This window comes from Anoplolepis gracilipes, chromosome 6 (assembly GCF_047496725.1).
Source record: "Anoplolepis gracilipes chromosome 6, ASM4749672v1, whole genome shotgun sequence".
Lineage (NCBI taxonomy): Eukaryota > Metazoa > Arthropoda > Insecta > Hymenoptera > Formicidae > Anoplolepis > Anoplolepis gracilipes.
Window position 1 is genome coordinate 11,455,262 of NC_132975.1, and position 442,574 is coordinate 11,897,835.

Sequence of the window (442,574 nt, forward strand, 5' to 3'; positions counted from 1 at the left end):
ACGGGACAATTTCAACGGTTTTCTCCAGTGTATCACTCCGTGAAACATAATATCGCGTCCGACTTCGCTGTCGATCGATCGTTGCTTATCCCAAAGTCATTATGGCGTGGGTAAATATCGACGTTCGATACTCGCGGAACTGAAAGACAAATAGCAGCATAGCAGGGCCGTTCGATTCACTATCGCGTACGATTTCAACCTCGATTGTCGATACAATGTCTTTGCATCGAAAATAACGATAGTAAAAGTAAAATTAAATATTTTTGACACTTTTGAAATTTATGTCGTTTAAATGCATCACGAAATTAATTTGTTTCATATTGTTCTGTCCTTTGTATTATATATTTTTAAAAATATTTAATAGCCCGATTTTTGTATAAACAATTAATTTAATAAAATTTTTTTCAATATGTATATATATATATAATTTAATTTTACGAGTTGCTGTTATCGATCATAAGACGATAGCGGAGTGTTTAACAACGCCGAGAGTTCGCGAGTATAGTCGTTACGTACGGTGTCACCCGCAAAGCTCGCCGGAAGCATCCAACCGACTTTATTCCGACGCACGAAAACAACCCCCATCAACGTTTCTGTCACTTTCAGCCGTTTCATTACGAATTCGTACATACGAACGCGTTCTCCATAGTAAAATATAATCCGAACAATTTTCGATTCTGCCGTAACTTTTGAATGAACGGCGAAACGCGCAATTGGTTCGGAAAGCATTTGCATGTCGTCAAAAGTTTGAAAAATTTCACAAAGTTACATTACATGTGTGCGGACGTAATGCTGTATCTTTCCGATATTATGCAGACTTTTAAGAGGAATACGATGCTGCGAAATATATGTATATATATATATATTTATACGAAAAAATTATATTCATTATCTATCCACGCGAGTCAATGTGTCGAGATAAAGAGATTTGCATCTTTTGATCCCTTAATAACCTTTATGAGTCTGAATTTGTCGGCACAGCGAACAGCATAAAGGTAGACGAGATGCGAGAGAAGGACGCGCGTGTGGGTGCACACTTTCGTACATGTGACACGGCGAAAAGGGAGTAAAAAGCTGCGGGCGTTCTCGGACGGTCGGTCAAATGTTTAAACAAACGAGCAATTATCTTAACTCGATCTGGGATCTCCGGGGTGTTCCAGCCCTTCGAAAGTATCGTCCCTCCTCCCACCTCTTTCGCTGCTTCGTCTATCTGGGATCTTCTGTCTCTCCTTCTCCCATCACAGCGTTGCGTCTGTCTCTTTTCTTCTCGTTTTTAGGGCCCCCGCCGAAGATGTCGTCGGCCTGGAGTCCACGTAAAAAGCACAAGACATGCATTTCATTCGCTGCCCGTGTTGAATCTTTGGTTCCCCTTTATGTCCCGCCGATATTCCGACCGGCAACCTTTTCCGGCTCTTTCTCTCTCTCTCTCTCGTATAGTTTCTGCGATTATCGTCATCGCGCGACGACGTGGGGTTGTATTCGCGACGTGAACTTGCTACGATTTTCAACTTACAGAAAATAGCTCGATAAAATTCGAAACAAGGGGATTAAATTGCTATTCTTCCGTTATATTATATGCAGAAATTGATTATTCTTTGAATTGAAAATTTTATCACAATCAATGATTTTGTACTTTCATGATAGGCACAAATATTGAATATGTCAATGACTAACATTAATTCATTCTTTCTTTATAAATGTGATATGTGCGTTAATGTAATAGAAAATAATTTCGAAAGGAGTAATATAATACCAATTCTGTATTATTGAAGTCTAATTGTTCATTCAATTCAGTCTCAATATTATGCATTGTTATTACTTCCATATTCATTGTTACCAAAAGCTGTGACAGAGTCGAAGCAGGTTATTGCAAGATAGTTGAAAGTAATAGAAACGACATTTCATTTTTCGACGCACTTCGAGCGAGGCAAATTAAGAGACAACTCGCGTAACTGGACCCGCAACCAACCGTCGAATCCTTTCGACGAGGTCCCGGATCAGGCGGTTGATCCCGCACGCCTCGCTACACCGGAGAAGTATACCGAAGGATACCTAATACGAAAACACAGGGAGCATGCGCCCGGTCCTAACAGTCCTAGAAACCATTTCGCGGACGGTTGATAATAAAAAAACACGGAAGAAAAGGAGACGTTCGAGAAGAGTAAGCGAGCGAACGGCAACAACCGAGAGAGGGATCTGTTTAACTCGGATGATCCGAGTGGAAAAGAAAGACATTTATACATACCCTCGATTATACGCAGCGTTTCTCTCTCCTCGGCGTTTCAGGCCTAATTTCTCTCGTACAAAGGAACCACTCCCGGTGCACCCTCGGCTTAAGGCCGGTTTACGCGTTTCTATTTTTACTTGTCAAAATGCCGCGCCGCTTTTCGACTAGCTGAATCTACGACCCGCGTAATCGCATGACCTCCGCTCCGAAATATCGCACACTCTCTGAAGTTGCGATATTCCTCTCCTCCTTCTCTCCAGTCGTGTACACGCGCACGTTACACGCCTGGAGAACTCTTCGAGTTCCCTGGACGTCGGCGAGCAGTAGTTCCTCTTTGATGTCCCTGTCCGCTTCTCCTTCCTTCGCCTGTCTTCCAACTTTCTCTCCTGCGCCCTCTCTCTCTCTCTCTCTCTCTCTCTCTCTCTCGTTCGCTCTCTCCTTTACTCCTGTGTCCGCTCATTCGTAATGATTATCCCGCACTACCGCGTTCTCATGTTCCTTTATGGCTGATTGTCTTGACGGCCGACACATATTGCGCGAAGGGCATCGGGAATCTCGCGATAAATTATACTATATGTACTCAAGAAGCAGCAGAACCGCGTGTATCGGGAAGATGCATTTTCTTCTCTTCGATCGTATAAATATTAGAAATTGTTCTATTTTCAATCTCAATTTTTTTCACGTTTGTAAAATATATAAGTTTTATTTGCATAGAAATTAAGCTCATACTTTGTAAGTAATAAACGAACAGTTTCCCACTTAGGTACTTAAAAAAAGACTTTCGGGAAAAACTGTAAATTAAATATTATATTATTTTAAGAGAGAGCGATCTGATTGCTTAAAATATCAAAAATAGATTAAATTAAAAATTGAAATCAATAGAAAGAGAAAAATTTTGATTCAAAGAGAGTTTTGCGAAAATTTATACATGCCTTGTAAAGAATTATAACGAATGTAATTGATCCTTCTCAGGCGAGAATTTAAATTTTATTAGAATAAAATTAATTACAAAAAAAATTGTATAAAATTCGAATTTATTGCCGTAATATTTTATCATATACAATAAAGTATAATTTAATAATTAAATATGATTATAATATATAAAATAAACTCTTTTCCTTTATACATAAAGCAAAGCAACATTACTCGTTAATTCTTTGCGAGTCCATGCATGAGTTTTCGCAAGACTTTTTTTCAATCCTTAACAAAGACCTTATTTCGCCGGCGTCGCCCATGCAGTGAAATTTTTGGGAATGGCAGGCCGAATAATTTCGGAGCAGCGGATCAGATAGAAGCTCATCGTTTTGTTTCGACGTTCCGAAAATGTCCGGCGCAGCGCTCCAACGAGCCGGAAATCGGACGAGTTCGAAAACAGAGGCCGGAAAAGAAAGGAGATGTCCTCCTTCATGCGGCATTTTACCTATATGTCCTCTCTTAGCGGCGAAAATCAAAAGAGCGATCCCCGATCTGGATCGTTTGAGATTGCCTAATTCCTCCTTGGAAAGTTATGCGGATAATCTGAATGAGAGCGAGCGAGCGAGCGAGAGAGAGAGAGAGGGGGGGGGGGAGAGAGAGAGAGAGAGAGAAAGAGAGATAGAGGAGAGGTATTGTGTGACCAACGGTGAAAAATGAGTGACGTTTGATGAAATCTGAATAACAAGCCTCGGCATCGAATATGAGTCGGGAGTCGAGAGAGCGACAATAGTAATGGATACGTTTAATCCAATTGGAACGGCGGACAGCCTCGACAATGATAGGACCGTACCTGAGTTCGCGACAATGTCGAGAAATATTGGATAGGCGTGATGGGTCCTAAACTCAGGTAGACACGAACGACATGCTTAACCAATTTCATGAAGAATGGCTACTAAATTTGCTTAAAATTAGGTCTTCTTAAGGCTTCGCTTGGAGAACTTCTTTGCCCGTAGGCGCCTTGTTTGCTACCTAACGTGACGCAAATCTGCGATGTTTGCGTTAAGTTTACGAAACTCACTGTGTAATAATAACTGTTGTGTAATAATAACGAGATAAATAATTATGTTTATGATAATTACGAAAATAATCAATGTTTTAATAAGTAATATCTAATATTTCAATAATACACAAATTAGAATAAACTCTAACATAAATAATTATTAAAATAATATTAAACGATAGCGTCAATATAATTTAAATCTTAAGCAAAAACAAAGAATATATTATAATTAAAAGGACTTACATGACAATCTAAAATTGAGTTTAAAAAACTTGTTGTGTGTTACTTAATAACAACGTAATAATAATAATTTATGTGATTATTACTAATAACCTATTTTAATATAAATATTGAGGCAATATTTATTACCTCAAAAGTACACTGGATTGAAGTAAATGCAAATGTAATATACGTGTTTTAAAAGATATTCACATGGTCTAATAAAAATAGCACGAAGACGTGATTCTCTTACCGAACATATCGTCATTCCGCCGCGTATGAAATTTACAATAAAGAAAAAAGGAAAAATTGTTGTCCTTTGTTCTCCGTTACATCGATATCTCGACGTTCGTGCGCTATATCCTGACTACGTGGAAAAACGGTGACGAGAGGAAACCAGCGATTTCTCTCGCCAGCAGAAACGATGGTGAAGCTCCTAAGCTCGATGTTTGAGAGAGTTTCGAGAAAAAAAACAGAAAGATAATAGAGAAAGAGAAAGAGAGAGGAGAGAGAAGGAGAGAGAGAGAGAGAGAGAGAGAGAGAGAGAGAGAGAGAGAAAATCGGCGCTTTACCATTCGAGAGAGGAGAGGTCTGCTCTCTCTTCGGGGCTAACAAGAGGACTCGCCATTCACCTGTCACCGGCTCGCGGAGGGCGGTTAGTTATAGTTTATTTATCGTTTCCACGTAGGCTGGTGTTTGAGATACGTTTACACCGGCCGCCGCTCGTATGTTCACCCTTTCTTTCGGTGTGGTTACGGCGCCGGCGTGTGTGGTCCGGCGCATACCACGTGGCCGGCCAACTATTGTCCGGACTGGACCGGTCCGAACGCGGCTGATCGACGGACAATTGCTGGTCCGTGGACGCAGGACGCCCGGTAGATGTCTTAACCAGATCGCCTAAGCGGCGCATGCGTCCGACCGATGGCTCTTACGCACGATACCACCATGGAAACTTGGTAATTTTCGTAGATTTCAGGGTAGGCGTAACCACACGTAGCCGCCACGCGTGTTTCCTTCCCCTCATCACCCTCCCCCCTCCCGCTTCCTTTCTCCTTCCTGCGTTAAAATCGTCTCTGTCGCTCTCGTAGCGCGGTTAACGCTTTTATCTTTGTTCTCCCTGGCGCTAACGGTCCTCGTTTCGTTGATCACTCTTATATGAGCGTATCAACTTTGTAGACGACAGTTATCGAGGTCAATTTACTCTATTCTCATCTCGACTCATTGACGAATCTCATTTCTATCTCCGGGCGAACTATTAAATAAATTATTACATAAAAATATCAGATAAAAATGTTGAGAAAAAGATAAAAACATTTGCAGAGTGTACGAGTTTTTTTTTTTTATCATAAAGTAATTTATTTAAATAATAAATATTGACGAGATGGAAAAAAATTTTCATAAATAAAATTGATTAAATTTACAATATTGCGATGAATAATTAATAGTCGAAAAGAGAGTCCTAGAAAAGGATGGAGATTTAACGGGACGCGGACATTAAGACTTATCTGAACACATAATCTTTAGAGAAACAACAGTCGAATGAGATAAAATTTTTGGTACATCAAGATGCAGTCTGAGGGAAATGGTAGCTGGGTCGAAAATCGACCGAAGGTGGATCCCGTATCTACCTGGATATCATAGCCAAACGACACGTGATGACAGCTCATGGCGCCACCAACCCCCCAGAGTTTCTCGCACCATGGGGGGTTTAACTTTCGAAATCGAAGGATTCTTTTGTTTCAATCTCATTAACGTGTCGCCAAACCAGGTTCGGGAACGTTGCCTGCCATCAATGATCTCCTGTCAGGTCAGACCATTGCTATTATTACCCTATTATTCCATTGTATTTCTAATAAACACGCCTAGCTCTAACAATAAAACTGTAAACAATAAAACGCTGTTTTGTAACATCTTAGCACGTCTAATCGCACAATCATTGTATTATGAGTAACACTATTCTTTTAAAGAATATAAACCACGTATTAATGTTTTGTCGCCTAATAAAAATATATGTGTGTTTATATTTTATATGTTACTCGCTATTAATTATGTTTAAATTGTTTAAATTTATAATAATATTATAATTTAATTATAATTAATTTGGTTTAATTTATATGTATGTTTTAATTTTTATAAGATATTTTAATTTTTATTTAAAAATTATATATATATATATATATATATATATATCAAGTCAATTGTAGTTTAATGTTAAATACTTAATCGAAACATAAAATATCGTCTGTTTGCGTTCTTATCTTAAGTTTTATTATAGTTATTAATTATAGTATTATACGTCGCCTTAAATATTTTTACATCAATTCGATATTTGATTTTTCTCCCGTGTAATAGACAAACTACACGGATTTTTACAACGAGGAATCACGACAACATGGTCATTGTTCGGCCATTTCTTTCTCCAGAGAGTGAGAGAATTGACCCATTGCGTTCTCTTCTCTCGGAGTTCATCAGCGTAACTTCGATTGTCAGTCGGGACATCCCACAGGCACTGAAGTGTTTATCGGCACGACGAGCGGTCGGAGCTCCGGCTACAAGTCCGCGTTACAAGCGCCGGTGCGTGTCCGTCGTGTCGTACCGGCAAATCACCGAATCTCCTCTCTCCAGCGGGACGTCGTGGAATCTGTACTATTCTCCGGCCGTCCGGCTACAACGTCGGCATCCGGGAATCTCCGCCGCGACTTCGATTCGATACCGAACCGCCGACGCGACGTGCGGTTTGTCTCTGAAAAGTGGCGGATTCTGGCTTCGGCATGCCATGTGTTCGACCTCCAAATGACGAATTCGATCGATCGCAAAATCGTCGTGCCATCGTGGAGTATCCATCGATTGAGGGCTGAACAACCGTTGTTTGTTCCGCATAACAAGGAAGACGTTTGACCCTATCTGCCGCGTTATTTTTTCCACGGAATTACCACGAAGTTGATCGAATCGAATACACGCGAGAGTTTTAAATTTTACAGTCCTCTCTTTCTTTACTGTCACATTATACTTATCAGCGATGTAATTAATAATACATCCATATACCATTCTCCTATCTACCTATCTATGTTTTTTTCGCGAATCATGGTCGATTCGAGGCGGCGGGAAAAGTGCTCGACGCGGCGCGGCGCGGCATAGCGATCGGGCTGGTTTCGTTCTCTAGGTGGTCCAATAATAAGACAATAAGTTAGGCGCACTCGGATGAGACCGGCGGTATCAGTGTGGGATCGAAATGCGGGACGAGAACGCGCGCGCGAGAGAGAGGGAGAGAGAGAGAGATCATCCCGAGTCCATGCTGAAGCGAACGAAGCGAGCGAACGGTATGCCAAGAGTGGCGCCAGGATTTCTCCTTTCCCCCCGGATCTCGTTCTCTCCTTTTTTCCTATTTGGCCTCCTTGGACTCTCTCTTTCTCTTCCTCTTTTTCTCTCTCCGTCTCTCTGCGTCCATTATCCTACGGTAACGGCCTAACGCTATCTCTCTCGCCGTCGCACTCTCGGGGAGAAGAGCCGTCGATCCAATTCTATCCGCAACCTCTTGGGAGAGCCGTTTCGACCACGGGAACAGAAATTAATAATCTCGACGAAGAGGTACACTCCTCTAACTGGCTGCATTCCTCTCATTAAGAACGGGAATCCGCGTGAACGCCGTCGTGGATTCCGATTCTTATGTAGCCGGCGTCAGATCCCTTCAAGACTGACTAATTAAAGAGAGATTCGTTGTAAAGGGGACTTTTAACGATTCGATCTTCGAGCGACGTTTCGTCGGGTATCGATGGAATATCGATGGAACCGTTCTCGCTTCTTAAAAGTAACGCCAAGCGTCGATTTTTTCATCGACTTAAATCCCTTTCCTTTGCTTCTCCTCGTTTATTCCGTCGCATTTATGACTCTTCTTTCCGGCGTGACGCGGTTAATTTGAATTCGCGCGGCGATTGGGGATGAATTTGCAAAATCGCGCGGGTGCGCATTGAGAGTCAAAGGGTATTTTTTTCTCTCAACGCTTCCTCGTCTCTTTTTCATAAATTAATTAACGTCCTGCTTTCGCAGACACTTTGCGAGTCGCCTTGGAGCAATTAATAGCCGACTAAGGCGATCACGGACGATTTCTTCGACTCATTGCGGAAATCGACAGGCGGAACGAAGCTGAGAGGGAGAGATGACGGTAAAAAAATAATAATAAAAAAAAAATGTGTTGCATACAGCTGGGGAGACGGATACGGATACATCGCGCGAGTGGAATAGAATAAGAAACAAGGGAACCGGGATCCAGATGGAAAGACCGATCGAGCGAGCATTATACGACTGGACATTTCGGGCATTTTTACGAAAGGGACGCGCAGGAACGCGTGTTCTATTAGCTAAGACAAAAGAGCGGCGCCTAGAGACGGGGGGCCTCTGAAAACGGGCCCCGAAACTGTCCGACGGTGTTTATTTATGCGCCTAACTGCGGAAAAAGATGTAAGTCCCCGGGCCTGCTGCATTCCTGCCTTCGGTCCAGCACGCCCCGACAGGGATATTATCTCCCGGGGATATATAATCGACGTGTCCTCAAGGTCGTACATTAACTTCACGATCGCTTATCTGTCGTATAGGTAAAGTAACGCGCACGCGAAAACGGCACGTAACGCAAGGACCGGTGTTAATCGCGATAAAGTTGTTAATTATAAAGTATTAACAGAGGTGAAGCGCAAGAGACGAGAATAGTGGGAGAAACGGCACTCGGTTTGGGGGGATTTGAATCAGATAGGGAAAAAAAAACATAAAAGACAAAACGAATGCTGTTTAACTGCGCAAATTCATCAAAGATAAATGCCGTAACTGGAAAAAAATATTTGGGGTGAGAGGTGAGGTGCGCTCCGTGTATTGTCTTGATATTTGTAAAATTTTAATCACACGCGGGAAAAAATAAAAACGGTTTGTTAATTATAAAGTGAAATAATTAACTTTCGAGAAACACGAGAAATCACCGGCTACAAACAACTTCCGGCGATCGCTGATTCCTTGGGGATACAATTTAATTTGCGCGATCCCTTTGCGCTCATACATTTTTTCGTAATGCTTTCTTTCCGCTTTCATTAATACAAATCGTCGAGTTCGAAGTAAAAGCGAACGAGGGGGAGAATCCTTTTTGTCGTCGATCACAGGCGCACAGTAGCGTGCAACAGTTCCCGATTCACGACGGCGCGACGGCAACACGAACGTTACGTGCTTTCGCGCCAATTATAATTATCAGCATTTCCACGGAACGGCACGCAAAAATCGACTCGCGGCTGTAACATTACGAAGCATCGCCGCGCTTTTAAGCTCCACGACCCAGCAATGTCTTGCTTATCGCCGCAATAACGTCACAAATCTTTCGACAACGTGTATCTTTGAGTAATATAAAAAAAACTTCTCAATCTTTTGTAAAAATGCATTTCAACATTAATCGCCAATATGTGGCGAAAAAAGCAAATAAAATTTTGATTGCAAAATTCACGCCATAATCTGACATAATGACTTATTATTTGTTAAAATTAAAATAATTTTTTTAAATATATATATATATACATTTACTATACTTTTACTATTATAGTTTAATTAATGAAAATTTATGAGCGAGAGCTAAAAAAAATAGCACGTCATGAAATCGATTCAGACAGCATATAAATTGTTGAAATATACATGGAAAGTGATAAGCGCCAAGTGTCAAAATGCGTCAATATGTTACACGCAACAAGGAACATATGTTTCTCTATTTAAAACTTGTATCGAATACCATTCGTCTGCCTTTTAAATTTCGTCTCGCCCAAACTTATCAGTGATCAGTGGGTGCGAATGACAAATGTCTGGCTTGTCTTGTACCACGACGTTCGTCGGTATTCGATCAAAATGCAAAGCACAGCGTTGGCGAACGTCTTTTTCGTGTCCGAACACGAAATCATTTTGCTCGGTGTCTCTCCGGTCGTCTTTCTCCCCATATCTCTTTTTTTTTTCTTCTTCTCCTTAGCCGTGCAAACACCGTCGTTTCGAATGTCTCGCGACGGTATCGCACGACCCGAACAGAGGAAGCCAATTCGCTTATCTCGACTAGGCCTTGATAAATTAATCGGCATTAAGGTAGATAAAAGAGGGAGGCGCTGCGCCATCTGATACGTCGGAATTGTGTCGATGTATCAGGCTTAAAAACAGTCTCGACCGTTGACTACTAGAACGCGTCACGCGGACAGATTTGGGCCTCGATAGATTGTTCCAAGACCCGTGAGATCATCAATACTGTATCTATTCGTTCATCTGCGCATACCGACACCGCATGATGGAATATCGGTTCTAATCTTCCCTCCTTCGACAGGTGATACGTTACACGAAGAAACTAATGTAAACACGCAGGAAAAAATGATAACATTATATATATATATATATATATATATATTTTTCTTTTTTTTCAGTTAATAATGTAACACGTTATTCAGGAATCACCTTCGATCGTAAATCTGCAAAAACGCTATCTCTCTCTGTTTCTCTTTTATCGGCATTAAAATTTTATTTCCTTCGAACAGTTTTCCGTAACAGCGAAAAGGTATAAATCTCGACGGCAGTAGAGATCTCGACTAAAGTAGCGCAAGCGCAATTAATTCTATGCCTTCTAGGGTTTACAACTCGCGCGATGATTTATCGCCTTGAAAGGATGAAGCGTCGCATCGCTTGAATATTCTCGCGGGATACGAGACATTTTGCTGATCGAAACGAGAAAAATTTTAATACTTTCATAAACATCGCAATCTAATTGTTCTCGCGGAAGACACGTAAAATATTACGAGAAAACTACGCACGATTGTCGCTCGATGGAACGCCAAAGTTGTTAAAAATGTAATTTAAAAATTATGTATGATATATATTTCGGGAAAATAAAATTAATACTTTATATTATTTCTTCATATTCTCTACAGCCTTTTTATCAGTGACTAAACAAATCGTAGGAGTTTGCGGACCAGCAATACATAAATAGATGTATCGGGGTAGCTTTATGTTTCCATAATGCGAGCACGACGCGCGCGCGCGATAGTCGAGTTTATAACGCAAAATTAATAGAGCTTATCCCGCGCCGCTCGTGCCGGCGCGGCCTTTTGGCAATTTATCATGGGATTACGGTGCAAATACGTCAACCAAGGGTCGAACCTTCCGAGGCGCTTCCCTCTACCCTCGTGTCGTATGGCACGACGCCGTTGCGCGAGGTTCCCCCCTTTACCCCCTCGACCCGCTCGCGCCATGGGCGCAGCAATCACTTCCTGTGTCAATAAACACGGCTCTTCCCGTTGGCTCACCCCTAATTCGAGCCAGCAACCCAAGGGGATCGGCGAACCGACACCACCCTTTCTCCCTAATGTTCCTTCCTGAATTTTACAGTCCTTTCTTTCTTTGATCCCACGACATTGATTCCTCTTCACCAGCGTTACGTTGTTTCCCTCGTTTTTTGAATGACGTAATCCAATCAAGTATTTTATGCCAAGGAAATCAATTCTATATTTATCAAGAAATCTATTATCGCTCGGTGTTATTCTAAGAGCATTAAGTCTTAAACAAAGTTTAGCGCAGTCATTATATTTTCCAAATAAATTTCGATAAAAATTAGATGTTATAGTTTAATTAATTAATTGTATTAATTTTTAATAAGAAATAAATAAAGACTGTGAGATATCTCGTCTTTGTCGACGAATAGAGAGGGTTTTACGCTGATTCGGCGGATGCAGCAGTCAGGGTTATTCCGACGTAATATCGAATGCTCGTCGGCGCCTATGACGAGTCGGCAAGTTGCGTCGGGGATGCGTTATACCGGCACGCGCGCACCACTTTCGCATTATCCATTATTCCCGACGGCATTACAATGACAATGACCGCAATAACGATCGCGCGTCGAGATCGGAAGAGACCGGCTCTCGCCGCGTTGGGGTGACAGCATACGCACACGTTGGCGCGTCGTGCCGTCCGACAGCTCGGAAAATTGCTAACAAATAATGCTGCCTCGGGGATAACGATACGGGGTGTCGTCGTCGTCTCTGACCCCATCGTCAAATCGCTCGTCCTTTTTGCGCACAATCATCCGTGAGATTCCGGCCGATCCTGCATGGAACGCATCGCTGCGGTCGGTTGGAAAAACTAGCGCGCACTATTATTGTATCCTCTATGATGTGCATGTCGATGAGAAAATTGGGTAAGATAAGAAAACGTAAAAATATTATCCAATCGAAGCATTCTTATATGTCGACAGACATTTATTATGCGGTTCGTCGAATTTGCAGTCTGTCGCCAGTAGACTATAATTTGCAAAATATCGCGGTCAAAATTATATTGTGTGCCGCGAGCGAAAAAAACTTGACGTGTATAAATATCGCGCGTAGCCCGATAAATAATATATATATATGTGTCCGGCCTGTGTCGAAAGTACATCGAAATTCGGTCGAAAGGCAGCCGCGGGGAGGGTGCGCGGCAAATGTCTCACTTCGTAATTTTGATCGCAAAAACAACATCCGAGAAATTATCCGCGGTGATTTCTCCGCCGACACGTAAGTATGAACGGCCTACGCGACAGGTACATAAAGATATAAGTGCAGCTCGACTCGCTTCCAGCCGCGCGAACTGCAATTCGATCGACTCTAGACGTATAATCACGTATGCAAATGCCAGATACGTGCGTGTACGCGCGCGTGTGCACGCCGACGTGTCCAAATAACGCGTAACTGTCAATATCGCGAGCAGCTTTCGGCGTGGTCAATACAATACGCGATATTGCGAATAGGGAAATTCTTGCATTTTTCGAATACTTCAAACTCGAGATATCTCAAATTGTTAAACGCTTCAAGTTTCTGAGAGAGAGAGAGAGAAAGAGAGAGAGAGAGAGAGAGATAAGAGAATCGCTTATACATCCATGTAAATTTCTCCCAAAACATTTAAATAAATATATAATCTGCTTTCTTAGTATCAACAGATTCGCTTTAATAGATTCTTTTTTACCCGAACAAGAGATTATAAGATTACCGGCTTTTTGACAACGGGTAATAGTGTATCCATCACTCCTGTCAGACTGTATTATCGTGCTTCAGCTTTCCAATTACAACGTTTAGTTCCATAACAACACTCGTAATCGCGCCTAATGCCCGACCTCTCGACGAAGCGCGCGTTTCTACGCGTCTCGCGTGGGGTAATTTGCAACGTCGTTACCACCAACATCTCTCAGGAAGTTTCACGTAATTCTGCAATACGATGTCCGAGAGAGCCGCGGCTTGTTTCCAGAACTCGCGCAACACTCGCTCGCGTCGAGCTAGCCGTGCTTTATTATCGCCCCGAGCAAATCTACCGCAAACTTAAACACCGGTATACTAACAGTTAAACTTATTATATTTCGATAGTGGCTCGTTTTCGCGGCTTCGTGAAAGCTGTGACAACAAATTTAATTTCAAACCTTTTCTTTTATCTATTTATATATCATTATAATAATTTAGATATTCTATTCTCAAAAATTGAGATTGTTTTTTCAATGTTCATTCTTATTATTTTATTTCTTCTTTTATTAACCTATTTTTTAATGTGCGTGTATATATATATATATATATATATATATATATATATATATATGTATATATTTTTTATGCTTGATGTTATCATTTAGCATCATTTATTATCACGTTTAACTCTTAACAACGTTTAATTCCCCCTTTGCTTCCATAGATCAGTCGCGGTTAGTAAAGTTAATAACTCCTATCATCCGGAAGAAGCTGCTCTCAGTAACTCCGATCTCTTTAATATGACGCTCTATCGAAATGGTCGAGAGAGGGTTGGTTCACGTCCGATAGAAGCCACGTTTCAACACATACATATGACTTGCGACCAGAGGGAGATTGAGAGAGAGAGAGAGAGAGAGAGAGAGAGAACGAATGACAGAGATCTGTCAGGAGAGCATAAATCAATGAGTCGCTCCTGGATTGCCCTGGGAGAGAGCGTGTTGCGTTTCCACGGACAGATAGAGCCGATGCTTTATTATGCCGGACACAATTGCGTGTTGCCTAAGCCACGTGACCGGCAACTTCCGGCCGACGTTTGGGTTCCGCTTCGTGATGTCCTCGCGCGCACGGATCTCCCCTGGTCGCTTCGCCGATTCGCCATCACCATCACCCTTCCCTCTCTACCCCGGTTCTGGTTCTTTCGCTCTCGACGGTGGGTGACGATGATCATCGCGTGTCGGGCGAGTCGGGTCCACGATGACGTGACGTGTCTCGTGACGCTTATAAGCTTCAACTGTGTGAAACTCAGGTTTAATGAAACGTATACGGTTAAATACACAAAGAGATGAGTCGAGAGATATGAATACGAGGAAAATCGAACGCTAATCACTAATTGGAATATCGGATCCTCAAACATATTATCGTCTTCCAACGTAAAATTCCCACGCTTACTTCGCGACTATTGTCTGTAACTCGCACAATGGTTACGCGAGCCTTTTCAACGCGTACGGACGTACGCGAGCGTACGTAGGCGAGCAAAAAAGGAATTTCGCGTAATAAAGAGATTCGAGGGAGTATGGTGTGCCGAATCGATTGGTCACGGTGTTCTCATGTTAATACCGCGACGGTTCTGCTTCGGTTTTCCATCGGCGCAGCATGTCGGGGGAGCCGCTACGGGTCGCCAGCACCGGCGTGGCGAATTCCCCGAGTTTATCGTCGGGGTGTGTAGCCACTGTGACCACACTAAAACCGACGTCTGAGCCCCGAGAGGACGGGCACCGAAGATGCGCACGGGAGGCGCGCGGAGGAGACAAGACTCCCCGGATCTCCCTCTTTCTCTCTCTTTTGCGCACGTTATGGGAATCGTAAAACATCTCGGATAAAAACTAACGCGAATATATCCGTAATAGTGTCCGTTCCTGTCCTATCTGACTCTACTATATTTCGTGTAGATGGTCCCCCCCCCCCATCTTTCCCGGCGCGTGGATCTACACAACGCAGAGAGCATCGGAAATATTATCTCCAATGGCGTACAAATGATATACTATTAAATGATTACGCGCACGAGTATGTTGACCATTGCTACGTCCGACCACAAATACATATTTCGAAAAACAGCGCGTACAACATCCACGCAACAGAAACGATAACTATATCCACGATGGCCGAGTATATTCGCGAACTTAACTCGATACATAATTATCATTAAAACGAATGACATTAATTATGATTATTATTGGAATTATTAGGCGCCGATATATTATTGTGAGAGTAAAATATTCAACGATTATTATTATGCCAACGCGATTAAATTAAAAATTACACGAGACACATTACTAATTGCAGCAGAATGATTTTTCGAAGCACAGCTCGCTTTATTAATAATTACCGTACCCTATTTCTTATGCACATTCTTACGAAGATAACTACTGCAGGTGTAACGCTTACACTCATTTCCCTTCGTACACTTTAATTATCAAAGAAACTTACCGCATGAATATTCAGTTTATAAAAGTATGTTATTCGAAATTGCAAGAGTTGTTTAATACGCTATTAAAAGAAATCTATAAATTATGACGATAAAAAATATTCAATGAAATATATGAGATTTTTTCTCTATAAAAATAATACACTAATCATCGCTCTGTTTATACCAATAATATCAATGTTCCATTAAGCAAATTGAATTAGGCATTAAAAGTTAATTATTCTTATAATTCTTTGATTAATCGTATAATTAATCAACATCGCAAATGATGGCACTGTACATTCGCCGCAACGCGATAAAATAAAACTAAATATCTCTTATACACGCGTGCAGTATTTCTGCGATTACGAGAGGGGGATTATTTCCCCCTTTCTCTCGTACCGCTGCCGCGAAGGTCAGCGAAAGGAAGGATTCGCGGCTTCCATTCCTCGATCCCGGCATCGTACCCAGCGGTGGCCCGCGATCCGACACGGTGGTCCAGGTCAACAAATCATAATCGTGCCTGCGACCGGATAACGAGAAAAGGTTTGAATGTCTACGCGAGGTTCGGCGCTGTTCGCGGCGAGCAAATGTGCTCAAAGCGAACGCAAAGAACGATCGCGCGGCGTCGGGTCCCGCTGCGAGAGCACCCAAGTCCGCCGCGAGCGCGAATAAGCGAGTGGGAAAAGGCGGGGAGAGGAAGGGGGGGGGGCGTACGGATGATGGTCATGAGCGAGAACAAGAGCAAGAACAAGAGAGGCAGGTAGGTCGTACCGGGATAACGTGGCACATGGAGCGTCTGGGATCCACGCTCTACCGCGCCGCGACAAGGTGGTCCGCGGGCCCTGACTTACGAACGTCGGATCCCGCATGAATACTCTCGATTTATGAAGCACGAATTAAATACCGTAGTCCTAGAGTCCCGACGATGCACCGTAGTCACTACAAGCCCGGAACATAATTCTTCTAGACGTTATAATACGACAGGACGATGACGTCGTCGCCCCATCAAAAAGCTGTGAATGATAAAACTAATAGTAACTTTAATTTATACAAATGCAAATCATATGACTGGAAATTAATTTATATAATCGCTATCGGGCCATCTAAACGTTCCGCCGTTTAATCGTTTATTCTTATCGGAATATTCGACCATCTGCTGCGCTCCGGGGTACTCTGGATATCAGTCCGTGAGGCGCACAGCATCTAACAAGCCATAACGATATGCATTTTGAAAATCCGGAAGATCGATGAAAAGAGAGTCGTGTGTGAGAGCGCATAGAAGATGCCCCGAAGGTCGGCGGGCAGCTGGCCCCCACGGTGGAACGGGAGGATCTCCTCATTAACCATGCATGCGCCTAAAACCAATTCTAGTTCCTCCGCTCTTCGTGTGCGAGAGCTAACGAGACGTCTATATTATTATACCGCGGTTCCGGTGGAAAGAGAAAGATAGATAGATAGATAGATAGATAGAGAGAGAGAGAGAGAGAGAGAGAGAAAGCCAGGCGCGCAACGCGCCGGGGCCCTCGTTCGAAAACCAAATAGGGTGGGTTACGTCGGATATTAGCCGCGGGGGCCCCTTCTCATCTCTCTTTCTCTCTCTTTCTCTCTCGTGAAGGGCCCTCTCGGAAGATAAAGACGAAGAGAGCTACTCGGAGCTGCGGACCACCGTGAAAGGAGGGAGTACTCCCGGCCAGCAGCTCCTCCTCATCCTCCTTCTTCTCTCGTGCCTCCCTCTATTTCTTACTCTCTTTCTCTTTCTCTCTCGCCATCTATCTCGCACTCTCGCTCCTATCCGCGTGGTGGCTTTTCTTGCCCTTCGAGGCCCCGGACTGCCAATAACCGCAAACACGTAATTCCCTACAGCGCCTACCATACGCATTACGTCGGTTATTTGCCCCCTAACCAGGTGGAATTTATTGCGGGGAAATGTCAGTTCTCTCGTAGCGCGTCCGCTCGCCACCCTGCGCGATCGACCAAACCCGCTGCATGCTGCACGTTGCACGCTGCTTAGTGTGCTCCGATCGTTAGATCCTTGCTGACACAGAAAATGGCTGCTGACCCGACAACGTTAGAGAGATCGATCGATCCCACGGAATCTTCTCTCGCACTCTGTAAGTCGATGACGCGCGCCCCACGATCATCGTATCGATTCACGAATATAAAAGCCCGCGTTACACCAGTCTATGCAAATCAACTGATTTGGAAACGATGAAGAGATTTGTATGCGAGAGACTGGAGTCTAGTCGAAGTTGTTTGCGAACGCTGCCGCGCTGGAATATCAAGCGAGATCAAAAGAAGCGGTCAATGAGATAATGCTCGTTTGATTTGATTGAGAAAATAGTACGAACATTCGCGCCGACAATGTCTGAGATATGTGCATTCCCAGTTTTTCATTACACAGCACGTCCGGTGGTCGATTACGGATGTACAGTCGCGGGATTAATGAACGAGAGGAATAATGAAGCGATAATTCTCTACGCGACAAAACATGGCTATCTCGAAATCGAAATAAAACGACTTCTCTCGCGAGAAAAAGCACAAGACGCTATCGTTGCATTAACACATCTTGATCGCGCGTAATTTCGGAACGATGATGTTCCGGGAATCCATGATAGGCGCAATTCGTGAGTTCTTTTGTCGTGAGTTCTTGCCGTATAGGAAAACAGGTTTGAATCAGGACGAAAGGTAGCGCCATTCGTCGCGATTGCACCTGCACGGCAGGTGCTCGGCTGGTTCACGAGCTACTCACGATGATTATTAAGCGTCTAATCGCTAATCTCAGAGATTATCCTGAAACGCGAGTTGATGATCCCGACCTTCCAAACGATGACCATAGCAACGATCAATTTTCGAGTCGCGCGACGCTGTCGACACCCATCAATTGTAGTTTAATCTTTCTTACTCTTTCAAGTTTTTAATTTATTTTTTATTTGTCTTTTATAATTATATTTTATAAAAATTCATTATTTTAAGTATATATGTAAATTTATATATATTATATTTGTATATGTTGCGAGTGCATAAGCAGATAAAAAATAATATTTATCGTTTAGTGTAAGTAAAATTTTTTATACTCGTTTCTACTAATCTTGATCTCTTTCAAATTAATTCGTGCTAGAATCAGGTACGAATTTCCCATAATTAGATCACGAAAGCAGAAAATTCGATTGATTATTATTCGTAAAGCTAATGAACAGATGGTGTTCAACAAGAAAGAACAACAGAGACACAACAACATATTTCCTAAAGCTGATATATTCTATCGCAAAATATATCAATGCAGAATGCATCCATGACTTTTACTTCAATAATTAAAAGAGACACTATAGTCACGGCACAAAATTAATGTTCATCGTCGTGCGCTTTCATCTCATCGACTTTACCTTGTCGCGATTTCCGCCATGACGATTGTTAAGCGAACTTTCCGCGAGAGAGAGAACGAGAGAGATCGATAACGTTGATAATCAAATTCTGATAGAATTAAGGTTGCAGTCTGGGGACAACAAATCCACCAGTGACAGCAGTCAATTGCCTTTGTGGCGGCTTACGCTTTAATTGTTCCCCGCGGCCGCGTAAATCCTAATTAAGACTGAATTATTTCGCCGTTGTCGGCGAGATAGCTTGAAGGCTGTGCTCACCGTAAGAAAAGCCGCAGCGTCTTCGATCGTGAAAAGGAGAAAAATTTCTCCTGATTATTCAAGGATGATTCTTGCCGCCACCTATTACACTGTCCTCGTATTCCACGAGGACTTTTAAGACCTCTTCTCCTTTTTCCTTTTCCATTTATTTTTCCCACCCCCCGTCCAACTCTCTGTTTCCGTTTTTCTCCATCTACTTGAAAACTGTCGCTCTTTCCACCGAATCTTTCAAGCATCTAAATTTGCGATCGAGACATGTTGGATTTGCAAATACCTAGCTATAATTTTTATTTATATATACATATTATGTATACATATATTTTATTTCCTTACAAAACTTTATCAGAATAAAAAGAAATTCTGCGCAGTCGCATATAAAATCAATTAATTTTAATCGCGATTAATAAACGCAGTAAACAGATAAATTTGCAAGATATATATCTACACAAGAAAATCACAAGCTATAAGATAACGGGCTTTCGGCGAATTTGGCTTACGTGATCGCTTAGCTGTGGCGCCTTTAACAAGAATACCGTTTAAACTCGCCCGGGATCAGGATGACTCTGCATTATCGCTGATTCCAAGCCAGCCACGGGATTTCCATGTCCGGGCTTGGAACCCACCACCGCCATCAGCATCGGGATGAGACCCCACAGCTCGACTTAGCATAGATTAAAGTCGCGCATACGCTCTGCGAAGCGAGACCGCGAGCGTCTACTAGTCGAATAAGAGAAGAAGAGCGAGAGGGAGGAGAAGACAGGAGAAGAAGGAAGATTGGTTTAGATAAAAATCGAGTCGATCCTCTACCTTTACGAGGTAAGACACTAGGAGGGACACTGCGGGGGAGAAGAGGAAACGAGATCTGCTGAGTACGAACTATCGCGAGTAAGAAGAATTCAAGTATAATATCATAAGCTTTTATGAATTTATTGAAATTAAGTGATTCGTACGGAAAGAATTATGAAATAACAATTTCAAAGTCATGGTTAAAAAATGGAATACATGTCCTATTTTATAAATTTCATAGAAATTTAGAAAATAACACACCGCGTAACACATTCTCTCTCTTTTACTCTTTTTCTTTCTCGTCGTTATAGAAGCGGAAACAATGTTCGAAAATTCACAGCCAATTCCAATTCCGCCTTTACACTGTGTCCAAGTGGTACGGCGAAGTGGCGTTGTCGGCAACATTGGCAGGGAATTTTGGCACCTGGCCAACTTCGTCGAGAGAATTTACGTCTATTTAATTTTATGGCGTTTGACGGTCTGTACCAGAGATAGAACCGGTCTACGAGAACGGTCGACTTTATTCGCCTAAAATCAACATTTTGTTTTTCTTGCGCCTTTTTTTGTACACAAATAAATGCACCACAAATGATATGGAAATGTCATTATTTATTTGTGTAAAGTAACTTTTACCAACTGTTATTATTTTTGTAAATTTAATATTTAATTAATATACACAGTGATACGTTTTAGATATTCTGCAGAAAAATTCAAGTCTTTTTTAAAATTTTATCAAGGATATTGTAATTTGCTTTTAAATTTGCAAATTAGAAAAAAACATAAAAATAGATAAAAAATGGTACGTTAATATTTTTCTTCTAAGTTATAGCACTAGTAAATTTGCTTTGACGGTGATTAATTCGAAAGTGCTCCGTAGATCAGTGTCGAGAGTTTAATCTCGAAGCACCTACGTGCTCTTTGTATATTAATCAAGCCGACTGTAATCCTAACGTGTCATCTACATCTCCTCTCGCGTGCATTTTCACTAGCTGTAGCCTTGTCATCATAATTAAGGACCGCTACGTGTACTTAAGGTGTTATGGACCTGTGCATAATATTTATTACAAAAGTAGCCTAGACGGTAACTCAAATATTCGCTATTAAAGACACGCGCGATATTTTGGAAAATAATTCCCTTCGATATCAGAAGCTATTTTTCATTTTACCACAATGTAGTATACTAACGGTACAATCCGTAACGCCCTTCTACATTATAAAACATAGAGATCAGAGTCAGTGCTTCTATTTAATCTCTAACCTTTAACTTATTGTTAGATATTAAAAATAAAATAAAATAAGAAAATTAAAATATTTCAAGCTTCGGTATTGCAAACATATGAACAAATATCCAAATGCCCTTTGCTCCACGATTAATAATATAACAAACAATATCGCATTATTATGTCTGAACGCACATGTGTATGTACGTCAATTCGCGGCGAGATCGTGCAAAGAAACGCTTTACACACCTTACCAGGTGTTGTGTCGATGAGTATTTTCGAGCCACTGCATATTCTCGATTCGAAGCAATCGCGGCAAGACATTCCAGTTAATTGCAGCATCGTTCACCGAGCTTATATTATAACCTTTCCGTGTATCGCCTGTCTTTATCGCACCGCGCAGTGAGAGTAAGGACATGTGCGGGATGCGCGATACAGCTCCGGATATTTACCTCGGCGCATTCTGTGTGTGGCTACCAGCTCGCCGGTCTTCTTTGGTATGCGATACCAAGGAGCGCGTCCTTAATTCGCGACGATCGCTCAACGTTGCGACTCGCCGTCGAAATAATAAATAACTCGTGTACGCTGCGTGACGTAAAAATCTCTACGGACTTGTTTCATAATTTATTGAAGCGTGGCAGCCTTGTAGTTATATTATACATTTCGATATTCTTTTCTGAATTACTTTTTGATAATATCGAATAGCCGTACCGTGACATAATCAATAGATTACATTCTTGCTCTTATCGCGCGATGGTATAATACAAATTTTGTTATTTCCGGCGATATGATGTTAAAAACTACGAGAGAAGATGAATGGAAACTTGTCGTATTATTACGAAAAATATATGGATTTTTCAAATTCTTACATATCTCAGCGCGAAAAAAATTATCCGGACGAATGCACGAGTAATGTATCCGCAGATGCAGAAACGAGCGAACAAACGGAAGGCGGATTCATTTTACGCGAATCTCGCCTTTCCAAGGGCAGCAATACGTCGCGGTCTTCCTCCGTCGGAAGATTAAAAGTTTTGCAGGCAACGTCACACGCTATGATCAACCCCGAATTTCCGGGACGGTGCGCCTGGCCGTTTCAATTACTTTCGCGCTCTCTCTTTCTTTCTCTCGCGCTCTTTCCTCGCGGCGACTGCTGTTTCCTTCGCCACGATTCACCTACCTAGCCGCCTTTACCAGGCTCGTAGCGAACAACCCGACCGAAGAATCCCTGACGTCTTCCTCCGCGGGGTGTAATAAAAAGAAACCACCCACTGCGCGCTCGGCGACGAGATATCATACACCGACGCGATGCGCATACGTGCGAGTATTCGTACCGCGTGTATATGTACGTGAGTATCGCAAAGATTGCTGCCGAGGCCGGGAGAACCACCCTCCGGACAAGTAACGAAATTAAATTCAAATATAATCAAATAAAATTTAAAATTTAAATCCTCCTCGCCAGCGTGCGCGCGATGCTGCACGCGCGCTTGATACACATATAGTATATCTCTCTTAACTCCGCGAAATTTAGTGGCTGCCACGTCGCGTATTCCTCCTTTTCTCCTTCTGGCTGGTAAGCAGAGAGTAGGTCTCCACCCCTACGGGGACCACCCCCTGAATTCGAACTGAGATTTAACGGGTCAAACCGAGGGCGATACGCGGGAGTGGAGGAAACGGCGCTGCGCGAGGAAGGGTGGCTGATTGAGAACACTGTTTTGTTTGTTCGGCCGACGCCACGATCTTGGATTAAAAGGGGGCAAGAGAGGTCGATGCGTATTAGCCCAACGCTGTATTCTGGGTTCTTTACGGAAGATTATGGGAGCATTTAATCGGCTATAGCTCTAATTAAATTGTCGTTTGCAAAGTTTTACGACGGACGTTACAACTTCTTGCACGCGGCTCCATTAAATATCCAGAACTTGTTTGCAAACTGCGTATTCCCTTCTCCTTCTTCAAAAACATACAACACTAGGATAATTGGACAAAATCGATAGAAGTAATTAGTATATTATAGAAATAATTGTAATATATGTAAATAAAAAGCTATAGATATATAATTAGAATTGATGATTTTCTCACATTTTTCAAACATCGTGTTTGATAAACATGTCTGTAATTAATAAATTCTATAATAAATTAATAAATTCTATGATAAATTAATAAATTCTGTGACATTATATTATTAAAAAAAAATGTTGTAAGTTTTTTTTTTATAATTTTCCAAAGTATCATTGCTCTTAATTAACATCTCTTACGTGTTAAATATTTCAATTAAATATTCGTTCGTATTTTATGCTCCCCCAACGATTCTTCTTTCACATGAAAAGAGGAGAAGTAAATACGATACGTAACATTTCCTAAGCTCTCAATCGACGTGAGGCAAGTGAGTCAATTAGTCGCACTCGTCGTTTGGAGTGTTCGATCGATCGAAAGATTTCTCATCTAGGATGCGCCTCGTGCCTCTACATGTCCGCCCCTGGCGGTGACGACTATTCCGCTAGCTCGGCTGTGTATACCGCCGTCGCCGTCGCCGCGTTGGTTGGGGGAGGGTGTCATTCTGTGTCAACCACAGCGCCCTCTGACGATGACACCGCGGAACGCGAAAGGGGATGAAACTGGCTGCGTATAACTCGAGCTGGCCTCGGCAACCGAGCTAGTTGTGGGGTTTACTTTGCCCGTACACTCCTCTGCTCTCCTTTATACATCGCGTGTAAGTGTATACGTATGTATGAGTGTACGTGTATGTGTCATCACTGACGTGCCGTAATACACACATACACGGACACATACACATGCCCTTGTGCGGAGACGCGCGTAAAGCTTCCACCACCGAGTCGTCGGCTCAAAGCGAGGGGGTTGGCTGGTCTTATTTGGAGACAAAGTGGATCGGATTAGAGATACAGATTTCAATTTGTTTGCCCCTTTCGACCCGCGTCGCGCAGACACACCCTTTCCAAGAGCGAAAAGTTATCGGGTATACTCTACCCCGATTTCCGTCGAGAGTAAACGCACGGATCTCTGGCTTCGGATGGACTCACAGAGTGAACGGACGCTTGTCGTCGGTTAAGTTACTTTACTTCGATGTAAACGCTCGCGACAAACACCGATAACGTATCTCCACCTCGTCAGAAATGCTGTTCCACGGTAAAAAAAAAAAAAAAAAAGAAAAAAAATATTTGATTATAGGAATATTTTATCCGTACGTTTCCATACGCACGTTCGCACTTTCGTTCTGATATATCGCTTTCTTCGTGAAATGGATACTTAATTACATTGTATTAATCAATTATCATTAGCCTCGAAAATTATCAGTAACTAAATATTGTATTTTATCAGTGGAAAATATTAATTAAGGTAACCTTTTTATCGGTGCATGAAATAACTTCCTGAAGGTTTTTCGACAAGCCGCGAATTATATTCGTATATCGCAAAGAATTATCTTCTTTTATAATAAAGTTTATATCACAGTGTCAATTTTTCGCACGTCTCGCCATATTTAACCGTACACGTTAACCTGCACGAAAATGCGTAAGAGAGAGAAATGGAGAAAAGATTACATATACCCCTGAAACGAAGGCATGGTCGGAAATCAAGTCTCTGCAGTCTGCGCCATTTCCTTTGAACTTTTTTTTTCGGCAACGCAAGAGCTAATTAATTTCTCTCTCTCTTCAATTCCCCGCGTTCTCCCGCGATACAACTCTACCACCGTATCGACTACTCTCTTTATGTTATTTCTTTTCTGGAAGCATATCAATGACAAAAAAGGGAACGCGAAATTGAGGGGTGCGATCAGTATAAATAAGTTGAAAGAAAATAGACACGAGTGTAAAAGAAATTAAAACAGTTTACAAATCTATTTTATAAAATATCTTTGACGTTAGTAATTTTGTACCGTAATAAGATTTTAATTATCGATATAGATTAATCACTTGACATATAAGTACTAATATACTCAAATCAATATTTTACTACGTATTACAAAACATTTACTTTTTTCATAAAAAAGACATACAAGCGATCAAGCATTGTGCAAATCTCATATCATATTATATATAAAAAAAATTTTTTAAAAAATAAAAAAATAGTTTACGATAAAATTTTTACATCACATTTTTCGCATGACGTAACTTGATTATATACTTGCAGTGAGTTTCGCAATTAAAGTAACTCGAAACTAATTGCGAGTGGGGCGAATGAAATCGTCGAACGAACCGTACGTTAAACGCGTCGCTTATCGGCATGACTTAGTCACGGACACCGGGGGCGATTTTACACCGAGGGCATATCGTACGTGCAACAAATGCATACGTAACATCTGAGATATAGTATAGCCGCGATTTCACGAAACCTTCCCGCGTTGCACAATCGCAAATGGAAACTCGTGACGAGCTCCTCGGGCGCGCGGCACGAGTCGCAATTATCGGTGAGAAACACGAAGTGGATAATTGGAACGCTTGCTAATTAGAATACTCTCCCGCTATACGGCCACCTGTGCTAATAATGGGACTTTGATGCAAAACCGTGTATTCGAGAAACGACAATCTCTCGCGACGCGGCGAATTCTACATACCGGTTGAAATCTTAGCGCGATAATTTAATTTTTGTCCTGGATACGCCGTGGTATATCTTTTGTTTAAGAACAAGAATTCTCGTGGCTCGCATCGCATAAAACATTGACTTATTTATACAACTTGTATTTAGGAGAACTTGTAATTATTTTCAAATATATCTATGATTTTTTAATTATGCGCAGTAGCTGATTCAAATGAAGAAGATAAAATATTACAATAACTTTAAAATGATTGAGCGTGTCGTTAATTATGTAACAAATATTATTCAAGACAGCTGTGATATCCACAGTGAACGATTGCCGACGGGAAAATAAGTTTCTAGAAGAAGCGAGTCTTACTATGTACACAAGTCTTAATATAATTGAATTTATAAATGATTAAACTTATTTTCAGCCACAATGCAGCTTTGAAATTAATTTTGTTCAAGTTCTTCAAAAATACCAAGTAAATCTTAAAATTAAACTTCATTAAGAAATAAAAGAATGATTATCATCAGTAACGTTCAATCATTACTGAGGGCTCGTAATTCATCTGATTCATAACTACGTATTTTCATTTCAAAATTAAAGAATAATTGGATCACGCAAAAACTCTTTCTCGAACGAAGGGAAGATCGCGAATCGAATTTCCAAGCTGCCGGCGATTTCAGCCTACAGAGGGCTCCAGCTCTCATCTGGCGGTTGTTGGGCACCAAAAAAAATCTCACGGAGGCTGGCTCGCACGGTTCAGACCAGAAAGAAAGGACGGAGGAACACGGCCACGCGGAGCGAGCGAGATGGGCCTGTCACGAGGTAGGCGAGGGGAGGGAGGGCATTCTCGAGGGAGAAGAGGAATCGAGCTGGTTGCAGAGGTGTGGCTATGAGAGCGTACTAGAGTGGTTCTTCTGGTTTCTGGTTGGCTCCAGGCTGACGGGAGGCCTAACCGGCCCTGGAAACCGGGCTCGGTCGTCGGGCTTCTTTCAGATCTTTTTGCCGTGGCGCGTCTCATGGCCAGTCGTAGGTGTCAGAATGCACCTCGCTCGCCTCGGCCGAGAGACCGAGGGGTTGGTAGAGAGGAAGGGAGGAGGGAAAGGCAGGAGAGAATGGGGGCGAAGGAGCACACGCGCGCGGGGATTAAGGGAGAACCGCGGGGAAACAAAGTTACCGTGGAATTACTCGGCTATTGAGATCGGCAGATAGTCCCGAAGAAATCATAGCGGCCACCCACGTTTCCGATTATGGTTACCGTGCGCGCCTCTCTCGTGCGCTCGCATTGATTCTCGCAGGGATGCACAAATGCCGCGGCCGGAATCATCTTGCGGCGGTAATTCCGGGAAAGTATGGAAAGTAGGATTAATTGCTAGGTAGAGAAAGGAAATTTCCAATACAAAGCTCAAAACGTTTCTCTACATCGATACGATTGCCTACTGCCGAGTTGTTTTTTTATTGACAATCGCTTGCTAATCTTTACGCATGCGAAATGAATTGTATATTTATCCTTGTAATAAATTTCAGATGCGAGGACATGTTTCGATCAAATGGAGAACGATTAAGGAAAACGATTATTTTGATAGATAGCTATTAGTGATGTCATTCTTTCAATTAATATAGCAGTTTCTGGTATACAAGACATAAAAACATTTGTTAATGTTAAAAATAAATCAAAGTAAATTTAATTTTATTATATATAAAAACTTATTTTAATAATTTATTTAAAATATTTAAAAAGCATTTCCTCACTCTCTATTACGTCTAATATTTTCATGTGCGTGTATGACATGATTTAACGCAATTATCGATGTATAATACATTGTCTGCCTCATTAAATTGCACAGCATTATATAACGAGATATAAGTTTATATTTGATACAAATAAATATAAAATTCTCTCATTAAAATCATGATATTAATTTTATCACTTCGGTGTTTAATTTTATTAATACTCAGTGCGTTAAATATATATGATACTGAATTATATACATATTTCGCAACACGAGATTTCTCGCTTATATATTCACAGACAATATTTACTCTGCAGAATCTCCAATTGCTCATCTGGAAATAAGCCGTGTCGACCACTCGTTTATACCCCTTATACGTTGCGAAAGATCGCATGACGTCAATTATCTCTGAAATGCCCCACATTCGCTCTAAATGCTTACGTGCGACTTGACGCGAGACGCGTTGGAATTTATTAAATGTCGACACATCGCACGCGCGGATACGCTTCGCAGAATATAGAGGGAGGTTCTCCACGTGGAGACTGACAGCTCGCCCACCGAGATGACGATCTAACCATAAGCGAGATTATAGTGATCCGACGGAAATTCACGGTTCGGCCGCGGAATCCTCGCGAAAAGTAATCGTTTGCGACATATTATTATTTCCACGCAAATCCTCTATACGGGAAGAATATTTTAAAATTATCTTAAGTCTTAACGCTAAGTAATTAATAACATCCTTCGTCAAGTGTTTTTTTTTTTTATCGAGAAAAAATCGATTATTACTCGTTAAGGTAGCATGCTACTTCTACTACATCTCACGTACATTTTCCGAGATGAAGATAATTGTACGTACGAGACGTAACATAAAAATAGGGAAAAGAATATATATGGTAGAGTAAGAAAATTACAGCTTTCCTTGGCACGCAGATCGCATCACCGAGATTGATTTGATCGGGAAAAGGTTAACGCGCTCGCTGTGTATTTACCGGCGCGATCGAAGCGGACTTTAACTTCGCGGTATCTAAGAAAAGCGTTTGACCATCGTCGAATTAAATCGATTCGCTGAGACGAACGCGGAAGCGCGAGCCAAGCGCGCTTCGCGTTCGCGTATCTCTCCCTCTCTCTCCTCGTGCAGGATGGAACATTATTTATTACCCCTGTCGGATAGCGTAACTCCGGCCGTGCACGGCACATATCGCCGTCTCTAACTTTTTCCTCGACCACCCTCTCCAGTATATCCTCTCCCTCCCGTCTCGCGATTTCCCGTATGCACCTACGCCTGCACACGCATGAGCATATAGACCACGCGACACGCGATTTCGCTTCAGCCATCAGGGGTACTGATTTTAATTTCTCTGCAGCCAAGATCTTGATATGTTAACGTATAAATTTTAGAGCCATGAATTTTTCACGAAATGTTTTCAGGAGAGAACGTAATAAAACCTCCGACATTTAATACATTGATTTCCTAAAGAAGAAATAGTAAAAGTAGAAAAAATATGACCCATATAGAGTGATAAGAAGTTAATTTATGGAGAATTACAATGTTAGCAAGCTACTTTATCGAAGAATTGATAAAGTAATAAGCAAACTCTTTTCTTCGATCAATAATCATTAATGATTATTACATTGGCCATGAACATACGCAAAACTGTTTCATTTCTACTTTGCTTACAATCATTATATTGATATAACAGTTGCTCGAAAATTCATAATTTATTTACAATTATCAAACATTTGTTCCATTGGCAAAGTGTCTACTCAAACTTTGTCAAAAAATTCCCTAATTTTCCCGAGGTACTTTTGTTCCAAGAAAATAATTTCAAAATTTTTTAAATAAAATTTTTTCTAAAATAAATTTTTTTATTACATAGTTTTTTAATGTTTCTTATTTATACAAAAGAAAAATACAGAACCTCTTAAATTTCAAGTGCTAGATTTATAAATGTAGTAAAAAACCGAAATACTTTCACAAGCATTTGTTACTTGCATAAAATTTTCATATCTTTATCATTAAAAACTACAAAGAATATGAATACATCAATATTATGTTAATTAAATATACAAAAAAATTTATATTTATAATGTACATATTTATTTATTTATATTTGAAACATATTATTTGTTTGGCTGGCTAACTAATATGTAAAGCATCTCACTTTATGAAAACTCACATGGTTGAGAGTTATGGCTTTATTTTTAATAATTCTAGATTTCTGCACAAATTAAACAGATCTGGTCATTAAATAAAAAAAAAAAATTGCTTAGGACAAAGTGAGACGTCAAATTCACGCTGCGTCTCACTTTATCTACCGGCGATTTTTTTAAGTATTTCTTGTCAAATTTTAAGTGTTTGAGAATTTTATAATAGTTCTGGAATTTCAAACAGTTCTATGCGTGAAAATTATTAGAATAATTTAGAATATTAATTAAACTAAATATAAAGTAAATTGCCAAACTAAACGTTGGTCACATTTTAACAGTTCTATCGACTTTAATGAGAAAGAATTGAAAAACGCAATGTCATGACAAGCGTTTAATGTGCGCGTTTACAGATTTTATTACAAAATATTGCGATAGTGCATCGAATGAATCAATAAACTCAAGACTACATTATTTTCTGCTAATATAATATAAATAAAATTACAGTCACATAGAATCACAATCACATAGATTTTGATGAGATCGTTTTTTGACATGAAATAATATGCTTTTACTTTTTCTTGAGGACACAAGTACTGATAATAATACTTCACGCATTGAATTAGTTGCACGAAACGCATGTTTTGTATTAATATGTATCTCAGCAAACGTGAATTAAAGTTATTGCTCGCAACTGAATGATTCTCTCTCAACCTGCGGCGCTACCCGATCGAGTTGCGAATTAATGCCTTAACACCGAATTCGGACGGACGGCGAGTATCAAACTCCATATTTCAAAGCGGTAAGAGCAATGAGTGTAAATTACGCACGTGCGTTGAGTTAGTCGGGGTGCGTTCGTTAATCTAGTACGTACGACGACAGACTCTCCTTTAGAGCAAAATCTTATATAAACGTAACATGTAAATGCAAAAAAACGGCTTTTTTAAATATTATTTAGGTATACTACATATGTGTAAAAATATAAATTGTGTCTTACTAAATAAATTTGTATTTGCCATAATAATACAAATTTAGTAAAACTATATACTTATAATTGATTAAATCTAAAATTAAGTTGCATTGAGCTTTCAAGATATATACAAAATAAACAATTGCGAGATACAAAAATAATATATAAAAAATCTTTCTAAAAGTACGTAAAAACGCAAGTATAAAAATCAAGTGCATATGGATATAAAAGTATCCATACTTGTATATTCAATATATTAAAAAAAAATGTAATGCTACATTTATAAAAATTTATTACTTATATATACTTGAAGTTTTTACCATAAAAAAATAAAAAGTTCACTCACTGATTGATGCATAATAACGAAGTTGACTACGTTGACTAGATTGAAAGAGATCTGTAACAAATATAAGAGATCTACATTATAGCAAAGTCCAAAATAAATAGTATTTCAAAATAATTATATACGTCGAATTCAATACATATAATAAAAAAATATATATTTACTAGAATAGTTATATTATTTTTGAAAAAAACTATCGTTTTTAAATAATAAACATAAATAATTTAAATAATGTAAATAATAAAATATAAATTTTTCTACACAAAATTCCGTATATATAAAAATCTTTCTCTCTAATTCTGGTTTAAGTTATATAAATAAACGAATCAAATAATAAATTGCAGGATTGTCTCACTGTCGCCCTATGTCTCTTAAATTTCCTCAGATAATCAATTTATTCTTCTTTTCTAGAATCCGTTATTGAGTTTTATTTGCGCATTGGTTTAAAAATATGCTAAAAAAACGAGTACCGATTACTGCAAATATGCTTCGCTACTACAAAATGCGTTTTTAATTAAAATAAATTATAAATATTATTTAAAATTTTAGAATTAATTAATCATACAAGCTTGTAATTGTTTGTAGAGAATGTCGTATTTCAAAGAAAGATATACAAAGCGGATCGTGCCACTTCTTTCTAATTCGAATTCGTATGAATATTATAGCAATTAATTTATTGTCCCGAAACATTATTTTATTGCAAATATTTAATGCTTTATAAAATAATTTTGTGCCGAATATTCTTTCCTCGCATTTCTGATTGATTATTAATAAACGGATCAGTACATAACGACCATTCCACTACCTAAATTATTCGACTCATGTATTCCATGCTGTATATATTAATTATTTTCTGTTATTTTAAATTATTCGATCCGGTGATTTGTTTTTCCGCACTCTTAATCCGGAAATAATAATATCACATACATGTCAGCGAGAAAAAATTTATTAGAGATTTATTAGAGTCAATAAGTATCGTTAAATTGCCATTTAAAGTACCACGATGTAATAAATTAAAATTCCCATTTTTTTTATCGTTTTAATTTCTACTTCAAGTGAATAAGTCGATATCTGCTCGAGTAGTTATCGCTTTGATACTACGAATCGTTAGCGAGAATTAAGTAACCATACAGATAATAATTAAAATTGTTTGAAAATAAAATTGCATTTTCTTTTAGTTGTTACAATCCTACTTATTGTAATCATCTTTCGAAAAATAATAACAAAAATAATGACACATGGTCTCTCGTGTTACGAGATATTTATAAAGAATTATTTCCTTCTTTCATGATACATAATATTTTAATATTTATATACAATAATTAATCAATTTCGAAATAATTTACATAAAAATTTCTTCCGTTCCACAATAAGATATTTATGATTAATTTCATATAATTTTACTTTGTTTCAAATAAAATAAAGTTATGTTACCGATAAATAGTGACGGATTAAGAGAAATTAGAATAAAACTAGCGCATTATGAAATAAATAAGATTAATGTAATAAGATTAATATAATAATTATTATATTATATTTCATTAAATTAACTTAATTATGTGTGTATAGATGTGTGCGTATGTATGTAAGACTGCAAATAAAATATAAAACAAGAAAAATGATTCTTTTCGTTGATAGATCTCGAAATTTCAGGAATAACTGCACCAATTTGATTTGGTCATAATAAAAATTTGCATCCAGATTATATGAGAAATGTGTAGAGATTCTTTATCACTTCAGTTTCAAAAGATAATTTAATTAAAAATTCGGGATAACGATATGTCATATATCACGTGGCCAGTTGTTTTATATATATATATATTATTACACTAATGTATTACTCAATAATACACTTTTCATCAATATTTATAGTTAGCATTCTCGCTTTCAGACTAAAAAAATTAAAGTTATATAATTTTCAGTTTTATCCAGAATATATTAATAATGATTCAACATTTTTTCAACAGTTTTATCTCTGCGATATTAAAATTTGCGCGACAAAGTGATCGGCATCATTGTGTCGGTTCGGTGTCTGACCGGAAACCGAGCGTGGCCACATGAACAATCCAGTCAGCCATTAGCTTCGCGCCGCTCTACCTCATGCGTGTGTCTCTATGTGCGTTTATCTATATTGTACTCTGTCGTCTTATTGCCGGCCGTGTGTAACGAATAAGCTGTCGCGATGCGAGGAGATCCGAGAAAAGGAGTAGAGTTACACGGACGCAGGGAGGAAGGGGAAAGCATACGGTGAACATATTATAGTGTCACGTTGTCACAATGTCCGGTAGCCGCGACGCAAAGTAGCAATCGAAAATGACGGGACTGTAAATCGCGGTGGCAGCCAGTAAATGCACTCGTATGTTCTTACGTTACGAAACACGAAGGCGAACTTTATAGGATGTCATTTTCACGGCTATGAAAGTAAAATAGCACACGAATTTAGAGAGACTGAACATCAGATTTCTGACAAAGAGTAGATGCAACATTGATTAAAGAAAAAGAAGATTTAAAAAATAAAATATTAAATAACAATTGAGATTTCGAAATAATTTTGAATTTATATTTTAAGATAGATTTTTTATGTATAAAAACATATATGTATAAAGTAATAATAATAATCACAAAATTCCACAATCTTTTAAATATGAATTTTAACCCTTACTCCGTATTGTTATTTTTGGCACCTTCTAACTGTACAGGTAGGTCAGCGTATTTTCGATAAGTTTATTAATATGTAAAAGTGTTTTAAAAAATTTGAAAAAATGTATATACCTTCTTTGAACATTCTAAATAAAGACTTAAAGGATAAATTTGAAAAATAATTTACTTAAATATATTATTTTATGATTATTTGTTTTCGAGAAATTGACGTTGTTAGAAAAATCACAGACAAAAATGATGCATCAGTACAGAATAAGGGTTAAAAGAGGAAGGAAAGAAGCTCTTCTCTCTCTCTCTCTCTCTCTCTCTCTCTCTCTCTCTCTCTCTCTCTCTCTCTCTCTCTCTCTCTCTCTCTCTCTCTCTCTCTCTCTCTCTCTCTCTCTCTCTCTCTCTCTCTCTCTCTCTCTCTCTCTCTCTCTCTCTCTCTCTCTCTCTCTCTCTCTCTCTCTCTCTCTCTCTCTCTCTCTCTCTCTCTCTCCAACCGCAACACGAAGAATGAAGAAAATCGAATTAACAAAATTTATAACGCTCGATCTTTGGCTTCCGATGTCGTGTCCGTCATTAAGAGGAAGTGTGGTCAGTCGCAGACACCCCTGACAAAGTAGAGTATTGTTCGTTATAGTTATAATATATAAGCCGGCTGTTCATATAATCGGGTGCGCGGTCGTGACGGCACGTCACACCAACGGAACCAACGGCGAGAGGAGAGAAGGGTGAATCGGGGTGCGAGCAGTCGCGCCAGGATGCTCGCCGATGGATAGTCGCACGGTTGTTGGCGATCGCTCGCGTTGCATCGCGCGCGCGATGCGTCGCATCGCGTTGTTGTAGTGCTCGTCGGCCATTCGTTCGGTCACGCGAGCTCGTCGCTCTCCTCCTTCTCTCTCTCCCTCTCTCTCTTTCTCTTTCCCTCCCTCTGTCTCGCGGGTCTCGCGCGGCTGCCCCCAAATTGCCCGAAATTATTGGCTTCTTTTGTTTTCCCGTCATACGCCGCATGGCTCTCCGCCGTTCCATGTCATTTCTACCTGTCCCCGTGACGCTCTGCTCCCACATACGCTCGTTTGTCGCTTTTCCTCCTTCTTCTCGCTCGCTATTTCCCCCTCTTTCCCCTCTTCTATCCCTGACAACGCCCCCGAGACTGTATGCTGCCGCGATGGACTTGTTTCTAGCGATTTTCTTCCGAGGAGGATACTCGTCGAGTTCAATACCCTCTATCATAAATTATACTTATTTCTCTGTTTTTGTAGTTAGCTGTTATTGTTATTATTAATTCTCATGTCAGATATAGAGAGGGTGACAAGTACACGATAGCATACTGTTTTGATATGGCAGAGCTCACGAGCGTTGATGAATATTACAAAATTATGATTGAAATCCCACAGCAGATATGAGTCTTTTTTCAAGTACATATAATATTAATAAATATAATATTCTATCTAATATTGTTTATAATAGTGTCTAAAAATTTTGAAAATTTACTTAAAGCAAAAAAGATTAAAATACAGAGAAATATATATATATATATATATATATATATATATATATATATATATTATTTTTTTTTTTTTTTCCATTCGCTCTACAAAAGTATTGAAGTTTGACGCTTTATTCTCTTGTGCATTCGACAATATTATCCTCCGTATTTTGGCAACATCGTTTGATCGCCTGAAAATACTCCGTGCACTCGGATACTTCTAGCATACATCCGCTAGTTAGAATAAGTTCAACAAATTTTGAGAGTGGATCGAGAGCTCTCGCGACCAAACCTGACGACGTTTCTTCGTAAAATGAAAGAAACTGAGGAAGCGCAGGTAGGAGTTTCTTGGCCCGAGGCACTCATTATTGCGTCCATTGTCGTCGTTAACGTACGGCATTGTGCCGCAAATGGCCTGTGAATATTACGTCCTTTCCGGACCGTCGCTTTCTTCGTGCTTCGACCGTAGGCAAGTTTATGAGAGGGTAAGTAACGATCGAGTCGTGTGGAATTCCGGACGAGTATTGAAAGTTTTCGGGATTTACGCGTTCTCGACTTCCGGAGATACCGCGACGCGCCGAATTTACGGCGGCTTTTCAGCGCTCATAGAATTCTAAGGATGCCTACGCCACGACGCCAGGATAACACCATCTCAATTCATCGACATATATGTTTCGCGGCATTCACTCGCGCTCAAAAATATTACGGCGAGGGCAAGATGACGAAGAAATTAAAAGTTGAAGGAAATAATCGCGACGAAGCTAATTTTTACATTAAATATAAAATGTGTTATTATTTAAATAATATAATCCACATATTAATATTAATCTTGGTAATTCGACAGTTGTCAAATAATTTCTGTAGAGATAGAACACATTTTTGTCGAAAAACATAATATATCGATCTCCAAAAGTTTTTTCAACCCAGTGCTATTGGCACACGTTCGTAGGTTACAATTGATTTAAGAGTGCACTTACAAGAAAAAAAAAGATAATCTATTATAGATTCATTTTCGTTGATCTATTTCGAGAATTGAACAAATTTATGATCAATCTTCCTGAGAGATTCTCGGACTCCTGATATCTGCGATTGTAGGAAAAAATCGATGAGAGGATGTTCTCGGCTGCAAAGAACCGCATCTCTCACCACGTCTTTAACGCGCGTATTTCTTGCGTTTTTCCAAGCGCATAAGTTCCGTCTATGTTAGCCGAGTAAGGTGATTGTCTCGTCGCGTATCGAGATTCAATATCTCGATCCAGAACAATTAATAACGTTAATCCCGTTGAGAGAAGACGAGTGGACGAGTCACGAGAAGGAAGAGGCGAGAGACTCACCGGTCGATATCGTGCGAGTTGTGAGAGCAAGATGACGAAGAAAGGGAACGAGGAGAAAAGGAGCAGGACGAAGAGGCGGCAAAACGTTCGACCGAACGAAGATTGACTCGGTGCGTGTGGGCCGCTCTCTCGGCATCAATTAGACGGCATCTAAAGTGTGTGCACGTGCACACATGTGCCCGCGCGCGACCAACGAATGCACGCACGCACGCACGCACGCACGCATACGACGGGATGAGCGCAGATCGTCCATTGTACTCCACGTTCGCCAAGATGGCCGGCTTTCGTTCGCAGGCGGCACAGGAAATTGGCAAAAAGTGTCCGATCGGTCCCGCTAAGTGTCTCCGGTTGTCGCGACAACCGCGACAATTAATGACCACCGGGCGAAAATTATTTTATGTTTTCATCCTGGCTGGTTCAGGCATCCTTTGTCTTTCGCGAGATCGTCATTATCGCTATAAATGCCGCCGATGCGATTTACTCTCACGTTCGATTGCGAACTTAATTCATCTTTATATAAGGCATGAACACTGATACGAAGATTTTTTTATAGAGGAATGCGTCAATTTTTCACGTATAAAAAACTTCCAAAAGAATTATTTTTTAATTTAATTAGACATTCTCATAATTGTCATTGTCTTAAATTGATATTTTATAAATAAATTAAGTTTCTTATACAAAGCGAGTCATTTGCGATTAAATTTGGAAATTTAATCAATTATTTTGTCATCGGATTCTAAATCTATTCACACATAAAAGAACATAACCCGATGTCCTCGGATTCTTTCCACTAATTTAAATTTAAAACAATGATAATAGAAACAAAAGATTTACAAATTTGCTTGAATTGCGAGCTAACATTTCCGAATAAATTTAAGGCGATGCCCTTCATTTACTTACTAAGTACGTAACAGTAGCGCACTAAAACATGCACGTGCTTGGCACAAAATAAAATAATGCAAGACAGTAGCGTGCGGAAGAATATAAATGGAAAAATTAGCCAGACTCGCTCTGCGTTAATACATTCGCAGTATGTAGTTTCGTGTAAATTAATTAACGTTTGCCTGGCGGTGAAAATTGATAATACTCCGAATTAGTTTCTCGTGAAGAGAAACAAAGAAATGAATAGCAATGCGAAATAGTCAAGCATAACCTGAATTTTACGGTAGAATTTTTATGAATTTTTTATAACTCGTTCTCTCTAAGAGAACATCTTGCAGATGTTAGTTTATGTCAAGTCAAACGATATAAATGAAACAGACGACATCATGGAGCACTTATTTTTTAAATGATTTTATCTAAATCATGTACACAGGGATTATAAAATAAAATAAATAATGAAACAAATACATATATTAAAAATATTAAATATTAAAATCTAATAATAATAGTAGCATAGAATAAACAAAATTCCACATTTTGTCGTTAAATTATAAATTTTATAACTTGCTAGAAACATGTGCGAAGAAGATACGAAATTTTGTTCGTTTTCTCTCGACATTATTATTATTATTATTATTATTATATATTTCAATTTTCATAACAATAAGTGTCATTTGTATAAATTATTTTAATCGCTAATGAAAAGCAATATATTGCATTTACATCGCATTTCTTTCTTATCAAGTTTTTTTGTTACATACGCTGTTTCCACGAACAATTTCTTTCGTACCGGAGCCATTTTAAAGGCGCGACGATCGCGATTTCTGTCCGCCGCAGAGATCTAACACTCTTGTAAAGCATTAGACGCGCGTGAGTAACGCGGTTCCCGTCCTACATCAATTCATTCCTTTTGGATTTCGTAGTATTAAGGAGAACGAGGATGCGAGTCTTTCTCTCACAACCGAAAATAATACCGAGAACGGGCCCTTTGGCGGTGACGGTTTCTACATAGCGCCGGCGCCTATGTTTTTGCTGTATCCCGTTTCCTGCACGCTTTCTGCCCGTCGCCCTATCCTCTTTGTCGTCGCGCATTTCTCCTGCAGACTGGCCTATACGCTGTGCGACATGTGAATATTGACATATGTACAAACTTGTATATGAGTGTCGCGTCAGATAAACTTTGTCGTGCTATCTTCATGAATCATACTATTTACATCGATAAAATAAATGTGAAAGAGACAGGTAGATAATAAATAAAAAAATTATTTCTCTATCGTAAAATTTAAAAAAATTATTTCAATAAAGTATAACAAAATTTTATTTTTTAAAAAAACTTTTTATATTTAAATATATTTTCTAAACTTATAATTTTTCTGTTACAGTTTTGAAAAAAAAAAAAAAAAAAAATCTGATTATTTATAGACTTAATTTCCGAGACTATGTTTCCAATCGATTCTCTTACACCGTAGTTTTTAAATTCTCAGATTAACAGAGTTACATATTACATTAAGAGATTCATTTCAAAAGCTATCTATCTTCAATTACGTGAATAATGTTTTGTGCAAACTTTTCTCTCATTTTCCATGGGAAACGCGTCGCGCCTGTGTGCGATAAATTGTCGCGCGACCCTTCACCGACCCTCCGATGGGTGTAAAAAGAGGAGAAAACCACGATATTCTTAGTCGCTGATAGCCTGAGAATGAACAGGCTGTGAGCAGTCCCGTCTATCGTATGTCTTCTCGACGTGACACATCACAAAGCACCAAGCACGTTTTCGGAATTACCTGGATAATATAATTATGGTTTGGCAGTTCTACGGCGTTGCACGTGAAACCCAAATGAAACCCGACACGGGACTAAACTTCAGGAAGGTGTCCATCGAAAGACGTTAGACGGTTATTGTAATTATGGTTCGTGAGACGAGGAGCGAAGTGTCGTCCTTTGCGAAGAAAATGCATCAAATTATAGGGTAGCGCACCTTCTTCAGCTTTGCGTACTACAATTTGGAAAATCGGTCGGAAACCAACTAGGCTTCGATTGACGCCTTTCGCCTTCTGCAGGAAGTGCACGCCGTGCCACAAATATTCAATCTCTTTGTATTGCAACATAATTCATATAATTCACATATTCCTTCTACTAAAATTATATCATTTACAATTAGTTTTGTAGTGAAAAATTTACCTATATATATTTATATAACATATAAATTATATATATACATATATATATAATAAATATGATATATATATATAATACATTATATATGTATATATATATATATATATATATATATATATATATATATATATAAAACAAGATATAATTTATATAACAACATTTTAAAAACCAAAAATTATAAGCAATTTTTTTCAATACATAAAATGTAAAAAGTTTCCAAAATTTTCAAAATTGGTCGACAAGAAATAGATTACGCGACGACAGAACTTTTCATTAGCATTTTTTTTTTTTACTGCTTCCCTCTTTCTGGTGAAACCGGGACGAAATTAATAGTATCGGGTCACGGGGACGCGAGCAGGACACGGAGGAGGCTCCTGTCCTCTCCATGGGTCCTTAACGAGAAAATAAATGCCCGCCAATTTTTCACGAACGACAGCGGCACGCCCCCGCGCGAGACCACGCGAGGTAGAGACCACGAGATGAATTTTTAATTTCACGGTTCCAAGTTTTTCACTGGCAGGAAAAACCCGAAAATGTGGGACGACCGGCTGGCCGTCGTCGTCACGGGGTAAGATTACACGGCTTGCACTCTGATGCGAGATATTAATTCTTTCTTTCCACCCTTGTGTTTTTTAGTCGTCCCATACTGTTCCTTGCTTAATACTTCGACTGGAAAGAAATATTGCAAAGAAACTTTCTCTCCCTTTCTCTTTAGCTTGCCTTTCTTTCTCGCTATACTAACTATTACTTCATTAAATTTCAATTCGTAGGACTTTTAAGATTATAAAAAACGCAATTTTTCCCCAAAATTTTTCTTTAAAGCATGTTCGTGTTAGAGTGAATATGAAGGTGCAACGTATTCAAGCCGAAATAACGTTTCAAGCCGGAAATTTGACCAAACCATAACAACTACGAGCATATGTAACGTAAAAAAAAAAATCATGTGTTTCCGGAACAAATACCGCAGTATCCTTCTGGCTTGTCGAGAGGTACTCGTCCTTACTGACCGAGCATTAACCGCGCGAGCAATGACTCAAGACCAAAAAGCGAGAAACGGATCTAGTATAGCGACGTAGCAGACGTCAAATTACACGAATGTGAATGTTTGAAGCGTGCAAAATTTAAAGACAAAAAACTTTGAAGCAACCGGCAGCAACGGTAGTTTAATGCTCGATACACGCGCTGAATTTCGACTCGTTTCACACAAAGAATACGATTTGATTAGAATAGTAATTTACGATAGAATTGAGTCCCGTATACGTAATTTTAAAAATTAATCTTCAATATAATATCAACCGTGTAATTTTCGTGAAAACTTTAAGCGCGGTGCGCTTAATTTACTTTTATAACGCAAAAGCAGGTCAGATGTTGTGAAAGGCAACTTTAAAGTGGCGGGTCCGCAGTTAGAGGGCCCGTACCTCACGTCGGAGAACCTCAAAATTTCGTGGCGCGCGTCCACGGACTGCTCGGCGCCCGCAAAACCGCAGAAACGACATACTGGCCTTTTGTCGTGCCGCGGCTGTCTGCGCAACGAAACTAGGACCATTATTATTACGTCACGCGAGCGTGTTGCGCTGCGGTGCCGTTTTTATTGACGAGGAAGTCGCAGATGGCGAGGTATTGTGCGCACCTTTCAGGTATCCGCCGGAGGTAATCGTCGAACAATTTTTCGCGCCAAAATCATCGCCTTCCGGATTCGAAAGCCGCCAAGTGACTCACTCGGAAGGAAGTATTCGATCCGGAAGGAACGCGCGTTCGTGCATTCACAATTGTCCGCCCCGAAAAATGCTTCGGATTTTCTTTCTTTTTATCATTTGCTGGATTGAGGAGGTGACACGAATGCAATGTGGCACGAATCTACGTCACGAAGAGTGACGACACACCAGAATTTCCGGGGTGGTTCGCGCACAAACGATGACAGCGTCTAGTCGGTGCCATCGACACTCGCATATCGATCATCCTCGTGGAAAGCAAATCTCCGGTGGAAATCTCTTGAACGAAAATTTTCAACTCCCACACACATTTTCCTCATCGCAGAATCATGCTCTTTTTCAGTTACCTCCTCGCGACCATCGATCACTGACAATTTCTTTTGGATTTCTTCCTGAGATCCTGGGCCCCTTTCTCTCGAGATTGTAGAAAACTGTTACGATGTGGAAAAAAGCTACTGCTCTGGTTGGCGAGGAGAGAGAAACGGAGATTGGGAAAGAGAAAGAGAGAGAGAGAGAGAAGGATAAAGAAGAAGATAGCCCTGACCATGCCAAAAGCATACAAGCTCCAGCGAGCCGTGAAACTCTCGTAAATTGTCGATTCATTAGTGGGATCCGAAAAAAAGCTCCTTTCTACGTTGCCTTTTTCGTGGCTCCACCCCTTGGAATATCAAATTAAACGGGCCGTAGCCAGGTTATACCTCGCTCGTTATATAAATATATATACATATATACGCGTGTGCGCCGTGTTTATATGCGTGTGTACGCGATCATTTAGCGAACTACGCGACAAAAATCTTGCTGACTATTATAATGTCATTTGTGGACGCCTACAACAGGACGCGACGCGCCGTCACGCCCCTTCCTCCGGTTTTCCGCATGTGAACAACTCGTGAAACAACCGCTGCCGCTATTCCATTATGCGACAGGATGGAGACGCCGACGAGGTTGTCTCAGGACAGGAAGTGCCGCGGACACGAGCGAAATCGTTTCGCGGATTCATGATTTGCGGAAACGTCGCCTCCACGCGTCGCGGCGCGTCCGCGCCGAGGTGTTTGCACCCGTCGCGGTAGAGAAATCCACCACGTGATTCCTTCTCGTGTCGTCTGGGAAAATATGTAAAACGCACGTCACAAAGTATAATATAGTGTCGTACGTCGTTCTCATCTTTATTGAAACTCGATGCGACTAATTTCATCAACGTATGCACGAAAAAAAAAACAAAAAAAAAAAAAAAAGGCGGCACCATCAACGAAAGGGCCTAATGATTTTCAGCTCAATAACGCGAGGCGTATCGGACGCTCTCGATTAAATATAATTCTCGGACTAATTTAATTCTCGAGCGCGAGCAAAAAGGCGATGAGAAGGGAAAGGGGGAAACCGGAGGAAGAAAAATGGAGAAGACGTTCGTTAAGAATCGCGCGCACCAGAATTTCACGGTCGGTATCTGCCGATGTCTCGGCGACCGGGAACCGAGGAGCGGGTACCGGCGGGAACTCTCTCGAGAATCGGCCAACGGCCACGCATACATAGTTATTTTCACGACATCCGCGTGGCAAAAAAAGCGACTATTCGCCATGGTCCGGTGCGCGGCGATGACAGTGGTTCGGGTGAAATTGGTCACTATGTTGCCGCGACGAAGGACGCTGCGGATCGACTGCAGTTACGGTTAAGCAGCGTCCGCGCGTAATTTCTATGGTTATCTGTTATTTTTCCGTCCACGTCGCTGAAACTGTCCCCGTCTTTTGCACTCGTCCCGGGGTGTCTGCGGTTTTGCCGCCGCGGATCTCTCTCCGCTTTATTCCGCGTTGCACAATGTTGTCTCCGAATAGATTAAAAGAAGACAATGACGGTGATTTCTCAAGCATACAGTTAATTACAAATTTTCTAATATTTTTCAATATTTTATATAATATTTTATAAGAATATGGAACACAAATTTCGAAAGTTTTCCTTAACGAAACTACATCAATTTAATTCATTATACCTAATTATATCTTTTTAATTGCATATTACTTTTTGTTTTATTCAGATTATTCTTTAAATCACACGAATGCTAAATTATCTAAAAGTTTAATACGACGCAACTGTCACGTTACATAATGACTGGAACATTTCATGATTACTTGATCGAGCAAAAATAGAATTATCAAATTGGTAATCACAAGATCTCAAGAGGACGTTTCATTAAATGATAATAGGTCCTCTCAATATGAATTATAACTCGGATAATGATCGCGGGACTCGCGTACGATACGTTTACATTGATCGTAATTAATGGCACGTTAATTATTTCCATGTACGTGACAAAAATATATCCGTTCCGTTTAACGATGTCGGTCGCACGGCGACGGATTCGAACAAAATCACCCCCGCATTTTCGTCGGCGTACAATGTCCCTCTGGTTTTCTGTGAAAGCTAGCAGCCGGCTGACGTGTGGTAGGGGTGCTTTAAAATGAAAAGGTAATGGCTTGTGACCGGAGATGATTTCGAGTGGCTACGTATCGGCCGGACAATGGTCATTGTTGGCCAACACGGTCACGCTTCGCAGGGGGATGATAGCCAGCGGTCGCGGGTGGCATGATTTATTTTTGGTCCACTCTCTTAGCGCGCCATCGGCGCTAAACACAATAGAGATTCGCCGTTCCGCATCAACAAACTAACCGTCGTCGTTATCGAAATTGAGTGCCTACGTTATAGCGCAGGATTTTAATACTCCTCGACTTTGATTAATTTAACGTAATTCAAATAGACTTTCATTCGCGTAAAAAAATATTAGACAATCATACTGTTGCTTTTGTGCGTGAGATGGGACTTTTCTCTTCGAGTCATTAGAAAATAATACAATTTAAAGAAAAGAAGCGAATCTCGCCTGCTGAGCGACGGATTATGTAAACTATATTTCATCATATAAACCCTTTGCACGTTGTTCGCAATCTGCGATACAGTTTTTTGCGTTTGATTTATCTTTCCGTGCATTTATTTCGCCCGCAGCGCACCAATCAACATCCCACGTATCTTTCTAGGACGTTAGCAACGAGAGGATGAGTTTTACTTCGTCGGCTTGATCAATACGCATGTAATTAAAATTATGAAATTACGAAAATATTCTCGTAAACGAGCAATATCGATTATCATATAATCATTATGTGTCTAATTAAATAACTGCAATAACGCGACAATTTATTAATCTTTTTCTTGATCTGTGAGAAATATTAGAATCAATATTACGGTATGTGTGTAATATGTGTACTATTTACAAAGAAAATTTTATTACATTGATTATTTGTAAAATGTACGATGTACTTAACGTACTGCTTTTATATTATTATTTCAATCAATTTTCGTTTTTATAATTATTAATATTCAGCGCGCATTTTTTCTCTCTTTTCTAGTTTATTATATACATATATTACAAGTAAGACGTAAAGTTTTTATTGTCTATATAAAATCTCAGATATGCACACGAATTATATTTCTTTTTGCAATTTCATTGGCTCAATTGGTAGAAGCGCTATTACGTTTTGCTGTGTAACTTGTTCGCGAGGGATTGACAGACACTCTTGTGTAAACCTTGGAGGGAACTTGTCCCTCGGACTCGAAAAGTAAATCTTCTATCTACCCTTTCAGTCGCGGATGTCGGAAAAAGAGGAGAGAGTCTCCGCCTCGTAGACGCTGCTGCTTCGAAGAGGCTTGTAAAGAGTTCACGGCGCCGCTCTCGATCGCGTGATTTATGGGACTCACCATAGACGGACCCGGCCACCGGTCGATGAGAACCACTGTCATGGCGGAGACAAAAGGACCTCCCGATACCAAGTACGGACGGACTGTCTGTCGTCGCGCTGTCAGTGAGAGCTGCACCGCCGTTTTGTATATCTGACGAGAGATGGAAAGAGAGAGAGAGAGAGAGAGAGAGAGAGAGAGAGAGGAGTAGAGAGAAAAAGAAGGACAGAACGACGATCGAGACGAGAAAAGAAGAGAGAGCGAGAGTAAGAGGCGCCATCTTAGTCTGCATTCCATTGTTTTAGATGATTCATACGCGGGCCCGGCCCCGGAGGGCCTCCTAATTTATTAGTTTGAATATCGAGCGCAGTCAGCAGGAGGAGGAGTACGTGGAGGCAAGAGGAAGAAGAGGCCAAGGAGGAGCAAGACGAAGAAGTCGAACCAGAAGAACGGCGAAGAACGAGAGAAGGCTGCTAGCTGGGTGGCCGGGGACCGTCTCTTGTTTATACTCTTACCCTCCCGCCTCCGGGGGCCCACCTTCTGCTCTCTCTTCTTCTTCTTCATCGTTCTTTTCATCTTCTTTCTTCATCATCTCCTCCTTCTCCTTTTCATCCTCATTTTCTACTTCTTCTTCTTTCTTCGCAACAGGCTCTGCAAGCCACTTTTCCTTTTCAATATAGGTGTCTAAACCTCGTTTATGACTAATCTGATACTGACAGCGAAAACATATTGCGTCGGTTAGCTACGCGTATATCCTTAATAAAGATATTATACGATATAACTCTGAGAAAGAACAATCAGTGGACGAGATAAGATCAAGTTGATGCATAGATATATTTTAGATATTTTTTTTTCTATCCTTTCTAGGCGTCACTAAGAGAATGACATAGTAACACAATTGATTCTTATCAGCGATCATCACACGCTTCTACAGTGGTTTTCTTACCATCGACAACGTCTGCCATCTCCTTTTGTTTCTAATGGCTTCGTTTTCCTTCCTTAGTCGCGGCCGATTGTTCTTTTCTCTCAAACGTTAAAGAGGCGCATCACGTACTCCAGGTGTGCCACGGATCCAAAACCTGCCGCGTTTGAATGACGCTCCTTTTTCTCAGAATTTAGCGAACAAATCGTGCGTCGTGGCAAAATCGTGCCCGTCCTGCACACAGCACTCAAAAAGAATATCAAAATACGTGGACGCACACGACGAATTGAGATGCTCACAGAGAGTAATTCGCATTGCGGGATTAAATATTTTCTTTTTTTTTTTCGCGAAGAACACAGTCTGATCGTCTCTTTCCAATCTTTTAGCCTCTAATCTGACATTCTAATAAAGCTAAAAAATGTAAACATGATCTTAACTGTATTTTTAAATTTTCCACAAATAACTTTAATTATACACATAATTTTCAATAAATGATTATATATCTGACGTATCGCGCAAGACTTTTAAAAAATTCCGCGGAAGATGTTTTTAAGAGGGCATCGACCGATGAGAGTGGAAATAAAATATAACATGCAGCACAAGACACTGTCAAACGATTTAGCCCCGTGGCACGTATCTCGGTGCCTCAGATACGGATCTTGTCGGATCTTCTCGTTTCTTTCTGTCGCGCCTAGAAAAAATCAGAAAAAGGCTCGCGGTCGCGGACGAGAAAAAGGAGAAGGAGGAGATAGAAGGCGAGCGGGTTTCGAACACGAGAGAGCGAGAGAGACAGAGGGCGAATGAAGGGCGTATTACGGCGAACGTAATATTCATGCCGAGTTCGTGTCGAGGTCAGCGAGGCCATCAGCAGACTGGAGATGAATGAAAACTAGATCCTCGCGCCATCAGGGAGAGAAAGAAAGAGAGAGAGAGAGAGAGAGAGAGAGAGAGAGAGAGAGAGAGAGGAGTAACAGAGGAACAAAACTGAATGGGGCCTCACGATAATGGGACTGCTGCTCGTAAGGCTTGCATATGTGTGGAATGAAAAAATGCGAGAACGCTAATTCGGCGACAATGAGACCTCTTGCTCGACGACATCAAGTCAAGGATGCTAAACAATTATTTTTACTATATACTTTACGAACGAGTATAATCCCGTGATTAATTATCTACAATTAAATATGAATTATGCGTTTATGGCATATGACATAAACACGTTCAAAGGCAGATTTAGTATTCCGCACGTATCGAATATTCGCGCATTCTCTGCTAGAAAAAAATGATCACAGTTTTTAAATGATTGTTTCAAAATGTTTTGACAAAACTTTGATTAGATTAATCTGAAAATTATATTTTAATATTATTATACGTTTTCTCTTGTAACACTTGTGCATGGATAGTCGATAACAACTACGATGGCAGACCTTCCGGTGACTCGAGTTGTCAGCCATGTTTTTTCATTGCGAGTTGAGGGATGCAGGTCTCGAGTGCATCGCTCTTTGGCGAACCTCTCAGCTTCCATCTCGTTTTTTAACGAGGGACGCACTCTATTCTATCGTTCATATTTTCTCTCTCTCTCTCTCTCTTTCTCTCTCTCTCATTCTGACTCTTATTTTGCCTCTATTTGGCTGTCTCTTGAAGAGCATGGTCGCCAAACCGTCTTGTTCTTTTTTTGTTATTTTTAAAAACAAAGATGATTATTTTAGATATTTATTTTTTGCTATTCCTAAGTCAATTATTAAATTCTGAGATAAAAAAAAAATATATATATATATAATAAAACTTGAACATAATTTATTAATTTTATTTTTGTCATTTAATATGGAAAAAATTAATTAAAATATTTCTAATTAATAGATATTAAATACAATTGAGACATTTTTTAATATTTCAAGTTTAAATCAGATACAATGCGCGGAATATCTGCTCATAAAAAATTATTACAGGAATGCTCTAAATCCTTATTTCCTGAGCTTCAGTAATGCTCCATCTCTAACATCACCTGCAAGCCACGGATACTCGCCGCAAATCATGCCCTTCGATGAAATAACAATCTCTAGTGACGAAGAGGTTACGTCTTCGCGGTTAATTCCCGATGGTCCGACTCGGTGGCGAGTGCCGTTTATGGTCATTCGGGAGGAAGTATTGCCAATTAGTCAAGTCGGCTATCTCCGATAGGTATTGCGAACGGCGTTGCCGTTGGCAGTCCACTCACGTAGATAGCAGAGTATCGTGCTTCGCTCCGCTATCGCGATAGGTGGAACGAAATCCGAAAACAACCGGTCGTGGTCACGATCGTCCGATTCCATTGATCATCTCTCTTTCTCTCTAGCTCTCATACCTCGTCATCTTTCGTCTCTGCCTTTCGCTTTGCACATACGTACGCGAATGAACGCGACTCCATCAGCCCGTCCTTGTCCCGCAATCAAGCTGCGTAGGCCGGTCAGTTTGTTCTAATCAGTGCTGACCGCGAGAGAGCGGGCTAACTCAATCAGCTAACGAACCTAGTTTTGCGCCGCCAAACTGACCAATCCCTACGTCAAACGTACCTCGGGCGCAACCCTAACCAGTGCAAACACTTACCTCCCGCATATTCGAAATCCCTGCATCGGTAGCACGATCACGTGAGCGCTTCCGCTAAGAAAGAATATCACGCGGACGGTAAACTATCTGCGATTTACTCCGAGATAGACGCAAGCCCGAGAAATCCGACAAATTTATAAATGCGAATAATTTATTATCACCGGTTTTTCATAAAATTCCACAAATGTTTGATTTTTTTTTAAACTCGCATTAGTTATTTAAAAAATAAATTTTATATAGATTTAACTCTCAGTGTTTGATAATTAAAAAATAATTTGTAAATTTTTTTACTCCAACGCGCGTTCTTCTTTCCCAAATCATTTCTTAGTTTGCATCGTTATAGACGTGATTGGTAGACTCCCCTTTGCACAAGAAGAACAATATTTCGTAGCAGTGCGAGCGATTTGCATGCGTGGCAAACGAGCGGACTTCACCGAGCTGCATAAATCCAAATTTGAGTACGTCGGAAACGAGCCTTGGCGGGGCGGCGGCGTCCTTTTATGTTGGATCATACTTCTGTTTGTCCCCCAGGGTTCTTTCGGACCGCGGCTGCTTACGGTTTGCGAACGCGGTGAGGTGGAGAGGCGGACGGAGCAAAAGAGTAAAGGAGCCGGCATTGTCCTACCTACCAAATCTGCCAAGATCGCCCGCCGGATGTGCGGCTCCGTACAAACGCGAAATCGTCTCTCTCGCTCCCTCTCTTTTTCGGCCATCAACCCCCTCGGATCAGTCATCTCGTCGATGCTTCATGAATAGTCATGGAATCGCGAAGTTCGAACGATCGCGGGCCACACATGGCGCGGAAAGAAATTGCGACGATCTCTGGCTATTTGTGCTATTTACGTGTATTTACAGGAGACACATAAAAAGTAATACACAATAAAAATCTTTTCAAAAGAAATTTTTCTGTCCATTTATGTATGACGTACAAATTGTACAAATTTTCAGACTAAAGCAATTGCACGAGACTCGTGAACCGACGCGAAAAGCCGCGATCGACGATATTCTATAAATCAATTCTCTTTTTATGCGTGTGGTCGAGTACGCATCGCCATGCAGCAGCTTTCGAAAAGCGGCTAAACGATTTTCCGGTCGTGTACCGGGCGTAATGCAATCGGTTCTCATGCCCATCACGGAATCGTGGCAGCAATGTGCGTAAGAGAAACGTGATCCTTTGATCCGGCGCCGACCTACGTGCGCGCGCGCACAGTGCGGCCCGTAGAGACCGGTATTAAACACGCTCGTTTACGAGTTTACGCGCCACGCCACCCGAATTTCGGTCCCGGAAAGGTCGTTATCGGGAGTGTTTGTCCGCGGCGAACGCCGCGGGAATACACCACGACGAGCGATCGACGCGCGGAGGGAAGGAGACGAGGTGACGAGAACCAGCTCGATCGTGGATGTCATTCGATCGTGACTGACATTCCGAGATGACCGAATGATGTCGAAACGCCGAATCGGCAATACTGCTGATTCTCGTGACTATTAGCAATTGCATGTTTTCACTTATTGTTAGAAATCCTGCTTCTTACTTTAAGAAAACTAGATTCAATCGAAAAAAAAAAAAAAAAACAAATCTTTTAGAGGATGATATTTTTAATATAAATAATAATTGCAAGTAAAACAAATTGTTAGATTTATAATCTAATAGACAAAAATATTTTTATGGAAAACTTTAATGTAGTCAGTAATTATAAATACGCCTCACGATTCTCATCAGAATAATTTCCGACTACAAGATGCGTATAAAACAAGATACTTTTCGTAACCTGATGCAACAACGGCAACTCTGATTAATGTTAATATCAGAAATGGATTAGATCCGAATACATAGAGAATAAACTCCTCCGAGGATTGAGGGTGATAGAAGGTATAGAAGCGAAAACCAATCAGGATATATACCCGTACGTACACAGGAGCCTGCTGGCGTGACTGCTAAGAGATTACTTTACTTGACCTAATGCCTCTTTCGATACAATGCATCGTAATACTTCGATCGGTTACGCAAGAGTATTAATTCGCCGTACAATCGATTTCAGACAAAGCTTCATTCAGCAACGACACCTGCGACATGGCTCGTCGTGAAAGGTAACGGGAGAGATATCAACTTTTCGATACAATTAATGGGACGAGAGAATCCGAAAAAAAAAAAAGTGAATTTGTAGCAACGAGAAATATAGAGCGCGAATATTACTAGTCGCTCACTGTGAATAGCAATGGATTACAAAATAGTGACTTTTATCGTAATGAAATTCGCCTGATTGTTGAAATAAAATCGAATCGTCGGCGCGCACTCCGCTTTCAATTTACTATTAAATGGCTATCAGATGTATTATTACGCGACGCGCGTGTAGGGTAGAAATGTCGTGAAGCGATCGTAATCGCGACCATCGGCGCTTCAGGCCAGAAAATGCGACGCGATCGGCACGAAGATAATTAGCGTCTCGAGGCCGCTATAATCGGACGTCGGGAAACGACGGCGCTCGCGCGAAAACGCACATCCGTGAGACTGATTTCGGAACGACGCGACGTTACGATAAGTTCGTAAGATTCCGCTGGCAAGGCGTCCGAGCAAGCCGTGCAACATAGATCATCGTATCTATCCGAGCGATCGCGATGACGGCCGCGTCGTCGACGAAACAGGGCTACGTTCGTCGCTGTTCGCTTCGAGGACGCGTACGAGCATAAAGGCATTCGTACCACGAAGAGCGGAGCCGCGAGAGGAGGCGAGCTACGAAGCTTTATCTTATCAGATCAGAGAGGGCGGCTTCCGAGGCGAGCTCAAAGTGCTAAGCCAGTCGACCGACACGAACTTCTCTCTCTCTCTCTCTCTCTCTCTCTCTCTCTCTCTCTTTTTTCTACCAATGTTCGGTAACCCTCACTACTGTTTCTCTTTCCTTCTCTTGAGAACATCTCCTCGCTTATCTCGCGTCCTCGTCGCGTTCACCGCGAGAGCGGCTGATCTTCTAGCCTGCCTCATTATCGTAATTAGCCCCGGAACTCTCGCCGACGATCTCGACCTAGCATCTCCGTGTCGGCATCGGGAGAGGAGATCGAAGAAGGACGTGGAAAGAGAGAAGTCGCGTGTCTGTAGGAGGAGAAGGAGAAAGATGAAGAAGCACGGTCGAGGGAAGAAACACGCGCTAACCCAGAAAAACACTTGGCCACCTATCTACCGACGCCTTTATTTATAGGACTTATCGCCACATTGCACACCGACTGCGTTCACTTTAAAGACATTCTTGGACCTTCTGGCAATTTATTATGCTTTCCGCAAGTCTGTTTCATCCGACATCGTTTGAAAAATATGAACGAATAATAATTAAAAACGAAACTACAGGTTAATATATGTTTTAAGTTCTATAGTTCCTATATATTTTATTTTAATCAATTTATTTTTATCAACAGTATTAGATTTATTATTTAGTAATATTTTATTTTTAAGTCACATAGCGCTTATTTATTAAATATAATTACAAATCAAATATCAAAATAAAAATGCGCTCTCTGCGACGATCGGAAGAGTCAAGAAAAAATTCCTGAGTAATTCTTTTTATCCGACGTGAAACAAAGGATTCATCAAGGATATATTTGAGAAGATACCGTAGAGAAATATCTGGAATATTCGAGGCAAAGGCTGAACATCTTCGCGGTGCACTTAATTATTTGTAATCAAGCCAAATATCTGTCTTTGTGAAATCACGAGAGAATAAAAAGGATCTGAGAGATCGTTATAAAGTAATCCGTGTAATTAATGACGTCTGAAAGAATCGCGATGGATAGTTGTAGAAGGGCGCAAACATGATCAGAAGCAATAAAGACTGCCAATCTATCCACTCAAGTACTGATTTTAGGGAATAAAATCGACAGACTCCATTAACATGCAATAATGCGGACGCGAACTACTACTAACAAATGAGAGTGCCTGTTGATTATATTGCGAAGGTTTTACGGTCGATTGAAACTTCACGGCAATACAGCTTCGATTCCGAATAGTTTGTACGCCACGCTAATAAATTCGAGTTGAACAACAGAACAAACAGAAATCGCGACGATAATTAATATATGACGCGTTGATTCTGAGAAAGATGTATATTTTATTCGATCGAATTGATATCAACTACCCGAGTATTAGTGACTGCATCTTCATCATTTCATTAGAAGCGAATAAAAATCATCGGAGAGTCAATAATATATAAGCGAGATAAATATATATTAACACACGATATTAATACGCAAGCACGCACGCGAGAGATATAAATAATAATGTAAAAAAAATTTAGTAACGGCAAGAAATAATGAGATATAAGTATCGCGAATAAGATTTTAATAAATGGAGAGAGAACGCATGCCTTTATTTTCTGTTGAGAAAAAAGAAGCACACACACATTCATATGATTAATATATTCTCAATTTGAATAATTCTTCAATTTTGTATTCAATCTCTGTAAATATATTTTAGTCGTAAAGCGTAATATTAGATTTAATATATAACCGCTTATATATCAAATAAATTGCACAAGAGAGGAAGTATGGGCAATATGTATAAATTGAATGACATGGCGCTCTGACATTCGTGCGACTCGAGCGGGCTCCGAATAAGACGAGAGTCGGTCAGTTCTATTTCTAGGCGTTGCGACGATGATCTTTGCGAAGTCTCGCGCTTTCCGGGATTACATCACTCGCGCAATATAACGAACCGAATCGGACGAGGATACGTTGTAGCGGGAGCATCACGTACATTACGGACGCATCGGCAGATGCAAATAACGATGACGATTGGCGTCCCGGCGACCCGGCGACCCCACGGTCGGTGGTCCAATTTGCGGCTGGCTTTGTCCAATTACCCGCCATTAGGCATTACCCAGCGCTGGCGCAAGACTCCTACGCCACTTCCCTGTCGGCTAACCACCGTGTCTCGTCAACGACCAACCCCTCCGGTCCCCCCACCCCCTCCCCCCTCCCCCCTACCCCGATAATCCATCCTCTCGGCATCCTCGTGTTCTGGGTCTCGGGTCCGAGAATACCAACGATGAAACGCGTAATACCGGTTGTTTCGAGGCACGGTTGAGTTGTCTTACACGCCGCTTTCCACGAGTTTGGAAAGAGGAGCGGGCGGCCCCGGCAACGAGAAAGTTGGCACGCCGGTATCGGCGAGGCGATTTGCATGCAGAAACGCGAACGCACTCTCGACGCGAATCGAGTAATCGCCTCGTTTTGGTCCGCTCTTGTGCGCCGATAGACGCTAACGAATATTAATGATCGAAATAATTATGTCGTCGAAAGCGCCGTTCGCGTCACGGCTATATTGGCACAGCTAGATTATCGTATATTTAGACAGAAATGCCAGGATGTCTCGGTTAGCCACGTGTAGAATTTTAACAGCTCGTCGGTGAATAGATCGTAATAAATTTTAATGAACGTTTCTGTTCGGAAAGAAAGAGACAGAGAGATGCACACGAATTTACATGTAAATGATAAAATATAAGGCATAATCACACGCGGCATAAATTTACGAAAATCGATTTTGCGCGTGAAACTCTGATGCAATCGCCCGAGGAAATAACTTTGTCAATCAGCAAACTCTAATTTTCTCAAGTCTACGCTGCTTTTACGATCGCGCCATTATTTTGTTGATGCGAGAAGGAAGACACCCGGAGAGATATATTTCCAGGTACGAGGGAGTGACGATAGTAATGTGCTGGTTGTGGGCTTGTACTACGACGAGAGGTAAGAATTCCAGGAATTTCGGGCAATTTTAACGGCACAGGCGCCAGGACTCCTCCGGGAGAGAAGAGAGATCCTGAATGAGAGTGGCTACGGATATCGTCGTGGGGGCCCACTGGGCTAACAAGGTGGGCCCGCCTCGCGTAATGACGGGTTTCGCGCGGGGCCCCGCACTTATTGCCTTTTATTTATTTTTAATCCGCACACCACCCTGAGAACGGCGCGTACGCACGGGAACGGATGGACAGACAGGCGGACAGACGTATCGCGCAGGAGAGCACATCCGGGCCCGAGGACCCACCGCTGGCGCGCCACGCCGTGCTGCCCTCCTCGCCCTTGCCGCGATTCATTAGTTTTATTGGATCGATGACCGATTAACGGTCGATCTGTGCGATTCCGACCGATTTACAAGTTACTCTTTTGTCAAGACTATTTTATTTGTCACTTTCTTTATCGCGAATTGATCGATCGATTGCCATGCTTTCGATACTTTCGGACTTTATTAATTCCTTGGTTACCAAATTCAGCGTTAATTATTTCATCGCAACGAAAAAAAGAAAAGCAAGTGATTGGAGATATCGATCCTCGATAATCATTTTAACAAAATATGATTTTATTGAAATAAACGGTTAATAAATATTGAGATAATATTTTTCTTATAACATAATAATTAGCGAAGAAAGCATTTATAGTTGCACAAAGAAGCAAAAATTAATAGTTAATATTTTTAATGATTTTTGTACTTTTACAAAAGCCATCTGCGATTTTCAACGCATGATAAATAATACTCGAGTTTGCTTTAATTTCGATTTTAAGATAGCAATCATAATCACCGTAATAATCGTCGTCGTTTATGTCGCGCCCGTCGTCGTGTTATCGCGGTGATGACACTCGGATGTGACGATCGTGTCAGACATTTAACGAGTCCGCGGATAAACCGTTCTCTCTCTATCTTTCACTCTTCGTCTCGTCTCCTGTGTGTTTCCTTAATGACACCACGGGCCCGAGGATGCCTGGCAACGTATAATCAACACATTTTTATGTCCCGCAGCCAAACTCCTTTTCTGAATGGCCTGCACGCCCGGTGGTGAAGCGCGCGCCCTTCCTCTCTTTCCCCTTATAGTTTTTGTTGCTCATTTTTCTGCTTTTTCTACCTCCTGTCTCTTTCCCTTTCACGTTTCTCTTCCTCTTATTTTTTCCATTTTTTTTTTCACTCTCTTGCCAGGGAAAAGAAGGAGGAGAGGAGACTCCGCGAAATTACTCGACCACCTTGGGCGCCAGCTCGACCGTCGCGCGCAGCCTTCTCTCGCAATTCGCTAATCGGGCCTCGAGTCCACGGATCGTTCATTTGCATTTTACGATTTTTCGAAGTGAAATTAACACGGCATCTTCCGCTCCCCACCGTAACGTCTCGTGTGTGTACGGTTTTCCTTTCTCTCTCTTTCCTGTGTCAAAAATACGCGAGTCAGCCCGGCCCACCGACCTAGAAAACCGTCAACGTCCTTGCAAAATATTATATGAAGAACGTGGAAATTGATGCGAGATCGCCTATCATCCGATCGATCGCGATTGGCGATGGTTAGTAATTAAGAAAGCGTAAATACTTTTTTCTTCGCATCGGATGATAATTAAGTATTTTCACAAAGTAATAATAAGAGATCTCTTTCTCCAAGACGCAAAATTTTAATTTTATCCATATAGATGAGAAATGAGGTCGCATTATGCCACGGAATGTCAATAATAATGATAATCGTGGACACATGGGCGGCGAGACCGGATCGCTAACGACACCCTCGTCAGCCACGAGACGCGTCAGCAGGGGATGTAATAGAAAATAATCCCTAATCAAGGCACCATGAGCGACGAATTCCGTGCTAGGAGCGAGAGATCGCCGATCGGCAACTGGCAATTCGGGGCAATTTTTATGAGATACCCTCGACCGAAAGAGCCCACCTCCTCATTTTCTAAGGTAGCATTCCCGATAATTCCGCGGAAACGAGATAATCGGACTGTTACCACGAGCAGTGACCCACCATCGTAAAACGCTTAACTACGAGTTCCTCGGCGATTCGTTCGCGGAAGCGAAACGTTCGTTGGGAGAAAAAAAAAAAAAAAAAAAAAAAAAAAAAAAAAAATAAAAGAAAAGAGAAAAAAGAAAGAGGAGACGCCCTCGAGGCATTAGCTTGTTCGACGGAATTGTCGAAACCGTCGAAAGCGACTGTCTTCGGGCGACGTGCTGAATGACCGATCGGAAATTAATTTCTATGAACGCGCACGTCTACTTTTCGCATTTCCGGAAGCGACGGAACGCGTCGCCGTAGGCGTAACCTCGAGATAAAAAGCGAAGGGAATCTCGTGTTCTCATGACAAAGACTACTATATTCGTCGCGACTGACGCTAACTGTGCTTTGCATGTCTAAAACGAGAATTGCGTTCAACGTTGACGTTAGAGTAGCATATGAGAGTTACATTTAACGTTGGATCTTTATAACATCTTCGATAAAAAATATGTGACATATTCTTCTATCTCGCAAAACATCATGGTCATTCCGAATTAAAATTCGAAAAAAAATTATGTAACATTAAAAACACATATAAATAAAAGAATCGTAGTTAGACAAAAATTTCTGGCGATATAATAGAAGCATTTTGATTGAACGAATGCCAAGGACGCAATTTGTCGCAAGAATATAAAAAGCAACGTAATAGCGCGATATGGAGAATACGACAATAACGGTTTACTATAATAGCAGAGTCCTCGAAGCGCGCGAGATAAGCGCATTTCTCGTCGATCCTCGTGGCAATCCGATGACGGTTACCGTCTGGTTTAACGTCGCGGACCGGTTAATAACGCCGACGGAACAAGGAGAACGTCTTTTCCGTGACGATGTGAGGTCCAGCCGTTCGTGACCAGACGTGAGACGAGCGTCTCTCTACGAACGCGCTAGGACGAAGGACGAAGGAACGAAATGGAGGGTCGAGAACGCGCGAGTCAGCCTCGTTACGCGGTTGTTACCTGTCCATTGGCGTACACTCATCCGCCGCGTTAATACTTTTAAAATCGTTTTCTCAAAATTACACGTTCCGTAATATGTTCGATTTTTTTTTCTTTCTTTTTTTGTTTTTTTTTTGTGTAGAATGACCAAAATTAATATCGCCATGATATATGCCAATTTATGATAAAGACTTTGATGAAGAGAGACACGGAAGTATGTGAGATCTTAATTACAGATACTCTAAAATATAGATATTATCATAATCTTTTTCAGAATTGATTTTCAACGATGTCGGCTAATTTATGTGATATTTAAAATAAAATAATAATGTAATGCAATATAATAATTAGCGAAAATAAGAAATAAATAGAAGGCACACAAAATATACAAATATATATAAATATCTCTCTCTCTCTCTCTCTCTTTCTTTCTTTCTGTTACTGTCTCTCTCTTACATATCGCTAGCTTCTAATAGAATTAAAGTACTTGTGCGCGATAAAAACTTCATCCACCTACGAGTCCGTCGCATTATCGTGAAAAGCCACTCCGGCGCAATTCCACGCCAGCAAAAGCCACGATTCTCTCTGTAATTGTATACCTATCATATTCCAGACTTTGCGTAGTCACGATGCCAGAAGCTGAACGGAACTGTTTCATGCGCAACGGACATGCCTCGTGCGATATTCTGAAGGAGATTGAGATCTCCTTTCGCGTTCATCCGGAGCTGTGATTACTTACCAACCACGGATCACGATGGGGTATTAATAACACGCATTTCGCTCATTCACGTGAATAGAGCCGGTTCGCCTAATTGAGCGTAATGGCGCGGTTATTCGACCGCTGTTTCATATATTTCCACAGGGCTTTACGCACCGGAATTTCTTCCCCCTCTTTGTCTTGGAAACGTCATGATCGAGTAATACGAGCTAAAATTAACTCTTGAACAATTAGAGAGTCCTAACGCGCGAGAATCCAGTTCTCTCGTGAAATTAATATTTAATATTTAATATAACTTTTTTTTACCGATTAATTCATAACTTTCGCTTTAGACTTGCAGTCTAAATGTCTATAATTTTTATACATTGAAATGTCATATGTCATATTTATATCTATAGGAAAATCACAAAATAAATCTCCAATGGGACTTATACGAGGGCCTTTCGGAAGGCTCGGAAACCCACGCCAGTGACGGACCACCAGGGAGCCGCCACGCCTCCAACGGACCGCGCTTACCTACGCAATCTCTCACACGCATGTACACACGTTCGCTCGCGTATACGTGCATACACATGCACATATATTGTCAGTCCCGTACGCGCAAATGATTCAAATGTACAAAGAGACGGCAGGCGGTGGGTCCACGGAAGGACGAGCGGTGCAATGGCGGTCCTCGGATTACTCTCCGACTCGTGCACGCGTCCTTCCTCCGCGAGGCCGGAACGAGTTACGTGAAAGGACAGAGGGAAGGAAGGAGTGAAGAGGAACGGAGAAGCAGTGTCGACAGCATAATCGTCGGTCAGCGCCAAGATTTACCCCGTATAAACATCCATGCCAACGCGGCCGAAGGCGACAAGTCAAGTTTTGCTCATGACCTCGGGCTATTACCGAATTTTAGCAACGGAACGATTTCTTTTCGTGTGTACGAGAAGTCTGAATGGAAGCACGTTTTGCGTGGGTAGCTCTTTTTTTATCTTCGATATTATGGAAGGCATAATAAACGCTCGACGTCATCGATCAAAATGATACAGGAAATCATGATATAATTTGATTTTATCATATTTGTGTTCTGTTACTTTAAAATAAGAAAATAATTAATGTTTCAAAAAACATATAAAATTATAAGAAATTTTTCATTTATTATTCTAAACAAATATATAATAAGAAGATAATATTTCCTGCAACAATTTTCTGTTTAATTTTTTATGAAATAAATATCTAATCCTTAATAAAATAAGTTATTCACTTCATGATAATTCCGTCACTGCCATCTTCATTTCTATCATTCATCTTTTCCCTCGTAGCACTTACATCATACTGATTTGAAAATAAAACTAATCAACGATCATATGAATTAATCATATAGCATTTACATGGTAGTTTGCACAACACTCGCAATGTTAATCGCAAAAGAAAATACGTACGTATTACAATGTGACGCGAAGAACAACGTAAAAGCTATTATCCGATCGACATTTGAATACTTTTATAGACTACAAAAGATAGACATTACATTGACTATATATTATATGCATATTTGTCTCCAGAAAGAAAGAAAATTGCTCGCAATTTTTTCCTTGTTTTCACAGATCCGATGCTTCGCAAATGTAACTACATATTATATCAAGATAGTACAAATTATGTCACATAATTATAAATGTTGTCAAAATAACATTAATAAAAGAGAGAAAAGTTCTCCATAATCTTGACTGTCTCTCCCCCCCCCCCTTTCTTTCTCTGTCACGCAAAGCGACCCCTAGCCTAGCATACTACAGAAAATGCGTAGCATTTGCTTTTGATCTATCTTTATAGCTAATAGAAGAACTCATATTCATAGGCACTGATAATCGCACGAACTGATACTTACTGAATACTTAAAAGGAATGATAGTGTTTCATACGACGGTCGATATAATAAACAGCGCGCCCCACTACCTACTCACTCACTGGACGAATAGTAATAACATCATGATATGTAAAACAATACATATTACGCTATATGAGTTGTTGTTACCACAAAATATATTTAACGCGCATTATAGAATAAATGAAATATAGTTGTGAATTGTAAATTAATTATTAATAAACAGCTGATTTTATCGTTCTCATATTTTGAAACTCTCGATCTTGCGATTCATGTATCACATTCAGTTAAAAAATGATTAGAAAATTACACCTAAATTAACGAAATTTAAATCTGGAGATAAGATATATATTTGAATCCAAACATTAATAAAGAAAAAATTATAGTAAATATTGTAATAAAACGTTCTGATTCCTAAGAGTGTATAAAAACGACAGTTAATTAATAAGAATTTCTCGAGATATATTCATATAAAATAAAAATCGAAAAATGACAAGAAATAAAAATTATAATATATAAAAATCATATAAAGAAGTAATAAATTAAGAAAATAATTATTATATTCTATTATAAGAAAATAATAAATTATTATTTCTTTGTATTTTTTTTTACCGGAGATTTGTAATTATTCTTTTTAAATATTCCTGAAAAAAGAGAAAAAATACATCTCATTGCATATTTGAATTTAATCCTCAATTTATATGTAATGAGTTAATCATTTTCCAACTGAAAACATACAATAATATAATATCGTAAGATCAAGTATTTTACAAAATGAGAAAAGTATAGTAAGTCAATCGTTTAGTTATACTCCCTTTATAATTGACGAATATATTCCATCTAGTCTGTAGTGCGTATTAATATTTCGTAGTAATAATGAATCAACTTATACGTAATATATACGATACGAGTTATATAGCATATGATTATTTTCCATGATCTTGTTATCATTTTCGCGGCGAGACTCGAGTGTGTAGGTAGTGGGGCGAGTTGTTTATCACATAGGTCGCGTTATCCTCGAAGTACGATCATTTCTTTTAGTTACTCCATTGAGCGACTATCAGTTCACTGCGAGCAGTGAATTAGATCGCGTGATTTTCGAGTACCGAATAGATCTAGGATTTTTTATGACTTTTCGCGTTATCCTGTAATATAATAAAATACGCATCGCGTACGATTAACATCAGGATTAATGTTGTACAACAAAATTTATGGTACGACATTAATTGCTCTAGCGATTAATACACGCGTGATCATATTAACCATGTTTTGTGAGTGAATATGAAGTAGGTGTCATAAAACAGCAGTGAAAGAAGAAAAGAAAGAAAAGGAGGCATCAGGCGACGACGAAACAACTGTGGAATGAGTATGATTTATAATTTATTATATTGTCAATTGTGAAATTAATAGCGATTCGTTTTACATCGATGTATAATGTAAAGTGTGTATGTAAATATATTCAAAATTTTATATTTCAAAAAATAATTTTTTAAAATATTTTTAATGAATACTTTACATATGTGTTTTATAGCTATAAATATAAATAATCTATAAACATACAATATTCTAATAATATACATAGAATATTTTAATGTTATACGAGATTTGTAATTATAATTACATTATTTTGTATATGAAAATTAAATTTTTTAGAAGATTAAGTGAGGATTTGAATATAAAGATTTTTATTTTTTAAAAACTTATCATATTTACTATATTTTTTAAAATTTAGTCTAAAAAGAATTTTTTTTAATTATGTTACCTTTTTTACTAAATACCTATTAGAAAATCAAATACAAATTTAAAATTACGTTTAATTCTTATTTTTAAAAATTATTTTGGTACTTATGTATGTTTATATATATTATCTATTGTATGTATTATATTACATATATATTATATATTTATACAGGATGCCCGATAAAGATTGAATCAACGCTTATGAGCAGATAGGTAGAAAGGACTTTTCTATTCAGTTTAAGGCGCTCTATACCTGCTCACGGACGTTGATTCAATCTTTAGCGGACACCCTGTATATTATAAATATAAGTTATATATATATATATATATATATATATATATATATATATATATACACAATAAAGCTATAAAAATATTTATATATTTTACAAATTAATTATGTATCATTGCGCATCGTACCGGTGTGTTAAATTGTTTATTTATTTTAATCTTGGGATAATAAATTCGCGAATGTTACATCTCGATGCAACAACAATTCAATGCAATGCAATGATTTATCGCATCGATTATGATCTCGCGATTCCGATTTTTCCGCGGGCAAATGTCTTTGTTACGCGAATACACTCTGCGTAGAGGCGTTACACTAGATCGGATGATACATCGCGGCACGTTGTTGATATTTTACAGAAGTTTCGCGTGGGATGTCGGCAGGTGGGAAGGTCAGGAGGTGTGTATCGGAGCATATTCTTCTTACGAGTTTGCGGACCAGCAATTAGAATGGACGTACCGCGGGTGAATGCGGATCGGCAGTAAATTAAGGTTTGCTCGCGCGATGACAGCCTCGAAGAGAGAAACCAGCATCTCGAGGCGTAATGTGAGCGTTAAGTACATATCCGTCAAATTACGGGTCACCGATAAAAAGAAAAAAATTTCACCAAAAAGTTCTTACGTAAATAGGTTTTTAGTTCAAAAATGATTCTTAAAAAATTTCTACTTTAAAAATAATTATCTCTTTTTATATTTTTTAAATAATTTTGTTAAATTCTGACACGATGGCAATATAAACGAGAACGAGACTGTATTACCTTTTTAATAAGACTTGTCATGATTCATCTTTAAGTACCGAAACCACCCAGTGACACATATTAAGAGAATTATTTCTGCTGTCAAACCAGTCGTTTTTCTGAATTCCGCAGCACATGAAATCACGATAGATATTCGTTACGGTCGCGTCGATAATCTTTAGCGCGAAAATTGGTATTCGCGTCCCCTCCTGGCAGTATACCGAATAGGGAAAAGTGTAGAACGATTCCTAGCGAATTCATAGGCGGACAGGAATGCAATATTGCCTGCAGTCTGTCACGCATTCGATTCGGTGGGACGATAGCGCGTGAGCGGACGCACGCACCCTAACAAAAAGAAATCTCTTTTTGTTTTATTATTACGGTGGCTCGTGTAGACGCATATCGGGCAATAAACTATACCTGTAATTTGAGATTTGTGCTTCGCGTATGATCCTAGTATATTTTTTATCGCGGCAGAGACAAAAAGCAACGGACGCGTATCATTCATAGAAGCGCGCGTTTCTCTTCGTGACCAGCAGTTTAAGTAAAAACGTTTGTTTCGAGATGAAGTCAGTCTGTTTACCGGTCGGTTCCATTAAATATTATTTGTCATAGGCATATAGAGTATATTTTAAAATAAATTTATTGAAATTTACTTAAGTCATACAATAATTAATTTAATTTCCTTTTAGGAATAGATAGCTAGAAATTTAATTAGCTTCGTATTTTATAAAAACAAAAAAATATATAAATCATTATTACAATAAGATTAATAATGAAATAATGAAATTGAGTACATCAAATTAAGACAAGTTATCACGTTTGAGGAAACAAGAAAACTTAAAAAGCCGTGATGTTTTTCGTTGGCGTTTAACGTCTTTGCCGGGCGGAGAAAGCATTTAATACAGCGCTTCTTTTCCTCTGTGGAGGAGTCTGATCGATCGTTGTCGTCGGGGATCGCGAAAATGAAGAAAGAAAGAAAGTGTCGTGGTAGAAAGGGACGCGGTAACGACGGTCGTCTCAACGACAGTGTTTTCAAGAGAGCAATCGACTTAAGTTACCACCGGCCTTCATTCTCCTCTCGCGTTTTTCGTGAAGCAGGTGGAGATCGGCGTTATGTTAATGGAGTTTCGAGAGATCTCAGCTAACCATATGTTATCCTGCGCCGCGACTGCGAAGGTGGGCGGCATGGCTGGCCCGAGCCAAAAGTACTAATAGGAGCCCTTCTTCGCAGAAGCTACCTTGCGGTAAACGAAACCTCCACCCTCTCGGCGCACCGATCATTCCGAACGGCGGTCGGCGATCTCTCCCTACGACCGGTAGGAACGGAAGCTAATTTGTAAATCATCTAGAAAAAAATCGCGCGTCCCGGTGCCGCCCCGAATTACGCGCGATTCCAACGTTAATTCGATGATGCCTTGTTACGACTAGTCTGACTCTGTTAGAAAATGGATGGAATTACGTGCAGAATTGTGCGGGCACCTGCACGAATACACGCGAAATGCGAAAATACACGGGAATTTAATAATGCGAATTGACGAAATAATTCAGAGTCGGGTCTATTTTTTTTTTTTCGGCGATTAATATAATTCAATATTTTCTTTTTTTAAACCGCGCAATATGCAACACTATTAAAATATACCGCGAGTGTCCACAACCCAATCGAAAATTAATCCGCTTGTTCGGCGGTGGGATTCGGAGATAAAGGGTGTATATAGGAGAGGAGTGATAGGACGTCGTGGGGAGAAGGAAGGCAAAGTCGGCGCTTTTGACCGAGACATCCCGCGGCGCGCGACATGCCTGGTCTGACCGCCATTTAGCGTGAACCTGTCTCCGACTGGACCCGCTCGGGTCCAGACTGCTTCTTCATTTTCGAAAGATAAATATTTCGAATGTGCGCGTCGCTCGTTATGTCTGATTCTTATAAAAGCACGGTCGACCTTCGGTTCGCGAGTTAACGCTGTCATTTGCATATAATGACAAGAGATTTCCGAGGAACGAAATAGAATCTTTTAATTGGTAGAACTTGGAATATATTAGCATTGATTTTACGAGGCTGTGAGATTTGTGTATGCCATTTTTTTCTCGGTTCTCTTAGATCGTCACGCGATTCCGCGTTTTATCGACCAGACGATTTCAGCGGCGTGCAATGCAATTTAGAAGCGACGTGATCCGTAACGCTCGAGTAACGACTGACGGCGCGATCGCAAGGAAAAGTCGGGCGGAAGTTGGGATTTTTACAATCGAAGACCTCCCGTCGCGGCCCGGGCGATTTACGAGGAACAGCATTACGAGCAGCACATCTCGCGTCTTTGCGCCGCGCTTAAAACGCTCCCCGGACGGATACCAGAGCTCGTTCCACCTACGCAAACTCGTCTCGCGTTAGTGATCCGCCACGAAGGGAGGAGAAAAGAGGAATAAAAACGGCTGCTGCGAGAGTGGTGCGCGCGAGCTACCACGAGGACAGTGATTGTGGTGGTGGTGGTGGCGGTGGTCGGTAGTAGTAGTAGTAGTAGTAGTAGTAGTAGTAGGTCCCGAGTTATGTTACGAGCGGCCATAAACGAAATGAGAAAACTGTCCAGCCGCCGTTGAAAAATCTCCGCGGAATACAAATGCTTGATTTTTTGACTGGTCGACCGCGTTTCCTTGACCCTAGCGCTTAGCGCGCCTGCGGTACTTTCCTCGCGACGAAGATGACGCGCTTCACTTACGAGGTAAACGCAAAAAGGAAAAAAAAACATGCCATCTTATTCAAGAGAGAATAGAGGTTGAAACGGAGTACAATTAAAGAGCGCAAATCGCAAGAGAATTGAATTTTTAAACTTCAAATAACATACATTGAGAAATAATATCGACGTCTTAATGAGGACTTAACGTACTCCGACATTAGTGATTACTTGCAACAGATTGAAAAACGCGATGTATTTATGTTTCGCCGTGTAACTCGTATAATTAATGTCGAGCGCTATATTATTTCCCTAATTAATTATCGCGCGTGATTATCTCTGTCAGAACGTCTTTTTTTGTTCTTGATCGCGCGAGAGAAATCTTAGAGTTCTTTTCTCGTAGTACACGGTGCAATCAAAATAATCTTTACATTCGAGATATAAAATGATTAACGACGATAATTCTTTTACCGGAAGTAATAACTTCTCTTTACAATACTTTTTAAGCGCGTGACTGCATGGCAATTTATTTTTACTTTGTATTTGGCAATTATCTGTCGTTGCTATATAATTTTCATTAAACTCTTTCGATCGAGCTTTTTTCTTCATCTGATATCAAAGAGATACCAATAGTTCTCGAATATCCTTTGCATTAAAATATTGTTTAATTATATTAACCTTATCAAAAGATGAAACAATACCGTCTATTGGTCATCAGCAACTCTTTTATTCTTCAATCCATTTCTTTCTTAAATTTCTTTAATTTGCTTGCAATAATTATGAAATTTGCTGCTTTATATTCTACTATTTTCCTTAGAAAAAGAAGATTATAATCAAAATCTCAGATCGCAAAAAGTACAATATTCGTGATACCTTTCACTAAATTGTGTCCAATTTAAATGATAATATTCGAAGATTGGTGCGCCGTTAATCACATCGTCGCGTATAATACTTCGATTAATAAGCGCATTGTACCGCATCACAAAAGATGCTTTTGATTATGCGTCATTATGAGACATCAGTTCGCGAAATCGGACTCACGGAATACAAATCGCGGACGTCGATTCTTAAAGCTCGCCACGAAATGGAACTCTTCCTTTCTCTTTCTCAAACGCGCCTCGCAATTAATCTCGATCGTTCCGTGCACCCGTCGACAGTATGTATATATGTACCATGCCCTTCCGATCGTTAATTCGGCGCGCACGGAAAGAGGACTTGGTGTGAGTGAGTGAGTGAAAGAAGAGAGAGAGAGAGAGAGAGAAAGAGAGAGGCCCGATTTCGCTTGTAAGAAGCGAACACGATGACATTCGTACTGGACCCGAGGAAACGAGTCTGAGTACATGGAAGCCTGCACGAACGAACGAACGATTCGGAATCAGATATTATCTTTGACGAGGTCCACGACGCGCCAATGGTGGGGTAAAGCTGGGGAAGAAGAGCCCTTTCTTGGGGCCTCGCGCCAAGATACGAATCTCCTTGGCGCCACCGTCTCGGAACCCTTCGAAAGAAAGAAAGACAGAGAAAGAAAGAGAGAGAGAGAGAGAGAGAGAGAGAGAGAGAGAGAGAGAAAGAAAGAGAAAAAGAGACGGCCCTCTCGTAAGTTCTCGTCCAAGCGAAACCCTGCCGCCCTTGCTCGTACGAAAAGCTGCGTCTCGAGAGTCTTAAACGCGGTTTAAGCGTAACCGATACCCCAGTGGGGGGGCCAGCACCAGGTCGTTTTGCCGTGTTTGATATGACCGAAAATTCTCCCTACAACGATTGACAGCAGAATATCTCAGTTTTGGTTTTGAACACGTGCTCGTGTAGCGGAAATTTTAATTTTTAGTCGATGAGAAAAATTAACGATTCAACGGTCAGACATTAATCAGTCAAAGAAAATAGTCTGTTTGCAGATGACGTAAGAAATGGTTAAATACAGTAAAAATATAAAAATTTTTTTATCACGTGTCTAGCATAATAGTCTATGTGCTATTATGTCGTTTGTATTTTAATTATAAAAGATTTTATTAATTTTTAACATTTAAATTAACACAAGATTTTATTTTCTTACATGCACACATTTAATAAAACTTACGAGTTTAAAGAGAAAAATAAAATTAACATCGTTATTCCCGTAACATTGAACTATGTAATTTGAGATTTATTATTAAAACATCGCGGTTACATTTTGTTTATCGATGTATACGACTAAACGCCCGAAAACAGAATACAGTTCGATTGGTTCAATTTATTGCATATTTAATCGCGTAACTATTAACTTGTTGATTGTAAATTAATATGTTAACAGAGAGCATCCCGCAATTCATTAATTATTGTATGAATTTCGTGGTAACAAGAGTATCAAAATATAGAATACATGGCCATAATCAATCGGTATATATTTTTAAAGAACAAATTGATGTAATAAATTTCTATAATTGCAAAATCAACTTCTAATATCACATTAGCAATTTTGGACTGCTTTTAAATTCTTTAAATTGTATACGATAATTATTTTCGACCATATAAATTTTTTTATATGCATGCGCGAATCCGAATTATACATTAATGCAAATTTTTTTTTTATATTGCATTACTTATAATCGCATGCTTTTATTGAAAATACGATATACAAACAATTAAGCGTTGACATAATTACTTTCGAAGTTAACTGAGATTAATTCGATCGAGTGAGAAAAAAAGATACAGAGCGTCGCGTGGTAAAAACACGCTTTATATCGAGAGAAGAAACCTCCGGCGCCGGCGAAATGGTCAAGCACGCACGAGAAAACGCCTACTCTAAGGTAGCATGACGTTGTAAATATTTGCTGTCATCGGCGGGCACTGTCGAGGGGCCCATCTTGTGTCTCCACCTTAATAAGGGTACGTGGGTACCTTTTCGGAAAGCGTGTCACCTGAGTCTAGTATCGGACACTGATGGTGCGGATAGCGGCACTTTGTGTCTTTCCTGTACACTTCTCCCGGTCTTGAGGCTCAACCGTTCAAAAGACTTGACCCGACTATTCGTCATTTCCGTCTCGCGGCTCGCTTTCGATTCGAATATACGACAAAGTCAATCTGCTAAATCCCCCCGCCCGATCGCAATACTCGGCTAAAAACAAGTGGCGCCGGGCAAGTAATAAAATAAAACTATGCTGCATCTCTTTCAAAATTCTCGTAAATGCGAGACTTGGTTCTTCGCACTAATGGAAAACTTATCTATTTTTTTAAAAGCATTTTCACGAAACTCACTTAGCAAAAATTCATACACAGAAATATACTAAACACAAAGCATAAAGAAAGATTAAGCTCATTTATGGTACTAATTATGACTATGTATATTTGCCGAAGATAATTTTCACTAAAAATTCTTCGGGATTGCACTAAACACTAAACGATACTAATATGCTCAAAATATGATATCCGGCGGCAAAAAAATTCTCGACGAATTTTGGCGACGAGGTGGGACAGGCAGACAAAAAGGGAGAAAGAATGTGTGTGTGTGTGTGTGTGTCGTAGCCGAAAACGATACATCACCGATTTAGGGGTCACCTCTCCGAAATCTCGTCATAAGAGACGCGTCAAAACGTCACCCGTCCGAGAAACGGCGGCGCTTCTTACCTGACCGCGCCCGTGATGCGCACCTTTGTCTTTGTGTGTGTGCGAAGGGTAAACCCCGGGGATAATTAAAAACCGGGTAAAGACGACAGGTCTAGTCGGGCGGAGAGATGTAGGAGTCGGTAGATCCAGTCGACGGAGAGGACAGTCGGAGATGCTATCTCGAGTTTACACCCATCAACCGCCACCTCCTCTCTTCTCCTAGGAGCCACCTTCATCCATCTACTTGCGTGTAAGCGAGCAGTAGAGCCTCCGGACTCGATAATACGTTCCTGATTCAACATATATGCTGTGTCCCCGCGTTGTAAAACCCGCTGTTCGACAGCCGTTTGACCGCAATACGGACACACGTAAATATCATCAAAAACGTGGATACGACGTGCTCTTCTCTCCCTTCTCTCCCTTCTCTCCTTTCACCCTCTCCCTGAGAACGATCAGAACGTACATCATCCTTTTCTCGAGTCTCCTTTCTTTTAAAATCTCGTTGGAATTCGACGGCGGTATCGAAGATACCTTCGAGATCTTTCGCGTCGATTGCGACCGGCTCCGTGTGGTGATGGTTACATCGGTACTTTACGATCTCGAGAATTCAAATTTGAGAAACACTAGGAAGATCGGAGTTTCGACGATCGTCGGACGTAACAAGTTCATTAAAATGGAGGATGAACTAAATGGATCACACCACGCTATTTGTCTCTCTCTTCGATCGGCAATTTGTACATCGAAAAATATATGGCGATAGAAATTCGCGAGCCAGAATAATTAGTGTCGGAATAATCAATGACATACATTTCGTATTGAAGAAGAAAATTATTTAATATTACGTAATATAAAAAAAATCATAAAGTATATGAAATAATGATTAATATATTCAACATCGTATAAATTTCAAATAATAAAAATAAAATTGTTTTGTTATCACAACACGCTGATATTTATATTTTTTTTTTTTTTTTTTTTTTTTTTCAAAATTGACTGCTTTTATATAAGGGAGAGGGAAGAAACACTGACTAGAAGTGCGTGTTTCACGTTCTAGCTCCTCCACCTTTAAAATAGAATAAAATAGCAAATCGATCTTTATAATACATAATAGAGGCGAAAAAAGAGGCGCGCACGATAGCGCGACGAGACGTGAAATGGGGGCGTTTTTGCCACACGCGTTACATCGGTATCGCACAAGTGTAACGTGGCCGTGTTGGACCGCTATTTGTCATTAGACGGGTAGGAGCGCGCGGCCCTCATTATCCGAATAATTAAACCTTATTATATGATGTAGCGCGCGCGCCTCGTTATCTAACCGGTTTCGTCGATGCGCGTCGGAGATAAACTTATACGGCGTGTAGGAGCGCTTGTAACGTATCAATTATAATATGTAAGACCGCCCGTTCCGCGCGCGCACTCCCGCACCTCGCTTTATCGCCGCGCGGAAGCGTTTCGCCCGAGCCCCGATAAGCCGGTTGAGATATTAAGAGCGGAGCGGAGAGAGAAACGTGTGAACGCAGAAATTTATTAATTTAATATTCGCTTTTCAAACCATAACAGTAATAATATATTACATTCTGTTTAACTACATATATTTACAATGAAGAATGAACACGTTGAAAGTTCGGTTAATTTTTTAAGTCTAAAGTATATATTGTAAGATGATAGATAATAGATATGGGTAATTGTTTGCACACATCTGTATGTACATACATTCATTTAATTCATTTAATTGACTCCTCTATTGGCGATTTTCACGTTTTCATAATTTAAACACAGTTGCCGTTTTGCATCTTATACATTAATATTTACGAGACACGCGGATGCTATAGTGCCGTTTTGCCGCCACATATTAATGCGAAGACGGCTTCGTTTCGCGCCGGGAATTCGCAGATCGTGCATTTATCGCTATGAGAAACGCGATGTTGATTTTCCTCTCGAATGAACGGGGCCCGCGATAGGCGCGTCGTTTGAAGTCGGCGAAAGAGCCGCGAGGTGAATTCAGCTATCTCGCCGCCGCCGCCGCCGTCGTCGTCGTCGTCGTCGCCGGCATCCCACCGCGATAACGCCATTATGCGAATACGCGCGATTTGCATATTTCAGAAAGCGCTGCACAGGAAAGCATAAACAACTCCGTTCGCAACGAGAGCGCCGCGCGGCTTCCTTCGTCAGATGAGTTACACGCATGAAAGATTTACGAAGAGAAAGAAGGAGAGAAAGAGAATCCGTGTTTCCCTTTTCTTTTCTCCGCTTCCCTTTTTATACGTATATTTCGAATTTAAGCTGCGCGTTTAAGTCAAAGATCAATCGCGCGCAGGTGAAATCAATTTAAATCTCTTTAAATCTTTTTCGAAGAAGAGAGCGAGAGAGACTTGTAAAAAATTGTATATATTACACGATGAGAGATACAGATGCATAGATTTTCTAATTCTAAAGTTATAGATATATTTAGAAACTGTATTGAAAACTGGCGAAAGAAAAATCCCATATAGACGAAAAATTTTAGTTTCAATTTTTAAATATTGATTAAAATTGATTTGATAGAAATAAAAGAATAACCAGAGAAGATAGTTATGTATTCACACACCGTTGGAATCGAATACAATTGATTTTATGTAAAATATCCGTTGCTCAGTATTTTTATTTTCTAAAATGCATCTTGTGCACTATATAGTGTCTAATCTTTTATAAAGCCAGCGTTTTACTGCATTATAGCGCGGGAGAACTCGAACTGGCGATGAAATGACTTGGATTTTATTATACCATAACGTACCGCCAACAAACCCCAAAAGTTTTAGATAAGCATCGGCGATGCGACCAACTATCTCGGAAAATTTCGTCGACGATCGATCCCAAGAAAGACGCCATATACCCTGCTATGATATGCTTGTACGTATGTATGAGCTTAGCGTAAATCGTGTATAATTCTGATATCCATTTTCCCGTGTTATTTTCGTATAATTTTTAATAACTAGAAAAGCTCCCGAATATATAGAGAAAAAATAGGAATTTTCTTTCACTTTCAAGTCATTCCGTATATTTATTATAAGGATTTAAAATCTCACATTTTTCTAAGGCTAGATTATAAACATATATATGTAAATAGACTTTATATTTAATAGATTTGTCCGATTTTCTCGATCACCTATACAATCGGACAAAAAAAAAAAGGCATCGAATTCTCTCGTTCTATTTCATTTAATATCATCTTTTGCATTTAATAAAAGCGCACACAATCTACACAAGTCTATGTGACGTATTTAAAGCGACATCGAACACCATCTGCGATCGATGTCGGCAGATCGACATACATCGTCCTACTGACGTCACACCAACGTCACTTGTTGGTGACGTGATAACGCTTTCGAACGCCGCCATATTTCGAAACGCGGGAGAAGCCAGGAGCGATGAAATTTGCGTCGCGTCGACGTGCGTTTATTATCATTTTACTCGAATGCCCCGCGCGCGCGCGCGCGCGCGCGATGCGACGTATATGTAACTCGTGGCCGCTTAGAGGTTCATCCGTCCTCTTCCTTCTCCCGTCCACCCCCCTGCGGCTGTCGCGTCCCGGCGCGTCGTATAATTTCTTCCTCCTTCTCCCCCCGCCGCGCCTCGTCCCCTTCGCCCATCTGATCCTCTCTGAGCCTCTCTTAGATCCTTAAAACGGCGCGCGCGGAGAACCGGGACCCCCGACTGCGAGAGCGCGGGCGACACAGGAACGTTAAAATTTAAGGTTTCCGTCGACACGTCGCGACTCATAAATTTCCGCGCTCGAACGCGGCTTTTTCCTTACCTTCTTATTGCCGCCGCTGCCATGTCCTCCCCCGCCGCGGGGGACCGTCTCGCCCGGCCGCTCGTCTCCTTTTCCTTGCTGCCGCTGACGACAAATTACACGCACACTTTGTCCACACGCGGAAACGCGAATAAGAACTTACTCACTCGACACACGTTTTCTTCTCCGCGAGCGAATGACATTTTTGTTGCCGAAACCGATTTATTCGCGACCGAACTCTTCACGCGCGTTTCGATTAATGGTTACTGAAAATCAACGAAGCGCCCCCCTGCGGAACATGAGTTGAATAAAAATGATGAAAAATTCAAATCTATATATAAATGAGAAATTCAAATTCATAATTTGCGTTCACATGTTTAGAGTACTTATACATCAACATTGAAAAATATATTATGGGTATATATGATAAAATATTGTCAAATTCGTACATGAAATATAATACCTTTGCTCGCGATAAGAGAGAGCGTACCAAGGAATTCTTTCGAATAAGAAATTTTTTCCCCCGACAGAACGTTCTCTTTTTTCTAAACAACTTTCAATAGAGAATTTTCTTGATCGTTACACTTTATCACTTTCAATTTAAACGACGATTAACAGTATGCAGTATCACATGTCCGCGCAACTTGTACTCAATGCAAGGAATAATTGGGTACTTTTACGAAGTGAAATTTGATATCTTTATTATCCAGAAATTTCGGTTGTGCAATGCAAAACCTGCTGCCATCTACTGGCAGCAACTTTTATTACCAGAGCAGTATACTTGTATTTAAGACTGGTAATTTATCGACGAAACGAGAATATTGAACATTCAAATATATACTTTTCATATACGATTATTAAAATTAAATACAAAATTGTTTTGTGGAACATTTGTAACTAAGAATGCTCAAGTTAAAAGTATAAAAGGGCAATTATACAGAACACATGATATTGATTCTGTCAACGGTTTATTTCATATTTTTTTCCTTTTCGCTAAGTTATTGGAATATTGAATAAAACATTTTTGTTTCACATAAAAAAATGCTGCCCGACAATTTTCTCGTAAACTTACCTTTACACGCAGATAACGAAAATGCTAAAGATAATATAAAAGTCTTTCGTTTTTTTTCAATCACCGTTCATAAATATGTAAACCGTCGACATACATTATTTAGAAACAATCGTCATCGAGATCTATATATCGTCGCAATATAACAGACATATTTAACGTCGTTCAAAATCGCATTTCAATTTCGCTCACCAATTTATGTGCAATAAAACAACGTGAAAACGTATACAGTCTCGTACATTGTTGATAACGCAATTATTGCTCTCGCTTAGGAATTTGTTTCAAGCCCGAATGCATCTGGAAATCATCAAGGTCGTTCCTTTTTTACTGCTAGCTATAAATCTGGATAAATGTTGGCTTCGCACCAAATTTCGCGAGATTTGTTATAACGATAGCATCAACGTCAATTAAATGTTTGTATTACAATAATGTTGAACAGAGTCAAACACAGCGACTCTTCCTCTATTTCGTTCTTTCGTGATGATTAAACACTTTGCGTTAAATCGAATCTGCATCTTCACATATAAAAACAATTCGCAATTCGAAAGTTGTGAAAAATTATTATAGAGAGAGAAAGAGAGAGGATTTTTCTATGTGTAAAATTAGGCCGGTTAGGCCGACAGAAAGAGAGTGAAAATTACAAGAATATTGTTTCTTTTATAAAAAATTACGGTCTCAATTAGAGACACATTAGTTTTTCTATAAAGTAGTTTTCTATATCTATAAAAGATATCTGTTCAAAACTATATATCGGATCAGTAAGTGACTCACAATTTATAGAGATTTAAAAATATTGATAATCGAGATTATATAGTGTATTCCACCATTGTAGCCTTAATGAATTAATGCGTTAATGGTCGGACACTCTATATATTAGTCTACGATCGTGTCGGCTATCAAAAAGATGTGAAAATTTACAGGGGCTATAAAAATAACATCTACTCATTCCAGATATCTCTTTACAGGTCTTAACACGATTTTTGTGCCCGGTATGTATTAAAGAAGTACGATATAGCGAACGCATTTTGTTACTACTAACAATAAGCAACAATATGTAGCGAGTAGTGTTAATACTGTCTCATACGCGGCATATTACAATAATTCATTTTCGCATTATTTAAAATTTAAGCGATCGTCACAATAGATTATGCGTATTTTCAGTCCAATATATATATCCTACATGTTTGATTTATCTGACGCCCAATTGCGTTTTCTTCATTCGTACGACACGTTTAGAGCTAAATATGACTATCCGTTTTTTTTTTTGTTCCATTCTATTTACATTGAATGCAATTTTCACATTGTAGAATCAAAATCATATGGTCGTGTTTAACGCTGCATGTCGTTGCTGAAAATGCAAAACTTTTTCTACGCATAATATACTCGCATAATAAATTGTAATGTTGTTTTACAAAGTTTCTCTATTCTAACTAGTTTGCTCTCATTAACAATAAGCCGTAAATAATCTCTTAGGGCTAGCTCTACCATATACATATAGTAAGCCGTACAATTATTGCACATAACTGTCCGTTTCTATGAGTGGACATGTGTTTAATGATGCTTTGAGATTTGTTCTAATTGTAAGTGATAATACACTTGCGATATCATCGAGAATAACATTTTGTAATAATATTTTTTCCGTACTTTATATGCACGAGAAATTTAAGAAGACGAGATTTTTTTATTGGGCTCTTTTTTGGTTTATCCAATATGCAGTTTTCAGGTAAAAACGATCACAAATCTAAATAATATGTATCCATAAATAATTTGAGAATGCCTTTATTATAAGTAAATAATTTTTGAAACAATATACTTTATCGTCAATAATTTTTGAAACAATATACTTTAACTAAAACGTATAAGTGTATCCGAAAAAAATGTTCGAATAAGTGATCGCAAATGGTAACGAAGACACTAGCATCTTAATTTAATAATTTAACATGATTAATAATCTCAGTTTTGTTTGACTGCTTTAAAAAAATGATGAAATTATGAGTATTAAAATTATGGCTGAAAAGTGCATCTATAAAAGCATATAATTTTACTTAAATGTCATGAAATAAAGTCGACATGCAAAAAAAAAAAAAAAAGAAAAGAAACATATTTCGAGTAGAATGTAGGAAGAAGAAACTAAATTGTATAAATATACTTATATATCGCAATTATAAAACTTATTAGTATTAAAACGTCTCTCGATCGATGTGTTTTGAAAATTACAAATATTTGGATATATATACAAAATTATTATATACAAATTATTTGTCTTTTTTTATACACACGAAATATGTACTACTTTGCCATCATTTATATCTTCGTTAAAAGACATATAATGCCAATAAATAAAAGATATAATTGATATTTTTAATATACAAGTAATCTCTTCATTTTATCAAAATATATCAAGAATAATTACAGATATAACGAAGATATAAACGTGTCGCATGTATATGTATATATTTATATGCACGTATGTATACATACATATATAATATATCAATTATCTGTACATATACAGCAGTATTACAAACGTATACAATATTTTACACTGTGATGTACATCTATACCCGGAAACAAATATATATAATACTATTTTTACATTCTATTCTACAAAAACTGAGTACATAACTGTCTAACATGACTTTAAGTTTACAATTTAAAGAAAACATAATCTCGCAGTCGTATAATATCAGGGGAAATGTATTTGCACCAACTTTGACTTTTAATGATTTTTGATTATACTTCGTATATATAATTTGTAATCTGCATAAATCGACGTATTCACAGTGTTGGCTTTTTCTAGTACACGCTAGTAATATCATAGTTATCAAAAAATCCCGGCTTTGTAAGTAGTATTTTGGATGGAATGCTTTTATTTGGAGAGTCACGTTTTATTATCTAAACTCCTATTTTTAAAAACCATATGGCAAGATCTCTCGTAAAGGAATGTAATAGAATCCTTACGGCTAGTTAACTGATGTCGTTACGATCTAAAAATACGCAAAAGTCCAAATGAAATTCATTAATACTGCATATATATCGCATTGTCGTTACTTTCTTTAGTAAGAGACAAACATTTTGATTTATATTAACGAGAACATTTCCAGCTCCAAGTTCTGCATCACGAACCCTTTTATCAATTTTTTTCGATATTTTAAATTCAGTTTCAACGACAAAATAATATAATATTACTCTCCTTTCAAGAAAATTTTCGAAAAAAATATATATGTATAATGAACATATCGCACTCATTATATCAAAATCAGTGAATTTAATCTTTTCTCATTTTACGCAAAAGTAATGAACGAAGTAAATTCTCTGACTAAAAAGTTAATACTGCAAACTAAGCACGTTACATGTTCGGATCTTATATATTATGAATAAAGAGATCAAATTAGTAGCAATGAGATTCAATCATCGTCAAGGATTACGTACGTTATCTCAAGTCTTGTAAAGCAGTTATCTTCTCGCATTTTAATTTATAAAGCGGTACTCTCTATCGGCGTCGTTGGACGATTAGGTGTGCAGCATCTTTCGGATGTATGGCACAAGTTCGGTGTATGTCTGCCGTCCCTCATCTGCGCGAAATCAACATCTGCGAAGAAATCGCTCTTCATAGTACCAAGTGCACTATCAGAACCGAAGCTATCCTGTCTGCAAATATCGATATCTTTGTAGCACCTGGTATAATCGACCAGACAATTCGCCTTTAAATCGTTGCCATAAATAGATGAAGTCATCTTCGGGTTCTTATCACCCATCGATTCGGTTAAAATAGGACAATTACCGTCATCACTCGCATTTTGCCTGTTAGATGTGATAAGGTCGTCGCGTTTCGACACGCTAGAGTTGGAATAAAGACTGTCTGCATGATAGAGACCTGAGCTATGTTTTTTGAAAGAATCATTCTTGCGAAAGTCATCCTTTATGTAGGTATCGAACAGCAAATAATCTTTGTATTTAGAGGTGCAATCTAATACTGTGAGACTTCCCTGTCTAGACAAGATGCTGCCGACGTCGGACACATTGCTCTCCTGTCTGGATAGTCTATCTTTAACATCTTCTTTTCCGATGACATTCTCTTGATTCGGTGGGATTTTCGACTCTACCGATTTCTGTAACAATGAAACGCCAACTTTATCAGTCTCTTTATTAGAAAATGCATTTTTGGTGGTCTCCTTAGTCGGTGATATCTTAGTTCTTCGCAGATACGATCCAGTGGATGGCTTCGTGCCTTCGCCAATTACTCTCTTTTGATCAATGTCACCGCAATTTATGTCGTTTCGATTATTAATCGCTTTATTTTCCTTCTCCATAGCGCCGATAGATTTCCCGATTTGCCGCAAATACGAGCCAACAGAACTCGCGGCGTCTGGTATTTTAAATTTGTTTTCTGATTTCGTTTTACAACCGCTCGTCTCGTTGGACTTCTCTGTCGATTTATGTTTCAAATTGTTGCTGATTTTATACGAGCCTTTACTTTCAATTATATATTCCGAAACGTCGGGAACTGTACACTGACTCGCACTTCCCACATATTTTATCTTCTCTATAGTTGGTACTCGACTTAAATTATGTTCGCTCGTATCAATCTGTTTCGGATACATCTCCTGTTTCGAATAAGCGTAGGTATTTGGAATGTCGGGAGATGTATCTTTTAATTTGGAATTATTATTCCTTAAATAACGTCTGCTAAAACCGCTGGAATCGGGTGAGATCATAACGTCGGACTTCTCCTTGTCAAAATCTTTTGATTTGGAATTTTGTCTCGAATAACGTCCCACATTACCCGAGTTATCATTAGTTTTGCTGTTTTGCCTCGTGTACCTGTTACGTGGATTGACAACTTCGGATACCTGAAGCGTGTTAGATATCGGTACAGGCTGTATTTCACGTTCTAGTGTACTGTCGTCGCAGCCGCTGGATCGCTTTTTCTCTTGATGTACCTGGCCTTCCTTGATGGGTTTTAATTGCGGCGCCAAAGTTTCCGGAGTTGTGGATTCACTACTGCTCGGGCTCGGTCCTTTGTAATTTCTAATGTCAAAATCCAAGTCTGCCGGCAACTCGGCACCTACTGACAGGTGCATAGCCAGTCCTTCCAGCCAGACTTCCATAACTTCGAATGGTGGCCTCTTATCCGGATTCAGATCGCAGCAAAGAAACGCGATCATATAAAAAGTTTCGGGACAATTGGAGCAAAACTTCTCCTTGAAGACATTTTGATTCAAGCCAAAATCAGACGATCTAGGTAAATAGTCGGGATCTGCTTGAACTCGACCTATGATCTCGCAGACGACAATGCCAAAGCTAAATATATCCACTTTCTCATCATATTTGTTGCCCTTCATCATCTCGGGCGCCATCCAATAGGGATTTCCGACAACCGTGTACCGTTTCTTCCGCTCCTTCTTCGAAGCCTTCACCTCTCCGTCGGAATGTCGATTATACTTGCGATTGTCCGGCGAACTACCATTCTGAATGATCCTCGCCAGACCGAAATCAGCAACGACCACAGTCTTATCCTCACGGACGAGACAATTGTGCGAATTTAAGTCGCGATGAATGATATTCATGGAATGCAAATAGGCCATGCCAGCAGCGATATCTTTCGCGAAAGATGTACGCTGTTCCCACGGAAGTGGTTCGTTCGTGTCGTGAAGCAGGGCCCTTAACGTGCCACCTGCTATGTATTCGGTAACCAAATGCAGTTTCTTGTCCTTATAAAGAACACCAATAAACCGAAGAACGTTGTTATGATGTAACGAGCGCAGTACTGCAACCTGTTGGATAGTTTCCAAAGAAAAAAATAGATAAAAACAATTGAAATTGAAATAGTTTAATATTGAATTTAATATTAAAACATCCAAAAAATGAAAAATCTGAACGTTTAAAAGCATTAAATTGTGTATTTAACGTCAAAAATATTTGCACATTTATTCCATTTACATAATATATAACACACACGCACACACACGTGTGTTTTAATTTACTTAAAAATTAAATTACCTCTTTTAGAAAGTTCTTTTGAGCGTCTTCATCCACTCTATACAACTCTTTTAGAACCATCACTTCGTCCGTGTCGCGATGTGTAACCTTGAATACTTGTCCAAAGAAGCCTTTACCTAGAAGTTCGCCCTTCACCAAATCACTCGCTCGAAATATTCTCTGATTCTTTGGCTCTACGCGGAAGGATCTGGTTCGGCTCAGATCGTAAGTAGGATTCGTTGGAGAAGATCTACAATAGATTTCAATTTTGATAAAATATATTGTAATTAATCAATTGATTGATAGACACGCTCATCTTGACCTACCCGTCAAGCAATCGTGACATAGAACTACTACGTTCTTTATGCATAGGATCTCTCGTCCTTCGTAATTGTCGGCTCCGCGCACCGCTAATATAGCCCTCATCCCGACGTTTAAACAGTCGCTCCTTGCTTTCGGGACTTGTTCTGGGACTGCCGACACATGTCAGCATCGCTGAGGATGGTGAGCAGAACGTGGGCCGTCGTGACACCGCATCTGGATCGTGCTCGATAGTCAACTAAACAATATATTTATCGTTCGATATAATTGTGCTAAAGCAGCTTTAATGAGATAATATATAATTTAGAAATATTTTGACTTACTTGTAAAACGGTATCTGAATATTGTATGAGATTTTCGATATTTTCCACAGGCTGATCTTTAACAGGGGTGCCATTTACTTCCAAAATTCGGTCGCCAATGTGTAACGATATAAGATCACTGGACATGTTCAATCTGTAACATTTATTTTATGGAATATTTTTATTACCACTATTACATATTGCAGTAGCAAGACATGCAAACTTTTGCATGCATTACATTTTCTCTTTACTGTAATAATATTCACATGAAAATACAATTCATGATAAAAGAATAATTGTCAGGGTGATGGAATAACTTCGAACACTGATGATAAAAATTACAAAAAAGTTACAAGATTATCGAAAATTACATAAAAAATGGAAACATATAATTAACAATTTCTAATCCATTATTTTTTTTCATTAAAATATTTAAAAGCGCTTTTTTTATTGTACCAGATAACAGAAGCAAAAAGTATGGCACTAAAACATAATATTGCATTAACTATTGAAGTTTGTAGTTAAATAACAAAATAGCTTGCACCAAATCCATTGTACGTTTAAATAATAATATGTGTTAATAGCTGCAATTCCTCAATAACTATCTAAATTTATTCTAACAACATAAACTGTCACTTCTTGATATACTACATTGCAAACATGCACGTGTAATATAGGACGATAATAATTATAATATGGAATTAACATACAATATACAGTTATCACATGTCTTAGTTAAAATTACACAAAACATTTTATATATTCACGTGCGACTATAATGTAATCATTACTGAGATGCAAACACAGTCTGTCAAAGTTAGCAATATGTAGTGCATATTATTGATTTGTTATGCAATACCTATGATTAGAGAAGTGGCAGCATAGTCTAAATAGGACCTCCATCACAGAGGCCAGCAGCTTACTGATCTTTCCACGAACATTTCTCATTAACCTGCATTTTAGTTGAATGTTATTAGAGGCTAATAAATGTAAATTTATATACCAACTCTCTTAAATAATCAAAATTATCATGCACTGTTAAATATTTTAGAGAAGCAATTGTCTTAGATGTAAGTTTATAATCCTGAGTCATGAGAGATTGACATATGCTTTTATTACATAGGATATATAATTTTTTTTTTACCTATCTATATAAATTTTAATTTTTATAAATTCAGAAAATCGTTATTTACTTATTTTAAATAATTATCATTTGTGCAGGCAAAATATATAAACAGAATACATATATATAAAACAGGATATTTATAAGAATAAAATATATTATCATATACATACTCTGAAATACGCAATAAAGCACCACAACTGCGAGGACTGGGAGCTGTGTCTAATGTGAGTTTAATTCCTCTCTGTTTATCGGGATCTGTCGTACTAGGAGGTATTTCAACCAATCTAATGCTGTGTGGTTTTCTAGCAAAAGGATAGTTTGCTGTCCTGTTGAGTGGTTGCATTTGTCGCTTATAGCAAACCCCGCAGTATAATTTGGACCGTTCAACGAGCGCATAACTTTCACCATCTCCGATAAAAGCACCGCAAGAAGTACAGGCAAAGCATTCTGGGTGAAATTTGTGATCGCCTGCCAGCATAACAGGGCCTGTGATGATCTGACCACAGCCCTGACACGCTTCGCCGTAAGTAGCCCAATAATCATCTTTACAAAATAACAAGCCATCTTTCTCAAAGTACCAGGAGGATAGGCCAATATCGCATGCCGAACATCTGAAAAGTATAATTATTTTTAATATAAAAATAAAATATAATTCATTATTTACATATATATATAATATATGTATGTATGTGTGTATATATATATATATATATACATTATTATATATATATATATATATATATATATATATATATATATATATATATATATAATGAATATGATTAATAATATATTTCAGTTGCAATGCATTCTATAATGTACATAACATTATCTTCTTCAAATATGTTGATATTTTTACCGAAAACAATCAATATGCCATTCTTGGTTTAATGCTTGTATAAATTCATCCTCGTCGATAGCATTAAGACAACCAGCACATATTAATGTTCCTCCACTTTCCTCACCTCCTAGATCTAGATAAGAAAATTATTTTTAAAGCTAATATTATTATCATTAAATTAAAGCTCTATATATGTTGTTGATTTCACAGTACAATCAATATTACATTTATGTTTCAAAATATCAATATTATCTTGGCAAATATATATCATATAACGCAAAAAAATATATGTAATAATAGATAAGAAAAAAGGCGGACTTGAGGGATGTGTCTTGGGAAGGAAACATGAATCACAGATTTGACATTAGGCACAAGATTGACCGAGTATGTAATGAAGCAGCTGACGATGATTGGAGTATGACGCAGACTCGTTCAAACGACGCATATCGCAACGATATGCAAAGATCACGTCTATCGCGAGGATATAACGCGATAGAGAACGCAAATAAATAAACTTATTAATGCAAGAGAGCGTGGGCAACACGGGAGACACGGAAGATAGGACGCCCACGCGATGCGCGACGCGTTGACGTTTCGTTGACAGCACCTTGCGCGAGCGGCGGTCTCGTCGTCGCGATACCCATCTTGTCGGCAAGCTCAACTTATCATCGATAACTTGATTGAGATAACACGATTTTCTTCCCAAAATACACCTACCGTTCGTCGAAACTTCATCCATCACGGCATGTATGTACGATCGACACACTCCCACTCCACTCCGCTTGGCCTCCACTCTGATTCGATCACTGAGTCACTGAGCGTGGGATTTACGTAGATTCGAACTGATTCAAAGTTCGAACACCAACTACGATCGCAACGACACGTCGCCATGTTGCGTGAAACTTGGAAAGCAAACGATACAGACATTTGATGGCGGCCGTTTACAAGAATAACAACAATAATGTGAGATGCGAGTCAATTTTCCTTATATATGAAATACAACATCACAATTCATCCGATCTTTCTTCTTCTTTAATAAAATATAATCATATCACACGAGAATAACAACATATATACTATTGAAATCGAGAGTCATGAGTAAGTATAACATAAAAAATATACAAAGTATCAAATTTTCAATGGAGGATTAAAAAATAAAAAGTTGGTTTTTTTAACTAAATATATATATATATATATATATATATTTTTACATATAGCAAATTTTCTTTTTTGTCTTTACAACTTATGTCTGAATCTTAAAGGTAAATATATGTTTAATACTTTATGAAAAATAAATACTTATTGGGACTCATTATATTAGTAACATATATTGAGAGATATATCACTTTATTTCTACTATATAAATTAATACTGCATGTAGAAATCTGTCAATCAGTTATTTAAAAAATCATTATTTCCGTTATATGTACAATTATCTGTATTATGTGAATATAATGTTTTAAAATAGCGCATATATTCTTTATATATTTTAAAATAGCTAATTTAGCAGATAGATAAAAATATTTGTTACCTATTAATATAATTAGAAGAATATTTTTATTCTGCCAGATTAGAATTCAGTGTAATTAAAGTAAAACAAATAATTATAGTATATACTTTTGACAGATATACATAAAAATAACATTACAATAAAAATAACAGTACAATATATAACTAATGCCAACTCAAATATTCAAATAAAATATACTTGCTACTCTCAAAAAAGAATAAAATTAATATGTCACATTATTGCTAAAAAAATATTATGAGCACCTTTTTTCCCTATGATATCTTCATAATATTTATAGAAAATTCTATTGTATAACATAAAACAGACTCAATTAAGTATAGTAAAATATTTTTTTTACAGATAGCCAAACTCTTAATAATAAAGCTATAATCATTGGAATGAGATGTAGTAAATATGTACAGCAAGATAAATTTAAAAGATATTAGTCCCCCATAAGCTCCAAACAATATAACATGTTGCACTACTATAAAAGGATTGACATAACTTAATTTCTAAGAAATGGTATGTATTATTTGACCTACATATTAATGTGTAATAGTAAGGACGGCAATTTGATATGCAATAAAGAATGTTGTCGTCATACTGTTATCACATACTGGATTATTGGTCCTCTATTTAGGCCATTCTATCATTTCTAGGGTTATCCTTTTATTGCTTCTAAATTCACTTGTTCATATTTAAAGGCATCAAGGGCACATATTTATCACTAGGTCGAAACTTGTATTGTGAGCACAAATGATTGGATACAGCCTCTGCATAGCCATTTCTGTAACAAATTTTGTCAATCAATCAAATCAAACCTCAACGACAAAATAATTTGTTAGAGAGATTTATATAAGATTGGCTGTTATAAGATAAGAAAACCTTCACCAAAGCATTAAAATTGTTAGTTTTTGTATTATTTTGTGTGTAGAACAACTGGACACCAAGGAATTAAAATTGTTAGATAAATATTGAGAATTATGATGTGCAGAACCATCACCATTAAATGTGGAAAAACCAGTATTAAATGCTGAAAAAATAAAAAAACATTTACGGCACGAAGTCCTTTTTATATTTCGAGATCTCCTCGAATAAATGACGTGACATCTTAAGGAAAATTTCTCTGCCTTAAATCCTTAAGTACAGAGGAGAAGGTTATTAACAGCGATCTTCGGAATCCTCTACTCTCGGATGATTCGTTTGGGAAATAGATTAGAGACTTCTCCCATTGTAAATCGCAACTAAAACGCGATTCTACATTATAAATCAAAAACACATTAAGGTAATATTTTTTAATTAAAAGAAGGATAAAATCCGTTCTATGTAATAAAAATATAAAATGTAATATAAAAATAAAATATAAATTTGTTTCTTTTTTATAATTGGCCAATAATAAAATTTATACATGTAATAAAAAATTTTATTAACTGTTATTTATTACATATATCTAAACGAAATATTTATGTTTGTGTAAAATGGAAATATATATATATATATATATATATATATATATATATATATAGATGATAGATAGTAAAAAATTTTGAACACTATTCTTTTATATAAAATATATACCTTTGCCATTCTGAACACGGTCGTCTCTCTTTGAAGCAGATGACCTGAATAACGTTGAAGAATAATGCGCCGAGGGTATTGGCCACTTCAGTATTAAGATTTTGTAAACATCTGCGGAATTTGGCGTCGCAATCGCAATGTGAGCGAGTAAATGGTGAATTATTGCATATACCATGTATACATTGTCGCGGCGATATCGTGACCGGGCAATGATCATGTTCCCTGCAACAAGCGTCCTCAGCCGAATGTTGACCCAAATCATGGTAGCCAATTGTCACGTTGCCTGGTCCGCACCATTTAGTACCCGGATATATTAAACCACCGCCAGGAGGTTGATTCTGCAAAAAACATAATTATTTTTTGAAGACAAATTTGGAGAGATAAATGGTAATCATAAATGAAATAAAACATTTTTTAAAAGTAAAAAGATGTACTTAAAAGAAAGAAAAGGAATTATATAATAATTTGACACATTTATTTTTTCTCAAACAAATAATGTCTTGCCTTTCCTTTGTCTCGCGAAGCCTTACAGGTCTCTTCAAGGTCTGCGACGAGATTGCTGGAAATTTGTCGAACCTTCCTGGGATCTGCACCGAGTACCATTCTCTGGATGATTCCGCGGTCTTCGTAAACAGCGCAAAAGGGTGCGTCGGCGTTTAGCTCTACCATCCTGGACATGGTAGGATCGGCAACTAGTACGCTCGCTTCGATCTTCTGGACCCAGAGGATCGACAGAATGCTGAATAGTATAACGATATAGAACATCTGTAAACGGTAAGAAATGATGGAACCATGCGAAACAAGTTGTAAGAAATGACTGCCGAATATTTTGGCAGAGGTTTTTGTATGCCGCCGTCGTAAGTAAAAAAAAACATGCAAAGGTTATTCAGTGATCGACCTTCTTTTCGAGTGTCCCCATCTGCGAAATTTCAACTCACGAGCGGCTTTTAAGAAAAAAAAAAGTAAGAAGTTCATTTGTAAGTAGCCAAACATCAGATTCCGATTAAGATGATACTTGACCGCTATTTTAAATGGCACTCTTCGATCCTATTTACTATTATAATTCAACTTCTTCGTGACAGAATAAAATGAAAAGCATTGGTATAGTAAAACTTTATTGGATAAATGTAAATTAACATATTTGTGCAAATTATCATAAATCGATTAAGAAATTGTCCAATGATTTTGTTTAGTGAATTCCTGTACTATCTCTATGTATTTAACAAAAATTTTTAGCAAATAGCTTTTCATACGCAAAGAATATGTTTTCGGTAAGCTATTGTGCGGCTCTTCGCAGCGAAAGGATTTAACAGGTAGATGCGAATTGTCCATTTATCGCAATGCTATTCACTATTACGAAATGTAAAGAGTTACGAAGTATACAATTTTTTAAGTCGACCAAAATGTCCTATGTTGCAGGTATCTTCATGACATTTATTAAAGCACAAAATTGCCGGGTGCCGGGCAAGCGGTTAAGTCCTCGGCGGATACATTCAATTCTGAGAATCGAACCAGTCTGTGACCTCGACTTGGTTTGGGTCGTTTTAATTCAGACCGATCATGAAAACGAGAGTGCGCGCCCCGAAAGAGAATACGCGTGTAACAACGATGTAGGTCAACGAGGTCTATTGACGAACTTGTCTCTTGAACCTGTGCCGCCGAGGGATGCCGATTGCCCCACAACCAATTCACGCGGTCTGGACGACTGACCTAGTATATTTTACCGGTCATTACTCATCGCAAATCACTATAATCAAGTCATCAAAACTGTTTATCCATTCATTCTGCGTTCATGTCTGGCTCGATGAAAAAAATGCAAAATAATACGAGCAAATTTTTTGCGCACAACATCGCATATACACATCTCAATAATATAGATTTACATCTTTTAACATCTCTCAAATCATAGGCGTATTAATTTTCTTTAGTTTTCATATAAAAATACGAAGTACTAATAATCCTAATTTGTGTGTAATATAATTAAATAATTTATTGTCTTTTGTGATTTTTATATAAAATAGTGTATGTGTGTGCGGACAAAATCTTTCTCATTCTGATATGATGCAATACACTATAGTCGATTATGCAATGGTCACAGATAGAGCAACAAACTGTCGAAATCGAAAATAGCATGTTACAACATGAAATTTTAAACGACATAAATCGATTATTTTCTATCACAAATTCCACAAAATTATTTGAAATATATGGATCTCGTACATTATGGATATCAATAATAGTAGGAAATTGTTTTCTTTAAAAAAAAAATTTTTCTAACTATTACATTCATTTAAAAAAGTAAATTTTTTTTATAAAAAAAATTAAAATTATTATTTTTTATTTTTATCGAGAAAAATTTTTCGTAACAAAAATTGATTATAGAATTAGACATAAAATGTATATGTATACATTATCGACTTCTGTGTTTTCCAATATAACTTGCATAATCGATGATGTAGGTCAACTAGGATTGTCGAACTTGTCTCTTGAACCTGCGCGCCGATGTATGTCAGCGAAATAGTTCTTTATAATTGAACGCAGTCTGGACAATTCTGTGTCGCATCTATAGCGTGTGCTGATGGTTTGTTTATTGCTAATCGCGATTATTATCGAATCAGTTCGACAGAGACATACACATGATAACAAAGGCAATCGAGATACAAAGCAGAAAATTAAAAAAAATATATATAAATATTTTGTGTATATGTGTATTTGTATATAAGTAGTGTGTTCTATTTTATTTTATACAGTCAAATATCTAGAAATCACGCAGTTTTCGATAAAAATTTTAAAACAAAAGTTATTTGGCTCGAAGAGGGACATAAGATGTCATTGATTTGATCTTGGATAGTTGTTGAAGATCATGTGAAGGTCCTTCAATTTCTTAAATGAAAATCCTCATTTTCTATTAATATTGTTATAGTTTATCTCGAGAGCTTTTCAAAACGTTATAACGAAGCATTTTTTTATTAAATATTTTTCAAGTTATACGACTTGAAAGTAACAATACCGTCGGCATTAACATTACCTAAAGTGTAGCGTGTGGAAGTTGCATGGTCGAATTTATACTTTTGTTGTACTTGTGCATATACACATACACAGAAAATGCAACAGAAATGTAAATTTGACCTTGCAACCTCTCCACGTGGTATATGTTGAGCAATAATGCCGGCAATACTGTAAGTTTTAAGCCTTATAACTCGAAACATACTTAATAAAAAAATACTTTGTTATAGTGTTTTGAAAAACTGTCAAGGTAAGCTATAAGAATATGTAACGAAAAATCAGAATTTTCATTTAAGAAATTAAAGATGACCTTCATGTGATTTTCAACTATCCAAGATCAAACTATGACATCATCTTATGTCCCTCTTCGTGCCAAACAACTTTTGTCTCAAACATTTTTTTCTAAAATCTCGTAATTTCCAAATATTTGACTGTATAAAATAAAATAGGACACTCTGTATATATTTTATTCCATTTTTTATGTATGCTTATTGTATCTATATTTTTATTTTTGAATAATATATATTATTATTTTTGATTAAAATTATACAATTACGCAATATTTTTTATGATTTCCAGACCTAACGAGACTACAAGATGTGAATAAAAAAGGAAATACAAATCTATCTATCGAAAAAAATGCTCAAGATCACACAACATGCGTGTTATTGCTACAGCAACGATAGTAGTAATAAAACATCGCGTCCATCCAATAATGTCTGGAGAAATCGTCGCTCCTTACGAAAGATATGCTTCGAGGCATTGCAGGTAATTTAAAGTATTACTTAATCTTTAATCTCTCTGGGATTTAAATTTGGAAAATTCCTTCAATTTTTTTTATAAATAGTGCTATAAAATAGAAACTGATGCTTTTTTATACACTATAATAATATATATTCCGCTTTCATCAGTATTTTTCAACTCAATTAATCTGTATTAATTAACTTTTACGAAAATATCGAGAAAGAGTATTATTTATTACACGACTTTCTAATTTTTTGTACATATATTTTTTTAACTAAAATTCTATTAAATTACTCACCTAGAATTAGCTAAAAGAACGTAGTTTTATTATGCATTTGATTTCTTGAAGTTAAGTTAATTTAGTTTGAAAAGTCATTTCCTTTTAATATTTATTATAACTAAAAAAATTGGTGCGCTTTAATATTTTCGCGAAATTCAAATGCGAAATATAATCTCAAAGATGAATTAGTTCGAGCGCACTGTTGTGAAATTTACATCTCACAAAGCAGAAATCGAAGATGCCCAGGATAAAGTTCTAAGACTGAAAAATCCGCGATTACGACTGAAAGAAGAAGGCATGGATGCACAAAGTCAGTGCAAGTGTAAACTGCGCACCTATCCCGCATCCCCACCGAGTCGTACATACACTGCAGTGCGTAAAGAACGGGTGGTAAAGAGGGTGTAGTTGCATTTATCGCAAAGACGTAATTTTGCGCGGGATATATGGTAATGTTAAGGTATCACTAGATTAGATTTTATTTAAAAAACTTATCGTTGAAGATTAATTTTACAGATTTTCGATAGACAAAGGGGTTGAAGATAACAAATGTAGTAAAAGATGTAGTAAAATATTATAAAATAGTTTTAACGTAACAAATATAGATATATCTATAGCTCGTTGAAATAGCGTTACCATATCAGAAATAGACAAATAGTCAAAGCCTGTTGACTATGACAATAACAACACGTCTGTGAGAAAAATCACTTAGATTTCACAAAATTTTCTTTAATAATAAGCCTCGAATTTTTGTGCAAAATATTCGGTCTGTATAATATTTTGAAATTAAGATATGTAAAATAAAACGTGTCGTATCAATCAGTTAATCAATAATAACGCGATAAAAGAGCAATAACAGTGAAATTAAAATTTAAACAATAATATACGTAAATGAAATAATTCGTTGCATTTATTGAAATGTAAAAAGATGCACATAAATCTTATTTCGTATGTTTTGACAATCTACTAAATAAAAATAATAAAACGGAATACACATCGAGAGATCAAATCACACATTAGTTATTTCTATTATAGAAAAATTTAACACGAAGAATAAATATAAGAAATTATATTAGTAAAGATAAAAAATTAAAAAACAAAGGTATTTTAATATTTTCATGCATTAATTATAAATGTATGTACATACATTGAAAAATTCGCTGTTAAGATGTTTTATCTTATTGCAAAATGATGCGACCGCACTTAAAAATTTGGAAGACGACGCGTGCTGCTTGCAATCACGAAATTTGCTTGTCGCTCCTCAGCGGTCACTATCAGACTGATAGTTCGAATGAAACGTGAGAGGATATTAATATTCGCGGTCGCGCATATACAAACGCATATATGCGGTCGCGTTATGCTCACGCATTGGGGGAGAATTTAAATTGTGTGACACTGTTTATGTGGAGCATCTGACAAGAGAGAGATAATTGGTTTTTGCCAGACCTATATCGTGAAAACGTATCGACAAGAAATTTCCTTGTACGTAAGTAATTTCATTAAGAAGAGAAAAATGTGATTTCTTTTATAAATTGAAAATTCTAATGACTTCTATTATAAATTCCAAAGTTATTCTATAATATCAATTGAACCTTTTTTTGAAAAATTTATATATGAATAACGTAAATATATTGTTATATGATTTTTTAGTTTTTTTAATTACTGACGTAACTTATTAAAAATACACAGATATCTTTATTATTATTATCACTTTTTTTATAGTATAAATATAATGTATGCATCTTTTATAATATAATGAATTTCAAGCAAAGTGACACAAGGTTGTATATTAATAATATACAAATTGATATAAGAATTAATTACATAAATTACACACATTTATATATTTCTAGGTATAATAAAATATAAAAAACAATAAATATGTATACATTCTTTAGTTTTATTGAATATAAAAATTTTTTCTTTTGTACATAATTTTCAAAACATATTAATAATACATATATTAATATATGATGTATAATCATATATTAATCGGGTTCATGATATATGATATATAATCATATATTAATCAAGTAAATTACCATATGAAACCTTTTTTTATCATACAGTTTTATTTCTATTTGTAATCTATATTTCTAAATAAAATGATAGAAAGTTAACATGCGTCAAAAAGGAAATTTCAGATCCATAAAATAAGTAATATAAAAATTTAATTGCGTGGAGGTCACGATTAACGCAACAAGAGATAACGAATTGTTTTTTAGGGAATCCACTCTACGTCGTTATTGTCCAATTTCTCATCCTTCCTAGTGTTGGTCACGCGGCTGTTTCGCTCTGTTGAAGTTGCGCTATCCTCTTCCGTTCTGGCAATCTTATGATAAACTTGGCTTCCGGCTTGGGCGACCCACTGGACACCGTCGCCGATCTTCTCTCCCGCTTTGCGCACCACGTTGCCCAAATTTTCGGAGGTAAAAGTGTTAGGATCGATATTGATGTCTACAGTATTATTACCGTGTGGACAGCCAGATTGCGAGATAATGCTCAGATCAAACGGATCGACACCAAACTGACTCAGTCGCTGACGTATCTTGTCCACTTGCGATTGATCCAGCGTCCGGGTTCTCGAGAGAATTGTAGCGCTTTGACGATGGGCGAACGCTAACTTCTGGCACGTGAATATCCCAGCGTAAGTGTCGTAGTCAGTCATGAACACTACATGGGAAGCGCTTCCGGCTACATCTAAATCGCAAGAAGTTTTAGTTACGCAACACGGAAACTTGACTTCGGATAGGTACTATTAACGAAGAACACATAATCGTTTTTCGCAAAATTAGAACATATTAGCTATTTGTCGTCAATTTACCTAATGTCTTATCATTATAATAGATTGAGGAAGAAGCTATAGCTTTCATTTTGAAAAGCATAACTTTTTTATCTCCCGCGTTATACTATATATATATATATATATATATATATATATATATATAGAAATCGTATATTTATATAGAGGGATCTTGTAATATACTGAATTTTTATTAATTATTTACTGTAAATTATAAAGAAATATATAAAGAGCTAAAATGCTTTATAAACTTATTATTAAATAATGTTAATTTATGTTCTTCTAATTGTAACTTCTCATTTAAGGCACTTACTAAGAGGAAAACGAACTTCCATACGACCTGGAGTGCTAGGTTCCGGTACAGTCAGTTCACCAGTATAATGGTATTCATGTTTTAATGGTGTAAGACCTGCACATACGCATCATGCAATTACGGATAATTCATCCCATTTGTTAGACATTTATCCCATTGACGGGCTTTTATGACTCTCGATAAGGCCCGATGAGTTGTTCACAGAAGGTGACGTGTCTCTTTTCTTTATCAATTACATAATACTCTTGCTAATTTTTAATTGCCTTACCTAGGATCAGATGATCGGAGTCCTGCGTTATTGTATACTCGCCTGGCTCTTCTCCTCGCGTATAGTTGTAAGTGATACACTTACTACCTGTCGACGTTTTTTGGATGACATACCACAGGCCTAAAAACTAAAATTTTAAACAAGCCGATTGTTACTAAAGTAAATTGATTGTGCTTTATGAAAATAATAAATCAAAGATATATATAATATTCACGAAGTATGCGCAAAATAAAATACTTTACAAATTTTTAATATTTCAAATTTGTTATAGAAATATTTCTTATCTATATTACTGATAATGATAAGACAACACACTATCTGTCTTTAATAAATGTAAACTATTCTGCTTACTCTGTTCATCTGAAAACCTTGCATAGGTTCCACGATGGGACAGGCGCCCATATGATACGTGTGAGCTTGAGCAAAAGTGAGGCATCCCACCAATACCAAAAAGCAGATTAGGGACTGCATCTTCTAGAAAAAAACAACAGTTAATAATCCACAACATTTAAACAATTTAAATTCTCGCAGAAGATTAATATACGAATCGGATTTTTCCCAATGTATATCTATATCAATGGATAAGTGTGTATTTATAAACTGAGTAACATCAGATTAAAATTTATTCATTAAATCCGATTCATTAAGATTTATTAAAAATGTATTAAAAATTTTCTAATCAATACAAAAATATATACAGAATTTATTTGAAAACTTTCTAGCCTGTTTATTTTGTGACCGATTAATTTTTGTGGAAAATATCAAAAGAGGTCAATTTTGTTTTCAAGGGGGACGTATAAACATTTACTGAAATTAAAAAAGAATCAAACGGTTAGGTAAAGAAAATAAAAAAATTTTTTAAATAATATATCACTTGACTCCTATTGCTATTTAAGATTTTTGAAGGGGTAGCTATTCCCACGAAGGGAATTAAGCAATGTTATTGCATTTATTGTACTTATGCCTTCTTTGTAAACAAAATTTACCTCTTTCGATATTTTTCGAAACTTAATCAGTCACAAAATAAACAAGGTGAAAAGTTTTCAAATGAATATCCTGTATGTTATATTATTATAATGTAATTCAATATGGAAAAAATTATTTATGTAATATCAGATAATGCGAGTCTAAGTACGATTAGATGGTAATCTAATAAGATAATAAACAATATAGTTGGATGTTATTTTCGATACGATTGCAAGATTTTGACGGAAATGATGACGTAATGCATTTTTCCACTGTCTAATCTAGGCAAGCATGCGCTCGGTATGAAACATTCTTTAAACTCGCGTTTAAGTAGGTCTTTTTGTTTCTCTTTTTTCTCAGATTTTTTATATAGCTGAAGCATGATTCATTCGCCTTGAATATGCATCATAAAACAAAAACGTTAAATAATTTCTGATTCTGAATAAATTGTAACTATAGGCGCGTTCCGATATTCACTGCCAGTACTGAAAATCTATAGTATACGTAACGTAAATTATAGATTTTCAGTACTGGCAGTGAATATCGGAACGCGCCTTATATGTATTTAATTTTTTCTTCTATATATAAGATACAATGATAGATTCAATGATAAATACCCGCGATAATAACTGAATATACGATTAGACTTGACCTGTGTGACCTTTTATTTCGCGTCATAGAAAATATTAACGCATTCTCCGCGAGAATATAATTCGATTAATATTTTTCCATTTGCTCGTAGAAAATTCTTTTTTTTATACAGATAAAAAATCTATTTCGTGAAAGAAAAACTAATACATATTTTTGATTAATGATATGTTCTTGAGATTCGGTTATATCATATGGAAAATATAAGTAATGTCCTTTGTCATTCGAACATGCAACTTTATATTTGGGAGATCTCTAAACTACGTCAAATTTAAATAAATTCAGTTTTAAAAAAATGTTTATACATGAAAAATAAGATTAATTTGTTAAAGGAAGAAATATTAGAGCTACAAACTCGAAAATGTACTCACTGTACAGAGTTGCTGCTGCCGGTCTCTCTGCGTTCACACAGTATAAACAGAAGTCTCGATGGAGAAATAGACTTTATGCGACTGTTGCCCCACTCTCGTACCAATTACAACTCACACACACATTTACCGAAACACATAATACGGACAAGGTTGGAGATGTGTACAATAGCTGTTTCTGTAAATCACGAATCAGTCGAACCGATTGATTTTTCTTTTTTTAAGATAAACTCACTATCTTATATTGACACAGTAAACATATACATCTCTAAAAAAAATTCGGAATAATCAAAATTATCATTAACGTCACTTTCTCTTTCTCTCTCTCTCTCTCTCTCTCTGTCTCTGTCTCTGTCTCTCAATTATGTCAATGAAAACGATGACGCATCCACACACACAAAAGACAATATTAAATGCCTTCTGGGAATTAATAATTCTTTGTTTGCGAGATATATGAGGGTTTTTCCTATCTTTCTCTCATTAAATGTTTTAAAACTAATTTTACGAATATATACCATATATGCAATAGATGATTAAACAAAATATAATTCTAAGTTATTTTTGTTGTTACATAAAAAGTTGTTACCAGTAAAATATGATTTATTTATAAAGTAGAAAATTTACAATCTTCTTAATTAATGGAAACATTCTTAATGTATAAACTTTCGGGCACACACATGTACAGAATGTAGTGGAATCCAATTACAAATTACTAATCTTATATTAACAATGGATTTGCATGACTCTAAATTTATTATATGATATATAGAAGGCACAAAGATAATCAGATTTTTAGTTATTAAAACCTATACAGTAGAGTAAAACCTATACAGTGATGTAAAAAATCCATTGCTTTATAAAAGATACTAGATAGAAAAGACTGGATCACATACATATTATGCAGCAAAAGTGAGTTAAATATAAGAGCGAATTAAATGTAAAAGTACATGTAATATTTAATATTCATTAAACACGAATTAATAAAACCTTAAACATAAGAAATATCTGGAATCGGCATTATCAATTAAAACAAATTGTGAACCGAATACTGCATAAAAAAAACTTATTTAAATGTAATATAATATAAAATATTCTAGTCGTAACTTATAGAATTTCTGTGATATGGAATTTATGCAGTTTAGCCATTAAAAGTCAAACCTATTTGTGCACATAGAATAGTTTTTAATACAAAAGAGAAATGTAAACTTCAACCATTGAAGTAATCAAACAGAATGAAGAACATTTACTCAAATAAATTAACTTTTAGTACATCTTAAAAGAGACATTCTTCATGTAGTCACACGATTAAAAATGTAAATACAATTGTATGCATGCAATGTAATAATTATAAATGTATGGAAACATAAATGATGATTTTTTAAAAATCTAATTTTTCCATATTATGCTGCAGGTATTTTGCATGTATCCAAGTCATTGAAGTAAGCATGTTGCAACGTTGCTCGTGCAGATATTCTGTACACAGGATCATATGTAAGCATAGCTTGCAAAAGATCCAGCCCATCCGCATCCAATGTATTTACTTGCGATTCCAAATTATTCGTCATCCAGTTCGGGAATGTCGCTTTGTAATCCGATAACTGTGTAACACCTGGCCATATCTCTTCTGTAGGTGTTCTTAGTACTCTAAAATAAATTGTATAATCATTAAAAGTATAATATAATAATGATTATGTATACACAAAACTTACCGGAATATTCTGAAGAGCTGATCAATCTCACTGTCTCCCTGAAACAATGGCTTCTTAGTCGCCATTTCTGCAAAAATACATCCAATACTCCACATATCAATCGCACATGAATATCTAGTAGCACCAAGAAGAATTTCGGGCGCTCTATACCACAGAGTTACAACTTCGTGTGTATATATTCTAACTGGGATTCCAAAAGCCCTTCCTAAACCAAAATCAGCTACTTTGATAATTCCAGTCTTGTCAATCAATAAATTCTGTGGTTTCAAGTCACGATGTAATATTCTACGTTTGTGACAAAACAAAATTGCACGTGTGATCTAAAATAAGGAACAGTAAACTTAATATTAAAAATTTTGATAAAATTTTCAAATAATTTACAACTAATTTAACAAAGTCTGTATGTATGAACATATTATGACATTATTATGAAACAATATATAAGATTTTTCTATATTAAACAAACCTGATATAAGTATGATTTTACTATAGCTGGTTCTAATTGTTTATTGCCTAAAGTATCCATATACTTTTTCAGATCCATAGTGAGATATTCGAAAATAAGATACAGTCTTGATTCTTCCATTAATACATCAATTAAGCTTACAACATTTGGGTGAGTTAATTCTTTGAGCAATGAAATTTCTCTAATAGCGGTTGACGGTATTCCTTCATCGTCACTTTCTAAACGAATTTTTTTCATGGCTACAATTTCTCCAGTCTTCTTGTGTTTTCCTTTATATACTACTCCATAAGTACCTGAAAAATGGTAGATTTAGAAATATATTATCACATGTTTATAATCTCTCTTTACAAACAAAACATCTTAGAAGATGTACACATAACTGAAATCAACCATAATTTTGTAGGAAAAGTATTAGCAAATAATTAAATAATGTTATACTAGCTCCCATTTTTTTAAATAAAAGTATACTTTTATTTAATTATATACAAATATTTGATATAACATGTGTGCACAAAGTATACAATTTATAATACTCTAATATGTGAGAAATAAAGAGGATATGAGATTGTTAAAATATGATTATGTAATAGATAATGTAGTTAAATCACTACTAAGAAGAGATCGGTATATTTACTCCAACAGATGTAAAACACGTTGCAGCAACTTGGCAATGTGTCTTTCCATACCACTCACCTTCTCCGATTTTCTCTATTTTAATATAATTGTCCATTTTGCGTTGTCTCTCTCTCCAAAGGAACGTTAATTGAACACCATATAAGGATTAATTAATCACTCTCCTCGGAATCCTTTTCAAGATTTGACGATGTCAGTCCTCGCTTCATACAAACGTCTCGAAATATCGCTAACGAACAAATTCAAATCAAACGTCGACACGCCATCTTGATAAACACGATCCACGCATCTGCGTATATATGAACCGTTAGATGCTCCGAACTCCGACTTACTGTGTACTTCCGCTTTACAAGCGCGCTGCTGTCGTATTCTCACTACGCCTTTGACTATATACTTGTATAGTCAAAGCATTACGCCATGATGTAAGAGTCATATTGTATCATATTTACGCGCGTATATTTAAAGTATAGACTTGGGATTTACTTTTTATTTCTGCACTTTACTGAAATGATTGCACTAGTTTATATTTATATTATATATATAATATAAAGTTTATATTTATATTTGAGAAAAAGATAAACTGAACAAATGCAACCAGTTCAATTCAATGCAGAAATAAAAAATAAAAAAAACAAACCCTTTTAAACCCTCGTAGACTGTATAGCCAGCTATAATTTCTCTTCTACTAATCATTATTATATCATTCTGTCTATATTTTTCATAGGCTCTTAAGAATCGAATTAAACAAGGATAGCTTGTTTAGAGGGCACAAAGCTATTATATCATGTATATAATATAACTGTAGAGGAAACTGTCTTTCTTATAATTAGAAATAAGCGCAAAATTTTATTTTTTAGATAATCTTAATAAATTTATTTGTAATGTTATAACGCGCAAGTACATAATTTCATTGCATTCATATTCATAATGAACTCTGAAGCCGGGTCAAAGCGATTTGCTATCCACGACTTGAAGGAAAGACTTAGAATTAAAAGGATTTGATTTGGTACAATCTGTCGAGCACATAACTAGTGTTTCGTATATCTCTCTATCTATATTGAATGTAATTAAACAATAAGGATGTGAAGTTTTCAGTGTATTTTATCGTGGAAACTGATAACCACCACTAGCATAACCCAACCCTACTCCACGCTGAGTATGAGTGGTAGCTCGAGCCACTTCGTATTGTTGTTCCATGTTGTTAAACATTTCCTCCTGTTTTTTCAGAATATCCGGTTTAGCTTCTACTGCAGGCGCGCTAGGTAAATCACCTTTAATACCCATCAATCGCTTAAATTTGGCAGACAGTTTCCCGTCCTGATCATGTGTAAAGGTCGTCCCCATCCAAGTATTGGCGGTAGAAGCTGCGGTTGAGGTACTCTTACCATCGTCTTGCTTTGACTGTAGAAAAAAGATAATTGTAGAATTATATGTCGGACATGCTGATTAACAATATCGCTATTGATAATCATCACCTTGTTGGCCCACAGTAGCTTTCTCTTTTGGATCTGCTCTGCGTATTTGCCCTGCGTCGCCGTTGCTAATGGATTATAATAATTCTGCTCGCTCTGCATACCACCGGATATCATCAAGTCACCACTACCTTCCGGCGGTTTCAGCTCTATGCCGAGCTTCTCCAATTGGGCTAGTTTGTTCCGTCCCTTCTCCTCCCTATAACTCATCATTCTAAAAGGCGGCGGTGGAGCGCGATCCCTCGATCGCGACCTCGATCGTGTGCGATCCTTTTCCTTGTGATAATTCGAGCGCTCGTCTCGGTGCCGATCCTTTGATCGATCATCCCTGGAGTGTCGCCGATCTCGCTCTCGGTCGCTGCGATCCCTACGCCTGTCCCTTTCATTCCTGTCACGATTACGATCCCTTCTGTCGTCCCCCCTATAATGATGATCTTTGTCACTCCTTTCTCGGTCGTCACTTTTCTCGTCCTTGGATGATCCGAGGGAAGTTTTACGCTTATCGTCATCTCGACTTTTACGATCTCTACTTCGATCTCTATGACTACTATTACTGTCACGCTGTCTTCGATCGTCATAACTTCGTCGACTCTTATCTGATGTATGACGACTCCGATCGCTGCGGTCTCCTCGCCTATGATCGTCTTTCGAACTCGTGTGATTCTCGTGAGCGGCGGCTCGCCTGTAAAATGATTACGTTCTGCAGGGGTATACCACACAGATGCGTATTATTATTCTGTACATGTACAGGTATATAAATTTAATAAGATGTACTAAAATTACTGCTTTCTTTTTGTAGCAAATTTTATATTTATATTTATATTCATTAATATTAATAAATGCGCACTTGCATTATATAATTAGCAAACCAGCCTACCTCTGGTCTGCAGGAGAAGGCAAGGCTCGAGACGATTCCGTTCTCGAGCCAAAAGTAGACTGTGCTGCTGAAGGACTGTTCGTGCGTTCCCTACTGGATTCTCTGGATGAGTTGTTGTTGTTGCTTTCCTAGAGAAGAAAAATTATCAACTTTAATATATGAATCTTTTACATATAGTCTATACTAGGTAAGAAGTAACTCTTAATTCCTACCACAAAAGTTATTTTAAGATATGTAATTTTAATACACGCAAAGTTGAATATTCTGACAATAAATAATATGTATAATAGAGAAATTTATAGAATATATATATTTAAAGACAAGGCGAAAATACTCTTGTTCTGGATATAAAAGTACAAAATTTAAAGAATTTCTGTCTATAAAAATTTTATAAATTTTTTTCAGCTTTCTTGCATCCTTGGTTGTACTTGATACAAAAATTGCACGACACATAAACATCAGTATGTCGCTACATTTGATAAAAAATAATGTATATATGATATATTGTATGTTAATTACCGGTAGATAGGTAAAATGGAATCAATGTATGAAACGTCACAAAAAAGAGAGAGGAATATGAGGGCCCTTCACATCAATCTGTCTCTGCAGTTAGTTATCACCCGAGTATACTTGTACATGTGGTTTCTTTGATGGTTGATGTTTTGTTAGTGTTACCTTCTTCCAGCTTCCTCTACTCACCTCTGTCTTCTGAATAGGACTTGGGGTAGTCTTGAAAGACCCTCACACAGCATAGACCTTGCCGAGATGCGTAGATATTGTATCATGTATTACCAACAGAGCTACGTGTTAATATTGTCTCACGAAATGGCACTATTCCCATTTACTTATCATTTAAATTTTAATTATGTCAATGATAGAGCCTGATTATCCTGCGTTTGGTAAGGTTCCAAGGTCTTGTCTTACTTATATTCAGACTTTAAATAGATTAAGAAATACATTGATTTTTCAGTTAATCGCGACAAACTAGTTTATGCCAAATTATAATTTGATTAGAAATATTGCCAATATATAAATAGTGCTTCTGTCTCTGCACATAAGTAACATTTGTTTTCTATAGACAACATTAATTTGATAACTTGACATGACCTTGCAAAACCAGATATTAGCCCCCTTATATATCACGCCTAAGACTTTGCATGTACATACAGTACCGATAAAGTCACTGCGGTATCTTCTTAGGCATTGCCCAAATGTTTCGTACTTAGTAACTAAAAATCAAGGATTATTAGGGTGTGTGCTTTCACTGTACCTCACTCATGTCCATTTGTACTGGGTCGTAATTGGCATCACTAGCCCTTCTATTTGCTTCCTCCTGTCCTTGAGTTGGCATCTAGGGAAATAAAATCAATTATATCACGCTTGAATTATATTTCAATTTGAATTTATATAATCTGATATCTCCAAAAAAAAGATCAACTGCACATTTAATAATATGTGTATTTTTTCATAAAAGTATGATATTTCTAAATAAATAATCTTTTTATAGCCGTGTAAATTATGTGTGGAATAACGTTCATTAGATACGCATAAAAGGAGCCATTTCGAACGATATACATTGCAACTCGAAGCGTCCTAAACGGCGATGAACGATCTAATCCCCGACCATCCGGCCTGTCACATATCCTCGCGATTGCTCACCTTCACGTCGTCTGAATTGTTACTGTTGTCGCCGTCGCTAGCGTAATTCGCCAAGGAATCCATAACGGCGTATAAACAGCACAATCAATTGTCCCCTAAATCGTTGACTGTCTCGAATCTCGGACTCGAGTCTCGTTCTCGTGTCGTTGGCTAGTGGCTAGTGTTCGCTATTCGCTAGCGCTATTCGCTATCGTTGCGTGGCGCTGGCGCGTGGCGCGTCGATCTCTTCGTCGTTTCGCGCACGTTCGCCATTGGTTGAAGTCGAATATGTGTTGAATGTTCGAACAAATGTATATATACATTGCATCATGTAATTAACGATATGTTCCTTCCGTATTTCCCCTCGCAAAAGTTTCGTCTTCGTCATTCTTCCTTCGCTCTCCAATTGCAGAGGATATATTTTTATTCCACTTTAATAAAAGAGAAAAGGTAATTTTTTCGAAAAATTATTGTTTTAGATGTAAACGGTCTTTAGAGGACATATATTTTCTGTAATATATGTATATCTCAGGTTCATGTTTAAATTTGTTTTTAATGGAGCAGAAGTTGGGGGAGAAAATTTATTGTGTCCAAGAGAGAATTTTTTCTCTGCTTTTATTTTTATTGATATTAATCGAGATATTTCTCAATAGTTTGAACTTATGACGGGAAAATATTTTGAATTATATATATATATATATATAGTTTGAAAAATACATAATTGAGAGATCTTAGTAATTTATGTAAATTAATTATAATTAAAAAATAATTACAAAAATTTTTAACTTAATTTTTTATCCATATTCATACGTCTTTTATCTATTTCCCTAACACAGCACACGCAAAATATGTTTTAACATTCTATGGATCTCTTATAAACATTTTTTTAAATATGTCTGCTATTAAGGTTCTATCTTTATTCTATATATATATATATATATATATATATATATATATATATATATTGATATACTTTCATCAATTATTAATTCAACTAATTTTTTTTGTAGTAATATTCGCATTTATCGGATTCTTCTCATCGTGTTGATGTACAAGTATGCCGGAGAGGTTAACGAGCATTCCCCCCACGCAGGAAAAACCCGATCGACGGTGTAAAAATAACAAACTTTTTCTGTACATAGTCGAGTAAGTATATACGACATGCGTATTTTGCACTTCCTCGCTGTCACTGGTAATCTCTGTTATTATAATATTGTACTTTTTATAATCGAGAATAGAATGGCAGAGAAAAAAATGAGCGAAAAAAACAAGTTAATAATAGATATATATACTGGCTAATATTTAAGAAACGTCACTGTGAAGACTAATAATACTTAACGATTTGTAAACTGCAAACAGGCAATAGCATACTTCCTCTTGCTTAAAAGGTATCATTAATTATTATGATGTAGAGTAGATTACAATCTCCTGTGTTTCTTATATGTGCGTATATTATTTTTCATTTTTTAATTGATTATTTTTATTTCTACATTTCCGGGTATTATAATGGGTATTACATACATTCTATCACGATCTTTAGCAGAGTTAGCATTGATTTTAATTGTAAAAGTAACAACATTCGATTGAAAGAGAAATACAATATTGCAATCTGGAAAAAAAAAAATTAGACACAGTATTTGATCGATATGTATTCAAGAAGAAATATCTCTGACTCTTGAATCAATTTCAGATCACCATGGCATACGATGGCATCTAGATGGCAAGTCACAATCATAAATCAAAAAAGATGACGTATATGCATGATTGAGAGCGACGGAAGGCTCTACAGGGGTTAATACACGGGGTGTCCGATGCAACATAGCGCCCGGCTGCAGATGAGGTACTCGAACCCGAGACCCCGAGAGTTCGCCGTCTCTATCTTCGCGGTGCAGGAAAGGTACAGGAAGACGGAGAGATAAGAGCACACACAGGTACGTAAGGACGCACGTATGCACGTAAGTACGTACATACATGCGACGTAGCATCTCGCATTGACGTTTACGCGCGAAGCGAAGAAGCTCGGCCCGCGCGGGGCAGCGGGCCGAGCCAAGCCGAGCCGAGCCGAGTCGAGTCGAGCCGAGCCGGCGCGGCGGCCGGCGACGTAACGCGCGCCGCCGAGCTGTGCGTCGCGAATCACCGGGACGCGAGCCGCGAGCAACAGTCGCTCACCGGACTTCGTGGTGGAATGAGGTGCTCGTGGGATGTTCGTCGCGCATATAGCCAACACTTGCGTCCAGTGACACTTTGTGATCTCGCGCGATTATCCATCGTAATATCGTTCCCGCGCGTTCCCCTTCAGAGGATCGACGTCCGTTTGCCAGCGAGTACGTACGCATACACGGACACATCGTCGCGCTCTTCCGGATCGTAAGTATATGTTGTTGAATTAATGTACTCTCCATTGGATTTCGCAAGGGATGCGATCGCGCGCACACCTCCCGGGTTGCATCTCTGACCTCGAGAGGGTTGGTTGCACTGTGCAATGTAGGTTACCGTTACATCCGACTTGATGCGAGGCTTCTACCCATGTAACAGCTAGCATTACCATTTTAAAAAAATTAAATCCGAGTGTATTTCATGAGAAAATCAAAGTGGCTAATCGACGCGTTCAGTGTAACTGATCTCGAGGACTCGCATAATGTGGATTAGCGCTCTTCCGTGATTAAGTAATCGTCCTTCTCTATTTATGGCATTAGTATAACTGTGAATTGTGAGAATGAGAGCAATATTGTCGATCGCAATTGGTTAACCAGTGTGCGACTAATCTGAAGGGTCGGTTGCAGTAATGTAAGTTAACGCTAATTCTATTACGGTGTTTCTAGTGACGGATTTTTCATTAAACGCGCGATGTTTACAGAGAATTTCTAAATCAATTTCCCTTTTATTTAGATGTTTTATTATTTAATGAATAATTTATATAAAATGCTATCGTGTAATTGTAGTGATAATAAGTGATAGTTAGCTATCGATTTAAAACTGCACTCGACAGTATCGTTCGTCTAACCACGTAAAGTTTTGGTAAAAAATTCGGATTTATGAAGTCCTTTCAAAATTGCATCGCGTAATTCTATATTTTTATAATTTTATTTTATCGTCAGTTGATGATTTTTTTCCGAAATTAAATCACCACACGTACACACACACACACACACGCACACACACTGATTTCTCTGTGAAAGAAAAACATTTACTTAAATTCTGTTTCACATAAAACTTCATTTGCTGACGTTTAGAATTAATTTGTTGTAGGGAAATCGGAATTTCGAAAAGTCATTCGTAACGTTCCCGTTAATGAAATCTCTTGCAACTTGGTTGACGAGGATCACCAAGTAACGAGATGTATGTATCTGCTTCCCTCCGAAGTAAACGATGCTCTCGAACACGAAGATTCGATAACGTGATGGAAGCAAACTATAACGAAGTAACTTTCGTCGCGTTTCATCCTCGACATTTCTCTTTCATCTCATTCTCGAATCTATATGACTCGTTTTTCGATTGAAATCCCTGCCAATTTTTAACGAACTACATCCTCTTGATGAGTAGTTTGGACCCGTTCGTCCTTCCATGGTTTCCAGAATCTCGACCGTGTTGATTAATTCCTCGAAATTCAGGCGACTCCCTTTGATTTGTCGGGACCGATTGCTTTTCGATCGCTCAAAACTGTAATGTTAAATAAAAATTTGCATTTTGCTGCAATTTTCAACAATTTATACATATACGTGATACTTGTGCCAGTTACCGTTGTTAATACCGGCAAGTCGAAAGAACATCACTGAATAATATCTTCCGAGATCCACTCGCCACATATCGGCTTAATCAACGCTCATAGTGCGTTAGATATTAAAGTTATATAGTGTGTGATCTATAGTGTCTCCAGCAGCAATATTGGCACACTTAATTTTAATATCACGTCAGCACGAGAGCGTCTTGACGAATCGAGTTTCTCAAAACTTAAGATTTGAAACTGTTTATTAATTCCAAGTTTCATATTAAATGATATAATTTTATTCTCGTTTTTTATTATCCTTGTGCAAAAGCAATCTAATTTTTAACTCTTTAACGAGTCTGTCAGCGACATAAATATCGACAAAAAGCCTCAAGTGTAAACAGTTCCATAGACATCGTGACTATCCGGCAATTTCTTTTCCCCACTTGCCTCTTATGACCCGGAATGCATCGTTGCATCACTATACGCGCGTTAATCGTTAATAATTCGCCTGGTCGCTGAACAAATTCCTGCTCTACTAAATCGTTCCCAGAGGAATTGACTTATGCTCTATCAAAACATTATTCTTACAAGTAATAAGAATATTATTCAAGTAACAAATTTCCGGCAAATTTAATATGAAACCGATTCATCAATATAAAAAAAAAGGAAATCTCTTTATCTAACATATAGGATAAATACTGCTAGATACTTATCATCTCTTAATGAAATAGAATGTCGTATAGATATTTGATAGCTTTTAGAAGTAGAGGCTTAGAATCATCATTAGTTTCAATCACATTTGATGATGCGATATGAGAATATTACGGATTAGAAGAAACGATGCTCGAGTTTATATCGATCCGCGAGCAGGTACTATCTAGAGTTCCTGTTCCACCGACGAAAACGATTTGCGGGACATTTTGTAGGATCGTTAACATTTTCTTTGAAAATAATCGAGGGAATAATGCGTGACACGTCCGCCGACGAGATAAGGGGACACCATTCTATTATTTTTTTTTTTTTTTTTAGAGGCTCTTGATAGATTTCTGCTCACGATACTTTTAAAGCTACTGCTTATCTTTTTTTTCTAGAATTAAAAATAGCTCGTAATTTTTAAGGGAAAACCATTCTGTTTTTTTAGCGGTTTTTGATAGATTTCTATATTCACGATACTTTTAAAGTACTGTTTATTTCTGTTTTCTTGGAACTAGAAATGGTTCGTAATCTTTGCAAAATAGCATGCGAATGGGCAATATCGATTACGCCATTTTAAATGCCGATTATTTCAGAAAATAATCTCCGATCGAGTCGACCGGTGACGCGAGCACCATTGCCACCAGTTCGTAGGACTTCTATGCACCGCCTCCTTATCATATACAAGATCTTCTCGTTCTACCACATTCGTATGGTGTTGTATAGTATAATACATACGGTGTGCTATTATACGCCAGCAGCCAGGAGTAACGCTCGTGTCACTTCGCGCGTAACGCGTGCGTTCGCCTCGCGACCGAGCACCCATCTAAGGTCAGTTGCACCTACGCTGGATGCATTAGCCACAACTTAAAAGTATCTATTTTTAAACAGAAATACTCATATGAGCGACATCATTTTTCCCACCAAATGTTCCTGAATATATTTAAAATTTGCGTTAAATATCGCCAACTTTGAATAAATTTAATTCAGTTTAATTTAAAAAAAAATACACAAAATATTCTACTGATATTATCAAAATTAATTATAATTTATAATTACCCTATTTGCGTTTATGTAAAGAGGTAAATTATAACAAATTGTAAAATTTATTTTATGTATGAAATTATGAAGTGAATCCTACAAATTATGGGTTTGTTTTATTCTTGTACTAAATCGTTTAAATTGACTTTTCGCTATATTTATTAAAGATCTTTACAGCGTATCTTACATGCGCATTGACGTTACATTATTCTTATCGCAAAATCGCAAACGGACATTGTACAGTTTTGCTACACCAGGTTCTTCGTTTCCTCGAAGTACCTCTTTCTATATCAGCCATTCTTCCGTCTCTCGATTCGCCTTGCTCTCTCTTTCCTCTCTTTCTCTCTCTTCCCGTTCCTTATCCTTTTTCTCTTGCTCCAACACATCGTCGTGGTTCCGTTATCCGTGGTAAATACATGCCGGGCATCCTCTGTGCGTTTTACCTCCGGAGAAAATAAACAGTGTGCAGAATGCGCACGGCATCGATCGTGCGTTATTGACACCGTGTATGTGATCGGGTTACAAAAATGAAATGGCGAGGCAAAATTGAGCTCATATTTTTATAGACCACAGGACCAACAATTTTTTTACAGCTTCCATTATTAAGCGATATAACGGTGCAGCTATCTAGAATATCATAATTGAACAAATTGAGCTATTATTAGAAATTAATGCTAATAGTATGATTTAATGTAACCTATCATTATTGATAAAAAAGAAATTTAATTAATTTTATTACAAGTAAAAGTTTATTTATAAAATATTTTTTATCGTTTTTTATTCATTCTTTTATACGGAAATGGTTTATGATTATTTTTATAATCTTTTATATGCGCAATATAATTTCTTTATAAAGAAGGAAAGCATCTATGATGCACATCTTGTGATGCACAAATACGTTTGAACCTTTAACTAGATCCATCAGTTTTATATGCGGGCTTCCGGAAAACATCTTTGTATACCAAAGTTCATAATATCGGCAGCAATCTTGTCCTCTACGATAGTATTGCTATTGTGCCCCGAGGAACTTTGCGAAACCAATGCAGAATCGGTTATTGGAAAAGTACTACCGTCTTTACCAGTCTTACATATACGACTCCACGAAGAAATATTGCGCAAGGAATTTTCGATCGCGTCAACACGATACCAATGTCCGGATTTATATAAGAATATATAAAGCGCGAGCGCGTCGAGACCAACGGAATGCTCAAAACGAATTGCTGGATTGTTTTGTACAACTGTGAGTAAACGCGTAATAACGTTATCGGCGAAAGTTTCCGACTGTAAGATAATTTCCTCTTTGTATGCGCTGAAAAGTTTTTTCACAATCGACCAGTAAGAAAAGTAATGCTTATACTTGCATGGGGATGCCTGACTTTATAGCCACTTTCTGTCATTTCGTATTAATGTATTCTTCCTTATTTAATTTACGTATTTAAAATTGATTTGATTTAATATATTTACTTGTTTTTGGTTAATTCGTAATTTAATTTATCGCGTTTAAAAAAAAAAAAAAAAAAAAGTTTAGATACCTCAACAGGTCCAAACGCGCGCCATCGTCAGATTATACGAGCGGAATTACGCCATATAAAATCGGACGATTATTCAGCGCATCGTATTTACCATTTCTATAGAGGTATGCTGGGAAAGCAAGTTCCCCCGTCATGCAATTTCTCTCGGAGCACCATCATCCGAGGGGTGCAGCCCCATGAGTAAGTGTGAGGAGGGGGAGACGGGACCGATGGGGCGGAATTAGGTGCTCGGTCGTGCAACGGCTTGAATGAATAATTCGCATCGATCGTGAAATCTGTCCCTGCATGTGTCTCACGTCTCACACCACTGCTTCTCTATTGAATCGCTGTTTCGTAGGGATGCAGGTCCATTTTTAGACATTGTTTGGAGTTCGCGCGGAAACATAGACAATCTACATCTATGTGAAAAGCGTGCGATAAATCACGGAATGAATGATATCCGTCTTCGGATAAAAATAGTTCTCGTTTATCTATGGAATATAAACTATTTATTCACGTGCGAGAATCTCTGTCTAGACACAATTGTTCCATATCTTTTTTTTTTTTTTTTTTTTTTTTTTTACTTTTGAAAAATGTTTAAAGAAGATACTTTTATGTATAAGAAAAAATTGAATACAAAGTATATTTTTTTTTAAACATTGAAAATGTTTATACATACATAATGTTTATGCATACTCAGTCTACCTAGTGCAAAAACAGAATTTTTATTAAAAAAGATTGAAGATAATTTATAATGAATTTTTTTCTCTTCTGTTTTTTTTCCTCTAAAAAATTGCAGGCGAATTGTTTTCTTCCTAAAATTAATGATTTTATCGAAAAGAAAGATATTTGAGTGACTTAGCGTCATCGCTTGATATAAACGTGACCCTGAAGCATACGGCAAGCTGATCTGTAGTCTGGTTGTCAACGTTACGACACGCGGACTTCAACGGTTACACGATGTCGGCAATGTTTTTCAAGGACTATGCAGGCGGTGACAATATAAACGGAAAGGAAATATTTTGATAACAGTAGTTTTTGTTATTTTTTTAAGGAAGTTAGAATAAATTTCCGAAAAAACTTGCTATATTTTTTTCCTCCATATCTATCGTACGCGCGCGTAAAATTATTACAACCTCATTTCTACCGAAAGATATTAAAATAGTTCAATTCGATTACGGCTTTTCATCTCTTTTCAGACACGAGAAGAATTTACCCCGTTTTCCACAAATTTCCGTTACACTGTCGCGTTTCTGTGTGTACATTCCAACGCAAACACATACATATATATGTACGCACACATTATCGCAAATATGTGCTTTATTCGCGGCGTTAATATGAGAATTTTTCCATTATCGACTCATAAAAAAGCGGTCACTCTTCCCTTCCGCGCTCCACCCGAAAAGTGTCACGTCCATCATTGAGCGAGAGATATAGAAGACGATGCCTCGTAAAATTAATGAAAAAAAAAAAAAAAAAAAAACGCGATGTCATATAATTATCTTAATGCTCGTGATTACCACGCCTTATTAATGTCGCAACTCACTGTTGAAGAGAATAATCTGCCTTCCGTGCGAAATTCCGTGAAAAGGGTCATCGCCATCGTTGCCGAACCGGTAAAGCTCACACATGCGCCAGTAACTTCTTCCTCCTCTATGATTTCATTAACCCAATTTTGTGAGTCGTACACGTTAGACTCTGTAGGCGGAAGGTCGTATACGCGTAATGATAACATTCCGTGTAATAAGGATATATAATAATTATGTGAAATCACGCATTGCGTATCGCGTGACATCCTGAGAATGCATGCAACTTCGATGATTGTTTCAAAGTAAAGTACAGTAAACGATACAGGATACGTCATATAGCGCACAGGAAGTTACGATAGAAGATTGCCTTGAGAGAAAACTTGCTCGCTCTTATCTTAAGAAGATCTTGAATAACAAAAATTATAACGCGATCGACTATACATGTTATGTTTTAAGATAACTAATTGTAAATATTAAACTAGCTTGTGTTGTAATTTTAAAAAGCTAAATTACCGTCTACATTTTTTCTAACTAAACATGTTTCATAAATTTATCATATATATATATATATATATATATATATATATATATATATATATATATAAGATACCTTGTGTATTATATACATATATATCTCAAGATGTTGTTGAACGATGTTTACAACGTGTTGATTTTTCACGCTTTATTTAATCACAAGGTACGCGCAATTGAACCATAGGTTGAATAAAACAATCTATTTTTAGAGACTCAAAGTGTGCTCGATCTTTTATATGGATATGCAAATTTCTTTTGGAAAGATTTATTCCTCATTATTCAAGCTCAGGCCTTTTGCAACGTTATTTACGAGAAAAAACTTTTATGTTTTCACCTATGAACGTTTCGTGATTTTTTTAATGCTGCGAGGTAATACGTCCCATTATTGGAATCAAGAAAATGAGAAGAAATGATGCGAGAATATCCGTTCATTGTCCAGACTCTTTATAGGTATAGAGTAGGTAATAGTCTTCTGAAAAAAGGTGAGTGTGCTCTTTGTTCGAAAGAGGAGTAAAAAAAAATCTTTCACTTTTCATCAAAGGAAAGTAGTCTTTGATTTGAACATTTAATGCATTCTGGAGAACCTGTCTGTTCAAATTACGCCCATCCACGTTCAATCTAAAAGAAACGAATTGTCAGCTTTTATCGTTATTGACATTCCATCAATACTTATAGATGCTTTCATAAATAGACTTACTTTCATAAATATAAAATTATGGAACTAAATACAAAATGTATGAAGGAGAAACCACAAAGAACTCAACTCTGAAAATAAGTAAACAGCGACTTTCGTGATTGTATTTCTCACGTATCGGCTTAGTGTTTCCAGGAAGAAGAATTTAGAATTTATATTACGGTTGGTAAGATATATCATTGATTTTTTTATGATTTATATGATAAGCGTGTAAGAATTATTGTTAAAAGATTCGGCTTTATCGCAATATATGTTATGATCACAAAGATTCAAAGAATATTTGGTTACTCGTGACTGTATACTGACGGAGTTGGATATTGACGTAATCGGAGACCTGTTCTCGATGATGTAACGTAACTCTCTTGTGGAGGACATCTAGATGTGCAAGAAAGAAAAAGCTTATTCATCCAAAATTAACGTATTACATCGCGCAGAATATCGGATGTTTATCTCCGCGTTGGCTTTAGACAAATTCGCGAGTTTGAAGAGCTTGGAATTATTTAATAATATAACTTATGAAAAATAGATGTAGAAATAATTTCCGTGAGAAAAAAATCATCTCATTTTTTAGTCTACATATTGTAGCTTTTTATTATAGAAATATCTTAAAATCATAGAATATATATTTGTATATATGAATATATACCTGTGTATGTATAAACAAAAAATTGAGTCAGATAAGAGATGTTAAACGCGTATTCTATTATCGCATTTAACGTAAACTATATAACTTCCGTCTCATCGAAACGCCGGATCGAATAAAGCTAGATTAGATGAATCTCGCCTAGTTAAAAAGCGTTCACACGTCTATTTATAGACGACCATCATAATACGTATGGAAAACACGCGGGAATCTTTACGCCTATAGTTTCTTGACTAGAAAATCATCTCGTGAATCGTGCTGAAAATCAAAATACGTTTCATCTTGATACGAAATGAATAAATTTAACGCTCTCATTCGGGGATATTTGATCAAGTAATCAATATACTGCTAGTAAATATTGACAATTAAACTTCTCGGAAGAATCATAATGTGTTTGATAAGCTTGACATTATTGTTACATTTTATAACTTGTTCTTATTTGTTGAAATGGGAATTGTATGAATTTTCGTGTCGGAATCAGGTTTATGACCGGCAAGCACGATAGTCGCTTCTTTAAAACGCGCAGAAACATTGGAGGCTTCCGTAACCTGTCGTTAACCTACTTAGGACTGTTCCAGTACACGCACTGTTCGTTTTAACTTGTTTCATAGTCATTTCAAGATCGACGAACCGATTCCCTAGATTAAAACATAGAATTTATGTCACAATTGCAGTCAATTGCACCCATAACTTGGGAGCAAAGAATGCTGCCACCGCTTGTATAAATGTTAAAACATATGTTATAATTAAAATAAATGAAATTCCTTACTAAATATATTTCTATAAAAATTTTTGTGCAAAATTTAAAATAAATTATAAATATGAACTTGATAAGCAAAATACAAAAAGTAATTATATACTATATCAAAGTTATTTTCAAATATTAAATATTTAATATTTTAAATATTAAATATTATAAGTTTTTAAATATTTAAATAAATTTCTACAAATAAAATATAACAATAATGTCAATAACACCTATAGATTTTTGTCGACATATGAAAAATCAGCAGATATAATGATTTCAAATTTGAAATTAGATTTGCAGCCAATGTAAAGAGATTTTCTCTAACAAGACCAAAGTTTATTCCTTCGGCGGAAATTCGCACTTGTTACTTTACTCTTTTGCGGTTGCTGACCATGCCAAATTTGCGGAACGGAAGATGCTGATCGACCGAACGAAGAGCAGGCGGTCATTTAATTACGGGTCGACGTAGGAGGAGAAATGCATGTTGAAAGAATGGCGAGATAGCTTAGTCGTGAGCTATGTAACCAAGTATATCTCTTATATGTAACGACGACAATTACGACGGCGACGTAATCAATCCGGAACGACACAGGGGGATATACATACGAAGATAAATCACGCCTGCTGGGCGACCATTCAACCGTGCGCTCCCCTTTTCGCAGCTCCTCTTACTGTATGCATAATCGTTGAAGAATGATACATAAAAAGAATAAGAATAAAATCTTTTTGGAATATAAAAAAAGCTCGGGCGAACATTACGATTAAGAAATAGATCGCGTTGAAAATGCGTTGTCAGAATATTAGATCTTTAATTTTTATTTTTATTATTTGGAGTATTAATTACCATAATCTTTTTTATACACGACAGGGAGTTTTTGCGAAAAAAGCGAAACTTTATCAATTATATCGAAATTCTAAAAATAACGTATTAACTTAATACAGATCAATTTTATATGAAAGCCGTAATATAGTTAGCGGTATATGACAGCAGTTTGTTATAATGTAATTAATATATCATCAGCACTCTTGGTGAAAATCAATTATCACAATACGTGCATAAACATATGTATATAGGAATACCGATATGTCACACACAGCTACACGCCTTGAATGTCCCGAATTCATTGCATTTGGATCGGATAGATTGATATAGTACTTGAAGAACATCGACGCGCACGTTTTACCTTGGCATAAATTTACAATTTGTAAGATATACATATACGCGCTCATTCATGGATAAATGTCATCTCTAGTGTACAAGGAAACTTTACGATTCGATAGAAGTAAATGCCTCGATCTCTCTTTCCTCATGTAACGGATATTTGACACGTCGAAATAATTTTATTACATATTCTAGATTCTAGATTAAACCTGTTTTTTCGCTTTCATATCACCGCAAGCTGCAAAAAACATCACATGTTGTGGAATATTAATTGCGACCTACTATCTTTCTTTTTGTGAACTGAACTTGCCATTTATATTAATCTCTGTCCACGGGAGAATTTTTCCAATATGATATCTAATAATAAAGACGCTTGGCAGCGACGTATTCTCGTCAAAGGACGAGTGGGAAGTCTCGTTAGATATTTCACTAATTTTATAATTCTTGTAATTGGATTCTCATTTCACCTGAACGTACTTGGAGTAACATTCGACAAGTCTTTTCGTACGCTTTGAAATGTACTAGGAATACATTTGCATATGATGAGAAGAGAAAGTAAGGCTTATACGAAAGTCCACATACATATTCGGGATATTTGATAGGTAATTTACTTCAGTAGCATGTTTGAACACCATCAGGTCAAGGTATATAAATATGGTACAATGATTTCATTGTCACGCGTTAAGAATCGATGTGACGATATCACATCCGCATGGGTTGCCTTTGATGTCCGCACGCGCGTGCAGGTGCGATCGTCTTCCTGTCCGATTACACGTGGCTGATTGCTGATTCGCACGCGTGACGACCTCGCTCAGTCAACCGAGGTTGTCATAGTGTTTTTATATAAGTGTATTAATATGATTAATTATATAATTAATATCTTATAAAATTATTATAATATTATAGAATAATAATTACATATAATTAATATAAAAACAAATATTTCAAATATGATTAATTATTTATTTTATTCTTACAATGAAGATTGCAAATATGTAACTGTAATTCTATATATATAGAGTGCGAAATTCTAATAATTAATATTACTTGCAATATTCCGTTTTTAATTTTAATTACTTAATAGTAAAATAAAAATATATCTGCTAATTATATTTGAAATTTTGTAATTTATCGAAATAGCTTTATATTAACGAGAAGTATTCATTCTTCGCTCTATTATGTGTTTATTCATAAATATTTAAAAATAACTCTATTATCTGCACATAATTTTTTCTTTGGCATCTCAAGCGCACGCAGAATGGACGCATCGCGATGGAAATAGGTGATCAGTCAGCATAGTAGACGACCCCAGGTCGTCCTGATTGATCGACACACCCGCACATCGTTTCCGAGTAAGACTGACCCGGTTGCTCGTTCCCGATGGCCACGATGGCGTCGACGGAAAAGATGGACATAGAAAAGGACTTGCCGAAGAAGAAGTTCATCAACACAAATCTGATATCACTCAAATGTCTTCTGTTCGTCTTTTTTGGAGGTAAGTATCGATCAACATCGCAAAAACAATCATTTTAGTTCGATCAATTCGGACGACTTCTAACGATCCACAATTATTCTTCTTCAGGCATCGGCTGTCTCTTTCCATTTCTTCCACTTCACATGACGAAGGTGGGACTGAGCATCGAAAATGTCAGGTTCGTGTCGATGATCTCGCCGGCAGTGGCGATACTGGGACCGTTGATAGCGGGACCGATCGCCGACAAACTTGCCGGCCATCAGAGCAACAATGACAAATCGTCGACGGGTCGTTACCTTCGTGTAATGATCGCCGTCGCCTGCATCTTCTCGGCACTTTTTTATTCACTATTATTGCTAGTACCCTCCGTGGATCGTACTCTGTCATCAGCCGGGAAGGGTCCAGGTCTCAAGTTCAATTGCGATCGGCGGGGAGCGATGGTGCGAAGTTAAATGATTAAACTGATAGATAAAGAGTAAAGAATATTGAGAGAAAACGATATACATCTGGAGAATATTTTAACTGTATACGTAGAATTAAAAATGTGATGACAATATATTTTATAATCAAAATATTCTTATTCTCTTTCACTCTAACAATAAGTATAAATAATATCAAATTGTAATAAACGTAACCACATTCTCTAGGTGCGGCAAGAAAGATGCGAAGACCGTTTCGGTTGTCATCGTTGGACCGATGACGAAAGCGGGGTGGGCATCATGCTGCTGAAAGACTGCAACTACGTTTGCTACCCAATCGGCTGGCGACGATGGCGTTCAGAACTCGCTGCTGACACAACGACCTTCCAAAGCGCCGTCGACCCTGAAGCTGATTTCTTCGACGGCAGCGGCGAGACCACAGTCGCACCACTATACAGTGAACTCTATGCGTCGGTAAGGCCATGGTTACAATAAAGTATCTCCTACTGTTTGTGTTACAAGATAAATGCGATGCGATAAAATATAAATTAGAATTATAAATTATGACATTTATATATAATGTCATATATAATTTATATTTCTAATATATAATTTATAATCTCCCTTTTATATATATATAAATTATAAAAAGTCTAAATAAATAAAAGTATAAATAGAACTTTTAATCCTTTAACTGAAAATATCGTTTACATGCATCCAGAAAGGAGCGAAATATTCTCTTTTTCTCGCAGTAAAAATAAAATTTTAAAACAGATAATTGTAATCAGCGTGTATGTATAATTATATACATTATAATTTTCACAGGAAGATCGCGAAGAGACGAAAAAAACTCGTCGTTATGTCATGGCCGAGAACGAGCCACCACATCTATGCTATAAAGATGAAGATGACAATATCATGTGTCACGTTTATACAGAATATTCCGGTGTTTTGCCAGTAAACGGTAGTCTTGGACAGGCATTGAATCCTGAAAATGAAGAGGAATGGTGCGCATATCCTATGACTGAGTATTTTGCCTGTCGAATACCGCCCGAGTTAGAAATCAGAATGGCTGAATTTAATCAGAGTTGCTCCATTGAATGCGATCTCGTCGATCCGTATACTCTTCCAGGTAATAACTTAGGTGCAATTACTTAGAAATTTAGTTCTATCTTGAATTTTGACGACTCTATTTTCCACGCTGACAGCAACGAGAAATAGAAAATTTTTCTTTTGTACCGGCGATAATATAAATTTCAGACAGCGTGTTGGCGGACAGCCAGTGTCAACGTACTGGAGATTGGGCGGAAGCGGCGTTTTGGATGTATCTATTCGTACGTTCGATCGCAGATATCTTCCCGACGACTGCCGTGGCTCTAATCGACGCGGCGGTGGTGATCGCGACGAGGGAGACGTCATGCGGTCGCGGCGACGTGGGACGTCAATTGGCCTTTGGCTCTCTCGGTTTCGCTCTATTAGGACCGCTAACCGGCTATCTGAGTACTTTAACGAACGATATCGGACCGGCCTATTGGCTACCGCTCGTTTTGCACGCTGTGCTCATGATCCTTACGGCTGTCATCGCCCTGTCAGCGAACGGCATGCCGCTCAGTCCACCCGAATGGTGGTGGCACACGAGAAGCGGCATGCTGGCGCTACCAATGAGTGCTATCAAGAGGTATGGCAGCGAGACCGCTGCCTTGGTCTTTATCCTATTAGTTATGGGGACCTTCTGGAGCGCGATGGACAGCTACTTGCCTTTGTAAGATTTCAATGAGATAAATAAGATAAAATCATCAGATAAAATAATTTAATCGTTTGTTAAGCCGCGATTAGAACATTAAACATTATTTCTTTTCTTCGTCGCATAGGCATCTGCAAAAACTAGGGGGCGATGAACTTTCCATTGGTGTCGCTATGACTGTAGGAGCAGTTCCAGCGTTCCTGTTTCTCTGGAAATCGGAACATCTTGTGGATTATTGTGGACATAGTAATCTTCTCATCACTGCCTTTACGGTGTACATAATCAGGTAGGTAAGTTTTTCTAATCTGATAATAATTGCAAATCTAGAAGAAAAATCTCTTCTTATTGAGTTTTCACATTTATTTGAAAAATTTAATACAATTGATCAATAATAATATAATAATAGGTTCACCGTATTGAGCCTCGTGTCAGAGCCTTGGTGGTCTCTAATCACGGAGGCTCTAGAAGTATTCACCTTAGGAATAATGTGGGTTACTGCCATTCTCTACCTGAGACATTTGGTACCGCGTCATTTAACTGTGACTGCCCAAGCGTTACCTGTGATAGCTCACTTTTGCGTCGGTATGCCTCGCCGTTTATAACGATATACGTTTAAACAATCAATAAGTATGAAGAATTATATTGACTGTTCTATTCAATGCGCAGGCCGGTGCCTCGGAGCCGTCGTCGGTGCTTATATTAATTTTGGTGACGAGGATATCGTAGAATCGCTGAGATTTGTGTATCGTTGTATGGCGATAGCGGCAGCCGTCGTTGCCGGTCTGTATTTCGTCTTATATCATGGTCTACTGAAACCGAGATGTCATGCACACACTATTCAAGGTCCTCGTCAACCTCCCACGATTGTACAAGGTAAGCGGTATTCTATTATACACATGTAATGTACAATTAAGTTTATCATACTTTTCTAACATATGCATCGTAATTTTAACTTTGCAAGCTGCCATAAAAGACTACGAATTGAGTAAGTGATCAAACATAATCGAGATTTTCGACTTTGTATTGTTCGAAATATGTACATATCTTATATGTCTGTGTCTAATAATATTTCTTTTTCTAAACGCGGAAATTTTCAAAACTGTCTTCTCCGATTTTAACGATTCGTCACGATCGGAAAAAAGATCAGTTATGCACATTTCCGTGGAATGTTCCTCTTTGTCTGCATGGATCATGAAGATGTCTGTCAGTTATTTCCGCGAATTCGTGTTATATTTCTAATTTTCATCGTTTCCATAATTTTTTTAAATAATTTTCCAAATACAGCAATGAACGGAAATGGGAATTACATGCCGCTAAGGGTGTATCATAACGGAATGGGCAAAAAAGGTCAATTTCGATACTGAGAAGTGATCTATGAGGACGAATGAAGAATTTTAGGAATGACGCTGCAACGCATAAACTTCAAGAGATACAAATTGCCGATGACGTGCTCATGTGTATTTTTGTTGCATTGCGCATTTAATTCATTAATTTGTAAAATCTAAACCAACTACATTATCATTCTTTTGTTTTTAGTAATGTTATTATTTATATGAGAACCATTATATGTATTATAAAGATCATTACTTGCTCAAGTACTTTCTATGAGCTATATCATCAGTTTTTACATTTCTAATTATAAAAGTGTAAGTAGCCATGACAAATATATAAACTTATTTGCGTATCGCAATAATAAAAAGAAAAATAGAATTTCTTTTTATGTGTAAACGTCCAAAAAAAAATACATGTGACTATAATACTTCTTTAGTTTTTTATACTGTAAATTCATTTTTTATACAATCGCTATGTTCATAAAACTATCAAGATATGAATAGACGGAAAACTTTCTATGAAAAACCATTACAGCGAGATTTACAAGCATCTTTACATGTAACATAAATTGAATAGATATTAATATACTACAAATAAAACGTCTACTTGACCAATGTTACGTTTCTGTGAGTTGATATTATATATATATATATATGTATACAAGAAAAATAAAATAAAAAATACGGGAAGAAAAATGATCGATGTAATTGTTATTTTAAAAACAATTTTATTCCGCATTGACTTATTTATTCTAAATTTATTTAGATAGAGCTGAACAAACATTAGACGAAATTTTGTCCTATTTATTGAAACGTTTACAGCCGAAAGAAAATGTTTTGTGACGTAATCACGATGCTTTCTATCTTACTCTCTTACTCTCTCTTTTCTACCTATTATTCTCTTACGTTGCATAAACTATATTAAATTTAAAGTAATCTCTAATGTATGTATTATAGAAAACAATTTATTTTTTTCGTACACTTATCCTCTCACAAAATTTGCGTACATATACAAACGCATGGTTCACAAATATACGCAAGTATCTACGAATAGATATAATATTCGTATTCATACATTATATAGCATATGTACGCGTACAAATGCATCATTCAACGGTTAACTGCGCACATCACGCAATAATATAATAATAATCGCAAAAGCAAAGTCTTTTACTTATACGTTCTTTATACAGAGCGAGTTTTTATATACAAAAGTATACAAATTGCATAATCACACTGTGACGCAAATTAAAATTTACACAATTTTTGCTGTTTTAATAATAAAAACAAGAAATAAATGTTTTTACTTTCTAATACATATAATTATATTTTTTACTTCAGACTTTGTGCTATTTGCAGTGTAAACTGAAATAATAAATTCTCCTCTATCGAACATCTTTCAATGATATTTACATGTAAACAAAAAATTCAGTATTTGATTTGCAATAAGTAGATCTATATCAATTATTACAACAGTAATACACGAAATAAATTTTTAAGCAGACTGATAAAAAAGACGTTGTATATCTAATTTAAGATTTCATTAATAAAACTATCTTCTTTAAAGATATTGAATAATATAGATATTAAAAGATTATGCACAACACATGTTATTTAATTTCTATAATATTCATCTTTTCTACTACAGGTTCAATATCTTGAAAGTAGAACTTTTTCTTTCGAGATAAAACAAAATTATTAGAAATATAATACCATATTAAATACATCTCTTTGTTGAATAATGAAATTGTATTGTGTGATCAAAATTTATTATTTCCTACGAAAATTCCGAATAAAGAAATATCTATGTATGATATATCTGAGAAATATATATCTATGTAGGTACTTAACATGTCCAGAAAAATATATCCTTACAAAAAAAATGCAAAATAAACGCAGTTTTCCTTAGAAATAAGTTTACTTGATATTATTTTTATTTCAAATAGCTTTCTAAAATTTACAAATAAAATATTATACAATTTTTACACAAAATTTGTTCAAAAGATTAAAAAATTAGAAATGAAAAAACGCGTTATTATGAATTGCAATTTAATAATGCTCCTCATTAATTATCGATAATAGTACAATCGTCCTCATTACTCTTTGAAGTAGATGCTTTCATGTTTACCATATTACTAACAATTTTACTTGATTTTGGATCTTTATTATTTATCGATGTCATTTCTTCGTCTGTATTATTGTGAGTCTTTTGTAATTTCTCGTCAAGTAGTATCATTCCTTGTATTCTGATATCATTTTCTTGTATTCTAATATTAGAATTCAATTCATTAAGAATTTCTTGGTCATCATTAATTGTGCTTTTTAATGTTTTAGTTACGTTGTTCACTGCATCAATAGAATCAGTCATATCACTTTTCTTACTTCTTTCTTCATCACAGATTTTTGACTCATCAGTAGGTATGATAACAGATGAATCTGTATTTTGAAGTAAATGTGAAATAAATGATGAATTTGTTTCTATCTCTTGAAATGGTATTTCATCTGAGTCTACCAAACTGTTTTTATCCTCTATTTGAATGCCATGATCTTCAATGCGCTGCAAATAAAAAATAAACTGCTCCTCATATTTGCCAAAGTTTTTATCTGGTGTTGACATTTGTTTTGAGACACTAGCATCTGTTTTTGAATCATTAGATTTTGTCAAGACAGAGTAAGAGATACATTTCTCATAATCCCTTGGGATATTGTACACTTGAGTCGTTTTGTCCACAGACAAATGCACATTATTATCACCGGTGCCACGATGTATAACTGTTTTTTTAGGAAATAATAAGTTTTCAACAATATTACCACTCTTAACAAGGTCGGATGGTTTCTTAATTCGATATATCGATGCTTCGTATTCAGATTCAGTATCAGAATCGTTAACACAAATCATATCTAAAGGAATATCTACGTTTTCTTGGGACACTAATTCGTTTTCGTTGATCGAAGACGGCGTTTGCGTTTCTGTCTTAATAAGTCTTCTCCATTCATTGTATTCGCGTACTATTCTATCATTGATATTCGCCAATTGGAGGACTGTGTCACGCATATTCCGACAGAATTGCTTAACCTTTTGTTGCGCTGCCAATTCAACGTCTTCGATCACTTTGTCTAGCTCGAAGAAACAATGCATTTTTTCCTTCACGTCACTTAAAAGTTTATCGAGTTCTTGACTATGTGGCAACATTGTTTCGCTGAAGGAAGTGACATTCATCGTCAAAGTCGTGCACATCTCTCGCAAAGGCTGCTCCTTTTTAACTATAGCATCATCGTCGCTATTCTCCCAAGTAAGAGCAACAGGAACCACCTTGCCGAAGGAAATATCTACAACGTCATCATCCGCATTGATCATCGTTGAATTTTGCTGTTCAACGACCTTCGGTTCGTCATCGGAATCGCTGTCGAGATCAATTATATTGGGAGTCAACGTTAAATTCATTTTTCTCGGCTTTGGAAGAAGAAAGAGTGATTTGCCACGCTTGTCGGATGTCGGATTGGGTATAGACACCATTGTGTTTTGTGAAGGTTGAACCGATTGCGATTGATATGAGGTTGACGACAATGGCGGTGGCGGCGGCAGCGACTGGTACGAAGATGACGACTGTACTGGCGGCGGCGGCGGCGGCGGCGATGGAAGTGATGATGCCGGAAGAATGAGCCGATTTCGAATTGAAGGATTCACTGCAGTGGGTGTTCGTATGTAAGTATTGGATCCTGCACTGTTCATAAAAGTTGTATGATACAAAGAAGGTTGCTGCAATACATTAGATTCGTATCTCGATGATTTAGTCGAATTTATCATACTAGACGACGGAAGAACGATGCCCTCCGATGAACTGACGACTGAACTTTCGCATTTTACAGACTGTGATGGGCCGGTCAAATATGAAGAAGGACGTGGTCTAATGGGAATCGGCTGTAGTTTTGTAATGTTCGGTTTGATTTTGCCGTTCGGATTTATTTTAACCGGTACTCTAAAGTTCTTGAATTGTTTACGTTGTGTCGATAATCCATTGGGTTCATGTTCAAGTACATAAGTTTCATCCTCTTCCTCGGAATTAGATCCTAGTCTTCGACGCTTACGTTTCCTTCTACGTGGGCAACACGGTGATTCATCCAAATTCATTTTTCTATCGAATTCCGCGGCGCTCAATTTCTTGTCATTTTTTAGTATCCTAAAATATATTACAGATATTTTGATTTTGATTAATAAAGTGACCATTTAATGAAAATTAATATTTCTAATATTAATATTATAATATTGTATATTATAATATTGTACATGTAACAATACCTTGTCATTGTCTGTACATGTTCAAGCAAAGCCCAGCATACAGCCCTCGCGCTATACAAATCGCTTGGATGGCATACAAAACATTTCCACTTTTCGTCTGCTTCAATTTTCTTTCTTATCAAGGCTGTAAAATTTCTTTTTATACATTTATAACAAAATGTATTGCTGCAGTATGAGCAGCAATATAAATTGCCACCGTTTGCGCACCATCTACAGAACATGTCTGTAGCATCATCACCTGAGAATGTAAAACATAAATAAATTAGCATATCTGAAAGTACATATTATGAATAAAAATAAATACTGAAAGTACAAACACTATAAAATATACCATTATTATATTACCTTGCTCAAAAGTACCATCTCCATAAAATTCACGACAATTTGCACATAACAATGTGCGAAGCACAGGATGTTGAAACATATTATCACTTTGAGCTGGCGCAGAACCAATATGCATATCGCAAGCTGTACAATGGAGTCTTCGAAATCGTACAGATGAAATATCTGAAAGCATTGAAAAATATCTACATTGTAATCTTCAACTGTTGTGATTAAAAGGAGCATTGATATCTTTATATAATTTTTGTTTTTTCAATAATAAATTTCAATTCTAAAATGTAAATAAAAAAAAACAGTGAAACTAAAACTAAGACTTATTCATTCCAAATAAAAAATTCTTCGAAAGAGAGAAAGCTAACCACCGCCAAACACAAGCTTGTAGTAATTGCTCTCTTCCTGGGAGATCGGTGTGGCAGCCGCGCTGGTCGTGCTGGATACCTGGTCCCTCCCTGGTGTTACTAAAAGAAACAAGTAGGTTAGAGCAATGAAATAAACCCGGGTACAATTTTCGCTGCGACGCCGTCTTCTCACCATTCTCCTTAATCTCCGTCTCCTCCTTTACCTCTACCTCGAGCATGCTCGAGATGTCCATTTGCTTGCAGTCTCTGATCAGTTTGTACCAAAACAACCCGCGGACACCGCGGCTATTGCACCGCCATTTCCCCACAAAAGCGCGAAGTGCGACCCACGACCGGCCTGTATGGTGTAAATGTGAAATTGACTGTTAAAGAGACGCAGATTTGCTCTACTACCTTTCTCGCGATGTTATTGAAGAACAAATTTTCGGAATGGTATCTCTCTCGGAAAGAGAGAGAGAGAGAGAGAGAGAGAGAGAGAGAGAAAGAAAGAAAGAGAGGGGGGAATTCTCGTTCAAGAAAACGCGGCGTTCGTTTTAGGTACAGAACTTTGCTTTCTCCACGTCTGACATTCATCAAAACACCGTGTACGCTGTCATGAGGACGGATAGATATTTAACAATCGCCCCATCATACAAATCAAGAGCAACGTGGGATGATTAAAGCATCGTGTCTCGAGCTATCCATACATGATTACTGATAAAATTTTAGAAAAAACATGTACGTATGAGATGCGTTTATATCTGCTTTCGCAGAAATTACCGTAGACTATTATCAAATAAAATACGAATAATTAATTGTCAAGCTAATGCAATGATACAAATGCTAATTCACATTATTACTTGATAGATATATGTATAATGTTAGAGAGATATTTGTAAAATTAATATATTTTTATTTGTCTCTTTTGCAGAGATCAAATGGATCGAGGGCCCAAACTAGAGTTAGTCCAATACTGCAGATGGCGGATGTTACTTGGAAACGCTTATTTAAAAATGGCGCACATTTTCGATTTGCTCTTGCGAGAGAAGGTTTTGTGGAGTACGCAATTATTTTGCGAGAATGGACGAGGAAATCGCGAAAAATGCATCGCTCGACAAAACAGCGCAAAAACTTACCGATGATATGCAGAATATGTCGAATTATAAGGCCCTTTATAACGAGATACAGGTGAAATTGGTTGAATATTAGTTATTAACTGATCGTTGAATATTGAAAATAATTTTGGAATTATCTTATTCGCAGAGAATCGTCGCCTCGCCCGTCGTAGATAAAGATGATTTCAAGAACTCGTTAGTCGCAGCGTTGAAAAATAATGGCTTGGAAACGGAGATCAGAAACACTGTGTTTCACTGGGCACGATCACGGGTACATAGTTGACGCTTCAATTTACATAGAGGATTTATCACTAAATAGAAATTTCTTTATAGGGTTCACTGCATTCTCGATCAGTTTCGCATATACAAATGGCTGATCTAAGTTATTTAAAAAAGACTCAAATTCAATGGGAACGACGTATTCAAAAATCATTAAACTCGACTTGCAGTGAACTAAATATTCCACTGGCTCGTATAAGGCTCACTGCTGATAGAGAAGAATTAGCAGAGAAATGGAATGAATTGAGTACTTATGACATTGGTAAATTTTATATTTTAAATTTGTAAACAAAATATAAATCCTTTTCCTGAAATTATTTAAAATATAAATTAATATGTTTCATAGAGGAAATATTATTTTTAGATTTATCACAATATCGACCATTGTATGCGCCAAAGGATTTTCTGGATGTACTATTCTCAATACGTGATCCTTCTTTTAAAAAGCAACTGTGTGTAATTATATCTAGATTTATCTATATAAAAATTAACTTATTTATATTTCTTAGAAAATAAAAATATATTTGTCATATCAAGTTTTTTATAAAAACATTTTAGAGACGAACTAAATTGGGATTTTAGTCATATACAAATTAGCGTAAAAACACTTGCACAATTGGTATGAATTTTATTCTCAGTTACTTTTGTAATTTATATAATTTATGTAATTGTGTATATCGAATATTGTTATCTTCATATAGAGACATATGTATTCAGAATTAGCACAGGGAATGCCATTACTTGGTGTCAATCCTGATATGCCAGGTACAGAAAATTTTCCAAATTTAGAAGCCGAGCGAACGCATATTGGGGAAAAAGTATTGAATTCAAATCATGCTCCAATTGCTCAAGAATTTCTTAAAAGAGGATCTCCTCGAGCATTGCGCGGTCGTCTCTGGTCGCTCGTTCTTGGATCTGTTATCAAAGATAATGTATGACTAATGTACTAGAGATCATTTATGTCTCATGATGAGATGTAGATAATTCTTTTTCTTTTAGGACATAGAGTATTATGAAGAATTGAAAAATATGGTTTTGCAATATGATATTGTCGTAGACAAGTTGATAATAATGGTGACTTATATTTTTACTTAAATTACATTTTCTTCTTAAGTAAAACAAAGAAATCATATGCTGTTATCACTGTAGGATGTACAATTAACAGCGAGAAACGACGATCAATATTTTGTATTTGAAGATGTCTTGTATAAGACAATGTTGTGCTTTTCAAGAGATTCTGAAATACTTGCACCAGTCACAACTGACAGAAGTGCTGGTGGTCAAGTGATCCATGCGGTTTTGCAAGGCAAACCAGCAACGTTAGAAAATACCTTAGTCTTTCCACCAAGTGGTGTTATCCCATTTCATGGATTCACAATGTATGGTAAGGAATTGCAGGAAACTTTTAAATTTAATTAATTATTATATCAATCTTTTTATTAATTATGAAATCATTTTTATGTCAGCTACACCATTTTGTTATTTATATGACAATCCCTGTGCCATGTATTATACCTTTCGTGCATTCTACTTGAGATATTGGTTTCGTTTACACACTGTGTCAAGTCATGAACAAGGTATAGTTGCTCTCTGTTTACTTTTTGAACGATTACTGCAATGCCATGAACCACAGTTGTGGATCCATTTCAAAAACTTACATATTCAACCGTAAGTTTATTTTTGTCTTTTTTCTTCTATATTTTTATTTGCATAATTTATTAATTTAATATGTACACAATTTCAGTGTAAGAATAGTTTTCAAATGGTTAATGAGAGGTTTTAGTGGTCATTTACCACCTGAACAACTACTATATCTTTGGGATTTAATTCTGAGTTATGATTCTTTAGAAATTATTCCCCTATTAGCAGTGACAATATTAAGCTTTCGAAAAGAAAATTTACTGCAAGTTAATACTCAACAAAATGTAGAGGTAGAAATGATTTTATTAATATATGGATATATATAGCTTTATATTTTTAACATCAATATGGTTTCTTTCAGGCTGTGTTAGCAGATTTATCCTCACTAAAAGTGATGCCTCTGTTGCAGCTAGCTCTTCTTAAGGAATAATATCATTTTTATTACGTATAAAAAACCACATTGTTATAGAATTGGTAAATTGATAATTTTCTTACACATATTATTTTTCTTTTATCCCATATATATATTTTACATTCAGTGATTTTATTCATAAAATATCGATATCGAAATATAATATAAATGTATATAGACATTTTACATATGTCGAATAAATAGTAAACATTATTTGAACTTTATATCGCTAATTTTTCTACGTTGAGAACAATAACAATGTAAATATAAGCCGACATTTAAGATATAATCACCGATATTTATGATATCTGACTTGAAATATCATCGCGTGGGAGGGGTAAAGGTCGCCGGTGTCTCGAAGGGGGAAGGGTGGAGGGGGAATTTTCCTGTTTCCGGCTGTCAACCGTAGAGCTTGGTAGAGCGACGCTGATCGACGCCTGCGGCTCGCTGTCTTCTCGCGTTTATCGTCGCTACATATTTCTGTGAAATTTTGCAGAGAAAACGCGAATAAATAAAATTGACGTCGTGCGTGAATGCGCCTCGATTTGCGGATTGTGAGTATCCCGCTTTCGTCGCGTCGCTCTGCTGACAGCGTCGTTACAACGGCAACGCCGAAGCGGCGATCTACAACAGCCCCACATCGAACGAAGGGTAGGGTGGTTCTCTCACCCCCAAATTATTAGTCATGCACAGCGGTTTGCTCAGCGGTGCCGAACGAGTGTCGCGTCAGCGTTGTTCATTCGTTCGACGCTGTTGTTGACGTGATCTCGAGAAGCGCTGTGCTTGACAGTGTCGATTTCTCCCTGCCATTATTCGCGCCGAGAGCAACGCCCAGCGAATTATTCGCATCTGTATTCGAGTGATCATATTCCTTTACGCGAAATCTACGATTTCGAGAGTTTTTCTCTATAAAAGTTTTCGGTAAAAGTTCTTGCCTTTGTATTGTCAAAGCTGTGTTTTGTCTGTATACGCCTTTCTGAAAAAAGTCCCGATATTTCCTATATATATATATATATATATTCTTTCCTCTATATATATATATATATATATATATATTCTTTCCTCTATATATATATATATATATATATATATATATATATATATATATATATATTATCGTGCGTGTGCTTTATCTCTGATTTAATAAAAATATATATCTTAAGAATGTTGCCAGAGAATACAAATTATACTTAATTATACATATGTCTAACTTGTTTAAAAATTTATTAATATCTATTGAAATTTTAACAAGATATAATATATATTTTTTTTGTTTTTTTTAGATTACATGATTTAAGCAGAGTGTGGATATTTGAATTAAGTTAGTAAGATCCACAAGATGGCTTGGCGTTTCAAAGCATCAAAGTACAAAAATGCCACACCGATTGTTCCCAAGCCAGAGGCTTGTATTAGAGATATTTCTGTGGGATCATATCAAACCTATGGAAATAACATAACAGCGTCTGCAGCGTTTATGGCATTCAATGTTGATCATAATGGTACATATTTGCATTTATCTACAATATATATATATATATATTTCTTTTTTTTGTTAAATTTAATTGATCTAAGTTATACATTGTTCAAATCCAATAATTGTTTCTTTCTTTTCAAAGGATCCAGTTTAGCAGTATTGCAACTGGAAGACTGTGGTAGAAAGAGCAAAACTATGCCATTACTTCATGCACATGCGGATACTGTGACAGATATGGGATTTTCTCCATTTCACGATGGCTTGCTTGCAACTGGTTCTCAGGATTGTCTTGTAAATATTTTATATTTTCTGCAAAACATTGTTAATAAGAAATATTACAAATTTTTTAAATATTTAGAATTTGCATATTTCTACAGATTATATTAATTCTGTTTGTAAAATTAGGTAAAATTATGGCATATCCCGGAAAGCGGTTTAGGAGAATCCTTATGTAATCCGGAATGCACATTCTCGCATCGTCAACGAAGAGTGGAAGCAGTATGTTGGCACCCTTCTGCTGAACATCTTTTAACCACTGCCTCATTTACTAATCTCTCACTTTGGGATGTTCTTTCTCAACAAGAGCTATTCTGTAAATATTTTGAAACTTTATTGGCATTCGCGTCATTTTATTAAATTAATTATTTAAATTTATTTTATGATATTTACAGCTAATAGTGATCACACAGAAGTAATTCAGTCTGTAAGTTGGAAGCAAGATGGTATCATTTTGGCAACATCTTGCAAAGATAAGCAATTAAGGATCATAGATCCACGCGCATCTGCATGTATCGTAAGCTCATGCTCGAGTCATCAAAGTATCAAAGATTCCAGAATAGTTTGGCTAAATAGTGACAGAATACTTACCACCGGATTTGATGCAGCAAGATTGCGTCAAGTTTTCATTAGGGACTTGAGACACTTGAATGAGCCAGTCAAAACATTGGAATTAGATTGTAGCACTGGGTAACTTTCTTTTAATTCGTAGATTTATTTTAAGTTAACAAAAATCAATAATTGTTTATATACGTAATGTTATATATTGTAGTATCCTGATGCCGCTTTTCGATCCTGACACAAATATGCTCTTTCTCGCTGGAAAAGGAGACACTACTATTATGTACATGGAAGTTACAGATAAAGATCCTTATCTAGTAGAAGGAATCCGTCATAGTGGCGAGCAAACTAAAGGAGTTTGTCTGGTTCCTAAACGAGCATTGAATGTAATGCAGGCTGAAGTTAATAGACTATTACAACTCACTTCTAATATGGTGATTCCAATCATGTATCAAGTTCCACGAAAAGTAAGTGTACTAAATATTGTCTATATGAGTTATGTGCCAAGCATGATATATATCTAAATGATTTATAATTTATAATTTAATTTAATTTAATTTATAATTAAATTTCAGATTTTATAATTTAACGATTTATAATTTAATTTATAATTTAATTTCAGACATATAGAGACTTTCATGCAGACATTTATCCAGACACGGCTGGATGCGTTGCTCAAAATAATGCAGCAGCATGGATTAAAGGTCATAATGCATCTGTACCAAAGATTTCACTGGACCCTGCTAAAAGAAACAAAGGAGAAGAACCAATTACCGTAAGTAAACATTTTAATAGCTGTTGTGAATGTGTTCTAATGTCAATCTTAATATCTTACACATTTGAGATAGTTGTAATCATTAAAAAATATTTGATTAAGTATATCTGTAAATATTGATTGTATGATTACTTCAAATTTAAATCATTTATCATTGTGCATGGTTTTCTCATCATCAGAATTTACTTTTTTTGCATTATTATTCCACTTGTTTCACAATAAACTGGACGTTAAAAATAAGCATTAGGTTGTGATATATGTCAGTGTATATTTTTACTTCACACATACAAGCTGCGTTTCCCATTAAATGCTCACGCGTTGAAAACAGTCTCTCCTTGTTGCTTATTATACGTTCAAAAATAAAAAATAAAATGATGCTTTCAGTGCGTGAGCATTCAAAGGGAAGACAGTCACAATGTTTATATAATATACTCTCAAATGGATTTTGTTATTCTAAAGTTTTGGAATATGTAAACAAAAATCAATATTTGATGATATATTTTATAGAACAGATCAGAGTAAAAGTATTACACAACATAATTTTTTTTAATTGCTTGCTAACTTACACCAGCTAGTTTTCTGTCATAAATGTTTGTAATGTATGTGTTTTTATGATTATATGGAGTGCTATAAATTTTAATATGGCTGCTAAGAAAAATTACCTATATATTATCAATATAAGTTTAATAGAAAATATAATGTAATATTTTTAATATGATCTCATATTTAATCTCCTTTCTTTGTAGGATATTATATTTATGAAATTATTTAATTATTGATTTATGCTACTATTTTATTTTGCGCTATTTAATTTTTTTTCTTATGTATTCCATATATATATTTTTTTCACGTTTCAGATATCCAATATATGTTTTATAATTTATACATTAGCACCATTCAAAGTATTATTCCTGGCACGTGTAATATAAGTGGCAATTGATGTTGTAGCTTATTCTACAGCGTAAGTAATAGTACGAAATGTGTAAAAACATTTGTATTGTTTCTATACATAGTCAGAAAGTAGACTTTTTTGTTATTTTCAACAAATTTTAAAAGATTTCAAGAGATTTTAAGTTTTAGTTATTTAAAAGCTTATATATGTCTTCTGTATATTTCTGTCTGTACAAAAAGTATGAGTTATGTATGTATAAGTGTGTGTAAAAGTATGTGAATGTTGCTAAATTGTTGATGTCGTAAAATTATTATATCAAATGCAGAGACGTATCTCAAAAGTGCAAAATCGGACAGTGTAGTTAGATTTGCATACGATTTGCGATCATTAAGGAATTTACCGTACCTCCAGGTACACAAAGGGAACTTAGCAGCACTCAAAGATAATCAGCGTGAAATTAAAGTAGAACAAACGAATCGACAAACGAAACCTTTGGTCATTACCACGCCGAAAGGATTTTCAAAAGTGCAAAGCAACATGAACGAAAATGATAGTAATATAGAGAATGATGCTGAGAAGATCGAAGACACAAAGAAGTCATCCGAGGCGGAAGAAGAGAAGATTAAGATACAAAATGGGGGCGGTCAAGCGGTTCCACCAAAACCTTTGCCGAGAGCATCAAGAACTAACAGTATCTCCGAGGAGGAACCAAAACCAGTAGCACGTCCACGTACATCGCCCAATCCCGGATCAGTAGTTACATCAGTGAATCCTAACGCGATCGGCGGATATAAGGTTATATTCTTAGAAAAGAACACGTTATATATATAATAAGAGGGATATCTGATTTCTGTTATATTTTTGCGTGCGGCCAGTTACTCCCATATTACACTTTCGTCATTATTATCATAACATTACTAACAATCATTTACTTACAAGAACAATTCTTAACAAATGCAAAGACGAATAATATAAATTACCTTCTTTTTTCTTCTATTTATTTTTTAGCCTCGACTTGGTCCCAAACCGTTCCAAGCAAAATCTAGCAGCCAGGAATTTTCGTTCGACAAAGTCTTCTCTGTACCTGTCGCACCGAATAATGATAATAATACCAACGGTTATCAGAACGAAGTTAACAACGTTGTAGAGCATAACACGGAAGCAGATAAATCGCCGACTTTTACACCTAACGAACGCGCAAAGGATACGGAAAATGGCAAGAGCGATTCTAGCTCCATCGAGGAAGACGCTAATTCGAGTGACTCTGGTTACAAGCCGAAGACACCGTGCACCGCGGAAAGACGCAAAGTGTTCGAAACGAAAGTAAAAGACGAGTCACCCGAGAATGAAGATGTTGGAAACTTTGAACGTGGTACAAACAGGAATTCGATCGCTGAAAGACGGCGTCTTTACGAAAGTCGATCCGTATCGGTCACTGATGGGAATTTGGCGGAGAAGGCGATGGGTTCGCCGACTATGTTGAGACGAAGGGATTCCTTTAAGACAAAAAGCGAGATGATTAAGGAAGACGAAACGAAAAAGAGCATTCCTATGTTGCGGCAGCAGAGTATGGATCCTAAATTGGAAAAGGTGGAGCCGGTTGTGACACTAGCTTCCAAGAGAACATCGACAGTTTTTGGTGAGAACCGTGATACATTTTGCGAAACTTTTTTTTATACATTCCTTATTTCTTGATCATTATGCAGGAAAAGTATCCAAATTTCGGCACTTGAAGGGTACACCAGGCCACAAATCTACACATATCGAAAATATACGTAATATTAGTCGTCAAATATCCGGCGAATGTGATGGCTTTCATGGTAAAATTGTTTTCCTCCAAGTATAGAGTCTCTCTATATTCTAAAAGAGATTTGGATGATAAACGAAATATAAAATTTTTATTTTATAAATTTGTAGCTAATCCCGATCGAGTAGCTGTACCTTTGAGTGGCCCGGGTGGAAAGATAGCAGTGTTGGAATTGAAGAAAACTGGGAGACTACCGGATGGAGTTATGCCAGCATTGGTTCATGGCGCGACTGTAATGGATTTTCAATGGGATCCATTCGATAATCAGCGATTGGCAGTTGGTAAAGTTTTGAAAATTATTATAAAAAAAGTATTATGCGTACTAAATTTGAAAAAAGATTAAGACATATAGACTTGATTTGCTTGCGCTCTAGCTTGTGATGATGGAATAATTCGATTATGGGAAATACCAGAGTCTGGTTTGGCAGAACCTACAAATGAACCGAAGCATGTTATAGAAGCTCACGCTGATAAGATTTATTTGATCAAATTCCATCCATTGGCGTCAAACGTTCTCGCGTCTGCTTCGTATGATATGACTGTTAAAATTTGGGACCTGTCGCTCTTATCGTCTACCGAAACGGCGATTGCGAAGATTATATTGATCGGTCATACGGATCAGATATTTAGCTTGGCATGGTCACCGTGCGGTCAGTACCTTGCTAGTACATGCAAAGATGGCAAATTACGAATCTACAAACCTCGATCTAGCGACGTTGTTGTGAAAGAAGGGAAAGGTCCAGTTGGTACGAGAGGTGCGAGAGTTATATGGGCACTCGAAGGCAGATATCTCGTTGTAATGGGATTTGACAAGTAAGTATAATACAAATGTTTGTTTTATGATAAAAAAGAGAAAAAAAGATACAGAAAAAGAAATAAGTGTATTCTATATATTTCAGAGTTTCTGAAAGACAAATTTATGTATTTAAAGTGGATAATTTAAATACTCCTTTAAATACTGTTGGATTGGATGTTTCACCTGCCATATTGATGCCATATTACGACGAGGATAGTTCTACGCTTTTCTTAACCGGACGTGTAAGAGATTTTTTCTGCAATCAAGCATGTTTTAATCACATGTGTGAGAAACATTTACTCTACTAATATTGATATATTATTTTTAGGGTGATTCTACAATATATGCATTTGAAGTAACCGAGGAACCTCCATATTGCTGCCCGTTAAGCCATCACAGGTGCAGTAGTTTGCATCAGGGTTTATCATTCCTTCCAAAAAATAAATGTGACGTGGCCATTGTAGAGTTCGCCTCTGCTTTGAGGCTAACAAATAATACAATAGAGCCTTTGAGTTTTACCGTGCCGCGCATAAAGGTATATACATAACTAAAAAAAATAAATGTGTATTTTGATATAAAAGTAAGCTGTTATATTATTCGCTTTTTTAATTAGAGTGAGTTATTCCAAGATGATCTCTTTCCTCCAACTAAAGTTATCTGGAAGCCGACTTTATCTGCGGCAGAATGGTTTAACGGTTGCAATAAACAGCCATCTAGAATAAGTCTTAAACCACCTGGTATGGATAATTGTAAGTATTGTAAAAGATATATATTGTATTGTGAAAATAAGAGATAATATCCCGATTATCTAATACACGCGAGTTTTTATTTGTAGTAACTGAGAATCAGTCACAAAGTGCAGTTACTCTCCCTCAAGTCGCAAACAAACCATCCTCGACCCCTTTCTCTGCACAACCCTTCAATAGACTAGGATGGAATCCGAACATTAAAGCGAAACAAGAAGAGGTAAGAGGGCAATAAAATTTATACATTTTACATATGCTTTAATATAAGTAAATATTGTTCTAATAATTATTTATAAAAATACATATCATTAAATCAAATTTCATTTAGAAATGAAAAATTACAATGCACGTTTGAAATTGTGTAGCTCTTTATTGATATATAGTATTATAAAGTATGTGACAAATTTGTCATAAATTAATCATTTTTTAATCTTATTATTAAATAATAAAATAGATGTTAGATTATTAAAAAAAAAATAATTTAAAATAATTTTGAAAAACTTTCTTCATCATTCTTATTATGTAAGACATTTTTATTTTTATTCTATGTGATATTATTTTGTATATGTACCAGATGCAGAAAACTATGAGTCATTTTGTGGGAGATGTTATCCAATATTCATTGGAACAAGACCACATGGAAGGTGTTGAAGAACATGAATGGGTAGATATCTTATTTGTTATTTTATATTTTGGTTTCTTAAGTAGCTATTTAATTATCAATAGCTTATTTATTATTATCAATATTTAATTATTAATAGCTATTATTAATAGCTTAATTCTCTCCATTATTTTTTAATAATTACTATGTTTTGTATATTGATACAGTGTATGTTGCTAAACGATTTTTATTTAATATATTTGCTATTGTCTTATGAAAATGACTTTTTTCAGAGATAAAGTTATATGTTGTATTTTAATAAAAATAGTAGCAGGAAACGTCAAGTTTTGAAATATTGAAAGAAATTGTATATAAAATTTATTTGTGAAAACAATTAATTAATGATGATGACTAATATTAGGATTTGTTATTTTAGGATGAGTGAAAATTGAGAACCTATGAATAAATGCAAACTGATAAAACATAAATCTGAGCATGGTTGTTGGGAAGCCATAAAATTAAAATTATATATCGAAAATGGCGCAAGAATATCACAGTATTACTGTTTATAAAGAAGAAGAAATGTGAAAATTGTATCTGAGAAATATACTTCCAACGATTTTCTTTTTGAAGAGGTAAGAGATAAGTACAGTGTTTTATATCAATTTACAACAAATATTTAATACTCATTTTTTCGTAAACCTAGCTTAAGATTTTTGTAAACGCATTTTTCAACGTATAGAAAAATAAGAATTCAGGCCTTGTTATAAACGTTAATTTAAAGTAAAAAAAATAAAAATTAAAAAAAAATTAAAAAACGAAACAAAGTGTACGACACAAGTGATTTATAATCTTTGTAATCAATGCAGTATTTGATATATAGTACAGCATTGATATGAAAATACTGTTCTTATAAAACCAAATGTGTGATTATAACTCTAGTCTCAAATGATTTTTCTTCAACTGCTGATTTCTAATACATTTCTAGCTACAAATAATAGTATTATTATTATCACTATAGAGATTATATACATATATATAGATATAGAGAATGCTTATATGTTAAGAGAATTGAGAAAAACTTATATAATACAATTTGACAATAGCTTCTATCCATTTAATGAATATCAGTTTGGAAGTTTAGTGGATGAGTAATTCTTCTTAGAGCAAATATGCTAGTATATTCATTACGCTTTCCAGTACCAAGTGTGAACGAGTATCAACTGTATCAGAGACAATTATTGACAAGTATTTAATTATTCGCTAGAAATCAAATGTGTATTAGAATGAAGGATTTTTTGTGTAAATGAGAGAAAAATTCAAAGCATGTGCCATTTGCGAAGCGACAGACATAATATCCAAAATCTGTCACTAATAGAAGGAAAAAAAAGCAGTATTATATCAATATTAAATCTTTAAATGTAATTATTCCTCTCGATGAAGTCAACATTCCTTATTTAACATATAATGCTGCACCATACACAGTGCCAGATTTATCTTTATTTCGGCAGACAAGTATCAATAATGGTCTCAATGTATATGTAATATTATCTATCATCGTATATACATACATATATGTGATAATAGAGCAAGCGAGACACTGTCGTCGCAGAATTGTGAAACAGAGGTTTTTTACGATATTTCATATCCTTATACGCACATATAAAAAAAGAATATTATACAAGATAACGGATGCGACGCGTAATAAATATTAAGTCATAAACCATTAACTTAATCGTATTGCGAAGTGTATTACGTCTCGATTGATGTACTACGTTGAGCACTCTGCAAGATTCGAACGATATTAATTTGGAAAAAATGATTGGTCTTTATACTTTTCTTATTAAATAGAATATCATAGATTAATAACCGATCGCTTTTCACACAAATAATATTTAGATCAGAATGTTTTGTCTTTTTGATATGTATTGTAGATTAATCATACAAAAAGTTATAATATTACGTCCCTTTAATCGATAATTAAAAAACAAGTTTTATAATTAGCAATTTATAAATCCCAATATTGTTTTTCATTATAAAAAAATTATTTATTGCGACGAAACTTTATCATATGGTACACACATTGGCACATGAATATACTTGATGATAAATATAGTGCCAAAAATCCATTACCAATGGTATTTTTTGTATCTTGCATATTTTAGGCCTGTAAGATGTTTCAAAAGCATTCGAAAGTATTAACAAATTTTCTAAACCTGTGTCAAAAATGAAAAATAAGATAAAACTTTATTAAAATTTATTCTATTTATATCGTTCATACTTCTGATCTTTATATGAATGAATAAAAAAAATAGATGTAACAGTATTAAAATTATAATGCATCTTTTTTTATTCGACTATTCACGCGCGTATATTAAATATTCCGCACAATTATAATTCAGATTTTTAACCATTTTGCAGTTTTTAAATCTGTTTATGTGACCAGAGTCTGAATAATTAAGCACAATCTTTTACAGCATAAAATTTACGAGATGAAGATCTAATAGGAATATACGAGACACTTCGAAAGTTTTTTGCAACTTGATCTTCTGCTCTGTAAATGATCGCTGTCTAAATAATTTTATATCATATAATAATATACCTTTATATCAATCTTATACCATTCATGTATTTCAGCTATAAAATCTTTTTATCAAAAAATTCTAATCATTTAATTTTAATATCCATTTCCAGTGTCCTCTACTTTCATTATATCTTAAAGAAAACTGTAAGTATAAAATAAAAGTTTTTATTTAATAAAAATTTTTTATTACAATCATAGATTTTTAGGAAACAAACATTTTTGCATCAATTAGTTCAGAAAACAATATATGGAATGTTATTATTGTAAATAAATTTAACCTTTTATATAATCTTGTGATATATACATTTTATAACATTCAGCCAATATTAACTTATATTGTTTTCTTTTATTGTTTACAATAAAATAACTATATGCAAAGATATAATAAAAATAAATATACAATATTATATGAATTATTTACTATATCCAACGCGATCTCTGGGAATCAATCTAAGTTCCATGCCATGTTTAAGAAATACATTTCCTGAAAGCATATATACAATTGATCATTATATATTTAAAATAGAGATATCATAATATATTAGAAAAAAATGTTATTACCTGCAGTTTGTTGAGGATTGATTCCTATACCATCGTCAGTAATTATGGCTGATGTAGCTGATGGCACTTTAAATTCCTCAGCAGCAAATTGTACTACAGCACTAAATGGGGTACCTTCTGGTACACTAAGTCTGCAATTAATACATGCATTTTTTATTTCCAAAATACTATAAAATTATACATAATGCAAAAAGAAATATATAAAAATAAAGAGATATATAAAAGTAAATATATTCCTCTCATGTAATGTTTTTAATATTTCATAATTTAAAAATGTGGTAATGTTTTATTCTGTTAAAAAGACAGATTTACTTGCAATAGAAGCAATTTATTTATTTCTTTTTGTTACAAATTTTGTTATACAAAAATGATTTGTTATTACAAGTCATATATATAAAATTTATAAAGTCAACTCAAAATATCTATTTCAATATTATTCCATATATCATTGTCTGGTTGAGTTTTAACGGCAGACATTCTATTGTATACCAGTTCGCAAATTACACGAGGACCGCTTAATAAAATTTTCATTATCTTGCAGAGATGTTTATATTGAAATTTAAAATCTGAGCACCATTTTTCATCTACCAAGTACATATTTCGACCAAAGTAAAATATTGCATCAATAAAATCTATACAAAAGCTATTATCTTTTTGAAGTAATTTTAAAAGTAATTTCTTGTCAGTATTTATAAAAGCTATGCATATTTCAGGATCATAGTGAATTAGTTTTGAACTAAAAATTTGTATAATTAATTTTCTAATTGTATCATCATGCGATTCTATTGTTAAATGTATCAGTCTTGAAACATGACCATCATTTAACATCTTATTTATACATTTTTCTAATTCACTTTGATCTTTATTAGCTATTGCCATTTGCCATGTCATAATTAATGCCTCATCCTCCATGTTAGATAATGGTACCCCTAATTCTTCTAAAGACTCTATAACCATATTTGTGGCAAAGGATTTACTTATGACTTGATTTAGGAAAGCATTTAATCTGTCACAACCAAAATGTTGACTGTATAATTTTAAATATTCATCTACTATCTCAGTGGGAATATAACTATCCTTCAGGTAATGTTCTAATAATTTATCACAAGCTTTCTCCAAATCAGAGCATGTGATATTTCGACTTTGTGGAAATAATTTTCGTTCTGATTTGCAACGCAAATATTCTTCAAATGTCAATTTTATGTTTTCAGCTTGTACTTTTTTAATTGCAACTTCGATGAAATAGGCACAATTAAAAGCCTGTATCATGTTTTCCACGGTTATTTGATCACTAACAATCGGACTTTGCAGCAACGCGAAAAACACGTCGATAGTTTTAAAAACTTCAGAGTCGACAGCTTGCATTCTATTGTAAATAATCAAGATGCAATTTATCCTAAACAGCCACTTACACTTTGTATGGTAGCTTGGGATCAGACGTGAGAGTTATTCTGAAAGTAACTTTGTTCGACCTGGAACATATAATATTTTGCATCAGCACGTTACATCGCATTCTGTGTTCAATAAAAAATGTCAAACTAACAAAACATATGGTTTCATCAAAATTAATGTACATGTCTCTGGATACATTCAATCTTTCTACATTGATATTATAAAAATTGTAGAAAATACATTATAAAATTTGTATATACATTAAAAAATACATACGCCATAGCTGCTCAACGAGTATATAGTATAAAATATGATAAAATGGTTTCAAATGCAATCCAACTTGTAAACACTTGTAAATGCTTACAGCTTCCAGTAAGACTTAACCTCTATTTAAGAAAAGCAAAGTGAAACAACAACCATTGGCTACAAAGGAAATTTAACAGCAGCGCGACTACTGGCAGCTTCATGCAACTATAATTGGACAATCAACAGTCAACAGGGTCCGCTATCAGTATTGTGATACTACTGATTACTGATACAGAAATTTTCTAATTATTTTTAGACTCATTTATGATAGTCATAAAATCTATATTTTTTACTTTATATTCAATACACATAATACAGAATTTAACATATAAGATATAAAATTATTTATTATAAATAAAAAGTATATAATACAGTAAACTTTATGCTAAAATGCAACTGTGCATTTTGAAAAATACTGAAAAACTAATACTAATATATTTTAATATATATATCACATTTGATATTTTTACATTCATTATAAATAGAATATAATTTTTTACATGTCATATTAAATATGTTTGCTTATGTACATCTGCTTATTAGCTTTCCTGAACAGATTCTAAACAGATTCGATAGATGTACTTTCATAAAAATGTGGTGCTGCTTCCAATAACATTTCTGGCTGAATAACTGTCAGATCCTTCATATAAGTTTTATTCGTTTGCAAAATTTCACAAAACAATAACCTAAAATAAGATAAGATTGAATAAACCAAAAGATTCTAACAGATTCAAGCAAAGAATTTCTCTTGTACTTACCATTGTGGTTGTTGCAGAGTATATAAGCAGCTATTTGGATGAATATATAAATCCTTGTTACCTCGAACCGTTCTGTACACACCTGCATAGTGTAAATATGCTGCTTTAGGAAAGAGACCAGCTGTCAGACACTTGAGAATTTGTTCAACATTCCCTAAAAGATTGACAATAGTTATATTTTCGACCAGAATTTAATAGAAATTACATTTCTAATTAAATTTAAATTCTACCATTGCAGGAAGTCAGTGAAATGGCCAAACGTTTCAACATCTTGTGCATTTGTGTGCGAATTTCTGTAGCTCTCCGCAAAGCTTTGTGATTGAGAAAATGTTTCTGGCACCAGGCGGACGTTTTATTTTGTTCAAAACCTGTATAGACATTCAGCAAAGTAAGGAGATCTCCCTCTTCCACTTCAAACTTGCGATGCGCTATTCTCGCTTTCAAAGCCGCTTGTCCTCCACCAGGTTGTATAAAAATATTCTGAACTTGCAGCATGGCTAATATCGTTGTAATCTCGACAGAACATCCCATCTCACCTACCCCAATAAACGAAAATTTATTACTAAAATGTATTACCTTATTTATAATTTCATGGTATAGCTCCGTATTTTAGAGCTTGAGAAATTTTGATTTGACTTGATTTTACACATTTATAATATTTCTGTATTATCTACATTGTATTTTTACGCACTACTCTAGAAACTGAATATAATTGAAATATAAATTAATTGAAAAATAAATAATAGAATATAATTGTTAATATAATTGTTTTTACCAGAGGCAATTAAGGATTTCGCCAGCACCGGCTCCAAAGGCATCTCCGCCATCGTTAAGCCTAATGGTGTCGTCAAATCGCCGTTATTATCGATTGCACCTAATGCATAAAGCAATTCTAATCCTGTGACTAGATTCTTGCTTGGCGGTGCAGATGGAAAATTAAATCGCAACACGTTGTCGATGCCTAGTGCTTTTAGTTGCAGAACCGCCGGCGCTAAATCTGATCGTTGCATTTCTGGTGGAGTAGCCGCGAACAATTCAGTGTAAGCCTCTTCCGTATATAATCTATTATTAAATTGTAAAATATTTTTTATTACAGCCTCTATAATCACAAGTTTAATAACGATAAAACGACTATCTATTCTATAATATATATATATATATAATCTTAATTATTTAAAACGTACAAAACGCATGCAAATATTAGCTTGTTTGCTTGCTTCACCTAAATGCTTTTCCTGTACGAATGCGACCTGCGCGACCGGCTCGTTGATCGGTGGAAGCTTTCGAGACTGGTACGATAACAAGATTGTTCGTTTGTGTTTCCGCTTCGAACCAGGGCATCTTGACAAAACCGCAATCGATTACTGCACAAAGTTACGATTACGTTATTCCATCGAGTCAGGAGCGCCGAGTTACTATTTAAAAGAAAAAAAATGTATAGCTAATATATACCATAAACGATATTTGGAATGGTGATAGACGTTTCCGCAATGTTAGTCGCTATAATAACTTTGCGAGTGTCCTTAGCGGCCCTCCAGAACACTTTCAGCTGTTCCGCGTTTGGAAGCGATCCGTACATCGGTAATGGAAGAAGTTTCTCTGAAAAATAAAATATTATTCGTTTCAGAGAGAAGACAGAAAACAGAAAGTAGACTGTTAATTTTATAAAAGATCGTTAAGATATAAAAATTTTCTTTTTTCTTTAACAAGGCGTCGAGTAACCATAAAAGTTTTTGGATCGTTATCTTGTCGCCTTTACAATAAATAATGAGAAATGTTAAAATAGCATAGAGAATAATTTTAATTGTTGCTAAAAAAGATAATAGGTTTGCTTTATAGAGATTTTAAAAACGTTTTTTTACGTTTGCCATCTTTTATGAGTTTTGCGTGTTCCGACAAGAGAGAAACAGCTTGATCGACTTCATCGAGTCCCGTGAGAAACGCCAGGATGTCGCCCGATTCCTCTGTTTCGTGTATTTTTAGAACGGTGTCTACTACGCCGTTAACGTAATTTGCTACTGGCTCTGAAACACGATACAGCCTTAATTAAATAATAGAAGAGTCATAACGATGAATTAGTCGCGAATGACGTTCTATGTATACCTTTCAGAAAGAAAATATCTACTGGATATAACCGCCCCTCGATGCTTATTATAATAGCGCTATCTTTACTCGAGTCTTTGGTCGTATTTACATTAAAGAAGTCTCGAAGTTCCTCTGCGTCAACCGTCGCCGATGAGACGATAACTCTTAGACTTTTCCGTTTCTACAACAATAAATTTGTATTTATCAAGTTTTGCGCGAAAAAACTTACGTCTCTCGATAAATATCTCAATGAATTTACTCTGATTATTTTTTTCAGCAATCCCATTATAATATCAGTCAAGAGCGTTCTCTCGTGCACTTCATCTAAGATAATGACCGAGTAGCTTGTCAATAACGGGTCGCTCATTAATTCTCTTAGAAGAATACCCTCTGTCATGTACTGTAGAAAGGTAATTTACGTCTTACAACATTTTCATAATAATATACATAATATTAACTGTACAATAAACATTAATATTCTAATTTATTATAATACAAATTATATATGAAATGCAAGTATATGAGAGAAAGAACTATGTTCTTTCGCAATGAATTAAAACTATCCTTTAGTGTAAAAATCATATTTGTATTATATTCGTTTCATAATATTGCACCTTAATCTTGGTTGTTTCATCGGTATAATCATCAAAGCGTATGCAGTAACCCACGGTGGTCCCTAGAATACAATTGCGTTCGTCGGCCACGCGATTCGCTAGAGATGTGGCTGCTACTCTTCTGGGTTCCGTGATGCCAATCTTTTTTCCGTCTGCACACCATCCTGCTTCAAGAAGGTACTGGAGGAATAATAATATAATTTATACATACTACGATTTCGTTTTAAAACTTTATATATAAAAAAATAAAAGTTGTGTTTGACGAAAATATGATATCCACATAAATTATTATGTGCCTAAGCATGAATAAATTAATTGCTATTATACAAAGAGGAAAATATATATACTATAGAAAAAACATATTTATAATTCTAGAAAATCTATACCTACAATATGCCATATGTATATGATTTTTATTTTTAAACAGAAGAGACACACAGAATGAATACACAGCATATTTCAGACGTTGTTCATATAAAAACATTTTATTGTACATTTTTGTTATATAAAAATATACAAGACAAGAATCGGAGCGTTACAATAAAATTCGACGCGGGAAACCTTAGATATATCTCAAACGCAACTATCGACATTGATTGTCGGCGTATTGCGAAACTTAGTTTTTCCCTCTTGTACACGTAACAAGTTTTTGCGTACGTCCATTTTATTCGTGCTGCAGTTAGGTAACACTCTTGGCACTGGATTAGATAAAAATGCGTAACTGCAATCAATAACTGATCTATTTAAATATAGATACAATGCGATTGTCTTGTAAATGTAAGAAAAAAAGAAAAAACTTTCAAGTGTTGTTACTCTGCAAGAACTTTGGCTGTCGCTTAAAAGCGTTATTTATATTACGCACATTATAATTATATATATAAAAATTTCAGTATTATCATGAAAATTACGCGCATCAAGAATATATACTTATAACAATATAATATATATCATATATATATATATACTATATACATATGAAATACCTATAATTTATATTTTTATAATACTAATATATATACATTTAAATATTTATATAAATTATATATGATATATATTATATTTTTCATATTATATATATATATATTATATTACTAAAAACCAACAAAATTATAATATTAAGAATACATACAATTATATAAAACCTTTTTACTTTATAAATAAGTATTTATAATCGAACAATTTTTTTTTTAAAAGATAAGACGAAAATAAGCTACGATATTTTTTGAATTTTGCTAGTCTTAAATTTCTATGTTTTGTCCTATGAAATTTTTTCAATTTCATACTGTTGTAATTTTTTCGATTTGATATTACTGTTAATACGACGTGATTTGATATATTATTATATAAAGTGTAATTTATTTTTATATAATTAAAATTTTGTTTTCGAAGACGTGGATATCTGCAACATTCTCGCGGAAGAATTAACAATGCAATTTATTTAATTCGAAAATCACAACACATACATATACACACACGTGCGCGCGCGCACACCCAGTCTCATAAGTTCCTTAATTTAAAAATCCCTTAAACCAGTTTCAACCTATATTAAACCTATATTAAAAAAAAAAAAAAAAAAATACATATAATGAAAAAAATTCACGTAATAAACGCACATAAGCATATAATTAAAAAAAATAATAAATATTTAAAGCATAGTTTAAAAATGAACTCATCAAGTAAATTTTAATTATTACAGACGTATAGAATATTCACAATAACAAGAAGCAAATTGTCATGGACTAGGAAGCGCATACAAGGAAAAGAACCGCAGACTCTCGTTCACCGATGATACCTCTACATAAGCATACGCATTAATATAATGAAACTCGCTGATAAAAACAAGTAATAACAGGACGGAGGGCAACTGCCACCACGCGAGTCTAACGTATTCCCAAATGCGATCTATAAATATTGCCAGAAGCATATAATCCATCATCGCATGAAAATTGAAGGTCTTCCAGGCAAGTGCGACGGTCCAGAAGGAGGGGCTCCTAAAAACAGTCGTTTGCCTATCATAGAGATCTTTCCGGTTGATCGGAAGAATGCTACTGTCAGTCTCGAGAAGATCCTGATATACGGATATGTATCGATTCCAAGCGACGCTCGTCAGGGAAAAGTGCAGGCCCACCATTAGCATGTTGTACAAGGGCGACTTCCAGAACGGGACGGAGGAGACGGCACTGTTGGACGTCGATGACGTTCGAATGGGCAGTCGTTCGTAACCGGCGCGGCGATTGGAATTGCGTTTCAGAAATAGAAATACTGCAACTACGAGAGCGATGCAGCCGAGGCCATCGCAAACACCGTCGACAAAGTAACCGATAGAACCAAAATCCGATCTCTCACCATCAATATTGAGCCTTGTCCTGGCCACGTGGCCGTCTAGGTCATCTAACCAAGCTCTAACTTGAAACAGGACGGTACCTATTCGTCTATGAGAGAGAGAATTACGCGTGATGTATCGGGCGCCGACTACAGCAATCACTACGTGAGAGACACTAATAATGTTCGGCGTCAGCCACGTCCAGAGACGACTGATGCCCAGCAGGTAATCGACTAGGCTCGCCAAGGGACTCAGTATATAGTGATTAGGATGATCCAACATCATGGCTTTCACGGTCACTGTACAAATTGGATTTATATTGCATAAAATTGGTGAAGAATACGTCGAAACCTGCGTGTCGTTTACGCGCGGACGAACATCGTAATCCTGCACTCTGAAATAAAGTAGCAGATCCATCCCGACGAAGTACACTGAGAATAACAGCAGAAGCACCAGGATTGTCTTGTTGATTAACATTGGCAGCCACATCTTCGGAAATTGCGTCGTTAATATCACTTGTTGTTTTATTTTTCTTAATATTCTTTTTCATTCAAATCGATTAGCCCATACTAGTTTTTTAACTTTAATTATTTCATATCATTATTTCTTGATTTAATTAAAATAACTATTTATATTCTATTGTCACCGTTGATTATTATTCTTCTTTATCATTTAGCGTTGTTATGTTCTGAATTCAGCTTGTGCATCATGTATGCATCACGTCTCACGAAAATCTTGTCAAAGTATACATTCTCTCATTGCTTCGGCACGGATCGATTGCCAGAACATTATTATTGTGATAAGTCCTCTTCTCGTCTCTGGATATATTCCACGACATTTTTTCGATGAGTCACATTTCCATCTCGACGCAATAAAGCGTTAATAGCTTGAAGAAAATCGTTTCTTGCATCGTAAAAACAGACTCGATGATGTGACGTTCACTAATAAACACTGACACTGTCTTGCAATAAATATTAAAGTCACTCCTCGACGTCGCGATCGGAGATGCACTTTTGCCGCAGGATTGCACAATGGTTTTCACTCTGTCACGTCGTTGTCGCGCGATATACTGATATACTTTGTAATACGTTGCGATTCTTAAATACGACCGTTATCAGTATACCAAAAACTTATATCAAGCCTCTTCATAGATCAGACTATGGCGTCGCGTCGGCCAATGTTTTTGGTCTTTCCGGCACAAGAACTAGAAACACAGCAGTCAGACACGCGTGTGTATCCCGCCACTGACTCTTTTCTGTTTTTTTTCTCTCTTTCAAAGGTCGTCGATCGTCGCATAATCGTCGAGCCACGCGGTCGTGCCACGCTTAACGGAGGAGGAGAGACAGGGAGAGACAGAGAGAGGGAGAGAGAGAGAGAGAGAGGGGAGAGGGAGAAACAAAGAGAGAGAGAGAGAGAAAGAGAGATGGTTGCCGTCGTTACCTCTACTGATCACAGGCTTCACTCCATTCTGTAATAGGTCAATATTAGAGATTGACCCATGGCTATTTCTAATTCAATTCGAGAAAACTCGGCGCGCACTGGACATCGATGGGAGTTGTGTTAAAATGTATTTCTCACAGGGAAAGGAATTCCGCCCAGAGATCAAACAAATACGATAAGAATGACAGAAGGAGCGTCTTTTCTCGCGCACTTTCTTCGAATCTCTGAAGGCTATCTTTCCACATTAAATGCCCTCATTATAGTTAAATCCTAGAATCCACAGAACACCCATATGTGAAATTCTATTTATACCGCGGTGTTGAATTTCATTTTGAGATGTCAAGAGGTCGTATATATATAAATAGAAAATGTTATCACTAACGATGCTTGCCACATTTAGCACTGCATGTAAATCGCGAAGATAAGAATCTTTATTTCACGCAATGCGTGAATAATCGATGGCAACAAAAACTATTATTTGGCATTTGAGGCCAACATGGTAGACATTACACACATTGTATATTTTTGGTATATAAATATAGATTGTTTTGATATTGGATAATCTCCAACAATATATGCAACAAAATTTTGTAAATTTTAGTCATGTTCAGAATATTTAACAAAGAAAAAATCACCTTGTGATATCCAAAAATATTTGTTATCATGTGATACAATTATCAAATATCAGAGATATGATATCATGTCATATAAATGTATGTATATAGTTATATCACGATATAGAATGGAACATAAAAAAAAAAAAAAAAAAAATATGTAAATGAATAAATAAAACTCTTTTTCAGTAACTTGTATATCTTTTGAAAAAATAAATAACTCTGAAGAAGATGCCACAGATTTTTATAATTTGAACAAAAGAATCATTATTTCTCTTCTCTTTTTGATATTATTTTAATAAGATATTTTGCAGACTTATTAATTTTCATATTTGTAGAAATCAAAATATTTATGTGAATATGGCATTGCAGACTCTCTGTCATCTTAAAGATATAAATTACACATTCGAGTCTCACCTGAGGCACTTGTGTGCTTTTACCACAGCCTGTTTCGCCCACTAAAACCAAGGTCTGATATTTTTCCAATAAGTAAATAATGTGATCCTTATTTTTAAATATGGGCAGTCGTTGACGCTGCATGTCAAGTGCAAGTGAATGATGCGCATTGTAAACAAATTGTGTTGACGAGTGGGCATCAATATCTGGTTTATCCTCCTGCCATATGCTTTCTCCTAATAAAGTTGTTGAATGAGTAATTGTTTTTTTTTGCAATTTATAGATAGCAAATAAATATACTTTCTAATATATTTTTATTAAACTATATAGATTAGTTAAATCTTCAAAACTATGAAATGATAATATAATTGATATAAATATAATTTATATTTATCTGATTCTGATATAATTGACAATATGAATATAATCTTTATTTATCTCAATCTGATATACCTCGCAAATCTTAATATTTCATAGTATAATAAGAAATAGTAATTGTATATAATTTGATTAAATTATAACAAACACATGATTAACATAACCTTACCTGGTTTGGCGAAAAATGGTCGAAACATTTTTAGAAGAGTTTAAAACAGAGCGTTTTAACGTAAGAAAATTTACATATTATTATACAAGTAATTATAAATTATTCAAATAAAATACAATTAAATATACTTGTCAGTACTATGCAAATATTTAAGATATTGTCCAAGTCTAAACTAAACAATTACAATGGCAAGTTTTGACTCGTATGATAGATGGCTCTTGCTATTGTCATTTAAACGTTGGTTACCCGCGAATTTTATTAATGAACGATCACACACAAAATTGTATAAGTTAATATCCGATTGTGAGTGATATCAGTCATATATATTCAAATATATTTTATTTAAAATATTTTCTTTTTTGTATGTGTCTGAAAAATATATCTCATCAAGCATCCAAATTATAAATGAAAAAATTAACGCAAACATAGTCTTATATACAAAATTAATTATATTTTTGAAAAATTATACGCCAATATTATCACTATACAGGAGGAAATAAAGTTTTATGAAATATAGAGAACCATCTTTATTTGTATTAGCTGTTGAACACATTTTACCATTTTAAATCTTAAACATACATGTTATTACCTCCACTGATTGACAATTATATTTATTACATGTGAAGCAAAATAATGTTGGAAATTATTCAAATCATTATTATATGATTGAGATACTTCTGCGATAAATAAAATATTAGAACTTTTTGAGACTAACATTACACAAACGCAACTATAAAGGATAACTTGTCTGACAGCTATCTAATAATTTCAAACATGCAAATTAATATTGCTAATTAGGATTAAGTCAATCAATTTCAAAATTGATAATTTTTCTGATTTTGTGTCAACTGCAATTTTTATAGGACTATAATTTTCTAATATAGATCATTATCAAAATACAAATCAATATTTTTTACTCATTAATGTTTCTATACAAACGTAGGTACAATGTACGAAAACCGAGGTAAATGACAAATTATATGTGTATACTGCACGCCTTGTAAGAAAAATTATACAATAAAAAGAAACATTTTTACTTTCTTAAACGACCACACACGTTTCAGAAATGGCATGGTAAATCTCTTCTTGAAAGCAAAATTTCTTAGGAAAAAAATAAAATAAATAAAAAAAAAAAATCTTTTTCGCATAAACACATCATATGCGTTAGCAGAATTTAATGCTTAATAGTTTACCTAAAGTCTAAACGGTCCAGTTTTTCTTCTTGTAAAAGTTACATAAATAAAATATTTAAATATACATGTTTAATGCCAGCTATAGAAATGGCGCTCTCTTAACAGTTTCTTATCGGCGAACAGTCGTAACATTACAAGTCATAATCTATTTTCGGGAATGTATTTTGATTCGCAGAAAAATATCCATATTCTATCTCCAATGTATAGTCCAAGGTGTGTGTGTGTCTATATGCATAAGCTAATATGTGTATCTGTGCGTTGGAAACAATGAGGACTAGCAGTAGGTGGAAATATTATGTTGCACAATGTACCCATTTTCCAGACACCGCACTATCGTTTGTCTCTTGATGAATTAGAAATATATTATTTCTAAACATTATCAGTATACTTCCTTACTTTAGGATTCTAACGCTAAGTGAATATATAATATATATGCAGTGGATGCCAGTACAGAGAGAACACGGTTTGTTTAAGCTTTACATTAATTACATGTAACCATGATTTCTTGATAAATGTCAGACTCGTTTCGATGTTGCCAATTTATTATAAGAAATACTGTGGGAGACACACAAGCATCCTGAACACAGAAAGTCTTTAATGCAATAAACGTCAAATGTTCCTTTTTCTGTATTTGTTTTGCTTTATATGCTCGCCATCCTTTTTCTGAAAATGCACAGATGATCTGCCCTGGCCTCACACTCGGTAGTTAAAATTGCGTCTATGGATTAGGTCTGTCTGTCAATAATAAACATAAGAGAATATTAGGCCGTGGCCTCTTCCGCGTCGCCGTTATTCTCGGCCTCAGCGCACTTCTCGTCGAGTCTCGACTTCTTCTCGGGACTCGCGCCGTCCAGTGCATCTTCTCCTGCATCAGCCCCAGCCGTTGATTTCCTCTTTACGCAACAGCTGTCTGCGGGAGCATCTAAAATTAAATAAGGAAAAAAAATATACATATATATATATATATATATATATATATATATATTATTACAGATGTCTCTCTTTAAACGCTAGTTTTGCGACACAATGTCTCTTAATACATACCTGTAGAATCTCCGTTTTCCGTAGATTCTGCTTCTTTCTCATCAACCTCTTTCTCCTCGCTCGAGCCATTCTCTTTGGTTTCTTTTGTATCTCCATTTTCAGATGTTTTGGAGTCTTCGTCAACAACTTCCTCTTCTACTTTTTCCTCGACTACCTTCTTCTGAGGAGTAGTGACTTTGGTTTCCCTGGAAACAATAAGCAATAATGTGAGTACAGTATATTCTGTGTGTTCTATATGTAATAAAAAAAGATTATTATTAATATATTATTTAAATTAAAATATTATTTATATTATCATATGTGTAATGATAATTTTTACATTTTATATTATTTTATTTATATTTTTCTAATATAAATACGCAAAAAATGTATCACAATAAATAATTAATTATGTAAATAAAAATTTCTATTAAATTAATTGTTGGCTACAAAACTACATTATCAAATGTTAATTCTATTAATATGATTAGAGAATAGTCCTATTTTTCATATATTTTTATAATAGTATAATATAAAAGCTATGACTGAATCGCGATAAAAACCGCAAAGAAACCGCGCGATATACATTTCCCGTTCAAAATTGCAGGTCGTTTCTGGCGCGCTTCTACTTCGGTATTTGCTGCCGTTTCACATTGCTGGCTAGCAACAAGGACGACGCGACGAACGAAGCGAAATAGAGATAGGGACGCCGCCAACTGTGGCGGCACCTAGTGTGGTTAATATTATCCTCCCTTCGTCTTTCCCCTTCGCGTCGCCAGCCTCCAAACAACCACCGCCATTACTATTACTACTACTACTACTACACTACTACCATACTACCATACTACTACCATCGCACATTCATCACAATCCACACCGAAGACCGAAGGCTTCAGCGTGGCGAATCGTGCTCGTGGTACATGTACATACATATAATACATAACGTGCGATATACACGATACACGCGTTCTCTTTATACGTTCCCTCTTTCAACATCGCTCTCTCTACGCGTGCGTAGAAACGTAAAGGATGCCGTTATCCCTAACCGCTATTATTTATCTTGAAAGCAGCATTGAAACCGGTATATAATTGATTAAAGGTGGATATAAATATATATATTTTTCGCGTATCTTTTTACCAAGATCAAAGTTCCTGGAGTCGTCGATCATACCGCGAAAGTATTTGACTCGGCGGAGGATTTTTCGTGGGAATAATCACGCGATAAAAGCATCGTCAACCGTCGTCGTCGTCGTCGTCGTCGTCGTCGTCGCCGCGTTATCTTTGGGACGTCTAATCGACGCGAGCCGGCAGATCGATACGTCGTCGACCGCTTTCTGGTCGATGCGTGTTACGGAGAAAGGACCGGCGACTGTATGTACGATGACGATTTCTCCCAGCGTGAGAGTGAGCGAGAAAGTCACGTGAAAAAAAAAAAAAAAAAAAAAAAAAGAAAAAAGAAATATTGTCTCGTGACGGAGGGATCGTCCTCTTCGCCGGGGGTGGTTCTCGCCGAAAACACCGCGTGCATATATTACGCGTGTATGATTGATTTGTTTGGTGTACGTATGTATGCGTGCGTGCGCACGTCATCTACATAAGCGACGTAAACAAACGAGCGAAGTGGTCGAGCGCGAGGGACAAAAGGAACACGAAGCCGCCACCGCCGCCGATCGACGACGATGCGCTCGTCTTCGATCGTGCGAGGGCGGGCGGTCGCGAGGGGTCGAGAGGACGGGAAGTAAAAAAAGAGATAGAGCGAGGATCCGGCGCGGGGATGACGATGAGGCCGCCATGAAATCGCCGCAAGTAGAGCACGCGTCGCGCGCGCGGCGGCGAGGGCAGGTAATTTCCAGCGATCGTTAGGCGTACCGCGAATCGGCCTGAGAATATCGTCGCGGCGAGATATTGTAGAGAGAAAGAGAGGGGTAAGGCTTGATCCTCCTCCCGCGCGAACCGCACGTCGCCCCTTCCTCTCCTCGTGATCGCCAACCTTTCTCGCGGCGGTCTCGCGGCTATCTTCTTCAGGATAATTTGAAAGCTAACGAGTAAGAGCGACGAGAAAATAACGGCTACGACGACGACGATGATAATCGGAGGAAAGAAAAACCGACGGACGCGAGGATCGTCCGATCGTGAAAAAGCGATCTCGTGCGCGCGAAAGGGAACCGACGCCGTGAGCGCGCGGTCGCGCGATTTTTTCCTCGCCGACAAATCGATACCGTGTATTTACGCACCGGTGGACGCGTGTGTATACTCACTTGGCCTCTGTGTCCGCCATACCGATCGATTTGATCGCGAGAAATCCACGCACAAACAGCACCGAATCCGTAAAAAGCACACCTCAACCGACACGACGTTACGCGTCTTCTACGCACCGGTAAGCACACGTCGGAGATTCCGGTAACACCGCTGCCGCGTACCGACGCGCAAATGGCAGAGGGAAACGCGCACTGATTCGCCCGAGACCCGAGCGACTCCGGCCCGGCCGGCGGGCCGGCGGCCTTCAAACACTTTTCTTTCCCGCTCGTTTACAGATGGCGCGCTCGTCGGGTCGCTGTCGCGCGCGCGCGCGCGCCGTCCTCGCTCCTCGCTCCTCGCGTCTTGCGTCTTGCGTCTTGCGTCTACAAAGGAAATCGAGTCCTCTTCTCTCGTCTCGAGTCCCGTCTTGATGCAAATATAACAGAAGACGTAAGAAATAAATTTATATTTTATGCTATCGTCTTGCATAATATCGTCGTTCATTATTTTATTATCAACGTTATTGCATAAATGGTTAGGTATTTTCTTGATATATATATATGATATTTAATAGAGTGTCATAATGATGTCGAAAAGAAAAGTAACAGATATAAGTAATATATAACGCATTCAGACTTGCAGTTGTCTAATTGAATTTTTTCTTATTCGGTATAATAATTTCAATAGATTAGTTTTCTTGTACATACTGTAGAAAGATAGATTTCTTTATTCGTGAAAATTTAATGCGATTATTGAAATGTAGGTTAATGTTTTTCCCTATTCACAATTGAATCAACTGAAGTTGTATCGGTTCTATTCCTAATTCCTATACATCGATACGTTTATTGCGAACGAACCGTTATATTTATTCCTTGTTCCTCATATCTTATTCAGTGTCCCGTCCACGTCCACCGTCGTTGTTATCGTACGATTCTATCGCAACATGATTCGTAAAAATATCGCTCGCATTAGGTATGCTGACCTTACTAAGCTTTACGAAGGCAATATTCCGCCTTCTATTAGTAAAATGTATTTTATGGATATTGATTATGTTTTTGAAATTTTAGGGGAAGAAACTAAATTGACATCGCAATTTACATATCTTCGAAGTGAGGTTACGATTGTACGCGACAGCGAGTAAAGCCAACCTTACTAAGCCAAAGTGTGTCAGATATACAAGAGAGATCATGTTTGAAAGCATCGGCGGAAATGTGTTACGATTACTACCCACGCCAACGCGATCGAAAGTAAGTAAAATAAAGGTAATACGACGTCGCAGACGCGGCCATTCAATAATTCGCGGCGCAAAGTTCGCTCCATCGGCGAAGGCAGCGACATCATCTCGATGTCTCGACGATGCCCCTTCTCTAGCCGCGGTCCCTTCTACCTCGACGTCCACAAAATTACAACTCGCTAAGCATCGAAATTCATATACATTTCCGGTGATTTATTTTTTTTTACTCGAATACAATTTCGCTTGGCACGCTTGTGCGATTTCGTGCCTCGTCAAATAATTGGACGCATCGATTAGGTCGTCTCGTTCGCTCGTTACTCGTGACTCGAGGCTCGAGTGTTCGAGAATCGTTTGTACACGGCGTGCTTGCGAAAGTTCTAGAAGTTTCGCGGCATGGCAGCACTTCCGGTGTGCGGGAAAGGTGCGCGAGCGGCGTATCGTGCTGCTCGCCGCCTTCGCGTCCATGTTACAGGTTGCTCTCGAACTCGATAAATGCGAGATTTCCCTCGTAAGGCTGTAATAACGTTGCCGGTCGCCGGAGAAATCGGTTCTCTCGAGCGGGCATTCGATCTCTTTTTAGAAACAGGTTGCGGTTACGTATAGCTGTCCCTTTGGCTTGCGCTTTCTCGAAGAATCTTATTTTATCGCGGGAAATCAGTGGGGAGGGAAATATCGCGAAGAGCGCATATAATTACTTCTTTCGAAATTAATATTTATTCAGGACGTAATTATTTTATCATTATAATAATAATCGTGCCTTTTAAAGCGAATCGTATTAGTTACGGTAATTAATTCCATGATTAATTACATGATAGGTGAATGTTTAATAAATATGAAAGCTGAATTTATTAATTTATTTCAATTTATATTTTTCACGAAAATATAAAAAAAAAATCATCAAAGAACGAATTTATATTTTTCTATATAGAGATAATATATTTTTTAATAAACGTTCTTACACGCTATTTATATATGATGATGGAATATTTTATTAATCGTCATCGTGAGCACGCAATTTTTGGCTGTGCCATACGCAGCGGTGCGCCGTTTCGTCCGTTCCGTAAATACATTTTTTGTTCTGGCACACGTGCTGGCAATCCACGTAAGCACGAAGATAACCAGAGCGAGCAGCAGCTGCTGTACAGGTGAGGCGATGTGGCCAGATGCCTCCTTCCGAGCATCTTTCGACGAAACCGACTTGATCCGGATGTATTTTGGATATACAGGCCCGCTTGAAATTTTCGACCAAACTTTCACGGGGAAAAATAATGTCGAATACGCGTGCGTTGATGGAATGGAATGTTATATTTGCTCCTTCTCGCTCTTTAGTTCATCTTCGTGCGTACTCTCTTTTTCTCTCTGTCTCTCTGTCTCTCTCTCGGTGTCTCTTTGTCTACCTCCTTCTTGTCCACGCATTTTCGTCGAGACAAATTTATGGCATGTCTCTCTCTCTTTTTTTTTTTTTTTTTTTTTTTTTTATTTCGAAATTCTTACGTAATCTCGTCTGTGGCAAGCCGTCATAATAAATTAACATTTGCGTTGATTATGTTGAGGATTACCTGGCTGTTGATTCAACCGCTTCACGGTGGTGGGCTTGGTCGAAAGTCGCGTATTCGATAAGAGCCGAGCCCGTTTTTAGTGGGTCAGTGGATGTGCCCGCCCCAACCGCGGGGGTCTATTCCGACAACAGTAACCTATATTCTCTTTGCAGTATCGAGACCGCTAAAGATAGCGGTGTGGGACATCTAAATTTTCATTTCGCTGGACCAAATTCCTTCTTTGCATCGACGATACGTCGCTCTTATCGAAATGCACTTTGTCGTACATTTTTGGGTCTACGTTCCCGAGTGATAAATCGCGCTTACGCTTTCGTTACAGAGAGAAAAGGAGAGAAAGAGGGAGAGAGGGAGAGAAAAATCAGAATTAGAAATGGAAATATACCGGTAGTGGTCGACATGTATTTCCAGTGGAACCTACATACGAATATGCTTATTAATAGCGTCCCGAATAAATACCGTCTCAAGGATACGAGCACACTATTGCGTTTTCGCGACGATCTATGCAAAATCTTCGTGAAAGCGTGCACGAAGCGTAAAGGAACCTTTTAAATAATAAATAATTCGCATATAGAACATGTAATATATTAGAGGGCAATTGATCTTGAGGAAAGTATTCTTTAAAACATAGATTTTGTCTCGTAGATTATTAAATTTCAGTATATTGAGATGAGGAGAAAATGAATAAAAAAATTTAAGTCGATTATGTGCATTAAAAAAATAAGAAGCGTTTTAAGATGCATTTGTAAAATATTTCAGAATAACTAAAAAATTTCATAGGAAATCTACATTTTAGTAATATACGAGAGAAAGAGAGAGAGAGAGAGAGATGCTCCAAAAATAAAAAAAAATAATTTTTTTAGTCATTATTATAATCGTCGAATTATTATATATTTATGCATTTGACACAAAATTCTCGAAGAAAATTTTATATTTTTATTTTTATTGCTTTTACAACTTTTACAACTTTACATTCTGTCTTTTCTCTGCGAGATGTTCCAATGTAAGGAACTAGTGTGCTTCCTTTCGACAAATTAGCTCGCCGCTTCGGGTCATGGAATCAATAGAGAGCGCGTGGACGCGCGCATCCTGTAGGGTAGAATCAAACCGGGCTTAACCCTAAACAGTACAAGCAAACTCCTACAGGTCCTTTGTGTATCTTCAACAATATTGAAACACGCAAATGGCAGTAGCACATGCAAATTATGTGGGCTATCTTTGTGATACACAAGAGAAACACGTGACATAAAATATACACAATTAATAAACAAATAATACTTATATATATATATATATATATATATATATATATATATATATATATATGTATGAAAAATTTGATTATGTAGAAAAGATGTAAAGTCAAACTAGCGCGTATTTTTTATATTTTAATAATTATAAAAATATCATATGAAAAAGTACTAGCAATAAATTACATCTAAATATACTTGAAAATTATGTGTGATATATTCTTAGAATATTATTTATTTCTTTATATGTAAAATATTTTTTTTCTCTTGCTGTCAAGTCAATAAGTTGCCCATTTTCAAGATATTGATACACCTCATTCGACTAATAGACATATTTTTTTAAATTTATACTGCGGCATGATTAATCAACCAATTATTATTACAGCCGGCTCGTTGGACGGTATAAATTTCTCGTCGTAGATATTATTAATTTATATACGTTACACACATAATATATACATATATCCTGGGTCTGCCTTTATATCCAGACGTTCACAACACGGCGGTGTATCATACGAAAATGCGTGCGTTCAAGCTGGCCTGACCCAATCGCACCTTTTGGACTCGCGAGTAACCGGTTCGCGTTTCCTCCCGTTCTCCCCTTGCGTCCCGTCCTCATCCCATTCTCTAGGCCACCCCTATCTGTCTCTTTTTTTTTCTCCCTTTCTCTCTCCGGCTTTCCCGTCGGTCGACCGTTCTAAAACCGCGCCGCCTCTGTCTACAGTTGGAAACTAATCGGCAAAGGATTATCACAGGTCAGCGGGTGTTCAACCTTCCGTACACCTACCTATCTACCTACCTATCTACCACGGTTCGATACCGCGATATCCGGTCGATCATTATTAATAGACCAATGCCGTTGCTGCCGGTAACGACGTCGTCGCCGAAACTATCTCGTTACAATAACGTGCGCGCTCGTCGATTGCGATACCATCGCACGTTTATTCGACTTTAGGCCTTTCGAACCGGTTCCCCCGTTGACGTGACTGACAGCAACAAGTCTCGTCTGTTATCCTCTGACCGTGGTATTCTGTGCGGCGCTCTGACGACACGACATTTGTAACATTCGCACGTAAAGCGGACCGATTCATTCGTCTTTCTCGCCTTCGTTTTTTAATAAATATTTTCACGTGTCATCAAAATTAAAGAGGCCGAGCGAAAAGTGTAGTAAAAATCTCGGAAGGTTGACGTTTCTATGAAAGAACATATGGTATAACGAAAGAAATACTCTTACATAAATACTCTCGAGGCTCTACATTTAATAATTTCACACACGAATTGAATTAAGACGGTCGATTTCATTCGTACAATAGTCGCTCTGTTTTATCTCCGAGCACCAAGCGACGAAATTTTTAAAGTAGCAATACGTATTGCTTACAAAAATATTACATATAAAGCATGAACTTTACGCTCGTTTAATTCCGTTGGTTGGATGATTCGCTCGACCTCTCCTTCGATTCGATAATCCTGCGATAAGAAATACTATTACGATAAAGCGCAGCTTGTGTTCTCGATCTAAACAAAGCCTGATTTCAACATTAATTAACTGGCGCGAAGAAAATATCTTTTAATTAAAGAAATTAAGGCGATGAGAGCAGAAGTGCAAACGAGCAGCGATAAAAATATTATAAAAGAATATCATATGTTATCGAAAGAAGAAAAAAAAGAAAGTTAAAATAAAAGCATATAATATAATTTCTCGTCAAAAATATAATTTCTTTTTCAACATCACACAATTATTTGACAAACTTTATGCTAGGCATTTTGCTGTGATTAGTACTTTAGTAAATTTTATTATACGTATCTCGTGCTGACTCTGACGTTTGATAGTAACGCTACCATCTTCATCCAATCGAATTAGCTATTAGCAAATTATAAATTCGCGAATCTGCGATGTAAATAACCGAGTACATAAAAGCGCCTCGACGGAGACGTGCAGTATAGTAACCTAACGCAACGGCAGAGAAAGGTTTCGCTCGCTCAGACACGCGCGCGAGATTTGCGAGAGAGTGAATTTTTATCACGACGCCGTAACGACATATCGGGTATGGCATTAGATTGCGCGCGATAATGCTCGATTATGTGTGCGCTTTATGTGTTTCTTTCGTGCGTTTTCCGTGCGATAAAGTCAAACGCGCGAGACTCGCTCGAAAGAATCTCCCGACGTGACGTTATCCACGACGGAGATAAAAGCGCGATCGTGTCGGGCGTGCGACCTCCGAAACGCTTCCAAATTTCAAAAGCAACCTTGACGGAATACGATGTAAAGTTTTTCGGTCGGCTGACTCAGAGTGCCCGTCCTCGGAGTCGAACAACGTGACACAATCGTCTTCTCGGAGCTCGTCGTGCGATCAGGGCTGACTTGAGACACCTCCGGGGCCCTGAGACTTTACGAAACGGTCGCACTTTTTAAAGAAAGGAGAAACGTGGGGAATAGAGTGAAGAAATCGGGTCAGGGCTATTCTTTTTCCAAATCTGAACTACGCATGTTTCGATAATATAAACAGTCTTTTGGAAAAAATACAGATAGATTAGTTCAAGGATAATATTCTTTACAGCGAAGATGTTATCAGTTTACAAAGAAGGCAAAAAAAAAAAAAAAAAAAAATGTTACTAATATAAACTTTAATGCAATCATTTTAGATAGCAATTTGAATAACCATTATAGATATATATTATCTCTGTTTATCTATATATGTATACATTACTATTTTTAAAATTTCAAGACTGCTATATGATAAACTTTAATTGCAGACGTCAATGATTCGCATTAATTAACGAGCGTGACGTATACATAAGTAATATCAACGTAAAATACGATTTTAGAATAACGTGTCGTGTCTAAAAAAAAAAAATGGTCTAAATGGCCGCTCGGAAAGAGAGGCAGCAACGGCGCGGCGACGTTCCGCTTCTGTACACGCGTGTTCATCACGTGACGTCGCGCGAACATCGCCGAGGAGAGATAACCCTCGGAAAGACTCGGGCCAGCTCGATCGCGCCTTAGTTGAAGATATCGCCTCGTGGTGGCAGCACCTGCCGATTCGGCGCAACTCCCATACGATGCTACATCTCTCGGTGACAGGAGGAAGCAACAGCTGACTTACGGCGCACAGTAGCTCTCTCGCCTCCCAGAGCGGTACCTCGTCACTTTCGCACTCGTGCGAAAAACCCCCCGAACGAACGAGCGAGCGAGCGGAAGAGGTGTCGCGTCGCCATCTTTAGGCACGGTTGTACCCGTCTCCGCCGACGTCATCGCCGTCGCCGTCGTTGGCCGACGACGATCGTACAATCTTTGGAGCGTCGTGCAACGGTGCTGTTAGCGCCGTGCGCCTCCGTGGTGCGGACGCGAACGTGTGAGCGGTCGTGAACGCAGAGTGACTTCGCCGTGAGAGCCGAGAGCAGAACCCCCGACATCGGCTGTGCGCGTACGCGCTCGATTAGATCCGTGCCGGGGCCGGGAAGCGCGAGGAAGCGAGGAAGCGAGGTGCGCGTCGCGAGTAGCTTCCTCGCCCGATACGAGACGTCCATCTCTCTCCTCTCCTCTGGATTGTCCGTCACTGTCTTTGCTTCTCGTCGCGAGGAGGAACGAACACAATCGTGGGGGACAAGGAGATACTGGCGAGAAGGAAGGAACGAAGGAACGGTAAGTGGAAACGTGTGATCATCCAAGTGTCGTTCGAAGCTGTCAAGACGAAATCGCGATTGGCATATAAAATCAGTGTGCATCTTGTTCCTTTAGATGCTAAACGCGTACAAGTGGGCTCTGCCGTACGTGTGAGTGACAGTCAAGGAGAATTTTGCGCTGTGTGACTTTGTTCGGGATAGGAGATTGATACGGTAAATCGTGGTACTCTCGACAGACATTGAAACGGGCGGGACAGAACGATACGAGCGTGCGAGAGAAAAAGAAAGAGAGAGAGAAACGGCATCTCCCAGCCGTGCTGGACGACAACGACGACTAACTGGTACAATTGACAGGGAAGATGGCGCGAGTCGCGGACGAGGATCGCTGCTGACCCATTTTTTTTCCGACGCGCCAAATCTCCGGGTGTCGGGAGCCTCTCGCCGAAGGACGACGGAAGAGGAGGAATCTCTCCCTCGTCCCTCTCCCTCTCACTTTCGGACGAGCGCCGTTTGCGGAGTGTGGTGACGTTTCGCCGGGAGAAATATAGTCGGCGACAGCAGGGAAGGCAGCCGTAGGAGAGTGTAAGAGAAAGAGAGAACGGACTCTGGAGTTGCGCCGGGAGGGTGCCCTTTCGCGTCGCGCTCGCGCGCGCGCTTCTCCTGCGTGTATGTGTGTGTAACCTGTTTTTTTCTACCGTGTGATAATCGCGCGAGTGTGCGTGCTTGTCTCTACCTTTCTTCTTACCTTTGGCGTACGATCTATCTCCTTTCTCGTGTGTCGCGAGGTCGTCGTCGAGTTCCTCGCGAAAGTTTTCTTCGAAGGACTTGGATCGAATACAAGGACATTAACGCGACGCGAAGCGAAGATCCGTCGTTATCGTCGTATAGTATCGTTGGCACGATACTCTTGGTATAGTTTCCAAGGTGCGACGACGAGACACGTCTGGCCACCAACAGCGCGCGGTAGAAGGTGGCAAAAATTCTGAGGAAACCGGAGCTCGGCAGAGCCGTGGCAGGCTCGGCGGACACGGACGTACGCCGACGAAGACGTAGCAGTCCTCTGGATTATCTCGAGCCCCGTGGAGCTGCCCTGGCAGGCTCGGGCACCAGCGCGGCTAAGATGGGCAACAATGCCGCGACTGCCAACAAGAAGGTCGATGCCGCTGAGAGCGTCAAGGAATTCCTCGATAAGGCGAAGAAAGAATTCGAGGACAAATGGAAGAAAAATCCAACCAACACCGCTGGTCTCGATGACTTTGAACGCATCAAGACTTTGGGTACCGGCTCGTTCGGCCGCGTGATGATCGTCCAACACAAACCCACTAAGGAATATTACGCTATGAAGATACTCGACAAGCAAAAGGTCGTCAAGTTGAAGCAAGTGGAGCACACGCTTAACGAGAAGAGGATATTGCAAGCGATCAGCTTCCCGTTTCTCGTATCGTTACGCTTCCACTTCAAGGACAACTCGTATCTGTACATGGTGCTGGAGTACGTGCCCGGTGGCGAGATGTTCAGTCATCTACGCAAGGTCGGCCGCTTCTCGGAACCACACTCGCGTTTTTACGCGGCTCAGATTGTCCTAGCATTCGAGTATTTGCACTACCTCGACCTGATCTACCGGGATCTGAAGCCGGAGAATCTGTTGATCGATGCACAGGGTTATCTGAAGGTCACCGACTTTGGCTTCGCCAAGAGGGTGCAGGGTCGGACGTGGACCCTGTGTGGCACGCCAGAGTATCTGGCGCCCGAGATCATCCTTAGCAAGGGCTACAACAAGGCGGTAGACTGGTGGGCACTGGGCGTTCTGGTCTACGAGATGGCTGCAGGATATCCTCCATTCTTCGCCGATCAGCCAATTCAAATCTACGAGAAGATTGTGACCGGCAAGCCACGCTTCCCCTCACACTTTGGTTCAGATTTGAAAGATCTGCTGCGCAACCTGCTGCAGGTTGACCTCACCAAGAGGTACGGCAATCTCAAAGCGGGCGTCAACGACATCAAGGGCCACAAGTGGTTCGCCAGTACTGACTGGATAGCCGTCTTCCAGAAACGAATAGAGGCGCCGTTCATACCGCGCTGCAAGGGACCAGGCGATACCAGCAATTTCGACGATTATGAGGAGGAAACCCTGAGAATCTCGCTGACGGAGAAGTGCGCCAAGGAGTTTGCCGAGTTTTGAACGCGACATCGGCTCGGCAAGTTGCTTGTAACAGGAGATGGATACGCACGTCGTGTACACGTCATCGTAATCGCGCCTTGTCGTCGGGCCGACGTGGCGCGGCGCTTCTTCGTCGTCGGTGTTCGTCGTCTTCATCGTCGTCGTCACCACGTTGGTAGTTTGCTTCTTTCGAGAGAGAGTAAGAGAGCGTGAGAGAAAGACGAGAAAAAGAGAAGGATGTATGTGTGTGCGGCACGCGCGCGCGCGCGCGCGAGCGTATCCGTGTGTAGCCAAAGCTCGCGACGCGAAACGCAGATTTTTGGGACGAAATTTCTCGCGTAAGCGAATCTGCTAGGAAAGATGTGTTATCTAATAGAGAAAGAGAGAGAAAGTTGAGTGTGAGAGAAAGAGAGAAAGAAAGAGAGAAAGGGGGAGAGAGAGAGTAGAGAAGGATATACGAAACTGCACGTGGCATATTTTTGTTGCGTTTCGCGATTGAACTCATTAAAGAGGCGGAATAGAGAAACGGCAAATACGAATGATAAAGCACGTTTATACGCCGACGTCGAGCATACAAAAATTATAGATACACATAATTCTCGGTTGTTACGTATGTGTGTAGTAGACGTCATACGCCAGCATCACTTTTTACATGGAGAAATCTGTTTTTTTAGCCGGTCAATCGATTCATTAACGTAATAACGGCTGTATACTACTATATACATATACATATATATATATATTTATATGTGTGTGTCCTTTCAACATCTTCATATCTTCCTATTGCTCCTCTTTCTCCGTCCTTTCCACTCTTCCCGCTCTCCTTATCCATTCAAGATATCTTTATGATCCAATTTATAGTGAGAAGGTCACGTGTAAAGTTTATTCCCAATGATTAACTAGTAGTATCGGAAATGTCACCGTACCGAAGTTACCTTGTACATATAGTCTCTCGTTGCTTTGCAAACGACATTTCCTCCTTTCCTTCCTTCCCTCACACATGCAGAACGTCCTTCTCTTCCCCGATGTTTCCTCCAAACCTTCGATAACCCCTCCTCTGCTTGTCCATTCCGTTTATCCTCGCATTACACACACACGAATCAAGAGAGAGGTATCGTACTGTGAAACGAATCATATCGTGCATCGTTCGTTGTCTACTATTTGTCTCTATCCTCTTTATTCGTTGTGAGTGAGAGAAAGAGAATGAGTGAGAGAGAAAGAGAAAAAGAGTACGATCTGCGTACTCCCCGTGAGTGCGATTCACATTTATATAACTAGTCGTCACACACACACAACACACACACACACAATCATTATGAGATAATTTATATTATATATGAAACATGTTTTTCTCATCAATCGCGCCGATGACGGGCCAATTGGAGAAGACGATATATATATATATATATACTATATAGTTTCTTTATATTCGCGATAAAAAATAATTCACGCCACGTGAGAAATATTTCTTTATATGTATACGCAGGAAATCGGATATGTCTATCATCGTAGTAACGTTGTATCCGCACGCGATCAACTTCCGATTACTACGGTTTCTCTTTGCATAGCATTTCATGCCCGATGTATTATTACCTGCATTATCTTGGAAGATTAAACATTTAATTCTCTAAGATAAATGTGCAAACGTACAGAGATATTAACCATCTCGAATCATTGTATATGAAAGAAAGAGAGCTCGGTAATGATATCATATTCCAGTTACTATTGGCACAAGAATATCAATATTGGAAGATACGAGGAGCTATCAAGAGTAGTTGTAAACATTTTAAATCGCGCTAACAGCTTCCTCATAAATAATACGAGTTTCAATGTGTGCGCGAGTGTAATCATCGATATTGTCGTGAGATTTAAATCCAAGTCTTATTATTATCTTTGAACTTAAAGACTCGCGTTAACCTCTCGCGAAAAAAAAACATGAATATAATTGCGTGATTAGCGATCCTGACGACATAAACATAATATCGGCAAAAGAGAAAAAAAAAATGAAGCGCACAATGTAGGACACGGTAAAAAGTACTAAATCGATGGCGAATTAATAAGCATCGCAGGTGCTAACGAAGCGTGTCGACGTAAAGATTACTCGATTGGAAGCTAATGGCAAACAGTGGCCGCGATTACACGATCGAAGATTGCATTAGCCACGCGCGAGTGATCATCTCTTTTTCTCTCTCGGGGAAGATCGAGCCGCTCTCGCGACCGGCTCTCGACGACGCAAAATACTTTCGCGCGTTGACGTCAATGTCGGCGCACGAAGTTTCGTTAATGAGTAAAACGATCGTTCGGAATTGGATTGGGCACACGCCAGCGCGACGTGGTCGGTCGAGGAGGAGGATCGATTCAGCGGCGATGGGTTAACACGCGCGCGGACAATGCGGAGAAAATGCGGCACGTAAGTGCGACGTTACAAAACTTTTATATCCTTTTAGCATTCGCGATAAGTTGAGTACGAGTTGAGTGCTCTATATTAATCCGCGCGTCTAATATTAATCTGAGATTTCAGAGATTTTCGTTCAAGTCGAGCAAACTCCCCGGTTCTGATAAACGATTGTATCGAGACGCACTGTATCGAACTTTTGCATTACATCAAAAAATGAAATCTCGTTAATATACCACGCGGGAATAAATTATTCAATAACATATAAGAGTAAGCTTCGAAAACTTGTGTTGAATTCTCAGTATATTTCAATATCGACGTCGATGATATTTTTTTGCGCGTTATAAGCGACGACAAAATTTTATCAGGAAATCATTAGATTACGATTGCGAACGATCAGCTGATTGACGAAGGAGGATCATCGTAAGCCTCTGCAATATTTGGTTAATGAGATATGAAATGCGAAAAAATAGGCAAAGCATCCGTTGCACGTGCAAATGTAATTTCGCGAGTAAGAGAGTAGATCAAAATGAGGATCTTTATATCCATATATATATATATATATATACATATCCTTTCTGCTTTTATACACGAATGCACACGCCGTTCGTTTGCACACGCCGCGATGTTATGAAGGAATTAGAATGAGAAAGAAAATAGCATAGCGGTACGAATTGCAACGAAATAAGTGAAGCACTTGGCGCGGCTTCGTGACGAGATTTTCAAATAACGAGATCTTGGCTGACGCGATATGTAATTACGCTTGCAAGCATACGCGTTGTATACGAACGAACGTGTCAAGAAATAACGAAGCACTGAGAATAATGGAACTAAGATACTTTTATTAAAATTGTATTAATGTAGTGAGCCTTTGAGATAGCGCGCGTTGTTGGTTATTTCTTTAATGATTATTCAAATATTACGATTGCGATAAAAATATAGCTACAAATTATTTGTTTTAATTTTTTCGGGCTCTTATTATTTTTCCATCTTGTAGTTCCTTGTATAATTGAAGTCTCTATTATTCTTGGATTTTTAATTGAATGTGATATCGCAAAAATTCATTATTCGTCCCTAATTACGTAAATTCATAATGACAATCGTGTTGTAAACATATTATGGAGTTTCTTATACTTTTTAATGTTCGAATTTTAGTTGCGTCAAACGGATTACATATACTCTAATTGCAGATGAGCTGACAATTTTCTTTACGAAATCGATTATAAATATTGTGGATTGTAAAAGCATTTTCAAGTTTCTTGGCAATTCAATTTTATTCGTGGCAAACAAATTTAATATGCGTGATGATTTAATATGAATATTATATACATTTATAATTTTATTTTCAACTTAGAATAGTCTAGGTTTGGTATCTGATTGAAAAAGATAATATCCTATATTTGAACATGACAGTTTTTTTACAGGAAAAACTCTGTATTTTTTTTCGTTAATCCGATTTGCCAAAAAAAATCGAGCATTCTTCTTTTTCAATATTACGGCAAGCCACGATTATCCTCCAATGGCTATTAAGTCAGCTAACATTTTAAAGATATTAATCGCAACCGTCAATAATGATTTTCAGCATCTTCAAATAGTTTGATACCGCGCTCCTTGATCTGAAACACATCGAATGAATTTTATCTTTATTCATAAAGCAACAGCACACATTATTAAATTGCATAACTTCCGTTATGTAACTATTAACTACCTCGCCTCGGAATTTACTGAGAATTTATTTTCTTCGCACAACATGAAATCGTTCAATATATCTCAGGAATTGCTGCGGTTTAATTTAACTTTTGTCTACAATCAACATTTCGTACCTGCTTCTTTCTTTATTCGATTTAGATAATTGTACATATCGCTATAACCATTTGCTAACAGTTTTCGATCTCTTTTCGACAATTGATCCAAGTTCAATATTGATATTCCAAATTAAAGTAGCTATTATCCATGAGCAAACATGACTAACATCTTAATATTGTACAAAATTTTCTGTCAGATTTTGATAAAATATGAGATAAAAAAATGACATAGGAAAAGAAAGAAAAAAGGAAATATATATATATATATATTATATATATAAAGAAATATATATATATATATATATATATATATATATATATATATATATATTTCTTTCTTTCTTTTTATATGTCATTTTTTATCTTTTCCTATGTCATTTTCTATGTCATATTTTATCAAAAGGTCGCGATCTTACACAAGTTAGATCTACTTTTCAGATGTTACATCAAAGCGTCAAAATTATTTGTAATAAAATTCGCGCGTGTGTATATATATATATATATATATATATATATATATATATATATATATATTCTATAATAATGTTACACGAATTTTGTTACAAATAATTTTGACGCTTTGATGTAACATCTGAAAAGCAAATCTAACTTTTGTAAGATCGCGACCTGTTTACGCTTTTCCAGCGAGTATGATATGTGTAAATGCAGATATCATGTACAAACTACTATTACCATAAACGATGGAAACACGATTATTCGCGTAATAATTATTATTAATATTTTTTGTAGAATATTTTATACAAAAAAATATGTCGCCGTTGTCGGAGACTCCTGAGTCTTCAGATAATAAAAACTTTTCGAAATATATCAATTAGAATATTTGAGTAAAGTCACATCGTGATAGTGTTTATCCATGTGGAAATTTGCGTCATTTTGCATTGGCCATAAAAAATAATCAAGTCTATCTTACGTTTGTCACGTTTTTACGATTATTCTACGAAAAAGTAAATTATCAATATTGATTTCATTTTTTGTTGTACGAGTAACAATGTTTTCCTAAAATTATTTTAACATCAGAATTTATTCATGCCAACCATGATCAAATTTTGATTAATGAGTTATCCCTAATCGCTGTATAAATAAAAATATCTGATAATTAAACAAAATATTGGTTTTTCATCGCGAAGTAAGCAATAATTTTTGTTGGATGATTGTGGATACCTTATAATTAATGCTATATTATATTAAAATAGAATGGATATACGACAGGATAATTATTATCATTGATTTTATGATCCGATAAGGATTTTCGTCATTCATTCTCAGTAAAATATCTCGATCAATTGTTCCCGGTAGATAATGTGATATCGACCACCGACTTGCGATATTAAGGGTTGTGTCAATAACAACGTAGGCACATCAGGAACGTATGTTACAACGTAATAAAAATGGTTTCCATTTCTTATGCAAAAGATAATCTTATCGCGATCAAGTCTAGTCATCAATTGATCGTATAAGATACGTAAGACGCATAGGATATAGTTATCGTTTGAGATCGAAAGACAATATTTTTCAATTCAGATCAATTGTAATTTTATGTTTAATTCGATAGAAACGCACGGGGCGCATCAATTGCTCGTGGAAATATGAGCAATTTGAATGCATTCTCGTATCTTCCAACATATATAATCCGCGTATATAATCCAACATTTACTTTAATTTATTATTAAGAAGTGTGAAATTATTTTCTCCGTATATCGTTATGCGCGAAGCAAATAGTTCCCGGAAGGTTGAACTATTCCGTAGTAATTGCATAATAAATGCAGTATAGTACAATGTAACTGCATAACGATTTCTTGTACTCTCTTTTACGTTTGCGCGATGCGCATAAAATTTCTCGTGCTGTAATATACATATAAGTACAAACAGTTTATCGCGAATGAAATCGATTGTTGCAAAATATTTCACGTGTTAATTTAATTTGTTGACGCTCGTCTCTTGTTTTCCAATTGGCCCCGATGGCAGGGGGTTTGTTGCACCTGCGGGAAGCTTTAACCGACGTATTTACGACTCGCGCGTATGCGAGCGCAAGCGTTTCATGTAAATATTAGTAGTAGGTAACAAAATAGTACGTATATCATCGTGTTCACCGCAGTGTGTGGCTCCTTTAGAGCAATTTTCCTCTGAATATCTTCACGTTTCTCAGTTTAAGACCAATGTTGCACCGACAGATCGAGCTTATTGGCTACCCCTGGTTATTTCACAGACCCGGTTTCGATCAATCTTAACTCTAGTTTAATTGATTCTATGTGTTTTTTTTTTAAGAACAAAGATTCATATTCCCGCCACGTAATTAATGTTGAATACTTTAACGATATTTTAGTTTATGTTATCTAACATGAGGATGACGTTCAATGTTTGTACGAGATGTAAGAATTATGATACGTGTTTAACATTGAATATGTGACGAGAATTTACACACGATAACTTAAGCTGCGATTAGATTTAGCTGAGGTTGTCGAAACCGTTGGATCTGCTTCTCTGTCTTCCCTTTCCCTTCCCCCTTTCTCTGTCTATATCATAGCTAGAATTTAATTCAGGAAAGGGATGACGAATCGACAGAAATGCCCGATTGACCATCACGTAGCTTGAATCAGCTGTCTGTTGGTGTAACTCGGTGCTTAATCGTTTTATAACGCTCAGAGGCTATACGTGTGTGTACATCAACATAGGAACAAGAACACAAAGGTAGGCACACAGGGACAACACACGTGTGTACCTGCAGATTTCCCCTGGCCCGTTGTATATATATTACTCCCTCAATTATTACTTTTAATTCAGTGTTCTTTGTATCACACAGATGTCGAGCAAGTGTCGTTCTATTTATATACGTAGTTTATTCCTCGGTCCAGCGATATATCGATCATTACGCAATCGCCGCACGCACGCACACACGCATGTATACACAACGCGCGCGTCTATGCGGATATATTAGCCAGTTATCGAAACGTTTTCGTTGAAGTTCGCCTGTCGTAAATTGCATCCGACACACGCGCCGCGCCCGCGGCGCCTTTATTATATTATACTTCGTCTCTTTGTCGCTTTATTGTATCTCCATATCTCCCGTCGTCGCGGCTCGTGAGAGGCCTTAAACGTTTTTTTTTTTTTTTTTTTTTTTTTTTTTAAATTCAGTCACTGGATGGACCGACGATGATACCGACTCGAAAATATATTTACAGAAAAATCGAGTTATATCATTTTTAAATTGAAACACATTAATTAATCTCTGAGACTTAATTCTATAAATTAAAAGTCCAATTATACAATAGGTGCATATTTTATCATTGTGTAAGTTATTAATTAACTAAATAATTAAATTATTTTTATATTAGTTTCTTTATTTTTTTGATTAAAAAATAAAAATAAAATGCCCCAGAAAAATCTCAGAAGCAACTATATTGCTTAATTAAGTACGTATTTTGTGTATGTGTGTGTGTATGTGCGTATGCGTGTGTGCGGGCGTGTGTGTGTATGTGTGTAAATACATATTGCGTTGTGTGTGTTTCGGTTTAAAAGTTAATATAATAGTTATATATATTTTGTGTGCAATCCTTTGTATAGAGCTATTTATAGAGAACTATTATCTATAAAATCAGAATAATATTTCTATATAGAATTATCACAGTTTGTGCAAATTTTTAAAATTTTCCGTTCTTTGGCTAAAGCATAGTGAAGTTAAGCATACATCGCAATGAACAAATTAATGTGAGTTTTTGTCGAATCTCATCGTTTTGTCCTAATCAAACATCTTTCCTGTACGGTCCTTCGGTCCGTATCGTCGGTTTTCCATCCAAAAGAAAAAAGAACAAAAAAAAAAAAGAGAAGAAAATGCAGCGAAGGTCTCCTCTTATGCGTGTTCGCCGTCGGCGCGTATTGTCACGCGACTCTACGACGCTGATCGTTTATTACAGAATGATCGCGCCACAACACACCAGAATGCGGCTTCGTGAACGTGGATTTTGCGTCGCTGCTCTATACGCTATATCGCCGCCGTTCCACTTTGGAAACGCCTCTCTTCCGCATTGATCCGTTCAATCTCACTTGGCCCCGTCTCCTCGCCTCGCGCCGGATTAAATTGCGCGCGTGGAAAAGCGTTTTCCTCTTTCGTGGTTTTCCGAGAGATTCCTTTTCGCGCTCCCGAGACCCTCTCGTAAACACGATCTATTTACATCCTCCGTCTTTATGTGCACTCCCGCCGTTCATCGAGGCTACGAATTAATCATTTGTTGAGCGTTACGTCAATCGCGTTTGTGAAAAAAAACTATTATCTTTATTTTCCATTCACACAAAATATAGGCCGTATGTCTCATCTTCCATGTTCGTTAATTTTTTATCAAAATTTGAAGTATTCTATTCCTTCAATCGATTCAGCATCTCGCGCATATTTTATATGTAAATTCCAAAATTTTATATACCCATAATCGAATGAAACATGTGTCTCTCTTTCTCCATAGTGATATATTTATATTCTTTATAATATTATAGATTAGAATTGATTTAAATTCAGTTACAACGAAACAACGATATTCTATATGCTCGGACATACCACCAAAGCCATGAATTATTCACACATGTAGCAGATTGTTTGTACTCATTGTCAGTTGATCGATACAGGAGGGATATCGTTGATGGAAGTAGTCTCTCTTCATATTTGGCAAAGTTCCGTCAAAGCATCAGTAAGCAAGACTGATGCATGAGGGAAAAAAACATCGTGTGAAGTTTACAATTATTTGCATTTATTTAAATAGCTACAATCTCAAGGGCTAAAGTCTTTTTCAAGGGCAGTGCATTAATAAAGATCTTCGATTGTGCGAGCGTTTATATACTCACAAGTCTCATTACAGCAATTTATAACCATTTTCAGTTGCGAATTTGCTGAAATTCATCCCGCATCACAGTGGTTACCACAAATCCGTCATTTGCGCGAGCGGTCGCCTCGGGAAACTGACGTAATTCGATACGTAATTAATAGCGCGATGGAACGCGCGCTATTTAGGCTCCGCTCATTTTCATCCGGATCTCTCTCTCTCTCTTTCTCTCTCTCTCTCTCTCTCTCTCTTTCTCTCTCTCTCTCTCTCTCTCTCTCTCTCTCTCTCTCTCTTCGTTTCTCTTAGCGCCGGGACGAGTTGCGCTCGTTTGCGTAATCGCCTCGTCTCGTAATAAGTCTCTTCTCCGTCGCGATCTAATCCCGGGTCCCTGATGCCGAAGGCGCGTATAAATACGTCGTCTCGAAAATTCGTGCATCTGCCTTTGCGCAAAGCAATCATCGGACGCGCGTGCGTCTTGTGCGTTGATCGTTGAATCTTCCGAGATAAACCGTCCGAGACAATTTCGAGTGGTGAATTTAAAAAATCTCGCGTTTTTGTTTTAACATTACCGATATTGTGCGTAATCGTGACTAATTTTCGCAATCTTATTTTAAAGAGAATTGATGCGGATAATTTATAAAACAGAATTATTCAAAGTATTTTTGGCAAAGAATTCATAATTCTTTTCTTTTTATTTTTATAAATTACCTCAACTGCAAAAGGATATTACATCATTATATTACAATATTTTATTATAATAATTTAATCTCAATGATCGACACATCTTTTTCACAGAAAAAAAGGAATTAATTCATATCTAGATTAATAAAAACGATGAATTGTATACTTACAATTAGCAAGAAAATAGGCGGTTTCTACCCATCTTTGCCCTCATTTTCTCAATCACTCGCTTCAAGGAGTCGAATGAAAAATGAAGGTTAAAATTAGCTTTTGTGATCTAATTCACAAGACGGCGCCGTAAACAAGGGGGTGTTCAATTTTCAAACTTTTTCAGTGGCACCTTTAATTATTCCGGGGGGAGAGGGGGATGAAAGATTCTCTTCTCTCTTTGAATTTTCTTCGGCACCGAGAAAAACCTCCGTATCTTTCCTTGTATTCCTGCGCTTAATCACTTTCCAATCCTTGAATACACGCTGCGCGTCTATTGGAGATGCGTCGATTTTTTCTGGACGAATTTAACGGGTCAGTGCGTCTTTTCCCATGTTGTATTTTGCGTCACAGATCTAACCCTTTTTCGTTCCTTCTCATTGGCGCCCTCCGTACTCGACTGTCGCTTTCTTTTCGCTAAACAAAAAGACATTTGACTTCAACAAAATATTCTTTTCTGCGAAAAGTAAATGAAAGAGTAATAAACATTAATTTTTTGTAAAATTGTAAATTTTTTTAATCTATAAAATCTCATAATTAGGAAATTTTTTTATAGCAATTTCTCTCTATAGTTAAAAAAAAGTTACATGTAAGAACTATCTTAAGTAATATTACGATGAAGAATTCAGTGTAAAATATAAATTATGAATCTGATTGTAATTTTAAGATTAGGTGTACAATTTTCATAGAGACGAATCTCTCTTTCAATTATTACTATATTAATGTATTATTATTACTATTTATATACATTATTTATTTTTATATAAATCTATTATTATAAAAATATATTATTTTTTATTCTCTCAATTGTAATTATTATTCATTATTAATATTCAATTATATATTATATATTATTAATAAATTACACATCTATTTAATTATTGTTTAAATTTTGTTTATTTCTTACGAGATAAAAATGACCATTTTTTTTGTTGCGTTTCTGTCGAGAATTTGCACGCTGCTTGCATTTACGTGCAGTTACGCGAAAAATGTAGACGCGAAAGAGAAATGATTTTATAATGAAACTTTCACACGTAACACTCTTTCGCCGGTCGGCACGCATAATATCGCATAGTTAGAGCACGAGTGCCTTTTGTACTTTTATACTGCGCGTCAGCATCGTTACGGGGCTAATAGCTCGTGTAATGAGGTTTCATAGTGATTAATCGGATCCCAGGACGGGGAGTCGGCCGCTTCGTTGAGTCTGTAAGCTCGAATTATACAGAAAAATGCAAATTTTAGGACGACAGCGTTTTTCGGCTCCATAACACGCGGAATCTCGCTTTCGTAATGCTTCTTTTTCGATGATTTGTCGAAAATTTATGATGACCGATTACGTAAAATTTCCCGTTACTATTGTCGTCAAGCTGACCTTGCTTTCGCGAACGATCGTTTACAATTTCTCAACGATTTGACAGGAATAAAGAAAGGGTGCCATGAGAGGGAATGAGAAGAGCAACGCGTGCACGATTATGCAGGAGTTTCAGAATCACTGTGAATATTCTTTCATTATGGTTGCTGGAAATATAAAGATATAAGCTGGGAGATAAGATAAGGAAATCGGTAATTCTTTAAATAGTGTGTTACTTAACGTTAAAAATGAAAAAAGTCTCAATGAAATAAGATCTCAAGGAAACTAGATAACGGAACCTCGTCTCGCAATTTATTTCAACCGCGGACTTTACCTTGACACAAATTTAATTTAAGAGTTAATTACGCTCTAAGGCATTTTATGTCAGACATAATAAATTTGCGGTAAATAATAGTTCGCGGATGAGCTTTCGTCGAAGAAAAATGAAAAAAATTCAATTTTATTACAGAATTGGAAGCTAAAAAAAGGATGTGCGCGATGGTTCCGAACTATTTTTGCGTATATACGATACAACCGATAGGTAGCGTGGAAATTTACCAGTCGATCATGACTTTCGTTGTAACCGCAATTTGAATTACCTTTGTCCTTTTCTTGTGATAAAAACCTCCATCGATAATCGATGAGTGCGCGCCGTTGAGCTTCGCCAAACGGCCCGAAGCATTCGCGCAACAATAAAGAAGCCAGCCATGTGACGTTTTTGCGCCGCGTAAAATTTTGTCTCGTCCTCGAGATGTGTCTCCTGCGCTTCGCGAGCTCTCTCTCCACATGGGATCGTTCAGCTTTTGATTGTACCTATCATTTCTATCTCGATTAAGTCATCCCTTTCAACAAAGATACGCCAATTACTTTCGAGTTTGCATCGATAATTCATTGCTCTGCCTCTCTATCCCGTGGCATAATTGCTCTGATAACAATAATTGCTCTGATTGTTTCACGATACCGAATAAATGTAAACTCGATCGATTAGCCTGTTCGACAGAATTTCAAGCGGTTAACTCACGCAGGAAAAAGAGAGAGATCCAGTTAAACATTTATTAAACAATTTTTTAATTATGAATTATTCAAGCTTTGTGGAAAAAAAATTGAATTTAAATCTAGCAAATGTTTTTTTCTTCTCAATATATTTTATGATTGCCGATAACAACGTGGCTGATGGAATCATATACATAATCGAAGATTTTCTGTAACTGATATTTGAGATTTTACTCGTTTGATACTTCGAATGAGTCTTCGCAAGTGCTTTGAACGGTAAGAGAAAAGCAAACGGAAGCATTTGTTGTCAATTAGAGCGAGGAAACGCGCGATTGACGGCAATATTGCGCGGGCAAGATCGTTCTTGGTAGCAGATAACGATTTTAACGATACGAGTGGCACAGTGCGCCTGTGCTTAACTACGCTCGTAAAAGTTATGACCGGCGTATTAAACGATCAATTCGCCTCGAGACAACGTAGATACATGCATCGTTACAACGCTGCGCACAACGGAGCTTGCCAGCTTGCCAGCTGGTGACGTCGAAAATTCGCGAGTTGCAGAATGTAATGTCTGCGCGTGGAATACTATGTGAACAGAAAATTAGACTGATATTCATAATTTGACTATCAGCAAGCACTACACTTCGCGTTGCGCAACAGTTTGTTTAGGTCCGCCGTATATGAACGTTGTGTTCAGTTGTATTTGTGTTAGATGGTTTTACTTCTGCACTAGTTTTACTTATAATGGAATATCGCACGCATACCGCAAATTCGTGAAAAAAACTTGAGGGAATGCTGTCGGAATATTCTTGCAGAATATATTCTAAAAAGATTCATTTTAATTTTCTTGGGATGGAATACTCTTAGAATATTTTCGAAATATTTTCAGAAATATTGAAGATTATCCTGTTTATTAGAAACATATTTTTAAGAAATATTATCGCGTCAAGAAATTGTTTTCAAAATATTTACGAGAATATAATTTTCTGATAATTGAAGAATATTTTTCACAATATATATTTTAGAATATACTTTCTTAATATAGAAAATATTTTCAAAAAAGTAATTCCAAGAACAAGGATTTATTTCAAGAATATTTTTTAAAACTATATTTCTAATAAACAGGATAATCTTCGATAATTTCTAATAATATTTCGAAAATATTCTAAGAGTATTCTATAAGAGTACTAAATCGAAAAACACGCATCGCATTTATTTTCTCCGCGACGTGCCAGACGTTTTCATAAACGACGTGCAAATCGCGACAACTATACTCTGGTCGTGCGAAGATTCGTGCCATTTGTCTTATGGAGTGATACGCGTAGTACGACATATCGTTCTAAGTGGAAGCTGTTCGTAAACATTTGACGCAATTCCGACAGCAGTAGTCTCTGCATGTGTCGAACACTTCATTGACACATCGCTCGCTTTTGCTGCAGTGACGTAATTTGAATGACCGCGACGTCTTTTAACGACATCGAGAAGTCAGGGGCGATAATAGAAATCTGTCACGGAAAAATACCATTATCAACGACGAAATTATTTACAATTCTGATAATTATTAATTTGTCCTTTGTTGAAATTTTGCATAATTTTAACAAAGATATTTTACGTAATAAAAAAAACATATTAATAGAAGAGAAAGAGAGAGAGAGAGAGAGAGAGAGAGAGAGAGAGAGAGAGAGAGAAGAGAGAGAGAGAGAGAGAGAGAGAGAGAGAGAAAGAGAGAGAGAGAGAGAGAGAGAGATAATCAATTAAATAAAACATGATAGTCGAAGGGATAAACCATTAAGTATACGCTCTTGGTTTTATCACGCGATACAATCGTTAAACAAAATTCGTTTCTTTTCGTTGCCGCGCAATTTTTTGTGGTTCTCTTTTGTGTCTAAAAGGTGAGTATTATTTCTCGCATTTTTCGCGCACGCTTACTTATTTGCAGTTAACCTTGATAAAGTTCGTTGCTTTGCGTGCACAATTCTCGACCTCCGAAGGTTGCGGAATTCATTAAATGTCATAGATCGCCCGCATAATTTTTCATGACAAGCTGCTGGAAAGTGTTCGAATTGATTTTCTAATGCTCACGGATATAAGTAAAATTTTCCGTCTTTATATGATGAAAGAAAAGAAAAATTGATTACATAATCATGTCACACTTGAAGACACACTTTAAGAATTTGCTCAGAAATTCCATTATATAATTATACTATAACTTGTTTATAAATAATTACAATAATTTGTAAATTATTATTTTTGGTAAAAATGTATATTAATTTTCTTACGACTTTCATTCTATTCATAATATTGGTAGCATGAATGAGCGATCGCAGAGTGTTCAAACTTTACAGAAAATTGAATTGTAGAAATGATAAAAACTGTTTAAATATTTGGCGAAACGCGGATATTTTACATTTAGCGCGTATATTTAATTTTTTAATATCAATATTTATATCATAAACCCATCCGCAATTGCATCAATTATTTACAGAAGAGTAACACTCCTATTAAACCAATCTCGGCAATATCCAATGTGATTTCAGTTTAATATTTATACACGTGCAAACGTGAAATGTATAGCCTGGGAAAATATTTTTAGTTTGATGTTTTGTTCGCCACTGCTTTGAATACAACAACAGGAAATCGCTAGTAATTTTCTGTCTCGCATAAAATTATTTTGAATTTCTTTAAAAATATTTATGATTCTCAAGAACGGATTTGGAAAGCTCGTTGTCTCTTCAAGGATATAGTACATGCACATAAGCGGATGCATATTCTCAAGGATCAACGTGATAAAATTGATACGAAATTTTCAATTCTTTTATTACCTTAGATTTTATCTCGATTTTGTTTTCAAGGCGCGTATTGTTCTATTGATTTGATCGCAATAACTTAGAGTTTCAACAACCTCCGATATATAATATCTAAATATTTTTTATAATGAGGAATATAGCATAAAATATTTTTTGTATAGAAAATTCTTTTTTACTATAAACAGAGTTGTCTTTTAATAAAATGTTCTTTATAATTATATTAAATAGAGAAAGAGAAAAAGGATTACATTAAAGAAAGAGAAAAAAGAGAAAGAAAAGAGATATAAATTGACATATTTTATTATTTTTCTTTATATGTTTTTATTTCTTTAATAAGATAATAATTTTTAAATTAAAACTATTAATGTGAAGCAAAATGCTTTTCGCTCCTTTATTCAATAATGTTAGAATTAATTGAAAATTTTAGTATCTCAATAAGGTATCATTGTATCAAGAGAGCTCGTTATTGTAATCTTGTGCAAACGATACCACGTCTGGATACCAGATGCGACAACGAATACGGGATGACTATTGTAATTATGCAGCGGCACTTTGCGATCGTTTCATCTGTCATTAGAGCGCTCGTTGTACATCTGTTAGATCTTTATAGACGTCAGTAGAATTCATATTTTATTTTAATTATATACTATATGTATATATATATATATATATATATATATATATATATATATAACATATATTTTATATATATATATATAATATACTATTAATAGTAAAATAGTATATAATAAAGGATAAAAAATATCTGAAAGTAATTTAAAACTATCAAACTGCGAAATGTAAGCGTAAAAGTGGAAATAATAAATCAGCTGACTCAAGAGAATTGAATTTGTTAAATGAATACAATTGTTAAAATATATGTATTCATTTGAAAGTGCTTGCGCTGCAGATCCTAGCCCGACTAAGAGCGACGAATCATATAAGCTTGATAAGCAGGTATAACTCGATGGCCATTAGTTTGAGTGGTTTATACTTAAATGCTTTGACTTTTCGAGGACAATCGCTCAATGACAAGGCACTTCATTGAGCTCCGCTTGGGCGCGTTGTAATTCGCGCGCGCGACGCACGTATTCGTCGTTAATCTATATTTCTCTTTCTCTTTCAAATCGATTCGTTTGACTCGCTGATATCTTTTAGTCGAATGTAATTCAATCGAATAACAGAATCGATTTTTTCACATATAATGTACGATCGATATTTTGACTTTGAAGTATGTATTATTGTCTTTTTTTTTAATAGCAAAGTCAAATACACGTTGATAAATATTTCAAACAATAATAAAAAGTATTTATTTTAATAAAATTTGTATGTCTCATGTCGGAGAAAAATATATAAAATACTGAGGAAAATAAAGAATAAAAATATTAAAACTAGTGACGAATAACAAAATTTGTGAAAAAGATATAACAAGAAAAAATTGAGAATGAAAATATTTCGTGTGTGAGAAATGATTATTCCTTATCAATTTTTTATCTTCTTATCTTATAAAATAGGTATTTATTAATATTGTTGTTTAATATTGTCATTTGTTCTTTTCCACAGAGCTTAAGGCTTCGATTCTCTTACTAATGATTCCTCTCGAACTTCAAGAAGTTTGCTCGAGGGGAAGTCTGTACGTGGGGTGAATTAGATCGAATCAGAAGACGAGAGTTCGCTTTTACCTCGCGGTGCTTAGATTTGAATTAACGATAATCCATGGATTAAACGAATCTCTAGACCAATCTTGCTATGACAATTCACATTGTGTCGTTTAGTAATCATATAGACTTATCTCTCATTGACTTTTCTCAATGTACTACAGGATATCACTCGCAGTACACGAATATACTTCTTTACATGTGGAGCGTTTCAAACTCTCAGAAATTTAAATTTCTTGTTAAATAAATCAAAAGAAAAATCATCAAGACGAGCTTAATAAAAACATTGATTTACTTGTATATATTCAAAAGCTATTCATCAAATAGTTTGTCCATTTAGCCTTGAAGAAGAATACAATACGAATTTCGTGCGGAATGCACACCCTCTTCTCGATCTCTTATTTCGATTTCATCGTTGTTAGACACACAAAGAACGGAATCTTTTATACAATCTATTTCAATGTTAGTCATTTTCCATTTTCCAAGACAATGCTTCGTAAATGTTCTTGCTTGCGAGTGGGAAGATCGACTATATAATAGTATGATCGATTTTTCATTTTGTCTCGCTTCGTCGTCTTCGCTTGATTTACTTTTCTGAAGAATCTTACAAGAGCCCGCACATCGTCCTACCCTTTTTTCTACTCGAACCTTCCTTTGCATAAATGTTTGTTCTTTACGTGTTAAATAATTGTACGTAGTATTAAGTAGTGAAAAAAATAACTCTTCATCCTTTCTTTTCTAGTTGCGATGAGAGGTTGAATAGTCATTGCAAGATTCCTGAAAAAATCGAATCCTGAAAATTTTAATCAGATATAATCGGTATTTGAAAATTAAGAATTCTTGAAATGATATAATTTTTTGTGAAAATATCGATATTTAATATTTAATATTTAATTTGATATTTCATAACAATTAAGCTTTAGATAAAATTTAAAATAAATCTGAAATAAAAATCTTATTTGCTTATTTAAAAGTTACCTTGGGAATTTTTTTCTAAATTATTTTATATTTCCATATAATATAATTGTTTCGATTCTTTTAAAAAACTGCTAAATTGATGTCAAATCACGTCCAGAATTTGATATTGGAAGCTTTCTTTAAAGCATCTTGTATAGACATGAGATTACACATCGACACGCGAGATTTTTTTAATATTGATTGTAGGAATCGTGCAATACTGATGATCGAAAATCAGATTCAGAAATCTAAAACATAGAAAACATTTACGCATGATATATTTGGTGATATAAATACACTAATTATGAGCAACTGCTCATTTGCGATAATCGGACTTATCTCTATTCAGCGCTATTAGTAGCTTTGGATATGCTTAAAGTTTTAAAGATTGTCAACCATCTTAGAGCTAGATGTGAAATGACAATCAGACAGTCACAATCAGAACTGAAAATATACAGTAAGAATATCATTATCCGAAGTTAATCCTAGCAGAATGAGCTCTGAGTTGTGACAGTGACTACTTGAATAATATTAAAAGAATATTAAAAAAAATGGTTAAAGAATTTATTATTTAAGTGCTAAAAGAGATATAATGTAAGAATATAAAATATAACAATTTCAGAAAAAAATATGTATGTAAATCATAAAAGAGTTTTATAACAAAAAAAGTGTAAGAAAATGGCATTGCAATAAATTAAGTATAAAATTATGAAGAATAATTAATATTGAGCTCTACCTTTTGGTCCTGCATGCTAGGATTAATATCGAGTATTTTCGTAAAAAATCAGGCAAAACCGAATGGATATATGCTCGGGATTGAAAAAGGCGGAACGATCGGGCGGAATTTTCCTTTGCGAGTCGAATCCGTGTATTCCGACTCACCGATTAATGATCCGATTACAGGATTGGCAAATATTTAATCGAATTTACAATACAGCTCGACTACCGTCTGATTACGTTCTCGCTTGCGTGGTGTATGTGAACGTAAGTTGCATACATGCATGTATGTACGCATACGTGTAAACGTAACCCGCATCACGATCTCGGTGCATTATGCGCGTTCTGTCTTTATCCGTGGAATTTTGATATGATGAATAATCGCATATGCAACAAAATGATGAAACACCATCGGTATCGCAAGCGAGATTATTAATCTGACTGAACAAGAGAGCGAAAATAACTGTTTCGCACGGCGCGTGACGAGAAATTTGTGAACAACCATACGCGAGGCGACATAGCGAGTCGAAATTCCCGATGTTTTATGTTGCGTCAATCAGCACCGAGAGTGAAACAATGCAGATAAATCCTCGTTCATTGAAATTGTATTTTCGACCCTTTGTTTTCCTAAACTGGCGTTTTCAAAGTGCGTGACGCGTCCGAATTGTTTGTTTTGAAAATTAATCGGATTTGGAAAAAAAAACAGTCAACTTAAATGTTAATTGGTCCGTTAAAATAATATTGCCTGGGTCACGACCAGAATTGTCTATTTTTGAAAATAAAATTCCTGATATAACAAGCATATAGAAATTTGTTATATAATATTTGCCGATTTTATTATAAAATAACGAGAAAGAGAACGCGAAAAAAATAACACAAAACACGTGTTATTAATAAATGACAATATTTTATAAAGAAATAACGATTTGAAAAATTAAATTTATATTATCATCTGTGTATAGTTTATTAAAGAAACAAAATTTATGATAATGTTACATAGTATGGATTATAATTATAATGATTGTACAATGCTGGCCGTGATTCCATTAGACCAATGAAGGCTTAAAATATGAAGTAAAAATAGATGCAAAATTGATATAATGCTTCATATATGAATGCTTTTTTATAGAACAGAAAGATAAATATGAAAATTGATTCTAGTCAAGTAGCATATTTCTGTAAAAATTACACACATACGAGAGAGAAGATAAATTTATAAAGAATCAATAATTATATTTAGAGATCTAATCTGTATTATTTCGAAGTAAATGGCTCCTTTAGGAGCAACTAAACCAAATAACTCACACTGATTTTATTGATTTTCTCGGCTTGCATGCATGTGTATATGTACGTATGTATATATGCATAGCTTCGTGTGTGTTCACGTGTGTTTGTGTGTGTGCGTGTGTGCGCGCGCACACACGTGTGTGTCCTTAATTTGTGCACATTTGGAAAGATCGGGCGGAATCGATATAAGATATTTCTTATACGTTCTGGCGCACGAAAAGAATATACATCCACATTCTCCGATCGCGCAGGTACTGCATCCACCTATTTTTTGTCTTTCTTTCGCGTGTGATTTGCGAGTATGAATCTTATGTGTCACTAGAATAAGCTACGAATTTTGACATCTCGTCATCCTAGATACGCGATCCTCAGCCTCTTGCAAAGAGCAAAGCGAAAAGCGAGACGCTTACGGACTCTCTTCCATATGTATATGGCGTCACAAAATGTTCCATGAAGGATCCACGGAATGTCATTGAGATCCTCTGGTTGCATTCTCGCGCGGCCGTTCAATTTCTCAGCGAGATTTCTCGGAGATAACTGACGGTTTGAGTGAACTCAGCGTGCGACGCACGAGAAATCGCGCGGAGAGATTGGATATCGGAACGGACTCAAATTACGAGAAGCTGAGGTAGAAAAATCGATGCGAGAGTAATGATGATAACATTCATTCGAGGACGTGAACGTTGATTTTTCCCTCGGGATATGGTCTACTTCGTTCCGGATGAATATTGTTCTCGTGCAGTTCGCGGACGAACTCCGATCGAACTCCGATTATGCTCCTCTTTCATACATAAATCGTGAATTCGGAATCGTTGATAGATTGATAGGTACTTTATTATATGTGTGCGTACATGGAATATATCTCCGTTCGTTATAGCCACGAAAATGTCACAAGGTAGATCTCGTCCCTATTTGCGATATCGTCTTTTTAATACAGTAAAGATGCATACTAAAGTCACGTGTACACTGAAATAATACCTTAGGTCTGAAATGGAACTTGCCATTTAAACTTTAGCAAATATACATGAGACTTTAGTTGGATTATCGAAAACTCTAATTTCCGTCAGTTTTATGGTGATGCAAAGATAAAAAGGAGGGAGGGGTGTATTTGCGAGCGGATTTGAGTATGAGCAAAACAAAGCGATACAAGATTCATTTCGCTATATTTGCGAAAATTGAGAGAGAGGATGTGCGTGTAGATGTGTGTGTGTGTGTGTGTGTGTGCGTGTGTGTGTCGTGTATGTGTGTGTGTGGGGGGGGGGGGGGTGTGCGTGCGTGTGTGGGTGCGTGCGTGTGTGGGTGCGTGCGTGCGTGCGTGCGTGCATGCGCGCGCGTGTGCGTGTGCGTGTGTGTGTGTGTGTGTGTGTGTGTGTGTGTGTGTGTGTGTGAGAGAGAGAGAGAGAAAGAGAAAGAAAAAGAGAAAGAAAGAGCACACGCATCACATCGTTTTTACGCGCTGAAGACGAGGCTCGTGTGTGCACGGCGAATATGTTAATAATAATAATAATAAATAATGATAACAATAATAATAATAGTAATTGTTCGCTAACGATGTTACGCCAAAGTTCGTACGAGAAGTAAAGTTTAAACTTGTCTGTACGTATATAGGGACGTCGACATAGGGATACCTGTGCGTAAAAGTAAAAGAATATAAAGGAATTAATGAGAGAAAAAAATACAAAACCTATATTATCGCTATTTTGCATCGAGAAGAATTGTAAAGTGAGGATTTTTCTCGCCTTGTGATTATTATGTTTGTAAATCGTAGCCGATTGTTAGCCGCTATCATTGCGATTATACATACACGTAGGCATCCCCGAAAATCGGACTCGTATTACCCGGATCTAGCAGTCGATGAGTTGATTGAATTAATTAATCGATATATATATATATATATATATATATATATATATTTATATATATCGATACACATAAATATATATATATATAAATCTCATTTTTTGTAAATATTAATTTAAATAAATCCTATTGTAAAGATTGTATAATTTACATGGCGCACACACATCGCGCTTGATCTCTTTCTTTTTTTCTTTTATTCTTTTTTATATATATACATATATATATATATAAGTCCCGTTTTTTTGCATCACGTGCCACGTGTAGCTCGTATATACATTACGATGTCACACGTGCGCTCCCATCCGCATCCTCTCCAGTCCACTTCATCGTTCGTCGCCGATCAACGTGCGATCGTCGACCCGAATCCGCTTCGCGTTTCGCAATCACGAACGGGAGCGTCATATAATGCGGCTCTTCCGAATGATAATATCACTGTTCACATGCATATAACGTGCGCTTTTGAAAAATTTTATATTAACTGTATTAAAAATATATAATATCTCTCTGTATCTCGCGTTGAACGATATTTAAGTTTTAAGTTTTGAAAATTATTTCAAAATACTTTAACGTTTATTTATTTCAATGTTACAATTTAAAGTTTTTAATTTATTAAGACAAATGTTGCTCTCTTAAATTTGTGATATATGTAAAATCATTTAGATAAATGCAATTCATCAAGTTGTAATTAACTTGGCAAAATGTTATGTTTCATAGATCATTTATTTAATTATTTATTGATTTTTATTTCCTAGTTCTTTCCCTGTTTTTTTTTTTCTTATAGCCAATTCATATTTCAGAGTTTTAATATTATAATATTGGTGAGTTTTACGCGCATTGCAATCTGTCGTGTTTAATTCATGAAACAACGCTGCTGTTCGTGCAGCATTGTAATAAGCTCGGAAGCAAGAGTGTGGGCGAAGTCGGAAAAACGTATATTCATGGTTACGCCATTGTCTCGCGGAAATGACGAAATCCGGATTTGCGTTCGTGCTATATTACACGCTGTTTACTCGATGCGATCAAGATTATTTCTTATCGGACAAAGACGGACGCGTGGGAATCGATAATGACGCGATGTACGATGTGATCAATACGGATAGAGTTACTGAGGGCGTAACTCAAGAAACAAGTAGGTCGAACCTTGCCGGAAACCGGGTTACTTCCGATTAGGATGTAAGTTCAGTTCGCTCGAAAGGAGATCATATCGACCTGTGAAATTCACAATCATATATCACGGTATAAAATTATAGAAAATGGACTCGTTGCACACAGATGTAAATATCATGAGGCAATTGATTGGTAATAACATTATACGCGCGTATAGATACGCATTAAATTATTAATAATTACAGTACATTTACATATATTGTATAAAATTGGCAATTTGGAGTTTCTCTTTTTATCCAAGTTATTGAGAGACACAATTATATTTCGTCAATTCGCAGCAATAATTAAACTTTCTCATTTGTAATTTAACTAAAATTGATGTTAGTCAAGTGGAAAATGACAGAAGACACATTAAAATAAATTGGTCTACGGATCAATTAAAACGTCCTGGTAACCCTAAACGTTGATGTCACTGACACCGACGTGTGACACAATGTAACGGTACTGCTGGCATGACGACGGATACGAGATTTCGTGCTTGTGTGATCTCATCTATATCGTCGGCACATTCGGACGGAGAGCTACTGCGTCAACGAAAGTTTATCACACGTCGTGCAACGGAAGAGTATATTTGTGCTGTTCTTGGTAAATTATATTTAACTCTCTCCGTTTTAACACATAGTGTCGTAAAAATTCTCTCTCTCTCTCTCTCTTTCTCTCGTTCTATTTCCCTCTCTCAATTTTAACTTAAATGAATATTTTCCGACGCAAACAGAAATTAATTTTTCCCAAAGAAAAATTAAAGGGAAATAATTCGTTGTGCATCTTTAAAATATTCCATATTAAATATCTTAATAATTAATAATTAATAATAAATTTTATAAATTATATTTCGAGAGATTTTATGGAGACACTTTTTAGGAGACGTTTTTAGTTGAAGAAAATCAATTTTAAATTGATTAAAGAAATATATATTTTTTAAGTGATAATCAATGATGATAATTTTGTATATTTTTGACATTAATACTTGTTGCGATACAAAATGTAATTAATAATATTCAATTTTAATAAAATACTATATTTAATAAAAATGCAAAGTTACAAATAATATTGAACTCTCGTAATAATAATAATCTCGTTAATAATAAATATATAATAATAATTTAATTAGTGAAAATATTCGATTCTTGTTGTCAATATATCATATATTTGAAATAAAATAAAGAACGAAAAGTGGAAAATAAAAAAATTAATTTTTGTTTAATTCTTTCAAAGTCAGTTTTTGCGTCGACTAAAATCGGGGACATCCAATATGTATATATCAGTATTTTGCGGTAATGATAGCTAGTGCCGCGCGACGAATTTCGGTAATCCTCGAAATAGCATGTCGATGGCGAGTCGAGAGAAAAGCCAACGGCACGACCTTGGTACTACTATAGCCTGTCGGCGCGGTGTGGCTAAAATTGACACTCATAGGGAGTGCCGAACAATCACAATATTACTACGATGTGTTACAAGTAATGTTTGAGCAACATGAAGATATATCTTTGGATATCTGGTAAAACACTACTTGTTTCACACAATGATACAGTTTACCAACGTTTCTATTTCATCCACATATTATTCCGTTTACGAAAGAGCTATTTAGTTCATCATAAACAATTCCTTAAAACATGGACTCTTTTCGAATATAAAAAATAACTATAAAATAAATAAACTATAAAATTTTTTTATAGTATGTTATCTCATTATCACTGTTTTAATAAAAAGTTTTATTGAACTGTTTTATTGAAAAGTTTATTGATTTTATTAGAGAGAGGGAGAGAGAGAAAAATATAGTTAATTAAAATTAAACTTATATATATATAGTTTCTCCATTTATTTTATCACTGATAAAATCATCTATATATATATATACGCATTTATCTAACAATTCATATATCTAACAATAAGTTATGTATTGTACTTTTGTTACATGACATCGCACCAGGTGAGTCAAAATACATAAATTACTAACACAACTCATAATTTGTGGTCAATGACATTTCATTAAGCGTATACATTCGTTAATTTTGCTCGTAGCGTTCTTTATGACTGCGCTCAAAATGTACTTTTATTGAATGGTCTAACTCTTGCATCATTGCAACGTGCTGGAAAAGTTTATTTGCGTCTTATCAGTGATACTCGCATCAATTAGTATATATACTTGATTTGACATACAAATAATATGACTATCATCGCGGCATCTTATCGCAAAATTCTGCGTTATCACCGTTTAAACGTACGATTTGTTTTCACGTTTGTAGATAAAATCTTAAAAAAGAAAATAGTTTTTTTTTCATCTGATTCTCTTTTTTGCGGTCGGTAAATATTTTGTAAATTCAATATTGTATGATCTGATGAGATTTCACAAATATCTTATAATCATGCGGCGAAATGCTATTTGTTCCTCATTATGTAATTCGTTGCATAAAATCCAATCTGTGCGCGCCGCGCGCACAACAGAGGCGTCGCGAAACAGAGATATACGCGATATTTATTAGTTGTATAGCAGTAGTTGACGGAGCGAACACTCGTTATATTGTTAAGACTGTGGAACGAACGAGATTAAGTTTCTACGGGTTCAAGTATGATAATCGATGAGACCTAGCTGGAAGAGATGATCGATTGCTATTTGATTCGTCAATACATCTTTATATCACAAATATATCGTCATTGTACACTCATGTATTATATACAGTCCCATCAACTTTTCACAATTGGTATAATTAGAGGAATTATATAATAAACAAAATCACGTGCGACATATTGTGTAAAATTGTTGTTATTTTCCAAGAATGGATAGATGATTTGATTTAAAATAAAATTCTTTTCATACAGGCTCATACAGTGAAATACAAATTTGAACGATGATTTAAGTCAATATTTCCTCTTCAACGTAATCTGTGAAAATTTTGATTTACATAATTAATAATGATATAATTAAATTATATAATTTTTGCTTTCAACTCTCGTATAACGCACGGATGAGATGAATTAAATGCCCATGACCGATCCAAAGTGCACCGCACACGCATGCGAGCGTTATATCGCTGTATGACGTTCTCGTTATTCCTGTCACGGCAGTGGCGTACCGCGGTCATTCCCAGGAAGCGAGGATTACATTTATATTCGAAATGATTCTTTGTGCTGTATATTGTACATTACGTAATGATGTAATTTATAAAAAAAAAAAATTTCGCAATGGAGCTTTTAATTAGAAAGATTTTCATCGAGAATAAAATGAGGCTATTCTCTGAAAGTCAGATTAATGTTAGATCAATGTTAAATCTAGTAAATCTTGAAATACAAAACAAGAGTAGAAATAGAAAGTCAAGTGTAAAAATGACGTAAATCCATATTTTATATAAAGGATTGCTGTTGACTGCGATCGCCTTAAATAATAAATACTCTCAAATTATAAAAAAATATTTTTATAATCAGGCGCATTCTTATAATTAATATTTTTCTCTCTTTATATTTGTTATAAAAATTTTTTTGTTAAAATATTTCTTGTGTACGTGTAAATTATATATACGTACTTTAAAGTAAAATTCATAGAAATTCACTTTTTGTTATATGTGTTTTACATACGGCAGTCAAAACATGTTCGTTCAACACTAACGCAAGTTACAAATATCTAAAATAGACTTATAAATTATGGATTTACCTCCTTATTTTTGCTCCAATCAGGAAAATGTTTTGCACGTACGCGTCTAACGATGAATCGTACTTCTCGTTTACGTTGCACGATGGTCAACCTCGGTAGGCATCGCATGTAATGACAGGAAGACAATTTAAATGCCTAAGGCATTCGACTCGATGAAACGAGTGTGCGTGACTTGCCAATTGTTGGCTACAAACTCCCGTTCGAGGGTGATTTTCATTAATTCGTAAATACATATATGCTTGATTTTTAAAAATCTCATTGCTTTCGATTGCTATTATTAAAAAAATGCATATATTATTGATTTCTTTTTTATTCAAATAATATATTTTCTTATATATTGCTCTATAAAATAATATATGTAAATGCAAAGGCAAGATTATGATTGAGCAAAAATTTATTTCAATATTTTTTAAGAAAAACTTCAATATACAATATTTTAATTACGGCATTTTTTAAATTTCAGATGCACATAACAATATTGTATAATTTTACAATATATGCTGAAATTTGCCCATGCATTTAAAGAAAACAAACATTTTTAGGATATTAATCAAAAATATTCGCACATATGCAAATTATGCAGCAATTTGTAATTTTGCGTAAGAAATAAAATTGCGAACGATATGGAATATATAGGTATATAAAAGTCATAAATTTAACTTTTCATTAATTCACATATACTTATTCTTAACAGCATTTAAGCGTAGATATTTTTGACAGCTTGATGAATTGTAATATTATCTCTTGCTATTAGTCTCTTGCTTCAACGGCATCTCGTAAAGTATATTCTCGATGAACTTGTACAATGCGGTCCTGAGATCGATTAGTTCTCGTTATCGCTGATTTATTTATTTATCATCTCCCATCGAGTGGCGGTGGCAAAGCTTAATTTGCAAATCACAGCGACAACTAGTTAAATATATACAACTCCCATGTTCTCTATGATATCATTGCTCTACGGGAAATTCAAGCTTCTAGCTTTCATATATTATCAACTATAAGAAAGGAAAAAAGAGAGAGATAGAGAAAGACCATATATCACATTGAACTAAGGTGCATATCTTCGATTAATTATAATCAAGTTGTAACGAATGATTCATGATCGCTATTAGGCAAAATGTTAAGGGCATCTCATGTGATTTTTTAAGCAGATTTCGAAAGATATATCACACTTTTAAATATCACTTATCATAAATCAATCACTTATCGCGAAATGATGTCGTTAGAGATTTTTAATCATATCGCGTTTTATCGAATGTTAAAGTCATGTTTACGTTAAATCATATTAGTTAATATAAGATATAATATAAGTGAAAAATAGAGAAAATGTCAGGACAATTTATAATTGATTCATAAAATTCTAGTATTTTGTATTCAAAATTATGGTATGGCGAAAGTCGTGATACAAAAGCTGTATCTTTTTCATACATCATGACTGATAAAAGTATCAAACGAGAGATCGAGTACGCGAGTCTTCCGATCGTTTCGGCGAATGCAAAGATCAATACGAATACGTAATAGTAATATTATAAGAGTATCTATAGATAGCTGTAAGCACGATCATATTAGCGAGTAGGACTCTGTGGGCTCTTCAAGTATGCGATTTAAATGTTTCCAAGTGCAATCGTCTCGCCTGTTGTGTTAAGTAGGCTTTTTCACATCGATACTAGCAATTTTTCAGCGTCCATCGAGATAAGCTACGTACATGTGCAAACACCACGTGTCTATGTAAACTGCACTATTACAATGGATGATTAAGACGATTGTTAGAAGATAATTCAGTGGAGTACGCAACCACACTTTAGAAGCAATAATCACGATTGTGACATGTATGACTGTTTACATAGCATATTGCTCGTTTTATTCACAGTGAGTTCAAGATCAGTCTGGATTATTAATTCTGATTAGCCTCTTTTAAATCATAGTTCTAATTGTAATGAGGCTCGATATACATAACTGATCAAGATTGCTAACGATGGATTGACATTGGTATTGATGAAGACAGATTTTCGCACGATGCTAAATACGGACTTGCAGTTTTAACATTTCATATGTATAGTTAATTCTGTCTGGCTATTTCTTTTTCTGGCAAAAAAAAAAATAAAAAAATAAAATCTTGTGTCTTGATTCTCTCTCTCCATTTTCCACTTTTTCTAACAGTCGAATTTCGACTCTTACAATTAGACTAGGCATCTTTAAAGACGTATCTGATGGAGAAGAATCTACGGCCGATCTTTCGGCTAATTGACATTAATATACGGGTCGATTGTACATGTATAAATATATAAGAACGTGATGCGAGAGAGGTGGAATAAAGTGATATTCATAATTGCAAATTGTGGTCGAAACTTGTCTGTGTGAATATATTCATAATGATACGAAAAAGAAATAGAAAAGATGTGTTTTAGGTTGTTTGTATTTAAGCTAATTCGAACTAATTGTTTACGTATCCCTGTTACTTTTACGTGAGTGATTATATGATAAATGCGAATAAACTAATTAAATAGTAATGGGAATAAATTAATTAATTATACTGAATTTTTTCTATTTGTAGCTAGCTGATTTGCAAGAAATATTTTTTCCTGTCTGATGAAACCTTCCTGCTTCCTCTCCTTTTTGTTTATTACAGCTGCAACAAGGTAAGTATGATTTATATGAAGAAAAAAACTCAATATTCTATATTAATGCTATACTATACTTATTGTGATATTGTGTCTGTATTTTATATAAAAATGATTTTAATTTCGGTAGAAAAAAAAAATTTAAATGAACGTTTTCATATAATAATTTAATATAATATATATCTATATTGAGAATAATTATTAATATTAGTATATAAAGTCGTAAAATATAATATGAATTTAAAGAATATTTCATATGTATCTTATTTCATATTAATCATATATTATATAATTAAATACATTATTCAACACGTGGAAGGAAGACAATCTATTATCAATCATTAGTTAATTGTCTAAATTTAATTTTGTTTGTTTCGCATGTAAGTATATGTGTTCATATATTTTATACAATAATCTATAACTTAGAGTTTTGCGACAATATGGTATAGTTGTTACTGCGTCTTAACCCACTTACAGTCATGTATAAAGAACTATCGAATGTATCATAATATACTAACAAGCGGAAGAAGCGTTGGTTGAACAATTTTCTTAGAAAGAAAAAAACAAGTTATTGCAGATAACTAAAGTTTCCTAAAATTACCTCTTTTCTCTTTATATAATTCTTATATATAATATGATATATAAACAGATAATAATATATATTATTTATATAATATAATATATAATTAATTCCCAAACACATATACACAGACATACATAGCATACATATATTCTTATATTTTTATTATATATTACCTTTATCTTATAATATTTTTTTTTACATTTTTTTAAGCAAAATTTTATACATGTCAATATTAATTGAGATAACCACTTATATATCTCGTTAAGTACTCACCGAAGAAATTCATTATCGTCACTCTTGGCGTCTTAATATTCCCGATGTTCCTCGAGCGCGTAAGGTTCCGATTACACACGAGACGCGATCCTGAACGTGTTTCTCAAGCTCCTCCCGGGAACGCGAGCGTGAGTCGAGCTCCCCGTTCCTAAACTAATTCTTCAATTAAGCTAGTTCCTCCATCGAGACCGTGAACACCAATAATTGCTACATTGAGTCAGTCGCGAGACGCTCGTCAAGACGACGACGACGACAACGACGACAACGACGACGACGATGACGGCGGCGGCAACGAATTACATATCGGTTCGATTTCCCAGGAAACTAGTTTTCCGAGACACACTGCAATCAGACATAAATGCTATCAAATGCGGCAGACCCAATCGACGAAGTATCCAACGGAGCGTATCGTTCACCTTGCACTTTAAACAGTTAAACGAAGAAAAACTTCCGTTTATGATTCTTCGGTTCTCCTCTTCCTAGAGATAGATAGTCGGTCTTTACGTGAAAAAGATAGGATTGGTTTCTGCGGCCTGAGTACAAAGCAGATGCTCCTTCCTTTTTACCTGACGTTTACGGAAGAGTTCGTGTTCTCGGCTCGCCGAAGGGAAACGCTTGTCGAGGTCTTTTGCGTCTTTCGACTCTGCCGTCTCGCTTTCATCCTCGGCCTTGTGAGACACTTCGTTAGTATCGTATGGCCTATCCGAGCTAGAGAGCTTGTTGTATGTAACGCGGTATCGTTGCAATCCGATCTTCGCGACATGGCTACGCGTAGGCACTTTTAGAAAATGCAAGCAGGAAAATATAAGCTCCTCGTGTAACACAATTTCATTTTTATTTATATTCTTAAAGCGTCAGTCATATTGTAACTTGATAACGTGACGTTAATTTAATAAAAAAAAAAAACGCAAATGAGGATTAAAAGATATCAAATTAAAAGGATATCAGTTAACAGAGGATTTTCTTGAATTTTTTTCGTCTTCAGGGAATAATGGGCCGCATAATAGATTGTAAAAATAAAAAAAAAAAAATGGATACAATAATTTTCATTTGGATGTTTTCGAGATTTGTATATTTTCTACTTCCGAGCTTCTCTCTCTCATCACGTGTCTCAATCGGGAAGATATATGTATATATATATATCTTGCGGATTGAAATACGTGCTGCAGTCTTCATTCTAAATCTCTAAAAAAAGAAATTGTCTGATTTATTGAATGTACATGACATTCATCTTCCTGATATTTTCTTGCTTCCTGTACTCGTGTTCCTATGACGTACAATCAGCGAACTCAAAAATAGTCTCTATAGTTATGATTTATTATATATGTTTATTTATTGTATGTAAAGAAGTTTAAAATGCACAAAAATGAATTTTTTTCCAAATTTTTTAATCCATACTTGAAGACGGCTAAAATATAGTATAATCAAGCACTTAACTGTACAAATTATGTTTCGTAATAATAATTTATTGTGTAATTCTAATTAATTCAGTAGATTTAATTCTCTCTTTCGGCAAGATAATGTTGGCAGCACGTTTCTGCTGCGTCAAGATATAACATTTACATTTATGTAATTCGCTATGTGTTACATTATATATTTTGAAGGCTGAATTTCGATCAATGTCTGTGCTTTTCGTGTAGGAGCCTTGGAAAATGTTACAAAGGATAATTCAGTATGTATACACATACATGCACACAATACATACACACGGATTTAAAATACTATTCCATTCGAAATTCAAGTAAAGTCAGCGAGAGTTCAAGGCAAGTCTTTATGATCTTTTTATATTGTGCTGGAGTAAGGAGTTTCTGTACTGAAATGATATAGAGTTTCAATAATGAAAAAGATAATTTAGAGTTCTAACTTTTTGATTTTTGATAGTCTATAATATGCTCTATGACACATCCAGTAATAACTATTGTCTATCACAAATTTTATTTGTAATAATTTACGTTTAAAAGGATTCATACCATTAAATAACGCTACCATAATAATATAATAATAATGAAATATTCTCGAAAAAATTCAATATCACTTGATCAAATTGATTCGTGACATTTGTACAGTGATTCAAATCGATTAAAATTTTAAAATCACTCGAGAATGAGAATGAGATTGTTAACATTTTACGTACGTCTCGTTTGATATAGTTCTATTGTGGCGGTTTTTGTGTCAGTAATCATAATTTGTATTAAGTGTGTATAGAATGTATATTCCTTTATTCAGAAATTTCTACAGCTTGGTATGATATGTCGAGTGAAAAGAGAGTAAACATTAGACCATATATTATTGAACAATTAACGATGAAAAGTTACACAATTTAATTACTAAAGGTTGTTTAATTATAGATCTATCCTTTTTTAGTTGCATTTATATACTTGTTTTCCTTTTTTTTCACACAAGTATGTGTAAACATATACTCGTTTTATTTTAAGTACAGGAAGTGTAAAAAGAGATGTAACTAAAAGGAGAGCAACGCTATTAATATAGTAGAGATAACAGTAATTGAAAATAATTTGACAAATATAAGTTTTATCTTTAATCTATACACATAAATATACCTATTATCAGATCTATTTACACGTATGTAATTAAACTTATATTCATTAGCAATTTTCACACGTACAAATCTTAGTTGAATCTTAATTGAAAGAATTAATAGTATCACTACTAGTACTAATTAACTACAGTACTAATTGATAATATTACATGCACAATTAATAATATAACATAATAATTTACAAAAAATGTCAGGAAATTGGTACATCAATAAAATTTTGACAAGTATAATCATTCTGTGAGCAATGACAATAATAAAGTATTAAAACGCGAATTAACATTGCCTATAAAATACTACATAGCTTTTCATATATGTGCATGCATATCCGACAATTTCATTCAATTAGAATGCTAAAGTTGTTCAAGGATGACGCTGTGTAAAGACGTTGACATTTTTTTTCACATCAGTATTGTCTTGAGATATTTAATTATATATACATAATTATAAATCTACTGTGTATAACATAAATATAGTTATTATTTTATCAAGGTAATATATTTTAAATATAAACTTTATTTAAATGTTTCTATAAAAAGTTTTCCGGCGAATGCATGTATTTTGTTCCATCAAAATATAATTACCGTGATGAAGTTGTGTTTGCCCATCTACTGAAACATTGATGTATGTCAGGAACTAAAACGAGAACTAGGTTTTCGTTCTCGTAATTAAAAATTAAAGCCTGCTTCGTCGTGTACTGAAACGAAATGTCACGATTTTCGCGTTTATAGAGCGAAATATCTATTTTGAATCAAGCATTTATTCTGGAACAGAATAATTTTTATACTTCGTACAACTTCGATTATATGGAAGAAGTAAAGAATAGGACTCTCTCGCGACTCATAAAGCTCGTAAAAATGTTGTTGAACCGGTTGAACGTGTTCATCCTTGATCCGCATCGTCATTCTTGCGTAACGTTCAAATCCAAGTTAATCTCGAGGCTCACACGTGTAAGAAATCGATCAAACATTGAAAGGTTTCGAAAATTTGATTTGTCTCGTCGAATTTCTCAATTGGCTTGTTAAACTGCTAAATTTTATATTCCCTTTTTTCGTACACAAAAAATTGATTGTCGCTTTCGCTGTCAATTTATTCGCTTTTACATTAATTTGAACTTAAATTTTATTTATTTACATTTTTTTTCCGTTCACGTAACATTAGATTTTTATTATATTTTAGATTATTTTATTAATATATTATGTACTATTTGATTGATTGTGAGTTTCAAATATCATTTATTTTGCTATATAAGTTATTTACAATTATCAGAATGTAATTATTTAATATTCCGTGTTTAGTATCGACATATTTGACAGGCATTAGATAAAATAAAAGATACTATGATAACTATGATATTTCTGTTGTGTTCAGAGACTTATGTCGTGTGTGTTTGTTTGATCGTGCAGCGAGTAGATAATGATATAATCTTTTTATATAATTCGCTATATCAATGACATTATATGCAACATACATCTTTATTTTCTTATTTCGGGGAATTACAAATGCATTAATGTTTATTTTGTCAATAAAAACATCAATAGAAATATTTGCATATGTACAATTTATCCTTCCTTTTGTGTAATTCAAGAGAATAACGATGGGATGGGTTTTAATTTTAATTAAAATTATATAATATATATGATATATGTATATCTCGCAGGTAATACTTGGAACTGGAAACTTTTTCAGATTAGATGCTAATTTAAATGAGATAATGTGTTTTTCTGAGATTTTAGATATTCAACTTTTTACGTGTCTTATGAAGACAATAATGAATAAAATAGTGTGAAGTGAAAATGCAATTCTTCGCTATATTATATTTTACGAGAGATTTAAATTTCTCTTTCCTTTTTTTTTTTTTTTTTGCTATTTTAGCACTTTTCGTAGAATGTCAAAATTATGTATTTGTGATGATCGCATTGTATTCTCAAATGTACCCAATTTTGCATGTCTGCCATTATTTCGGAGTTGTTTTATCTCAATCGACGATGGAATGCCGTAACTTTCTAAACTTATATCTGCAGAACGCCACTTTTTTTCTGATAATAACGATCATCCTCTAATCTGTCGCGACGTAACGTTGCCAAACTTTGGTCAGGGAGGTCTCTTATTTCCCGAATTTACGTTCGCGGTTCAAAAACAAAGTGATATATTGCCGCGAAAACAGGATGGTCGAGTTATCGCCCCATGTGCGGTCAGAACCCACATTCGTCACTTTATCAGAATATAGGATTTTCTACGGAATGATGCTCTTACATATATAGGTCACTTAACCCGCGTGCTCGGTTAGGTGTATCAGGTCAACAATAGGCCCGGAAGATGAACAGATAATCTCATGAATCAGCGAATTGCGAATCGGTAAAAAGAGAATGCAATTCTCGGACTCTTTTGCCTCACAGGCTTTTTTGTCCTCGAGATCAATTCCGCAAATCGGGTCGATTATCCCTGCTCTCAGGGTCAATCGTTGTGATTTACGTGATTGATTGCAATTAATATGTACTTTGCTTTTTTGCAATACGTGCTGCATAATTTGTAGCATCCATATTCCGCAAAAGTGCATTTTCTACGTGGTGACCTTGAACAGTGCGAAAACGCGCGTAGATAATCATGAGAACGTATATTGTGGAAATCCAATGTCATGATGATTATCTTGCAGAAACGATCAAAATATACTTTATTCCGCCATAGAATTTAATAGATTTGTATGATGAAAACAGTTTGTATGATTGATAGTTAAATAAAAAATCATGTGCAAAGTATGAATCATAATCGCTAATCGATATGCATCAATTACCTAACAATATCTTATTGATATCTTATCTTTATCTAGTTTATCGCTTATTAATTCTAATTTGATTTTGGATGAATACATATTAAGAAAAAATTGTGATCGGATCAACTGTGTCAAAAGTTAATAAATCTAGTACGTTTCATGAATTTTTTGCGCAAAGCATTGTTAATTTTTTAAAATATCAAATTAATAATTAATTTGTGAATCAAAGATTTACCCTGTAGAATAATATAATCTTAAAATTGTAAATATTATATTGGACTAACATTTTATAGTGACTGTACACAAAAATTTATGAAAATAAAAACTTTAATATTCTACAGGGCAAATCTTCAAATCACAAATTAATTATTAATTTTATATTTTAAAAGGCTAAAAGTGCTTTACGCAATGTCAAATTCATGAATCTCGAAATATATTAGATTTATTAACTGACGTAGTCGATCCGTCCAGTTCCCCCTTAATTAATCAATACATATAAACGTCAATAAACAAGTGAGTCCGCGTGTAAATTTAACGCAGCGTTCTTGGATATTGATAACATATCGCTGGACTGACCTAAGACTGCGTTACGTCGCATTTTGTAGTCGAGAATTTTTGTTTGAGAAATAAGGTTTCTCAACCGAACGAAGGCACACAGGTGATACCGAGAATACATTGTCAGAATAAAATACGGAAGAGCGAGCCGCGATCGCATATGGACGCTGGTCAATATCTTCGCCACGATTCTGCGACGGTTTTGTTTTATCGTGACATGACGTTAGAGAAACGCTAGTGACGTCACTGGATCCACTCAGCCGATGGACGATAGTCACTGGAGCGATAAACGTATTTATTAAGTGTACTAAGAGGGGGCCTTTGGCGATGCCCGAGGCATTCTTGCGCTTAATGTTTGTGCCTCATTATTATCCGCGAGCCTTTGGTCCATTTTCTCTCATCGCTCGGTAGCCATCTTTTGCCCTTTGTTTATCTCGCATCGAAATCATATCTTGCTCTTAGTAGTTACTTTTACATAATTCTCATAAAATAATTTTATCTTGTGTTTTATTTGGAATTGTGCTTGACAAACAATTATGTAACAATGTCTGCTTCAGAGATATCTTTTGAAATATAAAATTAAAAAGCTGGCTGATTAATATAAATGAAGAATATATAATTATGACATAGCCTCGATTATACTTATGTTAATCAAATGGATTGTGTGTCAAGTGCACTGAAATGATGTAACCGATAAGCGCGCGCTTCAGTGATATAATATTAATAACACAAGATAAATTCGTTAATACACGTATAGAGTGTATGAAACCGGATGCGCCGCCGCTGAATTACCTTTAAACTTACCGCATCGCGATAGTATCAAAATTCGACGTGTTATCTACATCCGGGTATGAGCGAGCCGTCGCGCGCGCTATCATATTCGAAATATCAATATGTATATGTATACCGCGGTTTTAAAGGAATTTCCTCTTCCGCGAACGAACTCATAATCATAAATTATGATACTTTGGACAGATGATTTTAGCTTATGCAAATTATCTCGTAATGGCTCGCTTATTACAATACAAATCTAATCGTAAGATTACGATATCGCGTCTTCCTTGTTGGCCTTTTTTTTAACGTCGACTAGTTCGATATTTTAACTCTCGAGCTAGTTTTTCTTTTTTTTTTTTTATCCTCTCTACACCATGCAATTTTTTATATTACACCAGATACTCGAAGACACCTTGCATTGCGTTCGCCTTTGAGGTGAATAGGTAGTTCAAGCTAGAGCGCACTTCATGTAGGCGTAAAATCACATGGAGCATAAAACGAGCACGAGTTTAGAAAGAACAGGTAGTTTTCTACTTTTTCACGCGACCTGAATTTACTAAACTTCGGAACCGAATAAATTCAGGATTTATGACGCAGTGTCAGGTACTTAAATATTTTACTCTTGTCGAAGGAAAGGTTGAGAAACTTTTAATAAAAGAATTTTTCGTAGAAAGTCAGGTCGGACTTTAGCAGAACGTTTATACACCCTAGAGGGCCTATCAAAATTTTCATCTTTTTCTCCTCATAACATTCACAAACATGACTTTCAGAAACAGATTTAAATCCTTATTTCTATGTATTTTACGCTTTTTTTATATTCCCATAATATAAAAGATGCGCTAAAAACTCATACTTTATTTATAAAAAATATTTTAAATTCTTACGCGAAAGAAACGAAATATTGAATATATGTATTAATTTACATATTAATATATATATTTTTTTCTATATAGTATATCTTGTACAATTGATTAAAAATATTCGAGCTCTGATGTGTACTTATTCGAAATCAATCTCACTATCTGCATGTACTTGCAGTAGCGAATGCGCTAATTAAATGTTTGAATACTCTTACGAGCGCTGTAAAAGAGGTTTACATTGTAACTCGTTATCGTTTGACAATCTATCCTGCCTCTATTGTTTCTCGGGAAATGCAGCAAACGCAATCTTATTGTACGCGAAAACCGCCAATGGCTCAACTTCTAAGATAGTGCTTGAAAAGCGGTCCAAACTGTTCTTCGTCGCTATTGCTGGTAGGTACGAGAATAAAATGGCACAAGCTTCCAATTTTTCCATGTCGTTGCTCTCTCACATTTTCTTCTATCGCTCATTCATTTCCTTTGTTCTTTTCCTCTTTATTTTTCCTTGTTTATGTTCGTTTCGTATATATTTATTCGGTGCGTACTCGTCGCAGAAGTCTTTTTCACAATCAGCGAAATTTTTTATCGCATTACGAACACAACGATGATATATTTAAAATCAATTTTAAATATCAAACTGTAACGAAAGTAGACACATCTAATTAAGTTTAATTACGCGAATGCTTTGAAATACTAATACTAATAATAAGGCGCATAATGACGTCTTACATTATACAGCTTCTGATTAAATGGAATATTTTGTAAAGCGCGCGATGACCCGTGCGTCGATAATTACCAAAAGGCTCCACTTGCTCGATATCCATCGTAATCGATATCTTCGATACGGCCGAGGAAGCGTGTAACGTGACGACGATAATTCATCCGCGGATCGGGAAAAAACTCGGGAGGAGTTGTTGTTAGATCACCGTAAGAGTGATCGCGTGTCTTCGCTTAGTTATCGTCTCCGGAATGGACTCGCGGTTGTCCGGATAAATGAGCTTCCGTTTATCGGGCCAAGGACGTCGCCGGATATCTCCAATAGCTGCAAATGTCTGCTGGACCATGAGCGAATGTGTACGACGACGGTGGTGCACGACATTTTCCTAACAGTCGTTATTATTCATTTAGCGCGTGTATTTGTGATGTGTAACGTGCCGTAATACTAACCCCCGCTATAGTGTATACGCGCTATTGCATCTTATGTCCTATAAAGAACAACTCCGTTCAACCAGAAAAAAAACTTGATTTAAAATTATACCTTATTGCCTATTAAAATATCTATATATAGCAGTATTAATAACACAACACAATACACACTACATAGTATAATTTTAATAAATAAATAATTATTTTAAGGATCAAACTCTTTTTAGAGATCCTCGTAATTTGCATACATAATATCGATAATATTATTATCTTTATGGTTGTTATATAAATTTGTTAATTTAACACACAGGTAAAATGTTATAACACGAAAGCTTTTGTTAGATATGAGTATAATTGTGTGTGTCGAGGTACGCGGGAGCGAAGTGCGCGGCGACCTAATTTTTCTTTTCTTACCCTCATCCACCCCAATGAATCTAGATACACTCGAAGCCTCTAAAAGGTTCACGAAATTACCTCCGCCGTTTTACAGCGTGATTTATATTCGTTTCGCATTCTCTCGTTTCATCTCTAAATTTAAAGCCTTAGAAGAGATTTGCAAGGTCAGTTGCCATATCAATCAACGGATATACAGACGTAGGTTTCAAATGAACATCTGTCAACGGAAATTCACCTAAACGACAGAGACTAACAATGCAAGAATCACCTCTCGAAGGAAGCTTTTCTATTCAAGATTTTTGTGACGAATAATCATTTTTTCTCTTTGATCATTATCTCTTTATTATAAAGACTAAAATAGCATATATAATTTAAAAATACAATTTTAACAATTGTACATAAAAATAAATGTTTAATTATGCACGCTAGAGATAAATCAAGTTCCATGAAAAAGGTGTAAAATTGAAATTTATTTTAAGCTGGATGAAATAATGGCATTAAATTATTAATTATCTTCTGTAAGTATTTTATGACACTTTTATTAAATGAGAATCTTTATTTTGCTTCGAATCGATTATTAATATTGGAAAATTTATGTGATGAAAGAGATGTCTATTAAAATTCAACTCACGATCAATGCTGAGATTCTTGTTTCAGATACATTTCCGTGACAATTCTGTCACATAGGAGTGTGATTTCGTTTCTATTTTTCACGTTAAAGGCGGACGAAGCCGGATGTAAAAGCGAGTGGAAGCAGTCAGCGAAGAACCGGCGGAATCAACGTAGACTGCTCAGCCGGATTGTTTGGTCCGTCTTTCTTTGTGTGTGTGTTTTTTTTCTTCCACGTGTTTCGCCAAGTTCACTCTCGTTCATGCGTGTGTGTACGAGATATCCTATCCTTGCGCGCAATCACGCCGATCCACTTGTATCCACGCGAGTATGTAAATGCAACAGAGTGGACTGAAAGAAGATGCGCGTACCGTGACCTGTAATCTTATTCTCGCTAGTTCAGGCCTCTTCTCCCTCTCAGTTTCTTGTCCTCGTTCCCCGAGGCACCGTTTCGCGATACACACCGAGGCCCCATTCACTCTCTTTCAATCCGCTCGCGCACGTTAGTCCTCGTCAGTGAACTCTATACAAGCCCCATGATCGCTCGTAATTTTATTCAACCCTTAAGCGACGCAAATCTTATGGGGCGTCGTCACGTCATGTTACGTGCGCTGTGCATTCTTGGCATTGGTCTCTGTCTAATTGACATACAACAGGTATCGCCACCGCGTCTTCCGTCGTCTCGTAACGATCGAATCTCGTCGTCGCGGCCTGCCGAGCGAGCCGATCGAATTTAATGATGATAATTGTGTATACGTGCGTGAGCGTGTAATAAGGCATCTCCTTTTCTTATGATGATATCGGGCATTTAACTTCAAACTTCTGACCTTTAATGTCATTAACTTCTCATTAGATTTAAATTCCGTACTTTATATGGAAAAGAGTTTTGTATATTTTTATTACTTTCTCTTAATGGACTTCCTTGATGCCTATTCTTTTTAAACTTTTTTTCCTAGAAAGTTTCATAACTATTGGATATATATATTTGCATTATATATAATTATATATTTATTAAAATATTAAAAAATTAATTTAACTGTTGTAAATTATACTTATAACTTATGTGTGTGTGTGTTTGGAAAAATTAATTTTTAATTTATACGAAAAACACTGATTGAACATATATACAATCTTCTAGATAGATTATAAAACATTCGTGTAAAAGATTGATGGAATCACCCACATTTGTTGTCTGATCTCACGTTATCGTTTAAAATAAAAGTGTCTCGTTATCCTAGTTAGCATGTTAAAATTTTAATACAACGTTTATATATGTGTTGCAAAAAATGCATGAGCACAGCTTGTTTATCGTGCTTTATCGGCGCCGACCTTTTACAGAACGAGAAGCCGCAGTTGCCATCGCAGTTGGCTATATGTATATCTTTGCTCTTCTCTATAAATATCTCGTATAACCAAAAAACCTCCTTGCAATCACGTTCCATGTTTCGCGCATCGAATTCACTCTCGATCGAGCACGTCAATAGAATCGATACTGCCGCTGCTCGCGACGCACGCGACCATAATCGCGCGCCTTCACCGAGCGTGATAAATAAATCGGTTATTTATAAGCTGTGTCCGTGATCCTCGGCGAGGATCTATTACTTGCAAACTCTTTGCAACGCGGCCGCATATCGGCATTTCTCCCTCTTTCTTAAACGTTCGCGAAACCGCGTCTCGGAAATGTACCGCCGACCCGATCGAACGGTTATCGATTACGTACGGAAATAAAAATGAAAAAGGATAGGAGAGAGGCTTTTCTGAGACAGGTCAGCCTCTGCGGAGGTCGAGACACGTCGAGACGTCGTACGAGACGTTTCCGTTCGCGGTTCGTCCGCGATTTCGCTTCTCATCGCTCGCATCAAGTCCGGCTCGTTCGCGATTCTATGCACGTGGCATGTGCAACTCATTGTATTTGCGCGGCTTACATAAGGTGACTAACTAACCTATTCTGGTATATAGTTTCTTTGGAAGGACGATTTCGATTTATATCACGCCGAACTTTTGCACGCGAAAAAATCAAATGGACATCGAGATATAATTTTACAGGGAATCAAGTAGAAACAATGAAAGAGGGAGTGAGAAAGAAGCTTGTTGTATTATAAGAATTTATTTTTAACCGCAGCTATTTTCATTCCTGGCTCAACGATTTTTCTTAACGCCTGCGTTGTTCCGATTATTTATGCGCGGCCGAAGGGCTACATAGTCGAAGGCGTGGAGATAAAAAAAATGTCGCGTCAACGTATGTAGTGTATTCGTAAAAATAGTTTTCTACGCGTTTTTTATCTTTTTAAATGCTGCACACACAAGCCTCAGAAACAGTATGTCGACTACATATTTTTTGACAAATTTGGAATTAATTTTACTATATCAGACAGCTTTCGTATATTATTTTCGTTAAAAATCAAATATTTAATATTATTACGCTTTACATAATATTTTAATGGAAACTTTTAATAAGATTTATTTGAAATCGATTAAAGTAAAATATATTATCTATTTACCTTTCCTTCCATGTCATGGGAAAAATATACGATTTTTATTGTACTTTGTACACGTCGATTTTTTATTATTTAACTCTATTTTATCAGAATATTTTATAGATTTTATATGATTTTATATGATTGCTGTACGTGAATATCTTCTTTACATAGCATCACGCGTAAATTCTTTACAACAATCAATATGCGTTTTATGTATCTTTGCATACGACATGTGTGTTTGGCTCTTACAACTTTATCTATTGTATATCGATAGAAACCATTATTTCCAGATCACACCATCTTTTAAAGACTTTTTTTCTCATGACGATATTTTTTTTTCTTTCAAGCTCGGTGACGTTGAGAAGCGACAGTTTTTTTTTTTCTAAATCGACATGCTACGGAACATCGCGCGGGAATATAGGCATGGCTTCGGTGTGCTTCTCGTGTAAATCTTTACAGTGTGCTCCACCTATAAACGCTAATCGGGGACACTTTGTAACGCGACTTTACACGTTGTGCCTCGGGCACATAAGGGTGTCTCAGGCGAGCGGAGCTTGAGTTTGAGTTGCAGATGGTGCGAGGTCCCGGGCTTGAGAAATCAATACCGTTAAAATCTCCCTCTGATCCTCTGTCACTGTGTACGGGATGGAATGATTCCAATATATATCTACTCGTAAATTTTTCAATTTAATTGAACGTCTTAAATATTGTTAATTAAACAAAAATTGAATAAAAATTTTCAGAAGGAGAAACTTTTTAGGTTTGCAAAGTATTCATTATATATATATATATATATATAAATACACTAATTGTAATAAAGATTATGGTAGATTATTTTGGTATATTAAATATATTAAATATAAAATTGATACAGAAAAGGTTAAAAAATGTTTATGAGAAAAGTATGATACTTGTATTTTACGATGATCGGATCTCTCTCTTTTTCTCTTCTTCTTTCTAAGTTTTAATATCGACATACTAATATCAATGTAATTTTTTTTACTCAAACATGTAAACATTATAAACAATTTATTTTTTATAAAAATTTTATATTATATTAAAAAAGAGATAATAATGAAAAACATTTGACTTTTTACTATGCTTACAAATAAATAAATATATATATATATATATATATATATACAGAGCGTCCGGTAAAATAAAAACATTAATCTGAACATGAAAGTCCTTTACCATTTTATGATTTTTGCAATAATTATTGAGAAATTAATTGAAAAATATCGACCAATTTGTGTGAGTATTATTAGCACGTGGCGAAAAAAACCAGCCCGCTGTCATACGATTGCTAGTCGCACGCATAGTAACCTTGTAACAGTAGGCTGTGCTCCTAGCAACCGCGTTACAGCGGGCTGTTTCTTTTCGCTGTGCTCCTAGCGACCGAGTGACAACGGGCTGTCTTTTTTCGCAGAACGCTAATATATTGGCGCAAATTGGTCGATATTTTTAAATTAATTTCTCAATAATTATTGCGAAAATAAGCAAAATGATAAAGGATTTTTCTGTTCAGTTCAATGCGCTCTACCTGCTCACGAGCGTTGATTCAGTCTTTACCGGACACTCTTTATATATATATATTTTTATCATTTTTTGTTATACATATAATTCTATGTTTATTTTCTTTTAATAATTATATATTTAGAGTTCTTGTATTTAAACATAAATATCTGAGATGTCAAATGTCAAAGACGTCAATGATTAGCGATATCGCAAAATTACGTATTAAACGATGCAATTTACATCTAAACATCATTGTATATACACATGATCTATACATTTATAATTATTTCTATTACTAATAATGAGATAATTAAAAACAATTTATGGAAAAAAATTGATTTCATTTCAATATGTAATTATCAATTATATATGTGATATTCATGTAGAATAATTTTCTTATATTAATAGGAAATTCAACCATATTTAATTGATAGTATTACTAGTTGTATCTAATTATTTTGAAACGCGCACGCAATATTATTATCACATACAGAAATTATAGCATTTTATGATAAAACAGTTATCATTACGATGCTGCGTTGAAACATTTAATTATATCGTGTAAAAACGAATTTAGAAAGGGAATAATGAAAGTCATAAATTTATCCGTCATCTAGAAATATGTTATAAAAAAACTAATTAGAATTATTTTATTCTTTATGATGAACTTTTTTTATTCAAAATATACCTAGTTATGTTTTTCACCCAGAGCGATATTTATTCGGAAAATCGCTGACATTTAACGTTAACATTTTATTCATCTACTTTTCTAATATAGCAAGGAAAAAAGCAAATATTGGGTCTAATAAAAGTTAGAAAAGTTTCATCACATTTATTATTCGAGTAGGTTAGCCGAATTTGTCACTTTTGAGAGCAAAAGGTCGAGCATCCACAAGATCGCAAAGCTGGATCCAATTAATTATGTGATTGTCATTCAAAAGGTGTGAAAGTGTATAAATGCGGTTTGTGCAGTAGATATTTCTCTCTCTCTCTCTCTCTCTCTCTCTCTCTCTCTCTCTTTCTCTCTCTCATCAACCACAATCCGCAAGAATCCTCGGTTCGATGGATCGGATTTATCAATCAGGACAGCCAAACATTGTATTCGGGCGTGGGTGCATTCTCGTCGAGAATACCATCGCTATATGATTTCGTGCATGTCAGTACATTCGAGGACTCGATACGCTCGTGTCAATCCGGATATACATCCGGTTAACAATTTGTTCGATTTTTTTTAGATATTCGCATGGTTTTATTGAAATTCTTTACCAAGCCATTCAAACTGTTTTGTTCTTTGTCATTTAAAAAAGGTGTGATAAAATGCATTTCGTGTGTTGCATTGTTTTGGAGATATTTCGAGTGAGTTTCAATTATTTTTATCGACATATTTTACACATCTAACATTTTTATATGGCATAATTAGAATATAAAATATTTATATAATATATGAATATTTTAAATCTGAAAAATATTTTTTTCACAATATATAACATGCTTCCTCTTTTATCAAAAAGTCTATCATCATTTATAATAAGAACATTTATAATGTAGAAGTTCTTTCTCTTTCTCTCTCTTTCTCTCTCTCTCAGATTCTTTTAATTTAAATTATTTTTGTAATTGTTCTCTTTCTGTAGAAGATTGGTATAGTTATTTTACGGATTATCATAATATTTTATCATAATATCATAAATATTTCTTGCAGTATGTAATATCATGCCATTAAAATGTAATCTAATAAGTAATGCAGTTATCCTGAAAAATCGATTTCTTTCTGACATTTAGAGTGACATTCATAGAAATCTTTCAAACAAAGATCATGCGCGCATCTGAGAAATGGCATGAGAGATAACAAGGCTCGAAATAGCACTTCGAAAGATAACTTACGTAAACTAGTTGTTCAGATTGTTCATGTTAAATTATATTTACCCTTAGAGTATCTCCCTATGTTTTCTTGCCATATACTACATGTAGGAAATGTCACGTGATGTATTTACACGATGTTTGCATCCTTGGATCTGCAAACATTAGCCACACACGTTGGCCGGAACACAAATATGACATATACATATACAAATTTAGCTTTTTGCTTTTGTACATTTAAAAAAATCATAGAAAATGATTAATTGTTAATGCATTGTTTTTCTATTTCTAAGATATTTATGGTGTATTTAGTTTTTTCAAATTGTCTATGGAAATACGTGTGAGATGCGGAAGATTTGCCGCAGGATTCTTTAGGTTTGGAACTGATTATATTCTAATAAAAATTTAATTATAACGTATATTTTCATAAAACTTCTCGACGGTCTATTTTGAAGACTTTTCTAACTAAACCTTATTTTAAAACTAATTATTGAAAGAATGAGATTTTTTAAAACAACATAAATAAAAAGAAAGTGAAAAGAAAGCTCCATAGATTTTTCATTAAAATCTAAGAGAATTATTAATGATTCTATTACTTTTGTTAAGGAAAAATTTAAAATGATTAAAAAATTTGTATTAGATAAATGGAAGCGTAATGATCATAAGATATCGAATAATATACACAAAAACTGAAACAGATATTTGAAATTAATTTCTTACAATCCAATAAATTGTCTTATTTGTGACGATCTTGGGTATCGTAGGTTTGACAAATCATTCAGCAACAAAAATGTCGTGTAGAAAAAAGTGCTCTCAGAGAGAATCACCGAGAGATACAAAGTTAGAACCGTAAGCGCTATCGTTGCCTGTTCTCTCGTCTTTCAGTGTATTCTCCAGAGGAAAAATTCGCGTAATGTTCTTTTTCATCCATCCGACAACTGTCAAAACGATCGTGGACATTTGGATGCACTATAAACGAATTTTGATTTACATGAAATGTAAATTTTCATCTGACAAACCGGTCTTTGTGGCTGCAGTTACTCTTATCGTATAAACAGGAATATCGATTAAAAACGTTCGTTAGAGTCAGAAAAACTAGCGTGGGATGGGAATTTATAAACTCGTTATCGGCCGGAAATGTAAAACCGTGAAAACTCGTAATTGGAAATTTGCATATTTCAGCGGCGTGTTGTTACGCGGATTTGATTGTCACATATCGTTGTAATGAACATATTTATTTATTCGTGTGTACTATAAACTTGCAATATTTGATCTTTATACACGTTATAAAAGATTCTAATAACTTAATAATAATAAAAATATTAATTTTATTGTTTTCAATTATTATGTTCAAAAATTGTCTTTAGAAGATAAATAGAGAGTCATGTTTATTTTCGTGGTTCGAATAATGCTAAAACTTGCTATATATATATACGTTCTAATCCTAATTAATTAATCCTAATTTATTATATTTTCTATTCCGTAAAAATTTCGGAAAAAGTGCGATTGTCGCTTTTTATTTCCTATAAAAATTTCTACTGCTTTTTATAAAAAATTACTGCGATTACTGTTGTTTAATCCTTTTTTTTCCTTCTTTGTGTAAAACTAAGTTGATGAATTCATCATAGTCAAAGATGATTTTTATCTGCAAAAGATAATGGCCAATATATTATTTTTCTATATGACGGGTTACAAAAAAATAGAAAGCTCGAACGAGATTCTAAGAACATAATGTACGACACTTTCATTTAGTTAATGGCACTTGTTGTACCTATATGTGATTATTATGCGTTATATGTATATATATATATCATGCGAACTTCTAGGGGCTTCTAAGTGACTCGGCCAACTCCATTACGCTCGAGAAAATCGATATCGTATAAAATTCTCGATTGGATAGTTTCGATCTGAAAATGTAGTTTTAAAGAAAACTCATTGACTTACGTATAATTGTACCACATTTAATTTCAATCGTTTTTTAAATCTTTGATTGTTGCTGCCTAAAAGAATTTGTCTCTTTGTTATCGGTGTACAACGAGATGGAATAGCACATTAATCGAAATCATTGATTGGAAGTAAAACTGAAGAATTTACTCGTCCAAAATTATGATAAGATATTTCTCTTTTCTTTTTAAAATATTTCCTTCAAAATATTGGAGTGATAAATCGTTCCAATTTTCTGGCTTTCCATTTTCATTACCTTTCTAAGTTTTATCCTTTCGATGCACTATCAATATTTTCAAGTGTTTGACAAAGTTTTTCTTTACAGCAAAATCGCATTTCCACGACATTGATTTGCATTGAGATGGAAATAGAAAAAATATTTCGATCTAACTCTAAATCGAAAAAAGATACATATCAAAATTGCAACGAAATAACTTTATTTCGCTTCGAAGGTTCTTTGAAAGATTTGTCGACTCAATTTCGCGATGCCTCAGAAGTGCTCGTTTCTCTTCAAAAGTTTCTAGCACCTTGTCATTTGTTTGTCAAAACGCATTTTCCGATATTTTCCAATTTTCGACGAGGTTTTTCTTTGCACGAGAAATCACGCCTCCTCACCATCGACATGCAACGAGATGGAAATAGCATTTCAATCGAACTCGCCGCGGCGACTTGGGAGGGGCGCGAAGTCAAAGGATAAATTCTATAAAAATCGCCCAACATGGCGAACGCGCCATCGCGTCGTACTAGAAATCCATAGGTAGATATACTACCCTTCGACGTTCTCTATGAACATATACTGACACATCTACCGATGTACGTGTTATATTTTCATATACATATGTGTACTAATACGACGGATCTACACTTATACACGTGTATGCCGCACCCTTTGTGCTAAAATTAGAAGTGACGAAGCGTATACTCACTTCGCTGGCTTCGTGCTTTTATTCGCTGGCGTTTAGACATAACGTGCAACGGGGCTTTCAATGGCAGTTGGTGAGCGCGAGAAGAAGAGAGAAAGGTAGAAAGAAGGGGAGCACGAGAAAGGGAGGTAGGGAGACATTTGAGGGATGGACGAGATGGAGAGAAGAGTATAAGGGTTGATAAAAAGAGGCGAATGAAGACAAACGTGTGTCCCGGGTTAATTACAAAGAATCCCTTTGTTGTTCATTTCTGTTACAAATCTGTAAATCACGTCTAATAGTTTATTTAGTTATCTTTTAATAAAGTTTACTTCCGGCAAATTTTGTGCACGATATATGTGAATTAGTGAAAAGTAGTTTATATAGTAGTGAAAAATAGTGTAATATACTAATGTATTAGTTAATTCAGTGTATTAGTGAAAAAATAGTGTAATGTACGTTGCGTTTTTAGAATTTTTAATATTAATTTGTTAAAATTAATTAAAATTAGTTAATTATTTCGATATTTAATTTTAATTTACGTTAATTAGTTCTAAAATTGGACTAGACTTTCAAAATATACGAAAGAGATTTGACATACACTTAGAAAACTTTTCAACTTTTCAACTTGTTTTCAAATCATATGATATTTATACATTATAATATTTATAAATTTATATATATATATATATAAATTACTGAATAATAGAAAACAAAACTTTTAAAATATATTATTAGAGTATACTTATTATTGAATTTTCACGTTATATTAGGAATATATCGAATAAAGAATTTGTCTTTCTTTATATCGATAAAAAGTTAAAAGTTGAAATATTCTTTATTGCTTTGTCATTACGTGGATATTTGAGCACATCATGGATAATAGTTATTTGAAAGGAGGGTAATGCAAAGGATAATCAGCATAAATCTTCCTTAGAAGAAAAACCAATCCTACGCCTATATCTGCTTAATTATTTAACACATCGTTCAAAGCCGCATTTCGATTAAGGATTTAATAATTCAGATGTAAGTGATTACAGTTTCCACTGAATTTTCTGAATTAATTGCAGATACGTTGAACGGATTTCTAGCTCGACTTTAATTAATTGAGCTTTTGTATTTGTTCCATGATTCATCACTTAATAGCATTTTGCAAAAAATTTACTGAGACGAAAGGAATATATGTATAATGTATTCCATTCGGCTTATTTAAAAAAAAAAAATTCCTACATTCATAACTTTGACCGAGAAAAGTGGCTATAAGATTTAAATATTTTTCGACACTTCTGTATATGATTGATAATGTCAATAAAGCTTTTCCTAAAATACTTGAAGGAATCGATATAAATTGAATATTGGTTAATCAAATGTGACATGGACGAAAGTGTCTGAGAAATGACGAAGACGTTAAACAAGTGACAGACGCGTGAAGATAGAGGAATGATATCGAGGAAAACGTGAGATATTGATTGCGTCCATCAAACTGATAGCGCGGCTGATCCAAAACGGCAGTCGACTACTGCAAGGGTGGCGGCGAATACTCTCCTCCCACGACTTTCATTTTCTGTCAATACACATCAGGTCCACGTGACGGCATCGATATATCTTACCCGGCATTAATTGCGGTCGCGTATGATTATTCTTGTCTCAATAGTCACTACATCATGTAATCGATATTCTGCATTTTTGCGCGTCGATTCTTACTCATTTTAATTACACTCATTTGTGAAAGCTTAAATGTATTTTTAAATCCTAATGAAGAATTTCAATATTCTCAGATTAATTTCAATGTTCACGTTTATTTATTATGTATTTAATATAAAATTCTAAATTAATATTTATAATTGTATATTAATATATTAAATATACGTAAATATGATTCATTTTCATCATTATGCATTTAAAACATTATCTTTTTATGCAAAAAAAATTTCTTTAATTCCGCCATTTGATTCAACACACGACACAATAAAATACAGTCGCGGTAATCAATAGTACACGCTATCTTTAAGTAGATCGTGTAGAATGGCTAGTAGGCAGACGGGTCGCAACGGCGATCGAGGATGACTATTTTCGGGATTACACGTGTAACAACGGAATCGCGAATGTGGGAGTGTTCCGACTTGTTCTGTCACGCAAGATGATAGCCAAATTGCCGCTTTATAAAATAAATGATCAAAGATTAAAAGAAATTTGGATTCTTAATCTTAAACAATCTTAACTTTCAAGCGTTTTTATATTACTAGAATAAAATTATATAACATTAATATCGCTATGATGGAGAAAAGAATAAAAAATTATTTTAACATATCGAGAAAAATAATAAAAAGAAAAATCTTGATATATTTATTTTAATCTCAAGAGAAAAATACGTATCGCATTATCTTTTATATATATACATGAAAAATGTAATATATTGCTCATACTTAAGAATTAATATATTCTCTAGTTGTCGCGTAATATTATATATAAATTCTTCTAGTTCTTTATTAAACAAGACCCTCAGAGGCGATAAATGAGAACCCGACGAGCGTTTAGCTGCTTAAACCAATTGGTCCTTCACAAACTCGTTTATCTCGGTTATCTGAAAAAAGGATCGCTATAATATTTCCTTTTATTTTTGGCCGAGTGCTGGCGTAATAACGGTTTTGCATTGACGTATCCGAAAACTGTTTTTTTATTGTTGTGTTTGGCAGATTTATAGCCTTCATGCTCTGTCATGCCGTAATACAGTACAAATAAAATTGAAAGTTTTGCGCATCCAAGTCTGTTTCTGAAATCTTATTATAAATGCTGTTTTAATTACTTACTGTCTTATATAAAGAAATATAAATTTGTATCATATATGGAAAGTGTGCGTTTGCTCTTTTTTTAATAAAATATTTTTATTAATATTAATACTTAATAAAATAATATTTTTGCGATCCTTATGGGTTGCAAATTTTTCAACATTTCTCTGTTGTATATGAGCATTTTTTTCTGTGAAAGAATAAGAATGGGACGGAATATTTTATCCCGAAATCGATTCGAGTTGAAAATTTCAACCTTTATCCGATCCTATTTTTCCTTCTCGTCCATAACTTGAGTTCCCTTTGGGACTTTGCAAGAATAGTGCAGAGTACTTTAAAGAGGAAGAGAGAAAGAGAGAATGTATCTGAGAAAAAGTAAACAGTAAGGAGAAATAAACGATGTTTTTTTAAGTGATTCGTTAATGCGTGCCACAATTTGTGCTATGAAATTTAACGTTCGTTCAAAAGATAAACCTGAGTTAATCTGAGTATAACGTAAGGATCGCGCTTTTACTTAAGCTGATAGGGGCTTAGCGTTTCATGTTAATTGTACAACACCCACCTTTACACTGGCTAGTTGAGATATATCGTTTTATGCTCGGAAAATGGAAATAGGCAAGATTATCTTCATTTTCATTATTACTAGAATAAACGTAATTCACTACATTGAATAAACTTACACGTTGCGTTATTATATTATTATACATGTTAAATAAAAAATAGTATACAATAACATATATATCTTTAAAGTAAAAAACTATATATATATATATATATATATATATAGTGTATGTACGATATATAAGTAGAGAAATCTATAGAAAGTGTATAAGAAAAATTTATATATCAAAATTTTCTAGTCTTGTGATTGTTTATTATTTCCATGAAAAATAAAGAATTACGATGCATTATTTTAATCTTTGATGATCTGAAAATAACAAAAAAATTAATTATTGTGGATATGTTAAAGCATATTTATCAAGATAATAGATATGATTGAGATCTATGAGCGACCATATGAAGCACGTTGATCTGAATCGGATGGTAACTGAATGCAGTTTGTAAGTACATTTTCACGAGAATTGGGGAATCCTTACTGTCATCCGACGGAAAAAGAAGGAATTACGATTTTTTATTGCATAAAGATATAAATGTTTTAAGTACATATATTATCGATGCGTTTACCGATGATTTTTTTTTAAGAGATGCTATCTTAGAACTATTTGTGAACAATGACAGAAAATTTACTTTATTTAACAATTGCGTTTTCAAGTTTCGGCAAAATTTCACATTTTCTTTTTAATTTTTTCATTGTTGAATTTTTTTTATAAATGAGACGCACAAATTTTTTTTGCTTTTTACGAGTAAAATGCATATCTAATCTAACCTAACCTATTCTAAAATAATATCTAATTATAATTTATCTAAATATTCATGTATTATTACAGCTGATATAAAAAATTCCGAAATATATAACTCTTGTCGATAACAAAATGTACCATCTGACAGACTTATTGATTATGTTTCTTTTCCAAGATGGCAAAATGTATTTCAAAGAGATTCAGTATTTTACTGCGAGAGGTCTCTGGTATTTTAATTTATGAGAGAAAAAATACAATGTTGAAAGTTTTAATAATAAAAATATAAATATTTATACATTATAAATAAAAATATGTATATTTTACATTATAGAGATTGTAAAACATACATAACATATGTAACATATATAACAGAAATATATGTATAATATGTATAATAAGACTTATATTTAATTATGAAAAAGTAATGAGAAAACACTTTAAAATTGTATAATTATTATATTAAAATAAATTATGTTATTGTATCTTTTTTATTTTTATAAAATATGTATTAAAATTTTTGCTTTTTCCATATTTGAAACAAATTATTCACAAGAACTTATTATTGCGCAACATTAATAGTAACAAATATAAGAGAAAACAGACTGTAAATATAAATATGTTTTTATAGGATATATATATATATAAACATTTTCATAATATATATCCGTGTACGTATATCACGTTTATAAATTCTATTTTACACTTTATTTTTCACGAGAAATGACATTTTATGAATCATTTTTGTCTCAGAAATAAAAATGCTAAATATTTAAATATATATTACATAACTTGAAAGAGATGTATTATTATAAAAAAGATATTATATGAAGACATTTCTATAAATGATGCCAAAAATTATTTTATTATTATTATTAAATTATTTGTTATTATGTAATATTTAATTTAATTAAGATATTTTACTTTCTCTATTCTTTCTTTGTTATATTTATATATTTATTATCGGATATAATTAAAATCTTTACAGAAAAAGAGTGCATCTATGGTTTTCATCTTGGAAATCATACAATAGTACAATATTTTTTTTCGTTCGAATTATCACAAAGTCGTTAACTTAGCGAATTAATAATGATTATCTGTTGCTTATCAATTAACTATGAATAATAATTCAATAAGTTGAACCAATATCAGTTTTCAATGAAGAGAAATGAAGGATAGGTCTATAAAGAAGACAGAAAATATAGTATATGTGCAGTTACTTTTATAAAAGTCAATTAGAAAAAGGGAGAAAAGAAAATGATATAAAATTATTCTATTTCTTTTTCATTTGTCACACAATCAATTTTTTTCATTTTTAATTTAAACGTTTCAAATTACATATAATAGGAATAGTTATAAAAGTAAATTCCCATTATCCACATAAATTTCTGCTTAATTCTCTTTTATTCCAACACTACATGAAATAGATAGAGAATTGAAAGGATAAGAAAAATAGATTTATATAGAAGACAAAGACTGCGTGACATTTATTTCCATCTTGCTTGTACAAAACTGTCGAAACTTATCACATTTTATCGACTTAAACGAAGGATGGTACACGTTTCTAACTCAATGAAGATAATAATTAAATAATTAAATAAAATCGTACTCGAGACGTTTGGCGAATCGAGCCTTTATTTAAATATATATCATTATTTAATTATTAATGTTGTATTTAACCTCTTTTTCTCGGTATATATAACCATTCGAAAGGATTTCTAGGCTGCACCTTTTTTTGCTCAATACATTGCATTTCTATTCTTTCTCTTCTTATTTCTTGTACTTTTATTAGAAAATTTATATATCTGCAGATTTAATTCTGAATCTTTAAGTATGATACGCGACAAGTTTAAAATTGTTAATATATTCACAAGTAATATAATTCAATACGTGGAATTTATAAAGGAATAAAATAAAGGCCACTGTGTTTATAGAACAAATAATAGCTATATCCCTTTTATTTGGTTTAAATTTCTATGTCGACTCGCGTTCGATACTGTGATATAGAAATTAAAATCAATTAGCGTCAATCCATCATTTATTCATCTGACAATATTCTCATTGTTAGGAACGCAAGATTATTCATGTAGAATTTTGCATTCACATTCGCATTGTTCTTTCACGCTATAAATAGCGACGCATTACTGCAAACACTGTCGAATTCTCGCGCTCTCGCATCCTCTCGCTTAATCCTACAATTTCAACAGCCCCGTCCAGCTTTCATCACGACAGTCGCATTTACACACTCCGTATTAACGTTTTATCTATACATAAGGATATCCTTAAACGCATTTTACAGTGTCGTAATCTTTATTCTACATTTTGAGCATACCGCGCGCGGCTGGCTTGTCTCCTCTTCACATATCGATTATTATTATTAATTTACTTACATGATACCTCGTCTCGCGCACGTCACTTACACAATGGCGTAACATTACGTATTTATCTCGTGTAAAACGGCTGGCGGATCGATCCGTCGACGGTCAATCCGTGGCAATGTGTGCGTGCGCGTGTTTTCTCATAACGCCGATATTGACACATGGTTGATGGCGACTGGTCACGCTTTTGCGTGTGTCACTTTATCGCGTTTCAACTCGCGTCCATCTGAAAAACGCCCTATTTTGGTCTTTTTTTCATTTTCTCTTTCTTCTCTCATCGTGTCCTCTTTTTTTTTTTTTTTTTACGTATCGTTAGAGCGAAAGCGAACGGGGACGCGGTTTATGGGAAGGAAAGGGATCACCCTCGGCTTTTATTCCTGAGGAATAAAATACGAGCAGTGCGTGAGGTCAAGCCGTATTTTTTATTTGAGAATCAGTGCAGAATTCGGGAAAGGAACGACGACAATCGGCATTCTCGTAGCCTCTTCCAGTCTCACCGTTACTTTACTGTTTTTTTTTTTTTTTTTTTTTTTTTTTTTTTTTTGATTCGCACGCCGGGTTTCGTATTGCGTTTATAAATCACTGTTGGCACGCGTGTGTATACAATGGTGTCCTATGTACATGCGAGTATAATTATCATATAAATGAGAGCATCGCGGGGATGTGTCTCGCGGCCAGCAGCTCTTGACCTATTCGTGACAAATGATTAAAGATTATTACGCATATACTATCCGATAAAAATAAAAGAAGAATCATATTAGACGCTTCTCGATGACGATCGTGAAACCATACATGCATACCGAAAGCAACGCGCGAGTTCATGTTCGCAGAAAGTAGGAACAGAGACGAATGTTTTGGGGACAGACTACCAGTTGTCCGTGTAACCTAGTTCAATTCCTTTGTATTTAGTTCATTAATGAATTAGTTAATATTACAATTTATTAACAATTCGCACTATCCATTAGTTTAACGTTCAATGTCAATTTATATAGTATTTTTTCACTTTTAGCAGATTCTCCCGTGTTTGTATGTTACAATATTGTTTTTTTTCGCTATATATATATATGTATATATATAAGAAGCTATATATATATATACATATATATATATGTATATATAATATGTATAATATGTATATATATATGTATAATGCATTATCTATGTATACGCCTATATTTATATATAATATATGTATATATTTATATTCGTATGTTCAAAGTATATGCGTATATGTGTACACTGACACATGACGCATGGCTTTACATGGTATCAATAATAATGCACCACCTCTGACTCGAAACGAAATCGCTCAAGTGCGTAACGAGGGTTCTTCGCAACCGCTCCGCGTCGCTTACACGTCGGAAGCAACGTCGCGAGACCCAGGCCTTTATTTTTCTTTTATGTCATCCTCTCATCTCCGGCTCTCTCATCATCGATACTTGCGGCCGATCGGACGTACCCTATTCTCGAAAAGTGGCGCCTCGTCGTCCTCGTCGCGACGAAGCGCGTGTCATATAAAAAAGTAAAAACAGATTGCACGGGCACGTGATATCTCGCTTGTAATTAGCGTTGCTATTAACGGGCCGGGCCACGTCGATCGCTATTTGCCGCGGAAAATCGCGGGGCATTTCTCTAGTTTGGCTCTTTTTTCTTTTTTTTATTTCTCGCAATCTAGGCGATCGTATTTCAAGCACGCGCGTCGCCGCTCCGTCTTCGGCGTCGGTTTCGAAATTGGCCAAATTATAGACGTCGATTGGCAATTTCCAGACTAAGCCCCGTCATTTCCGGTTTATCTTCGTTCGTCAGGGGGGGAGGGAGATGTTCGCGAGAGCCGTTGCTGCTAATTGGCCTCAATTAGCCACAAATGAAGACACGTTAAACTTCGCCGCGTAACACGAAACCGATAACATATGTATCATGTATGCGGTCGAATCTTTTATCGAATATCAATCGGTTGTTTGCTCGATACGTGAAATGAGTAAAAATGTGAGGCGCATAACGATTACCAGAGGTAGTTGTAAAGATGCCAATGATTCTTTTTTTTTTTTTTCTTTTTTCTTTTGAGAATAAGATCCGAAACCAATCTCACCTGACACGAGTAGTTAATTTGGCACGGAATGGATTGTGGGAGTCGACCCGAGTAATTTAGAAAATTGGATTATTTCGACCGTGAAAGGAAGCCAATTATCCTGTCCATATATTATTCTGATATCTGTTCAAGTCGATCGTCTATGACGCTTAATTCTTTGTCTGTCGCGTCTTATTTATTTACGTTATATATATATATATATATATGGATCAAATATCCTAAAGTTTTGGAAAATTGAGATTAACACATATTTTATAATAGAACACTATCTCAAAAAACCGTATCAAAGTATTATTTTTTTTTATAATATTTTTTATAATATTCTATTCTATCTAAATAAAAAACGTGTTGTTTGATTATCTTTTTGAGCAAAAACAGTTTCACGTAAAATAGAAATCAAATGTGCAAGTGGATACTGTCCGTTTATAAAAGTTTTGTTTATGCGTGTAGCGGGAAAAAATAGTTTTAAGTAGTATTTATTATTATGTATAAAAATGTTTAGTATATATATATATATATATATTATTTAAATCATCTTTTCGGGATAGTTTCGTGTCGGTTTCGGCGAAGCGATTTGTCGTCGACGTTGTCGGCTTGGGCTCGCGTCGCTGCTTCCGCCGTCGTCCTCGTCTCAAGGGGTTTCGCATTCGGCAATTATTAATATAATCGATTCTTATCACAGAAGTTATTTACACAATTTTCATGTTTCAATGCGCCCGCCCGCGCGCTTACGAAACGAGCTTCGTACCAATAAAGATGCGTACATTTACCTCGTATGTAAATTTATCTTTTTGTCGTCTATATTCTTAATTGCGGCGAAGGTAGTCGAGAAAATCTAGCCGTTCTATCGGAAAGAGAACCGCGCGCGTGGAAAAAATCGATGCAGCGCTTAACTCTTTCAGTCCCAGTTGAAATTGAATATCTGAAAATAATATTGAAAATAATATTGAAGGAGGAATATCTGTTTCACAATTTTAAAAAATGTATGCTAGAAAATAAAAATATAAAATGCGTTCACGGTTATGGTAAACAAATTTTGATTGTTTTTCTTAATTTGCTTAATTTTATTTTTCATATTTTCCAAATGAAAGCCGTCTCTGCATGTGTAAGCTTAACTTTATAATTCTTTCTTAATTGGATCTACTTAATGGATGATCCTTGAATATATTCTTATAATGGCCTCTACATATCACATTTTTTTCTTTAAATCGAGGCTGATTTATTTGAGACTGAAAGGATTAAACGCGCACAAACGCAGAAAGGTTTTTCAAACGAATTGCGAAGGGATAAAGAGAATTTGCGCGCAAAGATAATCCCACGTCTCTCCCAAGTGGCGGCCTAATTCGCGTCACGAGTTTCAAAGTATTACGCAACATCGAGTAACCGAGTTTATACGCGTAGCGACGCTATACGCGTCGTCTCTTGCGATTGTTGTTGAGATTAAGAATGCAATAGCAACGACTCTACCGAAATTCTATTCGTTTATTTCCGATCGAAAGGCCGATAAAAAAAGAATGTTTCCGCATCGTTTAACGCATGTGTCAAAGCATCGTTTGCGTTACACATTGAGAAAAAGAGTCGTCATTTTAATTAAACGCATTTAATTGGTTATCATTTTTTGTTAGTTGAAATATTTACATATTTAAATTAAACATTCAAATATTTCAACTAAACAAATGACAAGCAACTAAAAGCATTTGGTTAAGTTAACGACTGTTTTTCTCAGTGCACGTGGGTCACACGTGGGCGTTATCGTGACAATTTGTCATAATTCTTAAACTCGACCAACGATTTCGGGATATGTCGTGATATCGCTTGAGCTCTGTCTGGTCTGTTTGTCCGTCTGTCTGTCTGTTTATCCGCATATATTAAAAAACACCACATTTTGAATATTAAAAACGCAAATCGTGCTTATCGGCTAAAATCGTGCGCGATCTCTCGCTATATCGCGCGCTCCACGCCCGATGGCGAGAGTTAGAGAAGTTAGCACACAATTAATAGTAACGACAGTAGAGCAGCGATAGATAGATAATAGTAAGTGTAGTTTCTAGCGATAATAGTAATAGTATAGTTAGTAACGATATTAGTAATAATAATAATAGTAGTAATAATAACCATAATAATAATATTCGATAGCGCTAGTAATAGTGATAAATAGTAATGGTAATCATATTAATAGTAATAGTCTCTTGCGATGTGTGTATGTGTGTGTATAGGTATGTATGCATGTGTGCGTTTTGTGTGGGTATATTTGTACGTATATTTGTACGTATATTTGTACGTATATGTGTATGTGTGTGTGTGTATGTGTGTGATAATAGCACTAACGATGATCGTCGTTTCCTTCGGCGTAAACAATAGTAATAATAACCACATGACTTCACACTAACCAAACCGTTTACCGTACATCGTCGAGTTTCTAGAGCTTAATTCACTTAATGTTACACGGACTCATTTCTTTGTTTTCCATTTTTTTTTCTTTCTCATATTTTTTTCCCTCTTTGTCTCTTGCGCGCGCTTGTTTCAATGCTCTCGTTAATTACGTACGGCGGTTCGATCACAGAGTGGTCCTCCGTGTGTAACGCGGTTTAGTCTCTTAAACGTACAAACACCATGTAAAATTTTTCTCTACGCTGCGTACTCGCTAGATTCGTTTTGCTGAGCGTTTTTTGGAATTAACAATGCAACTACTCTGTCGCCGCCTTTTTCCCCTCGTATCGTATATATAAAAAAATCTCCGGTGAGGGGCGGCATTTAAGATACACATGCGCCTATACATCTATGTGGGAGGATAAGGTCCGTATATGTTTGCCTCGTACTTAGCGCTTGTCCGATCCCGAGTTTTACTTGTATAATACGAGATTCATGTTCAACAAAATCAATGGTAGCAGTGGAGATCGAACAACCGGTTTTTAAAATTATACAATAAAAGCGCGTTCGTGATACGGACCTTGTATACACATGTGTATCTTTTTTTCCCCCAAGGTATTACTATTATAGCGATGCGTCATTTCTCGCGAGATGTGCCATTCAAGATCGCAGATTGTGCGTCTCGTCCCGAATTTGATTTACGTACACGCGCGCGACGCGTCCTCGAATTTTTCTCTCCACTTTTCTTTTAGTATTTTTCATCCGCAAATACGTCGTCAACTATGGCCGTCGCCGTTATACTTGTATACTTATCGATTAGCGCGTGAATTAGAAAATTACGCTATAGATCTCGGAGGATACTCTGGGTGAATCTCCCGTCGATCGGCCGCGCCGCCTCGAAATCGTCGGTGACTTCCGTACGATATCGATCGTTCTAGCGATTAATGCAAGGACCGTTTACATCGCAAATGTTTTTAACGATATCGTATATTAGATTAAGATATAGAAAAATCTGCAGAATCTGAAGAAAGAAGCTGCTTGAAAGAGAACGAAACTAACGCTTGATTTAGCAAAGCTCATTCAAATGAAATATCAAATCGAGTGAATAAATTGCATTAATTATTTATTGAATCATTGATTACGAATTAGTTGATTCAATGATTACGATTCAATGATTAGGAATGCAACTCGAATTATTATGTTATAACTATTTCTTGTTAGCCTCGAACTTGAGCTGGTTATACTCGCGATCTCCATTGTATTATATCTTTAATTGCATATTTTTTAAGTAATTGGCGATGAAATCACAAACATACAGAATCGTTAATTCAATCGTCGACTCTCATTTAATTATTATTACTGAAAGCCTGTAGTTTACAGGGCGATTGTAAAACACATTGTGATGTACTTCAACAATATTTTTGGCGACATCGAAAAATTGCGCGATATAAACGGCCCTTCAGTCACCTCCCTCGCGTGCTCGCGAATTCTATTCACGATTCGTTGTGCTCGAAAATTGTTCCTGTGCGTCGCGCACCTTGTCCCATTCTCTCGCGTGCGTCCCGAGAATTCACGTTGTATAACAATTCCATCGTCTACATGCGCTTCGCGAACGCTGCAAATCTACGTCGCACGAAATGATTGTCAGCAATGATCGATAATCACTGAAACCGTTCACGAGAAACGAATTTACAATGATTTCCGGTTTGATTTGATTTGCTACACTCCGTTCTGTGCTCGTTGATTCTATCGGTGGATCGCCCTCGGTGCGTGTGATTTACGGTCGTCTGAGAGTGATCTTGGAGTGATCGATCTCGATCGACTGTCGTCGATGATCCAGCGTGACAGTTGACAGAAAGAAAGAAAGAGAGAAAATTTATCGAGATGATAAATATACCGTCGTATACTTTTAAGCAGTTCGCCGTGGATGTGCATTCGTGTATATGTATAGATGTGTACGCGTGCGTGTTTAACCAACACTGCTCACTCATTTACCAACTGGATCGCTGTAAGATATACTTAAGTTCCACTTAAACGATTTCTCACTTATGTACATATTTATCTGAGTATTGTTAGTCGGAACACTTTAATGTTATTCATCATATTATAGCTTTCTTCACGTCGTTTGAACGAATATATCACTCTGTCATTCCGTACAGCTTCGTTAAAATGAGGCAGGGAGAGCGGTCTGGGAACAGGAATGTTTGTTAACCAACCTTTGGCGACTGTAATTTGACATCATACGTAACAAAGTATCTTGTTAATTATATGAACTTTTATATATATACGTATCGAGGTAGAATTAGTCCTACGCGCTATTAGAACAAACGAAATATAATTTAAATGAAAAAATTTAATTATAATGTTGATATTATTAATTACAAAATACAATATTAAAGTTAGAGGAAAAATTTCATTTCTTGATTAAATATATTACAAGATCTTTCTGAATTAATATTAATCATCCAATTATCCGTTATATGATCGTTAAAGTCTTGCTTATTTCATCTATCCTGCGTGTTTTATCTATATATTTTTTTTTAGATTAATGCCATTAATATATTAAAGTGTGCAACAGAACAAAACTTCAAATAATAAATATTGTGACAACAAAACGCGAATACAATTTGAATGAAATTCTGAATAATACACGATCAATTCGTATGAATAGTGCTTGTATATAACGTTGATAAAATGAATAGCGAAAAATCAACGGCGGTAGCAATAATCCGGCAAAACTTTTTCGCATAAATGGAACACTGATCCATATAATCTACGTGATACACGATAACAAGCGGATCCACGAGTTGGTTCGTAATTAGCCGCGGTATGTAAAAATATCGACTCGCCCGACGATGTATTTACGCTAATGAGGACTGCGGAAGGCTCCCTTTCCTTCCTCCCTCTCTACCCTCTATCCTCAAAAATTAATTGTTTGATTAGTTCTTTCGGGGTCACAACTTTTCTTTCATACTCTCCGTGTCAACGATAGGATAGTATCGTTACATCAGTCATTGTAATCGACAACGAATTCATTACTTTTTATGATTTATTATTATTTTTTCTTTTTAAAGAACACACTTTTCATAGCGTCTAATATAAAGCTCTTTATTTTATGTATATTTGAAACATAAGAGTGTATTTCACGAAAATAATTTTTTTATATAACAAAAAAATTTATTATATATTACCCAATAGAATATGTAGAATATCGTTAATTTATTGAATGATGATCTATGACTTTACTTTTGTATTGACAAATTATTTGTTTTGAAAAATGGTACACAACGAAGATACAAATGTCAAGAAAGCCTGATATAATTCAGGACATTTGGATGAATTTCAAATTACAGTCGTTGAGGGATTCGACAGCGCAAAGAAACTGTGCGATCCACCGAGATATAAATCATTGTCGCGGTAGGCACGGCACCGCAAATATGTCGATCGCTCTCGCAGCGCTCGATCACGATCCACGACGGATTCACCGAGGTCCTCAAGGACTCGAGGGTACGCGCGTGACTCTGTACGGAAAGCAGGGGTGGTCCAACTTGGCAGTTTCTTTTTTTTTTTTTTTTTTTTTTTGCGCGCGGTTTGTTCGCCCTCGACGCGTTCGCCTCCGTGCGTGTGTGGTCGCTCGTAAATTACGCTGCGTGTTTACGCGGCGCATGCGGCTTGTACGATCCTCGGACGAATGTGCGGCCGATCGATCAATCGATCCTCTTTCGCCGATCGGCTAAATAAGCGACGCGTCGACCGCTCTCTTGTGCGCTTGTATTTCTCGCGTGTCCAACACACATACACCCACATACCCACACACCCACAGAGTCATGCGCACACACACACACACACACACACGCACACGCACACTAACACGCACACGCACACGCACACGCACACTAACACGCACACGCACACGCAACAGATAAATACATACATACATACATACACACATGTACGTACATGCACACATACACACATATACACGCGGTGTGATAATATCCGGCGGGTTTTGCAGAAATGCGGAGGAATCGCTTTTCGAGTACGAGACAGAAGGACTTTATAACGGGAGAATGTGGAAAAATATATCGAGCGTAGAGGGTCGATCGTGCGATCGGTGGTGGCGCAAGTTTGTTAGACTTCGCGTCTTGTGGGTGGGCCTGCCTTTGGAGAAACGCACGGTTAAACCGCGGTTAGCCGCGCGGTTTATACAGAGGGAAAATATATGATCCTCGTCGAATGCGAAACAAACGGCGACACAATCACCCTTGTCTCGGCTCTCGTCATTGGTCATGGCGCCGCGCGCGTTCACCCTGCCGATCGTCCAGGCCGCACTTTACTTTCCCACCGTTTGAGAGAAGGTTGAACACCCCTGACTCGAGTTTTAATATTTGGCAGTTATTTTAAAGTCCGTCTCGGCTCCCCACGAGAGACCCTCAACAGATCGCGGCGTTAATTAATTACGACTCAGTCGTAACGCGCGTGCGTGCGAGCGCGCGCGCGCGCGCGCAAAGCGACTAACAGTTAATTATATATATCGTTAATTATTATTTTCATTATTATAAGAAATATTTATATATCGTTATTGTTACTATTATCGAAAGGCCGCAACAACGCTCTTCCGAGGACTGCGCGATCTCCTTCTCTCGTGATGCCACGTGTCGACTTTCGTCGCGCGTCCACTTACTCGCGTTATCCGCGAAATCGCATCGCTCGTCGAATTCGAAATCGATCCCGATCGCCGAAACAGGGTCGCGGCGATCGTCGAACGAAGTCACGATCGACAAGTGATCCGCGATACGCGCGTTTAGACTCGGCAGCGCGTCCTCTCTCTCGTCTGCACCTACCTTCCTTCTACGACTTAGAGGCAGCCTCTAAATCTTTGTCCAGCTCGCGTCGCGATTTTACCTACCGGTTTCGCACTGTAGAACTAGTTAATTAAGTCACTTAAACGAAAGAACGCAGCCGCAACGAAGTGTGTGACATCGGCGATCGGGTCCTTGTTCCCTTCCTTCGTTTTCTCTCTTCTCGAATCCGGAAGCGTTTTTTTTTTTTTTTTTTTTTTTTGTGTGTGTTTCTTTTCCAGCATGTTTTTTTTTCCATTCGAAAGACGAGGGGTCCGCCACCGCCACCGCTGCCGCATGTCCATCCTCCCCGTGGCTTTTCTCGTGAACGTCGTTGGTGGTCTCACTCTTGCTTGCCTACTTACTCGCCTAAGTGAAAGCACGTGCTCGTGCGAAAGAACCGGGCGCACAACCCGGCGGCGTTTTCCAGCGTCGAGGAATCCGAGAACGAGAGAACATTCTCTTGTTCCCGAAAGGGTGAGTCACGCAGAAGGACGCGAAAGGGGCTAACGAGTCCGTCTCTCTTTTTTCCGCGCTTTCTCGTCACTTCGACGCGCTCCGTAGCCACCTCCTCGAATCGGACGTCGTTCCTGCGAAAGAGAGAGAAGAAAGCGCAAGTATAACGTGAGATGTCTGATTGCTGATTTTTAGGGAACTATAATAATTTTAGAATGGAGGATTTTCTCTGAAATACGTGTGTGTGTGCGCGCCAGTTGCTTTTTGTAAGTTTATTTTATTATTAAATCCTACGAGTCGAGTTTTTAGTTTCAGCAGTTCTAAAGCTTGAAATGGGAGAGTTTTTTTCATCTGGCTAATATATTCCGATAACTTTTAATCTTCGATTGAAAAGAGAATATCGTGTAATTAAACTCGAGAAGATTAAGGAAAAACAATGGAGATAAAAATTGGGTCAGAAATTTCCTGGCTTAACAAACAAAAATTTTTCTAGTTTTCATATGTAATTTTTTCCAGGAATATTCATAGGATGCAAGTCAAAGCTAATTAACATTTTAGTTTCCTCGGTATAATTGCGTAATTAAAACATCGTATGCTTTATATAGAGGTTATTATTTGTGAAGTAAAATTTAGATTAATTTATAGATTGTTATAGGCAATTAATACATATTCTTTATTAATTTCATTATCACACGTTTTCGAAATATCGTAGCATTCAAAAACCAATAATAAAGTAGCAGCGAGAACTTGAAATTATGTAATCGAATGGTCGTATATCTGAGTAATGCATAAATAATTGCTCTCCGGACTACGTTCTGGAGGCACCGAACGGCAATTAACACGACGAAATAGTGAAATAGAGACATTCGCGTTGGCGCGATTGGAAATTTTCAACGCGTGCAACGGTCAACGAGCCAAGCTTGTTACATGGCGCTTGTTAACATTTCCACGCATTATTAACTGCATTAAGGTTATCTAGTCCATGTCATTCGCACGTAATGATTGCGAACTGTACGGTTTGTACGGCGCGAATTCACATGCTGATTTTGATCTTGTACAATACGACCAACGTATTAGTCGTACATTATTAAGTGAATTCACGAATTTCGACAGATCGATTGACAATATATTTTCCGCCAAAGTAATAATGGACTTTTCAGACAGCTTTGAGTCTCTTTTTTTATGAAACATATGTAGAATATAAAATATGAAATAAAAATATGCAAACAATTAGAAATTTTTTTTGCAAACAACTCGATATATGTAATATATTTAGATATAAGGAAGAGAAGGAGAGGCAGTAAAAAAAACATAATTTATCCTTACCAAATTCCAGGAGGCGCTATCCCTGGCATTTTTTGTGCATGTTTTTTTTCGGTTCGACCGGGGCAGTCTATTACTGGACGATTATGTGTGGCGCACGACACAGTATCACCACCGTAGCCAAAACCGTGAATAACGTGAAGATGAACAGACAAAGCCTTGATTTTACAAGAGAAAGAATTTTAATGTTAGTCGATTGTTTTAGAATAAAAACATTTATTATTAGATAAATAATAAAGATGAAAAATTATTCCGTTTGGGAAGAAATTTAAATTGTAAATTAACGTAGATATGAAAACACATCTATAAAGATAATTAAAATTCACGAAAAAATTATATTCAATTCAGTAAGTGAGGTTTATATAATTGAGAAACTGTTGAATAAAAAAAAATCTGAAGAATAGTTGATAAAATTACCAAGTAAGTTTCAAACATTTACATAAGGGATTCTCCTAGAGTTAAGTTAATGGGTCGGCGCATAAATGACGGATGAGTTTTTCTTTGTGGGAAAAACGAGGATCTGAATTTCGAGCTTCGCCGTAAAAGCTATCTTTTTGTTTGTGATTTTTCGCGAGTACACGACTGAAATCACACGAAAGATTTAAGACATCCCAACCTGTCGACCACCATGGCGGCGAACTTCCAGTCGCTAATGACCTCGTCGTCCTCGTCCGCCTTTTTCATACGGCTCGTGATGAACTGCAATTCCTTGAGAATTGTGTGAAGTTCTCTCTGCATGCCGCTGAGAGGCAACGATGCCGAAGTCTCCTCGACTGTCGCTGGCCTGGCCGACAGCGGTGTGCCGTACGCCGACCTACTGTAAAAGATCGTGTAAATTATTACTCCTGAAGGTGTCTCGTGATACCTCTCAAGGTAAAGCGTCGACAGATATTTCGCGGATTCTCGGAAAATTCGAGAAGATGCGATTCCTTAAAGTGTCATATATAATATGTCATATATTCTTTATAAATTATTCTTGACATCTTTCTACTATAGCATATAAGATAAGATGCAAAGTTTCTGTACAAATAAAAATCTTCTATTTATTGTTAGTGCAAAATGAATTGTCATCGTATAATTTACACCTGAAAATTTTACAGCACTCACATTCTTAATTTCCTTCTTCAACAAGAAAATCAATAATTATTAACTTATACTTCAATTATTTAAATTTGTTGAGAATTCTTATTTTTATGCTATTTTATATAGTTACTTTATTTGAGCTTTTGAAATAACTTTCTTCTCTTGTTTCAAATGATACACACTTGCAAATTATTATTTTTTACGTAAATCTCTCTATGATGAACATTTTTATAACTCTTTAATAATTTAAACGGAGAAAAATTACCAAGAAATTACCAAGCCATGCATTCAAATTGAAGTAATATGTTATAGGCATTTTCATTATCAAGTTTTCGTAGCGACGTGATAGAGAAGAATACATAAAAGAGACGGAGGAAAAAGCAGATTGTCCGACGAAAATTGTCCGGCAAACTGGAAACAGTTATTGAAGGATCGAACGAAAAATTGTTAGGACGGAATATTTTGTTAACGGTGAAAACCGGCACGGGGGAAAAAATCGCGAAGAAATCCAGTGGGACAACGTGGAAATTCGCGTTCAGTGGATTGAGTCGACGTTTATCGAGGGTCGAAAATCTCGATATTCGATTCCGGCCAGTATAACTGTTGCGGCCGTTTTAAACGACAGTCGACAGATTTCGTGCGAGCGGATTTCTGCCGTGTTCGCAGTTATTACAGAGCAAACACGAACGTGTGCCGTCCCGTAATCGATCTACTGTCGTGTCTTTGATTTTGTCCGCCAGAAATGTAAAATAACGTCGAGCGCAGACGAACACGTGAGTTGAATTACGTACAACAAGGCGCATTTATTCGAAAACACACATCCCGTCCCCTTTCGATGCGTCCGTTGCCGTTCATTCGAGGGCTCACAATGGATTATTATATGCTTTTGTTCTACCTGGTGCTTTTTTTCGCAGCAAGATTAAAACGCGATTTTCTGTTATTTTCCACGAATAACGTTCGTCTGTCATTCAAGCGCTAAAAAAAACAACTCCTCTTGTTAGCGAATAAAAGTGCGACTGGCCGAGAAAATAAGTGTTTAAGCCCCGTTTCGCATCGCAGGATTTTCGCCAACCGCGACAAGCTGAAGAGATTGAACAGCGAAATGATATCGAATGGTACCTTATATAGCCCGAGGCAGGATTAGCGGCGCTGTTTCCGTGGCGAAAATCATCGTCGATGTCTAAAACGTTCGCCAGTAAACTCTTACTGCTCCTCTCCTGCAGCTCCAGCTCCTTCATTCGATTACTCATGAGAATGGTCTTCTTCGTGATCTTCTTGCCCGGCCGACTCATGCGCAACACACACGGCAGCCATTGCAGAAACAGTATTTTCACCTGTGTATAAACATTGAAAATGATTCTCTCTAAAACTTTGTAACTACATCGTATCACCAGTCTAGTAAATTTGTCTCACATTTTTATTTTTTTGAATTTTGTAACGAGAACGTAAAATTGTTCAGAAATTTAAAATAGAATTTTAAACTGGCGCGTGTATTATATTTGAAGTTAAACATTGGGATCTATAATGTTATTTAAGGATATTGTAAACGTTCTTTGAAAAGATAATTATAAGAAAATTGTTAAAAAATAAATTTCCCACGTCATGACAGCTTCGATAGTTTTGAGTATGTTATTTCTGTTTTGTAATAATTTTTTTATCATGTCATAGCTGCTATTTTGACAGTTTTATATGTAATATATTCTGTATATTTTATATTTTTCAACAATAAATGTTTGAGAAAGAATTTAACAAGAAGATAAATCTATTAAATATTTAATCAATATATATAATTCCGATTTTGGTCTTTTTATACCTAAATTCAGTAGACAATTCATAAATTCAGTCATGTGTCTCTCTTTAGTCACAGAATTATTCATCGGATTAAAAATCTGGTGCATTTTGTGCTGTCATTACAAAATATGTACTGTATTACATAAGTATATATGTACTACGAGTGTTTTGTAAACAAAGTCTGTTTGAATTCAGAATATATTTCTCTGGTGTATTGACGAAATTTGTATTAACCGACGAACGAGCCTGAGGGCGACTACTAATAATTGAAGGTACTTAAACTTTCAAGAAGTAAAGTTTGTTTTTAATGGACATAATGGCCAAAGCGAAACTGTGCAAGATATATTGCCAACTATTACTCAAGGTTTTTCTTTACGCACACTTACGAAATTTTATGTTATTTCAAATTTTTTAATTACTTCTGATATATATATATATATATATATATATATATATATATATATATATATATATATATTCTTTAAATAATGCAATTAAGCTGTAATTTTGGATTACTTGTTTATAATTACCTGAATATATCTAATTGGATATAATAATATCCTCTCTCTAATCTGGAAATCTGATATATTTATGATCACATTTTATTATTATGATTATAAATTATAATCATACGATTTCAAAGTTATTGCTTGTTCAATTATCGAGTATAATGGAAAGCAATTAAATTTGTAATGATTTCAGTATAATACAAGTACAACAATAACGAGAGCAAATGCAATCTCGGCTAATCCGTTTAGTTAAGCAGCTTATTTCTATGCATCTAAAATGATTAATTTTTACATTCGACTGAAATATTTTGCTACACGGGGATCGACTAAAGATAATGCTTTAAAAGTAACGTTCGAAAGATACAATAATAATGGCTACATGTTTTATTAATTTTCTCGCAAATTTGCATGTAATTCATTCTACAAAGATCGTGCCAGAGATGAAGGTTCAGTGGACAGACAATTCGTATGAATAGTTTATAAACAAAGATATAAATAATTTGTGTAATCATGATATTCCATTAATTATCATTATCAATGATAATTAATTAATTAATTTAGTTAAAGTCGTTTGTACTCGACATTATTTTAGTGACAAATTGTTACATATTTCCATGTTGCGTCATTAATAACGCGTGCTGCATTTATCGCTGCATTTATATTATTTGAGAGATATATTCGTTATGAATTATAATGGAAAAGAAGCTTATTCTCTCTAAAATATATATATTATAATTACATTTAATTGTATATAATCTCTTACCCAATTTGGCATCACGTATCTATCGGGCGATCTGTGATGATAGTTGAGCACCAGAACAGTCAACACGACGCTGCTCGCCACCATGAACATGATGCAATTGAAGTATGATCCTGAATCGAGGTATTCCCGAAAATCCCCCGAAGAAAGAATACAAAAAGAAGGCGATTAGTCACGGAAATGGCATGGGTCGACGCTGTTAGCCCGCTCTCTCGTCGAGAATGAAAGATTATTCTCTCGGATTCTCTTTTAGCTCGGCTCACAGCGTAATCGGTTCCTCTTACGCGAAGCTTCTTATACTTCTTTCATCTCATTTTTTTTTTACTCAACAGAGAGATATTTAATAATCTTTCATTCGTTAATATAACTGCTCGCGCGTTTCCGGGTGCGCGCAGAGAGATTCAAATATATTTGAACATTTGGAGAATATTGTGTGCTCTAAATGTTTTAAACGCGAAGCTTTAATATAAGAGAAATGATGACTCTCTCCAAGAGAAAGAATGATTCATATTTTAAATACAATTTTCACAAGTTTTCGCTCTGATGTTATATTTATCACGCAAAAGTGCATACTGCGCTTTCAGAACGGCTTGAGATATCAGCTTAGTATATTTTTGACTATTTATATCTTTTTACATTCACGATGCAGTTTGTATCGTGCATTAACTCTTTTCCCATCTGAAACGAAGTCTCTATTGATTCCTCTATTTTAGAATAACATAATAAATGAAATACACGGATATTTGGATAGATGCATTCTCCTGATGTGTGCAGCGAAAATTCGAACCTCTCCGCACGAATGAAAACACACACTCCACACAAAACATACATTCGCAATCACAACACACGGCGATTCGGTGCTATCCGAATGGACCAGTCACGGAATCGACTCTCGCGACTCACACTGGAGGCGAATGTTGAGAAAGAAATAATAGACGAGCGAAATAAGAGAATTATTACTCGGCAATAATAATCGGGAAAAAGATAACACAGATCTAAAGGGAAAAGCACACGTACATGAGAAAGAATATATATATATATATATATATACATATATGTATATATATATATATATATATATATATATATGTGTGTGTATATACATATACACATACACACCCATATATAGCGTACACTACACCAGCAACAAAACTGTCTAAAAGGCACGGTTTAAGACATCTAGAGAGCATTCTCCAGATATCTTTTATGCGTTTTTTCACATTTCTGTGTCGCGTTTAGGCGGATAATAAAAACGTCTAAAGAATATGACGCGAAAGAACATTTGAAAGACGTTTCAGCATTTTTAATGTTTCTTAGAATTGTCTTATTAATTTTCTTTTGAACTTTTGCATTATACTTAAATAAATGCAAATGTTCGTTTATCTAACTTCATTTCAATAACTGACATTTTTAGAATTTGAACAACAGGATACATCGATATGAATAATTCTGTTGATCAATCACAATTACGCTAAAGTCAGCGTCTCTCATTTTGCTAGAATAATGAAGGTAACTTACGTCAATTATCCAATGTTAGATAAGCGCAAATAAGAAAAAAAGTAAAAGTGAAAGTAGAGTGTACTTACTTGTGCGCAAAGTGCGTGTAGACGTATACGAAAAGGAAGAGGCGAGATGGTTATGTTGCGCAGAGAAGTAGCGACAGAGAGAAAACGCTTACACTATATCATGCAGCTATCAAAAATGCATTCTGTTATAGAATATGCACACAAAGGTTCTCCATAACCTACTTTCTGTTTCCTACATTTTGACTCATCGATACACACTTAATAATATTTAAAGATAAAAATACAGGGATGCATATCGTGAGAACGTTTAAGCTGCGATTAAGACTACGCACTACGATAAGATTGGGATGTAGTTCATCTCTCGATTTTTTTTATTATCGGCGCGGCTATAGTTACGTGTTCACGATTAAGCCGAAACTCCTGTTTAGCGACTAGTTATCTCGGAGTTTCGAGGGAACTATAATGTAATCGAAGTTCACTTCGATCGAATATGATATTACATATTATATTATATATTGGAGGTACTGTTGATTAATTACGTGTATTAATATAATTTTATATATTTTCATTTTTTATCATCCTTATATTATCAGTTACCACTGATTGTGAGTAGTTTATCATCTTCTCCTTCCTACAGCTGAACGTTAAAAAATGTAATTAAAATAATCAGTCCTGTCAATGTACATTTAAAATCAACTCCATCACAAAGTTCTTTTTTTAATAAACGTGAAATATTCCGGCGCCACGCTGTAAAATACATATTTTAATATGTTTTCACGAATTATCTTTTTACCAGAAAATAACCAAGTCCCTTTTACGCAACGAAACAACGTTATATCACTGGATGCGAAACGTTTCTCGCAAATTAAAGATTTTCGAGCGATACATTTTCATTTACCTCGTCCCGGTTGCGCTTGGACGTAGTTGAATATTTATTCTCCTTCCTACAATTGCTCGTAACTCCAATTACGCATTCCCCTTAATTATTGGATCGCCATGTTTGGACGAGCGCATCCAAAATGTTACGATAAAATAAGAGATCGCAAATGATTGACGAGGCGCACGCGAAAATGAAAAAAAAAAAAAGAAGAAGAAAGAACGGGAGAGCTTCAAGTGTCAGTGAATAAAATACTAAAAAGGTCGCCTTCCCGTGTTATCTCGGCGGCTGTGTTTAACGGTTTCATAAAGCTCGGTACGAGCATCTCAGGCTGTGATTAATCGCCATGTACAAAGGGGCTATTTCCTCTTATTAATGAATCTTTAAGACTCGCTTGCTATTATGCAGCAGTTGCATGTATTTATAATGTTTTAAGTTACTTAATTCATCCACCGATTATTCGCTGGAAATTTACATAGGATATTTTGTGACACAAAATTGCCTGATTTATTGATATAAGAAGGTACGATATGAGATGCACGAAATCATAATCTTAAACAAAAGTATTACTCAGTAATATTTTATCTAGCTGCATATATAATGTTACTTTGATTGATTAAATTTCCAAAGTCAAGATAAAACATTGTTTACCAGAATTATTTTTTAAATATAAAAATTTAATATAAAAATTCATCATACCTTTTTTTCTGCATTAATTGTTTTTCTAAAATTGCTTGATTGATACATTCTTTAGCTAATATTTTACACAAATGTTAGGGAATAGAAAATATATGTATATTGATCGTAAAATATTGTAATATCTTTTTACATCAGGATGTAAAAGATATTACAATATTTTACGATCAGTATACATATATTTTCTTCTACTTTATACTTTTTTATTTATTTTGTTAATTATTATTAATTATTACGTTGAATTTGATTTGAAGTATGAGAGAATTTGTAATAATTAATAACGTATTTGTACGTATTTGTGCCTAGAAACGTTTCGCGTTTTGACAAATTTGTTTTTCAAATTGAGCAGTGCATTGTCCCAAATTAAATGTGACGCTGCGGCTTTCATATTAACGCAGTACAACGAGAAAATTTTATTCTAACGGAGCAGTTGCTATACGCGCACATGAATTTTTTTTTCCTCGCGGTTAGGGATATTTATTTCAAATATTTATTTTATTCGCACGTGGATAAACATTCGTCGAGATAACAAATAAAAATTATCTACAAAATTGTGAAAATGTGACAAGCATTCTATTCGTAGTTTATTCAATTCATGGCAGACTCCAAAAATCTTTGGAAAATAATCCGACTCTTGCTTCGTGTATTTTATATTTCGGCAGTCATATGCTCCAATTTAATTATGATCGATGAAATAGCTGACGTCGTCGAATTTCCAACTGACAGATAGGTCATAATTTAAATTATTCTACCTAAATAATTAGTTATTACATGCGCTGCAACGCCGACCTAGTTAATGTGATGGTTAATGCAGAATTTATAAATCATTGTAATGAACGTTGATGTTTTGCTGCTATGCGAAATATAATTCGGCGAAAAAACAGCCAAGCGTGTGTGTTTGGTATGAGTTAAAATTCGCGTTTGCATATAATTATAACATCTGAAAAATATCTAACACGAATATTCATTCTTATTCATACTTTTTTATATTTATAATAAATAGTTCTTTTATTCATGCGAAGTTTATCAAATATACAATTATAAAATATTACGTGATTCGAGGGATTAAAATAAATAAAACAGAAATTTAATAGAATATTTTAAAGCTGCATTTTCTTTTAAATATCTATCATATTTCCTCTTATCATCGACCTGCTTTTTTCTCGTGCGTGATGCGGTCTTTAATTCACTCCATTCATAATTACGAGGCGCCCGAAGAGTTACAAGTGGAATAACTTCTATTAAAGAAACGCAAGAGAGTGGCAATTCAAATCTTTTTCTCATTTTTTTATGGCTTTCAAGTTAATTTCTATGAATGCTACTGCGCCTTCATTTCAATGCTACTCACGTAACTGTGATGTTATTCATATCATCATCGCGGTAAAGTATTTCTAAAGAGCCATCGTAACATTTGTGAAAAGTGCAAAGCTTTAATCACAACAAAATGGGAAAGTTTTAACAGATCTTTTTTTAAATATCGCTAAATTCCCTAAATTCGGCATTAATTCCTCTAAATCGTAATGTTTTTATAAAATCAATGTTTTGAGTTAAAAAATTAAAACTTGAAAACTTTTATTCAATACATTTAACGCATACACTATGTATAATAACAAAGAGAATACTGGATTAATAGGAGAGAATATTATACATATATTTATATATATTTAATAATTCATTATTGAAATATATAATGTGAATGTCAGATATTAATTATTATAACAAGCATTGATTTACTGAAGAACGAATTACCATTCTGTTTAATGTCATACCTGCGTTAAACGATTCATCATTGATATTATCCGACGCACTGTTCACAGGACAATTTTCATATTCGCGTTTTCATAAAATTGCTGTTAGATACTCTAAATGCGGTCTATTTGCGCGAGCGAACGAATTTCGTGTTGTCGATTTTCTAGGTTTTTTATTCTTTTCCTCTCGATGCCACGAATCTCGCTTCGTTTCCCGACCGCATTTCCTTTCTTTGGAGGTGCTCGTTTACCTTTTCTATTCCTTGATTACTTCGAACGACTCGTCGACGAAGTGGCTCGTTCGTTACGTAGTCACATAATAGTTCTCTCTCTCTTTCCCTGTATATATTTCTCTTGTCAGTTGAATTGCCTCCTTCGCAGCTTTTTTTATGTGCTTTGCGTCCCCGTTTTGCGCGCGCGCGCGCGTTTAGGTTTACTACTTTACTACTCAATTCCTACATTTTTACGTACTACTTGCGGAGCCGTGAGCTGGTCCTTGGTTATTTGGAACGAATATAACCGGTTTTATTGATACTACGAAAGCGCACTTTCTTGTGCATTTTATTTTTCTTTTAGGTTTTGCGCAAGCATTTCGATGCTCATCTTTCTTGCTAGACACTAATTTGCAATATTAATGCGTCACAATTTCAATGTCATAAATGTTTCTTTTTCCTTTGTCGTTCCAAATATATGTAATTAAATATAATTCGTAAACTTGCTATTATGTTATTAATTATATAGTAATTTATTTCTAATGAACTTTGTCATTCAGTAATCCTACATGTACATACATGTATATATATGTGTATTTGATTATTTTGGTTTCAATTTGGCTGCATCTTACCAGAGAAATAAAATAACATATTTCGTTGACATCATCACTTTGAACGTTGAATAAATGATTTGTACGGTATTAAAAGAGTTGTACTTTTTCGAAGAGAAGTGCTGCCGAGAATTATCGTCGACGTTATCGTTGCATTTTATTGCCCGCAGTATTTTGATTTTCTTTACAGTAGTTTCATTCTGTTAATTGTGTTGTCGTTCTACGATGTCGTTTTGCCACCTCCATTTTTGTATCAGTCCAACAGCATTCGAATGACTTTACACCTACATTATCTCTTGATCGCTCGATCTTGAAGATGGATTTTATCTCGCTTTTACGACGGTGTTTTTACATCGTTCTAGCATAATGTCGTTTACAGCGAGTCATGAAAGGATTTCATCTCTGCAGGTGACACTCGGCTGTAAATTTTAATATACTGTTACAATGTTCTCTTTGATGGTCCCGAGGAACGATTATTCTCATTACATTGCCGATTGCCATTTGCTCGTTTTCTGATCGCCAATCTCATCGTGAGGACGCGACGCTCCTGCTTTTCCATTATTTTCCCCTCGTCTTATATTTTGCCTCGTTATTTGATCGATTTTTACTTGCGACGTCACGTAGGACTCTTTTCACATCGGTGAAATGCTTGTTCGCGTCTTCGAACCGAAGGGAAATACACGATTGCATTTAAAAAGATCTCTCATTGTCGTAATACCTTTTTACTTGTCTCTTCCATTACTTTCCAATTACTTCGAGCGGTCATGCGCGCACGTTCGTTTTTGAGTAGAAAATCCCTGCTTTTTTTTCTCTTTTTCACTTTTCATAAATGTCGCTTCTCATCTCGCTTCCTTTTTTTTTTCTTATCTCCTACTTGTCGTGCGTCCTAGTTTCCTTCGTTTTACGGGATATTGCTGTACATTTTGCGGTCGCCCTTGATTACGATGAACGTGCGTTTACGACTCGGCCGTGCGCGAACATCTTTTATATCTTTAAAGTCTGGTGTAGTTACGTGGACTCTCTGCCCGGCATTTCCGCGGGCAATATTCTGAAATGTTGTTTCTAGGTTGCGCTATTTACTACGGCCTCGTACTTCGTATTTTCGGGCTTCTTATTTCCGTCATCGGATCATATTGTTTATGTAGTTTACCGCATTTTCTAAGTGCAAACTCACGGCGAATGGAAAGTTCGTGAAGAGAATGGACCGAAAAGTACGCCGCGAAATGTGTCGAAAGAGAACTATTACATAGATTGCTCTCTTGTGATTTCGCCTTAGAAGTTTCGCTATAATATTGCTTTCGATTCTGACTTGCTCGTAAGTTTTCGCTCTCGATTCGAGCATCGCGAGCTTGCGAAAACTTCATTCTCTTCTTAAAATAATTCTCGCAACAAGAGAAACGCGGCTCGCGTCATTCGATCTTTGTGAAAACGATTACAATTTTATTCTGTAAAGATGCAGAGAGAAAGAGAAAGAGAGAGAAAGAGAGAGAGGGTGGAAAGGGGAGAGGAAGGGGAAAGAATGAGAGAAAGTACGCTATGATGAGAAAGAGAAAAAGAGAACTTATTGTGCAGCCACGACAAGGGATAAAGTAGCGAACGTTCTTCGAGTACGGCATTCGTCAAAGTTGCATGATACTTGGAGACTGCAGCGAGTCATTTCGTAGCTGGCTACGAGAAGATGGAAAAAGAAAGTAAGGAGAAAAAAGAGCACATGGAAGAAGAAATCGTAGAAACTCGTCTAGCAGAGGCCGAGCGGCTCTCAGACTGTCTACCTGCTCGATTGAAATCTTTAACTAGAAGAGATTTCGATGATAAATATATCAATGTGTCATTTTTGCTTTTTCTTAGTATACTTGCATAAAATGATTTTATTATTTGTAAACAACTGGTTTATTCTAAATAACTTATATGCTTATTATTATAACTTAACGATTATTATAAATTTGCCACAAACAAATATCTTATTATTACAAAAAATGTGTTATATATTATCATTATAAGAGAGAAAATAATAGAGGTATAAAAAAAATAAAATAATTAAACAGGGAAATCATGCTGGAAAGGATTAAACATAACTGTTAATAATTAATTTTATTTATATAATAATAGCAATAAATTCAAACACGTGCATTATTATCCGATTTATCACTGTAGTAATCGGATCGTAGTTAGATATTATTGCAGGTTCTTCGATTACAAAACGTTGAGAATCTCTGCTTCACACGACGACTATTGTAGCCACCAACGACAACGTAGCCTCGTTTCGTTTTGTTTGCGTAGGTGGGTGTTATATAGCAACATACAGACACACACCCATACAGAGACATTAAATAAGTCACATACGAGTTCTCTTACGATTTTTATCAGTATCGTCCACCTGTCGGTAGCTCGCGTGTTTGTGGGCGTACGTGGTCGATGGCTACGCGTGCGGAGGTGTAAATAAATAAATCACGCTGTACGAGTTTCCGCACCATTGTTACTTCATTGTGCTTCCTTCTGCCTGCCGATGCTACTATCGTTACCATAGTAATTCTTTTGATGTATTATTTAAGCCAAGTATTTACAGGTAGCGTTTCGAAAAAGACAATGTACAGCTGATGCTATTTTGCATGTACATATTAGACAGTTAAAAAATAATAAGAGAGAGAGAGAGAGAGAGAGAGAGAGTGAACTATATTTTTTAAACATTTTAAATAAGGACAAAAAACGCGGAAATAAAACGCATGTGATAATGAAAAAATAAAAATAAAAAACCAAGTTATATTTTGATATCGATGTCTCCAAGTATCATGCTTGAAAAAAACAAATATAGGCAATTGTAACCGTCGAAAAAGATAATTCACGGAGAGTCACATGGTATTTTGACCAAGTTTATATTTCTTATAACGAAGATTCAGCTGTAAGATTCGTTTATACGACTGTTGCAAGTACGTGAGAAAAATCGGAAATCGTAAATTTCGCTGCATCGTGGGCGCGTCGTGGTCCATACATTAGAACGACGTCTCGGAATTTTATTCCATGTATCTGGCAGCGCGCGCCGTTTATCGAATCTCGAAAGGATTTTCGAGTACTTACATGTCCCGTTAGCGCATGTTCCGACTGGGATTATTGTCGGCAGTTTGGCAGTCGTTTATGTGCCGCTCCGCACGTGGATTGCTCTCTTAAAAGTGCGCTCTTTTCGAAGCTCAACGCGCTGGAAACGCAGTATCCTCGCTGTAATGCGAGCCTGATTATTACACTCCTTGCTTGAATCTTCACAGCGGTTGCGCTGCGAAATTCCGACTTTAGAAATTCCAAATTTTAAATCGTCTCAAGTGCATTCTTTCTCTTGCGTTTTTTATGTGACGTTAAAGCGAGTTAATTTCTCGTACGAGGTTTATTTATTATTCGCTATACTTTTTATTATGCCACGCAATATTTCGCGGTTCATTGTTTAAAAGGGAAAAAAAATATATTTTTATTATAATTTTAGACTTATTATACCTATTCGTATGGCTTTCATGGTTTATGTATATTAAATATTTTTTAAATTATAAACTCTTTTTTGAAAGAATAAATAAAAAGAGTGAGAAATTAAAATCACATTATGATAAAAATAAGTGCATTTTTTTCAGATACGTGGCTAATACAAAAAATATATAATCGAGATCGTCACCCGGGGACAAACTGCACGTAATACATAATATGTTGATTTTATGAATTTAAAAATCTCTTCAAAACAATTTTGAAACACTGGGAAATTGAGAATTAACACAACAAGAAGAAAGAAGAACAAATAAACAAAGATGAACTGTGATTAATTTTGATTTACATAAGTAACATTTACATAAATATTAAAATGTTGTTTGACTTCAAGTTATAAATTTATAGTTGGTGTATACATGACTAAAATATTAGAAGTGGATTTTCAAATAATAAACTTTATATAAATGTTAAAATTGTCTGTTAGTGGCGAGATGTAGAGAAGGAGGAAATACGAAGAAGATAGAAATTTCCAGTAAGCGTACTCATAGTTAGTACATTTTCGAACAGTGTCACCCAAATTGCGCTCCGCTGCACGCTTATCAGTGGCATAAATGATATATTGTTAGAGAAAGAACTACGCGAGAGCTTAATGACTCGCTAAGTTAAACTTAACTGCGTTTAATTGTAAAATAAATCACCCTTAAACGCGTTTCCCAACGATGGACACAAATTATGCAGAAATAAAATTTGTTTTATGTTGTTTTAAATTAGTATGTGTTATATCATGTTTTTGTAACGATTATGAAGCGCCTAAATTAAGTCTTATTCCACAGTCATGAGATCAATTTTTATTTTTACACAAAAAACATTATGGAACCATATCATCGTTTGTATATATTTATATACAAACGTTGATATATTTGCAAGTTTGTAGTTTTATTTTTTTAAGCATAAAAAGCACAGAAAAAAAACTCGGACATTTTTTGTGCTTGTAATAAATTGTATTTTAGCGAAATTACATTTTTCCGAAAATTTATAGTAATTACGCGCTTCTATTCTACTAAATCTTCCGATTATACCAATGAGTCTAATTCCTAGTCCTAAAATTCCTTCTAAAAGTCCAGATAAGCGGCGATATTCTTGATGCATAGCATTAGATAATCACGATGCACATTCTCGATAATTATCCGCGAATGACACTTGTGTGAAAATAGTTCTAGTTAATTTTATCAGATATCATCAGTCGAATCGAAAGCACGAGGAATGTAAATATTGCCTTGTCATAGATTCAACAGCTTTGTTCTTTTCTGAAATATATGGCAAAGGTATATAGATCGCATTGCTGCGAAATATGCAGTCTGACATTTGTTGCATCCTCCGGCTACTCTTTCGCGATCAGCTTCGTATTTCTTCATTTACATACATGCGTATGTAAATGTATACACTTGTGTATGTGTGTTTTCTCTTTCTCTCGGCATCTGTTGCGCGTTGCCGCATACCGCGCATTATTTCATCGTTGTAACACACGTTGTACACATTCCATGTGTCTGTGTTACTATTACTTCCTACGCATAAACTATGATCATCGCGTGTCGTTCTCTCGCGGCTGATTGCGCAGATTTTGCGAGCTGCACATTCATAAATTTTGAAATATGATTACGTGATGTCAAGATCATCATGCGCGTATAATTCGTGTTAATTTTCAAGGTACGCGTTACTTTAATCGCGATTTAAAGCGCAAAATCAATTACGTCGAATAATTCGCGAACATAAATGTCTCAGGGACACAATTTTTGGTTTTGTTGTTTTTTTTTAGTGATATTGTTTTTGTTTTTTCCATTCGCGGATTAGTGGCACATATTTTTCCTATCACGTAAATAATGGATCGTGTCCTATTGTCCCGAAAAAATTGAAGCTCTCCGTTCTCAATGGAAATATTTTCGCACGCACATTGGTTTATTATTTCTCTCAAAGTCTTTCGCGGAAGTCTATTTTACTCTACTGTACTGGAAAAGATTTGCTCTTTTGTTTTAACATTATTTTCCCTTTTCCGCGATATTCTTATTGCCAATAATTTTACCATTCGTTTTCCCATATACTTTTCAATTCCGATTCTCGATATGTTGTCAAATATCTGCCTACGACAATTTATTGTTTTTACGATATCCTCTTCTTCTAAACTATTAAACTATTAAGACTATATCGATCACGTATATTTCAAAAGGCCAATCATCATCTTCATCGAGATCGGAGGGTCGAACATTTCAGATGCACTCGTAACATGAAATTTGGTTACTTTAAAACTTGCGGCTAATATTTATACTAATGATTCCTATTATCTCGTGTTAAAATTAATGAAACATGATAGAGTTGCGGTTATACGTATAATTCAAAATAAATACGCATATTTGTGTATAACGTAATTTTAATAATATCCGAAATAATTACGCTAATTTCGTATTGTTGACAATAGATATTTTGTATGGAAATATACACCCGTGTATCCCAACACACTAATGCGTGTATGTTTGTATTAAATATGTTTATATTAATAAATTATATAATCCTCAAATTATAAACTTACATGTTGTAATTATATTATCATCCAAATTAGATTTTAACTACGTTGCATTACGCTTAAAATATTGATTTTAATAGGCGTTGTACGATATGCTGGAGAAGTATTCGCTCTTGAACTTCATACCCCAACCCTCAGAGCAATCTGTATTGTAATAATTATAACTACGTCTGCATAGTCGAGCAGTGCCACTTCAGAAGCAGTGAGCAAAACTAGCGATAAGAGGTGATACAGGAGGAAGAAGTAGAAGAAGAAGAAGAAGAGGAGAAATATGTAGGGGGAAAGAGTGATGCATTTTCCATATATCGTCTACTGTCAATATGCTCCGTATATGAGATTCACTCTGTTACCAGCAGCAGAATCAATCAATGTGCGCCATGCACGTAATATACTACGTACTGCATCAATCGCACGAGAGTCGGTTGCTTGAACGCGTACCAAAGAAACGAGAAATACAGAGGGAAAGAGATAGAATGAAGGGGTAGACGGGGGGGGGGATATAAAGAGAACGAGCACTAATTATAAGTTTTGCATGATTTGAGACAAAGTTTACGTTTCTACGTGATCGTGAGGTATGCGTATCAATCAACGTTTACGGAGGAACTTTTAATAAGCCTTGCCAGAGAGAGGGAAAGAGATACAGACAGAAAAGCGACTTCATGGTTCTCGAAATACCTTTCATAGAGCGAGAGACAGAGGCGGAGATAAAGACAGAGAAAGAGAGAGAGAGAGAGAGAGAGAGAGAGAGAGAGAGAGAGAGAGAGAGAGAGAAAGAGAGAGAAAGAGAGAGAGAGAGAGAGAGAGAGAAAAAGAGAGAAAGAGACTGATACAGAGGTAAAGAAGCAACTACCAAATCCGACATAGCGTAAGAGGAGTAAACGCTGATATCGTTCTACGATACGTCGAGCTGCGCCTATCGCGACGTTCCAAAGAGCTAACAGATCGACAGCAGAGAGCAGAAATCCACGGGAGGTGAGCGACACGAGATCGCGGGGAGAGTTGCGAAGTTAGAATTGCGGGGGTGATTACGACACAATGGCGATGAGTGGCGTAGCGGTTATAAATAACTAGTACAGCTCAGAGAATGACTTTTAATACGCTTTAACTTATATTGTACGACTACGCAAGTTGAAGTTCCGCGACTGCAGAGCGACAGGAGGCAGCCTACAGAAATGGGAAGAGAAATGAAGGCGGCGATGTCGTTTGTAACGGGGGGGAAGAGAAATTTTTGACCCTTGAGTGGCATTACTGGGTCAGGATTAACGTTTGGCGCTTTTTTTCTTTTTTTTTTTTTTTTTTTTTTCATGAGCGCGCGTCGAATTATCTCGATGAAGCTATCTTCTCGTGTATAGATTCAGAGATATATATTCTTTTTTCATCCACGACTTAGGAACAGAGCCTCTGCTGGTATCGCGTTTCGTGCAACGTTCTAATTTGTTCGAAGCGCGTTTACGAACATTTAATCTTTTTCGTCTCTGAGATTGTTTTACTCCCACTTGCTGCAACGATCGGCTTATCTCTCAGATAAAAACAGAATACCACTCAAGAGCAAAGACGTAGAATAGGAAAGAGAAAAAGAGGAGAGCGATGAGAAAGAGAAAAACAAAGAGAAAGAGAGAGAGAGAGAGAGAGAGAGAGAGAGAGAGAGAGAGAGAGAGAGAGAGAGAGAGAGAGAGAGAGAGAGAGAGAGAGAGAGAGACAGAAAGATAAAATTGAAAAAGGAGAGAACTGAAAAAGATGGAAAGACGGAAAGAGATGGTGCTGGAAAGTAAGATCATTTCCTTGATTCAGAGCCTTCGGTGCAGTTTACATTTTCATGTGAGGTATACGTACTTTAATCACTACCAATGCAATATACTAAACTCGTAAATTCGAGGCGCTAGCACCTGCCCCGGTCGGAGGAAGGTTAGAGACTCTGCTTAAGAGAGAGTTTGCAGATTGAGATCGAGCGTGATAGCATACCATACATAGTCGTCACATTCACACACGCACGCGCAAGCCTCCTCCTCGTGTTCGCCGGTGACGGGTCGCGGAGTCAGTGGAAGTGAGCTATCGCCAAAGCAAAGCGTTTTTGAAATCGCGTGAACATTGACGACCGATGAGCGATAAATCAACAAACTGCGAGAGAGAGAGAGATATATAAACGATCTCACGCTTGTCGAAATTGAAATTTCAAACGCAGCTATTCGATGAGTCTGTATATCATCGGCGGGTAGTGGGTAGCTAACTATCGTATAATAATAATCGTTGCATTCACATGCAATTCTCACAGAGAGATATGAAATCGTCAGTCTAAAAAATACATCATAAATGGAGACACTTGTTGAATTATTTGTGCCTCAACGTTCGACGTAATAAGCGAGCTCTCGTTTAATTCAACAGCTCGGCTTATCATTTATCGCTCGTCGCTATGTGCACGCGATCTCAATGGGCGACAGGTTTAAGGGATCGTCTCTTTCGTCGCGCGCGCGCGCGCGCTCGAAGAAGCGTGCGCATCGCTCACAGGGAATTGGCGGAGCGACAAAGCGTTGCCTGCTGAATGGGAGGTTCGCGCCGCGTTCCATTCAAACGCACATCACTCGCGCTTTAGAGCCCTTCGACGCGAGCGAACGACACACGCACGCCATCCAGAAGCTCGCACACGTGTAATCGAATGTGTTATGCGTAGATGAATTCTGTCGTCTTGTCCGTGATAAGCGCGAAAAGGCGACGAGACGTCAAGTATAGTTGAATCGATCTCACAATGCAGCCAGGAAAACGTGACATTGCTATATTTTTTTTTGTAGCAGCATAAAAGTTGATAAAAAGATAGATTTATAAATTGTCGTTTTTCATTAATTTTTTTTTAGCTGAAAAAAATGCTTCTATTAAAGAGTAAGAATTATGGATTGTACAGTTAAAACTTTATCATACACATTGTGACATTTGCTCTTTCTCTTGTGAAAATATGACATAAAAAAATAAATTTTAAGGCAATATTGTTTATAGCATTTTATATAATAGAAAGGGAGAGAGGCTTGGAATCATACAAATGTTACGTTAATATTCAGTTAGTAAATTTATGCCGTCGCTTCCATTGTCAGATGTGAGCGAGCTTTTGGTAGATCAATTATTATAATGATCATTGTTGGTCTGCGTGTGTTTCGTGCATGTCATTTCTACGTATGTTTCTATCCGAGAAAGCCCGCACGCAATGCGTTGCACAATTTACATTTCATGCAGCGCATAATTCACGGGGCAGGAAATTGTCGTTATTTCAAAAGGGAAAAGCCCGGAGAAGTTTATCGATCTCTGTTAAATCATCGTGATGCATCGCTTCTAACGGGCGTTATGCGTTTTTCGCGTGTGCGTTTGCAAGTCAATTTCAAACTAATTTATCTTTATACGTATCGCAACGCTCGGAATTAGCGACGTAAAAAATTGAAAAACGCGTTAGAACACGCAATGCATACAAAAACATGATTCTTGCGATATTACGAAATATCACAATATCCATGGGAATCGTTTTTTATGAAAATTCGCAGTTTCAGTAGAACGCGCTATGTCGAGCCATACTTATATAGTTTTAAGCCCGTATTCATATCCCACATTTATCGTTATATATGAGGACGGCTGATTTCCAACCGGGATATAATCCCGTATACGATCTTCATATTAAACGATAAAATTCCAAATAATACGGCCACATTTATCGTTGTATCCTGTGGGATATGGATGCGAATATTTAAAGAGCGATCTTCCTTTTGGAGGCCTAGATTTCTTTCCTTCGATAATAACTTTGTTATTAACGACGAGTGCGATCGAACGAGCTCGTGTCAAGTTTCATACACGTACGATAAAATAAACGACGACGACGACGACGACGACAACGACGCGAAACGCGTAAAATGTTTAACGCATAATACGCATCCATTGCATCTCGTGACCGTAATTAGGAATGACATATCGCAGTTTAATTGTCTGTCGTGCGATTTATTCGCCACAAAAGCCATGTGTATTGCCTGTCGCAAAACGAGTTGTGTAACTGTGTCGTGTAGTTGCATATTGTATATGTGTGCGTGCATTATGCATCTGACTCTGTTTATTATATTTCAAGTGGCCGATTATTCATTAACACTGCATTCGCAATTGATGTTTTATCGTCGTTCTTATACCCCTTACATTTACACTTTCGTATCTGGAAACTTTCGTCTCTACGATTTACAGCGGTTATTTGTGGCAAACTCTCGACAATGCGGAAACCACGCTGGAAAAAGGGAATAAGAAATGCGTTGCGATCGAGCCAAGTACCGCTCTTTCCATTGACCAAATTTATAGTTTTCCCGTAGGACAATTGTTAGTAGGATAACCTTTCTAGCTTTTTGTATCGCCGTGCGATTTAACCAATGTTTTTGCAATTCTGTAAATTGTGTCGAAACATTCTGCATGTCCAAGATGCAAAAACATTAATTTCAACGAGCGGCCGCTCTGGGTCTATTGATTAATAATTTCTTCCGACCGTCAACGGTGAATATAACACATAATAACGAAATATGTGATATGCAATTATATCCTCGTTACATTTGCTGAATTATAGACGCGAATTTATGTCGCCGTAATGCTCGGTGGTGTATATCAATCATTCCATTTGCATTCAATCCGGCAAGTTTACGTATATGTACATATTCCGATTAGTTAGCTTTACTGTAGTCATTATCGTGGTCGAAATTATCAGACACTGTTAGCGTACATAATAATTGCGTTCGAGTAAAATAAGCGATTTAGAATTTAAAAACAGAATATATGTGTCGAAAAATGTAAGTTTTGTAATAAAATGCAAAAAACTACATAACAGACGAGAATTAGATTGGTTGACATTATTCCAAGGATACTTATTTACACTATATGTAAAAACGTAATACGTATAGTAGTTATATAAAAGTTTTTTAAACGCGACAATAAAACACCTAAGCTCAACACATAATATATAACTCATTTATCTTGTAATCATTTTAAAAGTCACGTTTCAAATATAAAGTTTTCAATCACAATTTGAAAATGATATCATGATATTGTATCCGCAATGTTGTTACATGTTGATATGCAAATTTTCTGGGCGATAAGGTTTTGTTATATGTCGTACATTGTTCGTTAAAATTAGCTCAAAAATTAGATCGAGGCCGAAAATTCGCGACGCGATTGTTGGCCGAATAAATATTACGTTCTTTCGAAACTACATAAATAATCATGAGCGTGTCTGATAAGCTCGTTAATTAATTTCAAATGTTGCGACGCGCATCGTTCATCCGTCCTAGATAGCTGCAACAAACACCCGCGACAAAAGCGATACTTAATGTGATAATAATTGTAATATTGCACACAAATTGTGGATCAATCATTTTACTTCCTAGCGTTGTGTCAATAACGGTACTTGCAATATTAAATTATGTTGCTTTATTAGATATTAGATATCACTCGATTAACTATTACTCGCGACAAAGATTCGTTCTATATTCACTATATTCGCCTCAGCATTGTAGTTATCGTTGCAAATGAAAAAAAAAAAAAAAAAATAGACACGGTAGGAGTATTGACACGCAATGCTCGAAATCTAATCTGTCACTTGTTAATTCGATTCACTGGAGTATTCATGCGAACTTATAAATAGATACATGTTTTTTAGTTCAGTAAACAATGTTTTTTTCTCCTCGTTGCGAATTGCTCGTGATTAAATTAAACAGTTGATATATCAATGCACATTCCGTAGCAAAAAAGTTTCTTAGCAGAAAAATTTTTTAATTTTTTCCCCTCGATTTTATTGCGCAATCTCCTTTAATTTAGATGGGTAAACAATTTTTTATTAATATAATTAAAAATGAAATATACTTTTCACAAGAAAAACTGAACTAACTGAGGCAATTAAATAACAAAACTTGACTGTTTATTTTAACTCTCAAGCAAATTTTTTTTTCTTTTTTATAGAGAAAATTTTTCTATGATGCCTATCTTTAAGGCGTATTGTCAAGGACAATTATATTTGTGATTAATATTTGGCAATGGGATCTAAATTTTCTAGAGGTACTGCTAGAATATTGCTGCTATAAATTCTATATGTGACAAACGATATTCCAACAGATACAAAAAGTAGCAATAAATTTTAATTGAGACATCTAGAAATCTATCTACATTAGCAAAATATTTTTTTGAATGTTACATAACAGTTTAATTTAGAATGATTCTAATGGTCTACAGTTATACAGTTATTACACACCATAGTAATTTTTAATATAAAATTTTCTCCGTGCATCAGAATAAATTATATGTACAATTCAAAAACTTCTAGTTAGCTCGTTATCGAAAAAAGACAGAATAGTTGAAAAAAAAAATTATAACTGAATGTAGAGATTTATCAGCTTGATTGGAAAATAAGATTTAATACAAACAATTCGACAGAATATATATAGTTTGTTTTTTTTCCTATTATATATGTGATAAATTCCATGCGTTATTTTGTACTCGATTATTGTTTGTATGTGTTGTCGACAAACGTATCTGTTTTTGCGAAATTGGATTTCGACATTACGGCAGAAATACGAATGTTTCGCAACGAGCTGATAATGAAATGGCCATCTATATTCCGTGCTTTCAATACGGTTAAATTAAACATCGTATATATATTTTTTTCTTTGCAGAATTGCTTCGAAAATTCGATACACACGTTCACGGGATAGATACAATCGCGAAATAACTGTAAATTAGCCGATTGTGTAGCAATATATATTTCAAATGGCAGAGTAGGTCGAAGATGAAACGTCTAGCGAAATTCATGTCGAATGTCAGAAGGAAATTTTTTCACCCGCATATGTCGGCCGAAGACGGCTTATGCTCGCTCGTGTCTTTGAATTTACATGAGCCTTTAAATTTCCACGTGGCTGCTCCGCCCGTTTCTGTGCGGTGTGCATTCGATATAAGTATCCTTAGAAATGAAGAGGCCGTAAATGCGCACATTTCTGCCTCTATTTTGTGAATTTTGAAGCGGCCAGAAGCTGTTTTGGGAAGATTAAATTTCACGTGAAAGAAAATTCCAGCCATTTTCGACGGATTTTTAAAATGAGGAAAATTTCACTCTTTTTATGTACGACAGAAGCGAGAATAAAATATTTTACTGTAATATTGATGTGGTTCTTCTTCTCCTCTACTTTATATTTTTCTTCTAATAAGTAATCAGAAAGACTTACAAAAAATCAACTTACGAAGCTTCTTCTCATTATTTTCGATTGACGTTAAGTGCATTCTCTATCGGCTGAAAATACACAAAATACGATAATACCTCGCTGTTTGATAATGGAAGTTTTACGAGCAGAAGAGAATTCTTTTCAGGAAGGAAACACGACGCGTCGGATGGAATTCATTTGGCAACGGTGCAAGTTAAAGCTGATTATACTTTGGAGAACACGCCTTCGAAGTTAACTGCTAGAGATTCGCCGGCCAGTCTTGTTTTTCATTCATGAGCCAGATAACTTTATCGGGAAATGTGCAGCTCTCAAAGGAACGCGAACGCGAACTCGGCTTGAGAATCGCGGGCGCAGAATCCAGAGACTGATACGAGCGCGATAATAGACGCTCGAATGGTAATGCGAAATCGCGCCGCAATTACGAGGCGGGCAAAGGTTTACGAGCTATGTACTTATAATATCGTAATTCACCACCTGCTGGATTATGACCCAGTAAAGTTTTAACGCTCAGAAATATGTACATTCAGCATCGAATATCTAGGCTGCATTCTATATTTGTTTTCCTCGCGTCGCGCCAGCCAATTGTACCAATTACCCAACTTCTTATCGGAAAGATTTGATTTATATGTCCGTAAAGATTCATGACGTAATAGCAGATTCGTAACAGACTGTGCACTCGATAATTTGTCATCGTAAAATATACGTTTTATTGTAAAGAGTTGTTAGCGCCTTTTTCGTAAAGATTTCAAAGCGAGATTAGCTAAAGAAAATATCGGAATAAACTTTTCAATTTTTTTAATCTAGATTTTTCCAATTTAATTAAATCTAGATTTAATTAAATTGGAAGATTAAAAAAAAAAGCCTCTATTATTGAAATTATTACATATACATGCTTAACATATGTATATTATAGAAAAATATTTCACTAAAATTGTTTTTATAAATTTTTCTTATAATGATTTTACATTTATAATTTATATCATAAAATGAAGATACGGTGAATAGAGATGGCGAAATACTAGGAATAACGTTACAGTAGTTACGTTACAGTAGAGAAATGTTTTAACCATCAAGAATATCGAAAAATTATTCAGAAACTCAAACTAGAAACGAGTTATTATTCTTTTTGAATATTAAATAATATTGCAATCTTTATTTATGTGGTGCAAAGTTGTTCTTGTTAGTGCAGTCTTCGTCTTATCTTTTATAGCGCTAAGTTTGTATCTACACGAGACGCCCTTATTGCGAAATAAAGCCGTGCTTAAAGCAGTTTAATCCTTCCGTAATTGTTTCTCCTGTTACCACCGCGTAATTATCAGGTTTCTTGACCGTCGCACACATATTCCTTTCGCTTCTATCCGATATCTTGGTAAACGGTACGTGATCCTCGGGTCGCACGTGGAAATTATCGCTTTTGGCCAGTGGAAAGAGTAATATCGATCACGCGCTACTGTAACTTACGTTTTAAATTTATCAAAGACTCTTGTTAACAATTTAATTTTTTGAACAAAACACTTAGTATAACGTTGCAAATACAAAACAGGCATTCTTTGCGATTGAAAAACTATTATTTTATTACTACAAATTATAGTTAAAGAGAGTTTAACTGAATAATTATAACATTGAAACTTTTGTTTAAAAAGTATATTCTAAGAATATTGATATGTATCGTGTTTTGTATCGATGAACAATGTCGATGCTTCGATAATGATGAGGCTGTGCAAACGAAAATGGAAATGATAAAATAGAAAACGAAGCGAGATCGAGTAATTTATCACAGAAACTATTTTCCACCATTTATACTTATAATTTCAAAAATGCAACTTGGGAGAAAACACGTCAGTTGTAACGCGCGAAGAAATTTAATAATTTCAATTTAGATAAGTTTTGATCGTTGAGTTTACGAACAAAGTGTTTGAGGAAAATTGCGAAGATTACGATGCAGTTGCCGCGTTTGTCGAGTCTTATCTGATGATATCACGTGCAAACATTGCACTCGTATGAAAGACGTGTTAAGCAGTGATTACATTGTTCAGCAGACATTGCCTGTAACAATCCCCATTCGCGTCTTGCACTCAAGTACACTCACGTACATTCACGCGTTCACGCCGCGCCGTTTACTGGCATCTCCTTTGCATTCTTAGACACGATCGAGAAGTGTCGTATCGCAAAATTCATTACCATATAATATAAACTGTATATAGTCTTATATCTTTCAGTTCCCATCAAACACGTCATGTAATAATCTTTTATTTTAATCAATGTGTAATAATGGAAGGTATGTGATATCCAATAATTCATCCGGATTGCATTTACGTGCATAAAACGCGCGTGCATGAAATATAAAATACATTATTATTTAGTGTAAAATATATTAATTTCAAAAGAAAAATACGCGATAACATATTTAATCACAATTCGAATATTTTTAATAAAAGAGCGTAAAATTTTAAACTATATTAACGCTAATTGCTGATTACAATTTATAATAATTATCAACTGAATACGAAATTATCATTATTATTACAATACAGATATTTCATTAATATCTAACATTTTCACTCGATTTATCATTATGTTTGTTGAGAACAATGCAGATATAAAAACATATTATATTTCGAAACATAAAACATTCAACGACAAAATTTAATTGTCACAGATTTAAGTTATTCGTCCGATCGCACGAGATAAATAATTTATATAACTTATTTTTTCGCTTTGACATCAATAGTAGGTATGTTTGACTTGGATATTATTACGGCACAAGCAAATAGGAGAGATGAAGGAAAGAATCTAGGCGACCCTGCCACGAATGAGAGAGGATGCGGCCTGTGGGGAGTTTTCCGCTTCGAATCTATCGCTCGAGACTTGATCAAAATCGCGCGCGAACGAGATACCTTTTTTTATTTCATATTCTTATACGTCGAGTCCTCCACAAGTGTTACGGCTCTTTAAAATCTTCTACGCGGTTGTCGCTTGCGAATGGAAGATGTTGCGTACTACGTGGTCGTCCGGATACTGACAGAGTACGTAGCGTGTATGAGACATTAAACAGACACGCTTGCAAATAAAGGCGGAAGGGAGAGACTTTGATTGGCTCAAATCGAGAATGTCCGCATGGCTCAATAATAATCCTTAATATTTTTGCGCGTAAAAGTCGTAACGAGATGAAACAAAATTTACCGAAAAGATGAACCTTCTTCGTTTTTAGATGTAGTAGTCGCTTCGCGACAAAGAAGTTAATTAACAAAGTTAGATAGAATATCGATTGCTGTCTGGTTTACGAAACGGAAATTATATATAATAATAATACATCTATATTAATTTAACGTTACATCTTAATTTCCGCCTATGATAAAAATTGGAGTACCTCAGCTCGGATTACAATATTGGAAAACTTTTAATGAATATAATAAACACAATTAAAAAAGTCTCTCGTCGATTTTGAAATTTTTCGAGAGATAAGTATAACAGATATTATAATAAATTTTGTTTCGCGGAAAAACTTTATGCAGAAACGAAATAATATTAAGAATATACTGAATGTAATAAATAGCAATTAAAAAAGTCTTTCATCGATTTTGAAATTTTTCGAGAAATAAGTATAACGGATATAATAAATTTTGTTTCGCGAAAAAACTTTATACGGAAACGAAATAATACTAAGAGAAGATTGTTTGTTACGAGTTCTGTGAATTTGCGTGTTAAGGAAAAGAAAACTCCCCACAGCATCGAATTTAGCCTCATCAGGGTAGGTAGGTGGATCGGTACCTATAAGTGGCACCGCCTCGGAGGTTCGTGTCAACACGTGGGCCACCAGCAGGGAAAACACCGTCTGTGACAACAGGATGGTCACACCTGTAACATCATACACACACACACCCGCCTGGTTTCGTATCCTGCATATCGGCGTAGACGACGTGCATACGTGCATATAAAATACCGACCGTATTTCTCTCTTTCCATTTCCGAAAATCATTTCTTCGAAAAAGAAGGAAAAAGTTCGTCTCTATGAGAGAACGGAGAAAACTGGAGGGTAGAGCGTGGGAGATTCCGCAGGAACAGTTCAATTGATCGTTTTCGCGAAACTTGCGACTGCAACTGCGACCATTACCATCGGCCGCGATGCAAGCTTTTTCTCGTAGTTTTTTTTTTTTTTTCTTCTTCTCTCTTCCTCTTTTCGTCGCGCCCGGTTTTACGGACGAACTTTCGAGAAGTCGCGCGAATTTCCTCGGCGCTGTCAAAATGGCGCTTCACGAGAAAGCCGGCAGAATATGTGGGTGGCTTTCGCAGAATCGTCTACGAAGAGATAAGGCTCGCGGTGAGAGAAGATGAACAACCTTGATGATTTCTGTGGAAAATCCGGCAGTTCGCCGCAAATTGATGTTGCTGTTTTTCCAGCGAACCCGATGTCGGAGCGAGTATAAATTCTGACGTTTATAATAGATCATTCTAATCTTCATATGGAAATGATCGCAGTGTGTACGCGGTTGGAAAATATTAATCCACCAACGAAATATATTTATGTGAAGCAAAACAAACTCGTTGTTTATATTCATGGATGAATAAATAAATAATCTTTCTCTATAGCAGATAAATAAATTGTCGAATCAGAAACAAATTATTCTTACAAATCTAATTTGTTACGACCCGATGCCATTAATTGCTTTAATCACCAGCAAGAAATAAATCCCTAGTGCACGCGTGCACGTCGTCAGCGCGACAAAAATCCAGATAAATTACGTTTGGCGACAAAACAATTCTCGTTCTCAAACTTCTTGTCTCAACTTTTCAACCGGACGATCGGTTTTCTTCTGAAAAGGAAAGAATCACCGATAGCGTGTCGGCACATTCGCTTGTTTAATTCCAGATTGATTAAACTTTATAAAAGTTGATATTCCCATGATCAAAAAGATCGCATGTGACCCAGTCGAGATGACTGATAAATCGGCGTGGATTTCGAAAACTAATCAAGTAGAATCGCAACATGTATCCGATTATTGGATACGAAAAAAAGCTCTACTTGCTACTACTACTATATTTCCGATAAAACCGATCAGAAAAGCCGCACTAATGCTTGAACAGACGAAATCATTTCGTTTGACAATGCGAACGATCGATTTTCGTTCAAAGAATTCACTTCACGAATTGATTCTAACTAATTTTTCCTCGTTCAAATCGGCTTTTATTCATCTTCGGATGTGAGGATTTAACGGTATTTTCCGAATACAGAAATTTTGAGAAATGTGTTATGTGCTTGTCGTTGAATGGAAAATTCTCCGAGATCAATCGTTTTTCGCGAAAGTTCCACGTCGATTCATCGTCGCGTTTCACGCGAAACGGGAAATTCGCGTGAACTTTAAAGTTGCGTGGAAGCGTGTGATAGGAGTCTCGCTGGCACCAAGATTGGATCCGTACGTGCGCCGACTTCGTAACGAAATTATGAACACAAATCCGCGGACAGAGAGACCGCGTCACGATCTTGTTTAAGAAGGAATCATATATCCAGTCGTGTCGTTTTCTTTTTCTGTTAAAAATTCAATATATCGTTTATATATCGTTCTGTCAACGATATAAATACACTATTTTTATCACAAATATATTTTACATTCTAATGACATAGATATATGTATATTTCATTAGTATTATTAATATTATTATTATTAATTCTCTTATAATTTGTATTACGTTGCACCGTTTCGTTAATTGAATGACGAATTTAAAAATTGCTCGTGCAATAGATAAACAAGCATCCTTCTTTCTCCTTTACTTCGAAATCGAGTCCTAGCCCCTTAATCTCACCGGGGACTATTTCTTCCGCCCGACCGAAACGAAATTTCCCCGGCTTGTGACGATAACGCCTTTCTATGATACTCCTGCCGGAACCTCGTCGCCTAATTCACTCTCAATTTTACGTCGTCCTTTATCCTTTACCGAGTGAATTTTCGCGAAAACGTCCTCTGAGAATCGCGCGCCCTTTGCGACCATATAACACGAGGGGACATGCGATTCACACGGTTTCAGCAAGAGCTTGGCCGCTTCTCTTTCACCAAGAGCGAGGTATATCCTCGATGAATATTTCAATACGATCACTTCAGTACGTAAGTTACTACGCTCGCTCTCCATGAAAACTATTCTATGACGGTCCTTTGTAGGCGAGATGCTCGCAAACGCGGACGTGTTGTCAACCATGTAATATGTAGCGAATCTTATCAACTTCTGAAGCTTTTAATCATATAATGTACGATGAATATCGATAATTATACATCGTCGATATTATTTTAGATATTTTTTTATCTAAAAAATACAGAGCCATAAAAAAATTTACAATTCAAGTGAAGCAAGAGTAAATAGGCTACGCGAATAAAAATGTCAACGATTGCGATATCTCGCCTCGCACGATCTGAATCTTATCTCTTGTTTCGTTAAATCGTTATTATGCATACGCGTCGTTTCCATAAAAGGACTGACGGAAAAAGGAAGGAAAGTAAAAGGCGGAAGGAAAAAACTAGAATAACGACAGAGCGGAAGAAAAAGGCAGAAAAGTTAAAAAAGAGAGACTGGTGATGGGATTGCAAAGCTAGACCGCGAGAGAATTCAACGAGAGACATAAAGAGAAAGAGATGAAGCGGAAGGCAGCGTGGAGAGATGAGAGGAAGAGAAAGATGGTGAGGGCAAAAATGGACTAGGGGATGGGACGGAAGCTCAAGCCGATTCCATTTACCTGGGATAATGTCGGCGAGTCATATTGCGGGATATATTGCGCTAAACATCGCCGGCTGGCAGGGGAGCGAAGGCAAATACGGTCTATAAAACGTGAATTAATGCGTATAATTGCGCACGTTTAGATGTCGCAATTATCATCGTGATTTCGTAGTAAACTTTCGCAAAAATACGGCACAAGAGTCTGAAACAGTGACGGTTCCTCGCGCTTTCAAACATCTCAACACTGATAATACGATAATGCGAGCGCGCCAAATTACCCTTTTACGCTTTCACCCCCTTTATTCTATTCAATCAAAGTCCGCATTCTTCTTACGCGAGCAAAATTGCGCGATTAATAAATAAAGAAAAACATTTTACCTTTACAAAATCCTTCCTTAATGATCTACATTTCGTATAATCGTTAAAGAAAAAAAAAACTGACAATGAGATACTTCTCGTTTATAATCTAGTATTATTAATCTAGGAAACTTCGGCCTCACGCGCGCAATGCGAGCGGTTTTTTAGAAAACAAGGCCTTCGGGGATCACAAGTCACATGAAAAATGCAACGCGACATTCGTTACATTCTTGCGGGGTTATTTTGGAAATGAGAGTAGAATGCGAGCTCTGAAGAATATTTAAAAAAAGCAATCTCTGAGGGGAAAACGAGCGTGAAAATTAGCGATGCAATCCCGGCGCCGTTGTACCCGCCTTGCATTCTTTTACCCCTCGAAGCTCAACAAAAAACTTGCACGTAGCGACTAAAACGCACATAACGCGTAAGTACGGCACGCAAGATTCGCGTAAACGAAACGCATCGCGCGCAGCAACGTTTCTCAGTGATATCGCATCCGTAATCCGTGCACACAAGACTATATATTAATTGTGTCATCAAATAACTTTACTATATATATAATATATATCAATGTATATATATATAATATATATATACCGCTCGTACGAAACATATCAACACCAACCAACAGACATTACACGTGTATACTTAACGTAGATATGTGGAAAGCATATAGTGTTACAGGCAATGTCCGAGTATACAGGCACTTTTAGAAAACCCAACGAACCAGCAGCTTGCAAGGTGGAAATGAAGAAATCAGGACAGAAAGAGAGAGAGAGAGAGAGAGAGAGAGAGAGAAATAGAATGAGAGAAGTGAAAGAAAGGAGAGAGAGAGAGAGAGAGAGAGAGATAGACTCAGAGATAGATAGACTCAGATTGAGAATAAGACATAGACAGATATAGACAGAAATGTAAATCGATTCTCTGATAATTATGCAGCGGCAAACGGTGACGAAAAACAAAAAAACGATAAAAAAGAAGAGAAGCTCGCTAGAGACAAATAAATCGGTCAGGATTGCATCGGTACTCCATCGCAAGAAATACAGACGTTTTCCAGTGTGATGGTGATGGTAAATATGACAGTAAATATAGTAAGAGAATGATGAAAAAAAGGAAAAACGTAAAGACAATACACACACGTTATCGAGTGTGTTTCATTAATATCGATAATATCGATTCATGCAAGTGAGAGTAGGTCGCGAAATTGTATCGCGATACGTTAAAGAGAAAATGAGGAAGCGAACGAGAGAGGATTTGAACGTAGGGATGAATGCGTTTGTTTATGTGTGTGTGTGTGTGTGTGTGTGTGTGTGTACGCGCGCACTGTGTTTGTGTATCTGTGAGATGTGTGTGAAGTATTTGTGCAAAAATTGCGTGTATTTTGTGTACAACTCTCTCTCTGTACGTGTCGGTCGCGAACACGAAATCGTTTGCAAATTCGTTTTTACGTCATCGCGATAGACACAGAGCCGCCGCTCGTATCGAGGTGTTCCCGGGTATTTGACGAAACGGAAATCGAATTGTCCGGGAAGACGCGCTTTCGTCGATTCGCATCGCCCGTGCTCGTCGGAAATTCAAGTTGACGAACGCCGCCGATCTAACTAGAACAACGGCTCATCTTTATCGCGATTATCATAGGCCGCAAAAATGCGGGGGGGGGGGGGAGGGGGCAAGTGCGACGAGATATCCCGTCAAGTTCAATCTCTTTTAGAGTCACGAGATTATCCTATCTGACTGTTCTAAAAGTGCCGAGTATCTCTCTCTCTCTCTCTCTCTCTCTCTCTCTCTCTCTCTCTCTCTCTCTTCCTCTTTTTTAGAGAAAAGACGATGTTTAATTCCTCTCAATCTCCTCCTATCTTTAACGACGTTTTCTCTTCTCGATTTTCGCAAAATTCTTGCGCGTAAAAAGTGTACGACTTCTCTCTCGAGCTTAAATACGAGGTGATTCTTCGGTGACGTAATGCGTCCTTGACGTTTATTGTACACATTGTTTATAGTTAAACTATACGTATGATTGAGAAAAATGCAAGAGAATACACAAGAGAGAGAGAGAGAGAGAGAGAGAGAGAGAAAGAGAGAGAGAGAAAGAGAGAGAGAGAGAAAAATTGCTTAACAGAAGTGCTTGATAAAAAGTACATCTTACTATAATTTTTTACATCATATTGTAGTAGCAAAAAATTTTTTTCTCCATCCTCCATCGTTAAAGCGTAACGATCGGAAAAATGCAGCATTTTTCCATTATCTTTTGCATTTTTCTCCACTTTTTTCTGCGTGCTTGTAAACTTTTACAACTGAGAGAGTACATTAAGATAATCATCTTGCCGACGATGTAGTTGTGAGAAGTTGACGATGATAGTACTTACCTCAAACCAAAATTCAACTCTCTTTTCTTAAGAAATTAATGGCTCTGCGTGATCTTCTCTTTCATGCGATTTACACACAGAGTTAGACAAGTTGAGTACTCTTATATACGGTTAACAAAAATCGTTATTTTTAATTGCATATCGCGCGCAATAAAAATAAATTACTTTGATTCCGCGCGCAATTCTGCGATGCATCTCCCTTTTATTTCCGGTAACGGCGTTTTTCAAGTAATTGGATAGGTTTCTAGTTACTTCGCAGCCGACTGTGATTCTAGTTATCCGTGATGCTAAATTCGTTGGTTAACGAGAAAAGCGTATGTGTCTCGTGCACGAGATCGTCGAGTCAAAGAGAACCCAGTCGTATTTCAATTATACCGTATATACGCATAAAAAGCGGTAAAAGGACTGTGTATTGCGCGATCTCTTATTCGCAATGTTATACGCGTTTAATGAAGAATTTGTTTACAATGTAATTCCGATGTAGTAGTTCTCGGTGAGTGTAGTTTCAAAGAAGAATCCAAAAAGATTTTTTTTTTTTTTTATTTCATTGAAAAACCTGAGGTTTATAAAATAAATTCTGCTCAAAACGTAGATATTTAGAAAATCATTTTATACTTATATATTTTTAAATCCAAACATTTTGCGCATATTAATAAATCTTTTAGAAATTTTACATTCTTAATGTATAGACATCTAATAAATCAGTCTACAAATCAAAATTACTGGAAATTCTTTTTATATTTCTTATGCTGTTTCTTATATCTTTGTATATTACGGATTTTTAGAATCTACAATTTACTCTTTTAAATTGAATCAGTGAAAATGTCACTGTGATTAAAGCAGTGACAAGGTTTATTTCATTTCACTAAAAATACTCATACTTTGTTCCTTTCTGTTTTATATTGATTATTTCATCAGTAAGATTTTACTAAAAATTGTTAATAATCGTACATAATTGAAAGATGTAACTTTTTTATTTGTTTTGGATTGCTATTTAAAAAAAAACACACATATTTTAAATAAAACATGTAAACTAGTAATTAAAGTCAGAATGACATACATATTATTTTGTTATTCTTAAATTGTGATAAATCCATGAAAAATGCACAAAAATCTTAGTCAAATTCAGATATTTTTAAAAATAAAATATATTGCTGTAAATTTATTTTATACATAACACTATATAAATGTACGATGCATTTTAAAATATCATCGATTGAAAGAGCTATTACCATTAACTGATTCTCTAAGAGATTTCACTAATTGGAAATAATATACTTGTAACTGAAACCATTAGTTTAATGTTTTTCATTGATATCATACACTGATTCGATTTAAAAGAGAGTATTAAAATAAATGCAAAAGAAAACTGAAATATGTATCCTAATATGAATAATAAGTTTGCCGTACTATTCAGCGTGCTTGAAACGATACGACTGACGTATTATTTGTCAACGTCGCGTATTTCGGCGATATCGGTGTTTCTCGTTTCCAGAGAATCTCGCGGCGGAAGTATATAAAATAAACGATGTGCATTTACGCCAACGAAATGCCGCGAATTCTGGAGGAAATTCGAGGAAATTACAGCGCGTCTGCACTTGCCCTCGCACAACGAATAGCCGTCGTTATTAAACCGCCGATTCGCGTCGGACGGATCGTTCCGCTTTAACCGCACGCACGGGAAGGGATGCTAGCTTCCGGTTAATCGGCACGGTTCGTTACCGTCTCGCCGACCGCCACGTGCATAGATCGCGGTATTGCGGTTGGTTAGATTCTCTCGCGGGGAAGATATCTTCCTGTCATGTAGTGATTCGAGGCGACGAAATCAATCCGGGTCGATTCGTCGCGCGATCGCATTTCGAAGTCTTCGAGAAGTGTCGTCGTCGTCTCTTCTTAAATTGAAGAGCTCGTCGGCATAAAACGAGCTACAAATATATATATATCAATTGAAATACTCTAATGAAAAAACGCTGCTAGTCATTTCATTTGGCACTAATTGCAATTAAACGAGATATATTGTTTTTTTAATATTTTTTTTTTTTTTTTTTTTTTGATAAACTACTAATGCAATCAATGTCTTTATTACATACAAGTGCTTGACATCATTAGGTTTGAATCCGTAGCAACGTTTCTTCATCGGAACGTCGCGTTGGAGTATTTCCGCTTGCAACGTTTTTCCGAGAGACCTTCGACTATATTCGTACGTCGTGCTAACTACCGTGGAAAAGAGAGGAGAATAGCGAGATATACTATCGAGGCATACAGGGGATGTGACATTTTTTAGCTACATAAGGGGGAGAGCTTTCATGTCGCAACTACCAAAACAACGAAAGCAGCTCCGCAAAAATTACGAGAGAGTCAAACGAGAAGCGTGAGAACCTTCGTACTCTGCCCGTGATACTCAGCCCGCATTCGAGATAATTAATTGCAACGGAAATGCGCATCGTGAGATATGAACTTCGTGGCATGACAGGTGGTAATAACGTTAATTGATAATAGCAATACAAGGGCGAGAACAGAGTGACCGTACAATAGGGTAAATGAAAATAAGCCGTTCGCGTAAAAGACATACACAAGAGTTCTCTTTGAAAAGTATTAAATTATCCATATCATAGCAGAATTCTGGGATCTCAATATATTTCGCAAGCATGGAGATACGCAATGCACAATTGATGCAAGATTTACGCATTTTTGTTAAAGAGAAATACTGACAAGGTTTAGCATAGTGATATTTCATTGCTGACAATGATTACACTTGCTCAACCTCTCTATTTCATACAATGGATTACCAAATGTTAAATATATATTTTTTCGCCCTATTATTTATTCATTCAATATTGAGATTCATTATTTAAGAAAAACTTTGATTAAACGTTTGACTATGTAATTTTTTCTCTCGCGAAATTTTCGAGAAAAAATAAAAAATAGGGTGCACATACTTGCAAAAAATTCATTTTCAATTTAGAGCATCGCTATTCCGATACTCTCCGGACGGACAGACGAGCCAATTGTCGTTCTAGATGTCGGCAACTAAAAAATGTCACTCGTCGGTGGATCGCCGGGAACCGTCGCGTCATCGTGCATCCGCCATTTATACGGGCCACCATTGTTCACGACGAATAATGAGGGTGCTTTTTAACTCGATGTTACCGAGAGGCAGTGATGTACAACCGTTGCGTTTTCAGGAGTGCGCCTCGTTACACGACAATGACGCATTACAGCTGAAGTTCTCGCAGAGCGGCGCGCGCGAGGATCGACCGTGAAACAACGTGTTCGCGTCTTTTCACTGATGCAAAAATTGTAAATGCACCCGATTCGTCTTCATGTCACTAAACACTGGCAATATGAGATTAAGTCGTAGCGACTTCGCCTTGCAACTTTGCACTGCGGCAAAAAAAAAAAAAAAAAAAAAAGTTTTCGCAATCACATCTGATTAGAAAATACTTTACGCGTAAGCTTTCAAATATGCAATTTTTTTCACAAAAATTTGTCTTCCATATCGCGCGGTGCAAAGATACAATACTTTCCTGCTAACGTAATCTCATCATTTCTTACGCGAAAAAAATCGACGAAATACTTGGTCATTCTTGCAAAAATGTCGAAATTCTGATAAGACTGTTGATTCTAATAAGTCGTGAATATCTCCCTATCCTTTTCCGGTCGATCGATCAATTATGATATTTAATTTGTCGATGAGTTTGATGCGTGCGTGCGTGTGTGTACATGTATAATATTACTGTCTTCGGCGTTGTGCTGCTTAACATGTATTAATATAGGTATGAAGCGTATAAAGGGAAAAGAACGAGGAGGAAAATAACGTATGTGTGACTATATAATGTGTGTAGAAAGATATATAATATGAATATATATATATAGACGTATGTGGAAAATATATATATATGTATATATATATATATATATATATATATATATATATAGGTACGCAAATTCCAAGATATATCAAAAAATAATATGCGAAGCGGCAGCCGTAGAAACGTAGAAAAGGAAACCAAAGACGTTGCGGTAGAGCAAATAAATGTCGTTCGTCAAAGTTAATGGCCTGGCTTTGTCCTTATTCTTCATTATTCATTATTAGTATCCGTGAATCGTCGCGACAATGAATTAATATCTTTATAAGGCTCGGAATACAATCGACCTGTTTGTCATGCTGTAATAAGATCGAGTAAGCTTAAAATTCTCATTTTAATGCCCGTGTACTTTTTGCGTCAAACTTTTGTTCACGAGATGAGAGTAAAAGAGGAGAGAAAAACAAAGGGCATATTCTGTTCTCTTTTAACGACATTTATCTGATATTTTGCGAATTTGTTTGATATTATCGTTATTTCAGTTGAGATCGTTAAAAAATATAATTTCTTCACGCTTATATCGTGTGTCTTATACGTTAATTGTGCGTAAATGTTACTCTTGAAGACATTTAAGAAAATTCTTATTCTTATTCGCTGCATCAATTTTTCAAGACACGCTTTCTAATGTACCAATCTGTTAAACGAAATTCTCGCGTCAGTTGCAACGACAGTTACATTTCTTTTCATTTCTCCGAGTACTGAATGTAAAATAGTTGAAAATTTGTTCTCTTAACACCAGTTGATAATTTGTTCTTTTCCTAGACAAAAATACAATTAGAATTTATTAGCAGAGAAACTACGAATAGCCTAACTATTTTTCTTTGGCAATCCGATTATAAACAATCCAAATAAATATAAAATTTAACTTTAAATCACAGTAACAAATTTCTATATCATTTATAATGTTTTAATACTGTTTTAATTACTTGACGTCATTGAAAGAGCAGATATCTGGTATACTTTTTTTTTTTTTTTTTTTTTAAGAAATGTATTTCCACGAAAGATGAATAAATGCAAGGAATAATATTATTATCCTTTTATTTACCACACGTCACAATCTGATGTACATATATTTATCAATATACCAAAAGAATATCATAAAATAATTTTTTCTGTAACGAATACGAAAGAAATTTTTCTTATATCACGACACGATTTTATAATAAGGAGTTGCAAAATTTTGAGGTCGCTAATTAATCCCTGACTGCGTTATGTAAAAAATAAATGGCGAAAAGAAATGGAATGCATTCTTGACTTCAACCGACTTGACGCCGAAACCGTTTGCATGTGACGAGCGAATGCAAAGTGTGACGTATCGCTTACTCGAGGATCGTGGAAATAGTTGACGCGGTTCAAGAGTTTTCCTCTCGTCGCAGATATACGTTTCCACGTTCCTCACCTTCGCTTCTTCCATGGCCGACGTCTTCGCGCGCAGTGCCAGCTAAAGCTTTTATGCAAATCGCGATTAGCCTTTTCATCGAGGTCGGAAATGCTCGCCTTCGCGTTTGCAAACGCTCGTGGCTGGCGTAACGTTGTCTCGACAATTTAATATAAAGCTCCCTTCTTATTTAAGCGTACCATTATCGCAAACAGGACAAGGGTAATTGGTGAATTTTATTTCGCGGTGTAATACATACCGTCGAGGATAATGCACCGTGAAAACTGCTGTGCTAGTTATGGTACGACGCGCTCGTGTAAGGGGTAAAGGTGTCCCATCCGGACGCGAAAGTATACAGAGCGCTCCGTAAGTGCCCCGCAGGCGGACGGGATGCTTCGTAAAGCTCAAAGCGGCTCTATCTCAGACAGGATTTAATTTCGCGACGTAATTGCGAACATAACGAGAACTTTGAGAATAGTGGATATTCGCTAATCGGCAATGCTAAACGAGATAAATATTTGTTCTTTATCTTACCTATAAATAACGCCAAGTTAGAATTGTGAGAGAAATTTTAAGAAACAACCAGAAAAGTGAAGGAAATGTGATAATAGAACTTGAGATATAAATATATCATTTGTTCGAGATAGATGTATCATTTTTAACACGTGCATTATACATTGCGTTAATATCATTTACGTCATAAGAAATGTTTTTTTTTTTTTTTTTTTTATATTGAATAATTTGAATTTTTTATTATATTACGATATTACTTACGAAACGATTATATGGCGCTTGAGTACAAATGGAAAAGATGAATATTCGGAGCATTCTGTATGCATTCGATATATACCTGGACGTGAACGATGGTATGATGGGTGCATTGCCCACGCGAGATAAGAGACGTTCTCAAATATTCCACATTTGTCTCTTTATGGTTTGCGACTGTTCGTATATGCCGTCGAACGTGCACATGTTCGTGTCGTGTCGTCGGTAGTTTATTGGAAAATCAATTGCACGTAAGGTGAATTATTCGGCTCGCTCGGGGAGACATACGAGGCGCGCCGCACGGGGAGAGAAACCAGACAAGAGGGCTGTCGCGTCTTGCGCTCTCGAACCGTTATTGAAACTAGGGTGACCCGGTTGCCTGCACCTCGTAAAGACTGATGCGCCGCGCTGCATCGCGGAAAACTAGCGGCACATCTATCTATCTACATGCCGCAAATATTGCTTGCATTTATAATTTCCGGGAAGCGTGATAAAAACACGATACCTCGTATACCAGATGAATTTGCTGTCTTTCAATATGATATCACTAAATTTAGAGAGCTATCTAAAGTGTGTTCTACTTTGTGAAAGTTCGACTTAAAAATACCTTCTAACCAAATGTATTTTTCGCAATAATCGTTTTCTTTTTCGAACGATAATAAAAGCTTACACGATCGGTCAATGCAACCATAAAAGGCAAATAAAATACTTCCGTTAGCCTTGCACTCCCATTATGAGAAATCAGATTCGAATATTTGATGGCAAAATTAAATGCTAGTGTTAATTTACTGCTTCAATTCACTTGTTTAACGGCTAAATTAAATGCTAATTTATTACTCTAATTTCAAATTCAGTATTCTTATTATCAATTAGCAAAAAATTCATATTAAAAATGGAAGTATTGACTTAATATTATGTTAGAGCATTTTGATTTTCGAAAAACATTTATAGCGAATCGTAAATCATTAAAATCTATTTGCAATCTTTAAGTAATTTATTAGCCATTTATTCTGATATATTTGTTTTTATTTACTACTCGCTACGTGTTTTTCAAGAGAACTAATGTACAATATAAAGGCTTCTCTCTTTCTCTTCACTTTCATTAATTTTCTAGCCAATTTGTAAGGCTAATAAATTTGGAATAAGATCAATAAATTAGCAATAAATTAACATTTAATTATGCTATACATTCAAGTTTGGTTTCTTGTAGTTGGAGATGCCAGGTTAATGAAAATATTTAAATAAATTTCAATTTTCGTGTAAAAATTTTCTTTTGATTGAGAACTTTTAATTTAAAAAAAAACAGGATCTTTCTATGATATTATATGCAATAATATCAATGCCGCGCTATTATCTCGGTTCATTCATTGATATTAAAATATTTAGGAAATTGGAAATTGCGAGGATGTTTGTCGATGAAGCAATCGCTCGCGGGCGTCAAGGATAATCATGAAACAGGTCGAGCGTACTCCGAGGAAAACAGATTCGTCTTGCGCCTGCGTTTCGAGAAAGAGACGCGAAATGTAACATCCAGTCTTCCGGTTGTAAATATTTCGTCGGCTTCATTTGTAAAGAAGCGAAAAAGCCAGGCCAAATGAAACCAGAGAATTTCGAACGTGTTTCAATCTCACGTTAAACAATTTTGATTACATTTTAAACATTCAAAGAAATGTTTAAAATGCTTAGAATATTTCGCTTTTGTTTTAATTTATAATTGAAAATAAATTGTTTCATAATTAATAGACCTATCTGTAATAAAGGCAAATAAATGAAATTAGAGATAAATTTCAATTTTATTTAATTCTAATTGAAAATTTATTTATTTCTATAAATTTTTCTTTTTATCAATATTGACTCGTTTTGCTAGTATGTTGTAGTAAGTTTGCAATCTATATATAGGTAGGTACTTAGATAGAATTATTTCGCTCTATTTGGAGTAGAGATCACTAAAAATATTAAATTTTTTATTTATCTATGTGTCATGTAATAAGATATATATGAAAGTGGAGGGAATTGGATTTTATATTGAACACTCATTCGTTGATTTATTTCTGCTTTTCATGGCTCTAGTAACTCTCTTGATCACTAGGAAATGCAGTTACTTTACTTTCAATTGCTACACTTCCTATCCAAGCTACAAGTTTTTATCTTCATTTTTCATCCAATTCATTTTTTAATCTTAAATTACTAAGTAAAAAATTAGATTTATTAAAAACTTTCATCTATTTAATGTCGTTTTCGTGTATATATTTATTTCTAATTCTTATTTTGTCGATTCAAAAAGACATATCAAAAGTAAGTTTAAATCTATTATATTACACTTTCATATTTAACGTAATAAATAATATGGTACAATTAAATGATTCTTTTCAAAGATTTAATAAATGGAATAAATATATAATGAAAGAATCAAGGATACGTATTCAATGAATATCGTAAGGAAATATCTTTGGTACTTAATACGTTCGAAACTTTCTGGTACAAGGATGGAATCGTCTCGAAACATTCGATGAGACAGAAAATCGCGAATATCGGAGTTATATCCCCGTTGTGGAGGAGATATGGGTATGCGTGTTTCCACTCGGAAAACTCGGAAGCGAAGTAAAGAAATGAAGCTATGCATTGTTTTACGCATCCACACATTCAGTCATCCTCATTCGTACCATCTCGTTCGCTCAAGTTTTTCCGCATTCCGCATATATTTTCGCAAAGAATTTTGTTCGGACTTTGAATGCGAAGTCGTTCATTTTATTCGCGTGGCTATTTCACAAACTCCCGCGTCCTGTTGCTGCAACGTGCTAATCCCCCGAGGCGAATCTCACGTTGCAACGTATCGACGTATACGTATAGTTTGCATCGCGCAAGACATGCTCGCAGTCGTTACATGATGGAAGAGGAAACTCGTTCGTTCTTTCAACTCGTTTTCATAGCATTTTTTTTTTTTTTTTTTTTTTTTTTTTTTTTTTAGCCGATATCAAAACTCGGTAGCAAATATACGTGACGTAAACATAATTAGATTCTCAATTATCCTTTGCATTAAGCATTGAAAAAAAATTTTTGCTTATAAAATCACACAAAGATATTTTGTTAAATGCAACATTGCATGGCGAAAAAAACCTTGACTATCGCGCGTTAGATGACCTCGCAACTGGTACTAACAATAAGAGTTGAGAATTGTGTTTGTGATGGCAGAGATTAACAATAAGTGACAGCCGAAACAATGGAATGGGGTGATGAAAACTCTACGGTTTTCGTGAACGTTTATAAATGAAGATACATGAGAGATATATATGTATGTGTGTATATATGTATATATATATATATATATATATATATATATATATATATATACACACATATACATACATATATATAGCGCCGCGTGCGTCGACGACATGAGAGATTGTCGCGGCAGAAGCATGGGAAAGACGCGACGCTTCCGGTAAGCTACGTGGTTCATCTTGCTAGATTAGACATAGTAAAACGGGTGTCGAGCGATGTCAGTGTGCGCACGTTGGTGGATGGGAAAATGAGGAAATATGAATGCCCCTTTCCACAAGAGCGGAGAAGCAAAGCGAATATACGCCGTATACGGCGTACTTCGGCGAAGCTTCTTATTCTATTTTTCTTTTAGTCTTTCCTCTTTCAAAAGAACAAAGGAAAGACATAATTTCACATTTCTGCGCGTAAAGGGCGCGTTTAATTCACAAAAGGCATTGCGCTTCTATCATCTAGTCAGAAATATGTTGCTAATATCACACGTGTTGGCTGAACTTTGTGCGCGGTGATTTTATCTATGGATGAAAGGCATTTTTGCACAAAATCTATATAAAATTTATGAAGCGCCGTAATTGAGTTGTATGGTATATTTTTTTATTTTTTACAATTTATTATTGTCTGAATTATTTTTTATTATTTATAAAAACGGAATTGCAACTCGATCTGAGACAAGAAATTTTCTCGACTGTCTACAACTCGTGTGTATTTTGCGGAATGACTGTGCTGAATAAATTGTAAAACGAACGCGAGTAAATATACGATGATGAAATATATGCACGAACACGAGGCATCCCGAATAGAGAAATATTCGGGCCAAGGATCGACTGTAATTTTTTTTTTTTACTGTTTGCATTCCGCCCGCATCTAATTCCTATCATCGACGTCGAGGCGGGTCCTCGATTTCCATATGAATCAACCATGCGTTTGATCACGTCGCTTTACGATGCTCGAGATAAGTATGGCAATCGAGTGACCGTGCATGATAAAACGATAATACACCTATACATTTCGACCTTGCTTTGCATCGAACAATGTTAATTAGTAGGCACTTTGCGAGCGCGCGCTCCTTCGCGAAGTACCTTTCCCACTAAAGAGAGAATATTCTTTGCTGTATAATAGCAGAGGGAATATCTAAACTTTTCTACGAAGAAAAGATGTCTTTGGCGGAATATGAATTTTGTATGCATGAATTTTATAAGGTATATACGAGCTTCGAAATGCATTCGCAAAAATTGTAATATAATAAAGGAAAAGAAAAATAAGAGATCTGAATACAGGAATAAACTGTTGACTTTTTGACTCAATTTTCTATTGGTTTTCTTTAATAGAAATATTACTATTACCTTATTTTATTAAAAATAGTATATTAAAGTAGAATTTATTGGAAATTTAGATGAAAAGAAATTTTTTTCGTTATTTTATCTAGCTGCCACGCTAAATTAACGCTTTGAATATATTTCTTAAGGCAAATAAATTGCATAAAATTTGTACAGATATACAAAAAACGCTACTGATACCATATTTTTATCAACGAATACAGCATGTTGATCGATATTCAAAAAAATTCCAAAGTAACTTAAAGATCGGAATAACAATGAGTTGCAAAAGGATGTTTCGGACAATCTTGAATGTTATACTAGAGCGCATCACATTTTTCACTTCGCGACGAGTTTGACATAATGACACAGATGCAAAAGCGTGTGACGGAAACTGATGGACGCCAGTTCCTCTAAACGCGTCATTTTTCTTAGGCATGACAGACAGATATTAATTCTCAGCTATCTTCCTCTTTTCCTAGGTAACCCCTGATTCCCCAGAAATCACGCGAAAGCGCGTCGAAACTTTTCTCTTTGACTGGATATTAATTATTTTTGCCAGTTGCCAGACGTCGGTGTGTTTTCTCTTTCGCTGGTGTTAGCGTGACATATTCTTTTGATAACCTTCGTATTGATGCGCGCGAGAGAGAAAAACTGCCGATTATAAAGTTGCAATGTTGATAACGGTTCCGTATTGATAAAGGGCGATTGATGAATTTTAATTTAGTTCGATCAGTGCGACTTGATTAAACCGTTGAGGTGTCTGCCTGTAAAATGAATGGTGCGCGCAAAAAGTACCGAAAAAGGGAATAGATTGCACGACGTGTAGCGATGAGAGAAACTACAAACTGACAGCTGCAATAAGCTCTTGCGGTAGTCGGTGACATACTGCTCTCAAATAAGCTATCTGTAACTTGAACGTGAGATTCTGTGTCTCGTACCGCGTAAAAATTTTTGTTACACAAATAATATTTCTAAATTTAGAATTATATTACACATCGAAAAACACAAAACAGATATAATAGGCGTGATAACACTTGAAAATATCGCAAATAATTGAAAACTTATTAACAATTTATGAAATTTTTATATCATTTACGGGGGAGATATTTATGAAGCAGGAGAAATAATAATGAACAAATTTAAAGTGACACAAAGCATTTCTTATGTGAAAGCGCATTTAATAGGAATTGTTTCGTTTAAAAGAAACTGTGTAAATTAAAGACTTCCGATATAATGAAAACAAAATATCGATGTTACTCGATAAAGTATACGGAATGCGTTGATGTTTCTCGGCCATTATAATGTAAACTTATTCAATTAAAGCCGATCGAAGCCGAGGAAATCTTCGAGGCACATCAAGAAGGCAATAACTCTATTTTCATCGTCCTTTCCTCCCGTCGAATCGGCTTTCGTTTTTGGCAATAACAACTACGGACGTACTCGAGACTCTTTTCCTGTGCTTCTTGTCTATTCCTTCACTTCTAAAGGCGTCTCTTTGGCGGCTCTCGACATTGCTTTTATCTCTCGCAAACTTTGTAAATCGACAACTTCGTGTCTGCTGTTACGACGGGACTTTTCTAAGAATCTCGTAGAATTTTTATGACTCGCAAAAAGCTATACCTGAAATGGCAATTGCCATTTGACAAAAGATGATAAATCTCTGAATTGATTTGACAACACATGTGTAATATCTCTTTCGATGATATATTTGGACTTTTTGCACGCACCATAATTAGATACAATATACAAAAAATATATAAAGAAATAAAAGAGAAAATATATAGAAAATACAAAAAAATATATTATATTTGAGAGTAAAAAAATTTAAATGTATAAGAAATTTATATTAATTAAGAAAGTTGTCAAAAAGTGGAATATCGAAGTAAATATCGTATGTAGTTACTTTTCGTCTATGAAACAACTGGAAATCTCGACCATCGTTTCCAAGTTTTTGCCGATTAAATGATCGTTTCTTGAGATTATGTATCTCTATTACGGCGCTTCGAAACTACAATTTGACTTTACATTCTACTGATACACATAGTTTCTCGAAAACTATCAGGATTTTGGAATCACGCGTTTTCGCCTGCTTCTATCGTCTTTCTCTACTATCGCGATTTAAGAAAGAAACGACTGCGCGGCGAATGTTTGTTTACTGCGATACGCTTTTCGATAAAATAACTTTATCGGATAAAGCGACGTGGAACAACGAGTCTCCTCTTCCAATGTCTCTCGAATATTCTATGATTTTCAATTCTCCTCCATACGGGAAAGCGCTTTCGTTTCAGCTACAGGACGCCATGTCTCTTTCGCTTGTGCTTCCGTTATCTTCGGGGAGGATTAAAGTGCTTCTCCTAATATTATAAGTGAAGCGTGTATTTTTTGTCAGCCAAAAGTTCTTGATCGCTTATGAAGTTAAGAAAGTGGAGAATAAAAAGTGATCTAGAATCTTGTTTGTCACTGTTAACATTTAATCGAATACATTTATAGAAATGGAATAAATATAATAAAGTAAATAGAAGCGAATATATCGTACATGTAATATCATAATTTGATAGCAACAAGATAGTAATATCTGTTTAAAAAGAGATTTTTGCCTTTTTAAAATTTTTAATGTATTAACAAAGGACAAATCGCAATAAAGTATTTTTCTTTTCTCATCTTTCGGTCCATTTTTTCATCATATATAAAGAGAAGAAATATTCCATTGATTTGTACTTTGAACGCACATTGAAAGTTTAAAAAAGGACAAATGATGACCCAAAAAAATATCCCGTTTATTTCTTACTCATTGCGATTCAATTTTAAATGGATGGAAATATCTCGTGAGAAAAATGTATGAAAAAAACCTCCCTTCTTTAAATATTAATGTACAAGACCTCCCCGAAGATCCAACCAAACTTCCACGATTTCTATTCACCAGAAAATTATTCTCAATCTCTCAATCAATCGTAGGCGCTGCAGCGAATCGACAGTACGTCGGTTTACTTTGACATTCGCTCTGTGTAAAAACTCAGTTGTACCTAACAAGGGTATTGCGTCGGAGACCTGGGGCAGGGTCTCGGCGACGAGGTTCAGGAACACCGTCAGCGATAGCAAGATGGTCACTCCTGAAACAGCCGTAGCCCACCTGTGCTCAATGATCCGTTTTCGTTCGTCGCGTCCGTTTGCGAGCGGTGTCGACGAACACCTCCTTCCTACTCGAGGAAGACGCGAGCATCGATCGACAGCCGCTCGTCCTTTCTCCCTGTCGATCGTCGACGAAGAGAAATCGAGCGGAGCTGAATCGCGTCGAGTCAACAGTTTCCATCAATGAGAACGAGAATTTATCTCTATGCGATTCGAATGCGATGGAAACGAGGAGAGGTAGGAGAGAAGGGAGCGGGGGGGGGGGAGGAGAGGGGGTGGGAGGAAAAAAGAGGATATTTTCGATATGTAACAGTCGATTGTAAGCCGGGGTAAAGTTTCGCAACTCGTCTCGATGGAATTGTCGACGGAAATCTCGCGGGAGCTGTACCTCCTTGCCGTTTTATCGACGATGTTTCCTCGATAATCTCGAAACGCGAACCGATCACTCTGTCCCGAAGGGTTCAGCTCCGCCCAAAATTCGTTCTGCTTTGCTTTGCTCGACCTCGATATCCAGATGGAGATCGAGAGCGGCTAAAAATGATAGATATCTTGTTAAAGATAAACGGTCCACGGTGTGTACTCACAAACTTATATGCAAATTTGCGTACGCATATTTATGAACGAATGAGATTGACGCTTAAAATTAGTTGCTTTTGAGCCAACTCGGGAGTTTGCGATGCATTTGAAGTCTGTTGCGTCAAATAACTTTTGAATTTATAGCTTTCTAAATTATGTTTGTTTATGTTATGTTTAGCTTTAAATATTAATAGATAAAATAAGAATTACGTAGTTTTATGGTATCTATGATAATCAGCGATAGCGCAATTATACTGGCTAGGATCACATATGGGATTAAAATTCGCAATCAAAAAATATAATAAAATGAACACATTATTACCGAAAATAGTATGAAAATGGTGCGAGTTTGCATAAAGTCGCAAAGCGATATCGTTAATGGATTCATTTTCTACAATGCGGTTTCTCTGTAGAATTTTAATTCCATTATCGAAGGAATACTATCTCTAAATAATTTTTATTTGGAGAATTTTTTTATTGAAAAACAATAAAATGGTGCCCCGATAACAGAGAATTTATCTCTTATCATTTAATGTCTTTTCCGTAACTTTGTTTTCACAAAAAGACAGCAAAAATTGTGTCGTTTTTCAGTTAAATTCGATGGTACGACAAAATTGCGAGTTACACGAATGAATCGCGGGACGAAAATGATTGCGTTCAACCAATTTTTATTTATCGACAAAGTCGTGGCGCTGGAACGGTGGACACTTCCGCTTCCAGATCCGCACGAGTATGACCTGTGAGAGGATGGAATTCCGATTTAGCGAACTACGACGCGTTTATATCCACCGATTCGCGTGCCTCGAACGGTTTTACCATTGACATCGGGCTAGGGAATGTTCACTCCTGGAAAATTGTTCGCCATTGTGCAAGGATGCATAGGTTCTATGAACTCCGCATCACGAGGATATAGTGTCTGCTTCGAATGAGTTGCGACGCGACGACTAGTTCTTTGAGTGTCAATTGACTGTGTTACGTAGTCATGAAATCCAGCTGTGAAATCCGCTGGGAAGTACTCGGAGGTTTGCGACTTATTTCAATTCTTTTGTCACCACGTTCAATTTTACTATAAAGGATTGTAAAATTAAAATAACGAAAAACTAATGCGGAAAATATTTAATTAAATATTGCAGAAGGATAGTTTATATGTAATTTAAAAGTTGAAAATAAAAAAACAGCCTTGTGATAACAGAAATGAAAAAAGGCAATGATAATATGTATCTTGGAATTAATAATATGATCTCTCAAGCTTGAATGATATATATATGTATATATATTCATTCATTCATTCAAGCTTGAATTATATATTATTTTTCACATGTGAGCATTTCTTTGAAAACTTTCATTTTACAAAAAATGTAATCCTATAATGTTCTAAAAAATTTATTTGCTAAAGTAAAACATGGACAATTTTTGTATTTTGATTTAATTTTTATCTTTGTGTTAATATATATTTTATATAGAAAACATAATTAAAAGCAAAAATAATATATCAAGATAATGTAGTAATTTAATATGTATGTTAACTAGAAATCTGAAGCTACAAGGTAAATCAGTATGCGAGAGTTGAATTTTAAATCAACAGAAGCGACAGATAAATTCGTATAATAATTCAGAAATAAAAAACGTTTATATAAACATACAGTCTATTTGGAAAAATGAATAAATTATTCACTTATTCTGGTGTCCAATTAAAAAAAAAACGCGGAGAAATACAATGGTAATACGCGATGATGGAACAGAGTTTCTCCTAGGATAGTGAATTGGGAAATATATTTTTATTAAAGTCTGGCACATATGTATATGCCAGAGATGCGTCAGAATACACGTACACGTGTATAAATATGGAAGAGAAATATTTTCGGTTACATTTTTGTGTGTAATCTTTTTCATAGCTGAAAACATTATATAAATATCTTAAATGACAATTGCACTTCTATTGATGTAGAAATTTATTCGCATAATTATTTATGAAAAATTTAAAAGTCGTTTTGAAAAAAAGACGCAGCCGTCGGCGACATAAATCCTCGAAAAAGAAATTTTTCTTACGAAATGGTGCAATCTTGAGAAATTGAATTTATTGCGAAAAGTTAATTAAAACTCTGAAACATTTCGGGTACCGTTTATATTCTCTTCCTTCAAAAGTTGGATGATTATAGTTAATATATTGTAGCAGGTGATATCGAGCTCTGTGTTATATTTTCTTTTTTCTCTTTTTGTTCATGATATCACATCATTAATTTTTTCGTGTTTCGTTAAGAAAAGTTTGCGCCGCGAAACAAATCGTTTGGCGACCATGTCGCGACGTCGGCGTGAAATTATTATAAGTCCAAGCATCGTGAATTTACTTTGAGAGGCAATTTCTTTCAGACTGGGCGAAACTCAAGTGTCGCAGGAAAATGAAAAGGGCGAGAGAGGCGAAAGAAAAACGTGAAGCCGGCTCTCTGCTTCTTCCATCTTTGCCGTATTGTCTCACTCTTGGAAAGAGGAATAAATTTTGTACCATTCTTCTTTCTCCTCTTCTCCCTCCCGTCCCCTGTGTTTGCTCCCCCCCTCTCTCTCTCTCTCTCTCTCTTAATTCTAATAACGTTGCGGTTACTTGAACCTTTTTTTTCCGTTTCAACCGTCACAAAACTTTTCGTCGTAACGTCATTCGATGTAGCCGGACAGAACGGCGTTATTATAACTCGACGAACTATGAATTTACTATGAGCGAGATAATATCTCCATGTAGACGTACAAAACTTTGACGTCAAGAGAAAACGAGGCTTGAGGCTGAAAAAGAAGGATGAGAAGGAATAAAGTGTCACCCGGCGTGAAATTTCGTCGGTGCCCGATTTTCTTCTGGCTCTCTTGAAATATGAGTGACTCGATACGGCAAAAGCAGAGAGGTCTCGAGATGACGGTTATCACCTAAGTTCTGTCGAAGTTTTTCGTTGAAAAGAGAGAGAGAGAGAGAGAGAGAGAGAAAGAGAGAGAGAGAGAGAGAGAGAGAGAGAGAGAGAGAGAGAGAGAGAGAGAGAGAAAGGGAAGACGTAAGAGCTAAAATGGAAAAGCAGCGGACCGTATACTTGAACGAAAAAAAAAATTCTCTCGTCCGAGACTTAGATGCCTGGTAACAAGTGCGAATTATTTTTGGAATGTCTATCGATTCTTGAATAACTCCTCGAAATGAAATATTTTTATTCTTCGAGGATTTAAAATTTAATTGAGTTACAGATCATAAAAGTTTTAACGATTATATAGATTATACAGAAGCCACATGCATTTTTCTCATAAAATAGGTAATTTTATCTTATTCAATTGTTGCAGAGTAAAGATAATAAAAAAACAGAGAGATCATTCTCTCTCTCTCTCTCTTTCATTATACTTTTATTTTTATTGACAATTGCTTTACTTTAAGAATGTCGCGAGAAATGCGAATATGCGAATATATTTGAAATTGAATTGTATGGCGAATTTAGTTCGATGATTTTTTTATCTAATAATCGATATGATTAATGTAATAATTTAATATGTAAAATTAATGATAGAAAATCTCAAATTTTAATTTCGATAGAGAGAATATCGCGGAATTCGATTAAACGCACCGTATGTGGGCGATAGAAATATACAACCATGAGTATTATTGATATTAATCGATCGATCGATCAACTCGTTTGTGCATCGGCAACTGTGGTCATAATTAATGCAATCAGAAATTTATGAGTGTTATAATCTATCGAGTGTCTACCGGCTTCGCGCGCAAATCTATTCAACGTCATTTTACAGTAATTAGAATAGAGAATACAATTATCGGCGAGACAAAATAACGCGCGCGACAAAATGCGTTCGCGCTTAAAAATCATACACTGCGATGTATATCTCGTGCACGGATAATTGCCGAATCGACGTACGAACGATGCCATTTCCTTCCTGCGCGGAAACACCATGTTACTGTCCGATTCCAATCCCGATCGAAATCGGTAGCGATAAATCCGTTGAACTAGTCACTAGACATCCTATTCTCATCGGACTTCCAAGCTCTTTTTCAAGGCAAAAGAGATTGACTTCAATACCCTTTTTTCTTTTTTCAATCAGAAATCGTCTTCTTTTTCTTGCAGTGTCCAATGCGGAAGTAATTTTGGATAAAATATTGGTAATATGTCACAGAGAGCGGATACAATTTACGAGTGAATTAATTTTTTGTCAATAGTTCTTCAATATCTATGTGTGTGTCGTAATAAAATTTTTCTAAAAAGATAGAAAAATTCTTGTTCGCGAAGCAACATAAAAATATTATAAGAAACGTATATTCTCGAGAATCTGATGATTCTGTATTAAATTTTCCACGCCCACCGGAAATCTATCGAGCGACGTCAAATCAACTTATCGATATTGATTGCCGCATTAACGTGGGACGTTATATACCGCTTCTCCGCGAGACGATGCACAATCGCGTACCTCATCTACTGATCGGTTGCCAGCCATTCCGGGCTTCGTCGAAACGCTCGTAAATGATTAAACTACGAGACTCTGCATTATTCTGACGATTAACGGAGTAACCGCCGCCAATTAGGAGCGATCGTTCGACGGCGCATTATAGGATCGCATGTCAGATTTAACGTTCCCGTTAAAACGAAGAAACGGGGATCTATTATTCTGTAGCGGCAAACGAGAGATGCCAAAATCCAGCGCGATGAAAAACGGTAATCCGTGGTCGTGTGCCCAAACGTGAGTCGGAAACCGAGCAGGGATTTTGCCGATCCCGGTCATACAATCGCTGGCGACGCGTGATCCCCGGGACTCCTATTAATTCAATTAGGATGTCGCGACGCTCGTAGAACGGCACGTGGCACTCGAGAAAGAGCGGAAAGTAATCTAGAATTGTTCTCGTAACCGGCTTACCGAGTTATATCATGTCGTCAGGCTGAATGATGGAAGATATTGCGCTCATCTCTTTTTCTTCAAAGATATCAGCAAAATTTTTCATCCTTTGAAAAAATAAACATGAATAAAGTCCAGCTTATCGAATAATCAAAACAAATGATCCAATCCATAATATAATTGCGATACCGCCTTTAATTTCATGTGAATTACGCTAATTAAGCTTACTGGTGTTAATTACGCGTGCGTTCACTTCATTAATAAATTATTTTCTGGTAATAATTTTCTTGTCCGGCATCTTCTAAGTGTATACGATGACTAATGGCTTTGAGGTTTAAACTTTAAAGCATAGTGTTAGAAAGAGAGAGAGAGAGAGAGAGAGAGAGAGAGAGAGAGAGAGAGAGAGAGGGAGAGAGAGTGGGAGAGAGGGAGAGAGAGAGAGCTCTTTTATGCAGTAAAGTTTTGTTTCAGCTACGCCTTTAGTTAAATTAACGCATTGCAGATAATTTGGGATGCTTTCTGCAAACACAGAACATCGATTGAAAGCTGATCCTTCCGACGAGGATCCTATTTGCATCTAATTAGCTCGGGCCGATATGTTTCCATGGAGACGTCACTGTTCGTCCATTTTCAACCATGGACACGCACTCATTGACCATAGATAGGTACATATTGATTGTCACATCAATAACTCTTGTAATCATTCAGGATGCATCCAGTGATTGCCCATTGTTGTATCATTAGTCCATTTGGCAATCTAAGATGTCACGGATACGTCCAATGGACATTGGCAAATTAGATCTCCTTTATTACCATTGATGCAAAATCCAATTTAGGTTAATCTTTCGATAATGATATTTTCACACAAAAAGCTTTTATAAATTATTTTTTAAAAAGGAACTAATTTTTCTCTTCTCTCATTGTCTCTCTCTCTCTCTCTCTCTCTCTCTCTCTCTCTCTCTCTCTCTCTCTCTCTCTCTCTCTCCCTCCCTCCTTTTTTCCAATCGATATAAATAAGTTAATTTTTTTACAAGCGAAAAATCGCGAAATTATAAAATTATAGATGAGATATGATCGCAGTATCAAAGATATTCATCTCTTCTAAATTTTCTTACCTATAGTATATATATCTATTATTAAAATTGTTATTAAAATATTCGTGAACTTGACACAATGTGAGAATTTAAAAAATAAAAATTAAAGAAATGCAAATATTTCTCCCGAATTGGCTTATATTTTTCTTCTCAATAGGATACACCGTAACACCGTGCCTCTTTCTTGATCCTTTCGACTCGCTCTCACGCACGCCCAATTTCAAACGGACACTTTAACACGCCACGATCATCGACACGGTTCGAAATTAGCCGGGGAGTATTGATCTTTCGTCCCCACGCGCGACCGAGGATCTTCTTGGATCGAGCGGACTTACCTTACGCTTCCAGGCTGGAATGTCAAGGAAAGTAATCAAGGGTTTAGGGGAAGACGAAAGACTTGATTATATACACGTGTATATGTAAGGCCCCGCAAGCTCTGTAGTCGCCCGCAGATGTGAGGGACACGCGGCCTCGTATCTCGGGTCTCTCGCCGGTGAATCGAGAGAGACGCACTCACTCGAGTCAAGGCAAAAGTTAATTTCGGAGATGCGGAGAGGAAAAAAAGACGCGTGCCACGCACTACGAAATAACTTTCTCTCTTTCTCGTCGAGTCTCTAGTTTTCGCTTTTCTTGCGCAAAGCGCGACAAGTAAGATATAATTCGTGTTAGTGTCAATAAATATTATAATGAACAATAATTAAATGATGTGATAATTCTTATTGGAACATATGTAGGAAAGATTGAAATCACATGTATATGTAAAAGAAATGGATCTTGTGATATCCTCATTTCAGGAGATGCGAAATCGTATTCAGAGTGGATAAAAATAAAAATATTAGAATATATCTCCTCAATATCACATGAAATATGCATCAATCAATGATTGATTAATCGAACAACTAATCAAAGCTTTTCATCTATTAGTCTCAAATACAAGTCGCGATTAAGCGATTAATGTCTCAATTTCTGATGAGCCACACATATTCCCCTCGAGATCATTTCTCATTTCTCGTCTCTCTCAGCTCATCGATCAAACGGCAAATGATCGAACGACCTTCTTTGCCGTCGCTTTCGACATGTGACAAGAATTCCGCGAAGCGTGGATTACGATACTTACCGGGATGCCTCGCGGACACCTCGAGGATGGCGTTTGGAAAGGGCGCTTCTTAAAGAAACTGCTGATGCGAGGGAGATGCTTTCGAGAAAGCGTTGAGCCTCGTTGTGAAAAAGTCTTAAAAAAACGACGACGGATTAAATGGTTGCACGCGATCGATCGATCGATCAATCCGACGTGCCGCCAATCGACAAAATTGTCGCACGTGTTCACGTGCATTATACGCCGTCATCACGCGATGCGGTTGGCAAGCAGCCGCCATCAGTAACCAAACGGCCACTAACGCCTACGAAAACGCTTCGAATCCGACCGCAGACCGGATTGCAGGCGGACAATTAACCGAGACGCCCCGAATCATGAGATGGGACATGAACGAGCGAGTATGCGATCCTATCTCTAAATTGCAAGACGAGGCAAATGGCAACAGATTCGGGGGGGGGGGGGATGAGCTTGAAACTGAAATTCGCTAACCCAAATTTTCATCAATAAGAACAACTATCACGTAATCCCTATTAATCTGAGACTCTTGTGTGATTGTCGCTCTCGTATCTTGTGCCACGTGTCAAGATATTCTCCTCTATCCTCTGGCTTGGCATTAATTTAATCGTGCAGGGATAAACGCGCATATCTTGCAAAGTCGATCCCGCCGACGGCAGAAATGCCGTCTGGGAAACCGCCGAGTGAGCCGAACGAACGAAGAGTAGAATTCTGCCTGCTTGTGCACGATTTACCACGTTTATCTATTCGTACAGACGCTTGAGAGAATCGATTATTTCGTGTTCTTGATAACTTCGAGAGAGGACAAACCCTGTTTCTCTTTCATCCTAAGTATTTCAAAATATCGGACTGCGAAAGCACGCGATTTACGAAGAAAAAAACTAATTAATAAAACTAATTTGAAAACAAATAACGAATTGAGAGACTGTCTACAATAAACAATCAGAGCGATATAAGCTTGAAAAGTTTTAAATTTTAAAGTTTATTAGTTATAATGACGGACTTTTATTGGCTACTTGATCTCTCGAAGCTTTGAAGAATCAAGTGTATTTGTATTTTTCTATTTTGTGTAATTTGTGATACCCTCATAAATATTTTGATGATAATATTTTCGAATTTAAAAGCATTTTGAAATATTAAAAATTACATAGGTATACGTAATATGTTTTACGTCCCTGTTTTTATATTCTTCTTTTGTTTACTGCACAATAACTTAACACATGAAAGCTAAATCATATTGGATATAAAATGAAATGTTGTTTTGGGTACCAAAGAGTTAAAAGATTTTCGCAGATTTTATTTGATTCGCGGTTTTATTGGATTTACGATTGAATTTACCATCGCATCATTGCACTATGTTCGGCTGTGACAATGAAATTTCTGCTAATATTTTCAATAGGTCTGTCAAGGGATTTGTGTCGAGAATATCGCTTTATGATCGCATTGAATTTATATTAGTCGAGAGCCTCACTCGATAATGCACTGACAGATAATGCGTTCTAGCCAGCGTAAGACCTGCACTTTCAGAATTAGAGTACACGATAGCAGTCCATTTTTGCGTTATTCGGTAATCAATATCCATTAATAAAGTTTACTGAACACGCAAAATTATTGGCGTTTTAGCAAAATAGAACATGTGTACTATTCTAGTTCTATTCTAATCAGTGTTACTTGAAAAAAATACATGTTGAGAATTGTTAATGAATAAGTAGCCAATTAACTTTCCATCTTCGTCGATCAAACTTTGTGTGGTATAAAAATATATAACAGTTTTTAATAAACTTTTACATTGTAGAGAAAATTAAAGTTTGCAAGTTTTTCTTATCGTTTTTGATAATACTTACGAAAACAAAATAAACTGTATCGACAAAACTGTTTTCGTCATTTTTATATTCATACTGTTGTTGTTATTATTATATCTTCGTAACTAACTTTTCGGATACAGCATTATCTATTAATAAGAGATGATCCCATTAAGAAATATTCATTGTAACTGCTGGCGCGCAATAATTTTCTGCCGAAAATGTTCATTTCAGATTTCTCGATTGCCTATTGCTCGGATCGATCGACAAACATATATATATATATATATATATATATATATATATATATATATATATATATATACACGTACACATACATATGTATGCATATACTGTATATAGTGGCATATCCGATTTTTCAAAACTTTTGATATCGTCCATTTCCGATATATTGCGTCGAATCTCGAGATTCAATATCGTTGGTCCCAGATCCCTGATGGAAATTGAAATTTGCATCATTCGCTGCGTGCTCTCTTCTGGATCGTGCCTAGTAAATGAAACGACCGAAATGAATTGCAATACAGATAATGTTGGTCAAGGAAGATGTGAATCGTAAATCGCTCACCGTGGCGACAATAAAAGTTTCTTGCCGCGCATTAAAATGCTCGATGATAATATTCTAATTAGAACTTTTCTCAACAGCCGCTAAATGAACAATTAATGGCGCGGAATATATCGATATATCGTAGTCTACAATCGTTATACGCGCGGATGCCGTAAAGTTTTAATTAAACGTTTCATATTTGAGAACGCGCGGTAAAATACACAACTTATCCCAAAAGCCAGTTGTATAGTTTTATTCGAAAAAGTCCCAGCGGCGAGAACTTCGTAATCTAGTGAATCTATGAAGGCTAGTAATTTGCTATGTTGCTGCGGAAGTTTGTGCAACGCGATATAAACTAACTGTGAATGACACATTTTAATAAAAAATATCTCTTAATGGATTAAAAATAATAGAAATATATGTATAAGTTATGTAATTTTATAAAATGTCTTAAATTTTGATTCGACTACTTTACTTAAGTGCATTCTTACAAACTTTCATCTAGCGTTCCAGACTTTGATCTTAACCAGACAAATTTCTCGACAAATTTCAGATAGATTTTTTTCTGGATTTTAATAATGAATAAAAAAAAAAAAAGTTAAAGTCGAGAATTCCGAGACGTTACATATAATATATTCATCACGATGAACGGAGGACGCTTCTTGAATGCACAATTCTTTCGCGACCAATTCGTTCGCCGTCACGTTTTCTTTCCAAAGATTCTTTTCGACGCGCGTTGGATTATATAGAAACAATTATGCGACCTCACGTTGAGCGATTTTAAAGTACGCCATAACGGTGCAGAAACCTTTGTAAAACTCGGTTCTCGAGATAGACGTAACTTATGGTTCGCGTGACAGGGGCGATATCGGCATATCGGAAGATGATGGTGTACCTATACAACCGCGAGTATTAGTGATGCAGTAGCTGCTCGCGCACAATCGCCTTCGACGCAGCTGACGGGGCTGCTCTTCCTCGTCGACTATTCCGTGCGATAGCCCATGCGCTCTTGCATAAATTTGCATAGCGTGCGCGATGAACGACGGCGCGACGCTCCGAGATGGCACGTTAGCACAAAGCAGACCTGGTTCGTCGGCCGCGCGTATCGGCTTCCCGTCTCGCGCTATTTTCTTGTCACCGTTACGGATTATTCCACCGATTTAAGTTGAGCTGCGCATCGCTCCGAGCGAAACGGACAAAACTGAAATTACTGAAGCTGTCAAGCCGATTTCGCTAACGCCTCGGTTAGAATGATTTATTAAATTCCCTTAGAGCTACGATGTCAAGCGTATAGTTAAATTCAACGCGAAATAATCATAGACCAAGATTTTAAGAGGAACTTCGGAAAGCTTCTTGCTATTCATTTATAAATACGAGACGGCTGAATTATACTCGAAATTATTGATGAATCTGTTTTAAGACGAATACATTTTGGATCTTATATACATGTCAGTATTAAACGCGCGGTTTTACGCGATAGTTATTCGCGGTTCCCATATTGGATAAATGCCACTTCGAAATCAAACAGACAGATTTAATACCAAATGTGGAATGTGAAAATGAACTAAGGGAAGAACTCGTGTAGTGTTGGAAATGGCCGATCGCTTTGTCACATTTTTACAATGATTAAATACACACCCACAAATGTTACAGAGTACTTTTGACGCCACTTATGTAAATATCGTACAATTTTTCGCATTGTCACCGTCGAAAAATTGTTCGACGGCCTATTCACGATGCAGAATTTCGCAATCTCATCGGCTTTAGAGCGTTTAAATGAAATTCGCGAACCGCGTTTGTGTGATCGTGGCAATCAGTGATCAATATTAAAGACCGCATTTATCCGAAAATTAAGCGAGTTACACGATATGTTTCTAATAATCAGAAATGCGTATCGCAATAATTTATCGCATTAAAAATGTTTTGTTTTACCTCGAGTTCGAGAAATTCATCTGTTGCGTTCTATCTCGATTTGTGAAAATATCAGATTACAACGAGCATTTATTGGCTACCTTTCGATTTACTAGGGATGTGCATCGCGATTTTTCGTTTCAGTCGACATCGTACTTTATCGGCGTCGAATGCAAACGCGAACGAGAGCGCGTTTGCGAATCGACACGTTTTTGTCGAAAAATTTGTGAAAACGAGAAGGCTCAACTGGACGTCATATTTCGCAGATGATGAGCATTAATCACGCGAAAAAATCGTTATAAAGAAAGAGAAAAAGTCACGAAATTATTCATCTGTCAATTTCGAAGCAGTTACCAGACCATCTTTTTTTCTATGGCACGAACAGACGATTTAAATGACGAGATCACTCAGTCGAGGGAAAACGATTGAAATTGTTCCGAGACATTGCTTTGATTTATCTCCGCCTGGAGAGAATTTTCCGTCACAAAGGATATTCCAGAACGAAAAAAAAATGTACGATTCGTCAAATGAAAAATATGTCACGCGAACAAAACTCACGGCGCTCAAGATTAAGCAGAATTTAAAGATTAAAAAAATATCGTAGAAGTAAAAACGTGCCAAATGAGAAATAGTAATATCAAAATTTTTCATTTTATTAAAATTAAAAAACTCTTCAACCGTGACATTTTTCCTCTATGACTTTTATTCGCGGAAAAAGACCCAAAATTTGTCGATACATGGCATTTTTTCAATTTTACGCTTTAATTACCTACATAGCAAAACATTCCGAATTTTAGATTTCAATATTGTTTTTTCAATAAATAATGAAACTGATAACATTTGATCGGTTAAAGATGGAAAATCAAATCGATTATTCATTACTAACTGTTAATTACCTTAACAATCTGGCACTTTTGTCGAATTATCTTGATTGTATAATTCATTGAGAAGCTATCAGAAGCGACTTTATGCGAGCAAGAATGTAATTAGTAGCCCGTGCTGCAAGTATACTTCGTGCTAAATTAGCAATTTCATTCAACCACTTCCGGTCACGATTCACGGAAGCAATTTTCCTTCCTATACATGAAAGGGAGGAAGTAAGCTTCTATTCTCGTGAAGCACGACGGAAGGAACTATTAATCGATAGATATCTGATCATGATGACGATGCAGAGAATTTTTTACTGAACAGGTCGCCAAGATACATGTTGCCAGTTCGTTAAAGCGTCACTAAAATTAAGGTTTTCCTGTGCGCAAAATTGCAGTAAAAAAGAATTATCAAGTAAAGAATAAGAAATTTGTAACAAGAAACATCGCTACATTATACAAATAAAGCTCCAATATTCTTGCTTACAATTAATAAAATTAAAACTCACCACAATATGTAATAATAAATGTGTTCTTTTTTTATTAAAGAATCTTTCAAATATGTCACTTATCCTGAAGTGAAAGAATCAACTAACAAGTGAAATCATAGCGTTCATTGAACGCTCATTAGAAGCTAATTGCTTCGCACTGCTAGACCTAATTAAGAGATGCCAGAAATACTTTGATTCTAACTTTGATGATTGTTTATTCTTTCTCTTTCTCTCTCTCTCTCTCTCTCTCTCTCTCTCTCTCTTTCTCACTCTCTCTTTCTTTGTTGCTCTGTGAAACCAATTTCTAACAATGCGAAATGTAATTCTCTGTGATACTGTTGGACATTAAAGGAGTTTGGAATAGCAACGAAATAGCCCATCGAATGACCCTGCAAAAAGAGCGAGAAAGGGTACTTCGTGGAAACGAAATAGAGCCTAAAAGGAATTTGCGTTCAGCGCCGCTCTCATGGGGGTTTGTTTTAAGATGCATCGCACGGCGCATTTATCCCAGCCATGGACTTTAATTAAACTTTCTTTCCCAAGGGAGAGAAAGTAGTATAGGAACGATCCTCACCGTGTATATGTGCGTGAGGATACTCTTTTTTCCCTCTTCTTCTTCCTTTCATTGAACAACAGAAGGGACCAGCTTCTGGAAATCGATCGTTTTTTTCCCGCGTCGCGCGTCGTCGCGTAGAATGACATTTATTACAGTTTGTTGCGCCAACTTTAATTAGGCCAAAGTGCGCTTAATCAAATTTCCTTTCTTATTATAGTTTGAATGATGTAAAAAGAGAGATGGAAAGTTCTCATTATAACCAGAATTAAACCAAGTTAATTTAGTCGAGGTATTAAAAAGTTAATGAAACCAGAGATAAAGTATATTGTTTTTGCAACTCATTTAGGTGATTTTTAAATAAAAAACATTGCAAAAATGACAAATCACGAATTTTGGATGAAGTTATTTTGAGTTGAGTTGATTAATACTCGCGCCTCTTTTGGATCTCACTTGTTCGTGGTAATCTAGGACGCCATGTGTAGTAACGTGATTAAAGTGCGAAAGTGCTTTAATTCAACCTATGCGTTGAATCAAAAGTGCTCTTCGCATCGTACTAGATAGAACGAATCCCTAAAAGAGTTAATCCAACGTGATTTCTTCGGCTTCTATCGTTCGTATCGTGAGTTGATTCTCGTTTCCGTAATCTCTTTTATAAACGAGGCAACAATTGATTATCCTTATGTCGGACGAGCCTTCAGGATTATACGTTTTTGTTCATGCTCGATTGCTTTATCGCGAGATTTATATAAATGTTAAAAGAAAAAAAACGCTTGTTTGATTTTTAAACTCGCAAAGATTGAACTATAAATTTTTAGGCTTGCAATATAATATTGATTACTATATATCAAAAGCTTTTTTACATCAGAATGAATCTTTTATTAGGTAAAAATAAATATAATACGGCAATTACATCGATTGTTCGACGATTTTATGGGCGGTTAGCACGCCGTTTACCGAGGGAGAATACTAAACAGATTAATATAGATATATATGTGCAGGACATTTATATGGAAAACATAATGCAACAGTATGTATGAGTTTCTACGAGAAAAATCTCAAAGCTTAGGATGTCGTAATCGTAAAAAAGAAATTGTAAAACAAATTCGTTGTACGTGGGTATTAGAGGAAACAAACCATTCGGGACACGTCGCAGAAACTAAACCAACTAATTCGGTACGGCAAGAACCAAAGATGTGAGCGTTTCCCAGACAATCAAGCGTTTTATGTAAATACGTCGACCAGACCTGCTGCACTTTTTATTTAGTTTCAGTCATAACTGTAGAAATTAATTTTAACAATCATCTAACGTTTTCGCGATCATAATTTGTAATCTATTTTATCTTTTCACGTCAATATCCTATCAGAATGTTCATAGTTATTGTACATATGTACATAGTTGAGTTCGTTCGTCGAATTTTATTCTTGACATTCACATCTTTACTGCTTGCTATCCCGATATAACGATCACCATCGATGCAAGTATAAAAATAAAATTATACATAAAAAAGTCCCGAGAAAAACCTGTCCACGAATGAGTCGTCGTTCGCGAATGAACGGACTGGCTATATGTCTACGAGTGTAATTGAATAGCGAGCAAACTGTCGACATCTTATAAAAATATTGTATAAAAATATTTGCGTCTGAAATTGCTTCAGTTTTACGTCACCGAACGATCCACTTAGAACAATAATTGCGACAATTTAAATATCGCAACATCCAATGTGATCCGCTTATGTTTTTAAAAATAAATATTTCCTGGCGAAGGAAACGTTCTCACGACATAAAGAATGTATTGTTTTCTTTCTTTTTCTGTACCAAATTCTTTTTAAATCAAACACTCCATTTAAAATTGCAATTTTTAATATGTTTTGCTTGTCGTGAAGATGTACTTTCGTTCTTTATTCCGCGAGAGAAATAAAAAAAATATTTTACAGTGAAATAAGGCGCGATCGCCTTTTTTTCGCGACTCTGGATTTTTCTAGATAAAAGGTATTGTTTTCTAATTAAAAGTTGGATACATCTCGGTGACTATAAGCAGAGAATTTAATTTGACGTATTTAAAGCGCGAGGAATCTGGAAGGGAAATCAATTTTCGGCGATGTCTTCTCTTTCCGGAGAGATAAAGCAAGCCTGTACCGCTAAAATGCGATAAACCAGTGGTAGGATTTGGAAGCTCTTAGCGTTGATCCTCGCGATCCTTCGCGACATTCTCGGAGTCCTACAGAAACGCGACATACACTCCAGAATTGTCGTGACAGGAAGCCGCTTCCTTCTCGTCCGATACCCAACCCCTCCGCGCCTTTTCTCAGGAATATCCGTTGGAAATAATGCAAAATTTTAACTCGTGATAGTAAAATTTTAATAACCTTTTATCAAATAATTTCATGGAAAAATTTGACAATTAATAATTCCAATTTTTTTCAACTGGGTTTAAAAAAATTATCTATTCGCGCAGAATTTAATGCACGATTTTGCAAAATTAGTCATAACTCTGTTTGAGAGAAAATTAAGGATGGAATACTGGATAATAAGTCCCAGGAGAGGAGAAAAGAGGGAGCTATCGACTCCCGGGAAACGTATAATCCTGAATCTCTCGCGACCTCTTTATTGCTCCACCCCTTCATTTCTAATTCGGGCTGAAGCAGCCCTTTCCCTTGCCCGGACATGCCCTTTCGAGAAGTGATTGAGTTGCCCTTTTCGGCGTGCTTAATTCACGAATTCGCCTTCAAGCGCTCATTATCCGAACGATAGGACCGATTCACTTGTCATCCTAGACTACCTTCGTAATCCGTTGTCTTCGATTTTCCACCTTCACTGGTCTGGTTACTTTGTTCATAGGTTTTCTAGGAATTGCGCAAAAGACAGGCGAAGGTACGTTTATGGGGCGCGCCGTTGCATCATCTTTTATTACTAGTAATTAATTAAAGCTCTTTGCATAAGTCTACTTTGAAACTACATATAATAATTTTCAAATTAAATACCATCTTGATAGCGTAACTTATCTAGAGAAGAGTTAATTTAATAGTCTGTTTATTTTCATTTTATTTGATATTGTTGTATAATTATGTTATTTTCCAACGTTGCGTGATGTGTACCATCAATATACGCGTAATGCTAAATAATTATCGCTATCGTGTCAGATGATCGCGGCGCACCCCCGTTTTTCACGGATATATACACATATGAATATATGTACAGACATTGTAAAAACACGTTTGTGTGCTAGATGCGAGTTATCGTTGTTTGACAATCATAGGTACCTATTAAAGGGACAGCGTCCGAAGTCGTCGGCATGCTTTCTGCCACGAGGTTCAGGAAAACTGTCAGCGACAGCAGAATGGTCACTCCTGAACAGGTCCAAAAAAAAATTTAACATCGTTAAACTGCGTTGCAACGTGCCGGTTTAACGTCTATCTCGCTGATCTAGGACACGTAGATTAAGCTTACAACGTTTGTTATATTGCTGACACTCCCCTCTTTCCCCTCAGAAACTAGGAGAGATCGAGATAAAATCACACGAGTGTTTTCGACGACTGGCTTCTCGGAGTAATGTAGACCAACGTAAATCGCATCTTGTCCGAAGATCAAACTTCTAAATTTACCTTACCGGGAATTTCCTGAGTTTGTGAGCAGATTCTGGTTCAAACTATCGTGATTACGATCTGCTGACTGATAGCGGCGATTACGAAACTAACTTGGACGTGACCTGTCGACCGATTTTGTGAAATTATGTCTTTTCAACTGTGAAAACATACATAATTTGAATGATTCGATCTGTAAGAACAATGTCCCTATGGCTTTTCTCTTATAATGAAAAATCTTTTCGTCTATAAATTTTTTAACAATCAGTAATCGTTTTTTTTCTCATAATTTTGATTCTATGCTGTTTTTTATTTATATTGTATATACATATATATTTATATATATATATATATATATATATATATATATATATATATATATATATTTACTTAATGTGTCATATAAAAAGCTTATTTATAACTTCTTTTAGCGATTAAAAAATTTGCACACAATATAATGAGAAAAAAATGAAGAGGTTAGGTTATTGCCACAGCATAGAATGATTTATGAAAATGTAGAATTTACAACGAGATATTAATGATGATGAGACAACGCCAGGAATGATCCAATAAAATCTATGCGACTGCGCGAAAACATTCGAGAAGACATACTTGCAATGATTAAGCTCGCATGATTACGAGCGGAGGACCGCGAATAATCGACTGTCGAATCTTGTCCCTATAGTTTCTATTCGTTCTCGCCAGGATTTCCAAGGATAAGGATTAGCCGACAAAGTTCGAAACACGTAACACGGACGCTCCGCGTGGATGCGCTATATGTTGTTGAAGAGCCGCAACATTAGACGAAACTTGAACGAGCCCGCCTAAGTCGTCGGCAACTCCATTACTGCATAACAACCTTCAAAGTGACCGGTGAAATTTGATTATCTTACTGCTTCTCTCCAGAATCAGAAACTTCTGCGAACGATTGACAATCCTCGCCGAATGAAACGGACGCTTTGACCGCAAGTGATTGGCTTGTGCAAATTCTGAATTGTCATATAAATTTGGTGAGAGCCGACGAACTCGATTAAGAACCCAATGTCATAAATGAATATTAATTGTAGGGCTATTACTCTGTGCAGGAAATGGTGTAGGGATAGAAATGCAAATGTAGTATTTGATTTTTGCACTTTCATTCATTGATAAAACTTTCTAATAATTAATTTGAAAATGAGATATATAAAATATCTTAGAATTAATAGATGTATAATTTTGTCTTATGAGTTTTGACAATAGATTTAATAAGATAATTCTTATTAACGAAGAAACTATAAGTCTTTGAAAATTACATCCTTTATACATACTTTTATATACTAATATTAATGTATATTAATTATTATGTAAAATCTTTCATTATGTTATGCTTACAAGATGCTGTTAAGTATATAAAAAAAAAGTCAAGATATTTAATTATATTATTAATAAGCAAAACAAAATTTTATTTTTTTCATGGACCAACAAAATCAACAAACTATAACGCCGTAAATTAACCTACTAAATTTAGAGCATTACTCTGACTCTGAATGGCTCTGAAAAGCGCAAAGGGATTTGACAATGAGTCATTAAGCTTGATGCATGTATACGTAGTTAGGTAACTTGAAACTCTGTGGAGCGCAATGGACTCACTATTAGTCGGCGAATTGTCGCCATTAAATCGCTTGCGGACCAGAAAGTATAAAGCGTGATGCGTCCACGGTGCTTCGGGAGCAAAGCAATCTCGTAATAAATAACGCGGTATAAATAAATCAACAAAATTAATCAGCGAGAAATGCGTATAAACATCTGAATCTCGAGCAATTGCCAAGTAATAATTTATGTCGAATTTAATTGCACTTGTTATCACGCACGCCGATTTTATTTGATTTGTAGAAAAGTAATACACTGATTTTCCGAACGTAATGGAAAGAACAAACGATATTGAATACAAAATATATTCGCTTATTAAAAAATTGATTAATACGTACTGTATCACATCGTTTCGAAATCAAAGAATGACACGTTAACGATATTAATGATAGATAAGATTGACGCATTTTTTTCTTCGTAGTTTTTCGCGCTTTAATCTATTTAAGAATTTAAATGAGATTTTACATAAATCGAATGAGAATATGTCGTATTTCAGCGAGATTGACAAGCGTAAACCGCGACAAGGTACATTCGTGGCGGGTGGGAAACCACCAATATCACCAGGGATTGTCGGTCAGCGAGGGAAGGTGTGGAACTTGAGGAAGGGTGACCAATTAATTCCTTACTATTAGACTCAAGCATTCGCTGGAATGCTAAAGTGCGCAGGATCGATATTTTTTTAAGATTACATCCGAAACTTGCACCAGAAATGCTGATCACACAAGAGTTGCTTCAGATTTAAAAATTTCTCATTTGAAAGATATAAAGATTTTTGCTAAAACAAAATATACAAGTAATCATAATAATAATAATAAAAGTGAAAGATTATAATTTATATATTTAAGTAAGGAAAATATATACTTAAATAAATGGTTACTGTATCTTTAGTATTATACAATCTTTCTTTTATGTTAATTATCATATTTTAATCTTAATTCTCTTTTATTATAGATTTATATATAATAGATTTCGATTAGTAATATTTGATTTTTGAAGCTTTTGTTTAAAAAGGAGTGTTGAAACTTACTTTATATATATTTATTATTACAGAAAAGAAATTGTTCTCGCTTAATCCCGCTGATGAAGCATTTTTATTCTTTCTATGTGCCAAAGAAATTCTTACTAAATCAACTACAGTGAATCACGACCATGAAATATTTTTGCGAAATAGTGATGTTTGGTTACGAATGTCTATTCGTGTAGACGCAAGGAAAACAAGGCAATGCGCCAAAATTCTCCTAGTCGATATTTCGAGTAAGAAAAACAGTGATAAATTTTTGACATGACTTAAAGTAGAGTCGAGCACTTTGTAGCTGGCACTGTGCGACAATTTTTTATTATCGTAGTTTCCGCCGTTGAATTCATGTATACAGCGTGAACCTTTTGCGTATAAATACAAGAAATGCCGAGAAAAAACTCAACCTATATGTTTCAAAAGAAATGTGGATGTGACGTTAATTAAATATTTATTAATTTCCCATTATTTATTACTTTTCGAATATTTATCTATCAAACTTTCAAATCTAACATTTTTGCTTTTTAATTATCGAATAAATATCTTTATTTTGCAAAGATCTGTCATTGAAAGAAATATTTCGTGCCAAAACAATGAGGCCAGACTTTCGTCGCACTGCGTCTTTAAATCACGCCAAGTCGCACGTAAGATTAAAACTATTTATTATACACAATTTCGTTCTTCAATTTTGTACTTGTTTTTTTTTCATCCGACACGTGTTCCTCGCATGTGTACCGTAATCACATTATAACTGTCGCGGAAGTCGTGTAACCGATGCAATCTAATGGAATTGCATCCCGCGCAAAACGATGCACGAAGCGAACACCTGTTCTCAAGTAGAGTGATGCCTTAACGGGAAAGAATGACAGACACCTCTTCGATATCCATTCTTTCCACTCGATTTCGCGGGTGAAATCTGTTTTACTTTATGGATTACTTGCAAGTTTTCGTGTAGCCATGTACTTATATAAATTAACCATGTACTAAGTATTATAAATTTTTAGTTTATTATGTCGTTTTACCCAACTATTTCTACCACGATCATTTTCGTAAATAACAATTATAAAGTTTTGCATTATTCTTTTAGCAAACTCAGTGCTTTAAAAAGTACGTTACATTCTTTTTATCTGTCTTAAATTTGATTTTATTATATTCTTACATCTGTGAATAAAAGGTGTCACGTTAGTTGACAAGAAGGCGCGACACAGAGCGGTTACATGGTACGTCGGCCAGGCCGTGTCCTTTGTTATGATAATATTCAAACAAACACAGTCTTGAACGGGGTACACACAACGCACGCATTTATTCGGTTAATGAAATTCGCGAGCAATGCGCCCTCCTTACTCAGAATTTACAGCGGCGTGATGTTATGTAAATTTTACGTGCATTTTTAAGCATAATCAAGCGTAATTTGGTGGGATATTGTTGTCGGGAGAGCGCGGATTTCAGAGCGCGCGCAGAGGCGATCGCAGAGCATAATGCTACCTGCAACGACGCTGCTTCACGTTTTCTAATTGACGTTTTTAATTGACAGCTAACAATGACGTTGGGAAATTCTGGAAAACTTCTAAACTAAAATTAGAACATTTTAATAGTTGTTTGTATTATTGTATATTACAAATTATTACATTCAAAATTATATCTTAAATCTGATTTGCACGAGTTTATAAAGTTAATTTTCTACGGGTGGATTATTCTGCGAAAATTTGTAAAAGTGTGTGCGAGAAATTATTATCGCCGTTCTTAATGACTCCAAGATGTATCGACGTCCCCGAGATAAATGTGACGCAATATCTTGAAAGTTCCGAAGTCCCTAATCCTCGTGTAATATCTTTGCGAAGGAAACTTCTGTCGGATGCTAGAACGAGCGCGGGTCCATGATAGTCTGGACACCGATAATTAATTACGACGCGGAATAGATAGATGTCCAAAAGAAGGAAAATTTGATACGGGGCAACGAGGAATGGAACTTTTTGAAAAATTTTTTTGATAAAATAATTTTTTTGAAAATAAATGCATGATTACATAGCACATATTATAAGTTATTAAAAAGTATGTATTGGAGAAAACATTAATAATAATGTATAAATGCGATAAACAATTTAAAAACTAATTTATGATATTGTTAAAAGAAGAAATAAGAAATATTGTTAATAGAAGTGAATAAGTTAATAGAAATTTTATTATGTTACGATACAATAGTTACTGCTAGAACCGTTAGACCGAATAGTAAGAACGAAATGGTCCATGATAAAATTTTTCTCTCCGCGGTCAGGGAAACGATTTCGAAATTTCATTTCACCTTCCCATCCGTTTTTACCGAACTGCAAGATCGTTTTCAATAAGAAAAGAACGAGGTTCTTGCGTCTTAAGTAGCAGCGCGGTATCTTTCTCGGGTTTTAAAGTGCACTGAACTGAACGTCAAAGGAAACGAACGTTGCAGAGCAACAATGGCGAAAGACTCATCGAGGACAAAAGGAAATCCGCAGACAAAGCAGAAACAATGGGACAGAGGTGAGGAAATGAGGAAAGCGAAACGAAAATATATCGGAAGAGTTTCGACCGTTCTGTTGCAGAACCCGGATCAGTAGATTGCAGCTCCCCCTTCCTTCTCTCTCTGTCGGTTTCTTCTTTCGTCTTAAGTCCCGTCTTTGGGCGACACCAAAATTTACTTCACCAGTTTTATAAAGCCACGCTTGACAGCTGTGGCCAAAATTTTAGTCACATGTTTTCCAAGTAATAAAAAAATTAAACTGGGTCACAGATACAGACACTCTATCAGTTTCTTTCGAAAGATATTAATGTTATATCTATCGCGTTACGTCAACTTTTAGGAAGTTAAATTAAAAGTGTATATTATATTTGAATATATTCCGTAAAAAGTATGACTTAAGATTGAAACGAAATTACTTATTGCATCGCGGACAACTAAATAAATATTAAAAGTGTATTAAAGAAACGATTAAATATTAACATTTTTGCTCAGTAACATTTCCAGAAGTAAAAGAGAGAAAGAGACAAATTATTTTCATAAAATTAAAATTAAATCGCGTAATATGCCCGCAGTTTTACACGTGATATTATTGCATCGTACAGCAAAAGGCAACTGTAATTATGATAATTTTCTCTTGGTCGTTTGTGTCTAACGACTCTCGTGGTACATCCTTCGTACGAATTATTCTCTTGGGATGTTAAGTACCGTAGAGCATCTCGAATCTCGAGGAAAGTTTGAGAAAATCTATATATATGTTTCTTGTGTAGTTCGGGAGTACAAAATGAAGAAATGTATTAAGGAATCCCTAGGTAGGAGAATAGTTCATGGAAAAAGTTGGTAAATAAGTACTTTAGAAACTCGCTGAGATACGATCCCAATTCTTCATGAAACCAATTTTCATCTTGTATTTTCTGAATGATTAAAAATGGTCGATTTTTCTAAACGTAGCAATTGAAATATCGTTGAATTTAAATTTGCACACCATCTCTTTGTCGATTCATCAAACATGAAAATGTTTTGAAAAAGTATAAACACGATTAAATAAAAATTTGCTTAAAATGATATTCAGCTTTTATATCGTGGGAAAAGTTTTACGCTGAGGTAATTTCCTCAAAAAACATCAAAACTGGCGTTGCCGCGACAGAAGCATATATATCAAAAAGTTGAAAATGTCGATTGGTGTCAAAGAACTTATTCATTTATCCTAATCACATACTTGCCGTCGTAAATTACATCGGTGCACACGTGAGTGTAATTTGGTGGGTAACGACAGTGATTGCGCAGCGGAAAAGTTATTTTCGTCTTCTTTCTCGCTCACGACTTCTCATCTATCCACAGCGCAATGAAGGAGAAATTTACGAAAGAACGCGATAGTACGTCGCCAGAATTCTTAATAAGACGGCAAGTGCTATCAAATTGCGCCTAGATAGAGTCATCAGCGTTTACGGGGTCAAAATTTTTTTCTTGCTTTCATTCGATGAAATTTTACGGGCTATTATAACGAACAGCGGGACTTTAACCAACGTAGAACGATGCGACGTGTAATTTTTAGCTCGTTCAATTTTTTACGGTTATAGCGCAACGAGTGCTCGTAAAATTCTGAGGTTTAATTTCATCTTGATGAATGATATAGTTGGTTTCTGTAATATTATTTAATTATATAAGTAAAAGCTTTAAGCTTGGCACGTCGAAATTTTTGCAAGTAAATCAGTTTTAATTATCGTCAAATTAGAGAAAAAGAGATAGCAAATATTATTAATTCTTAGAGTCATTAAAAACTAAGCAATGCTCACACAACGCATGTGGATGGACATAAACGTATTTCATTATTGTAATATCCGGAAACTAGTCCATAAAGTATGACATGTGATAATGAGATACTTTGCATATAGCCGTGTTGCAATGCTAGACTTTAGTGCAACTTGTGTCATGGTTGACAATGTCAAGCACAAATTGCACGCGCCGAAAACCCTGAGCACTGAGCGTTGTATCATTTATTTAGCGTGATTAAATTGAGCGATGTTGAGAACAAGACGTCGAGAGTGCTAAAATTCATGAATAGAAATTGCGATACAAGAAAGAAAAAGAAGTGCTTTCGAGAAAGACGAAATAATGCGCGCCGAAAAGAGCGAAATTTATCTTGTAGATAGATAAACGTAAATTCCGGCGGTATTATAATTTCTCTACCTCTCGTTTTGTATATCTATAAAGTAAAGTACGTACTATGAAAACGAGCTATATTCATACGTGCATGCACTTAGCGCTACATTATAAAATCAATTTTTAACGCGCTTATATTTGCAGCAATGCACTTGATTCGAGATTGTTTAACCATATTTTTTTTAATATACTGTATTCGAAATCGCATATGCATGCGAAATATTAAACACGATTATTCAAGTGTTGTTGTAGAAATTTAATTTGAATACTGTTTTAAATAAATACGCAGAACTTTCTTTTTACAACTAAAACTGCATTAAAATTCTGGCAGAATAAGTTTCTATTCGAAAATTTAATTACACGATAAGATTTTATTTAATTGCGCTTTAGAAAATTCTATTACCACAAAAAGTAGTCTAGTTTCAATTGCTTGCAACTCTGGTAATATTAATGTTCTGATATTTTTAGTTAAAAGGGAAAATCTACTCGAAGTTAGTCAAAGAATTAATTAAAGTTAATGTATCTGTAACATCTTATAATCCGTATCTCGATCGAACATCTCAAGGGAAGGCTCGAAAGTTGTAAATTTCTCCTTACTTCATAATTTAATTTACAGCATAATTTAATTGAAATTCATTGACGTCACAATAAAGTCGAACGTAACAGTCTCTCTCTATAAAGTTTCGATCTATTGATATTTATTCATGAAAAGACATTGATTCGACACTTCGATCTCCACGAGGACTACAGTGAGAAAGCACTAAGAGGAAATATTTTCACGGTTTTACGAGCTATACCGAAAATAATACGCGACATAAAGAGCGCGCGATGTCCGGTCTGTCTCTAACATCATAACGTTATAACGCTCATCGAGAGCAACCTCGGACACGAGGGCGACGACATCGACGGCAACACGAATCGGCGTCGACATTGATTCTGGGTTGTCGTTTTCCCAAAGCACCACAAGAAAATTCAATTCTCGCACGCGACGAACGAAAGGTCGTTTCTCAAACCATCTACGTTATGCAAGATCACCTGTCAAAATGAGATTGTCAATTGCAATACTTTTCGACATCGAATAAAATGTTAAAAAAATTATACATGTGTGTGTATATATATATATATATATATGTGTGTGTGTAAAATAGCAACGTTTATCGAGATGTATATAAAAGCTGCGAATACTGACGCGTTAGAAATTGATTTTATAATGCAGCACTATGTAATTTTTCGGATAAACAGGATAAATGATACAATCCCGATAGAAGGAGCAGAATGCGTGTTTCGTAAAAATAAAAACCTAAGTGCACACATGCACGAATAATGCTCGTTGCATGTTTTCATACATTTCTCTACAAATTTATAGAAATACGAAACGGGAGGTAGATAAATTATAATACCGCCGGAATTTACGTTTATTTATCCACAAGGATTTCGCTATTTTCGGCACGCATTTTCGTTTTCCTCGAAAGAACGACTTTTTCTTTTTCTTTTTTATATCAATTTCTACTCACGAATTTTTATACTTTCGACGTTTTGTCCTCGACGTCTTTGGATTTAATCATAATAAATATAAATGCCATGGTAAAAATAAATGCGACAACGTGAGTGGTTAGCAGATTTTTGGTGAATGCAATTTGTGCTTGACATTGTCAATCATGGCACAAGTTACAATAAAGTCTGGCATCACGACTATATGCAAAATATCTCATTATCACATGTCCATATTTCATGCATTAGTCTCCGGATATTACAATAATGAAATACGTTTCTGTCCATACAAATACGTTATACGAGCGTTACTTAGTTTTTAATGATTCTAAAAATTAATAATATCTGCTATGTATATCTTTTTTTAATTATAGTAAAAAAATATATAAGCATGTAATGTACATAAAATTTCTATTTATATGACAGAACATTTAACTAAAAAAAAATTAAATCGAAAATAAGGTGCAAGAAATTAATGTTTTGTTTATATAATATATCAGATTTATATGTATCTTGTACAAAACATTTTTGCGAAAGATTTTAGATCATTTGTTTTGGTTTTTGAGGAAAAGTTAATGGAAAAATATGATATCCCTGCACAGAGATATTGCCCGATAATTGCTACAGCTTTCAAAACTCTTCTTAAATATGACAGATGGGAAAAAGGCCGAGAAACTCGGCGCGAATTTCGCAATGAATCCATTATAATTTACAGCGATGCACTTCCGACTAATCCCGCGTGAAAAATAACGGAAGGAAGAAAGCAATCTTAGCAATACGTGAGGAAGTATCGAGAACGTATCGAGAATTGAGGATTGGATGATGAGTACGATCACGTGCCGAGAGTGAGTATAGGTATAGGTATACGATAGGTATCCTGAAACGAGTTGCTCGCAATCGAATTCATTCGGCGAAACGATTGTCTAATATCTTACTTTGATGTTCCGTGAGTTTTTATCGAACTCTTCTCGTTGATTCTTCCAAGATGGGAATTACATTCTTTTCGGTTCGTACCCGACGTTGAAAAAGCCTGATTAAAAGCAGCGTCGCACGAGACGAGAAACGACTGCTGGTAGAAGATTACGAGACGCAAAAGGGTTAATAACCATGAAAAATCGATTGAAAAATCGAATTAAAGAAAGTATTTAGATAGGTTGATGGTGGCGTGGTATCCGCCAATGGATCCGCCACTCGCCACTTCTGCGTGATCTTACAAAAGTCGCGCAAAGCACCCCACAGGGAAAAATCCCATTATTTCCGACACGTCAAAAACTTCGAGGGGAGATAGCGACTCTCTTTTACCCGATGTACTGTATTATCGAGAGTTGGAGATTGGATCTGTCGGTGCGTTATGAATATTCAATGGAATGCGCAGGTGTCATTTTATGCAATTTATTCGGCGCTTATCGTAAAGTAGTGAGCCAGTGGTAGAGATGCAATTGCTGTTAGATATCGAGTGTTAACCTTGAATAATTGAGGGGTCCCGGTGTTTTCGGTTGATCATTTCCCGATGGACCATTTCGAAATATGAATCTCTCGATCCATCAGACTTAATAACTTGTCAGATTTAACGTGGACATTTCATTAAAATGGAGCATGTACGCGGATGTACGCCTACTCGAATGGGGTGCGCCAAAATTCCGATACCATCGGTCAATTTGAGTACAGTGCTCATCGTGGACCTGGGAAAAGCGCGTACGTAATATTTCACGTAGCCTACCGTCGCTGCAAGACCAAAGGAGCCGTTCGAGAGAGGCTTATTCCGTCGAGCCGCTGAAATATGCATCGCCCGGCGGCGTTTACATGTCGAAATACACGGCGTACTATGTAACATGCAGCTCGCCCTTACAGGTTAACGCGACGTACCGGTTTGCTCGACGTATCCAAAATTCAAATCACGCGGCACTCTTCCTCGAACGACCCTTCGTAAATGTAAACGTGGACGTATAAACCCGCGAGACCTCGAAGGCGGCCATAGATATTGCGATTTTACGAGATAACGTGGCGACCGCACTAGGCGTCTGATGCGCAAGAAACGCGCACATACAGAAGTAAGAAGAAAGTATCGACACGTTAGTAAGGCCATGTTATCCACGTAAATGTGAGAGATAAATACAGCGAGGAATATCGATTTCGCACAACTGATGCGGTTCTTTCGGCACTGTTATTTCTTATCCATGATAAGATTTATGGAGCCCCTATTTATTTAAACGATCAAAGAGAATATCAGAAGATGATTTATACTTATCAAAATACGTATAATGATAATTATATCAATTTTACGTCGATAAATTGTTGAAAGCAGAAATCGAGATTAATGGAAATGGTTATCCGAAGAATAATATACTCCTATCTCACACCAGCAATAAAACGCGACGATAAAAATTTCTACTGATGGTTAGGTAATTGCGAAAATATGTTCGTTTAATCGATACGCGAAGTGAAAGTGCACGTCGTCTGTGATAAATATCCGAGAACGAGAGCTTTCGAGACATCGAGAGCCCCTCCCGAACGATTTAACAGCCGCAAAAGTGTGCGTGTGGTCCGTGAGAGGAAAAAGAAATGGAGTCTCGCTGTATAAATCGCCGTTACATGAGAGTTGCCCGACGAGAATGTTGCGCGACGTCGTTTGGTCGTCTGTAATCGAAGTAGAGTCGATCCTGACTACTTCCTTCCGTCGTCAAAACGAAACAAACGTAGGACAGTCAGCAGTGGCGCCGAGAGTATAAAGTATGAACGGAAAGTATTCACAGAAAAGTATAAAGACGTAACACGCGTGTATAAGATATGTAATATATACAGCATACATATATCATAGTATACCATCTTATGTTAATGCTGTAATTCTATCATTCACTAATGAAATGTCATCCACTAATTGAAGCGTGGAAAATTAGAAAAGCTAGAAAATTTCTATAGGTAAAAATTTATAACGGACGTGTGAAAAACCTCTAAAATCCTCAATGTGTGCGAACTATAAAACTTCAAGTTCTTCGACAATCGTGATATGATAAAAAATCTATTCGTTGGAAAAAAAAAGATTCGTTCTTCAACGTTGCACACAAAAAAAAAAAAAAAAAAAAAAAAAAAAAAATTAAGGCTCTAACAAGTTAGAAAATTATCACGCGTGTCTTAAAAACTCTACGCGTCTCGTGTAAAACTTTCTATTCTAAAAATTGACTCTATCGCGTATATATTACATATCGTGTAAACAGTAACAATCCCAAACGAATCAATCGAAAAGAAAGGAGGAGGTGTGTCTGGCTGGTGTGCAGGCAGGCATGCTACGAGTTACGTTACCTAGGGTGAGCTTCTCGCCGGAATCGGGCGGCAGGGTGAAGCCCAGTAGGGCCATGCTCGATATCAGCACGCAGGGCACGATCAGGTTGAAAAAGTAGTAGAGGGTCCTCCTGCGTATCTGTATCGTGAACGTAACATCGACGTACGGCTCCGGGCAACACTGATACATTATCGTGTTCTTCTTCCCCGGCATACCTGGAAAAAGTGCCAGAACCGATGTACACACCGACATGTCTGTCTGTCCGAGGGACTAAGAAAGAATGATGAAAAAAAAAAATATCGATACCTTATGCGACCCGACTAATCGCATCAATTGCGTTTCTCGATTACGGATAATTTTATTTCCTCACTCTCACTTTTTCTTCCCTCATTACTCGCTATATATTTTGACCCTACTGTTCTTACAGAGACAATGTGTTGCCACCGGAGAACATAATAAAGCACTTGTCTATCTACCCATCTTTGTCAGTGTCTCTATCTACCGCGGACCTATGTTTTTATTATTACTGTCCTTCGTCTTCTTTACTTTTTTTCTTGCTACTATATCTGTACTGTGTCCTGAGGGGACTAAAATCCCAAGATATAAAGTATAGTCTATCTATCATACCTCCATCTGTTTTATCGTGAGACTACGTAGACACATAAATGCCATCGAGTTGTGATTCGTGTGGTTGCGTCGATTTTACTATAATTACGATTTCTCTGTAATTCTTTTCTCGCACGATCTCGCTTTAAAAATTATCTTAGGATTAGATTCTCACTAGATTCGCATATAACGAAGATCTCGTCGAGTTGGAAAATTTTCTCTGCTATTTCGACCGTCGCAATTCTGTTTCTGCGACAAGTTAAGTTACTGGCAAACGAATGGCGACGACATATATGCGCCTCGCGATAAAACAGAACTTGTCCTCTTCGTGGTCTTTAAACACGATGCACCTGCTGGCACGCTCTCGCCGCCAGAGAATGGTGAGAAGCGACTAGGCGAAAATCGAGCGTTCGATACTTTTGAGGACGGAGGGTTTTGAGATAGCTTCCGATCGTATGGACTCTCGAATCGATCTCGGTTCGCGATATCGGACAGTCACTTGTTGCTGCTTCTTTTCTCAGGACGCTTTTTCTTTGTATTTCCACGTACGACTGTGTGCTCGACGCATTTGGCTCGAGATAATTAACGTGCCTCGGAAAATACATGGACACTTTAGAGGCGACATTCTAAATTACATCGATACATCGACATATGTTCACCACGCGAGAAAGAATTGAGTGTGTCGTTTTGTCGGTGTCACAATAGATTAAAAAGGCATTGAACTTGGCATATTTTATTTATTGGTATCACAATTGAGAATAAATTTGGTCTCTGCCATCTTTTAAAACAGTCGTTGCTTGATATTGATTAGTTTAACTTTAAATCTTTATTCAGTTTCGCTTTCGTTTCATATGAAGAAAACTACTACTGGATGTCCAATGACATTCATTGAAACGAAAACATATATATATATATATATATATATATGCATATATGTGAAACGCAAATTCTTTCGTTTTATGCGACATTGTGTTTCTCTTATATTCTTACGCAAGATTTTTATGTGTCTCTCTCTCTCCCTCTCTTGAAATGTTGTTTCGGGAGAATGCGCTCTTTTCTTGCCAGGAATTTTTCTCTCGCTCCGATATATATGTACATATTTTCAAAATTTTTCTCAAAATACTAGATCTCGAGACTATCGCAAATTTCATTCCTGTTGCAACTTCGATTTATCGACACGGTGAGCTACTTTCGAGAGAACCACGAGAATAGCACTTTTTGATAGCTCGAGGAATGTAGTAAAAGTCGTAAAAGAATGCGGACCAATAAGTGAGACAGACGCGCGGGGGAAAAGAGGAAAAGAGCATCACATTGCCACCGCGAAGGGGGAACGTCATAAAGTCATACCCCGTTGCGGTATCGCGCAAGAGACACGGAGGACTCATAAAATCTTTCGGTTTCTATTCGGCAGTGTGATATCGATCGCGATTTCACGCGAAACGAAAAGCTCTAGGAGTTACAGCATCTGCGAGAAGCATCGACGAAAAGCCGGGGGTGCGGTTTCTTAACGACTTCCATCAGCATTCCTTCACACATCGATGACGCTGTTTCGTATCACCCGGCGAAAATTTGCGTCCTAGAATCCAGCCGACAAGCTGGAACGAATTAGAATGACAGATTTTCTTCCACGATACACTCTTTCATCATTTTTACGAAAACTGTCATTTTCTGACAGAAAGGAACGAAGAAATAATACAAAATGAGTCAAAATATATTTTCATCGTGTAAAATATAAGAAAATTTAGATTAAGAAACATAATTCAATTTTGATAGTACCGAAGGAGTTGAGAGACACAATATAATCGAAATATGTAAATACAATTATATATTCGTGAATTATGTAATATAGCAATCACGTAAAGAGGTTGTAACTCGAATTGTATATTCATATCTTTGTATCACGTCGATGCAATTCAAATTGCAATGCAAAGCAGATAGGAAACGGAGAATAAACTTTTCGCCAGTTGTGAATAATAGTCCTCAAGTAAAGATTCGCTTTGTAAAACAATTTAATCTTACTGAACTACCCACAGAATTACATAAATGAACCACATAATTGTGCACTAAGAATGAAACGCGAACAAAAGATTACATCATGCTGTTAAAGATAAAGCCGCGTAATTATCGCGTCCGTAGAAAATAGAATCGTTAAATCCTAATAATAGCTTTGCGATATATTGCATTTTACTCATCATTCTATTCCCATTCTCTGTTTCCATAACGTACAAGCTGTACAAACAGATTCGCAAATTGCGATGGATTAACGTAGCCGCATTATCATTGTGCATGCATGCTGAGAACAGGCGAGGATTAAGTCCCGACGCGAAACAGCAAGAGAGAATCTAAATTACATCGAGCACTGTCTTCTCTTCTTCGGATCTACTAATCATTTGTTTTTCCGAAATAAATTGCTCGATCGTCATTTCCATCGAAACAGGACGTATCGGCAAAACGCTGCATTAAAATCTGATCCGTTTCAATCAAGCGATTGTTGGCGAGAGACAAGATGTCATACCCGGACGTGTCAAAAAAATCACATCGACATTTTATATATATATATCGCTATAATACGTATTAATCTTTCAAATGATTAAATATTGAGCGAAAATCGATAATAATCTGATAAAAATTTATATTCGTCCACACGTGTAGGTACGTTTGCAGATTTTTCTCCATCTTACGACTGTGAGCGGATTAATATCGTACGATTTTATTTATTTATTTATTATTATCGATGCGCATCGAGTCGATTCGAGATTCTATTTTTAATCTAAAAATACGTTCATTCGCGCGTTCGTAAGCGCGTGTACATACACACACACACACACACACACACACACGAGCCAATACAGATTCTGATTGGCTTGACAAATCATAAACTTGAGGCTCTTTGAAACTCACCGATGAGGTACCATTCCCCGTTCATGATGAAATCGGATAAGTCACCACCCTCCTCTGAGTTGAGTACCAGATCGAGCTACCAAGGTCAAAGTTTGATTAAGACGGGCACGTATCTACACGACGGGGGCATTCCGTTAGGTAAGTCGAAGCCGAACGTGCCGCATGCAGCTATGAATTCCGCTCGCGTCTACGCCTACGTCTACATTAATATACATATGTCTACGAGAAGGTGCATTCGCAATCTGGCATTACGTGATAAGACGTGCAACGGGGAGAAATCCACTCGACCGATGCGAAGAAGAGACGGACGGTGGTTTCTTTTCTCGTTGTAAGTAGTAGTGCGCCGTATTTATAACGCGTCTGGAGAAACGCATTTGTGCGGCCGACAGGCGGAAAAGTGGCTCTTTAACGTCGCTGAAAATTGCTTTTCGCGCGGTCAACAAGTCCTTGTTCACGACCAAGTGTTCGCAACTTGAAGTCACGAATATAATATGCGAAATTCTATAGCTGCGAAATTTTTCCCCCATGCGAAACTTTCAATCGTATCACGCATGTCGATAAGACGAATAGGTATATTTGTGTACCATCTGCGGAGGGGAATAAAAATAGATCGATCGACTTTCGCCTTCATAAAAAGCCTTAGGTATTTCAATATTTCACGATAAGGAATTTCCGAAGATTCGAGAACTTTTTCGAGAATCCGGCAAGTTTTCTAGCTGACGAGTTTGAGGTGGACGATAAGTGAAATATTAGCCTAAAGGCTTCGCGAAAGCTAAAATCAATAGCATCCATTTTCATCCGTATAATCTTCCATATGACGATAAAATATAGTATTAGCTTAAAAACACCTCGTTTCTCGGGTAGATTTCGCGCTCGATTGCTTCGCACAGATGTCTCAATTTAAAAGTAATAAGAATCTACGAAAAGATTTCACGGCCTGCTACTTCTCTATGGATATATCACGTTGTAATCATATTAGAGTAATTGAAAGAAATCTTGGACGGAGAAGAAAGATTCCTGCTACCTTTATTTCTGATCTTATCTACACGAAGGATTGGAGAACGGGAAATAAAGTGACGACACCGGTGGGAAACCATAGAAGATTTTCTAGTTACCTTAAAGTCCCGTATCGCTCGTCAGATATCTGTTGCTCTTTGATCGAGAGCCAAATACGATATACGGGGTTCGGCTGGTTACTATGAACCATCCAAGGCTTCGAAAAAGCTTTCTTTGATGCACAAAACTATTTCTTGTGCTATTCAACATTTAATTATTTGTAAAAGTGTAATTATTTGTAAAAGTGACGCGAAAAATTAATGTTAAATATAAATCACACAGAATAATTTTTAATATAATTCTGTAAATATATTCTCGCGTATATGTATATAATATGTACATATCTCTTGCCTCGAATGTTTTTTTGTATAATTTTTTTATTCAGAGAATATTCCTCAGAGTATTATTCCTTGGAGTAGGGAAAGAAGATATTATTCGTAAAGACGTTATTTTCCAATATTCCCGAGCACATTAGAGTAAAACGAGTTTGATAAAAATTCAGTTTAGTCCTCGATGCACTTCGTATATCTTTTGAAAAGAACGTTATTTTTCTTTTCTCAAAATACATGTGAAAATCCGTGTCGCGCTCGTAGGGAGAAAATTGGAAGGAGCGTACGACGTAGCAATCACAATTTGCAGGAAAGAGTGACCGGTTATGTCACGTTTATTTTCTCATTCTCGGGAAGAGATTGCCGTATCCAGCTTATATCTGTACCCGTATTCGGCCAATCAAATCGACTCGTTCACTTTATCTTATCATCATCGCCCTCTTTTTTTCCCGTTCGTTAATCCCTCTCTCATGATCTTCCGTAATAATTCCAACTACGTAGCAGGTGTTATGTATCGTGAAATTCGCACCGAAAATTACGGACGGATTACACGGGACTCGTAAAGTTAGCCCCTCATAATTCATCGCGACACGTATATTTTGCTTCGGTCTTTATTCACGGAATACCTAGCTACACGTAGTTTATTGCGCCAGCGCGATGCATCGGGAATGGACGTCTCGAGATGCAAATGCATCTCTACTGTTATGCGCACGGCTCAGCATCCTCTTAACTAATTAAATCCAATCTTCATATATAACGCCTCTTATCCGACCCGTTTAATCAAGACGATGATACTGGAGGAGCGTTTCTGCAGGATAGGCTTATCGTACATATACAATCGAGCGCCTCGTTGAATAATTATAGCCTCTTTGACGACTAAAGCATAGATAAAAATGAGCCATTTCTCGCTGTCGACCGCAGATTTAATCTGTCAAGGAATTGAAACCAATAATAATTTTGATGAGATCAATTCTCCACACTACAAATTCAAATAAATATATCTCATACAGGTATCCATTGGTTTCGAATAAATGTCGAGATTATCTTCGTATATAGATGTAATATCGAAATATGAACTTGCCCAAAACTAGATCGGTTTCAATTTATGCTGCAAACGGATTAATGCACGCATAAAAACAATATCGTAATCAAATAGAAATAATGCGATTTGACGTCATCTCGTACTACTTAATTGCCAAATAAACGATAATTAAATAAACTCTTCGTCTCCAAAGATCATTATCGATCACATCAGTCAATCTCTGGCCGAGAGACCATTTTTAATTCTCACCTCTCCGAATTAACATCGCGTATTTCCGTTAATTCCCCGAGAATTGTTATTAATTATTTGCGCGCTTTTTCGAAACGTGATTTCAAGAGATTTACCGCACGATACAATACGTCGCGGCAAATGGACTTGGTGCAGAGGAAGGAACATCACGGTCGAAGCACGGTTGCATTTATATTTCACGATAGTAGAAAGTACGAAGACTGCGTTTGAATACGCCGACTTAAATGTATCGCGGATGAACACACAATTGATCATGCCTTTCTTTATTGATCCACCCTGAGGTGTGTCTACGAGTACATTTCTACACAGGTATACAACAAACGTACATATATCCTTTCGTCAATCAGAGATTGAGATTGCCAATTATAACTTGGGCGAGTTCGATTCTCGATGTTTCTCGAGTACGGAAAATCGCATCTTGCGCGACAAACAACAGACATGAAAATTCATTTTCGCATACATGTAACGCCGAAATCTAAACTCGCCGAAATTATTCCGGTACTCAATCTCGGTTTGTCGGTTAGATTCGCATCGTCGCGTCAACACGTACACAGACACGTGACAGGATAAGGACGAAGGGAGGGATTTTGCATGTCAACGGCGGACATCATCTACGCATCGTCAGGAAGGCATGCAGCTACGCCGCGCACACGACACGGAACGGCCATTAATATTTCTGTACATACATATATATACACACACACACATACACATAACATGCGACACACACGCTGTACAGATAGATCAATCAATACGGTTGATGTTGATTCGTTGAGTGACACGGAGGGCGAAATGGATTCGAACAAAGTTCGGGTGTGTACGACATATAGACGACACAGTTTTTGGTTGACACAAATCTATATATATATATGTATATATATGTATATATATATATATATATATATATATATATATATATATATATATATATATACACAGACACACAATTTATGTCATGGGGGAGAGCAGTCGATATATGAGTCAGGCTGGGGGCGGGGGGGCCGGGTGTGGGGGAGAGACAACGTTTATATGCAGCGGAGCAATTGGTGAAAATGCGCACGGAATCTGCATTTCGACGGGGCGATGCAGCGACGGCGACGGCGACGGCGACGGCGACGGCGACGGCGACGGCGATGTGTTGTAGCGGCGCGTAATCGGGAATCGAGAACGAGCCACGCAATTTCGGCAGCTATCCTATCTATATCTATCGAGTCACGATGGCGAGCAAAGCTCGTAAATCCCACCGCCGCGTCGCGCCGGAATATACGTATATATGTGCGATGTGCGAAAACGCGCATGGCTTGTATATACTCGTACCACCGCGCCCAGTCGAGGATTTCGCCATGTGCGGCTTGATTGAATCGCGGTGCAAATTGTTTAATTGGCCGCGTCTTAATTAATTCCCACGCGGTCGATACTAACGCGAGTTCTACAAACGCGATCTCTTTCAAGTTCATTAAAGACTCAAATAATTATCGACGAATTATTCTCAGATTTTAGGCGCAGAGATTCTTTGACAATTCTGTACAAGAATTGTTATACCTTAAAATTGTAATCAATGAGAAAAGATACGTATAATGATTTAAAAAAAAAAAAAAATTGTCGCCTTACGATTCGATTGTTCCTGATAAGTTCGGTTTCTCGGTAAAGCCACGATTTACGAGCGAAATTTGCGAATATTTTTTAGCATTTCAAATTGACGACAGATCACTAAGTGAACTCGCGCGAGAACGCGTAAACGAGCTCGGTATTGATTACCGAATCTGGGCTGATCGTTCCGCTCGTAAATACTAAACTCGCGATATCGTATTCGCACGTGCGTTTGCACGTGCGTATGCGATTTGTGTGCTTCACACATACAATCGAATAGAAAAGTCGTTGTTGCGTGATATCGAACAAAGTAAGACCCGAACGAATATACAATGGTCGCTCATTAATTTCTCGTGTATAACGCGGGATCGATACGGAACTGCTGAAATATGATAATGAAGCATTTTCCGTAATGAGCAAATAATTTTCGGTTAGAAGAAGCATGCTGCAAAAAACGATGAAGGATAAAAATCGGTGTTTTTCCCCGATGTCTGTAAGTTGCGGGAACTGAAATTTGCGGGAACGCAACGTTTCCTGATATTTTGCAATGGCGGCACATTATTTCGAACTTTTAAAAGGCGAGATGGTGTTCCGTTGAAATATTTCATCTGTATAAAATAGCACCGGACGCGTTGTAAAGTTACAACATTTTACGTTTAGTTGACTGAAGCACTTTTCTGCGCGCAATCGCGAAAAGGTCGAGTTAAAATCCAGGGAAAGAGAGAAGATATTCTCCACCGCGCTGTCGCCGCACGCTGCACCGCGAAAAGAAAGGCGGCGGTAATGGCACCGCTCGACGTTGCGATGTATCTTTATGGACGATGGGGTTTGAGGAAGTTTACGATTCTTTACGATCTACGATTCTCGTCCGACACGCAAATGTGGAGGGAAGAAGTCGCCCGTCCTCGGCGCGTCTCTTGTTGTCTCGGTCCTTGTACGATCCTTAATTCACCGATCACGAGGGGATGTCTCGCGATCGGACTTTACGCTCGCGTAGCGATCGATTTACAAACAACGATTGCGCGAGCAATGAAGCTTTGTGATTTTTTACGATTGTAATCGACCGTTAAAGACGAGACGTTAAACCTTCGAACCGAGATAGCGCCAACGAGCCGCGTGCGGGCGACTTCCTCGAGCAATAAGGATGTCCAACTTCTCGTCGAGTAACACTTAAGGGTTAATAATAAGAGGAACGCAGCTTAATGTATTCATCGAGAGAGGTCGGTACATCTTTTTCTCTCGTTTCGGCACGTGGTCTTACATGAGTGCCCTAGCTCGCACGCACCGCACGTTTAGTGTATCAGATTTAATTACAATATAATCTATAATTCGTGATCAAGTGCGCCGAGGGGCACGCAAGTAAGAGCGCATCCGAACAAACACACGTCCGCTTTGCGCTTACGTAGTTGCGAATAATCGCTTCTTTTAAAGCTTGTCATTTGACGGCAAGTGCTGCTATCAACTTTACGAGATTATGTCGTTATCGTTGTCGTGCAGACTGTAGATCCTTCATTATCGTTGCAAGTGGAAGTTTACGCAAAACGATAATTTCGCAATTTCGAATTTTAGTCATAAACTTAATTATACATAATAAAAGCGTTCGATAGATTTCTTTTTAGTATGCGATATTCGATTAATGGTAAATTTTGTTTCACGTTGCCATGTTATGTTAAAATATTTGAAAGAAAGATCTGTGTAAAGAAATTTAATTATCTAATTAAATTATATACATATAAGTATCTAAAAATATCTAAAATATATCTAAAGATATGCGTATACGTGTTGATATTGATTCGATGTATTTTATACGTCCTACGATAAAAATGGATCTGTCTCTATGTGAAGTTCAAAATACGTGCGTACAATCGACCTCTGATGTCACTTTCTGTCAACGATAGGCAGACAAATCGAAACTGTCCGCGGCGTCGATCAATACCAGCTGCTCAAAATAAATGTCCACAGCTCGTATTCCTCGTTGATTTACTAACCTCGGGGTTTCAATTCGAGGCGATCGAGAAACGTATTTCGCTGCAGTCGGGCGAGCCGATAGGCGGCCGTTCGTCTTGCCCCGCCGAGGAATAAATTCCAATGGTGGGAATTTCGCGAGAGAGTAAGTCGAGGGTGTTCGTGTTCGAGGACTGACGAATCGGCGGCTGTAAGGATACGCGACGGGACTGACTGAAAGAAAGACGACGCGTGGACGGAAGAAGGTGAGAGACGCGCAAGAGGAAAGGAGAGATGGAGCAGCTGTGCTTCAGAGAGAAGTGTCTCGACGCGTCCGTTGCATACCGTGAAGCGGCAGGAACACACATGTGCAACAGGTGAAAGGCAGGTATCGAGCACCTCGTTTATTTCTCGACATCTAGCCTCGTCGCGGTAGGGACAAATTTTTTTTAACACATTTATCGCGCGAAACCTCTTCTCCTTCCGTCCTTTTCAAAATTGCGCGTCTCTACTCGATTAGAAATTTAAAAACTTGACACATGTCAAACGAATGAAATTTTTAATCCTCCTCTGATTATATCTGGGTTCGTGCGTTTTTTGTTCTCCTTTCGTTATTTTATATCGAGATTTTTGCTTTTACGCGTGTATATCCAATTACTTATATGCGAGCGCGAAATATGATCATTAAACAGAAATACTTTGCGCAACAAACTTTCGCAATTCTCATCAAAGTAAGGAGTAGCCAATTAAGAGTAATTTCTTTGCCACGCATATATAGAGATGATATGAAATAGTTTTCCTTTTATTTTGACTAATTTAAAATTTTGCGCCCGTTTTATCTTCATTACGCGAATACGTCCGAGTATAAATGTGCGAATTTGTATTTTTTCCTTGTCGACATTTTATCGTTCGAATAAAGTTGCGTCTAAAATTTTCAAGACCGACTTGGGATGACGACGGCTAAACCGTCGCGCAAAAGAATCACCTGTTTTTCATGTTGAACGAATGGGAGTAATACGAAAAGGCAATGGGACGGTGAATAAAAATCCGCAAGATTGTTTGCGGTTTATCATTCGCGAATACGGCATGAGAAGCACGTGTCTTGTGTCGCTTGGCAACAAGAAACCGTCGTGCGCTATATCCGTTGTACGTATATGGGTAGCGTAAACCACAAGCCGCCGATCAACATACGCGCGAATATTTAGTGACATGTTATGCGCTTAGTACGAAGATTAAGCACGCGCGAGTCCGTAATTTGCGATTCGTACGTAAAACCGAGCTCTAATAATCGAATGTAACATCATATCCCTTTCATTTCTCTTCGTGAAATCGAAATCCGTTGGTGAAAATTATGGCTTTAATTATATTCGCTACTGTTTCAGATGTAGTATATTAGATACGCACGATCGACTTGCGTGTGTGTTTAATTTATCGATCTCGTATAATTAACGAATGTACATCAATAACATTATTTATGCGGGATTCGAATTAATGTAAAATTATTGCGGCAACTATACTATCGCCTTTTCATATTGTGAAAATGATATGAGGCGTATATATTTGTGCATTCAGTTTGTGGATTTCTTCCACACCAGCTCATACAACATGGCGACCATAATTAATACGCAATTAGTATGTTTCATACAATATCTTCCGTACAATAAATTATATGATTATTGACAAATGAGATTAGCATTATCTTCTTTTACGTAGATTGTTTGCTTTTTCCACTTGCATGACTTTGAAGCGCGTCAAGCGATCAGTCAAGGAAACATTTATAAATAATTTATTGTTCCGAGAAGATCGATACCTTTGAAAGATCGCCTCGGAACATCAAAGTAACGATAACCATAACGACATCACCCGATTTTCTTTTTCTTTTTTTTTTTTTTTTTTTTTTTTTTGACAAGATGCAGACGCGCTGATGCGCGCGAAGCGAACGCGAACTTAGCCTAAGCTTAGCTGAGCGAGTACTCATTCTTTGGATTCTCCGTTCTATCATATTTCTTCGTCTCTATATCGTCGATTAATCGATTCGATCCGTGACCTATACGAGTCGTTGACCTGTCTTCTAATCCAGCGACTGTCCCGTTATAGTTATATATGTATCGCGCGTCGATGTCGCGTCCGTGGCCCACCGAAGACTAAAATGTACGCGAAGATATGAGGTAATGACTCTCGATGGCAAAACTTTTAAATTAGATTTTTCTCGTGCGACGTTTTCCGAGACCGTCGATAAAACTCGCTACCTCAGCCGCGTGTTAATAATCAATCTTCTCTCACTGGAGATCCGTTATTAAATCGACACTTGAGCCAGACTCAGTTTTTTATATTAAGGACGCGAGAGACTGTAGAAAGTATTACCAGCAGATTGTAATCTCTGTCGACAATCTATCGAATATAGTTAAGCTTTGCTCGTTATTCGCAGGTGTCAACTTTGATTTTAAATTCAATTCATCTTATTTGTTGTTTACTCTCCTCTCTCTCTCTCTCTCTATATATATATATATATATATAAATATATATATATATACACACACACATATATATATATATATATGATGCATATACCGACACGTGCGCATGTACATGTGTTACGTGTGTGATCACGTGTACACGACATATCTTGATCTGCATAGTTAGCGGTTCGTTGGTTTATAGTTTATATTATGGAGATCCCAGATGTTCTCCGCGAACTAAGGATAAACTCGATTTACGGTTAACAATTTACGATTAATGTAAGACGATGGTTTAACATTAGCTCTGTCATACTATTATTGAGCTTTACTGTTTGCCTATCAACGACTCAATGTCTTACGACAGTTGTAAACCGAGTTTTATGAGAAAATACTTTTGCTCGATAGAATCTTGTAAATTGCCGCTCTCGCAAGATTACATATGTGTTGTTGCTTACTTGTAAATTATATCGTGATAATAATTTCTCAAAGAATCTAACACTGACCGATCTTGGAACAGCTGTATTGAATAAATTAATATTAATATAATAAAAATTTCTACTATTTCTGCGACTGAAATTTTATCGATTAAATGCTGGTAATACTCGTTATGCGATCTGTAAAGTCTCAAAAATTATACGTATAATATCACATCAGTGACTCACATTGGCTACTCACTTTGCTACGGTTAAGCCGAATTCTGTCCGAATGTTTTAGCATTGTCACAGTGAATTGTCAGTTGAAAAAATCAAAGTGCAAGGCTAGTTAGCACGAGGATCGATCGAGAATTAACTCTCGTGGATCGAAGTGCGCACGACCAGAACGGAGAATCTCAAGAATGGGGACTTGCCTGTGGCTGGCACGGAGACATCACTCAGCTATCGACTCCACGGAAGGTAGGAAATTCAGACTCGTTGGTGGATCGACAGATTACAAATGACTTGATCCTCGCCGGCGACCAAGACGTGTTTGCGTCGACGGATCGCCGAGGAGGAACTGCTCGGAAGAGATGAGAGTTAAAAGAATGTCCGTGAAGATGTAGGAGAAGTCGGATCACAGAAACAGAGACAGAGATAGAGAGGCGGAGAAGGATCGGGAGGAGTCCTCGCAAATTGTTCATAAACGAAATGGCCGGAAGCGCCAGCGATGACGAAGCGGCCGGAAAATTGCATGGAACGGGAGCGTCGTCGTCGGTTATTCCGCTGAATGAACGCAAGCGAGGTGTTTCTCTCGCTCTCTCTCTCTCTTTCTCTCTCTCTCTCTCTCTCTCTCTCTCTCTCTCTCTCTCTCCTCTCAGATAAATCGACTTGAGAGGAAAGTGATCCTCGGCTGCTGCTGCTGCTGGTGCTACTACTGCTGGCGCGATTACGTAAATTGGTGCGTAGTCGTGGATTATACGCGCGAACACTTTTATAATTCACCATCGATACGAGTTAAAGTGGCGTTAATTTTTCTTCCTTTGATGCGACGTATTTTTTTTTTTTTTTGGATCAGTTCTTTGATCGGGACCGAGTAGATTTCGAAACAGTTGTTATCAGTGCTAATTAACGTAATTTTCTCGGAATCAAATGAGTCATAGCGATTGTTGAAGCGATTTAATACGCGTGCTTGCACTTTTTCAACGTAAAAATTCACTAATTACTGATCAAGCGTTGAATTAATTATCGAATAATTCTTAAAACATAGAAAACGCTTTCGTTGAATTATCTGTCGACGGATAACTTGGACTGATTAGATTCAACTGACTACTGACAATTTGATTGATATTGCATTCTGCCGAGTTAGTGATACAAGTCGATATATGATCAGACATTGATTTATCCTCGCAATAAAAAAGACATAAGAAGCGATACTTCTCTACGTAAAAAAATCAACATGTAAAAATTTAAATAGATATCTCGATATACGTAAATACGTCTTGCAAATGCTACATAAAATATTCTCGTTTTAAAGTTTAAACGCTTTAAAAAAAATCTAGATTAAATTCTCGAAAAAAGTACTCTATCTCGATATATACGCGTAACATTCCTCAATAACTCTCGTTAGCAAACTACTGAATACTTGAATACTATCCTTCGAATCGAACTAATCCCGAAACGGCGAGATACGTAACGCGAAGCGCACAACAGGCTCACCTTCCTCTAGCTACGAATTATCGTCGTGATAAATTATGCACATCATGCGCAGCAAAGATCGCCGTTGCATGCACGAGAAATTGTCGAAGCGATAAAAAGTAGGAAATAGAAAGATAGAGAGAGATTGAATAGATATAAAGCGTATGTATACAAGCACGCGACTGTAATCGTCATGAGGAAAAAAAAAGAGAAAGAAGGAATCCTGGACGCGCAGGAAATCGAGGATTCAGAAACAGCTTGGATGGAGGACGACTCTTCGCAAGAGGATAGATATCGGTGAAGGATAATCGGTGCGGAGTCGATAGTAGAACGACGTGGACATGTGCTCCATGCAAAATCGTAATTTCCAGCTCAGACATAATCACGTGGTCCCTGCTTTGACTGGTCTATGTGTATGTGTGTGAGGCATGTATAAGTATAGTTTGGGTCGGTTGTGTCGCGCGGTCTCGTCCTACACTTCCTTTTCTACAGTATCTTTTCGACGCGGGGAAGACGCGGGGAATAATCTGTGTATCGTTTGGATATATGTATAAAATCCCGGAAATCAACCCACGTTGCCATTTCCACTCGTTTTTCTTTTTTTTCTTCGTTCTCTTCCTTTTCTCTCCCTTTTATTTTATTTCTGCATTTTCATTATAGTATATAGAGGTATATGTATATATATATATTGCGAAAAAGCTCTCACTCGATACTCGAAGAAAAAGCCCGTGGAAGCAAAGTAACACCGGCAAGCGACATCAGCACATCATAGCGCCCTCCTCTACGTAGGAAGGTTTATATATGCCGACACCATTATATATAAGATTCAACATAGCTATAGCCAATTCGTGTGCTCAGATTGCGCTCGTGACGTGGTTACGAAATCTCGGTTGTTTTGATTGCATTCATTAACAAATCATTCCAGCACTCCGAAGGGAACCCAATTAACTTGATTCAACAGGCAATTAGAATAAATTGTTCGAAAGAAAATAGATCAAATTTGTGCATCGATGAAGAATCGATTTAATACCGCGCGGCCTAGTTGCAAAACAAACGGACATCAAACGCGAAAAATTCAAATTTCATTATTTCAAATAAAATTCGCTCGGGCACGAATTTCCGCAGGAAACGATAAACGTTTATGACTATCTCGTAAAATGTTACCATCTTTGCGACCCAAAGTAGTAAGTACCTGTCCATTAACTGCGTTTTAGTATGAATTGAATAAATAAATTTGTTTATCGGAACAACAAAATTTTTATATCGATTTAGAATGGAATCGACAACGCGACCGCTCGTTATATTTTATCTACTTTTGCGAGTCAAATCATTTTTGTCGCTGCGTCGAGAAAATAGCTAAATCTGATTTCATTAAATCTGGTTTAAATAAATGATAAGCAACGTGTGCATGTACATGTGAATGTAAGTAGAATGATTACGGCAATACTATTACGAGGTATAGTAAAGCTGTGAAAGTAAAATGAGAATAAGAGAACGGACCGAACTTAATCGTGAATGTAATTTAAAAAAGCCCTTGCCGGAGCTTTGTCCGCGAGTGATTTTAATGGTGGATAAAAAGCTTTGAACGCAAAGAGCGGTGCCGTTGTCTTCTCCCGGAAAGTATGTCCTTACCCGAAACAATTTCCAAGATTTAAAGAACTGCATATTAATAGTTTAATCGGAAGTCGAGTGATCGATTGGTGACGGGTACCTGCGCGCGAACAACGACGACGTCCTCGTTATTAAAGGCCACTGTCGGTCGGAAAATCGTTCTCGTCCCGTGAACGTTTTATGAGAATCGCTAATAATACTCACGTTCGGCCGGTATGATTCGAGAGACATTGATCCCTCATTAAGATTCCATTATTATCGAGCTTGCCTTATGGTCGACGACGAAGTTCGACGAACCGAATTCGCGATCGCTTTATTATACTGACGTGACGCGACGCGGAGAAAAAGAGCTACTGTACATTGAAATGGATGGATTATTTATTATTTAAACGCGAAATTTATCGGAGAAATGATATTCATTACTCTGACGGTGCAAATCATGTTAAGTTCGATCGTTTCTTAGGAAATCCACGTAAGATGTAATTGTCAGATAAAAATCAACGATTAAATAAAGTCTCTACAGGCCTCAGGATATTTATTATGAAAGAAACTCGTGCAAAAGTCATTTGATTGACAAAATGGACTCATTAATTATACATTGTTAAAATAGTTTGTAATATTTTATTCTTTTCAAAGTAAAATTGCACTGAATTAAAAGTTATTGATTATGAGTATCTAAAAAATGTATAAATCTCTGAAATATCTCAAATATTAATAAATTTTATCTGTCTCACGTAGATAATTAAAATAGACAGATGAATGTTGCACGAAATGACACGAAAAACTTAATATGCGCTGAGACAAATAATGGCAGAATCTATTTCTTTCCAAGTGGAAATCGATAAGACCGCGTTGTGGAAGTACAAGGATTATTTATTGCCCGAGAGATAGTCCCGCCTGAAAAGCAGTGCCAGTTTTTTAGCCTTATCGATGTTAGCTGCGTATTAAAGCGATGGGGACAAAGAAAAATGACGGAGTGTTTATAAATTTATCGACAGTGAGGAGCGAGGAAATAGTTTGACGCGCAATTTATGAGAATGCTTAAGCGTGTACGTTATTTATCATCAAAGCATGCGACAAAGCCGCAACGTGTGCGCTTAATGATTTTAATATTGTCAAAGTCAGTAACGTCGATGAATTGAGACAAATCATAAAATTACAAAAACGCGCAAACGCAAAATAGTAAAATGTCATTTATTGATTTCGATAACTTTTTAAAGTTATATTTTAAATATATTTATATTTGATTGTACAAATAAAAATGTTCAAATAAATGGAGAAAAATATGCCCATAGATGTGTATGATAGACCACTATGATTGATTTAGTTTCGATTTGCTCGCACGTGATTTCATTATCGATGAAAAGCATCCTTTTTGAACGATAACGACGATAGTAATAGAGTTAACAATAGATTTCCGCGGCGATACGTTTGTGAAATTTTGTATCCGACACTTGTTGTTCGTACTTTTATTCGCCGTGATAAGTGCGTTATTCGACCGTCACAGCGTTTCATGATGCATCAACAGCAAACGGAAAATCACAATTTGTCATTTTTAGTTTGCTTTATGGCTCAGCGATGTGTCAGTTTTTGCACGAGTCGCGATAAATCGTTATCATAAAGTTCGGTCCCTCCTCGCTCAGGATCGTAAAAAACATCGCAATAAAGACGTCAGACGGTCTATATTAAATTTGCACGTGTATAAAAATGTGGTCTTCACACGTCACGAGATATAAAACACTGAGACGATATGAAAGAATATTACCATTAATGCATGTAATTTTCTGACTTTTATATTGTCAAACGGATATTAAAATAAAAATGTCAATCAGTCGTATTATATATTACGTTTAAATTAATGTCTCTCTTTCTCTGAAAAGTATAAAACATTTTTTAAACAAAAATGATTTAATTTTATATATCGTTATTGAAACAGGCGTTATTTAATTTTATGTATTTTTATTGAAACAAGCGTTAAGCAAAACTTTTTACACAAATATATATTATGTATATTATGTAAATTATATTGTTTCGATATTCGATATTCAATACATTATAAATAAATTAAGTTTTTTAAATTAGGTAGAGTTGCATAATGAAATACGAAATTATATCGATTCTCATTCTCGTTAATTCCGTGAGTCACGACTTTGCTATGACAAAACTGGGAAGCTTCACGCTTGATAGCAAGTGGTTCTTTGCGTGAGAGTCTCGAAGGGCTGGAAACTGTCACGGACGTGGCGAAGTGTCGAAACCGGGTCGTAAGTAAAATGAATTTAACATTTGGCGTTTATATGCGGTCTGCAAACTGCGCGCCGTGGGAACGAGCTCGACAAACTCGACGTCGCGAGTTAGATGCGATGCCTCGCATATACGCCTTAATATCTGGCGTATACACAAACATGCACATTTCGGTTTCTACATATTACGACGACGGGGAATAGTTGCTGTGTCGACGACAAAATTTATCACCCGCGTAATGAAGAGACGTAAAATCGTGAGAGACGGTTTCAGGGATTTACGATTACGCTTGCAACAAAATCAAATTGCATTTCCGTCAAACTTTATTGGCAATTAACGTGAATAGTTCAACGTGCAAAAATTTTACGAATCTGAAACTTTGAATTATCCTCATTTGGCGCACTGCCACCTTCAAATTTGAAATTAACGGGATATTGGAAAACTTATGTAGCCGGGGAATTAGACAAAGATTTTAGAGAATTAATATCAAAATTGCATAAAACTTTGATAATTGATAATTTGGTAATTAATGGGAAATTTACGAGAGATTAAGTTATGACAAAGAGGCGATGATGAATACCCTCTTCTTGCCGAGGCGTAATTTTCTCCGGAGCGGAAACATCCAAATGCAAATGTCGCGGTTATTATGCAGAGAATGTTATAAAAAGGACAATTAAGGATAATTAGCGTGTAACGCAAAAGTATCTCAACCGGAAAAGTACGTATCGTAAATTGCGCACTTTGGAGGGAAGACAACGGCAATTTATTTAGCGGAGCGAATGTAATTATCCTTGATAACGCACGTTGAAATATCCACGACACAATCTATGAGAGCGTCGAGATCGTTCCATTAACGGTGGCCGCCATGGGTTATCCGCAATTGAGATATAATCGACTGGAGTTAGTTTGACAAAATTTTATCCTTGGCGCTACGTTATAAAACTAATATCTAAAAATAAATTCGCCTCTTAAAAATTGAATGACGTATAACAATTAATTTCTTAATATACATATATATAAATTATTTTTCTTAACTACGCGAAATGAGATTAAAACGATTAGGAAACTTAACTATAATATAAAACGATTATCCTTGCCTTTTTATTAAAATATAACATTTATATAGGTACTGCACATGATGTGATTTAACTTTATATTATTTTTCAGAGAATTTTGAACTTAATCACAGTAAGAAAAAGTAAGTGCACTTTTCGAATTGTCGAGAAATTTGCGTAACAAATTAACTACGATCGAACAAGATAGCCTTCCTGACATTATAGAAACAATTATCGTCGTCGGTTCGGCACATGGAAATAGCGTTACGGTAATACTGCGTCGAAATCGCTCCATTAATGGCGATCACCTCAAGTTACCCGCAATTTGGAAATAATTGAACAGGGCGAGATCGAATCGACGATTCGAGGTGTACGCATTATTTCCGTACGCTAATCGACTCCCGGGATATTGTATTTACAGAATTTGCGGAGCAGTAAATGCACAAAAGTTTCTCGAATTAATGCGCGTGAGAAGAAAAACGCTTGAAATTAATTTCCGTTATCGGAAATCGTTGCGAACGAAATAGAAATCGATAAAGTAAGCGAATCGTAAAGCGGCGTTTTTCCTGCCTCGATTATCGCGAAGATATTCGCGTTTTCAATTTGAACGGAGCAAAGTCTACGTAAAAGTACGTACTGTTGCAGACTGGAATTACGCTCATGGTCTTTTCCGGAGTGCTGGATATCCCTGATACACCTTCCTATCTTACTTTATTTCTTTCTTGTCGCGGATCTAGTTCACACATACGTCGGTGCGTGTGATACGTGTGTCGTACGTGGTGTAACATGTAATGCTATATATCATATATATATATATGCCTATGTTATAATATGTATATAGATCCGAGCTGAAGCTACGAAGCGTGAGAACGGCTATCTATGGAGCATCGCTATTGTGTGTTGCACTTGTGAGTTTTGTGTCGGACAGAAGAAGCCGCGTGGTGTGCCCGTCACGGGCGCGGGATGAGGTTTATCTGGTCTCAGTTGGGACCAGGGGTCAGGAGAGGAAAAGTGAGAGGCGGGTCGAGACTTTCATGGTAGCGAGGGTTCTGATGGCGAACGGACACCGAAAGTGGTTTGCTCCATTTGCGATGCCGATAGAGCGCCAGAGGATTTCGCGATCCTCCGCTCGCTCGTCGAAGGACGACGACGCACAGATGGGATAATATTCTCGGCAGTTTTCTCTGCTGAAAATTTGGTCGCCAACTCGTTAAGCGAGAACGAGACGCGGCTCGGTAATTGGTAATTGGACGGTAATTAAGCGACGTGAGCCGCGATTGAAACACGTTTTTATCGTTGCGGTTTCGGAGACAAATTAATAACCTTTTTCATAATCACTTATTAATTTTAAAATATGCATCGCGAAAAATGCATAAATATCTATAAAAATTAATATGAATTTTAATTGGAACAGCGTTGTGAATTTAATTATTTCGAACAGGAAACGTAGCATTAATAATATTTTATATCAAATTATTTATTATAAAAAATTTATGTATTCGCTATTTTTTACATTGAATGTTTAATTTGCGCTATTTAAAAAATAGTCACAATTATAAAAATGATTAATATTTTCAGTTCCAATAAAATAACATTAAACGCAAATTGATTTATACGAACAGTTATTATTCAGAAAATCTACACCGATAAATAACCGAGAATTTTGGTAGATTTTTATATCTCACATATTATAGCGTTATTATTCATCCGATAGTGAAAATATGTCGAAATTTTCCATCGAAAATTATGCAAAAATGCGATCATTCCTTTTGTCACACCGTATGGTAACCACATCGGTCGCACTTGGTACAACCACATTTCGCGGTCCCTAGCCCTCTTTTACCCTCAGCTTCCGGCTCGAGTAAAAGCGCGTATAGCTCATTCGGAAAAATTGAAGGGATTGATATTATAATCTTGGTGCTCTCGGTGTGTACTGAGAGTGTGTCGGTGTGTAAGTGGAGATAGTAGTGTACCTGGTTGCCGTCGTAGGTCCAGGATCCGAACTTCATGTCACAGTGTTGGTCGTCAAAGGGGAACCAAGTGATGTCTATCTTGCATGTGCTCTTGAAGATGCCCGGAGGGACGTACAGGCAACTGCCGTTATGCGTGACCACCACGTTTGTTTGGTACGTCCCGTCGAAACCCTCATCCGCACTAACGTTTCATATTATACTTCCATTAATTACCCTCGTCAGTCGGTTCGCGGCCGGTTTAATCGCGCGCCTCTTTAATCATCGCGTGACGGAACGGGGCGTCATCGGTTCTTGTTAAAGCCGCCGGCAAGACCTCGCACGAAGGATATTGAGAGCCGAAGAACGCGAATGTCGTGTTTATGTCGAGGAGATAAATGGGATACTTGAGGCAACGGGGGAACAGTTCTCCATTCTAATTACATTTACTTGCAATGTTACATTAGCCGTGAAAAGAAAGTTATTTCATGACGACAATTGAACTCGAGAATCAGAATCACCGATGTTTATCGTCTCATTTTATATGAACATACTAAATTCAGCGCATTTTAGCTTGACGTGTTGTCGCCATTTATCAAAATCATAATGTTCGACCGCATCTTTCGAGCAATAAAACGAGAATCACGAAGGTGAAGGAGGGTGATAAAGCGAGGTACTCACGAATGTTATTCATGAAAATGCAAACCGCTTAGGACCGCTTTTACGAGAGTCCTTTTAAGCGCGACCCGGGATTGGAGAGAAGGGGAAACGATGAAGAACGGAAAAGGTAAAGAGGGAAGAGAAAGGGTACCGCGAGCGTTGCCTACACCTCGTTCGGGTTAATCCCTCAAGAATAATTTGAAGCGACCACTTAAACAGCGTTAAAGGATAAAGGCAGATATAGATATTCGTAGTCAGTCCTGGAAAGCTTCGCGTGAATTTTAATGACATATTTATTTACCAAAGCGGATTATTATAAATTTTCGAACCCCCCACGGTAGCAATCTCGCGAGAAAGGTTATTCCTGTTCTTTCGTGAAACTGGCTGCTAGTAAAAAGGGATGTCTTTTATACTGTCAAAACTAAACCATTGAAGAATATTAGACAATTTGCAAGATAATCCGATGAAATTAATATTACAAATATGCTCGTGAAAATCAAGGGTAGGTGGTATCGATATTAATGTCCTCGTTACGGAGAATGTTGTTGACGAGAGAGTCAACGGATAGTGGCATCGGCGTCATTGTCGAAGGTTTTGAGGATGTCGTTCTCGCCAATCGAAAATCGATACTGCCGTATCATTAAGGTTCTCGTGCTTCTCACTACTTTCACACGTTATCGTGAAAATGGAGAACGGTGGAGAGGATAAAGCAAGGTGAAAGATGACGGAGAGGAAAAAAAAGGAGCGTTTCGCCGAGGTCTCGGAAAATGGAGTTAATTAATTCGCGCGGAGAATTGAATTTTCAACAACTCGTTTGTCAATATTAATTGTTATACCATGTGTCTCCTGTCGTACGTGATCTTGCCACGCTCGTCCATTTTTTCGCCAACGAGATATCAATGTGGTCGCTTTGTTCGTGTGTTCTGTCATTTAGCCTAGATCACGATCACCCGAGAGCGACGTTTCTCTTTCAACGTTGATTAACGTGCGTCGTTTAATCGAATTCGCGCGCGCGAGAAAATGATATAATACGCCGGAGAAAATAGGCTCTGTAAAACCGATCGGTCCGAAAAAATCGGTCCAACGCTCCCGCTAATGCACGTTTATTCCGTATATTCGGGCACGTCGGGGGGATAGCGGCATTGTCGTCGTTGTTGTGTGGCTAATGAAGACTAACGAGAAACGGGGCTCCATCCCAAAAAGTATGTCCGATTAATTAATCTCGGTGGAACGAAATCGTGTTGGCGGAGTACCAGGCATTGGATTTTGTTGATCGTGTGTTTCTCTCTTTTATGGATAACTTCGTTATCCGTTACCGTAGTCATTTGTTCGTAGTCGCGTGTGAGGAAATATATGCGCGCGATATATGTCGCACATATAACGTGCGTTCTGAGGCCGTTATGCCGATGTTTCGTTATTGCGGGAAAGCATGTTAATTAGCTACGAAGCGAGAAAATATCGCGTAGCCGGCTACAATTTATAACATGGGATCGTGAGAAATCGCACACATGGATTTCGACATTATATCGGCGACCCGGCCAATAGACTGCGATAACGGCGTATGGAATTTAATGACCGAATCGTAAGGGGCTAATTAACGATCCCAAAGGGAGGACGCATTAGTATATAGGTTAATGGCGATATTCGATCGGGGGATTATCGCGAGATTGAGAGATGGCGGTTCATCGTTGACAGGAATGCTAATTACATACACATATTATGATAACGCGATCTTGAATCAAAATTGTCAACGATGCAATTTTATACGTACTCTTTTATCATTTTCTTTGTAAATTTATTTAATAAAAATATTGCCTTTATTTATTTCCGTACACTTTTGTCGATAAACGAAGCATGTGCGCCATTTTCCGAATAACAATTTAATAAAGTACGGTAAGTAATATATATGTCATCTCTCACTTTTATCCACTGACAAGTAATACATTGTATCAAGGAAGTTGCACGACACTCCTGATGTAACTTAACGTAATCCCATGTAATGGAAGTTACAATTTAGCCTGACACTGCACTGCACTCGATACCGCGTCGTTGTAAAACTTTCCTGCGAGCTTCCAAGTTTTCGTTAATATCTTTCGATCCTATCACAACAGTGGCTGCAAAAGTTTCCGCTCGAAGAGAAACAAAGTACTGAATGCTTAACGATTGCTCGACGCTAAGTACTTGTCCAGGATGGCTCATAGAGCAGTTAAGAATATAAGAAATTTACGCGCGCAACTGTCGTTACACGAAATCGTTTTGGCATTGTTGGCACATGTTGTCAGCAACAAGATTGTAAAACAGAGCGGAAGAATATTTGACACAAATTCTGAGACCACCACGGCATTCTATATCTAATATCGCAAAGTTGCATATTTTCATAATAATATCACTATTATTTATATGTATAATCTAATGCTTTTAATTAGCCGAAAAGCAAATGGAATCGCGAATGAAAAAGCAGAGGTTTTAAAATTCGTTCATTTTGGCGACACAATTTACATAAGACGGTGCTAAATTTTATTTAACGATACGCCAGATATTTGCAATAGGAACGATAATCAGGATGCGTTGCACATATTTCCACGATTTATCTCGAGATTAGCCGTTCAAAATCGACGACGAAAAAAGGAAAAGAGAATCACACGAAGAAGAGAAACAAAACTCGAGGTCAGCTCGGTGTTTTAGCTTCACCATTGCGATCCCACGAACGTAACTTGCAAGGGGGGCTTATGTACACTTTAGCTGGCTCCCTAAGTAAGCACCTTTGTTGAGCGGCAAACGGCCAGTGTTTGTTCGAAAAATCCGATCTTGAACGCCTCAATTTCCGAATGGGAAGAATCTCTATGTGTGAATTGGGCTTTCAAACTAACAATAATGGAGGCGAACTGTGCAAGATATCTAGAAATCATCAAACGTTACTTCAAGTATAGACATTAGAGATTAAATTTAAAAAATATGATAATCTTAAAAATGGGAATTTAAATTTACAGTTTTCATATATTAATGTTTGAGAAAAAGCAGATAATTATATAAAATCTTATTTTTTAATCAAATTTTATCGTAATAGAAATTTAATTTCATTTCCTCAGTACAGATTTCATAAATATTCAAAATCGGATTATTTTAAATTTTGTTAAAAATACAATCTTTATGAAAAAAATAATTCAATTACTAAATATTTATTAATTGAATTAATTAATAATTATATTTACAAATTGATTGCAAAATTATTTCATTTATGCAATTAATAAAAAAAAAAGCAGAAGGTAAACATACTAAAGAATATTAAAATTTATTATTATATTATTAAATTAATTATTATAAATTAAAATATAAAATTATTAAACTATATATATAATGACAATTTAATATAGATAAAAGAATAATTTTTTCTGAAAACGTATATATAATATAAAATTACATACACATTCGCGTCGTGTATATACTCGTTAAAGATTATTTTATCATCTGTAAGTAACGTGATAATTAGAAAAAGAAAGAGAGTAAATTAAATAATTGAAACGATTTGGAAACAGCGTGGCGGAAGGATATTTCAGCTGTGTGGATCTCGACGATGAGATACACGGCCAAATGGAATTAAAGGACAATGTTTATCGAGAGCCATTCTCACTCGAGCTCTCTCGCTTTGCGTGCTCCATCCTATGGTTATGCCAGGACGTGCATCAAAGTCCACGCGTCGTCGCGCTCACGAATTCTGAGGGGCGGTTTCGTCGATTGTTCCACGTCGAACAAAGGCGGATCCCACTGCGATGCCTATTGTCGAGTTTTCGGATAAATTCTGTTCGCCGAGGATCGCTGACCCAGCATCTCACCCCTGTGTGTTTTGTCTCGTTCTCTCCCTTCGCCTATCCGTGAGTTCACTTCTCGCTACACATCGTCATCGTAGATCGCGATATTCATGAGAGAAGCGCGCTCTCCGATGTGAGCAACAAGTAAGTCGCGCGCTCCAGATGGTAGTCGGCCAACCCCCTTTGTTCCGTGAGTAACGACCATCTCGTTCCTTTCTCCATTATATGCACTGTACGTATCTTTTAAACAATATCTGCTAGATACTTAAGGTCGCGCTCGATTTAATGCGCGCGCTAATTCGTAGCGAACAAGATCAATTGTGTCGCCGGAAAGAAAAGTGGGAAAATATTTTATTAGAAGCAGTTAAAAATTTCTCGCGCGAGAGTTGTTTCGGTAAATGGTTGATTATCTTAATTATCTTTATGTAATGCTTTAAAGTCAATGAATAAACCCTAGGAACTGTTCCTGAAAGCGTTCGTTTTTTAAAAACGACGAACACGGTATCGAGATGCGCAGTGACTTACTAAATTCATGTATTTCTAAAATCATTTCTAGATCGTTTCTAAAATAACTTCTAGGTAAAATAATGAAAGCAAGAATACATAGTTTAAATACCGTACAAAAAAAGCGATTAAAAAATCTCAATATTTTTTAAATATTTATAGAGAATTTTTTCGTACACTCTGAAATATCAATAATTTTGTTACAAGTTAATTAATTTTTTATCTATCCCAATCATCTCAGATAAAATAATAGACAATTTTTATATCTAATAAATATTTGATGTACGTATAAAATATTACGTTAAGCAAAATTTTTAAGAAATATTTCTTTTTGCATATTTTAAGAAATATTTCTTTTTGCATATTTTAAGAAATAAACAAATTTGATTCGCGTGTAGGTAGATAAAGATTAATGCCTTTTATTCGAATATACTTTCTTTCCCTTTACTTTTTTCTAAAAAAAAGAAAAAGGAAAATTGCGCAATGTTAATTATAGGTTTCGATGCGTCTACGGTCGTGAGTGTACGTCGCGTAGCTCGCTGATGCGTACGCCGCGTAAATACCGCGTAAAGGTGAAAATATTACGCGATCGGGTCAGCAGGAATATAAAAATATTATAAATCGATGAGACGGGAAAAGTCTCGCCGTTCGCTGGCGGTGGCCGCAACGACGTGCCCCGATATATGTAATACTAGTTACGACATGTAACACTATGCGCACGCGTTGCGAAATTTCAAAACGTCGATCATTCGCGTCGCAAACGTAACATGGACGTCGTTCGATGGGCGTCGCGTCGACATTTTCGCGTTTTGCCTTCGCGATTTTCGATTATAAAAATTCATCGTGACGCATAAATATCCGTACACGCGGAAATGTGTCAAAAGCCAGCTAAGCTCGCGACGAAAGTTACAAGTTTAAAGTAGCACACGATATCGAAGATTATTCGATTGATCCAACGCCGGTACTCGCGCTTCATCGATACGTTAGTCTGGAAGTTTTATATTCTCTATATGCAAAATTTTATATGCACGACAATTATTTGTTAAGATACTGTTCACGTGATTTTTTAATTCCCCGTAAACCTACGATAGATTCAATCGAGCTATTTTGCACTTTTTTTTTTGGAGGAGCACAATTTATTCTTGTAGAATATTTTGTGAAAGAGTATGATATTTTTGTAAAAAGCGGACATACACAGTATTTTTGTAAGGACACTATTTTTAGAGAGATGAAAATTGTCATTCCAACTACAAGTTACGAATGCAACAAGTTTAGAGTTTCTTCTGTATCAGATTGACTAGAAAGACGGATGAGCGAGATGCGTAATTAATTCCTCAGCACGACACAGCATTTCCTAATGATCCACCTGTAAATTATCTCCAGCTACAGTAGAGTATATATATATATGTATATATATGTATACGCATATCACTAGGTGCACGTTAGAATGTCTGCGTGATAAAGTCTGTTATACTCTGTGCGAATTTCCTCGTGCGAGGATGTATCTGCGTGCCAGTAAGAAAGCTCAACAAAAAAAGAGAGAAAAAAAAAAACACATTACTGGAGACACTAAGCACAAATGACAGACAGCAATAGCCCTCGTCTCGCATCGTAGAGAGATCATAAAGTGCTGTCCGTTTAATCTCGTTAGATCGTTATCATAAACCGACACATGCAACAACTAACGAGCCGCGTATCCGCCCAAGCACCTTCCTCGCATGGAGATTGAAATGTCAAACGTGGAATATGGGTTGCGCCCTCGAGGCTCGAATTGATCGGTCGACATCTTCTCGCGTCGTTTTCATGGTTTACGCGTCGACTGATCGATTTAATCGTCTTCGTCATCGTCGTTGTCGTTGTCGTCGTTATTCAGATCCTCGCCGAGGATTCAATTCGCGTTAGTTCTTCTTTTTCTCGCAAACAAGTTTACTCGTTTTTTCTTTTTTAACGGCGGTCTAACGTTTCTTTCATTTTTCCTTTTAAAATCCAGGACGGTTGGGGTTTCACCGACCTTGCCGCGAAACCCGCTCCCTTCCGCTTTTTTCGCCACGATAAATTTATCTTACGAGTCCCGAGTCACGTATATCGGCGTATAAAATAGCACGTAAAGTCGTATCCTGGTGTTTTACGACTTTCAATCTAATATCAATTGATGATTATAATCTTAAATTGCTTGTTTACACTTTCTTTGTATGCTCGTCGTATACTGACTATATAATGTATGGGCGTGTCAACCAATAAATGCATGCGCGAGAAACGCTTTCAGCAGAATGAAGTTTAGTTTAAAATCGGTTTTTCTTTAATAAAAATATATCAATAGTTTTTGATTTATAGACGAGATTGATGAGAAATCAAAATCCAGTTTTTCAATTTGTTTCAGTTAAATTTTAATTTAAAACTCAATTACTAAAAAAATGCTTAATATCGCAAATATTAAAACCAAAAGTGATCTAAACAAATTTCAAGAAAAATTGACTGCAATAAAAAACTCAGATTATACATCGAGGATAAATGGAAATTTTGGAAAACTCCGTCAACTTGCTCACTACGCTCCCTTGAGCAAATAGTACCGACGACGTAACGGGATGTTCTCAAACTCCGTGTGTTATAAACGTTGAGAGAGCAAACTGTCGGAAAGTTAACGGCGCCAAATCACCGGCAAACGATGCAGGATGTCACCCTAACTCTCGTTTGCGCAAATGGATGGCTCGCGATAAACCACTGTCGGCCGTGAATATTGCAAATAATACTGATTTTCGACTATCGAGTGATTACTTAAGACGAGATTCGAATGCTTTAACTGTATGTTTGAATCGTTTATTCGATTGATGAAAAACTTGTGAAAACTGTTGCGATAATTTTAGTTGATACGCCCATTCAGAGAAAGTCCTCTCGTGAAGATATACCAATCTTATGGCACGTATTCACAGTTGACAGAGATACTTTGTCAAGTGTATGTCACCATTTGCGCTCTCTATGTTCACGCGATATCAAAGCTTTAGATTAATGTTTTCGATTTCTCCGACTGTCTCCGCGAAGAGGGAAACGAGAAATTTCCTCGTAGACAGCTTGCGCGCGATACTTTTGGCGGATGTGAATATACGTAATACAATATATCGTAAAAAGAAAAGCAGGCTATAATCGAAATGACGATATAAGAAAAATTTTCTCATCCGATACGTGACTCGGGTCCTTACTCTCAGGACATGTCCTGGTTAATAATCGAAGACTGCAACGGTGTGCGCGAATAGAAGCGAGCAGGTACCGAGCCCGGTCATGCGGTGGCCCGCAGTAACGGGGTGGCCTGACGTCGCGTTTTAATTAATTATTCACATAATTACAACCGTCGCTCGCTGACCGTCGTATTCGCTTTTAACTGAAGAGAAACTTCAAAGACCTGCGCATTCTGTAAAATTCTCACGACTTGCAGCACAAGCCCTACACTGGTTCGCTCAGAAGTTATGTCGAAGGTAGAAACGCCAATCAAATCAGAACGGCATGGAATGCGATCATTGCGAAAACTACTGTAATATGATTATCGCACAAATTCGTGTTGTAAAAATTTGGAAATTCATTCCTGTTTGAAATTCGATTGCATGATAACGGATCGATATATATATATATATATATTTCCAAAGATTAAACTGTACATTGAGAGCCTGCTATGCAGAATAAATTCAATTTACATGACATATCTCTCTCTCTCTCTCTCTCTGCTGTATTCAAATTTTGTCAATATTATCAGAAGTACCCTTCCTAGTAGAGTATTTGTTTTCAAAATTTATATTTGACTCTTCTGTTTTTCCTCTCTAATATCGCGAGAGCTTTTCTCGTGTTTGATCTGGTGTATTCGTTGTTATTGTTATTTGTTGATTATTCTTTGCATTTCGAAGAATAGTGTGCTTTCAGCATCGGTTTTGGACTAACAATAAGAAAAGAGAAAGAAAGAGAGAGAAAAAAGAGAGAGAGAGAGACATAAAAGTGAAAGATACGTTTCCGACGCAATCGATTCAGCAGACGTTACGAAAATCAAATACATTCTCAATTCGACGTGAGTAAATAATGATTACGAGACCGTATATTTGTATGTAGATCGGGGAAATAGTATATGCTGGACAGCGGACGGACACGGACACCATGTTCTATGTACCCTGGTATTCCCCGGATGGTCGATAGAATCGCGACCGCATTCGTTCGAAAGCGCGTGATTCGATTAAATAACCGGATCAAGTATGTAGATTAGAGTAGTGTTTCTCTTTCTCTTTTCTTCTCTCTCTCTCTCTCTCTCTCTCTCTCTTTCTCTCGACTAAAAATCACAGCGAATCGAGCGCGTCCTCGTTTTGATCAAACGCGCGGGGGATTGTTATAAATCTATATACACTTATATAAACGAGAAGAGAATGTCCGGTGCGATTGGATTATCTGTAGATGGATCAAGTAGATTTCGAGAATATATTTCGCCGGTCCGATCAAATTTTGCGGCGCTTCACGTTTCCATTGTGGCTCGTATAATATTCGCATGTGTGGCTGCGCTGACAGCGGAATAGACAACCACATCGCGACTTGCCGCCATGCATCGTGTTCCATTATCAAATTCGCATCGAAATATGTGTTAATACGATCGGATGCATCGACATTCTTCAGATTTTCTTATTCCGCAACTTCGCGAATATTTTAAAATTTACCTCGCGAGAATTTTGAGATTTTTCTGACACCTATCAAATGCGATCACTATCTTGGATTCACACTTGAATCATATGAATATGATATTAACAAACTTGACGTCGCGTCGGACAAATAGACATTCTTAGGAGCACAATTTATGTATAATCCTAATGGGGCTTGAATAAGATATAACAATCCTCGCGCTCGGATTAAATTAGACAGATTTAATTTTAAGTAACAATTATACGTAATATATTTTAGAGTATAACAATATAATAAAGAATAAATCTTTTTGATAAGTACGAAACAAGAAATAGAGGCGAGTAAATCATCTAAAATCGAAACTTGTATGTGCCATAAGACGGTACGAAGTGTACAGGATTATTTCAATTCCCCAAGGAGATATGTCGAAGGTTTCGGCTACGAGCGAGCCGTTACTGCGAGTTGCTTCATATACTTTTCAGTAGTAGCTCGTTGATGTGCTGCTCGGTTGCGAGGTGAACATGTAGTTACGAGGCCGGGAAGGTGTTCAAGCGAAACGGATTTTATGAGCCCCGCGCACGCCGGTACCGAGGCTCTTTTAACCCCGCGGGTTAACGACGGCTTAAATTCGACGGTAACGCCGAAAGTACCTTCGGGCGGGATACTCGAGATTCGCTTTACGGTTTTGCCAAGAAAGCGCCTTTTCCCTTTGGAGGGACCGGCGCGTAACCGTTCCCCGGAGCCCGTTGAAAATGGAACCACATCGCACAAACGCTGGACCCTCCGTGTCGTTATCTTATTTACACTCCAACTTCTCTAACAGGATTGGGACCGACGGCTTCAAAATTCTGATGTCCATAGGACTCGTTCTTTATACGAGTACGCGTGAGATGCATCGCTATGAGATAATCTGCTCCCTGTTCGTAGTCGCGATCGCGAAGAGCCTTCGTCTCTCATTTCGATAGAATGGTAAGGATAAAATATTAGGATTTTGAAAGCATCGAAAGTAAAAATAATAGGTATCACTCGTATCCAGCCCACATGAAAAAATCTATTATTGTTGATAAAATTTAAAGTAAAATTATCCTATAAAAAATAAAGTTAATTCTTTATCTACACAATTCTATATAATATCTAATTATAAACACATATATAAAAACATAGTTTGCAATATTTTCAAATTATGTAATTTTTATTATTAGGAAAAAATGCCTGTTTAGAAACTAGGCTAATTAGATGAGAATTAAGAACAATGAGATATGTTATTTTGACTAAAATAATGGAGAACGCAACGGTAGCTTTGATAGACGCGGTAGCAAATGCGAGTTTCGCGTAAAGTTGATTCACGGCGACGAGCGCGTAAATCATCGGCCCGATGGTTGTTTCGTCGACAATTTGGCGGTGGGATTGTTTTGCGGGAATATGATAGCACAGGATGCTATCGGGACCATACGAGACGTCAGGTAGATCTCGCGCAGCTGCTTCGATAAGCCATTCTTCTGCCAATGTCCCTATAAATTTTTCCAATCGATAATGGGAGCACGTAAGTTAAATGATTTAATGGTCCACGACATATTTATCGGAGAATCGACGGTGTAATTTCGGACGACGATTTATGTGTTTTAGGCGCCTCGAATGAGATTGAGAAAATATTTGTGTCCTATCATAATGAAAACTCTGTGGCCAACATTTTGTATGGGCAAAGAGCAGAGAATTTTAAAAACACATTGCATAAATAAAGATTATCCAATGTTATTTCAAAATTTAAATTATATTATATTCTTCTTATCAAATCTGTGTGACTCGATATTATATGAAAATATATTCTGCGTAATATTCAATATAATATTATTTACTGTTTTAAGTGTGCGTTATCTTTATATTTCAAAAAGATTTGACAGCATGTACTAAGATACATTTCCGAGGTAATAATATGTCCGCAACACGTGATACGTGTGTATAATCGCGAATAAATTTGACCGCATTGGGACATACAAACCGCGTTATAGCGAAACCATTGAAACAATAAGCGTCCATTAGGAATTGATGTTGGTACTCATGGAGGGACGAGCAGCAAATTGAAAATGATCGCTGGAGGGACTCGTCGAAATCCAAGTTTAACTCGTCGAGTCATCAATGTTCCCATCGATTTCTAGTGTCACTTTTCGTTAACGAGCCACCACTTACGCTTTGCGGCCATCTAAAACCGTCGCGCGTCAGAAATTCAAAGTTCAAACTGTTTCATCGATTTTCAAGATATGTTTTAAAGATATGTTATCATATTTTCAAGATGTGTATCCAAGATATCCAAGTTTAAATCGTTATGAAAGAAGAAATGTCCCGTCGAGTATTTTCAATGTGAGAATCTTTTTTTTATTTTTTGGAAAGTTCATTCCAGCCAGTTTTGCGTGGTTCTGAAAGTCGTCCGTTAGCTATCCCAGTAGTCCTGCGTCATTGTACGCTCCCGTGATACTCACAAAGACAAAGTTTCACCGAGACAAGACTTTAATTAATTGTAGCGATCCCGCACACTTTACCAACGCGCCGGCGAGAAATCTCTCTTGCCACGGCCCCGGGTTGGCTAACAACTTGGCCAGTTGTTAGTTGCGGTTGGAGGTGGATTCGGGTCTGTCCGGCTGACCATTTCTTTCTTTTCTACTTACTGTCTTTCACTTTTCCCCGCACTTTCGGTCCATATATTACCTCCATCTACCGTATTCCCATGGCACACTTTACTTTACTCTCCGTTCCTCAAGACTAAATAGACCGTTTGACTATTTATTTTATTGCTACAAATTAGTATTTTAGTTCAAAAAATTATAATTAAATTTTATACTCGAATCTTTCATTTTATATATATATATATGGTTTAATAGTACTTCTGCTAAGAATGCGTTAAAATTTTTCCTAAACAACTCTATGATTAAACAGCTTATCCTGTCTTTCTACTATTTATTTATTTGTTTAATTTACAATGCACTTCATAATTTATTGTCTACTTGAATGTTTTCAAAGGAGTTATTTTGTTATTAAATACCTTTCACCTTCTAGCTATTATTTAGGAACGAGATTATAGCAATTTCTTACAATATTATAAATAAATATTTAATTATTATAATATACGGATGAAATTATTAAACCAAATCAAACATAACTCTTGATTACATAATTCTCTTGAATCTGAGCTCTAAAATTTTTCATGTAGAAAAATGTTTTGCTTTACAAGCTATGCCAAAATTTCTGGCTGTCTAAAAATTTAATTTCGGAAATGGATGATGATCCTAATCACATTTGATTGTCATCGAGCTCAATCGTTCGCTGACAGTTGGTGACGATTATCTAATTTATGCCTAGGTCGAACGACGAATAATTTACGAAGCGATCAAAAATAATTGGAACCTCTACAAAAGATGCAGGGAGAATCTCTTGTTCTCAATTTTCAAATCAAAATATTGTTATTTCATCCACCGCTTTTATAATTAAATTGTCGGAATTTACTCGTATAGTATTTCATTTTTAATTACGTTAAGATTATATACTCAGCACTCAACGCTCAATGTGTTTGTGGTTGTATATATGAGTGTATGAACGCGTTACAAAAATGAAATTTGATAACACATGTTTTTCATCGATTATCACAACGTATCTTCATTGTTCACAATAGATCGCATTCCGTTCTGTCTGATAACTGTATGTCAGGCGATCAGAAAATATATGATTTATGCATCGATCGGCTGGTAGCGAGCGGCGGGCGTATTAATTTTGCGGATCACCGAACGTGAATTACGTAAATGCACTCACGTACGGCGACCCGACGATTGTTGTATATAGCTCTGCAGCCTATAAATACCTAAGACTAATTATTCTAGAGGCTATGGTAGAGAGAGTGGCTGAGAATGCGAGCTGGTCACGGCGTCGAGCAAAAAGGGGAGAAGAAATCCGATTTCCGCGTAATCCTGTTTTTTCAATTCGCTTTGGCTTTCGAATCGTAAAATCGCGACTGTTCAAAAACACATTTCTTCCGCTCTCCACGACGTGACCAACTTCAGAGTTTTTTGAGAAATGAAAATGATCGGCACTTATGCAATCGTTACTCTAGTCATTTTAATTAAAATCTGCGTAATAATTACGTTCAAAAGAGTTCGGGTCAACTCGCTTCGCGATTTCGTGCCTTGTCATTCACGAGACGACGTAAATCGTAATACGCCGAGTACGTAGTCGATACGAAAGCGAGAAACGAGCCGATCCGATCTGATAAGAGAGATTTCTACGATCGGGATCAATAATTACGTGGATACAATATTTACAAATGAAAAATGTAGAGAGAGATATACATAGAGTACAAGTATATAAATATATAATATATACTCGGCTCTTACTAGGATTCAAGTAAATGCATGCACTTTATAGGGATTTCAATAAAAAAAATATATATGTATATATATATAATATATATATAATATACTTTCAAATAAGAGATGCGAAGCAACACTAGAATAAAAGTTACGTACCCTTCGATTCTTTTCTTTTTTTTTTATACTACATTTGTAATACCGTAACGGCACGTGAGAAGAGTACGAGGTACATCGAAAATAATTTACGCTCCAAACGGAGTCTCTCCGGAGGGAGCGAACTTAAAGTTAATGAAAAAACTTTTGCTGCAGTGGCGCTACTGCCGCGCTATTTCTTAGCCGTCGCAGCTTTTCTGAAAAAAACATTCTTAAAATCTTAATTCTCTCTCTTTTTCTCTCACAGGAGGCGTATACGAGGATCGTGCCATCCGAATAAATAGTAGTCGTTAAGTCTACCAGAAGAACTTAACGTATGATGCACATTCGCGACGGAAATAATTCGCGCCTTCTATTTTTATGACAATAAACTTTTTTTCTCTACGATCGTTTCTCGATCATGTTTTCGCGATTTCGCGCTATTTACAAGTCGATGTAAATTTGTTTACACGGATGTGAAGCTTCCGACGTTTCCGCGAAAATGGTAAATAGTCACGCTTGAAATATTGACAAGCTGGAATCGCGATCGAGATACCGGAAGTCCCTTGGCCTTCATTTTGATGCATGACAATTATAGTTGTAATAAATCACGACGATTATTACACGAACGAGTGAGAATTTGACGTAACGCGAATACTTTTATTTATATCTTGCCAGTTTCGACTATCGTATTCTCGGATATTTGCGAAAAGAAGCATTTTCATATTATTATTATTATTATTATTATTATTATTATTATTATTATTATTATTATTATTATTATTATTGATGAAAAAATTATTATCGATTGCTTCGATTTTACCGGTTTAAATATCTTTGCGCAAATCAAACGTAATCGCGTAAAATTATTTTAAGCAACGAAATTTTAACACGTGGCCTTGGGACACATCAGTTTACGTGCCTACTTTACGGATGTCCTTTTATTAGGGATACTTCATTAACACGATAATTTTACGAGCGCGTCATTTTATCCGATTACGTTAATTAAAAATTCTATTATAAGACTGACGCCCCTCCTCTCGCGCGCGCGAAACTGAAATACTCCTAACAAATGTTATTAGTCGAGACTACTGACTTGTCAATACAAAATGAAAGTCGCTACGCAGATGTAACGAGGCCAGATTACCTGTTGTACATGAGGATATCCGGTTTCCAAAGCTTGTTCGGCGTAATTCGAAGGTCTTTCACTCCACCGTACTCGGTCTCGTTCCACTGAAGGTTATAGTCTGTCCACTCCTGCACACACAAAAATAAAAGAATTAGAGAAAATGAAAAAATAATATTTTTAATCTTCTTTAGACATGACGTTATATTTCATAAGTTGAATATTATTTTTACACCTTTATGAGAATAAGTTTTCTGACAGAAGGATCCATCTGAGAATGTTAGTAAAAACATTTGTATTAAAAAGACTTTTATTCTAATTGTAAGGTCAATGTTTAGGAAAAATAGATGATCCTCGTATAACAATCGTTTTATATACATACGTATATCTATATACATAGATATTTAAATATCTAGATATCTACTATAAAAGTAAGAAATATGAAAATTAATAATAATACGTAAAATAATATAAAATGGCTAATCTGAGGTACTATTAATTCGGATCTAATTATAAGTACAATTTCCCCGTTTAATAAACGCGATGAGCGTTCCTCCGACCAATCCCCATTATGCAAAATAAATGCTCGCGTAATTTTCAATTTTCGTTCCTCTGTTCAAGTAATATAATTATAAAATCGATATACGCGCGTGCTTAACGTTCGCTTTGACGTTTATATTATCGCTGCGTTCGAACTACGGAGCGCACATAAATAGTACAACCACATCTTGTATAGCGAATAAAAATAATTTGTGATAAAATTTTATATAATATGATGCAAGAGGCCATTCTCTGTGGTCAAAAATTTGTTTAATTTTATGTAATGTAATGTAATGTACAATATTGAATAAATTAAATAAGCCTGTGTGTTGGTTTTTTGTTAATTTCGATTACTTTGATATAAAATATATTGCCATCTACATTATAATCTTACAGTTCGTTTTATATTTAATGTGTATTCCATACAAAATCTCGATGGAATTCTCATCACTACGTAGTTTCAAATTTCGTATCGTATATTCTTAGATATCCACGGTAATACGAGTCGAAGGATTCCCTTCCTTTGGCCACAGATAAATTTGCACGAGTTAATTAATCTCCGCTATATGAAAGATTAATTATCCGCATAAATTCTATTCGTTGACAAAGTTTGACTAGGTAAGTTGAACGAAAGAGGTTGAAATTTCGTGGAACGGTCAGGGAAAATCGACTATGAACTCTGTCATCGCGTTAGTCGAAGTAAACAAGCGGAACACTTCTAACTGTCGTCGATTTCGCGACGACAGTTTTGTCATCTCGGTGGAAACTGATAGAATTTAAGAGTCACGTTTAACTTTGACGATTAAGTTTCTGGCGAAGGAACGTTTTACAAATATGATATTCGACACGAATCTGGCGAAAGTAATTGCGTAATTACGAAGATAAAGCTGCGTGCTCTCGTAAATCCGGTAAACGCAAAATCGCGCATACGGCAAAATGATAAACCGACAAAAATAACAGTAATAACATCACTGCACTCTCTTCGAATGTATTATACAAAGTACCAAAGTAAATTTAAATTAAAATTATCACTAACTTGTACGCGAGAATGTAACTCTATATTTCATTTGTATCTTGCGCGTCACATGATATAACTGTAAGCGTTTTTAATCCAACGCCGCTGCTATTGCAAAGCGCGCGCGATTTATATGAAAAATTTTTATCGGAGAAATGTATTATATGGTCAAAACGCGGAGAAAAGTATATCTAGAAATATCTCGCAAACTCGATAAATCATGTTCTCCCGGCAGCGAGTCACGTTTGCATGAAGAAGGGTGGTATAGGACTCCTTCTGAAAACCGTCGACCCTTCGGCTCCGCTCGGATATTTCCAACGGAGTCACGTACCTGTCGCTAAATATTCATCGCTCCAGCAAGCCAGACGGAACAGCCGGTCGCGAATCAGAGAAACCTGCAACTTACGCTCGGGTGCGAAGTTCGCGAATTCGCGGGGATAAGGCCGCGCGCGGCATGCGCGACCTGGTTTTGCGAGTAGGAGGAAGCGCCGCGCCGCCGCGGCAGGACGTTTTATAATGTATACTTCAATTTACGGTACGCGCGCGCACCAAGTCCGCGGCGTTTGCTCATTAGATTACGCGGTTGAATTGCACAAACGAGAAATTCAGCACGCCCAGCGCGATGAAAGTATCCGTCCTCGCCGGGCCCGACAACGTCTCATTCCTCTTCTTCTCGCCGCGCAGAGATTTTTTCGAGAGTTCCGCTTCCGCGCGATAGCCGTCGTTTTTTTTTTTTTATGGCGCGCACACCTATCCCGCGACTTACGGATGCGCGACGTAATGAAGGCTACACTCGACGAACACAGGACGACGACATTTCCCGAAAAATAAAATTTCACCTCATGTTGAACGAGACCGTCTATTTTATTATACTCGTCGCGTTGAATTACGTCAATTATCGTCGAAAATTTCCGTGTCTCCTTATGCCGTAACTTTTCGAAAAAGTTTCATTCGCGTATCGTAAATTTTGGATTTTATTTAAATATTACCTACAATTAAAAAAAAAGTATCGTAAAATATAAAAATATATTTTATTCAATATTAATTTTTTTTTTAATGGAACCTATTTTAATGTTATTGTCAAATGCAACAACTATTTTTAATAATAAATTATAAAGAATTATGAAGAATAAAAAAAACGCGACCTCTGTTATTATTGAATCAATAAGTATCTGAACAAGCAAAAAAATGAAATAAAGTTAAGAGAAAAAGATTCTTTATATTCTTAATGCTTTATCCTTTATATTCTTAAATCCTATGAAAAATTATTTCATAAGATTAAAATATTACGTAAAAGGGGCATTCATATACCATACACCCACAGAGAATCATAAACTAATAAGTTTAATGATAAAATACTAAAGTAAAAAAAATTCTCTTTATAACTTATAAAATAAAAATTATACTTTTGATATTACGGCGATTATATAAAAAATAAAGTTCCAAATTAAATGTACAACTTGATACAGAGACCTGCAAAGAATTAATTCTAATTGTTAAATATATACACGTTTATCAATGAAATACGCTAGTATTTATCACTATTAATATCGCATAGCTAGTAATAGGGAATAATATTATTAACTGTATGATTAGTGTCAAAATGAAATTTACATCTTGTCATTAATTTTGCGTTGTATGTCAACTTTTGATGCAATATTCACTTTTAGCAAATAAATTTCAAGTATCTCCTTTTTTTAGTACACTATTACGGGCAATATATCGACTTTCTAAACGATAGTGACTTTACTTTAAACGATTTACTTACATTTACTTATTTAATATCGTGCTAAGGTACAAACTCTTTGCCATAATAGCATTATGTAGGACGTGGTAACATAGTTTCCAAGTTGGTCGGAAAATCTCTAGAGGAAAAATGCGTCGCATTGTTTCACGAAGCTAGTTTTACAACGAATACTTGGTACGTTATTACTTAACTTCGCGTTCTTGTACTCTCTATGTACTGTATATCGTAATACTTAACGAGCCATAACTCTCGCGTTTTCCGCCATCCGGGGCGTTAAGCTATTACCTTAATGTTATAATCGAACCCTTTCCACATCAAAGCGAACGATGAGAGCGAAGCAGAAGAAAAAAATGGGGTCATTGGTCACGATTGTGTTACTAACATAGATTGTGTTAATAAAAATCGTGTGAGTTGTGAAAGTTTGTCCGGGAAAAATTATTTATCTAAAAATATATATATATACATATATTTATTACGTATTTTGCTTTTGCATACATATAAAGAATCTAATTGGTATAAAAAGAGAGAAATAAAGTTTGATTAATTAAATAATTTTTGCTTCTCCTTAGCAAGTCTGTACTTCTTGTCTCGATAAAGTCTGAAACACCAGTGAAATGATTCGCGAGGGAACGCCCGAAACTTTAACGATCAAAAAGAAAAATACGATAATGCTGTAAGGTGTTTTTCCCATGACAAAACTTTAAAGCCTTATCGAAGGTAAACTTCTATTAAAGTTTGGATTAAATACACATTTCAACACTGATATGGGTACCATTCGATTACGATGCGACAAAACATTTTTATATCTATAAATATATAGCTATAAATAAAAATTCATAATAATATTGAAAAATAAAAGACTTATCTGCGTACATGAGTGAGAAAGAGAGAGAGAGAGAGAGGGAGGGAGGGAGAGCCAACAAACTTTTTAAAGGAAATATCAAATCGTTCAAAGATGTAAATTATAATTTTTGTATAAAATAAACGTGAAAAATAAGGTAATTATAACAGAAGAAAGACAATTTTGTTCTAGAAACTTTAGGTGAGCTGTGATTGAAAGCGAAGTACGCCGGCCTGTTGACAGATTTTTCTATCAAAGGAAAAACTTTTAGAGAACCAGTACATTTTTCTTTTACAAGGAAAAGTTTCAACGATCGAATCAAACTTTTAACCATTTATTGAGCGACAACGATGTTACAGTGTGTTGTAACAATTTCTTATATTTCTTCTGTTGTATACACAAGTACTGTCTGTCATAATAGACAACTGGCATGTGGTTCACAGCCCGCTTTCGCACAAAGATGTATTGTATCGACGTGAAACGAAAGTCAATCGAGTCGGTTTATACGTACATACATACGCGGTTTTTTTTTTCCCGTAACATTATAACGCAAAATCAACGATAAAAGAAATTCTACACAAATAGCTCGGTTGATTTAGAAGCAGCGGAAGAGCCGATTTATTTTATTAACGTGGTTAAAAAAAGAAAATAAAATAGGGTACTAAAATTGTTAAATAGCGCGTTAAGAAACTATAATTTACGGACGCGTTCTTCGTTTCTCCCCTCGCGGCCAGAATAGTATGTGCGGCTAACTACGCACACATGCTATCTATCTTCGGATGGCCACAATGGGTAGGCGTATGCATTCTGCCGCCTCCTCGCGCGCACATTAATGCAACGCGTGCTTCGGGTTAAGGTCGGGGGCCGATATATACGACGATCTTGCGAAACCGCAGCCCTACACAGACTCCCGCAGACTCCTCGTGACACCGCGTTGACCAGAGTAGCGATTCCGAGGATTGGATTCGTCCGCGAGTCGAGATACTAAATTACGGTGGTCACATACGTATATATTCCAAGTTTGATGCCGTGATTTATGCAATCGCCGGATCAAGTTACGCCAATTAATTACAACGAGCCGTTTCATAAGAGCACTCTTGCGCTTAACTGCGCCGACTCTTTGCAGAGTGAATTATCGATGACTAATTGACGGTTTTGCGCGAACCAACGAGCGATATTTTCCCCTTTCATATAACTCATAATGTATTATATTTATCCATCATTTTATCCACCTCTGTGTTATTTTAATGTTCGCTTTTTTAATCTTTCTTTTTCTCTAGATATATATCGCACTTATTAATCCGCTGCGTTTACTCTGTAAATATTTGCCTGTCAACTGCAATATCGAATTTTATTAAACTGAATCCTTACGGATTCACTGTACATTACATATATATATATATATATATATATATATAATATATACAATATATATATAATATGAAGTACATATATATATATATATATATATGCACTGTCTATATACATTGTATATATGCTAGTTTATCCATTATATTTTTCAACTATTTTGAAGCTTTTACGTGATACGCTCTAGGCGTAGTATAAAAATGATTTCCATCTATTTCGGAGTGTCACATATAGATTTACGTTACGACGAATACGACATAGTTGCACGAATATGAAATATGACGTTGTATACAGAGCGCGATGTAAAATAATAAACGTCTAAAAAATAAAAAAGAAATATTCGACGAAAAAATATTTTACGAAATTAAAGATTTTTATCTGCGAGAAAAAAGATGGAAAATTATGAACGTTTGATCGATCAGATAAATATTTGCCATAGCCGTATATAGATCGCTCTTGCTAGCTTTGATCACATGTTTTACATTTTGGTATTGCAAGAAACCTCATCGTAACCGTAAAGTTATCAGCGTACGTTTTTGTCGGATAATCAAGGCACATTATAATGGCTAGAAATTTCGCCAGTTAGCTATATCGCCACATAGCGAGGAATGGCACAGGAGAAATTATTGATCTCGTTAGGATAATTAGAGTTATTGGATTATGCGGCGAAGGAGATTGCCCAGTTAACTTGCGTAGGTTGACTTTAGATAGATTACGACGACAGTCGAGATCGTATATATTATAGTCTAAATTGTTAATTTCGCGAAATATATAGTAACTTGTACGGTAACTACAATCTTCCCGTAAAGGATTCGTATTTTATACATAGACATATAACCCTCATATTTTACATAACCACCCGCGTTTTTCAACGGAAGAAAGATTCGGCGATTTCTACATGCCAAGAATAACAAGTGCGATTTTGTTGTGGCAGATTGTTTTCTTTTGAGAGAGAGAGAGAGAGAGAGAGAGAGAGAGAGAGAGAGAGAGAGAGAGAGAGAGAGACACAACCTTTCTTTTATTTATCTAATCAATTAATTTAAAAGACGGCGAGTTAAAAATGTACAACAGTTTCAGGAGATTCTAGTGATCCATCTTGGGTAAAAGTAACATTACGGTAAATAGTCGACAAGGATATTAGAAAAAGTGGTAAAAAAAAACATTAGTTATTTTCTGGATCTTACTCTCGTGAATTATTTCCATTACGGTTTTTACAAGACCTGAGCACTTGTTTGCGAAACCTTCGAGCTTCTTATGCCATTAGCCCGGCGAGTAATTGAATACCGAAAATATAGTTAGCTTTTAGCCGGTGACTTTTCGGATGAGGGGTAATGCTTTTCAAAGTTTAAGTGTAAGCCGCAAATCTCGGTTAAGCGCAACGGGCATTGTTAAAGCACACCTGGTTTCCGCCACCATGCCTGAGCGAGACCGTCGTCGGACGTGTGAATACGTGCGCATACGTGGCTACACGTACATGTGAGAGCCGCGACACGCGGCGATTAATTCAATTTTCGGGGAATACGGCACAGGTTAGGGAATACACGCAAAACGGCGACATTCTACAGGTAGATAATTGCGCGGAAACACGATTTTGTACGTAAGCTTTAACGGCGATTAATGTTAAACGGAATATTATTTAGAGATCTTATCGTTGCTGGATTTTCCCTGAGACGGTATTATCATAGTGACGTGCGCTTAGAAATGAGCGGACAATAATTAGTATGCCGTTTGCAATTAGTCATGTTGACACGCTTGACGATTTGTTGCCCCTATCGACGAAACGCGGTTGCTTGTTTAACGGATGCAAGTTAAACAAATGTGTACTTCGTACTCTACGAGCTTTCCGTTAAAGGATCGTGCTCGGATTCGGCAAATTCGACAGAATTTATCCCCGATGCGTAAACAAGATTTAAATTTTCTACACTAAATTTTCGTCCTTCTATTGACCGTGGCGTTTTTGTTCTCGGGAGACTTTTTTCCATCTTGCCGGCATTGTTATGCATTATTCGTTTCATCTCGTTGTAAGGAGGAGCGCGGGAAAGACACGGAAACTGTACTTTCAAATCCCGACCTCGCTTTATGTCCGCGTATCAGCTGGGGATTGCAGTAGCCGGATTGCACGCGCCCGTCGTCTATTTCGCGAGAGAGTTTCATACACCGGGTAGAGGAAGAGCACGCTCGAGGAAAGTATTACTCGTATAAGCGACGGTTCCCCTCTTGCCCCTCCACCCTCCCCCACGTCTTGTCTCTTATTCATATGAGCATGTTTCTTCACTTATGGTCAAAATTTACGAGCGATAATTTAAAGAGCTGAGATTTTTGCGAGAGACGAGTTTAAAGTTTCTTGGAAATTCGAGACAGCAGGATAGATTCTTTTGTTTGATAAACATGTGAGTAATTTAATAAGATAAGATGATGGAACGTCAAGGTCACTTCGAGTCGCGCAATGTTATTCGTTGCAACGAGATTTGATCGTGTATGCTGCGCACGAAATAAAATAAAATTAAATTTGAAAAAAGATTGTCCGTATATATCGTATATACTACATTCATATGTCGCGCGCGAGATTTATGCGCTCACGGCTGTGCACAAGCGCAAACGGCCGCAATTATTAATCAAGCTTACCGTCCCAAACTTGCCGCGATGTTATTAGCTAAAGGCTAATTCCCGCGTTTCGCAAGTCCAAGCATTACTGCATATCGATATTCACTCGTTAATCAGACTCCAATCCGCAATCTAACCTTCGCCCGTGCAGACTAATATTGCAAAAGATGACAGAAAGTTTTGTTTTGCTTATCGAGCGACCCGAATAAAATTGTAGAAATAAATCAAAATCTCGTACACACGCCGTGCGCGAAAGTTGTGATTGCATGTCGCATGAAATGACGTTTAATTTCTCGTTTACAATTATATCGATTCATTACTTCGGAATTGTTAATCCTTACAGAATGCTCGTCATTAATTGGCATCGGCGAACAATTCGAAACGTTGCAAAGTGATTCTGCCACGCCATTGGTCGGCGTAATCTGATATTGATATAATTGTATTCGCTTTGATATCGTATCGCATTATTATTCGCAGCTGAAAATAAGAATTATACCTCGCTTTCCCTTTCGCACTTCTATAATTAGAAATTTAGATTTGCGCGGCACGATCTTGTCCATTTAATCAATACGAATTTCTCACACAAGTGCAATACTGTTGAAAAATAAAAGTCTGTATCCTACGATTATTTGAAGACGCTCATGTTTTGATTAGAATTCATATCAGGCATCCCCGAGTTCATCGAGCAGATGTTCACACCGTCGTAAATCCTCTTAATGATAACTAACTGACCGCAGAGCATACATACAATGAACACACATGTACGACAAACTATGGATGGGATCTTAACGTTTATATCTCTTTGTATCCTCTGCCACTCCTTCAATAGAGGATAAAGTGAAGGAAACGTTTTATTTACGAGTAAAGAATTTGGGTAGGCACGATCTGTAAACAATTGTAAGGTTACATAATTATGAATAAAATATTTATTTCTGTAATATAACCTGACTGTTTTAGTCATTCTTTTTTGAAATTATACTTTTGTTTTAGTTCTTTTTTTTCTTCTAATATGCCTGTAATAAAAAAGTTTCTTAGTCAATTTATATTTTAACTAAATCGAAAGTGCAACCCCTGCAAATATCATATAAAGTTCAATGTGAAAAGATAGTTTCCAATTATATTCGAGTGCTTTTAGCGTTAAATGTGTATTAACATGAATTATCGATAACATTATATTCCGCGTGATTCTACAAATTATCACGCCCTGAGTATATTATCCGGTGCAAATTCGAGAGGTGCTTATGGTCAATGACTCAAATGTAGCATAATTGAAAGATGACAGAATAGCAATATATATAATTGTTGATGATCAAGAGGATAGCGAATTTTTTGTAGCCATCGTTCGAATTCACCTCACGTGAGTGTAAAATTTTATTTCCTATTACGAAATTAAATAGCAACGTACGCAAAAAATTGATAATTAATTAATTAAAAATATCTAGTAATATATAAAATGCATTAATTTATCTCACTAAAGAAGTAAAATACTGTCGCAATATGGTGAAGGAGCTTGTACATCCTTCACCGGAACTTTGGATATAAACGCGAATTAGGGATAATTACTGCTGAAATTGTGACGTTGCCGGTTGAGTGGTCCTACAGGGCGGTGTTACGGGAAAGCACCGCTGCAGTTCAACAAAATTTTGGATGCACACGGCAATTAAGGATAATTGCTTGCGAAACGTTAACAGGATCTACGAAGCATCCGACACACTGTGCCGGACAGCTGCAGGGCGTTTCTACGAAATTTTGGATGTGAGATATCAGAAACGATGGAAAACAACATTCTATAACTCATTTAAGCACATAAGATCGAAATAAGAGATATAATATTAAACCGCTGTGGTTTTCGATGCACAACGGTGAATCTTGTTTTAATATTTTACGTCTTGCATATTAATATTATACGCGATTGATGTAAATTAATTCTTTGAGTGTACAAATTTTCATACTCCGTAGTATTGATCGAAACACTGAAACACTTGCCATTATCCTCGCTATCGTTGTAACAAGGAAATAAAATCAAAGGAAATATTCAACTTCATTCAATTATGGGTAGTGGAAGAACAAAAAGGAGCTCGCGTGAAATGCGGTGCACGCGCCAATCGAGCACGTCGCAAGAGAGAAAGAAAAGAGAAAAGGCAATTCCCCTAATATAATATTAAATAACTTGCAAGCGAGCAGGCGACGATATCGCAATTGTTTACTGCGAACGATACGACGTCGGCTGCTTATTTGCATACCGATGAAATTGCGAATGCACTGACGAAGGACAAACGAGTGAGAGAGAAAGGGTGAAGCGGAGAAGGGGAAGAATCGGGTAGAGTTTGCATTCGAGCTTTTCTCAAGCGACCCAAACTCTCGTCTAACTCTCGTAACGAAGGATTTCCGTGCATGAAAATGGCGCGTGGTAATTGGCGACTTTAAGTTAAATCTGCAGAATAACTTTCCCGATACTTTCGTATAGAGCAATACATCCAATAGAGTTATACATTGTGGCCCACCGATCGAATTTATTCCGTTATTATTGCATTTCAACACGCTCGAGATAGTGGAACGCCATTCACTAGGTAAATATTTTTACTTAATTAGCGCGTGTCTTGGGGCGTTCACGACGTCGTACGTTTATTCAGCTCAAATAATTAATTCCGCCATAAATCGCATCTGCAAGAACGGACGGTTTAATTTCGACGAACTTTACGTTCCGTGAATTCGCGATTCATTTAATCGGAAGCGTTATCCCAAACAAAGTGCAAAGATATTGTAAAATAAAAACATTAAATTCTATTTGTAGGAATAAGGAATAAATGCGGATAAAATCTCTCAAAAAAATGTCTTGACTAATCAATTAGAGCTTTGCTTTATAATAAGAGTAAACGCGAGTAAACGTTCGTAGCACATTTTCTCATTATTTCGTTATATCGACAGTGAGACATGTAGTAACGATGCTTTCGCCAAATTGATGAATTAATTAAATTCTGAACGGTGCAGTTGTCTCCTGCAGATAATTCATTCTCCACGAGCAAATCGAATAGTTTAGGAACAATTTCAGAAATTGATTGAGCATAGCAAATTCTTTCTGGAGAAAATTATCAGAATTTATCGACAATGTGAGCGATTTTTAATTTATACTTATTGTTAGAGAGACATAAATGTGTAACTAACTTTAAACTCAAATCACAAAGTTGTACGTACTCGTAAACAAGTGTAATAAGTAGCTTACAAATGCTTAACTGCAATTCGTATCACTGGATTTAAAAAAAGAATATAAATACAAGTCGTAAAAGTAAATGAGACGGTCGGAAATTGCAAACCCGTTCGTTCGTGTATCGCATTCTTGATTTCATCGAGGATGCAATTGCGCGCCCGTGCTTCAACAGATGCATCAAAGTGCAACTACAATCTCGGGAAGCCATCGCTAAGTGCGGAGAAACTTTCGGGAAATATAATACGTAGCACGTTTATGTACGAGGCACTAATCTGCAAGTGGAGCTTTCATCGGCGTGTCTGGAGAGATACGGAGAAGAGTTCACTGTATATGGCAGCTTTCATGTCGAACTTCTTGGGAACATCGGACACAAACTCGGCGTTCTCTTCCGCTTGTCAAACTCCGTCCCGAATTTTTATACGAGCGGACTCGAGATTGAGCTCTTTGTTAAAAATGTCATTGTTATGCATACTATTTGTTTTTTGGATGTCCGTTCTCGATTTTCTTACAAATTGTATCACCCTTTCGCGATCTGTCTCTTTCACAATGTGCCGTCAGGTTCGCTAACGTATGGATAATAATTTTCAGTTCGTAGGACAAACATACCGCGTGCATGCAAATGCAGTCATGCGCGAGACGTGATGCGCTCCAATTTTTTACATGGCACGCGGCTCCTTTTAACCTTTCGCGATGAAATGGATCACAAAAGCTATTTCGCTGAAAATGCCATATTTCATCCCAGTAAATTCCGTCGTTGTAAGTTTTAAAATAAAATTTAATATATCTAACACAAAATGGAAAATGTATATGCATAATTAATAAATGTTATAATATAAATAAGTTTTTACAAATATAGTATATATAATATTATTTATATATATCATATCATTTATACATATGATCATTTATGTCTGTATTTGTATGTGATTAAATTTTGCATAAGAAACGTTATTTCAATATTTGTATGCAATTTTAAATGTTATTTCAAATTAAAGTTTGAATTAATAAAATTGTATAAAATTATATAAAGTTCAAAAAATATAAAATTCTGAAAAGGATATTACATATATATAAATTATTCTAAAATTGTTAATAGCATCGAGAAAATACTCATCTGATTTTAATCGCCCCAAATAATTGTTCCCTTCGTTCTTAATATCGTAATTAATATCGCGTTAAATCTCCAAGTCGTGAAAGCACTATCCTACAGTTGGCAAATTCGAAGTAAAAGTTATAATTTTAAAGATATCCCGAGTCTTCCTCTGTCTAGAAAAGAGACATACTGTCGTCAAAATATATGTCGCTCTCTGATAATCTGCAGCGACAATCATACAATAAGATTCATCCACGTGGAAAAATGACGGAACTATTCGCAAAGCGAACTCGACAAAAGTTTCTCGCGCAGAAATAAAGATGGTAAAAGTCTCTCTGTCGTAGATTGTACAAAAGATGTCTACTGCGAGTTCGTACTTGATAGTTTTGTGAAACTCGAGGCGATGTAGTCTTGTATAATACTGCGGATATCTTGGATCCGCGCTTTCTTTTCACTGCGAATTCGATGACCAACTTTGTGGATCGATTGTATCTTAGCACATTTTTTACATTTCGCAAAATATCATCTTCCTCTTTTTATTGTTAGTTTTCAATGATCCTTACTTCATATTTTATAAAATTAAAGAATTTTTAAAGTAAATAATTTACTAAAATTTGAAAAATAAAATATGTGGATGAATCATTGATTTTATTATTCATTTTGTTACTAAAAGCGCTGAAATTTACAATTAGTTTTTGAAAATTCTTTCATCTTCTATCATCCATAGTTGAAAAAAATATTAAAGCTATTTTCGCAAAGAAAAAAAAAAATTTGCAATTAAAAGAAGACATATAATTAATCTAAAACATTCTACGTAAAGTCGTCTACATACATCTAGTGTTTTTATGTACGGTGTGTTGGTGCTAATTACTGTTTGATCCAAACACGTGCACAGTAAATGTAACATACATGTTTTCTCGGCTGATGTTTAATATCAAAATCAATAAAAAAAATTGAAAAGTATTATTTTATAAGAACCATATTATGTAAGCAAAAGTTTTTTTTAACTTTACACTCAGCCGTGTCTAAGCGTCTTATCTCAGCGTAGCTTTATGCTTTCAACCGCATTGCTTTAAAGGAAGCAAAAATGCATTTTTTAAAAAGTGAACATTATGCGTGTTACATGTGCATGCACATTAAAATTATACATTACATTACAGAATATACAATAATGACGTGTTCTAGAATCTGATAAAATTTAAGTTGAACATGAAAGATTTAAATACACACAATCGAATTAATACGGTATGTATGTCAATTGTATCTCATTGTCGTTGTAATCATATGCTTTATTATATCGGATGATACATATCAATGATCTGTAATCAGCATCGGATTTCCGTCTTCCATGCCTCGATAATAACGCGAATTACAGGAATCAAGTGGCGCCTATCATTCTCTACGCATCGTGTCTCACAGGTGAATCTATGCTAATGCCCACTATGGGTGGACGAAAGGGAGGTTATGATGGATGATACACGTGTATATACATATCTACATGTGCGTTGAGGTGTGTATCGAGATACGCATTTCCAAGGATCGAGCGAGGTTGGTCGATGTTAGGCATGATAGAGTCAGGTCGAGGGCTGCAGAATTAATGCGAGTGAGCAAATGCACTTTATGAAGATTAGACAGATAGGAAGAACGCGATCCTGGGTAAATGTCAAGCATTCAAAGTTATTCTGTGTGTATATCCTAGTATATGTATTACATTTCTGGGCAGAACGATTACGTTAAATATCTTTCATCTAATGAACAATCATCATTGAACATTCTCAAGCTCAAGTTTGCATTTATCGCCGCGGGATTCGTAAACGCGATATTCATCGTGATGAATGATATCGTTTACGTGTTTTCCGTAAATTAAAATTGCTTTTGTAAAAATACGCACGGACACGTAGCAAATTCATCATTTTACGGTATATCGCGTTGTAATGAGTGGTTTTGTCGCGACTCTATGTCGATACTGATGCGAGGGGGCTTGAAAAAAATTAAGTGGTTGAAAAGATATTTTATCAGGAAATATAACGCTATAAATTTTTTATTACTTTTCGATTTCTCGCACTGTTTTCGAGCGTATAAGATTGCATAAGCAGAATAAAAAGCTATTGTTACATGTGATGACTTTTATGTAGAATAACATATGTAATGGCGCGAGATTTGAACGTTCAATTTTTTTCAACGACGAACACCAATCGTGCCGTCGATATCAGGGAATAGATTCGATTAACCGAAATTGCCATACGTTTTCGTTTCCGTCGAAGTTCCCGTCGAACCTCTCGGGACATTGTTTAGAAACACATAAATCAGCCTATCGCGTTAGTCCTTCGAAATCCCGTGTGTACAACGGGATCATTTATTGTGGCGTCTACAAAAAAATAGGTTAAACCCCCTTTTTCTTTCCTCCCTTTTTAAGGAAATATTTATGCCTGACTATTTATTCAATTGTCGATTAACGGTTTCAAATTCCTATTAGTGGAAATACAATGTTAGTTGGATACTATTAAATAAAAAAAAGTAAGTAATTTTGAGATTATACTCGTGATAGTAATTAAATAATTTGGAATATTATACGATAGAATATCTATTAAAAAATATTTTTATAGTTGAAAAAAAAATCGAGTAGAATATTGAGAGAGAGAGAGAGAGAGAGAGAGAGAGAGAGAGAGAGAGAGAGAGAGAGAGAGAGAAGAGAGAGATTGTTTAGATGTCTTAAATATTTTGTCAAATATATCCTCATCTTGTTAAAAATGAATGTCGAAAAGCATATCAGCTTCTTGTGTAAAGATTTATCCCATTGTCAAATTGATCAGAGAAATGCCTCCTGTAATCAACTGCAAAAAAAATACGTGAGATTCATATAGATACATGGTCTATTCTTCGAAGATGCACGTTTAATGCGTCTCTGCCAAGCTATAAACGTAATTCACCGGCGTTAGCGGACGTTACAAAGAATCAAACGGAGTTATCTCTTGGTAAGCGAGTGATAAACGCATCCTTCCTGGTTGGCCGTGTATTATCGGTGTCCTCCGGGGATGCTGAACAACGTCGTCGATCGTTAACCGATACTCGGATAAATAGGCTTGTGTCGACATAAACATGTGCTCGCCGATCGGCTTTTCGCTCTTTATCAGGCTTGTGTTGTGGCTAATATGTACACGGTTCTTTTTAGAATCAGCGTGGAAATGTGCAGCGTTCTGCTTAACATGAAATTAAACTTTACAGTTTTCCAAATATTTTGCAGATTATTTTTACTTTATTAAATTTTTACTATTATTCTTATTATTATTTGATTCTTAATTAAAAATCAAATTATCATCGAGTACTCTCAACGCTTTACTCTCTATGGCACATATCTCTATGGCAGGTGAAAATAAGTGGCTGATTTAATCCTTTGTGTTTGGAATTGCTTTAATTAAAATTCCCATCAAGCGAGGAATAACATTAGTTTAAAAAAAAATAGAGGACAATTTTATCAACAAGTAATCGTGCATTCTATGGCAATTATTCCATATGTTCGCTCATCGTCGTTTATTTATTTAACAAATAGTTCTAAACAATCTGACGAGAAACATATGACAATAGCTTAACTGTTTATCATGCTGTTCATTCTCTGCGCGAGTTACCACACACATCACATCGCCGTAGTGATGGAAATGCCCTAAAAATTTTCAGTTTGCTCATTCGCAAATATTTTATTATTCATATATCCCCGGAGAATATAAAACGCATCCTTCCTACCGTATGACTTGCTTGTGCGTTGCATGCGCACCACGCACACAATGTTACAACTCTAGTTCGACACATTGCGCTGACCGTAGTGCGTCTCGTGATATAAAAACTTTCAACCGTGCTATGATAAATCTAGGAAGTATGCAAATATTTGTTTCAACGTAAAAAACTTGCCAGCGCATATGTCATTTTCGCGTCGGAAAAAAGGATGATGTTCGATAGATCAGAGAGGGGGAGAAAGAGAGAGAGAGAGAGAGAGAGAGAGAGAGAGAACTAAAAAGAGAGAGAAAAAGAGAGAAGATTTATATATTTTGTTAATTTGTAATTGTAAATATTTTTCAAATATATGGAACACTTTATTGACAGTCGTGCCTCTTACGCTTACTTGTGCCATGAAATATAAGGATATAATGAGGAATTATGTTGTATTATAAATTGAATGCGAAGAGAATAAAATTCTCAACAACAGATATCGGCTGTCGAGAAGAATTAGACGATAAGGAAAGTCGAAGACGCGTTATGAACTGTAGTGAAAATTCTAAGAATAATTATAAATGAAATTATATCGCGAGTAGATTTTTCGCTGCTTACCGTCCAAATGAGGAAGATTAGTCTCAGGAAACTGGAGTAAACTAAATAAATATTCGCCATGTTACTTAAACTTGTTTCCGGAGTAACAGATTTGCATATCTGTTGAATTTGTATAGCTCTTTCTCCGTATGAATATGTATGAATGTCCCCGGTTTTTATATTTCCTTGTGTACATCGAATGTGTTCTGCAATCTGCTCTATTTCGCATATTATCGCAAATAGCTGAAATTTCCCTAATTTTACCGCTTTTTCTTAATATTCTTTTTTTTTCTAAACGTTCTATTCTTTTTATATACTTCTCTTTTTTTATATTTCAATGGCAAAATGTAATTATCGGAACATATATATGTTTGTGTATACATGTGTATGTGTGTGTGTGTGTGTGTGTGTGTGTGTGTGTGTGTGTACGTGTGAGTGGATGTGTAGGTAATCCTTTATTATATATATATATATATATATATATATATATATTTATCTTGAAAATACTACAACTAATTGAGAAAGTCTTATCACCGTTTTCCATCGCCTCGCGCTCTGCTTCAAGAGAAAAGAACTCTATGTCTCGAAATGTACGAGCACGTCCCAGGAATGAAACTTGACCTGCCTTAACAAAGATTACGGTGTCGTTTAATCTTTCTCGACTTTCTCCTCCACTAATTGGAATCCGGGCCCGTTGGAATTTACGAAGCGACAGCCAATCAAAAGTCCATCAAACCGACTTCCGACCTAATCGTTTACGGAATGAGTTTATTCGTCGAAGAAAGGATTGTCCCATGTTTGGATCCCCGTCGAATGTCGTCCCGAGCTGAGGCAATCGGATACAATTGGACGATACAGCAGTCGAAACGTTGTAATTGTACGGTGTCGCGGGCGGAAATTTACGATAACTACGCGAATAAGAATTTCTGTTAAAACCTGTTGCTGCGTTTCATCCGGTAACATAATCGCGACCGGTCTATCGTCCTTGACACATTTTTCTCACCGGATAATTTTGGAAATAAATTTAAATACTTATTCACCTACTTAACTGCCGTCTGATTTATATCCCGGAACACCGGATATTTATACTTATATACTTATGTATTTTGGATGCTACGACGCCTACATCAAAACGCATCATCGCGAAATATGGGAGAGGAAATGAATTTCCTTCCCGGCCTTTTGAATTATTTTATACATGTAATTCGAAACTCCTTTATTCAAATGAGTTATACAAACTGTAAAATTTTGTTCAGAAGGATATCACGTGTGAGACTTTGACATTTTAGAATCAAATGATCCAACAATCATTCATATTTCATGCGATATTTCCACAGGAAAATGAAACAGTAAGACTCGCGGGCGTAGGTGTATTATTATAAAAGCTCGTCATAAAAACGTTTGATATCGCGACGCTTTTACTTTGGCGAGTCGCCATCACGTAACGATACTTGGTTCCGTCGTCGAGGACGTGGAAAACTTCGCGACTGCTCGGCGAGGGTATAAATTGACGCACAGTTATGACTTAACAGTTTTCTCGCGGTTAGAGAAAGTGGATAAAGCAATTTTTCTTTTCTTTTTTTTTTCTAGTGGATTAAAGTCGGAACGATACTAAAAGATTTTATCGTTACTGGTTTCACAGCTATACAGTTAACTTCTTTACATCAAGTAATTACATACATCGTACATAAAAACTTATTAAAGTGACTAAGTGTTTGTACGATTACCTTAATATGTATAAATTTTGTCATTAATGTCATTAAAAAAAAAAGAAGAAATAAAAAGTAATTTTATATGCAAACGTTATCTCATCGAATCAATTTCTAGTAAATCTTATTGATAGAAATGTTGCCATTGACAAGAAAAAAATATACTTTTGTATGTACATGCTTTTTATCAACGAGTTTATCGGAAAGAATGTATTGAGGCGAGTGAATGCTAGACAAAATGCTGAACTATCGTCTATAACAGTGATTAATTATTTGCGATTACGCGTAATATTACGTGGGCGACGCGGGCTTAACGGTAAACCATAACAGTGCAATTTCGCCACACCCACGGCAGGCGTACTTGATAATGCGGCAACAGGACGATGCCGTTAACATGACATTAAAATTTATCGCCGGTTAGGCGGAAATTGGCCAAGGGTATCGTTAAAGGGATTAATGTATCATCGCAGTGACACTCGGCGATTCAAATGCGACGAAAACCATTAAACACGCGTGGATTATTTCATTTCGCAATAAGCTACGAATGTGTAAATGTGTAATTATATGACGGCAATATCTGTCTCCGCAAATACACATCGCGTAAATGAGTATCGTATCTGCTTATATGGGGTATTCCTCCTTTTCAAACGATCTTTCATTCATTGATTTTTTTGACCATGTTGAACATAATTATACAAACAATTTTTTAACGACAGTAACTATTTAATATTCAAACGTCTTGTATAAAGTTATATAACATTGGCGAAACAGAAATAAATAAATTCATTTAAAAGAGAGTTAAAAAAAAAGCGTCATATATTAATAGAGTTCAAAGAAGTGTTTGACATTTATATCTGCACAAAGAATAGCCTTCTAGGATATATCGGTATGGTTCTTATTTCAATTTTATTCGTTGCATTCTAACGCCATTCTTTTAAGTTCGTGTTTGATCTGTTTATCGTGACTGTCCTTTATGACTTGTAAATCGAGAAAGATTCACTAAGACAAAGGCAAGACAAGAATTATTAAGAACTTATAAAATGTAGCGGCAAATCCTTTTCTCTTTTATCGTGTTTAAAGAATTACCTCTCTTATTGTGGCTTTCGTCCCGTAGTACATGTACAAGAAAAAAAATATATATATATATATCTGTCAAGCCGTACAAGAATTCTAAGATATAATCTGATTTACTATGATAAATGGATCCGAGATTTTTACCAACCTTCTCACGTCTTTTGTTCAGAGAATCCGCATAATGAGATCGACGTCGCGTCTCTATTCCGAGATTAAAAAGCTAAAATTACTATGCCGTGCGTTAATAGTACCTGGATATTTCATTAATTTTTCTTTGCTTTTATATTCTCTCACGGCGATAAAAGTCAAACACTTCAGCGCAGAGAGGATAATATCGCGTATTATTTATCTAATTTTTATCTCATAAGATTGTAGGAAAATTCGATTTCAAAGCGGACGCGACTGCTTTCTTTTCCGAAAATATTCCTCAACAATTGCATCTTTCCGGCGCAATCCGACGTGAAGTGTGAGTGCGCAACAAGAGACTCAGTGAACCTAAATTATTAATTCTCGACGTTGAATATCAAACGAGAGAAAAAAAACGTCGAGTGTTACCGCGGTATGGGGTACGATTGAAAAAGCTGAATAGAAAAGGAGATAATTATCGGTACTCTAGCATGGTTCTCTTGAGGGTCACATTCAGGATTCTCTCTTTCTCTTTTTTCTGCACCATGAGTCGTTTTCACGAAAGCATTTATCAAGATAAACTTTGATGCCGACCTACTGACAGTTGATTTACCGACTCCAAAATTGGATCTCGGAATGGACTCGAATCGGTCCATTCCGAGATCACGATAGAGAGACGTATGATAGGAGCAACGCAGGCAGAATGAATTTAAACGATCGACAGAATAATATATGAATAACGATTAAAGCATCTATTTTACCAAAATATAATAATCTAATTGGCGGTATTATTGATATTATTTATTTCGCGGGTATTGTCATTATTCGTAATTGCATCGCCATCATATAATTTTAATAATTATATATCTCTTTAAATAACAAGTGCTTGACAGCACTTTTGGAAATAAGCAGTATTGAAGAAAAAAAAATCGATCGATATAAAATAAAATAAAAGTAAACTATCTTCAAAAGACAAAGATTCTTTAATTATAACTCAATTTTTTAAGTTAATCCTACGAGCAACTTATTTTCTTTTCTTTCTTGTCTGCTCTAATGTATTACCTAGGAATTTCGCTTCAAAAATTATTAGTTTAATTTTCTAAATATATTATATTCTGAATAATAGCCTGACTATAAAAATAAAAAAATGTAATTATTTTTTTGCAGACTTATTCAAAACTTGCCGCTTTCACAATACGCGTAGTCGATATAAATTATTCGTATGCGCAAAGCTAGCATTTCACTTCGTGGAAATTCATTAATTGTTAAGAGTTCTAGAGTTCTTTTTTTTAATAAATATCCTAATAATTTTTACGCCTAGAACTCTCACTAGAAATTAAAAATGATTGCGAAATAATACGAAATCTTAATTAAAATCGATAGAATTATCGAAATATCCAATGTTTTATTTGGCAAATTAATTTATTTAATTAATATATATTCTAATAATTTTTACGCATAGAACTTTTTGTAGAACTATTGTATAACGCTCAAGGATTTAAATCTAGTAGGAAATGCTAAAAAAATCATCGACGGTTAAAGTGAGACGCAGCATTAACTTGGCATTTCAGTTTGTTCTGAGTCATTTTTTTTTAATGGCTAGAATTATTTATTTTATCTATCAAAAACTTTAAAACTGTATTTAAAAGTCAGAACTCTCAACAGTTAATTTAAACAATTAAATTTCTACGAAGTCAGACGCCAATTTTACACATACAAATTATTCATATTATTAATATAGGATCAGTAAAGTGATTATTGATTGCATATATATAATATAATATATAGAATTAAAGTCTAACGTGTTAAACATTTGGCGTAATTGTGGCTATTATATTATATATATTTTTAAGACTCAATTTTTTTTAGCAATAAATATACTACTTTCTGGTTTGTGTGTCACACGTAATAAGAATCATCCTGTACATAATAAATGTTAATGTCTATTGTCAATTGATTTGATTTCGTTCTTCCTCAGATACAAAGAGACAAACTAGCACTTCTAGTCGGTCGCTCGCAGCGAAACGGTTGATCTAAAATGCGGGTGAAACGAGAGACACGATGTAACGACGTTTCTCCTCGCGTTGAAACGTGAATGTCACGACAACGTTCTCGACTCCGTATATTTTAGCGCTGTTACATCATGCCAACACACGAGCGACATGTTCGCACGTGATGATGTTACGTGGCCTCCTCCTTCTCTTTCTCTCCTGCTTGCTTCTCTCATCGAGCCTTCGTCGGCCCTTTGTATGTTCGCAAGCGTTCAAAAGCGACTGATATCATCGCTGATCCTCGTTTCCGGCGAATCGAGAATGCGCATGTGCAATTATTTGGACACTTTGTCATCGTGTCGCAACTACGTTATTCTCGGTCGCATTTGCAGGCGCCCCATGAAATCCCGATTCCTATAACACCTTCAGTTTGCCAAGCTGTGCTTTACCGCGAAGTGTTAGCTGATGCTTCTCTAGCTATTTATCCGCAAATTATATGAGCAACATTCATATGTTATATTCCAGAATTATTGCCACTTGTTCTTTCTTACAATGTATATATGTATATATATATATATATATATATATATATATATATACTTAACAATATATCAGAAAAATTGATGAGACTTGTTACATTATCGACAAAAACAGAGAAGCAATATGATGAAATTGATCTCTAGTTGACTTTAAGCACGCATGCTTGTTTATAAAAATTTTCAATTTAATAATAATTTAATTGTGAAATTGATACGTGCCGGTAATAAAACTTTATTAAACAAACAATTTTAATTTGTTCAAAGATTTTATAGAAAAAGGATAACAATATTTCTGGAAAATAACATACAACTGTATAATAATCTAAATATTCTTGAAATGATTAAAATTAATTCTGGACAAATGGATACTGGCTGATGTTCATAATTCGAAATATTAAATGACTTGATAATGAAATTCGGAATTAAATTGAACTAATAGACAGTTAATTCGATAAATCGATATAAAAATCTTATTTAAAGCGAACATTATGTTAAAAGACATCTACTATAGGCATGTTCGTTTGTCACGTAGACTTGGAGCGTCGATTAATATTACCATGAACCACATAGTACTCTGATATGAATTCACATGAGTAAAGTGCATTATATTATTAACCTATCCTGGAAACCGCAGCTGCGTATCGGCTATCTATCAATGAATTATTCATCGAACTGAAAGAGTCGGTCTGGTAAATAATAAATTTTATAAGAGTCCTACTTATAACATTACGTTTTCTTTTGAACAAAATAATGAAGTAGTTGCACGATTTTGAAAATTATAGTACGTGCATGTATGCATATTTAAATTATTTTTTTTTAAATATATGAGATGCTTATTCATGTTCATTAGCAGAATAATAACAAACGCAATAGTCATAAATACATTAATGTGTCGTCATAATAAACATGATATTGTTTCCACTGTTTTAAAATTCCATTTAGCTTAGCAAATTTCAAAGAAAATTTTTTCAACTATCTTAAAGAGGCAATTTATAATACGTTAAATAATGACTCTATCCTAACTAATGAGAATAATAATATTCTATTTTAAACTAAGTTTCAATAATATTATTTATATCTATTATTTGGAATATATACTATTTTCTACTAAACAATAAATATCTCATATATGGCCTCATTCGAAGATAATTAAGATTCTGGCTAGAATTAATATTTCTCGATAATTTATTCTGTACATAAATATATATCTATGTACTTCTAAATTAAGAAAGTTGAGATTCAATATAAGAATTTCGTGCTAATGAATTAATAACGAAAAGTTCTTTACTGGCTCCTTCTCTTCTTCGGCTCGATATTATCAAGAAAAATCTACAGCTGTCCATGACTTTTTATTACAACTGGTACAACGATTCGAGCGAAAAGGACAACGTAGTAAAAAAGATATAGTCCAAGTATACGAATAAAAGAAACAAGAAGGAAGAAGTAGTTGACAAGGAAGATGAAAGATTCGTCAAAGTGGAAGTAAGAGGCGAAAGAGAGAGGTTTCTCTTTACCGATCAGAAATCGATTCTTTCAAGACAATAAAGTAGCTATAAACTCAGAAGATCAATATTGCGTCATATACGAACGAGATAAGAATTATAGCGACGAGGAGACATTGCGCTTTCCGGATGAAATCCCAAATTAATTACAGCCAGAATGTGTACTGACCTTTTTTCAGGAACCATGAACGAACTTGTGAAAAGCTCGAGATGAAAAAGTCCAGCCGGATTATCTTGCAACCGCGTAAACATTGAAGGTAAACAGAGCAAATAAACAGAGTAATTAATCACCATGTGCTAATCGCGTAAAAGATAAGACTTACTTACAACCTATGATATATCAGTACAAATAAATGTTGCGATACGATAATTAAAAAAACACGCATTTTTACGCATATTTTACATACGGGATTCATCAAACTTTTTAAAATACATGTCTAAATGATAATATACTAAATTATTTTATTATCTTACTCTGATTGATGATGTCAAGATAAAGAGTAACATTCAACGTTCTTTCCAATTCGTTGCCGAGGAAAATGAAAATATGACAAAAGCAGGGGATGAAAGAAAGAGAAAAGACGAGGAAGATAGTGACAAAAAGATATCGCGCACTCGGACTGCATCGTTCTGCTCTCTCGATTTTCTCGAACTCACCTCTATCGTATCCTACCTACTTACAGTCTCTTCCTTTTACCCGTCTATTCTCACATTCTTACTCCCGTACAGTGCTTTTATCTTTTTTTTTTTTTTTTTTTTTTTTTTCTTTTACACCCGAGGGAAACACGGAGCATCTTCTTAGAAAGGTTGAAGAGAAGAAGTGGTTGGCGCGGATGTTCGTCTACAATGCAATCGATGCACAGATGAAACGACAATAGCAGTCACCGTACTCTCGCGTTTCTGATCTACTGATTGCTTGCTCATGCGATACGATCGGTAATATAGCGAAAAAATCCGTAATAGATCTGTCGTAAACGGGTTGTTTGTAAGTAAAAGTGACGTAAGTCAAATTTTCAACCTTCATGAATTTAATCTTATAACATTAATACAAATTTTTTCATTTGCATATTGTTGTATTTACCATAAAAAATTAAATTAGCTATTATAATGGATTATACATATATACATATGTATATTTGTTTTTTTATATTGTATAAATAAAATTATGTTAATATGTGTGCATTGTCTATTTTCTTCTTCCTCTATATCTCTATCTCATTTAATATTAATATTTTAGAATTAAAACTACGAGGCTGTGAAATTTGCAGAGAGAGAGAAAGAGAGAGAGAGAGAGAGAGAGATGCTAAAGATTTTAATAAACTATTTCCAAAATTTGGCTTACACACACACACACACACACAAGAATTACAAATACAAACAGCGTAAAATGAAACATTTTTACACAAATACATAGTAGAATTGTTTAATTAAATTCGCGAGATCTCTGGAAAGATTTTGTGAAAATTGAATAAAAAACTTTTGCTAATTTTTCATGTAAATTGCACATTTTAAATGTAATTATTGACCGTAACCACATACATCCATCCAAATTTTTGCTGCATTTTTTTCTCTAACACTGCTTTTGCTTCATCATGTCGCGCCACACGACGGCAGATGTATTTTTTATCAGCGATATTACAACGCATCCTCGTAAATGGAAAGACCGCAGGCGGTGGAAAAGTAACCGGTACAGTTATTGATTTTCTGTTAACTGGCTATTTCGCCGAGAGAATTACCACGAACGCATTTTGAACGTGTCGTTTACTCCAACGCGGTATGGCTGTACGAGAAACTGAATAGAGGAATCTATGCATATAACTACGAATTTACCATTTACTGCATATACATGCGTTTATTGGAAATTAAGAAAACATATAATCATTAAGAGTTGAATCTTTATCTGTAAAAACTTAATTTATTTCTTGTAAATATTTATTTTACTCTTTCAATAATTATTAAAATAATAGAAGCATAAACTTTAATAATGGATGTCATTCATTAGCGCATGATTTTTTTATATGGAACATATAAAATTCTGCTTAGAATTAATAAAAATCTTAATTAGAATTCTCAATAAAAATTATGCAACCAAATTTAATGTTTCATAAAAATGGTTAAAATTTCTCTCTCTCTCTCTCTCTCTCTCTCTCTCTCTCTTTCAAATCTAATTGTTATTATTATAAAAATTAAAAAATTTTAAAACCTTAGAAACCAATAACAGGCAAAGCTTATTCTCTTATATAGTAATAAAATTTTAATATTAAAACATTTCTTCTTAAGAATCGACTGCAATAAAACAATTACAGAAAGAGAAAGAAAAAAGGGGAAAAAATTTATTTTACTTACCAATTTCAACCATGCGTTGGTCGTAAGTATTTGGTTCTTTTCATCCTGTAAAGAAAAAAACAGTATTATTTCATATAAACATAATAGAAATTACGATACATGTTGTAATATATATATATATATATACACTGTAATTATAAGGTATACATTATATAATTGCTAGAATAAATTTAAAATATAATTTTTTCATTACTTCATATTGTATTAAAAATTCAATCTCTTTCATTTTAATTGCAGCATAAAAATAATGAAAGATGCATAATTACTTTGCTTTAAATTAGCATGATTATTTACATCAAATATCAGATTTATTTGATAATTTTTATCAAAAAAACACAATTATATAATAAAAGTTAATGGGCTCTCAATTCAGAAATAAATTAATTGATAAAAAGAGGCTTTAAGAGTCGAACGCAAGATAAAGGCATAAATAAAAATGTTTAAAGAAAATAAATGCAAATTTATTCAGACATTTCGGTCCTTCTTCGGACCATCTTCATTGATACAGAAATAATAAACAATATGGTCTCTTACAATTGCTTGATTGCTCGATATAATGAGTCATCTAGCAACCTTCGACTATACGCAGTTTAAAATGTAGAAGGACATACTCAAATATAACGCTATAGCGAGATTAAAAAATACAAAAAAGCCGAAAGAAGAGCCATCACAAGCACAAGTATGCGAGACAATGCGCAAACAACCGTCTCGCACCGAGTCAAACGTACAAGTGAAAACCACAAGGTCAGAAACTGTCTATCAGGCCAATAAACAGTTTCTGACCTTGTGGTGTTCACGTGTGCGTTTGACTCGGTGCGAGATGATTATGTGCGCATTGTTTCGCATACTTGTGCTTGTGATGGGTCTCCTTTCGATTTCTTTGTATTTTTTAATCTCGCCAAAATGGCGTTACATTTAAGAGTGTATTTAAGTATACATTTCTACATTTTAAATTGCGTAGTGGGCGACCGCTAGGTGACTCATTGTATCGAATGTAATCAAGCAATTGTAAGTGACCACACTGTTTATTTATTATTTCTGCATCACTGAGGATGATCCAAAGAAGGCCCGAAACGTCTGAATAAATTTGAATTCATTTTCTTTAAACATTGTTTTTATTTACGCCCCTACATCTTGCGTTCGGCTCTTAAAGCCCCCTTTTATCGATTAATTTATTACATAATTATATAACACGAAGTTTGAATCATTTCAGTTAAAATTATACCTTTCTATCACATTGCTTAAATTCTTCATTTATTCATAGAATTCTATACTTTTCTAATACAAGCCATTTGTTTGAAAATGATGCTATTGATAATATGCATTCAAGAGCATAACTTCGCATGTATATCTCTTTCCATGTTTACGCATAAACTCACTATGTTTCGCTCGATACGAGCAAATAGCACACGCATGCAGCAAATATTTATTCACAACATGAGTTGAAAGTGCGATTAACTTTACTAGTATACTCGATAACGCATATTGTGTCCGTATAAGATTTCAAAATATTTTAAAAACTCGATCGACATGCATAATGATTCCGTTCACGCAACGCAAAATTTTATAATACAATAATAAAATACATTAAACAATTATTTCACATGTAATGTAAATATCTTGCATAATTAAAAATAATGCAATCGAGTGTCGAAAATTATTAATTATTAATTAAGAAAGAAAGAATTAAAGTCAGATTCCTGTCATCTCATTTATCGATTGCGCGTTAAAGATTTCTTTATATCGCAAGAAAGCTATTAACTACTTTTTACTTGACCGGTGATTGCGCATATGTACAAAATCTGCATTCGCGGTACTAATAAAAAAATTTGAAGAATAATTACAAAGGCAAAAGCAACGATAAGAAAAGCCGAGTAATCCAATCGTAAGAACATCTGTCAAAGAGATAACCAATAACCGCAAATTGCCAGTTGCAAACGTGACTTCGACCGAATCGACCGAAAAGAATCGTTCTCTCTCATGCAGTGTTATCGAGAGCTTCAAAGTGATTTATAAAACGAATGTATTTTCTCGGGCATTGTTGTCGAGATAAATCTCATAGACAGTGTTATTAATTGAATTTGTTACTCGACGGGCGCATTCCACATAAAACAAAAACAAATTGACAGATAATTTCCGAAAAGATTGAAAAATATGAGTAAGTAAATAAAAGTAATATTTATTTAATAGTATGTACTCGCAACAATGTAATATTAAATGAAATATGGAATGTGACTACACGATATGATGTATTTTTTTTGCGTTGTTTATAATTTACTAATTAAAATTTGTGCATTCAATCATAGTGATATTGCATATAAGCGTTTATATTACAACATAGAACAATCACGTACGGTATCGGACAATATTGAATAAAAAAGATCAAATAAAAAAATTTGAAAAATTGCGAATTGCGTGAAAAAGTGCAATTTTAAATCGCAATCTCTCCATCAAACAAAAATCAAAATATTGTTTCAATCTTCGAGATATACATTATAAGAACGTATTTAAAAATATATATTTGTAGTTGAAAAAGGAAATCTTGAAACCTTGCAAACAAAATTATTCCGCGCAGAATAAACAAATTTTAATTAATAAATTTTAATTAATAAATGCATATAATACAATACAGTTTATTTTTATAAAAAAAAAACATCAAAAAGTGTATACAAGATGATTCAATAAAATTTGAGTACGTAAAACTTAACGGAAAATAATCCTATAATTTTTACTGCTCAAATCTCTTTTTGCTTTTTAGAATCTAATGACGAAGGTTTTTGCGTGACAAAGGTTGTGCACCGGTTGTGCGCAGCCCACGCATTTCTCTCACATCTTCTCTCAGCGTACTTCCGCTTTCGTTACGTCAGCTCTCTTTATGTATGTGTCACACGGATGCGTTTTGTCATGGCTGACTCATTGGCGCAACGTAATTGCACCTTGCGACAAAGACTAAAAACTTACAGTATATATAGTACAATCACTTTCTGCGCTCATCACGGACAGACAGTGTCAGCCTGAGTAAAAGTGAACAAAATTACGAGTGATGCTATGAATTAATTTTTGTTGCATCAAGAATTGGTAAATTTGCATAAAAGGTTACATCAATTTTATCGCCACTTACAATGTCATAGAGAAGATTGTTCCGATAGTACGGCGTATACAAACTTTCCTGTTAAATTTTAATTCGTTATATCTCCAACGCCGTCCTCCACTTGATTTTTGCGGGAAATTACTCAAAATAACTTTTCCTACAATATATCTAACAAAAAGTACCGATAAAATCGGTAACCTTTTATGCATATTTACCCAAGAATCTAAGATATCACAATTGATATTATAAAGTTACTGTAAATTTTTTGCAATTTTTTATCGAGCAGATACTGTAATAAATGAACAAAAATTAATTTCTTTTTTTTTTATAAATAGAGGAAAACGAGATTTTCAATTTTTTCTCAGTCTACCATAATTTTTCTGGAATTCTTCCGTTTCTACTAATGGACAGATATGTGATGATATTATATTAACTTGAATGTGCTTTATGTAATATATTTTGTGTTATACACTCTGTCGGCGTATAACAATCGATCAGACATGCTGAGCTCAGCTCAAAACGGAACCCGGGATGAATAAAAAAGTGCAAATTTCACGGTTCGCTTTCCCACCTAAAATGACGCGAAATTGGCATATGGATTCCCCATGACTTCGACATTATTCGACGGACTTTGCAGAGATACATAAAATACGTGATTTCTGATCGATGAAAGGTAAGGGTTTCATTTCGTGGCCGACAATGGCGGCAACAATGAATGCTGCATTTCTTTCGTTTCACGATGAATGAAATGTATCAGATTGAATTTCTATGGATTTGATATTTCGGATCGAATCTACGAAGAAAGCTGCTGAAGTCATGTGAATATCTGCGTGTCGTTGCACAATTTACACAGAGAACTGAGAAGTCTTAATTAAGGACGAGCAATTAATCAAGATAATTAACGTCATCAGACGCTGACAAAGTGCATAAACATTCGTCAAGTGGAAAGGCACGGCCGTTTCGAAACAAGAGTTTCTGCAATATACGCTATGATTAATCGATGCAACGTGTCGCGACATAAAAAGTTCACGACGCATATATCGGCCACGTAATGCACAAGTTGCATATATGCAGTACATAAACAAAACCTCATGCCTCATCGCTGATATCCGCTTTCGTTATAATGTTTGCAATTTTTGTTGTTTTTAAAAAAGAAAGTATAAAAACCGTGTTAAATGTTTTCAATATAATTTTATTCCCTTCTTCATTATTTTGATTTATGCGAAGCATATATGTATGTTTACGTACATTTTTTGAAAAATATTCTATCGTACATATCTGGACGTAGTAAGCAAGAAAACAATGAGAATGTTTTCTTTTGTAAGATATGGATGTCTTGTTCGATAGCAGTAGCGGTGAATCAGACAGTAGTGCGAGTCGACATTTCGTCGACCACAGGAAGCAAAAGAGAAAAAGCCGCAACTGAGCGGCCAAATATTTACGATCGTGTAAAGTATAAAAAGTTTATAGTGCGCTGAAAAACTTGGAAATGAAATTAAGGGGAAGGAGGGCGTGATCGCGTCGCTTTCGATATTATCTCCCACTACTTTATCGAACAGATAAAAATCGCGCGCGGGATGTATGATATATAACGTAGAAAGTATTACAAAGGTCACGTATGGAGGAAATTCATTTTTTATATACGATGCACAACTTCGAAAGTCAAATACTCCCCAGATAAAAAATATCAATACTGTTTCGCGTGACTTTTCCACTACACAAAAATGTGATTAGTTTCGGTTTACTGCAAAATGTAGAAAGTTTTGTTGATCTTGTTTCGTGTTTTCTGTTAACATCAGAGTCGAGTTTCTGCCATTATGAACTTTTTCACTTTTTTATTTCGTGACCAATTAAAGAGACTTTGCTTTTACTAAAAAGAGAGAGAAATCTTGTACATCTCAATTCCGAGATTAAATAAAAGAAGTTTAAATTTAAAGCTAAATGTATCAACTGAAAATTTTTTTCGGCTAATATTCTCGTATTTATGGAATCAATATAAAGTATCGTTTGAAAATCTGAAATGAAATTGAACTATGTTAAAACTAATTTTAAATGGAAACTGAGAGAGAGATCGTTCACTATATCCGTATTTGTTTTTACTTATCGTTATTATTACAGCACACTAATTAAATTGAAATATTAATACAGTTCCGAATACAATTTACTAATGAGATCATACACTCGTACGATGTTATTTATAAGTTGAATATGTTTCTCGTAAAAAGTAAATTGAAACATAATGCTATAAAATACAATCATAATTGTTTGGATATTAAAAGTTTCTCTAATCTTTATATAGTTTTTAAACAATCGTGCATTAATCTGTTTTCGTTCGATTTACCTACTTTAACTAACAACTGCAATATAATAATAATATAAAATAAATTTTTATGATATTATTAAATTCTTTCTACGTGAGAATTAACCGAAATTTAAGCAACTTGAATTTAAAAGAATATTATTATTCGCTCATCAAGAATATTTATAATAGAATTTTAATAAAATATCAAATAATGAATATACTGTGTTAACTATATAGAAAAAAATAGCTCAAGAATCTTATTCAACATCAAAAGAAATTTGAGATGCAGTGAATATTTTGATATTGTGTGATTTATGAATTAATTCATTAAGAGATTGCTGAGTTTCTTGTAGCAGCTTGCGCCGGATAAGAAAGAGATGCCCGTCGTTTCCAGAGGCAACGATACTTTGAAAAGGGCAACGGCAAAAACCTGAGTCAGTTTGAGCTATGCGACTTAGTGAAACGACGACGCGGATACAAGGGTGGCAAGCGGGAGATGTAATGGAATATGTTTTGCCAGAAAGAGAGAAAGAGAATCTGTCTCGGAAACATCCGCACTCTTAACGTCCAGAACACATAGGAGCTTTTTGTTTTTACACACACACACACTGAAAATATATATCAGATTATATGAACTTTTAAAAGGAAAATTATGGCGTGTAGTAATGACAGTCACAACAATGGAAAACAATACATGAGACTAAATAAAAAAAAAAAAAAAAAGATTAACTGTTGTATATCTAGATAATCATATCCTTTACAAATAAATTTAAAAAAAACCTAACCCAGCGCATGTATGTTCTATAATCGTTTGTTGTTGCATATTAAAGTACATTATATTTGTTGTGTATTGTAGCCAGAGGGAATCTGTGAAATGAGCAAAATATTTAAATAAACTTTAAATGCGCAAACGAAACATTTGAAAAATACTCGAAATAAAATTTCACAATCTTCGTGCAAGTAAAACATTAGAAGCCTGCAGCGGAAGGATGGAGGTTCAATGTGATGGATATATTCCCTCGACAGTTAACGCCGACCATAAGACTGTTTTGACAGCAAATACATCTGACAGATTTCTTTAATCCGGGTTATATATTATTTCTATTCCCTTACCCCCAAACTGACAAGATCGAAGTAGATTACGAGTACCTCGATGTACTTCCTTCGACCAATTTATAATTGTGATCGGAGAGCGGAAAAGCTTTCTCATCATAAATTCTTAATGCGAGCGCTTGAATGCCGTTCATTCGTTACGTTTATCAAATATTGATCAATCGAGATTTTATTTATACGGGTCATGATAACGTTTGCGACTAGAATACTATCGATAATTTTCTAACTGGAGATCATTCGATGTACTTATAATTTTAAACTTACTCCCTGTAATATACAAAATGCATTAAAAATTTAATTCAAAAAATATATATCAATAGTATCAATAAAAAAAAATTAAAAAATCATATTATAATTTATATACGATTATTATAAAACAAAAAGATAAATTTAATAACGTTCGACACATGAAAAATATTATTCTATTTTTCTTGTCAAGAAGTGATATCCGGTGCTTCTCACGAAATGTTTGTCGAGGTCAAGTAGGTATTTCGAGTTAAATTGTAATTCATGTTTCGTTAATAAATTCATTTCTATAATAATTTTTATTTCTCAAACAAGATTAGATTACTGCACGTAATTTCGTTTATTTTCTTGAAATTTGAGAAATAATTCGCGGAAAAATTTAGTATAAACTTTTTCTCGAAACATCTTGCAGACCAAGAATTTCCTTAAATACAGAATTAATGACGTTCCATGTTGGATTCTTTTTGTTTTGCGAGCGCGTTTTACCACGGACGCGTTTTTATATTTTTCCTTCAGTAGTATTTTAATGTTTGCGCTGTATGTATATTGCATATATACGGAAAATACGCTGTACATAATGACGGTAGAAGTAAATAGTCGCAGTAAGAGGGAGCGAAGATGGAGAACATAATGCAATCTTGCTTCATTCGTCCCCCGTTAACCGCGCACTCATTTAGATAAGCCCGATATTTTGGTGTGCAAAAACTTGCGCGGCTAATCTTGGCGCTTCTTATCTCGAGGGTTCACGCAAAGGCAGCAGAATAGCCATCTTATAATGGATATTCACCTTTAAGATTTAGAATATATCCGCAATCGTGCTAATCTTAACTATACTTCAGATAATCGACTTTGTTAGTGGTTGCTATCCACTGTTACGCATGTAATTAGTTACTATCTTTATGTCCTGACTATATAATCATTTAATATTTCAGTTGTTAAAAGAATAATCGGATTAAAGAAGCGTTTAGAAGTCATATATTACACTGTACGCTCATTTATTTATAGTACAGTATCTAAAAAAATTAATTTGTAGTATATTAATTACATCTCATGTTATTTCTATATTGCTATTATTCTAATAAAAGTATTAACTATAATGAATTACACGTAGCCAGATATAAGTTTCTTTCATGAATTTGTTAATATATTATAAATAAATATATGTTTTATGGTGCGCATAAGGTATAAGGAGTTCAAAATATGCGATATAAAGAAAAAGGAAGAGTTCAATGACTCACCACGTCGATGATTTGCTGCAGAGTGATGCCAAACTTCACCTCCAGCGGTTCGCTCTCATTCGCGACCGGCCGCTCCAAGGTGTTGTAATTTGCCAGCAGGTGATTTAATAAGCGTTTCTCGTGACGCCCGCAAAGGCTCTCTGCAACAAAGAAAGAAAAAATCAAATGTCAGCCAGAGCTCTCTCTGCGTTATTCCGCAGGACGTCAGCTACAAATAATAGCGACCCTTGTCAAAGCGTATTTACGAAGAGATACAGGGGAAAAGATTCTCGCTGTGCATCAACAACAGGATTTTTTTCTCGAGAAAAAAAATATAACGGGAGGCGATTTAATTATTCCTAGTACAACAGACAGAATAAACAATGCCGAAAACATTTTTTTGCTCTTTGTGTCCGTTCAAGTAGTCGGCAGTTTGCGTCGAAAAACAATTATTCAGTCTCTTGATATAGATAAAAACTATTATACATATGTGCACTTTCTTGTTCGTTTTAATAAACAGATGGGTAATGTAATGCCGATCTCAGATTACTGATATAGTTGTCCATTGGATTAAAATTAATTCATTACGATGATAAATATTCTATGATTAATCCATTTTCTAATAAATAATATTTCTAATACTATTATAATTAATCAACTCATCTTACATCAATTTACATCAAGTGACTTTTAATATTTCGCCACAAAAAAGATTCTGTACATTTTCTCGTTAATGAATATATCAAATGTATTCCGAATAACAATCGCTAAAAATACATAATTATTCTCTTGCATTTAAAATATTTATATATATATTGTATAATACGTTGCATATTATGCATGCATGTAATTATGTGGAATATGAAACACAATAAGCCATTGTCAAATACTGCGCGGTATAAACGCGAGATAGCCGCGCATATAGAGGTACGTACAATATGCACCACGATGCACCCTATTCTTATATTGATATTTGAAAACCCTATATACGGATACATAGATTTCCCCCTCTTTTATATTGGAATATGAAACACAACCGGTTGTAGTTAAACACTGCGCGGCATAAACACGAGATAGTCGCTCATATAGATACAATATTCCAACGATACATCTACATTGCTTTAAGGGATAATCTCTCCTTCACTGAAAAGCACGATAATTTACTTGTGATCTTGTCTTTGTGCTCATTCACCGATGACTGATTCGTATGTTGTAATAATATCTGAATATCCTATATATCTATGTGTATTGTATTTCTTGCCGTACAAAGATCGAAGTAAATAAAGAAAATGTTTAAATTATCGTATACGGATTTCTCCTTCTTTTCGAAAGAACTATGCTTTATTTTGAACAAAAACATTTCAACTATTTCACGTAAAAGTAAAACATAAAATATAAAGCAATATATAAAATATAAAAATAATATATGCAAAAAAGAAATATTTACCCTTTATCGAATATCTTTTATTTGTTAAAGAGATAAGTATTCGGAGTATTTAACTTGAGAACTTAATAATTATTTTCGTTCAATTACTTGCAAATTATGCTCACTAACCGCTTGCAATCAATCATTCATTTGGTAACCTTAATGCACTGGGCGCGCGGATTAATGCATTCTGACGATTATAAAGTTGGCGAACTCGCAACTTGCATAAACGATGGAGAGTTCGGTACAAACTCGGAAGCCGTCCAGAGTTGCACTTGATCTACTTCGGTTCCGATCTATCGTGGCTGAACGACAACCGAGTAAACTACTTTAATCCTTCGACAAATCCCGGCGTGAGAGTGCATTCTCTATCCGACTCGGACCAAATTGTATTCCAGCACGTGCTGCTGCGGGATCAAGTTTGGATTTCAGGGCGATGTACGTCGCCGCCGCTGCCGCCGAATACGAAATGCAACAGGATTGTGTCAGTATAGGGAGAATAATGGCCGTCGGCCGAATTCGGCGCACGTGCGCCCATTGAGAACATGGTCGAGGTATCGTGAAGTAGCGACAAATACACTCGTATGCCGTGAAATATCTACCATCGCGTGGGACACACACTAAGTCTTTCGCCCGGTCCAAATATTTCGCGATCATCCCGACTCCCTCTCTTCGTCTTCTCCCTGAGGACATTAATATTCTGTGTTCGAACGGTACCGAGATATGAGGGTCGAAACTTCCTTGCAAAATTCATCGCTTTACGATATCAATCATGTTGCGAATCCGTTGGTCGATGATTACGTACTCGGTTTGTCTAAAATTCTGGATCATTCAAGTTGACAAGATAATAATGTGTCCAAATAATATTAATGCGATGCACTGTATTACCTGGAGTTAAGTTTTATGGCATCCATAAATTATTTTTATACTGATCAAGTTGCCATTAGATGTTTAATGATTACATATTTAATGATTACATAAAATAGGTTTCCACCTTATTTTCTTTTGAAATAAATAATAACCAGAAAAAGACACAAAAGATTAAATTTTAATATATAAATCATAGAAAAATTGCGTGCTTTAACACAGAAATTTAAGTCATTAATATGTGTACTTTATGGTTAGAATATGGTAGCAACTGTTGATATTGTGTTATTACGCCCACTTTTACACCTACGAGTTAATAATTTTCAAGCAAGCGTTATATAGATGGAGTATTCCCGGATCACAAAAATTATTGAAATTGATGAAATTAATGTTATCAGATTAGTCAAATAACGCACATATCAATCCAATGTTCCTAGTTTATACATTACAAGCATATCGCGCGGGCGTTGATTAATCACAAATTTTGCAACGTAGGACGCATGACGCACATTTAACTACATACACCGTGTAAACAAGTCGAATTATTAGGACAATTAATTATGCGGCTTAAAAAGTAATTTACCGTCGCATTCCCCAATGGTACAGTCTGATGAACGATTTATCGGATACCCACTAGGACATCCGATAAACAGAAAAATAAATCAAAACTCCGTTTAATTAGCCACTTTGACAGCAACGAGAAGAAATTTGTGATCGCAAAATGCCATCGCGTAAAATATGATAAAATACTCAGCAATGCGTTATCGGCCAATTTTCGCTTCGAAAGACAACGCCGCCGTGCGCTCAGGGATATTAATGAATTGAAAAAATCGATAACATCGCCAAAGGATGGATAAGCGTGAATCCCTTTTAGCGATCCCTCGCACGGAAATAATACGGTTCGAGACTTGAACTTCTTGAATGAGCGACGGCGGAACGTAGCAGCAATAAGCGACTCCGTCGAATCGTGCAACGGCCATTTAGCCGAGTGCTGAAAGACGATGACAGTAATTAATGAGGCATTCGTAAAACCGAAGTGGAACTTAAGGAAAACTAACAAACGAGGCACGTGCGTCGCAACTCTCGCGTGTACCGCAACTTGTATTAATGGCTTTTCCAAGGAAGAAGAAGCTAGAACCGTAGAATGTCTTGTAACTAATAAATTACATATGTATTTACTCCAACGTGGCGAAAAGTAATCGATCGAGATGCCCTTAATTGATATTTAATAAAGAAAGCTATATTTCACAGTAAAAAAGTAAATTAAATCGAAAATTGTGTTGAAGAATTATTAATCTGATGGAATTGAAAATAATATAATATATAGCAATTTTTTTATTCGTTCTAATACACGTACCTAGAAAAAAACCACATCAGCTATCATATGAGTAAATGAGTGAGCTGTTATAATGTTATGTGCTATTTCTCACTTGCTGTTATACTTATATCTCCCAAGTTTATGAAGCACTTTATTCTTCTTCTATCTTATTCTGTCTTACGTACATCCACGTAAGGTCTATTTGCATATAATTTAATGGATCGCATATATATCCTGCGAATGTAATGTGCATGAAGCTCACATTTCAAATGATAGTCCCACAACTTTCAATATATTTTCGCGTTACTTCCAATAAAGCTCCGTTATAGCTTACAATAGTTCATTCGGTAGATATTAAACTGTTTTATCGCTCGAATTAAACTGCTACAGCGGTCAAATTGTTAACGGTGAGAAATGTGTCGAGAACGGCCAAAGAGCACGAAGTACGAACCATATAAGCAGGATTATCTCTTGTACCTGCTAATAAATTTAACATTAACCTGGGAAAATGCGCTTCGCAAATGAACAGAACAGAATCAATCTCTCGATGTACATGCCATCAATTAATTTCCGAAAACTAGCGAATCGGATTAACGAAAACATTTTCGATGAGAAGTTACAAATTATATATATAGAACAAAATAATTGTTATTTGATGCGTGATATTTTCGAGTTTCTCTCTATGTGCCTTTCGCATAAATTATTAGAGCTTATCTTCACCTTTTTCTTTTTCTATCCAAAATGGAGAAACAAATTTACATATGTAATTATATTCTAATCTAAATTATAATTCGAATTAGCGGTCTGTATGAGAGATTATATGTACAATTTATGTAACATGCATAAACAAGATTAAATAAACTTAACACAAATAAAAAAAAGAGAACAAGGATATTTGCCAAAAGCGTAGAATAAAATATTCCAATTGTTCAGCAATGATGGTATGACATATTTCTCAGACATGAAATGCAAAAAAGAAGGAAAAAAGAGAAAAAAGAAAGAAAAAGAGACAACAATGTTACTTTGTAAGAAAGTTTTTCACTATCGCTGACTTAACTATTAAAAAGTACTATCGTAGATGTCGAGTTCAACAAGGAAGTATCTGAAGGTTAAATTTGACAGTTCAAGTCGCAACAAAAGAAAACGGAATATGACTCCCGAATATACATAGGCAATAATAATCAGTTATTAAAGAAGTTACGCCCACATACTACTGCCGTTCTTGCAAACTTTCTTTATGTGCGAAATTAGTTTTTTATATTTCAAAAGGCACGAAAAATTTCGTCACAAGTGGCTAGTACAGGGCTTTGTGTCACTGCGGAAGATGCCATTACCAGGGTTACTCTTGAGTGGCCTTTTAATGGAACCTCACAAAAGATTTACAAAGAAAGGTAGTCGATTTAGATTAATGAGACCGAATTGCGTCAAAAATTAAAGGGGAAACAAGAATAGAGAAAGAAGTGTAACCTAGGTATTGTATATATAATTAAAATATAACTTATATGAACTGTAGAATCATTTAGCTATTTCGTCAAAATATGCGCCGATATGAATGAATAGTGGGATTCTTTTCATCGTTCCAACATCACTGTCGCCGTTGACGAAGTCTTGTGGAAAGTATCACCGTAGACGACAGTCTTTATAAGAACTGATCATATGCCTATCTACGCGTGTGTATAATCGACACGTGGGGCTGCGATATTTTCCTTCCTACGTCACTGCTGACGACATGCGACAATGTAAAAATACCGATTGCAATAAAGAATGAACGACTGCTATGCAATATCTAGTACACAGAAAATTGCGCGAGTGTTATTATTTAAAAAATAATCGTGAAATATGATCAAATTTTTATGTTAATTATTTAATCGAGTATCATCTTTCTTATTTAATCAGTCCAATTTATATATTAATAAATAATATTAATAATTTATATAAATTTGCACAAATTATTTGTACAATCATTTAAAATAATCCATAGTTATATCTTTACGGGAGAATATTTAATATTTTTGAGAAAAGTTTCAGAATAAATAAATATTCTCGTGAGAAATAACAAAACCTTAGTATATTCCATAAATTTGTAATTGCATTGTAATTATCGTTGAGATTCTTTATAATCCTTTACTTATCTTCTTGCTCAACCTCGAAGGGAGCAACTTTCAATAAACTTATACACCGGATAAATAGGATTACTTTTATAGAACACGCGCGCGCGGCGTCAGGGGCGGTTTTTACAGCCCCGACGTCATCCTCATCGTCTCGACCGTTTAAGTCTTACAGGCACCGGCAGAATCCACGCTATGAATGGCAGCCCTCTTGAATACCGGCGTAAATTCGCCCACCCGAGTATTCACGCGTGGGTATCATCGCACACACACTGCAAGCCCTTATGCATATATATAATGTATACCTAGTCACGGAAACCCACATCACTATAACTGTGGATCACGTGTGGACGACAGCTCGATTAACTCTCGCAATCCTAAAGCTTCCAAAAGCTTTTCGACATGTTCCTCATACTAAACGGGATAGTTCAGGTCTCATAAAGATCTTTCTGCTAGTGGCAGTTGATTGTGTGCACCGATAAAGAGAAGGATTCAGAACACAAGTATGATAACTCTAGAATTTATGTGTAAAAAAAAATATATATTATTTTATTTATCTAGTATATGTATATAGTTTTTTGAAAATTTTACTGCACTTATTTAATAAATTATTAGAATTTACACAATTCGATATATTCAATTCAATATATATCGATTTCAAAATAAGCGCGGTTTATTTATATATATATATATATATATAAATAAATTGAAAAATACAAATTGCAAACTAACTTTTGTGTCTTATTAAATTATATTCTGTCATTAGGAAAAATAAGATTCGAGAGACGTTATTTAGTTTTTGAAAATGCCAGAAATGTCTTACGATGTGTACACAAATAAGCAGTTGTCGTTACGCAATCGCATTACGATTGCGAACATACTGTCTTTATCGTCGCCACGAGGCAAGTCAACGTGTCGCGATACGTGCGGCAGTTTCCATAAAGACAAATATTACTGTGTCCATCTGGTGTCGTGGCACATACCATGACATGCTCGCGGAATGTGCATTTGCTCGCGTATAGCATACAGTCGCATTCTCTTGCGTGATGACTCTCTGCTCGGCAAGGTTGCCATGCACGTGCATTATCGTTTACATTGCGAGCACCTACGTTTCATCGCGCGGTTAACGACATTAACGCGTTTGTGATAACGATAACTACGGTAGATGCAACGCAATGATTGCAGTTAAGAATGCTAGTTACACAATATCTTTCGCATCTCGCAACACACATTTTTTTACTGTATAAAAAATTACAAAAATATTAAACCCATCATGAATTAATTTGTAAGAGCGAGAAATTGAAATATGTTAAAAAATACATTCTCTTGAAAATCTCTCAAAGATATATCTCGGATTCTTTCTTATTGCTCCAAGATCATTTACTTAGCGTTCCTTGGTCGCACCTTTTCGTAGAAGAGAAAAGATAGAAAGAGAATAAATAAGCGTTCCAATAAATAAGCGTCATTCAGTAAATACCATGACATTCTTTACGAAAAACACGTACAAAAGACGAAATCACGAGGAATAATATTCTCATTCGACGGAGAACTTCTATTTCCTTCGAGTGCATTCATCTCGTAACGTAATGGCAAAGTTAAAGCAGTGCTGTTGCTCAACGGCATTTTTCATTTTCGTCGTTACACTCGGAAGAAGTCTAAACTAGCCCACGCCATACTACCGCCATAAAACTGTCTCTGCCAAGCAGAGACTCCTCCTATCGCTTCCTTTGCTTACACGATAAATTTTCCGTAAAGTCAGCCAAGTCTATCAGTCAGTGCCCACGATCGACAGCCTGCTGGTGATTTTTCTCCACTGGTCAAGACGCTCACGAGGAGCGTCGAAAATTATTATCACGCTATTGTCTTAGAGCCCGGTTTCGTATAAGAAGGAGAAAGAAAAAGAGATGTCTACGTATAAAAATTGCTGAGATTTTTGGCAAATGTCAAAATGACATCTCGCTTTATACCTATTAAATTTTGATTGATCTACACAACAAAAATCGTGAAAAATAATCAAATGTTTCACTATTTCACTATTTAAAATCATCCAAGTAATATTGATTAAAGTTGCAGAGAATACTCACATACATATGTTTTTATATATGTGTATTCTATGTGTTTGTGTGTGTGTATGTGTGTGTTGGATGAAAAGAAAAAGAGAATAAAACTTGCTGAAATACTGATTTAACTAAATCTATTTTAAAATACATACGTATATAAATTTTGTTTCCTATTTTTCTCTTACTTTTCAAGAATGTAATGAGTGCTTCACTTGCGTAGGACAGGTTATTGTCGCCATCGAGTGTACGAAATTTGCATCGCCGATCGAACCTGCCTCAGTAACAAGCGTGGGTGTGCATCAATGCGTTGCTGCGAGAAAAGCTCGGCGAAGCGTCCGCGAGAGAAGCTCTGGACCGAAGATCGCACGTGTGTTTGCTCTGTGTGTGTGTGTGTGTATGTGTGTGTGTGTGTGTGTGTGTGTGTGTGTGTGTGTGTGTGTGTGTGTGTGTGTGTGTGTGTGTGTGTGTGTGTGTGTGTGTGTGTGTGTGTGTTAAGCAGAGGCGAGAGAAGGAGAGCAAAACAGAGGGCTCGGCGGTAGACGGAAGGGAGGATGCCGAAGAGCGGAGGCGTGCCGAGGCTCTCTCGAAGCTCCATTGATCCACGAAGAATATATACACCGCCTACGACGTAACTTTGATCACGCTGTAAACAGGATACCCCGTCGTGCAGCGACGACGTTGCTTTCGTCTTGAGAAAAGACTTCTCTCGCGGAGACCAACGCGCCTCTACATGTTTCTACGGGGGTTGCGAGAGGGACGCTTGATCCCTGCCACCTGCTTGACTCAAGTTGCTGCGCTCGATAGTGACAACGCCGGTGGATTGTAACACGAGTGGTGTTGCCGTTTCCGACGTTTGGCTTGAAAGTGTAATAATGCGCTCCAGTTGAACACAAAGCTATCCACGCAACTCGCGATTTCATTTAAAGAAAGATCAATAGACTTGCAATAACTTTCTGCACATTTATAAAGTTATACATTTAATTAGTAATTTTTTTTAATATTATAAGGTTATTCTAATTTTATATCATTTTCTGTTAGTACTTTCATCGATATATATATATAAAACTGATATCGAAAACCATTAATTTGTGTGACGTAATATGGTAGGACTAAATTTATATCTCACATGAGAAAGAGAGATGAGAGGTGACCATGCGTTACACGAACAAAGCTATAATCCAATTTTTAAAAACGATATTTATATCTTGTAGTTTTTTGTGAAATAAATTAATGTAAAATAAAATTCATGTTTGCTACATTTTTGTATTGTAATATATATTTTGCTATTTACCAGATAATGACAGGCAGATACATTACATGTGCGCGAATATTCTTTTGACATATTTACCTCTCTACAACGAAGTGTACTTAATTCACGTAAAAGATCGCGACCCCTTCGTGAAGCATGTTGAAAGGCGATGCAGCTCTTATCTGGTAAAAAAAGTTTGAAGCTTCATTGACCCGGAAAGGGTTTACGGCGACTACCAGGTAACTTTGATCACATCGCGCACCGCAACCAAAGTACTCTATCGATCCTCGTTTCCTCCTATACCGATCTCGCCGAATAATAAATTTAAAGAAGTTCTTAGTCGACGATTTCACTTTAAATACCTGATAGAAATAGGCGTTTTTTATCAATTTCTAATCTCCTTGTGTTTCCATAAAACTTCGCTCTTAATAGATCATTGCGCGATTCATTTACGATATTACTCGAAATTTTGCCATTTCTCAGAATTATGTGCGCTATCTAGGATAGAATCGACTGAATCCCTGCTTCGTGGAATAATAACGTATAGTATAAATCAATAACCAATTGAATACAAAGGTATTTCAATTGGATTACCCGTGTGCTATCCTACACAATTATATACATATATATGCAATATACAATTATATATATATATATATATATATATATATATATATATATATATATTCCCATCGTGTATCGAGAATCCCATGTTATCGATAATAACATACGGATAGATGTAATAACACGAAATACCAAAATGTAAAAGTTTTAATGGTTAGTAACTTCAAAAATATTTATAGATATAGATTGTACTTTATGCCGAATGTCATATACTATCCATTAAATTGCGTAGTTTTAAAATTTAATTTAAACAGAAACGTGTGCGCTATTATAAGTTTTCACTGTAAATTTTATATCTGTTGAAAATGGAAAAGCCATGTTGCGTGTTTCGCAATCATCAACCATCCTACCGTGCATCGCATCAATCCGATAAGTAAACGATAAAGTCTATAAAGGCTTGTGCATTTTTGAACGTAAACTGAAAGAGCTCTCTCTCTCTCTCTCTCTTTCTCTTCGACAGTGCAACGTTCGAGATCGAGGAAGTTATAGTTTAAAATATGCAAAAATCTCAGTGTACAAGAATGCAACTGTGCGGGCGCGGACATAGTTTCGTACAAATATAGCAACGAAACTCGGTAACGATGTAAACGATGAAAACTTAAGCGTTTCCAAATTTGTGGAAACTAACGTGACCGAGACTGGCATTTCTGCCTCGGTTGCACGTTTACTGATACTACATACGGTAACATATATGGTGATTGTACGCAATAGTTGTGTAGTCTAACGGGGGAGAAACTACTCCGCCGGAAGGTCGCACGGAAGCCCAAGTTCAAGTTTCGGTACGGTCTAATCAAAAGCCTTAATTGGCTTTCGGCCAACAGAGGCGCGACACCGGTGCTCCATTTCACGCGGGTACGAGCCTTCCATAGTTTATGCGAATTCCCATCGGATTTGGTGCCCGAGATGCATAGAGAGCTCCTAATGTAGTTATCTAGAGGGTAACGCAAAGAGGGTAATACAAAGATTCATAATTTTATCATACATTTTTATCAAATTAATTTTACAACATTGATATTAAATATGAAATATGTAAGTAAGCAATAACATCTAGTTATTCAAAAAATTTTTTTGAAAAATTGTAATAAAATATTAAAATGTAAAAATGTAGAATGATATGGAACGTATTGTAAAAATTTCTAACAACCGCGCATGTCGTGCATAAGTTGAAAAATGTATGGAATTCATTACTATCTGAATAGACCGTCGATGCCTATTGTTCGAGTTTTCCACGGGATGCAAAATCAAAAGTGGCGTAAATCTATGCACGAAGAACTTAAATTAGATTTTCCCGTTAGGAAAACCTTTCTACGTCGCGGCAAGACTCCTGAGGAAAGAACAGAAACCTAGAGGAAATGATGAAAACCATACCACCGATTGTTCTTTCGAATAATCAAATATAACCGGAATATCGGAGATCCACTGGGATCGCTAAACGAGATCTCCGATGTAGCATTTCAAGAGCACTCTTTACTTTTCAATACCTTTCTCTTATTATTATTCTTATATATAATATTCTTGTTCATTACTTTTTTTACGATATGATTATACATAGTGCGTTTTACACGTACGGACAAAACGTACTTAATTTTTAAACAAAACTCTTCAACAAATTTGGAATAAATTTTTAGAGAGATCTAAACTAAATAGTAATTCCGAACTAAACATAAATTTATATCATTAAAATTAAATTTTGAGAATTAAAATGTTGTATGATATAAACATATCTCTTCCTGTAAGATGATTTTATAATGTAAAAAGTTCTTTTTATATATTTTTTAAATTTAATATTTATTATAGGAATCTCTAATTTAATATTTTAAATATTTTAAGATCCTAATTTAGTTAGATACATACAATTGTGAAAGTTGATATAAAATTAAGTTTAGGAAAGAAGCCCTTGATCGCCGAAAACATAAAATGTCTTTCAGTCTAACAATAAGATAAGTCTTTTTCAACTATGTTGCTTTAGCGAGCATAAAAAGTACTTCGCGGATTTTCCGCTGTGTGATATTTTTAGTATTATATCCGCTTTATAAAGCAATGCGAGGAAGCCAGCGGAGCGAATTGTCGTCGCGGCGTGCACCGAACTGTGAATGCACAGAAACTAAAGTAAAATAACACCACAAACTCGGGCAAAGTGCGCGATGTCAGAAATCAGCTATGCAGTTATTCTCATGCGGAAAGTGCACATGTTATATGTAATGATTCTGTCCGTCGACGTCAGTGTCTCTTCAAAAAAACAGCTCTAAATTTTTTCAACAATCCTTCCAATACGAGACACTTGATTGACAAACGAGTCAGGAGAAAAACACGTGTCATATTTTGCGCGATTATTTTTTTCTAAAAAAAGAAAAAAAGGAGGCTATCTTAAAATAAATTTTAATATTATATCGATAAAAGAGAGAACGGCGGAAGGTGAGCGGCACGTCATTGTAAAGTTACACAGGTTCAAACAATTCGCCTACGTGATACAGGCATAACGTATGGTTATTTTTTTTTTTTTGATTTCGTCCCTCTTTTCGCCGAGTTAGCAACCGAGAGTGTAAAATATGTATGTTATATTTTCAAACGGAATAATGCGTATTGACCGATGCGTCAGTGATGCGTTCTGTAAATGATAGCGACGCCGTCTATCAATTTAGCTCCCTTGCCATGTACTTAAAAGCACAGCGACACGAGTTGAGCCCCGCCTAGGACTCGTAGGCCTTAATTAGTTTCGTTGCAAATAAAAGGTCATCCCTCAAAAGAGACGCTGTGAAAAGCCAAGAGGAGAACGGGAGGAGGAAAAACATACCGCGAATATACACTCAACATTTCAGACTCGTTCGGATAATTCGATCGAAAGACAATTTAATTGCAGTTCTCGCGTATTACATACGTTTCGTTAATAAAATCGTTAAGCATACATACCACGCTTTTATATCAATTCCGTAAAATCATTTACACATAAAATTGTTGGTCGAATTAACCCAGCAAGATAAAGCTATTGTCAAATTACAATGTCCCAGTTTTTTTGTTGTTTGCAACGCGTTTTGAATTCAAACGGGACAAATTTGTAAATCCGCATCATCGTCGCGTGGTTATTCGAGCTAATGAGTTTTATTTCGAAAAGTTTTATTAACCATACGCATAACCTACTTATTATGTGACGAGTGTATATATTTGTGTGTGTGTGTGTATGTGTATATATATATATATATATATATGTGTGCATACTTATATTTCCGAGCCCACGCGAGCTATATTTGCATATTACGATTCCTCTCCTTATTACTATTCCACTTTTGGAACCCGTCGAATGTCTCTAATGAAAGAACTTCGCGAGAACGATGCCGGTAGTTTCTGGAATTTCATTAACGCGGGCTGCGCCGAATTTTCCCGTTGACCTCGTGCAAACGCGAGCTGGCTCACGCTGTCAGATTTTCGACGGTATTTCAACCGACATCGTTGAGCTTTCGTGTTTCCCGCGCGCGCGCGCACACGTTTGCTTTCTATTTTTCTATTTCCACGTGTCTTGCAGTTAGCGAAAGTCGGCGCTGTGTTGTAAAAGGACCGTCGGGAGTTAATTAGTTGGTCGTACGTTAATAAACTTACGAAACAAGTGGCGACCGAGCGAGCGTGATGACTTCTCTTTAGCCCACCGTTCTCCTGTTCTCGCATTATCGCTAATAAGAGCGCGAAAAGCTCTTCATTTCTTGGTATTTCCCCGGAGTAAAAGACAATTCAAGGGACTCGGAGTGTGAGAACCCGAGAATACGCGTAATTACCAAATTCACATTGAAAGGGACATAATACAATAATACAATAAAATCTTATATAAAACCTAATTATAATAAAAATATGCAATCTTGTGTTGCAAATAAAATCAAAAGAAAATATGTGTGTGTGTGTGTGTGTGTGTGTGTGTGTTTGTTGCAAACTCTGAAAAATCAATCTTTTCACGAAAAGATTTAGCTTCTTTATAAAGCATCGAATTTTTATAGACTGGATTTCTATAAAAAGTTTAAACTTTTCATTAAAAAAACTGAATTTACAAAGTGTGTGATATACATATATAAAAACATAATATTGTATGTAAAACGTGATCTGTAGCAAATTAAATTGTGAGAGGCAATAACTGAGAAATAAATATGTACAATTAACAGATTTCAGATTTTTTTTATACGCCTTTTATGCAAACTTTTCGATTGTATGTGTTTCAATGGTTTTTAACTTTTTTATCAGCATTTATATATGCAATTACGAGAAAGAGCTCATGAATAAGAATTCAAAGGAAGTTTATTGAATTGTTGGTTGGAGATTTTATCGGCCAATTTCAGGATTTTACCGTTCATATTCAGTTGTTTGAATATTGTTATAATTTACAAGTTTTTAATTAACTAAATTAATATTTATAAAGTATGTAAATATTTATGTTTTGCGAATTAATGAGAAGATCTAACAAACGGGATATCGCTATGGTAGAATAGCACAAGAAATCAGCGCTTTGTTACGTGAACTTGTTACACAGGAATTTCAATTAAGCGAAAATCTTGTTAATGTAATATAATTTAATATATAAAGTAATATGACTTAATTATAATAAATTATATATATATATATATATATATATATATATATATATATATATAAAAATATCTATATCGTAAAAAATTAACAGTTACTCATTAGAAGATGCATGAGGCAAGAAACAAATCGGGTAAACATTTATAAAAAAATGATGGTCAAATATTATGAATAATTGTAGATTTATTGAAAGATTTCTTCGTATTACGGTTTTTCACAAAAGTACTTAAGGAAACATTTTGTCGTTCCTCCAGTCGGTCGGCATTTACTTTGCGCGAAACAAGACACGATAATTCTCTTTAGAAGCTGCGCTACTCTTCCGTTTACGGCTGTTTCTCGTCTCACATAAGAAATAAGCCATTAGTGAGATACGGCGGGACGATGGAAAGACATCAGTCGAGAAGCAGAAAAGGCAACGCGTATAAATAGAACGACCGTGGGCATCGAGTATACGGATAATGTTTTCACGACGAGAGGGAAATTTCTGCGACGAGTTATTACCTGCAGTGTAGTGAGAATAAAGGCTCACACGGTACGAGGCATTCTTCTGCAGCCTTTTTTATTGGATCTCCGTCCTTGCGGGAATCTTTGTGGAGGAAATTATTTTTTGCCTGGCGCGCGCGATGGACGCCTTGTTTTAAAACTGCAAGGGTGAGGCGAACTCTGTGTGCGCGTCTTTTCCCTTATTCAATAAGCCCGCAATCGTTGCACATTCTATAAGATTCACCGTCATTTTTATATAAAATCGAATTACTTGTTAAAATTATGCTTATAAAATCACCCATTTGGAAACTTATTCGCGAAATTAAACACAAATTTTTATTAAGGTCATATGTAAATTTTCGCAATCGTTTAAATTTTTTTATTAATTTATCTCCATATTAAATAAACTTAAAAGATGATAAGTCTTATTAATAATTTTTAATTTTTTAAATCACCTTGAGCACGTGTGTGGAGCACTTGATTTAAATACTTCAGTCATTTCATCATTATATATTCAATTATATATCTCAATTATTGGTTATTAACAAGTTATTGAATGTTGAAAATTGAACTAAATAGCAAAACAAATCGTTCGTTGTATTATGCAGTATGCGACGAAATCGTTATGCAGCGTGCAGGGCTCGCGATTACGTAGCACGTGAGTGTTCACCACCAGACGTGCTCCTTCGGGAATCAAACGAGCGATAATGGTTGAATTGATATCCGGCGCGTGGAAATGGAGCCGGGTGGCCCGCAGCCATCACGTCATATCGGTATACAAGGGTTTATGGTCCTCACGTGTGCTGGCACGTTGCCCGTAAATTGCGTCCATCGCGGCAGTGCGACGTTTCGGCGTTGGACGCGTGTGTTCCGTGCACCGTGTATCTACCGAATCGCTGTACCTTTCCGACCTGTATAGTCAGAAACATTAGTAATGTACTCTAAACCGATAAGAACATGTGTGCGTGTATGTATGTGTATTTCCACAAGTCATTGGTTTATCGGAACTTTGCCGCGCGCATTTGAATGATTTCTATTATATTTCTTTTATTTTTACCTTGGCAATGTAATGAGATTTTTAAAAATACATTTCTCATTTTACACTTGCTACCAAAAAAGTCATATTGGAACAGTTCTCTCGAAAATTCTTTCTGACTTTCACCAGAGACATTGTTGAATTCGGAACATATGTAAATAGAGAGAATAACAATCCTATTCTTAACACGTCAGCAACCTCCGAGCAAACAACGTTCTACGATCAAATTGTAAAAAAACTTTTGTGCAGATCGTTCCCTTTGGCAAAAACAATATTTAATAAAAATATAACAAAAAGTTGAACAAAAATGTGATCAAATTTTTTTAGATTTAATTATTATATATACAATATTTTTAGATTTAATTATTATATATACAATATTTTTAGATTTAATTATTATATATTTTTATAAAAAAAAAAACCACGCAATTCTTTTTATTATAAATGGACTTCGATGAGTGATGTTGTAGTTATGTAATTGATCGAGAGCGTGGAAAAATTATTTGACATCTAATCAATTGCAAATAGGATTATGAGTTCCAAACGTTTTCGCTGGAATCGTTGGTCTTCGAACAGACAAGCGGAGAAGTTTGCGTACGAAGCAAAATCGCGCAGAAGTGCAAACGACGCGGCAATTTATTCGCTCGTGACCAACTGGTTCGCGAAGTTTGCAGACGAGCTCTAGTATATACCTCGCAAATTTCTGGTCTTTGTCGAACGTTCTCCAAGTTTCGGCTCTTCCCTTCAATCGAAAGGCTTGTATATATGTAGCGATTAACAACTCGTCGTTCGAGTGTCGTCTTGCAAATTAATTTTATCAAGCTTAACATTGTATAACGTTTATAAAACACGAGTGCAAATAGAAACTAGATATTACTTATAAATATATAAATCGTAATAATATGCGTAAACAATAAATGAGGATAATATAATTTGCTAAATATATCGAACAATTTTAATTTTGATCGAGGTATCGGGAATTACTTTTGTTGAACGACGGACCATCATTCGATTAAAATTAGTTTCTTTATTTTTCTGTGCAAAAACTATTTCATCATTATATTTTTCCTCGTTTTTCCTAGTATTATTGTCGACTTTCGAAGTTGAAGTGAAATTTTACGTCGCTTAAAACGGTAGGACTAACGAAGGATCACTAGTTTCGAGAGGCACGTAACGACGGTACTTGCAAAAGTTAGCCGGAAGAAAATAACTCGGGCAGAAGTGAGTTATGCCAGATTCCGGTTGTGCGGTTTCATAACCATGCGCGGGATATTAATTCGGCCATTACTGGACGAGTGATTTTCAAAGCTAGCGGTCGGCATACGTTTGCATGCAGAACACTCGCGCGAGGGTACGAATCACAGGGTAGTTTCAACCTGCGCGCGTAATACATCACCGCGGATCTGCCATTAACCTGAATATCTTTCAAATGTACCAATGTAAAAAAATCTAATATCCGGCAAACGCTATCAATCCTGGATCGATCTTGTATGCGTGCATTACATATCGAATAGACAATCTCACGTTAATTGCAATTCAGCGCACAGTGAATGTTCTTCTAAATTCACTCCAAGCGTTACGGCCAGAATATGAGATGAGATGAATTTAATAAAAGTAAAAAGTTATTCTTATTCATAATTTCTTATCTCGGCAATCTGGAACACGTTTCGCTTATTCTCAAATCAATTTTAATTATTTCTTCACTTCTTATAACGTATTTTGCTCCGAAACTTGTGCATTGTGGAACTGAATATGCAATTAATGGAATATGTTAACTCATTATTTCGCAGCGAGTTCGAGAGCGATCAAGACGTAGAATATCTGCATTCGCATATATCCGCACGTAGATGGATTCAGTTGGAAGACGAACTTTCATGACATAGTTAGGAGTCTAAATTTGTACTCGCGTGATGAGTTTTGCCATTAACCCAAATATATTTCGCATTTATTTCAAAATTCGTAATGGATCCAGGTATTACGATAATGTTCTAAGTTTTCATAACATAAGTTTTATATATATATATATATATATATACATAGAGAAATTATCGGGATTTACAATAAATTGACACTCATAAAGATTTATAATAATTATCGAGACAAAAATACTCTAATAAGAATGAAGAAGAATAGATAGTTTAACAAATGTGTTGTTATATGTTACATTTAATATAAGACATTTAATATGTTACATTAAAATTGTGATAATTGGAAGATGATGCAATGAGAATATAAATATAAAAATAATAAGAGCACATCTGACATATAAATGTGCGAGACGTATGAACTGTTTTTATTTTAATATAAATGTCACAAAAGTAATCAAATTGACACATTGAATTAATTATACGAGATAGCATTGATCTCTTATAATTTTGACTGTGATATACGTTGTTTGAATACAATAAAATTATGTCCTTCAAAAAAATATTTTCTCTCAATTCTACAAATCTTACATAATAATTTATTAATATTGAAAAGTACATTTCCATCTCAGTTTAATGTTATCTGCACATGTATGTGAAATTAAAAGTGGCACATAAGAATAACAATGTTTAAAAATTATTGCTATTTTTCCTTCTTTTCCAAAGTATATTAAACGATTCTATTAGACAAAACGGGCTCCCCGTTTTACTTCTCGTTCAAACTACGCATTCGCGGTAGAAGGAGATGATTTCCATTTGCATAATGAAAATGCCTATTATTTCCGAACAAAAAACGCCGTTTCACCCAGATGGAATTCAACTGCGACGGAGAATGACCTCCAAGAAGTCACATCCGGAATCACTTTACGATGACGTCGATAAAATGTCCTGATGTGTAATTTCACAACGAAATCCACTTACGTGCGACAGGAACAATAGGATTAACGGGAATTTTAAGCAACTTCGCTGAGGCTGAGTTTAAAAAGAGCGTTTTTAACCGATAGGTTGGCCGATAATCACCGAGGCCCGCATCGCGTCGCAGCAGATATTAAGCTTATACGCGTTCAAATAGAGATAGGACGCAGATATTATGCCTCGCGGTTTATGGTATCGCAAACAGGCTCTGTGCCAGTACCGACTCGTGCACCGTCTCGTGCGTTAAATTTGTTAAACAACAAATGGCAGTACGTGCCAGGAAAGGTAGGTGTGCCTTTACAGATCTTGCGTCGCGGAATATATCGCGTCAAGACACACGCTCGCGCTTAAATTAACGCGTAATTTCTCTGCGTAAGCTTGCCGCGTAATAACGCGTAATTTAAGCGCGAGGGTGTATCCTGACATGATATATTCCACGGCGTAGGATATGTATTTTTCGCGAACGTTTGTCTACATAGATTCACGTTCGGAATGATCTATTGTGAATGAACGTTACTTTGTGCAACGTTACGCAACAAGCAATAAAAAAGTAGATCCATAAAAGGGTAAAAGGGTACACTCATTTAAAGACGTTGACGGAGAACATATTCACGTACGCTCTGTATGCGAACAGGGTTGGAGAAATCCGCACGTGTGGGATACTGAAACTGAAACTGAAAACAAATGGATGAAACGTGTAGTTTCAGGGCGGTAGAGGTTTCCATTGGAGCGAGGGAAAAAGCCGGTGGAACGACGCGTTAATTCCAGGTCGAAGAATATCGCTCGAGCGTGCATTTTGCGTAAGGTATGCGCGCTACTCCCGGAATTCTCTCCCTTGCAGCGAGTTTGCAGCGAGTAATTAAGCCTTATGGAAATAATTCGTCCGCGCTGAACATCGCGCGCCACTACGTTGCGCTAATTATATCATGTTATACGTTCTCACCCGGATGACTCGTTCACGCTCGATTCGCTATGCTATAGCGTAGGTAATACGCGAATGAAATTTCGTTCGCCCGGTCGTAACGTACGACGCGCGATCGTGATTCCAAGGGAAACCCGCGACGTAGGGTTCCGAAGTTACGTCGCTGCGCGGAATACCAAGCCCCGGCTATCTGGAAGCGAATCAATGCCCTTCGTCCTACATTATTCAGTTCAATCAAATACCGCTTCAGGCATTCGGGTCAATCGCAGAGCGCCGTCTACGGATACCTATATACAATGCCGCGTATGCATTACATTCCCTTAAAGGCTAGAGTTTTTGAATTTAAAAAAACGCGAAATTTTTTAAATTAATTAATCCACATTTAATCCTACGAGGTTTATACTTCATTCATTCAAGGTAAATTAGATATATGTTGCAGATATGAGTTTAACGTAGTAAAAGTACAATATAATAAATAATAACAGATATATTCTTGATTAAATATAGCAAACATGCGTGAAAAATTTAAATGATTTTGTTCCTACGATTGCATGTGTTTATTATTCTTGTATACATATTTTAGTACATTAACTTGTGTAATATGATACATACGATTTTATCGCTTATTAAATAACAGAACTAATTCTTATGTAGAAATGTTCCCTTTAAATGTCATGACAAGCGTGCTTGTCTGATTAAACAATATTAGCGTGGTGGACTCGTTGTATAATGTATATATGTATATGTATAACCTTGCAATGTAGGAGACTGTCGTACACTTGTCATATATTGATTCTGAAATTCGATACACGTCTGCCGATTGTAAATAACCACGCCGAATGGCGCGCGCGTCGAAGACGCAGAAAACATTGAGTAAATAAAATCATACATAGGAAATAAGTCATTTTTTTTTCGACCGGCAAAAAGGAGCTCTATCGGATATCGACGGTTTTACAAATGACCTACATTTCTTCTTTGTTCACTTCCACGATGCAGAGAGCGCATTGCGATATGCATAGCTATGACTAACGAGCACGAGGAGACAAATTACACCGGACTCGCGATTCGCCGAAATATCCGAATATTGGAACGTCACAGAGCTTCTGCTAATCCAGAATGGAAGCCACTTTGGTCTCTTGGGGAAGAGAGGTGTCTGAGCGACATGTGATCGGTAATCCATATGTGCTTCTATTTTCTGTGTCAAACGAACGCAGATGGAATATCCTAAAAAACCAGCGAATGTTCTTTCAATTATAAATCCTATTGTGAATTTCAAGTTAATTTCTTTTTTACAATTTTTTAACAAAAATTGTATTTGAAAATGTGTGAGTGTGTGTATTTATAAAATTCTGTATTTCATAAATAATTCTGTAACAATAAATATATCTGATAAAATTAAGTTTTATACTAAATTTTTAATAAAAAAGCAAAATTGAATTAAAACTGTTCAAGAAAAGACTATTGTTTCTTTTATTATATTTATTATTTTATTATTTATTTTCCTATATTTATTATTTTATTATATTTCATTATATTACATTTTATTATATTTATTTTATTTATTAGATTTTACGATATTTATTATAAAATATAAAACTTTCAATATTACATTATTTTATAACTGGTAATTTCTCATAGTTACATTTACGTAGATATCACTTTTCTGATTGTTATATATTTTTCCCATGTATACGTTGATAAGAGCGCGATACAGTTATAATGTATTCTGCGAGTATTCTGCATTCGTATAAGAACGTTTTGCGTACAACGATGCATTCGTCACATTATCAAGCTTCCCGACAACAAATAAGTTACAACCCCGTACGCTTTGTGCGCTGTTGATTCTCCTATGGTCGCTACTGCTATTAGACTACCGCTGCGCAGAATACACGGCCTGGTCTCGAGCATACAGAGAGTCTCGTGTGGAGGGTAAACAGGATGTGTGACTTGCGCTGTTCTATAGAACTTAACATGAAACGTGCGGCCTAACTTTCGACTGACTTTATTTGTTGTCTTTGACTTTCCCCAAATAACAGAAAGTTTAATTAATTTCCTTCGCGCAAACATCACCTCAAGACAAGAGTGTTTTTTTTTTTTTTTTTTTCACGCTTAGTCGCGTGAAAATATCTTATTAGTTATTTCAGTAACAAGCAGTTATGTAACAAGCAGTTTTGTTCACGGATTTATTTTCCCTCTCTATCTCTCTCTTTAAGCCTTGAGACAACGTAGTATAAAAAATACAAAAGATTATCGAGGATCAAATTTCCACGCGATGTTTCACCATTGATCCCGGATATCTGTGTTCACGTCAACGCACATTGCCAGTGACGATTTGCTCGTGCACATACGCTCGCACGTCGTTACGCGTACGTCAAATCCCACGAATAATAGGTAAATCGGTATGCCCGTAGATGTACCGGATGCTTTGCCTCCCCAGCCAAAGAGACATTTTTCACGTTGAATCCGGAAATAGTCTGCGCCATTGCATGGGAGTATATATATTTCGAGAAACGATCCATATTTATTAGAAAATAATACGCATTCCTGAAAACCGGAAATTAGGTCAAGATTCCATTCGAATCGCGCCGGTATGTTTCTTCGGAATAGCAATAGTAATTGTCAAAATAAATCCTACGACTTTATTAAAAGATGTAAAATTTGCGTAGTTTATCTTCAGGCAAGTATATTTCAAAAATATATTTGATATATAATTCAAAATTTTAACTTCTTATTCACCTGTAATACTGCACTTTATGTACATATTGCAGCGAATATATATATATATATATATATATATATATATATATATATATAGAGAGAGAGAGAGAGTGACATCAAAGTAAAATCATGAGGAATAAAAAGAAACATAACGAAAACAGAGGGTAACAGGTGCAAAGGATCTTCTCCGGTTTTCGAGAAAAGCGCGAACGGTATCGTTTGTCACTTTAAACGACGTGTACGATAAATCGTAAAAACGGCGAAACTCATCGAGTCGCAGAATCGATTATCTATCGTAGTATTGAGTCGAATAAGTTGCTCGGAAAAAGTATCGATAAATGCATTTAGTCTTCCTCGTGTATTTAATTCTTGTCGGTCCGTTTGCACCTGAGTCTCCATCCATTATGTTGCAGTTTATTGTGACTGAATAAATGATATGCGACAAGCGTACTTTCTATTAATCTACAAAAATGTTCTTAAGAAAAAAATATTATCTGAGCTTGCCATTAAAATTTAGATTCAGACTTTTAAGGAGAAATTAAGATTTAGAAATCTTCGCATAAAAACTTAATATTTAATTAAAACATTTTCGAATTGTCGAGCATGTTTCAATTATTTTATGCAGCTTTTTTATACAAAGATTGATAAAATATATAGTTGTTAATAAATAAATTCAAACAAAATTAACGCATTCTTTTTCTTAATTCATTCTAATATCTACATACGAGGTAGTAAAAAAGAGAAAAAAACAGATATCATAATTTTACAAAAATGCGACTACCTATTTATCAGGATTTATAGTTAATAAACTAATGGAGATTTCCCACGACTATTTTCTCTCTTTCCAGAGCTACAGTTCACATCTGGCATTTATCGCGCTACATTTCGACATACGGTGGTATGTCAAAGTATGTAAGAAACAAAAATATAAGCGACGGCTAAATCGTCGTTGATATTTACAACATAAGAAGAAAAAAGAGAATCGAGATATAAATATCAAAGGTTTTGAAATTAGAAATGTTGCAAAGTCAAAATGTATAGACATGAATTGATTCTTCTTCGTTTTACGATATTTTTTTAATCCTGACCCATTTTTAGTTACACCATTTCGATTTTACAACTAAACGAATAAGAAATTCAGCAATAATAGAGCATCATTTAATCGTATCGGACAATTGCCAAATGGTCGTAATAGTCATAACGAGAATTAAAGGATTCGTTAGTAACCGCGAAAGATCGTTTCCCTGCAGTATTTAAAATGGCAATGCAACTACATACTTTAAATTTAAGGTTGACTTTAACGAAAAATTTATGAGCGATACAAAAGATTTTAAAAACTTTACGTAGAATTGTTCGCGTTTAATATGCAAGTATGTCTTTTTAATAATATTTATTGTCGACAGTTGGATTAAAGTTTAGATTATTAAACAATTATGTAATATTTGTAAAATTTGCAATAAAATTCCTTGACTATTTTCAAGTTAAATTTTTTTGTAAGTTTCACTCTATGTTCTTTGTAATACTGTTCATTTAAAAATAACTTTTAATATATATAGAATTCGTATTTTGTGCAGGCGAGATATATGAATAACTGATATATGAATAAATTTTTGCGTAGAAATTTTAATTGCATTTTTCTCTTTTTCTTTTAGACAATATGAATATTATATATATATATATAAAGAAAATGAACAAAGATAAAGAGACAGAGAGAAGAGAGAAGAGTAAAAACGATTGGTTTTAAAAATGTAAAACCAATCCCTTGCATAACACTTCATTTCTCAATAAAGTCATACATACAAATTGTGACAACTGTGCAGAGTTGACTAAAGCCTTCTTATAGAGAGTCAATCACCACGAACCATTCCCATCTCTATTGCGAAGTTAGAGAAGATTGACGGAAATCGAAATCTCGTTAAGAGAAAAGCTTTAAAGTACACGTTTCACGGAAGGAAACGAAGGAAGGATTTCTATGTCATTCCCCGTGAAATCGCACGAACGCTCGGCTAGATTGAAGAACCCCGTTAGATAGAACTCTTCTTTCATTCTGTCTCGATTTGCCAGTACTCGATTCAGTGGTTTTTATTTCGTAATACTAGGAAATTTTATATTTCTATAGTCTTATGTTTCATTATACAAGTTTTCTCCACGTGTGCTACAAAAGTCGAATATTTTTAAAATTCTTTACATTTTTATCAAATAATGCTTGATTAAAGAATCATTAAAAAAATTTTCAAGATTTGTTAAAAAAAAAAAAAAATAAGCGCTAATGTATTAATGATATTACATAACTTTATGAAGGATTCAAATTCTAAGATTTTTTTTATCGATGTATCACAATTTTTATCTCGATTTTATATCTTCAACGAACATTGATTACATTTTCGTTCAATGTAACGGTCTTCATTTGTGTATAAAGACGGAAAAAATTCACAAAGCGCGTATCGCGCTCTGGCTAGTTGCTTTAAAATTCCTTCCAATACGAATCACGTCATTCAATCAAATCATTCGTTACGCCTTTCAGTCTTTCTTTCTGTTTCGCTGCACCTATCTTCGTGGTGCGTATCTTGCAAAAGTAATACAAACACCACCAGTGCAGTTGAAATTTTACGAGATCAGCTCGATGAACGGAGCAAAGTTTAAGTGCATCTTACTAGAAAGAAGCAGGCGTGTTCTCAAGTTTGCTGATCTGCATAACTATACATTATAATGGTGTTATACTTGAAGTAGCTAAGAAAAAAAAAATAATTCTTGAAAACATTTTTTATGATCTCTTAGAAGAAGATGATGCATGAAAAAAACGTAGAATTTTACTTCAAAATTGTATATATTTACGTATCTTTAAGAAATTTTTTAACTTTCTTTAAGAAATATTTTAAGTCCTTATGAGAACATTAATGTTTGTATATATTTAATGCAAATATCTCTTCATTTCGAATTTTACTCGCGAATAAAATCAGCCGAAAATGGTTGATATTCGATATATCATATACGCAAATCAGTGTCCTTATTTGTGAACTCGAAATTCGTCAAAACCACATTCAATTGTGAAATGCGATGTCAACATTTCTATTGATCGAAGTCCAAGCTTTGTCATTGGAGGTTCGTCATCGAATCAATTAAATCCTTTACCGAATCTATTCCGTAAGGATTTCAATCGATAGGAACCTTTCTCTTCTCTCTCTCTCTCTCTCTCTCTCTCTCTCTCTCCCTCTCCGCGCTTTGCTCTCTAAATACTGCCACAAGTTGACGTTATTTGCATTTCAACTGTGATTGTCTTCGTTTAAAGGCTCGTGCGGCACGTGTATATATACAAGTGCACAAATGTCTCTCTGCCAGTGATGTTACAGTGGATTGAATGCCCGAATACCCACGGTCTCCTTCTTCCCCTTTGTACTTACATATCGTGGACAGAAGCACAGTATACCCGATACTGTATATCGGCTGCTTTGTTATCCTTACTCGATATATTACATGCGACGAAACACTATATTTGCTATGTAGTTATTGTCTGATATAATAACTCAAAATAAATATAAATATCACTAACATTATTTTGATAAATTTTTGTAATTATTATTCGATGATGAGGAAAAGAGAAATAAAATAATAGAGAGATAAAATCTCGAAAGAGAGACAAAAAGGAAGAGAAAGGGGGGGGGGAAGAGAGAGAGAGAGAGAAAGAGAGAAAGAGCTCACACCTTATATAAACCCTATGAATCGCGAAGATTAAATCACTCGCGAGCAAAAGATTATCAGCGCTTCTACCATACTAAGGACTTAATTTCGCGCGGGACTCAATTAGCGTTGCTTTACGTTGCTAGTTTTGCAGGCACGCGCGCGTTGGTGTCGCTTCTTTTATCTCCCACAACATTACACGGGAAAAATGCAAGCCGGCATAGTCCCTCCGCGTTTGTCCCGAGGGCAAGCTGAATTTAAACAGCAAACATGTTTGCCGCAAATAACTAGTTTTTCTTCTCGCGATGCAATTTCGCGCAATGTCGCAATTGTCCTGTCAGTTATTTCGAAAAAGCAAATAAATAAGTCGGTGCTGTGTCAAAAAAAAAGGTACAGTTTTATCTGAATATCTTCTAAAATTGTTTCTATGCCGCAAATAGGTTGAAAACTGTCGCCGCGTGTTAGGTTACTTTCGACTGGTATTAAGTAAGTGAGTACGAGATTCGCTTGTAATAACTGCTGATGTATTTGCTTCAAGAGAAACTAGGTTGAAGTATAAACAAGGTTTCCGCGGCTACACGACTTGCTGCAAATTTACACGCGCGATATTGCGATATTATACGCGAGTTATAATAGATCGTATTCCTTTTTTTATAATCCAGCTACGATATATTTTAGCGATAAAAGTTATATAAGAGAAAAAGAGAGAGAGAGAAAGAAGAAGAGAAGCATAACATTACTGTCTTATGCATTAAATAAACATCTAAAGCAATTTAATATAACATGGTTCTTGTGAAAATATTATACATTTGACGTTACACTTACAGTACCGATCAAAAGTATTATATCACTTATAAAAACAAGAAAATCATTATTTTAATAAGCAAAAATATATATAAATATTATCACTTATATTTTATTACTATTATTTTATTCTTTAGTAAAAATTAAAAGTTATAACAAATAATAATAGAAATATTAAATTTTTGATTAAAATAGAATGACTCTTTCACTTCCTGACTCTTTCAATTGCCAGACCTTAATTCGATAAAACTATTGTGGAACAAAACTTGATAAAAGTGAAAAATGAGATCTATTAATCAAAAATAATTGTGACAGTATTTGCTGGAATCAAATATCAGTAACAACTTTAAAAGAACTATTATCAAGAGTATCTGCAGCAGTGATTGTTTTGAAAACAAAGAGAGGCTATTTTGAAGACTCAAAGATTTAATATTTCTGTTATTATGTGTTATAATTTTTAATTTTTACAATATTAAAATATAAAGTAATAGTATTAAAATATAATTTGGTAAAATTTATATATGTTTTTGTTCATAACGATTTTCCTGTTTCTACAAGTGATGCAATACTTTTGACCAATACTGTATCCGTAATGCGAATACTATCTTGAAACATCAAATAAGTAACAATTCATTAAGTAATTCAAAAACTTCATTTTCGTCCTGATTACATATCTACATTATATGTAATTCGTACATATATCGCTATAGTCGGTAACTTTTATTACTTCTGTTACTCTCTCGTCTAATATTACGTAACGAGAATATGGAACCACTTGTATCCAGGAAACTCATATTTGCCGTGTCGAGTCTGCGGTGCATATTGCACTGTGCAACTACAAATATAGAATGCTAAACTGTAACTTGATCGTAATCTGCATTGTTCGTAGGATTTAGTGTTTGCACGCAGTTAAGTTGACAAAAAAAAGAAACTTAATGATTCTTGACAATTATTCATTCGCTTAGAAAAACATATGTATATGTCTCTTGGCGACATACACGTGTATATATAGTTTTTAAATATCCTGTTAAAAAATATATTTCAGAGAAACTACTGAATTACCGGATTATTACCGAATTATTGATACCGACGATCTCGAGGTTAAAAATGTATATTACGGACTCCCTCAGAGGATAGAAAAACGAAATCGTGCTGTCTTATCGATGGAAATTGTTCGTCACATTACCCCATGTCTGTTATATATTACAGCTTTTCCCGCGCTTTTGTTATACTCTGGGCTGATATTGCAGACAGAGAGTATGATATCGCTTTGTACCGTTGCTTGCAAACTTATATCCGCTTATTACTCTCAACCTCGTATACAATACGCGTGACTACAACTTAGACAATATTGTTTGCTTTGCCTTTGTTGCCTGACTGTAGGAAAAGCGAATCTAGGAGATCTGACCTTCCTCGTTATTACGCCTAAGCCACAGTGAAAGGAAGCAAAACTTTTGATCACAAAGTACAACAGAAATGGCTATGTTAAAACAGTCGAAAAGTTTGTGAAATTATTACACTTGCCGTAAAAAATTCAAAATTCAAATATACCTGAAATTTCAGAAAAATATTTAGCGACTAATTAATAATGTGACAAATAGTAATGAGTAAACACAATTAAAAGTTAATCCGCTCTTCGAGACAGTCAACATTATCGTACAAGTGCTACACAGAATTTCATGCATCATTAGAGATCGTTATTAATTTAGAGGAAGCACAAAGTTTCGTAGCTAAATGGCCCGGAACGCGTCTACACTCGAGTTACACTACCAGAGAAACATCGAGCCAAAGAAAGACTACTCGCTATCATTGCGCAAGTAACGATGCACTCTTATAACCATTCTCATTTACTAATTGCTACGGATATAAAAGAATGGTACTCCATGCCAGAGAAAAATTTGCATTAATGAACTACAGACTTTTTCTTGAAATCAGAGGAACGATATAATAACAGAAATTTCAATTTTATATAAAAATATTTATTTTTATATATTTGCAGAATATTCGTAAAATCTGCATGATTTTTTTATTTTCGTCTTTATCGTTAAATTTTACAATCAATGCTTGATAACTTTTATCGATCAGATAGTTTTAAAACAAATCCGAGAGATATGTATGTATTTTGTCAGAGTAGCTGTATACATCACATAAATGATCAAAGGCTTAAATGCCCGTCTATATATATATATATATATATATATATATATATATATATATATATATATAGAGAGAGAGAGAGAGAGAGAGAGAGAGAGAGAGAAAGAGAGCAGGATTAAAAAATCCAGTGACATAGAACTTTTTGTGGCAGCATCTACATGAAATCGGACAAAATTATAGTAAAAGCAACGCATCACCACAAAATGTATCGATATTATCAAATTGCTTAATGGAATTTGATTCGATTGAATTGATTGTCACCGTCGTTTAGAATGCATTAAAAGATTGATTGCAACACGTGAGATCAGCATTTATATAATTCAATATTACATCAACATCATCATGTTCTCGCGACAATGATTTTTTGATATAAAAAACTACGTCTTGCTATCTAAGAGAAATATAGAGTTCATAGACTAATATAAATGTGTATAAATGTTTATGACAATTATCAAGAGACACGGTAGTGTTAGAATTACCTGAAATATTCAAAATCACCTAAAATAACAAGATAAAAATTACTTATGTTTGTTATTTTATGCTATAAAGCATATATGCATATACAGGGCGTCCTGGTAAAGGTGGGCAATCTCTCGTGGGTATGTAGAGCAGGTAAAAATAACTCCATAGGTTCCTATAAAATTATTTTTTTAAATGCATTTCTACCGAGATATTTATCTCTAAAGTTTAATTTTGAGAATCATTTTTCCTAAATAACTTTTATATTACTTTGTAGATCTTAATAATGTATAAACACTTTTTTTATTATTAAATAAAGATCTTTAAAATAAAGTGATAGATTTTTTATATAATCTTGGAAAGCCAGAATCGGATCACCTGTAAGTCTTTCAACTTACGAAACTTTAAAGCCGATGGGCTTTTTTATTTTTAAATTATATTTTTAGATTCTTCACATCTTTCTTTAACAATAAGAAAAAGATATTCTTGTTTCATTTCGTTAAAATTAACTGTTTTGAAAAAAAAACGCATTTGATCGATAGAAAGTAAACCTTTATTCATAATAATTGAATAATGATTTTCAAAATGATACGAAATTACATATTACAAATGAAATGAATTTATAAATGATCCTGGGATATTATGGCGGATGCAACAGTCATTCGTCGTGCATAGAAATGCATTTTAGAAAAAAATTTTATAGGACTTATGGGGTTATATTTACTTATTCTACATGCCTACGAGAAATTGTCCACCTTTACCAAGACACTCTGTATATATATATATATATATATATATATATATATATATATATATATATATATATATATATATACACATTTAATACTATAATCTTGATGAATCAAAATATATAATGCATAGTAAAATAAATGATGCTGAGATTAGAATATGATTGATATTATAATATTATATATCATTAACATGCCTGAAGCATTGTATTAGAATGATTAATATATTGTATACTTAAAAATAAATACTATGGATTTATCACAGCAATTTTTTTCGCATTCAAAATACCCACTATTCCTTTTGCAAATTATTTAAATAAATTTGTCACAAACTGATCGAAATAATTTCTATAATACAAACAACAATTGTAACAATTTATTGATACAATTGTACGTGTCAAATCTAATAAGAGGTTCGACATGTGCAAAGGCCACGAGTGATTGAGAAGCGGAAGGTGTGGGTAAATCGTGGATCCCATTTCGAGATAATGGAGATGATGATTGAAGCTGCAACATCGTCCTTGCGATAGGGAGATGTAAGGATACACCCTCAGTCCGAGGGTTAACATCGATCTGACGAACTCCCACAAATCCATTTACGTTTCACATGTTTCCGGATACTTGCCCGTCCACGCTAGCCTCGGATTTATTAACCTAAATTACCGGACGGTGCGCTAACCATTAAATAGATGGATTGTATTCAAACAAACATGAATTGAAATTTTGATAAATTGAGGTGTGTAATAAATCTGTTCAGTGTTTAGTTCTAACAAGATTGAGTTACACTTGTAACAAAGAATTCGATGAGAAGAATTCGAATAAGTTTTCTCATTTCTCTCTCTCTCTCTCTCTCTCTCTCTCTATATATATATATATATATATATATATGTATATAAAAGCATAATATGCGCCTAATACAGAAGCGAATGCGTATGACGAGTGAGGCTTTAAAAATCCGAATGACACATATAAAGCTCGTGAATGGGTCTCGAGAATAATCGATAATATGTATGTACAACAGCCTGGATATATCGATTCGCCCTTGGACCCGTTCCCCGGGACAAATGGAATTCGTTTAGAACAAAAACCAGTTGCTCCGGAATAAATTGGAGAGATACGTACTCCTTCGACCGCCGGAACGCGAAATCGACGAACTTTCGTTGGAAATGTGTCGAGGGTCCTCCAAGAGCTGGTCGCTTTTCGAGATGCTGGGCGAAATGCGAGTTGAATAGATGAGTTTCGTCCCACGGTAATTTCGCGCGCTAGAAGGGTGCACTCGCACTAATGCACATGGTCCGAGGTAAAATTGCAAATCGAATTACATGAAACGGTATGAGGACGCGCAGCAAGCTTAGTTGTTCGTTTTACGCCGTGAGGAGGACTCGATTTTATGAGGTGATTCTCAATGAATGTCGCGGCGCATATCGACGAATATATTTCAAGAATTTCGATATTCATTCTGGAGCAATGAGCCAGTAAATATAACTTGTCACTTAAATATTACGTACGTTGTGTCGCTGATTATTTTCAGATGACAGAGAAATCGTGAAAATAAAATATAAAATAAAAAAAAAATTAATAATGCGCCCTATGAAAAGTGATCACTTAATATGTGAAGCGTATTAAGAGAAATCATGCAAAATTTTGAATAGAACAATTTAAATAAGCAGAATTTGATAAACGAGATTTTTCTGAAATCAAGATAAAGCGAGTAATATAACAGCTTAATAAAGTAAATTCCTTGTCATTCAGTATATACGTTTATGTCATAACACGGTATATTATGACATAAATTTTGTCCTCGACTTTCCGCGAAATTTCTTGCTCGACAAACTGTTGTTAACAATGGTGACATATTGGAAAAAATTAGTATGATAAAAATATTCTCCGTATTAGTTTCATTTATATTTCTTTAACTTGATATGAATACATGTGTTTTTAACAATATAAAGATTATTATTAAATAGCAAGCACCACACAATAACAGTAATATGTATCTGTATTATTATATATTAGATATAAATATAAATAAATTCAGTAAAATTTTGTAAAGCACATTGCGTATATTTATTATGTATATAGTATAAAAAATGTTTTTATTTTTTTATTTAAATTTACATACATATAATTATATATATAGTAACACATATACATATATAATATATATATATAATTACACCCCTCCCTACACACACACACACACACACACACACATATATATATATATATGTATATATACATGCATATATGTATATGTAGTGAAAATGTATTACTATTATCATATAATATGTATGATATTTTATGAATATTTTTCATACTATATTTTTACTCCCGACTGCTTCCAACCTATAGTTGGCAGAAAAACGGGAGGAATATGCATTTTTATATCAAATATTACACAGCTCTTTCTCTGATTGCATGAGAAAAACTAAAATAACATTTTAGCTAACTGTCATGACTTCGCAAAAATATTAAACTGCATAAACAACGTGAATACCATCACTATAACCAACCTTTTCAAAAATATTTGAAAAATATTTTCATATGTTTCAAGTATACTTCAATCAACAGAATGCGTAGGTGCAACTCAAGGCAATCTTTCTACGAGGTGGCAATATATAGATCTGAAAGGTTAGTGCATTTTTTTCTTGTTTGTATGATGGACGCGCGCCCCGAGAGTTTTCTATTAGAATTGCTTATTAGAATCGTTTTAATACCAACTATATATTCGACAATTCTAAAGTAACCCGCAATTTAACAGAATACGAAATATCGCGGCTTTTAATCAAAGAGAAAATTTAAAGGGACGATTACCCGTGCAAGGTTTAAATTGCAAATAACTGGTGCCAATAAAGGAGAAGGTACACGGTAAGATATGCGACTTTCACAAATCAGGTTTGGGTATCCTAAAATTAATGGGTTTACCGTTCCATTTTGTATCATGAAATATATCGTCATGTATGCGTGTGTGTGTGTGTATATGTGTTATGACACTACAATTTCTACGTACGTCGAAAAATTTATGGAAAACGCAACATCGTGATGTATGCTTCTCATAACGCATAGACGGATGTCACAAAAATGCAATGTGCCGTAAAATTTTGTAAATGCTTCATTATATTTGATATATATCGAAAATTTTATTTCTTATTTTGATTAACTAACCAGCATAATTGAAATAATTAATATTATTGTTTTACACGAATAATTATTTATCATATAAATATTTTTTGCTTAACAACATGCTTCTCGCATGTTTTTCTTTAATTTATATTTACTTTTTCAGAAATTAATAATTATAATTATTAGAGAAAATAGATTAAATTTAATTAGTTCAAAGTTGCATTGAAAAAAATCTTATTAAAAATTTGTCCCCTCTTTACATTTTCTACTTTGTAATATGTTAAATATATGTAAATAAGACCAAACGAGTAGAATCATAATGTATTACATTAAATTCACATTATTTAAAACTCCGAGGCGTTCGTTGATTATAATTAAAGTATTGGACTAACGTCATTCGAGTAAACACCTGCGCGCATTAACAATTATCGATTTTCGAGCGAGGCTACAGGATCCCCTATTCTTAACGCAACCTTCGCAGCCATCCATCCAGTAAAAATAATTACATAAAAATATAAGCCACGAGTCTTCGGCTTTATTTTTAATTATGTATCATTTATTCGCGGTTTGTATTTCGGACTGTTTGATCGACTGGGATATACACATGTCCGAAAATAATACGGCTACGCAATATGATAACAAATGTTCGAGTCACATTTGCGATACGTCATCTACATATCGATGTACCCTCTCCCCATAAGACCACCGCCAATCGATCAGAGCGCCGCCCTATAAACGAGGCACCGAGTGGGCGATTAATATTTTATTAGCATCTCGTTAGCACGTTGTCGTTAGGGGAACGAGACGCTTCATAAAATATGCAAGAAGCCGGGGACACGGCATACGCGGATACAACGCGTTAACAACGAGTCATGAACAATACATGCATCCCTTGACCTCCCTTGCATATGAGTTAGGAAAGTATAAATCTATCGCGGCTTTTATTGTTTCGTCGGTGCGCACCGCAAATCGAACGCGCACGCACACGCCAACCGCTGTAACAGCACAAAAGCTGATGCTTAACATAGTTAACGGCTGACATCGCTAAACTTTAATCCGAGAGAATAACATCGACCCATTCGATGGTTTTGATTGTCAGCGCTCAACGGGGCGGCGCCCAGCCGGAGGGTTAATTATTCGCGGAAACTCGGGGGAAATTAGGATAGACTGATACGCGCGAGTAGTCTAACTGTCAGCAAGACAATAGTCTTCTTCGAAAATGATGCGAGATCGAGCTCTACGGTCGAAGGCTATGCACAAAGAGGAGATCGGATAGAATGTGTGTGTGTGTGTGTGAAGCTCGTGTCTCACTTCGTAGAAACTTATTAATTGTTAAGAGTTTTGGCTACATTTTTGAAAGTTCTAGAGTTCTATCAATTTTAAATGAGATCAATTTTGTGTTATTCTGCAATCACTAATACTTTTTAAACATAATTGTACGCGTAAAAATTATTAGAATATTAATTAAACAAATTAGATCGTTGATGTCAAAATATTATTATCGTAAAATTCCCAAACGTTTAAAATCTGATAAGAAATGCTAAAAAAAAAAATCGTTGGTAGACAAAGTGTAAATTTGGCGTCCCACTTTTGTCCTAAGTTATTTTTTTTTTGTTTAATAATCAGAATTATTTGTTTAATCTATCAAAAACTTTAGAACTACTAAAAATAAAACCAGAGCTCTCAACAATTAATGAGTTTCGACAAAGTGAGACGCGTTTTTTCATACACATTCGGATAAGTTCATTAAAAAATACAATATTTTATTATTGTTATTATGTCTAATATTTTTATACTAGTTTCTTATCATTTTTGATATTCATATCTAAATTTCAAGTAAAAGATGTTTATATTCATAATTGCATGTTCTAGCAAATATCTATAATCATTTATACAATTATTAAAGATACTATAGACAGAGAAACTATAGAATATAACGCGTTAAATTCATGTCAGTTTCGAAAAAATTTACAAAATTTCTTTCAGACTTATTGACACTCGATACAAGTGTCAGTCTGAAAGTAAGGATCGTTGAAGACAAATCAGGTTTGCACCGGATTTCACAGTGCGCAGTGCTTGTGACCGAATATCGACGTTTCGATAGATCATTCTATGTCGAATGTAGACGCACATTGAATATTTATGAATTCCAAATACGTTATTGATAGCAGGGCTACGTAAAGCGGAAGTTAAAACCAGCAGAAAGAGCTATTCTCAGCAAAAAGATTAACAATACAAGTAAAATTTGAAATGAGAAAATATGTATTATATTTCGCGAGATGTAAAGTACATTAACAAAATGTTTATTTCTTATTGCGTGCAGAAATATAAAGTGTCTTGACAAATAAGAATAATTATTGTTATTATATGAAATTATTTTTATTAAAACTAGTATTATGCAAATTTAGCGAATCGTGATAAAACAAAAATTATATTTATTAGCATTTTGCACTATAAAAATTTGAATATCTGTAAATAATCAATTGAAATAGGAAGCTTAAAAGTACTAAATGTTATTGCAAGTTGAACATTAAACAGATATAATTATTGCTCTATCTTCTTTTTTCGGAATAAATTTGACTTTTTTGTTTCAGAAAAATAAATAAGAAAACTAATTAAATTTATTGATAACAATTCTCTGACCTCGAGAATGACGAAGAGTTAATTCGCAAAAAGATAATGCTTAGCTTGTTTTACGCACGAGATATCGCATGCATTTTTGCATTTTAAACTTACCTTTCGTCCTTACGAATCAAAAATCTTTTATAGCGCAGAATATTTTATATCGAAGATGTCACGTGTTCAATATCCACATCCTCTCTCGTGAACTTTGCATTTACAAGCAGGTCGCACGTGTGAGGCATATTGTCGGCCGAACTCGCTGCATCCTCATTTTGGATTCCACTCCTGCTTTCGATTAGCATCGGTTTTCAAATGTCAAAAATTCAAGATGCTGCATTTATCCGTCAACATAACGACAACTAGTTTAGTGGCTCAATTTGTGCTCACGCATAAGAATTTTCGTCTAAAATACCTCTTTATTCACAATATATTATGTATTTTACAATAATAAAAAATAGAATAGTAGAATGACAGAAGAATACGTGAGGTCTTTCAATAAAATATATTTACAAATTTCATTTTTTATACGCTATTCAGCAATCGGTAATGTCACTTTTATTTGTTTCATTATATAATTAATATTTTTTTCAAGGAGTAAATTAAAAGAATATTTCAGGGTTTGGATAAAGCATCGATAAAGCTATTCTATCCCACTTTGTTAATGTAAATTGATCTCTATTCCCTGAATATCATTCAAGTATACTGGGTTACCTATTTAGCCAATGAACTGAATTATGTTCGTTAAGACAATGCTTAAAGAAAATCGCTATTTTAGTACATCTCTTTGCCTGTACGCGACTTTTATACAACAATCTTTAGCAGATTAAATCCATGCCACAAGTGTCACCACTAACGCTGACCAACTGGTACACAAGGGTCGCATTTGGATACGAGCCATAATTCCGGCGAGAACACAAGGCTATATAGGTATGCGAAGAACAAGCCAGCGAGCGACACGCGAATTCGATGTCGCGGAGAAATACGCGTAATACAGCTAATCACTTAAACCGAGAGGATTTTATATGATTGCCGCAGACAGCAGGCTCAGCATACATAGACACGAAATATCATTGCAAAGGATTATGAATTATTTTTATTATAATGTAAAACCACTTAAAATAGACGCTCTAATACGGAGATTTGGCATATTAATAACATGCACATATAAATAAAATTTAATTTAAGTTATATTTATTTTGCATTTTATAGTTTATAATTTTAAAACAAAGCTATTTATCAATTAATATGTAAAAAATTATTATAAACTTTTTAAAATTCAATACTACATTGTATAACATATATCTTTTTGTTAAATTAAATCCCAAATTTACTTTGAATAATATTATCTAATATACATACAATTGTCGAAAAATTTGTTAAATATATATTTATGGAAACTAAAAGCTTTTTGTTTAGTTATTAAAAAAGCAATTTATATTATTTTCTAATTATAAATATATTTGTAACTGATTAATTTAACCGATTAATTTCTAAACATGTAATTACAAAATGTTTTACAATGTGTACAAACGGCAGAAATATAAATATAATTATATAATTTTTGTTTAAACTACAAAGTAAACTCTCTTAAAAATTTTGAAAATAAAATAATGCGAATTTCTTTAATTTCTTACAAATTCTCGTAATAAAACTTGTGCAAAACTGACAAGTTTTCTTTGTTGAAGACGGTAATTAATTGCGAAAGGTATCCTGGTAGAATATTTTACTCGTGAATCTTTTGTTTAAGTTATTTGATTGTAACTCAAAAATATAAATACGATAAAATACGATAAAACTTATCTTCAATTGAGTCTCGTCCTCGTTTATTTATTCTCGATTGTTTACAAAATTGATCACGTTTCCTTTTCTCTATTGCATCAAGATAATTCTTAAACTTTTTTATTTTCTGTTACTTTATAATTATTAAAATTCGTTTTAATATTTTCATTTGAATGCAATCACATGGAGCATTAGAAGGACCTCGTTCCCCGTATATATACTTGAATCTACAACAAATATCATGAGTGTTATCTTGTCTTTAACCACGAGCGAGGTGGTGGACAATCCTGGCAAGTTCCCTAATCCATGAGTGGACGACGCCGAGAGGAGAGGAGAGAATCGCGAGGCTCTTCCTGGCATGCAAGATGGTCGAATTTGATTTTCCAAATACACGGTCTGTACATATGTTCTGTATAACGGTATCGCGAATCATGGCCGGGTACCCCTATCGCCCAGCGTTTAGTCCCGGATGGTCGCCATAGCAACAGGCACCCCCGAAAATCGCCCTTCTGTCTCTCTTCCTCTCCTCCTTTCTCTCCCTCTCCTTCTCCACCGTCTGTATGCCTTCACTTCTCTACAACTTCTCTGCGAGTCTATTAAAATCGGTTTGCGAAGGTAAAAGAGACGATAAAAAGAAAAAGATAAAGTGTGACGAAGTTAAGAGAAAGACCAAAGTCCAGAAAGAAAGAGATCGTTTAGAGGCAAGGAAAATGATGCTGAGAGAGAAAGAAAAAAAAAAGGAGAGAAATATATTGAACAGATGAGAAACCTACCAACCTACAACATTCCTCTCGATCTCGCAACAACTCAGCCAAAGGTACTTTCATTTTGTTCCTTTTTCCCTTCACCTACATTTTCGCTCCGTCTCGTTCGCTTTGTCCTCTCGCACATTATTCTCTCTGTCATGCACACTCAAGCTCATTTAGTCACACTCTTGTTCGTTCGATCTTACCCTCGGCTCGACCTCATCCAGTCCATTGATCATTAAAGACGAAGACGTTAATCCTTCTTTATTAAAATCGAACCGCATTACTCGATAATTTCAAAAAATCGTGCAACTATCCTAAACAATGACCTAATTAGTACTGAAAATGACAGATAAGATGTCAAACAGTGCGAATAAGATTATTACCGATTAGATGCAATATCTTAATGTATTATTGTAGAATTTAAAATAGAATAAATAATATGAATAATATGAATAATTAGAAGAAGAACATCAATCGCATGTTGTTATTATTCTATTTAGATACGCGAATAAAGACATTCCCATCATTATCAATAAATATTAATTTTTACTTCATAAATTCTTGTCACTTTTCCAAAAATAAGATTTTATAAAAAGGCTGCAGTTAAAATAAATTTATGTATTATTTTAATTAAAAACTATGTATACATACATACGTGCTTTTCTCTCGCTTAAGAAGATAGAAAATTCGAGCTACCCTCGTTCTCTGATTCGATTATTTCCTTACCGTTGCCGTGCGACTCTAGATCTCGTTGCCAACGAGCGAAACGTTATTTCTCTCGTCGGATGTATTTACCCAAGCGATTTTGCGAAAGATAAACAAGATGTTCTACTTATTTTAGTGAAAAATATTCTCAAGTAGGCCGTTAAATACGATCGACGAAGAACCTTAGCCCTCTTTTCGCCCTTGACAGCCGCCGTTGTTATGGTAACTATAAGGGACGCAGTGTCTTATAGAAAGAAAAATTCGTATCACCAGTTGATAGCCAGCTTGTCATCGTAGATTCCCATGTAAAACGCATTCTGCGAAATTTGATCTTCCGGCAGGATGATCCTTCGAGCTTTACTGCCTCCCTCAATGTCAGAGGAAGCTAACAATGTTATCTTGTGTATATCCCGAGAAAGCGGGACCACGCAGAGAAATGATTGGACACTTCGAAAATTAGTGATGACATTAGTGTCGTGTCGTGTCACTTTCCTAACACGATCAGGCAGTCTCACGCGCGAGGAACAACATAAATCATTTATCCGAATAAACTTCGTGCTTTCATAGCAAAGTGCGATCCATTAGTCGATTATTATTATCTCAAGCGTGAGAGAAAATACACACTTAGCGAATTGTTGATTATATAATAGGTAAATTAATTACTGCACGTTTTAATCATCTAGAAAATTTTAGAAAAGATATCGTCTGAATAATTGTCGAAAACGAACAAAGGCTATTAATAAATGAGCGTACCTATATCGTTGCATTATTTTCATCGATGCAGTGCGCGGATTATTTATCAACGCGATGTTATGCTGCAGCTCGCGCGATTATAATCGATAAAAGTTTGATGTGGATTTTCGCGCGGCTTAATCTTTACCACGCAGTCGTGATTTTGCTTGATTGACAGAGCAATTATTTTGTCTCGCTATCCTGACATTCAAATAATTTTCGCGCTGACAAAGCCAACTTGTGAACGATGGGTGAAATCGAAAAACTATCGTCTGAATGACGTTTTAATTTCTTAACGATATGAATTCGGTCGAAAAAAAACTTGTCATTTGAATGAGTGATTCAATTTATTCTTTCCCGGCTCAAATATCATCGATATTATTGTCCGAACTGATCACGAACGTACATTATGTGTCGACATTGGAATTAAAAGGAGAAACTGGCTACCGCTAGCGTAATTAGTTACGTGAGCTTGGTCACCGGATCTAGCTCACAGAAGAAAAATATTTACTTAGAGGCGCTTGTCAAGTATTCCTTTACGTAAGAGGAAAGTTTTCGATTGGCGTTAATAAGGCACGAACTTTAAAAGTCCACATTCAGTAAAATTACATAAGACGAACGAGCGCTCTTAAAACATTATTATACGTTCCACCAAACTTCCCAATTATATACGTAATAATGTTTTTCTCAATATACTATATCTATATACTCGCTATATTATATCTATATCACATGCTGTTAATTAATTAAAATGTCGTCCATGTTTATTCGATCCTCATCATCTTATCGCTATATGAGATTAAGTCTTCTGCAAATATTATTTTGACGTCCAAGTGTGCGCATATACAAGCAACATAAAAATGTTTTTATTTTCTTTTTTACAGTGTTTCATACCGCTATTGATATTATTTTATTTTATTTGTTTATTGTATACCATGCGCGATATTGTTCAAAAACAACGGTTCTTTGAGCACCAGTCTATGCACGTATCAGGATGAAGAGTACAGGCTCGTCACGTGTAGCGTGGATGCACGATATTGTTCGCCTCGCAGGATAGATAGGTTACGCCAGCGTGTATCCGATCCGAGCATATTTTCCCTGTAATCTTACCACAAGGGGGGCGTAAATGATCCGGAGAATCTTTTTCCTACCTCCATCTGATAGAGTATCCGCTCGTTTCTCTCGTGACTCTCTTCAACCCTGTCTACATTCCGTGACTTTATAGTCTTCATCTACTCCCGTCGCATAGGCGCCGCCAACTTTGCATTCGTCAACCACTAAAACTTCGTTTCGATATATTTATATATTACACTATGGTGTGTTTTCCATAAAAAATTACATTAATGATATTATATGCGTGCATCTGTTGTAAAAATTTCATTGTTTGATGAAAAAATTAACTCTCCATGCGAGGGGATCACCGTGTAGCAATTTTAATTCGTCAGATATAAATTTCATTATAATATGATTATTATTAAAATAAAATTGCATTTCAAGTCTCTAAGATTTGATATAGAAATAATTAAAATAATCTTTTCAGATATTCATCAAAATATTAAACTTAGTTACTGACGTTAAACAAGAATGTTAAAAAAAAAGTTATTAATTTATTGTTATATTTAGCTTAAATAATAGTTGTTCAAATATTAAAAGCTAATAAAAAGAATTATATGTCAAAATCTGTTTTAAAATTTTTAAATTGCAAATCTCTCAAAGAGAAAATAAAAACATGTAGTATCTTTTAAGATTATGTAAAAGTCTATAAAATTTAGTGTAATATTCATTTTTTGTTCAACTTTTAATAACACTTTTGAATCATTTTAAAGATTCTTAAATATTTTTAACTTCTATTTAGATATTTTTAATATATTTTCTCGTTATTTAGAATTCAGAATAATCATTTACAACGACTAAAAAGCTAGATTTTGAGAAATCTAAATAAAGAAATTGAAAATATAATGTACATTCCAAGAGTTAATCTTATATCGAATATTTCTATTTGTTGTCTTAAATAAAACGAACAAGGATTTTAAAAAGATACAACTTATATAGACGTCTTATGATATTCGTTACAACATATCTCGTGCCATTATATGTCATGAGACTTGCACGCTTTAAAGCGTCGCCTCAAGAAATAGCAAGCTTTCAAAGGGAGCTTTTCTGCCGTGTGGGATTCTTATGACTCATAGGAGAACCGTAACAAACTTTTCTCGTGGGCTGTACTCCCGGATGACACTCTCTCAATACAGATTCCTTTCGTAACACCATCGACCATTTTCCTCCCTTCCAAGCTCCTTTTACTAACCGAGGAAGGGAGAGAGAAAGAGAGAGAGAGAGAGAGAGAAGAAATCGATAAGGGCAACTCTTTCCAAGAGAAAAAGTGTGTGTATGTGTGTGTGTGTGTGTGTGTGTGTGTGTGTGTGTGTGTGTGTGTATACATATATATATATGTATATATAGATATGTATACATATAGCTAACATAATTTTCATAATCCTACTCGTTGGCAATCATCGCGAAACTTTCTCCAATAATTAAATTCACTTTTGTAAGCTCGCGGGAACTTGTCGCGCAAGTCTATGCGCGAATGTTATCCTTCGGGAAACATAAAGCTTCCCGTACCGGCGTGCGTACACATTAAAGTAACAGAAGTATACTGGTATCGTCGTGTAATATTTTCTAGGAGTGGACTTTTGCGAACGGAGCAGCGAGAAGGGAAATGAGCTGCCGCTACCGAGTGAGATCGCAAGAAAACTCGCGCGATGCATCTCCGATGTCGGAAAAATTATCGCGCTCGAGGGAGAACGGAAGGATGGAAGGAAGGATGAAAGTCCGAAAAGAGCGCAAAGAATTTCCGGAATTGTGAAAGCTTCGTAACGCTCTCAGAAGTTCGTACAACGTTAAAGAAATCCCGCCTCGATGTAATATCGTCTTTAATTATAAAGAAAAAAAAAAAAAAGATCGACTACATCAATGTGAGAATCGAATTTCTTTCTCTCGTTGTTCCAGTGTTCTCGTCGCTAAAATTACAACCGGAAAATTATTTACGCGCGGATGCGCCCCCTGGCACAATGCAAGACGATATCGATAACGAGGAAAAAAGGGCCGAGAGATTAAACGCCATGTAATTACGCGACAAGGCTCACCGTCTGTAGAGATAGCAATTACCCTGCGGAGACGAGGGAGGCGTTTTCTTTGGACGAGATGCGCGCACGAGGGGAGATATATACGAAGCAGCTGCAGTTGTAGCCGGAACGAAATTGCCCTCGATTGCTTTCCCGTCAAGCAACCACCGTCGACGAAATATTTTTTTTATGTATCGCGTTTCTCCTCCGTGCGTATTTCGTTGTCAAGATACTCCACTATCCGCAGATGAGAACACGTAACAAATATGCGAGCGTGAAATGGATGCCGCAAATTCGGTATAGTGGAAAATTAGAGACGAATGCGAATAAGAGAGGCAAAGAATTTTATGTATTCTCACATACATATTTCTACGACATATTTCTGAAATATTTTACAGCTTGAAAAAAAATACAAAATAGAGTAACGCGATCAATAATTACCGGTGACATAATTAATGACTATCATCGTTTACGTGAGAATATTATCGATAGCGTGAATAATAGCGTAAATAAATTTATGACATATTATAACGGTATTGATGATGACAATCGCGCGCGAAGCTTCATAAATAATCATCTAATCGATTTGACTTGGAAAAATAACAGTGCGATCGTTAATCGATGAAACGTATAAAGAGAGAAATATGCGAAGCGCAGCAAAATATATTATGCAAACAGCACGCGTGGCTGTAAGCAACATGGAAACGGTGCTACTGCTTTTCGAGCTTTCGCGAAAAACTCGCATTTTTTAAACGCTCTATCCCTCTCCTTCCTTCTCATTTTCCTTCTCGAATGCATGCGGTTGCATGCGAGTGTCGGTTTAAGCGTCATTTATTCCTTCCTCAGCGCTCGGATGTTCCAGTAGAAAAACCCATTTACCGATGCGCGTCCCGGCGGAAATGCATTGGCGTCCACGGACTGCTGAAATCGGATTTTATGGACTTTTGATACGTGTTTGTTCGCTGAGTAAGAGAATATGCACGAGAATTTGTGTCGACGAAAACAACTCAGTTATACATACATATATATATACATACACACATACACACATAATTTTTATATATATATATATATACGTTCGTATAAATTGTGTATATATGTGTGTGTGTATGCAGTTAAAGATATACATGTCAACTTGTGAAAAACGAAAAATAACACTAGTCTCACCTTTATCTATAAAAAGACAAAGATTCTACGATTTGTTTACCCACGTAAAATTGGGCTTCTTTCCAGAAGAAAGCGCTTCCTATTCATTTATCGCTCTACGAAAGCTCTGTCGATCGTGTGTCTTAATTAACTTTTCCCGCAAACATACTGGTATACGCACTCATGTGTACTTCGTGTGTCGGTATCATCGTTCTCGATTCGATTTTAATTCGACATATTGATGCTGCTTTGTGAGATATTCAATAAGTATTTAGTTAGCGCGTGATGTCAAGAATAAATTCGATATAGTGAATCTCTCGCTTCACGTGATTTTGATTACGCTGTTAAATGATGTAAAACAAGCCTCTCAAATTTTCATAACGTACTTGAGATAATTAGATATAACTAACGACTTTCTTCTTTTCTAAAAAAAATAATTATAAACTCATTTAGCCTCTTGCTTAATTTGTTCTATTTATTTTCTTGCAGCTTTCATATACAGTATAAGGATATAAAATATAAGGCAATATAAAGATTGAAAGCATAAGTCGTGTAATATTCATCAAAATATTTTAAACTTTTTTAAAGTATCTATTTAAAAAACATTCTCTGCTTATTACCTTGAATATTGTGCAATATTGCGTATTAATTCGCTTAGTAGCTCCTAATATATTTTTTCTTATTGTACTCATAAAAAGTCAAGCATATAATGATTAAACCATTAATGAATATGATAAGAATCTTGATAAAGCTGTTAACGGCGTGTCGTAAAGTATTTTTACAAAATGCGTATAATTCATTACTTAAGAAATACTGTAATATTTCACATCAAATCTTCAATCGGTTTCTTCAGAAGGTAGAGTCTTATGAACGTTAATATTCACTCGTACTTAAATAGCATGATAATTATAATTATAACAAAACAGAAAAAAGCGCTACGTACTTAATTGCGCCGTTTTAATGAAGATATATGCGACTGGCAAAATTAAGAGAACTGTCAAACTAGATTTTTCCATTTAAAATTAAAAATGGTCGCTAATTAATTCCACTGCCAATCATTGCACGCCTTAGTTATAATAATTTGTTATGGAAATTAATTCTCAGTCACACGCACAAGATGAGTTTGTATGAAATTCTTTTTCTCAACATTGCTTTTCAGTCGAATGCAACTATCGAAAAGTTTAATTTTTATTGAATAGCACGAGACCTTGTCTTTTTTTATGGACACTTAATTTATGAGATGCAAGACGCTACAATATTGCATTAACCTTTATGTTTCAGTTTGCCGACCACTCCCAGAGATAATGAATTTTTATGTAATATAAATTTAATGAATGTTTTACGCGCACGTGTGTATGTGTATGTGTATGTATATATGTATAAAGTATGCGCATATAAGCAAACGCAAATGCTATTTTTTTCCTATACCATAATGCTGATTAAAAAAAATAATGCATAAGAGATAACGTATGATGACACTTATGAAAAACGTATATGAATATAAATGAAGTAGATATAATAACTTATAAAATTATATACTGAAAATTAAATAAATTAGTACAATTGTTTAAAGTTCAAATATATAATTATATATTTCAATTTTTTGAACGTTCAAACATAATTATACTTTCGCACATATAATTGCATTTTTATAAATATCTAAATTTAATATTAATTTTATAAAGAAGTAAGATTCATTATCAGTATTATTTTTGCAAAATTTGTTCTAAATTAAAAAAAAAACACGCATCTACATTCTAGCCTAAATTTGATAATAAATTAAGTACCCCGTTGTATAAGAAATCCATGACAACCGGTAGCTAAATTGTCAGCAGTATCGCTCGCTAAGAGTAGAGCAGAGGTCGGTTAATGGATGGCGTTCGTTCGCGTAAAGTGCAAAACGCGCCCGGCTATGCTGAGTGTTTACCTACTCTAGGAGAGGACTTAGGATATAGACGGTGGGTAGGGTAAAATCAATGCGCGAGTTAGACGACGACAAGCCAGAGGAGAACGACAGGGTGTGAGAGAGCGAAACGAGATGATGTCGATGAGGCCACAAGGGTGAGAGGGTAGACGGCCGGTGAGAGAACGTGCAATGAAGCGAGAGACTTCGAGAGAGAAAGAAGGTACAAGAAAAAAAAGGAAAGAAAGAGAGAAAGAAAAAAACATATGGTGGTAGCGGAGAAGAGGACGGGCAAGAAAGAGGCTGTCAAGTCGGAGGGTGAGAGATGAAAAGAGAGAAATGGAAAGAGTAAGAAGAGCAAGAGGGTGAAGCGAGAAAGTAAGTTGTTGGATAGGCTGCGTGTAGTGGTGTAGGTTGTAGGTTGTACGGCGTGAGGTAGGATGAGGGATTGATAGGCGGGTAGGGTAGGTAGGGTAGGTAGGAAGATAGGTAGATAGGTAGGTAGGTAGGTAGGTAGGTAGGTAGGTAGGTAGGTAGGTAGGTAGGTAGGTAGGTAGGTAGGTAGGTAGGTAGATAGGTAGGTAGGTAGGTAGGTAGGTAGGTAGGTAGGTAGGTAGGTTGGTAGGTTACGGAAAGGGACCGAGGGGTGAGAGGGTGGTGCTAGAGGCGCGGAGTAGAAGGGCGCAGGATCGTCGTCGAGTAGTTCGTCCATCGTAGTCGTTGTCCTCGTCGTCGAAGGGATGGTCTCGACGCTTTATGAAAGAGAACGGAAAGTGTGGAGGGCCAAGCGGTCCTGGAGAGAGCGGTCGCTCTCTCTTTCTCTCTCTCTCTCTCTCTCTCTCTCTCTCTCTGTCGTTCTGACACACTGCTCTATATTCTGTCGACCAACGCACCCCAACATCCGAGCCACCCCATCCTCTTCTCTTTCCCCTTCCTTCGCTTCGCCCTCCATCCTTGCACGAGTTCATCACCGTCGGTGTCGCCGCTGTTGCTGCGATTCAAACACCGTCGCCGTGCGGTGGTAATCGCTGATGCATACGCTCGTAATGCCTCCTGGCGACCTAGGAAACGTTGTTTCTGTTTCGTTAGCATGAGTGGATCGGTACTTTGAGTGACTTTACGGCTGACATGAGTTACGAACCATAGCAATAAGAGTCGCTATCTCACTGAGAAATGTGAGCATTGGCGGTAATTGTAAAATGATTATTGTGTGCATCGATATAATTTTGATAATGAAATATTAAATAGAATAATTTTACTGCTTCACGGTTTCGCAATTTCCTGCTTTGCTTAATACAAAATTTGTATGGAGCATGCGCAAAAACGTAAAGTAGAAAAATCGTTCTATTTATTATTTTTTATATATAGATATATAAAATATGTCTTTTAAATATTTTCCCAAATTATATGCAAGAGAATATCATTTCGCATATATTAACTCAATTCGAGTAGTCAGATAACAACAGATAATGGTACATCTTGCATCTGTCAGAAAGTATTTCTGTAATTACGATACCTTGAAATAATTTTATCATTCAATATAGTTTAATCAAATAGCATTTTGAATAGTTTCTCGAACGTTCCAAAACCTCTTTCAAGATTCGATCAATCTATATATTCCTTTTCGTGTTCTCTATTGACAACTAGAGAAGACCAAATAGAGCGCTATATCGCTTTGGGCACTGGAAATGGATGTTTCTCTCCTTATTGGGTCAACTGGTATATGCACATCGATGCTTAAGAGGCCGCAGATATCGAGGCAGCCTCTGTTGCTCGAATCACAAGGGCTTACGGTTCTCAGATAAACACTTTACCGGTTTTCAGTGTGCTCGTATATCGATTTCAACGTCTTGTCGCCTCCAACAACGTTGTCTAACTAACAGAAACTAACAATGTATAAATTCGATCCTTGAATTACTCGAAGATGTGAATTCGATGGTAGCGAGATAATTGCAATGGCGTCTTGAAATTCATTCCGGAGAATTCATTATTATCACTGCATTAATTATTCAATATCGAGTGTTGGATTAATTAACGCATTGATTGGTGCGTCAAACACAAATAATAACCGTGCTCTACCAAGATCGAAATGAACAATATTAGCTCCATATTTGTGATCCATTCAACAATAGTTGCATAATAATACAATAGTTGCAATATAATTGTTCGATCAAGTTCTATATAATTATATACCTTTTTTTAAAATGTGCAAAAAAATTTCATAGATATAATAGTAGTGATTAAAAATCAATAGAAAAAAATGCATATAGAAAGAGGAAAACAGATTTGTTTTAATGTTATAATAAAAAGATTATATTATCTATAAATTACTTAATTAAATTTATCAAAAAAAAAAGTAAGAAAAATAAATAGAAGTACTACTGAAATCCATAGAAAACTTAATAAAAATAAAAATATTTGCAATAAATGTATATACATATATAAATATATATTTATTTATATATTTTTGTATATATATATATATATATATATATTTTTTTTTTTTTTTGTTTTTGTATTATGTATATATATATATATATATATTTTTTTTTTTATTATCTCTTCTATTTTAGACTGATTTTCATGAATGCAGTATAATTATTCGAAATATTCTCGAGACTTTATAAAGATTTATAAAATATAATATTATTTACTTTTCAATTTCATAAAAATAATGAGCATTATATTAATTAGAAAGATTAAAACTTGTCTTTAGTTTAATATATATATATATATATTTCCTTTTACAAAATAAAATATATATAAACTAAAACAGAGATATCTTTATACGGTTCACTTTAGCATCTTATATTTATTTTCTGTTGATTTATAGCAATATTAAGTTAAATGACTGAAATATAAATTGCTGGCACAGAATAGACAGCAAATAGTTTGCAGTAAAGTCGAAAATGACATCTTCTTCCATCCATTCACCACTAGCGTTTTCTCATCATATAATGCTCCTGCATGTTACAACGATAGCTCGACTAGAGACCACTGTATATAATCTCAGCTATATATCCGGCATCTTCATAAGCTACCCTATATTATCCTCTCTCGTGTATCATATCTATACCATATTAGCCTTTATTTTTCGGATACCCGATTGCAAACTCATGGAGAAAGCCAGGCAACTTCGGTAGTATCACACGACAGCTGTTGCTTTATCCGTAATACTCCGAACAGGGAGGAGGCAATTTACCTTACATGCGCTAGGATCTCTCTCAAGCTATACGAGAGATCGTATCTCTACGTACGGCTGTCTATACCCCGTCTCTTACAGCTGGCCAGATTTAAAGTCTTTTACGAGAAAAAAGATATATATATATATATATATATATATATATATATATACATATATATACATACTTCGTCACTCACAGTGCAGATTCAAAAGATGCATAAATAAAATATCAGGAAACATAATTACGTCTAAAGAAGAAATAAAACTAAAGTTTTATATATAATTGTTATCTAATTTTTAGCACAGCAATGCTTCATTACTTTAGTTTACAATTTTTATTAAAAGTCTCTACTATACAGCGAAACTATGCAATATACTTTTTTAGCACAAATTATATTAACGATGCATCTTAAACAATGCCGGAGGTCTGGGTCGTAGCGTAACGACCTTGTTTCCCATTCGCAAAAAGATGGAGATCGTAACTACTTGTTGGCTCGTCGGCTTGGAGCTTGATTTACACTACTGTATACACTATATGTAACAGTGAATGTAAATATGTGTGTGTATATATATATATATATATATACATATATATATATATATATATATATATATATATATATATATATATAATATATTCTTTGAAAGATAAATAATTTGCATCAAATGTGATCTGCACTCACCTTCTTATTTATCTCTAAAAGTTTGCTTGTAAGTATAAAAGTTTCAGATATATTAATATTTCAGTTGTGAGGTAGCTTGTGAAAGCAAGAAACACTTAAAAATTCGCGCACGGGAAGATTTTTCACAGCAAGTCACGGCAAAACGAGGTCGCCGGCGATAACTTTGATCGCTTAATTATTCACGCAACGGAGATTACGTAGCAATAACGAGAGTAGGCAGACGAGTCAAAGGCCGCCTGTGTGCTAGCGTCATTTACACAAGACTGCACTCGCAAATCAGACTATGGGAAATTTTCGTTCCCAACTACGTAAACAGTTCCGCACAAACAGTCTCGCTTCTGTCGCATCGGGTCGGTAGCAGAGAAATTTAGGGCCGGAAGCTTTGAAAATAAAGCTCGGAGCTTGTCGTTTACCTAGTCGATTAATAATTAATAACTAAAATAGATCTGTTAATATTATAACTTTATACCTTCGAGCAAATTACTTAATCGATTGAAGAATATTTTAGTCAAACTTTAATGCTAAAAGTAAAATTGGATTAAGAGATGTACCACCGAACATGGCTGTCACAGAAATTAGTCAAAATTCTTGCAAAAAATATTAATATCTATTACTATGGCAATAGTTGCTATGATAATCAGTGCGAATTCTATATTGCGTATAGAGTATAGAATAAACAAATATGTTATGTAGATTATTACTTCACAAATACATCAGTTAAACTAAAAAATGACGAGATGCGTGGGGTAGTTGCTTGTAACTAAATAAGCTTTATAACAACGAGAGCGACTAGTCTCGAGGTAAGAGCCCACTCATTCATTTGTCGGAGATTGTTGGACAGGTAATTAGTGGAGCAACACGTCGCCCGTGGGCCTAATTATAAAAGGGATCTCTCTATGTTAGCCCCTGTCGGCTTCGATCTCGCGAGGTCTGCCGTCCTGCTTGTTTTTCTTAAATCTTGCATAAGCTCGCGTCGGAATGAGGAGAAAGTGGGAGATTTATGAATGCTCAAGGGAAATATTTTGCAAGGTCAGACACAAAACACGGTAACGTGAGACCAGAAATCGTTAATAAAGACGATAAAATATTACGGAAGAGTAAATTAGAATAATGATATAATTGCAAATTGCGGAAACTCATAAAAGATTGAAATTGAAATATTAAAGTTGTCAGCTTACATAATGAATAAAAAGTGTTTAAATCTGAAAGCGTGTGTTATATCGAAAAATCAAAAATATAATATATATTTATAGTCATAAAACGCACGATTTTTTGAAAATCGTAAAAGTAAAATTTATGAAAATAAATATTTGAAAATTCGTTTAGCTTCTTATGATTTTTAATCTACTGAATAAAAAAACTGCAGCAATAATATGTATCTTTGCTGGATTTAAAAAATTGTTTTATTAAAAAACTGATCGCCATGTAGTATTCTGTTCATATTTTCTAACTTTGTTTTCAATTCAATGAAAATAAGAAAGAGAGAGAGAGAGAGAGAGGGGGGGGGAGAGGAAAGGGAACAGAGAGATAGACGGAAATTCAACGCGGCAGGTGTATCTGCAGCTGTGAGCGATTATGATATATCGATCGTGATGTATGTATCGTGTGACCAAGCGTGAGATCCAGGCTTTACGTTCATGTCACATCGACCTCTCCTACAAGGAATTCATGTCTGCAGCTACGTTCGTGTGTATGTACGTATTATATATTATCTATACTACCAGCGTCTTGGCTTCAATCACTTTCGCATTTACATGAGATTGGCTACGTCACTTTGATCATTCGGGGCCCAAAGCTCGAGATGTAGGTACGTACATTTCGGCTGCTTGCAGTTGAATAGAAACGCAAGTGACTGATAGCGTGGTTCGCTATATTGAGACTTCAAAGCAACAATTTAGTCACGGGACATCCGCAGCGGGATTGTTTTCGATATACAAGCGAGAGTACTGATTTCTACAACCTGTCATGCTCAGAAAGCTCGTTTTAAACGGTAAATGGAGATTAAGTACAAATAGTTTCTGCAATTCTGGCGTTTGTAGGCGGTGACAAGCGTTTTCTCGTGATGAACGAAATCGGAGAGAGACAATAGAGAATTCTCAATTGTACGTTACAAAGTAAACGTATGCATATGAAAGTCTCAAGTCTAATCATTCTGCATTCCATACAACTTTAATGCGAAAAGGACTGGAGCTTTCAATTTTCGAGACTTCCAGTCAACGATCTTTCAGATAATCCATCCCACAAAATATTTACATTCCTCGCGGGAAATGTCCGCATATCGAGAAACGTAAGAATTTACATCTTTTGAAGATCAACGCCTGACCTATCGAGCCTCCCAGAACACACACAAACACACACTGTTGAGAAATTCAAATTCTAATACCATCTCGCGGATGGAAATTTAAATTCTAATACCATCTCCACTTATGTCGACGAAATGTTTCATTCATCACCATAGCGTGTGGGGTGGCACCACGCCTTGAAAAGTCAAATTTATCTGGGTCATAGGATATTCAGATTTTTGCGCGTCTGAACGCTTTCGCATCGGGCAGCGAGGTCGTCCTTGAAATTTAATGCCTGTGTCAGAGGATTCCTCTCATAAGGGAGAACGTGACTCTCATCTCTATCGTTTCAAATAACTCTTGCGATATCGCGAATAAACTTAAACTTTTACGTGTCCGACGTGTGCAAAAGTTGGGCGTCGATCGCGCGATTCCTACTTTAACCGCTCGTATATTTATTTTGGCGACGATATTTTGATACGCGGAGACTTTCTGGTTCTCGCTGGTCGCCTATATTTATTTCGTACGCTTAGCTCTCGGTAAATACGGTAAACTGAACTACTCGCACAAAGATAGAAAGAGATCTTTGCCAAAAAGTTTCAGGGACTCCGCCGACGCCCATATACTCTACTCTTGACAAAGAAGATACAATCTCTGCTTCGTACTCCACTTACGGCATCGAACCATCATGCCCGCAAACTTCTCACGTCCATAAATAACGTATCTCGTCGTTTCATTATCATTCAAGTGTCCACCAGAGCAATGAATAAACGATTATTTGTGTTAATTAATGATCAATGTATTACCATAAATTTAATTATCAATGTATCTCTGAGAGAGAGAGAAAGAGAGAGAGAAAGATAAACGTCTTATTTATTATTTAAATATCGCTTACGTTGAGGCTCGTACACGACATGGTACACAGAGGTGGCACACACTCGATTATTCTGGCAGACAATCTCTCGCGTGATACCAGACTAAATTGCGAAAAGTGGGCCGGCCAGACGGGCCGAGCATAAATCACCATTAAACGGGCCGAAGTGAATTTCGACGTTATGGATAGCCGTGATTTAAATAAAACGGATCGGTGCACGGGATCGTGGTCTTGTACGGGTTTGTGTAGTTCGAAGTCCCGAAAATCCGAGCCGTGTCCCTCCGCACCGTCACCACCCGACCGAAATGATGAAGATGCTGCGGCGTTCTCTAACCGCGTCTCTCGGGAGTTTCTGCTTTTATGACGGATTATAAATCATTTCGGGGATTCATCGGCGACCAGTCTCTTACCCTCGGGACCATAGTCGCAACTTTCGACGAGCAAATTTACGCGCACTTTCGAGATAATGTATCACCCGCGCAAAGTTAATTCCTAACGAATTGGTGCTACGATATGGTGTCTCCTGGGAAAGCCGTCGTTTTAGGTTTTGCGAGCCTCAGTAATCAGCTGTCTTACGAGAATGGTGGAATTTATTGATCGCACTCTATAATTTTCAAGCATACCTTTAACAAAAATAAATGTACAATTTAAAACTATATATAATATAAAACTGTAGTATAAGAAAATGCGTATAAAGCTTTATATTGATATATACATATATATATATATATATGTATAGTTACATACAATTATTTTTATTATATATAATTTATATTAAAAAAATTTTTTTAATATTTTGATAGAGATATACATGGAAATTAAAAAGTCAAAATTAACATTAATCTTTTATGCACATATATTAGTATTAATATTAATAATATTAGTATTAATAATATTATATGGCCTTGACTTATATTTTAGCTACAAGGGCCAAACGAATGTCGAATTATTAATCCAACGACGGCTTTCATCGAAACACGCGCACAAACATTAACCTTTTACATTCTGTATTAATTTATTATATATATATATATATATATATATATATATATATATATATATATATATATATATGCATACGCTAGTGCACTGTATGAATAAACAAGTATATGTTCAATATTGTGGTCATCATGCGAATCTCTATAGATACGTGACCTAAATTGATTTCCTGTGTTAAAAGACTAGTTAATAATAGAAAACCATTGCTACTAACATTATCTAAATGGTTAACAAGTTATGGCAGATAAAGCAATGTCTCTGAAAATCATTAAAAAATAAAAAGATAAAAGATAGAGTAACTAGTTCTATATTACCAATTTTTCAGAAGTAAAACAATATGCGTATATAAAATATAAAATAGACTAACTATATTATTGTACTTATTTACATTATTGTTTGCACAGTTTACAAAACTGTTACAATAAGCTTTTGTGACTCTCTCTCTCTCTCTGTCTGTCTGTCTGTCTGTCTCTCTCTCTCTCTCTCTCTCTCTCTCTCTCTCTCTCTCTCTCTCTCTCTCTCTCTCTCTCTCTCTCTCTCTCTCTCTCTCTCTCTCTCTCTCGGGTATATGTGTATTTATATTAATAATATAATTAAATAAAATTTTAGAAAAAAATTATCTGATTTTAACAATAATATCGTCTATGTCACAGTTTTTCCAATTACAGTAACAACAACCATCTGTGAAATATTTTTGACAAATCCTTACTTATTCGACATTGTTCACCGAAATTGCTATGTCCAAACCATAATCCTTGATAATATGATTTTTTATCTCCATGTCAAATCACAACGACTAGTTAAGCTCATACAATCGGCTATCATTCAGTAAAATCATGATTTTTCATTCGGTAATAAGGGCATTAGTAATTATACAGCGGAAAACGCGCGTACCTTGTTGAGCACCGAATTACAACCATGATAAAACACAATAGTCGGGATTGTAATTATCAGAGAGGCCAATATTACGATATACGCGAAAATCTTGCATATAGAATGACCAAATTAAATTTTGGTGCGGAATCAATAAAGTTTTATTATCGATTTGTAATGTAATTTCATCCCTCCGTGCCTGATTCCATTCGTGCACACATAAAAAGCGTAATTTCGAGTCGATCCAAAAAATATAAATTTCAAAGAGACAGTAAATCTCACAGCGAAAATGTTTCCTTCAATTAATACTTGTGTATATTCGCGCGTACGAGAAATGGCGCGGTTGCAAGTTCGAGAATCGATATCAACGTTATAGGCGGCGTCTCCGCTCCGTTGCGGCGCAATACGCGCAATGTAAAAATCTCGATATCCGACAGCCGTGGTGCTCAACCGGTGACAGTAAAACGTCGAGCCGACGCGTTAAGCGAACACGTTGCAAGTGTAATCCCCGGCGAAACATTCTGAAATTTTAACAAAGACTGACTTCCGCTCTCTCTTCGACGTTTTTCCGTCCGCGAGGCTTTCTGGGGCATCGATCGCAGATTACTTCGTCGGAACTTTGAAACCGATTACTATACGCGAAGCAAGGGGATTTTTTGTGTGAGTGAACGCGGAATACTCAAAGCTATTTCATTGACAATGATATATTAACTGCTTGGAAAATTTCCTAAGAGAAGTTGCTGCGTATTCGAAATGGCGAAAAATAATTATGTAGAAATTTATATAAATCATGTGTATATATATATATATATATATATATGTGCATGTATTATCAAAAGCGCGAAATATTCATAAATATTGACCAAGAAAAAATATTTTGTTCTATATCTAAATATTTGTTGATATAGTAACTTGATAAATTAATTGATTGTAGTTTCTTTCTTGTTTAGCTCAACAATCTACATTATATCATCCTAGTCATAAAAATATCTATATTTTACTATATTTTTAGCAATAATATCTATTGACAATTTACATTTGAACAATTCATATGCGTCATCTTATTGACAAATGTTTCACTGGCCTAGTCTGACAGTTGATTAATATTAAAATTGAGAGTTATGACTTTAGTATCGATCGGACATTAAGCAATGTTAATGCTTTATTAATCTTTAAAACCATGTGCGTGGCACGTGAAAGGCGCAGTATATTTAATACAGCGTAGTAAAACTATATTTTTCAATCATAAATAATTTCAAATATGACAACAAATCGATAATTATGTTATACAATATATAAATTCCAAATAAAAATGTTCAAATCAAAGTGGCAATTAACATCTGTTTACTCATTCAAACATTCGAAATCCTGGTATGTAAAAAGTCTTGTTATAAATTTAATTGCAACGTTAAAAGTGAGAAAAAAAGTCGTATATACACAAAAGTGATGCGTTGCTCGTTAAAACGAAATATGGGTGCGCTATTTTGAAGAGCAATCTCTCTTGCAAGAATTCTCGGAGAGCCCCTTGCCAGTGCCCCAATAATTGAGGAACAGCCATCGGCTACCGTAATGTAGAAAACGTAACGTAGAAAAATACGCAGTGCCCGCGGCAGTTTCGCAGGGAGGCTTTTTCCCGTTCGTTCGAGAATAACTCACGATCGGTCGGCGATCGGTAAAGAAAGCGAGGTTGAGGGAGAAGTCCAGAAACCTTCTCTGAAATCTAACCCCTCTGAGAAGATATCTTGTACAAGACCGGCGATAAATCGAATGACTTATTACCATGGGCCATGTAATCTCGGACTCACGAAGAAATGTGCGAGCTACACCGTCGAAAATAGATACGTCGCCGGCCGCGGACTGGATTCACCGGGTACCAAAAACACGACGATGAATTTTACATCAGCATCAGGCTGAAACTAACAGATTCTCGATCGAAATTATATCTGGACGTAGAGCAGAAAGAGCTGAGAAGGAAAGAAGAGGCTGCCCATCGTTCTCCACTTACCGCACTCTGATTGATTTACGACTGACACAACGTAACGAGGGTGAGTGAAGCAATGATCGATCAGTACGGATCGCAGTAAACTGATAACGAAAAGATAATGCGAAAGCAATTTTCTGATTAAACTTAATAAAAGTGTGGATCGCTGATAAAAATAGTGGTAAAATGTATGTAGGATTACGAGTTAGTTACATTACACATTACACATTACGATCATATCATAGTTTTATTTTCACTTGATGTGGATATGCAAAAAAGTTATGACATCCAATTGATAGCGTTACTTGGTGATAAAATATTTTATACGTTGGATATATTGCTAGAGAATAATGATCGAGAAGATGTACATATATCTCCCGTAAAAATTTGTCGAAGCGCTTAATGCTTCGGATCGTCTATACCAGAAAGATTTTATCGCTTTGCCGAGCGACCTTTAACACATGAGCGATGATGGCGAAGAGTTATTAATGTTCCGACTCCGTCTCAACGAACCAATAAATTTCAAGTTTAAATTCAGCGGTTCAACTTTACTGTTGCTGGAAAACGATCACACAAGTTCAATCGTCGCATGATATTTCGCACTAGAATGTTTATCGCGAAACTTTGGTATTCCTATTGACTTATGACTCTGCATGCTTTCCTACTCAGATAAAGTCACATTTAAGCTCTTAACCGTGTTCGTTATACGTTTGCGGTATATGTTGATCACACGGCCTGACTATGAGTCAGAAAAGAAATTCTCTAATGTTAACAAATATATTGTTTCATTGAAATATATACCCAACTATCTCTTTTTTCGTTTTTCTTTAAATTTAACTATTATACCAAATAAGTTGTGTACTGTATTGTGCATATATAAATATTTCAAAATTATAAGAATACTCCGTTTGAAAAATATTGAAATCTGGAATTAATTAAAGAAAGAGAAAGAAAGATACATTAAATTTCCAAACATCTTCTGACATATTATTTGATTTTTACTTTACAATTTTAGGTTTGAGATTTATAACGGTAAAATTTTGTTAAGTTTCTCGAAAATCGCGAAAAATTCAATTGCCAATAGTTTAAATCCGTTACCACGGGGATTAACGTGTCGTAGAATCTGAGAGAAAGCCAGCATCGACCACGTCGAAACTTTGCTGTCCGCGACATACACGTCGATGTTTTTCCGAGGGAGTTCCTCAAATCGTGCGATTTAATTCCAGCCGAGTCGTACCGCGCATGGCTGCGAAACTTCGTTGACTGAACGAAATGCAGTTTTGTCGCGGTCGAGCGCCGATGCATCGTGATGGCAGGTCGCGCCCAGTATACCGCAGTTGTGGTGATTCTATTATACGTTGCACTGTTCCCGAACGCGTCGTCCGTAATTATGATTGACGAACCGATTTATTATACGCGTACGCGGCCCCACTTTTAGCGTAATCAGTCATGCGTAAATTATATAAAGGCGAGCACATACCTTCCATATGCCTAAACGTGCGCAACAGACACAGCAAACAAAGCATGGAATGCATTGTTATTATAGAAGAACGTAAAGCTAGATATCTAGGTTGACATATGACAGCAATTAAGAGATCTCACTATTGCTATTATTTCGAAAGTAATTTTTTACCATTATTATTATACATCTGACACGTGCGCGACTAATTTTATCGATGTGAACGATATTGATGGGCTCCTATTTAACGCGCTGGTCGACTAGAAATGTCTGCAGCAAAGATAACAATGGAATATAGTCGTGGGAGCGTCGTTCATTAAATTATGTACTTGTCTAAAGTTATTTTCGGAATTTCTATATCAGGCCACAGCGAGAGAAAAGAAGAGAAAGAAAGGGAGAAGGAGAAAAAGAATAGCCCGACGAAGTGACACAGCTGAATAGAAGTCGTGACATGCAAAAATCGACTTTAATCCTTGATTACTAATAGATAAGAATATATTGGGTTGGTTAAAAAGTAATGTCGCTTTTTTTGCAATAGACGTTTTTATATTTTGCAATACAAAGCACTATTGCTAAGCTATAAAATATATATATATATATATATATATATATATATATATATTCTGAAAGCTCATAGTTTAACGCGTAATTTAAAAAAAAAATATTACGTTTTGTTAAATTTTCTTGAATTGACCTTATTTTGAAAATGAGTACGATAAGAAGATATATTTTCACAAAGAGAAAAACGCATACAAATCGCGGTAGATAATATTTTTCAATGTTTGTACTGTGTTTTTTCTATTGTTTTTTCCAAAAATAAGAAAGCATAATTGCCCGAAAATATATCTTCTTGTAACCTCATTTTCAAAATAAGGTCAATTTATAAAAAAAAAGTAAACCAAACGTAACGATTTTTTAATATCACGCCTCAAAGTGTCAGCTCTCAATATATTATAGCTTAGAAACAGTGCTTTGTATTGCAAAATACAAAAAGTCTATTGTAAAAAAAGGACTTTTTGACCAATCTAATAATATATATTTATATTCACTTTTATTTCACACAATGTGTATATTAATAATATTTAAAGATTTTAACTAAAATTACGATAATTATTTTCTTCGCGCAGATTAAGTAGACTAAGTAGATGGAATTATGTACATATGTATATAAATACTAAAATTATTAAAAATGTATTTCTTAATTAAGTTTCGACCTCGAATTTTATGACTAAAAAATATAATCATTGCTATATTAGTCAAATTGAGATGTTCGACTCAGTGAGTTAAAGTTAAGCACAAGATTACATTAGTGTTTAGAGTTTATCACCGCGTTAAACTAGTTATTTAAAATAATCGATAATCAAATGCATTATAGATAAATCGTGCGCTTTCAAGGATTTTGTACTTTATAACGTAAATGAGAATTATAGCACTTCAAATGTGTTATTTAAAAAACATGCAGATAATAGATGCACCTTGCAAAAATTTCCAGACTGTACAATTATTATTAATTTTGTTTCCATTAACAATCGCCATTAATTAACATTTTGTATGATAATATAATATTTGATATTTGAGTATTTGTAAATAAGTGAAACCATATATTATTCAGTATAACATATCTGTCAACTGACAGATGAAACGTAATTCTTTGTACGTAATTCGAATTAGGAGTTTTACTCGTCAGTATCTTCGTGCAAAATGGTTTGTAAAAATATTATTCGTGCCTTTTCATTCTTGAAACGACTCAGACGAGCGATAAAGAAAATCATAATGAGTAATGTGGCGTAAACACAATGTCTCCGTAAAATATCGGAAATTCGTGTCCCGGCAAACTTACCTTGAGGTAGGACGGTGAGCAAGAGGACTATTTGGAGACCGGCGACGACCGTATTATAAAACTTTATTCGCAACTGCGGTAGATCTCTTGTCTGGTGCGCCATGGCAGATGAATTTTGCAGGCCCAAGTCGAGGCTCGACACCGACTCGCCGATGTTCTTTCACCCGGTCCCGACGTGCCCCGTCGTGACCGTAACGCACTGCACAATTTTGCGTGTTCACTTTTACATGCAGCGGTCACTTCCGCGAATATCGCCCGGGAGCGCTTTGTCGTCCGCTGCGTCACTAATTATTATTATTATCATCGTGCAGATCTCGCGAGTCGAGTTCAATTCCGCGCGAATCATCTGCTAATCGATACTCGATGCCCTCGCTAACGCACCTCCCGACTTGGCCGTCATAACCAAGCGTTCTTCCGCGCTTCTCGGTTGTGCGTATCCGCGAGGTCTCGATCGTTGAAAGGTGGCGGTGGTTTATCGTTCGCAGAGAGAACGCGCTACGTTCGCGCGACAATGCTTCTCAGCGTTTCAAGCATTCTCGCGAGAGATCCTGAAAATAATGATTTCGTGTGTATGTATGTATGTGTGTGTGTGTGTGTGTGTGTGTGCACGTGTGTGCACGTGTGTGTATGTAGAGAGAGAGAGAGAGAGAGAGAGAGGGACAGAGAGAGAGAGAGAGAGAGAGAGAGAGGTGTGTATGTGAATGACCTCTTTCTATCGCGCGCGGCGTCGTTTCGCGGCATGTATTCGCATTATCTCATGTGAATTCAGCGAGATTTGCTTTCCACCATTTTATCTACAGAATCGTGCATAATTTTTAAGATTTATTTAGTTTATTTTAAACTAAAAATTTTGTTTTCTTCGTCACAATAAAATTATTCTACATACTAAATTCATATCTAAAGTTTACATTACCGCTGAAATTTATATGAGAAATAATCGAAGATAAAATATTTTTAAATTTATTATTTCGATTCTGAAACTTATAATTATCTAAGAGAAGTCTAATGAAATTTTTAATTGATCATAAAATCCGATAATTTTAATTTAGAAGCATTATAAGCATTCAAAATCTTTTTTTTTTTTTTTTTAAAAAAAGTTTATATATTGTACATAAATAAAAATAATTCCTGCAGCATTTTTAAGCTATAAATTCAAATTAAAAATTGCGCACAAAATTTATGTTACACAAATTTACACAAATATTATTACTTACAAAATAATAAAGTAAGATACTTAGGTATTTGAAAAATACTGTTATTTATGGTGATATTTTTGCCGGTATGTATACCGATTACAATCGTTACGTGAGCATCAAAGACTTAAGTGATTTACAAGCTGGGAGGTTGATTTACTATTTCTCTCTATCAGCAAGAAAAGATTTCTTGTATTCCCTTTGGAAAAACGTGCCGCGACTGAGCACGATCGGTTTCGCCAAGCCCCGTTATCATAAATTTTCCATCCTCTTGGTGAGACCGAATGAATTACTAATATAATTGAAAAAGTTGCATATATGCAGACTCATAAATCGATCTCTGCGAATTAGACTCGAAATATTATGCGGTCGCAATAATTAATGTTATTACATGAGAAAAGCATAATTAATATTTAATATCACATATTTCATTTAAATAGATACTTCGTATATATAACATTACTCTTATACAGTTTAAAATTTTATAAAACAAAAAATATCAGATATATTATGAAATCTTTTTAGCAAATAAAAAATAGTCGTCTTAAGCAAAGAAAGAAATAGTTAAGAAAAAAAAATAAAAATATTAATAATCTTATTACACTCTCTTGCTTTTTGAAATTACGATACAGGAGAATGTGTTTTTGTTCTCGCGTATTTATCTTTACATACAACGATTTATATTAAATAGAAATGTTTTGTACTTCTTAATGAAAATATACGATTTAATTAGTTGCAACCCTTTCCAACCAACCAGCCATTGATCACGAGTCCAGCATTACGATGACCTATTTATCGGATTCACGGAGGAGTATGCATTAAATGGCACGCCATTACCACGGTTTCTGCCTATATCGACATAGGTAGCAATTTTTTCCATTGTCTCGCACGCCACGAAGAAGCAACAATGGCGTGAGTTTTAATCTCACGGGAAATGCGTCTGCGGAGTTTTGACGCAGTCGATACGAAATACGAACGTACCTATGACTATATCCGGTATTTTTCACGCGGTATCGTTCGTCAATTACGCGCGTACGCGTATGTCACAAAATTGCGTTTCAGCGTGCATTCGTGTGTACGTCAGCGGCTTTCTTTCGCCTCGATACGACAAAAGATTTTGTCTCGAAGGAAAACTACGAGGGCTCGTGTCGTTACAGGTGTCCGTGGCGACTACGCGCCCTCGCTACACCGAATTCTCCTGCTCTCCCCCACGCGGCGGCGTCCATCGTTACGAGTACTCTCACCCCATTCTCGACCGGCACCGGGGCTCACTTTATTACTCGCTCACACCCACCTCGACGATTCGATCGGAATTTCTGGCCGCAAGAACGAAACAACATAGACGATCCAAACGAGCGATACGCTGGATATACTATTTTTCCCTCTTTCTCTCCCTCGCGTGAATTCGTAAAAAAGATTTCACCCGATAGAAAAATTCGCGAAAAAAGAATCCACATCCGCAAACAATGTCGCGCGACACCGGATATGCCTGTTAGATGTACGAGGTACAACTATTCGCCGTATCCGGGGACATCCCCGGACGTTCGACGGCGACGGTTCTAACTGTAGCACCGCAAACGACGCCGCGATACTTTTCGCGATTGGCTTCTCGAGCCGCGAGCCGCGAGCCGCGAGCCGCGAACACGCTGCCGCGATTTTCGACCTACGTGTGCTCTCTTTCTTTCTCTCTCGTGGCTTCGAGAGGGGCGCGGGTGTGCTATCGTGACTCTTGGCAGCACCACGGACCTGCGTTCGCGGCCTGGCCGGCGATCGTCTTCCTCGTCTCACTACAGTCCACCGCGCGTTCCATCCTCCCGCGGAGCAGCACCGCCACCTCCGCCTCCTTCGCTGCCTCCTACTTCACCGGAGCGCAACACGGTGTTGCCCGGTATCTAGGCAACTTTGCGGAGCGTGGCTGCTCCCTCTGCCAGCAGCCCGTTCCACGTAGGCTACGAACTCGCCGCTGTTGCGCGTCTTTTTCTCTTCTTCTTTCCTCGATAGCTGCTCTCTTCTCTCTCTCTCGTTTCGCACCCTCTTGTCGCACTCGTTTCTTCTTTTCTTTTCTCAACAAGGATCACGCGTTCGCGCGAACGTATGCACGCGAGAATGCTCTCGTGTATCCGCGTTCATCATCGTCGCCCTTCCTGTCCTGTTGCAGCTTCTCTCTTCTTTCTCTTCGAAATCCCATTCGTCTCCGTTCTTCTGCGTCGCTCCTATTATATGTGCCGCTTCTTTTATCCGTAATTGCTTTCGTCCTTTGGCGAAGTCGTTCCTCTTGTATGCACGGTTCTATCTCGCATCGCGCGCATAGCCTTCGATACGAACGCGAATAATCCGAACGACGATTAAGACGATTGCAGCGACGAACACGATGACGAAGATGACGAAGAGACGTGTAGCAGCTTCCCGTACAAGCCGCACGCACAGGATGTACGCCGCGAAGTCCGTCCGAACGTGGCAACTCGCGCTAGACTGAGACAACGGCTGGCAAGAGGGAAACGACGGAAGATCAGAGAAATAGGAATGGAGAGAAAGAGGTGGCAAAAGATAAGAGAGATAAAGAGAGAGAGAAAGAAAGAGAAACAGACAGAGAGAAAAAGAGAGAGAGAGAGAGAGAGAGAGAGAGAGAGAGAGAGAAAGAGAGAGAGGGGGATTGGACACGCGGGGATGGAGAGAACCGCCTCTTGTCCCTGCGAACGGGTGCCCGAACCGGAAACCGAAACCCCTGAAAAAGGAAGCGGTCGGGGTCGTGTACGAGCTGCCGGTCGAGCTCTCGCGACTCGCAGCTACCGCCGCGATATAAGCGCGAGGAGCGTTCCCCACGAGATGGGGCATAATCCTCCTCCGCCACCTCCATCACCGGAGCAGCCACCCTCCCCGCTGTCCCTACCTCCCGTGGCCGCCTCCGGTTCCCACCACGATTTCGTGGGAGGCTGCGGACTGGACCAGCACGCAACCAGCGTGACCCCCACCACGTCCCGAGCACCGGGGGAGTAGACTCGGGGGGTGTGATGGCGCGAGGGGGGAGACATCGCGGGGCTCGAGGGGTTGCGAGAAGGCGGGTGAGACAGGCGGCCCGGGGGCGGAGGAGAGAGCCGGAGGACAGCATCCCCGAAGCCCACCCCACAGATCAATATTGTGTGCCCACCACCTTGTACCGGAGAACCTACCCCGTCTCTCTTCTATAACCGTCGCGCGCCGTATGTCTCGTCTCTCTCATCGCCAACCACCCCTTTGCGAACCCCCGTGGCTCACGGCCGTTGCCGTGTATCGCGAGCTCACTCTGCTTCCCTCCTTTCTCTCTCTCTTCCTCTCCTTTTCATCCTCTCTCCCTCACTCTTATTCTCGCTTTCTCTCTCAAGGGTAAGCATGCGCGCGCGCGAGGGTGTGCGTTGATTCCATCGCGACCGTCGCGAACGATGCTGGAGCATGGTCCAAGTCCGCCAAGGGGGATTAGCCTCAGCGGTCGAGATCCCAGGGACGGCATAGTTTCGGTGCACCAAAGGGTACCGATATAACACGGGGAATAAGTAGAGCACGGATAGATATTGAGGTTGGCGGATGAGTCATTTTCAAAGTTGCTGGGAAAATGCTTGTTTAAAACGAGCCTTGCTCGATGGCCAAAATGTTACGTGCACGCTCATTATATATCGATCAAACTTTTTGCGAGACGAGTACACGTAATGTCTTTCTTGAATAAAAAGAATCAAGTCGCAATGTGATGTAAATTACAACAGATTATTTAAAAAATAGATCTTAGTTGACAGTTACATGACAACTTTTTTGTTTTTTTTTTAAATCCGAGGAAATATTTAATAACAATTGTATTTTTCATAAATGATTATTTTGAAATACTGATAAAAAATGAAATTTAATAATATAATATAAATTACAAAAATAAATAATAGATACATTAATACAATGTAAATGAATATGTATGCTTTTAAAAATTGAATAAAAAATGTGATATCTCTCGAAAATAATCGGCATGATATGTTGCTTCATATATTTTTGATTATTCTGATTTATAATACCATACATATGTAAATATATAGTAATATATAGAATTATATTTAATAAATTGATGATTTATATATACAGGCAGTCTCTTTATCAGCAGCTGTTTGTTGAGAAGATTACGGAGAAAATCATACAAGGCGCTTTAGTCAGTCAGAGAACATCATTCCATAGAAACAAAAGGAGAAAGAGAGAAAAAACGCTAAATTTTCAAGAGTTTTTTTGCAAAATATTATTTATACATTATTTGATAAAAATTGCTTAATAAGAAATAAACAAATTCGTATTTTAATTTTTACCTTTTTGGATATCGTTAATACTCTCCCTTCAGAATCGTTCAAACTACATCACCATCCCATGAAAATGTAGCAAGTCCGAGCCGTTTACAGTCGATAACGTTACACCGCTGGTGCTGTTGCGTTCACCATGTGCTGTTATTCGAATTCTTACAAATATTATCTCCCTTTGAAAAGTGTGTGTTCTAATCGAGAAGACAGATTCCTTGCAAATTTTCTGTACGTTTTCTTACAAAAGATATTTCTCGTATATAGTAAAATTCGAAAAGAAATTAATTATGCTTATATATTTCTTTCGTGTCTTTCTCTCTTTTATTTGCATTGTTTCAATCCAAGTATTTTTATAATGTATAAAAATATATTATTTCAATATACATATGTATATTTTAATTTAAACTCACAATGCTTAAAAATCAATTAATTTGAGTGAAATAACTTTGTGATATTCCAAAATTGTAATGGATACCCAAACTATAATCAATGAAACTTATTTATTCATCAAAGTTATTCATTGATTTTACACAATAATAGCATGGTCTGGTCGGATAAATTATTAATAATTAATATTTGCATAACTATATCTAATAACACTGATTAAAGTTCTAATTATACAATGAAACTGCAATTAATAATCAGCCACATAAATAACTACCTTAGACAAGTACACAAATAATCCAATCATTAGATATAGCTTTTCCTAAACAGTAATTATAATTGAAAGATTCCATACAAGTTTTGATATATATATATATATATATATATATATATATATATATATATATATGTATATATATATATATGTATATTATAATGTACTTAGTACAACATTATCGTTATAAGTGTCCACAGCAAAGTCCACGTGCGAATAACGAGCAGATTCAAGAATTCAGCATTTTCCTTTATATATACGAGGTCGTTTACTCATTGTTATAACTTCCTTAGAAGCCATTACAAAGACGCGCGCTCCCCTATTCTAAGATAATTCGGCTGACACAAAGCACACAGCTACCCAAAGTTTACGAAGAGAGAGAAGAGAAAGAGAGAGAGAGAGAGAGAGAGAGGGAGGGAGAAGAGGGGAGGGGGAGAAGCAATTTGCCATACGCTACATTAAATTTCACAAAAGCGAGAAGCCCTTTCCACGGCAGCGTAATCACTAATCAAAACTACGTTTCTAGACCGTGTCAGGCATCGGGTTCGTACCATTTAGAGCAACATCGAATACAATTACCTACCTACTCAGTATGCTAATTACGGCAAGACGCCGGATGAGGTAATATATCGTCATCTTACTCGCGCCGTTTCGAGATGGTCAAGGCTGAGATTTGCCACCTCGCTCCCAAGAAAACAATGCGTTCATAAATTCGCGCCTACTGACAGATTAATCGGCCCGAGAGAGAAAAAATCATTGAGATGCAAATTTTTGCGCGCACTTTAAACGTACCCGCAATCTTAGCCTCTTCATTCTCCGAGAACCAGAAGTGAATTATCGCAACGGCGGATTGAATAGTGGTTAAAATTCTTATAAATATTAATGATAAAAAAAAATTCTATATTTATTAGAGCTGGTAAGAGCATTCATTGAAAACTGGTGAATAATCGTATATATACGATTCGTATATATACGAATAATCTATTCATTCGTTTCGGCGATTATCGCGCGACGACCAGCAAGTGAATTGCTTGCGGGGCTCGGAATGGTCAAGGCTACAAACTGAGACGGATGGACAGACCGGTACGAGAAATGAGCGATGTTTGGTAGGACGCAGGTATACAAGCAGGAAGGGAACAGTTGCACCTGGCAACCCTGAGATGGAACCCAAACTCACGCCTTGCAGGCGCGTCTCTCACCACACGATCCGACCCATCCCACTCTCC

General features: G+C 36.1%; 16 protein-coding genes, 4 long non-coding RNA genes and 1 pseudogene across 39 annotated transcripts; 9 read left to right on the forward strand and 12 right to left on the reverse strand.

Annotated features, from left to right (window-relative positions):
• Positions 1-73,737: 73,737 nt before the first annotated feature.
• Limk1 (LIM domain kinase 1) lies at positions 73,738-83,286 on the reverse strand. Of its 4 annotated transcripts, none has more exons than XM_072893873.1 (8): positions 83,145-83,286; positions 82,446-82,560; positions 81,757-82,197; positions 81,320-81,412; positions 80,482-80,614; positions 80,164-80,396; positions 79,859-80,087; positions 73,738-79,632 (listed from the first exon to the last, which is right to left on the reverse strand). In XM_072893873.1, exons 1-8 carry the CDS (start codon positions 83,164-83,166, stop codon positions 77,332-77,334), a joined length of 3,567 nt encoding a protein of 1,188 aa, XP_072749974.1. In that variant the 5' UTR covers positions 83,167-83,286; the 3' UTR covers positions 73,738-77,331. The 4 variants fall into 4 exon arrangements, with proteins under 4 accessions (XP_072749974.1, XP_072749973.1, XP_072749972.1 ...); XM_072893872.1 differs by having other exon boundaries at positions 83,035-83,173; XM_072893871.1 differs by lacking the exon at positions 83,145-83,286 and adding an exon at positions 82,809-83,007.
• A 111-nt stretch (positions 83,287-83,397) lies between these two features.
• LOC140666564 (uncharacterized) lies at positions 83,398-85,001 on the forward strand. Its single transcript, XR_012046788.1, has 3 exons — positions 83,398-83,525; positions 84,298-84,459; positions 84,872-85,001. It is a non-coding gene; the product is annotated as an uncharacterized lncRNA (long non-coding RNA).
• LOC140666562 (phospholipase A2 isozymes PA3A/PA3B/PA5) lies at positions 84,453-90,982 on the reverse strand. 4 transcript variants are annotated; one of them, XM_072893877.1, is made up of 4 exons: positions 87,925-88,535; positions 86,020-86,280; positions 85,516-85,853; positions 84,453-84,724 (listed from the first exon to the last, which is right to left on the reverse strand). In XM_072893877.1, exons 1-4 carry the CDS (start codon positions 87,958-87,960, stop codon positions 84,622-84,624), a joined length of 738 nt encoding a protein of 245 aa, XP_072749978.1. In that variant the 5' UTR covers positions 87,961-88,535; the 3' UTR covers positions 84,453-84,621. The 4 variants fall into 4 exon arrangements, with proteins under 4 accessions (XP_072749978.1, XP_072749979.1, XP_072749980.1 ...); XM_072893878.1 differs by lacking the exons at positions 84,453-84,724; positions 87,925-88,535 and adding exons at positions 85,049-85,181; positions 90,690-90,982; XM_072893879.1 differs by lacking the exons at positions 84,453-84,724; positions 87,925-88,535 and adding exons at positions 85,049-85,181; positions 89,564-89,777.
• LOC140666563 (uncharacterized) lies at positions 85,782-89,905 on the forward strand. 3 transcript variants are annotated; one of them, XR_012046787.1, is made up of 5 exons: positions 85,782-85,902; positions 86,040-86,289; positions 86,935-87,241; positions 89,101-89,289; positions 89,775-89,905. It is a non-coding gene; the product is annotated as an uncharacterized lncRNA (long non-coding RNA). The 3 variants fall into 3 exon arrangements; XR_012046785.1 differs by having other exon boundaries at positions 89,772-89,901; XR_012046786.1 differs by lacking the exon at positions 86,935-87,241 and having other exon boundaries at positions 89,772-89,901.
• A 440-nt stretch (positions 90,983-91,422) lies between the features above and the next one.
• Positions 91,423-95,027, reverse strand: LOC140666760 (apolipoprotein D). 2 transcript variants are annotated; one of them, XM_072894281.1, is made up of 5 exons: positions 94,912-95,027; positions 93,278-93,400; positions 92,927-93,053; positions 92,659-92,754; positions 91,423-92,242 (listed from the first exon to the last, which is right to left on the reverse strand). In XM_072894281.1, the coding sequence occupies exons 2-5, from the start codon at positions 93,395-93,397 to the stop codon at positions 91,764-91,766; spliced, it is 822 nt and encodes a 273-aa protein (XP_072750382.1). In that variant the 5' UTR covers positions 93,398-93,400; positions 94,912-95,027; the 3' UTR covers positions 91,423-91,763. The 2 variants fall into 2 exon arrangements, with proteins under 2 accessions (XP_072750382.1, XP_072750383.1); XM_072894282.1 differs by having other exon boundaries at positions 93,278-93,397; positions 94,912-95,013.
• Positions 95,028-95,487: 460 nt separating this feature from the next.
• Positions 95,488-98,011, reverse strand: Cdk1 (Cyclin-dependent kinase 1). Its single transcript, XM_072894280.1, has 4 exons — positions 97,777-98,011; positions 97,084-97,376; positions 96,618-96,937; positions 95,488-96,552 (listed from the first exon to the last, which is right to left on the reverse strand). The coding sequence occupies exons 1-4, from the start codon at positions 97,811-97,813 to the stop codon at positions 96,309-96,311; spliced, it is 894 nt and encodes a 297-aa protein (XP_072750381.1). The 5' UTR covers positions 97,814-98,011; the 3' UTR covers positions 95,488-96,308.
• A 549-nt stretch (positions 98,012-98,560) lies between these two features.
• Positions 98,561-101,902, reverse strand: LOC140667150 (uncharacterized). Its single transcript, XM_072894875.1, has 5 exons — positions 101,725-101,902; positions 101,336-101,416; positions 100,066-100,193; positions 99,192-99,870; positions 98,561-99,117 (listed from the first exon to the last, which is right to left on the reverse strand). Exons 1-5 carry the CDS (start codon positions 101,785-101,787, stop codon positions 98,818-98,820), a joined length of 1,251 nt encoding a protein of 416 aa, XP_072750976.1. The 5' UTR covers positions 101,788-101,902; the 3' UTR covers positions 98,561-98,817.
• Positions 101,903-101,904: 2 nt separating this feature from the next.
• On the forward strand, positions 101,905-103,532 carry LOC140667155 (uncharacterized). The gene is made up of 3 exons (XR_012046960.1): positions 101,905-102,153; positions 102,714-102,849; positions 103,394-103,532. It is a non-coding gene; the product is annotated as an uncharacterized lncRNA (long non-coding RNA).
• A 294-nt stretch (positions 103,533-103,826) lies between these two features.
• On the forward strand, positions 103,827-119,590 carry LOC140667147 (uncharacterized). Of its 2 annotated transcripts, XM_072894871.1 has the most exons (11): positions 103,827-104,070; positions 115,216-115,462; positions 115,550-115,881; positions 116,089-116,334; positions 116,686-116,992; positions 117,121-117,622; positions 117,732-117,890; positions 118,011-118,186; positions 118,271-118,477; positions 118,566-118,589; positions 118,889-119,590. In XM_072894871.1, exons 2-11 carry the CDS (start codon positions 115,348-115,350, stop codon positions 118,966-118,968), a joined length of 2,148 nt encoding a protein of 715 aa, XP_072750972.1. In that variant the 5' UTR covers positions 103,827-104,070; positions 115,216-115,347; the 3' UTR covers positions 118,969-119,590. The 2 variants fall into 2 exon arrangements, with proteins under 2 accessions (XP_072750972.1, XP_072750973.1); XM_072894872.1 differs by lacking the exon at positions 118,566-118,589.
• Positions 119,483-124,453, reverse strand: LOC140667146 (uncharacterized). Of its 2 annotated transcripts, XM_072894868.1 has the most exons (6): positions 124,330-124,453; positions 124,109-124,273; positions 123,937-124,035; positions 123,581-123,742; positions 123,236-123,473; positions 119,483-123,116 (listed from the first exon to the last, which is right to left on the reverse strand). In XM_072894868.1, exons 2-6 carry the CDS (start codon positions 124,167-124,169, stop codon positions 121,001-121,003), a joined length of 2,676 nt encoding a protein of 891 aa, XP_072750969.1. In that variant the 5' UTR covers positions 124,170-124,273; positions 124,330-124,453; the 3' UTR covers positions 119,483-121,000. The 2 variants fall into 2 exon arrangements, with proteins under 2 accessions (XP_072750969.1, XP_072750970.1); XM_072894869.1 differs by lacking the exon at positions 124,330-124,453 and having other exon boundaries at positions 123,940-124,035; positions 124,109-124,329.
• An 81-nt stretch (positions 124,454-124,534) lies between these two features.
• Positions 124,535-127,560, forward strand: LOC140667149 (TBC1 domain family member 19). The gene is made up of 12 exons (XM_072894874.1): positions 124,535-124,653; positions 124,847-125,103; positions 125,179-125,301; positions 125,364-125,571; positions 125,674-125,761; positions 125,868-125,928; positions 126,011-126,241; positions 126,309-126,383; positions 126,459-126,693; positions 126,776-126,977; positions 127,054-127,240; positions 127,312-127,560. The coding sequence occupies exons 2-12, from the start codon at positions 124,996-124,998 to the stop codon at positions 127,378-127,380; spliced, it is 1,587 nt and encodes a 528-aa protein (XP_072750975.1). The 5' UTR covers positions 124,535-124,653; positions 124,847-124,995; the 3' UTR covers positions 127,381-127,560.
• Positions 127,561-127,745: 185 nt separating this feature from the next.
• Pod1 (coronin) lies at positions 127,746-137,963 on the forward strand. 3 transcript variants are annotated; one of them, XM_072894865.1, is made up of 18 exons: positions 127,746-128,013; positions 128,646-128,861; positions 128,979-129,127; positions 129,242-129,428; positions 129,508-129,802; positions 129,885-130,140; positions 130,296-130,448; positions 131,752-132,135; positions 132,349-132,979; positions 133,047-133,160; positions 133,258-133,428; positions 133,522-133,960; positions 134,047-134,185; positions 134,272-134,478; positions 134,557-134,692; positions 134,779-134,909; positions 135,264-135,353; positions 135,727-137,963. In XM_072894865.1, the coding sequence occupies exons 2-18, from the start codon at positions 128,702-128,704 to the stop codon at positions 135,733-135,735; spliced, it is 3,651 nt and encodes a 1,216-aa protein (XP_072750966.1). In that variant the 5' UTR covers positions 127,746-128,013; positions 128,646-128,701; the 3' UTR covers positions 135,736-137,963. The 3 variants fall into 3 exon arrangements, with proteins under 3 accessions (XP_072750966.1, XP_072750968.1, XP_072750967.1); XM_072894866.1 differs by lacking the exon at positions 127,746-128,013 and adding an exon at positions 128,036-128,283; XM_072894867.1 differs by lacking the exon at positions 131,752-132,135 and having other exon boundaries at positions 127,747-128,013; positions 135,727-137,961.
• A 114-nt stretch (positions 137,964-138,077) lies between these two features.
• Positions 138,078-140,261, reverse strand: LOC140667154 (ubiquitin-fold modifier 1). Its single transcript, XM_072894878.1, has 4 exons — positions 140,104-140,261; positions 139,848-139,907; positions 138,436-138,566; positions 138,078-138,358 (listed from the first exon to the last, which is right to left on the reverse strand). The coding sequence occupies exons 1-4, from the start codon at positions 140,106-140,108 to the stop codon at positions 138,288-138,290; spliced, it is 267 nt and encodes an 88-aa protein (XP_072750979.1). The 5' UTR covers positions 140,109-140,261; the 3' UTR covers positions 138,078-138,287.
• LOC140667152 (uncharacterized) lies at positions 138,662-139,841 on the reverse strand. Its single transcript, XM_072894877.1, has one exon. The coding sequence runs from the start codon at positions 139,798-139,800 to the stop codon at positions 138,844-138,846; it is 957 nt and encodes a 318-aa protein (XP_072750978.1). The 5' UTR covers positions 139,801-139,841; the 3' UTR covers positions 138,662-138,843.
• A 315-nt stretch (positions 140,262-140,576) lies between the features above and the next one.
• Positions 140,577-149,117, reverse strand: LOC140667148 (probable ATP-dependent RNA helicase DHX35). Its single transcript, XM_072894873.1, has 12 exons — positions 148,911-149,117; positions 148,385-148,599; positions 143,591-143,770; positions 143,236-143,376; positions 142,995-143,157; positions 142,754-142,915; positions 142,344-142,490; positions 142,114-142,255; positions 141,667-141,953; positions 141,122-141,427; positions 140,892-141,045; positions 140,577-140,819 (listed from the first exon to the last, which is right to left on the reverse strand). Exons 1-12 carry the CDS (start codon positions 148,936-148,938, stop codon positions 140,693-140,695), a joined length of 2,052 nt encoding a protein of 683 aa, XP_072750974.1. The 5' UTR covers positions 148,939-149,117; the 3' UTR covers positions 140,577-140,692.
• Positions 144,048-147,957, reverse strand: LOC140667151 (ceramide phosphoethanolamine synthase-like). Its single transcript, XM_072894876.1, has one exon. It carries the CDS (start codon positions 146,400-146,402, stop codon positions 145,323-145,325), a length of 1,080 nt encoding a protein of 359 aa, XP_072750977.1. The 5' UTR covers positions 146,403-147,957; the 3' UTR covers positions 144,048-145,322.
• Positions 149,118-149,422: 305 nt separating the features above from the next.
• LOC140666940 (uncharacterized) lies at positions 149,423-153,597 on the reverse strand. Its single transcript, XM_072894492.1, has 3 exons — positions 153,385-153,597; positions 151,148-151,332; positions 149,423-151,025 (listed from the first exon to the last, which is right to left on the reverse strand). The coding sequence occupies exons 1-3, from the start codon at positions 153,402-153,404 to the stop codon at positions 150,865-150,867; spliced, it is 366 nt and encodes a 121-aa protein (XP_072750593.1). The 5' UTR covers positions 153,405-153,597; the 3' UTR covers positions 149,423-150,864.
• Positions 153,598-154,128: 531 nt separating this feature from the next.
• LOC140666941 (uncharacterized) lies at positions 154,129-242,781 on the forward strand. Of its 2 annotated transcripts, none has more exons than XR_012046876.1 (3): positions 154,129-154,336; positions 154,432-154,611; positions 242,432-242,781. It is a non-coding gene; the product is annotated as an uncharacterized lncRNA (long non-coding RNA). The 2 variants fall into 2 exon arrangements; XR_012046875.1 differs by lacking the exon at positions 242,432-242,781 and adding an exon at positions 190,016-190,170 and having other exon boundaries at positions 154,131-154,336.
• Pka-c1 (Protein kinase, cAMP-dependent, catalytic subunit 1) lies at positions 160,159-182,514 on the forward strand. The gene is made up of 2 exons (XM_072894491.1): positions 160,159-161,047; positions 161,144-182,514. Exon 2 carries the CDS (start codon positions 162,149-162,151, stop codon positions 163,208-163,210), a length of 1,062 nt encoding a protein of 353 aa, XP_072750592.1. The 5' UTR covers positions 160,159-161,047; positions 161,144-162,148; the 3' UTR covers positions 163,211-182,514.
• Positions 217,568-439,227, reverse strand: Nachralpha6 (nicotinic acetylcholine receptor alpha6). Of its 6 annotated transcripts, XM_072894490.1 has the most exons (15): positions 438,054-439,227; positions 435,194-435,741; positions 375,092-375,231; positions 367,102-367,146; positions 341,118-341,227; positions 325,888-326,068; positions 308,228-308,303; positions 304,741-304,935; positions 292,331-292,417; positions 275,127-275,213; positions 233,151-233,260; positions 231,207-231,421; positions 229,621-229,821; positions 229,008-229,162; positions 217,568-227,815 (listed from the first exon to the last, which is right to left on the reverse strand). In XM_072894490.1, the coding sequence occupies exons 2-14, from the start codon at positions 435,294-435,296 to the stop codon at positions 229,078-229,080; spliced, it is 1,635 nt and encodes a 544-aa protein (XP_072750591.1). In that variant the 5' UTR covers positions 435,297-435,741; positions 438,054-439,227; the 3' UTR covers positions 217,568-227,815; positions 229,008-229,077. The 6 variants fall into 6 exon arrangements, with proteins under 6 accessions (XP_072750591.1, XP_072750588.1, XP_072750587.1 ...); XM_072894487.1 differs by lacking the exon at positions 275,127-275,213 and having other exon boundaries at positions 438,133-439,227; XM_072894486.1 differs by lacking the exon at positions 292,331-292,417.
• Positions 316,601-325,348, forward strand: LOC140666833 (uncharacterized; annotated as a pseudogene).
• Positions 439,228-442,574: the final 3,347 nt, after the last annotated feature.

Coding starts and splice junctions, on each gene's coding strand:
- Limk1 (XM_072893871.1), bottom strand. CDS start 82,872: ATGCGTCGTTTGAACGAGTCTGCGTCATACTCCAATCATCGTCAGCTG. Junction 82,198..82,445: donor TGGCATATTGATTGTTTTCG/GTAAAAATATCA, acceptor TATACTTTTCAG/ATGTTCGGCATGCGATATTG. Junction 80,615..81,319: donor TGCCACTTCTCTAATCATAG/GTATTGCATAAC, acceptor TAAATGTTACAG/ATTGAACATGTCCAGTGATC.
- LOC140666562 (XM_072893875.1), bottom strand. CDS start 87,960: ATGCAAGTTATATTGGAAAACACAGAAGTCGATAAT. Junction 86,281..87,924: donor AAAACACAGAAGTCGATAAT/GTATACATATAC, acceptor TACCGTTTACAG/ATGTTCTATATCGTTATACT. Junction 85,854..86,019: donor CTTCGCGAGACAAAGGAAAG/GCAAGACATTAT, acceptor TGTTTTTTGCAG/AATCAACCTCCTGGCGGTGG.
- LOC140666760 (XM_072894281.1), bottom strand. CDS start 93,397: ATGCAGTCCCTAATCTGCTTTTTGGTATTGGTGGGATGCCTCACTTTT. Junction 93,054..93,277: donor AAGGTTTTCAGATGAACAGA/GTAAGCAGAATA, acceptor TTAAAATTTTAG/TTTTTAGGCCTGTGGTATGT. Junction 92,243..92,658: donor GGAAGTTCGTTTTCCTCTTA/GTAAGTGCCTTA, acceptor CTTGCGATTTAG/ATGTAGCCGGAAGCGCTTCC.
- Cdk1 (XM_072894280.1), bottom strand. CDS start 97,813: ATGGACAATTATATTAAAATAGAGAAAATCGGAGAAG. Junction 97,377..97,776: donor AATAGAGAAAATCGGAGAAG/GTGAGTGGTATG, acceptor ACCATTTTTCAG/GTACTTATGGAGTAGTATAT. Junction 96,938..97,083: donor TAAAATCATACTTATATCAG/GTTTGTTTAATA, acceptor TCCTTATTTTAG/ATCACACGTGCAATTTTGTT.
- LOC140667150 (XM_072894875.1), bottom strand. CDS start 101,787: ATGGATTCCTTGGCGAATTACGCTAGCGACGGCGACAACAGTAACAAT. Junction 100,194..101,335: donor TACAAATGGACATGAGTGAG/GTACAGTGAAAG, acceptor TTTCTTCTCTAG/GAAAGCAACAACAACAACTC. Junction 99,871..100,065: donor CCTTCTCCTGCAGACCAGAG/GTAGGCTGGTTT, acceptor ATCATTTTACAG/GCGAGCCGCCGCTCACGAGA.
- LOC140667147 (XM_072894871.1), top strand. CDS start 115,348: ATGGCCACGATGGCGTCGACGGAAAAGATGGACATAGAAAAGGACTTG. Junction 115,463..115,549: donor TCTGTTCGTCTTTTTTGGAG/GTAAGTATCGAT, acceptor ATTCTTCTTCAG/GCATCGGCTGTCTCTTTCCA. Junction 117,891..118,010: donor TTTACGGTGTACATAATCAG/GTAGGTAAGTTT, acceptor ATATAATAATAG/GTTCACCGTATTGAGCCTCG.
- LOC140667146 (XM_072894868.1), bottom strand. CDS start 124,169: ATGGACATCTCGAGCATGCTCGAGGTAGAGGTAAAGGAGGAGACGGAG. Junction 124,036..124,108: donor GACGGAGATTAAGGAGAATG/GTGAGAAGACGG, acceptor TGTTTCTTTTAG/TAACACCAGGGAGGGACCAG. Junction 123,117..123,235: donor CATGTACAGACAATGACAAG/GTATTGTTACAT, acceptor AATATATTTTAG/GATACTAAAAAATGACAAGA.
- LOC140667149 (XM_072894874.1), top strand. CDS start 124,996: ATGGACGAGGAAATCGCGAAAAATGCATCGCTCGACAAAACAGCGCAA. Junction 125,302..125,363: donor TTCACTGGGCACGATCACGG/GTACATAGTTGA, acceptor ATTTCTTTATAG/GGTTCACTGCATTCTCGATC. Junction 126,384..126,458: donor TAGACAAGTTGATAATAATG/GTGACTTATATT, acceptor TTATCACTGTAG/GATGTACAATTAACAGCGAG.
- Pod1 (XM_072894865.1), top strand. CDS start 128,702: ATGGCTTGGCGTTTCAAAGCATCAAAGTACAAAAATGCCACACCGATT. Junction 129,803..129,884: donor GAATTAGATTGTAGCACTGG/GTAACTTTCTTT, acceptor TATATATTGTAG/TATCCTGATGCCGCTTTTCG. Junction 132,980..133,046: donor GAGAACATCGACAGTTTTTG/GTGAGAACCGTG, acceptor ATCATTATGCAG/GAAAAGTATCCAAATTTCGG.
- LOC140667152 (XM_072894877.1), bottom strand. CDS start 139,800: ATGCAAGCTGTCGACTCTGAAGTTTTTAAAACTATCGACGTGTTTTTC.
- LOC140667154 (XM_072894878.1), bottom strand. Junction 138,567..139,847: donor CCCAAGCTACCATACAAAGT/GTAAGTGGCTGT, acceptor TATTAATTGCAG/ACTTAGTGTACCAGAAGGTA. Junction 138,359..138,435: donor CAATCCTCAACAAACTGCAG/GTAATAACATTT, acceptor ATATGCTTTCAG/GAAATGTATTTCTTAAACAT.
- LOC140667151 (XM_072894876.1), bottom strand. CDS start 146,402: ATGTGGCTGCCAATGTTAATCAACAAGACAATCCTGGTGCTTCTGCTG.
- LOC140667148 (XM_072894873.1), bottom strand. CDS start 148,938: ATGTTTCGACCATTTTTCGCCAAACCAG. Junction 141,428..141,666: donor GAAATCCTTAATTGCCTCTG/GTAAAAACAATT, acceptor TTATTGGGGTAG/GTGAGATGGGATGTTCTGTC. Junction 141,046..141,121: donor TTCACTGACTTCCTGCAATG/GTAGAATTTAAA, acceptor TCAATCTTTTAG/GGAATGTTGAACAAATTCTC.
- LOC140666940 (XM_072894492.1), bottom strand. CDS start 153,404: ATGGCGGACACAGAGGCCAA. Junction 151,333..153,384: donor ATGGCGGACACAGAGGCCAA/GTGAGTATACAC, acceptor TATTGTTTCCAG/GGAAACCAAAGTCACTACTC. Junction 151,026..151,147: donor GGAAAACGGAGATTCTACAG/GTATGTATTAAG, acceptor ATTTAATTTTAG/ATGCTCCCGCAGACAGCTGT.
- Pka-c1 (XM_072894491.1), top strand. CDS start 162,149: ATGGGCAACAATGCCGCGACTGCCAACAAGAAGGTCGATGCCGCTGAG.
- Nachralpha6 (XM_072894490.1), bottom strand. CDS start 435,296: ATGGCGCACCAGACAAGAGATCTACCGCAGTTGCGAATAAAGTTTTAT. Junction 326,069..341,117: donor GATATCCTCATGTACAACAG/GTAATCTGGCCT, acceptor ATGAAACGTTAG/TGCGGATGAGGGTTTCGACG. Junction 304,936..308,227: donor CGGGGAATGGTACCTCATCG/GTGAGTTTCAAA, acceptor CACTTTTTCCAG/GTATGCCGGGGAAGAAGAAC.